This window comes from Anser brachyrhynchus, assembly GCF_964034855.1.
Source record: "Anser brachyrhynchus genome assembly, chromosome: 4".
NCBI classification, from domain to species: Eukaryota; Metazoa; Chordata; class Aves; order Anseriformes; family Anatidae; genus Anser; species Anser brachyrhynchus.
The window spans coordinates 37,512,587-38,089,302 of record NC_137698.1 but is presented as its reverse complement, the minus strand read 5'-3'; the positions used below and the strand labels follow the sequence as shown (position 1 = coordinate 38,089,302).

Below are 576,716 nucleotides of genomic sequence, written 5' to 3'. Positions count from 1 at the left end.
TATCCCTCTCTTCTCTTTCTGCACCATTTCTGCTTCACCTTGCACTTACTTGCACAGCAGAAGTGTAACTTGAATTACCAGCCAGAATCAGCTCCAGCAATCTGCTCCTGACAGAAGCTAGTGCAGGAGAAAAACCCCAAGAAATTAACTTATTGGCAACAAAGAAATGTCAGCTACATACAGGAGAAGTTTCTCTTTGTCCCATTCATTAGAAATTGGACTTAACTCTGAAGCAAGGGAGTTTAAGTATTTAGTAAACTAAGTTAATCCATATCTTTTTGAACACTGAACATATGTCAGAGGTCAATTACGTACTTTTTGTTTCCTATAAGATTATTTCCTCCTACATTTTTAACTCATCTTTTGAGCTCTTTTTTATTTTCCATTAAAAAGCCACTATAGCTCAGGATTACATTATTTAAAACTCTAAATTTAATTATCATTGTATCTAACTCATTTTATTATGAAGCAAGGCTCAATGATCTTCAATGTACAGTGACTAATGAAAGCTCAACAAAAAAACTCTCTAAATACTTCAGCAAATAATATATAACTGTAGCAGGATTGCAAATAAAGCTTTTGCTTTGTTCTGTTAGCAAGTTGGACATTTCATCCTTAACCTTTCCTCTGAATCCTGTTACTCACCACTGTCCAATTTACCAGGTTGTTTTAGTATGTTTTGTACTGATATGCCACTAACTGCCTTTACCTTAGTTTTATTGCCTAACAGTCAGCTCTAATTTTAGTTATACCTTTTAATGTGCTTTGGAACACATCTTTAGAAATTGGAAAACTCTTTGTAGACATAAATGTGCCTTCAAGTCAATGTTACATACATAAGTTACCAGTAGTTGGAGCTTTATCTTCATTTTTAAGCTCACATACTTATGAATTATGACTACTCTTTTTATACAGTTCAGAATTGTTACTACTGAAAAATAACAAATGGCAAAATTTTCCCTGGCAGAAGGAGCATATTAGATAGAAATTGGCTAAATACCTTGTCAGCTGTTCATGTCAGCAGTTTCTCAATATTCTGCAAGAATTTCTGTGTGAGAACTGTCTTTCATAGTCATACTGCTTCACCTGAGCTTTTTCCCTTTTACAGTCTTTTAAGGTTATTACTGCACTTCAGTATTTTTAAGGTTTTTAGACCTCTCTCAGAAAGTCAACCTTCAATTTTCAAGCTTCAAAATTAAGTGTACTTTTGCGATATTTTGAGAATTGGGGTTCATAAGGTTCTTTCCTTGAGTTTCCTTTAGACTCAGTAATGCATTTTTCTAAACTATAGCCATGAAAGCCAGAAATGGAGAGAAAACATGCTGGGACTTCACCGAGAGAAGAACATTTTGAAGTCCCAGCTCTGATATTTCAATGAGAGTGTCTTTAAACTTAGGAGCGGCTCAAACAGGTCGGTAGTGTGTTAAGTCCTCTTTACATTGCCCATAGCTCACCTGCATAGTCAATGGATGCTTACATGTCTAAGCTTTGTTTAGTTAAAAGGCTCTTGCAGTCCATCTTGACTCATTATTTCACAAATCTCTCTGTAGTTAGCTGCGTTGGCTGTTTTATGTTTTAATGGTCTAGAAACAACAACTTGAAAACACTCAGTGGCACAAAGTTGAGAAAAAACAACAAAAATAAGCATTTGGGGCAGAATGAGCCTCATTAGAATTCTTCAAAATCCTGCTTTTCTGCATATCTCTGTCCTGCTGTTCACTGAAAAGCAGGCCTTGGCTCAAATTTTAAGGAAACATCTTCGATATCTGAGAGATAATGTATTTGTCATTTACCATTTTTCCATGTCATTTTTGGAAGGTCAAGTGTAGTAGAAGAAGTATGTTACAAATAAATCCCCTAGTGTGCAAGAATGGTGTTTGATCCAACAGCACTGGAGTAAAAATTGCCCCCTGCCAATAGCATTTTGGAATCCAATTGAGATTTATTTTGCAAGCAATGAAGATGTATGCAAGCTGGAATCATTTAAATACAAGAAAATTTGGAGACAAATCAACCAATGAAATGCCCTAAGACCTTTTTTCCACTGTAAATGATATTACAGCAATGAGAATAAAACACTCTCTCTGACCTTGTGCTTTTTCTTGTTACCAAGAAGAAACACAAAAGCCTTGCAGTTTTGTTTGAAAACATGCAACAAAATCTTAAAGATTTAAGGCAGAAATCTTAAGTTTATTCAAGGTTAGTTTTAAACAAAAGGACATCTATTTTCTAACGAAAAACAGCCTCTGAGTAAGTAAGTCAGAGATGATGATTTTTTCATTGAGGTAGATCTTTCACATCTTTGTCCTTCATTGTTTTCTTGATTATTCTCACATCTGCAGTGAAACTACAGGAGCACAAGGCCTTTCTCTAGGTATTTCCAAGAAGTCTGAGGACACAAACAAGAGGGCATTTGGCCTGGCATGCAGTACTTGAGAAAAAAAATTGGTAGCAAAGGCTAGCTGCAAAAGTTAACTTCTCCAAGGAAAGACACCTCATTTATCATCACAGTCTAATAGTGATATCACAGTAGACGAAAGCTAGACCCTGTCAACCTTGTAAATTTTCAGCTCAGTGAAGCCAACACGAGAAAAAGGCAAAGAAAAAGAATGGTACAATGGATTTTGCTGTTCCTAACTCGAATGAGATCTCCTTGGAAGGGCCCTACATGGGGCAGCTGACTTGCACTGCAGAACGTCCTGATGCCAGACCTGCTTCTACAGCCTGATGCCACAGAAGAACCCAGGGGTCTGTTTGGGCTGTCTTCAGTAAGTGGTGATGAAGGATCCAGAGACTCAGCTTGAAGTGCCTGGCTCTGTAACCCCTTTTTACTCCCACCTGACAAGGAGGCCACTCTTCAATGGCTGATGCATTCTCTTCAGCAATAGAGGAAGCAGAACCCAGACAGGGCGCGCACAGCTTTCTTTTGTTCAAGCAGCCTCTAAAGTGCACAGGGAGGCAACCTGATCTGAATTAAGCAGCCCTGAGCATGGTGCTTCACACTCCCCAGGGAAGTACGTGCCTGTGGGAGTCAGAAAGCAAAGCTGGCATGGAGAGGTGGGATTTTCCTCTGGGATTTTCTGGGAGGTACCTCCATCCTTCTTCTCAAGGGGAAAGGTGTCAGTCCCTTTCTTTCAAAAACTGAGCAGAGAACAAGACCTCTTTTGGCTGGGGGCAGAGAATCCCAGAGTGGTGTTCCTATCAGAGCTGGGTGAGACAATGCCCTCAGGGTCGAGGAGACCCTCATTTAATCCTGCCTTCTCTACCACAGGGGGACCTGAGCCCCCACATTCTCCTCTGTTATCCCTGCCAGGCAAGTTTCTCCACTGAGGAAAATGAAAAGGAAAAGGAAAAAGGGTCAGAGTGAGAAATCAAGACAGGGAAATGACTTTCCTGCCTAGTGGTGGGGAGACTCTAGAGTAAGACTGTTTTTACTGGCGTTAAACTATAATTGCATAAGCAGAACAAGGAAAAAGAACAAGAGGTCCCCAGAGAAAGGCCCCTAGCGTTTTGAGGAAATACAATCTCTTTGTTTTTCTTTCTGATCAAACCCAGTTGGACAATGTTATGAGGATGGTGTGAGAAAGTGTGTGCTGTTGGTTCCCATGCAGTTTCTCTCACACATCTATAGAACCACAGGTCCTATAAATCTATAAATCTATTTAGGTCTATGGGGTGCCAATATTCAAAAGCATTCAAATGATGTAAAAATAGAAGAAAAAAGAATTGCTGGAGAAAAGTGCCAGTTACCTACAGGCAATAACTGGATACCACTAAATCAAATTTATGTCATACTGTAACTAGGATATGGTTCACTTTGATAGGCAACCTTTTTATTTATTTATTTATTTTGGTTGGTTGGTTTTGTTTGTTTGCTTTTAGGTAGTGGATTTTTTCTTCCTGGTTACTGGAAAAAAATTTATAGTAGAAGCTTTATCCATCTTCATTTCAGTCTGAATTAACGCTCTGTGAAGCTTCCCAAGAGCTATCTTTATATGGTGGGTTACACCAGAAAGCTTGATTTAGACTTCATATATGATTAAACACAACACTCATAAGTAAAGCAGCACATCTTCATTAAAAATTATTAATAATGAAATTCTGTGATGGAAAACAATTCACATTGGCAGAAAAATCAGATCTTATTGCCACCTAACAAGGATTTGCACTGCTGAAATTCTTTCTTCATTTAACAACAGAAAAGATCACATTTCCTTTCTTGCAAACATAGTCTTGAAAACAATACCATAGAAATCACTGCATCCTCCAGGATAAAGCATCACACTGCATCCATGGGATGAAATTCTATCCATGTAGCAAAGAGAAATATGTTTAGTCAGAGGTCAAATCAAAAGGAATAGGATGGAAAGATTTCCCACTTGCTAGCAGGAGGTAAGTTTAATTATTCCACACCATTGCTCATCTCATTGGAGGTAATGAGCTCCTTGAAAATTCAGTGGCGAGCAAGTGGAGATTCTTTCTTCCAAACAAAAAATTCAGATAAGTTAAAAAATGAAATTACATGGAAAAAATAGCAGTCTAATAACTCCATATTTAATGAAAACAGTATTTACTATTTCTTTTGAGATATTATAAATGGAGATCAAGTTATGTCAGACTAAAAATATTAGCAAAGCAATTCCCAAAATCATAGACTTGCCAAAAATCTCTGCATCAGAAACTAAACTATAAATTGACTTTCTCTAAACTGACATAAGTGGGGATGTGAACTCAAGTCTGTGAGCATGGGACCATGCCCAAGTTCAGATATAGCCTGGTTCTGTAGTCTGTGAATAACAGCCACACATAAGGTGTGAAAAGGTGGTTTCAGGTGAAATGAACTGTGAAGTGTGAAATAAGCTTCACAAAAAGAAACGTCTGCTTCTAGAGAGTTTGTTTTCAAAATTTGTTTCAACACACACAGGCACATAAACGTCTGTTTATACAGATGTTTATCTTGGCATATTCCAATATTGGAGACTTAATCACGATGTCAAAACCAGGAGGCTGGTCTGTTGGTAGGTATGAAAGAGTTCCTCTGAAAGGCAATTCAGAAGAGGTGTTTAACCTAGGTGGTTTCTATTCTTTACAAAAGGCCCTCTCTCTTTTAATTAAAAAAGGGAGCTTTGCTCACAAAGGAGAGAAAATACTTTCATAAATGCTCATTTATGGAATCTCACTATTCATTACTGCTGAGTCATCACGTACCAATTACTGCCTAGCCCAATACCATACAAATTTATGTACATGTATATTTTACATATTTAACATATATTATGTTTTTTTATATATACATAAATTTGTATGGTATTGGGCTAGGCAGTAATTGGTACATGTGAGATACACACACTCTCTCTCCATAAAATAGACCTTGAAAAGAAGATACGCAGCAAGAGAATTTTGTACTGCAAGTTGCAGCTGAAAACACATTCATCAAATGGCTTCTCTATTCTTTAGTTCAGCCATTCTTCTCAACAGGACTTCCTAAGTACTTGGGACTGTATTACCTTCTTGCCTTTATATTTCCTAGTAACATGTCCAGACACTACTAACCAGAGAATGTCTTTTTCACAACTTTGATTTTTGACAGGATTTACATTTTTGTGGAGGTTTGCCTACATAATTTGGAAATATGACCTCCAAGAATTATTTAAAAAGAAAGAAAAGAAACTGTGCTTTCAAATGGAAGAGGTTCTTTTGAAATGGAAACCTACCTGAAATAGGTTGCGCAGAGAAAATAAAGGCAGTGGTGTAAAGTCACACAGAAACACAGTGTAAAGCACACACAAAATTGGAAGAACTTGTAGCATTAAGTAGAGATTTTAAGCCCTCTGCAGCTCCTACAGGAATACACTTCTTGAAGAAGGTAAGAAAGCCAGATGCTTTTTTTTTTTTTTCTGACGGGGATAAGAAGAAGTCAAAAACAAGGGCACAATATAAAAGCACTGGAAACAAATTTTAGGACCTTTAAAAGGTCAATGCTCTTTTTCTCTCACGTTCTCAAAAGAGAACAGCATAAAAGAACACATTCTAAATTTCCCCCCAAATTAATTTCCATATGGCTGTGATATATGAGACAAGAGTCAAGATAACATCATAATTGTGAGGCAAACAGACATTCTATTTTTATAGCAGAAAAAACTAGTATCTTGAGACTTATTACAGTACTGAATCTTTGCTGTGGGACCAAGCTCTTTCTACCAGTGGACAGCTGATTTAGAGACTATCCAGGCCTTTCCTGCATCCTTTAAATCAAAGGTAAAGCAACTTTCAGGATTATTGCTGAAATTTGATCTATTTAAGGAAAGCAATAGTGAATATTTTCCCTTTCTTTTATAGAATAAGTTTTATAGGCAATTAAATTGAAGTATGATTTTTGACATATTTATGTTACAGTGCTGCTGGCTGCTGTTGCTGCATACACTGCAACTGCTGTAGAGGGAAAAGAGCTGCAGTTGCTGTCGGCAGAAGCACTGCAGTAGTGATGACAAATGTGATTCTCTCATCCAGTGTGCAGAATGTGAATAGCAGTGGCTGCTCTGCACTTAAAGAGGGATTATGCTCAGATGCTTTCTAGGTAATGTTTACCAAATCCAAAACCATCTACAAAGATTAAAAAATGTTATTGCTATTTTTTACCTGATTGGCTATCCCATCACCAGTTAGCCAGCCAGAAACCTCAAAATGCTGGCCTGTCCCCCCCTCATTTGCTCAGTCAGCACTGCAGACTAAGAGGCAGCTTGACTTTTTCCCCCCATCTCTGCATGAAGAACCTGAAGCACATTTCCATGAAGCAAAGCAAATTCTTCAGCAACTTCCAATACCAGGTTTTATATTACTGAAATTATGCTCTTCTGATAGAACTATTTCTGAGAAGCTAGGGAAAAAAAATGGAGACGGTGAGATCACATTTTTTTTTTCCTCTATATTTTTCTTCCAAGGGAACTCAGTATGAAGACAGTGACTTGGTGTGGATTGAAGCAGGTTTTTGTGAGGACTGTGATTTTAGATATCTTGATCACAGATTTGGCTATACATACTTTAAGATTTTATATAAAGCATGAGAATTCCAGGAACATAGACCTGACTTAGCATCATGAAGCAAATGGGAAATAACTTGAATTAGTACTTACAGAACAGCAAGTTTCATAGGTGCATGTTCACTTTGCTACATTCCCCTCTGTAGGCAGATATGCATTATATAATGCATTACTGGCAATGCATTACACTGCACAGGAAAGCTGAAAAGGTGCCCACATCCTAGGACTAAAAAAAAATTTCCAACAGTCATGATCCCAGCACTCATAAAAATGAAGTCACACACCTCAGGACAGTGTTAAACTTACAGCCTGGTAAGACAGCCTTATTCTTGCTCTGTGGCCTGTTGTGCACTGGCACTGCATACTGCTTGCCATGGTGTCATCCCAGTTCTGCTTTTCCTTAATTGAAAATAAGGGAGCCCAATTTTAGTCTGGCTGATCTTAAGGTAAAACACAAGTCATTGTTCTGGCATTTCTCAGTTCCTACCTTTGTCATTCTGAACCTCTGGCTATCTGCAATCCAGTTTGACAGAGAAAGAAAGGTCTCTAGTATGTTATCTTTCAACATGGTTCATGAAAGTAAGTAGTCAGGAAGAAAAGAGAAATGCTATTTGTGCACCTGTTGAGTGACAGACTTCTTTAGATACTGGGGAAAATACATAGTAACTGACAGTGGGGACATGATTCCACAAAAAACTGCTCAAGAAACTTCATGTTATTTTTAATGAGTTTGATAACTAGCGCTGGTCACAGATCAAAGCCGTACTCTGCTGGATTTTGTACACAGACAATCTCTACTTCACATATTTTATAAAACACAAATCAACAGATGGTGAGAATGAGAGACAGCGCTGATCAGTAAGGTAGGCAGTACCACAGTACATGGCCTACTATCAGTGTTTTTTCAAGCATCACCACAAAAGAAAATGTTGAAGGGGGATGAAATCATTTTATTTTCCTTTGTAGGTGGAAAGGCATAATCACGTAATAAAGTAGAGCTAAAGAGACAGAAAATTGCTGCCTTCCTTCTTGTTGAAACCTCACCAAGTCAGCAGCCATGACTGGGGATCACTTCAGTACATACAGTTCTCCTGTGTATTGTATTTGCAAATCTGGGGTGGTTTTGCCTGGTTTCTCTAGATTTGTACCTCTCTTCTGATAACTACAGATTAATTATTTTCTGCAGCTGTCTTGAAGTCTGCATCTGACTAAACTGGCAGCCCCATTTCCACCAAGAGGCGACCTTTAGAGGCAGCACAGTGACAGGACATAACCTGAGAGGCAGCAGCAGTGAAGGGAGCTGAGACTCCACATCCCTGCTGCAACCAAGGCAAGAAAGGCTGGAGCCTGTCAGACAGCCGGATCCTACTGAGAACTAAGGAAGCCGTGGACACGTCTGTGCCAGCCCCTGTATGCGGCCTGCACCTCAGCTGCATGCACGCTGCGCCTCAGGACCTTATCTCCCTGCAGCCCCACGAGCGGGATGTCTCAGAACAAGTCACAGAGCACAGAGGTTGTTTCCAGCTACACCTCCAAATGAATCTGAATTCACTGAAGCCATAACTTTCTCATTACCCTGAGCAAACATAAGAGGAGACTATTGTTAAACCTCCAGCTCCATCTCTTTGGCAGCAGTCTGTGCTTGTGTCAGGACAGAGTGACTGCAGAACCACAGCCTCAGCCTCGTTCACATTCTCCAGACTTGTATCATCTTGTAAAGATGAGGGAAACTGCAGACTATAGCTTGAAGACATGCCCTTACATGTTACCCTGACTTCCACAGCCCCCTGTGTCATTAAAAACTTCTACGAGTAGCACCATATCATCATATGTTGGATCTTAAGTCCCAGGCCCTGCAGCAAGAGGAGGAGCAGGGCTGTCTCATAACATCTGTACCTTCCTCCCTTTTCCCCCATGGTCATGTTTCCACCTCTGTACTTTCCATCAACAAAAGCATTAACACAGCCTGTAAAGTTTTCTTTCTGTCTGAGAATAAAAAGCGATACAAAATGTTCCTTTTTCTTCTGGCCCAAAGCTGATTTCTGTTCTCATCTTGCTGAGAAAACAAACTGCTAAACCAAAGAAAAGCCAAAGGCATCATACCTTTCTTCCCTAAGGCAACTTGGGTGTCAGCTCCTCTTAGACTGATGTCCACCAGGAGAGACAACTGGCTTTGGTGTTAACAGTTCCTCTGGCTAATCATCTCCCTCTGGTGTGGTGTGTCCTCTCACCTCTCTTGTGCTGTCAGACCTGGGGTCATTTCTTTCACTGTAAGTTACATATATAGTAAAGATGAATCCAACAGCTTATGTGAAACAAAGATCACAAAAACTACACTTGGAAAATCCTCAGTAACATATTCTGTAACTGAAATCTCTCTTCCATACTATACGGTAATATTGAGGTTCTATAGTTGAGAGTTTAAGCAGTTTCTCATGGTTCCAGAGAGAAATCTTTTCCAGCAAACCTTGATATTAGCTGGAACATAAACACTATTTTTTGTTTATTTATTTTAAAGAGCGTCCAAAATCATCATTATGGCTCACAAGAAGAATTGGTCTTTGCTCATACTATGACAATTTTTAAGATTCTTGAAGTAAGCTCAGTACTATCAAGGCATTAACTACTCAAATCAGTCTCACTGACATTAACCAAAGCATTCCTAGGGTTGATTTTAAAAGGCAAAGAGTTGTGTGAGCTTTTGATTTTAGTAGTGAAACAAACAGAGGACAATTAGGGAACACAGTTTAGGCAGTCTTAAAGATTTGAGTTCTCGAACAAAAATCTTCTCACAGGATTTCAGTTTATATGGCCTAAGACTGAACTATAGAGAAATACTGTGCAAGCTGGGAGGACATTCATGCTGGCATAATGATTACTTGGGTATAATGACTGAAACAGAAGTTGCAAAACCTTGCAGATTCTAGCAGAGGAACTAATTCCAACAGCAAGAGGAACCAAAACAGAGGGAACTGAAATAATTAGATTAGCTTAATTGTAACCATGTCTAAATAACCACAGGCATTGAAATGTTCAGTAATTTTGTAAGAGGAGTAACCTGTGAATGGCAAAAAGCATTCTCATCAACATGCACAGCTGGCAAGAGAAGAAGCAACCTGTTCAGCACAAAGCTGATTCATTCTTCCTGCATACTACCTTCAACATCCAGCCCATTTTTCTTTGCTAAAGCTTTGGTTCAGGTCTTCACTGGGATGCATGTCGACAGCTGAAGCTTCCTCTTTCTGGTTTCAACAAATCTACTTGCTCTCCCTGCTAAACCATTTAACACATTACAATAAAAATTATCTTGCTGACTTACCACTTCTATTGTATTTTTACCTACTATGCATCCCTCACCTACCTTTTTCTTCTCCTACTGCATCAGACAAGCTCTGCACCTTGTATTGCCCACCTCTCTCAAAGCATACACTGGTCATTACTTGCTTGCAGCTGACCAAGAAGCACCAGCTGCTGGTGTTCCCCCAGCACAGCCCCTTCCTCTTTTATCATGTTCCTTTTGTAAAGGAAAAGCCTCCCGTAAAGAAAATCTGCAAAGTCACTTCAACTTCCTCCTTAAGACTTACTGATGCCTGCCCACGCACGTGACACCTGACAGTGACTCATTTCCCCGTTCTGTGGTCACTCCCTTTCTGCTTATTCCAAACTCTCATTCTCAGCTGGACACTACCTTTGGCTTCGCACCTGCTCGTGTTCTTATCAGGTGCTCAGGTTACAAGATCTACAAGGTGCGGGCTGGGCTTTGTTTCCTAAAGTGTGTGACCACTCTAGAAACACTCCACTACAAGATGAAAGGTTAAGCTTCTCAGAGGTTTGTGCCCAAGACCTCAGTTCATGTGAAGCCTGGGACATAAGTGGGTGAAACCCAGCTTTCTCAAGCACCCAAGAAAGTACTGAGCCTATATGCAGTTTTGAAAACATCCCTGGCTTTTCCCTTCAACTGGGATAAAGTGGTTTGCTGCCTGGCCAGCTGCCTCAGGGACACGAGGAATGGATCACTGCGATACCCTAGGTTATCTCTTGTGATACTCTAGGTTAGCTCTGTAAGCAGTCACCCTCTGATATGCTTCTGGGCTGTTCTGCAAGAAAGAAGTAAAAGTCCTTAAAAGGACCAGGGAGAAAAAGCAATAGTGCTGCCTTACCTTGTGCTTTATTAGGCAGACACACCCAAGGTTTGGTTCCTTTTGACTGCCTGCAGCTATAAGCTGTGAAAACACTGCCAAAGCATTGCAGGGTTTGTTGCAGTGAGAACCTGCTCATTGCGCTTTTTTATTCATGAAGAATTGTCATGGAACAAGAACTTGTGTAGCTGAACACAGAACAGAGTCTGTGCAGCTGGTTTCTTCTCCAGAGCCAAACTGCAGTCAGCAGTCTTGCGATGAGGGAGATGGCCATGCTGTGCAGTGTGACAGCACGAGCAGAGAACAGCTTCTGTAGGGTAGGAAGGACTGGACTTCTGGGTAGCCTTGATTCCTCCCATTGCTGTCTTTCCAGTCTTTTGGGACACACATTAAGGGCTGATTGTAAATATGTAGGAAAATCTGCCACCACATGAAAGTTGTCACCTGACCAGGGCAGGCTTTCTAATAACATTCCAGGTTTTTACTTCAGCCATTCTGATCATTACTTGGGGAAAACTCAGCATAACTGCACAGAAAATCACTACTCATACATCGTTCACTGACATCAGTAATTTTCAAAGAAAGCGCCTTGGAAAGCAGCCTGATGTCTTTTAGAAACGTAATACTAAATACACGCCACTGAAGACAAAAATACTAGAAAGTGTGTGTGCACGTTGCTCAGATGTCAGCATCATTGTAACTAGTCAGGGACTGAGAGCAGGCCATGCAGCACTGAAATCAGGGAGGAATCAGTTGGGTAAATGACAATGTCTGTAGGTGCCTACTGGAAGAATGCAGATCATAAAATACAGACTACTTATATTCTGTGTTTGTGTGCGCACATGCATGAAAAGCCATATCCTGTGAAGAAAGGAAGAGTTAAACAGAGGATGAAAAAAAAAAGGAAAAAAAAAAGGGAAAAAAAGGCAGGAGAATGAGTGGAGCAAAGGATTGTTGCTAAAATGAAAAAGAGGTTCAGAAGTAAGAACACGGAAGTCCAGCAAGAAAGGACTTGGCCATCAGGCACCTAAGGCCACTTCTCAAGAAGCAGTGACAAAATGCTCAATCCCAGCCTGCCCAGAGCTGATCTCCTTTCAGACTGAAAAGAACTGATGGCAGGGAGCATTCACCCGTGTTCACCCACTGCATGTCAGCAGGAGATGCAGCCTGCATGGATTTGGCAGAGGCCACAAGGCCCAGAACACTTACACACCCAGGTCGCTGCACAGGGGCACGCTACTGACAGTCAACAAAAAGAAAACCATTTACTTCAGAGATTAGCCCTGGAGAATGGGAATGGCCATCCAGGACCCTATGGCCTGGACAAAAGCAACTTCATTTTTCATTACTGGGCTCTTTCATGTTGTAATTGATCTTTTCAGAAGACTTCTAGGTGGTGGACCCTTAGATTCATCTCCCCTTTTCCCTGCTGAACAGTCTTTCACCAGGTGAGCAGCCCAAGTCACCTGAAAGAGTGCTGCCTCTTGGAAACCTGGGGCTGCTCAGGGTGAGCAACGGCGGCAGAAACAAGCCCTTGGAGTGCCAAATCCTGCATGAGCTCCAAGGGGACATTTCATTTACAATAGCTTCCTCTTCATTTTCTGAGGCTTAAATGATCAAAGAGCATTTCTTTTTTACGATCATTTTAACACTGACATTATATTGCAATGCTAAAATTGGATGTCGTTTCAGGAAAACCATAGCCACCCATGAAAGCAAAACATAAACTACAACAAATAAAGAAGTCAACATAAAAAACTTCTTGGGAATAATACAAAGGCATCTGTAAGTAATACAAATATAGGTTTAATCAAAAATAGTCGCACAGAGAGATCACTGAAAGTAACTATGAGAAAACTGATAAAGGAAAAAATGTGAGGATGCACATGATATTGAGGATGAACAAAGACCTTGTAATGTGACATGCTCAGAAAATATGGATTCTAAGTATACCTCTGTAGTATTGAATTTGGAAACACATTTAGTAACTCATTACAAGTTTCCCTCTTTCCAAATATCTGGCCTGGTAGTTACTATCACTTCCCACAAATCTGCTGCTTTCAATGATCCAAATACTAATCAAATCACAACACTATGGCTTCATGAAATTGGCCCAAATGTTGTCAACAGGTAGTATATGGAAAAGCATTTCATTACAGAAAGCTCCTTTCCCACATATGCAGTCTTTCCTTCCATGTTTAACTGGAATTTCTGAAGATACTTCTTCCATTTTATGTTAAAATAAACAACAAAATATTGCCTGTAAATTTTCCAAAGCCTTTACCAAAGGATATTTCAGGCTTTATTTATGTATTTATTTATTTTTATTTTAAAAGTGCAGTCTTTTCCTCACTCCCTGAAAAGCTGGGTGGCTTGGAAAATGGAGCTGAACACCCAGGGCCTGGTCAGTGCAAGCACTTACATTTTCAGAGCAGGTTATGATGATGATGCTCTAAGGTTAACACCAAGCACAGAAAGCATCCACGTGTGCTTTGTAGTGCAGTCCAAGGGGCAGCTCACGGCGGCTCATGCAGAGCTGCCCGAGGCACAGCCCGAGAGCTGTAGTCAGGGCAGGCTGAGGGTCAGTGCCTGGGTGCACACCGTGGGTCCCAGGCAGGCTGTGAGTGTTGGGCTCTGCGTAGCAAGTAGATTTACTCCTTTATCTTCCACGGAGAGCAGAATCTGCAGCTGTGCTTCTGAAGTGTTCCACATAAAATAAGGAGCCATGCTTGGGCAAATTTTGGTGTCACTGGGGTCAAGCCCACCTTTTGTCAACTGTTCAGTTAGCTAGAGGAGACCTCCAGCACTCCCCCTGCATGACCCAGCCTGAGGACTCCACCATTACTGACAGTTAATCCCACTTTTATCTGGTACCTGAATGACTGCATTAACCCCGACATACCTTTCTCACAATTAGAGCTCTTTTTTTTTTTTTCTTTCTTTTTTTTTTCCTTTTTTTCTTTTTAAACAGCTGAACTGCAGAGAGAGCTCCATTTCAAAATGTGGCTACCATTAAGGTGGTGTTTTGGTACAGGAAGATATAATATACCTCTGTAATGCACTACTGTGTGCTCTTTAATTCTCTGAATAGCCAAAAGGCAGACGGCAGTAAAAAAGATCAGCTGCACAAACCCAGTAGTGACACAAACTGCTTAAATGAAGCCCATCTGAGCAATGTTTTCCTCATGCTTTGTGACTTTGCCTGTCACCCAGGACAGGTGTCTTAATAGTACAGATGCACTCTAATATGGTATAACCCATGCACTCCAAATTGTCCCCTGGAGCTACCCAGGAGGTTGTTAAGGGATACAATGATTAAAGGCGAGTGTCAGTCTCATACAAGACTGAGCATTGGGGAATATCAAGACTGTCTGAGAGTCTTCCCTGACCCAAAAAGTGCAACAGCAAGTGAATGTAGAAATGAAATTAAAGAACATCACTTCTGCCCCACTTCTTACTCACCCCTTTGACCGTGGGCCTGACCTGATAAACAAATGAGGTTCCTTCTTTGTGCACACAAATGGGAATTCAGTGGCTAAAGAAGAGCCCAGAAGCATGTTCTGGCTTGCACAATGCCAGAAAAAAAAAAAAAAGCCTGCACTACTGTCTGCAGCACTTAATGCAACAAGGGTGAAGCACCAACAAACAGCCCGGGGAGAACTAAACAGCCTCTTGAATTTGCTCGGGATGTAGGTTTTAACTGTCTGTCGTAGTTTCATCTGGGATAGCATTAATTTTCTTCATAGTAGCTGGTATGGTGCTGTGCTTTGGATTTAGGATGAGAATACTGCTGATAACACGCTGATGTTTTAGTTGTTGCAAAGCAGCGCTTAGACAGAGCCAAGGACTTCTCAGCCTCTCGTGCTGCCCAGCCAGCGAGGAGGCTGGGGATGCACCAGGAGCTGGGAAGGGACGCAGCCAGGACAGCTGGCCCAGGCTGGCCAAAGGGATGTCCCACACCGTGTGGCATCGTGCTCAGCAATAAAACTAGGGGAGTTGGCCAGGGGGGCTTCTGCTGCTCAAGGACTGGCTGGGCATCAGTTGGCTAGTAGTGAGTGATTGCAATGTGCGTCACTTGCTTTGTTCATTCTTTTTGTTGTTGCTTGTGTTTGTTTCTTTTTCTTCTTTCTTAGTAAACTGTCCTTACCTCAACCCACAAGTTCTTGCACTTTCCAATTTTCTCCCCTAACCCACTGCATGGGGGTTGGTAAGCCAACAGCTGCACGGTGTTCAGCTGTCTGCCTGGTTAAGACACAAAACTGTTCTGGGGGATTCAAAGCTTTACTGGCAGACAAGACAACTGTGTCCCAGACAGATTCTTTTGAACTGCTCGTATTGGCAGATCCAACACAAAATGTTCCTGTGCTTCATGATGTACAGAACTGGATCCAAAGAAAAGGCAGAGTTGGAAAGTGTCTGAGACGGGTCCACCCTAAATAAAATGAGATGAATCATATCCATTGCTCATGCAATTGTTCTCCTACTGCAAGAGCAGCTTTCAACTCAAAGGCCATCCTTTCTGAGCCTCTAAGTCAGGTACTGAGAGCACCTCTAGACAGATCTCTGTTCCTTAGAGTGCCTAGAGAAAGACAAGGACATGGCTCTGTAGGAGACAGCCCAGCTCAATATGCAGTGGCGATCTCAGGCAGCTTTCAAGTATTGACCTAGGGTTTCTCCCTTTCTCCTTCAGTCAGTGGGACTCACCCAGCAGACCTCCTCTGACACTGCCCCGTGGCATTTGAACTGCATGAGAGAAACACAATAGTGTGCTATGATCAGGGAATAGTCCAAATCAGTTTCAATGTACACAACAAGTTACAAGCAGATGTGCAGAGAAATAATACTTAATAATGCAGAGCCTAAACTATGGGGTTTGTGACATTAACTGAACAAGGTGGCTAAATCCTGTGGATTCAAATATCTCTTACCAACACCTCAGTGCTTGCTAAACGGAGGAAGAGGCAGAAAAGGGATGGTGCCTACATTTTCATTCTGCAGTGGCATTCTAATTATAACTCCCATCAATAATGTCCAATAATGACTACTAGCCCATGCAAAACAGAATTTTGACCAGAGAACAGGTTGTAGGGTATGGTTTGTCTTTAAAAGAAACAAACAAAAATCCAGTCCCCCAGACTGAGCTACTCTGAGTGATAACCCCAGCCAAGCTGGCAATTTATCAGAAAAAAAACACCTTTTCTCCTCAAAGGATATGGTCAGAGGACATTTACCCTTGAGAAATATAGCTCTTTGGTTTTGTAACAGATCCGGCAGCACACAAGCAGTCAAAAGGGAATTCTGTAATGTGTGGATGAGAAATGGCAATGCCTAAGCAATTTTGCCTCTCACTATTTCGTCTTAAGATATTCTGCATTGCCACATGGATAGGGTAAGAATCTCAGTATAACTTTGGTCTTCTTACATGTCCATAAAGTGCTGCAGGGGAAAGAGCCTTACAACAGGAATCTACCATGGGCATCCTCTTGACTTGGGGTGAACTCCTTGCCTTTGAACGCTGGAAGCAAAGCTACAGAAACATCAAAAAAAACCATGTGGGAACTATTTCCCACAGAGGCCAAAGCCAAAACAGTCTTCTGGCTAAGGCAGAAGAAGAAAGATGCTAATTCTGTGGGCTTGAAGGTTTTTGTGGTTCTCCAGCTTCCCTACATGACACGTTAGACATGGCTCAGGAGAATTGAATAGGCACACCTACATCACGAGCTCTGCCAACAGCTCAAGTGTACTTAGTATTATTTGTCACTGCTGGTCCGCTGTCATTAGGGGCAGGGTTGTGCACAATCACCCAGCATAATTTATTAATCATGATCAGCCATAGTATATCTGTCACATTAGCCAGACTATACACCACAGAGTGTGTTTTATAGTGGCTTTGTGAGAATATGCAATACCCAATCTGACATAGAACATGCTAATACAACATTATCCTGTTAAACCTACTGCTTTTAAACAAATCAGAATTGCCCGTGTGAGTTTGCGTTGGATCACTGCTGTGTGCCATGTGGCCAGAACCTCTTTGATCCCATCCTAGAAACTCTGAAGTTGGATTTACTATACAGTCAACAGATGGCCTCAGCTGAACTCCTAAAAATGAATCTGCTCAGTGCATTGCACGCCACCTGGTACCCTGCCACTAACTACATCAGTAGAGAAGCGTATTTCAATGTCAGCTGGAATTTCCCTAGCCCTTCTCCCTCTTTCTTCAGCAGTAGACAATATCCCAGTAGGGTGAAAAAGGATGAGCATATGGCTAAACCCATTACTGATGTTCTTATAGCATTTAACTTCTGTCCCTGGGCTTGTTTAGATGCTATTTGTGATGCATCTTCTCTTTTTTTCTAGCAAGGACCACTGAGATGGAACACGTACACAGGCTAAAGCTAAAATAAATCTAGTAAAAAACATGGACACAGTGATGAAAAAAGTGTTGAGGGCCAGGAAATATTCTGTGGAAACATCATGCCATGTAGGAAGATAAATATGCAGCTAAGAGGCAATGATGAAAGAGTTATGAGCAACAGCAGTTCTAGGACCTGTTGCCACAGCTACCTCAAGAAAAGAAAGCAGTAATTCATGTCATGAAGCAATGCTAATGAAGGGGAGGTTTTCTGGGGTGTGACAAATGCTCATAAAGATACTCAGTTCACACGCTCACAGGCTACAGAAGCTGGCTGCCATCCTTGCAGCCACAAACAATGGGCAGTTGATTGCAGCTGATGTGTAATCTCAGGAGCACCGATAAAGCAGCAATATCAGACTCAATAATTAGATGGAAAAATTAGCCTCATTTTGAAGCTAAAGAACAAATGCAGTTTCCAATAAGAAGAGTCAAGACAGCAAGTCATGCCGTCATTTAAAACATATTATGGCTGGTGTACAGAATATCAAATGCGGCTGGAGTGCAGGGCAGGGCAAACTACGGGCTTAAATATTGCATTAGGTAACAGATTTCATTTGACAGACAAGGTGGGGAAGAATAGTTATCAGCAAGTTTCTCTATTCTCTCAAAGTAGATCTCCTTCTAAATAGCTACTATAATTTCAAGGAGATGGTCTCCAGGAGAGGAAATTGAGTTTAGAAGCAGACCCCTCTGTACATATATCAGTCAGCCCATCCCAGCCTGCCCAAGCACAGGATTCACAGCATGGAAGTTGGTTAAACCCAAGCGGAGCTGCAAAGAAGAGCCATGGAAATGAGCAGCAAATGCACTGTAACATCTTCTTCAAAACTGATGTCAACCCAAAGCCTCTGAGCAGAGTACTGTAAATAGCTGAGATCACTAGGCATGCTCAAACAAGCATTCCTACTTTATACACCTGGGCCTTCTGTGCTAACAATCAGGGTTTCTACTGTGACAGAAGATAGATAGAAATCAGACATTCAAACCTCTGCCACATCACCAGGTACAATTATTAATGGAAGACAGGACCTTAGCTAGCTGCCAAAGGACTCCATGTCAACTGAATGGGATCCAGACAGACTCATTGTCTTAAACATCACAACCCTCCCACCTGAAATTAGGAGAGAACAAGAGAGAAATCACCATGGTGTGACAAATATTAAAAGTGCTGGGAATGGAAAGTTACACCAAGTATTTACAGGTTGCAGCTGAGGAAGACAGATGTCCCTTAAATATCAGATATCCTTTGAGGAACTAAGAACCATTAGAGGTATACTCACAAGACTTCAGCTACTGTATAAGACTCCCAGAACTTGTGAAGCTTAAAACAAATAAATTGGTTTACAATGAATGTTGTGAGAATAGTTAGACTCAAGAACTGAAATCTGAAAACCAATGTAAAATCATTGTGAACAACACACCAATTTTGAAGTATTATATCTTTGTACAACCGTTACAGCAACAGTTTTGTACCCCAAAAGGCAGCCTGGGAACAGCAGAACTGATGTAAAACTAATGATTTATACGATAAGTGAGTAGACGCACACAAATGTGCGTGGATGGAAAACGAGGTAGTCTCTGCTCTTGTGCATGAAGCAAATCTTTTGCAACACAAAGTGGATCCATGGTCTGCTCACAACAAAACATCCTGGTGCTTATTGTAGCACTGGATATAGCACAATGATGATCAGGCAATTCACTAACTGTGGCAGACGTGCATTGCAGGCACAGTTTGCAGGGGCAGGCAGTACACCTAGATGCACTGCTAAAGTCTCTGTAGACCTGTAAATGTTCTGTCAGCATACAACAATCTTTCTCCATCGGGCTTTCACTGAGCCAAAACACACTCTAGAGCTGCCCATGCTTGTCAGGAAAAAGTGCCATAGAGACTGTTCTCTAAGGAGTAAGTAGTTGTCTAAGCAAGGTAAGATTTACTTTAAAAGAATAAAGAATAGTCCAGCAAATGGCTTGGTTACTTTCCATCTGGGACATCAGCCCCTTTTAGGCATGTCACCAGCAACACTGGACTCCAAACTAGCTAGTAATTCTTCTCAAATGAGCAAAATATTTAGACAGTATTGCTGTATTGCCAGTTCTTTGCTGTTTTAAGTTTAGTGTTCTCTCAAACATAATTTACTACACGAGGTACACCCATTTACCTCCTGTATTTATTGTGACCTATCTACAAAAGAGTAATATGCAGTATTTCAATTTTAGCAGTTGTGGATAGGCATTATCTCATCTGAAAGAGGACTAAATCCAAGACAAACTTTCTACTGTCCTTTCAGGTCACTTACATGATTTCTGAAGTACATTCGTCCCAGTTGATCCTGACTATGTATGACACTAAGGTTTTTAAAAAGCTTTCCCAATAGCATTTTATAGCAGAGCTGTCCAAGACATGAAATGGCTCATTAGTGATGCAAAAAGCTTCTAATTCAGTAAAATGATTCTACAAAACATTTATTCCCCGCCCATTCCCCCCCCCCAAAAAAAAGCCTCTGCATACTTTCTGACTCTTTATTGATCTTTTCTATTTTAAAGTCAATTTATGCACAATACTTGTCAAAGATTGTTTGTTTGCAATCCATGGAAATATTATGTGCTATTAAAATCAGGTCAACACTGATTTAATAGTGTCTCTGGAAACTTTTACGTTTAGTATTAATCTCTGCCACTATCTTGTAATAGTAGCCTTGTTTAAGCTTGGTGCCCGAGGCCAAAAATGAAAGCAAAGCTCTTTGCCCTTGAGACATCTGCGGTGTGGAGCCTCCCCACCACCTCCAGAGTGCTTTGCAGTGATGGAGAGAGAGAGAGAGAGAGAGAAACGAATGGAAAGAACTAATGATATAGTAGAGAAACAGATCTTCTGCTTACATAGTCTGGGCAGTCCTGCAATTCAAGCCAGAGCAAACTATCTATACCCAAACGGGGCACAAAGGCAAGAGCATTTGCCTTCAGAACAGCAGATTCTAGGCTTGGGGTGCAAAGGCTGCCTAGAAAAGCAAATAAAATTAAGAGAGTGTTAAAACATCTCTTGTAATTGTCTAGCGTGTTATGAAAATCTCATGTCCTGGAGACTCTCACGTCCATGAGAATCTCATGTGCTGGAAACCCTGATGTGATGCAGTACCAAGTGGACCTCTGGGCAGAGCATTGCAGGCTGTGCAGGTCCCAGATGTGGTGATGCTCACTCCCTCCAAGTTCAAAGGTATTCTGATAGTGCCTTGCTTGCAAAACAGATTCACCAGTCACTAATAGCAATGACATCTGGGATGGGGACTTAGCTTTAAGGAGTCCCTTGAACAATGTGTTCTAATATTTTTAGCTCTTTAATAAAAATCGAGTTTCTGAACAGGTGTGTATAATATTTCAAATGGACAAGACAATACACTCTGTGTTGACTACGTGTACATTGACTCATTATGCAAATATACATACACTGAGTAATTATACTATTGTTAGAAACTTTCCTATGATATAAATGCATACACTTGGATTAGCTGTTATGTGGATCTGCTTGTACAACAGACTAACAGCAGGCTGCCACTACTTCTGAGGAAGGGTGTGTAGAAACTACAGTTGCCTTTATGGGTTGCCTCAAAAGGGAAAAGATCTATGAAATAATGCTTAGTTAATGAATTGTAGCTATGTATTATCTGGTTGTCAGATTTGTGGGTGTTTTTCTTATCAATATTTTATGAAAGTTAATATTGAAAACATGAACACATTGCACACCAGAAAACTGGGTTTAATACCACAAAGCTTTATGGGTGGAGTGCTTCCAAATGATTTTTTTTTCTGTTCTTCCTTTATAATCTATCACCTGTTATTGCGAAGTGACTTGTTGTTCCAAGTGAAGAAAATCAGCTGTGTTTCAGTAGTGACCCATTTAAATTTTTTACTGGTTGCTGTTACTGCCAGTCCAGTCATGGAAGAACAGTTTTTCCTTCAGACATCATTTACCCACGCCCTTGGAAGAGAGAACAGAATCATGTTTCCCAACACAACAACAAAGCTACATAAGCTTCAATGGCCTGGCAACAAAAGTCAGGATCCTGTACAGAACTGTCCACAAAATGTCCATCCCAGCAAGGAAAGGCATAAATGGTACAAGGAAAAAAATATAAAAATCAGGCAAACTTGTCAACAAAGAAGCTACAAAGACAGGGGCAACAGGAGATGGAGAAAGAAAGGGTAAAGATTCAGAAGAAATCTCAATAAATTATACACTACTTACTTGGACCTACAAACTATGTCTGAAGCATCTTTGTAAACAGGCACGTAGTACACAGTGAACTCCTATGTTCATTCAGATCATTTGTATAAGTGATTGAGACCCTCAGATGGAAAGCTCAGCATATGTTCAACACGCACGCACAGGCTTCAATTTGGTTTAAGTATATCCATTCTTAACTTCTATCATAGCTGGTTTTGGCTATCCCTCCTAGTCTTACAGAACTGTTGAATTCTCCCCTCCTTCCATTTTCCCTGTTTTCTTTATAGTTTTGGTCAAATGTAGTGGGTAATAAAATGAATAGTGGAATAAGTGAAATACAGATATCCAAAGAAGTCCTAGCTAGCTATGCTTCAGCAGCTGAATTGTAATTTGTTGAACACCTGCTGAATTTAGTATAAGGGTACGAAGAAAGCACGCTTCCTTGCTGATTAAGGAATGTATCACATAAACCAGATTAACTGTTTGCAACACAAAGCAACCAGCAGCAGCAACACTTGGAAACATTCGGTTTCTAATACATCTTGAAAGAAAACTGTTTGAGCTTCAACTGTGAAATCTATAAGCAAAGCCTTTACAGACACTGTCAGTTACAGCTTCATCAGGCTAAATACATTGGAAGTGAACAAAAAAATTGTGCATCTGTAATAGGATTCTTAGGAGGCTCTGACCATTTGGCTGTTATGAGGCAACATTTGGAAAACATTAGGAAAACGCCCCAGGAAAAGGCTCCCTCTCTGAATGGCTTACTTTTCAAAGGGCACAAAAAGATCCAGTGACTGCAAGAATCTATCTTAAGTCTTATCTGTGTTCCTCTTATACACCTTGGACAGCTGCTGGTTTCTGAAGATTATTTTAAAATAAAGACTCTTTTGGGGAAACATCTAAATACTTCAGAGCTTTAAGCAAATACACTGCAGGGCCTCCGTTGGAAGGAAGGGTGTTAGCTGACAGCTGATATACAATTAGAAAGGAGCTTATTGAAATACACAGCACAGTAGACTGCAGAATGTTCCAGTTCAGGAAAATAAACCATTACCTACTTGATTAGCCTTTGTACACTAAAGAACAACAGAAATGCTGTCCTAATATAGAATATATATATTTCAAAAAAAAAAAAATCCAAAGAAACAAAAAACAGTTTTGAAAGACAGGCCCTATGTTGATTTGTGTGTGTGGGGAGGGGAGGGGTGGGGTGGGAGGGGGGGCGTGTGTTTGTTTGCTTGTTTTACCTGGAATGAGATTAAAGAGAGTAACATTTGTAGGGCTCACATGCCAGGAGTTCTGTTGTTATGAGTCAGTGAATGTTGACACTTTTTTTTTGTTGTTTAGAGTTTTTCATTGGATGTTTTTCTCTTTTAGGGATCTCTTCTTACTGAGACATCAAACCAGTTTTGACACCTGCATTATTGCCAGATTCTGAAGATGGTTACGGATATAGTAGACTAACCGGGAAAGTGAAAGAGCTCTTTTGTTAAGCAGGAAAAAATTGCAAGAAAATGTTCTTACATTGTTTCTATTCTCTTTGAGATCACATTAGCAGTGACTCTATTAGTCTTTGAAAAACATAAAAAGATTGGTAGTAATATAAGGTCTTTAGAGCACAGTAGATTTTCTGCAGAAATGCATACTCTCTCTCATACTATCACAGTGCTTCTTCTCCAACTCCTGTCTTCAGACAACAAGCTACATTGCACTGATTGGGAAAACAATCAAAATTTTCCATATTTGTACTCTGAAAAAATGTGAGTAAAAGTGTTGTTACTTTACTTAACTCATCAACCTTCATACCATGGCAGTTTATTAACAAAATGCAATACAACAGCAACAATTGTAAAATAGCAACTCACAGCTCAGGAAATATCAGAAAGTTAAGTCCATGTGCTTCAGAAAACCACCACAAAGTCTTTAAGATGATTGTTAAGAACCTGATGGCAGCAGACCACCTCACATATTTGATTGTCAAGAGACAGAGTTCTCATAATGTGGTAGTCACAATAGTCACAAAAAAAAAAAAAGCCTGAAGTTCTTCATAACTAGAATGAATAGGTCCTCAAAAAAGGCAGGCATCTCATCAAGCAGAAAGAGTGACATGCATTTAACTATTAACCAGTTGTTGAGCAATTCTGCTGCTTTTACTAACCTCAGAGGCACAGCATCAGGACTAATTTTGGCTTCATACCATCTGCAAGGCAGCCTAACACTTAGCTTCCATTCTGGCCTGTACAGCATAAAACAACAGATTACCCATTAAATAGCGTGCTAACTGTGCTAAAAACATTGTGGAAAACCTACTGTAATATTGGTTTCTTGGAGGTCATTAGAGAATGATGTTTGATTCTGCAGATGCATTGAAATAACTGGGCTGCTAATGCCAGCCAAGGATCTGGTTGTATGTGTGAGGAATACATCCAACACTGATTTCAGTGAGGGCTGATTTCTCCTTGATCACTCCCACAAGGACTAAAGTTTGCATTTAGTTCTGACAGTAGAAGTAAAAGAGAAACTATCACTAGTACTCTCGGTAATAACAGTTCTACTCACATACTGGGTCAAGTTCATTCCTGAGATAATTCAAGCTGAAGCTGTTCAGACTACAACAGGCATTAATTTAATCCATTAGATTTGCCCATTACCTGCTATCCTGGGATATGCTTATATTCTCACTAACCAGCATGAGATGTAACACACACTGTTAGGAAAATAGCTGCTAATATCAGTGACATCAGCAAAGTGAAAACACATGCTAACTGAATTCCAATGCACGGAAGAAAATGTGCCAGCAATTGCAGCAAATAACACAATGACTGTGCTATTCTCATATTACAACATATGCGACAACACAAAGCGTAGGGGACAACTGGAAATTGAAAGGAAAATAAAAGATGCTGCTCCTGAAGAGAAAATCTACAGAACAATCCACAACATTGTTTTACAACGAAATCACAGACAAGTATAAGGGAATTACCACCAGCCACCTCATGTCACTATTTTTCTCATAAGCACTGAGAAATACTCATAAAGCTCACCTTGTCCATCTAAAGGGAGGTCAATGAGAACTCTGCTCTGGAGGATGAATGAGCCTTTGAAAAAGTCATTTGACTACTGCAGAAAAACTTTAAATGATGCAAAAGATAAACTGGCACTAAATATGTATCTGATTGCCATATTCTACCCTAAACTGAAAGTAAAGTGAAGAAAAAAAAAAAAAACGTATTACAGTGTCGTCATATTTTGCAAGAACTTTGCCTAGGAACCTCTCTCCTAGCGTTTACGTAAACTTCAGAGATTTGGCTTACTTGATCACCAGTAGCAAATTTCCTTTAGATCACCGTACATCATGAGAATCAGATCACTCTGAGGTAAAAATGCTCAATTTGTCAACATATTTCCCGCAGTAAAGGCTACAGAAGAATCAAGTTGTAAGACATTTCATCCAGCACATCAAGTGTTCTCATAGGAACTACCCATGGGAAATTAGAGAACCAGAATGCACTAAACTGAACTCTCCCAGGCAACAGAGGTCACACCCCACCACGCTATTTTCGCAGTGTTTTTGTGAAACACCACCACTATCTCTGCTTAGTCAGATCCTCCACGGCAACCTGCAAACAACCTGCAGAGTGAGCGTAGGGGTTAGCCAGTAACCCCATCCAGAGTAAGAGCTGTGCAGCTAAGAGATGCTGGCTTTCCAGGACAATACTAGGTTCCTCCTTCCCTCCTCCTGTTAGCCTCCCACTATTCTATTGCCGATAATTACCCATATCCTTACCTCATGGGGCATAATGAATTTATTTCCAGTGCCCTAGGAGATTCCCTTCTTTCCATAAAGCTAGACACTTCCCTCTCCCACACCACTCCCCTTAAATCACCTTAACCAGGGAGACAATTAACTTAAATACACAGCAACAGTTTTCAGTCTATTTCCTTGATGTTTTCTTCTGTCCTGGGCTTGAAAAGGTTTACCCCAGATTAGCAATTTTTTGCTTCCACAGTAGATCAACATATAAAAGAAACAGTCAAGACTGCCTCTCTTTAGAAATCTTTTTCTTAGGCTATCATGGCCACAGCAAATTTGCCCTCTTGGTTCTTAAATGTGGATACTCTCATTACAAGCAGTGCGGCAAATAAATAAATAAACAAAATTAAAGAAGGAAACTGTACTCTTTGAGGGACTGGCATGCTGAAATTTTCTGAATTTATTTTCTTCTCTCAGTAGTTCATAACCAAACCTATAGACTCTGGTTTACTCCTGTGGTAAGCCTGTAGTTCATTCTGATACACAGTTTGGTATAACCAGCTGACAGAAGTGTTACAGAGAACCCTCTGTTGTACGTCAGAACCCCTCATTTGCAGAGCTTTAACAACTATTTTTTGTTTGAGTTTCTAAACTGTTGCTGTTGTCTTATAACTCTGGCAAGGTGGCTACAGCTGTGTGAGTTGTACTCACCCGTACGACACCAACAAGAGCACTTAGTACTGCTAACAACAAGAACTGCTAGTACTGAGGAGGTACTGAGTACCTGCTAGTACTAGCTGGAGGAGAGGCAGAGAGCTCTGAGGTCAGGACACGGCAGTGGGCCACCAAAAAGAACAAAGGGTTCTTATTATCTGCTTTGAGCATTTGTAAAATAGAATCATTGAATCATGCAATGTTTTGGGTTGGAAGGGACCTTAAAGATCATATAATTCTAACCCCCTTGCTATTTTTGGCAGGGACACCTTCCATTAGAGCAGGCTGCCCAAGCCCTATCCAGCTTTGCCTTGAACACCTCCAGGGATGGGGCATCCAACGCGTCTCTGGGAAACCTGTTCCAGTGCCTCACCACCCTCTGAGTACAGAATTTCTTCCTCGTATCTAATCTAAACCTACTTTCATTTAGTTTAAAGCCATTACTCCTTGTCCTGTCACTACACTACCCAACAAAGAGTCCCTCCCCAGCTTTCCTGTAGGCCCCCTTTAGGTACTGAAAGGCCAGTGTAAGGTCTCCCCCCAAGCCTTCTCTTCTCCAGGCTGAACAACCCCAACTCCCTCAACCTGTCTTCATAAGAAAAAATGCTCCAGCCCTCTGATCATCGAAATCTGTAAATTCAGAGCAGCTGGCAATGTAATATACACTCTCAGAACTCCTTAGGTACCTGAAAATGAAGATCAGCTTTTTTTTTTTCTTTTTTTTTCATAAAAATAAACCATATTATACTTCAGTTCTGTTTTGAAGGTACAGATATTTAATCTCTTGATTCGTTCAGCTAACCCTTTCCTTGTTGGCATTTGCTCAGCACATGCACTTGGTGTTTATTATATTCTGTTAAAGTGTTTATTATATTCTAACACTTACAGTTCTAGTACTTGTGTTTGAAGTGCTTTTTACAAATATAGAAGTATCTCTTGTGCTTTTAATCAAAGACATTTTTATGGCATGACCCACTTAGATCTGCAGCTAATTCTGTAAAGTATTTTATTTTTTCAACTATCCAGGCTATGCAATTAGTGAATGGCAAGACCACCTATACCACAAAACACCTACAAAGAAGGATACTGCTGAATCATCTTCCCTCAAAACACTTAAGCCAGGCTGAAGAAAGCAGTAGTAAATATGCAGCATGAAACTGCCTGAAAAAACAGTAAGATAGATTATAGATGGAAACGCTGATACTTGGAATATTGCTGAAATTCAAATTCTGAGATGCAGACCTACTGATCACTGGAGCTATACAGGCTGCACCAGCTTAGCATCTATTCATTTCTAACACCTTTTGCATCTTCTGAAATCTTGCTAAGGGATTGCTACCTAAGGAAAACTAACTCTCAGACCTCTTTAAGCTATGCATGAACAACAAAATAGCAAAAGAGCGAAATAACAGCCTAAAAAAAGATTCCAGGTCATTAGCTGAGAATGGCTGAAAATAGCACGAACTGTACCTTGCCATATTAGTCTTTTCAAAGCCTATACCCAGAAACATTGTCACTTGATTGCAAGAGACTGTTTAGTTTTGTCAGATCTTGGCAAACTTAATGCAATCACAAAAATCCATCAGTAGGATGAAGTAAATGAAGGACAAAAACTAGAAGAAACAAACTCTACTCTGTGCTGAATACAGAGGGACAGAAATTACGATCCCATTTTCTTTCCTTTTTAATAGCCTTATGTCATCCACTTCCATCATGTGTGCCTTTGCTGGGGAGATTGCATGATTAAAATTAATCTACTTCTGGCCTACACGGTCTTTTCAGTAATGTGTCATTGGAAAGTCTCATTTTGATGATTTATTGTTTTAATGTATCATCACTGAACTGCCATGCCATACAGTTCTGTGCTTTCTTATTGCCAGGTACTTTGGTGAGACAGTCTTCCTGAGCATGTTTCTGGCCAGCAGATGAGTTCTAGAAACGCGTTCAATGCAACAAATAACAAAGATAAGATGAGAGATGGCTTCTTGGTGCAAAAACGAAATCTGATGTTAAAAGTAGGGTTCTGACACTACTTCCAGTGCAATATTTTCTCTGTTCTGCTGCCGGCTCTCATTGTTTCTGAGAAAGTAACGGAAGTGCTTTAGGATCAAGACTGTAATCAACAAATGCTGTAGCAGTAGAATTGTTAAGAGCCAAGGTGTCCTAGCACTATATTCCTTACTTCCTTTCTATTATCCCTCTCTTCTGCACAAGTGCAAAGTATGCTTTTCTCATAAAGGGCTTCCTCTTCAGCAACTCAGGACAGCTGTTTCTAATCTCTACTAGACTGCAGCTTGTCTCTGCTTCAGAAGTGAGTGCCTGGAAGCTTGCCCATTCCTTTTGCCTGTACCAGCTGGTCTAAGAGGGGATTTTGCTTTTCATTCTGTGACACAAGTTTCGAACAGAGATGGAAAATGGTAATAAAAGGCATGTTTCACAGTACCCAGGAAGTTAAAATTATTAAAAGGAATATTTAACATTATTGATTCATATATGCAAATGTAAATATTTTTTAATGTTTTGGCATCAGTTATACAATAAAATTGAACAACTGCTATCACTCATTTAAGCACATAAGCTCATTATGCAGTTTTTAATTACAGTCTGTTTCAGCAGGCCATGATTACAGAATCAAAGGGACAACTAGTTAGAACTAATCAAAATAAATAAAATAAAACCTTCTAAATACCAGGAAAGCAGTATTGTGATATTGAAGCATGTTTAGAATACATCACCTTGAAATCTGGTTGACTAACCCCCATACTATTTGTAGCAATCTCAGCAATTAGATTCAATTGTAGAAAAAATGTTAAATATTTTTTTTTTACTTTTTAAATAATGAAAATGCAAGATAAAAGTTTTCAAATGACTAAGTATTTCCTGTGAAACAGCACAGACTGCAAAAAGTCTTCCAGAAATTGTTCAGAGAAGAAATAAGTGGGTCAGCATTCATAATTTTCTTTTCTGAAACAAACAGACAAACCATAGAACCATTACCCTGTAAATAGGACTGCATAAGTCAGGCTGTAATTGCCTAGAAATCATCAAAAAGAAGAAATATTGATTGTCAAGATTTTGATGAGTGCTTGACAGCTATCATTCAAAACCATTAAATTAGCATCCATTTTGAGAAAGCAGAAGGAATATCTCCTATGGGAAGCTTATTTAGTAGAAGTAATATGTTACGTGTGAATTGTTAAAACCCCACCCCAGGACTCCTAGATGAAGGCTGCATTGCAAAGAACTGCTTGGGTCACTAATCTGCAACAGCAGCAGTTCTGGGCTAGGTCTGGTGACAGAAGTAAGGATGCTAAGCCAAAACTTGCTGAGAAATCTCTGCTACTTCTGTCTCTACTGTCTGCTACTTTCTGCTGAGAAATTTCTGCTAATTCTGTCTCAGGCAGGTTGTCAAGTGACACTGGAATGTCATTGCACAGAAATTTATGACCAGTCAGCTGGTAAGACTACAGGAAAAATAAATAAATCAAGATGGCATTTGTTGTAGCCAGAAGATAACTTGCAGGTTTATCAGTGACAGAGGCAGTTTCTGTGCCTATGTTTAGAAAAAAAGGGTTCTAATTTTCCATGTAATCAAAAAACATATGCAGATATTGCTGTACACCTTGTAGGTAGAAAAGGATCTAGAACCACTAAAGGATCTAGAACCACTAAAAATAATTTGTCTTATAAAAAAAATCAAAACACACACACACACCTCATATGGCTGCATTCAGTGAGTGTTCTGAAAAAAAAATCCCTTAGAATTTCAAGGATATATGGAATATTAAGCAACAAATCAAATAGGACTTCATATCAAGATCACTAAAGATAATAAAAGAAAACAAACAAACAAACAAAAAAACAGTTAACTTCAATGACCCCAGGATCATTAACAAAATACCTAGATTTGATTAGTGTTAAAATCAGGTATTTGGCTCAGATAACAGCTGGGAATCACAGATTGATATAAGCAATGATTTTTATTTTTAATATCTGGATTTGTTTTTAATTCTTTCAAATACTTGCCATTAAGCTTCTCCCCCTTTTTTTTTTTTTTTTCCAAGCAAAAAGATACATTTCCTAAAATCTTTTTAGCCAGCTGACTTCATACTGCCCAAAGTTGTCTCCATATGTTTTATTGCTCTGGCTTAGTAGCACATCACTTTTTGGAGGTTTCAAAGGTAGCAGAAATAAGTTCTGTGAAGAACCTCAGATAATTAAAGGAATAGGAAAGAAAGTTTATTACAAAAATTCTCACAACACATCAAAGAACAGTAGCAGTAAGTACAGTGATAGAAGTGCTGCAGTCAGTGTCACTGGGCAGTTTTCCCTGCTGGCTCCAAAAACTAAAGGTAAAATTTGTCCTCTGGCAAGTTCCAGAATTATTGGATTTGAACTGCAATTATTGTTTTGAAAAGTTCAAATAAGCCTGTCTGAATCTTTAGCAAATAGCTTCATAACTGAAAGAAATGTAAAGATAGGAGATATAAAACAGCAAAATTAACAAAACAGAGAAAGTCAGTGGAAGCAGACTGTGAGAAATGGACAGGCACAGAGTGCTCCCAAGAAGAGGAATCCAAATGGCCAGAAAGACCACGAATAACAACAACAACAGAATAATGACACATATAAAAACATTCCTCTCATTTTCAGAAGTTATACAAACATGGACAGACTTATTTATACTTTTAGAATGAAGGACAAGTTGTTAGTGGAAAGTTTTATTAGAAACTGCACAGAGTGCCAACACAAATTTGGGTACACTTGTTCCCCCCAAACCAGCACCAGAGCTTTGAGGACAACCTTGCTATGCACTCCCAACACAGGAAGAAATTCAGAAGAAATGGTAAGTTATTCACAAGGCAATTAGATGCTTTCACACAGTTTCTTCAGTTAATTGATCCTTTAAGCTTCCCAATTAATTGCATTCTGCATCTGAAATGAATATAATTTATCTACCAGTTAGAAAGATCTTGCAGTATATAGTAAAATTCATGTTTAAAAAAAAAAAAAAAAGATTTTGGAGAGGAAGTTTTCTGCTGATTTATTCTGCTAGTTGTACTTAGAAGTCAAAAGGAGAAGAGAAAAATCTCTTCTAGCTTGTGTTAAAAGAGCTGTCTTTGCAGTAGCAACAGCGTATAGAAAACATGTTCATGGTCAGTGGCATTTCTCCATGCCAATATTCATTCAGAAGAGAGAATAAGAACAAACAGCTGTGCTCATGAGAAGGGCGGATGTGAGCCTGTATTTAGTTACGTTCGTTTCTATATCCCTAAATAGATATAAGCTATTTCCGTGTCCTCAGTATTCCTGTTGGAAACCAAGGAAGTTCTCCGTAAGAGAGACAGAAAACCCTACTGTTAGGTGCCTAGTTAGTTAGAATGCCTCTACAGAGCATCACATCACTAAGCGAGGAAAACAGACGTGTTGCATGGTCCTCACTGTCCTTGGCTATCACGTCATTAAATGGAATTTAGGGTGCTTAACACCTTGAAATACCTGTTTTTCTAAGTATCAATTCCCTTAACGAGTCCATCTGAAAGAGAGCATATAATCTATGTCACCTTCAAATTACACTCTAAATACCTAGTTAAGTGATCAGTTAAATAATGCCCCTTCTGGGGACACTCCACGTTAAGGAACAAGGAGGGAAGAGGCACTACAGTAAATTTCACAAATGCAGACAAATTATCCAGGAAGGATTTCCCACATTAAACATGTACCCTCCAAATCTCTGCCTGCTTGCTTCCCATGACTGTAGCTGGTTTATGCTTCAGTGTTCTGCACACCAACTAGAAAATGTTTGAATGTCTACTGCACACTGCCACAACTCTAGTTGGTATTTCTGGGGCACATTATGTTAACTTACATCTGTTACTTCCAACTCCTTTAACTCTGTTCACTCTCAAGCTATGTTTCCTGTACATTCCCTTTTCATTTTGGTAATAAAAAAAATTCCATCTGAAAAGCTATTTTGACAGGTGGGCAACAAATACCACAGGATTCCTAAACTGGACACAAAAGACCTTAGACTATACACAAGGCACAGATTTAACATCACCAGACATGCAAGTGATCCATCTTCACCTTTTGTTTTAGAAGTTTTGAGCAATAAAACTGGTTTGTAAAACTGGCGTGGATCAAACTACTCTATTTTTTGCTATTGAATTCAGACAGGTTTAATAGATACATATATATCAAACAGACATCAGCTTGCAGGGTTTTTCTTACCTGCCCTCCTTTTTACCAATCCACCTTTCTTCCTATATGTCATTTGTAATCCTGAAGTATCCTTTTTATTTGTTTTTGAGCCACACTGAGGATTATTTTTATTGCTTTTATATTATTTAAATTTCATCTGAACTCCTATCTGCCTTTAACTTTCACCTCCTCTCTTCATTTCAATGTGCCTCAAAGCACATTCTTGTTGTCTGATCCCAGGGAAGCCTTCTGCAATTCCATTTGCCTCTCGAGAGAACTCAGCTTTTCAAGATACCAACAGCACCTACAAGAACACTGAGAACTGGCTGCAGACACAAAGCTATTCCCCATGAGCTTTCGCCGGACATGCAGGAGTTAACTCTTTCCCACTTCTTAAAATTGCACACCCCCCCCCCCCCCCCCCCCCTTCTTTGGCAATGTATGAATCCCAGGTAATGTGGCAAATGGCCACAAGACACATATAATCATTTAGGATACTTTTTAATGCATCCTTTGAAGATGATGTGGAAATTCTTTGCTAGGCTGTTCATTACCCACACGATCTGCTGCAGATACACATTGTCTTCATTACAATGCCTGAAGTCAAGACAAAGCTTAATGCCATAACATGAGAGACCTACTGGGAGAAAGCACTGGGGTGAGACTGGTATTTCCATAAATAAAATTTAGATTTTTTTTTTAATATTAGATTAAAAATTAATAAACCAAGAGTTTGGGGAGAAAATCTGCTGAAATGGAAACTGATTAATAGAATTAAGAGAAAACACTGAGTAAGAGGAGGGAAGAAAAAAAAAACATGGAAATACCTATTTAAGGATAGGCAAGGAAGTGTGGGAGTGATGATCTGTCTTTTGATATTGCAGTCCTGCTGCAGCTACACAGGCAAGCACACAAAGGATATTCATTCGCACTCTTAGCTCTGGACAGCCAGGTTACATGCAACTCTGGCTACTAATTTTCACCCTCTCAGATCTCTGTACAGTCACTTGCAGAGGGATAAGGACACAGATGAATGCTCAGCTTGGCTGAAAGTAGACAGAAAGCAATGAGGAAAACTCCCCGTAGGAAAGAATATGGAGCAATGATACTTCAGCTGGCCTTCAAAATCTAACAGGAATGATGCAGCTGTGCTAACTTCCCAGCCAGATAAAATGAGCCTAGGGAGAGCTCCAGGATAATTGTGTCTGGTACGAGTTAACTTTTTAAGCTCAGGGATCTGCATTTGCACCACACAGCCATATTCTTCTCTGCGTTACTGTCAAAGCTAATAAATAGCACCCTTTGTATAACAGCCGGTAACACCAGTACTGAGGATACCACTTCTCTTAGCCCTTTTCCATTTGCCTGTTTGCAGGCACATATAAAGGAAACTTTAAAAATTCCAAGCTAGGACTGCAAGGTATCAAACTTAGAAGACACTCTTCCCTTTATCTACATTTAATTTTCAGGTCATGTTATTTTAAGGTATCCTTATTATTTCAGTATCTATAACACTATTCATTCTTTCATGGTGGTCATTCAGATGAACCCAGTTGTTACATGTACTCTATAAAGAGCAAAGATGCAGCTACTACTTAAAAAAATGTCTTATCTAATAACTGTATCAGTGTGTGTTAGTAGTAAATGAGGAGCTGGTGACCAGACGGAGCATTGTTCCCTAAGGTATCCACTGAAATTACTGTATGGACCATATTCACAAAATGTTTTGCTGGGTGGTGCAGGATGGTCTCTTCTTTGCCTCTGGGCACTCCTGTGTAACTTGACAGTGTAACAGCATCTCCTGTACGACATCCAACCCTTTCTCCACATGATGCTGTAGCTCGAGCTAGCAAGATCTATAGCCCTGACATGGCTTTGCTACTTCAGTGCAAGGAAGCCTCCCCAGAGATCACCTGCATTCCAGGTGGGCCTATGCAGTGCAAAATACTATGATGTTAGCACGAATTATTCCTTTAGCTTCTATTTTATAAAAGACAAAAAACAGTAAATCAACTTTCCTGTGGTTTTCTGCAAGTTACTAATAAAAAAAAATCAGATGGGAACATTTTATTTTATAAAAAACAAAGTATATATCCTGCATGCAGACATACATGGCGACAAAATCTTGTTAGCCCCACTAAGTTGCATCTAATATTAATGGGAATTCTTGGTGTTCTCAAGAAGAAACATAGATCTAGCTGAAACCAGAGTAGCAGCAAAGCACTTGTTCCAATTCAGTGAGTGCAAACAGCAAGCTCCTTTCTGTAACAGAAGCAGCTGTAAACAATGGAACACAGGTGTGAGGTACTTAACCCATCACGGCTAAGATACACAAGCTGCAAACTACAAGGGTAAGCTATCGTTTTTCATCCAAGCAGGAAATTAATTAAATGTGTAAAGCTGAACAGTTGGACCTGTGGCAATACCTGTAAGACAGGGGGTTTGTGGCATGGCATATCAGGAAAGCAAGAGAAGCTATTAGGTATGTTCAGAGAAATAGGACTGGATGTAAATTGGTTTATCCAACAAAAATACACCCCAGATAAAGCCTACCTTTGAGTCATCTGTCTTCATCCCAGAAGCAATCCTAGGAGACTACTAATACTAATCACTTAGGTCACAGGGAGACAAGTGTTTTTTTGTTATTATTGTTCATTTTTTAATGCGGCCACTAAAGTTACTTTAAATTACCTTCAGGAAATACTAGAACATATACTACCCTTGTATTGTTTATATCTGGTACTAAGGAGATCCAGTCAGGACTTTAACATCCTTGAAACTGTTGGCCAGATCTAGGGGTGACTTATGAGCCTAACAGCAGGATTTATAGAGTTCATCACGCTGAGCAGAAAGCTGCCTATTACACCACTGCGGTGTGTAATAAAAGAGAGACAAGCAAGACCTAAACAGTGCTCTGGGAAGGAAATATAAATTTTCCTCTTCCTTCTCCTGAAATCTCCAAGAGTTACCCTTGCTACAGAGAAGGAAGCCCCTAGGGAAAAGTTTCTGCCTCTGTCTTCTTACCATCTTGGAGTTTTCTTACTTTACTTACCAGTTGGGATATAATGGTCCTATGATGCTGTCAAGGATTTTGCTCCTTCAGCCTCTCAGTCACAGATTTTTTCCATTACAATCATCATCCCTGCCTGTGTCTCATCTTGTAGTTACAGCTGGGTTTTCCCTCTCACCTCTAACTGAGGAATTGCATCCCTCTTTGGCTTTGCTGCATCTCACAAGTTCAAAATGCCAAGCTGGCAGCTACCATCTTTGACAGATCACTGAAATACTTCCACTTTCTTCTTTATCATACTCTGCACACAAAGCATGAGCTCTAGGCAACACCCTGAGAGGACCACAGGATTTTTCCAGAGCATCGTCATGCTTAACGCCTCTCTACAGTCAAATAATATTCTAAGGTAAAGGTGCCTGCAACCATCTCCAAATTCAGAGACAGTCAGTATTGGAGCAGTCTTCATAACAGCATTTGACTGTATCAATCAGAGCCCATCACAGAAGGTGCAAAATCTTTCTGGAAGTAGGACTGTAAGGTCTAACAAACTTTTCTTCAGGAATGGTATTGGTTTAAACACCCTGCTTGAGGAAGAGGATGGACTAGCTGACCTCTACTTCCTCTTTCGATCTTACTTTTCCATGATTTCCTACCAGTTCGTGGATAAATTTATGCAAAGGACTTTAAGTATGTGCAGACTAAAAAGATTATTTTTAATAAGAGCCAAAATTGTGGTCTCACTGTGTAACTTCAAGGGTGCCTCATAATGCTAAGTGTATCATTCAGATCCTGTGGAGCAATCCCACGTTTAAGCAAAGAAAACAAAACTGCAAACTGGTTCCTACTTAAAGTATGGCCTGAATGGCAGCATTGAGTTATTACTGACACTGACAGCTTTTTCATCCTTTTCTTCTGCTATTAAAAAAAGGAAAAAAATATGCGCTCCTTCTTTCTGTTGTTGATTTTTAACTTTATCTTCAGTGTACTTAGAAAAAACTCTAATTTTTCTACATATTTGCACAGGTAGCAAGTTTGACCTTTTGTGGGGACTTTGCCTGTAATAAAATCATCTGACACAAGTGAAATCTGCTCATTTTCAAAGTAATTGGATTAATGCAAACGTTTTCAGTGCCTACTTCAAACTAGTATAAATGGTCTGACATTAAATGAGGTTAAAAAGTCCCCTATAAACTACCACTGCTGTTATTAAATTTAATTAAGATAGAACAGCAGGCAGTTCAAATGGGAAAGTGTTGTGCAAAAATGGCAGCACAGAAAAATGACTCTGATGTTGTCATTAAAGCTAATTGGAAGCAAGGGTTTCTAAATGACAATGTAATTAACAGGCTAATGAATACCATATTAGGATTGTTATTAACAATGAAATTTGCAAACATACATGGAAAACTAGTTAGAGATATCACACAATTAGAGATATTACAAGGTAAAACTCTACAAACAAATTATACAGCACTTTAGGTGCTGATGATACAGTGCTCCAACCACACAGCAGTAATAAAGCCTCTTGCCCTCTCACCCTCTTCTTCGATTAAATTAAGTGACGATTACCAAAGATTAGCTATAAAATGTGTCCTTTGAGAAATTTTGCCATGCTAAAATTCTGCACAGAGTTCACAAAAGTAGCATTGTTTGATAAGATGGTGATCAAAGTTGGGGGAAGACCCATGACTGCAGGCAGACGATGCACTGCAGCTATAAAAAGACACCTTTGGGATTCATCATTATTAAAAAAAAAATAAAATTCCATACTGTTGGACAATAAAGGTCCTGCTAAGTCTGGCTAATGCAGTTTTATGCATAAATGAAATGATTTCTCAGAAATAGATGACATAATCAGCTTTTAATAAGAATATTTGGCCCAGCTACTTTTCCACGAACCCTTGCTAAACCGCAGATGGAGTGGTGCTGGCTCAGATCTAGGAAACTGTCCCTTGCATAGCAGTTTGTCATCACTTCAGGGCAGGAAGGTTGAAGAGCTCTCAGTAACAGGAAGATCATAACGAAAAACATAAAAGGAGCTAAAAGGAATGAAGTACAGGAGTGTCTCATGGTGGTTTAAGATGCCTTGTTCCAGAAGACCTTGGATATGTCCACAGTGACTGTAAGCAACCTAGTATTCTTACTGGCTTCAAAGTGAGAGTCTTATTAGACGATATTAGAGCTGAACAGGTATTAGATATAATATACCCTTCTCACTAGGCATGGTTTATGTTTCATTCTGTTGCCAAAAAATTAGCATTTTTTGAACGTGAAAACTAAATTTTCAGGTTTGGGTTTAAGCATGTAACCAGCAGTCCCCTTTGTCCTGGGTCCAATTGTTAATAACTGATATTACTTTCAGTGAGAAAGGCTCTACAGAGCAGCACTTTGATATTACAGACTCTTCCATAATGCAAAGATAATTGGTTAGTAAGACAATTAATTAAGTAGACTTGTGACAGATCTTTGCTTCTGGCTGGTTTCTGAAACATTACAAGACAGGTTGATCTGTTAAACTCATCAACTTGAAGGACTGAGTAAAAAGACCAGTCTTTCAAAAAGATAGAGAAATATAATCTCAAAAGGCTTAGCATATTCAAATAAATTAATGTTGTTTTACCAGAGACTGCAAATAGACAAACATATAGGCCTGAAAAGAATGTGAAGTACACCACATAACAACCCAGACTGCTAGAATGGAATTGTAAAGGCAACATATGCCTAAATTTCATGAGATCATAAGAAATCTAAGAGGGAAAGTGACTATTAAAAACTTAAGACCAAAACTGAAGAGATTTTTTTTTACTTAACCAGCAAATACTAGATGAGAAACTATGATATGAGAATAAAGGTGTGATTACAAAAAGGAAAGAAGAAAATAATAATAAGAACTTCCCTGGAATTGCACTGAACTGATTTGCTGAGAAGACCTTGCAAAGAATTCCAGTTTACAAGCATTTTACAGAAAGGCTCAGTTTTCATCTAGAAAAAGAAGTTTGGGTGGTCAGATCTGACAATTCAGACTTCTAAATTATGATATAAAACAGTACCATAAACAACAGGCAATCTACTGAATATACACATGAAAAATTACACAATTTCCTCTGCCTCTACAAATAAACATTTCTAGATAAATATATATTTCATCCTTAATTGATCCATCCAAACAAATCATCAAAACACATCTTCAAACCAACACAAGTATATATAGTAGGAAACAAGAAAAGCAAAAACATCCTGAAGAGACAGCAAGAGAAACAAACTAAGATAAAGGCAATTTGGAGGGAAAGATGGTTTAAATAAACCCAAGGTTCATTTTGTATTTGTTGACTCAGAAATTTAAATTTCTTCATATTCAAATCTTTTCTTCACAGTAATCATTGTGGCCAAAAGAAAATGTTACAGCAACTACTCCTTTGCCAAGATCGAAAACATTAACATCCTTCAACTAAAAATCCCTTTATACAATCCTTGCTTCACTGTTTTTGGTAAAGCCAGAATTTTACACTTTGTCCATACTCAGTTATGTGGACAGAATGAAAGTGTTAAAATAGCAACAAAACGATCATATTGAACTATGAAAGTCACTGCACTTTGCAGGATAAGAATTATATTATTTCAGTTCCCAAGATGACATCCCATCAAAAGGTGAAAACCTATGGCTGGTATATACATATCTTACTTGCAATCCCCTAGAATGGAAATGTATACCTTTACTCTTAGATTACTGCTCAAGTCATTTGAGCTAAAGTAACTTAATTCCCAAATGGGAAGCCACAGGTGTTTTAAACTTTTCACGTTTGCATACTGCTATAATTGCTTTGTCTTAGTTTTCTTAATCTCCCTGGGTAGAGAAGTTCTTACATGGGTTAACAACAAAGTTGTTATGACCTGTTCAAACTTACCTAAGACACTTTTTGGTTGTTGATGGAAATACAAATATATATGTATGTATATATATAACAAAACCTCAAAATCATATTCATGCTACTATGTATAGCCTAAATTAATCTTCCTAAAACTGATAGCAAAAGCAGAACGTGCAATTCAAACAAGTATGTTTTGCGATTGAGTCTTGATGCTCCTCAAAGCCAGTGGGGAAAAAACACTGCTTGTTTCAACAGACTAGAAATCAAATACTTCTCATCTGTACCTCAAAGTGAAGTATCAGTTCAGTTATGCTATTGATAGTAACAAGATAAGGTTTTATTTGAAGTAATCAATCCTGTTTCTTTTCTGCTGCAGGTTGCTTTAGTTGTCTGAAAGTAGTTGACTTCTGTACAGTCCAGAAAATACATGCAGTACACACTTAGCTACAGTAGTAGCAAAGATTATGTCCAGCTAGCTTTCTGTCAGACAAGGCACTTTTCAGCAAGTTTAGGGCTACGCGGGGTTATAAGCATTATGTCACGTGTTTGCTGACACAGGGTAGTCAAATAAGTGAATTCTTCAACTATGCACCTTTTTGGTTTAGTATTCATTAAGATCCTTCATTCAACAATGGTTTCCTTTACAGACAAAGGGAAACCAAACTGTAAGATTTGTTTAGTCAAGAACAGGAAGGTTATACTGGTCAGCTCATGTAAACAAAGAACAGACATTACCACACAGTTTCACATACTACTTACTAGGAATAGCATACAGAAAATAAATATTAATTTCTGGACTTTATATTGTACTTTTCAATTCCACATGAGACAAAGAAAACACCTGAATTTGCAGTACTAATTCTAAATACATAAAAGAAAGAAATCTTAACAAAGTCAAGATTTGTTCACAAATAGCAAAATAATTTATGACATACAACTTCTGTACCAACTGCAAAATAACTTGTTGGATAAAGCTTACAGACACTGGAGTTTCTCCATCTCTTCAGCTTCTAAGGTGTGTGAAAAAAAAATAGGATGAGAAAAAATAAACACTTGACTATTTTAATTGCTAAAAAACCTATATCCCACCCGAAAATCCATTGCATCTGGGATACCAGATACTGGACTATCTGGCTAAGAGAAGTTAAGATAACCTTTATTGAACTGGGGCTTTATTGAACTGGATCTTGTCTAAAAACTTACCAACTTTAGCGAACTATGCTGAAACATGAAATTACTACTGAGCTCCTCTCAGTGTTTATCTTTTTTTTCAATTTTGAAATAATCTGTTTCTATTTCTTTTCAACATGTTCCTTTGACCTCTCTTCTATTTTGCAATAATGCTCATATACTTTACTAGAACAGTCTATTATTTCACACTGTCCCACACTGAACAGAGTCAAAGGTTCTAGAAAACCAATTAAGTTGGTTGTATCTTTTGGAACACAAATCTTTTTAAAGCCTTAAAGCATATCTGCATATCTGCTAACCCCCACTGCCAATCTGCCACATGGAATTGTCTAATCTTTAAAGTCAGCGCTTTCTTCTGTCCTTGTAATTCTTAGATACGAAGATCTTCCATAAATCCTCCTCAAGAATTCCATGCTGATGGTTTCACCCACAGGGTCATTATTTCTAATCCTGACATTCACGCTTTAAAATATGTTTATCTTTCTACATGACAGTAATGCAAAAGTGAACTTTTTCCAAATGAAAAATTATCTTAGAAAACTGACCTTTCCTATAAATATCTATTCCATAGATGCCAATTAGTATTCTATTGTTTATTTGTTATAGCACCATGAGCCACCGTATCAGCTGAAAAGAAAGCCATATAACATTTTTCTTTGGGTAGAATTTGGGGTAATTTCCATGGAAGTGAAAATTTCAAAATTGTCTGTACTGGAAGACAGTGATCATGTAGCAGCAAAACTAGAGGAAATATCAGTTTATACTAGCTGTTGTTTCCTCACTTGACACATGGATCATGGAAACCATAGAAGAAAGCTTAATGTCGAGAATACAAAAATGTGCTGAAATTTTTTCAAAGCTTAATTAAAAAAATCTCCTGAAGTTGCATACACTTAATAGTATTCAGTATACACTCAGATATGTATACAAACAAATTACTATTGCCTCTTATTTCTTTTGAACCTCTATTTGGGATACAAAGTGAAGGGTATACTGCATCATTAGACAACACTTTCTATTTTGTCTCCATTTAATTTTTTTCTAGACATCTAATCTACAAATTTATATCAATAGACCACGTCAAGACCTGAAGCATGAACAAATGATTGAAGACATGAGGGTAAATGAAACATAGACATTTACTGCAACACCTTACAGGACTAGACTAGCCGGTCTGTCAAGCAATGTCCTACACCTTATTGAAAAATCCAGGTCCCAGATCTCCAAATATTTACACAGAAAGGTTTGTTTTTTTCTGAAAAAGAACCATAGATTAACCTAACTCAGGGCTCATGAGCCAAATGTACCCTCACCTGAGGCCAAACTGGGCACTGATATAACAAAACAGTTGTATTTTCCAACCCCATGGAAGTATTGTAGAAGAGACATAATGCATTTACTACCAGACACAAAAAGAGGCATTATCATATTTTTTAGGTACACTAATATTTCAAAAACAATACACATTTGACTTATCAAGATGCCACAACTGAAAATCACTCATAGCCTCTGTGATAAAATTTTAAAGTTTAAGTTTATGACAAAGAATGGATAGTATCACCAAAAAAATTTCAGGTGCACATTCTTATTAGCAGAAAAAGTGTAGAGAACAAGTAGTGAACAAATAGGAACTACAAACCATGCAGAGCCCATATTTAAGATCTGATGCTTAACAGTGTGACAGCTTGCAGAATTTTACTGCCTGAAAGACCTCTGGAGGACACAAGGGTACCACCTGGGAAGGGTTCCATTATCCTTGCTCTCCTCTCCTGCTCTCCCCTGGTGCTTCTGGCCAGTGCACAGTAAGCAGGTTGAATTCTGGGCTAACAGACCACTGGTTTGGTTGAGTGTGGGCTTCCCATCTCCTTCTCTTTAAGAAACTCTGACTGATGTGCTAAGGTCCAGACTGGTAGAAAAATAGGCACAGAGTGCCTGTCTAGATTATGTCTAGATATAATCTCCCACTCTTGAAAAACTACCAGAAGAAATACTCAGAGAAAATGGCAACACAATGAGTAAGAAACCAACACATTTTGCTGTGGAGAAATTATGCCAAATTATCCTTCCTTTTGTGACAGGATAACAAGTCTAAATGACAGAGGAGAAGCAATAGCTGTCATGTCGCCTTGACTCCAGTAAGACTTCTGACATGCTGTCATATGAAATTAATATAAGCAAGTAAGGAATTTGCCAGCATGAGTGGGCACTACGGGTTGGAAGGCCGGACTTGGAAATGCTGCTCACAGAGAAACTACTGTAGTACAAAGAAATGAATACAGGTGGGTCACCCAATACTATTTAAGCATTTTCTCTCACAACGCAACAATCAAATGAATGTTGTGCTGATGAAATCTCAGACAGTATGAAACAGAAGGAATGTAACATTTTTGGAAGGGAAGAGCAGACTGCAAAATAACCTTGAAAAAATGAAGAAGTGGCCCAAACTACAAGACAGAAAGGCTGAATGCAAAATCTGCATACTCAGGCGCCTAAATATTGCATGGGGATAAACAGCCATAGACCACCTTCTGGAGAGGGCAGCCATTGCTGAGGTGGGAGGAGAGCAAGTAAATAATCGAATCCTTGGTAAAAGCTCAGTTCCTAACAAACACTTTTGGACAGAGACAACATGAATATCCAGCATTACCTCTTGAATTACTATTTGCTTGCACAGGAAGCTTTCTGTTCCTGATCAAAGTTTATGGAGAGTGAAGTTGCCTCCTTAAGGCAGCAGCACTCTTCTTCAAAAGACACAGTATGGGTCAACAGGACCATGAAATCTAAAATTTTCTTCGGTAGGGAAAAAGTAGGTGGAGACTAGTGCTATAAGAGCTGAGCTTCCTATTAATGTGAACAGGCCTTTGGTAATCACCAGAAACAAAACAAAGCATAAGAAAACAAAACAAAACAGAGAGCCCCCCCAACCCACCACTTAACACGCAAACAGAAATCACAGCGTGAATGAGCACAGCAAATCAGCTTTTCTTCTCAGGTGAGGAAGTAGCTATTTTTAAATGAACACGAATTATATCTATGTTTCCATTATTTCTCAACCCTCAAGTTACACTTCCCGTCCTTCAGCAGTCACACAGTGGACATTTACATTCCCTAGTCAGCCTTGAGGTCACCAGTTTTATAGATTTGCCCTGTACAAATCAGCAAAAAAAAACACAACAAAGTCATTTTAAGCTAAAATTTACATTTCTAAGCTAAAGTAAAGCACACAGGTTTTCAAACAATGCTGGTCAATACAGCCAAAGGCTTACTTGGGTGACTGATGATGGAAAAGGCTTTCAAGACCTTGTGGTTTAGGGTACTATGAACTTACACCATCAGCAAAACTTCAAATCACTTTTTCATACATTCATTGCAAAGACTTAGTCCTTCCCTTTGCCAAAGATTAAATGGATCTCTTGCTGCTCTGGGATGCAAAAAGACAACTGTGTTTATCAGTATCTTAGGCCTAAGCTTCTGTTGATATGTGTATCAGAGTAGATTAAAACTGATATGATACAGACACCCATGGATGAATAAAGTAATACATGCAATCTGTATGTACCACCTGTATGTAGTGTAAATCTAGGTAATCACAGAGACTCCACTGGTATAAGCACATGGAAGGGTTTAAAGAAAGTAGCTTGCACTAGCAGCAGGACCCCAGTTCTATCCCTCCGCTAAGCCACACAACGTACATTTTGAAGAAAGGAAATCAGTTACAGTGGGAGCTGCACAAAAGTAGCTGGTCTTTGGTAAATCCAGTGGGATTCAGAAGGAATCCTGTGGTAAAACAAGTAAATAACAAGTTGCCAGTAATTTATATATCCATAAAGTGACAAGAAATGTCACAGTGTTGCATCTCTAAGATTTTGGAGAGATTTTATTAGCCTTTCTCATGTGACAAGTCCATTGTTCTTCCGGCATATACTTACACTGACTACATTTACGTGCCTTGCAAGTTCACTACTTAGTAGCTTCATTACATAGGACTTATGGACTAGCATTATTATGTTTGGTTGCACTCTCACAAGCTGAAATCTTTTTGAGGTAGTGCATTTTCCTGAGTTTAAGTTTGATTTGTTTGTTAAATGCATACATGAATTCTAATGGCCACATATCACTACTGAGTATGGAACTCCCTTCCATAGTGGTAAAGTCTCAACTTTGTTCCAGTGAAAAAGCGTCTTTACCTGTACTGATAAAGATGTGTTCATTCAGTATATATGAATTTTATTTATACTTTAGATATTTTTGGATACTACTATTTGGTTATATTTGACAAAGTGTGCTGCAAATAGTTTCTGGAGACACACAAAAGCAGGCTAAATTGACAATAATGAATTTTGAGTGGTTTGGCTCTCATCTCTTCAATAATCTTTTTTTTTTTTTTTTATTTAACAAGGATTCTATTTTTTCCCCCATATTTTCACCTCTGCAGAGAATACCATAATCTGTTGACTAACTTTCATTTTTTATTTTAATACACAGAAACTTTGGTCCAAATATACTGACAAGTTTTGGCTCATTGTCAGTTTCCCCAGTTTAAAAGCACTTTGTTGCTGCTGCAATGTAAATGGCTGCTGCTGCTTTATACTCTGTGCTAAGACACAAAGCAGAAGTCAGTCTTTGGTCTTTCTGTATTTTGCCGATCTCTACAGCTTGAGTATCCCCTTGGACAGTAATCAAAAATGGAAGTAATAAATCAGAGGTAGGGAACATGCTGAAATTTTCACACAGTTAAAAGTCACTTCATACATTTCTGAGAACCGTGGACCTTTCTACTTCCCTCCGGATGGGCCTGGCCTGGCCATGGGTCTGAGCAGCAGCCATGTTACCCTCACAGTCTCTGCTTACATGGACCACTGTTAGAATCTGCGAGTCAATCCCATTATGGACGTTGATATAGAAGATTCATCTGAACTGCACACTAGACAAACAGTTCAATGGCCCAATACTGGAAATTGTGTCCATAAATATCCTTTCTTTTGCTATTTTCAGGAAGCATGAAATACACACTTCATGCACCCTGAAAAATTCCCTGCACATTTCATTTCTACACGTGATTCTATTATTTCCTACAAGGAAATTCTGTGACTTTGGCTAGACAGTCCTAAGGCAGAGGACAAAAGAGTTCAGAGTGAGCAGTAGAAGTTAAAAATGGTGAATCTCTATTCTTGTGCATATTGAGCATTTCTGCGTCCCATGCATTGCCAGTGAAAACAATGGCATGCCATTCAGAGGGAGCTGTTTCTTCTGAATAACAAATGCTCTGGGGAAATATAAGAAATAAAAGACAGGAAAAATTGCTGATCTGAGAACAATAAGCTATCAAAAAAACCAACAAACCAAACCAAACCAAACCAACAAAAAGAAAACAACCAGGACTGAAATGATAAATGACTAACTATCAGTAGTAAATTTCACAACACTGTCTTTTCATTAGCAAGCCAAGGTTTTGATAACTCCCATTGCACGCATCCTTTCTTTTCATAGTATGCCACGTATTAAGATCCCCTAGAGAAAGCATTTTTTTTTCCTCATGTAAAAGAGTGAGCACTCTATTGTGGTGATGCAGGAGTTCAATTGTATAGAAGCATGACATAATATATGAAAAGGCTCTTCATATACCCTAGTAACCTGGACGCAATATGACAAAACTAAAGATAACTTTGAATTTGGGACAACCAATTTTAAGTTAAACTACTTTGAGAAAACTCTTTCCTTTCTTTTGTGTAATTACAGGATGTTACACAGAGTTGGTTTTTTTTTTTTTTTTTTTTTTTTTTTAAGTTTCCAGTCTGTCCACATGGAAGCTAAACATCTTGTTCCCTCCATTTATATAGCAACTGCTTTCCACTGAGTGATTTCTACCTTTGTCACAAAAGCTATAAGCATTAAAGAGGCTGATATATTACAGTACAATGAAACTATAAAACAGTATTATTAAATGAGAAATATGGTACACGTGTCATGGTTATTTCATTTTAATGTTAATGAGGAAAAAAGAGAACATGGCCATGACTATTTGGCTACATTTCTTTTTATTAGAACTTACTTATTTGCATCATCATATGGGTTAGAATCTAATTTCCTTGCATGTCTAAATGACTTAATAACAAATGGCAAAGCAGGCTGTTAACCTCAGAGAGGTTGTCTTCACACAGACTAAGACTGATAGACCTGAGCAAATTGTTTTGCCAAACTGTTTGCTCTGAAGACAAGAATTCCTCTCACCCTGCTCCCAAATCATCAAAGTGATTCAGTTTCATTCTTGTAATGTTTGATTCTTCAATTCACTGTTCTGGAATTTCTGATGAGAAACATTTATAAATTTCTTGTCTTGTAAAAACAAACAAAAAAACAACCACACTTGGACTGGTGTGCTTTAAACTTAAGAACGACACTGCTTTCAGTGGAGGACGCTGAGATAGGGATCCTGGCTGGAGGCATGTCCGGTGCAGCCAGAGATACTTAAACCCAAAAAAGGCTTTTCTGATCTCTGTTAATTGGCTCATTTAGAACGTACCAAACTCAGGATGTCTCTCAAGGTGCTGCATGGGACTACAGCTACCCAGGTCAGAAAATGCCTAGTCATCTGAAGTCCGGTGGCACAACACCTCCCTTCAAAAAAGCATTTAAGTAGAGAATTATTTCTATGCTAACTAGCTGAGAGCTTAAATATGGAATAGATTCTCTAACAGTTTTATGTGTTTGGCATGTAGTATTTCTACATCAGTGACCACAGAAGCAGTGTGGACCATGAGATTTTTGTGGTCTAGTTGCTGTACTTAGTGTTGCTTAACTCAAGAGAAAGAAACACAAGTGTAACTTCAGAGAACCACTACAATGAAGATATGCCTCTTGGGATGTTAGGCAGCTTTTTTATTCACATGCTTGCTTTATTCGAGAAGGATTTTCTGTATCTGTCATGCAATTTAAGGAGCAACTCTTAATCCAGGATCCTGGAAAACTTTTAGGCTGCAATACTGCAAGCATGCAGTCTAAACAGAATTGTGCCTGTTTGCAGGGCACTACACATAACACTTAAGATCAGAGGTTCCACACACAAATCCAAAAAAAAAACAAAACTAAAAAAAGCTAAAAGCTGAAACTCCACTGTGCGTTTCTCTATGATAGCTTTATTCACAAATTCAGAAACATATTCCTACTCATCTTTAAGCTTTAAATGTCTTTTATTTTGTTTTAGTTTTGCTAACTTAGCAATTGATATGATTTTGCGTGGAAACACTATCTCATCAAATAGGAATAGCTCATACTTAATGGCAATAACTGATAAATTATAACTTGCCCAAAATACTATGCATGCTTCTAAAAGCTGGAATATTAATCTTTCTCCAGATGTGTCTAGAAATTAAATAGCATTTGTGAGATGCTAGACTTTTTTTTAATAACTAAACTGAAGAGTCTATAATTTAGGACACATTATAATTTAATGCAATGTAATGCAATGTACCACACTGTACTATATTATAATAAAAAAGAGACAGATTATCTAAAGTGCTATACCAACCATGAAGCAGAAATGCCTAAATTTTCAGAAGGCACACAATGCCCACCTAGTAACCTGTTTAGTATATAACGTGTTCTGTTACAGCAATAACTCTGCCATATAGTTATTTCAGACTTGCATGTTGGTTTATGAGTTGTTACAGAACTGGGGCAGGACAGTTCCCAAATTCAGTTTTGTGTATGATTTGTTGAAAAGATTGTAATTTACAGAAATGCACCTTCCTAGCATATACCAGAGAGATTTATGTAAGTCCCTCACCACACAAGTTCCCCACTGTCCTCTCTTATTCAGAAATTATGCGCTTTGTTACTAGCTACTATCACTACAATCAAAACTCACCTTGGCTCAAATGCCCCAGCTCTTGGTATACAGCAATGATGAATGCCAGCAATACAACTGGGATGTGACTCCTCAGAGGCAGAAGGCTGATTTCTCCTTAGTTAGCTCCACTAGCTGCCACAGTGGGAGTGGAGGGAGCTAAAGTTTTACCTGTTTATCAGCTCCTTATATCCATTCTTTCACCTAGAGGAAGAAAACAATAGATCTCTCATTTTCCTGTGCAGTAATTTATGAGGCTGATAATTGAAGGCATGGTAGTTCAGCCCTCCAGGAAAAAATCAAGCACAGCAGGAAGAGACACTATTCAAATTGAAAATATTGTCCTCTGTATCTGCCTGTACATTTGCTTTCAGAGATTCTAAACATTTTTGAATTCAGTTTAAAAAATAATCATTATGCTTTGATAAGTCTTATCAATGCAGATTTCTTATCAGAAGGCTTTCATTTCAAGACTGTTCTTTGAAAAGAGCTGATACTGAGACAGTATGTGAGAAAAGAAAGGTGCAGTCTCATCTTTAACCATTTGGAAATTTACAAAAGAAAGCTGGGTATAAGATGAGTTGGTTGGGCACCTTGCTGGAGTGATTCGGCTCAGCAAGAACAGCCTTTTTTCAAGACTACCTCCAAAAAATCCAGCATTCCTGTGTTACCACAACATCTCATTGCTCTGGAAGAGTCTTCTTCCTTCCCAGTTCACTTTTTCTCCTGCAGTGATTCCTGGGGCTCCATTTTGCTCCCCGGGTGTACAGTGACAGAAGTAACATCAATTTCAAAGGAATTCATTTTGTGAGACTATGGGCAAACTTTTAAGAATACAACAAAACCAAACCTGTTGTTGGCTATTGTGAAGCAACAAAAAATTTTGATTATGTTGCTTCAAATCAGGATGGTCATGTTTGAATTTTCAGTTACCTCATTGAATTTTCAAAATTACATTCATATATGTTTTCACTTTACTGTTCACATGATGTAAGTTATTCACATTCTTTGTCACTTTGTCCACCATAAATGAAAGTTGCATAAATTAGAAGGGGATATTTTGCTTGTAGGACAGTATAATAATTATTTATGCTATAAATAAACACCTTGATATGGCTAGTAATATTTAGATGGCTATAAAATATCCCTTGTATAATTAGGAAGTGCACTTTTGTGTATTTAAGAAAACAAACAAGAAAAAAAGTTGAGGGACTACAGGTGGTATTGCCACCCTATTGCAGCATAATAGATACTGACACTTGCATTATTTATATATATAACTACTGTAATGTTTAGGAACAGCTTTTATATTAATCTAGAAAAGTATATATTTTAACCAGAAGTGCCAGCAAAATATAGATCTTAACAAAAGAACAAACACAGAGATCTAGTCAAAAAAAAACCCTACTCAATATAAAGTGTTTCTGTTTTGCAGTGTTCAAAGGAAATTGTTCAGAAAGTGACTTAAAAAAAATAAATGAGTGATTTTTGACCTTTTTCCACAGAATAAAATTTATAAATACCTAAAGCTTTGTTTGCTTGGTCTTAGCTGTTTGCTTATAAATTTTTCCTAGCTGAGCAAATTCTGACAAATTATTTTATAGCAAAGGTATCACATCAAAAAGCAAAGACAAAGAGAAAACAATGTATTTCCTTTCAGTTTTAAAAAGTTACATATAAGAGACACCATGGGATTCCAAGTCCAAATACATATAAACATTTATGTGAAATTCTTTACTCTTATTCTTGGAAAAAAAATGACCCCCTCACTGGGGGGTGATCTCAAGTGATCTCAAGATAAACTAATGTTACGTCATGTTCTTGCTGTTGTTCCAAGTGCAGTGAGTTGGAACGATTAGGCACTCCCTAACTGTACCAGGAACTCGTGCTAGCTGGATAGCAGACCTGTACAACCTGGAAGGTACTGGAGTTGTATGCTTGGTGGGCAACACGAGAATCACCCAACATGAATTGTGGCCAGGGAAAATACTGACTGAAGCCAATCATCTTGCGGTCCTATAAATACCGGTCCTAAGCGAAGAGCCCCTTTGAGTTCTCCAGGACTACAGCAGGCTGTGACCTAGGATCTCCCCCTGAGGTGGGATGCCTCTCCGGGCAAGACTCCCCAAGGTTCAATGGTCAACCTCTGTACGCACCGATGTAGAAAAAAGTGAGTTCACTTGAGGCCTGACATTAAAGGCAGAGGAGGGTAAGTAATTCACCAAAAGAAAAAAAGTTCTTGAACGTGCAGCTGCATTTATAAATCCCCAATACCATGTTGTACAGAAATACCTAATCCCTTGCCCTATAGAAACCCCCCTATCCCTTGCTATATAAAAACTGCTAATATCTTGTCGTAAGTCGTGTGATTTACAAATCTTTAACTAAGCCACTGTTTTGATTGTAGCAAACACTACTGAATTATTGTGTTAAATAGGCTAATGATTAACTGATGATTAAGTGCTACTAAAGTAAAAATCATACAGTCTAATTTAATTTGTGATTTACCATAAAGGAATTAATTAATCTTATATCGCTGATACATCAGATCTGTGCAAATATTTCATCCACAACAAATCTTTATGACTACTTTTGAAGTAGTGAAGAAGTGCCTAGTGCCCTTAATCACAAGACAGTCAAAATAAACGAGTATGTCACTTTGGTTTAAATACTCATCTAGACTGGTGTTTTTTTCCTGCAATGCTGGTACCTCCTTTTCACATGTATTTTTGTACTCTGTTACAGCAAGAATTGCAGCTAAGTCTGTATTTAATTTTCTGTTTCATACGTTGCCCAGGTTTCAACAGCTGCCAGTGGTGGTAGATTTCACCCCCCATGTCTGCCAAACTGCTTATAAAGTGATGTTAACCCTCTATACTGAGATATACTGAGACAGAAAACAAGGACCGTGATACAGTGGCCACATCGATGCAGTGTTGTGTGACAGAGACAAGGGTCTGGGAAGAATGTGAAATTGTGAGTTCTAATTTTTTGTCTTCTGTTAAAGTACTGTAAGATCCTTTGCAGTGGTAGTGATTCTGAATCAGGTCCTATACATGAGCTAATCAGTGTGGCTGCATTTCATTTCACTGCCTTCTCTGCAGAATGGATGCAGGACCCAAGTGTTGTACCATAGGATACAGTGTGGACAGGACATGGACCTACTGGAACAAGTCCAGAGGAGGGCCACAAAGATGATCAAGGGGCTGGCTGGAGCACTGATCCTATAAAGACAGGCTGAGGGAGTTGGGGTTGTTCAGTCTGGAGAAAGCTTGTGGGAGACCTTACAGTGGCCTTTCAGTACCTAAAGGGGGCCTACTAGAAGGCTGGGGAGGGACTCTTTGTCAGGGAGTGCAGTGATAGGACGAGGGGTAATGGCTTTAAACTAAAAAAAAAGTAGGTTTAGATTAGATATGAGGAAGAAATTCTATACTCAGAGGGTGGTGAGGCACTGGAACAGGTTTCCCAGAGAAGCATTGGATGCCTCATCCCTGGAGGTGTTCAAGGCCAGGTTAGATGGCACTTTGAGCAAAGAGGTCCAGTGTCCTTGGCCACAGCAGGGGGTTTGGAGTTATACGATCTTTAAGGTCCCATCCAACCCAAATCTTTCTAAGATTCTATGATTCCACTTAGGTCCTTAAGTATGTTTTCTGAATCTGGCTGCAACAGAATGTCCTAGCACAGGAAACTAACTGTTATTGTTTACCAAGTTTTATAAATACTGTTCCTGAAAAAAATGTAATTTTCCTGAGAAACAGGAAGGAAAAGCCCAACTCTAGCTTATATTTTCTTCAGTTAGGTGATAGGTCCATTGCTAAAACTTTCTCATTTAGCTGCAGAATATTCTCACCACCTCACAGTGTGTTACACACACACAATAATAACCAGCACCCAGAATAATGCAGAAGGGGACAAAAAGAAGATTGCACAGATGGGAAGTACCATTTTCACTGTTGCCTCTGGAGTGCATGACCTTTACATGGTTAAGTGAAGGTGCCTGGAAACCTGAGAGCACTCTGAAAGCTACTAGGCCTCATCTTCAGGACTTTAAGTTTAATTCACAGCAGAAAGGCTTTTCACTGTGAGGTGTCTATGCAGGACTTCAGGATTACAGCTGCCATGCCCTATGGTTATCATAGACACTAAACCCACACTTACCTTCATGGCTAAAATCCACATTTTTTTTAGTTCTGTGCAATTCACAGAGTATTTTTTCAGCTCCTTTATAAGGATATACTTCTGATGTCACCTGTGCCTAGTACACCTCTCTGCCCTGTCATCTCGCAGCAAACTAGATCTTGCCCCTTTCAGAGATATTTTCTGTCCCACCAGCCTTTTTCCATGGCCATTCTCTTTCTTGCTGTTGCCTCAAAAGGCAACTTCTCTTTCCCTCCTGTGTAAAATACTGTTCAGGCTGCTGAAAAGAGGAGGAATTACACCAAAAAAAGCTAGTTTTTTGCTTCCAAATTAAGCAAGTCTTTGGAGTTCTGGTTGGGAGGATACACTTAAGCTACGAAGGTGGAGGGGACTGTGTAAAGATAAGGGCACAAACCGTGTGCTTCCTTCCCTATATGGAATTAGAGGTAGCAGCGTCACTGTTGCTGCTCAGGACCGCAAGCAGCTGCTGTTCGTACTTGTCAGCTGTTTGCCTGCCTCCTAAATGGAGACATGTGCCTTTCCCCATGTTGTTCCCACCCTCCCTCTCCCTCCCCCCGCGTCTGAGTATTGCTCAGAAGCGGGCGAGAGAAATCCCTCTTTGTGGTGTGAGTAATTTCCACAGTGTATTATGTACAAACATAGTCCCAAATTATTATATAACAACTGAAAGTAAAAGAGAATGGAGAAAGGGGTGGAGCATTTGGTGCTGTCACTAGTGCAAACTTTATTCTAACTACTGTGCCAACTTGCTCCACAGCTTTTCCGAGACTTGTGAGTATATTACAAATTTTAACATCCTCTTGCATTTTTTTTCTTCCTTTCTTGTATTAAAAGGATGAGGGAATTCATACCAATTGGAATTGGTTTCCAATTATTTAACATTTCTTAAAATTGTCTTGTAATATTTGTTAGAAATTTAAAATATATACTTTATTATACTTAACCTCCTACCTAGCGCCTGTTTCACTGTTTCTGCTGTATGAGAGACATTAGCAAGCATGGAAAATTGGTGCTAGCCTGTGAGATTTTGTCACGGTTTTCTAACAAACTCACAAAGCAAAAATGAGGAGAAAACAAAGGCACTTCTGTAAGACTAGTGAACATAGCAAGGACAAAGATAAAAGGCTGGGAGATAAGTTATTTACCATCTTACTGTATACCTTGAAAGAACATTAAATGTAGATAGGGAACTGAAAACTGCAGTCAAGTGGAATCCTACTGAAAACGGTGATACAGACACAACAGCTGATAGTAGCACGCTGGGGAGGCATTAGCTAGTTAGTAAGCCAACTAAGTAAATGCACTCATGAGTCTGCTGTTAAAATAACTCCTTCTGCCTAATGAAATCAAAAGGAAGGAGGAAATGGACATTTGGAGAGGAACTTGTGAAGGACTATGTTTTCAAGACCTGCAAAATTACCTCTGTGAAACCCATCAATAGGAAATCTCCTTAGTGTGCACAAGCACAGTGATGATTTCTTCTGTATACAGCAAGTATATTTGTGCTACTTACTCTTAAAAGAGTCTGATATTGCAGAACAAGCTCCTGATTATAATTACTATAGCATGTTTTGCTATATTTTCCATATAGTCAATAGCATAGCAATTCCTTTGCCCATTATGAATGTTTTTACTTCTATTTACATTTACCCATTAATTTGACATGTGCTACACAAATGGAAAGATTTCACTCAACTATTTTATCTTGGAACAAGATACATAATTATAGATCAACTTAGTATAAACAAATGATCTTTTTAAACAAATGTAGGCATCAAATTCAATCCTTTGGAGCCTATTGTACTGTTCTAAACTCTAAGAACGTGTATGACTTTATAGCCTGTCACAATTACTTTAGCTCTGCAAACTCAGTAAAAGTCACCTTTGCCAGCTCTTTGGAGTGTAAGATTCTGTATCCTACTGCCTTTAAAACTTTTTGAATTCCTTTGAGAAAAAATATTATGGTCAGATCCATTCTAAGGCATTCCAGACCTTCACTGAAAATAGAGAGGGATTGCAGAGGACAGAGATACAAGCTGATGTGGAGTAATTAGGTAGTATGAATAATATAATGCTAGATTTGTTTTGAGGAGTGAAAAGTCCCATCTCACGTCAGCTTGCTTCAGAAAAATCCCAAAAACACAGAATCCCAAAATTGTGTATTTTAGTAAATGACAGCAGCTTTTCAGGTTGCTTTCTTAAAGACAACAATATTCTAACTATAAGGTCTTTTAGGACAAATTGGAATTATATTTAGGAGCTGTAGTATTCTGAGTCTCTTAATGTGGACAAGGCAAACCTAGCTTTTTTCTATTACAACTTTATGATATATTATCTCTAAAGATAATTTAACATTTTAAAGATAATGTTAACATTTTAACAAAGTTGTTCAATATCACTGTCATAGATACATTATAACCAGTGATGATGTTCTTTCCATTGTCCATCAGGACATGATAAAACATACTGTGCCTGAAAATAGAAATCCAAGGTGTTGTCATTAATCTGTAAGTTTGAAAATTGCTCAGAAATGGAGAGGGGACGACTCTACTCTCTGTTATTTATTATCTGCTATTTATTACTCAGAGAAATGTATATGAGGCAGCACCTTAGTTTTTGTTAGTATTTCCCACACTCCTTTATTCTTTATTCTTTATTCTTTATTCTTTATTCTTTATTCTTTATTCTTTATTCTTTATTCTTTATTCTTTATTCTTTATTCTTTATTCTTTATTCTTTATTCTTTATTCTTTATTCTTTATTCTTTATTCTTTATTCTTATTCAATCTAGATTTCTGATTCCCATTCTACAGCATTTTTTAGGATAGGACTCTGGGAATAAATATTGACATATTTGCAAACAAGTGACTGTTTTTCCCCACAAAGACCAAACCTTGGTAGAAAGGACTATTAGCGGGGCCTCATGGGAATATTTGCTCAAAAGTCCCTTTTGAGCAGGAGTTCAAAGGGATAGAACTATATTGCAAGTCCCCAGTACCTAACACACAGATTATTCTTTCATAGGCAAAAGGACCTCCAATTCTGTATCATTAATCCCAGAACAATTTACCTTCTCACTGTTTCGGTGCCAAACAATGAACCTTAGCTGCTTGTGCCCATTCTCAAAGGTTCCTCAGTACTGAAGGTTCTTCTGCTCTTGCTGGGTCAGCGCTGTTCCCAAGACTGGTCCTACAATACCATGCTTAGAATGAATCTGAAGGAAGAAATATTGCAGAAAGACATAATCTCATCTAAGCTGTCTGAATAGTTTCACTGTAAGCAGAGATCCCACCTACCCAGGGCTAAGGGCCACCTTTTAGATAATATTCTGCATATCTCTGTGAGAGGTCTGGGCTGGGAATTGTTCCACATCCTGTAGCTGATCAGTGCAATAGGTCTTGTTGTTCACCCATCCATCAGGGTTCATGTACAGATGGGGCTAGTTTTTTATACTGTGATGACAGCACAAAGAATTCAGGCACCTCAGCAACAATACACGATTTCTGTCTTCCATTCATAAATTAACATACCAGTATAAAATCAAGACACTGATTCTTTTTTTGTTGAAGAAATTAGCGAAGAGCAACAAAAATATTTGGAAGCCAGTTATTTGCCAGCAGGAGATATATAATTAACTGCTGTTCCTGCTGATAGGTTATTATCAGCAGGTAACAAGCATTGTTACAAACCATCTTACAGTATTTCATGATATAACGGATGAGGTATGTCTATAATGGTAGCAAAGGGCAATCACTCAGACACTGTTTCTACTATAGCTGCTATAAATTAAAAACTATAGTTTAATAGCTTAACAATTAACTCTAGTGCTAATGCTCAAAAACTACCAAAAAAAGTCTATTTCCTGCCCACTGATGAACTGTTTTTAAAAGCCTGCTTTATAAAAATACCTGTAGACTAGAAGGTTTGACCCTATGACAGTTAAAAATCTTATATCAAAGTTGCACAATTAATCCACTGATGACTAGAAATTATCATATATTTAAGGTGCCACTTTCAAATAAAAATACAAGTGAAACGAATTTGCTGGCTATAATTTATTTTTGAGTAGAGGGATATTATGAATAGCTTAGCCAAAAATGGCTCCCACTGTACCTTTCCCTGGCTGCAGTCTCTGCTGGAAGTCTGAGAATGTCAAGTGCTTAATAATTTTCTTCCCTACAGTTTTAAAAACAGATCTGGATGGTGTGGAGAAATTTGTTGTCTATGCCGGGACAAGGACTTGAACTCACTGGTAATTTCAGGTTATCATTTCCCACAAATCTTGTATGTGCAGATACAAAATATGACAATGCTGTTTTTGAGCTAATGGTCTTGCAAACAACTCATTCAGTAGAAGGCCCATTTTATGTAAAGGAATAAACAACACTGACAAGATTTCACTCCACATATTTTAAATGCCATATTAACAGTTAATATGCTGTTAACTATTAATAACATACTACCAATTCTGTATGCAACATGATGAAAAACCTCAGTGGCCTTCCTTGATACTGCTAGTTAAGAATTATAGCACCTATACCAGTGGTGCCTACTTGTACCTCTGGCAAGTGACAAAGTGTCATTGTTTTCATAGAAGGAGAAATAGGAACCTTACCTGCCCTTCCAGGACTAGGGAGAGGTATTGCAGGAAAATGGAAATCTATGCTCCTGATATCTGAAAGTTGCAGCTGGTTATTGCCACCAGCCTGCATGTAAGACAAAAAATGTATTAGCAGAAGAACACTTTCAAAAATAACTATCTGTCTGTATAATCTCTCTCCTGAAGAGATTCTCTCTCCTGAATCTCACACGGCACATACGACACAGCTGAGTTATAAGAAGCAGACTGTGTGAGTTTATGAAAGGCTGATCCTGCCAAGCTAACCTGATCTCTTTCTATGTATGACAAAATGACCTGCTTAGTAAATGAGGAAAAGGTTATGGATGTTGTTTACCTGGAGTTTAGTAAGGCAGTTGATACTGTTTCTCACAGTATTCTGGAGAAACTGGCTGCTCATAGCTTGGAGAGGTATACAGTTTGCTGGGTGAAGAACTGTTTGGATGGCTGGGCTTAAAGAGTTGTCATGAATGGAGTTCAATCCAGTTGGTGGCTGGTCACCAGTGGCATTTCTCAGGGCTTAGTCTTAGGAACAGTTTTGTTTAATGTTTTTATCTGTGACCTGAATGAGGGTATTGAGTGCACCCTCAGTAAGTCTGCAGACGATACCATGTTAGGAGGGACGGCCGATCTGCTCGAGGGTAGAAAGGCTTTGCAGAGGGATCTGGATACGTTAGATCGATGGGCTGAGTCCAGTTGCCTGATATTCAACAAGACTAAATGCCGGGTGCTGCACTTGGGTGCTGGTCAACAACTAGCTCAACATGAGCCAACAGTGTGCCCAGGTGGCCAAGAAGGCCAATGGCATCCCAGTCTGCATCAGAAATAGTGTGTCTGGCAGGACTGGAGATGTGATTGTCCACTTGTAAGCAGCACTGGGGAGACTGCACTTTGAGTACCGTGTTCAGTTTTGGGCCCCTCACTACAAGAAGGACTTTGAGTTGCACAAGCATGTGCAGAGAACAATAAAGCTGGTGAAGGACTAGAAAACAAGATCATGAGGAGTGACTGAGGGAACTATGTTTGTTTAGTCTGGAGAAGAAGAAGCTGAGGGGAGATCTCATCGCTCTTTACAACTTCCTGACAGGAGGTTGAAGATTGGAGGGTGTCTGTCCGTTTTCTCAGGTGACAAGTGACAGAACACAAGGAAATGGTCTCAAGTTGTGCCAGGGCAGGTTTAGACTGGACAGTAGGAATAATTTCTTCACAGAGAGGATGGTCAAGCATTGAAACAGGTTGCAGTGGGAAGTGGTGGAGTCTCCTTCCCTGGAGGTATTTGAGATGCGTGGACATAGCACTAAGGGACGTGGTTCAGTGATGGGACTCAGTAGGTCAGGCTGATGGTTGGACTTGATAATCTTGAAGGTCTTTTCTAACCTAGATGATTCTATCATTCCATGAATGATGTACTCCCAGTTTGAATGTCATACTAGGCTGCATCAAACTTTATTTATTTATTTATTTTTGGATGGACATCTGCATGCCTGTTATAACAGAGTGCTTGTAATATGCTTTTTAAGAACACAGGAATGGGAGTCACAGTAATCTTTTGCAGGCTCATCTGTTGTAGTCTGTGGTGGAAAACAGAAAGCATGGTTTGTCTCCTTGCTTGAGCGTACTTTGGTAATGCTGTAGTTGCTAGATGGAGTTTCCCTTTATGCTGCTTCTTGGCAGGGTAAATAGATCAAACAGTGTTTCATGCTCCTGACGCTAGATGAGTTCTGATAGTACAGCTACCATAATTAACTGCACTCAGGGCTGCTACATGCAGCACAGATCACCAACATGCAGCAAAGGGGATGAGATGGAAGGCAACACTGGGAGCCATCTGGGATTGCACTGCTCCCTGTCCTCAGTCAGCCTGGGGATTCCAGGAGTTGAGCTGGCCCTGCAATGACCAACACCAAACACTGGTGATGGCAAAAATCAAATGGATTGGGGTTTACATGCTGCCTGGGTGCTTACAGCTTTCTTTTTCTCGTTTTATTTATTTTTAATTCTTTTAAAATGGTTTTTAAAAAGTGTATAGCCTAAGTCCCACTGTATCTTATAATACAGTAATTAATTGCATGGGAACAGAAAAATGTAATTGTACCCTGACTATAATATATATATATAATGAGAAAAATCAGATATTATTCTTTTGTATGCCTCCATGTCTGATTTACTGCACATTCCTTGCAATGTGCTGTAAATGCAGAATAATTAATTTTAGCTTTTTTTTGCTCACCCTTTATGGCACTCAGCAGCACAGTATCAAGTGGCTTTTTGAATGTGAATTAGTTCATTTTCTCAAAAACCCCAAAGTAAGAGTTTTATTTTATAAATGGGAAAACAAAATAGATGAACCTAAAGATTTAGGGTCTGGTATGTGATACCTGGAGTTGATTTTTTAAGAGATTGTTTAGCATGCCCTAGGATTCTCTATGTTTATATACAGCCCCAAGTGTGTTCTGTTGTAGCTGTGATAATTCAATGTTTTTTTGAATTAAGTTCTGTGGATGGCACTCATTTCTTCAAACTGTAGCCATCTGCACTGGAAAAAAACTCCATCTGAGCTAGCTGACTATAAGGACTAGAAATATATGCCTGGGGAGCACGAGGTATCTCATCCTAAGGCCAGATACAGAAAGCAACTTAAAATCAAGATTTTGTATAGGAAGGAACTCGGAAAATTGTTGGCACTTGTGAAAAATCTGGGTTAAGAAACTTGCCCAAATCACATGGAGATGGAGAGATGAAGTCAGGGACAGGACTCAGTTCTTTGGGGCTACATTCATCTGCTCTTGTCATAAAACCCATGCTTTTCTTCCTGTAATCTGACTCCTTTTGGACACATCTTTTTTGAAATGAAGACATTGATACAGTCTCTTTCAGGTGCTTGGTCTGTTCAGTAAACAGAATCCAATCTTTTCAGAAATCCCGTGAGGGAAAACAGAAATTGTTACATCATAGTGTGATTAAAGATTTAATACCTTTTTTAAGTTATGAACTCATGGGAAGGCAATGAGCAAAAGATTTGGTTTCAATTTCTGGAGAACAATATACTTTAGAGTTCATAAATCCTCCCACTTCACTTACAATGTAAGGACTCCTTCCTTTCACCTCCACTCTGTCTTAATTCTTATCTGTGCCTCCATTCAGTTATGTTACTCAAAATCCAGTGTTGTGTTACATGCAGCATCAATGATTTCTGTTCCTTTACCACATTGTTCCTGCAGGAAGCCTTTTTGTATACCAAAATTTCTGCTTGCCTCTCTGAAGCTCTGAGATAGAGTACATTGATTGTAAAAAGACTGCTGGAGACCAAATACTCAGTGCCAACAAATCTCTTCTGTAATTACATAAACTAAGCTACTCATGACTTGGCCAACTTTGTGCAGATTTTCTAAGCTGCCAAACTTGAACACATTACTAAAAAGCACAGCTTTAATTAAATCGTTATAAACATTTTCTTTAATATCAGAGAAAAAATGCACATTTCTGCTCATTTGTTTTTGGAAGTGACTGAATTGCTCTTCAAGGGACTTAAAAGAAAATCACTAGCCTGAAGAAGCAGTTCAGCATAGGAAATTCCAGCTTTAACAATTTTGGCTTGATCAAAGAAAAAAGCAACTGAAACAGTCTTATTGTTTGAGACCCAGCTGCAGAAGGCCCTGACAAAACTGTAGGCAACAGCCCCTTTACACATACAGAAATATTTTAATTCAAGGCCTAATCTCATATATTGTACATTGGAAGAGGCATCTGCGGGTCATCTCTTCCAACCTCCCACCTAAAGCAGGGCTAACTTCAACATTAGAGCAGGTTGCTCCAAGGATACCTCAGAGCTTCTACAACTTCTCTAAGCAGCTTCCTTCACTGTGTAACTGCCCTCACTGTGATTTTTTTCCTCATATCCAGTCAGGTTTCCTTTGCTGTGTATAAGGGGAAACTGTAGTTTCCTTCAGTTCTTTCACTGTGCACCTCTGGGAACAGTTTAAGTCTATCTTCTCTATAATCTCTATTTACGTAGTGGAAAAAACAAACAAACAATTAGATCCTTTCTTTCCCTTCTCTTCTCCACATTGCACAAACCTAAGTACCTCAGGCTGTGTGTTCAACCCCCAAACCATTTTAGTGTCTGAGTTTTCAGTTTGTCAATCTCTCTTGTACAGTAGGGCCAAAGCTGCACCCAGAACTCCAGACACACAGCCTTTCTTATGTGGAGCACCACTCCAGAAACATCATGTTTGTGCCTTTCATCTTGACTTTCCATTAGATGCTGGGTAGTTTAAGTATCTTATCTGGATCAGATCTGCAACTGGGAGACATCTTCCTTTGTTTAAAGGCAGCTTCATCCAATTCCTTGATCAGGCATCTTGTAGCAGGTACTCACCATCACGTCTGCATGTTGAGTTCCTTCTCTTGTCAGGTCTCACCCTCCTTGTACATCACAGCTCCTTGTCCTTGATCCATTCCTATGCACAGCATACTGTAAGCCCTTTGCTCTTCTCTGCTCATCTTTCCTTACAAGCCTATATCCAGCCATTGCAGCACTCTGGTGATGTGAGCTGTTCCACTACATCTCCTTCGTGCCAGCAAGGCCATCATCCCGTGGCTGTGTGTGGATGGCCAGTTCCTCCTGGTTCTTTCCCAAGGCTGCATGCAGAAGTGTACAGGTACTTCAGGTGATCTCTTGACTGCCCTGTTTACACAAGTGGAGTTTAAGAGCCTTCCTCATCACTCTGTCCCATAAATTCCCAGTCTGGAAAAGCTTAAATCAAATTTAAATCTCAGGAACTAAGTTCAATTACGAGACAAATGAGCATAAAATCAGATTTTGTTATTTCACAGGCTATTTGTACAATATGGAAAACAGTACTAAATGAGTAGCTTTGGAGACATTTTCTTGCAGATTATGTTGGGACTTCTTTTATCAAAAATACAAATACTAATGTCCAGATAAATTGTACTTCAAAGTGTCTTCATCCTTTTCTGTTGTATGCCTGTGAATTCAAAATCCATTGTCTGAACAAAAGAAATTACTCGTTTCTCTAACACCAATACCTGCAAGACTTGAAAGTGAATCTAGAAAAAAGAAAGTTCTAAAAGAGAAGGAAAACGTTCTAGTAAATTTTAATTGTTTTGTCTGTAAAAAAGGTAATAAAAAGGCAAATGAGCTAATTCACTGTCATGATCCCTACTACAAAAACACTGTTTAAAAGAAGGTGCATAGTGGATTGCTGCTGACCTGCTCTTGTTTCCATATGGTTTGCTTCATTTATTCTCTTATAATTCACCATATAAAATAAGGAGAATGAAAGTAAGATTGCAAGGCTGGGCAGTATTGTATCTACATAAACGGCAACAATTAAAAGCAATTGTCATGCTGTACTGAAGTAATCAGGGGAGCTCTTCCAGCCTTTTATAAAACATAGAATTATAGCAATGTTAATGGCTTTAACACTAGCTAATTTGGCTATAACTTCTGTTCTGATTGTCATCAGAAGTTAGAAAAAATTATCCTTTGATATCCCCCTCCTTGGTATTGCAGCATTCAAAGATATCAGTGTAAGATGGGTCTCTAGTACGTAGAGAAAAATAACTTTTTGAAAAGACACATCTTGTGTTTTTCATTCATTTCAAAGATTTAAAGGGGACTTGAAAAAGTTGCGAAATTTCAGCAGCTTCCTGGTTTCAATGCTTTTAACAGACAGTCTGAGAGCCACTCAGACGTTTACTGCAACATTAAATATGCTTATTTTCCACCTCAAGGTCCCATGATGTACTTGCCTGATTCAGATTCTGTGCTATTCTGAGTAATGTCCCAGGAGGCAAGATGCTGGAGATGGCATGGCCAACACAGAAATCTGCTGGAATGTGGAGCAGGCTGGAGAGTCAAGTAGGTGCCGTTTAAAAAGCATGACATTTTATGAAGTCTCAGCAAAGCTTTTAGTGTTATTTTTATAGCCCTACAAGAAAAACAGGTAATTCAGCAAATTTAAAGCTTGGAAACATTTCCATGGTTTTAGATGAGGCCACTAAAACACTATAACTTTCTGTTGTGCTTTTTCCATTCCCTGTTGTCTACTTGTACCAGAATTAACTAGTAAATAGCCTTAAGTCTAATTTTTTTTAGATTTGTGGGATGTTTTTCTTTCTTTCTTCCCCCCCATTTTATTCTTTGCAGAGCAAGTTCTAGCAGACCTTCTCTCTTGACTGGACTTAATGATTGTGTCTGTAGCTGACCTTCTACAACATGTGACACCATAACCACTGACCCTCAAGCATGTTCAGTATGGGAGGAAAATCCTGTCAAGCGTCCAGGCTTTGTAGTGCTCTTCAGAGTTTCTCAAAACACTTTCTGGATGATTCTGTGTCAGTTATGTTTCTAGTATGCAACGTGGCCAGATGACCATAGTATCAGGAGATAATAGCATCTTTCTCCCATAGGCTGAATTTAGGTGTACTCTGAGCTAGAATACTGCATTGACCTGCTTGTCATGAGGCCTTTCAAAATTACACCTTGTTATAGTGCTCCCATTTCTGTATCTCCTTATTTTTGGTCTGCGCTTCTACCATATCCTCAACATACTCCACCTCTCCAGGCCAGACTATAACTCCCTGCATCTTTGCCTACGTTTTCAGTCTCTTGCGCATGATCTCACACAAAAATGCAGCTCCTAGCACTTCTCAGATGTTGCTGAAGATACTATACGATAATGATGGAGCAGGTCACATGCCAGTCATTAGCAGGTGCAAGTTACTGCATGTTAGCTTTTCTACAATGATTGCCTGTGGTACATGTGAGTCAAATTAAGGTTATTTACTGTTCTAGGCCTGTAAACAACTTCAAATGCATTACAAGCAAATAATTCCTTATTGATGCAGATAATTTCAAATACAAATACACGCAGTGTTATTTTGACAATAGTATTTTCCCTCCTGCTCTTCAAGAATATAAAAAACTATACCGGCTCTGGCTGGGATGGAGTTAGCTTTCCCCACAGCAGCCCATACAGTGCTGTGCTCTGCACTTGTAGGTAGAACAACTTTGATATTGCACCAATGTTTTGGCTATTACTGAACAGCGCTGGCACAGCATCGAGGCTGGCTCTCCATGCCCCATGCCAAAAGCCAGTAGGCTGGGTGTGGGCAAGAGGTGCGGAGGGGAAACAGCCAGGACTGCTGACCTAAACTGACCAAAGGGATATTCCATACCATCTGACATCACACTCAGCTACAACAGTCGTGGAAGGGGAAGGAGAAAGGGGGGGCCTCTCATTAGGAAAGTGTTGGTCTTCCTGAGTCATCACTACACATATTGAGGCCCTGCTTCCCAAGACATGGCTGAACATCACTTGCTGATGGCAAACAAAGAATAATTGTTTTCTCTGGTTGCTTTTGCAGGAGCTATTTTTTCTTCCATGAGCTTTAATTAAAAAGCTCTTTATCCCAACCCGCAAGCTTTCCTGGTTTTCAGTGTATTTTCTTCCCCTGTCCTTCTGTGGAGGGAGAGTGAGAGAGCAGTGTGGTAGAGCTTACCTGCCTGTTTTCCATAGGTTAGTGCCTGGTGCACCTTGACAATAAGCACACAGAGTTGGAATCCACACAAAGGTCTTTCAATTAAATAATTAATTATATAACTCTGCAGAGGCAAGTGCTTGACAATCTCTCACAAAGCAAGCACTCCTCTGACTTGAATCACCATTATTTATAGACAGCAAACTTGTGAAACTATCTCTCTGGCTACTTTTGGTTGTTTGTCTTAGCTGGCCTAACTTACTTTTACTGAGTTTGCACATTCAGAGGACCAGCATGGGAGTGTGGGGGGAGAAGACACCAAATTCTGCATTTGCATATATTAGCGTTTTGGTGTGTGTGTTTTTTAAATATGCTAATGACCCTTAATGAGCAAAAGGTTACCATAGGTCATTCTGGAATTTTCCTTCAGCTGTTTTTCTCCTTGTTGTCTTTTGGCTTTCGTCCCTTATCTCCCTTGCTTCTGCTAGCTCAGGGCTACCAGTTTCCCTGTTTTCTTCAAGGTTTCCTTGTTTTCTTCAGCCTAAGACTACATGCCCATTGGTTGTTAAACCACCACAAAAGCCATTACTCATGTAGGAAGATATGGAAATAGGATTGCATGATTATCTCAGCAATCACACTTATTTTGCCCTTTGAACACCATAATGTTGCCTCCGTTGTAACTTACCAATTTCATCTCTGATCCTTCATGATAACTTCAGAGGCCTCCTGTCTTCTTGAAGTGATTTTGTTTGCTTCCAAATCCAGTGAACATTTTAAAATATAATTATACCACTGCCCTCTTTTAAAGATATGTGTTTGTTCGTTCCTATAACATTTATGTTGTTACTTTATCATCTCTTGAGTTAATCATTTTATGCTATTATTCATATTTATACACAGTGAGTGATGTCGCTATGCAGGTAAAAACAAAATACCAGCACCCTTCCCAATAGTATGCTATCTAAAAACAGATGTAACATTTTGCATTAACATTTACATTGTGCCTGTTAAAAGTGAAAGACAACACCTGTATGAGTTGAAAACAGTTAAATCATAGTAGAATAATCTACTATGAGGAAAAAAGTTGAGTGGATTACACCCACTAAGGATATATTGTTGTGTACTCTGTAATAGTTTAAGGATTTTTTTTGCTTTAGATTTTGAGATGATTAATAAAGATTTGAACTGGATGATGCTTTTGTAGTTAAACTATCTTTTCACTTAAAATACTCTTAGAAGCTACTACACAAAATCTAATGAAGAGTATTCTGATGATGTTAGAAGTTTCAAAACAGTTTTCAATGAACAGTTCAGAGAGTTATTAGTCATTAGTTATCAGTTATAAGAACAAGCAGGTCATTACAACGTTACCAGAAATTTAGGAACCAAGGTCTGTTTTCCAGAAATCAGGCCAACTTTCCATTATCAAAATGGCTTTGAATAACTGAATCTTTGTCTGTTGGCTAGTTTGCTGAGTTACCTCTATACACTAGAAGAAAAGATACCATAAAGTTAGTATTGAGTAGCTGATCTTTGGGAACTTTACAGAGAAGCAGGCAAAAAAGATATTTACCTACAGGCTCACAATTAATTACTTACCCTGAGTGTACGAAAGGGTGCTTCTGCATACAAATGAACTAGCTTCGGTCTGTGGCTGGCCAGTAGGCTGTATGATACTGTTAAATATTGTTGAAGAATTTGGTTGTTGTTGAGCAGATTTCTGACAAAGACTTTAGTCCTAAAATTAATTGTTAATATTAACAGTTAAATTAATGTAAAAATGAGAACAAAGTAAATAAAGTACATTTCATCCAGTGTTTTGTTCCACTGATTCTAACTAGTAGCTCTAGTGGAAACAGAATTTTCCAATCTCTTAAAAGTTTCTACAATAGTTTACCATATAATTTGAAACTATGACTTGATATTAAATTAAGCATTAGCTGATTCATTATTTCTACTGTAACGTTATCTGGTTGAATTTGAAAGCTCAAAACCCGTGATTAGAGGATTCCTTCCCTCACTTTCACTGGGGGACTTCAGGAAACTTTCATGTTTTCATTTTCTACGCCATTCAGAGAAAAGGAAGTTGTTTAGGCATTTCTCTAAAATGTTATTATCAGGTATACTTGAAGATTTATATGTGCATTTACTTTATGTTCACATTTATTTTTGCATTGTAATTATACTAAAAATACAGTGAAAAAGATCACTGAAATTCCACCAGTATATACAATACATTCACTCACTCACAAAAACAAAATACACCAGTCCCGAACTTGTTAATTTTTCTTTTATCTGAAATAATGCCTGTTCCTTATTCATCTGAGTCTATTTGTCTATCGAAGGAATAGAACTCAGTGCACATAACTCTTGGCTTCTGCTGGTCAGGATACACACTTCTGTGAAAGACATCAAAATATGATTGAGAATGCAGACTTTTCAGTTCCTGCTGTTGTCTCCTGTCTCCCTTTGACTCCCTTTCCATCATTAGTACATTGAGCACCATCTTTTTTTTTTTTTAAACACAATCAACTTTGTCTGTAACTGAAAAATTATTATTTTTTTTAGCTAATTCATGCTCATATTTGAATGAAGTTTCATATGTACTATTTTGTTATATATTTGTAATCATCTAGCTAGTTGTAAACTAAATTTATTCTACTGTACTGTAAGACTACCAAAGCTGGTTAGGAGATGAAAGCCTTCAGAAAAGCTCCCAGCATATTCACTCCCCTTATTTTCCCCCCAGCGTTATTTGTAAGACAAACATAAACCATGTAATTCTTTAGTGTAAGAGCTCAAATTTATAAATGTTCAAAAAGAAATAAACTAGAGGTGAGCATGGAAATTAGCCTGCAACTTAAATTGGCATTTCTATGACCTACTACATGTTTTTAATGATACAGTCTTGGGAAGTGACATAGGCTCTAACAGTGCGGGGGAGTGTTGCTCTGTTTCCTTTCTGAACAAGCTGTCTCTTGGAAACATGCCTCTAAGTTGTAGCTTTCCTCCAGTGTTAGGGTAGGCTACAGGCTTTCCTTATTTTATTATGTGCTCCAGGATCCTCAGTCCTTCACAACTCAGCAGCCTAAGCCTCAATCAGGTCTTTTTTTTTTTTTTTTCTCTGCAAAGGTGAATTAAGATGCACTCTCTCTCCAAGCTATCCAGGTCATGGAAGGAAGAAAGGTGATAACCATGGAACAGACATTCCAAAACTGATGAAAACACAACTTTCATCAATGTTGCCAAGGAGAAATGGACATTATACTATTATTTTCTGTTCCCTAGCTCCTGAGTGAGGATAACAAACAAACTCCCTTCCTGTGAGGATCACTTTCAATTTCAGAACAGCAAAGTCTCTATAAAAAAATTAATACTCCTTTTCTTACTTATTTGAAAGAAGAAAGGAGCCTCTATGAAAAAAGGGATGTGCATAGGACACAGACAGTACTGAGAAACACAGGAATATGCAGAAACAGTGTCTGGAATAACTGCAGAACTGGACGGTCCTGTGGGAGAATATTCTGATAAAAACTCCAGCCTAGGAAAGCCCTACAGTCTAAAATTAATGGTACATACTGAGAACTGCTGTGCATGGCTTTCCGCTCAGGCCACAAGATGATGAGTCACTGGCAGCCCCACCTCTTTTCCTGCTACTTGCCTTTCTGCACATATGTCAGGGACAGCAGGTAGAGCTACTATCTTTATAAGTAACATAGACTAACTAAAAAACATGGCCTCAGTACTTGCGGGCAGACCCACTATGTTGGCATTGTTGCATTTGATGAAGTTTGAAATATTTATTCTTACAGGCTGATCTTCATGGTGCAAGGTTTGCACTGTGGGAAAAATAATCCATTTTGTCAGGATACTGGATCTCAGGGGCAGGGGTGTGGGATATAGCAGATTCTTGAGCCTTGGAGAACAATGCAGATGGACTGTGAGACCTGATGGTGTATGCAGACAGAAATCCCAATGTCCTAATATAGATTGATGATCCTGTACAAATCCATCTATCACCACAAGCATTGTAAATTTTTTTTTAAGCGAAGATTTCAGCATCTGCTTAACTGCAGTAAGTAATTACACAACTACAGCCTTGGTGTTCGATCTGCCAGCAGCAAAATGGCTACCTAGCGATTAATAGTAAACTATGCCCTTGAGTTGGAGCTATCTCCTTGGTATACTGCTTTAATTTCTAGATTGTCTCTGAGCAGATTTTTATTATAATGAGCTCAATTTCCTTGCCACGTAGTCATTTCATTATAATATCACTACGCAGCACAGCCTTGTGAATCACAGATCTTTCCCCGTGTTCACTGGTGGTTTCCTGAGCCAAGAAATAATGCTCTCCTGAATGAAGTTGCTCCAGGAAAAGTTCATTCACAGCTCTTTAGTTGGAAGAAAGAGAAGAAAATGCCAGCATGGTAACTTACTTGCAAACCAAAGAAGCCTCAGGTGGAAGTGTATGTATCAGAACTTAATTTATTTTGAAGAAAACAAAGCTTCCTCCCTAAATACAGTCCAAGAAGTTTCCCTTCAGTCCCAGAGAGGTGATTCTTGAATTCTTTTTGAAGTGAAAATGGGATTTTCTTGGATTGACTTCAATCTCAAAAAGCCTAATGGTTTCTAATAGATAACCTGCAATGAGTGAGAGGGGAAAAATAAAAAAAGACCATTTGGTATCATTTGCATGTACTCATTTAAAGAGAAACAGCTATGGAAATGCAGTTATTTGAAAAGAATTATGTTATTTACACAATAAATTAAATACATCTCTATATAAAAAGACATTGTCCCTGCAGGTATCAACAGCTCTCTTGGCTATGCTATCAGACAATTTTCAACTAAACTCATAAAGCACAGGTTGCTTTGAAAGTAATTGTTTCTACTGCAACATAATACTACGCACCAGACCGTTAACGTCTCATGATACTCTTTGCAAAAGTAGAATTGGTAGCTTTAATGCCTTGACTAAATCCTAAATGCCTTGACTAAATTCATATGGTCAAGTAATTTCTCTCTCTCTTAAATCCCAAGTATGTGCTTCTTCTTGTCTCCTTCTCACACCTTCAAGCAAAATTTTCTGCAGACAGAAACCTTTATTTATATGCTTTGTACACTTCTGTGACCCTCAGTCTGAAATTTTCCTTATTTAACCAGTTGTTAGTACTCCCCACAAACAGCTGACCACATAAAAATCAGGAGATAACTCCCATAACTTTGGATTTCCTCCAGAAGCTATGTGGATAACTACGTGATCTTAATTTTCTGTATTTTTTTTTTAATAATACGTCCAGACAATTGCAATATTATTTAATTGACTAAAGCTTTGAGCCTGCCATTGTGCTCATTTCATTTCCTACAAAGAGATGTTTCTCACCACATACCGTTCCACATCATTAGAGACTTGCCCCATTTTTCTGCTCTCTTGCTTCTATTCAGAATGCTGAAGTGCTGTGCAATAATTAGGCTGATCTTAGACTTTTGCAGCATATTTCACTGGATTTAATCTTTCCAAGATACACCTCTCTGTGATATTAAAGAGGTCTGATTTTGATGTTCCCTGTAATGAATACTGTGAATTTCATTTTGCAATATGATTCATTTTGCAGTATTTGAGAGGTATGCACTAACATTTTGAGGTTCTTATTTTTTCCTGTAAAGAAGCAGTCTTTATTTGCTTTATGGCTAAATGAGCCTTTCACTTCACTTAATATCATTACACTGTTAATTAGAAATCATCTGTGCTTTCACCTTCTGAGCTACCATTCTTATTTCAGACATGAAGATCTGGGATGCATGTTTTTTTTATTCCACTGTAGATATCCCATGACTCTTTTTCTCAGCTTTCAATGTCCCCTCCAAAAAAATAAGTTTCCCAAAAATGCAGATGATATTTAAAAAAGAAAAATTCCATACACCCAAAATAGTCTCCCCTTTTCTTCTAAAAATGAGTTCCACAGAGGCACACACAGTTTGTTTCAACTGAGCTATTATCTGATAGTAATTACACTGATACTCAAGTAAGTAATTAGCATATAAAATTACCAAAATTGATTACTATTATTCATTTGACTTTAAAAATGACAAAAATCAGACAGAGCTGGCTGTGCATGAGTGAAATTTTGTTAGTGAAAATTTAATGACAGTTTGGAAATGACTCAATAAGTATCCACTAGCTTAGGTTATCTAGAGGAGGATAATCAGTTAATCAGTTTTTGATGTAAAGTAAAATAAACAAACACAGCTCTGGGAAAACTGCTGAAGATTCCTGGTATTTTTTTTCAATCACTTTGAAGTCCTGTGTCCGCCTTTTCTCACTCATGTTTAGCTCCTGCAGACCCATGGAGGACAAGTAAAAGCAGGTCGGAAAGCTAGAGAAATGTACATCTGATACATCACATAAGAGATGGTTACAAGGGATGGATTTTGTGTCATCTGTGTCACCCCGCCCCCCAATCCCAAAATATTCAACCCCCTTAATATCCTACTGAAATTTTGATAGACAGTATGCTGCTACCAAATCAGACTGATGAAGATAATTTACCCAGACCCAAAACATAGCTAGCAAACAGCTAAAAAGACCTCATAGCTCTGTAAATTCTATAGAGTTTTAGATTAGTAAAAGGATACATTAAGCTATTCTACTTTGTTTGGTACGTGAATCAATGTGCTTAGTTCTCTCTGCTAAATTATATAGTTAAAATCTTCTTTTGTGCTGCATTAACCCTTTCGAAAAATACAAGACTGTATATATACAACAGTCAACAACGTAACATGGAAAGAGTCCATTTCAGAGTGAAAGACACGTACCTTCATGAAGACTGTGTAGATACCTTTGAGATTAAAAAGATTTTAGTGAGTCAGTTCAGCATTCATTTTCTGCAGAAGTTGAAACACAGGCTTATCACAGTATACTACAATAAAACTTGAAGAAAATACAATGAAAATATGAAATTTGGCCTGATTCTGGGAGAAATCTTCACTAACAACTTTATCTCAGGAACACCCTCATCCTTCCAGAAAAGCTGGAATTTTTCGATGTAAAGTTTTTCAAGATGTGATGAAGCATTTGGGGTCTAGCGCTCCTGAATGATGAGAGAGACGGGGGAAGTCTCTGCCCTCACACTCCTGTTTAATGGGGGGGACTGGCTTATTCCACTCACCAGAAACATAGTGTATGTATATATGTGATGTACATGCTGGGGCTGACAAAGATGGGAGCTTTGTTCTGATCGGTTCTCTCTAGCTGACCAGAACACAAAGCGAAGCTATTCTTTCTAATATACACATTTAACTTTAGCTGTGTGAAATCAGTTTTCAGCTGTTGGATACATGAAGATATGTACTCCAGACAGCTTTACTCATTTTTCTACTCTCTTTCTCCTATTATTCCATACTCAAATACACTTGACTTGTGTATTGTGTTCAAGAAACCCTATGCTACTAACATTTATTATCTTGGCTAGGGGTTGTCAAACAGTACCTGAACATATTATAAATGTATGGTGATACAATAGAAAGGTCTAGAGCATATTCACTACGAATACACATATTCTCCAAGCGTCTATGTGACATTTTTTGCAAGGGAATCTTTGTAAAACTTTTCCAATGTTCTACTTTTAAAACAATTCCTTCTTCTCTCTCTCTCTCTCTCTCTCTCTTTCTTAAGGACAAACCCCCCACTCATCTTCTGCCCTTGTGTAACTGAAAATGACTCTCAGATTTGTGACATTTTATGGATGCCTATAGATTATTTTGCTTAATTTAAATGACACAAATATTTCAGGTCTTATTTTAAAATGTGTGTGATTTTAAGACAAATGGGTCATCATAAGGACAAAGTAGTTTTCTAGTAGGTTTCATACAGGTAAAAATGAACGACTTAACTATAATGCAAATTTATGTGCTGTGCATATATGACAACTTTAACAAAAACACAATAGTCACTACATTGAATGCAAACTAATGTATAAACGCTGAGAAAGCTAACTCAAGCTCTGTATTACACTTAGTCAAAGTGACTTTTCAACAATAACATGACTCATTGAGATGGAGGGCTAGCAGCTATCTTCTGCGCTTTCTAGAATCTGAAGGCTTTTGCCAGTACCTAACCTAACAGCTCAGTGCTCATATCGGAGGTATGCTGGCATCCAAGAACTGGGACAGAATGATTTATCTCAAAGAAATTTAAGTCACATTTTGTCCTGAATTAAATATCAATGAGTGAAAGAAACACCGATTTAAATCAAGGACCTTTATTTTATTTCAGTTTATATCTCAGTTATTTTCTTAAGAAAAGGTCATTTTTTCTAGTTCACATTACCACTAAAAAAAAAAACCACAAAAATTCAAGTGACAGAAACCCTAACATTAAACATACGTTTTCATATTTCTAAGCAGGAAAATATATAATGTACTTATATTTCTTAAACAGTTTTGTGAGTTACAGACTCAGATTCTTAACTGATAGTCTAGGAGATTGTGAATGATGATTATTTTTGCTTGCTGGTTTTTGTTTTGTATTTTGCTTACAATTCTTGTCAGTCTCCATTCTGAAGGAAAGAGAATGGAATAACATGCTTTAAGAGTATTTGAATCTTGTTTTACATGACTTAAACGAGTACCTAAAATACTTCTGATACAGATGAAAAAAGTATAACTCTCAAAGTAGTGGGTTATTCTTTTTGCTCAATATCCCTCAGATTTTCTGCAAGACATGGAAGCACCTTTCGAAAAATCAGTTTAGGCATCCGAGTAGGATAAACACCTCACTCTTACTGAAATCAATAGGATAAATTAATATTTATCATCCCTTCAACTGACTGCAAGCTTGGGTCTATGGGATGTGACTTTGCTCTGCTCTATGAAGAATTCTGTATGTACTTGGTGTCAAAAACAATCTTGAAAGTATGGTACATTTTCCCATGTATTTAGAGTTGTTAAATGATAGCCCATCCAGTCATTTTTTACTCATAGTTTGCAATTAAGAGAGAAGAAACTTTGCTTCTCTTTTCCAAATAGGTTGCTCAATTTTGAAATAACTATTTCAAATTATAAAAATGTTCTAACAGTGCCTGGTGAACTGAAGCAAAAATAAACTAGAGCAAAACCACAAAGAAATGAAATACTTCTTTTTGGGAAGAGGGTAACTAGCATCATTTGTTCCATTTTAATGGCTGAAAATAATACGTACATTTACTCAAAGTACTGACATTGTAACTTTTAGAAAGCTCAATCTGGCCTAAAAAAAGGAGAGATCTGTTCCCTTAGGTTATATGTATTTCTAAAAAAGCAGTCCTCTTCAGAAAATTACATTATGAAGAGGACTCAATAATGTAACATTTTGCGTTTTTAAATTACTTACCATCTCCTATTATGTTTAGAACTTAATACTGTAAGTCAAAAGTTGAAATATAAGCTGACAAAATGTTTAGGTATAAGGAACTGATAGTTCCTTAGCTGATAGTTGAAATTCAAAAAATCCATTACAAAGCAAATACTTATCCATACTGATTAACTACAGGGAAGAAATAGTAGAGATGTTATAAACATGAAAATACTCACCTCAGATCTGACAAGCTTTATATGCATTCTCCTTTGCTGAAGACAGAAGAATTTATCAGGGAGGTATCAGTGTACCCTTGGCATTCACAACTGGCTGTAGTTGAAGACAGCAGGCCTAGAGAGACTTTTAGTCAGAGCCAACTTCACTTTTCCTAAATTCTGTGTGCTTCTCTAAATCATTTCAAGAGCATGTATCTAATTTTTAACCTCTAAGGACTATAATCCTTTCTGATCTGCACATTACAACCTACCAATAAGTTACCTACTGGCTGGAGACCAGCAGGGGTTAAAGAAAAGTCATTATGTTGGCTGTGAAATACCCCTTCGAACAGGATTTTCTGCAGCCCATTGGGTGTACAGAAGCTGTATAAGAAACTTTAATATAAACCCAGATCCATGTTTTCACGACTCCTGCATGCCTCAGAACAGGCTCTGATGCAAAACTGTTATTGACTGCCTATACAGGTTTACGACAACGATCGATAAGGTCAGACAGACTATCTGAGATGGTACACAGCAGGGGTAGAGTGGAAGGAACGGACAGTGTGCTTTAGAAAAACCTAAAGGAGGAGCGGGGCGAGAGGCCGAGGCCCAGCCGTGGGAGGCAGTGCCCAGCCCCCACAGCCCCTCCAGAATCACCCCCAAGCCCCCTGGGCCTTACCACGAGCTCCCCGCGCTGCCTGGCCTCCAGCCTCGTCGGGGGCCCGCTCCCGAGGCAAAGCCCCGGTCCCCAGCGCAGCAGGAGCACCTTGGGCACAAGTCCCACGCTGGGGCCGCGTGCCTGGTCCTCACCTCCTCATGCCCCACACGGAGAAACCTAGCAAGGCCCACTGAAATGGTGCTAGGCATGTTCTTGCACAAGTGTCAAAAACTTGTGTTTCTTCTTGGAGGAAGAGTCTGTTTCAGTAGTTCAGGTGCTCAACTTCTGGAGAAGAGAATTGGAGGAAAAATCAGTGAGCTCAGTTAGAATTGTGGATGTTCCTGATTTTACAGAAGGGAACTGTAAAACTTTTCGGTATACATTTCTCAGCCATACTCTCTGCTATGCTGATTCTCTAGCTTACAAGTCTTACAGAAGGACAGCAGGAAGCACGGTGGAAGAGACTTTTATGCTATCTTGATCCTTGGAAACAAGTGCCTGCATAGACAACAACTGGTTTTGGTTTGGGAGTTGATATAATCTTTGAAAGTGGCAAGAGTGTGCAGATGGGCTAGTTCTGACCTGGGATGGCTGTAACACAGCCACACTTTTTTTGTTCTGACCTGGGATGGCTGTAACACAGCCACGCTGATTTTGTTCTGGGTCCTTCCAATGTGTAAAAAAGGCACCCAATGCAATCATTAAAGCTTTAAAAAAATGACAGGAATGACAGAGTTGACTAGCTCCTTGGCTTCTTGAGGTCACACACTGAAATGCCTTTATTATTAGATAGCATAAATTATATAGAATGTAATCACAAGACCTCAGCAAAGGCCTTCAAACATTTACTCAAGGAAGTTTTGGAAGGCAGGTGGCAGCTTAGGATTCATCTGTGAGAATTCACATGAATTTTCCTTACTAGTTTCATTTCTTTTTCACCTTGCAATTGGCCAGATGTCCCTTAACTGCAGTAGGTATGATGCCTGTTTTGGCCATAAGACCAGAAGGCGTCATGTTTTTGTGAATGGATATATTACTAGTGACTTCTAAATTCGATTCTAGCTATACCAACTATGTGGACCTTACATAGCATTTGGGTGAACTTCTGCCAAAATTAAACTCAGCTATTCTTAAAAACACAAAAATGTAAATTAGTTTGCAATGCTGTTCTTCTATTCAGGACAAACAAATACCTTCCTCTGGGGGCAAGCAAGCAGTCCCGACTGGAGATGCGAAGAAGAGACTATATAAGACAGCAGAACTATGTCGCCTCCAACTAACTAACAAACTGAGTATTTGCTCAGGCAAGCAGTTATTAATATATATATATTTATTTTTTTGAGAGACTTTGATTGTGAGGCAGACAAAATACTATATTACCCCTTGCTTAGGATGACATAGAACTTATTTCTAGCTTTATAATTCAAAAGTGATAGAAAAAACTTGCTTGAAAAGAAGACTATGAGGAAATATTATCTTGAACTTATCCACCTCCTATGCCCTCCCACAAGGTGGATATAGCACACTTATGAGAGTAGATACCTACAGCTGAAATGGTCATTTATTTCAGTGGGAACTGCTGAAGGCAGTTGAAAATCAGATGAAAAGAAAACAAATGATATTTTTTGACGAATGTGAAGGTGTGCACTTTAAAATTTGCAAGAAGTATTAATTTTTCTGGCAGACTGCATTATCTGCCAAAATGTTTCTTTTATTTAGAAAGAGTAACCGTTAATCTGTAAATGATATAGATGTTTTTTGTTTTAATAGAATTGACAGACTTTTTGCAATATGGTCATAGGTTAAACTCACAACATGTATTTCATCTTAGAGTTTTATTTTGTGTCTTATGTGAGTATATCAGAAACATATTATTAATTAGTGTCAACATCTTGCTGTTACTTTTGGCACAACATCTTTTATGTTAAATCAATGAAGTAAGCAATCCAAGAGCGGAGATGTATAATTTTATCCAAGAGTTTACTCCTTTTCAATAATACTGTTTCACAGAGATATATAATATAAAGGCAACCAGTGATTTATTTGTGCTTTGCAGGATTGCCCATTATTTTATATACAACTGATTTTAACATCCCTATGAACTTCTTTTTTCAGTCTTTTTTAAAAACACTTTTGTTTAAATGAACATACTGGCTAGTAGACTCATCTTACCCTGTATGAAAAAAAATTCCATGTTTTCTGGATGAGTGCTGGACAGCACTGTTAAGAGCTATGACTACCATTTCCAAATTTTTAGGAGCTCTGATACAGAAACCAGATTAACAAAATTTAGTATTGCTTCAGCTCTTATTAGCTTGTACACACACATAACATCTTTCATTCCTCTCTATATATTCTGGGCTTGGCTGCCAAGAAATGAAAAAAAACTATCACCCATACAAATTTAAGAAACCTCAAATAATGACAACTACTGTTTTTGTTACATCTCCACTGGCAAAGTGGTTCAGTCTGAAATTTCAGGTTTGTTACATTCCACAAAATATGTTCAAAATTTACATGAAAAGGGGAGGTTCCTGTGGCACATGCTAGAGTTTTCCAATAATCAACTTTCCTGTATCCTAACACAAGAAACTAAGGATGATTGTTCCTTTGCTGTAAGTCTTTCTGGTATGTTTTTTATAAATGATTTAGAGTAATCTAAAGCAGAAATAATTTCCTTTCCAAATTTGTTTGCTTTTCCTATGCAGAAATATGAAACAAATCTATAACAGACATATTTTGTTCTTTCTTTCAATCCTGACACTATCTTGTTTTGCCTACTGATCTGTTTACAATATTCCTTTTGGATGGTTATGTGCTGCTTTCCTCATTTTTTGATAAATTTCTTTTTCCCAGTTTAATGTTTTGTTAAGTTCTCAGCATCTCTGGAAAAGGAAATAACTTCTTCACTGGTTTCAATAGAGCTAAGGCAATTGACACACATTAGGATTTCATTCTGCTCTTTGAAGAATAAAAGCAAAGGAAAACAGTACAACATGTTCAACTACATCCTGCTTGCTTATCTCAGGATCCAGTACTGTCCAGTAAAAGTATCATAAGACAGGAACATATAAACTTTTTTTTTTTTTTTAAAAAAAAAAGGTCTCAAAATACTGCCTCACTTTACAATTTTGAGAATTGCAATTACCATTTTCAATCTTCTTTCTGTTCCAGGTATATTACAGATCCCTATTAGTATATGATATAATTCACAGTCTCTGAGCTAAGTAGTTTGCTAAGTCTGAGATCTTATTTGTCCAGCAGCTGCTCCTTTGGTGACTATTTTATTGCCTCAGGATTTTTAACTTCCCTACATCAGTATGACAGCCTTTAATTTTTTTTACTTTTAAAGTTTTTTTCTTCAGTACTGTTTTTGATTTTATCCTACCCTCTAATTCCAAAAAAAACCACCAACTTTATACCTAATTGTATTTTATTTCCATTATGATTATTTGTTGCCATGGCATAAAAATATAACAAAAAATATTTACAGGGTCTGCCTAGTAACATATATAGATCTGTACATGTTTTGTTAAACAAACTTCAGCACTCACTAGTTCTGCTGGCTCTTTATTTTGTTGTTGTTTTATGCATGTGCTTTACAATCTCTTGTGATGCTACTGCTTACTTATGCAGGAAAGTATATCCTGAACAAAATATCACTGCTTTTTGTATATTGCATCCTAAAGGGGTGGGAAGCGTGGGGGGGTGGTGGAGTTGAATGGTCATAGCTAACAACCAGTGCCCTAAAAATCTGTTTTGTGCTGTGCCTTTTACTGACTATGCCATTAGCTCAGTCATTTTGACACTAACAATACTTGGGGCTTCTCAATTTAGTAATCACACTGCTTATCACAGAAACCTAGCATTAATGTCCAGCTTGCACCAGGACAACATTAAGTTGATCTTTCATTACTGAGTGATTAGTACCTTAAGAAGACAGACATTCCATGGAGCAATTTAAAAAGAAAGATGTAATAACTTTCTTTTCTGGCTGGATTTTACCAGCTGGCAAAATATGCTCAAGAGAGATCCTGAATTGGTCAGCAAGGAGTAGGTCAAACCCATGGACTAAGTGACATGTTTGGTGTTCTAGTCCCTGAATCATGTAAATGGGCACATGGAACCCCCATTTCAAGCAGAGATATAATTTGAGGAGGCCTGTGGTCATGGCTTAGGCATTGTTCCGAAACGGATTGACAAATTAGTGAAAGCAGACAAGCAAAAAGGAAAGCTCTTAATTTACATTATTCATACTTAGATTCATCTAGCAATATTTAGCCCTAAATACTAGAGCACTTCTATTGGGTTGCATTGCTGCTGTAACTGTAAGGCTCCTCGTAAAGGTATAAAATCATTCTCTGCACCAAGGACAAACTTCCTCTCAGGCCATTAGCTAAGCATAAGACGCATCTTCATAACACTATGATATAAGCCCCAGGCCTCAAGCATGTTTTGGAAAAAAAAAAAAAAAAAGGTCAAAGGAACATATAACTTCTATTTAACTTCTTACATTTCAAATTCTGACGTTAAAGTTATTGAATAGAATAGCAAAGACTGTGACCTTTTGGGAAGGTTTTCAAGCAGGCATTGCAAACTTTACTTTCTGATTTCTTCACCTGGCATAAGTCCCAGTTAGCAAGAGCATATAGGAGAAGGAAATCTTACTGGATGACTGTCAAAAGCAAATGAACAAGTATTCCAGCAAACCAGGAACACACAAATGCATAATTGGTTAAACTGAAAGAGTTTCCTGCCATGCTGATTACTGAGAATACTTCGTTTTCCTTTGAAAGTCAGTTTGGACACATTACTCACACTTTAGCAGAATAAACTAGATAGAATATTACTCCTTCCATGGAAGAGTAAAAAGCTATGCATTACGAACAAGAAAGCTATAGTTCTTGGGGAAGGAGGGGGAAAAGAGAAGGAATCAAATAATAATTTTTAAAGAATGCTCAATTTTAAAACAGGAGCTGAAAAAATGCCTTAGTCTGTCTAATTCTAGGTAAATACAAAATTTCTGAGAAAGCACTTTAGCTTTGTGAAATAAAGACTTGAAGATGTAGCAATCTAAGGAATGTTCTGGCTCTCATCCAGACAAGCATTCATGCAAGTGATTCAGTTTACCACTTAGTAATTCTACTGACTTCCTTTCTGGATCAGTAAATACAATCTAGACAAAAAGCCAAAGAGGAAGAGTTGAAGACATCCCTGCAGAACAGCACAGAAGTAGAGACTGACTAAAATAGGCTAAATAGCATGCAAGAAGATGTCTATTGCAATAGAGAATGAAGATGAGAAACGAGCACAAACAAAACACTGTGTGGCAACAAATAAGACAAAAGCAATACATCGTACACACACACAAAAAAAAGAGGCAGTGACATGGAAAACCAAGAAGTTAAGGATGAACAATAATGAAATAGATTGTCAGCGGAGTGGACAGACTGAGGAAGATGATGTGACTACAGGGGTAAGGAATGCTGAGTCTAGCCAGAAAGCCTAGAAGCAAAGGGGAAAATGAATGATTAGGAAAAAAACAGCTGTGTGCCAGAGGTCAAGAAGTTATGGATGAATTGATAGTAGCCAAAAATCAGGTAGGCTAGAATTTGTTGCAATTTTTTTCTCTTTGTGTGTGGGTGTGTGTGTGTGCATAAGTAGTGAAACATTCTTCAAACATTCCAGAATTTTTAAAGAACTGGACATAAAATTGTGGCAGGAGAACGTATTGTGGAAGGATTAGCCGCCAGCATCATAGGAAAGAAAAAAAGCTGATGAACACTGCTAGGAAGATCACGGAAGTGGAGGGAGCGTCTCTATTGCATAGTATAGCTCTGGTGAGATGACCTTGGATGACAGCTAAGTTCCCACCTAGCTGATTGCTCATTCTCTCCACAGCCAGATGTACAGAGGAGAAAAGTGTAAGGACAAAAGAGAGGAAAACTCACCCCACCCCTGCTTTTACATGACATTTTTTTAAAGCGTGAATTTATATGGTATGGAATATCTATTTGGATACGCTGTCCCAGCTGTGTCCTCTCCCAAAATCTTGCCAACCCTAATGTGCTTGCTAGAAGGGAGAATGGGGTGAGAAACATAGAAACATGATCACAGCTCTACAGTACAGCATCATACAAACTACTATGAAGAAAATTAAATGCATCCCAACCAGATCCAATGCAACAGTCTAGCAAAATGGAGTCTGAGAGACAATTGTCTACTTATTTATCAAAGAAGGATCCCACCGAAAAAAAAAGAGCTGTTGTAGACTGAGGATCAGTACTGAAAACACGTGCACAAATAAAGATGTTTGAGGGCTTGTAGGTTCAGGATATAAATTCTCTAACTAAGAATAAAAATGCATAGTTCTGCCCTACAAAGAACAACCTCGTGAGTCCCACAGTTCTATGAATATGATAAAGTGACTCAGCAGGGCAATCCTACTTTATAGCCATAATGTATGAGCATAAGCAATAAAAAATAGTGGACCAGTGTAGATAAAACCAGTTTGCACAGGAACTAAATTTTCCTAATTATAAATATCATATCTCAAGGAATCACTAAGAAATTTACAAGCAACTCTTAATAAAGAAATTCAGATATGTGGTATGTAAGGAAAGACATAATTTTAACTTTCAGTAAGTTCCTTTGCTTGTAATTTAAATATTGTATAGAGCTACAAATATTTTCTTTTGACTAATGTATAGTTTTTATGACAGACAAAATGACAGAATCAGCAGCTGATTTTGCCTTGACAAAGAAAAGTTGTCATTTGCTTATATGTTCATTTCTTTAGGAGAGAAAATAGTACTACTGTGGCTTACATTTTACTCACATTAATGATATGTACTTCATTGTAACTTCATGATGGGAAAATGACATATATATATTTTTCCAAACAGATTATTTCTGTGCATTATAATTCTCAATTGCATCTTGAAACAAAATACATTCATGTACAAAGGCTTTAATACTTATTCTGACGTAGCAGGTTATCAGAATGCAAGCCATAGAAACAAGAACAAAAAATGAACTACTGCTTCTGCTTTTCAAAGTCCAGAGTTCATGCTTGTGTAAAACAAGGGCAAGTATTAGTGGTGTAATAAAGTTGGTTAATAAGTAAACAGAGTAAGAAATTAAAAATAAACACTAGCATAGGGAAAGTTACAACAATGTATATTCAAGGCAGAAGAATAATTTGTCAAAGCAAGTAAGTGAGCTGACAATTCGTATGTTGTTGAATAGTAGTGGATGAAACATTTAAGAAATTCTGGTAGAATATTGCTCTGAATTGTAGAAACGAATGGATTAGGTGATCTACTGGACCTTAAAAACCTCTTTCTCTATAAACAAACAAAATTCCCTTTAAAGTATGCATCTATTTTATATATGTATATATATCTTTCAATTAGAAGTTCTCTTCTGAAAACTAAGTTTATATTTCAAAAGAGCAACAATTATTTCATTATGATAATATGGTTATCTACTATATTGAAGAAAAATAAAGATCAAGAGATCTACACTAATCATTAGAAACTCAGTTTCCCATTGTCATCATAGTGAGCAATAGTTATTAAAAAAAAAAGGAAAGAAATGACAAACTAATGATAACCTTGGCTCATTATTCATTAGATAGCATAATGGATGATTTTCCTTGAACACTTTGTTCTACAGCATAAATTTGACAATGCATTTGGCCTGGAACTCCCACTGAAATTAGCTTTTAAGGCCTCATAATACTAATTATGAAACACAAAGCTAATGAGCAAGTAAATACAAATTATGGAACCATCATAAGTCCTTCACATTTTCATTTATAGCCACCTTATCTATTTTGAGGAAAACTGGCTTGTAAAATAATCAGAATGTTTAACTATTGCAAATTGTCTCTAATACATTTTAAATAATTTTCTTTAAAATGTTCTTAAATATAAAAAATGTTTTCTTCAGCTGTAGCCAAGAAATCCGATTTTATATTTCTTTACATGTACCTTGAGATTCCTGATAATACTGTTTTTTCAATTTAAAAACAAGCAAAAAACAAAAAAACAAAAAAACAGGATATACTTTAAGGACTGTCAAATCAAATCAAAACAAATAGCATGCAGATAAAAAAAATAAAAAGGTTTTGTTTTGTTATATTTACAGGAACCATGACAAACATCACATCAAACAATACTAACTGCAGAAAGGTTGCATCTTTTCTGTCATACTGTAACAAAATCACTTAGTGTTTTTGATAACAGTGAAGTGGCGTGTACTTCTTTAATACTGCAGTCATATATTTGTATATTTGTTGTATTACTACTTAATATTTTGGTTTTAATATTCACATACTTTAGATTTGCATTTGATGTGGAAATATTAACAGGTTGAGCTTCGTTTTTAGACATACTCTGTTTAAAGATAACTGAAATAGTTCAGAAGATGGATGTGGTATTACTTGAGGACATACTTTAATTTAAATCATCTATTTATCCTTCATTTACATTTTTCTTACATAACAGATTTTGAACACAAAAGTGATAAAAGAGTCTGGTACTGTTTTTCATTACTGAGTGTGGAAATTTATGTGATGACTAGGTAACTATGCTATTTCTGTGAAACTTGGGGGTTTTGGAAGCAAAATAATTGAAATGTTTTAAGAACATTTTCTATTTAAAACAGTAACAAATATTTGTTACAGAGACTCTTCAGAAGTGCCCTGGGACACATAATATTATTTTCCTAATATTGCCAGTATATGCTTTTATAAGTTAAACAGCTTGCAGCAAGGTGACTGGTCACAAGTGGTGTTCCCCAGGGGTTGGTGTTGTCCTCTTTAATATTTTTATTGATAACTTGGACGAGGGAATTGAGTGCACCCTCAGTAAGTTTGCAGATGACACCAAGCTGGAGGGAAATGTCAGTCTGCTAGAGGGTAGGAAGGCCCTGCAGAGGAACCTGTACAGGTTGGGTCGATGGGCAGAGGCCAATGGGATGAGGTTCAACATGGCTAAGTGCCACGTCCTGCACCTTGGCTACAACAATCCCATGCAGTGCTACAGGCTTGTGGGAGAGTGGCTTGAAAGCTATACAGAGGAAAAGGATCTGGGGGTGCTGATTGATGCTCCCCTGAACACGAGCTGGCAGTGTGCCCAGGTGGCCAAGAAGGCCAACGGCATCCTGGCTTGTATCAAGAATAGTGTAGCCAGCAGGAGCAGGGAGGTGATCGTCCCTTTGTATTCTGCCCTGGTAAGGCTGCACCTCGAGTACTGGGTTTAGCTTTGGGCCCCTCACTACAAGAAGGACATCGAGGCCCTGGAACGTGCCCAGAGAAGAGCTATGAGGCTGGTGAAGGGCCTGGAACACAAGTCCTACGAGGAGCAGCTGAGGGAGCTGGGGTTGTTTAGTCTGGAGAAGAGGAGGCTCAGGGGAGACCTTATTGCTCTACCTGAAAGGTAGGTGTGGGGAGCTGGGGTTCAGCCTCTTCTCGCAGATAACTAGTGACAAGACTAGAGGGAATGGCCTCAAGTTGCACCAGGGGAGGTTCAGGTTGGAAATTAGGAGACATTTCTTCTCAGAAAGAGCAGTCAGGCGTTGGAATGGGTTGCCCAGGGAGGTGGTGGCGTCACCGTCCCTGGGGGTGTTCAAGGAAAGGTTGGACGTGGTGCTTAGGGACATGGTTAAGTGAATGACAGGGGTAGTAGGGTGATGGTTGGACCAGATGATCTTGAAGGTCTTTTTCCAACCTTAATGATTCTATGATTCTAAGTTAGCTGCAAACCTGACAATAGATTTTTCTTTTTTTTTTTAACTACATTCGGTTTTCAAATATGCACTTTAAATTACTGTGTAAATAAACCACAGGTAAAGAAACATAATTTGAGCTAGTTAATATAAAAGTATTGCACATATGATGAGAAATAAAACTTTGGACAAAAAAAGCATAGTTGCAGATAATTAACCTAGCTCTGTGAAGGAGCTGTATCAGCTTAAATTAAAGGGCTTGTGATTCTGGAACAAAGTTTCCTAGGCTGTGCACAACGAGACAGTCAATGCACAGCTCAAACCTCCTCATTTCCAGTTGTCTAACTCCACTGAAAGAATTCGTAACTGCATGAATCACTTCCCAGTATTAGAGGTACATACAGTATGTATAACAGTATAAATATATACTGTATATGAACAGTTTATTTAATATCTATACATATAAGTACAACCATTGGTGTATGTATATGTAGCATTTCATATACACACAACCACAATTTTGTAGGTAATGTTATTACTGTAGGTGATTTATCAAATTTGGGTGGAAATAGGTAGCCAGGGGAAAGATCTGCAGGACAGAAAACAAAACAAGAGATCTTTAATATCATCCCTACATTAAAATGCAGCCTGCAGTATGGACAGATAGGGAAACATGAAGCCCAGGATGAGTTAGGGTTTTTGTACTTTGACTTCAGTATCTGATTTTATACTGACTGTTTTGTAAACTGATTACACACATCTGCAAGCTTTGAATCAGTTGGTCTTCAATCTACACTCAACAGGTAGTCTTGTCTTGATTGGATGTCTTGTCAAATTGGCTAACTGAGTCAGCAGTAAACAAAAACATGTGAAATCAAATTGCGATGAGCTATCTTCTTGGTTATATCTTTCAGAAAACACACCTGAAAAGTATTTGTCTGCAATACCATATGTATCTTCTTCTGAACAGCCATTTCTTTTTCCTTTTGAAGAATAAGACTGGACTGACCATCTTCTTCCTGTGGTAACTACAAAGTTAATTTAAATTAGATAGTAAACACAAATGATCTATTTTTACTATTACAGCTACTACTTGCAATTGACTCCAGTTGCTTTAGAAAGTGGATTCTCTCCTGCCACGTTATGCAGTCCTGCAGCACTTTTTAGGCCATGGTCCCTTACCTTATTCTTTCTTTCTCTGATTAGGCTTAGTCCAGTTAAGAATGCACCTTGGCCCTTATCTCCATCATAACCCTCAAGCTGTTCAAATTGTTGCAATTAAAGACCTCCACCAATTGCCATAGGTCTTTGCAATGAAAACAAACAAAAAAACCCAAACAAACAAACAAAAAAAACACACCACAAGTGAACATGTTCAAATGTGTATGCTGGTTTATGTATATTAGATGCTTCCTTCCATTCTCACTGTTTCCTGTGTTAGAAAACCAGCTCAGAAACTGTCAGAAAACCAGTCAGAAAACTGATTCTACTGCGTACATGTCCTTCTCACTGTGCCCCTTCAGTCAAATCTCTTTGCTAAGGTCTGATATTAAGAAAAAAAGCAGCAAATGTCCTCTGATTCTTGTCATAATATTTTTTTTCTTTCTCAAAAATCTTGCAATTTTTGAGCCTTTGTATAAGGCTTAAGTGTTTAATAGCTGCTTGTTTCAAACTAACTTCCCAAAACAATTATTTGTCTTTCTTTCCCTATACTGCCTTACGTTACTTACAGTACAGCAGTATTGAAAGGGATCCAAGTTAAGGATCCAAATAGGGAAACATTAAAACCACAGTTCACAGTCCAAAAATCTTCCAAAGGAGAAGAAAATTTTCCTTCCACCCTTTAGTTGGTTCACCTCCTGTAAAATTTTATCTATAGCAGGAGAAAGCTTTCCTGTACACACACACAACAAACAAACAAAACACACATAAAAGGACACACAATATTTCTACAGGGCTAAAGATACAAGTTTCATAGTAGTAGAGGGGGAAAAAATCAGTATTAGAGACTTAGAAATTTGTAAATTTGGGGGATACTTTGAAAGAATTGTAGATATTTTGCAAAAAATAGTTGAACATTTCTCTTGCATTATGTCCTATAGAACTAGCCTTTGAAAAAAATTGCTGACTGTTTATAGAGTGTGGCTCTGTGATATATATTTTATACATCAGTAGATTTTATGATTTATCAAATGTACTTGACCCACACATTACCATATATATAACAACATATCTTTAGTATATGAATAATCTGTTACTCTTTTTTCAGCAGAAACAATGTGTGTACCTACTGCTTAGCCTAGTGGTCACTGTTTTTCTTCTGGTCTAGTGCTTATATACCAAAGACAGAGGCAGATCACTGCAAGTGGACAGATGTTCTGAAAGATTTGGAGCAGATCAAGACATCCAAAGTAAGTTCATTAAAAAGCCAACATTTCATATAAACATAGGAGCAGACATAATTAAACATTTAGCACAGTACTCAGTTAAGACTGTCAGTAACAAAGAGCATGAAACGGGATGTTTGTATAGTCCTGTTTTGTGGGTGGAAGTGAGGGGGAGTAGAAGATTGAAGGGAACCGGAGGTGAACAAATACAGTAGATTCTAGAATTAAATATTATTTTCATTCTCTCTTTTTTGAATATTTTTTTGATTTTTAAAAAATTTATTTTAGTTGGGTAGAGCAAGAAGAACCATCTCCTAAGGAAAGGGGTAGAGGGCATAGGAGTTAGTTCCTTCTGAAAAAGTACTTGCAGAACTCAGTTCTGATGAGCTTCCTCACAGTGAAGCCCATTCTGCAGGTTACTAGATGACTAAGATGCCTGACTTACTGACTCCCAGTACCTCGCTTGATTGACCCTTTCAACTTGGAGCTAATCCATGTCTCTAATATTTGCTTTATTATCTCTAAAGTCTGTTAGTTATTGCTCATAATTCTAACTTTCATATTCTTTTAGGACATTGATGTCAGTTTATATACTGCAAACACAGATGAGGATGTAAGTAAAATTAAAATTAAACCCACACTGGTCTAATATGGTAGCTTCATTTCTTTACTAGCAATTTTCTCCTAAGGTGGTAGCCTTGGTCTAATTTGAGAAAAGTTTCAGAAACCAGATCATTTGCCTTGGAAGTAGTTCTATTACCTAAATTATTTACGATAAACTGTGTAAACTGGCATTATTTTTACTGAATTACCTGCTATTAAAATTAATCAACTAAAAGGGATGATGGAAAAGGAACTTACCAAAACAAACACTGAACAATAATGTTGGTATTTGTTTGTAATTTGAAAAGGGAAAAACGTGACAAAGAAAATAGTTCCTGAGATTATTATTTAACACCATGCACTACAATATTACAATAAGAAAATACGGGAAAAGTGTCATACGGAAAGTAACTGTCAACATCTACTAGTACATTTCTCTGCTTTTGCAATTCCTTAGCTTAGCAGCAAATACTAGGTAATATCAAGGATTTGGCTTTCTAATAGCTGGAGATTATAATTTATCCTGGAACCAATAAACTTTGTTATTTTTTAAAAAAATATAATTCTTAGCCCAATCCTAGAAATCTGCCTAAAATACGATCATATTAAATGCAGTTTCCGTAAATTAATTCTTGAAGAGACTATTTCATAATCTATTATTGTGGAACTCAGTCAGCACTCCAGGGGACACATAGAGTCCACTGAGAAAATGAATCAAATCAATACCCCACTTCTAGCAGTCATTTTTGGTATAGCCCTGGTGGAACATAAGCCGAATTCTTTGCTGTGGCAATGCTGGTAGCCTCCTTCTGAGAAACTTCCTTTCCTTGCAGCATAAAAATTCATACAATGGCTACGCCAACTACACACAATACATGACTTCCTGTACATAAGAAGTTAACAAGAGTTTTCCTAGAAATAATAGACTTACTTACTTACTACATCAGCACAGGATAGTCTCGGTGTGCATGTGGAATACAGTAAATTTGATGTGTTCAGTGGACCTGGCAAGCCTGAGAAGGCACAGAGTCTAATGTATCTGTGCAGCTAGCTCTGTACATTACAGGAAAAAAGGTCACAAAACATGCATGTCTACACCTGCACACCCATTCCCTTAACTGAAATGAAGTTAATTCCCTTAACTGAACACAGAAGTTAATGCACTGTAAAAGTGAATTTATTAGCTGGTAATGTCAGGAAGATTTTCTTAAAGTGGGAAGGCCTGATGTGAAAGTCATACTACCTGGGGCTTGTTCTTGGCAATGGAGAAATCAGTTCCTGTTCTTTTTTTTTTTTTTTTTTTTTGTGTGTGTGTGTGTAATACAGGTAATAATTTGTTTGTTTGTTTCTCTCCTCCTCCATTCTTCATTATTTTGAATTAAGATCTCTGAATGAAAGTGCTAGAACTACTAAGAACAATATTAATTTAATTCCATTACTGTTAATTGTATTCCAAAGTCCTAGCCTAATTAATTGTATTCCTATTTTCTTCGTCAAGACACAAAGTTTTACTTCATCCTAGGAAACTCACTGGCTTATATGTTAGCTCTCTGAATCTATCTTTGCAGATACTTGAAGGTACTTGAACAGTAAGAAGAGGTATCCAGTAAATAAAAATCAGCTACTTCTTGGTAAATTATATCCTACACTCAGGTATTCCATTTTAACCTTAAAACTACTAAAACTTTTTTTTTTTCCCCAGAAAGAATGCCAAGAACCTATAATGAGATGCTTTTTCTTAGAGATGAAAGTGATTCTTCACGAATGTTATATCAAAAATTGTAGTAAAACACAGGATGTATTCAACATATTGAAAAATGGAAATGCAAGATTTAAAAATAATGAGGTAAGTAGTACCAACAGTCTGTGGAAAAGAAGTGTTTCTGCTACTGAAGAGTAGCAGAAATTTTGTTTTTCATAGATGTGCAAAAGGTGAGGTGGTACATATGAAAGCAAATGGGGAATCAGTAACCCAAACATATAATAATGAAAAGGCTACACATATAAAAATGAAAGAACAGAATTCAGTGATTTTTATAAAACCACTTCTAGGATTCCTATCAATGAAAATACTTCTGACTGGGCACACATGCATACATCAAAGTGTTTGAATGTGTATGCATAAATAATAGTTTGTAACTTCGGTATCTAAAGTCACTTATGTTGAGACACACACAGAAAAGTGTCCTAATTTTCAAAGAGATAGGCCACTTGGATTTCTCACTGAGGCGCTGTGTCTTTGAAAGATGATGCTATACAGGAAGCAAGCCAGGAATAGAACATGAGTACCTTGGAAGACTCCAGCCGTGCTTTCTGTAGTAATTGACTGCATTGGAATTATTCACAGTTGTTCTCTATCCGAACAAATAGATCAGGTATCCTGCTTTACTACTATCGCATTTTCTTTTTCAGTTGAGTTCCACAACATCAAAAAAATGTAAAGAATGTGAAGAATATGAAGAAAAAAGTTTTACAGAGTTTATACAGAATTTCGTAAAGGTTATACAGAAGGAATGCAAATAATACACTGACCAAAAGAGACAAGCCGGGAACCAAGATTGTTCAAGAAACGTGCCTCAGAGAAATTAGGTTATCACCAACAATAAACTGAAAAGAACTTCACTTCTAGTGCTATTTACATACAATAAAAAAACAAAGAATAATAAAATCTCTGTAATGCATGTGTTCATAATTGAATACGTTCAAATAATATCACTTACGAAATATATATGGAAGGAATTTAACAAGTTTTTTTTTTTTTAATCTGTATATAAGGTGTGTTTATTTCTTGCTAAGTCCCCTGGAGAAAAAAACCTTGCCTAACTTACCAGCCTTTCAGTGAAATTTTCTAAGATGATCTTAGGATATCTGTAGCGGGAACCTTCCTGTGAACATCAGATGACTGAATGGAGTTTCAGAGAAAAGCTCTTCTTTTATTATTAGTAGTATAAAATTATCCTATCCTATTAAAGCAACTGGCTATAGTTATTTCTGTTAGCTGAAATTTATAATTTTACTATCTGGGTTCCCCAGAAGATCTTAGCTCATCTCTTGTTTTTGTTGTTAGTTCTGTCTGACAGTTCTCCTTGCCTTTTTTTTTCTTTTTCTTCTCCTATTAGTGTTCCTTCAGTGAACTAGTGTCAAAAAACAAGCTGAGGCCCATTTTTCCTAGAGGTCTATTGGCTCTCTCATAATATTTTTATTCCTACTATGGTTTTCAGTTAAACCCAATTAGTTGCTTTACCTAAGACTTCAAAGTCAAAAACTTTAAGCAACCTGGTCTAGTGGGAGATGTCCCTGGCCATGGAAGGGGGGTTGGAATTAGATGATCTTTAAGGTCCCTTCCAACCCAAACCGAACTATGATTCTATGAAAGAGAAGGATAGTAGAGTACTGCAAGTCTATAGCTGATGGTGTGGTTTGTTCAGGCGGAAACAGCTAACTCATTATACTTGAGTGATGGTGTGTCTCCATTCAAAATCCCCTTTTAAAGGGTTAGTAGAAGTGTTCACTGATGATAGTTCAATATAGAAACGAGATCTTTGTGAAAGCCAGAATCATGAATGGTAGTGGAAAAAGGCAAATTTTGAAATGCAGCTACCTCTTTTATTGGGAGATTTTCTGTTCTGGGGCAAATGTAACTCTGAAAGGGGGATTCTTTGTCCATGGTGAAGTAGCTGCTGTGGGCTCAGCAGCAATTTCAGATTATCCATTTTAGTTCATATAGCTATGTGAGAAAAAGAACAGCTAGAAACATACTTCAGGATCCATTCAAAGTCCATGAGCAAAAGCTCAGAGACACAACGAACATTTGAGTCAGCACAATGTGCAGTGGTAACACTTAAGAAGGAATGCAAATAGTGTATTCACTATATGTACTAACAGTCATTTTATGTAGCTATAGAAGTGTCTCAGCTGCTTTTCAAACAAGTTCCAAAGTTTAACAGAAGCCAAGAGTAGCTAGTGTAAGTGATTAAGTGTCGACTTAATCTCAAAGTAACAGTCACTGTTCTTTGCATTTTTCCTGCTGCAGCTTTCTGAAGAAGACAGAGATTTCAACATTCTGCTTTTTTTTTTTAGCTAAGTTTAGTACAGCACCTGATAAATAATGATAGTTACATACTTTAACAGAAAATGTGGCTGAGTTACCACTGTGTACATGTTTTGCCAGTTACATTTTTAAGTACTAAGGAGCTGTTCCATTGTTCAGTACTAGTGACTCTAAGAAGTAGGAATTATAGACATGAAGGTGCAGCAGATCATAGGGATTCAAGTGGCTACACTGGAACAGAACATAAACCTCCTATGACACAACAGCATCAGCGAATATTTCTGGAAGTATTATCTTCTTTATTAGCAAGATAAAAGACATTTAAACATAAAATGATTGCCTAGTAGGTTATGGACTCCAGGTAAACTCACTTGTAAAGAGGTATGTTACAAACTGGCTCTCCTACACCACATAGCACTAGATTATCAAATAGCTACATGTTCAGAGAACCTAGATTGTATGTACAATTGTTAATCAATTCATTTGTCTAGACACCTGCATCACAAATATTGTGCTTCTACTGTCAACCCACAGTAAGTACCCTCTCATTCTTGTGAAACTTTTCTGCTTCCGATCCTTTCCCGTTTTAATGTGGGCAATACCACAACAGGATGGCTATTACTGTTTTGTTGCATTTCTCACAGGAATAATATGGAGCAAATATATAGGAACAATATGACAATAATACAATATTTTATCATAGCAGTTTGCTATCTGTGCCATAGGCAAAACTGAGAAGCTATTCTATTTAAAAGTTGCCTTTCCTAGCTCTTCTAAGATCCATATACTTCCTTCAGTTCACCTGAAATCTGTATTCTTGGAGTAAGACAACATATTAGTCCTGCCAACTTGGGATATTTTGCATCATCATTTTCGCAACAAGTAAAAGTTTTCTCTCCAGCCCAAAAAATCCCTAATATTTCTCATAATTGGTAGTATCTACTATTTTTGAACAGTATACAGACAAATCAAATCATCCTTTTGGTCAATCTACAAACATTAAAGTCACTAATATTTATCCAGTTAGTACTACATGGAACTCCCCAGTCCTCTAAGGCCACAGTACTGAACAGCAGGTGTTCATCATCATCGATTATGACAGCCAGGAATTTCTTCTCCTCTTTAACCTTAATTGTGACTTTTTACATCACATTTTGCAAGAATCTTGTATACTCACAAGATAACAAATGATTGATCTGGGTTTTCTTTGGCAAGCTTGCTACAATTAATTCAAAGATAATTACATCATCATGGATAATTTCTGTAACTTTTTTCTGTTACAAGTTTCCCGTTTACGTGTATTATTTGACTTTTTACATTTCTAACTGATGTCTTCAGACAGTGTTCCTCTCTCTTAGATTTGACAGTCTTCTTAGCTGTAGGTATGAGGCATTTGGATAAAGTAGCTTATCCAAAATCCCTTGGATGTACTGTATTTTTATCACTGACATAATTCATTTTTAGGACCTCAGTCTCTAGTATTTTATATCACTAATAAATTATGAAGATCTACCTTGGGAAACTTAGAATTCGTAGCATTTCCTAAGTTGCTTTGAAGTTTTAAGTTATCCAGCTATGACATATAAAGTAGTGATGTTAACTAACCGTTGCCTTAAAGACATAAGTTGTTTTTTTTGTGGTTGGGTGGTGTGGTTTTTTTTGGTTTTTTTTTTTGGTCATTTTAATGTCGTGTCCTGTCTTCCCCCCTTGCCCCCCCACTCCCCCCCCAAATCTTCTGGTCTATCCTGAAAGCAGTGATAATTCTGGACGGTCAATGTTTTGTTTCAACATTGGTGAAGCAATCCCAAGCAGATAAACTTACTCAAAGCAAGCATTAATTATTTCAGTGGGTGTAACACAAGCTTTTCCAGCAGAGTACCTGTAACAGTACCCCCGTGGTCGAGAGACTGACAGTAAGACCAAGCTATAGAAATGATGCCTTGTCCTCATTAATGCAGGAAAAAGGACAATCACAAACAGCAAAGGGCTCCTGAAACCGTTCTTTGGAAGTCATAATTTCTGACTCTGGGAAGTGGAGCTTCTAGTAGCTCCTTAGCAGTTGAGTAGGATAGTGATGATAGCTGTCAGGCTACCATAGAACATGGTAAATGAAATAGTAATTTCCAAAGTCCTGCTCTGATGACTTATCAAAGACCTCTATGACTTCACAAATAAAAATAAAGGGTAAGTAATTATTCCCTGGCCCTAAGACCAACTGGCACAGCACAGCTTACTTGGGGGTGGCCACATAACTGAATGAATTTGCTGCTATTGCCAGAAAGCAAGGAATATTTTTAAGCTCCAGTGATGTAAAGGGACAGAAAAATGATAGCATGGATATGCTATAAGGAGTAACAAGGAAAGGGTGAAGGTATAGAAAGTATCACATCCCTTCCACCACCATCACCCCGGCCCTGGTCCTGTAAGTTGTTGTATCACTGAATATTAAAGCTGACAGTATTTGGGACTTAGACACAAATATCTGTGACTCCTCTCATTAAACTGTTAGCTACATCCTTCCAAGCCTGCAAATCATGACTGAAATGCCCATTCCACTATTACAAGGTGTACCATATGTTGAAATGAGAGCCTCTTTTCTTCCTGCGTACATACGAACAGCATTTCAACCGCAAATTATCTTGGTAACTGATCTGTAACTGCTAAAGGTACTCTATAACCACCACAATTGACAAAACCTCAAGAAATTTAGAAATAAGAGAGTAACACAGAGCTATTTCCTTGACTGAATATTATGTCAATCAATGCAGAGATTAGCAAATCTCAAGCTTCTCAGAAGTAGGGAGTAAGAATTAAGGAGCATATGTACTCAGACACTGCTTTTAACAGCAACCCATGCCATGAATACCTTTGTTTATGAGAAATATAGAAGAAGATATTGTTGTACCCTTGCCCCACAGTCAAATGTTTTCTTGCTTAATGGAAGAAAAACCTCTGTATGTGCTTTATTTTACAGCCCTCTTCTACTTAAGGGTGTTACACTTCATTTTGCTCTCATTAAACACCCAAACTACACTCATCTCCAACCTAACTGATTTCAACAGCAAGTCTACCCTAGGTTCTGCAGCTGAAACAGCACTGGAGAGACATACCAAATCTCTTGAGATATGTGTCCATTCCTTTGTTCTTATCATGTGCATCCCCATGCAAGAAAAACGTTCACTCTATTCCAGCACAGTGTAGTTCTTCTAGACTACGTCATTCTCTCTCTGCTGAATTGCTCTAATTAAGTTCTCCAGCATTCACAGCAGCTACAGCTGAGACAACTTCAGTGTAAATATTTGTCTTGTGAAAGCTGTAGTACTTGAAGTTGTCTGCATATTTTTGGTCATCAGAGTTTGAGTTTTGCTGAACCAGTCATTCCAGAAGGGTATGATTATACCTCCAGGCAACCCTAACTCTGCATCAAAATTTTCTGTTAATAAACTACTGTGTAAGATCAATTGTAAATACAGTTATATGAAATAGATCTTACAATTATTTGGAAGAGCAAAACAAAAAGCCTTACAAAAATATTTTATCCTCCAAAAAGGCAAAATAATGCTCACCTATTTTTAACTCCTCAGATGCTGCCAGAAAGTCTTCCAGACCAGTTTTTGCACAACATTTGGGACTCTGAGACATATGCTGGAATTTGAACAGTACAGCTGGACAACATTTCTGCAAGGAAAAGATGTTTACTTCATGAACATCATGAAAACAAAAGATGTTTTACTCACAACTGCTGCTGCGACACAAACATATCCAAGAGAGCTCAGAAATCTGTTCATGCCAGAGATCCCTGTTAGCTGTTTCCTCGTTGTAAGCAGACTTGCAAGTCAAATTATTTTTTACTTGAAAATAGTTTCTAACAGAGAAATTTATTACATCTTTAGATACAATCTTTTAAAAAACTTAAGTTACAGTAAGACTACTGATATCTTGTGAAAAGTATTCATTTGACAAATGAATGTCAAAAAATGTGTAATGAAGTAGTCTGAATTTTTCTTATGTCCCAGGATAATACTGTGTGGGGATACTAGTACACACAAAGAGTATATAGATTACATTCTCACGCTTTCTCAGTACTTCAGGGAAATTTATTTTTTTTTTCTGCATTCCAAAAACAATCACTGGAATTTTCAAGTTTCACTATGTAAAAAATACCACCAACTTAGTCTGAAATGGCTCTCTGTTAATTAACCCAGCAAAATCAGCTCAACATCACAAATCTTGGCTATGTCTAAAGTGACTAAGAATTTTACAGAACACATTCTCTGTAACGTAAAACTACAGACTTTTAAATACAGGGCAGTCTTTCTGTGTAATTTTCTTTTCAAGATTGCTCAAACACTATCTGATATGTACCTTTAGCAATAATTTTACAAACAAATGTACAAACTCATTCTCTCTTTGCAATAAAACCAAGTTTATGTTTGAGATTGCTTATTTTTTTCCTTGATGAAGAACTGAAAGCTTCTTTTGCCTGAAGTCAGAAAGTTGAGTCAAAACATATACACGTGATTTTAGAACTGAGGGAGCTTTTTACCTCATTTTTAGCCCATCTAAAATAATGAAAACTTCCTCAGAATATATCCTAACAGGGAATGTTATTGTAAATCTTAGGCCAGAATTTCTATAACTTCCCTGTAAGGATCCCAATTGTTAGCAATTTCCTTTCTAGGAAGAAATCCTACAACATTCTGGCAGTCATTGTCTAAAATGTCTCCACCTAAACTAGCCTTTTTGTCATCACAGTCATTCCAGACTCTTATGTTAGTTAACATGTAACATTATTTATTATGGTTCTAATTTTCAAGCACATCATAGAGATTTTCTTTTCTTTTCTGCAACAAACCCACCACAGGCTGAGCCCATCAGTCAAGCTTGCAGTTGCCTCTGTGAAAACATATTTAAGAAAGGAAGAACAAATGTCGGAGTGAGGAGGTGGGAACAAAGAGAGTAAGAAACAGCAGAGGGAACACCAAGGTCAAAGAAGAAGGTGCTTTATGGTGCTGAAGAGGAGGAGCTTTATGTCACTTGAGCAGATATCCCCTACAGCTCATGGAAGATGCTGCAGTGGAGCAGTTGGATACTTCCTGAAGGAACTTTGGCCAATGCAGAGGCCATGCTGGAGCAGGTTCTTCCTGAAGGACTGCAGCCCATGGTGAGAGCCCATGCCTGAGCAGGGGAAAAGTGTGAGAGGGAAGGAACAGAAGAGAGAAGTCACTATGACAATCCCCCTCACCAACACCACCTCCTCAGTGCTGCTCAGGGGTGGGTGTAAGGGACCTCGAATGAAGAAATGAAGTTGTGCATGAGAAAAGGGGGAGGAAAGGTGTTTTTTTAAAGTTTGTCTTTATTTCTAACTTGCAAAACCTATTATCATTAGCAATAAATTTAGTTTTATCCAATTCAAGTCTCCTTTGCCCTCTACAGTAATAAGTAAGCAATCTGACTGTATTTATCTTGATCCACAAGCGTTCTCATCCTATTCTCTCCCCCTGTCCTGCCAAGAAGGGGGAGTGAGGAAGCAGCTGGATAGGAGTTCAGAGCCTTGGAGCCCCCATCTTCAGCCAAGGCTGACCCAGCACACGCATACTACAGGCTTTCAGTATAGAACTGCTGCCAGCATGTATCCGAGTTCAGAGGAGTGCAAATTACAGAGATCCCTAATCATATTTCACTGAACACAAATGACCTTTTAATTTATTATTCCAGCCTCAACACGTACTACTCAATATATTCAGCACACTAAATACATTTGGGAGTTGCTGTGGATTAAAGATTAGCTGGGACAAACTGAACTTTTCAACTAACTAAGCAAGGGTAAAATACCAATTAAGCAATACCGCAGTACCACAGAGAAAGTATGCACCTAACAACAACTGAAAATACTTGGCCAGAAGTAATTTGTAAACTCTAGGTCTACTTACTGCTAAGGTTAACAAACAAAGTATGGATTCTCCTGTGCCCCCACTTCTACGTGTATGTAGTCCCACAGAGGGTTTCTTACCACAGCCAGCGAACCAGGGTTAATGAACAAATTTGTGCAGAAATTTCCTCCCTACAAAGCCATCACTCTACCACAGAAGAAAACAGAAATGAATTATGAGTGCGAATATCCTCTATCAAACAAAACAAACAAAAAACCCCACACTCTGTTCTGAAAGATTAGTCAGTTCTAGCTCTCAACAGTAGTTAAGGCTAAAGAAGTCGCACATAAGAGTTTTATATTTAGAGGAACAGTTATTAACAGTTATTTATATGTTTACATATAAATATATATATATAAGTAAAATACATTCTGACTATTCACGTGCCGGAGGATTTCCCAAATAATTTAAAGGATATTGAAGGGGATAGGCAAAATTAACAGTAGCAGTAAATAGGATCACAGTCTAGCTCTGTGTATCAGAAAGAAGAGAAAGGAAGAAGAGGAAGACAAAAGGAGAAAAGAAAGAAGAAAAGAAAGCAGAAAGAAAATGAAAAAGAAGGAAGAAGGAAGAAAGGAGAAGGAAGAAGAGGAGAGAAAAGAAAGACAGAAAGAAAAAAAGAAGTAGCACTAACAAAAATAAACAAGAAAGCGTGCCTGGGTTCGTGATCTAGGAACATGATGGACTAAAGAAACAAGCAATAAAAAAGCCATCTTTCAAAACTACTGCTTTTAGTGACCTTGCAATATATCCAGCCCATAAATTGCAGGTTGATTTGGAGGCATACTCTTGGTCAGAAAATGGGAAATGGATGAGCACAGGCAAAAATCTCCATGAAACTTATATATAGACAGAGAGAGGTCAAATGGGATAGTCCTGCAACTTCTTGTTTTCTAAGCTTTAAAAGCTGCTATCTAAACTTAGCTAGACTTCAAGAGCACAAACTTAACAACAACAACAAAAAATCCAACAACAATCTTCAGTCCTTAAAATATCCTTTTTGCCTATTGGGTCATATACCATACTTGGGTATGGAAACAGATTCTTGCAAGTGGACAATTAAGGAAATAAGTAAGTTCCCACACACTGAGACCCTGAAACATCCCACAATCAAATACTTCAGTGATGAGCACAGAAGACAAACAGAGAATGTGTGTTAAAATTATCACTGTATTTGTATTGAAAAAGTATTCCTGAGGATTGAAAAGTTTTGGAAAAAAATACTAAAACATTAGGAATCAGTGTTCACTATATATAAAACAGGGGCAATATCAGGCAGATAATGCTCGATAATAAACAGTGATTAATACTTTTCTGGAATATCATATTTTTTAACAAGAATTCTTCACTGAATACTCTGAGAACTGAATCCTCTCTCTTGTACAAAAGGGTTAAACCCTGCATTACAGTGTTATTGGTATGCATTTACACTAACACAGCCAAGACAAAAATAAAGCTCAGTGACTTAGCAGTCAAGTATAAAGGCCCATTTTACATCAAACAGAATAATTTTATGAAAAATTATTTACAACTTAAAATCAATGCTAGTGCCTATCAAAGAGACAGATGTTTAATTTTGCATCTACTGTAAGACATGATGAATAAAATAATTGGAAGGTGCATTACTTTTGTCCAATATGCTTAGTGTCTTTTCAGAAATGACCCACCACAAATACACGTTTGAACTTAGGGCACTTCAGGTTTGAAAGACCTCCCTACTTGCTTCTCTCATGGGTGGGCAGCAAACTAGAGAAAACAGTCTGACTACCAAACAGTTTACCTACGTTATGTCAATGGTTGTATCATAAGGGAGAGTTTAAGAACATGTCATAGACTACCTAAATTTTTACCAGATCACAGGATGAAGATGGAAGTGCTCACAATTCATGTGCTTAGGATAATTTCATATACTAAGCCTGAGCTAGACATGAATTTGTTAAGCTTCTCTTCCTGGAAAGAGACAAAACAGAGAAAACAGCAGTTAACAAAGCACCTCCCCATCTCCCACTCCACTCCCCATTCTGGAATTATTAATTACTGTAAATACACAAAATGGATATGCAAAATTGAAGTAGGCCCACAAAGTTGATCAGAGGGCTGGAGCACCTCTCCTATGAAGACAAGCTATGAAGAGGGACTTGGTGTTATTTAGTCTAGTGAAGGCTGCTGGGAGACCTTGTTAGTGGCCTTCCAGTACTTAAAGGGGGCCTTCAGGAAAGAAGGGGAGAGATTATACATCAGGGATTGTAGTGATAGGACAAGGGGTAATGACATTAAACTAAAAGAGGGTAGATTTTGATTAGATATTAGGAGGAAATTCCTCACTCAGAGGGTGGTGAGGCACTGGAAGAGGTTGCCCAGAGAAGCTGTGGAAGCCCCATCCCTGGAGGTGTTCAAGGCCAGGCTGGATGGGGCTTTGTGCAACCTGGTCTAGAGGGAGGTGTCCCCCTGCCCAAGGCAGCGGGTTGGAACTGGATGGTCTTCAAGGTCGCTTCCAACCCAAATCATTTTATGATAAACTACCACATGATTGCCCTCTAAAAAAGGTAATTTGGGAATATAATCAGAGTTTGATATTTTCCTACGCTTGATGTGTCAACGGGGTTGTGCTTCACCCAGCCCCAAATTAACATCTTGGGGTAGGGCAGAGTGGCCAGCAGCATAGCGCTCTGGTGACATGAACACCATCAGAAGCAAGGAAGAGATTCTTCATTTCAGGGTTTAGACAGAAAATGGTGCTACGTGTACTGCTGTGTTCATGCCACATCTGTGAAAGGAAAAGGTAAGGCCTTCTAAGACACATGATGTGCAAGCACTGGCCTGTGGCACTGCTTAAATTAGGGTGCAGTTCATTTGCCTGTGTAGTGGCAATGCCTCACACCAAGCCAGACAATCCTAAATACAAATTATTCTCTCTGTCCTGACCATAGCAGAAAGGTGGCTACTTTGACTAATGCTTTTTCTCCGCTCACATGGAGAAAATGCAAGGATAGACATTTCTGCTGTAGATCTTCTCCGCATCTTCTCCTCTGTATTTTAAAAGTGATTAAACAGAATAGCATAAATTAACAGTTTCCTTTAGCTGCAGCTACAAAATAATCAGAGCTGCCTGTGGACAGTATCCTGGTTTTGTTTTGTGGTAATTACCAAGAAATAATTCCCTTCATGCAGGACAGGAAAGCAAGTAGTTACATTTTGTGTAAAATATGTCTTGCTTCCTATGTGGAAACAGAATTCTGACTCAGTGTGTTCTTTTAGCATGGCCTGCTAACTATGCCAACATTAGTATGACTGCAGACCCAAAAGTACATGTTTATGTACGATCCGTGTTCTCAGGAACACGTGTCTTAAGGAACAATTTTAAAGAGAGCTAATGCGTGCATGTTGTATCCTATGCATTTTAAGTAGATTGCACATCTGCTTGATGGTTATCTAAAAACCAATATACAGATTTTCTGCTTTTAATGGTCACACCTGGATTAATATTTTGATAGAAGACTGCAACATTTTAAATGTAAGGATAGATGAGAAATTCTGTATTTAATTGCTCAGTGTAGTCTTTCCAGGTTCAGCCAAAACCCCTTGACTCTCTTTGGTACTTAACAACAGTATGGGCAATTAAGCAAAACTGAGTAGTACAGGGAAAATAGCTCACTGTGCATTAAAACACAGCATAGGAATCAGCAACAGACTGATCTATAGTTTCAAGATGGTTCATTACTGGAATGTAATCAACCAATACTTGATATTTTGTACCTGATAATGGAATATTTCACCTTGCCATATGTCCCTCTAGCCTGGCACTGGAAAGAGTTTAGTTTGGGATCACACAGAGACCGATCCCTTTTTGCAAGTACTTCGAACAAGCTGTACTTGAAAATACTAGAGTATATTTGATCATAAGATTACTTTCCAATCACACTCCAATAAAGAAATATTTATTGTTCAGCAAACACTCACTGAGCAAACAAGAATAACCCGTACCCTTCACTAACACACTGTTTCCCTGAATTTTCTAATTTAAAGAATGCTGATGGAATGGAAACTTCTGTGCAGCACTGAAGTATTTTCTCAAGATCCCTATTTATCACTTCAGCATTGAAGGAAACTCTATAAGTTACTTTCACTATGATTATACTTATTTTCTATCATGAAGTCATTTTGTAACCCTTATTTTTTCCTATTAGAATGTTTCTACAGCGGGAAAGAAGTTTGTAGAGTACTTTAAGTATCTTGCACATTAACAACATGATGATTCCCCATTAAGTTATTGGACTACCTTATAGCTGAGAAGACTCAAAGCTATGCAGCTACAAAAGCAAAAATGAATGGTGCTGTCCCAAGGCAGAAAAATGACTGCATTTTTCAGGGGCGGAAGAGACAGTATGGGGAACTGGGGGACAGAAAAGGCTGGCAGAAGTAGGACGAGAATTAGGAGAGTACTCAGATTTAACTGAGTAGGACTGGGAGCAAGCAGTCAGGTACAGGGAAAGTCTGTAAGTACAAATAGAGGCAGGGGTCTTGGGCCTGAGGGACACTTTGAAAGCTGCATAAAGAGACAAGGATCTTTCCCTTTCCTTTTCTTAAGCCTGCCCCTCTTCTGGCATGTTCTTGTCCCTCCACTCCACCTACTCTCCCTTTAAGATACCTACCTCCCAACACCCCCCGGACACATAACTCTCCCCTCTTCCCCACCTCCAAAAGCATCTTCTTAGCTTCACATCCACATCCCATTCCCCCCTCAGGTAAACTAGTTTTCCTTCCCCTTCCTTCCCAGCAGCTTCCCCAACAAAAAAAGGGCAAAGATAAGACTCTTGATCATATGGGTTAAAGGTAGGGCAGGATCAAAAGCAGAACTCAAATGATACTGGGGCTCCCAGAGAATGAAGCTTTCTGCCCCTTTCCTGGCAGGCCTGAGGCAGATGTGAAGGTAGGAAAAATGTCTGCTTTGGGCTGAGGCTACATACAAGGGCTGCTGTTCCCTTCCTCATTCTATCATAAGCTGATCTTCTCTAAGTAGCAGCAGGTGGAGTGATGATGGATTGTTCAGGCTATAGCAGTCCATCTCAGCCACCTTAGGCACAAGCTAAACAGGCAGTTTGCAGCACCCAACAGGCTAACATTGTAGACAAATGATGATATATCCTTGCTTGGGCAAGCTGTACCTATATACAATATGCTGTTTTCATCCTGAAATACTGTTAACTGTCCTCCTTTTATCTTGGAAGAGGCTGACTGTTGAAAAGCAGTAGAGCATGGAAATTTGCTAGCAGCTGTATCACATTTCAGACCTTGAAGGCAAACTTGCATACAAGTGCTGCTATTATTAGAGTGAGTGTGTTATCACAAAGAGTTCACCTAAGACAGACACCGACAGATGTCATACTTGCTTCATCAGGAATAAATAAGGAACATCAAAAACCATTAACAATCATACAAACAGACAATCCTTAGTGCTCATGATAAATGTCCTTGGCAAACGCAGATTCTTAAGGCTTGAAGTTCAGCTGTGTTATTCACTTAATGCTTTGATAGCCATCGGGGCTCACTACCCTGGATTCTCTATCCTGGCTTTTTCCCTTTGATACTTGAGTTTGTGTCTGAGCCTGAATTCACAGCTGCAAAGAGCTCAGGCTGAATATAACCTCGGAGTCAGTTTTTGCCCTGTTCCTAAGTTTTACTACCTAGGGAATCAACTGATTTACCCCAAGCCAGAGACAGAGATGAAGCTAACACATAAATGGCGGAAGTGGCAAAGGCTGTGACCTGAGAAACAAGTCTACATGACAGCAGAAGCACAGCCTCAATGTCACTACCAACTCCCTTTCCTGCAGAGTGTATCACTGCGCTTTGTTCTTCTCTAGTGACTGAAAGATGGAGCTACATCATTCACTTCAGAAAGGATGTTTCTGTATTGCACTGGAGGGTCTTTCCAAGCTTGGCTGATTTCCTCTCTCACTCCTGAACGCTCGACAGTATCAAACTTCTTTCCTAGCATTTTGAAAATGCTCTGTGAGTGGCTGGTAAAGCACCTCCTCGGGTGTGGAGAAACCATTAGAGTTCCCATTAGGGTAACTTCAGATTTCTTTAGGTTCATCGTTTCATTAGGATCAAGATTACCGCAACAAGTAACAGAGTTACTTGTTAACAGAGTTACTTCAGTCAACAGAGAAGTTGGTTTCAGGAGGGTGAATAGGTTTCACACTTTTGTTCCTAATTCTCACAGCCCTTGTTTCCTGGTTGTTCAGCTGTAAATCTTGCCCTCCTGCCTCCAGCACTTACAGCTCAGCTCTGACATACCATTCTCAAGACTGTCCAAGCACAGTTTCAGGGTTTCAGGACAGGCAGAGAAAGATCTCATCAAATGTGAAGCAGGAGTTAATCTGACATCTAATTTGGGAAGCTCTACAAATTCTCAAAGTTCAGCACAAATTATATTTCACTGAAGGGTGTGTTTGGGGCGGGAGGGGAAGACAGTGAGGAGTAAAATATCATTCTTTTGTGTGGGAATGAGAGAGACAAAATTAACATTAATGCCTCTACAGTACTTTGAATATTTAAAATGCTATATGCTTTATGTTTTTATGAGATTGATTAAAAAAAGGTATTCCAGATTATGTGCACAAGAGCAAGTAGTGGGAATAGCAGTCAAATCTTAAAACTTGGAAGTCAGTGTCTACAAATCATGGTCTGAGTCTTGATTTCATCTTAGTTTCCTATGAACTTTCTCACCATAGTACCAAGAAGAAAAACTAAATAGGGAAATGTACTCTTATTTAATAACTATTACATATTATGTATTGCTATTATTGCTGCTCTTACTGCTGTAATTATGGAAGTATGTTCATGAATTTAGAATTTATGATTTATAGTGATGATGCATCTATTTTTTTTTAGCAGTCTTATTTCAAATATATCTGTGTCCAGACTTCCACGATAACCTTCTAAACTTTCCTATCAGTAGAACTCATGGTTCATTACCTGGTCTGTTAATGCCCACAACTCCTCTTACTCACCTAAGTGATATAAATGTTAGACATTACTCCCTTATACTTGAAGACTGTACTACCTGCCACAGAGCCACAACAACTATAAATAGTAAATGGCCTTTCAAAGGTCTTAAATTTGACTTTTACCAGGGGATTACATTTCAGAAAAAAGAACCGTGCTACTTGTTGCTGTCAATTCTCATATTATGGATAAGGCAGTGCTAATTCTGAGTCATTTTGTGAATTGTGACAAAACCTTTTACAAGAAGAAAGAAATATGACAGAATCATAATGATGTTACTTACTTTGTATTGAGATAGCACTGAAAAGGCAAACAAAAGCAGAGGCACGTTATGTTATGCATTATACAAAAACACCACAGTAGACAGTGACTGTCCTGAAGAGATTAGTCTCAGTAATTTAAAAAGTTCGGTGAGTAACTGATATTGAGTACTATGATTTTCTTTCTAAATATATTAATACAGGATGACCACATCTCTCACCTGAATTATTTTAATGGAAGAAGAAATACTTCAAATTACTTATGCAAAGGAAGGAACTTTTGGTAATCCAACGAGGCCTTAATGTCAAGCTGCAGCCAACACCTATTAGGAAAATGCTGTTTCTCATACAGAACAGTTAACTGCACATTCCACCTTCCATTCGATAGTGAATACCTGGGAGCTGTGCTTAAAATAACTTGTCTAACACCACCAGTTACACTTCATGCTTTTTGTGTTTAGAAGACCATGAAGAAGCTAATAGCCCATTTCACACATTCCTGTCCTAAAGGAAGACAAAATCAGTCAAAGGAATACTGCTAGTCCCATCAACCCACTTATGTCTGTAAAAAGTTCTCTCTTTTTTTCTCTCAGTATTATAGATAGTATTATTTGAAATGCAGACAGAAAAGGGTCAGGAATGTTTTGCACAGGGACATTTATCAATGTCCTTTGCGTAAAGGGAAACAGAAAACAGTGCAGCTGCACTGCAGTCAGATTACAATCTAATTAGACTTCTTCGAAATCATAGTCACTCCTATTAAACCTTTTTGTTGCCTGTTTCCTATCTCACTGTTTTCCACAAAAAGGAAACAATGATGTGAGCAGTTGAGCCTGAGTGGAATTTTATGGTCAGTGGGAATTTTGCCACTGACATTAGTGGGCCCAGCATGAATAAGTTCAATGCTCAAGTGATTTCTGTTACTTTTCACACCTCATCACTGGACCTGCTGATATTCCCTTAAATGTTGTACAAACATGAAACACTGATATCCCTCAGTTCCTCAGTCAGCTTACATAATGACTTCATTACAAACCTATTCTCTGAGGAGTCTTCAGTGGGTTTTCTTATCCTCCCACTCCATTATTCTTCTCATTTCTTCAGTTGCATAGCGATCACATCAATTCAGTTACTGTAGAAACCTAAAGAAAGTAATAAATATCAGACAGACTTTAAAAACATAATTATCTACTTATTTCATTATTTTCTACTGTATTTAACCTAACTTTCTGCAGATGTTGCCTTACCTCAGATGGTCCAAGTCAAATGCCAGTCATCCTGAGTCTACTGATTAAGATTCTCTTCCTTTAACTGGGAGCTAACTGAACATGCTTCTGTTGCATACACACAGCTTGGTCACCATTTAAGGGTAATAGTTACTAATATCCCTATCTTAACCTGTTGAAATATGCATTTAGGAAATAACTGAAAGAAGAAAATTTTCCATTTGTGCTGTTTCTAAAATAGTCATGAGGGATAGATCTAGTGAAAATAAGAATACTCATATTGGAGGCAAATTGGTCAGAAATCTTCTGACTTAGAAGAATAGATCATTGCTCCTTTATCCCATGCCTTGTCTGTGGTGGGAAGAAGCAAAATATTTTAGGGGAGACAGAGTCCTTGGAATAAAGTTGGAAGACTTCTGTGAGTGCCTTCTCAAGCATTTTGCCATTTTATACCAGTAAGAACAGAACACAATTAAAAACCGGATCATTGGTCAAGCAAACAAGCAAGTACAAAAGTAGAGCTGAAGAGTAAGAGCAGGAAGTGATTTAAGTCACTTCCAGCTTCCCTGAAGAGAGAACCTAAAGAACGCAGCTATAGCAGAAGGAAAATGTTCAAAAGTTGGCTTTGGCCTGTCCCCCAAATACTTAAGAAGATCCCAGAAAAGCCTGCTTCCTAGGCAGCTGTTATTTCCTTCTTTCTTCAGTGCCAAGAACATGATTCAGAGCAGAAGCTACTGCAATTATTGGGAACAGGAATAGCAAATAGGTCATAGAGACATAGACAAAGAAATTTAGATCCTTTGGTTTCTTCTAGCATTTTTGTTACAAATTAAGCAACAATAAGGCTCACAAGTCTCAGTCTGAGTACTTTTTAGGCTGACATTTGAAACTTTAAGATCTGGTATTGTTTTACATTGAAAAAAAAAGTTTTTATGTGTTTTCTTCAACTTGTTTACAATTTTCAGTGCATGAAATCACATTATGCAACTGAAATTTGTGAGAAACACTCCGCAGCCAATAACTTAGGCTCAGGCGAGGATCTCAGTGAGGTAGTAATTTATTCGCGATTGCAATGGTGGGCGTCCCACAAGCAGGAGCGCACCTACTGGTTCCAAAACACAGTTTATATACTTGTTGATGACAGGACTCTCCCCTGTTTCCGCACTGAGTGGGTAATCCAGGTTCACAATCTATCTGATGCTTCACAGACAATGCATGGCTTCAGTTGCTGGCCTGTTAAATTTCAAATTTCTTTTGACTTTTTTACTGTTTGAAGTGGTAATGTTTCTTCACTTATCTGACTTAACACTGTGATTTTCAACTAATTGTTCTAAGGAGTCTGGTTGTCTGCATTTTACAAGGTCGCCTGCTAAGTTTTCTTATCACTGCAAGCATATCTCAATACCCCATTCCTTACCTTTAAACAATGTAACTGCAAAAACAACATTTTTATTCCCACAATTCCCCCCTTTTCTTTTTTTATAAATTGTTGATTTTTGCAAAACTTTTCTCTAAGTTGTAATTTGGTAGATTTCTTCTTCTTCTTCACCTTCTTTGCTTTCCATCTCCTCTAATATCATCACCTTATCTCAGTAAGGTGGTGGCTTCGTGGTCATTTGTTTCAATTGTGCAGTTTCAGTTAACCACTGCACTAGTCCTTTTACGCAGGGGATAATGCAACAACCAACAGCTACCAAAACTCCTGCTACTACGATCAAGGATGTAAATATGCCTAATTTTTCTGCCAATTCACTGGCAAGAGTGGTAAACCCTTGCAATGCTCTAGCTACTATGCCATCCGGGGCAGTATTGTTGGCTATAAAAGTGCAATAATGGTTGCTCAGTATCACACACACACACCTCATTTCTCCACAATCATCATATCTAATGCTATTCTCTTTTCCCAAGCCATTTTGCTGGTGGCATCTAGTTGTTCAGCGATTTCTCTTATCGCATTCCTTGTATAATTTATGAATCTCTGATGATTATAATAAATATAATTAATCCAATCCACATTCTTATTGTTTGTTACCCACCAGAACAGTGACTCAAACCCTGCAGCAATTTGATTCCTGGCTTCCTGTTCATCGGGAACTCCTCTAGGCACCCCAATAGAATCTATGTACACTATCATCAAATGATACTCCTAAGCTTCTTTTACTACTTCTTTTCGTGATTGTGTATTTGTGATGTTTCTCTTTCAAATGCCAGGGTGAAGGGTATAGCTAATTGAACAAGTGCACAAGTGCCTCCCCAGTTAGATGGTAGGGTGAACCGTAAGATCTTCCCTCCACAGTACCACCAGAGATCTGCCCTGGGGATCTCAAGTCTTGAGCAGTTTCCCATCAAGTCCTTGGTAGCATTCAAGGTCCTCGTGCACAAGGCAAATTCTCCCAGATGCCGGGTAGCACTCACACCCTGCCATGAGAGGCAAGCTGTATGCTTACCTAGAGCTGTAGAGAATGCAGGGGGAACCCTGATATTGCTATCACGCAAGGAAGGGAACAGCAAAGAGAGAGAGTTACAGGCCTCATTTCCCCAGGCAGTCTTTTCTTGGTACAATGCAATCATACATCGCATCCCCTGGGAATCCTTGGTCCACCCCAATGGGCAGGGCACTATCTGGGCAATCGGTCATCCCGAGGCACAAGTATAGCAATCGCTATGGTTGAGACTCTGGACAGTATATTTGACCCATTCTATCCAGGCATTCACATCCCCATACCCTGTTTCAATCTCAAATGTTTGAACTGCCACATTTCAAAGAGGGCCTCCTGTTTTCTCTCCTGTTTTCTCTCCGAGTTTCTCCCTTTCTCTGATGGCAGTAGAGGATCGTTTCCACACAGCTATTCTCAATCTGGCTGTTGGGTCTCTCCCAGTTATTTGTTCTCTCTGCTCAATTGTTGTTGGGCATTTAAATCTCCACAAGCTAACACCTCACAAGCATCAAACATGACAGATTGTGGTACGTAACTCTCTGTCACATTCACCCATATTTTTATGGGGTATCCCGTCTTACTATTATCTGGTCATGCCTTTTCCAAGTTGCTAATTGACCAAGGCTTTCTCTGAGGCCTACAATCATTAAAAACAAAATTAATAATTGATTTTTTAAGCTGACATTTGAACCTTTAAGATCTGGTATTGTTTTACCAGAAACAATACATTGCAAAAAAAAAGTTTTTATGTGTTTTCTTCAACTTGTTTACAATTTTCAGTGCATGAAATCACACTACGCAACTGAAATTAAAATGCCTTAATTGAAAACCTGAAAACACACATATGTCAGGACCATATTAAATGAAATCAAGATTGCTTTTTAGTATTTTGTCATCTAACTCCATTCAAAACAAATTCTGGTTGCTCAAATCCTTAATGTGACAGAATCTGCTTTGAGACTCATTGAAATTAGTGGATCTGTTCCAAACTATTTCAGTGAAGCTTCCAGCAGCTCTCATGTACTACAAAATTATGGGATGCTTTAGTTGCTCAAACTTAAAAAGAAGAATTTTTGCTTTTTGAAACAGACTGAAGGATTCACTTGCTGCCAGGGACAGCTCAAAGCATAGCCTAATTTCAGCTGTTCCTCAACTGAATAAAAGTCCTAATTTTGTTATTTATGTATTGTACACCTTCTAAGTACAGCCCTCATAGACATAACCACAAATTCCTCGACTTCTTCCTATTGATATTTATAAAACTATAATTTTTGCATTGCATGTACATGAATATAACTCACTATTTATGCAAATTAATAATTTGATTTCTAAAGAAGAATTCCCTCTGCTTCTAGAACAGATCCGACTCCCACTGATGTCCTGTAAAAAAAAAAACATATATAAAAATCCATCAATATATGAGCAGGAAGGAGCTGCTGAAACAGCTCCCATTATCCCTGAACTGATGTGGTAACAGTACTGTTGTGGTGATGGTACTCACCTAGCTGCAACTGCATATCAAGATATCTGCAGTCTGAAGAAGTGAGTTCTAAACTGCAGTAATCCTCTATTTCCTCTTCTCCATAACAGAGAGGAGCACGAAAGTTTTCAGCAAATCAGTCCTTCACTTTCCCACCCCTCACCAGTAGGAAACCTGTCTTCAGGCATATGGCTAGTATTCATCCAAATGTCTTACTCCTAAAATATACATTGGAATGCCTATTTTCTCTGGGTAAGGGGAAAGCAGAACACCTGCTGTAGAGGACTCTCCATTTTGCTCCCAGATACTGCTGTTCTTTACGCTCTGTCTTGAGGATCACAGTGTGTTTAGGGTTAAGGTTCTCAAACTCATGGCAAATCCTTTGTCTCTTCTTTGTCCAGACATATGAAAACATACCATGTTACAGAGAAGTCTGATGCTGTACAGAAGACTGTTGCAGGTCATAAAATAACTCTATAAATATACTTCTTGCTTTTAGTTATGACTACAGTGATTCTGTGCTACCTTTCAAGTAGAAGAGTGATGATATTCTATAAATAATGTATTTTTGTGGTCCCTAAATGAATGACAGGAAAAAAAACCTCTAAGAAACCAGAGGCCTTAGAACAACAAAGGTGATCTGAATTTTATGCAAGCAAGTTTTATCCTTTGCAACTCCAAGTTAAAGATAGTAGAAGTAAGATCTATCCAGCTATATCCTTTTTCCCTGATCTTTCATGCTTCCAAGAATCTGAAGCCCTATCTCTTTAAACTGTCTTTAAAAATAAAACACAATTATTGATTTTAACTCAAATAGGAAATACGTATGCTTATTTACATCCTCTAGGGATCTAGCCCAACACATTGTCTAAAAAGTTCACTTCATTCTGCCTTCTTGAAAGACAATGTCTATCTAAATTAACTATTTTTTTTTGCTTGTTTGTTATTTCACTGCTTAGTATTTTCCTATGAACAATACTTTTTTGAGTATGGATTATTTTTTTCTTATTAATTCAACTGAATTCTTGCTACTAGCGAAGTATGTCTTCCACCCGGTGAGAACCTCTGACGAGTTTAAACAGTGGTAAAGATGAGGGTCACAAGTTTATGCTCTGATTTTATTTTTAAGTCAACAGTTCTTCTGAAGCTGTCTTCTAAAAAAATAATACATAGATAAGGGAAATAAGGAACATTTCTTGAAAAACACCAGTTTCTCTTCATTTCCCTTTTACACATAGATGCGATGCTGTCTGACAGCGTGTTGAACAAAACATCATTGACTAAACAGTACTTCTATCATATTTTATAGAAAAGTCATTTAACGTTGAAAGTTTAAGTTGCCTTGTGGAAAAACAGTAGTGTCAAGAGAGTGGAAGGGGTTCTTCAGAAAGGAGGGTTAAAAGGGAAGTGTGTTATGCTCCAGAATAACATTAATTTTTACCATCTTAGTACAGGTCTTGAAATTCTTACACTTTCTTCTCCATCCTCTCTTCTCAGAATTATTCCTTCCTGTGAGTTTCAGAGTCCTGCTGTGTTTTATCTACTGAAATATCCCATTTTTCTCAAAATTCTGTCACAGTATTAGCTTTAAATAGATAAGTGTATTTTCAGAGCTTGATTAATAATAGAATCAGGATAACAACTATATAGATCTCAGCAAGACAGATACTCTACCAGAACTGCCCTTCAGAAACCTGATCTAAAGCTTTACAAATCATCTTTTCCTTTACTTTTCATAAAAGTAAAAACCACGATACCCTGAGGATATGAAAACTCTGATTGGAGTTTCACTCCCAGAAGCTCTCAAGTTGAATGGCACAAGCCCTACTTCAAGTCATTCTTTAAAGGCACTCAGCTTTTATCTACACCAGACAGATCCTTTCCTAGTATAACTACCACATACGTATTATAAATGCTAACCAGAGTAGTTATTGTTTTAATTTAACATGAAATTCACAAACCTCCCATGTGAAGCCATTACAAAAAAAGAGTAATTGATCAACTGATTTTTTTTTTTCCCACTCACTAAAAGGAACACGTTACACCTCTTAACAGGAATCCTTTTGTTTTTATTATTATTATTTTTAATTAATTTATTTAATGTATTCTTCCAAGAGCAATAATGGCTTTTCTATCCTGAGCTGCAACTATTCCATACAGGAAACAAGAAGAACTTAGGCTAGGTAGGTGTTTTGTCCTTGTCATGCCCAGCTGCCAGGTGCCGTCTCAGTACCGTGACCCACACAGCCAGTTAACATCAGTCACCCTATCTCCAAAATACTCAGCTGGGAACGCAAAGGGAAGGTATCGCAAAATTACTTCCTCCCTGCTGTTTGTTTTCCCTGCTCAGCATTATTTCACTCTTCTTTGTCTGTTCCCCAACGTGCTTGAGCTAACAAAATATAATTGGTGCCTTACACCAACTTACCAAAACAATCTGCTTTCTTCTGCTTCATGGACTGGTCCCCAAGTGTGATGAAGATTTTAGAAAGGGACACACATTCTTGAAGAGCACAGGAAGCAAGGATGGCCCATATTCCATGCATGAAGAGCACCTGGGCACACTTCTGCCAGTTCTCTTTGGAAGAAAGTATTTCCTTTAGCCTTTGCAATTTCAGAAGGCAGGGAGCAACATATCTAAAAGTTCCCTATAAGATCTCTCTCTTGTCTCCGAGTGGCAGTTTTTGGTTTGGTTTGGTTTGGTTGTTTTTCAGAATTTTAAAGCTTCAGGAATTGTGTTGCCAGCAGTGGAAAGCTGAGTAAGTCTGAACCTGCACCAAAGACAATTTCAGTGCACCTGAAGAAAATTTCTCTCAGATACAAAACCTGGGAAACAATGGCTTAAACTGCCAGGTAAATGCAGAATCAGGTAAAAGGCAAAATCCCAACTCAGTGTTAATTACAGCGCTATGAGCGATAATTCAAGCATTCTGAGGACCCTACAGGAAGTACTGTGGGATTGCTTTCCTACCTAGATGGCACAGGGATCTAATAATAAAATAAAAAATTTACAAACTGTCACATATTGGAAGCCACAATCATATAGAGGGGTTATTGGCACTGTAATATTTATGCATAACAAAAAAATCAAAATGAATCACCTGCTAATTAATTTATATTAGAGCTGGCTGTGTTAGCCTTCCAGAAAAGACCAAGGGGTTTTGTTGTTGTTGTTGTTTCCCCACTTTCTTTGTTTACAATTTTAAAAGATGCTAACGGAGCTGCTACATGCAATCTCACAACTCCTGTCCCATTATTCAAAATTGGTGGCAGTCAATTCTAAGAAAAACTTCAACATGTGGCTAAAAGCCTACTATCACTCTCCTGTCATTCGTGGGAAGTCCATGCTCTTTTGGGTGGTCTCAACTTCTAACCTCCTACCTTTCAATTTACAATTCTAACTGGAGCAGTCATTGTTACCTTTCTGGACAAGAGGTCCGTGGAGCCAGTAAAACATTTTATGGTGACCTACATAGAAAACCTGCAGAGCCAGCACAAGGACACAGTCTCGGTGCTTTGAGATGCCTGTGTCAGTTCTTGTAAACGAATTCTTGGTGGCACCACTTCACATGGAGTTAGTGTTTTGCAGAAGCAAAGGTGCACGTACCATGCAGACCCTGGAACAATCTTCATGGAGAATTATTATTCAACTTTGCTTACTTTAACTGAAAATCCTTGCCTGCTGACCTGCTTGTGCCTACACAGGAAAAAGAATATAGGGTAAGACCTCATTCAGCCATCCCTTTTCAAAATCAGGCACGCTTAAGATCATAGGGAAGTGTGGGCCTCCATTGACAGTTACAAAAAACTAAACTGATTTTTCAGTGAACCTTTTCTTTTCACTTTTTGACAGGGACAAAACTTGAAAAGAATGCTAGTGTAGGCTATTCTCTTGCGAGGAAGTTATTTGTGTGACACTCCTTTTCCAGTTGTCAGCTTCTCATGTGTCAGGCCGTGCCTTATACAGAGGAAACACGGGCTGTACATTTGTGGGGGATACAGGCAGCCCTCTTTGCTTTGGTGGTTAGCAAGAATGTGTATCTTTCTTTAGACTCTTCATCAGACTAGGCATAAATCAAAAAAATACTTTGCTGTACCCTCAGCAAGGTGTTTTTATTGAAATATTCCTTTTCCTCTGTACTCCCAGTTTTTATATGAAAATGTTACATGAAACTGAAAAAATAAAACCCTGAAAGCATAAAGCAAGCCCTGAAACGCATTACGAACTGAAAGGAGAAAGTTTTCTTCAGTATACCTTTACTGATTGTTGAATTTATCTATTAGTTTGCTTAAGTCGATTCTTATTTAACTCTGAGAAGCAAACAGCAGAAATTTTTGTGCATTGGTCAGTCACACCTACTCTTGGAAATACTTGGTGAAATCATGCAGGGAAAAGAGGTCATCCGCAAAGTAAAAATGTTTTACTTATTACCGTAGGTAAATGAAAATAGAATTCTATGCCATCTACTCATAATTCTTTCTAAAATCAGAGGGGTGTCAGAGAAAGACACTGATTTAGTTGTACAGAAGTAGTAACAAAATGGAGCCCAAGGTTACCAAGCAGAAGAAAGATAAAAGCCACTCTTTTCTGGGACTCAATTTTGAGTCTTTATTAATCAGTAAGGCAAAATACAATACTTTTCATATATTTTTCACTAAAAATTGTAATTAACGAAAGTTTTTGTATTGCTGGGATCATATGTTCTTTTTTCTATTACATTAGTAGCTTTTGTAGCCCCTGTGTTATACTGTTTTTTTTTTATTTTTTTTCACTAAGAATATATGGTATGTTTGGTATGCCATTTCATTACCAAGATGAAGTTAAAAGATATAAAGTATAATTGAAGTATAAATGAATGGACAATTATATATTTTGCCAATGAACTAAGTTTAAATGACATATCAGTCTTCCTAGAATCCAGAGGAGATTTGATATGAAGTGTTAGGTGATGCTTTTCTGGAACACCTTTACTGATATTTCTCACCCATACTCGTCTGAAAAGAAAAAAAAAAATCCAAACAGTGAAAATTAGATGTTCTGTATTGGCTTAGCATGTTTTGTGAAAACAGATATTTTTGCTATGAGATTATAAAGTTATCCGTCTAGTAAGCCATAATAATCAAATGGATTAATTTCATGCAGGAAGATAAATGGTAGCTTTCACATAGCGATTAATGTCATAGATTTTTTTAAATGGTCATTAAAATAACCCAAACTGCCATCACAGAATTTGCTGGGAAAAAAAAAAAAAAAAAGACAAATGAGCAAAATTAATGTGTTTTAAATAAAATAGTGCCAGGGAGTAAATTTATAAACTGGATTGAAATGCTAGTGAAACACTCACAGCCAGTGGTTAGGACAACGAAATTTTACATGATGCTGCTTCTTTCTACTTGGGTTTTGCACATGAAGATCATACCTCCTCAACAGATTAATTTTCATTTTTTGATCAAAAGCAGCACCTTGTATGAATATCACAGTTCTTTTGTCCCCTCACTTGCAGACATGGTACTAAACAAGTTTTTTAGCTACCATTAGGGAATTTGCCTTGATAAATACAAATCTCTCTAGAATATAGCACATTTTTCTCTTAAGTGCCACAACATTTAAGACACGATAGAGAAATATCCATTTTAAAAGCTAAATCCTGACGAATCCAGGCGTCCTTTCTCATTGGGAAAATAAATTTTTATCAGGCATTGCTAACTACGTGAGAAAGTTCCACTGTATAACCAATGGTGCAGAGTCAGTACAAACTGCACGGGAGAGCTCTCGCTTCAAATCAAATAAAGCCTGAGGACAATGCCAGATAATCAGACCTAATCCCTTCACATGTCAGTGAATCACATACTACTGAAATGGCCCGTAACAGGTCTAAAGCTTCCAGTTAAAGCAAGAATGTTAGTCTCTAAAAAGGAGAACTTGTCATGGTGTTGGTAAAGAACAGGAAAGATAATACCTGAAAGCCTTGCAAGATTAGGAATTTGTCTGAGATACACCAAGGTAAGCCCAGAAACTATACTGTATGAAAAAAAATAAAAATAAAAAGAGAAGCAAGTGAGTAAGCTCCATGGATCATGGCTCTAAAGAATTTTTACAGATATGTATGTCCTCCTACTGCAACGTGTGCCATAGTGAAGTTCTCACTGGGGAACACACCTTCTGCCTCTGCATTAACCCAGTTGCCCAAATCCTGCGGAAACTTAATATCTCTGACACTACAACTTTCCTGTCATTTCACTAAGATCAGCCAACAATTTATGAGCTTATTGGATGCCAAAACTGGATATGACTACATAAACCTTGTTTTCTTAGGCAAATGGATTAAAACATTTGTAATGGTGCCTGGCAGTCTGACCTCTGGAAAAAAAGAAAGGGAAAAAAACTAACAAACAAACAAAAAACAACTTAGCTCAGGCATTCAAGATCACTGTGAACATATAAGTAAGGCATACAGGCAGGGCATTTGAGAGGGATCACTGTACCACCTTTCCTAGTTTGCTTGCCTACTCACTATGCTATCTACAACTCTGACTCATCGGGGATGTTTCAGATAGATGAAAAAAAGAAAAAGAAAAGAAGACCAGAAACCAAATTAAAGCATGAGAGAAAGAAGGATTGCTTCAGGCACTTGACAAGTCCTGAAACATGACAATTAATTGCAGTCATTATTTCAGTATGGAGACAGAAGAATTTCATCCATGGTCAGGACTTGTGAAGAAAGGGAATGAAGCAGCACGACTACTCAGGTCCTCCATACATACCAATGCAAGGAGAACCATCTTACCATCTTCTCAATACAAGGAATAAAATTGTCTAAGAGATTTCAATAGCCAGCAAGATCACCATTTTTCTCCACAGCCCCAGGATACTGCTAGGCTCCCGCTGAGATCTAGAAGCCAATCTTTCTTCTTTGCACTCTCTAATATGTCTCATATCTCCATATTCAAACACATCTACATGTAGTAGAAGTTTATTCAGACTTGTTGAAAGATTTGTTGAGAAATAAAGCATACTGAATTCCGTAAGTTTCACATAGCTACTCATATCCATATTATCCAGACACCAGAACTGAACACTGTATTTTAACTGCAGGGATATGCTGTGCATACAGGCAATGCATTTCCCCTGTTTCTGCCTAGCAATATCTGCTGTGTTTGGTCCGTAACTGTAACTGATATTTTGCCAGAGGACTGCACGGAAAGCAAACATGGAGAGGACTACCTACAATGATGTGGAAACAAACAAGCAAACGAACAAAAACCAAAAAGAAAACAAATGTTCCCACACAGCCTTTTGCGCAGTTTAACACTGCAGGTTTGTAAGCTGTTTCAAGTAACTCAACTTGTTCAGACAAGGCCCTCTCAAGTCTATGACTTCAGAACAACGCAAGCCAGGGAAGGCAAATAAAGTGTGATTCAAACGTGTAAAGTATACCTGGCAGAAACAATCCATTTATCATCACCGGCTGCCCCACCAAGCCAACGCATCTGATTTTAGGTTAGGAGATACTATCATCTTCACAGCTGTTACCAGAGTCAAGGTCCCGCTGCACTGGAGAACCTGGACTTTACTGAGCTATGTGCTACGCTGAAATCAGACCATTTCTAGGATGCATGTTTTCAAGAAGACAATGTATTGAACTGAAATGCATGAAAAGGATGTTAAGTGCTTTGGGTAGGTATTTGGAGGTGAGAGGGGAAAATGTGTTAAACATTTTGAATCTAGCCCCGCTACTGATATACCATTCATTATGTTAGTATCAGGGAGCTTCACAACCCCAAGAGCGTTCACCTTAAAACCTACTCCGAGAGTAGCAGAAAAGTCATGCCAATGGGAACGCTAGCACAGGAAAAGCGACCTGATTTACATGCCCTTACTGACAGCAGCTTGCACCTTGTAGCCTAACACCTGAGGAGGGGCCAGGCTTGCTGGACACTTGCTGGACAGAGGCAGGAAAACAAGAAAATCAAGGCAATCTGTACAGCAGCACCACAGGTGGGTAAGTCAAGGAGCTGTGTATGGAGCGTAATGCTGTTCTGCAGTTTTCTTCTGCCTTTGGAGACGAGACATTGGAAACAATTGTTCCTTTTAGCTCAGTTAGAGCAACACTGAATGGTTTGTCTGAGCTGTAGCGCAGCCCTTTTGTCAAAACCACTTCTCACTAATGACTTGCCTTCCAAAAATACATCGTTCATTTCATTCTTTGTCAGGTGTAATTGATGCAAATTCAGTTTTATACCAAAGTATTGGTTATATATACTTTGTGACATCTCAGTTTGACAGCGTACAATTAAGTGACAAATGCTGTGGTGTAAAAAGGAATAGCTATGACAAGCATTCATAACTTCTGTATAAACCTGGCATTTTAGAAGACATGAAAGTCTTCTTCTTTCACCTTCCTCCTGGCAAACAGAAGTCTGAGCCAGGTAAGCAGCCAGGGTCACTGCCATGATTTGCCATGCAAAGGTGAATGGACTCAAGGGCACAGGAAGCCTTGTTGTACACAGCTAAATCCTGCTGTGAAGGTTGTCATTGGGAAGCATTCTGTGATGGTCTCCAAGCTTTTTTTTTTTTTTAATTATTATTATTATTTTTGTTTCAGAGTGTCAGTACAATGTATCCATTCCTGCTTGGCTATGGCTCACAGTACTGCTCACGGCATCCTGGGCACGTTTCTTTCAGAGCGCCCTGCCTTCCTTTCAGCTCAGTGATTATCCTGGGGCTGGCCTGCCCTTATTTTTTCCTAAGCCTGTTCCTAATCCCTCTGTAGCTATTCCTGTCCCATGATTTCAGACCTTAATCTTTTTCTAACACCCACATTTGATTTTAAATTGTTCCACTTGGCACTTGCCATCTTTTGAAGAGTTCTTACCTGCAGTGCCTACAGCCTTCTCATGTCTATTTTATTTTATGCATCACCTTCCAATCCAGAAAGTAATACTATTACTGCACTGTCTGGATAAAGTTTCACTTTGATATCAAATGTGGTGTTTTATTAGACTGTAATTTTGTCAATTTGTCTGCAGCACTTAACAGCTAAAGTATATCTCTTTTAAATCTCTGCATTGGTTTAAGAATCAGAGCTTATCAGCTCCCCTGGGTGCAACCATGGATCTCACTAATTCTGTTACTTTTCGGCTGAGGCATTTCAATATTCTCCTTTTCTTTTTCCTAAATGCAACCACTTATAGTAAGCAGAGTAAACCAACTACATGTATTTAATGTCTAAGTTGAAACATATCTTCTAATTATGACAATCAATTAAATGTGTCTTCCAGTTATACTCAGGGATTTTTCTGCTTTGAGAACTGGAATAGAAAGCTAGAAAGAGAGAAGAGTATGAAGCAGAGTTGCTAGCTGGTGGAAGGATTTTCTGCAGTGAAAGGGGGAGAACGTGGTACAACATGGAATTGTATTTTTGTTTTGTTTTAGAAAGTGAGAGGGTATACCTTTCCAGTAACATGATAATAATTTTCATTGCTTTTTTTCACAGTATTAATACCAAGCTGTAAAGAGGGATCAGTCAGATAGTAAGTAGGTGGATAGTACAGTTTGCATCAGCAGAAATGCTTTCCATAGTTAGTATAAGCATTGTCTTTATCTAGCCATTCACTACTTCTTCTTGTTCTCTATTTTTTTTTAAACTGCCTGAACACTTTATGGCACTCCCCCCCATTTTTTTTTTTTCAAAGGTGTTGTATTCACTATACTCTAGTAGCGAGGTTCCGTTCTTATATTAAAAGATTGATAATGGAGAAAATGATAATTAAAGACCAAATGTGGGCTTCTGACTTTCTCACAAGAAGCAGTAGGCTTTGAGGAGCAAGATTAAAAATAAATACGTGGGCAGGTACATACAATCCAATGCTTTGCTGATGTTTATCTACCTGGATTTTAACAATTCAGCTATTGTGTTTTTCCCTGGTTTTAACTTCTTCCTTGCTCTTTCTATTCTTTCTTCTGATCGGGGAGCAGCAGTGACAGCTGTTCAGGCTGCTCTGTTCATCTACCTGCACGGGAGTAATTCCCCTTCACCGCACAGAAAGCTCCCGCTTTTTGTCAAAATAGCAACTCCTTCAGTATTCTTAGGAAGTCTCTCTCATCTGCTTGCATCACTGACTGACAAATGTTTGCATACAGTCTAACTTTTTGTACAATATCTTTAAATCTTGATTTTTTGCTGTGTCCTCTAGTCTGTTGAGCAACAGCTTCCCAGCATCAGCTGTGGTGGACAAAACTTTTTCATTTCTTTGCAGCTTTGTACAATGTTTGCACTAACGTTTTTGGCTTATTTTCACTTCCTCGGGAATGTTCTGTGCTCATAACTTATGTGCTTTCTTCCTGCTTATTTTATCCCTTCCAATTGTTTTCTCTGCTGTATTTTGTGTTGGACTGTGCATATTTATAGCAACGAACATGTTGAGGGCAATGATTTGGGCTTTAACAAGTGAGTTCTGAAAATAGCTGTGTGATGCTAGTAGTTAAGCAGACCTTACTCTACCCTCACTGAGTAGCGAGGCAGTGCTGATGTTGCACTAAGGCAGGAAGGTTTTGAGCCAGACCCTACACAGAGCAAATCGCAGAAGCAGAAACAGAATTTGGAACCTCCTGGCTGCCAGCTGCCTGCTTGTTCTGACAAGCCACACTGCTTTCCAGCTATCCTGGATTACCCTAGGGAGACTGAATGGCATTGCTAAACCATGTACAGTTGAATCAACTATGGGCCAATTACCCTCAACTGCTGAATCTTCCAGCTCAGCACTCTCTATCAACATCAGTGTACAAGTTAGCAAGTTCCCAGGAGAGCAATACAGAGAGATCTCTTAGCATGCTAGCCTCTAAAAAAGGAAGGGGTAGGGGGCATAGGGAGTTAGCACACTCTGAGTACCCCTTGTCCCCAGACAAGAAAAAAACACCTTAATCTGAAAAGGAGCCTAACAGAGAGACATGTTCCTTAAAGTCATTTTGACCCTGGCAAACACAAACATAATACATGCTGTCAGTGCAGTCACTTCTAGCTGACAGCATCGAATACAGTTTATACTAGAGATTGTGATTCCATTTCACAGCCACCTTTCTCTGTCACTGATGCAAAATGGGCAACTAATTAAGCCGTCATTTTTCAAATCAGAAGATATTTACTAGGCAGTTGCTTCATTAAATAAAATACTATGTGTCAAAAAAATTAAAGAAAAGAATTAGTCTTAAAGGTATGAAGTTATTTGCTGAACATCTGTTTCCCAAAGAGGGGGAAAAAAAGGTGAAAATCCGATTAAATCAACCAATATTTTGATTTGCAATGTTAATAGGTTGAATGTTCTCACACAGTTCTTGGAAAAACAATAGATCATTTGTAAGCAAAGACTCAATAGGCAAAAGCGATACACACAACAGAAAATATAAAATAGATTCCTTTACTCCCTGGCTGCATGTGTTCATGCTGCAGACTGGAAAACCACAGCTAGCTTTTAATCTGCTGTCTTGAGCAAATCCAGAAGTGGCTGGTCATATCCCTGGGTAGATTTCTGAAACCAAAACCTGTAGTCTACCATATGAAATACATTTGCAAATCGACAGGTCAGCCTCTGAGAAAGACGATCCAGTATTAAATAATTTGATAGCAGGTTACTTGGAAAACTGGGTAATGAAACAGTAGGATCAGAAGAAAAAACAATGCATTAGAAGTGTCTTCCTCCCAACACAGAAAGCCTTCAAAACCTCCTGTAAATAGAAATACTCTCTTCACCCTATTCTCTCATGCAGACTACGGCACAAGGGAGTAGATCAGCAAAGTGAATGACCAATGACCTTGCATGCCCAAGTTCTCCAGCCTGCATTGAGAAAGGCTGTCACCTCGTTCGGTGTTCAGCTGATCTGATAAACGAGGCCTGAAAATAGTCTGGTAGAGTCACCTCTAGAATCTGTGAAGTCCTTAATTCGATATCCAGTTTCAACCATTAAGCAACTAAGATAAGTGTGTCAGTGACATAGGCAGATGCTCAGAAGGGAGGTTGTAGACTGTCTCCTGGGGAAGGTAAAGGATTGGCATTCCTAAAAGCTCAGAAAGCACTAATCTTGAACCTCAGACTACTGAAAAATGCACTTACTTACCAGCATCTTTGAAGACATTTCAGTATGAACAATTGGTAAGGAATTTTCTGTTTTACATATAACCCACAGAAGTATGTCCTATTCCAACGAGAAACTAGCATAACCATTTGTTCCAGATTCGTTGTGCAGAAAGTCTACTACAAGCACAAACATTATTGCTCTCTCCAGCATCATCTCCGGGAATACTTGGAAACAAATGTCCTGACTAATCTGTTGTGAATTCTATACGAAATTTAATAGTGACAGGAACCTGAAAGATTCCTGCTCATTTTGGGGATGGCATTTGGACCAAACCCCATGTTGAGGCATAACTGGGAGGAAAAGGCAAACTATTTACCTCAAGAACATTACATCCTCTCTTATCTCTCACGATAAATCAACAAAAGAGTTACCGACTCCTACTTTGAGACCTCTGTACCCAGGAGTACATACAAATATGTCAAAAGGTAAGTATGCTTGACAGAAAAGGAGCTTCAGGGAAAGCAGTCAGCTGTATCCTGACATATGTCAGATCCTTTATAAACCTCCAGGGCATGCCAGTTCCTTGCATTAATTACCTGCAATGGACATCCTCTCACATCCGCTTCTCAGAGGTTCCAGCCTCCTTCCCTATCACTCCCTCCACGGACTTTTCATCAAGCCGAGTGAAGGAAAATAGAAATAATTGTGCCTGCTGTTATGCTGTTTCTCACCGTAGGGGTCCAATGAGGAACATGAGTTTTCCTATGAACCCAACAGCAGCCATAAAAAGGATAAGGTGCTGAGCTGACACAGCTTGCCTGAGGGAGTGACAATGTCAGCAAATCAAAAGGAATATAAAATGTCTAGACTTACACATGGTCTGGCTGACACTGAATCTCTCCAAGTACTTCATTCAGAGGAAACGCTTATAATACTGTCCTGGCTTATTATTTTATGCAGGGAAGCCAGCCAGGAAGTCCAAAAGAGCTACATATCTCATTAGGAAAAATCCACCTCTTCTATCCTTACACTTTGAAGCTCTGCTTCCCTTTCAGTTTGGATAGACTGGGTTAAGATTGTGGAAATCGCATGTGGAGTTTCACAGACGAGCTTTGAAGACGGTTTTGTAGGCCTTCAAGGAGATATATTCTCAGCTGGCACTTGTTAAGAGTCAGACTGGTTCTGTGTCAAACAGCATTATGGTACTGAGAAGTTTCTGAGGTGTGGAGCAAGACCTTGTAAGCTTTCTGCCCATTTAACTCATGAGAAAAACAATTCCCGCTGCTGGAAGGAAGATAGGCTACTGCTTCTCACAGTGCTGCAAAGAAGATAGGCTGCTGCGTTTACAACTCTGACTGGGTAAAAAAGGCCACTGCTTGCAGCAGCTAATCTACTGTCAGTCCTACTTTGTCCAAGAAGATGGAAAACATCATCCCAGGAATCTTCATTTCCCTAAGAGACTTTTTTGAAAAATATTTCTAAATGTTACTATAGGAGGAAGTGAAATGGTAGAGTAATGCATTATGGAGCAGCTTCCAATGTGGGAACAAAGCATAAGGGAAAAATTCCAAATAGCTAAATGAAAGTTTGTGACAGATCCAGTCCATGTCTGACAATCATTCTAAAACTGCAAGATTGGTGTTGACAACCAAAGGCACGGCTCCTTTCTTTGCTTCTGAGAAGATGTTCAGCCTATGAAGGTAGAGCTAGACTCGAGTGGCTCGGTGTTTCGAAATACTAGATCTCAGGGAAACAGCTGCTGATTTACACCAGTTAAGAATAAATGACCCATGGATTCATTCACTGCTCTGTCCCTCATACGCTATGGTTTGCAAGTGGTTCTTTGAAAGGTCACTTAATCCTCCTACCTTTTAAAGTGTAACCGACTTCACAGAGCAGTTGAGAGAGGGGTTAATTAAGAAGGGCTAGGCAAGCATTCAGCTGTTTTATAAGACTCTTAAAAGCACATTTACCTTTGGACTTACTTCACATGCAGGAATATCCTGAGCTGGAAGTTAAGCAGAATTTCTTGATAAACCATCGCCTCCTTTTATCTGGCATCATTCATGCAGAGAAAGAGTAATTATTATTTTGTACCCTCTGTGGAAGGGCAGTGTTGCTCGAGTGTCGGACACCACTTATTGTCAGCTAGACACGGGGCAATGCCCAGCCCTGAGAAATTTGCCCTCTGACACTCTCAAAGCCTGTAACTCCTGTATGTGTTCCTCAGATCTCAAGAAAGGTCTCAAGCTGCACTCAGGCAGAGTTTTCATGCCCAGTGCTGGGGTCAGAGTAAGCTTGTTATTTCAAGAGGATTAACTTGGTATTAGTATTAGCATTGTGGTTACTCCTTACATAATCTTCCTTTTCAGTACGATGAGTTTCTGCTTGCCGATTAGTCTGATTCTTTGTTGCTGTTATGGATGGCACTTTTTAATTATTTTTATTAAGTCTTCATCTCAAAGGATCAGAGAACACAATAAACAAATAACCCAATAATAGTAATTCCATATAATATTGGGAACACGTGCTACAGATCTGGTTTATATTAGAACACAAACCAGCATGATACTAGCAACAATTAAATTCTGGTATTTTTTTCTAGATTCTTCAACATACGCTAGCAACAGGGAAAATTTTACACATGAAGTTAAATCTAGAAGTACAATTCTCTCAGAGTCTGGATATTATAGTGAATGCAAGCTACATCTCACATGACAGCTGTGGATTTAACAGACGAGGAATAGTGAAATGTTGTCCCATTTGCTGCCTTCCACCACTAAGCACAATACAAACCTGCTTACGAGATGTGGCCAAGTAGTCCAAGATGAGAAAATGGTTGCAGATATAACCAAATTCACAGAAGACATTGACTAATTCATTTCATGAGATTTAGTTTGCTCTCTTCCCTTCCTGTTAAAATTCAGGACTAGTGAAAAAAAATCCCCATCCATAAAATTTAAACTACAAAACCCCTTATATTCAAGTACTGAAAACCTATACCCAAAGTTTGCAAATTCAGCACAATGTGTATTTATTAATCAATAATAAATAAATCAACTGTAAATTCTTACACAAGCTTCTGGATAACACTATAAGACATTTTGTAAAAGCCTACAGATATTTGAACTTTCCACCCTTCATTCCCCTAACTTTTAAATGAGGGCATCAACTTTAGCACAACATATTTTCCACATTAATTCCTCTATCCTGAGACTTCATATTCACTCTGTTTTATGACACACAGTGATAACTCTCCTATCATAACATCATTTGAGGGGAGGTGAATAAAAACATGAATGCCAGGAAATTAGGAGGCCAGAATTTGACAGAAAAACACTAAGTACACCAAAATACATGCCAAATGGCAAGCACTCTTTATGCTTGGTCTTTAACAAATGCCACATTAAATACAGAAAGAAAGCCAGACTAGCAGAACTGTGCTCAACTGCCCACAGACCATACCTGCTCTATGCAATTCTGTGCTTTGATGGAGAGTCTTAAATCATTCTACAAACATGCTTCCATGCAAGGAACAGAAAATCATTACAGCACTTTGATAAAAGGAGTCCTGAATTAAGAACTTGTAAATGTGTCACATCACTTCTAGGTATGATGCTCCCTTCAGCTTTCTCTGCCACTTAATTCTGGGGGTTGGGGAACCAGCAATCTTATTTGCTTTAGTTACACTGCTTCTGGGAGTTAGCACACCTGGTCAGTCTCTTCAGCGTCTTACCAATCCTGTAAATGCTGAACAAAGAAGTGGAGAGGAGTGAGATATTGAAAATGTGCCTGTTAAACCACGGTCTAGTTAAACAATAATACATAGGCAAGGCAATGGGTCTTTATATTATTCAGTCTAAAGTGTATGATTATAAAAACAACAATGCCTTCAGCAACTCAGAGCAAGGGAAGTAGTTTTAGAGGTTAAAGCTGTTATGCATCAGTTTCAAAATAATACTTAAAAAAAATCCACAGAAGTAGACAATTTCTTTCCATTATTAGACATCAATGTACACTGAACAAGGGGAAAACTTCATAGCAGTGCTGGACACTATGACCACTGAAGTCACTTAGAACCTGGCCTTGCAACCTCATTTGTTTCAGCATCATTTCTGCAGGCTTCCTGGAATAAGGGCTCTCTTCATTATACATGTTTAAAGTGTCAGGAAAAGAACAATTTTAATTTCTGAGCAGGGTCAGGAGGAGTTATCACAACACAAATAAAAGCAGCTGCAATATCCTGGAGGAAGAATGGTGGTGTATTCTCTGGAGTTCACTTGATGATTTAGTTATGCTTTGTTTCATGCTGGTACATCTGAAACTCAGAAGCTAAGAATGTTAAACTGGAAACTGCTCTGATGTGCCTACAAATACAGGGCTTTTTTAATGAGTCATTTTCTAGACCCCTTATCTGGATTCAACAGACACTTAGATCAGACTTGACTGGCTGTCATGTAGCCAGTGTAACATCCACACAGCTCTGGAGGTTTTAGATGCCTATGGCTTATTTTAGCAGAACCTTGATGCCCACAGGTTCTGTGAATTCTGAATTTACTTATTTGATGGCTACTAAGCAACTACACCATACTGTAAATAAAAACCCTAGTCCAAGGGAGAAAAAAAAAAAAAGTTCTATAAAGGACATGAAAAGCCAGGCTTTAGAGTTAAGAATAGACTAATAGGAAATGCTGCCTGAAGGAGAGCAGCAGTTGATACAGAATACTAGAGACTCTGGAAACAAAGTGGAGTAAAAGGACCCAAAGATAGCACTGATGTTACAAACTGTCAAAACTCAGCAGCTTCAGTGCACAAAGATGGTAGTGCTAAAATGAGTAACTGTCTCCAGTGACAGGTGACTTCCTGAAGAATGCGTTATCATTTCATAAGGACAGCTTTCTTTTCAAATCTTCTTTTTTTTTTTTTTTTCCTTCCACCTCCACCTACTTCTTACTAGAACTCTACTAAATAATCAGGGCAAGTGGCAGAGGAATAAAATAGTAGAGAGAATAAACTAGTCAGATGAGTTCTTACCTTTCTTCTTTGCCCTTGTAGAGCATTTATGTTAAAGGTCATGGAAAGTAAGTTTCTATTTGTTCCCATAATTTTATTGTACGCAGTAAAGGCATACAATGGTTCTTCTTTGTCAAATGCAGTGTAATGCGTTCCTGTTCTAGAAGGCTGTTTGCTTAGTTCTCCAGTCTTTTCCAACGCTATCAATCTCATACCATGAACACTTTTGCATAGAGACTCTTCAAAGGTAGTGTTTGTTATTAATTAAAAATAATGTTTAGCAGATTATTCTGTGTTTCTGTTTACATTGGTCAATTTTTTTTACATCCTTACTCATAAGATAAATCGTTAAAAGCAATGATAAAATTACATTCCAGCTTTCACATTAAGAGGTCAAATCCTCCTGATGCCCTAAGTAATTTTTTATTTGGACTGTATTCAATAAAGACACCCACACATATACGTAAAAACAACTGAACAAAAACAATTGCTGTGCAGAAAATCATATTTTGTTGAAAACTGATCTAACGTAAGTCAGATTTTATTTAATTATCTGAAAGCCAAATAAGCCTGGCTTAAAATGAGAGTCCAAACACCCTTTTACAAAGGCTTAACTCTATTGGTTAAAACACAACTCATGTTGAGCAATACAATTTGGGCAGGAATAAATACTCAGGAGGGCTTGTAGCCTGTTCAGGAAATTTACTGTTTGAAGGTGAACATAATACCCGACAAAAAGGAAGTATTGGCTGCCCAATTTGAGCAACATCAGGAACTAGTCCGCTTCAATCAGTGAGTATATTGAAGCTTACAATGACAATAACAGTATAACTCAGGAATGAGCTACAACTCATACGTGACTGACACAACTCACCTCTCCTCTGACTAGGTAGGCACCTCTCTTGTCCTATCCTGAAATTATATTTTTATCCCCAGCCTATTTAGGTCCTAAAAGTGACTTGATTGCTTTGTGCTGTGCTAGAAAGTTTGTGCATTGATCTTTCTTTGTGTAGGCTAGCAGTGAGAGTGAATCAGGTGCTCCCATAGAAAAAAATCGTATTTGCATTTTACAAGGAAACATAACCATTAGGAGGTGATTGGGGCTTATGCACTGAGGAGTAATAAAAAGCATATATAGCATTTTGGACCACACTGAGAACAGTCTAGTTAGTGTAAAGAAATCCAGCTTAAATTGTTTGTTCAGGAAAAGTTTTCAGGAAGGAAACTGTTTAATTATATACACCATTACCAAATATTCTTGAACCAACTTCAGTTGACAGCCGCTATGGAATACCAGGGATATTTTTGTTGCCATCCTTTGAAGGAACTGATAAGCTCAGAAGGCATCCTGTACCAGACTTTTCTCCTTTTAACACCCTGAAGGCAAGCTCTTCCTCAGAAGTGAACTTAGTTTCTTGTTTTAGCTTGCGGCAGCTGAGTAGGAACACGGAACGTGACCTCCCATGCTGTATCTTTCCTCCAAGCAACCTACTCAAGCTATTTCTGCTGCAGTCCGTTTGTTTCCCGAAAGATCCACTATAATTAGTTGGACACGAGGAAAATCTAGTCAAGATTAAAGAGAGGAAGTCACTGGGATAAATTTGTCTGTTTGTTTAGTTGGCTGATGGTTGGTGGTTTTTTGAGGGGAGGGCAGTGGAGGTTAAGGAGTGAGGGTGCATTGTCTTTTCTTCCTTCTGGAAAGTTATGAAGTGACTGAGAACAAGTTAAACATCACTCAGGAGTGAAAAAGGGAGGGAGACGGGCTCTACTGCCCCAGTTTTCATCTCATTAGGAAGGATAAAAATAGGTCCAATCTGCAAACCTCAGATCCATAATCCACATTTGGCAAGAGCTACAGCACACCAAGATTCAGAAATCTGGATTCAGGGATCCAGCCCTAAGAAATCGGTACCATTATATAATATTAAGTCCTACAAATACTAAAAGCAATTCAGTGGAAAATATGAAAGTTGCAGGTAACGGGCATATTTTTATGGCCTCCAACCGCATAGTTAGAAAATCAAGCAGTCCCTAGTGGCCATAGATATAAACAATGAATGAGCTCTACTAATTAGCTTTAACTTACAAGTGCAAATCAGGTTAATTAAAAATAAACTTCACTACATTGCAGCACTGAACACATCCCTTTTCTTAATTCAAGTACAGATGAATGGATACAGAAAATTTGATCTATATGTGTTCGCTGGGTTAATTAAAAGTCAGGCATACATCTGCAGTACCAGACAGCATTTTTCATTTCTACGAGGGCTGTTGGAAACTTGAGATTAAGAAAGATGAAGGAAAAAAGCATCTGATCTCTGTTAAAGTGAAAATGTTCTTCACACCAGGAAATGTACAACACAGCTGACTCACAAAGGAAGTATTAATGACTGCCACACCCTGTCCTCAGCATTGTCTGTCTCTGCAGACCACCGAGTCTTCGGCATGAACAAGTTTAATTGAAGCACCTTACGGTAGTCCAATACCAGAGCAATTTCACCTTTAATGCACTGAGCTACAAACCGCAGAGGTTCAGCCGTGCCACGCAATTAAGAGAGCCTGGTCACAGTAAGCTCAGGCCACAGACAGGGCAGACAGCTGAACACAGCGCCCTTGTCACCACTTCTGCATTCATGGGCTGTTGCTGGGACAAGCCAGTACTGTCTGCCCGAGAACAATCTACGCCCAAACCCAGCCTGTGTTAGCCGTGAGCAGTGCCCTTGCCAGGATGCTGCAACTTGCCGTCGCAGGGATTCCAGCGTGCCGCTGAAGCAGCTGTGCTAGACTTTGCTCTTGTTCCTGCACCATGGGCGTCTGCCTGCAGGCACGAACTCCTTCTTGAATTAGTTTATAATCAACTTCCTGCTTGGGAGAGTAAGCAGCACTGGATGCAAAATGGCTAAGCAAATCTGCACCTCGGTTTTTGAAAATCTTGTTGGCAGAGGTTTTAAATATACCTTCAGGTGTACTGGATTCTCTTTCACCTTTCCAGGAATACATTTTTAAGAGACTACAAATGATGCATTCCCCAATGCTCTGCATAATCTGTTCATAAGAGAGGTGTGCCAGCAAAGGCAGGCAGACCTCCTCCACTGGGGACGCCCCTAAATCACCTTTCTTTGCACAAATTCAAATATGACCATGTCTTAACTAGCTGGCATCCACAGCTTCTCTGGACAACCTCTTCCAGTGCCTCACCACCCTCAGAGTAAACAATTTCACCCCCGTATCTATCTAAATTTGCCCTCTTTTAGTTTAAAACTATTCTCTCTTGTCTTGTCACCCTTAAAAAACTGATCTCTATCTGCTATTTTCCAATATAAAGAAATCTTAGCTAAGAGAAAGACACCTATGATGTGGGACAGCCTATTGGTCTGTTAGTAACCATGCCCAGTTCTGTTTCAGCACTACAGAAGCGTGTGACAGAGCAGACACAACCAGCTTGATGGTTTTAAAATAGCACTATACAATTTCACTAGGCTAAGAGCTCGAATAGCATTTAACACACACATTCACATTTATTTCTTAAAGTATTTCCTTGCCAGGTGAGTTTTTCTCAACTCTAATGAGGACTTCAGAAGCAGTTACACAGTCTTTATGTATGCTTTAAGTAGAGGAGAAATGCCAAGAAAGGTAAAGTAATTAGGTCCTTGGTGTGAAATTAGCTGCTAGACTGCAGGCATGGAACGAAGGAGAAAGCAAAGGTTCTGGAGAAAATTAATTCTCATATGCAGTGATCAAGGATATAAACTCCATAGCATCAGGTGATAAAAGACGTTCCAGCTAGTGGGAGTTAAATAAAAAAAAAAAGAAAAGATAGTAACAGCTAATGACGTCCACTTCTGCACATGAAACTGAAGGCAGGGAAGTCATTGTCTTAATAATACCTCCCTTTACAGAGGAACAGTCTATATCAAACTTCTGTGTGTGTCAATTATCTGCTTAATTGCCCTTATGTGTTACCATATCCAGCTTTTAAAGGGTTGCAATCACATTTTTGCCAGTTGTTTTCCTCAGCAAACAGATCTGCCTATGCTTGTGATGCATTTTTCCCAGCTTTTCACCGTCTTACTCTACAATGCAGTATTTACATTTCATGGCTTGGGTGACTGCTTAATTTCTGTCACTCCTCCACGGCTAACAGAAAATTCCTCATTGCTTACGCATTATAGTTGAAACAAGCATCTCCACACTAATGTCTGCTAAGTACATCAACACAGACTGATCCATAATTGAATTAAATGAGAGTCATTTTTGCTTTGTTTGTAAGGGTAAGTAGAAGCAAAAACTCTTCTGAGAAAACCAGAAAAGATTTTCAAAGGCTATGAGAAAAACAGAGTTAAAGTGGCCCCTTAGGACACATTGCAGCCCAATTACACTGCTATTCTTCAGAAAATATTTGTGCGCTGATAGACTCAATAGGATGTTTTAATAGATCTCTGCGCAGGATTGAACTTATAGCTGCACAGTCTCAAACTATTCTGTGCATGGAGCATGGACAGTGAACAGAAACAATGCTGCACCTGGGGGAGAATCCAGGACTACACCAACATGCACAATATATTCTGTGGAAGCAACATTACAGAGGCTTCTTCTGAACTTCAGCGCACAGAACATGTTAATATGCATAATACTTTCCTCCTTCCCAACACGTCTGCATGTCCACTTGAAAATACTGTCCATTTCAAATTTCTGTCTTTGGTTTGGATCTCTGGACCCACGCTTGCTCTATCCTTGATTAAAGGTCCTGATGCTACAGTCTCAGTGCTGTACAGTAACTGTATATGTATCTATTAATGTTGGACACATCAAGAGCTTTATACATTTTGAAGGACCTGCTTGTCTGCAGCTCACCTGCGCTATTTAAGTACAGGCACACAGAGTAAGTCGCACACTTTGGGCACATACTGCTTTCACTGCACACATATAATAAAATTGTGTTATTTGACAGGCTGGCTGAGCACATCACAGTGTGGTCAAAGGATGAAAATGACTGTCAAACTCTAACTCTAAAATGCATTGAATTTGGCACTATAAGCCTGGTGGCATTATGGGTTTCATGCCCATAGAAAGTCGTGGCGTTACACTGGATCCCCCAGGCCCAGAGCACCTCAGGAATCCTCTCCTTCTCTGGTGAACTCTGGCGACAACACCAGAACCCTGTAGTACATACGTAAAAGCCATTTCAGAATCTTGGGCCAAAAGTAGCGTCATGCATCAACTGACCCTAGCTAACTGCAGAACAAGAAGTTTTCAAGTGTGTCTCATCTTTTTCTGCAGCCTCAATTTCCTCTGCTGCTACCATCATGGAACACACAACATCATTATTATATCAAAGTTCTTCGTACAGAATTAAGAGAAGGTCTAGATCAGCCAAGGTTTATATAATATTCAAGGGAGAAGAAAAGGATAGACAACACCATTCTGCAAAATATAACACCACAGTTCAAGTTCATTTTTATCACATAGACCACCAATCATTTGAAACACAAGAATCTGAACTTGTGAGAGTACCTAACTTGCATGGCAACTGCTACCTCACTACTATGAAGTATTTCCTCTTATGCAGTCATGACTCATGGCCTGTGAACTACAAGAATCAATAGTCAGTGCAAGAAACTTTCAGTGCTTTGCTATATCGGGCACTAGAATACAGCCTGTGGCCTCAAGCCCTCGCAAAAGTTCAACAAGTTTCAAGAAAACAGAAATTAATCCTTAAGAATGTCTTTTAGATCCCATATATGCCAGGATATTACAGCTTGTATGTCATACATTAATTTAATAGACTGTGTATGTGAAAGAAAAGGCACTGCTACGCACAAGTTAACATTTACTAGATTCCAGAACCTGAACATGTATTTTTTTTTTTTTTTACAGGTTTTACATTTGATATGTCAGATGTGTATTCAACTGAGGCACATGTCCAGTAAATGTGAAAAAATGCCACCGCAGTGTTCAAAATCCACATACCTTATTTATTTTTTAACCACTGTTAATTCTGTAACAAGGCTTAGAAGGAACTGAAATCTGAGGACCACTATCGCCAGAAGAGATGAATACAGCTGTTTACATTCATGGTACAGACCAAAAGGACATGATTTTGTTTTCTTTGAAGTATCAGGAAGGTTGCAATAAGGTGATACTGTCCTCTACAGAGTTTCCTGAAATGTGACACTGTACTGTTAAGCTACAGAATAAATGGTTCTGAACACCAACAAAAGAAAATATGCAACACTTTGATCCGGAAAAAATCTTTGCCTAACGTTAACTATTTATTACCTTGATGTGTAAATGCTAAGTGAACCCCCATACCATGCTCAAAGGAAAAATGATTCATTCAGATGACATACTTAATAAGCGGCTCTTGCAAACTGGAGAAACTCCAAGAATATAAAATCAGGGTAGAAAACATATTATAAAATCTGTAGATTTTAAAGCATTCATTAATTTTTAACAATAGCTTCCTTTGCTATTTGGTATCTAATATTTGTTGAGAAGGACAAATGTTTGAAAAGTGTGCACACAATGCCAAAGAGAGAACCTTTTCAGGTTTTACTGCCTGATGCAGCTATTTGCAGCCTCTGGAAGAACAAGCTGACAGGTTGGGCTGCAAGAGCCAGCAGAATGTATTTCAGCAGTTCAAGGAATTTAATAAATGCTGTTGGTTTTGTAGCTGAAACAACTATCCGCATATATATCCTCGAATCTATACCAGGCAGGTTGTTCTTTTCCATTCTATATGAGGTTTAAAAAAAAAAAAAGAGAGAGATAATTAAAATGTACTCACTTTTACGTGCCATTAGGCTACAAAGTGGACAAAATGGAGGCCTCTGAAGTCACGAAGCTCTCCTGGCAGCATTGCCAACAAAGAAGTTTGATGCAGTCCCCCTTGGAAAAGCTAACTGCCTACAAAAATGGTGTGTCCTTTGCCACCACAGGGGAGGCATCGTTCCCTGTGGGGAGCCACCCCTGCACACCCCGTCCCGCAAGCAGCTGTTTGTGCAGCACCTCCTGACCCTTTGGATCTGAAGGGCAGCTGTCCGGGCCTTCCCTCAAAACAAACACACCAAAGGAGGAGCAGAAAGAGCGTGCATCACAAGTCTAATTAGAACAAGATTTCTATCTAGAACAAGGGAGTATTTAAAGCTCTGATTTTTAAGGCAAAAGGAGAAAAAGCATTAAAAACAGATCTCACCTTCCTGCAAACTGGCTCCTGACAAGACGAAACCATTGCTTCAGGATTCTTCTCGATTCCCCAGTGGCCGGCAGTTTCCAGGCGGCTGAATCCCACAGAGCCCCCCAGGCCCCTTGGGCTGACAGCCTGGTTCCTGGTTCTGTCACGGCTTCGGAGGTACTGGCAGTGGGCACCTGGAGCCTCCCTGCAGCCCACTGCATCTCAGACCTTGTTTGGAGGTGTTGCCTCTCCCCACACAAAGATTCCAGAAGGTTCTTTTCCCTCCCTTGCCAAGCCTTCCAGAAGGTTCTCTACCCTGCCCGGCCTTCTAGAAGGTTCTCTCCACACACCCCTCAGCACAGGGAAACAGCGCTGAGGACCAGCCTTCGGCAGGAGGGTCACAGCTCACCATTTGCACCCGCAGGCCGCCTCCCTGTGGAGAAGAGTAAGTGCAATGTGGAAACCTGTCCCCATTAGTCCCTAATACACACCGTGTGCCCTTGAGGCAGGCAGGTCAGAGAGGTCCTTACGTAATGGCTGCCGCATGCAGACTGGCGGAGGCACAGAGGAACAAGAGATGTCGGATCTCACCAGAAGCTTTTGCTTTCTGCGTATCTAACTGCCTTTCAAGCCCCAAATTAATTTACTGAGGTATATCTTACAGACACCACTTCTCTAGATGTTAATGATGCTCCTGCCTGCCTGCCTATGTGTGCTGTCAACGATAAAGCGTCCCTCTGTGAGGCACTGAGCTGGTGGGCAGTGAAAGCTCCTGGATCGATGGCTTCCTCTGCTTTGCTGCTACCTCTGGTGCTGAACCCAGCATTCTCTGCTTCATTTGGCATCAGAGGGATTAAAGTCAAGGCTGCTTTCATTAGTGATTACATCTGAAATATATCTGGAAGAAAAAAATCCTCTATGTTCAATCCCAAGATGTTTAATGTTCCCAGGAGGCATCAGTTGGGATGGTTGCTAAAAACCTACATTTAAATAGCTGTACCAACTCTGTTCCATCCTTTGCTCTTAAATGACTGAAAAATGGAGGTCATTAAGAACAGGCTTCTCAGAAGTGCTGAAGATTCACTATTTCACTGCCTCTGAAGAGTGAATCCCCTCTTCCTGCAAAGCCAAAGGAGGCCATTTTGGAAGAGGGCAGGCCAGGGGAGATTTAGGGCAGCCAGCTGACAGCCATATATTTGGTTGCCATTGCTCTTTATGGCACCACAGATGTGAAAGCAACCACCTAACTCCTTGTCGGCACTGCAGTGAATACTCTTTAATTTCAGAGCAAGTCTAGGCAACTCTTCATGCTTCTTTGAGGCTCTGAGAAGTAGGTCCCTGAGGAATTCTGTACATGGTATTCATGCTGCTGCTTTATTTGACAGTTTAATCTGGATGTTTAATGTATGTTGTCTGTTTGTTCTTTCTCTTGAAATGGCAGCCTGGCATTCCCTCTCACTGCCGCTCTGAGTCACAGGGCTTGCAGGTGTATGACTGATGGCCGTACCTACCGTGTTGTCTGTGTAGCTTTCAAAAACAATGTGTTTTTAGCTATTAGAATACATTACAGCTTGGCACACTCTTTGCTATTGATTTAGCACGTGGAGAAGGAGCCAATAGAGTCCCCATATGAAATTGAATACCACATATTTTATTTACCTTTCATCTTGAACCACCTTTCCCGGAGTAAAAATTTAAAGTGCATATACAGTGTGGCAAATAGCCAGCTTTCAAAATTACTGTCTTGTCTGCAAGTGGATTAAGGATTCCAACTGTAAATTACTTTTTTTTTTTTCCTTTAAAGTCACTCCAGAGTGCAAGTTCTTCCTGATTATTAAAAAGTATTTTTGGTACTGAATATTTGGAGACTGGCAACACAAAGCAGACAAGAATTTTTATCCAGACAACACTATGCTTGCTTAAAACATAAAAATTGGTTTTGCATACTTAGAAAATTCTTAGAAATACTTATTCTAATACATCTTAGGTTCCCCTTGCTTTAACAGCACCCTTTTTTTCCACAGCTGAACAACACTCACAGCTGGCTACTACTGTGGTTAGGATTCAGACAATATAACTTTGGCTGCAGGTATCTAATCTAAACTATTTTTCAGAAATCCTGATCTAGTTCCTTCCTAAGAGAGAGATTAGTATATTTATAGGATAGTTCACGCATTTGTGAAACAGTTGGACTTAAGGTATCTCTGGCTGTGGCCATTTATCTCCCAGGAATGTAAATGACAACTAGACAACAAAAGTTTGGTGACATGAACCTACACTTCAGTTCTCTGCTTTCACGTAAAAACCCTGAATATGTATTTCAACTTGCTGGTTTCAAATTGCCTACCCTAAACTACGGATAACCTCACATGAACCTTATGAACCTGTGCTATTTCCTTTATCCAAAGATAATCAAGCCTCAGCTTGTATCTCTAATGCTAAATGATTTGGGTTGGTGCTCTGAGGAAGCTCACAGATCCATCCTAAATGTCACACTAATGGGGCTTTATACGTGCATGGGATCTCACTCACAGATCAGCTGGAAATTTCCCTGAGACAAATTGGAAATGGCCTTGGGATTTTTCTTGATCTCAACTATGTAGGATTATCCGGGTATATTTTACCTGCTCCATAGCGTATCATAACAAGGGTCCAAGGCACTTAAGATAATTGCTGGATTCTGCAAGTAATTAAGTATATATTTCTGAAGAGTAAAGTCCTTCAGTCTAACTAAAGCGTTTGGTTTTGAAGTAGAGGTACTTTATTATAATATAAGGCACAGAGGACTCGATCATTTATTCTGGTCTTAAACCCCAGGAAACACTGTAGAATAAAGCTCATTTTCTTGAGTGGAAATTTGTACTCAGCTAACCAGATCAGCATCAGGGAGATTGGGATTAATTCAACAATTTGTTTTATGATTTAACCTCAGTCTACCATTGAGATATTTTGAAAGTGATTTGATAGTGGTATTGGTTTTAGCTTAGTGTGGTAACAGTACAGTAGCTTTACAAATATGCTTTCTTGATTTTATCATCGCTTAATAACAACCATCTTCTTCCAAACAGATATGGTTGGATTCTATGTATTTACTTCAACCTTTCTGACTTAGAGACGTAATAGGAATCTCCCTGTTTTGCCTAGGGTAGCCACTGGGTTTATGTAAAACTAAATACTTTACTTTTCATTTATCTTCTTTCGTCTGTTGTGATAAGATTGTACGTGACATAGAACAAGCGCAGGTTTTTTTTTCTTATTTCCATCTTTTTGGGCTATCATTTCTCTTGTTCTCTTTGTTATGATAAGTTCAGACATAAATAACCTGCTATAAAACTATTTGTAGGGAATATAAATGAATTATCAACTACCTACTGACAAAACTAAAAAGCATTGAAGTGGAATAAAGAAATGATCCATCTTAAACTCGGTAATTTTTAAATTTAGTAGTCTTAATACCTATTTGTGAAAGAAATGCAAACATCCAACTTCCTATTGGAAAACATATACTGATGCATGGAATTTATCATAATTCTTTCAGCTAATCAAATGAAATAAAGTATTAAATTTAGATTGCAGTCTCAGAACCGATAGCAATGTATTAGATCTTGTATCATTTGCAAAATCTCAATACACTTAGCAACTTGGAAAACTGTGATCAGTAGTCTTTTCACTGCTGAGGTCTATTTCTCAACCTCAAGAATATATCATTGCAACGATGGTAATTTGCTGTAGAATAAGGCACAGAGAAAAATGTGTGAGGTCTCTCTATTCCCACTGGTGCACAATATATATACATAGTTATGAAGAAAAATATATATTACTGTGCACTACACTGATTGCCTTATACTTTTGCCCTTTTGCTTTATGTCCTTTTCCAGACAGTGGAGGAGGATGAAAATTATCAGCCAATAAAAACTGTAGCAAATACCAGACAAAGTAATAGAGGAGTTCAGCATACCTGCCGGCATTCCAAGGTCAAGCTCTTGTGACACAGATTGCTATTGGAAAACAAAGTTGAATAGGTACGAACCTCCAGCTGCTTAAAATATGAGTAGATATAACACATCTCTATCTAGTTTGTGTGCTGAACTGGAATTTAAGTTGCCTTAATTGCTATTCATCTTTATTTTGGTGTTTCAATAATGCATTGCATTAATAGCAGATATTATTACACATTTCCTTCTCATACATGGTCGTGTACTGAGCAGTGCATCGTGTACTGAGCAGTGCATCGTGTACTGAGCAGTGCAGTGGGATAAAATGATTGAAGAAACTGTTGAAGTGGAAAAAAAACTTCACTAGCATACAAGAGGGCTGAGGTTGCATAATTATATTGCTATTATAGTTTCTAAGTTTTAAGCATGCTGATATCAAGGATACTTAAAGTTTTCCCGATAGATTTAGTTAATTTTCCTATTTTTTTCATTTGCTTAATATTCATTTTCAGATAGAATGAGAAGTGTTTTTCATTTCCCATATAAGTGTAGATTGTATACCTAATGTATTTCTGACCTATGTATCTAACAAAAGTTGAAAATAAGGAGAATACCAAAATAAACAAAACAGACCTTTCAAAATGAAATCTAGGACAAAAGTAGAATAACACAGAGTAACATATCTTGTATTCCAAATTAATCATTTATTTGCTTAACTATTATGAAAATTTCCATAAAGACTTCACCAAAATCCTGGATTGTGTATTTATCTAAGGATGTCATTTACAAAGCACATTTCTGGTTATCTTGTTGCCAAATGTATTGTTCCATTTCTATTCCATAAGCATAAATTAACTTGATATTTGTTGGGAGCACAGTTTATTTTTACAGCATGTATTACTTCAAAATTTTATCGGAGGGCTTGGTAATTTCCCACTAAAGGGTAGATAAAGAGTGCACCCACACTTGTGAAGCTTATTTATGTTCATCCTGCCTTGGATGTAAGAAGTAAGACTGAGTTAAAGAAATGGAACAGAACCATCAGAACAAAATGGACTCTGTAACTGATGAATAAAACCAATGTGCATTTTGAAGAAGGAAAGTGACAATTACACCTGACATTTCCTGAACTGCATTTGATTATCCTCCAGAACATTAGGTGGGTAGATTCTGATCTTTTTGGCTCATGTTTAGTATAATTTTGTTACAGGTTCCAGGCTTTGCTTATCTCACTGGAATTCATGACATAACCTCGCCTTCTCAGACTTTCATGAAACCTCATTTTAAAACAACCTTTTCAAGCCTCAGAACAGCAGTTGTTCTACTTAACATAGCCTCCATCTGAAAAGGCTAATCTGCCGTATTATCCCTACTGTGTAATAAAAGCAGATATAATTCCTGATAGGCATGGCTGATGAGCCTGATTCAGAGAGCCTACATTTTACTGAAATGCTTTATATTGCAATTGGCTAAGCCCACCAAAAGCAAAGCTGTCATGCAGAATTTCCTCTGGGTGAACCTGATCCCTGCTTTGGAAGTTTCATCTAGTAGCTTGACTTGTACACAATATTCACTGAGCCCACATTTACTTAATTTTTAAAGAGCACTCTATTGAGCAGTTCTGCACATGCTTGAAGAAGTTTGTACAACAGTTCTCCTAGCCCAGCTCTCCATCCAGATTTCCAAGTTATTATACACACATGAAACAAAAGCAAGAAGCTACATTATCAACAATTCTGATGGGGGGGAGAATAAGGTACAAAAAGATTCATGTGGCATCCTATCTATATTCTTTCACAATAAAATATAAACCCTGCTGCAACCAAAGCACCATAATCAGGGAGAGCTCTGTGAGAAGTCTCCTCCAGTACAGGCCCTTACATTGTTCCCTAAGTATCAGCTTCCTGTCACCGTTGGAACCATGGTGAACGTAGAAAAATGTTTGGCCCTATTCTTACCTCAATTTTCTTGTTATGACTCTCACAACAGGCTGTATATAAAGTCCAGAAGCCAAGAGGAGGGTAGAACAAGACAAAAGGTCACTACTCTTAGTAGACTGAAGGATTATGACAGCTTCTATAATCCACAGAGTTGCGATTACAAACTGAAAATTTCTACGTAGGATTATTAGATGCACACAGTTCCAGGCCCAGCAAACATGCAGCTACGCTTCATCCAAACCAGCCTCCCTGACTGAGGCATGCAGAGCTATTGGTTAATCTGCATTTCAGCAGACAAACTCATTTATTGTGATTGCTAAGGCTCCATAACATCAGTAGCTCAAGGGCCTTATGCAATCCATCGGCCTTTGGAGGTATTTAAGCCATTGGTACCCAAGTGGGCTGAAACAAGGTTCCAAATGTGGATCTGGTGGCTGCAAGTAGAGCACACCCAGCACTAGAGAGCATTAAAATACTAGTTTCCTAACTAAAAATAAAACAAAACAAACCAACTAAGATGCAATCACAGCAATTGAAATACTTGAAATAGTTTATATTTCTCAAAACAGGAAAAAAAAAAAAACAGCATGAAAATCCTAGTCCTGGATATGTGCATTACTCGTATAGAAAATATCCTAGAGTATTTTCCAGCTCTAAGTAGTAGCCAGGTGGAAAAAGAATCCATAATTAGTAAATGTGCCCTTCAGGGCACTAAGCATAGTGAAGGATAATTTTGTGTCAGTATCACTGTAATTATAAGACAAATCCATTGACTCAGTCACAAGAGCTTCTCTTCAAAAACCTGTCACTTCATAACAGCTTCTTTCTCTAGATGCTTAACAGCCATGGTAACTGGAAGTTGGACGTTGAACACAGAAATTGGTGAGAGTTATCTATCTGCAATGCTGGCTTTGCATAAGTTGGTATCAGGTATGCATTCTGCTTCACGTTCTTTAACAGAACAATTGGGAGGATTTTTTGTTTTTAACTCTAAAATTCCTCTTTGTGCTCTTGGTTATTTTGGTGCATGTGTGTATGCAGACTTGACAGGCAGTGTAGTGCCTGCCTTATTACTGCTAGAAGTTGTAGTATTTTCTTTTTAATGATGTCCAAACAAATTATCTGTTAAAAATAGACTGCATGGTAGCTCAGTGGGAAACAGAATTTAGCAGGCAGAAGATCAAAAGGAATTAAGTGCCAGAGCTCTGGCCTATGTGCTCGTAAAAATTGATTTGACTTAATAAGTTTAATGCAAAAGGGAATTGCATTCTGTGCACTGCTTTCCTGTTGATTTTTAAAAAGTGTGGGAGCACATCTTCCCTGCTGATGTCCATTAACTATGTCCATGAATACATAAATATAAATTGGGTTCTTCACTTTTTTCTTTTTTTTTTTTTTTCCAAACTCTTATCAGCATTTTATAGCTAGGCAAACTAACTGGATTCACGCAAAAAAACTGCTAACAGCTGCTATTTTCCACTCATCTGAAATGCTCACTTTTTTCCCCTATTGATATTAAAACAGTAAAAGCCCTCAATTTTATTGACTTATATTTTGCAATAACTGTTTCAACAAAGTATGAAGGTATCGTATCATAAGTAGGTAAAAGCAGCCACGTTTATCAGCAAGTAATCTTACTGATATTTTGTTTTTATATATTTATTTACTTGTTTTTCAGGGTGATAATTAGTTTGTTTTGCATCAAAAGTTCCTATTGAAGATTATAAAACCTAAACCCGAAAGTTCTACCTGTTCATATTTGGTCTTGTAATCAACTTCTAAAAGATTGTTCTGTCTTTAGATGTGAAATGCACAGACACAATGCTTATAAACCACAAAAAAAGATTGCCCCAATGCATTCTTGCACTCAATTCTTACTTTCTTGGTTAAGTGCTGTCCTGCCACCTTGCTTTTGTGAGAGCGTACAAAGCATTATGACCAGTTTTCTGCAAAATCATTTTGCTTGTATGAGAAGGTATGTACCCAGTACCTGCTTGGCCAAACAGCCACTGCTTTTAAACAATCCTGTTACTTATTCATTGCAATAGGACTGTAGCTGCTACCATTGTAGCTGCTACCACAGTCATGAAGAAATTAAATATTCCATCTTCAGTAGTATTGGAAGCGAGGACAAAGGTTTAATGTAGTCTAAACCCCATAGCTTAGGTTAAGACATGACATTCTTTATCTTCCCTATCTGTCCGTGACTAGACTCTCTGCTCCTTGATTTTCTTACATTTCTGTATCTGGTGAGTGTTTGATATAGATCCCATAGCCTTAACCCTGAATTCTGTCATGTAACCATTTAGCCACAAAGCTGCTATACTCACTAGAGTCCAGGCACCACAGTGTGGTATCCAGGGCTGGGGTGGGAGGATGGTTGTACCTGCCTCTTGCTCCCCAACACCGAAACATCATGCATGGAACAGACTGGTATGAAGAGTGGGATTTACTGAGAAGTTTACTGAGTTTCAGATACTGAACTGTAGTACTGAACCCCAGCCGAGGCTGGTTGAGAGCATTGTAATGGTACAGATCAGGCTACAGAATATGGCTGTTGGAGTCCAGTCACAAGTCTGTTGTACTTTATAACATGAGTACAATCTTTGTCACAAAGACTTAAGTCTGCATATGGAAACAGAACCAAGTCATATTACCAAATTTATGAACATCTTTCTAACACATCCTTTGTCATTATTTCCTGATATTCTGGTCTCGTGTGGAAAATACAAAGAGCCAAACAATGATTAAATTGGGCTTCTACAGCCTTCCCCTTAACACCCACTACACCAGGAATTAAATTCAAACAAAGTGCTGAGAATCTACCATGGTTTATCCTTCTGCAATTTATGTAGCACCAGAGAAAACAATGTCTTAGTTATGTGATGTACTTTCATTTTATAAGTGCCCAAACAGGTTGGAAACCTACATCTTACAAACAAATGCAGCTCCCAAGTAGCTTGTAGGTTTTTGAATATTTTACTGCACATGCCCCTTCTAAAGAGAACATGATAAAGGCATATATTCTCTTCTAAGTACAAGTTCATCAGACAGTTAACTATTAATCACAATCATTTACAGGAAACCACCATCAAGTTTTATGTGTACTGAAGTAGAATTCACAGAACACAAACATGAGCAAGCCCTTCTTGTGTGGTGTCTTCTAAAAAAAAATGTATTTGCCATTCACATTTGTGAACCAACCAAAGCCCAGGAAGAGGAATGCTTCTGAATCCTCTCTAAGAACCTAGTATTTGGTGTTAACTTCCTATGTGAAGTGCCCCGTTTCTGATTCCTCTCTTGTGAATGACGACTTGAGGATCAGATCTTAAACTTTTCTCTATTTCAAAATCTGCTAAGCTTTACCCTGAAAGAAAATCTCTAAGGAAGGATATCACCCAAAAGGAGAATTCTGCTCTGACCATCAGTGCATATGTATGACAGTCCTAATTCTGTTCAACTCAGCAGTTTAAACTGTTTTGTCCTCTAAAACACAGCAATCACAATTTATTCTTACATGAAAAAGGATGCCCATGTGGATTTTGCTGGAGAAAGGTGAAACAAAGAAACATTGGACATACTACAGGTCCCGCTAAAGCTTTGTTCATGTGCACCTTTGTGCAACACCTCCAATGGCAAAAAAAAGTATTCAACTGCTAGTAATATCAACAAGTTCAATTTTAAACTGATCTTACCAAACTACCATTTCCCATTCTGTAGTTTTACTATTAAAATTAAGTGTATATATATGCATGTATACATATATATGCATACACATAAAAGTATGTGTACACATGTATATGTATACACATACATATACATGCGTATATATATATACACACACATTAAAAAGACTTAACTGCTCTTTAAATTCAACTTCTTATCCCAGTTCATTCAGAAACAATTTATGTTTTCTCCACTAACAATACCAAAATCTTTCCTGCAGCAGAGCAAGTGCACATCTTGTTCACTTACTGGGTTAGGACAGTACTTGGACAGCCTACATAGAAATGCATAGGGTTGATTTATGTGGGTAAAGCAAGCAGAGCACAATCCAGTTATTGTCTAGAATATTATTGCTCTTAATTCCATTAATAGTAGTTGTCACAGAACTACTAAAGGCTGAGATCCACAGAAGACTCAACAGGAAGTACACAGCAGAGCTCTCGATGACTTGACTAGAAGAAGTATTTGCATTAGAAATTCAGAGCCAACAATGGATGGCCCAGTGCAGATTGCTGCAGACTATGGTTCCAAAAATATCACATCATACTTCTACTCAAACATGTCCCAAAATACCTTCAAAAACGAGGTGGCAAAGTATATTTTTACTATCATACTACTCCACTCTCTCATTAGAGTTGTAGGTTTTTTCTGTTATATTGTCATGAGAAAAAAAGTGCTTCCTAGTTGACATAGAAGATAAAATCTGTAAGCATGCAAAGTGAGACAAATTATTATTTTTAAAGATTGTCACTTTTATTAGTAAGAGACAATTTTTTTAGGCTGAATGCTAACAGCTACCTTATAACTTATTACCATAATAATCATTAGTTCCTGGTGCTTTCTAAAGATAATCAAGAACCCTGCAGGTAATTAGCACCTCACTGGATTTATCAGTGTAAAACAACTGAACATACAAGCATAAATACAAAAAGTAAATGATGCAACAAGCTTCTAACCATAGTACTAATAATACAGAAAGTGAGCCACATTTTCTATATACCCCAAAGAAGATTTCTCTGCTACATTTCAGCCAGGCATGGAGAACTTACTTACCTGTTATGGAGTAGACAAATCATATAAATCTAGTTATCAACAACAGATCAATCTTTCCCAAGGTCTGGAATTGCCACATCACCTTTTTAATGGTCTTCATTTTGAAAGATGTTGATTCCACCCGTACTACACTGAATACGTCTAAATAGATGAGTAGCTATGTGAAAGAGGTTACCTTGCAAGCATGTGGATGTTTTGGTTAGTTTTAACCTACCTGGTATTGAGATGAAAGTTGTATTAAGGCTAGAAATAATAAGAACAAATAATTTATGGCCATTGCAGACTTTTTACTGTGGGCTTTGACTAATTGAGAAGGGAATCCACCCTCAAAATCATGCACAAGCTGCCCTCCCTCTGGGCAACAACACTATCATGAAAATGAAAAATGAATAACAAAAAAAAGTCAGAAACATAAAAAATAAACATCACATTTATTTAAATAAAAATATACACATAGTGTACAATGGGCATGGCTTACAGACAGCAATGAAACAAAAATGCTAAATCCTGAAGTATAAAAAGAGTTGAATTGCTTAGTTGTGCTTCATTTCTCTGAACAATCACAGAACATAAACTAAAGTCCCATTAATATTACTTATACATAGCCCCACGTGCTCCAGAGTGAGACAGGAACATTACAAGGAATAGCTACACCAATGAAAACAAGTACCAAAGTAACTCAGGATTTTAGAATTTTTGATGTCAGACCTTTCATAAACAAAAGAGAATTGCTGAAAACTTTTAAAGCACTTTGCATGACAGATGGAAAGTGTACACAACACCACTGTGAATAGTCAGAGATATAAGTTACAGCAGCATCACCCAAATCCCACCACTCCAAACCCCACAGATTCTGAGCAACCAACCATTACACTCAGATTTCTACCATAACTCATGCTCCTTGTCAGCACGCAAACTCTAAGCTTTATGCTTCAGCTCTTTGGAATATGGATATATTGGTTCACAAATTCCTTCTATCTATTTCACTTATTCTGAACTTTTTTTTTGAGAAAATGGAAGTTTTTAATCTCAGATCATGAGCATTATGCTGAAATTTATTGTTATGGTGTGTTATTATTCAGATAACAGAGTGGGAAAAACATTTGAGTGCTGCAGAGCATAAGCTGACTGTTCTGGCAACAGAACTGAAAATGTGATGCATAACTAAGGAAAAAAACGATGTTCTAGAGACTGAAGTCTGGGAGCTTTTTTAAAAAAATGCAGTTCTGTGATTTTTTACTTTTTAACATGCAATTTACAAGGTAAGTTCATGTTTTAAAGAACAGTAAATTATGTTAAGAGCTTTGATTGTAAACATCTGCTTTTAAGCTGCAAATAAGTGAGATGCAAATTCACAGATGGGGCACTGCCTGTACAGCACAATTCCTCTTTACAATAAAAAAGCATAAATAGAGACATCATTGGTTTCAAGTTTACAACGTAGCCAACTGACACAATATATGTTTAAGTTCATTAACTGATTACATACATTAATTGATATAGTAATTTTGCTGCATGGTCATTAATGCAATTTATCACACCTGTTGCTGTTCAGTGCATTTCCTGCTTGTTATAAGCTGACCATAAGATTTCCTGAAATTTGTGTTAAAGCTAGAAATAACATTAAGCTTATTTTCTGAAAATCATAATACGCATATTAAACAGTGGGCTTCAAAATGCTATGTTCCATTTCGCATCTAAATATTTAGAGATGATTTAAAATACCATTACATTTTAAACCACTTAAAATAGGTGAATTTTCATCCAATTTGGTTGTTTTAGACACAAAGTGTTTGTTAATTTCCTTATTTAAATTACAAAAAGCAAGAATTTGGACAGTGCAAAATTAACATTGCAAAGGACTTCATTAAGGCTCCTTTCCAGTTAATACTTAGTTTCAGCTGTCCTCATATTTTTTCTTTGTAACACATATATTGCTACCATTCCATCAAAATATGCAAGTTCACACAAAATCAGATAACAATTAAAAAATTGTTTCCTAATTGCTCCATAAAAGCTAAAATATAAACATTAGTAAGAACATATTTCAAATTCCCCAAAAGAAAAGTTCAGAAGAAAAAAGACCTGCCTGCTTAGTAATGTCAGGCCTGTACATGCTACATATTAATTATAGCAGTATTATCATTATCCCGGGGAAACAAAAAAACTTCAACTTTCCATTTTTCATTTTTTTTCAGACATTTTATACCAGCGCTCTGTTTAGATGCTATCCTGTGGTACAAAAGCAATAAGTATGTAATGCATTGTACAAATATTCAAAGTTGGTAGCTCTCATTTCAGGTTTCTTTGAGGCAGTTCCTGATGACCTTAGCTCTACAAGTAATACCTTCCATGAGTAAGACAAGACTTGGCTTTAGATGCAGATATATTTTTGATTGTTCATCTTCTAGCCCTTGAAAATTGCTCTCCCATCAGAACAGATTATTTATCTTACAAATCTTTAAAATGGAGCTGATACGGAACACTTTCCATGCATATGCTGCTAAGATCAGTGTGTTTCCCCTAACCCTTTGCAAACAAATGGTGCATATTGCTAAGAAAAATTTGCTTAATTCTACTCCACTGATACTCACAGTGATCTACAAGGACATACGCAAGACCTCAGCTGTTCAACTCCTCTGTTGGGCAGTCAAATGATAGACAGGGGTTGAAGTGTCTTCTACACAGGGTGCTTATACTTGGATTAAAGTAGCTATCAACCCACAGCAAAAACAAAAACAAATCTTTGTTTCTTTATAATAGGCAAACCAGAAAAAAAAGGTTTTGAATCCATGATTAACTGACAACTCAGTTTTGGTGAGAAAACCTCTGCCTGCATAAAGTGATATAGGCCCATGGCAGGCAATGATAGAACAAAGGAATATTTGAGCCTGTTTCAGTACTGAAGCAACAAAACTCTTCAAGTACAGTTGGAACTGTGTTAGGTTTTAAAAAGGTGTTTGTGACCCACAAAAAGACATTCCAATGAAAAAACTGGCATGAAAAAGTTCAGTCTTATTTAACACAAAATTCAACCTACTCTTCTGTAATGGTCCAAGCCCAATGGAATTTTACTGCAGTACACTGATTTCATTTTTTCCTGATCATCTTTAACAAATAACAGATCTGATTTCACAAGAATATGCTGGGTGTTACTGTTAAAAAGGACAGCAATCTAATGTGTTTTTTTCTTTGTTTTCCTTTTTTTTTTTTTCAATGTGGCTCTACTACTGAAAACATTTTAAATATAAAGGTAACATGAGAGTCACAATGGTAATTTAGAACGCTAGTGCGGTTTAAAGGCTAAGGTTAAATCTTGAAAGACTGTTTTCCTAGTAAAAGGAAATCTATAGAACTTCATATTTTGAACTTGACAGAATGCCCATGGGGCTGAGATAAAGAACTATAAGAACCTATAGTACCCACCAGTGAATACTGTTCCCACACAGAACTTTACAGATTATTTTGGAATTACTGTAAGAAAGGCCAGCATTCTCGATTACATATCTTTGGGATTATTTCAGAGGTGTGTAAGGAATTTACCACTATTTCTAAACTGTACATGTAAAGTTTCCCTAAGTTAATAATAATAATAAACATGGCAGAAAGGAAAGTGAGGGCTAGTGCAGCAATCAGACTGACAGAACAGAACATTACTTTCCTAGGAAGACTTATATTCCATAAACCTGCAAATAAAATTTCATACAGATAAGCTGTGTAACATTTAAACACACACAAATTTATGCACACATCCATCCACCCACTGAGTAGTTACTACTTCTACTGATACATGACCGGAAAAATCAAGGCATTATATTCTCATCTGCCTGAGAATATCTATGATGCAATGCCAACTCTTCTGACATCTACTGCTGAAGTAATACATTTTAAAAGAAGAAAGTCAATCATGACAGAACATTATAAAAATGGAGACATACAATACAAATAAACAAATGCAACAAACCACTGTTTAAATGACCTACTTCACTTTGGAAAAGTATTCCAATTAGTTAAGTATGTTGGTATAGTTGAATTCCTGTCTTCGCTAAAATCAGTGACTATTGAAATGAGGATCTCTTCCTGAGGTTCTCTTACATGCCCCAAAGCCTTATCTTAGAAATACATAAGATGGGTTTTTATCTTAAAAATACATAAGATGGGTTTAATTCTATTCACATGATAGATCATTTCTAAGTAACCACCCAATTAGAGTTTGCAAGATCAGGTGCTTAAGTAAGCATTTTTACTAGTACAGTTACAGATTTGTACCCAATAATGGGTATTAATAGATTAAAAAGAACAAATTATATTTCACTGTGCATCAAGGTTTCTTTGTCTTCTGTAGGAGCAAATAAACATTAACCTCTTTATCCATAGCAACTACATTTTCCTACAGATATCCAAGTTCCCAATGCAGTTTCATTTGGGTAAAATTCTCATATTTCTGCCTTAGATATTTTTTTCTCAAAACGAATGCATTACATAAAGGTCAGTAACCAGTGAAAACTTGTTTTTTTGTTAACTGTATTTCTCTCTGGGGGGCAAAAGGCAGCAATAAATAGATACAATTAGAAAACACAAATGTTCTTTGCAAGACAAATTTCAGGACTAACACAAGCTAGCAGAAGCATTAACATTCTTTTTTAAAGCTGATAGTTGTTCTTTATCCTGGAGTGTCCACACACAGCATTACAAGTTTTATATAAATCAGTGGTAGCTAACTAGTCCTAATACAGCAGGTTACTCTAATTATAACATTTATCTCAGGCTACATAAAAACATGCATGTTTTTATAGCCTAAAGATACATGAACTCCTATATATATATAAATCATTTTATCTACCACTAAAGAAAATTCAGTTTTAAGAGTTTACTGTAAGCAGGAACATGATAGGTCATATTCAGGTCACCTTACGTGAAGAATTATTCCCCCTGATTTCAACATGATTTATGTGCAAGGAAAAGTGAAATAAGTGGTATTTGGCTCAGGTGCAGAAAGCCGAGAATGATACATTGAAATGAACTGCAGGGAACGAGAACAGAATTACCAAAATTACAGTCTGTAATTACTGAAAATATATTGTGAAGCTACCATGCTTATGTAAGGAAGCTAAATGTAATGACTAAAATTTTATTTAGGCCAGGTATTAATATTTGCATCTTTCATAAACAAATCTAGAAGGATTTAATTATTCATGATCAAGACCTCAGTGCTGCGCTGGTTCCAAAAAACACTATTTCTGGCAGGAAGAGACCCCTTAACTCAAATCTCGGGTTTTGGTTCAGAGACAGAATGCCACCCTCCAGACTGATAACATCAGTTCATAATGCAAATGGCATTTCCCTTTTCAATCTGCTGTCAAACTATCCAACAACCTAATTCCAGCTGGTTGATGAATCATATTAAGCTTCAACTTCAGAAGGAAAAGTTGAATATATTAGGTTTTGAGAATATTCAGTCCACTAATATTTCATATTTTATTTCATGATGACTAACTCTAGTTATTTTCATGTAAAATGTTAAACCTGATAAAAGTAACACCTCAACTGGTTACACATTCCCAAGTAATAAGTCATAAACAGCAATTTTTTATATTCACTAACGAGCATCACGTATGTTCCTGATTACATATTTGTTAAACTTAGGTGTCAGCTTTTCCATATGTCCCTTCTGGAGGTCTGTAGTACTTTGGGAAAGCCATCAGTTGTATCATGTTGAATGCATACTTTCTGCATTTGACATTCTTCAGTACATTCTCTATGCGGCATCCTTCTCTAGTGAAAGGGGGAAAAAGTACAACTTCATGAAACACAGAATAAATAAATAAGCTTTATTTGTTCATTGCAGAGTTTCAGCAACAGTTGAAGTAAAAATAACAAAGATTCAACTCTACATTTTTGTTTTCCACAAGTGATGATACATCTTACAAAATTAAATCTAAGGCCAGGCCCAGTACAGTTATTGCCCTCAGAAATAGGTGATAAGATTTTTTCCCCTAATATATTTGCCCTTGAGGTTTAAGGTTCAGTTAAAAAAAATTAAATAATGATACATTTCATTTTAATTCCAGAAATATATTTGCCTTTTATACCTTCTAATACTTTTTCAAATTGTTTACTGTATACGTGAGAGTACATGTTGCCATAAAAATGTGTATTCTAGGAATAAGGCATTTTATTAAGTCTGGCCCTATAGATTTCTGAAGGAAAGTTTTGTCTCTGCTTCATTTCTCCTATGTTCGGCTTTGCAATGAAAAAAAGAGAGAATGGCTTTTCAAACAGCCCAATCCAACTCTCTGCTTTATAAAGGAAAGATGTTTGTTCACGTACAGTACAAAAGTCACAAGTGCCAAAGTGGTGCATCAAGACATAAACAGGACTTAGTTAAAAAGAATATAAAAGTGTCTTGAAAGCAAAAGCAACTAAAGCAACAATTACAAACAGGTTAATTTAATTACAAAACAGAACTTGCTCTATTCCAGTTGGTTACTTGACAGAAAAGGGTTAGTTGTAGCAAATAAATAACCATTTCTTGAACAAAAAATATCCCATCAGCTGATAATAACAATGAAAATAACACAATGAAATTAAGTCTTACAAACCACCACCCTGTAATATTGGTCTGGGGGTTAGTCTGTATTGTGCAAATCCATTTTTAATTTTTAATTTTGTCATACTAGTTACTCTGGAAAGAGGGGTTCAAGCATTCAGGATTCCACATCTTCTTGTATACACAGTGACAGCATTGTAAGTGGGCTTTCTTTGAGCTAATTACAGTGGGAAAGCTTTACCATGGACAGAAAGAGCAAATCAATTCACTCAATGCATAGTATACTTCTCAGAGTTCAGAAAAAAATAACAAAAACAGTACATTTCAGACATTTGTATCTTAAAGATGAATCCTTGGGGTCTGAAATTGTAGAAATATTACAGCATAATTTCTTTTTCTAAAGTTAGCATGTTGCTGTTTGTAGAAAAGAAAGGAACACAAGTGAAGTTTATTGATATTTGGCTAATAGCAAAGCAAGACTTAAAATAAGCCACACAACCAGCAAGTGAGAGCTGACAAGCAGCAAGGCGACAGGATAGAAGTGTCGAGAAGTTGGCTTGTTATCAGTTAGACAGCCTGTTTCGGGATCATCCGATTCATTCAGTGCTCCCTGGGTTTGTCTGCTGTTAAACAGGGGAAGTTAGGAACAAATAGAACAGCATTTAAACAGCAAAGAAAGCCAACATGTAGGCATTTTGACAACAAAGCGAAACTACATAGCCATTCTGATGAAATAGATTTATGCTAAGTACTTGCATATATTTAGATTGTTCTACAGCTGACAAGGGATGCACAATGGCTAGGTGGATAACATCTCTTTAAGCCTACTAAGTGCCTTAGGGTAGTATCCACAAGTTAACATAACTTATGAGATGAGCGATACTATCACTACCATGAACACACACACCAAATGTAAATGAAATAAGGAAGTAAAAAAAATAGCTAAGGAAGCAAAGAAAAGAAAGATCACAAATATGTCACAACGTGGCATTGACAAAATAATGTCTCCATGGTTTTCACAGATTTTTCAGTCCTGCTTTACTAACTACTAAGAAATATATAGACAGAAATAGAGAAGCCACGTTTTTTTTTTTGAAAGAGTTACAACTATTCTGAAATAGTTTTAAATGACAGTAAATTGTCTTCAAAATTTATCAGTTCTGGTGGCTCAGCTTTGAAAAATGCAGTTATTTTTATTTAAAGGCTCACACCTGTATTACCATAAGAAATTTACCTTGTACCTTGTTCAGTCGACTCAGCTAAGAACTAATCTGCTTACAATGAAGTTGTACCGAATCTCTGTAAGTTGTACAGTCACTTCCCTACCAGAGCAGCAGGGATACTTTCAAATCACCACCAATCTTTCCTATTGTAGTCTTGATAGCTTCTATACAAGTAGAATTATACATACTTCAACTATACCTCTTCAGTCCCTCTGAACTGATCTTTATTTGCATATGCTCAGGATTCCTGTTCATGGACTTCCTTTAGGCACTAAGGAACGATGAGAATTTTAATTTTCTAGTTACTATGAATATTCTGTGATGAAAAGGTAACTCTTCTTTTTTTTTTTTTCCTTTGTGGATGTAAGAATATCCAAATACATCAGATAGCAAGAATTCTCATTCAAAAGCACATGTCCCAGGTATGCTGTTTGTCAAGAAAAAGTACCAGCAGACCGTAAAGAGACTGTAGGTCAGTAGAATCGCACAGCCCCATGTAAAATGAACTCAGAACTTCCTTCCTCTTCTGCCCTCATGATAATATAATAATTTGTGATCAAATATGAGGACTCAGTGTATTTCTTTTCATTAATTTTCTGCTTTATCTTATATTTCTATGTACTTCTAAAAACATACTGCTTACTATTTTTCCTTTTCCTTTCTTAATCTTAAGGCAATCCTACAAGTTGGCCTCTGACCCTTTTCCACTCTCCCTCCCACCTTTTCCACTCTTTGAGATGAGCATGAGAGTTTCATCTTACTCCCTTTATGCCCATGATTGGGAGCTCTAGCTCAGCACAGTCTTATCTATCCCTTCCTGGCCTCACATCCCCAGGGCTTTTGGACAGTTCTGGATGTCCTCCACATCACAAACTTCACATGTGCATTTATGGCAGAGCAGACGCAGAGACTGAACTCTTCCATCCAGGCAGCAACAAAGCTCAGCGTTCAGCAAGTTTGCACAGCCTCTGCATTAGCCACTGGTTAGGTACTTCATTCAGAAGGGCGTTAGTTTTGCATGCCAATAATTTATTCTAAGCAGAGTGAGTTACATGCTTACAGACTGCCTCTCCGGGGATGCAAACCTCCTACTTCTGTAGCTTGCCCTGCTCTGTTTTGCTCTGTATCTCATTGACAGTACAGTCTTTTATCTGTTTCTACAACTCCCATTAGCATCACTACGATTTGTGCACTTATAATGATGGAAATACAGATAATAGCCATTTGTTCTATTATTTTTTTTTCAATAGAAAAGCCTACAGTACATTTGTTCTTTGATACGCTGAAAAGAATGATCAGTGTCTTTCAACATAATTAGTTCTATCTTACCCCCAGGAAAACCAGTGTGAACAGCTGATGCATGGGGACCTCTGTTCCACATATCAGTCGCATCATTCTATGCATGATTCAGTAAGACATTCTCAAAATAGAGCAAGGGGATCCAACTCCATTACTAGCTATCCAAGAACAAGGCTGAGTGGAATATCTAAACATGCTTTTAATTTAAGAGGAATATTTCATCACGGACAGGTGCTTTGCTAAGCACTGCAAATACTTTTCAATGCAATTCAGTGACATCTTGTAACAAACCTTGAAGTGTTCTCCATAGTGACTGAAGTATCTCAAGTTAAACAGTGGGGACCTATATACACTTGGCTGCCTGTAGTGTGACAACACTGTTTCCCTTTGCCCACCTAAATCTGGTGGAAGTTTTACTGCATCAGAAAGCACGCATCCAGTTGTTGCCACATCAGCTGGATTTATTCAGCTTCCAACTGACAAAGCACAACCAGAACAGAGTGGTATCTGACCCTATAATGGTGTGAAGGCATAGCCATAGCTTTTGATGTTCTCCCCATCACAAACCACATTCTAAGAGCTCTTAAGTCTCAGCAAAGGGGAAGGAAGAAAGCTTCCAAAATATTAAACAAGCTTGTATTGCACATGCACACATAAAGGGACTAGTGAAAATTTCTGAATTCATAACATCTGGGGTCACAAACACCTCTCTAACCTATAGTACTAATTTAATTCATTTACTTTCAAATTGTTTATTTGAGGCTTACAGCAAAGTACAAATAACAAAATGACAGCCAAGGGTGCTGTAACTTTAATGATGATATAACCATTTCAATCTGCCTTCTATCTCAGTTGGTGTTTTATCATCTTAAGCTCCTATTGAGATAATGTTGCATGCCTATCAAATGAGAGAGAGCAAAACAGCAAGTACTTTCTGCTGTCTTTTAACCTGGATGACAAATTGTTTGAAACTCCGAGCAGTGGAGCAGAGAATGAAAATGCTGTGAGGAAAAAAAGAAGCCTCTGAAGAATCCTTATAAAGTCAAGCATGCCTACCAGGGCACACTCCAGCTTTTCATTATCACACTGCTTGGCCATCCCTGCACGGTGTTTTTGGAAGAGACACATTTTTATGCCTTGGGATACAGCCTTCTCCTAGTAGAACTTTTCCAGATCCAGCTACTAATGATACTGGAAATGCTAAATTGTCCTAAAGCAGTGCTTCAGGAAGAATAGTTAGGCAGCTTTCTATCAACACAAGGATCCCCACGTGCTAGCAGTGACTTCAGTCTGAATTCATTGTTTTATATACCACAGATACTTTGGGGAATCTGCCTTTTTTGAAAATAGGCTCAAGCAAGCAGTTTGTGAGCCTTCTGGGTTTTTCTTGTCAAACTCCAGTGCTGACACACAAAAATGGCAAAAGCGAGATGCTTCTCTTTAATCCCTTACAACAATGGCAGCAAAGACATTTCTTCAAATAGAAGTGATTGCAAATGGTTCTCAATCTTACACAATTTTGCTAACTTACCTCCTGTTTTTATTTAAGACTAGCACAATCCAGAACTTTTAAAGAAGAAGCTTCTCCAAAGAGTTTCAGCCCTCTCAAGGTTTTTAAATGGAACACTGTCTGCTTGCTTTTTTTTTTTTTTAATACAATTGTTGGAGTGAAAGCTACTTAGTTTTTGCATTATTCATGTTACTGCAATTCACTGAAATGCTCCAGTTGTATGAAGAGGAAAAAACAGTGTTTTTAATGCACAGCAGTACAGTTCTAGGAATGCATCCTTAACTTTTTCAAAGTGGGGAGATGGGATCCTTGTGAGCATCTCTTGGCCATTATCAAGATGCTGCACCACAACATCTGAAATAATAAAATGTGATTCACAAGGAAATAGATCTCAGCCCAGTCCTGGAGGACTGCTGAATCAGCAGAACTCACATAAAACAGATAGAGGAATATTGGGCAAAACCCCTTTATGTTCAAAGATAAAGTTGATAAAATAAAACCTCCAACTATCTGTAAAAAAAGAAAAAAGTTTCTGCATCATTTTAAATGGAAGACGTAGGAAGGAAGCTATCAGAAATTTTCTGTATAAACAATCTTTTCAATAGTTTTCTGCTGTGTACTGTTGTCAATAACTTAAAAAAATTCCTCAAATCTAGACAGTATTAAATAAAATAAAAAATGCTATAAATCAATTTTTGCTGCTTATGTGATCCTATAATCTCCACTCAGGTTCAAAACTGACATTACTGAAACTGAATAGCAGTCTTATATCTAAGAATACTGATGAATTCAGTCAGCAATTTGGAGACAGCTGGTACTAAACATACATCAGCAATATAAACATATATAAAATGTGCATCAAATTGCCACACTAAAACCACTCTTCTTGTTTTATCTTCTATAAAAGAACAAAACAAAATTGGAAGTTCAGTTGGAAGAGACCTACAGAGTTCATTTAGTTCAACTGCCTGGCCACTTGAGGGTTAGCCAAAAGTTAAAGTTGTTGAGGGCACTGTCCAAATGCCTCTTGAACTCTGACAGGCCTGGGGCATCAACCATGTCACCAGGAAGCTTGCTCCAGTGTTTGACCACCTACACAATAAACAATTTTTTCCCAATGGCCAGATTGAACCTCTGCTGGGGGAGCTTTGTGCTGTCCTGTACTGTAACTTCTTTGCCTATTCTTTTCTCTTTTGCCAGTATCCTCTATTCCGTTAATCCTTTCTTCTCTCCCCCATTCAAAATATTTAGTTATATTTTAATAATTATATATTTTAAATATTTAACATATATATTTTACAATTTCATCATTTAATGTGCTCTCCTTACCCTTTCTACTTCCTAAATAACCAGAGGCTTGTCCACTGAGTTTGTCCAGGCAGCAGATTCATGATGGAGTCATAATAACATGACATCTAGATCTTCAAAAATATAATGAACACATAGTAATTTGTTTTGCACTCAGACCTCTAGAGCTATGGTTTCTCAATCTGTCCAAAGAAAAAGATTCAATCTGAGGTGCTGGTTAGAAACAGCAGAGTACTGGAAGCTCAGCTATGGTCACAGCACAGCTTTTAAACACTGTTACGGACAGCTCATAATGGATCCGTAAAGCAACAGATTAATTAGCACACTCTCTTGCAGCAGTAGTTAAGAGGCCGGGAGACACCTGGTTTCTGTGCACACAACCACATCCTGCAAAACCCTGTTGTTGTACGTGATCACACTGAAAAGTACTCTGGACTCTTCGGAAGGAATGCTGGAGTCAAAATTCAATTTATTCGATTGCTCTCCTCCCTTTCCTGTCTACATGTTCCCATTCAAGTCCAACTAACTACAGATGTCCAAATTTCCCACCAGGTTTCATCAACAGACGTTTTTAAATTTCCCAGGGCAAGTGAATGGGAGGCACTTCCCACACTTGCAACCAGTAAAACAGCACAACTCACTCCCATTTTGGAGTATGGAAACATCCTCCTGCCATCCTGCTGTGCAACATCCTTCCCAAATTAACGGTGTGGAGTCTTGCAGATTAAAGCAGATAGTCACGACTTATTATCTGATCATATGTCTTCTCTAAATTAAGAGAGAGACATTATCTCAATTCTGATATAAAACTCCGGAAAATAACCATATATTAAAAAAATAAAACAAAACAAGAACAAAAAAACCCACAAGCGTTCATCTATCCTTTACAAATGTGCATCAAAGAAAGCATCATTTGTTGGTTCACGAGTCCAGTTTAATAATATTGAAGACAGTTCATGAGTTAGGTATTTTGTCATTTAACAAAATTAAATGGTATAGCAGTGTAGAACTGCCCTCAGCAGTTCCCTGCTGCTGAAGCAAAATAGCAAAACCAAGTTCACGTTACATTCCCTGCATCCCCCTTTCTCTGCCAAAAGACTGCTGAGCACTGGCCGCCACGTGGGAACAGCCCCTTGGTTGTGCCAACCCCCAAACCTAGGGGAGCACTGGTCTCTGTTGGCCAACACTGTGCCAAGAGACACTTAATAATTTCACTGAATAAAATCACTGAGAAATCACTGAGATCACATCCTAGAAACATTCCCCAGTAACTTGTAAGTGTGGACACAGGCTTTAATTCCTGCAAAGCTGTTCTGGTAGCGTGTGAAGGATTAGCTTCAAAACTGAAAGGTGAGGGGTTTGCAGGAGAGCTGCTGCTTTACCTGTCAGAACAGCTGAGTGGTTTTTGAAACATGATTTTCACCTCTTATTATACTTCAAGTAAAGGATTTGCTGTTTGATCCTACTATTTACTAATACCATTGTGCAGCATTACACGTCAATTCTACAAAGGTTTCTCTTCGTATCCAAAAAAATATGATTCTAATAATCTTCCCAGACATTCTTCCATAAAGTATTAGGATCACATGCAAGCAAAATTTTCAGGACAAAACTGCAAAATCTTTCCTGAGAAACTTCTCTCGGAAAGTTTAAATTCAATCTAACATGCAACCAAAATTAAAGCAAATGTGATCTATGGCCTAGTGCAGGAAAAAAGAACACAAAAAGAAACAAACCAGGCACAACCAACCCCCCCAGACCACAGCTCTGGTATCACAGTGACCTGAGTGTGGGAAGTGATGACGACGACATCCTTTGAATAAGTTCTGAACATACGAAATGTTTTCCTTCCATAAGGTTGTGGCGCCAGTATTATTGGCTAGTGAGTCACACTTATTTCCAGTATGTTTCTGACATAGAAAGGGGAGTTTTACCAAGGATGTGATTATACGTTTAGCTCACAGAGCACAGTGAAACCGTGATAAATTCTCTCTTGTATATCTAATCGTGTCTTAAATACTTCCTGTTGACCATGAAGAAACTTCATGAATCATTCCTTAACTTTCAGCAAAGATTTTTTTTTAAGCCTTTTTACTCCATGGTGAAGAACAGCTGAAAAACTGATTTAAGAGGCCGAATAGGCTTGTTGTACAGCCATGCATGAAGGATAGCGCTTAAAATCTGACATTAATTTCTACATGCTCATGTCTATATGTAGGATGACAAAATTAAGGTCAGAGGGAACTGTTGGTGTAAAATGAGGATCAATTATTCTGTGTTGCAGTTGTAATTCAGGTCATTTTAAGTGAGGAAAGTGTTGAACAGCAACAGGTATAAATTTGACTGTTCTTAGTATTTTCTACCTGTAATTTCAAATTGAGATATGAAGAGGAACGTCACTGATTCTGATTAGTAACACCAATTCATATAAACTCTTCATGGGATTTACCAATGCGTGAGTCATGTGATAAATCATAGGAAAGATTTGTAAACTGCTCTTCCATCTCAAGTAAATAGTATCAGTTGCTTTCTACCAACATACTGAAATAGGTGTTTTCTGAAAAACATATTAATGGTTTGAGAGCTGATCTGTTCTGTGCCCAGACTTTCTCTGAGTGCTAGTACATGGGTGTACTTAAGCAGGGGGGAGGTTAGTGCTCATGTAGATTTGTCAAACATGAAAAATGCACCTGAAACACGATTTCAGCCAGTGCACAAGTGCTGGTACCAGCAGCACCAAATGCAGCAAAGAAAGCTCCTGTACGTACTCTATAACTGAAACCACCACCCTAAAAATGCTCAGATCGGGACGCAGACTAGTGATCTGGAGACGTCATCCCAACCATCCTATCGAATAAACCACCTTCTCTTTAGTGGTGACTAAAACCAACCTGCTGAGTTTTATAAATTGTAAGCAATACCCCAACTGAACCCCAAATGCACTACTTTTTCCTCCTACCCCCTTCAGAACAAATGATAAGGATGGGCTGAAGTACCTGAAATTAGGTATTTACACTAATTTTGATAATTGCCATTACTGACAAATAAGCAGAATATATACTATTTTAAAAATACATATACTGGGAGAAAAGAGGGGTTTTACTACTAAAATTCTAAAGCATATAACATAAAATTGGAACCTTCCAAGATTTTGTAGAAAACTTATTCATCTATAATCTATTATTCTGAAGAAGCATTACGCCAGAAGCAGCGTTTGAGTATTTCCTTCCTTCCTTCCCCAGGAAGAAACATGTAAAGCAGCAGGAGGGTGTAAATCTTCCCTCACTGAGATATCGGATAGTTATCTCTGTCTGCAGAGGTTTTTTCTACTGTTGTGGAAGCTGGTTATTTTGTGCGCTGGAAGGAAAACAGTTTAAGAAACGTTTCAGTAAGACATCATCTCATGGTGCTCCTACTTTAGATAAACACTGCACCAATTTTCCAGATAAAGCTCTTCTTTTGAAATATCTTGAATGTCCCTAAAATCCAGCACTGCGTGATATTGTGCTGGAGGCAATTCCAGCATCTCCTATTTTATACTCTTTTTTACAGGAATGCAGCTCCCAACCTAGTCAAGTCTGAGCGATATTAACCCAGGTATTGCCTGTGTTTCTGGTCATGCTTTTCTTTAATCACTCGAAGAAAAACAGTTAACACTCACTCACATACTCTAAGTATTTGAATAACTATGAGCCAAATGCAAGGTGGACAAACAGATCTACAGTGCAGCCAAAAGGCACACGGGTCCTTAATTAGAAACCCTTTGTTCCCCCAAATGCCCATTACAATGGCAGGCCTTAAGGAATTCTGCTTCCCTTTTAATATCTAATAAATGCTAATGCTCTTCAAGCACCTTGTAACATATCCCGCAAGAACCTTTCTGCAAATGACACTGCCTTGACGGGCCCTGTGAGCTACACCAGCATTCACAGCTCTCTCTGGTGTCTGCCAGGGGTCGCTGAGCCACGAAAAAGCACAGCCCCTACTCCAGCCTGAGCAGGTTGCTGCTCTCTCCTCGACTTTTGGTTAGTGCCGCCTTTCTGTGGCTGTTGCACAGCACTTAGAGGCTTCTAGTAATGAAACAAATTTCCCTTTAGAGCATGCATCCACTGCACGGGTAAGAATACAGCAGAGACCAAGAATTTTAAACTGCTGACATTATCTCCTGCCACAAACACAAATATATACGGACGAGTATGCAAGAGTTGAGAGATCTCCACTATTCCCAGTTTTACTCCCAATTAACCTTTACAAAAAGCTAAATCAGCTTCTTATCATCTCACCAGAGTGCAGCCAACGCATGGAAAGGGTGCTGGAATCACGCTTGTCTCATTTTATTAGTATTTCATCCTGTGTTAGTTAAAAATAAATTCTGTAATGTGCTATTAATGTGCTGCTACTAACAGCTTAAATACAATCAATAAAACACAAAAGCTGCAATTAAACAACAAAAGTAATTTTTAGAAATTATCGCTGCCTAGCTACAGGCTTCACTTGTTATCTCATTAATATACACAGGGGGCAGAGTTAGCTTGTGCACTGTTTATGTACTACTAGATTAATGATATCCTTCCTACTCTTACAGCATGGCTAAAGCAAACAACTAGCAAAACTTCTCTAAACTATTTTGGTTCAGTTTTGCTCCCTGCATGAATATTTCAGGACAGCAGATAGGAGATTCAAACAAAGCTAAAGGCATGTGAGCGCAGGCCAGCAACTGCACTTGTCAGACAAGTATGTGTACTAATGCATACAGAATATTTTGCTGCGTGAAATAATAGATTACATTTTCTCAGGTATGGAACACAGCAATGAAACATCTGCAGAATACTGTAAAAAAATTAAAATGTGATAACCCACAGTAAGATAAAATTACTCACAGCTAATGGAATGAAACTGGAAAAAATGACAGTTTTACATTGGTCCAATAATGTTCTGTCATGTTCAGGAGAGTTAACAATTAAAGAAGTAACATACAATCCAAGGGCAAGGAAAGAGTTATCTGCCAATCATTTGTTTCCTTAAAGAGGAGTTATTTTATTCACAAAGTTTCCTCTGTCTCCCTTTCATTCAAATGATTAGCTACATATTTGTTCTAAGGAATAGTAGCTATACATAATACATATTTTTAAAAGTAAACGTCAGATCACAGTAGAAGGATTAGAACATCATTCACTAAAACACTGAATAGTTGTTTTTTTTTTTTTAATTCTATACGTGTATCTACTGAAAAAAACCTTAAGTATTTGCAGAATTCAGAGTGTTCCAAAAATTATTTAAGTTCTAGTAACTTTGTGTCTGAAACAGGTGTCAAATTTAAGTTAGCCACCAACATATATAAATAGCAGTTCAGGAGAACAGCATTTTAAGTTCATTGCTTAATCGCTACTGCTGTCTATATAAACAAGGAAACTAACAAAAAGGGACTTTTACCTTCAAAATAGCAAAGCATGCAGTCAGTATTTTATCACAGGAAACAAGCAGAAAATAAAGGAAGCAGCCTGAATATAACAGTGGGTGCAGGTTAATCAGCTATTTAGTGGTGCACTTTTCACTTTTTTTTTTTAATAACTTTCTTGTGTTCGCTGAGCCTATGATAAATGCATTGGTGTCTAGTGCTAAATGTAGATTTAAACCACATTGGGTAGTGTGCTGATGCCAGAAAAATCTCTCCCGTGCTAAGTTTTGCCCTCCTCATTTTATTTTACCTTCAGTTGCTTTGGTGGATAACTACAACATGCACCAAGCTGAGTGCTTTAAAAGGCAACGTGCCATATGCTCCCTGACCTGCAGTGTCAAGCATCTGGGTGCCAAAATTCACAGCCCAGGCTTCCTGTAAGCATAGAGAGCATCCCCAGGATGACTCAGCGCCCCTATATTAGGTCGTTACCTGTCCTCCAAGATGTGTACTAGGAACACAAATTCTTAATCCAGATATTCATATGAAAGACACCTGTAGTTTTATGATAACAACAGCTTGATTATGAGTGTTTACACGGAGTTCAGAAAGCTTTGTAAAAGACTTCTCCAACAGCTAATTGCCCACTTAGCCATTCCCCACCTTTACAAAGCTTTAAAATCTGCAGCTCATACATGGGGCAACCACTACATCGTTTACAAAATGAACCACACAAACCTCAGATTCCTTTTCCACACCATAAATACTGTCAAACATGATGCCTAACAGCATAAGCTTTCAAGCTCACTTGACTACAGACTATTTTTAAAGGACAGTCTCGATTTTTTCTGTAATGTGAATAAAGGAAAAAAAAAAAGATTTATGACGAAGCAATTATCTGTTTTGGGCTATGTTACAATGTGGTACAGAACATTAAGTTCTGCAACAAGACTAAATATCTTTTTATTTCTGTTTTAGCATTCCATAGCCAATGGAGTATGGATAGCAAGTTTAAAGTTTTTATTTTTTCCATAAAAGATCATTTGACTTTTTCTCTCCATTGCAACATGTATTTCATTTAATAAACTTTATAATAAAAAAAAAAACTATTAAAACACTGCTCTATTCAAGGATACAATTCAGAGGGGGTTCATTTAGTTCCATTAGTTTTAGCATCTGTGTTTTAAGTTGCAGATTGTTTCAAAAATGGCTATTGAGATAATGCACTGCTTCATTTACAGAGGAAATTGGATGCTTAATATATTTTGTAATGCAATAGGAACAAAGTGGTAGCATTTGCATAAAGCAGCCCACTGTAATACCAGGTTTTGATCCTGTCTGGGAAAAGGTCTTTTGACTTGTGCTGAGCCAGCGTGTCGTTATTCCATCTGGCTGTGTCTTGTCATGCAGTGAAGTGCACACAACAGAAAGCCACATTTGGGAAGGGTTGTTACTGTATCTGTGCCTAAAAAAGCCAAATTCATCAAGAGAGGATGCTTATTAATTTAACTAATTACACAGATTGTTTGTGGAGAACAGACTGGCCCAAGCGAACTGAGCACAGCATCACAAACCTGCACTCCCTTACATGCTGTTGATACAGCCACTTGGAGAAGGGGGACAGATGGGCCCACCAGAGACCTCACCCTGATGGCCCTAGACAATATTTGTTGGTGCTGACTCTGCTATAGCCATCCCAGTTCTATTTCAGGGGAAGGACGTGTCAGAAAGTATATGAGATGTGTGTGGCACAAGGCAGTATTTCAGAAAAGACACACGTCCAAATTCTTTGAATTTGAAGGAGATGGTAGCAGTTATCACCACAGCACCCATCGGGCTGCGCAGCTGCACTTGTGAAACACTTTCATGAGTTTTGCTTTGCAAATGCTTTTAACTGGTTTAATCATTCTCTGCTTCAGATAATCAGTCTCTGTCTTACTAACTTGTTATTTCCTAGAATTATCACATCGTGTTAGTCACAATGCTTATCTTTTCTTCGTCTGGGTACGTATTTGGGTTGGTTTGATTCAATCCTAAGATACACAACCGAATTAAAAATGCTTTTGCTATATTAACTGTAACAACAGGCAAAGAAGAAAATGACAGTTTTTCATCTGCTTAAGAGGCAGTCTCAGAATAGGCCCAGGTCTTGGAGATACCTGTACTGTGTCTAAGCACTATTACAAGCATGAAGGAGAGAATCAAAACTGTGAGTTCAAGTTCATTACCACCTCACTGCAAGTTTTACCTTAGAATTAAACTTAAATTGAGACTGAAATGAGTTTTGTTATCCCTATTGTGCTGCACAAAGGATGATTCTTCCTGACAGCAGGAAGAATGATTGCCTTCAGGACTGAAAACAGAATTTCAGATACCACTGTGCAAAATAAATTCAAAAAAAATCAGCTTATACTACAAATACTTTTATGGACTGCTGTGCTATGTGTTTGCTCAGCATCCTCTTACCAGTGAATAGCTGTTGTCTGAAAGTGAGGAAAAACTGTCTGATTTGAAAAGTGCTCGTGCACTGAGGTTTCGTTATCCTTCCCGAAACACCAAGAACAATAGCTGTATCACATTATAGTAACAAGTGGCTGAATTTTCCCAGTAACTCTACCTCAGCAAAATCGTCATCTACAAACAAGCTTTTGCATCTGAAGACAGTAAAGCTGTGGGGCGACACAGAACTTGAAGGTCTGAAGTGTTTTAATCTAACTTCTAACGGCCAGTCACGCGAAACAATCAGAAAACAGTGAAACAGGAAAAAAAGCTCTCTAAAAACTGTTTCTCGTCTTGTACTAATATTTTAAAAGTTTGTAAGCCATATTTGAAAATTCATTAAGTCACCTAGGAAAGCAGCAACACATGACAAAATGCACCACTTCCTACATTTTCTTGGAGTATTTATGTCTGCGTGTTATGTGCTATACCATACAGACCATTGTACTTAGGAAGCAAAACTCTGCTGTATGCAATGTTACCTTGTTAAGCACCACGAAAAGGTGATTTCAATCCTCTTCAACCAGAAAAATCTCACAGGTTTTCAATCTACCAGATTACACGTTATGGCCAGCCTGACAATTAACGGCTTTTGTTACAGAGATACTCTAATCTATCTATAAAGCAAAGAAAGCATGAAGCACAAAGACATATCCACCCTAGAGGCTTCATGAAATAACAATTTTTCCGTCAAGAAACATCAACTTGCAGTTAAAATGCAAGACGGTACCTTACAGAGTGCAGCATGGCAGGTTAACTGGGAAAACAATCCTACAGGAATAAAAATGAATACCCATCTAACTAGGCAGCACCTCTTGGCTATTTCTACTGCACATGAGGGAAAAGAGTAGTAGAAGTCTTAGATATGCAAGTTCACTTCAGGAATGAATTCAAGTAGCATCTACACGGCCAGCTATACTAGTCTGCGTAACAGAAATGTCAAACTATATTTAAAGCAATTGTCTATAAATTTGCTGATAATGCCACTGTAGCAGCAAATGTTTACAGAGAAAGAGGACAGGGAGCAAGTTTCTCCCCTAGGCAGCAGCAGCAGAGTAAGAAAGACAGACAGGACATTCTTCAGTGTGGTGCTGAGGAAGGACCAGCACCAACACTCGGGCAGTACACAGCACGATTTGGCAGCACCAGCACCACCACATGCAGGACTGCCGCGTGAACATGAAAAACAAAAGGGAATGCAAAAAGTTATTAACGCGCACAGCAGTGAATGTCAGTAAAGCAATGAACCTTATAAGCATTTCTATTGCATGTTCGGGGCAGCAACAACTTCTGTTTTAAATAAGGGAGACAATGAGAAGAGTCTGTATTTAATAAAAAGTAGATCCAAATCAAATGTCCAACAAAGGAAAGGGCTGTGTGGTCACAAGTAGATGATTTGACATCTCTACTCCATCATCTTCCCACAGAAAGACACCGGTGCATTTCTTCATCTCACCCTTTGCTGGTCAATTAGAAACTTTTCTCTTTTTTCTTTTTCTAGAAACTTTTCAAGTCAAGAATGTTTGACAGAAAGAAGTGTTTTCACATCTGCTCACATCTAAGCTCTTGGCCTATTCCTGTTACATTTAACCAGTGATTATTAAATGAAAGACAGTTAGTATGTACGAAACTTGCCACATTAGCAGTTGCTACGTTGGTGGGAAAATTGAGAATACAATACAAACTGGTAAGAATAAAGTATTAGAAAGTGTCTCTCTTCCTTCAGGAAACAAACTCACATCTTTCTGGTTATAAGCTCTTAAATGAGAGAGATGAGATCTTTAAAATATCTAGCAACACAAAGAAGTAGCAATGTGAAAGTAGGAAAGAGCATAATCTTAAGTGCACACTGATGACAAGAAAAGGTGAAACAGCAAACACTGAACACATCGAAGATTTAAAAAGACCTCATGAATAAGTGTTCAGAACTGGTAGTCAGTGTTATCAAAACAGACTTCTAGAATTCCAGAGTCTATCTATGGATTGGTGAATTATTATCGTAAATGTTCATCTTTTAAACACTACTTTAGTCATTTTGAAACCAGCCAATAATGCTTCTGACATAGTGCCAGCTTAGCCATTTTTATTAGTTTTCCTGAAACGTTCAATGCAACTGCCATTTTATTACATAAAATAAACTTAGATCGTGTCAGTTTTGGTTAAATTAAGCAAACAGCAACAATAACCCCCACCAGGCTAAAAGTGTTGGTTTTTATTTCCTGGCTGAAATGTGTTATGAAAAAATTTGCTCAACCACTTACTGTGGACATTCCCACCTTCTGCTTATCACAACAAGACAAGGCATTTTATTGGAAACTGTTCAGCAAACCTTTCTGTTGCTGGATTACTTTGCATTCGGTAGATGCTCCACTGTCAACAATTAGTTATGAGTTATAAATGGATTTAAATAAAAATTGACAACTTTGGAGCAGTGATTTTTGCAAAACGCATATGAAACAAAACATTATTTTGACAAGAATGATACATTTCCATTGGACCTACCAGTTTACTCAAAAACACAAACTGGTAATCAGATGGTTCTAAGCCAAGATCTTTCTTATAAAATATGTGACCAGATTGCTCCTTAACCCATTTTTTGAAGAATCTAAACAAGTTCTTCTTATCTGACAGTGCTGACTGTTGTGTGGAGAGGGCTTGTGACTGATGAGATTTTTTTATATTTTTAAAACAAGGTGCAAGGTCACTGCTCTGTTGCTGCTAATTAGCTGCTGCCTTTTTAGCCTCTCTTGCTACAGAAGCAAAGGTCACATGCTAGTGGTTGGTGTGGGGGGAAGGATCCCAGCAGCCTTTGGGCACGTTGACTGAGGTCAGCAGAAGTCAGATGAGGGATAAGAAACCTCAAAGATGACTACATTCTCACCAGTGCTAGGAAATACACAGCCAAGATACAGAGACACTGTCATGCAGAGAGTCTGTAGCACGAGTTTGAAGCTGCTTATAAATCTGAAAACCCATACAATCAATGAGAAGAGCAGAAAGAAGAGATTCCTTATAAAGGCCTGACTGTGAAAAAGCTTCAGTTGGGCCTCAAACACCTGTTTCCTAAAAAAAAGCCTACAGACCATGAAAGAATAAAGAAAACTACCCTTCTTCCCCCTCTCCCCCCAACAAGAGATCCAACTCTGACCTCCTACTCCTTCACGGAGCTAACCGTATCAGTGCAGCATGCTTGATTCAGCCCTGTTGATAAAAGTATTTACTTTAAAATTACAGATGCAATAATTCAAGTTATCAAATTACCCCCAGATGTGCTATTTTCTTCAAAAAAGAGAAAGACTACAAATAACTGATTCAAGAAAGAACTGCAACGCCACTCGTATCACAATACTACGGAATCTTTTTGATAAGGATAAGTGAAGCTTTGGAGCACCACAGATGGGTGGAATCTCCCTCCTGCCTCACTAACAGTGATCTAATTAGCATGCTGGGTCCTACAACCTAAATATTTCATCCCTGTTGCAGGGAAAAGCGATTTCCTTCCCACACTCTGACCTTCCCAGTTGATGGGACTTTACCCTCAGCTAACCCTGGCCTGGGATCCCAGGGCCTTGCACGGGTAGGAACTCTGCTTTGGCACCTTCCCAGGGCGCTGGGAGCACAGCCATGCCAGTGATCTTGGCATCAGGTATGTTTAGAGTCACAATACCACTACAGCATCGCTAAGTCCCAGGACCACAGAAACCACTGTTAAAAGGAGTCAGCTGCCGAGTGATTTGGCAGTGCAGCAGACCAAAAGAAAAAAAAAAAAAAAGCATGGAAGAAAACTGGAACAGGGATGGTGGATGAGAAGAATAAGATGATTGTTTGAGCGGGGAGTATTCCTAAAGAAGAAACTAAGCTGGATGATGGGATTAAGGAGCCTAAAACAAGAGTAAAAATAGACCTGCTACCTGCTTTCCGCATAAGCCAATTACAGCTGTGGCCTGACACTGCATCATCTTTGCACTGATGAAACGCAGTCTTCTTTTACAAAACACCCTATCCAGAACAGCAGCTAGTTGCTGCTCTTTTCTGCATCCCCTCCAACTTCTCCACAGCCCGTACTGGCTGGGACTTCAGGAAGGATACCAGCTCTCCCTGCCAATATTATATTATTCTGAGAATAATACAGTTTCAGAGACAGATAAATTCTTGAAGAGATTGAATCCATGATAATTTTAACTAGCTATTGTATGCTATTACTACCCACTTATTCTCCTCATTTCCTGCTCCTTTCTTATCTGAATTTTAGGTTTGGCAGTGCTGCTTTTCCTCAGAGCTTTAGCTGTACATGGTCAAAGCCAGGGTAATTCAGCTGCGGCTCATGGAGATTTAACAGGTAATAAATATGCATGCAGGACTTCTCCTACACAATCCCTCAGAAAATGTTAACAGAAATGAAATATAATAGGAAAAAAAAGTAGTATTACTCACTCCAGTGAGTAAAATGCATCTGTTTTCTGATTTCAGGTAAGGGAGTCCTTCATTGAAGTTCTGAATAAGGAACGGCATAAACACTCAAGTACAGTACTAAATGAGAAAGCAAAGTTATTGGAAAAGGCCTTCTTTTTTTTATTATTTATTTATTTTTATTATTATTTTATTTTTTAAATTTAAAAAAGTGATCATAATGTGTACCTGGTAATTAATTATGCATCTTTTTCACTGTCTGTGCTGAATAATTAAAATACTAAGGCAGCATAGCTCAATCCCCCCCACTCATTTGGGTCAAGATATGGTAAAAACTAATATGGGCTAGGTAAGAGAACATTACTATGTCAATGTTTCAGTGAGGAAAAAAAAGCACAAATTAGAGCAGAACAACTCAGAGTAGTTTTTGATTGGAATTCCATTAAATCTGGTTCTCCTTTGAAGAAAGGTGTCATCATATACATGTGCTCAGCCAAGGGCCAAGGACTCCCTTCAATTAAAAAAAAAAATCATAGAAAATCAAACCTTCTTTCTTTTTGCCACAAAGCTAAAAAACAAATACAGCCAAACATTTTCTTTTTCAATGGAAAAGGAGGTTGTTTTATTTATATTTTTTTTGGTGTAATACACTGCAATAAATATATGCACATGTTTTGCTACTCAGTAGTTTTACCTTCTGGTCCCTGAGTCTTCCTGAAGGACCCACCTTCCCTATGTTAGCAATGAAGGAGAAGCAGGTGCATTTCAACAGCTCACCCACCTGACTCTGGTGTCAAAATTTATAGACAATATGCATTGCGTTTGGTATTACCTTCCCTCCATGGTCTGACAGGAAAATTAAGCATATACTTCTACCTCCTGAAAATTTAAGTGCTTCAGTGAGGTAGCCTAGGTCACATCTTTAAATATTCCTTGCAAAGAGTGGCAAAGGTTTTTACTGTTTTCCCTTGAACACACCCCTCCCTCCCCTGTGATTAGCTCAATATTAGAATATAATTACAGGTTCCAGGGGAAGAGCATCTATAATTCCCGTTACACAATGCTTTCCATTAATGTTACACTTCCAATTGTTAGTTCATTTTGAATGGTGAAAATTTGAGCTTACAATGTCATGTAAAGAAGAAAAAATAGTGTTTTTTTTTTCCCCCTCCTTGATATGATTACTGGAGCGGGATTTGGTATTCTGCACAAAGGTAATAAAGGTATGAGAGATCTAACTATTGTAAGAGCCTGCTCTGGCAAGAATCTCAAATCACCTCTTCCTAACAAGGACTTGTTAAAATTCAGCAGGTACATGTTTTGAGGATTCAATCTGTGCTAAATGCCTGCCAAGTCAAGGGGTCAGACAAGGCTTTTCGTTGCTGTTCTTCTCCCTGGCGGACGGTGACTGCTGCAACACGAAGCAAAGGCAGTGAGGCAGGGGGACTGTCTCTGCTGCCCTCTCAATAGTTGTTACTGCAGCCAGTGTCCGAGCTCTGAGGAGGAGGAGAAAGACAAAGATAGCCACACGTGCAGAGGAAGAAGGAGCAACCAGAGGGAAATACTTCAGCAATAGTCTGGTGAAAATGAGGAAGGAACATGAGAAAAACCTCTCAAGAGGGTTCTCAGGACTCTGACTGGGGTGTTGATCAGAGAGGCTGAAATTAGTGCTTGTAAGAAGCCAGAAAAATCAGCTACAGGAGAAATGAAACTTCTGTAGTTAGCTAGAGAATATTCCCCTGCAGAACATGGACTTGAACATCTGGACCCAATATATGAAATATAAACAAAATGTATGAGACTACAGTATAAAGCAACCACTAATTTTACTTAATTTTCCCATGTAGAAGTCTGAACCTCACAGAAAACTTTCATGAGGCTTTTGTAGTGTTTGGGTTTCCTTTCCTTCCCACCCCCCCTTGTTATTTTCCCTCTCAAGTCTTAAAAAAAAAAAAAAAACAGATTTTTTTTTTAAACACCATGAAGATTAAATTTCTGAAATTAAGTACTTGTATTATAAAGCCTTAGAATTAATAAGGCCTGCTCAAGCTACTGCTTAACACTTTGTAATGGTTGTCTGTAACTCTTTCTCTTTCCAGCAGGATGCTCAGAACTAGACATTCATTCTAGAGAGGTACAACACTGTGCCGATGGCACTGATTCTTTTTTACATCTTGTTGCCTACTTCTTTCCATTTTATTTTCTTTCCTCTGTCAGATGCAATGCACACTCTTGCTGTGGAAAAAAAATAGTAATTTGGTTTTAGAAAAAAATTTGATGGTTGATTCAATGCATCAAAATTGGACCTTCCTGTTACTTAGTGTCAGGCCCTTTTCAATATTTTAGGTAACGTAAATCTTTGCATCTAAAGTTTGTACCTCAAAATAAAAATGTTGCCTTTCTCAAGAACCGTAGACTGATGGAAAAAATCTACTTTGGAAGCTAGGTTCTCCCTTAAAAGTTTTGTTTATACTAACACAAGACTCTAGGAAAAGAAAATGTTGGAGAAGGTCTGATGGGCTACGGAACGAAAAGGTTAGAGCAGAACACGTGCTTCTTCTGCATAACCACTCACGCACTGCATCTCCTGCTACAAGCTCACAGGGACTGGGGGAAGGCTGGGAGAAAGGTCAAGGAAGGTCTGCACATGGATCCCAGCCTCTCATCCTGTCACTTTGCTCCTGCTTCCTAGACCACAGGAGTCACAATGCTGTTTGGCATATGCCCTTGCACGGCAAAGGTCTCTCAGCTTGGACCTATGGCTTCCACCCAGCTCATGTGGAAGCTGTTACAGCTATCCCTCCTTCTCAACTCACACATCTTTAATATGAACTTCAAGAAAAGATGCCGTCAAACACCTGTTTAAAAAGGAGCAATTTGCTTCATAACTAGGCCATCAAAAGCCCATACCTCGTGGCCCAGACCATTCATTCTTTGTATTTGCACTTCAATCAGATTTTTGATTGGCAATTTATCTGAAATAATCTGAAATATCCTTGGCTGGCATTTTAGATGAAAACAGTGTGTCCTACGTTGAGTCAAATTTTGTATTCAATGCCTGACAGGTATTGTGCCCTGCTAAGAATTATGACAGGGATGGATGAAAGCTTGGAGACTTCACCGTACACAGGGGATTTGTCACATCATTTGCTTGGTTTTACTTTTGAGGCATTATTGGAAATGCGCTCAAAAACCCAGAAGATTCTGAGCTTATTTACTACCGAAGGACTTCAGCACAGACCCTGTCACCAAGACATTAACATTCAATAGGTTTGGAAAAGAAAATAAAGAGTTTTATGAAACTGCTTTGTAACGTGCTGCCTGCCAGGGTCCAAGGCTCCTTAAGCAGTGGCCAGCTCTAAGGAAGAAAAGTAGAATTGTGTGACAGATACTGCAGTGAACTCTGGTCCATCTGTTTTGTCTCTGCTGTCTTCTGGAATACAGTTGACATTAAATGACAGGAAATATTTGTACATTGGTGAATGGAAAAACAAAATATTGACTGCAAAAAATGATGATTATAAGTGGCAGCAACATTAAAAATATGATTTCAGTATGACATGAATTGCAAGCATTTGATAAAGAAGGAATAACATATATTGATCTCCCTCATTCTGTGCTATGAATGTCACTAAGATCAATGAAAGTCACCAACATACACAAAGGAAACTGTAGCATGTACCACTATGGAATAGCTGCTTCTGTTTTTATACACACTGTAACTGCAGCATCATAATGGCTACAGTTGCACCCAGAAGACAAAACCGTATTTCAGATATTGTAAGCGATAAAGCCTGAATTCCTAGCATCATTTCACATTTTTCATAAGCTAAAGGGACAACTACTGGAAGGATTTTTGCACCTTTTTTTTTTTCTTTCTTAAAAAGCAATAAACTCCATACAGTTCATCAGTACAAGACATTAACTGTGCTAATGAATTTGTTCACTAAATAAGAGGTATTGGCAGTATTTTCCTAAACAGCATCATACAACGGGCGTGAAAACAAACAAACTGAAACATCTTAAATTGCTTCTGGTTTACTCAAAATTCACAGGATTAGAGGGACAACAGCAAAGCCAAAAAGCAGCAGCACACGAGTCCAGCATCACCAAACTTCTCCTGATGTCAAGAATGCACAAAACCAGCAGCACATGCTTCCCTTTTACAACAGCCCCCAAAGCTGTGCCCAGCACTGGCAGGAAAAAAGAAAAGCTTTACAGTTACAGGGGCACCTTTATAATTTTCATATCTCAAAATTATGGCATTTCCAATAAAGGCTGCTTTTGAATCTCCATTTGCTTTTACAACTCACTTTGTTTCACAGTACTCTCTATCTCCTACTGTTAATTCTTGAAAGAAGCCTTTCAAAGATCAATCCAGTCTGTTAGGATTCTGGATGTTAAAATTGATTTTTTCTTGTCTACTTGTTCTTTTGAAAGGCTTAAAAGCGATTTGCAGCAATCAGCATAAAGGAAGTTGATTGACAGAGTTTAACAAAGTGATCTAGAGGAGATTCATCAGGGGAAAACTGCATACATTAGAAACTAAAAGGTGACCACAGTTTTTCTCCATCTCAAAACAAAATGCATTCTTTTAGATGTGAAAAATCATTCTAAAAGCTTCTACAAATAGTCAATGAAAAGCTTAGAAAAAACACAGTTTTAAATAAGAGTCTGCAATGGTAATCAAACAAAAAGAAAGGTTAAAAAGGCAAGCATTACAACAAGTAACAAACAAATCCATTGACCTTATTCACACAAACCTCAGAATCATAGCTGCCAAACTTCCCTCAAATAAAATACAGGAGATTTAGCTGAAATGCCATTATATCTCTTCCTGTGGAAATTACGGCCTTTTTCCTCCTTGTTGCCTGACTGTTCTTTCCTTCCCAGTTTGCTCTCTCAAATTGCTTTTCCCTGCCACTCACTTTCCTTTACCTGCAACAAGAGAGCACAGCTGGAGGGTCCTTGCTGCACTCCCTAGTCAGTGGTAGAGAGGGAGAAACAGAAAGGAAAGCCTGTGGCACTTCAAGGGCTGCTCCATAAGCACCTCCAGCCACAGATGAGCAGCGGGAAGGCACAAAGAGCCCTCCTGAAGATACAGTAACTACTGCATTCCTTAAACATTTCTAAAAAATAATTTTAAAAAGCCCAAAGACAGCTCCTTAAAACTGTCCAACCAACTCTCCATGGTAATACAATGGAGTTAAATATTGCGTATCCCCACTTGACATTTTCATTCTTCTCTTCTGAATATTTTTTTTAACCTATGGTTATGTGCACAGTACAATACGGACAGAAACTAGAATAGGCAAAGGATTTGCTTATTTGGTTTCCTGATGGTGCAGGATAAATTTTTGTGCCACTGCCACTACTTGCAAGGCCCTTACTTTAAATCCCAGACAAGCCTACCCAAGTCAAAATTATTGACTTTCATTCAACACTGCAGCTACTTCAGTTCAAGGCTGTTTTAAATTCATTTGCAGGTTATTAACAGGATAAAGCTTTTATCTGCCTAAAACTAGAGCAGAACCCCAAAATAAACACTTTTGTGATGTTGCTTCAGACTCATACATCTTTTCATTTACTTTTTAAGTTTCTCCAGATTTTCTGGACTTTTCACCATTCTTCTGAGACTTCAATTTATTCTTACCTGCAAATATAACTAATGTGTTAATCATCTCGGCTTTCAAATCAGTTATGTGATAAAAAAACACGTAAAGTCCCTAACATTTTAGTCTGCAAAAACCTACTATGCTTCTGTACTAACAAGTTAATTTGTATATATCATCGAATCACAGAATGGGTTGGGTTGGAAGGGACCCTAAAGCCCACCCAGTTCCAACCCCCTGCCATGGGCAGGGACACCTCCCACCAGACCAGGTCGCCCAGTGCCCCATCCAGCCTGGCCTTGAACACCTCCAGGGATGGGGCATCCACAGCTTCTATGGGCAGCCTGTGCCAGGGCCTCACCAGCCTCTGAGTAAACGATTTCTCCCTAATATCTAATCTAAAACTACTCTTTCTTAGTTCAAAACCATTATCCCTTGTCCTATCACTACAACCCCTGACAACAAGTCCCTCTCCTGCTTCTTGTAGTCGCCCTTTAGGTACTGGAATACGTCAGGGTCTTTTTTTTTTTTTTTTAAATCAGGTTTATATCTGTGGAATTTTTCCAGTGCTATTCTACATAATAAAGTATTTCATATAATTAGTTTGCTTCTATCTGGTAATTTACTGTAACTTACACACTGTTGTATTTATTGGAGACATAAAAGAAAAAAAACATATTTGAAATGCCAACAAAAATGGAACTCAACACAGAAAACTAAGAATTTTTTCATTAATGATAAAACATGTAGTTATGAAAGGCGGCACACAGGAGTCATTCACTCACTGAAATACTGCAGAGACTAAGGGATTTATGCAAGCTAATGATACATACAAAATGATACTTCAGTTTAATACATCACACTGCACTAGCAGCTTGCAACCCAACTACACTTCGAAACCATCTCAGTCTTCTGCTCAATTACTCATTGCGAAAATTACATTTTTTTTCTTTAGAATACCTATCTTTGTTAAGAGACAAAAGGATTCTGTATGTGTAAACCTACAGATTAATCTGATAATGCCAAATATTAAGGTCAAGAACTATCAATTACAGACATTAAACATGATTGGTACTTAGATACAATCTTTACAAATCCAACTCACAATCACATTATGTATTTCACAGAAGTGCAAGAAATAATTCCATTACTTCCTTGCAGGCTGACCAGAATATTTTCTGTTAGTCTTGTAGAGACTTTTGCTATATATTACTTGAATCTTGTGGATAAATTTTGTCAACTCTTATACAATATATAATGCAGCATTCATTAATGCCAATAATGAAACAGTTTCTTTAGAGAATATAGCACCTGGATTCATTTTATGATAAAAACTCATTTGCTCAATTGTTTTTCTATTCAAAGGCTTACATAACCAAAAATCTTTACATATTCTAATTACACAGTCCTGACTATATCAGCCTTAGTTTCTGCATAGTTGTAATTTAGAATGAAACTTTTTTTTTTTAGCACAGTAAAGATTTTTATCAAATAATAGTGGCAATCATCATGAATGCAAACCTGCTTTTATTTTTAATAACATGACCTAATGAGAATTGCCATCTGTAACAAAAGCTAATTCAGCTTCCCCATTGTTGTCTAAATTTTACCTGAATGTTTTAATGAGCATATAAACATTTCAAAAATATTCTAAAAAAACAGAAAATAACTTTTTTTATTTAGAGTTACAGAATGTTGTTAAAATTTTAAGCTTTGTGAAAGTCTAAGAAATCGTTAAATGATGGCTATTTACCTTGGTCAAATTCTATAGTCAGTGGAGTGGCACTTCATAGGGTTTCACGTATAAATCTCAGAAACTGTTCATCAGTGTTAAAACAAAAGACCTTGCATGCAGAAGTGAATCAGTAGCTGGCACGCTGCTGGTTGATTCTCTGCTAAACCAGGACTGGGGCCTATCACACACTTGCAACTACCTTTAGCCAGCTCTGCAGAGTAGTTCCTGGCTCAGCTCAAAACGTAAGGGATGTGAAATAATCTCCACATACCTTCTCATGCAATCCAGCGCCCGAATAAAGAAATCTTTGTGAAGCTGATGCTCGTCCCTCAAGATGGAGCACTGCTCCAGTGTCACTGACATGGATGTCCGGTCTTTGGCACTTTTGCAACAGGTGAAACGGACACCATTCAGCTTGCGGCAAATCTGAAACACAAGCAGATGTCAAAGGATTGCTCTTCTCGCTCCTCAGGTTCTCTACACACCTGCAGACTGTCAAGATCCCACAATTCTACAACCACAGACAACTAATACAGAAAACGATATTTCTCAAGAAGAAAACTGGTATTAAAAGGTGGTAACTCAATCCTGAATCATGTGTCTGCTGACATATGATTTAACTGCCATTATAGTTAAATTATTTATTAGAGCTGCCTTGCGGATTTTCATATTCTAAGGATTATGGACATGCTGGCCTGACACAGTGGCACAAAAAGGTGAAAATGTTGCACTGAAAGGGACTGTAAATTTCTCTTTTGTTTTATAAATTTTCAGCCATAACACTTAAAAAAAAAAAAAAAAGGACCAAAAGATGATAGCTACTGATCAATCGCCCATTTCCAATTTGTCCAAATTAAACATCTTAAAAACAGATCTTAACGGTCTCCATTAGGAGGACAAGCCTGAAAATAACCTGCCCACTGACGAAAAAGAAGGCCTTATTGGTTTGAGGAGAGAGCTGCACGCAACCTTGCACTACAGTTGCCGTCTATATACTGGTTTTGCTCCCTTGATATTTACTGTAGCACACATAACGCTTGATCCCTCAAGCACATGCTTGAACTTTATGCATAGGTACCACACAAAAATTTCTTCATAACAAACTGTGGAGTTATCATCTTTTGTCTTCTTTTGTTTCAGTAGAAAGCCTTGCCTCCTGTTTTATCACCAGAAGTCAATTAAGACGGCACTGTGACACGTGCACCATGTTTTATATTTGGACTGATGAGGAACAGGTTCTGTACAAAGCAGGAGAGACGTCCAGCACCCAAGTGGTCTGGTTCGGACACAAAACACAGTTCATGGAGGATGGCCTAATTCTCCAAGTCAGAGAAGCAATCTAGTCTCAATCCTGTCCCCATGCCCCAGACCAAGTGAAGCAACAAACTGATGGTGGACACAGCAACAACCACCTACTATTCCTAGTTCTTATCACGGTTAAGCAAATTACTAAAACATCTACACTTATTTACAGGTTACCAAACCACTGCATCCAATTTCCTGAACTTGAAATATAAAGCGCTCATGTTAGTCTAGACTATAAAAGAAAAAGTTGCTTGAATTTTTTCTCACTTTCTGTGACAACCACACTATTCAATTAAAGCTTAATTGTCTCAACACCTAATGAACATTGAAAGAAAATAAAGAAAAACTTTGACAAGGCTTTTTTTAACTCAGACTTGAGAACACAAAGGACTAATTCCTCATGAGGGTATGGATGCAGACAAATCCATCTTTATACTGAAAATAAAACTAGTCCTTAATTTCAACAGCTAAACTGTTCAGTGTGTGACCCAGAACAATTAAAACTTAACATGAATGACTGCCACGGAGTGCTTGCTTTCACCTGATACTGACAAAATTCTAAGGGATAAGGGAACTATGACATATTTGAAGGATACTTTCTCACTTTAAGAAGCAACTGCTTGTTGTACCAGCCCATTAGGATATACATTGGGTTCAAACAGGAGTTTACTAGAAAAAAAAGTCAGAGAGCTGATGTGCCCAATTATGGGTCTATTTTTCCCCTGATATCATTTGTCCTAAGAAAAGGTAATACCCTCTCAACCAAGCTTTGCTTGCTTCTGTCCCTGGACAGTACCAAAAGTAAACAGTTACAAGAATAAGGCAAGGTTACAAATCACAGTGTTCACACCTCAGCCTGAGGAAACATTTCAGCTAGGCCATGGAGCACTGACTTAGCATCTTTCAGAATAGAATTGGAGCATGATCTTCATAAGATTACTTCAGCAAATAAGCACTTGTAAAAAAAATCCATTACTGGCATTCTCATAAATTCCTCTTAATGTAAATGGCCTAGACAACACTTGCAGCCTTTTAAGGTCTTTGTAAGGATGAGTAACATCTCAGAGGTTAAGTCCAGGGAATTAACGGAACCTAACTTTGAACCCAAAGAAGTATATGATATTAAAGGAGAATCTGCGTTTTCTTCCTACAATTCAAAACTGTAAAGCATATTTGCTTAAAAAAAATTTGAATTTGTATTGCAATTTAAATAATGTACTATAAGACTTTTTTTATTTTAATTTATTTTTTTAAGAAAGTGTCAAGTAGGGCTGATAATGTTGTGCAAAGAGTTAACAGCTTAGTTGAAGACATTAATTCTCTTTACACTCATGTCTTTTGAAGTCCGTGAGTCACCACGGCTACTTGAATCAAATGAGTCCTACGCAAAAACCAGGTAATCATTCTGGATGGGTGACAGCCTCTGGTGGCAAGGAGGGGAGACTAAAGCCCAAATCCGGGCTGACAGCACCCGACTGAAGTGCTGGAGTTGGTTTTGATCTGAGAAACACTCTAGGCACAACACGCAAATGGCCATAACCACAATCTGGAGGTCTCATTTTGCATATAAATTCAATCCAAATGGCTCAATCATTTTAAAGTGGATTAAGTAGAAAACAATCCATTAAATTAAATAAGCAGATAAAAAAATCCTTAGCTTCTGATTTAAAGAGAAATCTAGGTCAACATGATAGTCCAGCACAGATAAGTCCTCCGAATAATTCTGTTCACTAAGCAGCAGCAGTTAAAATAAATAATTAAAATGGGCAAACAGTGATCAGATGCTCAAGAAATCTAATAAGGTACAATACAACAATCTACGGTAATACCATAATATCAGAACACACAGCTATTGGTATGTGTCCAGCTTGAATTTTATCCTCACTTTTGCTCACTTCATCATACTGGGAATGTAGGAAATGTCTGTTTTTCATTAATAAGCGTTATTATTAAATATTTTTATTCATGTTCCACATGAACTCAGATTTAAATTATTATCTGTGATTAAATTTAAGAAGGGGATGATAAAAGAATGTAAAACAATGAAAACTAAAACAAGCATAAATCAATATGCTGATTTCTTCTCATATAAGAGAAAAAAAGGGGTCTAGCTTAGGAAATACAAATATACATTTAAATCTCTGTCCCATTATACTTTGGATAAGAAATGTTTGTGGTATCAACTGGCAGAAGCTTTTTGCTGTATTTTTTTTTTTTAAATGCAGATGTGTTCTCACCAGACTACATGCAGGTGCAGATACATATCCATGTAGAAACTCACATCTCATATACTATAACAGTGGTATTCTTACAGCTGGAAATCTGACTTTCCAACGTATAAGTGTAATATAGTGTAACAGTGTGTATATCAGCAGGTCCATAAATACCCTTTTCAGAAAGTTATGTAAGTTATGTAAAGTAATGTAAGAGAAATACAATACAGGGAAGGAAAAACTTGAAGCACTTATGTCCAAAGAATGTTTTTCACCTGTAAAATTACTTTCAGGAAATCCTGAATAGATCATAGAAGACAACTTTCTATATACAAAGATTAAGTAAATTCTATCATATGCTTTGTAGCTCAGCTTATATTACCCCAGACTATTTATCTTTTACTTCTTTGCAAAGCAACATTTCACAGTAATTGCAGAACAGACACTGAAAAAAAAAAAGCTTACATTTTTATGCACAATGGATTTATACTACAATAGCATGTGATAATATTGATTAACCCAAAGAAAAATTTTATTAGCTATATAAAAAATTATACCAGTGTTATTGATATAGACATAATTAATATTGTCGTATTCCTATTGTTAATGAAAAGTCATGCAAAATATTATGGAATATAATAATATAATAAATGACACTTTGCATCAAATATTTACTTCCCTTGAAGGATACATGCATTTGAAAGTTCCCCAAATCACGTGGTCTTACTTTTCACTTTCAGTGGACACCAAAGGCTCAAGACTCTGCTTGTACAAATGGGCAGAGCCATCAAGGGTACTTTTCTAAATCTAAAACAATTACCTATTTAAATTTCAGACTCCTGAAAAGCCTGAGGTCTTTACGTGTATCTGTTTGGGTTTGTTTGTTTGTTTTTAACATACATGTGCAAAATCACAGAATCGGGGAGGGAGGGGAATCTAATGATAAAAGCATGATATGATAATGATAAGCATGATAATGATATATATTTAAGAACCATATCCTGCATCATACCTCAGGGCTTTCTGATACTAAAGAATAAAAGCAATGTTTATTAAATAATATAAACCTTGGTTATTTAAAAACATGATTTTACACAAAAAAATGTTAGATATTGTAACTGAATACTGTATAGCTCATATGAGGTCATATATTTACAGCTATGCACAACCATCCAGGGAAGAGATTACGCTTGCCCATACAGCAGATGAATGGATCTCTGAAGAAAAGGCCCTGGGGTTGTGAGGCATTGGAACAGGCTTGCCCAGGGAAGTAGCTGAGTCACCCATCTCTGGAGTACTCAAAAGATGTGTAGATGCAGTGCTTAGGGACATGGTTTAGTGGTAGACTTGGCAGCGCTAGGTTAATGGTTGGACTTGATGAACTTAAAGGTCTTTTCCAACCTAAATGATTCTATGATGGGGACACGGTGACCAAGACCACCTCCCTCTTCCAATTCTGGCTAGGTCTACCAGTAAATGTAGGAAGAAGAGAGATATTCAGGAGTGGGATGAGAAGCCAACAAAACAGAAGAGTTAGAGCACCATTTCAGCATACCTACTTGAATAATTAAGTTCTCCAATCAAATCCTTGAAATTGATTGCATTTACTACATCAGAAAGCATGTGAAAATTAATACATCATGTGAATGTATTTGAAACAAAAGATCTTACCGTTGCAGCCAGCCACATGATTTCTACATTTTTTCTCCTCTTGGCCTGGATATTTTGATGAAGATTTTCTAGTAATCCCTTTAAATCATTTTGTTCTTGAAAATGCGGGAGGCCTAAAGAAAAAGAATGGTAGGGTCGATCATCATGGTAAGGTTGATGATAGTGCTGTGCTGATTGAAGGATGTCCTTATTAAAGAAGAGGTGTATAATTTACAGCCTCATTTGGGAATGCAGGATGGAAAGCACTGGCGAAATATTTAGCGAATAAACAAATCTTACTTCTAAGTATGGGGTTATCTTCCCTGAGGGCTTCACATTGGTAAATTAAAATGTCTTCAACTTTCATCTTAAAAATGGAAGGTGAAAACATTCAAATCTTTGTTGTAGTCCTGTTCATCAACTATTACAGACATTCATTGGAAATGGATAGAGAAATAACTGAGTGTATTTAGAGCAGCTTTGATGCTTTTTTTAAAATTTATTTATTTTGAGGGGAAAATATTTTGCTTTTGTTTTCAAAAGGATACATCTCATTTTTATTATAAAATGATGCTTTAGTTCCTAATATAACCTACATTTACAGGGGTTAAACAGGACTTAACACCCTCATAAATCTAACATATGATATTGCTCAGTCTGCAACGATATGAGAATTTAATTTTGAAGTACAAAGTAATTTCAAGGTTTACCTAAAACATGAAGTTTTACCTACTTTCCCTAGTTGTGCCAAACAGGATGATGTTTTGTTTATCATACACACCTAGAGGGAATTCAAGAGTAAACAATTTAATTCGCTCTTCTGTGTTGTGTATATATAGAAGGGTTTTGTTTTAGGTGTTACCTTTATCTTTAGTAGTTTTGAAAACAACCAAAATCTGTTTTTCTAAATGATTTCTTTTTATGTTAAGGAAATAGAAAAAAAAAATCAGTAATAGTATCAGCAAAATAAGTCTTAGAATCAATTGAGACAAAATTAAACCAAATCTATTAAATCAGTCTTTTTCTGCAAATACATTGACTTCCCCCACTCAAGAAACAGCAGGATGTTCCATCTAAGGGGAAAAAGCAAAACGCCTATGATTTATATGCAATTTCAGGGAGTAAAAATGATGCAACTACTATAATTCAGGTCAAAATCCACTCTCCCAATCTGGTCATAGCTGGAATGATATCTCTTCTATCAACAGGCTTTTAACTTTCATCTCTAATGAATCCCACAGTTTTTCTTTTTCATAATTTATAGTGAGAAGTAATTGAAAAAAACTATTCTAAAAATGTTTAAGTTGTGCTATATATACTGCCCACACAGAAAAAAGAAACATCACCAAAACTCAAACAAACAAAAACACCATACAGGAAAGATACATTAAAACCAGCTTTGTAATAATTTTACTGATGATTGTTTGATCTGAACATTACAATTCCTGACCATAGAATTAGATGATGCAGAGCATATAAAAATACATCAGAACCTCCTAGACTATTATACTTATCCTGCATCTGTTCCTTGAAAACATACAGCATACAAAGAGTACTCTAAAAAGATGCTTCCAGATTATGAGACTATATCTCTAGGTAAACATTTTGTTGCCTCAAAGTAGTTTTCCTTTGATTCACAGCAGAAAATTCATCATCTCAGAGAGATGACTTCACCACAAATAAAGCAAGATTATCCTAATTTACAATATTGTCAAATGAGTTGCATCTTGACTGGATGTGACTGATAGCTTAAATTCTTTGTACCACAAAGCAGTATTAAACTGTCAAATCATTCTCATAGATTATAAAGTGAAGAAGCCTAGAAGTATGAAACAGACTCATAGACTGTGTGTTGAAATAGATATGCACTACTATGTGCATTATGATGCTAAGGAAGAAAACCTATATTTGCTTGCAGGATTTCAAAACCTTGTATGCATCTCTCTTCTCACATGGGATACCACCTTCAAACGGTGATGTTGCTGTGGGTGTTAGGTATCAAACTAGCAATACCAAGTATCAGTTGTGACACAGCTTTATCTTGTTTTATGCTCTCAGCTGCTCAATTGAGTACTAAGGCATCATTTCAATTACATATGTGCTACTAAACAAAAATCATATTTCTGTATTCTTACTATCATTAACTATTCAATGAAAGTGTGCTATTTTGGTGCCTAAACAATTATATTTAGTTGGCATTTTTGACAGGAATTTTTCTTGGGGCACATCATTATTTATTTTTTTCAGAATTTCCTATTGGGAGAGAATTAAAAAGGCTAAGGAACAGGAGACTGACCGCATGTTCATCTAAAATTAAGTAGAAAGTTGATGTTTGACATATGCAGGTTTATGCTACTAAAAACTTGCAACAATTAGGAACAGAGAGAAGACTAGAACAGACAATGGAAACTACTGGGGTGAGAGAAAAACTAATACCAAGGGTGTCAATGCCTTTACAGGAGTGCAAAGGTTAATTCTTTGAAATGGAATATATGAAGCGAGGCTGCCTAAAGATGGTGGATGCAACAGCCTGGCCAACAGGGCTGCCAGTCTTCAAATTCTGTCTGGGTTCATGAGCTCTATTTGTAGCTAACCGCTTTGTGACATGGGTCCCGCATTTATTTTGTAGCACAGATTTGGCACTATAGGAAACTATCTGGAAAGGTGTGACAAAGCCATCATGGAGCCATCCATACTGAATGGCTCTCACACGGCTACAAAATCAGGGCTGCTGCTAGCTTGGATGGAGGTTTATCTTCCTAAGAGGGAGGAACTAAAGTCCTCTGGCAGAACACCTTGGAGAATGTGTGTTCCTGCCCCTCTACCCCCCCAGCCCTTCACCCTGCTTCTTAAAAAACACCCCTACCCCAAAAAAAGAAAAAAAAAATCACTGAAAAGAGGTATGGGGATAATGTAGGTGAGAGAGCTGGTTTAAAACACACATTCCTCCAAGCCAAAAGAGTGATATCATATAATGGCACAGAGCAACCGGGAAGTGCAGTGGAACCAGAAGGTACATCGTGTTATGTAAAAATTTGGACAAAAACCAGACTCAGTTCTCAGAGGTAGAGAAAATGCAAGAAGGGAATAATAACCAGAATAGACATGATCAGTTAGACAAGCATGGTTCTTGCAAGTCTGTACAGTCTGGAAGAAGTCCAGGAAGACTGTGCAGCACACTAATAATCCTTCTAGAAGACAGTACAAGGTTAGTTCCTGTCATTGAAAAGGAGCAAATACTATATGCACACAAATTTTATGTAATCAGATCCACTTATGAAGTCACAGATCTACCTTAGACCTAATTCCAGGTGAGGTTAGTTTTTCAGGAAGCTTTCTTGGCAGGATTCACCTAAACTAATTGCTAACTTATTGTATGAGACTTTCTGTAGAAATTTTCAAAATATTAGAGATGTGAGAGGACTGATGGTCATACTCCTTACCCCTTAAGAAAAAAGCTTTCACTTCTGCCAGATTCATTAAAAAATGAAAATTTTTGCCAATATAAAAGACAAGCACGTATGTATATAGAGTAGCACATCAGATAAAACTACGAGTACATACATTTAATGGATAATTAGCAAAAAAAAACACAACAGAAGCGATTCTGTAAGAGGGCACAAGCTTTGCATAGGATTTTAACCAGCAGTATTCACCACGAGGAATTACAAACTCGTCCTGTAGGACAACAGGTTCTTTAGGTTCAAACATAGTTACCCAAGTGGAACAGGCAGAGACCTAAATCCAAGCTATTTAAAGCCAGCCTGCACAATTTGTAAGTTTTAGGAATATAATTTAGGCATTAAGACTGCTTTAACAGGGTTATATTGATACAAATGGTCCTTGCAGTGTTTCTTTTCAGCATAGTAACAGAACACTATGTTTATGATGCCACATTTCTATAAAATTTGAATGTAGGACCCATTCTAATAGAACCATGCTATTAATATCAGTGACGTTATGATGTGGCTCATTACTGAGAAATCTGTAGATACAGATGGAAGCAGTCTGCCATACCTTAACACATACTTGGGAAGAAGAGTAGAGGCAATGAGTGAAACTGATGAAAATTCCCACCGAGTACTTCTGTACAAATATAGTAAGCGTGGAGTGTCCTCCACTTGAATTATTAAAGAGTATATCGTATTAATAATTTAAGAGAGCTGTTTGGTTCATCATTACTGCATTTCAACCTTTCTGTTGTTTTTGCTATGGCCTTGGGCCTGCAATCACTGCTGACTTCAGCAGGGATGTGAACAGGCCCAAAGCGCTTAACTTGATGGAACAAATTATGGGATAGAGGCCTACATCTAAACACAGCACATTAACATTGCGCTAATACTACATCCTTATAATCTTTCATCTATTAAACCCTTTAAAAGCCATTTGGATATTGTATTATCTTATACTCACAATCAGGAGGCATTTTTTCCGTAAACAGGTTGTAATATTCTTTTAGAAGTTCTAGGTTTTCCTGGTTAATGTTTTCTTGCAAAGTGGTATCTCCAAACCTATAAAATCACAGTAAAATGATGAAAAGTCTAAAACATAAAGCCAAATCATCCTTCAGAATGCTTTCTTTGTATAAAGAATTTGATATTTTTTTTCTAGTGTTGAATGTATTAAATTTTGTCAAATGTACAGCTGCTAATCTCCCATGTGCTTTGGAACTAATATTTGGGAATGAGGTAAACAGCCATTGATAAATCTTCCCAAAACATATGGACAAAGTAATCTGTTTACATACAATCATTCAATAAAGCACAAGTTCTGATTCTCTTCACAAATCCTGAATAAATGCAAGGGCTCTCTGTGAGAATTCCAAATCAGAAGAGTACAACTCCTAAATCTCTTAATATACCTGAGCAACAGCAGTAGCAGTAATTTCTACCTGAGCTAGATGATATTGAAGCCACACAAGATGGAATAGAGGTAAGCGTCAAGAGAAAAACCTCCTGAAGGACTAATTTCTGCCACTGGAGTACTCTGGCCTGAGAGTATTTGCTATAGTCAAATTGATTAATCCTCCAGACCTTCTCAGCCCTACGCTGCTCCTGAACTGTTATTTTGTTTTCTCGTGCCTGAAACTAACGAGAAAACTCTTTCCCTGATGTTGAACAGTGATTTCTCCACTAAGCTTCACAGAACCGCAAACCACAGGCTAGCTCACTTCAGCTGCCTGTGTTTAAGCTTGCTGCAGCACACAGACATCACTGGTCACACTACAGTGCTGCAGCTGGCTAAGGCAAGTGTTCTGGGGTTTCTTGCAGCAATTTAGTCTGCTGGGAACACATCGCCCAAGTCCCCATTAACCTGCTCCTCACAGAAAACCCAGACTGCATCAGGATGCCATTACAGTTATCCACAAACTGACTATTGCTATATGGAAAAGTATCTTTCTTTCTCAGACCACAATTTCTACAACTGTCAAGTTTCACATAGGTTAAAAAAAGTCTCCTGCTACTTATACTCTGATGGATATGAATGTAAGGACAGGAGTGTCCCTTAGGCAGTTAGGACCAAGTTTCTGTGCCTCATCTTTAGAATAACGTTGAAACGAAGAAAAGGAAGACATGGTGGTAAACAAAAAACAGAGGGGCATGGATAGGTAAATGAGAAATTCAGGCAGACACAAGTGGGTGCAAATCAGAAGATTCCAAATGTACTGTTATATCACATGGAAAGTAATCAAATATTTTAAAGTGCCAAAAAAGGAAATGACTCAGCTACTTCCCTCAAGAGCCATTGCTGCACTGTCACACAAGAGCATTTCTTTTCAAACAGGCACATTATCAACTGTACTTTATTGAAAGTAGATATTTACATCTAATTAAGTACCACCTTGTAACAATTTATCACAAAACAATTTCTATTCTTACGTTCATTCTCCCACTAAAACACCTTTTAACAAAAACCATGTGCAGTGTTTCCAGTCTCAAAGACAAGCATGCAATCAAGTTGAGCAATATTTTGTACAAAGACTAATGTTAACACCTGTAACCACAAGCATAAAATGTTTCTGCATGGAATAAACCAACTTGGTTTACTTGAAAGATAATTCATTAATTTTTCATTTATGGCTTTCTTTTCTTTGGGGACAATGTAGAATCACCACGGAGAAAAATGTTACCACTCTTCCTGTCACTCCACTTGCAACCCAGCTGACATCTTTTCAAACTGACTCCTCTGCTTTCTACTGACTCCTTCCCTCCCCAGATGCAGGCTATTTCTAAATCTTGTCAACTCTTTCTTCAGGACCTTTGTAATATATAGTCTGTCTTTCCCCACCCTACACGAGCTCTCACAACCTTGGTTACTGCACACTCCTTTTTTTTCTAATTTTGGAAAAATGTGAAGCATCACACCTTTTGTCATTACTGACTTTGCTGGTTTTGTATGTTACTACATAGGTTGTGTTACTCTTCCCTTAAAATCACTTTTCTTTTTTTTATGGCATCAAGAATAAACTATTTTCATTTTCAAGAGCATTGCAAGCTCTCTAGAGAACTACTCACCTCTTTCCTCTAGTAAAATGTTAACTTTTACCTTTGTCTTCTGATTCAGCCTTCATCTCCCATTCAAATGTTATACTTAAGTTTTCCCACACATCACCACTGACAACTAAGAGAAGTCTCCCCAAGATATCCACACAGCTACCTGATTGCATTCCTTAGAAATCTTCCTTAAATGTCTTCTTCTACTCCTCTGTCTACAAAGGACATGATGTCAAACTCCAGTAGTGCTTAACTTCTTGCCTGTTGCCCAGGTTAACAAATTTTCTGTCTCCATGTATTCCCCCACCTACGCATAGAGTGCTTTTGGTTTTGAGTTTGTAGTTTTTTGAGTTTGTTTGAATACAGCCTAAAAGAACATATTATGCTCTGTTAAAAAAAACAGTTAAAGAAAAAATGATGTCCACCTTGCAATTTTAGCATTGTACAAGCTTTGTAATTTAACATGACCAACGGCTAACCTTCTCTTGGGACAGAAAATTAGTAGGTTGGTGAAACTTTGACTAACATTGCACTGATAAATTAGTTTCCAGCAATCCCTTCAGAGGACTAGTATTAGCATAGTAGAATTCTAACATCAGCCTTCATGTTTCCAGAGGCATATTACTAACATATTCTATATAAATAACCAACACCCCTCAACCCTGTTTAAAAAAAAAAAATCAAACCTAAGAAGTTGAGAAAAATGTTCTCTTTATGGTTTACGATTTGTTCAACTCCACCTCTAAAATGATAAGAACTTGGAATTTTCAAACTTCTGTTCGAAAAGGCCAAAGTACTGCACATTAAGATTTACCCCTGTGAACTAGAAATCAATTTCCTATCTGTATCCAAGGAAAACTTGGTGTTGATTGTGTGAAATAAACAGACTAAGTCCCACATACAGCCATATCTTTACTTGGCCTTTTTCATTATTTTGCATTGCTCCATAGCTTGTACTTATTTCCTTTAATACTTTTGAAAATACACACAAAGTCAAGCTGAAATGGTCCAAGAGCAAATAGCAAAATGATTTCTTTGTAATCCTATGAGAGATATCTTGTACTAACACAGCATACTCAGATAGAAAATGAAACATTTTTCTGAAAGTGTCTTCTTACCTTTCTGCAAGTGTTTGCTGTTCATTGATTCCAACATTAAAGAGTACTGGATACATGCGAAGTAGCTTTCCTTCTTTAATCTCTTGTGGCAGCAGCTCAAACATCTTTGCTGGAAGCTGGACCTCTATAACATAATGTTCACTAGGAAAAGTAAAAGGAAGAATAAGGATAGGAATACTGATTGGTTTGCTTGAAATTATAACCTTCCTAAGTTATAGAGAACATTTAGACACATAAACCAGTTTCTTTTTTTCCCCTTGCACAAAATGTGCTCAGACTCAGCTCAGCTGGCTTCTTTTAAGAGCACAAACTTATATGGAAATATAAGGTGTATATGATTATATGCTCTTGATACTGACTCCCTTACTGAAGTGAAAATGGGACTAAAAGTGGAATCAGCAGAAAAAAGTCTTCTGCTACCACACTATCAGTGTGAACACCTCAACTGTTAAAGTACATCTCACTGAATTACAAAAACAACTTCCTTTCAGAAGCCACAACTTGAACCCTGTATCAAGTCTAAATGTAATATGGCCTATACAGAGAAAAAACTCTTCACAAAAGCCCAAAGCAAAATTTCCATTTCCTTCAGTGTCTGGATTTTTTCCCTAGGGATAGAAAGCATCACGAACTACAAAATCGACTCTGTGAAGATAATAATTAAAGGCTCATTACACAAGTATGGATCCTGTTTTAGGAGAAGGGATGTGATATAACAGTTTTGTTTTTGTGTTGTGTTTGGTTTGACTTTACTAAAAATATGCTACTTCAGCTGCCAGTCCAGTTTCTGATCATGTCTTTCATTGTGGAACCCTCAATTTGAATTTCACCTGTTTTGATGATTGATGCCTGAACTAACATGATAGAAACAATAGCATGCTGTTAGCTTTCTTTCTATTATTAGAGCAATTGGTGTAATAAAAAAGAACAGACTAGGAGCAGATCCATTTGTCTCACAGACTTGGAAATTTTAATCATTTAAAGAGGACCAACTGATATCAAAAACTTAAACTTTCTCTCCTGCAGAGCACACTTTGGTACAGCTTCAAAAAGGAAAATTAGTACAGAGGTAGTAGGGAAGGAGGATCTATATCCTACCTACAGAAACCAGGCCTACGATGTCACACAATGTGTGCACGCAAACTTAAGATGGAAAAGGATGGGGTTTGTTCTTTTGACTTTATCTAGTTATCTTTTTAAATAATACTGTTTTGCGTGTAGCAAAATAATCACAAAATCCCTCAAACCCTTATTTTAACCTATCATGTGCTTGCTAAAGAATTAAAATACAATCTTGAGTAGCCATGTGTAGAACTTTGGGGAGAAAAGGCAGAAAACCCTGAAGAACAATGGCAGTTCCTTCAATGGCTCTGACATCCTCAGCAAGTTGGATGGATGAGTGGCACTATCTTAGAACCAACCGCTGCTGGAATAAACAGCTTCAGCTTAGGAAAGGTAGAGGTTGTGTTTGAACCTCTATCCTGCTCAACAAAATAAAACACGTCCAGTACAGACTTGTGACTAAAGTGTAATTGCTTGTGGCTAGAGTATTGTCATGTGCTTTGGTATGGGCTAGAACTAGCGTGTAGTCTTTGAGCAAATGCCAGATGCTTCCAAATGAGGTAGTTATCAACAGTCATGAATGGAGGATATGTGTCTCAGAAGAGGGAAACAACAACAAACCTATGTGGGGAGTAGAACTATATTTGGTTTGAGTTTTATTTAATTAATTAATCCATGTGAAGGAAATTCAGAGTTCGCAAGGATGACAGTAAAGAACTCTGTACAAATGATCTTTGTATAGCAACATTCATTCTCAGCCCGCATACTTATCTTTCCTAGCTGCTGTGAAGCGTTACCAGAACATTTTCCTGTCATAGAGCGCTTTCAGGAGGTTGAGAAGAAATGTTGGTTTAGTCTAATTTAAAGAATGTACGTTACTAAACCAAAAATGTCATCAAGTCACTGCATTGCCACGTTTCGCACCTCCAAAGATCACTACAAATCTTTCAATGTGTCAAAGAACATCAAGAAATGTTGACCTTTAGGCATGGCAAATTAACATCAGTAGCATTTAAGAGCCTACCCTCCCCTTACTTTTTTTTTAATTTAAATTTACACATTTTTTTGAAGTCCCAGATATAATCCTTGGTAAACTTTAAAAATCTTTCACCAGTTGTGCAATAAGAACAACCCAATTCTCATCATTTAAGAAGAACACTACTAGACTGTGACAGAGAGCTGTCTGGCAAGTCTGGGAATGGTTCTGAAGTCAGGTAGAAAAAAAAATCAAAGTACTGAAAACTGGAGGACTTGTTTGACATTAATTTCCCAACATTTTACAGGTCCAATGATTCTACTAAAGTAAGAAACAGTAATGAAATAATAAATCTTATTGTCACGTAGTATCTCTCTCTTATGGCTAGTTTCAGAGCAGAGATACTAGTTAGTTTTGGCATGTGATGGATAATAAGGCCACTACATTTTCCAATGAGAAGGTGACTAACCAAGGAATTGTTACATGATTTTTTAACATTTAAAGATCTCTGGAAAAAAAAGAAAAAAAAAAACAGGAGTAGAAAAACCCAGTGTGCTTAAGAGGGTAAAAAATAAATTAGCTATTTCAGGACTGATTATATAAGTTCAGGTATTCTGTATTTATCACTAAAACATGACTGTTTAAGAGTAACACCCTCTGTGACTATTTGCCTTATACTCTAATATTTGTTATCATCACATATAAGGATAGACAACCACTTCAGTCCTGTAAGAAAGCTTCTAACAACTACCCCCACACAGGTGAGGGCCATGGACTCTGCAGCTATTTGCGGTGAGCTCCAAGCGCACACTTAGCTCTGTCCATAAACACAGAACAGATCATTTACACGATCTTTGCTTTGCAACAGGAAAAAAAAAAACACCAAAACACACAGTCATTGCATTTCAGCAGGGAGGTGCTTTATCCAGGAAAGCGACAACTGTTTAGACTACTTCAGTGTGGCTGCAAGTGCCAGTCTGATCATTCACTTAGTTGAAAGCATTTGTTGTTCTTTTTTTAAATCAAACCCTGTGATGACTCAAAAGTGCATGCACACAGTCAAATACTTTTAGAAAATTCTTTAATACAATGTAAGTGTTAACTATATAAGAACTCAACTGCCTGAACTTAATTCCACCTGGATGGCCAGGGTCAGCCACCCACATCGGCATGTTAGCACATTACTACCCAATGCCACACTCTTTGGATTGATTTGTTTTGATATGCAGAATCTCAGTCCTCAGCACTACCCTCAAAAAACAATTACAAGTGAATACTCCGACTCCGCAAATTAAGAACTGGTAGTTTTATGTTCTGTCTTGCATTTCTACAGTATTTAAGTCTAATTAAGCCACACAATATAAAATTCATCTCCAAACACAACTACTGAAACAATCCCAAAATTGTGGATTCTCTAAACGTTAATTAGAAAATACTTAGTTTTTCCACTATCTCCTCTTTTTATGTATGACTTTCAATGCTGTCTCATCACAACTCTGAGAGAATAGGGCTCCAAACAAGTCTTAAAACTTTTTTTTTTTAGTCTGATACCAATTCCATCAAGTGAACACCTGCCAGTAAGTACGGTACAGCAATCATAGGCAGTAACTCTTCTTCCTAAAGACTGACTACTCTATCAATCCAGAATGCCTGAGGCAGCTTAAAGCTCGAGTCTTTCAAAAGCAGGACCTCCTGGTGTGACAGTTCAGTGTACCGCAGTAATGGCAGCAAGCCAGTAAATGTAGCTGCTAGATTTTTCAAGATGTTTGACTGGTGTGATTTACAAAGGATGTATTTCTTCTGTTTTATCTACACACCATAATTATTCTTAATTACTCCCGATGTGTTGCCTATCATACTTCGGCCTTCCTATTTATTTCAATCCCTTCTCGGAAGGCCCATAGGATGAGAGTGAATCATCCAGAATAATTAAGTAAATCAGTTGTGAAAGCCCCCTTCAGAGAAAAAATATCTTCTCTAAAAGTCGCTGCTTTTAGCTGAATTTAATTTACAGTCAACTCAAGAATAATGATACTATTAAGGAAGTGATTTCTGCAAAAGTAAAAACATTTGGAGCTTCAGACTAGAATAATAATGAAGATGAAAACCCCATTCCTCATGTGTAACAATCTTTTTAACCCTCTTGTAGCCACAATTAATGAACTATTTCAGTTTATGCCCTGATATTCAGCATTGCTTATGTGAGATGCATGATGTATTAGTGGCTTTGTATAAGGACTTCTGATGTTCCATATGTTCTGAACGATCTTCAGCATATAAAATTGGTATCTGAGTTTTTCAGTTTCCATCTCAAGACAATCAAGGTTTAGCTCTTAGAAATGTAATTTAATTTCTCACACTGAAAAATAAGTTTCAATAACCTCAGAAACAAGGTATGTTCAGTTAGAGGACACTTTCGTAAATATTTACCTTGCCACTTCTCTTTGATTCAGTGTCTGGATACAAGATAGATACAACAGAAACTCAACATGCAACTCAGACACTTGTGATTAATTTGTGTTATATATTTGGAACTTTAAGGTGCTCTTCAGAAAAGTAACCCAGAGCCCATACTACTACTAGCTTTACAAATCCCTACTACCTCGTTACCTCTCCATTTGCCTCATGAAAAGGCAAATTATTGCACTTTCCATATAATCGAACTCAGCAACAAAAAAAACATTATCTGCATTTTCATGTGCTAACGGTTAAAGCTACCTGCCATTTGCTCCAGGAAACAAAGTTCTTACCGCCTTCCAGTTATAATAGGCAAAAAATCTTCGGATTTGGCTTCAATGACTTTAAACATTACTTTCTGCAAATCTGAAATTCCCACAGCCATGTCTTCTAGCATCCCCGCTTCTTCACCTATATGGAAAGATTACAGGGTTATTAACAGAGAAGACAGATCAGTCACTGAGTAGGTTATAGTAAGGCAATACGTGGATTATATTTTCCAGTCTGTGCATCTAAAAATCACAGCCCTAAATCCACATTAAAGTAACCTTCATAAAAGCAGACTGATTTTTAGAACTGCTGACAATTCTCTGTGGCCTAGATAACTGAGTATTAAGTACCTCTGTAAATCAGTCTGCTTTACGTGTGCATAGAGAAAAATGGCCTTTCTGACATTATTCTATTTTGAAAGTGTTTTTAAAGACTGTCCTGCTGGTGGAGGACAAAGGTTTTAAGCATAACAGTGACCATCATGCAGAAAGGAGTCTGACAGCAATCTCCAAATGAGGAGCTGCAATTGCCTATGCAGCAAAGAACTGCACAAATGCTAAATCCCTCTACTTTTTTCAAAATCTCTATTTTGGGGAAGTATTCCAACACATCTAGTTCAAGGCTTTTTGAAGCAAACTGCAATTACTTTCTCCAAATGTCCTCAAAAATAGATATAAAATGATGGCACCTATAACAAGTCATGTGTTAAACAATTTTCAGGGTATCTTCACCAGTACTGACATGGTCAGGGCACGAGAGAGTCAGTAACTGTACTGTTTGGGTTAGCTTTATAAACCTGCTTTGTTTGGGTCAGACCAAGTGCCTATACAAATAAAAACAGTACGTATTAAAATCAAAAGTTTCCCTAGCTGCATTGATGAAGCCAGTCTCCTGTATTTAAGGCAATGTAGATCCGCACTCTGTGCAGAAGAATTAGCAGCTAGCGTTCCCTGAGAGATTGAAAATAACCCAAGTACTTTGTGATGTAGAATTGACAACACTGTCAATTGGCTTCAACAGTGCTATTATATAGAAGCCTACTGTCTCCTAAGGGTAATATTTTCTGATTCAATAAGGCAAATTCCTGGAGTGGAACAGAAGTTAAAATCTAAAACTCCTGGGTAAGCGTCTGGTGTGTATGCATAAAGAATTCTGTCCAAGAACAATACTTACTATATGTGCTAAGGAGTCCTTCGTATTGCACAAGTAACCCAACAGTATGAAGCTGCTGTAAAAATCCTTGATCATGTAAACTCGTGTGCAATTTGATTATAAACCCACAGACCAATCCAGCGAGCTATAAAGACAATAAAAAAAAGGGAAATTACAAATGTTTTGCAATCACAGTGAAAACAAGGCTTGCTATCATTGTACACTACAGAAGTAATATTTATATATCTCTGAAAATAACTTGGATATTTCTATTTAGTGACAATATACATAATTTCATATTAGTATATTACTGAGGCTTTTTACACCAAATATTGCCTTATTTTATATTACAGAAATTTCACTTGTTTTATTGGGTTGTATTATTTACAATGGAATAAATAAGACCAGGACCTCTCTTAGCAGACTATAAACATGCAAGCATGTGAATTATGATAGATTTCCAAGTAGTTAGGCACCTAATGCAAACATATCTCCTTGGCCATCATTCCCTAACTCCTTAATTATGTTAGGAAAAACATATAACTTGAGGACCAATTGTACCAATTATTTAGAGACAATCTATATGGAAAACAACATCTACAGGAGAGGATCAAAAGAACTTGAGTTTTTTTTTTTTTTTTTACCAAGAGAAGACTAGTCTGAGAAGAGGCAGGCTGACAGTCTTTAAACACATAAAATCCTGATAGAAATGGAAAACCAATGGTCTGTTATTCATTTCCACAGTGACCAGGAGAAAAAATACCTAGCTTGAATAGCAGCAAGGAATGTTCAGGCTAGACTTGAGGTCCTTACTTCCACATGAGGATACTGGCATATATAACCTGGGAAGACTATAAAAAATAGCTTTACAGATCCTTTCTTTGGGCGAAGCAGAGAGATTACATAATGTCTTCCAGTTCACAGCAGACCTATTTCTGTGACTCGGTGATTCAGTTACTATGGATTTCCATTTACTATTCCTTTCTTTATCACATTATAAAATATTTAGGTGGATGTAATGGAAAATACATGAAAAAGTTGTGATGAACTGGGCAAAAAAACAATACACGCACAGTACATTCAATTATAGCAGCATCATCAAAATAGCCACTACAGTAGGATATAAGAGACATAAGACAACCTACTGCTTGACTAAAGACAATGTCTCTCCTCAGGGTCAGCATCAAACATTGTGGCAAACCACAGGCAAGCTCCTGAAGCAGGACAAATGCCATTGACTGCTTCGCTCTGGTCACCACCTCTCCCATGCAGTCCTTCAGCGTAATCACCAGGGGATAAAGTTGTTCATACCAGTCACCTAGAACAAGACAGATCATTAGCTCCAAAGCAGAAAAGTTGTAATAAAAATCCTTTTCAGATTGGAGAGAGGCCTGCAGTGGCTGTCTAGCTTGTCCTAGAGTTTTAGCTAACACTGAAGCTCTATCCTAACCATTGTAGTGTTGCAAACATCACCAGAGGATATGCTTAAAGGAAGGATTCTAGCTTAGCACCAAGACTGGGGTTATATGCTTGGCCTGAATCCAGCTGTATCCTGAAACAACAACTTTTTAACAGACCTAACTTCTCAGTAAAACTTGCATTAAAGTGTTGTACATAAAACTTAGAGATACAAGCAAAAAGTCATTTAGCGCAAGATGAATATGATTAAGAATATCCTGTTCTTTACCACCTTGTTCTTTGACAACCTTGTATCTAAGCAAACGAAATGCAGTCAAAAAAAAAAAAACACACCACTGAAAAACAGGGAGATCCTGTGTTTAAGAAAAAAAAATGTGTTCTGGGAGGCAAAATAGAAGAACAAATAGATATCTGGGAAGGATATTATCTGCTTAATGTACAGGCTTGAAAGATGCTAACACCTTCAAGTCACATTTCTTTCTAGCTTATCTCTGTATTCTTCTCTTTAAATAGAGATATTGAACTCGTTATTTTTTGAGTTACTCTGAGCAGACAGATTTCTAACTATTCTGTAATATGTTTTGCTCTGTTAAAATGTATTTGAGGAGTATCAGAAAAAAAACAGGCTGATGAAACACATGAAAAAACACTACTCCTTAATATATTAGAAATTAAAGAAAGTGATAATATGGAATGGAGAAAAAACAGAATAGCTTACTCAAACTTGCCCAATTACCCAAGCTGTTCCTGAATTTTTTGATATTTAATAAAAACAGACCTGCCTTGTAGTTGCCTATGGTTTTGCCTACCCCTCTGCATTGAGCAAATAAAAAAATTACCCTCCCTCAGAATTTACATACCATTTTCATTATTACAGTTTGAAAAGAAAGAATCTGACATTCCAGACAAATCTATCCAAAAATAGCGAGTGCAACTGACTTAATAGTGTCCATCACTAAGGTTTTTTTTTGTTTTTTTTTTTTTTGTGTGTAGATTAGTGTAATTAAGAATCATTGATAATGAAACCTGTTCCACTTAAATTGCAATTAGGTGGAAGATAACAGCACATTGTTTCAGGTAACATTCTGAGCCAGGCCAGCAAGAGACTCATTAGTACTAAAGAAGTTCTTTAGACAGGAACACAGAGCTGTCTGCTGCAAAGTTAATTTGGCTATGCTATGGAAAAATATGGAAATGAATAAAACTGTAGCCAAGACAAATGGAGAGGACTTTGAAAGCCAGGAGGAACTGCAAAATAATTAAGGTGTAGGAAGGAAGAAAAAAGAATACGGGCAGAGCAGTCAGAACAACTTGGATTGCTTTGCAAACAGTGTCTATACGGTGAGACAAAATGTGTTTTAATATAGGCATGCATATTTCAGTGTAAGAAATACAGACTGAAGAACCGTTTCCTGGAAAAGAGCAGTTATGAAGTTAGAGACATCATGAAGAAAACAGAACATAAGCCATCCACAGTTCCATGCTGCAGCAAAAAGTTGATTTTGTATGTCACTGACAAAAACAGTATTGATACAATGCATGCCAAAATCTGGTGTATCCATTTTAAAGACTGCTGGAAAAGTAGAGAGCTTGCAGAGGTGAGCTACCAAGATTTAGGGTTTAAGCTTCTTAAACCTATCAAAAAGACTGAGCAGAAATTTGATTTCTGCTCTTTATGAAGAGAAAATAAAGAGTACTAAAGGGAATAAAAGCAAAAGAAAAACCAAAGGCTGGAGGCTGCTGTAAGACACAGTCTAATTGAATTTAAAAATAAGGTAGACAACATAGTGGAATTCAGACTAGGCTGATCAGGTGATCTAAATTTTCCTTTGTAGCCTTAAATTACAGTAATTTACTAAATTGATCAATAAATAAATGCTATGGAAAGCAATTGCAGCAGAATGATATTAAAAGGCAATGTACACTAAACCAGTGAACAAATCTGTAACTGATAGAATTTCTTGTCTCCTTCTTACTTGCGCAAATAATGAAAAAGATCGCATCTAGCCATTTTAAAAAATATTTAAAAAGTAGATCTGAAGGCCCAGCCAACAGACACACGCCCCACTCTTATGGGAAAGCATAGTTGGATGCAGACACAGCCAAGGATCTTCCAAGTACACTGATGGCTAGGGCAAGAGAAAAGAAGAATTTGTTGATCTAGGCACACTTCATGAACGTGCTTTTACAACTCAGATTACGTGGATAGTACTAAGAAGCTTTACCAACTCTTTTCACAGAAGAGGCGGTCATATAGTGGCCACAAAATTCAGGTAATACTTAGAACGTTTTCTACTGAGTTGCCACTTAACCAGGCAATCCATGTCATGTATTTCTGCTTTTTTAGGAATTTAACTTTGTACTTGTCCTTACTGAACTGCATCCTAATACTTTAGCGTTCCATTTCATCAACATCCATTCTAATCCTACTCCCATGGTGCTTAAAGCCTCTCCCAGCCTTAAGCATTTGCAAATTTTATAAGCATCATCGATATTTCATAAGCCAAGTCAGTAATGAAAATATTGAATAATCCTGGACCCAGAACAAACGTAAGTGGATTCTACTTCACACAGCCTTCCAGGTTGGCAGTAAACCACTGATAAATATTACGATTTCTATTATGATTTTTGCACGTACCTTGTGCTACAAAGCTTCAAGATCAGATTTTTATTTTTTTTGCTAAGATTATGATTGAAATGTAGCGCTTTACAAAGACAAAAATGGGACTTATTTGATCATATTACTAGCATAAGTCATTTTTGTCAATGACAGCTGCATTAAGAAGGAATTCAAATATTTGGAATTCTCAAAGCCAATTTTTTACTGAAGGACAGTCATGCTAATTGTATTAAAAATAAATCCTACTGAATATTTAATTTCCCCAAGAAAACCATGCAGTGACAACTCTCTGTAGAGAGCTTTACTTTCACATGTGCTTTGCTTTGTAGGATACAATAAAAACCATAAATTTGGAGGAAATCTTACCCTATTGGATAAAGAGAAATTATTTTATTTTATAATATAAAATAGAATTGTACTTGCCATCAAGACAGGAGAAAATACAATACCCCCAGATAATTATCTAAAACAATCCATTTAGTGCATGTTTTCACTGAAAATTTCTATTCACATCTACTAAGGATGTCCAGTCCCCAGAAGGTGGAGCTAGTTAGCAAATCTAAGAGGGATTGCATTGTTACTTGAGAATAGAAGATTTATGAATGGGCAAATATATTCTCATTTCTGTCCTTTTATTTTAAAGCAAATTTAGTGTTAAGATCAAAGCAAGTTTATGACAGACCAAGGTCTTTGAAAGGACAAAAGTGTAAGAGAAATCTTCATAGATGCTCCATATCTTTGGTCTGCGTTAAAAATCACTGTATGTCAGTTGTTATGATGTTTATCCTATTCCAAATACTCCAGGCAGGATATAAAACATGGTTATCCACTAACAATGCACAAGTCTCTAAATATCTATCAGAAACACTTATAGCAAATACTACAGCTTATAAATTGCGCCTTGAATCAGAGAATCACATTTATTAAACCCAAAAAAGCACTGTATTTTGAAGCTTATGAGTAAACTCAATAAACTGGAAAATTGTCTTGTACGCAAGGGATAAATACGGAATATTAATAAAATTCATCAAGAGATAATATGTGTAAAAAGAGCTTTAAAATCCTGATCTAAATTCATGTTTAGATTATCCTGATTTACCTTACTCTGACATTGCTCATGTGTAAGGGTACTTGCTTGGTTACCAGACACTGCTTACACATCTAAGAGTCTGGGAGAGGTGCAAGATGCCCACTTGAATTCCTTCTTCATGAGAAAGCCTGCAATCAGCTCAGAATCAGTTGTTGCTCTGAAGATGCAAGGCTAACCACAGCACAGGACTTCTACTACTGAGACTGATGATAGCTTGCCAGAATCATGTAAAGAAGCGAATGGTACAAATTATTGCTTTTGTGTCTAACGCATTCAAGTACTTACAGAAGCATTGATGCTTCAGGTGTCATATTTATTTTAACTTGAACTTGCAAGACTTGCATCCTCAACAAAGTGGAAATAAAAGTCTTTCAAAAACACTTCAGAATTAACTGAGTAAACACTTCAGAAAGGACATTAGGAGCAAGAACATAAGCTACAAGGAGACCACAGGGTAACTGTCAAGTTGCTAAGATGACACGGGCAGCCTGTCCTGTATGGAAAATTTAGCATCCAAACAAAGAGTCAGAGCCTGGTGATGAAGCAAGAAAACTCATTTCAAAAATCATGCTAGTCAGTTTCTGTATAGGAGAGTAAAACAAGGCAGACACATTAAAATGGAAAATGAAAGGATGAAATTGAAAGAAGAAATACTGTCACTATACAGTTAGTGTGAGACTAAAACTTGAGTAAGTGCAGCTGAGTTACTAGTCTGCTTCCACCGCTGGAGAGTTGTGGAAGTTCAATTTATGAGAGGATTTGCTCTATGGTTGCTGGAAAACATCTTTCAGTCCTATATTCTAACATGCCTGCACGGGCAAATGACCTGCTGAGCTCCCAACTAGTCATTTTTACATGCTAATATTCAAGTTGCAATATGTCAAACTGCATGTGAAATTTCATAAAGTTTGGCAGAAAAGCAAGGCGTTTTCAAAATCAGACCTGCTGAACTGTTCATTAAAAAGTGCTGGTAATCAAATTGGAAAAGCCCTAGGGCTTTGCAATAGCACTCCTATCTCAGTTTACACTGGCAACAGAGGAAAAAAGCCAATTCTATCATTCCTGTCTGCACCACCTAAAAATCTGTGGAAATCTTTGATGGCCTCAAGTGATCTCAAAATTTAAATGGTATGAAGTTAAAAACTAAATACAGAATTAAAAGCAAACACATCACCACACTTTTAAAAGGACAAAGGGACCTACACTCTTCCCGTAATCGAGGTAACAGCAGCTATTGAAGACAACCATTTACAGTATCTAATCACTTATTCCCTTAATACCTGAACACGCAAAGCCCATGATAGGATTGAAATAACAGAGGTCAAACGATATAAGTGAGTTGACGTGTCAACATCACAAATTCAACGTGTGATACAAAATCTAATGGCTTAAGAAAAAAGGCAAGCAAAAAAAAAAATCAACCAACCCAAAACAGTAACAATCCCCTCAAAAACAGATGATGCAAACAGAACGAACTATGTAACCCACACGGTTTGAATTTATTCTTCCAGGATAGTAGCACGCTTCCTATTTCTTTCTTTTCCCATCCAGCTCTTTGAGCCCAGTTAACTCAAGAATGAGGGCTATGCTCTATGAGAAGGGATGAGGTTTTATCCTTGTAATTCTGCCACATTTCTTACCAGAACATCACAAACCTGAATAAGTCTTTCTGGTGTTTCTGCAGTTAGTATCATAGCAGCCTACTTCGACCACATAATTCTAGTGCCATGGGGAACGATTTTGAATTCTTGTAGATTTCTCTCTCCATTCTAATCATCTGAGACTTTCTACACCGTCACACAGACTAATAGTGAGAGTTGAAACCATCTAATCGTACATATACTACTGTCTCAGCAGCTTTTGTCACACTGAAAACAGGAAAAGAAGGCGACGGCAACAATAGACAATGTTAAAGCTAATCTAATGTACTCAAAACATAAACCTTGCTACGGAAGCGTTGTACGACCGGATGTTCTGATGTCTTGTTTAAGAAAATACTTTGTTCGTTCAGTTAAACAGGTAAAGGAAAGGAAGACTTTTAAAGCTTTTATCAGTAGCTGAATTACTGATAGAAAGTATTGCTGAAGTGGTTATCTTACATTCTGGGCTCCATATGGTCCAATTATTCAACCTATCAAAAAGAGAAGGAATATACAGGAGTGAGAGGGAAAAGAAAAATAGCGCAAAAACAGTAGTACATTAAATTTTGGAATCAGAGTTGATTCAAAGACTATTTTATGAGAATAAGAAAAAAAAATCTAAGGAAAAGGAATGGAAGAGTACATTTCTGAGAACTGTTCATTTCCTCAAACCACAGTTTGCTAGTTAAGGAGCAGACTAAAGGAGAATTTTACATCTTCCCAAGTCAATGACATTTTTAAGTAAATACCCTTCTTCCTGAAGATGCCATCAAAACTAGACAGTTTTGTTTCACGTTTCTATTGGCAATTGCATTTCGATGGATGTGATTCCCCAGGGCACTAAAAGACAGAAGAGCTTAATCTAGAATTACGGAGTCTCCAGCAGGTACAAGATTATTCAAAAAAAAAATTTACATATACCCATACCAATACGGCTATGAACATCCTTCATTTGAGCTAGGAAACATGGCAGCATTCCCCAAATGCTCTTGGTTATCTACAGTGAAGATTACGCTTGACCAATTCATCTGCCCAGCAGCATAGCTTATGACTCCTTAATTAACTTCAGGCAAAACCCATGTGCAACCACAATGTTAGTTTAAATTCTTTGAGACAACTTGGTGGATTTTGTACGTAGCAGGTTAGGGAGTACTCACACAAACAGCCAGTGGAGGAGCAGCTGGGTTTGATAGTACTGATGGACAGTTACAAAGAGCAGCTGGAAAAAGCAGCCTCTTCTACCAGTACAGCTAGATGTGGAGATCATCAGGGACTGTATAAGCCTAGGAGCAAACTACTGCATTTTATTGGCATCTAATTCTCCAGGACAGGCTTTCACATTCCAACTCCAAAAAAAAACAGTAAGGCAAAGGTAAAGAGAGAATTCAATGTTGTCAAGTAATTCTCCAAAGCAAGCCAGTCTCAAGTTAAAAAAGGTAAAAAACAAAAACAAAAAAAAAAACCCTTTCCTTTATAATCCATCTACTCTTCCTGATTTATTCTGCAGAGAAATCATAATCCTGCAAGTGATGAAACCACAGAATGTTACCTTGGTAACTGATAACTCAAATTCAGTCTTAAGAATACACTTAAAGGTCAGACTGCATGAAAAGTTATGCTAAGGAATGTACAACTCATGTTGAAAGATAAGTACAAGAAAATGATGCCACCAATATTTCACATTACAAAGATTACATAAAATAAATATAAGCATGTTGGGAAAAAAAGAATAAGATCATAGAATGTCAGCATTGAGATTGCAAATATAAGCCTATATTCACAAACTCTAAATATAGGTTATGGTAACATCTGTAGTAGCAGGAATATGCTATTGCTCAAAAACATCAAATTACTGTCATAACTTTTTCTACCATCTAAAATGAATGCGATGCATTCTTTGCAATCTTTTCATTGTTATATGTATATAAAAATTTTCTATTGTAACAGGCAGGTTCAACTAATACAAGCAAACATTTTATCCCATACTTTAAGGCATACTTTTCAATGATTTGATCAAATCCCTGAGTATTGCTTATTTTTCTTACAAACAGCAGCACAACTTTTCTTAGGATCAGCTCCAGCACTGAAGCAGTTTCAGACTCAAAGATCCATGCCCATACACTTGCAGTACTACTCAAGTAGGTTATGCTCATATTATGGTATAATATTTAAGCACAACATATTGCAAACTTTTCATGTATGTGATTTTTGTGCATTTTACATACTAAAAATTCTAAAATTTTAGAAATGTATCTGCACGCATAAGCATGCCATTACTTCGTATCTAAGAAAAAGTTACGAACCAACACATCCAGGCTTCAAATATAAAACGAAGGAGAGTTAAGGCAGAATTTATAGCCCCAAACAGTATCTCAACTCTGTGTAGGTGCTTCATAATGAATCTTCAGGGGTTCACATCAAACTTGACAGAAAGACGCAGAGAGAAATAAAACACCGTCACACAGAGGTTAAGCATGCAAAATTCTGGACCCAAAGGCAATGGTTTTTAAAACTATCAGGCAATCAAGTTTGGTACACCCTTGGATAGTCCTTCAAAAAGCTTTTAAGCAAGCCCTACACAAGAAAGCAATTTTAAAACAACTCCATTTTTACATGACTTCAGAACTCCTATAAACTGTCAAGGTCATGCCATGATGCTCTCATGAAAGCACCATTAGGATGATACTTTCCTCAAACAGCAGAACATGAAATCAGTCATCTCCCCCATAAATCTTCTGCATTTTGCACTTGATCAGGTGTTGCAGAACACTCAGCACAACTCAACAAATACACTGACCCTACTCTCACAGAAAAGCATTTGCACTGATTCAAGAGTCATAGAGAGGATCCTGAAGTGTGGGATACATCTAAGAGAAGATACTATCCCAGCACCACAGGCCTGTCATCTCCAGAAGGCAGCATCTCAGCTGAACAAAATACGACTATAATTTTCTGACCATTACAATTGTCGTTATTGCTTACCAAGAGGTACTTTTCATTCCATTTGATAACTTATTATAATACTCAAAGGGAAACTTAAGGGGTTTTTGATTTTGTGAGCCAAAAGCTCTAATCAGTATTTAGTTTGCCTGTGTAGGATGTGAGCCTGAATCAGAGCTAAGACTTAGAGCTTTTTTTTTTTTTTTCTTTTAAACAACTACAATGAAAGACTCAAATAGACTGATGATTCTGGTTAAACACATTTTATGGTTTATACAGGACAGCAGAGGAGATATGCAGAGGGTTGAACAGATTGAGGGAAAAAACTGTAAACGTTCATGTTGCTAAACATGTCTATCTCTTGTTTTTATGGAGAGCAAGCATCCAAAACAAAGAATAATCCTAAATCATGACTTTTCCAAGCTGGGTTAAAAACAAAAGTCTCAGATTTTCTTCTTTAACTTGAAGACCTTTTGACAATTGGAATACAGATAAAAACAGCACATGCGACTCTAAATTCCCACACAATTGCACCGTAGTAACATTGGGGAAGTTTGGATGAAAGTGTACTACTGCTTTATCTGCAAAACATTTTTAATAGACATACTGGATTTTAGGTAGTAATAGAGAAAAACTAGTTAACACCATGGGAAAGAGAAGGGAGTTAAGCACAAGAACAAATATTAAATTTAGTTCTTTTAAACAAAATCGGTATGGTTTGGTTCAACTTTTAAAAACTGTTTCAAGCTGACAACTACATCTACCTCACATAAGATTTCTTTTGAATCTTCTTATCTGAAGATCTGAAAAAATGTGGAAAACTTCTCCAAAAAAAGCTAGTTGTGTTGATATTTTGCACTTGTAAGTCTTCACTACAAAACAAAGATGATGGTATCTCTCTCTAACATTAGAGGGATACTTGCCTATTAGACAAGCTCACAAAAGCAAACATGAGAAATACTCTGGTCTCTGGACTATTCATACAAAAACTTTTAAAACAAGTCCAACATATCTGGCACTGAAAAATAAGAACTCCAAGATGCCAGAAGAAATCTCTCATACTGGTAGAAATGCTGACTTTGCAGCCGCTTTATATATCAAGATTACAACCAAAATCCACTGCACAAAACAACAGAACTGCACAAACAATATGCAGATGAAAAAAAAAAAGCTTAAATTGTTATGTAAGAAAAAATTACAAAATAATTCTAATAACATTAAAATCCTTGATATAATATTAAGTCATTAAAATATGGGGGAAAAGAAAATGTAAAGGAAAATATAGGATAAAATAGAAGGTATTTTTGTTTGTTTCTTGTTTTAATGAGCCAGTTATGTAAAACTTCATAAAAAGTGTTTTGTCTTGGTGTGGGGTCATTTATTGAATAATAGCACAAGAGTCTGCTTTCCTTACATCTGGGATATCACTAAACAGCTGCTTCATTTGTTGCAGCACGCACTCACACTACAAAGTCACTTGTCAGACTTCCAAAGCATATCTTGACTAATGAGGAATGTAGCCATAGGAAAAGATCAGAAGATTGGTGCCAAGGTCCTGCTGCAAAGTTGTCTTTGCAGCATCTCATAGAATCACTCTCTACATAGCATTCAGTATTGACAAAGATGAACTTCTGCATTCAGGGAAAAACTAATTTTAGCAAATGAGAAAACGTATCTGCATCTCACTTCAGAAAAGCAGATGGGTATACAAGAGAATGACACTCAAATACAATGTTCAACTTTTCTTTCGAGTTTCCTATGGGTTAAGGTACATCCCATTTTTTTTCCTCAAAATGGTATTCAAGAAAAACCTAAAATAAATTAATCTGCATCAGCCTTCAAAGCAAAACATTGTGGTTTCAAAAGGTTTTCATGTAGCACAAAAAATTGAGCATGGCAAGCAGTTTGAGTGCACAACTGAGATGCAATTTGATAAAGACTTCCATCATTCAAGGTTATGGCTGTGCAAAACCTTTCTATCAGCACTCTCATCAAAGATACTATTGACTCCTCTATCTCATTTTTTTCTGTGGCTTTTTCTATTTGTATTTACTCTAGTCAATGATTAAAAAAAAAAAGGTTGCTTACCACCTGCATGCAACACCTTGCAATCTGCTGCAGAGGGGTCGTTTTCACCTTCTTTAATTTTGCTGCTGTCTTTTTCAAGAAGTCTGTCCACCATGGCAATAACACAGTTTAAACTCTTCCCAACGTTGGCCCACACCCTGTCCTGAAAAGAGCATAATTATTGCTGCACATTACCAAAACATAGAGAGACAGTATCAACTTCTTATTAAGACCTTAAAATATAGACAGAGATGTGAAAATTACACAAATATTAGGTATTAGCATATTACTGTTTTTCTCATTCTACAGCTTTTTAATGGACTTTTTTCTTGCAGTGTAAATTAAATGCCTGAACTGTACCTGTGTTACCTTATTTATTTTTTTGACACCAGAAAAAACGTGTACTTGAAACTCTATATATGCATGCAAAGTTATCTGTTTTAGGTCCAAACACGGGGAACTGAGCAGTTTGTCTATTTGACATCATACAGTAGTAGTATAGACATTTAAGACCTTGCTAACTAGAAATCTTGTGCGCAACTACGTTTTGCCATTGTACTTGGCAACCTCGTTTAGATATTTAACATATCTTCTATTTTACCACATGACTTAGTCTGCTAAAATAGATGTAAAAATTAAATTATTAGTTTTAGCAACTTGCCGTCGTAACACATTTGAGGTAACACTATTCAGTTTTGTCCTGCACCTCACACACAATCTGCAACCATGAGTTAATTCACTGAGTTTATAATAAATATGAGAATTACATAAATAATAGAGCAGTAGAAGAAAACCTGTACAAGCAGAGGAAAAAAAAGGGGGGGAGAATGTGGAATGAAAGATCTGCTACAGATCTCTATCCCAGTCAAAACCAGGACACAGACACAGGAAGGGTCCCCCTTCATGTGCTGGATGTTGCAGAGATCAACATTCTTGCACCTACTCTTGTGGGGCTGAATAAGAAAAAGGAATAAAAAATAATAAAAGAAAAGCCATAACAGAAACGAGGCAGTACATAAGACTAGTAATCAAAGCTTTAAAAACCCCTACATGTACATGCTTTAACACTGAGTCATTCTGACACTAATGCAGAGTAACCATAGCTTGCTTGAGGGTTAAAAATGGAAAGATAAGATCACTGATCTTCTTTTGACTTTATAATAGCCAAAAGCATTACATACACATCAGGCCTTGAGGAGTAAAATGGAGTTTGCAAAAAGACAGAATGAGAGAAGGTCAAGGAATGCAACTGAAAACTCAAAGAAATACCATACTTCCATATAAGTGATTACACTTGTAAACCTGGAAGTTGGGTGAGGGCAAAGAAGAACTGATACTAAGGCAAACTTTTAACATAAAATTTACATTCAATTTCATGCCACAGTTCTTAGGCCATTCTCCTGACTAGAGTGATCTCATTTTTCCCTGTTCCCTCCACCTGAGGGCATATACCCTGGGACAAGTGGACATCCTGCCCTGAGGGAAATGACACAGGTCTGCAGAATCTGTAACAGCACAGATCGTCTTCTCCAACTTTCCAAACCTGGAATTGGAAGGAATTTGTTGGGCTGCTGTAAGGGCATCTAGGGTTGCAGGTGGATGTAGAAATCAGGGACAAGTATGGTCTCTCCCCCTTGCTGGGTAAAGGCATGCCTTGCATGTACTAGGAAAAAGGTATCGGTGATTTACAAGAGGAAGAAGCTTGCAGCTCTCACACAGAATTGCATTTCGTCCAAAAACCTATTTTTTAAAAGTACTGAGCATATAATGCAGTAATTGGAAATATCTGCACCCATACACATGAAATAAACCCTTAAACCCAACTACCTGAAACTCACAGGCATAAATACAATTTAAAGCCAAAAAAAATTGCACAGGTACAGATTCTTTCACAAGTTAAATCCTATGCATACCTCAAATGTTCTTAAAACATTCAGAATATGGAAAAAATGATTGATTTCCACCACCCACAAGCAATAGTTTGGGGAAAATGATTATATGAAGAGCTACAAGGTGCTGCAAAAAGTAAAAATCCTGGCCTCAAAGAGCTGCAAATTTTACTAGAGAGTGGCAGAGAACTTTAGCCTTTCTCATCACTGAAGTTGCTGAGCTATATGAACTCAAGTTGTTCAGCATGGCTGCAGCAACGTAATTTCCCTTTCCTCCCTCTGCTGGAGCAGTTCAATCCCAACACAGACAGTGTTTAGTTCTTAATGAGCGTCTGGAGTTATTGCACAAGGAACACAAATATGAGCTCTTGTTCATTTAGGAAAGAACACTTCCCTTTGTAAGCCAACTAACTATTAATCCAGCATTAAGATGATGTCTATAGAATATTCACACAACCATTCCCTGAGGGTTTAGAAGCAAAATTCATAAACATCTGTTGACATAAAGCTCACTTTTTTTTATCCTATATCTGGCCATTTTACATACAGGCAAGTGAGACACAGGGAGCAAGGGCCTGTTCCAGAGCTTTCTCAGGATACATGGTTCTTAGGATTCAAAGCCATCATTACAGGCAGACACAATAAGTAGGTGTGTGTATCATTCATGATGTTCTTCTGCCTCCAATTATCGAAAAACAACTGCTTCCTGTTATTCTCCATGGGAAGAAATACATTCCTTTTACATTCTTTCTTGTACCTTTCTATTCCCATGTTTTCCTGAACCCTAGCACACCTTCTGCAGCAATCTGCCTAAGAACTATGTCACAAGTGATCATCTTGCAGCATGTGTCAGGTTAAAGGACAAAATGCACACACAGCCTCTCAAGTAGACATTCTAATAAGCCATCTGTGTGAAGTGAGAGATGAGAACAAAATAAAGTGTTATTTCTCGATAAACCAAAGTGCCAAGACCCTAGGCTCCTCAGCAGGATGCTTATCCCCTGACACCAGTTCTCCCAGCAGTTGCGATAGGGCTAATTGGGTGGTACTACTGTGGTGTGAAGGATCAAGAGAAAAAAGGTTTCTGGCTCACTCTCATCACTTCGTTAAGCTCTAAAGTCAAACTAATGACAGGAAAAATAGAAACCTGCAACAGGGCTTGACCTTGTTGGGATGAAGCAGACTGAGACAAGTCAATGGCATCTTGACCTCTCCTACTTCCAAACTGTCCCTTTCACATACATCAATACACTTACATGCTTTACTTGGGCAAGTCTGACACAGCAACGACAACCCCCATTGCTACAGAGACTCTGTGCTTCTTTCAAGATGTAATATGGGTTCGTAGCCACGTACTACTTCAAGGCCCTTTTGAGGTATGCTCACAGATAAAGCAAATATTTTAACTAATGTGCATGATTAACACCCGCTTGTGATATGACAGTGTTTTGGAACATACCATATGTGGATCAGTATTTCAGAAGCATGTCGAAATACCATGTCAGTATTTGCACATAACTTATTGGAATCACCATTTGATGTTCTTTGCAACTTCAGCCGTGTTAAGTAGTCAGTCAGAAACGTAGAGCAGAAACAGCTCCAAGTGGCAATGTGCCTACATTTTCTTGTATTATGCATGACAAAATGCTTTGTTCCCTCCTGAAAGGAGGTTCTAGGATAGCAGAAGCAGCTGGCAAGAGAAGACGAGAGTACTATCCAGAGGCAATCTAATACCCAAGTTAAATATTTCCATCAACAGCAATGCTTTACTACTGCCTACATATAGTGCACCAATATAAACAGCTCAATCCATACTGCTGTCAGCTAAAGTGGGATCAATATTTGTACTTGATATCAAAGCTGATATCATAGCAACACAGCATTGTTAAGGAGAAGAGGAAAGCTTTTAGGGAAACTGCTCTCTCAATGAAAGGGCACCCTGCACAGTTAAGAAGCTGGGAGCTATTTCTTACAGATAAATTTGGATGCCAGGGAAGGGGGAATCTTGTCAGGTTGTTTTAACACTCCGCCTTGAATTCACTTTTGTGATGCAGTCTTCAGAAGTGAATGGAACAGGGTCAGTCTAAATAGTTGTTGGACGTCATTGATTTAGACTTTGGGTAAAACTAAAAGTGAAATTTCAATCACCAAAAGCAACTCTAGTGCTTGATAATAATGGAAAAAAATCAAGAAAGGAAAACATAGTAACCTGCATACAAAGCAAAATTTGCTTCTTTAATTAGCTGTCTTTCAGAGTAGATAAAGCATTTTTTAATTTTACGTGTACTTATTCTTACTATTTCCATCACAGTAATGACTGTTTGATCATTAAAACTCACATTATCCATTATGTCCACTGTCAGAAAGAACTGAAAATCAGTGGAAGCCTAATGATTCAAATTTAGAGTAAAATAATTTCTCCAAGATTTATACTGTCTCAAGTTTGACACTGATTCAGACTCAGTTTATTAACTCAGAAAAAAATAGAGAAGAGATATACTTAATTTTAGCCAAGCAGGTAATCTTACTAATTCATCAAGAAAAGAAAAAAAAAAAACAAACACATATACTGCAGACTAATGCATTTCTATATTTTAGTATTAGGGGCAAACACCTGGCAGAAAACAATCAATAAGAAACCAATGAAATAGAGTAAAGCTAGCTTCTCTGCAATGACAGAAGTACTAAATGAAAATACAATTTGCACAAAAATGCTAATTCTCCCGTCTGTCAAATCTGTTGCGATATTTATTTTTCTGAGTGTCTCAGCAGCTGGAATGAAACATTTTGGCTATCATTTTAAGGAAAGAAGGAATGCTCTAGACCTTCAGGTTGAAGAGGAAACATGAAAAAGTGATTTGAGGCTCTAAAGCCGGAAGACAAATAAAAGAAAGAGTTAATTATTTATTGTTTAAATTTCATGACTTCTTAATGCATGGGCTTAAAGATAATTCTTTTCTCTAGAAGAAATACATTCCTCCTCTCTTATTTTACGGTATGGATAAAAATTACAGTTCAGGTGTAGGTACTTCAGCTCAAAGATATTAATTATTTACAATACAGATTAATATGCTAGAATCCTTTACATTTATGAGCATACACTGAAGAACTGAGCATATCAACCTGAACTGAATAAAAATAGCTTGAATAAAAACAGGGTTTATATATAACAGAAGCAGACCTATAATCAACACATCCAGCAAAATAATTTACAAAAAGCTCAGCCACAAGTAATACAGATCTTTGTAAAATATGCTAAGAATGTTAAAATCTAAAAGCCATATTTGATTCTTTTATATAATCTCAGATATCCTCTAAGAATACAGTCTAAGGGAAAACAGCTCTGTTTCTCTGTGAGTTAACTCATGCATGTTTAAACTACTTACGTTCATTTTTGGAAAAAAACAAAAACGACATCGGTATATGCTTTTTCAGTCTCCTTAAGTCTGCCTAGCCAGCAAAACCAACTCAAATAATAGTGAAGCACAACTACTTTCCTGTCTGGTCAAGAAAATTCTCATCATCCTCACTGTTACACACTGCACAGAAGCACACTGTAGTAAGGACAGTTTTTCAAATTAGTTTTAGGAAGATGTATCTCTTTGAAATTCCAGTGACTCAAGATATATATGAAAAATGCTATTTAAAGATTTTGAACTAATTTTTCCCCAACAAAATGTGACAAGGATGGTAGGGCTTGCATTTGTTTATGTTGATTTTTAGGTTTCAGGATTCAATGCCAACCAAAAGTTTTCCAGCTACTTACCCACTCTTCCTCGTCATACTCTGAATGATGGGGTATAGAGTCCTGTCTTTTAATCTGAGAAGGATGATCCTGATGCTTTAGGTCATCACCCTCTTCTGCACTGTTTCTAGGCACAGCTGGTTTCTTGATGACACAGCCGGGTCGGGCTGTGTATAGTGCTAAAAGGGCACTTCTGACCAGCTGATCCTTAAATGCGTGCACAAATAATTCTGTCTAGAGAAAAAACACACACATACACTGAGAATGCAAGGTTAGGTCGAAGAATGTAATAGAACAGCAAAGCTATTACAACACGGAATTACCCTTAGAGGCAGGGATATTTGTGTTTCAGGTCAGCCTAAGGGGCAGAAAACAAAGTAAACTAGCAAACAATAAGGAACAATTCAAGAGTTTTGGGGACATCATCTCATTCTACAATCCCATTGTTGCACAGATTAACACAAAAGAACTGTACCTGTCAGAGATCACCACCTTTTCACACAATCCTCTTTTATTTGAGCTCTAAATTGTGCCTGCAGAAACAAGCCTCTACAAGGACCAGTTCCAAGAGCACCCAACCACTGCTCAGTCATATCCAAGTAAGTGTTAGAAAAAAACATAATTAACAAACATAAGAACCTCCTTGAATAAAAACACTCCACTACACTGACAAAACTGAAGTATCTGTAAAAGCAGTGTTTCCAGGTATAAACTGTGGTACCTGTAGGTACTAGCCTGAGTATCAGGACAGGTGATGGCTCACAATTTCCACCTTTAATTAATTTATTTTTTAAGAAAGGAACCCTTGAAGTAATTTTTCAGGCTCTCTAAGGATGTTACTCAATTGACCATCACTATCATTTTTAAGTTCTTGTTGATTATGACAGATGGAAGATCACCTTATTTTTAAAAGCCTCCCATCTCCCTGCATTATTTACTTCTATCATAAGAAGAAAAACAAAAATGTTAATGCCCCTGCTTTCTGCATATGGTCTTTAGCATCTCCAGCCTCTGTCTCTAGATAACTGCATAAAATTCTCAACTGATATTTTCATAGTCATTCTCAAGTTACCATCAAGTTGCAATATGAAGTGTGATACCGCAAACAGATGAATTCAGGGATGAGAATATAAATTAGCATTTTATTAGTTCCACTGCATCTCAGTGCAAAAGGCATTTGGAGCCCCCATAAGAAAAAGATTAAAAATTAACCGAGGACTGTAGATCATTTTCCTAACAGTATGCCAGTGCTCCATAATTGGACTTGCTTCAATGAGTATGGGAAATCCTCACTTCCAAAGGTTTTACAAATCCTCAGTATAATGAAGGCATGCAGAAAACCATGAAACAGATCTTATCCTTACAAGCCACTAGATGTGCTCTGTCAACTTTTTCTATCCTGGTAGAAGATTGCTCCTCCCAACTCTTTATTTTAATTTGGGCTATTATATCCTTCAAGCACTGCCTTTCAAGGAGCTCTGGTTCTCCATATTTGCTCGTTACCCATGTGCCATGCACACCCGTCACACACAACATGGGGCCCTATCTCTGCTGGCCTGTTCACTTCATCAGCTGACACAAACAGCTGAGCTGCAGAGGATGAGGTGCAAGCACACAACCCTTTTCACTACATGGCAGCAACCACTAGCAAAGCAGCGGAGACAGACAGCTGGGGAGAGTCACAATTTTGGTTATTTCACAACAACGCTCATCAGGGTTCATCTGTCAGAGACGGGAGAGCATACGCCCCATCAATACACGACAGTCCACCCACACTGCTCTAGCTCCTCTCCCTGGTCAGATGCCCTGGTTCACAGGTTGACGAAACACTTTCTCATTCCTTTCATACCATAATAACACCCACCAAGTTTTAAGTATCAGCCTCTAGCTTCCTGGAAATCTTTCTCCCAGTTTCTGGGCTCCTTGCTTCTGTTCCTCTCCAATCCCTTTTTGCTAGTACTTGCTTCACTTTTATAAGCCTCCACTCATACTCAACTTATTTCTTTCCATGGTTTCTTCCTTCCATACCCCCTCAAAAGCTGACACTTAGACCACAACACTTCAAGGAATTGTGGTTTTCCTTTAAGACCCAGCTGCTGAGGTTGGGAACCTGCACGAGAAGTGTCTGCTCTTTACAGGTTTCATAATGTTTTGGGGAAAAAAAAGAAAACTATTTTGATCCTTAATGGTTGCACAGAGAAAGCCTGAGAATTTGCTACACATAAAACTCAAAAGGCTCAAGAGAACAACCGTAGGAATATCTAAGCTAAGTCATTATTATTATTGTTATTTTAATTAAGACTTCTTTTTGACCTGATTTGGGATTCTTTAGTGATTGGGCTTGAGAAACACCGCCTAACTCTCTGGCAATTTTATCAGACCCGTTCTGCCACTTTCTTACTAACTTAGTGCCTTAACTTAGGGAAACTAACTTAGGGAAAGGGTACTTAGAGACAATTACCTGATTTGTAGCCCTTCAGTACTGCCTCGCTGCAGTCCTGAGCTGCACTGTAAGACTATTTCAGTTTTCCACATTTCCAGCCTCGACATAGTGCATGCTCAGAAAACAGTCTTTGGGTAATATTGCCACCAAACCCTATCAAAATCTCCTATAAAGACAAGACAAATTTTGATTCGCACAGTTGTCTTGTCTCGCATGGTAACAGCAGAGCTTCTCTTCAAGGCTCTTCTGCAATTCCTATTAAAATAGCCCAAACTATTTATCTGTCCTTACAAAGGGCAATACCATGGTTTTGCTGAGGTTTGAGGTACCTCTCTTCCCCCTCAAGATTTGCTTGAGATCATATCGGGTCTCCGCATGAGGAATGGTAAATTCAAAAAAAAAAAAAAAAAGCTTTGAGTTTTAAAAGTATTGGACAACTTAAATTCAGAAATGTCCACTATGACTGAGATGTATATTAGGTAACTATCTGAAAAGTTTAAGTTTATTGAATTTAATTTCAATGTAAATATGTTATAGGGAAAATGTATTTTAAAAAAGCAAGTTGGCATGGAAGTGAATCTCTGTTTTTTCATAGAAAGACTAAAATTCTTCTGTAATTAAATTCCATTCAAGGATTCCATTGGTTTAACAACAATCTACATTTAACTACAGTTTTTTACAGCTAAATACAGCTAAATTTGCAGAACATCACTATTTATAAAATTTTATAGAAGGCACAAAACAAGTATATACAAAGAAATGCAAACTTTGCAAGTTCTTTTGAATACTTGACTAAAGAGTATTTCTGCAAATAAAGATAGGCATAGCTGGAAAATGAATTTATCAAGCCTTCTGCAAGCTGCAAATGCTGATACACTTGTCGACTGCTAAAGGCTTTTTTAATCAATTAACAGAAAATGTTGATAAAAGATTAGTCTCAGGAAAACTGTACAGTAAATTGCAAATCATACACAGAGAAGTAAAACCATGCTTAATATGAGAAAATAAGCTCAATATAAGAAAATAAGCAGCAGTGGAATTATTTAATTTTCACTTCCAACATGTGCAGCCAGTCCCTCCATTTCTAACAAAAATACCTAACTGTAATTCACGTTTTTCATAGCTCAGGTTTATTTACTGCTACCTAGTATTTTAGAAGGAATCATTCTCTATATGAATTTTAATATCATCTTAAGGTTAAAAACAATATGCTTTTAAATAAACTCCAGAAATGTAATCACCAGCCAAATCGTTTTTCCCAACTTCTTCAAACGTCTGTTTAATTTCTAAATGTGTATCGAGTTAAGTCATAGAACATTACTTTCTTACATGTAAAAGGTACACAAAAGGTAGGAGAGCAACAGCATCTGATGTGCCTCAAAGACACAGGTAGGCATCACATAATTCTCACCAGAAAAGTATGCCAAGCTCTCTTAATTATCAGGGACACTCTTCTAAGCCCTGGCCTCTCATATTCTACCAGATGATATAGATGGATAAGTTATCTTACAATATCAAGATACTTCTTTGTGTTAACCATAAGGGATCTAATTGTAGCACCAAGTGGGTTTGTCAATGGGAGTTTTTGAAGCTCAGCCTTGTGCTTCCCTGAAGTTGTTCCTTGGTCCTTCCTTTCCTCCCCAGCTCTCATTCCTTCTCTATAAGCAGCTGTCCTTCCATACCAGCTTCCTCAGTAATAATCCCAACCCCTTTTTCACTTGTCCTCTTCTCCTCAGACTAAACGTGGGAATATACCTGCACATACATTTTTCTTTGAACTAACTCCTAATAGAGCAGCTGCACCTTTTCCATGAGCAGCTAAAAAAGGCCTCCTTCAGTACTACATGGAAAGGTAGGCTGCAATTGCCACAAAATGAAACTATATTCCTCCCTTTTGTTTCCAGGCTGAATTCTACTTTCCTATGTATCCCTTACATTTGCAGCAACTCAACTGTTTCTAAAGTTACTGTGGATTTACACATCTTTAACCGAGAACAACATTTGCCTCCCCCTGTGGCTCCAACGCAATGCCTTCACAGTATGTGACTGAGCTCAGTATTGAGATTTGAAACTCTCACATTGAATGATGTACTGCTGGGATAATAGTGCTCAACAGACCATAGGGGTTGCAACTTCCAATAGCTGAAGATATATTGAAATGATTACTGATAGTGCTATTAAGTCATATTGAGATCACGTTACAGAAGGTATGGCCCATGAAGCGATGGGAAACTTTTTTAAACCCCTTTGGCTATAGCTATAGTGCTTAATATTTTCACAGGATAACATATGCTTAAAAGTACTTCACAGACTTTAGCTAATCTCCAAAATCACTCAGAGACAGGTGGAAAATATTATCTTCCTTAATTTAGAGCTAAAGAAACTAAGATGAGGAGGTGCCTACAGCTACAGAAGGAAATAATAGAAGAAAGAGGATTAAAAGTTGAGACCTCCTGGTTCCAACTTATCCTTCCAAACTGCATCGCCATTTCTGGTCACGCTATTATTCTAAACCTTAAGCACTGGCTTGAGCTACCTCCCATAGACTGTAGTTTGAAGTGTCACAGAAAGAGAAATAACAGTTTATCCTACCACATATCCTCCAAATTACTTACAATAACCTATTTTGGAAAAACCTCAGTATGTGGCCACTAGAGGATAAAGACATACGAAATTAAGTTAATTATACTTTCAAATAAAGACAACCCTTATAAATTTCATTTATTTTCTACATGGAAAGCCTACAGAAATACAAAATATTTTTTTCTTTTTTTTTTTTCCTGATGGCAACATTTTGAAGCTTATTTTAACAGAGCTTATATAACATTTCTTGATGCTATGAAAGGCAACTTATGCAGGAAAAAAAAAAAACAGCAGCTAGAGACTTGGTTATTCCATTTTCCATTGCAGTGAATATTTGAATCTTACTTTTTCTGAAAGCATCTTTAAAGAGTTCTTCAAGCTGTCTGGAGAATGCTGGCTTGCAGAATTAAGCAGCAGGTCTGCATGGCTTGATATGAGAGGTTGTAGATGATTGATGTTGCTGAGAACTTCTTTTGCCTTGGCTGTGTTTTCAGGTGAATAGTAAATACACTGGTATCCAGTACTATAACAACACAGAAAGAGACACGATGTCAAAATGATTTCTGCTATTACTAACCATACTTAATGTGCTAAAAATATTAACATTAATGTTGTAAGAATGACGGATACCCAAACTTGACTGATATGATTGAAATGCTCCTTCCTGTAAGGGTAAAAACAAACCCTTATTTGAACATTAGAGGATAATGGACTGCCGACCACCAAACATCCAGGTAGTACTGTTCAACCTATTTTTGACTAAAACAAACAAAAATCTATTTTCCTTATTTTATTTTTTTTTAATGTGATTCTGGAGAAAAGAAAGATTTGACCAGGTCAGATTATGATCACAAAGAGCAAAAGTTTTTTTTTTACTTTTACTTTTTTTTTACTTTACTTTTCCATCTCAATTCCCCTTTCATATTAATAACTACATTATTTCCAATAAAGTTATTTCTAAGAAAAGCAACGTGTCTAGTTTGGCAATGTGTCTAGTTTGCAAGAAGAGACACAGAAATGGGGGATCAAAGGGAAATACGAGGTTAATTACTACAAAAACACACAAGCGCATACTGCTAACTTTAACTGTTTACAAACTACTGCACTTTATTTGCATGATTTGTTTTCCTTCTGAAAATTTATCCCCTCTTCCCCAACACTTACTAATTACACAATATCCTTTTATACCATTATTCCAAAATACCATTTTTAAGCACTGTGCAGTCTTACTAGTATTTTGCTGTACCATACATCTTCCCACCTAGAAGTCCTGCACACAATCCTTCCTTTTATAAAGCCCTGCTGCAGTCCTTCAGAGAAACCAAAGTGTTTTGCAGATTCAGACTAACTTGTAACATTAACACAGGAAGAAAAAAAAAAAAAAGAGGGCAGCATACAAAATGTGGGTGCCCAGTCTACTTTAGTCCTCTGTACCCTTTGCACAGCATGAAGTTTATGCATTGTTTTCAACAGCTTTCACTTGATTAACTACTCAATGGAGAGCTCAAGGTACAGGTATGACAGGACCTAATAACTTTTGGGATAAAAAACACAGTAATCAGGCAGTTCTAAAAGCCTGTACATGAAATGCCCAGTTGGCTACCTCATGTAATTATTAATATGTATTTAGTTGTCACCAAGCAGGTCCTGGAACATCAACAATGACAGAACATTGCACACACTCTCCAGCTGCCTCTGTATGCATCTCCTCTTTCCCCTTGCGTCTTTTCTTCATTCATCCTTGCCTCTCTTCTGCCCTTCCCCCCCCCCAGTTTTATATCTTAACTTCAAGATCAAGACCTGAATTTTGACACTCAAGCAGTTCTTCATTGATAGTTGCTTTTCATTTCAGTCTTTTTTTTTCAGACCACTTTACTCCCATTTTCTCTTTATTGTATCTTCCAGTTCCCACTCATTAGCTTTCTATAAATAAGAAATTAAATTTAATTGGATATAAGACAGACATACACACATTCAGAAGTCCAAATGAAGTCTCTCCTGCAAAATCTAAAAGGCTTAAATCTTTTTGCAAATAAGAATAGATTGAAGCAGTCTTAAAGTTAAGCATCTTGCTTAGGTACTTGGCAGAGTTACTGTCCCAAATCACACAATATCTCATCCTAATTTTCTTTCACTAATGCCTCCATTTTTAGATATAATTCTTTGTAGAAGCGGTCAGGATGAATGACATCTGATTCAGCGAGGCGTTGCCATGCTGTCAACCACACCAAAATTACAATGTCTCCAATTCACAGTCCACTAAATGAGGTACTGGCTACTAAGTGCAGAGGGCAGAATTCTGAATATTTCAACAAAATGAATTGTTGAAACCATCTCTCCTAAAGAATCGTGAAAAAAAAAAAATCTTGCCCCTCTAAGAAATGAGGAAATGGTCACAGCTCTGCCTTCAAGGTGGCAACACTGTCTGTCAGATTAGATCTATTGCTACATCTACTGCAACTCTCAAGCTGACAGACTCAGTAGAGAGGGCACAGACAAAGATTAATAGTCTATATTAATTGTAGCGAAGACCGTCTTAGCACTGAATAATCCCTAATTCCCCTTCAGTCTTCTTCCTCCCTTTATCAAACAGCCCTTTTGCAGGCTGAATTTGGCTAACACTGTTATCAAGCTCACCATGCACATACTCCATTCCGGGATTCCCCTCAGCCCTTAATTCCCAGATCTTTTTCACTGATCTCCCAACTCTAAGCTTCAGTGAATATTGCAGCAGAAAAGCTACAGACAATGCTATAAGAAAGACAGAGATGCTAACCGTGTGGGTAGTTCTCATTCTAATGAAGTCAGTTATAGCTTTTAAATAAAGGAAATGGTGAAGAGAGAATTACTCTTTCTTTAGAATAAGATTTCCTATCAAGCCTCATGATTTAGCTAATTTTAACCTTTCCCCCGAGCCCCGGAAAACACAAAACAGCTCCAAAGATTCAGTTTCTTTTAAAAACTTGAAGGTACTTTTTTTTTTTTTTGAGTACAAGTCCAGAGAAAGCGAGCTATTGTTTTTCAGATAAAACATGCCTGGGGGGATATCTATCTGACGTTTATAATTGCTGTTTCTCAACACTGTTGCATCTAAGATTAGCCTGAGATTTTCTGTGGCCTTATCATTCATGAAAAGGCATTTATGCTTCCAATTCTCTGAAATGAGCCTCCTTATAAATAAGTACTATTAGACCTTGCTGCTAGATATAGTTAATGCACATCAGTAATACTACTTGAAAGAAGCTGCTGCCCGTAAGATACACACAGAATAGAGAGAAACCTTCTACAGGTGTTCTAATGTAGAAACCAGATGAAAGGAATAACAGGTAAGAAGAAACTTGTGCATTAGGTAAAAGACACATGGGTAGGCCCAGTGCAGGAAATCAGCAACACTATGAAAAACTACCCTTGATATATAAAATATATTATTGATTATGTATCTTTTGAAAGTCTATAATAACGTCTTCTGGGTTAAGTTTCAGAGGTTTCACTTAGCATAGAAAATGACTTCTGCATCTTGGCACCATCAATAACTACACACACGAGTGTCAGTGGTCATTTAAGTTTTAGAATTGCTTTAATAACAATATTATGTAATTGGATAAGGACAATATTGACTAAATCTGCAATTTTAACTATAAGTTAACAAAGTTTTTGCCTGAGAATAAATACTGCAATATGCTAAACATCTAATTTTTTAATGACACTCAGAGTAACTCTACTCCTGCTGTTAACTAAGTCATTTGTGTGACTGAGTTAAATTGTCACCATCTGGGACTGGGTTAAAATCTTTTTAACAATGAACATTTGACCTTACATTTTTCACAGTAAAAACTGCAGACATCAATATCCAGAATACAGTTAAGGAACATAAAACAAAAACCTTCTCCCAGGTAATGTTGAGCTTATGTAGGTTACTGAAACTACCAGCACAGTGGCTTATTTTTAAAGGATCTCACGTACCCTGTATGAAGTGGAAAGTTATGATCAAAAGTCGGTTGATTACATAAAAAACAGGACAATTCACCATATCAGGAAATAAAACCAAGCTATGTGATCAGGGCCGAGAGTTTGAAAACAGGAGAGATCAGATGTTCCAATGGATTTTTATAATTTATTTCTCTAAGATTGCTTTGAAAATTGAAATTTGTTTTGAATACTAAGGAAAATGAAGATATATTACTGGTTCTAATTCATCTTTACTTATGAAGTCTGAATTCCCATCTTGAAGTGATGATCTAGGTTGTATGCATAGAGCTTCTCCTGATTTTCTTCTATTGCCTCTTAATTCCTAGCTGACTCTTGGAGAAACACTACATCAATATCTTCAACTGGTAATGGGACATGAGTTCTAGTGACAACAAAAGTCAGGATGCCTTCCATCTGCCCCACATCGACCTAGTTAGAATGGATGCCATAGTGGCAAAGAGTCTTCCTAGAAAGACTCACCCCAGGAAGCTTGAATGCCTATGGAAAGCCTTCTGTAGTTCTTCAAATTAATTTTTGGATATCTTTGCATTGGTGGAAAGATGCAAGTAACCTTTAACATAGGGGAGAAGCTCATCGAGGGTAACTGAGCAAGGTTCTTAGCAGAAGACACAAGCTTTCATGCCTTACCACAAAACTGAAGGTAAAAGACACCTTTCAATTTAACCATTTCCTGGCAGCCTGCTGAGGTGTACATTACATCAGGAAGACAGCATATACCCCTAAATTGTTTAAAACGTAGAAGTGCTGCCCTACTCTTTCATTACACAGAGAAAGGTTGGCAAAGTCATGGATCGACTTTCTTCTCATCACTCCTGCAGCCCACATAGAAGAAATAGTTTCTTGTTCTCCAGAGGACGATCCTTTCTAACCTTTGTATGTGAAGCACCCCAAAACCCACTCTTCCCTTTCTTTGCCAGTCCCGGTAACCTTTCTTTCAGGCTTGTTTAAGGAAAAGCTTCAGGCAATTTTGTCTAGAGAGCCTAATGGCTGAAAAATACTGTGATGAGATTTTTATATCAATAAATAGCACACAAACTGTGGCAGTTTCTCAGTAAAACTTCCAACAACCTTAAACATTGATTTTATGGTCTGTCAAAAAACATTCATTTCCATGAAGTCTGTCTCTCTCTCATATATATGTACATATATATATCATTATAGACATACAAGCACACATGAAAAGAGAGAGAGTGAGCAAAGAACGTCTCTGTGAAAAGTACTGTGCATAACAGTCTGTGATCTCCCTGTAGAATTAAGGTTCCAATTAGATTGAACACAAATCATTATTGTTTCAACATGTCTATGCTTTTCCTTGAAACAGTACCGTTTCAGATTCCTCACAGAATAGAAATAGGTGAAGATTATGAAAATCAGGTATAGGAACCCTGAAGATCCCAGTTTTAATAAAACCTCTGTTAATGAGTATGCTAATGAAGAAGCATACCTCACACCTTGACCAAAGATCTAGGCCTTATCAAATGAAAAAGAGGCCTTTTAGAAAATTCATACTCAAATCAAATAATGATGATCCCCCCCCCCCCCCCCCAAAAAAAAATCAACCTTCCAGTACTCTTTTAGCTTGAAGTTTGCACTAATTTAAAGCAGGATTCTTTTTAAAAAAACAGCTTTTTAAAGAATCTGCTAGAAACGGTATTAAAAAACAATAGTGAATCACAAAACCTAGTGCAGCTTCTGGGACACCTCTGTTCTTCCTGATGATTCGTACTTGGGCATTAATATGCTTGTAATTATAAGTTTAAGAAAATAAGATAAAACAGCTATTAGAGTAGCTTGAAAGTGATTTATGAACACTTAAAACAGTGAGGCATAATATGGGTATTACTTACAGAATGCCTGCCTGCACAACTGAACTCTACAAATAAAGATTTGCTGTGCCATCTAGACTGATGAGAAGATGAGCTCTTTCATTTGCTGGTTGGAGAAGTAATCTATACTAGCAGGCCAACAGAAGACTGAATCTGAACAACTGATTTGCTTTCTCTTTTAGGTACAAATAAGGAAGAAAGTAATAAGAACCAATACCATATAATGGAAAAAATAGGATAAATGTATTTCATACACATATAATTAATTGCATTACTCTGCAATGATTTGACATACTTTAATCGACATATTTCAGTTATTTAAATGGTGCCATGCCTAAATGATTAAGAAAAGCACCTTTTTTCTTACTTATGAAGTTCTTGTGAAGTTCACGACTAGCTACTACAGGGACAAACACAATACAGTTATGCCTTATAGACATGCTTGATGTTTGTAGTACTGAGGCAGTTTATTTGCCACTTTGCTGCAGATGAAGAACTGTAACGATTGTGAATGGGTTGTAAAGCAATGTGCCTCACTTCAGATCATATATGGCCAAGTGCTGTTTTTCACCTGAAAATTTTCATCTCTTACTCAAGACCATATTTTTCAATTTATTTTTATTTTTTAGGATTACTTGCTTGGGAATAAGCAAAAGAAAGTTAAGTAAATATACTGCGTTTTTAATAAATATTACAAAAAACGTCCCCTCTTTGGTCTGCACAAAGATCTATATTCCATGTAATAGAAAAAAAGAAAATGTGCCACACATCTTCAAACAGATAGACTTACTACACATTCCTCTGATAAACTTTCATGAAACATATGTTTCATTGTGGTTTTGGTTTGGCAACTGCAAATGCAATTACATCTTGCGAAGTGAGATATAACCTTGCTACCAGTTAACACTTCCTCTTGTCTGTTAATTCCACAAGCACAGGTTTGAGCAAGGAATATTTTGTGATATGCTGACACTGTTGAATATTTCAGTAAACTGTTCTACTAATCAGCCTGAAGGTCAAATGCATGCAAGACATTCTGTCATATGCATCGACAATGATGTCCTGAAAGCTACCGGGACTGGATTGAGAAATAATCTCTTCCCACATCTTTCTCCAGGTCTTTAGCTCAGTTAGCCTAGAGGAAATGGCAGCTAAATCTGCATTTTTTTTTCCTGCTCATTTCATATTCTGATTGATATCTCAAGGTGTCATTTCTCCCTTCAACCAAAGCTTCAGAAAAGCTGCTCCAATTGTAAAACAGAAAATTTAAATTGTAAAAGCTGCCCCCAGAAATGCCAAGTGTCCTCAAAGCATCCTCATGCAGTTAAATAAACAGGTGCATACAGAATAAAGTTGTCATTGCCATAGCGAAAGAAATTTCTCCATGGTAAGAATGAGAACAGCCTTTTCAAGTACCTATTTAAAGCACTTCCACTCCTGAATTTTCAAAGAAGTGAGATCACATTCAGAGCATGCTTTCTCCTATCTTTTGACCCACCCAAGTTCTTCCAACTCAAGACCAAAAAACGTGTGGAGTTTCCTTGAAGCTCTTCACAGCGACAGAAGAGATGACGACTTCTGGGGGTTCCCTTCTTTCTACTTCATGGGAATTCATACACTGAGCAACCTTTTCTTAAGGAGTGGTAAGTGATTCACTAAAAACTGCAGTCCCCTATTGTCAGTGCTCAAACTTAAGTCTGTTATCCTGACTCCAGTTTTTTGTTTTTCCTAGGAATCATCTGAAAGGATAGCGACAGAGTTTCCCTTGCTAGTCCTAAAGACAGACTTTTGCTCTTCCAGGGGAAGAGAGAAACAAAGTAAACTGGACTGCCAGAATAACGGTCCAGTTTGATGTCCTTGAAAGTCACCAAAATAGAGGTGCTTCTGACAGATGCAGAAAAGTCTCAGAAGCAGAGCAAATATATGAGGATGTGTAGGCACTCTGAAATAGGTATGAAAGGCCTTAATAAAACCTGCTCCTGAACACAATCCTCTATGAAGTCAGAGATCTATATAGTTTAGGTCAGTGAAATCAAGATGAATGAATATAAACAAGAAGAGGCTGCGCTGCAATGAGTATCCATTGCCATCCTAGCCTTTTGACACTTAACACTGCACAGGACCCAAAGGTCTAGCCAATGTTCTTCTCCCCTGTTACAGGCTACTATGAAACAAGGGCATTGGCTATTCATTCCTAAGAGATGCTGCAGGTCTTTTCCAGAAAGACCTCAATAAAGACTATGACTCTTTGCTACGAGGCATTTTCCCTTTTTTTTCTCCAATTAACATAAATCACAGATAATCATTTCAAGTTTACCTCGCAGCTATCCTCCAGTTTGGGAAATCATATTCTGTCAGTGTGGATAAGTTCCAAGACAATGCACGTGAGAGACAGTTCATTTTCTGAAAGCTGAATATTTTGAGGGCTAGAACTGCAGAATTCTTCATGTTATTTAGAACTTTAATTTCTTTTAATAAAAGATAATAAAAGAGTGTGTCCTTATCCATCTTATTAAAATAGTTGAAATAGTACTTAAATACGATGTTTGTATTTAACGCATCAGATGAACACAGCTTTGGAGATTATTTTGAAACAGTGACAACAGATACTTTATGAAATGTCTTCAGACATTTTCTTCGTAAGGAAGCAGGAAATTTATAGGCCTCCTGTTCATGGTAATAAGGCTGCCTGCACCAGCCTGCTGGCAGGAGATTAGGTACCTACTGTCAACACAAAGTCCATCCACAGGTCTCTAATGATAAACAGTATTTATATTTCATTGGCAAGTTTTGTCACCAGAAGCGGCCACAGAATAAGGTTTTTATGCCCATGCAGTGCGAAACAGTAAAATAAAATTAAAAAAATACAGTTTTCATTACAGTTTTCAAAGCAAATGCATCTGCTGGTGTGTTTTTTTTTTTTTTAAAACACTAATGTCAACTTGTAGTCAACTTCGTTTCTAGCCAACTTCAAAGTTAGCAGTAGATTTTTATAATTTATCCTTTCATTCCTTATGATATGGTATCTATTAAATATTTTGGAACACCAAATATGAATCAAATGAAATTAATTTTCTGTGAAGAATTGTGACAATTTAGATTAGCATACACACGTACCTCCTTGCAAATGCTGTGCCATTGATTGCACAGTATGGCACAGTTTGTCCAAGTGCAGAGCAGTCACAGCTATGGGTGCTACCAGTGACAGCTTGTCAAGCTGGAAAGATTTTTTTGCAGATGTGCCCAGGGTTGTCAAAAATGAAGATGCTACTGCAAACCATTTTTTTTTTTAATTGAAAAGTTGTCTATAGCTGCTTCCTACTTGGTCACAAGTATTACAGAAGAGATCACTCATTCTGAGGAGCATGTTTTCAAGTATAGGTACTCCTCAGGCTTCCTGAAATACGGGAAGAAAATTTCACAATTGTGTGTTCACGTCCAAAATAAATCTTGGCATTACAAGTAAATTGTGCTTCAATTTTGCCGTCTAGCAAAGCAGGGAAGATAAATAAGTTATTTTATGAATGAATCATTGTCCAGTCGTACTAGATTTTCATCTTTCATGCATCCAGCAGGGGGAAACTGTTCTGTAACTCAACGAGCTCCTAATATTACAATGCAGCTTTAATGATCTTTTCCTAGCTATTACAGAAATACTTACTTTCGCCTTTCTGCCTCAAATTTACTCAGCAGTTTTCGGAGACCACCATTCTTAAATCCCTGGAAATGTGCTGCTGGGGCTCCCACGGTGATTACATCATACAAAGCATCTGAAACAGGAAGAGACAAGCACAGAGATTTGTATGCACCTATGCCCAAAACATGGCAATGCTATAGCAATGCTACTCTACATTAGGAGAACAAGTCTTCATTATTTTCAAGGAATAATTGAGAATCGGTCTCAAGAAGGCCCAGGAGCTAGTTAATATTTTTACACTTGCACACCTCAGAAAATTTACGTGATTTATTACTTCATACATTATATGCCACTATGTAGAAAAATACTCTAGCTGAGGTTTACAAAGCTGTAAAGTAAATTGGTCCTTTGTGTATTTCACTTTATTACTTCTTTCATTATTTAACTTGAAGTCATACTGAAACGCACAGATTCATGCATTTTAGAGTTAAGAAACCATCATGATGAAGTAGTCTGACTACCCGAATAATACAAGTTACAGAATTGCAGCTAATGATTACTGCATCAAGCTAATGTCTTCTGGTTGAGTGAGGGCATTTTTTTTTTCTTAAGTTGATTTAAAGACTTTAGGTGACATTGAATTCTTTGCATTCCCAGAGAAGTGGCTCCTGACTAGTAAAAGTTTCCACTTCATTTCTAGTTTGAATTTGTTTAGCTTCTGCTTTCAGGTATGACTACCTGCTTAAAGCTAAGTTGAAGAGCCCTTCTCTATCACTTATATTTACTTTGTATATACGATTATAAACACAGAACAAGTCTCTTATTTTCAGCTGAAAGGTTACCAAAATGGGAAATAAACTATGCTATTGAAGTTCTCGCTGATGTGACAAAATGTTGTTAATCTGTGCGTAATGACATGCATGATGGATATTTTCTATGGATGTCTGCTTACAGAACTGGGGATTGAAACATCTTTTTAAAAACGGCCTCTCATTTTGTGCTTGTGATTGTCAGTACAGAAACGGAGACAGTTACACCCAAAACCACAATCACTCCATCAAAAGTTTAAATTTACATGTGCAGAATTTCCATCTGCATTAAGCAGTACCTATGTTGTGCTCACTGGAAGTATAAAAATACAGGTCAGACTGAGGCATTTTTAAGACATTCTTCTAAAGGAAACAGGATTTTTTTAATTGAGAGAGAGAGTTGTTTTATTCATCAAGGAAGCTTTCCATGTAAATTAAAATCTCATCCTCTCCTAAAATAGAACTTTTATTGCATTCTGATGATAAATATCCCTAGAAGCAAGAACTCTGTACAAATGATTCACAGCTGATGAACTACATTTTACTTCCAGAGCTGAATCTCAAAGCATATTTGCTCAAATTGATTTGAACTCTAATGAATTGGTGGCTCTTCAATTCCCACTTGAGGAGAAGCAACATAATTTCACTAGCCTCATGTGAGCCTCAAGATTCGTAAATAGCCCATTCTTCAGGTCTTCAGCAAGTTTTATCCATAACGCATAATCTTTGGCTACTAGACCTCCACTGCTGACAATAGTTCTATCGCTTAAAACAACAGTGGTTTGAGACTAAAATAAGAGAGAAACTCATCAGATTAACTGGACAGTGGGATGAAGATATGTTTCCAGATAACTCATAAAACTATAGGAAAACGTATACAAGACTAAATCCTGCTGCTTTTGCTGACTTTGTCTTAAAAATAGTGGTGCTGTTTACAGCTATCCCAGGGGATTTGCCCAGAAGGCAACTTTCATTCAGCCTGGGGCCTTCCTTGCACGAAGAGCAACTGTTTCAGATCCAAACGTACCCAGACCAGCTGAGCACCTCCTGCATGCAAGAGAACAAGGGAGAGTGAGGGCAGCAAAAAAGAAGACAACTATGACCCTGGTGATGGGCACAGGGCTGTCTCTCTCCCACCTTCCAGAGCATGCTATACTGGAAAGTACTGCAAGGCTTGGGAGGAATTCCTTGTGATGTGCTCCACTTACACATCAATGCAGCTCCTCATGAAGGACAAGCAGTGTCAGCATGAGTGTGCTGGTACAGAAATGTTCCAGTAACTCATAACCATTACCCACGTCAAGAACAGACTATCACTGACAACACTCCGCAGTGGAGACAGAGCTTAAAATGCAGCTGAGAGTAGTAGGAGCTGTGCCATATTGTCAGCATGCTCCACAAAAATTAATAATTAATACAAAAGAAAGGGGGAAAAGAAGGGGAGAATGAGCCCTCCCTCAAATAATTAGTTCATAATTTGAAGGAGAAAAAAGGCATCAGAACACAAGAAAACTGAGCTTGAAATAAAACATTTCACTCTAATTATTCTGAGTCAAAACATACATGCACCTCCTACTTACACAAGTGAAACACTAACACTGGTTATACAGTTGCCAAAAAACAGTCCCTTTGCCATTCCGCACTTCCTGCTCAGCACTCCTTCCTGAATAAACCAGGTGCAACATGGTGACAACCACAGCAACACAGTTCCATAAACCTGAGCTTTATCCAGTCAATATAAAGACTGGAGGGATTTTTATGCCAAGCACAGCTCAACCTAGAACTTGAACCAACCTGCTCACCTTCACAGGAGGCCACCATTGTCTTGCACTGGACATAGAAGCAAAATGAAAATCTCTTCATTTTAAACAAGTGTGCTTATTGTATAAACAGGGACAAAAGCAAAGCTATGACAACATATAAATTTAACTTCTGTAGTATGATGAACAGAGCAAAATGCAATGTTTATCAAATGGATAGGGATGAAGTTATTCCATAAAGAAACAGTATTTTTCTCAAAGCTGTTCCTACTGGAAGGTTAGATGCACAGGCGTTTTCTATTTCACATCAATACCATATAATAACCTGAATCACAGTTCAATAAAAACAAACCTGTTACTTGACACATTGAACAAAGAACACATCCATATGTATACATATGACAGATGTCATTAAGACCTATCTTGCATCCACAATCTGAAAGTATCTAACATCATAAGGGTAAATGACAACACTGTTGCTCATCAGCTTGTTTAATCACAACCCCTATGAATATTTGTAGGCTTTTCTATTTTTCCCTTCAGTCTCCCTGTTATATTCTGGCTGCCCTTTGATATATGGCAAGCAAAGCACATGTTGAGAAAGAGCAACTTGATATCAAAGTGCTGCTTATGACAGAATGACCAGCAATTGCTACAATATCAGAATATAAGTATACATCTAATAGATGATGTAGCTTTTTGGTGCTCATAAAATAAAACTTATTTCAATAAATTAAACAGATGGGACATTGAGTAATAGATACAGAAATCATGTATCCAACTAAAGACAAGTATATTCATCTTCATAAACTTTTTGTTATAGTTACTGAATGACAGAAAATGACATTACAGAAAATGATTCCCTCTTTCCAGAAGATGTAAATTCTCTATTTTCAGCACAATTGGTGAGATATTTGCATTTTAAGACTAATCAAATGGTTATGTGACACAGGGTAGCACTGAAAAAGCTGATTTAGACACAAGCAGCACTGGGTTCATTTAAGCTTCCTGAGAAATAGGATATATTAAGTTTAGAAGTCACATTGTCCTTAGTGGAACCATGCTACTTACATCACCTAGGCTGGTGAGTTCATCCAGGCAATCTCTGGGAGAAAATTTAATGTGCTCTACCATTATCTCTGGTGGCACAGTGAAAAAGAAAAACCTTAGAAACAAGACAGATAAGATTGGCTTTTACACTACTATTGGCACTATGGATCACAGTGAAAAATTAAGTCAATACCTTAGAAGCCGTGAATCTTACTGAACATTGTGCAGCATGTCAGTGTGAAACATGACAGTATTAGTTCTGCACTGTTACATGAGAATACTTTGAAATATGCACAGGGTTACAAATGTATTTCAATGCACATATATTCTGCATTTGCTTATTTGTTTGAAGTGTCATCAAAACAAAAAGAGCACAAATTCCTTGGAACTTATTAATAAAGAATTCAAAAGAAATTTAGTTAACCACTCCTTAGTTTTCCAAGATCTGCAGTCAGTATCCAAAGTTTGTGGCTTCAGAAGACAAGACAAATTCCTTGCATAGCTGAAACACAGGGCCTGATTTCTCGGTTTTTATAACTTATCATCCGTTTCAAACAGCAGTATGTGTGGGTGCAGATTTCAGAATTTGTAGAGAAAAGTGAGGGAAGGGCTAGCTGGTCATTTCTTTGTTTACATGATTTACTTCAGGGTTGTCCTCTAAGGACAATACATACTCGGTTGCTCTAGAAATATTTCCAAAGCAATTTCCAAAACAGAAACTTTGGGGTGTAGAAGCAGGTGCACAAACCTGAGAGAATGAAATCAAACCATGAAGGAAAATGGGCAGGTTCCAGATTGGGACACAAAACAAAGACAGGAAATGTCTACTTGCAGAGCTTGTAGGGCCCATTAAAAAAATAAAGTGAGAAATTTAAACACTGAATATCTACAGGTGTATAAGTTATTAAACACTGAATTTGGAAACTTAATTTTTTTAAAAAGAAAAAAGCAACCATCTAGTCATATAAGGAACTTTCTATATCAAGCCATATTTCAGAAATCTTAGACAAGCTAATACCATACAAAATTCAGTGGTTAGCAAAAAAAACACGAAACTTATCTCCTTTGTTTTGTTTTTAAGTCAAAGTATTTCCTGTGAAATTATTTCCTTCTCAGCATTATTCCAAACTCATCTGAAGTCTAAATAGCACATAAATTTACCAAAAAAGTAAACTTACTACTACTACTACTTTCTGTGCTTTTTTTTCCTAAAGCATCTTTATGCCCCATCCATGAAATTTTATAACACTGCTGCCAGTATCCTTCAAGTAAGTGAAAAGTTAAAAAAGACCAAGATTCAACTCTACAAACAGCATAACTTTCAGACCTACTGTGGTTGTAATGTTTCATTTGAAAACTTTATGTCCATCTGATGATGATTCTTGAAACCAGATATGTAAGTTAATATACTTACATCTTCGAAAGGGCTAAAATGGAAACTGCCTCTCTCAGCTGTAAGTTTAATTGTATTTCAAAGTGTACTTTCTCATACTCAGAGGATTTCTCTGCAGAACATGCTTTACCTTTCAATCGAGGACTATGCACGTGCATTCTTTGCAAATGGAGATTTATTGGGATGAATTCCAATGTTTTTTCTCCTTTGCTACAGCTTGATTTGAAGGAAGAACCTGAAAAACAAAAGTTTAAAGAATCATTATCTTAAGCACCCAGCAGATGTTTTGTTGTTTTTTTAATGTGAGGACAATACTTGTACATTAGCAGCCTTCCTTAATTTACTTTTAATGTGTAATTGTATATTAGGAGAAGAATGGTTCACTAACTGAGTCTCAGCATGTATCCATACTGCATGCAACAAAACAGCTTTTAATTCACAGAACAATCTAATTTTTTATTCTAGGTGATAGACGTTTTTTCCCTGCTGTCTGAAGTAGGTCTGCAGCCTGCTGGAAACATTGCCACAGTTAATGGGTATTATGTTTATTCTGTTCAATAAACACGGGGGTGCAGAACTATGATGGCACTATATTTTCACTGAATAACCTTTGTTTCTTAAAACAAAAATATGTTGACTGGGCTACGTACTTTTCCTAGAAAGTTCAAAGTAAACTGGTTTAAGGAAAGCTGTAAATTATTTTTATTCTAAAAAATCCAGCACCACAAGAAGCACAAAGCTCCAAAAAAAAAATTTGGCTATATACTTCAAAAATGTGAGTTTATGAGCAACTCTGTTGTATAGGAATATAATTATAGGCATACAGGAATGTAATTAAAATCTGACTAATAAAATATTTTTTGGGGAGATATTTGATAGGGCATATATATATATAAACCAAAAGGGTGTAGATGAAGAAAGAAAGGTGATCCTACCTTCTCACTTAGGTAGCATAACTAACTTAGACCATTTTGTCAGTATCCTGTCATTTAGCCATCTGCTAATTGCTTGGACTAAAATTTCTCTGATTCAGATAGGATTCTCTCCTCTACCCCCACGGTCTCTCTCAAAAAGTTTTTCTTCTTCTTGTGGAATAAGGGGGAAGGTTAAAAATTTTTTTTGAAATTCTTTTCTCATTTACTCAGTCAAAATTTGCAAGAGGTTCTCTACTGAAAGTGCCATAAATTCCAAGACAACTGCTTTAGCCTCCCAATGCAAACCATATTGCCGGACAGCACCAATGACCCCCCAGACCACGGCTACAGAGGTACTACCAAACTTATACAAAGCCAAGCCAGGTACTTCACCTAAAATAGTTGTAGGCCTGTAGAGACTGCTATCTAAGGTTAGCAACTTCAAGTAATAATAATTTGAATGGAGAATTAAAGCAAAGGTAATGAGAAAAGCGATTGTTAAGGAGTCAATTATATTTAGATTTGATAGGAAAACTCAGGTACAGGTTGAAAACAGGAGTAATTCATGAGGATGAATAGGAATGAGAAAACATGCATCATAAAAGCACAGGAGGACCAAATTATGAGCAGCGAAGGGAACTTGAACTGTGTCACAAACAAAATGGAGCAGCACAGGTGAGGAGACTGAAATTATTAGGGAAGAAAACAGAATGAGGGCAGATGATTTATGAGAATCCAGCTGAGACCAGGGTCAAAGTCTGAGGGATGATAACCATCTGAGACAAGGAAACACTGATGGACTAAAAAGAGAGTGAGATGAGAGACGATTAAAAGGGACAAGGAAAAAAAGCGTAGGAGGGAGAAGAAAAGAGCCTGCACGTCATGGAGTACACTTCTGTCCTGAGCTGAAGTAGAACACATACAGTATTGCTGAGTCTTGTTACTCCTCTTTTCAGGGAATACCTGTGAAGCAAGAATCCCTTCAGCTCCAGTGCCAGTAACACGTGAATAAAATCCACTGCTGTTAGTTACTCTGTTTAACCAGGTATGAGAAATCTATGCAGTGGAAGTAAACATTTCCATCCACATTTGCCAGTATCATCCATGTGATAAAATTCATTTTCAGGTTTGTGGGATGTTTTGTTTGGATGGTTGTTTTCTCTAAATAATTATGGTCATTTCACTATGCTGGGCAGCTGAACTCCACCACAACCACTCTCACTCCCACACCTCAAAGGAAAAGGAAAGAAAATACAATGGAAATGGCTCAAGGAGAACAGGGAGATCACTCACCAGTTATTGTCACAGGCAAAACAGACTCAGCATAAAGAGATTAATATAATGTATTGCCTATCACTAGCAGGCTAGCACAGTGAGAAACTAAAAGCTAACTAAAAAACACCTTCCTTCCTCCCTGCACCCTCTTCTCCCTCCTCCCCCCGAGCAGCACAGGGGAACGGGGAATGGGGGCTGCAGTCAGTCTCTAACACTTCATCTCCGCAGCTCCCTCACGGTCCCTCTCTGCCCCTGCTCCACGTGGGGCCTCCCACGGGATGCCGTCCTTCCCGAACTGAGCCTGTGGGGGCTGCCCACAAGCAGCAGCTCTCCAAGCAGCAGCTCTCCAAGAACTGCTCCCACATGGTTCCGTACCACGGGGTCCATACCCCAGGAGCAAACTGCTCCAGCACGGGTCCCCCACGGGTGGCAGCTCCCCCCAGACCCCCTGCTCCTACGTGGGCTCCTCTCCACGGGCTGCAGCTCCGGCCTGGGGCCTGCTCCTGCAGGGGCTCTCCATGGGCCGCAGCCTCCTCCAGGCCACATCCACCTGCTCCAACCGGGGGCTCCTCCACGGGCTGCAGCGTGGAGATCTGCTCCGTGTGGGACCCATGGGCTGCAGGGGGACAGCCTGCTCCACCAGGGGCCTCTCCCTGCACAGGCCGCAGGGGAACTGCTGCTGCGTGCCTGGAGCACCTCCTGCCGTGCTCACCTTGGGGGCTGCAGGGTTGGTTCTCACTCCGCTCTCCCAGCTGCTGTTGCACAGCAGTCGTTTCCCTTTCTTAAATCTGCTCTCCCAGAGGCCCAGCCAGCATCGTTCCCTAGTTCAGCTCTGGACAGCAGCAGATCCCTTTTGGGGCCATCTGGAGCTGGCTCTGATCTGACATGGGCAAGCTGCTGGGCTCTGCTCACAGAGGCCACCCCTGCAGCCCCCTGCTACCAAACTCTTGACACGTAAACCCAATACAATAACATCTTAAGCTGTATTTAAGACTAAGAAAACTACAATTTCCCTATTAAAATAATTACTATAATTGTTGCAAGATCAAACTCTTCAAAGTTAGAAAATATGAGCTCATAGATGTAAGCTTCCTCTGACATTCACCTTAACAGGAAACTCTGAAGCACACTTGAATTCCATATCACTTACTAGCTTTTTCCAATTCATTGAGCACTTAGGATCTTCGGTGCTTACTTTAGAAGCAGCAATTCAATATTTTGTTTCCAACTTTTACTCTAGTATCTAGATACATGTATACTGCTCAAGCCTTCCATAAAGACAGAATTATTAATTTCTTCAGTGTCTACTGCATGCAGCACTACAGTTTCTAAGGGCTTTACAAATATTTAGAGGATAAATTTAACTGGATGCATAAAATGGTTATAATTTCATCTATTCTAATCACAGAGACCAACTTATGGTTGAGGCATTTAAGAAACAGTGCATTAATATGAGACGTGGAGGATCTGATTCTGTCAAATATGAAACATTATACATGTTGCATTTCAGAAGCACTGCTCCCACTGATGTAAATTATATACATAAGCAGTGAATACTCCTACAAAACATCCTGTGTATATTGCCAGACTTCCAGAAAATAAGAACAAACTAATGACTTCTGAAAAGTCTGACTTGCCTAGCGTCACATTGGAACTTTGTGACAGAGGCAGGCATAATATCCAATTCCCCAGAGCAATATTCAGTTGCCCTAACCTTGATCGTATCTCTCTCTCTCCTTCTACAGCTGGACAAACAACAGAATTTTCATTTTGATCACTGAGAAAAAGAACACCAGAAAAAAAATCATTTCAGGTCAAAATTAAAACAAGCAAATAACATTCCCAAAGTTCAACTCCCTTTTTTGTCTATGCTATGAAGTTCTACTTGGTGCGGATATGTTAGCTTTATGTTAACTCTCACTTGCTGTAAAATCCAACAGCAAATGAGAAATATTCACAGGGAATATCTTGCCTCCAGTTTTCAAGCAAGGCAGATCAAGTGGTTGTGCACAGGGCATAAATGCTTGGTGGAATTTAATCAGCATGTTACAGTATCATAATCCAGAACAAACCAATTTTCAAGTAAATAATTCATAGAAATAAACTAAAACTCAAGTTTTCTAAGATGGATTTGAACCACAATTAAATTTTTGATTGAATACATTGTAGAGAGGTAAATGGTATACAGTTAATAGAGAAGCAGACTACTCAGAGCCAACAATAAGTGTATACAAAAATATTTTTAAAATTGGGATCAATCTGCAAACTAAAAAGTTAAGCTGAAAATATTCAGTCACATATCCATTATTTTCAAGATTTGCTGAATATTATTCTCCTTCATGACAGATTACTATTTTTTTCGATTACAGTACTTCAGACTGAAGAAAATTGTATGATATTATATTATGTTAAAAGAGCAGTAAAGGTTATCTCATGAGCTCAAGGGAAACCTGTACCAAAAGGTACATCTTCTCTACAGTGACAGGACTAAAGGCTGGACTTAAAAAGTTCGACTAGATAATCTTAGAGGTCTTTTCCAACCTAAATAATTCTATCATTCTAAGATCCAAGATCAAGATAGATGCAAAAATGACTTAATGCTCCCTCTTTCTGGCTGCAAATCTTGTAATCTAATCCCAGGCACGTCTTCAACAACGGATTAACCATGTCTCTTACTTAGCTATGCCTTCTTTATTCCTACTCTTCAAACACAAAAACATCCGTGACCCCAATTTCCATGTCCCTAAAAGACTACAACACACTGGAATGTCAGATAACTCTTCAAGTCAAGTTTCACTCAATCTGGTCAGCTGTCAGGGTTAACACACTGCCTGCACTACCCTTATTTTTCATCCTTGTGCCCAGGGGGAGAAGATAGCTTTCCTTCAGCACAACAAGAACGAACCAGAAGACAACCTACGTAAATTCAGTACACCGAAGTGGGGAATGTGCCCTCAGATGTAGAATTTTTAAAGCTCATCATGCAGCTATAGCTACACAGAAGATCAGACCTGGGTGCAGGCCATATGTTAAGACTGCAGCACAAATGAAAGCTGAAAGCAAACAGACTCTTAGCCACCTTTACATCATGAAAACACCAGTCAGACAAAGCACCTATTTACACCAACAGCTTTAAATGAAGCATTCCAAACAGAGAAAAATAAAAATAATAATAATAATAAAAAAAAATCTTTGAGCAGCCTGTTCTAGATTTTACTTTAATTTTGGACAGCAAAGTCCTTCATTGTCTATAGGATCAAAATGTAGATCTGGTGTTTTAGCCTGGCTGCGTATACACACATATAACACAGTACAATCCCCTTCACACACACTTATAGAAGGCATATAGCATACATAAAAATTGTGAAGACCTCCGTGGAACAACTCTGAAGAAACTTTCATTACCCAGAGGATTTATCATCTAATTTGTCATTTAACAAAAACACTACAGTGCAGGACTTCAAGTAAATATTGTCTTCTTTAGAACTACTGGTTTTAAAACATGCACATATGCCACTGATCACAATAAAATAAGCTTTCTAATGTGAATGCAAATTTTCACACAAAATGAAAATTAGGGTTTTGCCAAATATAAACATGTATTTCACCAGCACCATCATGCTGAGGAAAAACAATATTGTTCAAGAAATGAGATTTAGTTATGTACCTGAGCATTGACCTCCAAATTAACTCATTTATTTTAAATCTTTAGTACAATTATTACTTTTCGATAATCTTGGGTTCCCTGGTCCAATGCAGTTATCTCAAATCATAGTTAATTTAATATCATTTAATATCACCAGCCATTTTCAAATTCACTTGTCACAATACAGTCCCTTGCAGGATTTAAATTTAATAGATTACATTGTCTTTTTTCATTTTTAAAAAAATATCAGAAGGACATTTCAATATTTTGTTGAAAGTGTTAATTATTACATTGACTCCTTCACCATCTGTATTTATTTCCTTGAATATGATATTTTATGGAGTCTTTTCAAAATGTAATTAACAAAGCATTTAAAAAAAAATATGTATTAGTTACAACACGGAAACATAAGGAGTGTCATACTGGATCAGGCAGTAGTCTGCCAAAACCAGAATTGAAATATTCTGACGATGGTAAACAATCATAAATACAAGAAATTACAGTTGTGCAACCAAAATGCAAATGATTACACAACATTCAGTATAACAGATGAGCTTCCCCCCAGTGATCAACTGCTGCCAAAATGTTTGGTTTCAGTTAGCGGCTGTTTTTTTTTGTTCATACACTAAAACAGGATTTCTCTTTTCCTGTGACCAAGAAAGAAATCCCAGAGCAACCTGGAATGACAAATGCCATGCTCAATCTTCTGCTAGAAGATAATGTATAAAAGACAGAAGTACAGTTCTACTGATTATTTTGGAAGAGAAAGATTTGTGTCTCACCTACTAAAAACAGCAGATCCATTATCAGAAAAGTGTTCAATTCTGTATAAGAAGAAATTACTATGCATTTTAGTTGTATGTTGGACTAAAATCTGGTTGCTCGATTTCTCAGTAAATAAAAATGGCTTGTTTGTTTTTACAGGACTGTAAAAAGCTAGAAATAGCTAAAGTACTGCAAATTGTCCCTATTATTTGATATTTCAAAAGATGTTATCTTTTGCATGCTTGTTATATTTGCAACACAATGCACAAAGCCCTGTTTACCTCTGGCAAGCCTATGCCTCCACACACAAAGCTGTGGGAGTAAGGCCCTACTGGGAGCAGCTAGTGGTGAGAATATCGAGTGATACAGCATATCCAAGAAATAATGGCAGCACAGTCACAGAGAACACATACTGAGATGGTGACTGTGAGGACTGGCATTAGAAAACTGACACCAGCAAGAAAGCAGCAACAACAAGGCCTACGTAGCCATTCAGAACAAAAGTGTTTATTTCCTTCCAGAAAAATCTCAAAAACTACAGGGGGTAGGGGTGAAAGGCATGCTATGGACAGAAAGAAAAATTTGTTTTCTCAAAATAGTGTTATTTGTTATTCAGGAAATAATTCCAGTAGTCTTGCAAAACAGAAAACAATTACCATATTTTTGAATGATTTGTGAACCACCAAAAGAAAAGTAATTCAAAAGAAGAAATACTTAGTTCTGCAGTCCTTTCTTGTTCTTTTTTACAAGTGAGAATTACTACAGCAAAAAAATCAGCTGTCTTTTCTGCACATTTTTCACTGATGCTGACTTTTTCAACTGCCATGCAGACACTGCAATACATTACAGTCCTTGACCACAGGACCCTGACAAATATTACCCAAACAACCAACCAGTGCACATCAGAATATAAGACGAAACTATCTTCATGTGAAAAAAACAAGCACAGTACATACTGCTTCCTCTGGAATTTGGACAGACTGCCCATCCTATATAAATTGCATGCTTTTCTGGCACAACCTGGCCAATGACAAATGCTACACTAAGGATATGTAGAGCATGTCACTTTTATCCTGTCTACTGTCAAATGCAACTTAAGTTAGGTTTCAAGAAAAACTCAGAACTACCTCCAGTGTAGTTCTAGTAGCTGTTTTCAGCTGGCAGATGGTACTCAGTACTAGAAAAGCAGCAAAATCAAGGGAACATGCAATTAAAACAGGCACACCCACCTTCTCAAATCTTTTGGCTGCTGCATAACTACATACTCTGTTAATTGTGAAAACGTGTTGGAATGCATGAAAAATTTTAGAAGTAATCGAGTACTTCTGAATATCTCAGAAATACAACAATTAAATTATTATTTATTATTTTTTTACATTTTTTATTACTGCTGAATACTTGAATACTCCAGCATATAATTAGAATTAACTAGGTTGACTGTTAAGTGCTCCAGGAGAGGGGAGGCAACTTTCATACCTGTATGCTTCCCAAGCTCTGCAAGAGTATCCTGATACATGCTCAACATCTGATCACAGTGTGCAATAACACTTTTACGCATATTGTCCCAGTGAGGAGCAAGTTCTCCCAAGTCTTTAAGTTCCTGATTCCTGTATCAAAAGGCAAAAAGAGATGGCATTAATTCATTAATCCATTAACATTCACATTCAACCAAATGAATCAAATTAATCCCAAACCAGTTTGTTATAAAACATCAAAAGCACTTCCCATACGAAATAAAATCTTGGGTCTGTTTTCATGGCACTTGTGAAGTTTGGCGATATCAGCTCCGTTTTTCAACCATGCAATAAAGAATGCCAAATGAGTGAATAATAAAGTAATTTGCGTTCAGAACTCATCTGGTACAAACGCAAGCTGAAATATTGTTTCTTCCCTGGAGGCAAGGCGGCTTCCAGGCTTCAAAGAGCTGTGTTCAGAATAAGCAACATTTTGTGAGGAAATGGTAAGCACCACTGTAAAGTACACAAAGTTCACTCCTCCAATGATTGCAGTATAGCTGTTTTATAAACTCTACTCTTTGGATACTTTCTTACACACCATTATAGCACTATTTCTACAAATGTCAGTTTATCCAACACACTACCAGACATGCCCAGTATTCCTCCTCCCCCCCGTTTGTGCTATATTCACCACAATACACACAAAATAAAGCAGAAAGCCACCATTTCCCTAAAACTTAATCTTCAGCCTTACAGCTGCATTCATCAGGTCAAAACAGCAGCGTTATGGTAACCAAACATGTCACTGAAAATCCAAAAGGAAATCCGTTAGCAAATTATCAGTTTTCCTGTATGCTCTTTTGAGAGCTGACCTGAGTGAAATAGAGATCCCTAGTTTCCTGCACAAACAAGCATGGTTACCATGCTTTTGGCTTTTTTTTTTTTTTTTTTTTCCAACTTGACAAGTAAATTCAGCCCCAGATCCACTTCGGGTGTTCTGCTTTTAAAGAAGCTGAAATATCTCAAGCCTTCAGAGACTTGGGAGAAATCTTATGTAAACTGACCAACTAGTTTTCCTAACGTTCCTCAAAGCATCAAGCAGACTATTTCACTGCAATTCTTGGAAGTCTCAGAAAAGAATTCCAGAGGACACGTCCTAGATTATGAAAATTACTGAAGAATAAAAGAGACAGGGGGTGGGAAAAGAGGAGAAAAAATAAAAAAGGTGAAAAGAACACCAATGAGACTGCAGCCCAGGAACATAGCTATACTTAAAGCAACAGTTCTGACCACTGGCCAAAGATTCTTAAAATTATTTCTTAAAGAAAAAAACCCCACACCAATACATTATTTTCCCCATCGCTATTGGCTTTGCATTACAGTGAATGGTACTAGAAAAAGCTATACAGGCATAATTCTGCTCCTACCTAAGGCAACGAGTAAAATAAAAAGCAAATTCAGGCATTTTGCTTGGTTTACATGTCTTTGAGAGTATCAAAATGGAAACAAACACTACAATACGTTAACTTGTTTGGAGTTTACTAATGACATATGATTAGTTTTCCATTTTGTTCAACCTAAAAGAACAGAAGCAGATGACACTGTTTAATCTTCCTCCATTGATATAAACTGGCAATGGTGTAGCATAAGAATCATCAGCAGTAAGAGGTCAGCCCCACCATTTTCCATCATCACTGTCCTTATAAATCTTCATCAGCTTAAAATGGGACACTGAGTCAAAATCTCATGGCTTCCAACTAAGAAACACCCCTCAAGATCTAGCAGAGCATAGAATTCTATTTGTTTGCAGTGAAGGTAATTTGGCCCTTAATATTTCAAATCTGATCTTTAATAGTTTTAGAAACAATGCTTGGACCTGACTGAGTCTAAACTTGTCTTTTCCTCCTACACAGCAGTATAGCACCCTGCAGAGACTGAAGAAATACTATAGAGTGAGTGATGGATACATAAATGCATAACATTCAGAACCCTCTATCCCATGGAAAACCCAGTGCTGGGGCTCTGCTCTCCTGCCTCCATCTAAGTCTGCCCCTGGAGCTGCTGGTCCCATACTTACGCCAAGCAACAGCAGGAGCACAAAACCCTTACCTCAGACTAAAATATCACTTGTGAACCAAAACCAGTTTAACTGGCTGACTTCAGTTACACCAAAAGCAATGGGAAAGGCAAGCTAAAACCCACCACATTAACTTTAATGTGTTTTCAAGGAATGAAAAATCCTGCTCTTATCACTGTCGACAAGGCTTGCATTTATTTCATCTCAGAAACACACACCACTGAAGTCAAAATACAGCCGCTAGTATCTCACAAAAAAATGCATCTCATCTGCAATGTTTTAATAAAACTAGCCATTTTAAACTAATCTAGAAAAAAAAATCAAAAATATCAGATAATAGGATTATATGGCATATATACTATCCCTCCAACAACAGCCCTCTTGCACATTTTACATTTTTTTTTTCTTCTGAATGCAATAATCAATCCAAGACATTTTGGATTTGGATACTATTTGTGTGTTGTGAATTCTTACTGTTTGTCACATTGCTGTTGGTGACTCAGTGCAACTCTGTTCTGAGAAATGGCTGAAAACAGAATTATCTTTTCTGTAACTAAGTTCCACCAAGAATATTTCATAGTACCAAGCTTTATTAGCATTACTAGGAATGCCCCCCTCATAAAGAAACAGAATGTATAAACACAGTGTTTTTTAAATTATGACTCTTACAGTCCACAGTAATAACCCATAACATTCTATCTAAAAAAAACGTGTTTTAATAATACTGTAGTGCTTCATACCCAAACTTATTTCACTGAACAACTTGACAATACATTTCAAACAGTAAATACGTCTAAAAACAACTGTGCAATAAATGGAAGTCAGTATTTTTATATAGGTTCTCCATAAGGGCAAATCGGTTACTGATTCACCTTTTCAATTCAAGCATGGAATTTCAAATAATTTGTCAACAGAGCAGTAAGATCAGTATTGTAAAAAATAAAACTCAGTATTGTAAAATAGAGCTATTTGTCATGATCTTCCCCCATTCCAAATCTTCCAAATCCCCTCTCAAAGTCTTTTCCAGGTAATTGCACTCACCACCATGACACATTCTGTGCTTAGCATCAACTTCAACCCTTCTTACACAATCAAATCCAAGTTTTGTTTCCTACATCTTGCTGCTTAGCTCCACAAACCACCTCCAAGACAGTCTTTTCTATCAGTGCGTAATGGAAAATATCAGCCAGGACAGTCTCAACTTCCATTGTCTCCTGCCTTAACTACTTTAATATCTTCCTCTGAGACCTTGGCACAAGCTTGCTCCATTTTGTATCTAATCAGCAAGAGGATGTAAAGAGTCTGTCCCATTCCTACTCCTCCTCAAATGTAAGCTAACTTATTTTTAAGCCTTTCTAGGGCACTTTCTCTTTTTCACATCCATTCTTTTCCTTTAGTACACAAAGTATGCCAAGCTTTCATTAAGCACTTGACATTATGGTTGGAAGAAGTTCCACATTTCAAAATTGCAAATCTACCTTTTACCCTTTCTTCAAAACTTTTCTGCCATTACGGCAGAAAAATTAAATACTAGATCCTAATCTGCTGAAAGCACTCTATATTATGATGATCATTAGTACAAAGATTAATGGTCTTTGGTGCTAACACAATACAATTTTAAATAGACAAAAATTTATAAGAGTAAATTATGAGACTCCTCAGGATCCCACAGCACTATTAGAGCTTCATGAATCTTCATTTCAGGCTCCTACTTAAAACCAACAACAGCTTATATCTTCCTGATTTACAGAGCTACAATTCATGGACACCTGGCTCTTTAGGGGACTTGAGCTTTACCCAACCTTCCCCTGCTGATGGAAAGTATGGCTGTGCAGCAGGCTGTTGATACACAAGATCGTTTGGCAAGATTGGTCCCTAGGTAAAAACATCTGTGCTTCTCTTTACAAACAACTGCATTGGGGCACCCAGCGATTTGTGAAGACTGCATGACATTTCCAAGACTACAAGCAATTAAATACCATTACTGTCAGAATCGTAACTTAAAAGTACACATGATTTTTGATTCCAAGCAAATGTTCAATGAAGCCTATTATCAATGGAAGTTTTGAGCACCCAAGGCTCAGATTAACATTCTACCTTTTGATTTACCAAGTCAAGCTTTGCTTATTGAAGGACACATTAGCTGTGGGATTATAGCAAACTACTGCAAGAACCTGAAAGAGGCACAAAGAATTTCTTCTATTATTCATGCTGATAGTTTCTACTTAAACAGTTTAGTTTGTGTCATGCACTCTAATGACCACTGTAACAGAAAAAGTCACTTTCTTATCACACTGAATATAAGGATATAGGAACAGGATAAAGGTAACAAAGTTCTGAATACTTATCAAATGGGAGCTTCAGAGTAAATATAAACCATAAGCTTTGGAGCATGAATCAATCTCCCGTAAGTAATGGAAACTTAAAAGTTTCCTTCTAAGAAAAGGAACACAGGAATTAGTTTTCCTAACAAATTTTACTTTAAAGTGTACATATTTATGGGTAACCATTACATCTTATTGGAGAAGAGAAGCAAATAAAATTACTCTCATTTTTCTTTATAACAAGTTATGGTCCCTGTGATATACAGGCAATAACCCATCAAAACAATATAACACCCTCTCCAGAAATAAAAGAATCATAGCCTTTTTACTATATTGTTTCTAAAGCAGACAAATAATTACTAAGGAGGATTTAATCCCTTCTGGGGAAACTACCATGAAAATGAATAAAATGATACTTTTCTTCCTTTCCTGATGTTTTTCATTGAGAACCTCTTGAAAACAGAAGCTGTTTTTCCTCTTTTTAAAGAATTTCTAAAAACTGTTGCAGCTTCTGCTAAGACCAACCTGCCAGATAACTAAAAATGAGATGGTGCTTACCTATTTCATTCTTCAAACATTTGTCCAAAAAAAAAAAGTAGATATACACACATACAAACATCTTAAAAATATTTTACAACTTGTTTTTCTCCATGTATATGTGGAGAATAAACTGGGATTTGCAGAGTCTTGAGAATATTTTGAACTGTCCCTGACAGCTAGAGTTTTAAAGTTCATTTTGCGTTTCTATCCACCCCACTTTTTCTTATTCAAAAGCATAGGCAACAGATGAGCTAAATTAAACCCATTCCTTTCTTTCTGCCTGGAAGCTCTTTCCCTTCCTGGGATATTTTATTACCTGTGTTTATTTCAAAGACTCAAATCTTCAAATAGCATAAGCATTTGAAGTTAGGTCTATGATTTATTTTAAAAGTGAAGAATAATTTTCCTGAATCACGTGACTGCAAAGAGTCTCAATTCAGTAATACTCAGAATGGCATCTGTAGAATTTACATTTTATACCTAAATTCTATTTTTAGTAATTATCAATTGTGAACAGTTTATATATATATATATATATAAACTATATATATATATACATACATATATATATATATAAAACATTTTCCTGCTGTATCAGGATATAGTAGAATCATCTTAGGTCAAATTAAGACAATCGTTTTGCTTATATCATCGAGCTGAAACAACATTTTACTCTGACAGTTTTTATTTATCACTTCACTTCTTTCAGCTTGGAATCATATATGTGGGAAAATTAATCATATAATTAATTGCATGATTACTCAGGCATCTAAATACTTCTGTGGGTGTTTTTTTCCCCTTATTTATTAATCAGTGTCTCATTCAAAATAAGCTGTGCTGTCTTTATGACATCAGTAACAATAAAATTGTACAGGGCCTTTTTTTTAAATCATGTTTACACCTTAATGTCTCTAAATTTGTACTCTCTGCATCAAGTGACACGAAAAGACAAAATTACACCTAACTTAGTGCTATTAGAACCACAGGTAACTACAGGTAAGTGCAAAATCTAGTTAACCACATAGAAGTTAAAATTCCTTTCAGTGAAGACAGAATTTGTATTCCAATAATTACAGCCTTGAAAACAAGATTATATTTACTTCGGTTTTGTATTGTTCTGTTCTTCACTACCACATTGGAGACTCAACAAGACTTACAAGTTAGATCATTTGCTTGATATTGAATTCTTGGATTCCAGGGCATGCTGTGCACAAACAACCAGAAATTTTTACCAACCGATCTCTGAGAAGCATTGCTGATTGGTACAGAATTACTTTCTGAAGTCTTAAAATCTATGTGGACTTGGCATAGAACAGCAACACAAAGCCTCCTCTGACAGGGTAGCCAGTACATTAACATTTTATAACAACTTTCAGCACTGCGGAATAATAATGTTATCTATAGGTAACTACCACAGAACAAATCAGGAAATATTACTCCATTCCAATGTACTACAGCTTTAAACATCCAGTGTAGAAAGTAGAGCCCAGCAAATTTGACTTCATTAAGTCTGATGAAAATTCCTCTTAGACTTTAACAGAGGCCATCTTTTCCAAATTTAGTTATGAACAGTGAAATCAAGAGTACAGAGAATTATATAGTATTCACACACGAAAGTAACTTCTATTCATTTATAATTGTATGGTAATAAAATGAATCACGTTGCAGGTAGGCAATTGTCCACAATCTACTCAAAAAAATTTAAGGTACACTTGCATTTGTCCATTTGTATTCCTATATGCAGCATCTGATGGTGAAAGAGATGTTTTGTATCCTTTCTGATGCACAGCAGGGTAAATACTTTCACATGCATGTAGTTGAGCTACATTTTACTGCTGCATTTTTTTTTCAAGTGTTCAAAAAATTACTTCCATGAAAAATCATGCTAGGTAGTTACCTGAATTAAGGTTTCAAAAGTCTTCAAGTGGACGCCAGTTCATATTAACAGTGTCCATATAAATGTGGTGAGTTCCAACAGCTTAAAAAGTTATGGTAAGTTTACTTGGTGTAGCTTTTTCACACTACATCCATCAACACAATGTTTTTGCGGTGCCATTGTTCAAAAACAAATAATTTAAAAACTCATGCGCAAAGGTCCACAAAATCAATGCCCATTGCCAATATAGAGCATTTCTGCCTGTCTCCATTCCTCTACTGAAGTTTTATATTAAAAGAAAAGAGTAAAACATTTACCTTTCAAACGATCTAAAATTTGTCCCCATTCTGGAATATTGCAAGTAAGAATTCAAAAAACAGATCGTGAAATCTATACTATACTGACCACAGCATAAATTTGCATGAGAAAAGGCTACTGGAGTTGGAACGGGACAGCCATTCCTGATCCAGCAGGAAGCTGGAATGTGCTTTGTACTCTGGAAAGACGGGTCAAGGAAAGTTGAGCAATTTATCCTTGAAATTTGTTTACGGGCTGTGACCACAAATGCCATTGGCCAAATTCAGCCGTAAGAAGGTGAAATTGCCCTTTAGCCAAAACTGAATTTGGCCCTAAGGGACTCAAAAAGAGCTTTAGCAACAAATTTGAAAGGTATGTATGGCGGGTTCTACTGTATTTTCCTAATTCTCTTGCTATCACAGAATCATCTAGGTTGGAAGAGACCTCCAAAATCACCTAGTCCAACCTCTGGCCTAATACTAACAAGTCCTCCACTAAGCCACATCACTAAGCTCTACATCTGAACGTCTTTTAAATACCTCCAGGGATGGTGACTCAACCGCTTCCCTGGGCAGCCCATTCCAATGCCTAACAACCCTTTCTATGCTGATCTAGTACAACAAAAACTACATCTACAACTACAAGCTTAGATTATACAGGCTGGCAAAAATTCTGAACAAGTTATAAACTAAGGTATAAAAGATAGGTATAAAAAATCTGGACAAGATCAGTGTAGAGAAACAGGGGAAAGGACCCACTGGAAACCCTTGAAGAAACTTTTTTTGTTTTAATAAAAAGCAGCAGAGTAGGCTATATGACCCTTGTTAGAACAATAAAAATGACCATATAACTCATTAAAACTTCTTCCAAGGAGGTTTGAAGGATTTGACAATATCTTTAATGTACGAATATCTTTAAAACTTTACTCCATGCTGAAAAACAAAGTTAAACATCCTCAGTGGTTACGTATTACAGAGTATCAAGTCCAAAAATGAAAAAGGTTTGGTTAACAATGAACATTGTAGTTTTATCAAGTGATAAACAATCTTAAGAAATATGAGAAGAGAATTTAAATTACAGTTTAAAATACAATACTGAATAGGATTAACATTGAACTTGGATATCTTTTATACGTAATTGCTTCAGACTATATGGAATCCACAATAGGAATGAAACGAAACAAGCTGAGCATAATAAGTGGCCTCTGAGACAAAAATATTTATTCACTGGGGAAAAAAACATGCAGACAAGAATACTTCAGAAGGAAAGAGCCTCAAGATGGTACACCATAATATTTATAAGAGTTCAAGAACTAGCATAGCAGTAACTTCCTTACATTAATTTACTACTTCACAAATGTAAGGAGCACACATCTTTGTAATTATTTCAGACAGCAGAGCATGTGCAAAGCTGAAGCTTCAACCTACACGCTTATACACTGATAGGCAAACAGATGCCCTTATTCCTTCTATCTGCTTATATCCTACAAAAAGGTGTTGCTCCCCTTGATCTTACCTCCTCCTTCAGACAGCCCCCCTAATCTTCTACCAGGCGCTGGTATCACACTGGCAGTCAGGAAAACCATGAGCACTTGCCTCAATCTTCAAGCCACTTCTACTTACATTTCTTCCTCAAAGCTTTTCTTTATTTCAGTGAGTATTTAAAGATCATTTAACAGAAATAATCAATAACAGGTGTTTTTTGTTTCTTTTTTTTTTTTTAAACAATGCCTTTATCCAAATAGATGAATGATATTATTTGAAATAACAACAAGCACTGTTACTTCCATTATGGCTTTGGAGACAATAATACATAAGAAGTAAAAGTGGTTAAAGTAATCCCATAACACTTAAAAGACATTTACCCATGGGGCAAATGAAAATTTGGGCAGTGGATGAGCTGTGTATTCAGTATAATCTATTTTTATTGCATACTAAAAAACCTTACACATTAGTATTCTCAAAAAAGATTTGGCCCATAAACACCTAAACATGGTGTTAATGAATAAAATAAATATAATGATTCACATATGATTTTATAACCCATCATCATCACTATACCTAAGTATGTACCAGTCCACTGACTTTATTAAATGCAAGATTCTGGCCTGACACCTACTGTTGTATTGGCACAGAGAAATCACAGAGAAGCAGTAGATGAGGTGAATAAAAATAGATCTGAACTCCTACTGCAGGACCAACCACCACCATAAACAACCCCAGGTAAACCCCTCCGATGTGCTGCAGAAGAGGGAATGCCTGAAAATACACAGGATGACTTGGGGATGCAGAATTAGCTTACAGTGCTGCTCTTAGACATTAGACAAGATGACAACTTAGGCAAGATTCATGGGGAAAGAGGCAACATCTTTTACTACACCATCCAGTATCATTGGAAAAAGCAGGTAAGATTTTAGGGAAGCCTTGGACAACTTGAAACATTACCTTTTGTCCCAGTTGTATCAGCAGAATTTATTCAAAGGCAGATCACAATTTTAGTCCCTACAGTGGCAATTTGGGCAAACAAGTTTTAGGCCACTGGTGATCCTTATCCTCTTTTTTCCCCACACCATACATACTGTGATGATCCTAAGTCTTTCCTGATTAAAAGGCCCAACATGAGCAAAGATTTCAAAATTATATTACTTCGGTACCTTTTTCTCATGTCAAATAACGTAAATTAGTTAAAAGAAAGTGATTTATATTATCATTGCTTCTTTACTAACTATGAACATGTTATTTTCCATTGCTTGCATAATATTTATCAATGGTTTAAGTGCTACTAAGGCACAAAGCCAAACATTCTACAATGCAGTTCACACTCTTGTCATGTGTTGTTTCTGTATACGTTAGCTTTTCAGAAAATGTATATTGTTAACCAAATGTTGATTCTTGCACATCTCAAGTCATGACAGCATTCTAGCACCATTCAGTGCTCAGAACTAATGAACTCACACTAGAGTCTTATAAAGTTACAAGCAATCAATTCTGTTGTTCAGTTACAGCTGCAAATTCTTAACAGCCCAAGAGCACTATATTTTGCCTATTTCATTGTTTAAATTGTTATTTTTTAAGCTCATCACATACCTTTTTCTAAGAAAAATATAGTACTGACTATTGCTACTTCCTCATCCTTACCTTCTCATATCCTCCTTTATGTGCAGATTGATCAGTTCTTTAGGAACATGGAAAGAGAGAGTGGTCTCAGCCATCTGTTCCCGGATCCTCATCCACTTGTTGTCAGAAGTAGGGAATCTATATAACTTACAGATCGGATTCTTTAACACTACAAAGAAGAAAAATTATATCATTGCTTTCCTGTGGTTATATGACTGAAAAATTTTGACAACAAACTTAATCTAAAAACAATATGCTATTTCCCCCTCCAGCTTGTACAATTATTTTTAAAACCATTAAAATTCTGTTATGTACATCAATATTTTATTTATTATAGCAGCATGAGGAGGACATATTGCTAGTACAATAAGTAATTCATATTTTGCTGTAGCAGGTATTCTGTGAATTTAGCATTTCAGTGTAGTAAGAACATAAATTATGCTCTTTATTCTTATACTTACAGTGCAATTAGGGAAAATGGAATGCAAAAAGTAAACAATGAACTTGCATACAGTCAATACTACCACATGCCATCTGCTAGAATCACTCACATTAGTAATAAATTGCACTGGACAAGTGAAGCATGCCTCACAGTTTAGCTGTATCTGACGCATCTTCTCCATGACATGCACATATAGAAATCATTAACACAAATAGATGTTGTGCATCTACTTTAATGGAAACTCAATCAGTGACAGGGTCAAGAAAATGGTACTTGATAAAAATAAAGATAACAATCCTGTAAACATGTTACACACTGTTCCCAGAACACTACTGTAACTTGACATGGGAAAAATAATATCAAGGTACTTAGTAACTTGGAAGGCTATCCTTAAAACCCACCACGGTTTCCACCTTAAAGCTCTTGCATGTTGGCTGTTTCCACTTTGACCTTACAATGATGCTCTGTAATAGAGATAGGAAATGTCTATTCCCTCGCTCCCACCCCGCCATTCTTAACTGATAGGGTAAAAAGCTAGGAAAGGAAAGTTTTGTTTGACTATTTCAATAAGCTTTGTGGGGGACCAATTTTTGTCATTAAATATACACATCTGCTGCTTCCTAACACAAAATGACTTTGGACAGACATCCAAATCCTCCAACAGTACTTTCCTACCAGACTTCTGGAAAAAAAAAAAAAAAAGAAAGCCTTAGACCAGGGTCCCATTGATCTGCCAGTGAACGGTCTATAACTCAAACAAATATATTTCCCATGTGCGCTGCGAGGAAACTGCTGCTGTCAAAGTGACAGCTACTAGTAGAAATTTCAGCTTCTTTTACAACTCACTGCCACCATTATTGCCTACACAGGCTGACTTAAATAGAACAAAAAACACAGGCCAAGTTATCAAAGATACACAAACGGTCTTTTATATCTAATCAAGCTCGCTTTTTTTTATAAACACAATTCATTAAGAAAGGAATGTTGCAAATATTCACATTTAAGAAATTGCTGATTTAATGTTTTCTATTCCTGCCATTGAGATCTCTTTAATCAGTCTTAGAGAAATTGGAAGCATTCAGTCTTTTTGCCTTTATGATTGATTTTACGTATAAAAGTCAGAACTTATTTTTTTTTAAATAAACATAATAGAGGATTGATGGCAATGGCCTATAAACAACAGCAGTTTTTGTTCATCACTAGCACCTGAAATACCTCAATGCCCAAGTGTCATTGCACACATTTTACAGCTTGAGAATCCCCACTACAAAAAAAAAAAATTCAAAAATTCTCCAAGCCCTGTAACCTCAACTTCCATCCAGTGTCTGGGCTCTGCTATATTACTTCATTAAAATATGCTGTAATGTTTTCCTATGCTCCTTGTCTTCTGCTGAGATTCTTTCTTGGAAAGTCAGTTTTCCAATAATGTTGACAGCCTCTACCAATCCATACAGCAGATATATGGCACCCATCATTAACAGGACATGGAATGACAATCTTCAGATGTCAGAGGGAGCTCAATAAACTTGGTTAAATCAAGTCTGGCCTTAAACAAAAACCTTAAGCAGTTTTAGGATTTAGATTAGGTGTAGTACCACCTGTTTACTATGAAGCAGGCTAATAACTTTCACCAGGAGTTTTCAACTGATGATGACCAAGACACAAATATAAAAAGGTGTAGAAGAGAGAAGAGCATTTTACTTTCCAAGAAATTTTTAAAGAAAGTTTTTCCAAGAATAACGTTTGAATTTGTACTCATAATCTATTACATTCAAAAAATTCGCCTTTGTCTGTGAGAACCTAATGCATATGCACAGAATGATTAGTTGATCAGCGTATGTACATATCAGAGCTCCACAATCTCTTTCCTCCCATCATTACCAGCAATAAAAACTACCATCAACGAAAAAAACAAAACAAACAAAATAAACAGAAAAGTAAAGCTACTGCAGCATGATATCAAGGAGACTAGGTATCACTTCAGAAACATGGATCCAAAGTTGTTGCTTCTACCATTGTTAGAATTATTAAGCTATTTGTTGGGTACTATCTGAAGGTAATACCTCTGATGCTGAACTTTCAGAGTGGAATAATCTCAAGTGTTTCTAGTTCTTTAAAAAAAAATAAAAACAGATTTTTAGAATGGCCAAAACATCTATCTTCCCATGGGTTTATGACGAAAAATTCCTTTACAAACTCAAAAAAAAAAAAAAAGCCTTGGAATTTTGTTTTTATAAGGAAATCAATTAATTCTAATTTGCACTGTTGCTAGAGTTCAAGGTTGTCAAAATGAGCTGCACAATACTGTGTTTTTCTTATAAACAGAGCTACTAAAGTCATGTGATTCCACAGAAGTCTCAGATACATTTTTCTTTCTAATCACACCAAGTTGTCAAAAAAAAGAAATCCAGAAGGCATGTAAAAGCACCTGAATGGTAAAGATGGCAAGACTAGATTTAGCTTTTATAAACAGTAGTTATTAAAAAGAAAGTTTCATAAACGTAATCCTTCCAGTATTTAGACAGTGATCATGAAAGGTACTGAAAAAAGCAATTCCAGATAAACTCCTGTGGTTAGAAAGAGAAAGATTTATTTTAAAAACATTTCTTTATAGCGTGAAGCCTAGAAGCCAATGTCATATATTTAACCATCTGTATTTTTGGACATTCTCATTTTTAAATTTAAAGACCTCTGTGCTTTTTATTCAATGCAATATACTTCACACTGCTTCCCCTACAAGTAAAATAAAAAAATTAATAAAAAATTCAATACTCTGTTTTCATTTTTGTTCCCTGTTCAACATAGATCAAAGCATACCGCTGCCACACACTAATTCACTAACAGTGTTTCTATTTATATTTTCCTTTTTTGGACAGATGTTTTATGCTAGGATAGGATAATTTCAACATCCTAAATTTTTGCTTAATTGCTATTACTTTTATTCTCTTTTTCATTGCAAAGGCCAATACATTTTCTTGCAAACAATTGGCAAACACTCCTGTGTTAGAAACAAACAACTGAATTTTGTGACACAAATTCAATCTCTTGGGGTATAAACAGAATACTAATAGGTGTTTGTGAAATATATTCATTCCCTCCTCACTCAATAAGTGCCTTGTAACTCACTTGAGGGCTCTGAGTTCTATATATTAAGATTTAAGTTTCAGAAGAATGCCAGCATGCACCTATGCCTACAGGCTTTAAGAACCACACAGGTTTTTTTCTTTTTTTTCTTTTTTCTTCTCAATTTCATAGGTTTGAAGGCCTGATAAACAACATGAAGCAGAGTGAAACAGGAATGTTTACAACAGCATACACGTGTACTAAACACCTATGTTTGTGGAATATATGCTGTACTGTAGATAGCTCTGTATGTACACAGCAGGGAAAGTAGTACAGGCAATAGATAATACAGGCCGGCTGATAACCTCAACTTCTATCATATTACTGCTGTTCTTCTTTTTCCTTCAATCCTTGTTCTTGATTGCCTCCAATTTTGCCACACTGAAATTTGTCTAGCTTAAACTGATTATTTTTGGAAATTGTCAGTTAAAATGGTCCAGCTGCCTTGAAAATGAGGCTAAAAAACATAGGATGGTCTATGATGTTCAAGCTATGAAATCTATAATGGAAAGTTCCGTGCTTTATAAACTTGAATCCTGATGGTAAATCTTTTACAGAGATGTACGTTTTTCACAGAATCATTTAGGTTGGAAAAGACCTCTAGGATCATCTAGTCCAACTTTTCAAGTCCAACCTTTTTACCCCATCTACGGCATTCCTCCCAGATCTGACAATGATGTGAAGTGTAAAGCTTTAGGAAAGAATGTAAAAATTCAAAACAGATTGACTTGAACTTAACATCTTATACTTGCACCAATTGTCTACCTCTATTGAAAATGCTTGCCTCCTTCCTAGTTTCTAATGCTAGCAAGACTGTGGATGTCTTATTCTTACAGGGTGGACGAATACCTTTTTGGGCAGAGCTAATGTGTGGTACAACATGCATGAGGGCAGCACTGCTACCCATATGAGAAAACTGATCTCCAGGCAACGCAGACAGCTTTAATCTACATGAATCCCAGTCACGGAGACATGCTGGGGAAGAAGTCTGACTGGTTGGGACAAGAGGCTGTGAGTAAAAAAGGAAAGCAAAAGTCTCCTAAGAAAAGAAATTGGGAGTTCACTAAGAACAAGGAGAAAAGAATGGGACTGACAAAACCTGTTACTGGTGCCAGGTGTCTATAGGGAAGTGCAGGCAACGCTGGGGTGAGAAGGGGAAGTCACAAGTACAGGAAGCAAAGTGAAGAATAAGTACTTATTAGAACAAACTTCCTGCATCTGAAAGCTATTTCCAATATACTGTATACTGTCATTTCTCATATGTGCATCTGCAATTCTGCTCTATCTGCAATTCTGCTGTTTCCCCTCACCTCTTTTTTAAAAAGAAAACCAAACCAACCAAAACCAACAAAAAACACTTTTGCATGTTTTACTTTGTAAACCCTGGCAATGCTGGGTGAGTTGGGGGTTTGCATTTGGATACAAGACCAACAAACAAAGATGTGTTAAGTGCTGTCAATGTACGCTGTAGAATCGCATGCAAACACTCATGACAGTGACCTAAACTTGATTATTCCTAAAGCTGACATCTATGGTGTAAGTTCCAACAACCTAACACAACTCACTCCCCAAACTACATCATTTCCCCACCAAAAATAAATTAAAAAAATTAAACCCGGCCAATGGCAAATTAAAGGAATTCAGTTGCAATCAGTGACATTTTCTCTGAATAGAAAGTTCTTTGAGACCCACTTAGCTGGATGACATACAGAGTCAGAATCAAAGAGCTGTACTGATTTGACCAAATGAAGCAACCGGCTCTGTATCTCATCTTCAAGAGCCATAAATAGATACCTAAAGATATAAGACATTGTTCCTGTCTCTAGCTATTTTCAGTTAAGGAATCTCCAGAATGAGATGTAGTTCAATCAACTAAAAGCTTCTACACACACATTTCTAGTCTCTCATTGAAGCAGTAAAAAGAAATGGCCATTCTGAAAAAGGAGTTTTTTCCCTAGTTCTGATCTAGTCTCAACAAATCACAGGAAAATACAGCTTTTACACATGCATAAGAAAACTAATTCTGTAAGTTTCTAGTGCTTCCTTCAGACTGCAAATCTTGACTACTAAGCCTCCAGTCCTACCAATGAAGTAATATGAAAAAGTTTCAATAAGGTTTTAAAAGGTTTTAAAACTTCAGTAACATTTCTCTTCAACTGCATGCTGCAAACACACAGAATACTTGACAGCGCAGTGGTTTCTGATGACCCATATAACTTATCTGCGACATTCTTACTGTAGAGCAATGGAGATTCATAAACTTGGGCTAATAAAACTTTTACAGTGCAGCATATCAGCATGTAATATTTCTCAGTATATTGAAAGAGAAATTGTTCTAGTTCAGCACTGTACACTCAAGCCCAGAGCTGACCTAGAATTGAGAATGACTTGCCAACAACTTCCTTAGTTTTAGGACATACAGCTTTCAGATCGAACTGAAATTGCCATGGCATCAACTATGAGAAAGATTAATTCTCCTGGGTATTCAATTGCAAATAGCACAATTATTTTAACAGGACATCATGCAATGACATGACAAACTTATGAGGTTAATTCCATAGCCACTGAAGTCACAGTCTTGAAAAATTACTGATTTGTAAAGATGCTGGAGTGGGATATTTCAGTAGCATTTCAGAAAGCATAATTGACATACTGAAAAAAAAAAGTTTTCTTCACATTTCTTAACAAAATGATACTGTCAAGAATGTATAAAATATTAAAATTAAGTATCTCTACATGATTTGAAGAGCTTCTTAAGAGCTCTGCTACAATTTTTTGCAACTTCTTCAGGACCTGATAGAGCATTCCAACAGCCATCTCTAATGGAAGTTAGAATACTTACCTGCATTTAAAGAAGGCAAGTTGTCTTTGCCACTTAGGCCTTCAGGCGTTGTACACTCACGAACCAATGCACACTACAAGTGAAACACAACCACATACGTAACACATTCTGGCATAACAAGGAAATTTAAAGCAGTTCGTAAAAGGCAGACTAAAAAACAACACTAATAATTTCCTAGCCTTGCCAGTAATTGTCATTTACATTTTTATTTTTACATTTGTGTTCCAATATATTGTACCAGCATCAGAACTACTGCAGAGAAAGTGAGAAAATATGATCAGCTATTACATAACAAAATAAAAACGTTTCCTACAAGAACAATGGCAGAGGCTACAATAATTTTTGACTTGTTCCATGGTTTCAGAGGGATTTCTTTCAACAAGACATTTTTCACATGCACAGTGCCAGAAAGCACTCCATGAATTTTTAAACAAGGGAAAAGTAGGAACCAGAAGAAAACTTTAAAATGTGGTTGTGGTTTACAATTAAAGTCCTCTGTTATACAAGTGAATTAGAAGAAGATTCCTTTGATTAGGTTAGTGTATAAAGTAAAAGTAGTTAAAGTTTTTGGAGAAATCAACTGGTATGAAGACATGTTAAATATACTACGATGAATATTTTGTGTTCCTCCCCCAGTAAGAAAAAAACGTTTATGAAGGTGATAGGAAAATCAGGTAGCAGGACTCTTTCTAGATGTTCTGCTGCAGAGCTTGAAGCAAAGAGAAGACATGATGTGCTCCCTACCAGCTGACATCTCAAGTAGAACTGACTTATCAGCTCACTCCTCCCTGAGCAATCCCTTTGGCGTAGTGCGTCTAATGAGTTCACAAACCTAATACAGAACTTATCTCTTTGAAGTAATACAGCAACTCTACCTTCTCACAATTGCTTCTTGGGAATATACCCATAGATTGCATCCTCACTATGAACATGCAAACTAGGGCTCCATGATGCAACACCATGACAACTAATTCCTAAAAATTGAATCCTTTAAAGACTACAATAAATACAGCTGTCACAAGGTTACTCTTTCATGCAAGTATTAGAACCCCTTAGAAAGGTGCTATTAAAAGCATTAGAAAGGTGTTATTAAAAGCCTTCTGGCTACCCCAGAACAGATACAGACCATTAATAACATCTGAAATTACTGTGTGAAGTCTCATTCCACATTTTGAAATAGAAGAAAAATTAAAGAGAAGGCTAGAAAAAGTTAGTCTTGCATATCTTACAGAAGCTGTACAGTACAAAACCAGAAAGATTTCACAGTGTTTTCTGGCTGCTTTGGAATTGGTCCCCCTAGTCCATGGCTTTAAAAAGGCTTTGGGACCCCTTTGCCAAGGATGGTTACAAATAAAATAAAGTGTAAAATATATCCTTAGAGTTTGGCCCAAAAGCAGACTGTTTTGGCTGAGCAGCAAAGATATTCAGAACAATGCCCTTCTCTTCAAATATACATTATTTATAAGATACTATTTTTTGTTACCTCAAAAAAGAAAAAAAAAATGAGTATTTAACTTTGCATTTCCTACAGCGTTATCTGAACTTAGTTGATTTTTTTCTCCTCCATCAAGAGCAGAATAAGGGAAGCATCTGAAGTACATCATACTATTAGTGTCGCAAAAATTCTGTCAGTGAAAATGAGACTGCAGAGACAGCTATCAAGTGGCACCAGCTGTATTTCAGTTGTCATCATACTAGGGCCTCAGTAAAAGACCTTATTAACCACAAACCATTCAAACCGCAATTACATCATTCAGAGTGGTCATTTCTGAATCTTTCCCCAGCCCGAGCCTCTTGTCATCCATCTTTTCCACCCCTCCTTTGGTTCTCCCATTACTCCCAAATCCATTCCCACATATCTCCAAATCCCAGATATCATCCCCATCTCCACCACTTCTGGCTGCAAGACCTGCCAATTGGAGAACATTTTTTCCCTTTCGAACACCGTCTGTCCCGCCTCTTACCCCTCACCACGAGTCCCCCAGCTCCAAATACCTACATACACCCGCTGCTCAACACTACCCTGTTCTAGCACTCTGAAGCACCATTGCTGCCACCCTCCACCACTCTAGATTTTCCCCACCACTACGTACTCCCATAAAATGCAGCTGAACCTGCCCCTTCGCAAGGGGATTCACCTCTTCTTTGGCTCGCCTGTCTGCCATTCTTTCCAGGTTTTCAGTATTGTGGGCACAGGTTGCACTTAGAAATCCACATGAACAGGACTTCAAGGGCAGAAAACAGAGGAACTGTCCAAGGGAAAAAGAAATCAGATTTATGGTGTCTCTATGGACAGTTGTTGATCAGGAGTGATTAAATAGGGTCAACTGAGGTCAAAATCAATTCTTTTTTTTCTAAAAAAGGGGAGGGACTAGTAAACTGATAACAGAATATTACTGTCCACATTTTCATGAAAAAGTATTTTTACTTTATAGAGATTAAGTGTACACAAGACTTTATTCCAGAAATTTTTGAATAACCATTTAACCCAATGTGGTATGAGTAATTTCATCATCTGGTACCTCTAATCATTTTTAATTAATTCTGCACAATGAACTGAGTGGCTACCTTTTGATCCTGTGCATCTGTTGTGATGTGGCCCATTTCCCCATCTTCGAACTCTCCCATCTTCACAAGGTTGACTTCAATGGTACCAACTGTTTTCCCACCATCAGAAGTTCTGAAAAGAAATCCCATGACATTAGGTCATCTGCAGCATCTCGTTCCTTCGACAAAAATATATTCAGTAAACATTTAGTTCCCTCTTCGTTCTGTATAGCTGCTGTTCTGTATTTAACTCATTATTTACATCCATAAAGCAAACGATAACAATAAGACTTATTATGTTTACTGCACATTGCTTAAAACAAGGGAAGTTTTCATCATAAAACTGAGGATTGGAAACTTAGAAATGGTGGCAGAAAATGCTCAGAAGAGGGACTAGGAAGCTGGCAAACAAGAAAAAACTTACTGATGGAAATACACGTCTAACATTACTCTTTCTGTAACTGCCACATTCTTGAGACAACTCTCACTGCAGGAAAATAAACCCCGCTTCCACACAGATACCCTTACCGACCTTCAGAAAACAATCCTTGTGTCATGTCAGTAAAGGAAAGAAAAATCCCCCAACCGCTGTTCTCCACGCTTCACCCAGCAAAATGGTGAAACCCGCAGGTTGCAGCCCTGCTGCTGGCATAGCACAGCTGGGATGGGGCACCCGCTGCCCCTCAGCTTTGCCCTGCTGTTACGCACGGGCTGTCCTACAGCACATGTTCCTAACACCGCTCCAGGTGGCAGAGCCCTGTCTCTGGGCTGGGCTCCCACAGTTTTACATCAACTTTATTTTTGTGTGCTGTAATAAGGTCTAAATTAGGTCAGAGGAAGCCAGTTCTTTATGCTGATTAAAGTTAAGCACATACATCTGTCTTTCCAGGCATGGACACATTTATGATGCCAACTCAAACCTTGCTTTTTCTACACTAAAATCTCCAAGCATAGCTACTCCAAGCTTCAAATTTAAACATTTATATTTTGTTACAAGCCACTATACTTCAGTGTGTGACTGAGTAACATATACTCATCTTGCAACTACACAGCTTAAATATGTTCTTACATAAAAGCTTGAAAATTACACATAATTCTCCATACTTTACATGTGTCACTATTTCATTTGCTGTAAGCTAAATTCATTAGTGACAATAAAATGAAACAATTAAAAATGAACCAATTCCAGATAGCCCTGCAACCCAAGAAGCCTATGTTAATTAACAAAGTATACAAAAGAAAAATAATGAAGAAAGGTTCAATGTCCAAAGGGTGTTTATGAGCAAAGGTACATATTAATCCTGAAGTATATGAAATGCCATTTAAGTGTCATCTGAATTCAGAATGTTCCCCTGAATTACTACATAGAAGTTGCATTTCATTTTTTTCCTTCCTAGGTCTCAACCACCATGCAAACTGGGCTACCTCGGCAAATGGACTACAGCATTTCTAAGGAAAAAGAGAATACAAGAGATGTTAGCATATCATACATACTTTTAAAAATCAGAGCAAATGCTTGGCTACAAGCCTGACAATTTTTCAGCAGCTTAATGTGCCCTGATCGAAGTGTCATGTGGATGATCTCATTGCCAGACTGCCTTAAATATGCAACAGCACTTGGCTGTTTCCTGAAAGGAAAAAGGTTGCATTCACTTGACCACCAGAAGTAAAATTTCGCCCTTCCATTTTTTAGGAATCATGATTTCTAAGGCTGAAGAGACCTGCAAGTCTGGCCTTGACCTAGATAAAACAGACCTGATTCAAAGTCACACCAGCATAAATTAAGAGTATAAGTGAATACTTAGCAAAAAGGTATTCAATTTGCAAATAAACTGATAAAAGCCAATGAGGTAAGTTGTTTGAGTTAAATAAAAATGGAAATGCCAGTCACACTTTCTCGGTCATCTCCTTTTCTTTAGAAAACTAAATATTCCCTCCTTGCCGTTACTAGAAGCATGCCCCCAGCATGGCAGTGAGCACTGCATTGTTTGCCTGCACAAACAGCATACAAAGGGAAGCTTTCTCCACACATATTGAAAGAAATCCAATGGATGTAATTTCACTTTATATCAATTTTTTTCAATTATTTTCTTCTCAAAATCACTCATGTTCCGTTCTAATACATCTGTAATATTACAATCTGAAACATTCAGCAACTACAAGAGCAGACAATGGAAAAGAATAAAACTGAACAGTGGGATTGTTGCATTTTAATTGTACTCCTTTCTTCATTTCTCTCAACTTTCCACATGGAAATACAAAATCACAATTAAAAAAAATCCACAAAGTTTTTTTGATGCTAGAGGCACACAAGTCAACAAAAAGCTCTATAAATGTCCAGGGAGAAGCCATCATTAGCTGTGTCACACACTGAATTTAAAATACCACTGGTGCATGAGTCTTCAAACAACAGGCATGTCACACATTTAAAACTTTCAAGCAACATCATAAGGTTAAAAATTTGCTTAAAAGAAAATTGAAAGTGAGAAACAGAACTGATGCAGTGGGAAAAATAAAAGAGCCCACTGACCACATTGAAATAAGATAGAAAATTGTATTATTTTACTTTGCACTAAAACAAACAGTATCAGACATTAGATACACACATTTCATGCCATTTGCTTGGACAGACAGGAAAAGACACACACACTCAAGCAGAGCATCAGGAAAATAATTAACTGGTTTTAGGATACTTCATAATTTATTAGGTTAGAAAAAGCTTATTTGCTGTTGTATAATAAAGCTGAGAAGTGCACTCTGCACTGACATGCTGCAGTGAAGACCGTCCCTACAGCAAAATGCTTATAGGCACAAGACAAGATTCAGCACAGACCCACAGGAGTTCAGTACTGCACAACAAGGATCACACCTTGACAAATCTGCATCACGACTTTACTAACATACACAGTGGGGATGGGGAACAGAACAGTAAGAATAAATACGTGTCAATGTCAAGAAGCCCATATTTGGCTGTAACTCTAGCTGGCTTCTGGAATTGGAAAATTCCCGATGATTTTTATTTCTTTTAAAGCAGCTTGGGACAACTGCCCCATGTTTGTCCACAGAGCGTCTGCATTCGGAATATTGTCAATAAAAACGGAGACAAGGTGGTAGAAAAGTGATTTCTAAACCAGACTGGGAATGCAACACCAGAGGATGCAGGCTTCAGCAGCAAAGCTGGCAATGTTTCAGTCTATCAGTAACCATTCGGTCCAACCTGCCTGCATCCCCCATTGCTCACTCCACATGCCACAGCTACAGTCCTGTGACAATCTACACCAGAGGCTCTGCAGTCCCATCTTCTCATGAACCTGGAGGAGGTGGTTCTATGTGAAACTGTAGGTTTTGAACTTCAAGTAATCCTTTCATCAGAGTTAAATGCAATGCTGCTATTCAGCTCACTGAGTCAAATCCAGACATTTGTGAAGTTGTCCTGAAATCAGCTCAGGTTTAAAGCTACAACTGCTTACTAACGCTTCTAATATTCAAGTTTATCATATGCATGGATTTGCTTACTATCCCAAGTCCTTAAGGACCTCCAGGTTAATATCAACTCCCTCAAATACAAGACAAAGAGCTACCCAGTACCATCCCGAACAACAAAAATGCATGCCCACTTTACTGATGATAAAAGGTTCATGTGGGCATCCAGAGAGGAATAAACTAACAAGCTAGCAGTGGAAAAGCAGGTGAGTTAGATGGACTGAGAACAGCAGTCGTTTGCCTCCAATGCAGTACTCATTGAGTCTCATTACTGTGTATTGAGCATGTAAATTTAGGCCTGCTAATTGGTTCCCATGGCTATACCTTTCTTCCCAAAAAATGGCTTAAGAACACAAAGAAAAAGAGAAGCAGACTGTGTATTTGCATAACACTGTTAATTATAGATGACAAAGTGACTGCCTGAAAAGCAAACAGCATGATTTTCAGTCTATCAGGCAACCCCATTCTCCAGTGCATAATAGACAACAAACGAAATTAGCACAAACTAACATACATACTGCCATAAAATCCATTTTCTCCACTGATGCAATATATTTTGCAATACGTAAGCACAAAATTGCTGTTCTTGTATAGAAATGTTGCTGCTTTTGTTTATTCTGCAAAACCACAGTAAAGCCTATCTCAACCAATATTGATTTAAACAAGTCCACTGGTAAAAAACATTTTGTAAAATGCTGAGATAAATAAAGTTTTGTGACGTTCAATCCGTTCTCCATTTTCATGATTTCAGTGAAATGTTGATTAAGCTTCATGTCAAAACAAGTTTCCCCTCAACTCTCTGGGAGATTTGCCTGGCTTATAAAAGCCAAGTTGTTGTTCATCTGCTTCCTGGGGTGGATTTCGTGACACAAAGCAGCCAAGAAACAGTTTCAGGAAGGAGACCAGGTAGGACTAGTTGTAGACAGACTCATACCGAATTTTAATAGAGAAAAGTAGCTAAATATATAGTATTCTATAGTAATTATTTCTGAACAAAGTTACATGTACTTAAACAACTGCAAAAATGACAGCGCTGCTTTCAAATCTTATTTAGTTAATCCAACATAGTGAATATAACTCCTCTTCAAGTGTAGTTACATGTCTGCTGGCCCACTGAACTACAGGATATTTGAGGGGCAGTGTTATGAGGAGGAGGAAAAGCTGGGGGGACTTGGTTTTTATTTTTAAATGGTGTGTCAGGATTATTTTTTTTCCCACCTTTTCAGAAAACAGATAGCTTAACTCCTTTATTGTAAAGAAATAGGTTTAGTCCTGCTCAAGATTAACAAAAATACAACAGCTAAAATAAAGCAGATTGAAAGAAATAGACATTGTCCAAGAGGTCACAGCAACACAGAACAAATAAATAAATAAACATTTTGATTGCCTGACAAACACAATTACAACCAAAAAAAAGAGTTCTGGACAAACAACAAAGCACAAGACACTTCTACACATCTGCTGGATCAATACTTTCATTAATTTAACAGAAATCCCAGAAGCCTGGATGCTGTTCCTGTCAGGAGACAAGTCAGAAAAGTGGCCGGTGGTGGGATGGAGAACAAGAGAACAAGAAGATACTGCCCCTTGTTTTATTCATTTCAACTTGCACACCACTGAAAGGTTTGGAACTTTTGAAAGCTACCATGGCATAGACAGAAAAGAACCTTCAAAAAAGCACAGTCAGTCATATGCGTAAGGAAAGGGTAGAGAATACAGGACTGACAGACATCCATGGCCACATTCACTCAGATAATTTGTGTAACTGATGCACCCCATCCTAGTTCTTGGTTTTGTATAGTTGAAATCATTGCTATAAAGCTCTGCTTACAGGATGGAAAGGATTACCCCAACTTCACAGTGAGGTGGCCTACTTCTCCTTTCACACTGCCTAGTACAAGGAACATCTCAGACAGATGGACCTTAATTTCACAGAACATAAAAGAACACTATCATCTTTTGCCAAGCTTGCTACTTCTTACATATTAATTTACTGGAAATCATACCAAATTCACCTGAGCTAAAATTGACCTTGCTGGAAGCAGGACAAACTACCACCACGTGGGAAGTAGCTCATGGATGTACTAATTGCTAGTCCTATACAAAAGGCCATACACCCTAGCCAAACAGCACAAAACAACCTACACCACACGCACCACCACACAATTACGTTGTATATAGAAATAAATATATAACATATACTGTGTATATAAATATTCTATATGATTCTATGATATCCTATATAGAATTATAGATCTATGCCAGCCTTCCACAAAAAGCCTCCACAAAATAACTACCAAAATACAAGAATATTCCTTTAAAAACACTTCTATACTATACCTCAGAAAGACAAATGGAAGACAATAAATGAATAAAAACAAATGCATGACACAATAAATGGATAAAACCAGTGAAAATATAACCAGCTTCTCTAATTAGACTAATATCTACAGGATACAGTTATTTCCAGATCCTTAAATCTCTATTTCAAGTCTAACAAAGTAGCAACAAAGTAGCACAGGCACTCCCTGGCAAACTCCCATCCAAAGTATATCAACAAAAAATAAATAAAATTGCATTCTCTGACAAGGCCCTCTGTATATCTCCCATCCTGCTAATAGATACTAATACAAGAGAACAATGGGAGAAAAACAAGTTTTGATTACTAAACTGCTCTGGATAAAATGCCATTGAAGAGAGGCAGATGATTTGCATATTTTGTGCTGTTGAATAGTCATAACCAGGAAACAATCCAACATTTAAAAGGTTAGGAACATTTTTCTTAACATAAATAAATAAATTAAACCAACTGAAGACTATCACATAATGTATCCACAAATTAATTAGAGTTGTTATAACATTTGTCTTTTAGTATTAGCTGCACAAAGTGGACAAACAAGACAAAAAATATTAATTAAAAGCAAACCTGAAAAGGCTCAGAGGTTCAACTGAAACTAAGCTGGCAAGCTGTCATTTATTGTTCATCAGTTACCTCAACTTTTGGTTTACATATTAGATGGGTAGGATATAAAATACTCTCAGCTTCCTGAAACTTTACATTCTTTTGATTTTATATTTGACTACATAGTCACTTATTATGGCACCTGTCCAAGGCATTCTTTCATATCAAGGTTTCAATATACCAATTACAGAGATAAGCAAATTTGTGTCCCCCTCCCCCCCCCCCCCCAAACTTGAGAATTTGAAATTCTCTAAGAATAGACTCTTACAACATGAACTTGGTATTTATCTACCCAAACATTTCCATAGAGAGTAGTCAGTTCATATTTTATCTGATCCTGTTTTCTACATTAGAAAACAAAGTTATCCTCTTGGTAAGCATGGCATTTTCTGTGTTTGGGTGAAACTAAAATAAAGGCATTTTGTTAACTTTGCCTCTAAGCTATATACATGTATGTGATTACTACTGTTATAGTAGAAGAACCGCCATAGCAGTTTGAAGGCTGTTATGGTAATGAAACCAAAATATTTCAAAAGGTTTCCCTTCAAAAAAACGTAGTGTCCTTGAGATAATGGAAGTACATCACCATCACCGTACAGGTCATAATTTATACTTCCAGCCAAATCAAGGCTTGCTTCATGTTCAATTCGTGCATGTAGGATGAAGAACTCTTTTTTTTTTTTTTTTTTTTTTAACAATACCCATGTGTGTTATCCCAGGCAGAACATACACCAAAAGATGCCAGATCATCATCTACCACATGTTGCAGTATTCCTAGTCACAACTTCTCACCCTGAAAATTTTGCTCATGTAGAAACACTGAGTTTGGGCACTAGCTCTGCGAGTTTTAGCTCTGCCATGCCTAGTAATCCCAAATAAACCTCCAGCAGGTTTGCAAAAATCAGCTCAACATCATCTCTGCATTTTACACAGTCCATTGAATTTATTAGTAAAAATCACAACCTAAAAGTTTTCCTCTAACCTTAAAAGGGTTTTGATTTATATCTTGATTTATCTTATAGCCATAAATCAGTATCAGAGGTGAACTCTTCAGTGCAGAGCTTTAATAAATACTTGTTCAGCACAAAACTAGGTTTCAAACACTGTACCTGACTCTCCTACAGATCTGTGCCCTGTGCCACTGAACAGAGTTGTACACCAACCCCCATTCACATTTGAGTTGGGCTGCACATAATGATGAGGTTAGGAGACAGCACTGATTTCACAAGAGAAGTCTTAACTCGTTATGTCCACTATCTTTAAATATGCTTAGAAGCCAAACCAGCCAACTGTACAATGTTAATTCTTTAACACACATGAAACTGAGAACCTTACACTCCTTTCTAATAGAGATATCGAAACAAACCCACTACTTCAAGTTCCCTGCGATTCTTCCATAAATTATACCACATAATTATTAACTTTCTCTAATCTGACACGCGGCAAGCTCCAGTTTAAATAACTGGTATTTCATTTTGACTTTGTGCATGGTAGAAACAGAAGCACTTTAAGCTGATATCTAATATACCTAAGGTAATATGGAGTTTCAAACACAGTCAAGCAGGAATCAACAAATGCCATGGATTATTAACTTGACATGGTTTACTACAGATGAAAACACTTACCTGAGGGTAAGGGTCAGCTGTTGCTCCTTTGACTTCACCAAGTCTCCTACTCTAAAAGTTGTACAGCCCAGGAAGCTTCGCTACAAACCAAAACAGAAAGAAAAGACAAGATCTCTATTAATTTTTCAAGTTTTATTTGTTATTTTTTTGGCCGTGCACCTGGAAATCTTACTTGCTACCTAGAAAAAAATACTACATTCCAACATACTAGTTTGACACATTATCTGGTAGAAATTTGGTATGCATCTGTAACGCTATTATCAGTAAGTTGTTCAATACTGGTTTTATGGGCAGGAACCTCTCTCTTTTGTTACGACCTGTATGACAACCTTAAAAATAATAGGCTACAAAGTGTACAGCTGCAGTAAAGTTTTCATTCAGTACCAGCGTTTGCATTTTGCATCTTCTTTCTCTATTCCTATATTTCAAATTTCTACATTACAAGGAATGATAAATTTTCAGTGTTTTACCAACGTCGCTCTTGCTATGTTTTTTTTTTTTTTTTTTCCCCCCCACAAGGCACTACCATCTATATGTTCCAAATGCAGATGTAATTTGCTATGAAGCTACTTTTACACCAAGTTCAGGACAAGGTTATTAATAGAAACATTGTATTGCTGTAGTTTATAGCAGCATTTCTGTGTGCTTGTTTCCTTTATTTCCATTCTAAGGTAGACCCTATTCATTGCAGTATGAGTGTAGAGAAATGTGCTAATGCAATTAGAATTTCTAAAGGTAAGTTAAGCTACTACACTATGTCTATTCCTTGCATCAAAATCACCTTCACACACCCTCAAGAATATAGTGCAAGGAAGAAAACGAACTCATCTTTTGCTTTTATTACTTTTCATTCTCTGCTCATACTGCACTGTACATTGCTAAAATCTCATTTGGTCAGTTTGTCCAACGGTATTCTTCTTGCCCTGGGAAAAATGGGAAAAACTGTCCGCAGCCACCTTCTAGGCATTTATTTTTGAATATAAAACTCATTATAATCTATTCACAGCAAATAATATTAAGATCATAAGATTATATTGAATTTTTGCAAGGGAACATCAAGAAACAAAGTTTGTGTTTATTATATTATTCTGATTTTACTCTACTGTTGGAATGGCAATCAAAATAAAATTCCAGGGTAATTTATATATAGTCTTGGATATCCATATTCAAGCAGAATAAAGTTGTGCTCATGTGAAATCAACATGCTGCATGCAGAAAACAACTGTTACCTTTGGGAAAAAAGAACAGAATTTGTTGCTACTAAGCAACATCTTTTGGTAAAACAAAACAAAACAAACAAACCTGCAGCTGCTTTCTTTCACGAAGGCCAGCTGGATATTGTATACTTGCATACTGGCAATAAAGCTCTACAGCAAGATAGGTTTTTGTGTATATAAAATGTATAGTTCACACCACAATCCTCAATTTAGGTAAGCCACAACACTGGTCTTCAACTTGGTAAGCTAGGTTATCGGTTATGGCTCGTTCCTAACAAAAATGTAGGCTTAAAAATAGGTAATTGATTTCCTGTGTTTTGGTTGGCACTTAGGCAGCTGAGGAAAAAAAAAAAAAAAAAAAGCAAACTGAGAGTCTAGGCAAGCCTGGGAAAGCAGCAGATTTGGGAAGTACTGAACAGGAAGTAAGGAAACAAAAAAGCCTATACGAAATATACAGAGAAAAACAAGTCATACAAGCAAAGACCATGGTTAGTTTTCACTGCCAAAGTGAAGCACGTACTTGTCTAGGTGTGACTCATGCTGAGATGCACACTTGCTAGAGTGAACACACAAACATCTTCCTTTATGGAACATAAACATGTCAACATGACAGCATTTTTATTTTTAACACTGAAACTCTACAGGGGCATGGTTAGCTCAGGTTATTCACGTTATAAGAGAACATCCTTCTTAGTCCAAAGAGAATATAACTATACACCCATTTCAGAACCCAAAGTAGAAGTCCTCACATGATCAGGGCTAAGAGGTGACGACACAGCTCTTTTCTACAATTTGGAAGCTTTGGTCACTGTACCCACTAACCATCTCTGAGAGTCGCATGTAGTTCTCCAGGGGCACAAAATTAAAGGTGAATAATTTTATGAGCCTAAAAAATTCCACTTATTTGCTTATTTCATATTCTTATGCTCATTTAAAATAAAACTTTCTTAACCTGACAATGCAATTAGGAATTATTTGCAAAATTAAATACAATTGAGAATGATCCCATGACCTAAATGCAGACAGTCATGCTAATGTTCAAGGGTTCTAACTTTAAATGATGCTGGAGATTACTTTTTCTGAACTGATTTAGAGAGAGATAGTATACCCTAGGGCCTGAACTGGCAGTCTACAAACCAATCAAATTTCGCATGTGTAACTTGGAAAGGCTTTAAAATTTGACTTAAAATAGAATGGCTGCTGTAATGCTAATTACAGAGCAATGTTCCTCTGTAATTTTGCTAGTGGAGTACTTATGATTATAAATGTGAGGATATGAGCCTTGACTAGTTTGGTGAATAATCTCGCCTAGCCAAAGAGAAAAGTCCCTATAATAGGTGTAGGAAAAGATGAAGCGCATTGATTATTTCATTAAGATTGAACACTGCCAAGTTACAGACTTTTCAAACACTAGCTGAAATGCTGGAAACTATGCCAAGGAAGCCCTGGTAATGCAGGAAAGTAAGAACCTTAGATTAATATTTTCAAAATCCCAGATCTTGTTTAGTCTTTTATTCAGTTGCAGCAGGACTAATGTTTCACTGTCCCATGCAGCCTCCATATTACTTGGCAGGCTCTAGCCTTCTAAGACCCAGAAAAGACATCCCAATACCTTTGCCAAAAATAGCCCAGATGCATAGGAAATTGAACTCACTATCTACCATCAGTGCCATTTCTTCATCTGAACCCAAAGACAACTCCTACAGCAGAACTATTTGTACTCTGCACGTGAAAATGAGAAAGCAACAGATCAGCCTCATTGAGATAATGTAACTCCACGCTCTCAATCCAGATTACTTGCATGGCAGTAGCAAGAAGTCTAGATAGTTGTGTTTGCCTCAGGTATATTTCAGTTGAAAATGGCTTTCAAGAAATAAATGAATGGGATGATAGCAATCCCCAAGCCTGTTAACTCTTGCCTTGACTCTCCATTCACTTAACCCAACTTCTGCTATTAAAAAGAAAAAAAAAAAACAACCAGTTGCCAGCTCCTGTTTAGGCAGAATGTTACTTCTCTTTGTTTGGAGTCTATGTCTGCTGATAAGGTGGAAAAAAATCCATCAATGAAAAAAATTGCTTACTCCAACATCTGCTCTTGGCTCCTTGTGGTCAGGTAGGACGCTGGTGCGGACCTGAAAGGAAAGAAAAAAGGCAAGGCAAACATTAATTTATTTTTTTTGTTGTCACTTTCCTATAATGAGATAAGTGCCCATATACTTTTTCCTTATATTTGTCTATATTTAAGAGCTGATTTTAAAGGGAAATATATATATATATATATATGCATGTATAATTGAATAACATTTAATTAATAATTTAACCACAACATTTTCTGGTTTCTTTGGATAAAGAGTACAGTCTCTCATCATTATCCATTTATCATTTTGAACTTTCCTTTTTTTGACTTTAATCTCAGACATCCATTTTTCTACTATGACTTCTGTTTTTTCATTATGTGCTCTAGGTTTTCCTGAGCAAAACACAAACCTTTGAATGCTGCATATATTCAGAAACAGGGGAAGACTGAACTTCCCTGGAGTAACATATGTTCTAGTCTTACCTTCGGAGACATGAGATATATGAAGAGATCAAAATTCAAGCAAGAAATAGTTTGTAACCTAGGTCAAATTCATAACATTTATGAGTATTTATACTAGTGATTTATTTTGTAAAATAGCATACCTGGTGTATATACCACAGCTTGTAACACCAGGAAAAACACTAGTGTGCTAGAGTGGATGCTTATTTCACATATTCATTTTTATAAAAATTATATATAGAACAACGAATATGTATCTTATAGTTTCTAGTGTTCTTAAAGACATATCTAAGTGTCAAATTCTCTAGGCATAAATGCTAAATTCAGCTTTAATTAACTGTCCTTTTTCATCATATAAAGCAGCTTTATCTAAAGAACATTTCTTTTGGTCATTCATGGCAGTGTCACATCTACACACACTGCCAAGCATTCAAAAGACTGAATCATTACCATTTGTGAAACTTTTGCATCCATGCTTAATTAAAGCCTCTGCATTTCAGTTTGTGATTGAAGGCCACGTTCACAAGGCACAACAGTTTTGTTGAGAAATAATGCTAGATCCTTTTCTCAGTTACACTAGGTTTACCACACCAAATCCCCTTTGACTTCCAATGAGTTCCCCGTACCTACTGCCACAGGCTGCTCAAACACCCTATTCTGACACCATCATTACATGTCCTACCATCTCACAACTCACAACAATGTGGTATTTTCCACATGAGGCAAAACATACGGTAAGAGGCTACTGAAAGCAGTCACAGAAAAATTGACTTGAACTCCTTCAAACTAGAGCTTTCCAAGAAGGCATTCACAATTTCACTCCCCCAGTACAACTCTGGCAGTGGTATAAGAACGCACATGCAGACAATTTTACCCTTGTATCACCTGGCAGTGACCATCAGCACCCTTCTTTCCCCCACAGTCCCTTTTGCACAGAAGGCAAGCACTAAACTCTTCTAACACAACTACCACAACTCCACAGAAAGCTGGTATGATTTGCTCTATACCAAGGAACAATTTCAGCTGTTTGTTCATCTGGAAGGGTCAAGCAGAAGGCCTGGCGTACCTGCATGCAGTTGGACACTTTTCCCAAACGAGGTTAGACAACGACTCTGCTTTGCAGAGCATGGAATCAGAAGCATTCGTTTATGCAGCAGCAAGACTACGTACTACCTCTGGGCACACTTTACAAGAAAGAATGAGGACAGTAGAAAATTAAGATTTTAGTCTCTAAGAGTCATCTGCTTTTCCTCCCAACTTCTCTGCAACTGAGTATCTTCCCGCTTCTCTGTGTAGGCTGCATCTTATACTCTTTCTAAAGAAGTGTAGGTGTACTTCATTTGCCAACACATGGCACAAAATAAGCATTAGGAGATGCCTCCTCAGGGACAACTGAGGTTACCGAGATTTAACAGCTTATGCAGGTGCCTAACTAGGTGTATGAGTAAAAAGCAGCAATCAAATATTGGATCACAAATACATTTTTTTAACTTATTTACTTAAACCTTGGGCACGTGATCAAAACTGCCTTCAAAAAAAATTGAAATCCACAGTTCAGAAATCATCTATTACTTATGAACTCGCCCCATAACAAGTGTATCGCAACAAACACGCCACCTCTGCAATATCCAAGCAGGAGCTGGAACATGCCAACAGACAGAAAGATCTGTACATTAGGAGTGCTTTGGGACACGCTACAAAGAATCAGATCAGCCCCACCAAGGCTTATTGACTCGACATAATTGCCAGCCATACCGGAGCTGTACTGTCTTGCACCATGCCTCTATGGAAATGACACAGGCCATATCTACATAATGGTCTGTTGCAGCTCCAATTCCAGAAGGATTTTACAGCTTGGGTACAGGGCCAGACTCAGCACAGCTCACAGCTTCAGCTGCTGACATTAGTCTGCAAATTACCACACACACAAATGGAGAACTGACTGCACTGAAGTTACACTGGGAGGAAAAAAAGACAGCTCTTGTTATTGCATTTTCTCCCACAAAGCTCTAAGATCACACATGCCCCCAAACTGAAACACAGAAAAATTAAAGTCACACCTCTGAAATACAGTTACAGCAACCTCACCTTATCTAGGTCTGCTCATTTCCACAGCTACTCATAAGATAAATAACTAATCCTTGAAGGCAAAATCCCACATTTTGGAGTCAAAGTAAATAACAAAAAGCTGTAATATCTATCCATATAAATCTAAATAATCTTAGTGTTTTCACAAAATAGAGTGAAAAACAGGAGGAGGAAGGAGTTTATTTGCCTTGTTAACATGGTATATAGAATGAGCAGTATTCATTTCTCTAACCTATTTCAATCAACTTTTTTTCTCCACAGAGAAAAGGATCTGTCGACTGCAAGGATATGTGAGAGATTAGAAGTGACAAAATGGTCTTTATAAATTAGAGACAACTTGTATTTGAGTCCTAGCAACACTGAAAATAGATGCTCTACTGCTACTACTAATCTGCTCTTTATTGAGACTTGCACTACAGATACTCTGGCAATATCAGTTTCTATTGCACATTGCATTGAACTGAGAAGGAAAACTCATGTATTGCAGCACCTAGTTAACTCTCAGCAAAGAGTTAACACAGACCCATGCTGCAAGGCATCTTTTGCATGATGACATCACCAGCACGCCCTTGTGAACAGCTGCTGGCAAGCCATGACCTTTACACTGTGGTTTCAGTGCACACAGTTCGCACCCATGAAGAAACACCTGCAAGTGATGGTTTGACCCTTGCAGGGGCCTGAAACACCATCTCTTCACAGAGCTCTCAGCTGCAACACATCCAGCCACACTGGGGAAGCAGCAACACATTCAGCCACTAGCAGAACCCCCCTGAATGCTCAGCACTGTCTGGCAGGGGCAGCAACGCAGTGCACTTCAGTTAACCTCCCCCCCCCCCAATTGAGTCAAAATTTTGAAATTATTACAACGACTGCTAATACATTATTAATGTAATAATGCAATAATTAAATCATTATAATGACCTGTTATATTAATAAAAATATACATGCATTTTCTCCATCTCAGTTTTTTTTGTTGTTGTTTTTGTTTCTTAAACAAAGCCCAACCATGTGAAAAAAACCTGTAGTCTTATATAAGTACTGGATATTCTAGGCAATTATCTTTTTAATATAAAACAACATCCTCTTTGAAGTATTTAGTCATTACAATCAGGCAGTAAGCCAGTTGCTTTCTTGCCTTTGATGATTTCAGGGAATCACTCCACGTACAGTTTTTAAGGTCTGTTGTATACCAGGAACAATCTGCAAAGTCTGAAGACTAAAAACCCTGTTCAGGATGCTCGTGATGCCCTTCTTCCCTCTGTGTTTGCAGTGTGAAGAGTCACATAAGGCACATTTGAGCTTCTGTGCGCAAGCTACTGATGGAGCATTGCAAAGCTTTTTTGGCTATTCATTTATATGGACCAGCCAACAGGGAGCTGTTACTTGCTCAAGTCTGAGTACCTCAGGCAGTTATTACAGTTCCACTACCCAAAGATCACCAACACAGACTGCACAGTCCAAAAAAAATAAAAGTAGCAGTTAACGGCAGCCAGGGAAAGCCAGCTGTTCGAGAAATACATCCCAAAAACGCTCACTGCAGAGTAATGAAGAAAATGGGACATGAAAAGAAAAAAAGAGAAAGCAATATATGCAGTTGGTCTGTTTGTTTGTTTCACCTAGCTGTGCATTTTGCTTGAACAAGATGTTACTGATGTGTCCTGCTCTGTCTCTGTCTCCAACTCTGTCTGAGCATCTTGCTTCCCTGAAGCAGCAGACTCTAACCCTAGTTTTCAAGCTGGAATTTCAGGGAAAAACGCCCTGTTAGAATGATAACATCCAGCACTGCTCACAGGGCCTGAGGCAGCTGGATAGAAAAAAAATAATAATAATAAAAATTCCTTGCAAATATCAGAGAACCTGTGCCAAAAAAACATGGTAGAAACACCAAGGAAAGAACTTGTACTCTAACCACTTATTTCAGGGGACACTCAGAGGATGCAAGCCAAGGGTGGTGAGAAGCATATACTGCTCTCTGATCAACAGCCAGCCAACTCAGTCTCACTTCAGTATACGATTCACAGCATAAATTAATGCAAATATTGCTGGACTGATCAGATGAAGAGCACAACAGCACAATAATATTACTAGAACACAAACTTCAGCAAAATTTGTAAAAATTACACTGTGACTCTGGAGACCTTGACAAAATTGAAATGAACTTTTTTCTCTGCTGAATAAACAGTCTATTTTTGAGTATGCTAAAAGCTGCATTTCATAATTTGTATTTATTTCCTTAAAAGTCACATTAAGTTCTTCAGAAACCTTACTATAAATTAAACATGACACCATTTACACTGATGAGCCAGTTATTTGCGAGATACAAAGTTTCTATTTGCATTTCCTATAGGTATTTCCAACACTCCCAGTGTGGTCTGACTCATCTGAGCAGCTGAAAACAAGAACCCAGGATTTAAAACTCTCTGCAGCTGGAGCAATTCTGTCCCCAGTACACATCTTCTACCCAAGGTACCTCTAGGAGTTACTATTATCCCTCTGTCAACACCTGGGGACATAGCTGGGGGGGACAGGAGGGCTTAAGCTCAGTATTTTGAATGAGTTCTTTTTATGTAAGGGACAGAACTAACCAACTATCAGCTCCCCTTGAAGTCAGAGGCAGGGAATTGTTGTAAAATTATGCGAAGAGAAAGTTCAAGACTTGATTCCCCTGCCACTCCTTTAAGTTGATTTTTTTTTTCTTTTAAATGTGAATTTATAAAGTTTAAAGCGAACATTTCACAGGAATTCTGCTCAGCCAGTCAGTCTCCACCTTCTGCATTTTCCAGTTGGCGTCTCCGTCAGGGCACTCCAGCAGTGGATTTTCACTGGAGTTACCTCTACACGCAGTCACAGCTCTATCACCACCTGAAAGAACTTCTGTCGACATTTAGAATGAGCAACATCGTTTCCCTCAAGTCTGTGCCCTGTTTACAGGCAGTGCCCATCAGTCAGTATTCTGGATATCAGCAAAAGGCATTTGGAGAAGCAGAGCAAGATGCTTCAGCTCTGCTTTACTAAAGAATGCAGTCACAATACACATTTTCTGACTAATCCCACTCCCCTCAAAAGTGGTCACAAAAGCTTGAAAAAGCAATCAACAACAGATAGTTTAATAAAACTTATTAGCAACACACGACTCTAAGCACCTCCAGATCATTTGTTTTAATATTTTGCTATCAGACAACAAATAATAAAATCCACTACACAAATTTCTGAGCTACTCTTCTGACTGGAAAGTCATTTAAGAAGCTGATTGCCATAATAGATCAGAATCATTTTCTAATTTGCAGCCGAGCATTATTTGTGGAGAGTTTATACTCATTTGCTCTTCTGCTAACATGTTCTTTAGGTAAGTAATTATTTTCTCTTCCTCACGCTGGTCTCCTGATGTATTCATAAGAAGGGAATCATACGCCCTCTTGTACTTCATTTTATTAGGATAATAAGCCAAGCTTTTCCAATACATGATGATACAATAGGCTTCCATTCCCCAGATCTTCCTATCTGTTCCAGTCCTAATTTATCTTTCTTGAACGTAAGTGATCACATTATTCACAGGTTTCCAGAAAAGGCCTAATTTCTCTATACTGAACATAGTTCCCTTGATTCATCTGGGAATCCTGTTTGCTGCACTCTGCTGTATTACATCTGCTGCTCAGAGACACTTCATCAACTAACCTGCTTTGTCCTTTATCTCAATTGTTGTCAATGCATGAAGCCTTAGTTCATCCAAAAAGCTTCTGTTAGGAGAAAATGCAGTACTGTACTTGGACACTACTGTATTTCATCCTATTTCTATTACTCCTGACTCTGAGTTCCTCAAAACAGCTTGGTGGGCAAAGAGTTCCCTCACCTGACAACACTTTTTCTTTAGGAGATCAGGAATCTTCTTCACATGCCAAACTTCGCTTTAGCAAGCAGAAAAACTCTTGCAAGCCTTTTCAGAAGAGCAGGGAAATATCAGATTTATCAATGAGGCTTTTTCTTTTGTTCCTATGACACTCTGTAATAATATTTAAAGAACTGTAAGCCATAGGGAGGCTAAGGTCTGGTGCCCATATTACCTAATGGATGGCAATCACTTCTGATTCGAGGAACTCAGGGTAAAATTTCTCATCAGATTTACTGTGCTAAAAGGGATAAATATAGGTTAGAGAAATGAGTGTGGTTTTTCTTTCTTTTTTTTTCTTTTTTTTTTTTTTAAGGCTTGCTAAGAGTTCTGATTTCTTTGCCTTACTAGGCAGGACATATCTATTAATGAAAGTCAATTTTAGCAAATCTATAACTGTTCTTCCCTAGATAATGGCTCTTCCATCCTGAAGAACCACAGTACTGTCATGCAACCAAATATTGTGTCCAGGGCCCCCCAGTGCTCCAGCTGCACTGCTGACAACCCACCCTTGAGGGCAGAGAGGAATTTTCTCACAGGCACCTCGGGGAGCTCCTGGGAAGAGGCAGCAGATGTCTGTTCCGACTTATCAGAAACTGTACAAATACAAACATTTCCAACTACCCAAATACAAACATTTCCAAATTTATCTACAAAGAAAAACGTACAAATTCATTTCTTTCATTTAAGAAAGTATTTTGTTCTTTGACTAGAACAGCTGAACCCGCATAACTGGAATTTTGCTCCTAAGGATATAAATACCCAAACAAACAGCCTACTTGCCAGCCATCTTTAAACAAACAATCTTTGATGGTGCTTTGACCTTTGCACAAACCTCTCTCTCTCCTGATATGAGAAACTGAAGGTTTATTTATTATTTAAAGAAATTCACTGCTAGCTTCAGAAGCTATTTCAAGATAGAAGTCTCATCCCTCCCATAAGCTACACTTTCTCCTGTACAGGCGGGAAGATGTTGTCACTGTGGTCATATTTAACCTTCTGCAGCAACCTAAACGTGCTTCTGTACTTAAAACACAAGGCCCAAAGCACACATCTCACAGTTCCTTTACTTCTCAATACTAGGTTGTAACAGAGAAGTTTGAGAGCATTTCATTGCTTTTCATCAGTGCAATTATATTCACAGTCACTTCCATACAAAACGCACATGATTTTGATCTCAAAACCATTTTACAGACTTAATGGTTTTCCTCACCTGTATGTGCCACTGTGCTTAATTTCCATATTAAGATAACCTCCCTATTTTCCATATCATTGTCTTTAAAAAAAAACAAAAAAAAACCACATAACTAACTGCAATCTGCAAGGCATGGCAATCCTCTCCTACAAGCAAGATCAAGCTGCTGCAGAGCTGCAGTTAAAACCGAATCATCTGTGAGCACCCTGCTTCCAGACTGATTAGCAGAGTCAGGAAAGTGATAGCCATGGCTGACAGGGGTAAGCAATTAAATGCTGATTCTTATGAATCTTTACAAGTGGGAATAAAGACGTGGTAAATACTTTTAAATTGCTTGTTTCTTGCAAAATATACATCCTGATCATGCAAAAAAGATTCTAAGGTTCAGAGTGAACATTTAATACATTTAAAAATCTGCACTACTCAGGAAAAAGAAAAACACAACTTTTTCTTAATCTGAGAAGTAGTAATTTTCCAGGACTGTTTCAATCATGCCTTATCAGCAAATAACGTACTTCCACAAACAGTAGGAGCATCGTTCCTAGCAAAGATGCTTTGGTCTGAAATATGACTGTGTTTATAATTCTTGCTTGTGTCTTCTAACTTCTTATTTGGAAATTCAGCAAGGTAACATTTGCTGGGAAAGACAGTATCTGTTATTAGACGAGGTGACACAAAACAGAAAGGAGCAGACAACTCGGTTTTTGGCACATGACAGCAGTGGATTCAAGGAAACTCAAGAAAATCTCCTTCATGGACTCAAGGAAACTCGTGTGCCTGAAACCTTGTTTGCTTTCTCTATCATATCTGCTCATCTAATAAGAGACTGCTTACTCCTATAGATCCTGACTTGGACCACCCCAAAATTGCTGTAAGTTAACTAAGAAAACAAACACAAGATGTTCTCTGACATTTTCAAAAAAAAGCCATCTCCATTCTAGCCCACCAGACAGATATTTTCTGTGAGGTATCCAGCTGTCAGCCACAACACTACAGCTTATTAAGCTGCCACAACCAGGAGACAGGAAAGTTATAGCACAAACTCCTGTGACAGCTTTTTCCCCCCCTTGCTCTTTCATATTTCACGCACTGCTCCTTCACCTCTGATGCACAGGATAATTTTTCAGCATCGCATCCTTTGTTGCTTCCAACAGTGCTCTGCTAAGATGACAGCACTTGCTGACTCACCCTTTACTTCCTCAGCAAATGACATGAAATGCTGTAGGATGAAGAGATTTAAAGTCAGTATCGTTTCTCTGGATCCATACAAATTGACACCAGAAGAGTGAATTGGAAATTTTTAAAAGGTGTGTATTTCAATGCCACTGAACAGAAATTCCATTTCTAAAAGAAATACTGTCACTAAATATCCTTAGCTAGTCTTCTCCCAACACAAGTCAAGTCGTTAAAAAAAAAAAGAAGCTGGTTTGAGAAAGGGTATGAACTCTATTGAACTCGGTCCAGATCTAGGTAAACTGCCTGATGGAGCATGCTTGTGTTTCAAATCGGTAACAGCTCTTGGATCAAAATAAATATTAGAAATTCACTAGAACATGAGTGTAGAAAAAAAGAGGATAAAAAATTTAGCAGTAATGTTTTACTGTAATGCAGATGAGATAATTTATTTCTAAGTAAGTCAAAGGAACAGATCTAACTTCCTACAGATGATGAGAATTTGCACAATGTTTAATGGCTGACTACAGGTATTGCAACATCTTGAGGACTTTTGAAAACAAGTAGGACCGTCTACTTAATAAACAGCACATAGGCTATGTTTCCGAAAAAGCGGTAGCAGTAGCAGCCTTACCTACCAAAAAAATTTTGTCAAGTTCACAGTTGACAGTCTGCAAAACCTACAGTTTCTCCTCACTTCTTCCCCCACACACAGTACTCTCATAATCTGGCACAACAAGTAATAATTTATAAAAGAACAGCATTTCAAAACAAGATGAATTATATCAATTGTAGTTAAACATGTAAAAATACGGTAATTTGTTCAGCTTGAGGACAGGTTGCAGTGTAGTGCCCTGAACAGGGCATCATCCTGTATGCTGACAGGATGGTGGTAGTTGTAGAAAATCCATGTTCAGAGGTTTCCTCTTCACAATTATATCTAAAAGTGAAAAAGATAAATGCAACACAGAACAGCTTATATGTAAAATAAGTTGTATTCACAAACCATCTTCCAACTCATACAATAAATTCTGTAGAATTACAGACCCTCTGCCTCCACCCTGATTATTACAGTAGTTGCCAGAAGTCAGTCATCTTGCAGATACACCCCTTAAATTTCACTAAGAAGCAACACAAAGCCCCCTGGATAAAATGCATGAGTCTTTAACTAAGTCCTGTAAGCATTTCAAGACATGAATTAACTTAGCACGAATGTCAAGGCTCACGTACCCAGTTTCCTAATAAGACCAATGAAATTTCCTATGTCAAAAAAGGCCACATCCAGTAGCTCAATGGCACACTTCCAGTCAGAAGGAAACCACACACACACAAAAACAAACAAGCAAAACCAACAAGAAATCCCACACCCATGTATGACTTATTTCTTATGCTACAGTTAACCAATCAATATGTTGATCTAGAACAGTAACAGCCACATTTACAAAGGACAAGAAGAAAAGGTGAGAATGTAATGAGAGAAACGAATCCAGGAGGTGTTTGGATGAACTCTGCTTAATGCCAGTAATTTATTCCATCTGTGAGTGGAACAAATGAAAAGAGGATAAAACAGCTGGCAAGAAGGCGGATGCATAGTAAACCAAATTCAGAATCAGTCACATTAGAGCAGTTATAAGATTTCAGTGTCATACATGCTCTTCTAGCATCAACAACTTGAAATATACATACATATGGTTGGGACTAGTTTGACTGAATCGGCAAATAAAATAGTCAAATAGTCACACCAACTGATGGGGTATTTTTAAGTAATACTCTCAATTTTACTTATTGCTCTCGTGCCACATCATTTTAAATTACCAGTAAAAATTCAAGAACAAATAGATAATTCTGTTGGATGGACTGTGGTAAATGTTGCATTAGTTAGCGTCTTTTTCCAACAATACAAGAAAAAATTTTTAACTGAATATCACAAAGAAATCTACATATAAGATAGTTAAAATGACTAGAGAAATAGGCTACAAAATAGCTGTTTGAATTCCAAACTCAAGTTTAGGAACATGAGAAATGGGATAAAAAAGAGAGAGACAAAGGTCCTTCAAGAAAGCATTCTATTCTGAGGCATCATTTAAGCTGTTCTCTAAACGTCACTGCTATCCCACGTGAAAACAGAAGAGAACTTGAAAGAAAAAAATCAAAAAAAAATTCAGCTGTACATGCAATGGACTCATTGGAGGAAAAAAGCTGCCTAATGATAAATAATACTTTATAAAAATATGCGTAATATAGTGGAAAGAGATGATAAAGACATATGCATGATTAGAAACTGCCTGTAACAAGGTTATTACACCTTTCCAAAGAGTGAAAAATCTCATTCACATGTATTCACCAAACTTGGTGATTATTTGTACAGCACTAGTATCTTGGGTATTTGTAAGAAATGAGTATAGAAACCTTCATCACAACAAACTTAAAATTCTCCACAAAACACGCCTGGATTATTCTATTTATACACAGTTAATTTCTGAACAGGAAGAAAGAATCAAAAGGATCAGAATGCTTTCAAGTGCTTGGACTAACAAAGCCGTATTATTATTTAAAATATCCAAAGGATTAAGAATTTAACTGCCAGATCAACAAAAACAAAACCAAATTGAACATTCCCATACAGATTTACTACTTCAATTTCGCACGTATACGTAGGAGTCATTAAGATGTGGGCTTTACTCAAAGATAGAAGACTGAAAATGAGAAGTTAACCCTAAGTACGTAGGTTGCTTACTCGTACACCTTCAGTGGAAACAGTCTAGAAGAGGATGCTTTCTATTACGTTGTATGATTTCATGAAGTCAATCTGCCCAATTTTAAGCATGAAAAGATCTTAGAATAATATCTAATTTAATACTATTGCAAAAACTTCAACTCTAAACTTGTCAGCATAAGCATCATCACGGTCTCTGAATCAGCACCACAAGCACTATTAAATTCCTCCTCTTGCTTTTGAAAGGAACAGAATGGAGTAAAACCAAAGCTCATGTTGTTCAGTACATCACTCCCAACAAAAACTAAAACATACCTAAACTTACTTGAAAATCCACATTAAAAATAATAGCTGAACATTCTTTTTTAAAGGTCTTGATTCAAATTGCATGCAAGGTTTCAGCTCAAGATAGTATTTGGATTAACAAAATATGCATGACAGGTCTGATTTAAATGCTGCAGCTTAAAATTCTCATCCTCCTACACAGAGATCATGGCACAGAAAGGCAGTGAATTACACACCACTCTACCCACCATCAACGGTCCACAAACCTGCAGGCAATTCACAATTGCATATATCTCAAGAGGGACAGTTTAAGGACTTATCTTATGAAGGTCCCCCAAAATCCAAAGAAATCTCAAGGTTGCTCTGAGTTAAATATATTTACATTCCTCCTCATCTGTGAGAGAAGAAACAAAGATCCCTTGAATGAATTTCAGGAATTCATGAACACAAAAATGCCAAAATGTCAGGCCTCTGTCAGGAGAGAAGCCTCTCTCCTGTAAGTAATTATAAGTAATAACAAGTACTTAAAAATGTAAAAGCCTTTTATCTGTGAAGTCACGAAAACTCTGTCCTGATCTACTTTTCTACGTACCATGTAACATACCATGTGGAATGTACCATCTAACATCAATTTTAAATTAAATACCTTTGCCCTCCAGAACTGAGTGCCTAGGCTATTGGACTCGCCATCCCGTAAGTCCAGGATGCCAGCACCCTGTTCCCAGTGCCCTCTCATTTCTGACACTGTGGCTATTGATTCTACTGCCACAGTTCAATTCAGCTGTTGTTTTATTCCCAGAAGTAGCATCCTCGTTCTTCACATGCATCAATTTCTTCCCATGGTAACTGTGTATAGGAGGTGCTAACACAGTGAAACATACAATTCCAGAAACTGCATCTCACCTTGTACACCACCACAACTCATTAGAAGAGGCAAGGAATGGCATTTTCAGCCTCTGTTAGAGAGAAATGATTCAGATTACATGATACCCAGAGAACACCCAGACCCTGCTTTTCTTCCCAACTTATATGCCTACAGCACCGTACCTCAAAGAGAGGAGAGTTCTGCTTCCCTCAACAACCAGAGGAATGCAGAGCACTGCAAGCCCCTGCAGAGGGATATTTACATCTCATCCTTGGCAGTGCTAGCAAGGATCACACAGCAGAAGCAATTTTCCAGGATTTATGCAGTCCCCCAGACAAAAAGTTCACTGAGCCGGTATGCCAAGCTTGCACTCTTTTCCGTTCTTCAGTACCAAGAATTTAACACTCAAGTTTGCAGCAGTTTTCATTTCATATAATTTATTATGAAATTTTACAACTAACATGCAAAACCAAAGTAAAATGTATTACCTAATTTTACATTATAAGTATCAGAAGAAAACATATGTAAAGAAATCCCATTATAAGAAAAAAACAGTATTATTTCCCCCTTTTGGAGTTTTATTTGTAAACACAACTGTTAGAAGCCTTTTGAGAAGACCCACTGCTGCTGATGGACATGCATCAGGACTACTTCTTGGTACCCCAGGTTGTTACTTTCACGGATTATTCAAACAACAGAACCTACTTGAAACTTGAATTTGTACTTAAAAATAATAGTGCTGCACAATCCATACTTAAATAAACTTGGCTCTTCCCAAAGACAGCATTAAGAAGCAATAGCTGCAAGTGTCACCATCACCATTCATATCATCAAATCTGTGAATCCTTCTGTGTTTCTATGTAGATAGAAAATCCTTTTATAATGATACACTTCACTTTACAAATGCCTATACTCAAGAGACCTCCTGCCAGTACTACAGCTACCAACAACCACCTAAGCAAGCAGAATTCAGAAAAAATGGTTCAAAAACATCAAGTCTGGCAGACACCTCCCCCCCCACCCCCGAAAAAAAAAAAACAGCTTTTTAAAATGACAAAGAATTATTCATGTTTTTAATCTTTCATTAACCTATTGTGCTACAGAAGCTAAACATTTCTCAGGAGCATAGCTATTGTTTGTGATTTGTTTCACTGGAAGAATGAAGAGTGTCATCTCAGAAAACTCTTCTTTCCAAGAAATAAAATCTGCTGACTGACCATCGTTTTGCTTGACAAGATTTCTCTGTGAAGATAAGCACCAGTACCAAATGGATACCCTTTAAGGAAACCTATGCTTCCTGAGCAGAGGCTCAGTGTCCTTCTAGCAGTGCCTCTGTATAGAAGAGCAACAACAAAAGCCACTTCCAGTTACGCAGTTTAATTGTATTAACAGCAATATTTTTTCCTCTCACTTTTTCTCCCTTAAATTTCCCACGTCCTCCACTGATAACGAACAGTTCCAACACATTCTTTACAAATCCTGCTCCACTGGCAACCCATGAATCATCTGGCAAAACAATTCTTCTTGTGTGGAGGGTACCACTAAAGGTTGCCCTGTGCCACAGGGCCAGTCAAGCACAAACACTTGCTTCTGAGACACCACGGATCAGCATGGTTATGCTGAACCTATGCTCAGAAAACAACTTCACACCTTTCTACATATATATTTTTTTCCTTTTTTAGCAACCAGAAATTGAGCTAGGCACTAGAGAGCTGCCAGTCCTTTGTCATAAAGTTCACATGATAAAGTAAAGTCCCCTCTTTACTGAACTTACACATCTGCAGCCTTTCACTATTGAGGCCTTTGTGAGCTGGATCTGCAGAGTTTCAAGTTCACAACTATGTCCTTCAGCTTTCTTTTAACATCAGCAACAACAAGTGGTCAAACACATTCCTGAACATTACAGACCTGCATCCACAATAGAGTTTCATATAAATTCTTTGTTGTAGGAATATTTAATTGTTGTACTTGCACTAGATTGGCCATTTTCCTGGAAAATGCACACAGCAGCCTGAGTTCAGTGATTGTTTTGTAACCCAGTCCTCACTTTCCTGCTTTTTACTTGCAGAGAATAAGTTCTGTTCTCTGCATGTATGAAGAACATTTTCTCACAAATGGCTTTGTGCTCCAGCAAATTACAGGAATTCCTGTGCAATACATCAGGAGAGTCTGACACACACATTTCATGTTGAAATAAACCAAAACCACCAACACCAAACCTAAAACATGCCACAGAACATCTCCACATGTTTCTATGTTAAAACAAGCAATAGCAACACACAAAAATTAAAAATATGCATCCCTAGGGAGCAATAAGAAAACTGGTCAACACAGTATTTCGGTGAAGGTTACACACAGGAACACTTAAATTAAAGGTAGCTATAATAGCCAGCTCAAATCACATGGCTTTTTTCTCATCATCCATAGTAATAGCCAGTGGAACTCACACCTCAAAATATCCCTTTCTGCAACAAAGGGTTAATAAACCCAGGACCTGCAGCACAGCCTTGCGCTCCAATTCTCCGCAACACATCCTAATTCATTGCTGGTAGAGGATGAACTCTGGCTACAAGACCATGAAAAGAATAGTTCTGCTTCTACTACCTTCATTACCATGTGCTTTTAAACCTTTGACTGAGAAAAAGAAATGCCATACACTCCTATTACTTGGTTTAGCTGCTGAGAAACTGTTTTTCAATTCTTGCTCCATCCCGATCATTACTCTGCCCTTGGAAGGGGCAGGGGAAAACTTCTCCCACCATATGCCCCAAGACTAACAGAGATGGGGACAAACGACTTGGGAATTTAGCTGGAGAACAAAAAATTCTCCTCTCCGTGACTGATACATTTACAAGGGATACAAACAGTGTCACTTCAAAGCTCCTCACTGGTCAACACAGAAAGCTTCCTTCTCCCTGTACCATGCATACTGTCTTTCTGGAAGAAGTAAAAAAAATTAAAAAAATAAAAATATGCCCAGTCAAGTGCAAATAAGTTGTTGCACTTGGATGAAATCTCAATTTTAATGCCTCTGGTAGCCCACCAGCACCTTAACTGAGGAAGAAAGAAGAAAGATCGAATTTTTCCCCTCAGTTAGAATGGCGATACTTACTATCAGAGTAGCTATCTCAAAGCAGGGACCCTCCACTAACCAAGAACAAAGGACTCACACCGAAGCTTTGGAAACACCCACACAACAACTGTATCTGTGAACAACAAAATCCACGGACTCGTGTATTAAAGACTCCAACTTATTCTCAGCTTCTTGGTGTTCTTCTGCTTAAAACCATTAATAACAATGAAAATGACAGAATTTTGTTGGGTAAAAGAACTTCCTTTCAACCATGTATGGTTGGAACATGTAAAAGGATGCACGGATGGAAGAAGCTTGGCATTTGTTTTTTTACATTACCTTCTATTAAAAAGAAAAGTTAAGTACATACCATCCCATGCACTTCTCTTTAGAACACCAGGTGCTTTCCCCCATTTTGTTAAGGCAGAAGCTTCTTTACCTTACCACTACATCGGTGCTTAGCATCTTCAGACATGAAGCTTTGTTACCCAACACACAGATCCTAGCCATGCACGCAAACATACTTAATCTCATGCACTGAGGTCATTCCATAAAAATCAAAGCCTCTGCAAAATGAAAGTATTTGTGACTTGCCTTTGATAACACAGTAAGCCTGCGGCAAAATTAAGACCATCAGTTCATGTCTCCCATTCCACATACCACAGGATTACTCAGCTTCCTTCCTCCGTACGCAGTTGGGGGTATCCCCCTAACAAACTTAGTTATGTATTCCAAAACACTGTGCTATTTAAATATCTCTTCAAAGCCCAAGACCTAATTGAAACCATCCCAAAATAGCATGTCTCAGCCACGCAATCCAGAGCTACACCAAGAGCCAGGCCATTCAGAGACTTCTGATGTGCAGCTCCCATGCTGCCGCTCATCCAGCACGCCATTCAAGTGATGTATTTCCTCAGCGGATTCAGAAGCATGGCTTGCAAAACACAACGGGAACCACAGATCTATAAGCATCTTTCTGTTCTGAAAAAGGATTTGGATGCTGACTTCAGAGAAGATAGATTACATATGAAATATATATATGAAGATATACAAAGAGCCATGGCTGCTTAAAGAATTTTCTTTCAAAATCTCAGATCCTGTTGGTACATTATTAATACCAGTTACTGTAGTTTAGTATTTTAAAATGCCAAATTTTAAATTATTTTGGAAAACAACAACATTGAAGTCAGATGCGATAAAAACAAATTGTTATTTTGTACGTTACATTTTCAAAGTTTTCTCATTCGGGTTATAAAAAACAAATGTTTTCAAGGAAAATGGAAATATAATATTTTTTCCACTCACAGACTAAAATTTTTGGATTTCAACGACAGGTCCAATACCTAATGGCATCAATGAAAGTTCTTGCACAAGCTCCATACTTCATTTCTGTTCTCAGGCAAAGGAAGCAGGAAAAAGCTTCAACACTTTAAGTGAAAAGGTACTCATTGCTCATATTCAGCAAGGCACTTTTTGATGTCTTTTCTATAGTAATGTCTCTTTCACATATCCACACTAAATTGATTGTCTAAAACAACTCTCTTTCACTTCCACCTCCCCACTTCCCTACACTCAATACCCAAACACTAAACAATGCAGTAATAGCACCATCTTTGAAACAAACTCTAGTTATTTGAATGCTCATATACTAAACCTGGTTTTCCAGTGTTGCATACTCTTAGCATGCCAACATACGGGCACAGCATTTCCACCCTAACAACATCAAAACTGCTAATGGATTTTCTTTTATTTTTTTTTTCAACACCAGGAAAACAAGGAGAAAGTACAAAAATACACAAGAATTAACGCAAACACTTTGGAACTTCTAGATCATGAAGAAAGAACGAAATTACAGTATAATTTGAACTGCCTGTGATACCCTAGCCCTTTCACCAAGATACCTCACAGGAAAAAATGGATTAAACTAAATGCTGACTGGCAGCAATTTAGGAAGGAGAGTACAAAGATTTACATATCCATAAACTTAACAGGGAAAGATTCAACAAGTACCACAAGAAATATGATGTTTAACAGATATTTTTAAAACACAAAGACCTCTTTTTTTTTTTTTTTTTGTAACAGATACTGCTTGAAACAAGGCTATGGTGGAGCTCCTAGCTGTGCCCATGTGAATTAAGGGGCAAACTCACATCAGTCAAGTCATACCATTATAAAAACAGGGGATTCTTTTCTAAAAGAAAATCTAGTGTAAAAAGCAATTTGATTTCATTCAAATCTTAAACTTTGACTTTAACAGCTAAAAATAAAAGCATTTTCATGGCTTTAAAAAAAAATCTGCATTTCTTTTTTTTAACTATCCAGTACATCTACTCATCTACTACATATTAATTCTGTGTTGCCAAATCATGCCCGAAATTAATGTCATCAATTGATGGCCTGTATTTTCCAACTCAGCTTAGAAGTTTTGTACTTCAATGCTGTTTCTTAGACAACAATCCCTCAACAGAGCAGGCAAAGGGGAGGACGTGGTCTGAGGACACATGATGGACGTTCAAGAGCTTTAACACACCTGTACCTCTGAAAAAACCCTGACCTGTTCTTCCCTTTAGACAAAAGCCCTGTACAGAATCGTTATCTTTGAGTTCCGAAACTGTGAAGGAGAAATAAATGCTTCATGGCAGAAAACTGCATAAAGCTCCAAATCCTATTTTCTCTATAGAAAATCTATTACTTGATAAACAAGAGAAAACTATGTAACAAACTAAATAAATTATAAAATAAAATGTACTTTTTCAGCAGATGCAGAAACTGATGCCTCAGTCTCTTCTGCTACTTTCCTAACTCGAAGTTCAAAACAAATGTGACCCTGTCTACAGTTCTTCACTTGTTGCCTACTCTATCATATCCTCCCTTATTATATCTTAACTCTTTTTTTCATATTCTTACCCATTATATGCATAAAGCTTTCCTTTTTTTCCTCTGTAATTTCACCAAATTCTATACCATTTCATGCCCTTAACTTTCTTTCATTGCTATCCTAACACCCTACATATGCTCTCTAATTTTACTTCAGTTACATCTGACAAACCACTAAAATAATCCCATATTAAACAAAGCATCAACCAAATAAATATGTTTTATACGTGTTCTGTTGTCCTTAGACCATTTTATGACCCCTGATTTTTTTTTCCCTTCATGGATTTTCAGCTGCTCCAGACTTCCTGTTATCCTTTTTCTAGGTGTCCTTCAATCCCCTTGTGTAGCTCTTCTGTAGAAGACCAGGTACACTACAGAAGCCATAACAGAACAGAGGAAATAATTATTTTCTGCTGCATTGATGTTGAGCCACCATAAGTTAATTAAAAAAAAAAAGACATGATAGTGAAGAGTAAGTCTGAAAGTAAAAAGTTAACCCTAATATTCAACCAAAAAAAAGCATAGATAATTAAATTGATACCATTCCTAGGGTTTGACTGTAGTATTATCTCAGGTAACAAGCTGTTAAAACCCAAAGTTATCTTTCTACATTTTAGTATTTATAGATTTCAAAACTTTGTCCAGATTAGTCCATTAGCAGAGTTGCACATATCTTATGCAGAAATGCTTCTTTAACTTAAGTTATACTTCCACAGAACAGGTGGATACATGCATGAAATCCAGTAGTATGGGAATCATCTAACAAATAATGACTGTCAAACTCACATTAGAAAAATACACATGTTCATTAAATGGAGATCAAACCAGACATTTCTTATTTTTCTTCTGTAAGATAACTGATTGTCTCGACAAAGGAAATGCACTAGCTCTTATCTTCTGGACTTCAATAAAGCATTTGATATAGTGCCTTTTCAAAAATTATTAGTCAGCTGAAAAGAAATTAGAGAGATTAACAGACTGGCTAATCAGGAAATGGAAGGTTTCAAACAGTAATGAGAGTTCCTTGAGACTCAGTCAAAAGGCTAATTTTATTTCATACTTTCACTGAACACTACACAAAAATCATAGCAGCTTTATAATGAAATATAAAAGGCAGAACCTATAATGAGCAAAGCCTCAATATGATACAGAAAGAATTACACACGGAGGATCTGAGTAACAAAAACATAACCATATTAAGTACTAGGTGATGCATTCAATTAGTAACAACTAGCACTTCCTCTATAAGCTAGACACAGATTTGTTCAGAAAATACAGCAGCAGAAAGACTTAAGTATATCATTAATAAACAGGCGGAGTATGAGGCATGAACAACTTCAAAAAAAGTAAATAAGCTTTTTCAGATGCATCAGGAATGGTATTTCCACTCTATCAGCAATACTATGTACATTTGCCATTCGTATTCAAGAAGCAGGATTAGGATGTTGTAAAGAATGGTGAACCTAATTTTAGGTAAGAAGATGGAAATAGTTAAACTTATTTAGCATCAGAATACGAAAGGTAAAAGAAGGGATAAATATTCCAAACAAATGCAACTGTGCATTAGCATAAAAGCAAGGAAAAGAGCTATTTAAACGAAGGTAGCATTCCCCAGACTTTAAAACTAGGGATGTTGGAAATAAGATAGGCAAGGGCAATGGACCTTCTAATTTCACTTTCTCACATATATTTGACAAAAGACATTCTTAGCATACACAGATGAAATAGATAAAAGTCACTATCTGGACACCGGATAATACTAAAGCCATTCAACGACAGATCACCTTGTGACTCAGCATAATTCTCTCCCTCTTTCAGAAAAAGATAAGTTTTTAGCTTAAGTGAACTCCCCTCAGAAAGACTGTATTTTTGAATTTAATTGAAAAAATGTAAATCCCCTTTGAGCTTTACTCCTCTTGAATTCTTTTGAGTACTGCTTGACTGCAGTTATGCTCGCATTGCCCCGAGGGCAGTGACTACTATTCCCTAACAGAGCAGACACTCAGCTACCAAGCCTGCATCATTTTTAACCATATAGCCTACGGAGACCCAACATTCACCAGGCACCACAAACTGGAATACCTAAAAATGACTGCATATTTTTATTCGCTGGGATGTATATTCAAACTGTCATTGTAAGAGATTCCTGCACCAAAGTCCCCATATAAATGTAAGAGTTCAGTGTTAAATCTTTCAATATTTAGCCTAAAGCAAGTTTTTATGCCCAACTTACAAAACTCTGAAAAGAAAAATTTATAAAGGAGATGCTGACAGACCTGAATTTTCATAAATGTATTCTCATTGCAGTCATCATAATTTCCTTTCCAGTGGTCATGTATAACAATGATTTACAAGTACAGGATCAAAGCCTTGACAGACTTTTCCGTAACTAAGAGTAGGAGTAATGAAGACATCATTTGCACCACAGTTGAGAAGTTTAACTGCTAAGTTGCTCATTAAAAAACCAGGGGCACAGGTTGAATCCGAATTTCCTAATTGTCTTGAACAATTTTATTTATTACAATCTCCCTTTGTCACATATCTACTATTGATTTGCCTCTTTTAAAACAAAGATCTTCAGTCTTATTCAAAAAAAATGCCGTTCAGATTTAGTGTACCTGTTCTCACTGTTCTGACTGGTCAGTAAAATTTTAAGATGGGTTCAACCACTTAAATAACCAACATAAATCTTCAAACTCTCTAGGATACAAAAGCAAACACTGCATGGATCAACAAACTTTACCATGTAGTAAAAAAAAAAAAAAAAGGAAAAAAAAGAAAAAAGAAGGCTCTTCAATTGAACATTTGGTTTACCAAACAAAGCAGACATTATGTAACAACTGTGAAATTAGAACCAAATTCAACAGCATACTTCTCTCCAAATATATAAGACAAATTATATTATAGGAACCATCTGTGTGCTGAAATACAAAGAAAGGCGCACAGAATTTTAGGATGACTGAGACTAGACAGAGTGAGATCTACTCAGCTTCCCTATAGAAATGTTAGGAAAGCGACGCGTCACATTAATAGTATTTTGGAATTCAGTCCAAAACATTTCAATGGAAATAGCTTGTTCTGCTGAATTACACCTCTCCCTCAGACACTCAGCTGGGCCACATCATATGATCAGCCCAATAGTTGGCACACAAACAGCATGCCCCAAATCTCCTGAAAACATGCACCACTGCGTAGGCTGATCTATAACCCCCCTCTCATTGTAGAAGAGCTGTAATCCATCTTCCTGTAAGTGACAGCAGCTAGGAGTGGCTCTGAGGAGCTGCCTGATAGCCATGTACTTAAGAGTTTGAAAAAGCTGCCGACAGATTTCTTCAGGCATCCTTAGAAGTGCCTAAGTATACAGAGGAAGACTAAAAGTACCTGAGTAGCTAAAAATAAATAAAATAGGAAATTGGATGACTAACTTAATCACAATCCAGACAGCAGCCCATTGGCATCTTTAGATCTGAGAGGTATGGATATCTAAGTAACTTGCCGTAACTCAACCCATAACTCTCATCATCATCTTAGGTGAAATGAAAGTTCTAACACAGAAAAAGATATACAAACTCATGTCTGATTCCTTAAAAACACCTTAGTCAACCCAGTACCATTCCGGACCTTTCAGTTTTTTTCCAGTCTAATGTATAAACTATGAGGTTTCCTTGATGACTACTCATGTAGCAACAGCACATAGATTAGCTGCATACTCTATTAAGGGAACATCATTGTTATATCAGAAGAATGTTTTTTTTGTTTGTTTTATTTTTGTTTTTTACACTGTTGTGGTCTATCTAGATTAAGAGAAAACGTAACAGAAAGTGACAGGAAACACAGCCTGTCACAAATGACATAAAGCTAGCTCTAAAGGTGAACAAAAATTATATAAGAATCAAATCTCATCCTTTGCAGCTGCCACCTGAACAAAACACACTCAATAAAAACCATGCCAGAAATTCTCTTTTGTTCAAGGTAACCTGCCTCATGCTTTAAAAATAGGCCTAACAAGGTAGGGCCATGCAGCAGAGGCTGTCACAAACTATCAAGCCACTGAAAGGTGAGAAGAAATTGTTATTTTTAAAGCACTTTTCAGAAATCTAGACATTTGCTAGCGGACCAGCCAAAGCTGAATAAAACCCTGGAGGCAAAGCTTCTCTGTCCAAGCCTATAGAGGTACTGCTGCTGCACCTCCAGCTCCTGGCCCCATGCTGCTCAGGCGGGAACCTTTCACCACCCATGGGTGCTGGAGAGGATGTGGTAAATCAGGTTTGATCCCCTCCCACAGTGACTCACTGAAGTCTCCGGAACTGATAGGTAGGAACTTCAACAGTAAATGTGAGTGTATCACAAGTTCATAGGGAATTAACAATTTCCATGAAGAACAGCTAGGCATTCATCCTTCCTTTCTCCTCCCTGCTTTTTTCCAACAGACTCCCTTTCAGTCCCAAATAAGGACAGATAACTGATTAAGCATTTCTGAAAATATTAGATTCAAATATTATTACTGGAAATAATTAGGTAAATTTTCATATACATTTTTTTTTGAATTGAAAATGTTCATTACAAAGCAATTTTCTAAGTTAAATTACATCCAGAATTCAATTCAAACCCTATAAAATACTAACAGCTGTAGGGGGAAAGCACGGCTTGTACTAAAGTCCAGCAACATCATTTTCTATTGTAAGAGCTGCTGCAATTCACACTATCTGTATTGAAGATTGCCAACAGAATTCAGGTACAATGTCACTACTCATCCTAGATGTGCTTGACTTTGTACATCCTCACTCATCACGAAGCCTTACTCCCAAAGCAGAAGTCCAGCAGACTGTGTCACAGCTAGGTTCTTGATGTGACTAGCTACACCTGCCTCTCTAAAGCTTCCCAGTACCTTCAACAAGGTATTTCTTCAGCTCTTATCTTCAAGTAGCACTTAGTGTTGCCATATCTCAGTCAAACAGCTGTTAACTCCACAGATGAGTACATTTAACTTAATCTTAAGCGTCTTTCTCTTTTCCATATAAAAGCTATATCCAGAAAAGACCTGAGTATCCATATTCCCACTGCAATACTGCAGTGCACATGCACTTTCTGCTGGAGGTCTGACAGTGTACCAAAGGCACTGATTCAGTTTTCAAACTACTCCTCTGAGTTTTCCTAAAAGTAACAAGGACTGCACTAGTCAAATTCACTGATATACGTGCAGATGTGGCTACGTCTCTCCAACAGAAATTCTTCCACCAGTTTTCCCAGCGCCAGCACACTACCCCATCCTGCTGACAGACCTGCCCAAGCTCCAAAGCTGTTCCAACAGCTCAAACAGAGGTGAAGGGAGAAGCACTACGGCCTTTTCTCCGGACACCCCACTTGCTGAACAACTGTGCCACATGGCAGCTTTGAAGCTGATCAAGAGCTTGATTGTTAAAAGGATAATGGGCAAGAGCTGGAGGGCTGTGCAGACCATTGGTTGAGCACTCAGCTTACTCCAAGGACCTCTCATTGTCTTTCAGCCTACAATTTATATACAGGGATTTATGCAAAAGTGAGGACAGACAGCTTACCATCAGGAGGCATGCACAGAGACTGTGGACTTGATAAAACTTTGCAAGTATGCCACCATTATAGAATGTAACAAGGAAGAACAACCAGTCACAAATAACTAACACGTGGTTAAAATTTTTTCCAACATAAAAATAATTATTTGCTGACACCAGGCTTTTATTTTAAAAACAACAGGATATGGAATTCTTCAGATTAACAGGACAGTCACTCTGCTTCCCTGTTTTTGAGGACTTCTCCCTGTTTTTGAAGACTTGCCTGCTTCTTCTGTTTTAGAAGAAAAACTTCACACAACTACACACACCTTTCAGAATTTCTGCCTTCTCTCTTGCAAACACTATTATTGCTCGGAAACTAACCTCTATTCCAGGCTGCAAACAGTGCCCTGCCATCAGATTCCCTGACAGCCTGATCTCTAGAAATTATGCTACACAGAAATTCTGACTCTCCCAGTCAGCTACACCTGGCAAGTTCAATGAATAATCAGGCCACGGTTTCTACCGGATAGAAGTACAGAAAAGTAGGAAAGTTCCCTTTCCTCCTCTCCCTAAGACACCCCAAAATGACAAAACCCTAAAACCACACCAAGAGAAGACCAACACACAGGTGAACACACCTGGGGTAGGTTTACCAAACACTTGTAGGCTGCTTTGTCTAACATCACCTTCTAAAAGAGGATACATGTCATAGAAGAAAATAGGTGAACTACAACTCAATATCCTCTAAAATTCAAATACAATATCCTCTAAAATTCAAATATATTAGGGGAGGGGGAAACAAACCAAAACCAAGACCAACAATAGCTTACTTACTAGACTGAGTGCTTTCCCTTCTCTTCTTCTTCCTCTCTAACTGATTCAATAAATAGCTCATGGTTTTTTTGGGGGGGGCTAACATACAAGTTAGGAGAGATGCTAAAACGCTGTTTTACTTTTCCTGGGGAGCTTAATGCTGCTGGAGCAAACAGGCTTTTGGTCGTGTTCATACCAACTGCACTGCTGATTACGGTGGTTTGGGTGTCTGAAAACAGAAGAAAACACTTGGGCTCTCTGGTCCCTCCCACAGGAGGCTGCTCCTGGGTCCCACCTTAGGACCACTCAAAGAAAGGAGTAGGGGAAAGGAATGCACCACTGCACTGCGACAAAATACTCCATGCTGTGGCCATCTCTAAATCAACACAGATTTATCCACCAGGAGAGGAATGCTAACTGACAAGGCCAAGGTTGTTTTAATGGATAGTGAGACTCTGGACAGAAGACTTGCACAACGTTGCGCATACACAGAAAAACTCTTTTAGGATGCTTCTCAGTGGAAAGGGGTGTATGTACCTATGTTTTAACTTATACTGCAAGACCAGTCTTTCCTCTGTCAACACCCAAGCCTGAGAGCCATTTGGGCACAGGTAATTATTCAGAAACCTCCCTGTCACAGGGGTGATGTTATTTCAGAACAGGGTAGCAATAATTGGGCAGTAACTGTCCAGAGCTTCCACATTCAAAGATAATTTCTTGAGTGAGAGCCTTGCAATTACTTCTTTTTGAAAAGCTGCCAAGTTATTCCCCAGGAATAGAGGCAGTGAGAATCTATAGCTATAACAAATCAAGGACCTCCATGCTCGATTTCACTAAGGCTGCTGTGTGTCAAAATCCAAGCCTTCCAAGCATCTCAAAGACACAGCGACTGCTGCCTTCTACAGAAAATAAATCACGTTTGTCCCACATGGCAGTTTTTCCGTAAGGAAGCAGACAATCCTCTCTGAAGTAATTTCAGAAATAGTTTTCTCCCATCCCCAAATTTACAAATCTGCATTTTAAGAAAAAATGATCCATACAACTGCTCATGGTGCAGATGTTGCAATCAAATGACTTAGCTTTTATCTCTTCGTGTATATATGGGGATAGAAAGTGCTACTGACTGCTTCTGACACTCCCAGTCAACTGTCTGAAGAGCAGCAGGGAACATAAAGCTGAGATTCAGTGATACCTCTGGGTCCTGCTCACAGATTTTGGTGAAACAGGTACAGGCAGAAACTTGCAGAACACATTTGTTCTAACAGATCCACAAAAAATACTGTGCTACACTCTGCCTTACTTCTGCTCTACAGAAATACCATTTTTCTTTGCATTGCCTAAAAACAATTTAATAATAAATGCCTGCATTGCTGTTACACAAACAAATCCAAAGCAATGCAGACAGACAGGAGATGCACAAAGACTTCAGCCTCCACCTGAAATTGCTGTGCATATCAAACTAGATCAACGTTATACACACATCCTTAATAAACCCCCTTTCCACACAGCAATATATACACAACTGGTGCAAACGTATAGCTCTTTGCTGTGTATGACAGCATGCCTGCTCGTCTGCTTTTAGACAAAACACATTCCTCTAATTTCTCCCCAGAGAAAACCTCTGAATTGCACTTGGAGATGGCTCAGGTATTAAAGCTTTACTGTCAAAACTGACAGGACAGTCTTTGCTAATTGGTGTGTCTGCATTTGCTCTGTACTAGGTTCCTGTGATAGCTCTAAGAGCCACTAGACCAGTCATGTTTAAAATGCTGTGCCTTACTGAAACATGCTCAAATCTGCAGGAAAAGCTGGCAAAGAAAAACAAAACTAGGGAACAAAATAGACTGTGATATCCTTTAAAATTCAAATAAAATAGGAAGCCATAGTGTGCCCTACTCTGAATTAAAAAAAAAAATAATCTTGAAGTACTTTGGATAATCATGACTTGCAGCTTTTTCATTTCACATTAGTGAGAATGCATACATGACAAAGAATTTACGGATAATAATATTGCCAGAATAAACATCAACAGCTGCACAATACTATAAAAATCTTCATCTATTCTTGCTTTAAAAATATTATGACTGTGATAACAAGAACTCCAAAAGGAGGAGAAAAACAACAAGCCGTAACAACAACAAGCCATAACAACAGGCTTCCGTAACACCGGAGTCTGTGCCACACAGTACACTCATCTGCTTTGTTTTCACTGTAATGTACAAAATCAATGCAACTGCATATTAAGAGGAAGGCAGAAGGACTGAAGAACAGCTTACTGGTACCATCACAGCATGCTGTAACTGTTTTAAAGCAATATCATAAGACATCAGACAGCTGCCTTTCTGCTCTGAAGCCTGGCTACGGGGAAAAGGAAACCACACAAAAATGCATAGGAGGGCCATGTAAACCATCAGCTTCTGAACACTATGTCCATCCCTGCTGTAGTGCCCTAGGCTACAACAGCACCCCACATACTTCATCAGGACTTAAATACCTTAACCTCTTCAGTAAGCACAGTGCCCATGATTTTACACCACAAGTCAGTTTACTTCTCAGTGAAAGGAAATCTCTCCCAAAGTCCCAAAACCCTATAAAGCAGCTGATACTTGGTTCTGTGTGGTTACTGCTTTGTAAACTGACAGTTAAGCTCAAATGCTTAAGTTCTATCAGATTTATACCGTTAGGATTTTTAGTCAAACACCCACCCCCAAGAATTTGGGTCAACTAGATGCTAGGAGAGAACTGAACACACTAAGCTTTGACCATGCTATGGACCAAATTTCTCCTTCCTTCTCCTGTCTCTCTAGCCATCACTACACAAACGGCATAGTGTCTTAAAACACAGCAGAACATGTTGCAAAGTGAGAGGCTTTTTTCCTCCCTTTGTGATCACACAGTCCCTGTTTAACAGGACAAAACAAAGAGGACATGAGCAGAATTCTCATTTCTGGCACGAAGAAAACCAAGCATGGAGAATTACAGCCATATGGGAATTTGTTTCCGTAATATCATTGAATCACAGAATGGTTTGGGTTGGAAGGGACCTTAAAGCCCACCCAGTTCCAACCCCCTGCCACGGGCAGGGACACCTCCCACCAGACCAGGTTGCTCAAAGCCCCACCCAGCCTGGCCTCGAGCACCTCCAGGGATGCAGCATACACAGCTTCTCTGGGCAGCCTGGTCCAGTGCCAAGTAATACACTGCCTAATAGTTATGTAAAGAGGCTTTGATTACAGTAAAATTCAATGATACACACATTTCTAAAGGCACTGGAATTCCTAAATGATTACACAAGCCTTTCATGTTTATTCATCGAGTATTTAAAATACAGCAGAATATAAAATACAGCAGAATACAAAACATTTAACTAGTTTACTGGGAACAATCTACTATTCTCTTCTAACAAAACTGCTCAAGAAACGTCTCAAATTATGTCCAGTGCCTATGATTCTTTATTTTTAAATAGAGTTATTTGCTCAGCTTTACTTTACAAGTACAAAGTTTCAAATGCAAACATTTACTCTTTCTACTATATCCATTAACAGTAAAAAAAACTTCTGTTAGACACATGGTGGAGGGAGAAAATCTGCGCTAATGGATTAGATTTGTTCTGTTCTCAATTTCCAAGAGCACTCGCAACAAAACTTTAATAGAAAAGTCTATTTGCTGTTTTCAACTGCCTATGTTCATAACACAAAAATGCAAGCAGACTTAGCACTGTTTCAAATACATTTCTTTTCATTCCATCAATTCTTGTTGTATTTAAAGATAGTAAATATCGCGCAAAAATATTTTTGCACTGAAGGATCGGATTTCAAATATACCGTACCTTCTATTTTATCTCAGTATTGCTAAGTGCCTTTCTATGAACTGAGATGCCTGAAAATTTGAAGTGAATATGATTTTCAAGATGTTAAAAATTCGAGATAAAAAACACAAACTTCAAGGTAGTCTTTTCATTATTTTCATTAGTCCTAAACAAGGTTTTGAGAAAAAAAAAAAAAATGAAGTGTCTTAGTGAAGATTAAGAGGCAAAAGCTACACTATAAACACGGATTTTTCTTTCTTTTTCAACATTTACTGCAATTTCTACAGGTAACTCATTTCCACTAACATACAATTTCAACAGCAGGGAAAAAAGAGGGCACGAATCTATTTTTTTTTTACTGTGGTATAAAAACAATCACATGTAATGAAGTATTCTAAAGCCTTATTTGGAGAAACAAGTGCCACAAATACAAAACATGAAAAATGAAACACGAGGAGCTCACAGTTGATTTTTCAAGGAGTTCAACACATCCACTCCAAGTTAAAGTGCTTCCATGTCAACAAGACAGGCATCTATTTGAGAGATTATTTTCCAGGTAGATTAGCTACCAAAAATGAATCCAACAGGCAAAACAGAGCCTTCCATACTGGAAAAAAAAAATCTTAAGTCTCTTTCTACTCAGTTTTTCACCTGCAGCGAGTGCCTCTCATTTATAACTACCCAGCAGCTATAGATGAATATGGCAACTGCTGCATCTATAATTATTATGAGTAGCTACAGATAAAGGCAAACATATGGGCTGTTTTCTTGAATGTCTATTTGCCTTTTATGCATTTTAGACTTCGTGCTGGTGTGACAGGATTAACTGATCATTCTGTCAATGAACAGGTAGAGTCCACAACCCGAACAGACAACCCTTACCCTTTGAGTCATTTAAACTTGCCTGTGTTGCCACATTTAGTAGACGGAAATCCTACACGCTTGCGAAGTCTGGATGGCCCAGGAACCTGCTGCCTGCCCCTAGGGCTGCGTATCTGACCTGACAGCATCACTGGCCACCTCTCCTTGGGATGCAGGGAATGCCTGGGCCAAAGGCTCTAGCAGGGGAAACAGACCAACCTTTTGCAGGGACAGAAGCATGTTCCTCAATCCGAGCTCATGTTTTCATAGCCAGATTGCTTCATTCTGACTAAAGAAACACCTTGCCTCCTCTCTGCCCGGTCTTCTATGCTAGGTCCCCCTAGGTCCTTAGAAATGGTAAGACAGTGTGACAACCACCTTGGAAGTTTGACTGTTCGGATGTCCTCTGTGCTGGATTAGCGAGTGAGGGAGAAAGATATCTATGGATATGCATATACAAAGTGCATGTAGAGGAGTGACACACTTGGAAGTGTTTTGGACAGTGCTAACAGATTAGAACAATCGTGCCTATGTTACCAAAATCCTTACCTAGTTAAAATGAATTCTACAGAAAAAGATTATCATTTTTTTGTTTCCCTACATTTAAAATGAGCAATTTCCATATTCTCAGGGAACAATTGGTCTCATAACTCTGTTTCACAACAGTTGTCCGAAGAGTCAGCTTTTAGCACAAACCTTTGCCTGATGTGAGACAACAGCAGCATTTGATTGACATAGTAGGTAAAAAAAACAAAGAGGAAAATTACCAAACTGTAGATCTCAACTTTCCCTGAAGACACAGCCAAAAGGAAGAGTTTGCTTCAATTGGAAAAAAATATAAAAGAGTAAAGGAAAAAAGTAGGAAGACAAATGGGATGCTTTTGAAGAGACGGATTTTGCAAAACCAAGTCCCTCCCCACTGAATTTTCAAGGTCTAGGCACAAAGAGCAGTTAAAGCTACAAATGGACCAAGTTCAACATACCTGTAGTTCTGCTCTTGACACTTATCCCCAATTCTCTTAGAGATTCACTAAAGTTTAAGAAACCTTTTTTCCTTACACCTCAGCCACTTCAAAGAAATATTTTATTTCAATCTCAAACCAAATAAAAGTCAGTAGCTTGAATTTCCCTTTATGCTTCCAGATTTTTAAGAAATACTGAGAAAGACAGACAACAATGCTTAGGTGCATTCCACCCGCACACGACCAGAAGAATAAAAACAAATTCCCCCCCCCTGTATTTCGATTACTGGCATTTGGTAACAGTACAGAATGTGAAACAAAAGGAAAACTGAATCTATCAAGTACATATTCATGAAAAAAATCACATGATTTTGAAAAGAAGCATGAATAAAGCATTATTACAAGTATTTCTGTGGGTAAGACAGTGGTGTAGTGCAATATTGCTCTACTAAAAATAATGAAATAAGTTTCTAATTTAAGGCAATATTTCTCTACAAATCCTGCAGACATGACAGCGAGCAGAACTGAGAAAAGGAAGAATTTGAAGTGCTTTTTCTTTAAACAAAAAGCAACACTTTCAACTCTACTTTGAGTTTTAAAGGAAAAAGAAGCCTCGCTTCAGAAGTTTTAGCGTTCACAAGAGCAAGGGCACTAAGAGCACTCTGGTGCAGGCAGAGTGCAGGGAGATGATGTGCAAGCTTCCACATTTATCTCTGCTAATGCATTTCACATACTGCTCTGCAGCGCTACTAATATTCAAGCTGTGAGCCTCTTCAGCAGAAATGGCAAGTCACACCAAGCTGCGTGGTGGGTCTGTCATACAGATCGATGCCCACGAGGGTACACGGAAGACTGTCACTTCAGATTTGGCTTCAAATCCAACTTAAAATGCCTTTCTCATGACAGACACTCTTCATTTCCGACTCAACCCAGTGTGATTCAATTTTAACAGGAATACTTGCAGTACCAAGAAACGCAAAAAGCAAAAGCGTTTGTGAATTTTCCATTCACTGTCAGCAAGTTTAGTAGAAGATACAAAACTGAACAGTCAAAGACAAGTAATTTGAAGACTAAATAAATTACAACTTGTCACTTCATAATGCTTGTTTCCACATATAAAATTGCATTTCTATCTCTATTACTCTTTAAATAACCAAATTATAATTTCTGTAATTAAGAGGACAAATTGGGAAGTAAAAAATGCAAGACCAGACTATATAATGTGTAATCTTTCAATTGCCTTTTATGTATCAAGTTTCTCCTTGCTCTCAGTAGGCAGTATTAGAGTGGTTACTCGTATCTGGAACATCACATGAATTCCAGTAGTTCCATCTATCCAAAGTAGATTGTCTTTACCTGCTGATATTTAAGATTAAAAAAAAAAAAAAAGAAGTCATCAACTAAGTCTCTAACCATAATTGTACAGAAATTCTCTGCTTTTGAAGCAGACTCTCAAGCTTCTGGATTCATTTCTTCCTCCTTCTGGAAGAGAAATCTGCAAAGGAGCACTGCAGAGACCAGATACAGAAAGCGATCACAGAGACCTCTGTCCCTTGCTTCCAACAGTTCTCCACATGTGCATCAAGAAAAGGCAGCGCAACTCCTTGTGTGCCATGCCAGAATGTGACAACAGCATTTACCTGAACATCTCGCTGCATTTAAATGAACACAATTCTAGATTGTGTTAAGATGATAAAAGACAAGAACGTTTTCAAGCCCACTTTACAGATAGAGAAGCCTGTGTAGGAAAAATTTAAGCTGCATCTCTACCTGCACTAAATCAACACAAATCAGGTGCAGAAACAGAAGAACCAACTGCAAAAAACAAGCAAACAAAAACCTCACTATCACTCGATGTTAAAGCACTTGCCTAAAAATAGTCACACTGTTCCACACAATGAAGTTCAGAACGCTTGCTGCAGGACACAAATGTATGTATTTTACATACAGAACAGAAAGACTGCTGCCTCCCAAACCAGTCACTTGGCACTCCCTCCGTTAATGTAACATGAATTCATCTATTTCACATCTTCTGCAGATCTGTCATGCAGCAGTGTTACCCGACTTGCACTACGCAGTATTTTCAAAGAAAATTAATCCCGCTTCAGCATTAAAACTTGCTAGACCAAACTGAGCAAACCTGCATGCTTATCAAAAAGCTAAGAATAGTGTGCCTGTGCAAAAGCACTACAGTGGTGATATTTCAACAGCATACAAGCCTCTAATCCAAATTTCCTTGGACAATGATTTAAAGAACAGGTGCAGCCCAAGCATTTAGACAAAACCCTACCATCAAAAAATCTCAAAGGCAGTGCAACTCAAGCCAGTGAAACAACCTCGCTTATGGCAACACAGGAAGAAAATCTTTCCGATGTTGAAACAGATGTCACTGTACATTTTTCAGAACATGGCATTATCCACTGCTTTGTATGCTCGGCCCCACTGGATTTACATTATGTTTCGTGAACACACTATTAACTTCTTTATTCCAGCTATATCAAAGTTAAGTAGGAATAGCATCGTCTTTCTTAGAAGCTTCTATTTACATGAGAATTTACAGTAACCAATCCCCCTAATGTTCTGTTTTCTCCATAACAGAAGTAGTCTCATTCTATTAAAATGTCTCAATTACAGACAACCTGATACTGCCAAGATATAATTTCGATCAACATCAAACAGACATGCAAAGAAAGGGAATAGTGCAGCTAGTACATCCAGTGTGTAAAGCACAGTGAAGGTGATACCAGCTGCACAGTACTTAAATATAGTTAAGTTGCTCTTCTGATATAAATGCAAGTTAAATGACAGACAAGACTGAAGCTAACTACCTGTTTTCTGGTATAATCATTGCAAGGTTATTTTTTTTTTTTTTTTTTTTTTTTAAAGGGCAGCAAAAATAGCATATCAGCAATGCAAAAAAATCTGGTTGTCTGTCACTAGGGAGCATACCCTTTCACTTTACATTATGACCTGTGTGTACAAGCTGAACAGTACCCAATTATTTCTGTGTTACAGCAAAGATCCAATTGGATTGAAAATAAGGCCTAATCCTTTTCTGTATAGACAAAAGCAGTTTAGGCAAAACACAAGAAAATTCTTTATCCTGTGAGGTACCTACTGCCCTTTCCCCACTTTCTCTACAATCCTCTGCTTGTGGCAGTAACATCCTGCTCAAAGTTTAACTAACACACAGAATTCACTTCTTTTAGTTTTGTTTAAATTACAAGAGAAATAAGAAATGAATAAGTATATTTCTGAACTGCAGTGTGGTGAGTGATATCAGCTACTTTGAAATGGTTAACTGAAATAGTAGGAGTAGAATAACTCTGACATTGTCAGAGTTCATTTTACTGTGGCTTTTTGTCCAATTTCTGCAAAATATTCAGCAGTTAAATCCAAGGTTTATTCTGCCATAAATGATCACTTAGATGAGCTGGAGACAAATATAACCAGCCTTGAAGCACAGCTGAGCATAGCACAGAACACCCAGCAACCTTGGATTTTCTTTGCCCCATGGGGATTGCCTGTGTTGGAGTTTGCAGGGATGGCAGGGCTACATGTTGTGGTCACAAGCTGTGGCAGCAATTTGCGTAAACCGAAGAAGCCAACTTTGTTGTAGCCTGGATAATTATAACTGTAAAGTCACAACGCTTGGAACAAGCTCTCTGCAAAACGGATGCATCCCACTTCTTGAATCATAAAACAAGCACTGAGCTCTGTACCACTGCAGCCACGCTAGTGGTAGTATCAAGCTAGCTCACTTAAAGCTGACTTTTATGAATGTAGATACATCTCCAGACTCAAAAAAGCCACCTGAACTAATAGAAAAGTGTGACAGCTTCCAGTTATAGGAAAGAAAGTCAAGCCATTAGTTTTATCCTTGCTCATATTCCAGGAAGTAAACAGAAGTCCAAATATTGCCACAAATCAAGTCCCAACCTGGGTGGCCCAGGGTCATTCACACATGCTGCAATATACCCTGATTTTGATCTCAGAGCTCATTTAATATTTTCTTACCTATATCCAGTTTTAAGAAAGCTCACTATTAAAAAAGGCTAAATGCACGTAAAACAGATGGCATTAACATTTTCCAATTTTAGAAGGAAAATTAGACTCCAGAGTCTTACGAGCTATGCTAATGTGATTCCCTGGGACAGACTCTAGTCCTATACTCAATTATAAGGAACAGTTGTAAAAGTTTCTTTAAAGTTCCTAAAAGCTATCAAATTATATTCATGCTCTAGACTAGATCTTTCATATGTAATTTGTCCTGTAGAATAGACAGTATATGCCTAGAAGAAAAGTACAGGGATAGGTCTACAAATCAAGTCCACTTTTTTGCCCTTAGAGATAGGATATTATTATCCATCATGCAGTCAGTCACAATAGCTTAAGAACTGGAAGGGATGGGACACTCTCACTTAACTCCTGTATCTGTCCATAGGTGACAATTCTATTGAAGAAACAGCAGATACAATTTTTAGCCCCTATAGTCTAAACCATAACCAAAAATTAAGTCACTCTCATTCTGAAAAGTGTACACTCCCCCTCCCCAGTTACTTCTAACAGAAAAAATACTGTAGTCTTTAAGTTGAAAGAAATCCACATTCTACAGCTAAAATACTCCACAGACTCCCATTAAAGAGAAGAACGAGGAGACAGAGCGAACCTGTTTGCTTGTGAATCTAAAATTTAAACAAACATATCAACTGTTTTCTATCTTAAAAAAATAGAGGTCCTCTAAACAGAACTTCACTCACATAAGCAGTTCAAAGACAGTCAGAAGTTACGCCTTCAATTTCCTTCTTATGGATAATGAATGCATACACAGGCATGACATGAGCTCATATAGTCTTTAATCAAATTGGGGGACAATTACAGATACATTAATAGCAATTCAGCTAATTAAATACAGGTTTCAAGGGCTGCTTCTAACGTCTATCAGCTGGAGTCCAGCTGTCAGACAAAAACCACAATTCTCTCATAGGTCCTATCATATCTTCGAGTTCTTTAAGTCTGTCCTAGATCACCCGGAGCACATAAAATGGCACAAGGTCTATGTCTGACACTTAAATCACTCAAATAGTCTCACTGACCTCCACGTATCATCTGAAATAACTGTTTCTCAGTGTAAGAAGCTGACATTGAAACCAAAAATGTATTACATTGGAATCCAAATGATTCACCCTTGGTAGTGGACACAGATAATTTTGGACCCTTAAGAATCAGTAATAGCAGGAGTCATAGTAGAGTTGCAGGTATCACCACCCAAGAGGTTAAAGTCAAAAATGACCATCCCCCTCAAACATCATGTTACAGGCTCTATTATTAACCTGGTTTTGTCATAAAAGTAAAATATGATCAAGAAAGATATTTCTGAAAACTTGGTGTTATCTCAGTCTATTCTGTATGTTCTCTGCCATCAAAAAGCACACAGAAGTAATCTTTCATTTGCCAGAAACATGTTCTGATTCATGCAACCAATGAAACAATAGCAAAGGGTCCGTTTTAAGCGCATGGTCCTCTTTCTCTATTCTCTAACATGGTAACAAAAAGCACGTTTTAGGTACAAGAGAAGAGCAAAACCAATTCTATACATGCTCATTTCTCTAGTATTCAAGCCTGCTAAAGAAAGCTGAAGAACACCACAGTGAGAAACTTAAATCCTCAATAAGATTTTGCAAAAAATGAAGTAAAATACTCACCGTGCCTTGAGATTTATCTTTGACATCGTAGACTGTTAGTTTTATTTTCGTCTCCTCATAGATGGGGTACTCCGGTGGGAATGTCACACCAGTCAAAAACAGTGGATCTCTTGTTCCCTGCGTAACACAAGTAAATATTCAGTAAGGTAACAGCTGTGCAGTATGTACCATGCCATTAGGGGTGCACGTACAGAAACAGTGAGCTCCTTAAAAGTAGTTAGTTGTTCATCTCTCTCTGCTGTAGAAATCCCAGTGTTACCCAAAACGAATAACACACTGGACAACTTCAAAATTTTTTCACAGTTGAAAAGAATTTGAGTGCTTCTGAAACAGAGTTCAGCAGCACGCCATCAAACAGTTCAGTCTGCAGGTATCAATATCTGAAATAATGATCTCTAATAAGCAGTGTCCTGTGATACTTTCAGAAAGTATTTCAAGATATACATTAATTTAAACTCATAAATAACATTTTTTAATTGTTTTTGTGTAAACTAAGTCACAATAAAATGTCTATAGAAATGCTACAGAAACCGTGTATTACATTAAGGATACTGATTTTTTTGAGGGGTTACAATTCCTTTCTTTGGATAGTAATAGACTAAGACAATGTTCCTACGTTTTGTAACATTAGGATCACATCTGAAGGCTGTACTAAGAAGTTACTGTATCATAATTTCAAATATACAAACAATTAAATTGATCATGTAAAATCTTTGCCTGTAACTTCACATTCAATTATAACCAAAAAACCCTCCCAAAGGTTACTAGACTAGTATCCTTAAATTCTCTAATAAGTGAAATAAAGTTTTTAGCATGATGAACATAATTTCACTTGCCAAAAATAGCTTTCCTGTGCCCCTGCCTCCTCCTCCCCCAAAGCTTGACTATGAAAGAAGCCAAGAGCCTTGACAGAAATTGATGGGTTTACTCATGCCCTCAAACGCGTCCTGTATCAGGAGATCATGTTAGGAAATGCATGCACTTCTATAAAAAAAAAAAAAACACAACACTATTCTATCTTCCACAGAACATCATTCCAGACAGTCTGCAATGAAACGTACTGATCACATACAAGATATTTGAATTAAGCAGTTTCAGGACGGTTGGTGGCTGCAGCTATAACCATTTAATTAGTAGTTACATGGAATGAAGATCACAAAGAGCTCATGAAATATTCTCACTGTGTTTAAGTTAAAACAAGCCCTCGGTAAAGTAAGTTCAGGTGTGTATTTACAATAAGACTTCTCTGTTCTTAATGAATCTCTCCAGTAAATCAAGCAAGTTACACCTACATTGTCTGCTCAGACTTAAACAATTTTCCATGTAAACAGTTTTTGCTGTTTGTGACACTGATGAAACAGCCTGAGACAACTTGTGCTGTAATATGCAATTCAAGTTACTAATTATTTTATATGAATTCAAACGTAACATACACACTTTTCTAATAGTAGGCTAATATTTTTCAAGTTGCAAAAATGTCAACTTTCCAAAAGAGAAAAAATAAACCAAAAAACAAAGAATAAGACTACATAACGTGCCTACATTCTTCTGTAATTTAAAAATACATTCCATACACTTCACATTTAATTTAGCTTTATTTTGCATAGTCTTGCCCTTTCAAGAGCAACTACTCCCTGTTCAGTGTAGACCCATGCGTGAAGAAGCGGAGTATTTTCTGTGTCTCTGCTTGGAAAAACAGAGCTTTCATGAAAAGGCAAGTTCATTTCTAACTGTTTGTCCTGGTCAAATGCCAAGAACTACAGAACACTCCTAGGTATGCCCTGTTAACAGCCAGAGTGTGCTTGCCTTACTTAAGACTATGCACTAACTTACTTTATTTCTCATTCACTTTCTAAAGAAAAAAGCAAGCAATTCATTAATCAACATGTTAATTGGATAAGAAAGACTCTCACCTCCACGATTTCAGTGCTTGAATACCTCGTCAAAATGTGCTCTGCTGGATGTACCACTGAGACTTGTATAAACGTATTCAGCTTCCGATCACGGGTAGCAGCCACTAGACCCTTGCATGCTGGAGACAGTACAAAAGAAAAATAAAATACTCAAAAGAAAACTCTGGGAAAACTCTGCCACAGGCACAGGACAAAGCAGACCACACTAGCTCCAGATCAAATCTCCAGAGACAAGCCGATTTAACAGAGGAAGTACCTTGGAAGTAACTTACAGAAATAGGAAGTCACATGCTGCAGAACTCAACTGAGATTTCGTTTCCACTAAAAATACTCACAGCTTCTGCAAAGCTCCCTGCCAGAGGCTCATCAGCTCCAGTATATGAATGCGCGCGCACATACCCACACACTCGCACACGTTGGGATAGTGGGTAATTTTACATAAGCATTCATTTGATTTGCCTCAAAATCTTAGCAGCCTGAAATGATCATCTCTTTTCTGTCAATTCTCACAGTATATGGCCACTTGAAAGACATTCTAAACCAGTTAAATGCTATCAGTCATTAGACTGGTTTATATAGTCTGACACCACATTACCAAGTTTTTACTAGAACTAACAGAGAAAAAAATCTACATACCTAAAAGCAGACAGCAAAATAACCAACTCTTGCCAGTGACTGGCATATACATGAAAAGTGTAGTTGTACTCTGGCTATATGACATCACCATTAAAACTCATTTTACTTGATAAATATGGAGCAATCCCATTCTTGTTTAATAATCCGTTCTTAACCTGGACTTATAGTCATATAGGTCAAGTTCACTCAGACTAAAATACCTCAAAGTCTTCTAGAAGAAAAAAAAGAGGGGGGGGGGGGGAGGGGGAAGGGAGGAGGGTGAAAGCACCAAAGAAGAAAAAAGGAGGGGGAAGAAACAAAAGCACAATTAATTGCTTTGCATAGAGGACATGTACTAACAGGGCATTGGCTCAAAAGCAAAACCCATCCACCTTACATTCAGTAACGAACACACAACAGTGAATACTGCAACAAGATTTATCCAGTGTTTTCTGCATTGCGTAAAACTACTCTGGGATCCTAGAATCCTGGGGGAAGAAAAGAAAAGCCTATGGTTTCGGAGAGGCTAATTGTCAAGAAATAGCTAGGGACATTTTCTAGGAGTCACTGCCAACCAGGGGCTTCCTCAAGTACAGCTGACCTTTAACTTTCTAAAGGTGAGGCAGATTATCCTCACAGTAAGCAAACCTGGTCTGATGAGAAGGCAAGGAAATCTCTGATGCACACAAAAGGCCAACTCAGCTTGGTTTGTACTTTTTTTTCCCCCTTTGGGCTTGCACCTGCTGATTGAGAATTAAATAAAAAAACTGTCCAAAGGTGGTTTTTTTTTCCCTACTCTTCCATAATGGGTTTAAAAGAGAACAAGAAAACAGTTAAATCCAACCTTCCACTTAAATCTAACCTTCATGGAATATTTTGAAGTTTCTGCTTTCGCACAAATTTCCAATGAAATCTGTCGAGTCTCAAACCAACCTTATCATAATTTGGCGGTAAAAGTAGGATAACAATAAAGGTTTGTGCACGATGGAGTCTTCATGAAGTAGCACCAGACTTGAATAGCAAGCGATTCTTTACCTCTAAGGCTCACCATATTTTTGAAAATACTCTAAATATCAGTAACATCTGATAGGACCAGCAGAATTATTTCAGTATATTTACTAAAAAGCACTTAAAACACAAAAGGTTGGGCAGACACCTGCCACTTTGAACTATAGCCTTTCTGAAGCTCATCGCAAGACCTTGAAATGAGAGTCTGCCAGCAAACACACCTGGCATAATGAATTGGTACCAAATCATCAGAACTTCCACCTGCAGCCATTGGCACCTGAAATCCTGGTCTTACACCACCATCCAATCCTTAAATGGCTATTCCACTCTGTAATCCTGCTTTCAGAAGGCAGTGCATTAGGACGTGCTGTTTCAAAGGAACAACAAGAGAGCTGATGTTCACTACCAGAACCTGGAACACCAACAAACATTCAGTCAGATTTTCCACAGCCATCACAAAGGAAGGCTAGCAAGCTCACATTTCAGTGGACCTCCAAAGATGACAGGAATATATAAGAAGATAAACACAGAAAAAGCCAAACTTTGTGGGGAAAAAAAAAAAAATACAGAGGCTCTAGCAAGAACCCTACAGCTGAAGTCTTGTAAAAAGTACTAGTGCATGGTGAACAAAGGTAAATCCCTCAACAAATGAAAGCTTGATTTACCTGTGGGATATCTCAAAAACATTAACCAGATAGGACTAAGTTTTCTATCAGCCTATTTGTACAGGCTTTTATGCTTATGAAAAACTTTAAAAGATAGGAAGAAGGCTGTACTAAGTGGTCACCATCTTGGCAATATCTGAGCACAGGAGACCATTCATTTCTATGACTGTAAGGAAACCCAGTCAGTAAATCATTTCCTCGTAAACAGGCAGCCCAGCAACATGATCTGGAATTTTACTGGATACAGTTGACATGAAAATAATTCATCTGCATACCTCCAGTTGGGAGGATCAGTACAAAGTATCACAAGTCTCTAGGAGCCCCCAGTGCAGAAAGATAAATGAAATAAAATGAAACACTCATTTACTGTGCTGACAGTTATTTGTGCCTACTGTGACATGGGGCTACTGCTGCTCACAGCCACCCTTCAGTCAGAGAAGATCCTCAATAAGATTGTCACTGGCAGAGAACAGAAGATTTGGAGTGACACAGAATGTGTCAGTTTGGGCACTACAGCACATCACTTCCCTTAAAAATGCCCCGAATGACATGTTTAACAAAACGTAAGGGCTTCTTCTTAGCTGATACCAAAGAATAGGAGAAGTTTGTTGTATCTTACTCACATCCTGGTTAGTTATACAGCCCCGCTTGGAATTATTGCCCCTTGAACTATTTTACAGGCAACACCTCTGACAATCTTAAGTCTTCCCAAAGAAACAGGCAACACTCTTTGCACAGGTTTAACATTACATGGCTGTGCAATAAAACACAAGCTGGACGCTCTGAATTTAAATAGATCTGTTGAATGTGACTGACAAGTTATTCAAAATGTAACGGATGAAAATACAAACATGAAATGCAGAGCCAGGCTGTTTTCTTAACACAGTGAAAGCAGGTAACCTAACATTAATATACTTCACACTATAACCTACATCCAAGCAGACCATATACTTAGGTCACACTACTTTTCAATACTTCACTATGCTTGAATTAATTCTGGAAAAACTCATCAACAAAACTCAAGGAACTGAAGTGACAGCTTGTACTTACATGCCAAAGTTATATGAATCTACTCATTGTGACTGTTGACTCAGTGTGTAAAAGCCTGAGTCATCCATTCCCCTGGTGATCCCATCTCGGCTGAGCCTACCAGTGTACAACGAATGTTTAAGGAAGAACTGCATTAGGAATAATTTATGTTTTCGTATCAACAAAGAACAAGTTAAGCTAGCAGGAAGAAACCATTCCTCTATGTGACAAAGAAAAAGAAGGAAAAAGACAGCAAGGGAATCACTACGTGTGGAACAAGATGCAAGGCTGAATGGAAACTGCATTCTGGAATACATTTTCAAATATATGTTTATGTATTGTGCAAAATGCTATGGTCTACGTATAAAACTGTCTTACCATTTAAAATACCTTAAATCATAAAACATTTAATCATTGGTATCATTCAACACTTATTTCTAAAGAATAAAAGCAAAGTGAATATTAGTTACTGTTTCATTTTCACTGCTGTAGCTGTTCTATGATTAAGGCTACAAAATTATTCACAAATCCCAGTAAACAAGTGCTCCTTCTCTACCACTCATGCCTATACATTGTCACGCACGCTCTGCTACCACGCATACAAGCTGCGTGTGCAGTAAACACAAGCTGGGTAAGAAGATGTTTACTTCCTGACTTCTACCCTGTGCAATATTTCCCTGATATCCCTCACGCAAGTCCTTCATGATGCACACTGCATGCTGCTAGCTGCATTCTTCATCCTTCTCCACCTGTGTGCACAACGCATGCAAAGACAACACGAGGGAATAAGTGGTTACTGCTTGGCCAGAACCGAACTATGCTGCAAGCAGCAGAACCTTGCTTCATGTTTTTAGTGACAAAGACATGGTGGAGGGAGAATTTTCTGAAAACGTTACTGGTATAGAACAGAGAACAGGGGAGAAAGTCTAAAAAATATATACTAAAGGAGAAAGGGAGCACTAAAGGAGAAATAGTCTGGAAATTACTCAGCTACCTTCCCTGAAACTACAATGATTCTGACCAGGTGTTCAACATGGCTCCAAGCAGTGAGTCCACTGGAGCCAGAAGAAATGAATCTGGCAGAGAAATGCGCAGATGCAGCATCTCCCAGAACTGAAAAAGCTCCAGCAGCTGGAACAAGCTACGTGGGCAGAGACAAAGACAGACATACTCTGCTCGGAGTTGTTTGGGAGAGAAGCCAAGGACTAGACCAAAAATTGGGAAATAGCATTGACTTTGCAATGTTTGTACATGTTGGACAGTGGGGGAAATAACAACACATTGGTGAACGTCTTACCAATCTAGGGATTCACAGAGTCCGTGTATTATCCAACATTGTAATTAGTGAGGTAGCTTTTTCTCTAACCAGTGGCAGAAACAACCCAATTTCCCATGACTTCATTCCTTCCCATTTTCCAAACCCAGACAGATGCCAAGGGGCTGCCAAGGGAGAGGAATTAACCACTATCCCCGTTTTCTCCACAGCATGCTATTTTGTATGCACTTGGAACAGAAGATCAGCAGGATCTGAAGATAAGTGGCATGGGAGAAGCCTGTGTCTCACATAGACATATATATGTGAACATCATGTTCAATTATTTTTTTTCCATTTCACTGGTATTACAGCCGCATTACTATCCCAAAGCAACTTAGTTTATAAATAGTAACGTACAGCCTGTCTTTATAGACTAATTAACTGAGGTGCAGCGATTCCTTAGTGGGCAAAAGGACACATTAACTAAGAGCACTGCACAATCAGACTTGTGCAACGTGTAACAGTGAAGTGTACATTTTATTTTCCTCCACCCCGGGGGTGGTATAAGAGAAGAATGCCTGCAAAGCCGCTGCTCCAGCCTCCACTGAACACACACCGCTAACCAAGGTTGGTGAGAAGATACCTCCAGCCAGGCACACAAAGGCTTCAGAATAATCCCAGAATAATCCAATTTCTGAATCTACAGGAAAACTTTGGCCATATTTGATTTAGGATTGTAAAGGCAACTGCAAGAGGGAAAAGAACAGGAGAGAAATGCGTCCTCTGTACCTCAAAACATGCCTGAAAGCAACCGAGGCAAGTGTTTGAGGACTGCTATTAACTCAGAATGGTGTTAATGACCACCTCATCAGCTAGTGTCCCACAATTAGTTTGGTTTTTTTTTTTTTTTTTCGTAATCATAAATACTACTAACTGGTTATCCGGTTTATGTGCCAGCAACAATGCTTCAGTTTACTGGTGGGTAAGAACACCTCTACCTAGGGATTAGAAAGAACAGACACCCACACTACGAAGAAGTTACTCCCACAGCAATTTGCCATGTGGACTCCCAGTGAAATTCACAGCATAACCCTGAGTATTAAGGAAGGAGTGTCTATAGAAATGAAGATGGTATTTGGATCATGCATTCAAGTAGAGCTCCATTGATTTTTACCTAAAAAAAAAAAGCTCTAAGATCACATTTCCTGTCTCTGGGAGTGAGAGCCTTGTGTACGAAAATAAAACACCTATCTGTTCTCTGCAATGTACAGCTGGTTCCTAAAGTAACCTAGCTGCATCACAAGGAAATGCACATACATAATACAGTTAAGTATCCTTCATGGATGCTTGTAATTAACAGTGGGAATAAAATTTCTACCAACAGTCCAAGGAAAAAAGATGATGAGAAAGTTGTATTAGACAAAACAAAGATATCTATGAAATTTCTACAAATACAGGTTTAAAAAAATCAAAACAATATTAGCAATACTCACTGTAAGTAATATCTCACTATGCTATGTAGAAAAACATCAACCATTACCCACCTAATTTGCAGCTTATTGAATACAATTATTCAGGAATCATTGAAATAAGATAGAATCAAGGGCTGCTGGGAGAAAGCGCTGTATGCTGATAGGATAAGTGATCATGCCCAGGAGTCAAGATGCAAGCTGTACTCAAGCCATTTGCATAGGAAATGATAAGACCGGTTGGAATTATCACTGAATACCTGAAGTGTTGAATTTCAGGACAAGATCTGCCCACTCCGGGTTTTGCAGTACTAGAGAAATGTCAGTTTGTATTTTGTGTTTTACTCTAAGTTTCATGGTGGAATAGAGCATCAAGTATGGAACTTTTGAACCGTATCCTACTTTCTCCAAAAAGCTAAAATAAATGCCAGGGCTTAGACCATAACTTCACACTGCTGATACCAGCAGCAATAATAGTCATTTCCTGAGCGTGGGTTTCAATTCTTCTGACGTGTTAGAGCAGGCCTTTTTTCATACTCCTTCCTTACCATTCAGCCTAGACAACTCCAGTTATTTATAGAGCATAATCATCATAGATGCAAGAAACTCAGGAATCTGGCTGACTGGATCAACGTATAGCTCACAGGCGTTGTATTGTCACTGAAGAAGGGAGAGCATGATTACTTGTGTTAACCACCCATTCTGTGCGACTTACATTTGGGTCGTGCAGTTAATCCGTTACTAACTTGTTAGATGATCTGCTCCAACACACACACTGCTAGCAATCGCACACCTCCAGCTGGATTTACAGTCGTTTGTAACTGACTTCTGCTACCTCTGTGTTCTAGACTCATCTACACACTGGCAAGGTCACAGAAGTCATTTTCTAGCTTTGCTCAGAACAGCTGGTTTCTTAAGTCATGAAGCAGAGAATAAACTGCTCTGGATCTGTATTTTTCATCACCTTTAACTTTGGAAACTCAAGAGTACCTTTTTCATACAGTGCCATATTCAGTTATAAAAGCGTAATTGTTTCAAAAAATATTACATTTCCTTATTAAGCACACTGTGCATATAACAGTATAGTTCTCAAATGCTGTAGTAGTCTAGAGCCAGCAAAGCAGAGTTTTTTCTCATGTTTTAGGTTTTTAGTTATCATCTATACCTTCTGTCCAAAGCTATTCTGATCACGGCACAGTCTATTAACAGTGTTTTTGCTCTGCCCTGAAGGTGACTTCAGTTCTCTGGTGATAGTAATGAGGAAAGGGGAAAAAAAATGCTTGAAGACAAAAAAAATTGCTATGCATAACTACATTCCGAAGTATATTTCATATCAAAATCTATTTTGATAAGAATCCACTGCTATTCTAAGGCTGAAATTTATTTTGGCATTGTTGGCATTTTAGAATGCCACAGAAATGTTCAAATGTCTGGGAAACAGAGTTAAATACCACTTCCCCTTTCACCTTTTCCCAATATTGTCATATCAAGTATCTAATTAAGTTTAAAAAAAAAAAGTAAACTTGCTGTAATTTCAGATTTCCCACTATCCTAAAAATAGTGATTACAAGTTTAAGCACCAGCTGAAGCATTAGAAGAACAGCAAATAATACAGAGACTTCCTTTTTTATTTTAACTATGAATTTCTTTATACTGTAAGCTCACAGCAAGTGTCTCTAACCTGTTACAACTTCTCCCAGATTTTGTAAATAAAATAGATTCTGCTCATTCCTAACTTTCTCCATCTTCGCAGAAATTTATAAATTCACAAAAATATATCAGCAACACTACCAGAATATTAAAAGAAACAAGGTACCAAATCTCTTTCATGGGAAGTTTTCAGTCAGCCCCATCTCTTTTTATTATAGCAGCGTACATGGCTTACTTTGACATAAGCATTAATACAGTGCTATACCAGTTGTCAAATGAAACATTGTGTGGTTTTGATCCTCAGTGCACAGTATTACTTTACAATGCTGTAGAGAGAATCTTTTCCCCCTAATATATAAAGAAAATGCAGCTGTTCTTTATCCTTACTCTAAATCCATGTCTTCACATGCATCCTTACGATGTATGTTCAGGCTTGGTAAATAAAGAAGCTTCCCTTCCAAAATAAAGCACTGCAATCAAGCAACACAGAGTCCAGCGACTATGGCAGACAGCAACCTTCAGAAAGTACTTGGAAAACAACATGAAGTCTTTTAGTGAGCTTCTTCACTACAGTACAGAACACAACTGCTCAATGGAGCTTTAATTAACTGAGAAACACTCAATTCTAAATAGAAATCAAGCTACAGGAAACCAGACTTCAGCACAGACTGATCCAACCTGCTTCCTAAGGACATTGTACAGCCTGTGCAAGACCTTAGGATCCCACAAGTACACTACTGTGAACACCCAAGGTAGATGATGTTGATATTGACATGAGTACACCTAAGCAATAGCGCACTTTCAGTGGCTACCATAAAGGACGCCTCTTTCACATAAACTTTCCTGAAGCCAGCTCTCTCATGAATTATCTGGAAACCAGCTATGCAGCCATAGCCCTTTAGCCCACAAGAAACTGCTAGTGAATACCATATTCATTTATTCTTCAAATAATAATGTTACATAATAAATGTATGAAGAAATATTAATTAAGGGTTAAAAGAATCTTCATGTGTCTCTGTAGAGTTATCTCCTGTGGATCTGAAATTTTAATCCAGAATGAAGTAGGTATTGCTGCTCTTCACCACAATGGGAGCACACTCATCTTAAAGTCGAGAAGACTGCTAGCCCATTTTAGTTTTAAAGTAAGTTCATTCAGAGTCTCTACAGCCAACAATCCTCACCTTACCAGGTGTTAAGAATTCTGGTGTTCAAACAATATTAAGACCAAATTCTTCTGAGTTCATCACAATGAAAACCCGTTCTCATCCAAACCCTCAGAAATCAATCTTAAATACAACAGAGAGGATGTCTGATTAAGTTGTCAGCTCTAACTTGTTTTGAGCATCTAAACAATATTTCACAAGATATTCAGGCTTTTTTTTTTCATTTAGTTCAATTTATCTCATTTCAGCTTTATACTTCACATAGCTGGGAAGAACCACACTTAAAACATGGTTAATCACAAAAATTTAAGTGTCCATAACAGTACTAGAAACTTTATTATCAGAGGGGGCGAGCAAAACCATGAAGAAAAACATTTTTTAAGTATTTTGTTTGTTTTGAACCAAGTCCTTCCAAGCACCTCAGATAGCCTGGTGTGCTTGTAACAGCCACAGCAGCCATGCTGCATCCAGCATCATGTGGGGTTTGCAGCGCTTCGAATATAATTCCCATTCTACCATGGCCCACAGGGGGACTTCATTTTCAAGTCAAATCTCACTGTAGAACATGCATTTCAAAACTTCCAAAAATAAGTACATCTATAACTAATGTGTTCAAAAGGGGAGGATGACTTCAGTCTTTGATTAATTAGATATTTTTCTTTTTATAGAACTTCTGTTCCCACATATGAGGATTAAAAAAAAGTCCACTGGGAGATGTTTTATAACATGAAAGTATTATCGCAATTATTTCTATAGGCATATTTAGAGATGTATTTAACAACTGCCATTTGAAAGACAAATGTTCAGTTAACACAGTGCAGTACCATTAAGAACCATAGAAGAGCTATGGTGCTTTGAGTAATTTTAAAAGGTTCTGTTAATAATTATTGGCCTAGCAAAACCCAATTGTTTCATGGCTGTTTAGTTATTACCATTCTGCACAACTCTTGTTGTGCACGAACTACATAACTACTGTAATCTGTAAATGATTTCTTTGCTATTTGTCTCCTTAATTATCTAAACCCTTTTGGAATTATAAGGTGACTATCTTCAAACAGAACAAAACACGAGGAAAGAGATAGGAGGAAATCTCCAGAGAACTCTTCACTAAGTGTTTTGCCGACTGGGCTAAAGATTAGAAAACACCAACTGCAAAAAGTGACAGCAAGAAGTCAAGAGAAAACTCACAAAAAGCCAGACGGCCACAAGTGGGTTTTCAACAGAGTACTCTAAGCCTTCACACACCTGCTGCCTAACTCTGGAGGCATTGAAAGTCTCCAGATATTTAAGCTTTCAACTGCAAGAGGTCCCTACATGCCCACAGGTCAACTTCTGGGCATGTCCCAGTTGCATTCACGATGCTGAGCATCTCTGAGCCCATCTCAGGCCCTGTCAAAATTTGCAAACCCCGCACCTATCTTGACAGTCTCAGGCTGGCAGGTAGTGGCAGGGCACAGCTGCTAGTCCACACTCCACAAAAACATCACCACTGATTTCTTTCACAACACACCCAGCGGGAAGGCTGAAGGAGAAATGGTGCCAGTGTCCCCTTTTAATTCAGTAAAAGCACTGGACCAGAAAGAGGTCAGATGCAGGTCGGATCCAGGTTTATCGTTCTGCATACCTCTACTTTAGCAGCTACAAACCACAGAAATTCATCAATTATCACTCAAGAGAAAGTGCATACAAGTAGACCTTCAAATCTTTCTTTTGAAGACATCCCACCTTGATTAGAAAAACAAACAAACACAGAAAGAAAGGAAGAGTTATTGCCAGCAGGGGTAGAGGGGACCTGGGTAGGAATCTGAAAGGCAATTTCTGTATTTTACATTAAATTGTCACTCACTTTGGGTCAAGGGCACAGCCACTGTCCTCTGAAGAGACTCCAGAACTCGGGGCCAGCCCACCCAGGAAAGGGCTTTAATCATTAGGCAGTCATCCTCAGCTTATTTCTCTTGCACTCAAACTCATCCTCAACTCTTATGAGTGGAAAAAGGGGGAAGAGTTTCGGTTGAGAGTAAAAAGTGTCCATTTGAATTTTACTCCTGGCCAACACTGCTGTAAATACATCGAGTAAACATTTTTTGCTCTGTTTGCATTTTACAAGCATTCCCACTAGTAAGTCTCATCTGTGAGAACATACAGGAAAAAAAAAATCTTCACATGCAAATATACAAAACAAGCATTAGAATGAGCACTGATCAGCTAGTATCCCAGGCCACACCCAAAGAACTTTAATTTCACATTTGCTCAACTGTCTCTGGTTCCAACTTGCTCCTTGCCCAAGAAGCAAAATAATTCATGCTGGTGTCAAACCCTTATCTGAAGCACACTAAACGTACCATAAAATATTTCGTAACAAAGCAAGAGTTAAAACTTAAAACTGCTCAAGTTCAGATGGATTACAGTTTTTGAAGCTTAATTTCAACATAATTATAAGAGGTGGTTTAGAGATCCTGAATAATTTCTAGATCAAGGCAACAGATACCTTAGTAGCACCATATGGTACAGAACATTGTGATAGTCAATTGCAAACCAGTCAACTAACAGCAAGCTCTGAAGGGCACCCAAAATCCTATTGCCGAGTTATATGACAAACATCTATCAGAGATCCCAGAAATATTTTGGTTAGAAAGGACCTCTTGAGCTCCAGTCCAACATCCGTGTCTACGCAGGGTGACCTACAGCAGGATGCCCAGGACCACAGTCAGTCAGGTTTTGACCATCTTCAAGGATGGAGACTCAACAGCCTCTGTATGCATCCTATGTTGTGCTGGGTCAACCTCACAGTAAACAAACAAAAAAGTGGTGTTTTTGTTTTGTTTTTTATTATGATTGATTTTTTTGTGTGTTTTAACTTGCATCCATTGTCTCTTCTTCACTGAGGAGAAGAATCAGGCTCCCTCATCTCCACTGTCTCCTTCCAGTTATTTATACACCTTGATAAGATCCCCTAAACCTCTCTTCTCCAGGTTGAAGAGTCCCAGCTCATGGGATACGATGCTCCAGCTCCCTTAATCATGAATGTTACTTCTTGCTTCCTAAATTATTCCAATAATTCTGTCCAATTATTCAAAAACACAATCTCTTTCTTGTACCTACCCAGCAGAACTCCCAGAACCATAAGGGGCATTGGACATCAGCAGAGAAGGCTAACATTTCAGCTACTGAAGCACAAAGAAAAAAAAAATTGTATACATAGCGAAGATTGCTTAAGAGCCATTTTTATTAAGTAGAACTACAGTTCAAAATTTTACAGCTACCCGATTTTGTAGTTTGATGAAAAAAAAAAAAGCCCTTGGTATCATTAAGTGTAGTTTTAAAGGATTTATAAAAAATGTAGATTATTCTTAGTAATGCAAACTGCAGAGTAGACTAACATTCATCACTGAAAATATTCTGCAAGCACTCTATGCCTTCTAAGCTTCTCTGACAACAGCAGCGTAGTTTAAAAAGAAAAATAAAAAAATTATGTCCTGAACAGTTAAAAAGAGGTTGGGAAATGTTGGAAGACGACAGAAGTGCCAGAACTGCCATCCAAAACTCTGTTGTGGGTAAGCAAGTCTTACAGAGCTTTCTGTAAGAACAAAGAACACCTCATCCTGAGTTGGCTCATTGCTCTCTGTGTATAAATGTCTGCAAAAGAAATTGTTCTCATTAAGGATCTAAATAGCCCTCTGCATTCAGATCTGTTTCCTGCAACCACAAATCAACCAGTTATGGACCTACCCCTTGTTATGTGTCAGAGAGGGCACATCACCATCAGGTCATAATAAGAGCTGTACCTTGCAGAGATGCTGGTCACACCACGGGAGAGTGGGCTGACTGCCAGCCTCAGCTAGCTCCTGCTGCCCAGGAATGTTATTTCCACAGCAGAGAACTGCTAGGTAAGCTGTCATCGTCCCCTGCCCAGCTCAGCCACCCGACCACACACACTTCTTCCACTCACTCTACTCCATCAGTCCAGCACCCTAAAGGTGTAACAGACCCTGTGCATGCACACCCACACCCCTCCCAAACCAAGGCTCAGTGCATGAGATCTCAGTGGCCCATGTGGAAATCATGCTAGAAAGTCTGAAGATAGTCACGAGAGAACGGGGTTCAAAAACTGAACTGCGAAGAGTGCATAAATTGGCAAGACAAACAGGAGAAAAGTACGCACAGTAGGTGATGTATTTTGGGGGAAAAGCAGGATGAGAAAAATATTAAGGAAAAAAAGAACAGCATATGCCAAAAATAACTTCTCTTTAGCTTAATGATCTTTAATCGTACATTGTAATGAAGTAGTTTAAAAATACCCTGGAAACACAAGTTTTCAGTTACATTGGAATAATTTAAAAGTTTATGTCACATTCACTAGAATGCCTAATACTTTAGAAATCAAGCATTAAGCCTGTAAAAATACTAAGGGACAAATTAAGGTACCTACTGAGCTTATTTTTTTTTAAAAAAAAAAAACATAAGTTACAAATTAATAAGCCCAATTTTGACTGAATCACATCAAATGTCTACCTATATCAATAAATTCTTAAATAACTTACTCTTTTCCTAAGTAACTTTCAATAAGCTTCACAAGTTACCATAAAGGTTTCTGATTCTTCGAGTATTTTAGCTGAGAAGCTAGAAGTAGGTCAGGAGAACAACATGAGTACCCACATAAGGGTAAGAAGCGGGGTAGATTAACCCATGCTAAGACTGAGCTGTTGTAGTTCCTCTGTTTCCAGCACCCAGCCTCACTGTGGCACTGAGCTAGTACTCAGCCTCACCGAAAACTTTAGAGCAGCAATTCAGCCTTACCCCTTAGAAACTCTGGATACAAAAAAACCTGAAATACAGGAATTAACATTTTTCACATCTACAAGAATGTGTGAGGTAGACAAACATACCATTTTCAATACCAAGAAGAAACATTTTACTGAGAAACCTTTCAGTTTCATTAAAGATCTGAAAAAGAAAGGTCCTCCGTACTCTTATCCTCCTCATTCCATGGCCATATAAGTTCAACAATTTTCTATCTCTGGCACAATTTCAGAATTTGTACATTTCTGACAGAATTTAATCCTATTATCTGTTGCATCACTTGAGCACTCAGTTGATAAAACCCTGTCTCTCAGAACAGTTAAAATCCATAAAAACCTTTCAAGTGTTAAATAGCTTTTCAAATTCAGGTATCTACAAACTCCTCTCTAAGCAGATTAGCCGTAACTATTCAAAATTTATCTCTAGATACATTTATATCACAACATGTGAGAGTCACTGTGGTATAATCTTTATTCTATTAGATTTAAAAGAAAATGTTTCTCTTAGTCACATCCCTGATTGGTACACGTTCGTATTTACATGACTGTCATCTCGTTTTGCCTGGTAGCTCAAGGAAAAAAAAAAAGTATGAAAAGCAAAAGCTTCCAGAAACAGGAGATATTTAAACATCATAGAACCGAACAAAACTGCCTGAATACAGTTTGCACCTGGGTTTACTTATATTAATACCCCAAAACATCCTCACACTATTTATGACTCCTATTAGGATGTTAGCAGTTGCTCTGCTCCATCACACCAAATGTGCTGAATCAGTATGATCCACCTGACATTAGTGGCTCATCACGTGCTCTGACCCACTGCAGAGCAAGTACACATCCCTGCAGTTAAACCCACCATGGTGAATAAGTGCCGCATAGCAAGAAGTAATACAGAATTTTAATCTCTCTAACCTGCAGAAACTGAATTTAAAGAAGTCGTAAGTGCTTCGCAAGTATCATTAAGTAGCAGTGGATATCAGCAAGTTGGAAGCATATCCATGACCACTTCTATAAATAATTACTTATTAACACAAACTAAGTAGACAGAGTTAGCAAAAATGACTAATTCTGTACTAAACATAATGGGTTGTCAGCCATGAAACATTTCCATGTATGGAACAGATATCTTTCTCTAATTATATTCTACACAGAAATATATATATTATATATTCTCCCTATACAATATATATTTTATATATTTATTTCTATATATAAATACTAATATTAAAAGGGAGAACTTTTCAGATTTTCTCAACATGTGAGGAACAAGCAGACCCGTAGCTGAGCAGCTTCCCAAGTTTCACTACTGAAAATTTCAGAGTCCCTGCATAATCAGCAATATAATTGAGATTAATCTTTAAAGACTGTGACAGCACTCTGTTCTCTGGGTGCAATGCAAATTAAGACAATCCCCACCCCAAAGAGCTAAAAGTCTAGATTTCCAAAATGACAGCAGTGCCTAAAGATACAGATTTGAAAAACCAGCCTCATTCTCCAGAACTCAAACACAGCATTATCTCGAAAAAATGAATAAGGATATGAGTTTTTGAAAGGAGTATGGTTTGCAGTTTCATGGTGTTATTTTGTTTTTTATTATTATTTGTTTGGTTGGTGTTTTTTCCCCTTCATTTTCTGATTTTTTTTATTTTAACTTTCCAGTATAGAGAACATATTCTTGAAAGATGGTTTAATGTAGTGAACACTGTACGCTGGTACAGTACGTTACGTGGGGGTGGGAGGGAAGGGTGGCAGAACATAATGAATCAACTAATATGACAGAGAAATGGAGAATGCAGGTTGGCACTGCCAAGTGGAATGGGACTTGAATGAGACTGAGTATGTTCATAACAGTTGAGTCAGACAAGACTAAAAGGTGGCAGTGTTTTAAAGGGAAAACATCAATACTTTTTTTTCTTTTAATATTTCAACAGTGACATTATGATTACCTCATTACATCAAAACTGTCTAAAATTACCAAGTCATACTGGTAAGATCCAGCCAGTGTTGGCAACACCATTGATAAAGATATCCCTTTTTCTTGGACAGGGTAGGAGGCATGTAAAATTCAAGAGTGTTGCTGTACTTTTAAAGAGGCTTAAAATGACAAAGGAGCAGAGCTTGAGAAAGCTGTCTATAAAAAAACAGTTCTTTCAGTTGGGCAAGGGCTATGACAACCCCAAAAGCTTTGTCAAAAGCTGACAAAGTACTGTGGGAGGACAGGTGGATAAAGAGGATGTGGTATCTCAGCAAATCCATCCTCAAATCACTTTTCATCAGTGCTCACATAATGCCCGCATATCATATAGAAAGTTTGTTTTGAGTTCCACAGAATGAAAGAAAACACTAAGGGCTTTACCCTCCTCCGTAAGTGACTGAACATCACTTAGCTCTAGGCGACGCTGCTTATTCATTTGATCGATGCACATCATCCTGCTCTATCACGAAACACTGCTGAAAAGGAGAGGACAGCATGACATGAAAGGTGAAGGGCATTCACTTCTTGGAACTCTTCTGGTTGCACTTCTTGCCTCAACAGCACACAAGTCTCTTATCTCAAGTTCACCTGTGTAAGGTGGGAAAAAACTTCCAAGGAGTTACTTTTAAAACATGGCAACTCCGATTGTCAAAACCACTCAAAACATGCCCATTATACTAGGCCTGAAATTGGTACCTCTTTGGAAGGGGTCTTTTGTGTCTAAGTTCATCGTAGCAATTAGGACTTGCTAAGAATAAAATGCATTTTCAGCATCTTATGATGCAGTGCAAAAGCCCCAAAACAGCCTGAAGCCCAAACAAGCAATTCCCAGAAGAAAAGAGAGGATTCCTTCCAATCATATGACATCTTTGCTACTTAGTTGTTCTGTGCAAATTAACTCATTCTTCATCTACTTTGTTATTGGGATGAAGCAGAATCCCAATGCTGAGTTTTACAGTAACCAGGAAAAAACAGGAAAACACACCTGAGTAGGTCATTGGGTAGAAAGAAATTGTATAAGACCAGAACAAATTTGTATTAGATTCAGAATAAATTTGTATTAAATTCAAACTTTTAACCAAAAACATCAGGTTTTAAGACAGCAAAAGTATAAATCTGCTCTTCATGTGACTATTAAACTAATTTGATTCACATGGCCTTTAAAACAAAAAGGAATAAAAAACCTAGAGCATACAGTGACACTTCGATTCATAGAGAAAAAGATCACTTCTCTTTTCGTATTTTCTCAGAATGTGATGATTTTCTTTTTCATTTGACTAATAAGAAACTATTAGTCACTTAACTGAAAAACCAAAAGCTGAGTTAGATGGGAAATTCTGCTAGAATCAGGATGTCTGATTCCAAGCTTATGGTGTTGATAAAACTAGTATTTTTGCTCATTACTCTTCTAGGAACAGCTGCTGCCAAAAAAACTCCAGATTATGTTTCTGAATTGGAAAAAAACGTTTGGTCATGGTCTTTGAGCAGCATTGACGTACCATTTAGGTTCAGTATGCAGAGTTTAATCTGCTTCAAGACCTTTTCCAAGAGATGCCATCACAATACTACCCTGGGAAAAGCAAAAAGACAGTGAAGAATTAAAAAAATAGTTATCTGTGTTTACAGGTAGACAGCTCATGTATCAACACACCACTTGGTAAAATGGAAATATAAATGCCCTAGAAAATTTACGTTTTTATCCTTTCAGCTCCTTGGTTATGTTTTCTATGAATTGTGTGCTATTTAATGAGTTTTTGAAAAAGGACATAACCAAGACTTACATTATTCTATACTTTGAAAAGTACATAGAGGTTACACAACAACAGGACAGTCCATCAAATTTCACTGCCCTAACATACCTCCCAAGAGAGGGAAAGCTTTTGGAAATGCTCGACAGGTGCTCTCATTAAAATGAGTACCTGACTATGACTGCAACATGTGCAGAGATATTACTTTCTAGGCAGCTATCTAGACAATTATACTACACCCACAACAGTAATATCCTCAGCCGTCTCCACACCTCTAATCAATTAGAGAAATTCAAGAACACTGAAATGCATCCAGAGAAATTCTACTGGACATTAAAGTGGTAATGACCTTTCCATTTAGATTTTATTTCCTCCAATGTATTTCTCCATATTAATGTCACATTCATTACTGAGCTCAGCTCTGAGCACTTTTACTACCAACTGAGCCTTCTGCCTTACTCCCTCCTTTTTCTTGAGTTTTCCTGTGCTGCTTTGTCAGTTCATCATGAAGTAAATGCAAATACCTTTAGAGATACAAGCTCTTAGAAACTTCACAAGTGCTCGCCTGTATGCATAATAAAATTTATATCCCATAACCTTTATATCAGTGTAAGTAAGTAAGCTCATACTACAAAGTAGCTACACTGAAATCAGCGTGAAGTCAGGAACCTACACCATATGTAGTTAGATCCAGGACTCAGACTTGGATATTTTCTAAATCAGAACAGTAACTAGCAACCAAAAAGAGTTAAGACCAGAACAGTAAAAAAACAAAAAACAAAAAAACAAAAAAACACAGTAAAAAGAGCTAACTCTGTGCACTTCAGCATCACAGGGAAGATCTTCATCAGCTTCAGTGTTTGTTAGATTGGCTTGTTACTTAGGCTTAGTATCTGTTTTTCCTCCCATTGCCCTGTTCCACCCCTCTACTCAGCACCGTGCACAAAACAAGATGCAGTACCTTCCTGGTGCTTCATAAAACAGCAGACAGAAGAGAAAGAAATGACTTGAAAAGACAAACAAGATAAGTTTGAAAAAGCAAGCATCCCAACAGTTATAAGGTTCAAAAAGCAGCTGTATTCCAAAAGAGTCCTCAGGAATATTAAAACAACTGAAATAGTAGCAAAAAAAAAATCTTAGAATTTTTTTTTTTAAAATCTACATGAAGATGGGACTCCAAAAAAAAAAAATCAAAATCAAGTTCACTGCAAAAAACGTTGCGTGTACTGTGGTGGAATGCTCTAGTTCAGAAGAATTTTATCCTAGTAAACACCTCAGAAAAAAAAAAAATTTTTTCTTTGGTTGTTGGTTTTCAAGGTGGTTTTCGTTGTTGTTGTTGTTGTTTTTTTATTTTGTTTTTGACATTTTATCAAGAAAATACTTGGCAGGGTGTTATGGATAATAAATGCAGAAAGTGAGCTACTATACCAGAACACAGGCCCTAGAAGAATTTGGACATAATGACGTTATTTCAAAATCTAGCTATCAGAACCTCAGACATTAAAGAACATTTAGATATACTGTCACTAAATAAATCTGGTGCATTAGACAGTATGCATGCATTAATGAAAAACCATATCCTATTTTAATTACTGGTAAGCTCCATTTCTGAAAGTTCTTTATTGATCAACTATTCACCAGTGACAGAAAAAATGTAAATTATGTGGCAATAACTGAAAAATACTTTTAAAGTTAAAGGTATGTCTATATGAGCTGACATAAGCAAATGCTTATTTGCATACATATTTTTGGACATTGAGTCTAATTTCTACTTAGCTAATACAATACTGTTTATATGTCTGTGACTAGAATTACATATATAAACCATTCTTTCAGGAATGGAGACCAGTTTTATATATCATTAGCTGTTAGCTTTGTTTTCCAAAACATAAATGCTTAAGACCAATTAAATTATTTTTACAAGTCTCTACAGAGCCCTAAGATGTGGTTGCTTTAGGTACACCTTGTAGTAGTTGGCTTGCTTGCAGCAAATCTCTATGTATCACCCCTGCTTACCGTGCTTTGGTTCACTGGACAACAAGGCCTTGGAAGTCCTTTGTTAGTGAGTGCTAAGTTTCTCATGTATTTACTGATTCCTAAAACTATAGCTACCCGCACTGCTGTAATACGGGTATTGAACAAAATTACCTTAACAGTCTAATTTTATAGAGTTCAAGCCTCCAAAAGATAGAGCAGCCAAACAGTGCTCTTGGCCTGCCAGCAGCAAAGAGGCAGCTTTATGTCTCAGCTGGTACTGCAAGGCAGCGCATCTTTCCCAGCCAAATTCTTCCTTTCACATCCATAAGCCAAAAGCAGCTGCTGCATTCATGTCCATTTCTACAGCACAGTGGTGGTGAGTGGGGTGGCTGCAGGTAGGAGATATTGCCATGGCTATATTGATCTTACAGTAACAAGGATAACAGCTTATGATAAGTTGAAGTCTTCTGTGGACCACTCAGTCACTTCAGGTGGATTTCCGTGATGTAAATTAATGTTTAGTATTATTTTAAAATAAGAACTAAGGATCAGACTTGCTGCCAAATATCCCTGACTTAAAAGCATTGACCAGGAATACCAGTCAAAAACACGAGGTTTATATTTCTACTTGTTACGTGAGCAGCAGAAGCAGACCTCAGTGTATAATACAACTCCATGACTTGATCAACAATGCTGCAGAACAAACCAGAAAACAAATTCCTACTATAAAAAAATAAAATGCAAAAGACACCATGGGTGAATGTAGCTTCATCCAGCATGAGTGTGAAAACCTCTGAAAATAGTTACACACCACTTTTTTTTTTTTTTTTTTTTTTTACACTTCTTCCTGCCAGGGCACATTTGTCACAGATAAAAACTTTTCCTGAAGTACAGCTTATCTAATTGCCAGTCACTGTCTGTAGCACCTTCCTCCCTTCTCCAATCCCACACCAGGGTCATTCTGGGAGTTTGTTATGGCTGGAGCATTGCAATTTTACTAGTCATGCCTAAATACTCCAGTCACATCATCTACAAAAACACGTATGGAAAGAAACAGGAAAGTTACCTTTCTAACAGAAAAGTTAGAATAGCTTTTAATCATTATTATAGCATGGTAATTTCCTGACAGAACTAGGCCTTTTTTTTTGTGCCAACTTTTAAAAATTTCAGAAGTAGTCCCTACAGAAGAAAAAAAACTGTTCTACTACATTTTTGTACAACTGTAACCATCTAGTTCTTAAAAAAAAAAAAACATACAGGTAAAACTACCCTGGTATAGTTACAAGAATCTAGAAATTACTGCATGAAATAGAACTGCATCTGCCCAAAAGGGCACAGCTTTAGGGTATCTGCTTTTAAATCAGTGTTGTTACTGCCATACAAAAGCCAAGCATAACCCAGTTCAAAGGACAAGGCCACAAGAGGCAAAAGTGACAGGATGAACAAGGTGAGTGCCTGCAATCACGCCACTGATGCCATTGTGTTTGCTGTACTGGGAGGGTTGCAGAAGGAGACATGTTTGTTGGTTAAGTTCTCCAAACAGTGGACTTCAATGGACTTTTATATAAAACCCTTCTTACTGCACTCTTGTTCTTTTGCTGTCTTACACACACACAGAGTGATGCAGGGGGGAAGACCAATCTGGTATGGTAAATAAACAGGAAGGAAAAAAAGAGGGGAAAAAAAGAAAGACTGAAGTCATGATTTCCACAACTAGAACATCCACTGCTACGACAGATCCCTCTTGCCCCGTTACAGTTGGACAGAACACTTTTAACGGAAGTGATAGTGTGGTGGTAGTAGTAGAAACTGTCCCCTCCCTCCCCCCCCAAAGATTTTTATGTAGAAGATTTTTCACATTCTTGCAGAATCTTTCCAATAGACATTTTTAAATTGTTTCTATCAGAGGAAATATAACAGATACTGAACAGCTCTAAAAGTTTCAGTGTACAACTATAAAACAAGATGCATATTAACAGGTCATAGGAATGCAAAAATAAGAAATTTGCCAAGTATATTTATGTATTTCAGAAAATATGCAGCATATAGCACGAGATATTTCAGGAGATCTGTTATTACCAACTGTGATTTTACTGTATACAGGAAGAGACAATAAGCAAGAAGCCTAGCTATTAGTCTGATTTCTGATAAGGTATTATTGTATTTAATTCTTCAACAGCAAACGATCTTGATACTTAGCAAATTTGAAATTTCAAGTTTTTGCTCTGAAAGAGCAATGAAAGTTAATAATTCACTTTTCTAAACGGTACACTCTTCAGGAAGCAAATACTGTGGACCTTTATGTCATACTACAACTACATCATTATTTTACTAGCTTTCTTGATTTACTCAGCCATCTTTATCATGCTGTATACCCCTGTATAGAGAGGATGGCTGGAGCTGACGGAATACCTCCTGAAATTAAGTTATTTGTCTAACCCAAAGTATAAAAAGGGAAAATTAGGCAAACATTCATATCAATTTCTGTCTCTAAAAAAGATCAAGGCTTTTAAATAAAGGTTTGTTCTAAGGGGACGGCACTGCCATCTAAATGAAAGGTCTTTTTTAAAAGTGCATCTTAAACACACTTCAAATCAGTAACATTTCATAAACAACATCGACAGAACTACTGGGCAGATTTTCAGCACAGTAGAGAAGTAGAGCATTTGAGAAGTCAGCAGATCTGCATACCTTTTAACCGAACAGGAATACCAAGACAGCATTTCAAAGACACATACACACAGGCAGGTCTCGTGCCTATCTTGCCTAAATGAACCAGAGTTCTTACATTCTTTCTTTTGAAAGAGGCAATATGCTGCATTACATAACACTACACATACGCACACACACTGCAAAGAGAAACAAAATGGTATCTTACCAAGACTGAACTCCAACTTTGGCTCATTTGCAATCCTCTGAATACCTTTTAACATTAAGAAAAAAATTATTAGAAATAATTTGATTTTGATATATTTTTTTAGTACAGCTTAAAAGTTTCACATGCCTTATTCATGCCTCATTCATTACCTGCCACTGCCAACAGAGTAACATTTCATAATGAAAAACCTGTAGTGAAAGAGGTCTTTGCATGAAGTACTTGTCCAGAAAAAAATACAACTTCTAAAGATGACTTCTGTCTTAGTAACGGAAACTTTTCATTGATGGGAAAAGAAAATAAGAAAAAAATCATGTATTGATATGTGTAAGATTTTAGATCACAATTATCTACAAATGTAATGTTTTCCTGACAGATACTAGAACTTTTTTTTTTTTAATGGGTACGCTATCACATGAAAAAGAAAAACGAAAAGTATGTCCTGTGAAAGTATATAAATGAGGTTAATCTAGCAAAATATATCACAAAGGTGTTGTCTTACAATTTACATGTAGGTCAATAAAATAACCCTGCTCTTTATTGGAAAACAGTACTTGAATTTGTTTTTTCATATACTGAAAACAAGAACATTATAGTTCCCTCCAGTTTGGAGTTAAGTTCTAGTGCATATTTAGTGCTAAGGGCTATATATTCTACCTACATAGGACAAAGAAGTGAACCACAGAACCACAAGAAGAGAAACACAAGATGAATGGTTAAATAATAGTGAGTTGTTCACCCTCTGCAGGAAGTAATTGAATCCCAACTACGGTATCGATTAAACTTGTAGAAAAGAAACTGTCTCATGGTAACATTTATGTATCATCTCCAATAAGCATCATTATTAAGTAGTTTAAATTACTGAAGTACTGAAGAAATTGGTCCGACTTGTGCGAACCAAGTTGGTATAAAATCTATAAAGTAAGATTTTTGTTACAAATATAAGAAGAAAATAGCTGTTCACGTTCCATGAAAATTTCATGTTGCAGAATAGGTCTGGCTTTCAGATTGTTCTCATTATTGTAGCTAATCATTCAAGTCTGGCCAGAAAAAAAAATTACAGCTGCAGAGCTTGGAAAGGTCTTGGTCAGTAAGAAATAATAAATAAGATCCTTTTTTTTTTTTAATAGAGTTATAAAAATTTCTCTGACCACAAATTTCTCAGAGTTCAACCTCACCACGAGCAGAGTCAGCATGTTGGCCTGGAACATTTTTATGAGTGTGCTGGACACAGGCTTGATTAAGTAACTGGGCAACTGAAATACAGGGCACAGCAATACAGCATAATTCAGGCCCCCGTGCACCCAACATGACTCAATGTATCACTACATGCTTTCATACCCCCAGTGCTTTTATATTACAAAGTACACTTTCGTGACACTAAATTGAGTATGACTAAATCCTTCTTTGCAAATAAATGGAAATTATCAGATATTATCTTACATAGTAATCCATATATTCATGTAGTACAAAAAAACAAGAACAGGATATTTAGGTCTCACGAAGGAAACACATTGGAGAAAAAGGCCAGAGACATAGTGATCACATATTTGTTCCTCTGAAGATAATCTGCATAAATCTAAGTATAATCAGTAATGATATTTGCAGATAATTTTGATCAGTTTTCTCCTTCTACAACTGCATTTTGTCAAGTAACAAGTAAAAGAGCATTACGTACACAGTCCGTATTGCTATATTCTGTGGCATTTTTATTTTACCACTCTAAAAAAAATGAATATATGCACTTACTCGTAAACTGTGGCTCTCCTAAACTGTCTACTTGTGATGAAGGGAGAAACTGACGGGCTTCATCTGATGCTCTCTCCTCTTTGATTTCCATGATCAGTCTCCGGAGCTGCTGAATTTTATTCCTCAAACCTTCTGAGTTGGCCTCTCCCAATGCCACAGCCCAAGCTTCACAGTCTGGCTTAGACGCAGCTTCAAGGTAAAGATCTGGTTCTCCACTCTGAAACTCTGCACTCAGAAAACATCAACACCGTTGTTAGGAACTCTTATTCAGACTAGGGATCACAACAAAATTGTTATCACACAACATTAATGCCACCACACGTACTTCTTCCATCACAGAGCCATGCAGCCCATCCAACTCAAATCAATGCCCTATACTTTTGTACTTGGTGCAGTACAAAGTCTGTCCACAGAGTGGTTCCAAAAGCAATTAACATATTGCTAAACCAGGTGGATGAATCAAACTGAAATGGGAAACCCTTTTTCAGGACAGATTCTGCAGCTTAGCAGGTAGCTATCAGAATTGCTAACTTAAACAAGAATTTAGCAAGAGCAGCAGAGAGAGACAACGTGATTTCACCAGAATCGATGTGTTCATCAGTTCTTCTATTAGACCTGCACTTTCTGCTCCACATTTTATCCATCCTTGGCAGAATACTGCTCATCAATACACGCAGATAATTTAGCATGACATAACTCCTCTGTGAAGGCCCAACAGGTTGTGCATAGGAGATTCCGACCTCATTACTATCTACGTGTCTTTTGCTGTTCTGCCTGAAGTCTAATTGTTTAATGATCACATTTTCTAACGACAAAAGAGAAAAGGCATTTAAAAAAAATGCCAAAGCTCCCAAGAAAATGCAGGTAAGTAGCAAGGGTCAGTCGTTTGATTAGAATTAGCACAGAAAGAAAAAACACCTCTTAGGCATTTAAAATTCTGTGGCACGGACAGCTTCACAGAGCTGCAAATTCAGTGTGACATGGTGTGTGATAAACACAATGAAGAATGAACTGAGAAAGAAAAAAAATCAATGCTTCTCGGAATATGTTACCAACTGATTCAGAAACATAAAACCCTATCAAGCACCTGTGTTAATAAGGATTGAAGGATTTGGTAGGACATCAAAATCATTTTGACCTAAATGAGCCATAGATAATATTACTAAATATAATAATGTTAATAGACAGAAAACTTGCATGCTTTCATAACTAGTTCAAAAACCCAGACAACATATAGAACTTTTCTATATACAAAGTGAACTTGAATTCCTTTTTCCTAACTTGAGTATCTAACCTTGGGCACTTACCCACATATGTTATTCTAAACCCATTTGCACTTCATAAACTGAGCATCTGCCACTTACAATTAACTATGCCTTTATTGTTATGGGGGACAAAAGATGCAAACCCTCAAGTCTGGAAGTCTCTTAAAATTGTGTTGGCACAAATCCCAGTAGAGGTGAAACAAGTTATTTGTCTGGTAGTGGATCTAAGGAAATGTAAATATCTGCCTGCAGCTGCTGATAAGAATTCAGAACAAGATTTCACAGACCAGTTGAACTAAAGAATCCATGAAGACTGAGGGAGAAGAAGAGCAGAAAGTGGGGTATCGTCCTTCTGGCTTCACAGGTACTTTAAGAAGTGCTAATAAGGATTTTAACTCTTGCCTCTGGCCCCAGCTCAGTCTGGGAAATAAGATATTCAGTTCATGTGACAAGAATATTCAAAATCAGAGGGAGATGCAGATGTTCATCTGATCCTTATTTGCACACAATATATATTTGCCTTGAGTGACCAAACCTGATCAAGCTGAGTTTGACTGTTTGTGAAAATGAATTCAAACACAAATTTCACCTGTAAGCTCTCATGTGATCTGCTACCGCACCTGGGGTGGACAAGGGGGCAGTAACATTCAAGAGGACTGGTAATCAGAAGAGCTGATAACTTCTCTTATGCTCCAGTAAGACATGTGACAGCACAATTATCTACTCCCTTCTGTCACTCAGCCCAGTAATTCAGAAGTTTGGTTTTACTTCATTGTATTTTGGAACTACCAGTGGGGAAGAAAAAAAAAAAGAAAAAAGAGAAAGGAAAGCAAAAGAGGCATGTAGTCAACCACCATCAAGACTGAAATTAACCATCAGTCATCCAGATATTTACAGGCATGCAAAACACCTGCTTGTACCATTCAGTCTTTAAAAGCTCTGAATTTTTAATAGAAGCAGCTTGGATTTCCAAGATGCCTTAGCTAATGAAAGACTGTCACACAAACAAGCCAACACTTGACAATCAAAATTCAGATATGCTAAGGTGTTTTTTTTTCCTCTTTATTTTTAAACATAAACAGGAACAGTGATCTTGCCTTGAAATATTCTGCCACTAGCTAAATAAAAAACATCTGCTTTGGGAGGAAATCAACAGTTTGCAATTGAAATTGTGCTATTTATATTTACCTCTCAGCTGTGGAAATCAGACTGCTGAGCACAAAAGGCATACTGAATCATACTTAATATGCATAGAACCAGAAACACATAGTGAAATGCAGTGTGAGTGTACGTAATTCACTGTATTCTGATCTAACAGGTGCCAGTTTTGAAGTCTGGAAATTTATTCCAAACTATCACTTCAAAACTATAGTCTGCTATATTTAGGTCTTTGGGGTACTCAGAACAACTAAGTTCAATTCTGAAAAGCATACGAAACTGCCACAAAAATACTAATTTCTGCAAACATAGGAAGTTTTATTCTGCAGATCGAACAGTTGGCAATATATTTCACACGCTGTTTCAATGCATGTAATGTTTACATACAACCAGTTCACGTTACAATAAAAACTGTCTTAACCATTTTCAAAATGTGCATTGGCAAAAATGTCTGTTGCAATAAAGGAACACAGGTTTATTTATGTAATAAATCACTATCATGTTCTCTTTCATATTGTCATGTTGATTATTATTTTAAATCATATGCAAATAGATAATCCTATCGAGCTCAGATACTTAATTCCAGGTTTCAGTATGTAGGCAAAACTTAGCTGCCACAAGTATTTCTGAAAATAAAACGGTATATTGACAAACCCTCAAACGTAATGAATGCCTCCAATGAGTAGTGGAAATATTGGTAGAATTATATTTGTCCTGAAACTTCCTACACAGGAGCATTTCATGGGTAAGCAAAAAAACTTTGTACTCACAATTACAGTTACTGTAGAAAACACAAGTAGTCAGTCAAAAATGAATTAACTGTCACAAATACCAGCCTCAGGGGAAAAGAAAAAGGAGGAAGCAAACATTACTAACTCTAGTGCATGGATTTGATACCAAGTGTTAGCCCTGATGCTTGGATAAAGCAGTGCAAGCAAGCCAACCCCAGTGCACCATTTGTGAAGTCTGCATTTGCTCTACAGCAGGTGGATGAAGCACTCAGGACTACTCGGGACATCCACTTGGCCTGCAGTGTTGCGGTACTCATATTTTGAAGGAAATTTTTCTTGTCCAGAAACTGCCCACCTTACATAATGTATAATTAACTGCATTCACACTTCTGTTGACTTCCTGTCCACTGAAACACAAACAGGGCAGAAATAGAGACACCGCTTACATTGACATAATGGAAAAGTAATCCAGTCCTGTGGCTACAGTACTTCTCTTCCTTATTTCAGTATCAGCACTTCAACTAGGGGCAACTGATGAGGAAACAGATATTCAAAAGCAAACATGTCTGTTTAGAGAGCTTTTTCTGATCAGGACTCTATGAACCAACAAGTCTTTTCCTGAAGCTTCATCCAGAGTTTCTCCCACTGAAGCCAGCATATAATTTAGGACTTCTGCAGCTCACATAAAGAAACCACCAGCACCCCTTGTCCCCCAGTCAAACAGAACTGCTGTCAAATAATGAAATGGCACAAGCTGAGGTATCCCCAACAACACTGGAAAGCCTCTCCTGCTCTAACCCAGCCATCTAAAGTCAGAAGTGTATTTTGGTATTAGTTCCATCATCCTAAAATAACTTGTTGTTGTCATAGTTACTTTGTAATAATACTTACATTTAAAAGGTTTTTCACTTTAACAGTACCAACTGCCTCTTTCCTTCACAACTACTTTGATATTTCAGTTGTTTTAACAACGCTAACAACTCTCTTGTTAAAAATCTTACTTGAGTCCCTTTTCATTTTAATAAAATCTTCAACAAAAACCTGGGTTTCTCTGAAACCTGAAGTAAATAACTGTCTCAAAAAAAAGCATAGACAGTTACTGGAATCAACCCTTGTCTTTCAGAAGACTGCAGTTTAATAGACAGACTTCTAAAAATAATATATATATATATATACACACACACTTCTAAGGGGTAGGGAGAAACGCTCTTCACTGAAGCTTTTTCATTTGGCATTTTTCTTTTTTTTTCCTTTCTCTCAGGAAGGCCGTATTGACTTAATTTATTAAATATGTAAAAGTGACAGGAAGATACACTATGGTTTGCTTTATTTTCATTAAGGAGAGCTGTAAGCATAAAATCATGTTGAACAGTACAAAAGAAATTGCTGGCAGTATTTGAATAAAAAAAGATGTAAAAAGCACATGGTCAGTGTCCGTGATAACAGCCCCTCATCTTCTAGGGAATCACTTTTTTCCCCCCTCCTACACCAATATGCAAAGTTGGAGAGTTCAAAAAAGGTTAAAGGTTCTCTCTCCATTCATACATACTAGCAAAAACCGATTCTCAACTGCTACCTCAGCAGTGGTAAATGGTTGGAAATATCAATGAACCACCATCACTCTAAAATATAAAGCACCATCGCAGCTAACCACCATAATTCTGCAACAAAAGCAGAATGAAGCTTTGATACATAAATTATATCTGCAGGATATTTCTAATACAGACATCAGAGGCTTTTAATTCACAAAGCTGACTGAATTCTATATGCTGATGCATTTCATGTTCAAATTAGTATTGATGAAATCATCCCACGGTTACTCATGATTCTACGTTAATCTTCCTTTGAAAGTTCAATTCTCGATCAAAGATAAAGAATTTAATTAAGAATTTTATCTTCAGTGGTTGGGTTTATTTAATTTTTTTTTATTTTGCAAATCTGGAATAAACTTTTGTTAAGTTACCATTATAGTCTTCATTTAAGTCCCCATAGAAGTTCACAAAAATGACTGAGGTATTGGATATAAATACAGCATGATAGAAAACTTTGTTTTCCCAGGTTGACTACCGCACTATAATGCTTCCTTGCTTTCAGTTCCAGCAGGCTTTCACACATGCCCTTTCCTTGAATTAATTAACCACCACACCTACACTGAAAGCCAAGCAGGCCACACAAATATTTAAGCACCCCAATGGTATCCTTAACAGCACTGAACAGAAGTCCTGCAGCATACACTACAGCCTTTGCTTAACAGTAGACTGCTTTTGAAAAAACAGGGTATATCACACCCCTGGCTGAACCATCAATCCACCTTCAATAAGGCAGGATTCAAGGACCTTGATTCTCTATCCAAGTCTGGAAGAGTAACTAACGTATTCCTCAGTTACCACATCTCAAAACAAGGGAGTGATACTGACCTGCCTTTCCAAACCACTACCACTGAAAGAAGCAAAAAATTCCAGGCTTTTTGGGTTACATACTGCTCACAAAGGGAATGCTTGCCATCTAAGGGTTATTCCTACATGTGGGCCTTTCACCTGACACCCTGCAAAACATTGTAGGTAACTATGACCTTGCATCAAGAACTCGGTCATCTTCTTATCTTCCCTCCTTCCTCACCATGCCTCACCAGCCCTACCCACATGTCAGAGCTCTTACTTCCTAGTTCTCACCAAGAAAGCGCACACAATAATAAAATTGGTACAGTCCTAGGGAAAGTTCTTACCCTGAAAAACTGAAGAGATTTACAGATCAAGAAAACGCAGTCCCTGAACGTAGTCTCTCACATCCAATTTCATTTCCTTGTGCCTGTGTACTCTTGGGTTCGTTCCCAAATTTTTATTGTACCACATGAAGGGAAGGAGGCCCACAGAGATGGCTCACATCCATACCATGTAAGTAACATGAGGCTCCATACAACAACAGCTCAACTTCAGATTGCTCTTGGGAGAGATTCAAGCATCCAGCCACACAGCTCCAGTCACCCTATTCAAGAGGAATGTAAGTGTGACCAAAAACTACCAACATGTTCCTCACTACAGCCTGGTCTCTGCACGGGCTGCAGGGAAATACCTCCTCCACCCTGTGGTGCTGCCACTGGAGCAGGCTGGAACTGCCGCAGGGTAGGCCCAGCCCCTCCTCACAGGGACCACCTCTGCAGCCCCCTGCTGCTGCCAGCACCTTGCCACATAAGCCACCTTTAACAGGGCTTCCAAGGTCCAAAGGAAGAAAGGAACATGTAATTGTAATAATTTTGAGAAATATTTCAGTGTTGGATGAGGCTATGATGCTTCCCTGTATTGTCAGGTGTGACCGCTGCGGTTATTCAGGAGAACTGGAGCTGAGGAAGTTAACGATGCATTGCTCAAACCTTTCAGTTCACAGCAGCAGTTTCCAGGTTTAAGACCTTTTTGAATAAAATTGCTGAAATACTCTGCCTATCACACTTTTCTGGATTTCAGAACTGAATCACACTCATTTGAACCCTCGTGAGCTTTAAATCAGATCCAACTCATGTCAGTCTGACCTGCTCCGTTAATAGAAGCTAGTCAATGTTATGAGGGCATACGAGAAACCAGCCAATACAGAATGATGTTTCACCTAACAAATCTTTGTTTCCTTGAATGTTTCACTTAGAAATGTTTTGAGTTAGATAGCTTTGGGAGCACTATGCTTAAAGTGCTTACACAGATCTATCCACTACAACTGCCTGACCTCCTTTGTACTCTACTTACATTTCAGTGAACACAACACTGAGGCAATCAGCTCCACAGCATAACTGAATATTGCATGAAAATTTCCTTCTTTTTCCCCTCTGTGTTTACACTACTGTCATATATTACATTATCTTCTTAGATATCTGATTCAGACTCCATTTCTCACTATCCAGTGAGGATTCAGCCCACTACTCAGAGAAAGATGGAGACAGTCAGCCGGAAGCTCATTCCAAAACACCCCTCACAGCTTGAAGCCTGAACCTGAACCACCCACTGATTTTCTTTATCTTGCAATCTGTCCCTTCCTTGCTGCAAAAGTTATGTTTCATGGATGAACTCAGCCTCCTTTATCTTGAGCTTTGGTTGTGTACTGCCATAGCTGCCCTTGGCCTTTTCCAACAGGAATTTGTCATAGTGAGCAGGTAAGTTCTCCTATCCTGCTTCTACCCAAAACATTTCAAGCCCCACATACACATTTTACAGCTTGTTTTATTTGGCTGTCAGTAGTCAATTGATATCTCAATGATCAGGTAATAACAAGGCAGCTAGTTTTTCCATGACAAAAGCCCCCTAGTGATGAAGACCTCTTCATTCTTGAGGATCTTTTTCCCCCCCTTTTGTCTTCTGAATTGTGTTTTTGCCCTACTGTACACAGAATATCATTTCACTTCCTTTAGTACGCTATTCTCACTCAGTACACAGTATACTATCTTCATTCCTCTTCAGTTTTGTTGAAATACCTCACATAACTCGCTTGCTTTCTCTTTTCCAATTCCATCAATTATCTGCCAGACTCTTGCCCATGTTCTCCAACACATGAAACTGCCAAGTTTGAAATCTGTCTCTTCCTCTATCTTTTGTTGTATTCCTTTAGTCACACTCCCGGTATTCACCATCATTTCACAGCTCTGAACACCTTTAGTTTTCTGTGCTTTTTCCTCTTTTCTCCTTTAAAACTTTTTAAACACTGGTTTGATATGCCACCCTTACTTCTAGCTACACGACTGACCCTCAAACTCTCACTGGAGACACAGACTTTCTAATAAAGATAACTTCTGTTCCTAACTATGGAATTACATTTCTTCCTCCATACGTATTCCCAGTCACATTTTCTTCCACAGGCAGTCTCAAGTGCTTACTCAGTACAGAGTTGTCTGCTTCTCCTGTGTTTGGACTTAAAATCAGCCTGTCTCACTGCCATAGAAACCAGCCTGTTTGCAGGCTTCAAAGCCAATTAAAAGAACCCTGTCAGTAATTAAAACTGAGTTCTTGGTATAACAGCATTATGTTAAAGCATTGTAAAAAAAAAGCACTAAAAGGGAACCGGCATGACTGTATTCATACCCAAACTGTAACATTACCACCTCATAAAGTCAATGATTCCAATTAATGAATTAGAATCAATAAACGCAGAATTAGAAAAGCCTCGATTTGAGAGTCAGCAGTAATCATTCAGCTATTATGATTAGGCAAAGTAATGCTTCCAAATCCAGAAAGACATAAGATTTAATTCCATTACTCAAGATGCAGAACTGGACCTATTCCTCAAAACACTATATAGAAAAGGATAAAAGACAATGAGCACACTTTATGTCACTGCCTTCTCAAACATAACCAAGCACTAAGAATTACTTCGGTAGGTGACTGTTTAAACTGTAAGAAAAAATATTGGGTGCAATTCAAAAAACAAGAACAATGGAAAAACACCCCTTGTGACATTTAGATTTGGGTAGGGAAAACTTGCTTGTTTTTGTAAACCTCTTAAATCAAAGCTAAGTGAAAATATCAAATTCATCTCAAGAGTTATACTCTGTAGTGGTATTGGAAAGATTCCACTTCATGAAAAGATTTTATACACAATGGTTATTTCAGTTGTTCCTGCAGAGAAAACCCTATGTCAGCATTTTCTCCAAATGAAAATCTTCACACTGAAATTATGATTGTGATTTCTATGAAATAATATTTTTTTTCTGTTTCAATTCAATGAACGAAAGCTTGATTAGAAAAAAAGGAAACCCTAAATTAATAGGAATGTTAGCAATAACAAATCATTTAGGAATACAATGAATTAAATATGTATCAACATAAAATCCATGTTCTACATAATACCAAATAAACCAAAACATCAAACTTCTTCTCAGAGGAAGACTATTACTTTCACTTCATTTTAGAAAAAGTAAAAATACAGCTTTTAGAATTTTCTTGTCGGGCATGAATTCAGAGACAAGCAATATTTAGATGTACACATCATTAACAGACAATGGGACAGATTTTAGCTAAGTTTATGGCAAAATTTCAGTGTCTGGGTGGTTGCTTTTTCATTGGTTTTGTTGAAAAAAATAAAAAATCCACGCTGAACATACTGAGCTGTGTCTTACTTACTGAGAATTATTGAAACATCTGTTTTACTTCTGAACTCCACAACCCAGCACCGCTCCAGGATTACCACTTCGGAGGCTTCAGAACTCTGTGAGACATAAAGATGACAAAACATTAGGATTTGGAACCTGACAGGGAAGTCCTTCTGTTTGGCTGTTTGCCGCCAGCACAGCGTGTCAATAGCAAAACAACAAAGCAGAATAGTCACTAGGCAGATGGATACAGGCTTGTTTTAATTACCTATCTGCGCTACCCTACTTCAGTTCACTACCCTACTTCAGTTCAATGAGCTTTAACAGGAATGAACTGCTGGAAAAGGCCACAAAGGAAACTAAGAAAAAAGACCTTGACAGTTTTTTTCATTGCATAGGTTTAGGTGCCACCTCATTCCTAAGCAAATCAAGTAAACCCATCTAATCCCAACTTCCTTATTTACTACTAATGCTGAATGAAAAGTTGGCTTCTATAGTAGAATATTTTCAAGCAAAGAAAACATGCAATCTTCCAATAGGCATTTCTACTTAATTTTCATTTTAAAAGGATTTCTTTATCATAATTTAAAACTTTGAATGTTATGTCTGGCTATGCAATTCAGATTGCATTAAGTGATACGGGCCGATTGCAGAGTGTAATATGATACAAGTCACCAGTATCGGTTCTGGTGAGTGCTCTGCAGACAAGACGAAGCCTCTTCTTTTAGTTTAGTGAGACTGACTCATTTTTCAAGAAGAGTGAAGCAATCCATCACTCCCTCAGAATTAATCTTTTTTTTTCCCTTAAAATTTTTATTATCCATTTTTTTATCCCTAACATCTGGTAATAAATAACCACTAGAACATGCACCCACTCGCTTTCTCACTGCAGGATGCCAACGAGTCACAGAGCTCATTGTCTAATTCAGTGAGATTCTACAGGGACAAACCTAAGTTTTCCTTTAACATTCCTTCCTCGAGTATTTCTTTACTCCAACTGTCCCTAACAATGAAAAATTTCTCATTCTACACCGATTTCACCAGAAGCCTGAACTTGAGTTCCACATATTTGATGCCTAATGAATGACTTTGTAAAAAAAAAAAAAAAAAAGTTCATTAGATGAACTTTAGTCTTCATAGATCATTTAGAGGAAAAAAAGAGGGGAAAGTAATGAAACAGGCATAGTGAGTTTTTGAAGACACACAAGTGCTGTGTTGAGAACTTTTTTTTATTTATAGAATCCAACAAATTGAGCATATATGGTAACGCAGACATGATTTTCAAGTGCTGTCAAATGAGGTATTCTTCAAGCTTCTTATCAGGGAAAGTAAAATAGAAGATCAACATCTTAAAGCCCTTATGAGAAGCAGCTAAATCCATCCTGAGAAAATAAGCAATAATAGTTCTAAAACAGAACAGCAAACTAACTAGAAAGAGCTCTCCACCACAAGAATGATGATGACTATTTCAACTCTTCAGATTTTGAAGCGAGATATGAAGACCAAAATAGTCTCCACTCTAATTGTCCCTAGGTAAGTGGATAACGCAGCCCAATTCCTTTAAGGGGTGGCAATCTTTTAGCAAAAAAACAACCTAAAGAAAGGTTTTATTTCAGAAGCTAACAGAGGTGTGAGTCCATTTAACACTCAACTGTAAACACAGTAGAGTTCTACCCAGTTTCTGTCCAAAAAAAATATTCAGATAAACTCTAACAGCTTTGCCCCATTACATACCTAGAGAAAATGGTTCCTCTGCTAATATTCATGTCCCACAGCTCAAACAAGCCAATGTGTTAACTCCCTAGATTTCACATTTCCTCCAAACCATAGATCTGCAGTAATCTGCAGTAAATTGAAGACTCTCACTATATAAAGAAAAGCAACTCCAAGCAACTCCCTGTTGCATGGCTCTCAGAAGAGTCAGGTATACAAAAAGGCCTGGAATAAAGCAATCACAGCTTCCCTGTAGTTGGCTCTAGTTGCTAAAACTTACAGAGCTGATGTTTGGATTTGTAAAGAAAAGCGTACATAGGGAAAAAAATGGCATCTGGGTAGCAAGAAGAACTATCAAATAATTAACAAGAGTTTCAATCAGCAGCGTTTGTCTCACATTGCAGTGCGAGAAGATGGTTCAGATGACATACAACAAGAGCTACAAACACAAGAAAGGAAGGTGCAGAGTATTTCAAGCTTCCTGCATTTTGAGATGGCAGATACTGCTGTACAAAGGCCTTTTCAGAGACGAATTACTCCATGCCATACACCAATGCAAGCTGGAATGAAATAACGCTGCAACTTCAAATGAATTTATACGCACTTCCAAGATACACAATTGAGTACTGTGATCAGAGGATGTGCTGTTACTTTTTCTATACAGGTAAGGGAACAAGAAGGGAAACAAGAAAAAAAGATGAAAAGAGCATAAGACTGCCAGAAGAGAAAACACATGCTGCTGCAAAACATCTCCCACATCTTGACACAAAGCTGAAGAAAAAGATCTTCAGAATTACTATTATTACAGACTTTTTTTTTTATCATTTAGATAAGTTATACTCTATCTGGCACACAAAAGCCAATGGGAAATTTATCTATAAATGAAATGAAAAATTGCAATCAAGGGATCCATTATGCATATCTCAGAGATCAGCTTTTTTTATCAGTATCTAAAGGGACCCCAAATTTCTCTCTTGCTCTAAATACATAATATGAGCTTATTTGGACTAACTGTTAATTCACTTTTCCTTTTTTGGGATACATATCAAGTCCACAGGCAGCAAAAACGAACAGTAAATTGTTTTAAAACAGTGATTTGAATAGGAAAATAAATGATTCATAAATATAAGTAGAAATATCCTAGTTTAAAATATCCAAGTAACGTTGCTACAGCAGAACAGTGCTCAAACCCTAGAACGAGCAGAGACCGTATCTTTCTATTCACTTAGCTAAATGATGGGCCAAGCTTTGCTATCAGGATGCTGTTGTAAATCCAAAGTAATACCTCCGCTATCGGCTGTGTCTGCTCAGTGTTGAATCAGACCAGTGAAGACACCTGCCCATTTCCACGGCTGGTACTGAAACAAAAGATAGCCGTACTGGAACACATGAGCAGGTGTTTGCTAACTGCATATTCATATCTAGAGCATTTTTGCAGTTAAAAAGCACAAAACTGAAAATACATTCTTAAAGTAGCAAAGATGACACACAGTAGCTGAAGCTACAACAGTACAGCTTCCAATTGCTTCCAACTATGCACACTGAATTTGCAAGGTACATTGTAACTTGCATTTGTAACTATGTCATTGCAGACTTCCATTTTTTTCTGAATTGGGGGGTGAAAAAGCTTTCCAAAAAAATGAAAGCACTAGGAGACTTATAACTGTCAAACAGTGGCAAGTCTGAGCTCTGTCTGTGTTCCTGTACATTTGTCTCGATGCATCATGGAGGGGGAGTGGAAGCGTGTTAATATGAAAGGGTTCTACAATAGGAGATTTGTTGCTGCAGGGAAAAAGAAAACCTGTTTGCTATATTGAGTAGAGAACTGAACCAATGGTTAAAATTAGAAGTGACATCCCAAGCATTTGCTCCGTGTTAAACAGCAAGTAGAAAAGTAAAACGACAACACTGTGGGACAGAAACAAACACTACAGAAAGTACAAACCCTTTTAATAATACATTTTGAAAAGCCTCCATTATCAAGGGTGGAGAAGAGAAGGTTGTGGGGTAAGGAGGGAATGAGAAGAAATCATACAAAAAATACAAGGATCTCTACTTAAAACTTCAGACTTTTGGTTTATGCTATTTTTTGCCAACTTGAAATAATTAATCAAAGACCTTGGACAGTTCAGTGCTACATACGCCAACCTACTTATGCTTTTCGAAACAGTTATTTTCTACCCTCATTTATTAATGCTCCTGTGATGAAAACAAGTTTAGGTCTAAGTTTTATGGAAAAGTAACAAAATTAAAATGGATACAGTTGCTGTCACTCAGAAGTAACAGAAGAGACAATATTAGGGACAAAAAATTAAAAACCTAAACGCTGATAATTGTTTTTAATTCTTACTAGTTATTTAAGAAAGTATTTTCAAGAGAGGAATCGGTAGCAGCAGGTGAAGTTTCTCAAATTCATTTTGAACCCTTACCGTGTCTTCCCCCAAGCTGCAGTCATCACTGTCCACCAGACACTGGCTATCTGCAAAGCTCAGTGAAGCCTTAACTGCACAGGACTGACCACCAGTACTCTACCACACCTAATGCTTTCACTGGAAGCCACAGAGGAAGAGCTGTTCTCTGAGGGGACCTGAAGGACCAGGCATTCAGGCACCCAGAAGGCTGCTTACAGTGATTTACAGGCTAAGCGATGAATGTGCAGGAGGAAGAGCGAAGTGAAGCACCCACTCCTCATTAGGGGCTCTCCCCTAGTTCCATCATGTACCTACACAGCTGCCTATGCAAACCCAGCTCCGAAAACCTCAGTGTCCTCAGATGCCTACCAAAGGCTGACTTTGCAGGAGAAGAACTAGAAGACAGCTAACAGGGATGATGACACAGCCTCTATCTCTTGGCACACCTGCAGTGCACCAAAGGTCTGACTGCAACCCAATGGCAATCATAACCTAACGTGCAATGAACGAACTCCGATACAACAGCAACAAATTTGTAACAGCATTAGGTGTACAACTTGCCTCTGATTCTCAGGTTTTGTAACTTCAGTGTTGGCAAATAAACTAGTCAGGCTGATACCAGCTCACTAACATGAATGCACTCAGGTCAGGCTTTTGACTAAGCATTACCTCCTGCATTTGCTGTTTCAGTGTCAGCACAAATAAGGTTCATCATTCTGCAGTTAAAGCGTAGCTTATATACATGAACTAGCAGAAAAAAGCAACAAGCTTTACCAGGGTAATTTCATTCGCAAATAGAAAAGCTAATAGTCTTAAAATAGACAGGTACAATTTAATTCTACAGTGATATGCCCATTACCAAAAAGACTAAAATACAGTGTTCGAGCTTTGAGGTATTAGCAAATGACTGTAAAACACAAGCAAGCATATAACTTGCAAAATTAAAAATCCCCCTTTATATGCTGGCAAACAGTATTCACTGCAACACTCCAACAATCTGAAATCTTTTACGTTACATCTTCTTCTGCCACATTAACATTCCCAGCCCATTACAGAGCCCATGACCCAAGCTGTGCGATAAGGTAATAAGCAGCCACCTTTACAAACCGTCAGCTCATTGAAAGATACTCAAATCGTCATTTTCAAAAAATGCCCTAACCACTGTTAATTAATTAATCCATCATGTAATGCCACTAGATACCAACTTCATGCTGACAATAACAGCACTATCTCCATTCACTCCAGAAAATGCTGCTGACTTATGTCAGTAAACAAATCCTGCAGAACAAACAAGTACTTTTAATAATCTATTACCTGTAACAAACGTGAATAGTTCACCTTTTTTTTTTCAGTTTTGAAATTCGTTAATAATGTACAAACACATTCCCTCCATTTACACCCCATATTCACTGTTTATTATGCATATGCTTATTTTAAAAAAGAAATCAAAGTTAAACACTTTTTACATTCTACACACAGCTTGAAAGAATCTCAAATTACCCTTCTTACCTAAAAGTTAATTATATACAACTCAGATGAGAATTAGTTATGTTTTCCAAAAAGTTCTATTTTGGTGCAAGACTCCAGGGCCATATCACAACACACACCTCAGATAACACACTTAAAAAAAAATTTGTTTTCCCCTTTGTTTTACACTTTTTGGCTGGCTTTGAAAGAAAGAAAGAAAAAAAGAAAAGTGTTATTAATCACTGGCTCAGTTCCCAATATAATATCTTTTACTTCAAAAATAGCCTAGAATAAGAATGTTAACTGTACTTTAAAATAAGGTATTGACAGCTTAATTACAGCTTTTACCAGTTTTAGCAGTACCAGAAGGGTAAGGAAGGCAGAATACCAAAATGTTATTGCTACAAGTATTGTGCATTTGTAAAAGGCATTAACTTAGCATATTTAAAGGTCAACAGTAAAGGATGTTTCTTTCCACATCTGCCAATTCTCACCATTTTATTGTAAGTTCACAGTATCTGCCATAACTTTCAGTAATTCCCAGTTCCTGGAGGCACAATATCACAAGCTTTTATTATCAATCTCAGCCTTCCTGCAGGAAGAGAGCTTGAGGCAGAACCTAAGCATTCAAAGCCACAAGGTTCCCAAAGAAGATTTCTCCTCTTGGTGTTTTTTTTTTTTTTTTTTTTTTTTTAAAGATGAGTGATTTTAACCCAAACTCCTATTTTTTAAGGGTCAAAACTAGTTAAATCTTCAAGTGGTAAGACAGCATGCTTCATAGAGATACAAGTGAAGCTTCCTTGCTGTGGTCCATTTGACCCATGTGTTCATCTCTCCTATAAAAAAAAAAAGGCTCAGATGAAACAGCTAATGAGAAGAATCACACCCTTCCTTCAGGAAGCCCAAGGAGTGGGAAAGATTAAAGACCCCCAACCACTCCACGGGGAGGAATTTTCTGATAGAGGAAAAAAAATTAACTCAGGTGTTCAAGAACTGATGTGTTTTACTCATTTCGGTACAACGGAATAACAGAGGATGACATTGTCTTGATACATAAGATACGTAAGTTTCCTAGCACTACCTTTATTGACAGCCACCATGTTATGATTACACCCTTAAATAACAACTTCCAGCTGTGAGTAAACTATATAAAAACACTTTAAAAATAGCAGTGGATGCATTCATAGCATTCCCTACATGAGAACAGAAGTCCTACCTGAATGGTTAACAACCTTTATTTAGTCATTTCTATTCAGTACCAAGTTCAGCCTAAACAATACTGTGCTGACAAGACCCTGTGAAAAGAAACATCATATTTAATGTTAGGACATTTCTGGCTATTTGATTTGAGCATACAATAAGTGCAAAAATACAGATGTTTCAAGCATCAGCAGCCAGGCCTGACCTGATCTCAGCGGAAAATGGATCGCTAATATAGATCTGTTATTCCTCCAGCAAACCCTGCCAAGCAAGATTTTATGAACATTGATACAGACCTTGATGAATAAAACAATTGGTAATAGCTTTGTATCTTTACTATTGAGGACAAAGAAGGGATCATCATCTTCTACAATGACTCTCCCCACCCAAAAACCAAGTTCCAGGTACCCATTTGAAAGGTTTGATGTAGTCTCTTTTCACACCAGGGTTTTTTACCCTCTCAGATGTGTGTTCTACTCGCTAACTCTCAATGGCACACCTCTGTCTTCAAAGAGCCCCATATATTTTCAAACGTATGCCTACTTGTACTACCCACAGCATCTCGTGGTAAGGAACTCCAATACTTCCACTACCTGCTCCATGAAAAATCACTTCATTTTGCTTGCAAACTGGTTCCTACTGACTTCTCTTAACATCCCAAGTTCTTGCACTAGAATAGCCGATAAACCATTAATGCTCATCTCCTTCAAGTTGTTCATGATTTTGGATATTGCTATCACAGACCATCTTCCTTATCTCTTCTCCAGGCTGAAGAATTCCATCTTGATTCTTCCTTGTACTGATGACCCTAATAGCCCTTCTCTGAAACCTCCCCATCTACTTTATGTGCTATGAGGGGAACTGAACTACATGGTAGATCTTCAGTCTTCATAAAGATTGAGTGACGATTTCTTCTCTCTTTTCCCAGCAACTCTTAACATTCAACTTAAGCAGAACCACACCTGATCATCGAAGGCCGTCTTTCCAATTTAGAGACTAGGATGTCATGGAGAACAGTGTCAAATGCTTTGCACAAGCACAGTTAGATGACGTCAGTTGTTCTTCCCCTATCCATCAATGCTGTAACGCCATTGTATAAGGCTACCAGATTTGTCAGCTGCGATCTGCCTTTATTGAAGCTATGTTGGCTGCTGCCAATCACCTTATTTTCCATGTACCTTAGCATAGTTTTCACAAGGATACGCTATCAGCTTTTCTTTTTTTGGTGTTAGAATAAACAAAATAAAACCAATTGCAAAAATTTAAGGTCTTGAATATTGTAACTTATAGGTGCTAATATATCCAATATATGTATTATTAAGATAAATCCTGCTCCTCAGAGTCTTTGGATCTATCATAATGATGCTCACTTCTATTTGGAAGCGAGCTATCATTTTTTCCCCCAAGCTTTAGTCTTCTGAGCACAGTACTTACAAAAGAAGCAAACACTATTTTTCAAGATGCTCATGACTCAGTGTGCTAAGAGACTAGTGCTGTGTGACTAGCTATAGTCCCTAAGAGGACCAAACGAATTCCAAGGAGACCTAAAAATTGTCTCCAGGTAGTCTTTGCCCAACTGCAATAAATTCCAACTTCTACACAGACAACCAAGTAAAATAAGCCCTTCCAATGCCTTTTATTTTAAACCATCTATTTTACTTCCTCCCTTCTCCACGTCCTCTCAGGCTGAAAGGGCCATAAGCAGGAACGCCAAAACACAGCTCTGCCTTTAAGCTGACCTAGCACACCTCTGTTCTTTACAATAGCAACATTAAGCCCTTGATATTTCAAATGCATACATTCTGTATTTTATGTTTCAGGAAAAGCAAAACAACCAATGGCAGAAAACTACACCACACAGAAGCCCAAACCTGTTAAGGCCAAGGGAAATCCAAAAAAAAAATTCTCCCAGAGAAACTTTCCTTCTCATCTTCTCTGACAACCAATAAGTCACTGGACATAAAAGGCAAAGTGAGCAATTCATGTGTGGGCACCCAAAGGCAGCAAACCATCTAGGTTACAAGCGCTTAAAATTTGGAAAGCTCTTATATCATACACCATAAAATGAGAGCTTTCATAACCTTACCACTGCAAGTTGAAAAAAGGGAAAAGCCACCTGCCTTCTCTACTGATTAACAAGATCGTTTTATTTCAAACATGGTATTGACTTTCTGATCTTCAGGATTATGTCTTAAGAACTCTCTAACTAAAGAGGAGCTAGTGAAGTATTCATGTGACAAATTGTTGAAGTTAAGTGCTTAGAAACTAGAAGACAAACCTTGTAAGCATCAAGAAAATTGTTTTTATTCAGTTAAGCATCAAATTAAAAGTTGGCATTTCACAAATATCATGTCCATCCCACTTTTAATGCACAATGAAATTGGCTTTAAAATGTTAGAAAAAAATAGTTCAAAGAAGTATCTAGATTTATTTGAACATCATGTATTTGTATTTTAAGGTTATTTGAAAGAACAGTAACTAAGCACAGAGAAACGTAAAGAAGAAAGAAGTAAATTCATGCAGACAATCAATTCAGGACAAAAATAGCCAGATATCACTGGAGAGACACTTCTCATAAAACAATTGCTTCATCTCTAATCTCTCAGGCCATCCTCAAGGGAAACCAACAAACCACTTCCCAAACAGGAGCTCTGGAACAGAGGCTGCAGTTTTACAGGCAACTAAACTGACATAACAGCTAAAATTCATAACTCTGCTAGGTACCAAATGCATCTAATGGGCCATAAAATAAAAATTACGGGCTCTGTATTATCTCTCCCTCCACAGCCAGCTCCTCACGTTCCAACAGCTCTGAATGGTGCGTCTCTTTCTCTCTCACCCCTTCCCCTCCACCAAGAGCACTCCACCTATTCTCACCCCTCTCCTCCTGGGAGCTACCTTTTCTTTCCAAGATGGTGAAATTAATCCATATTTAACTGAACTCCGTGCAACTGTACTCACCTTTTATTTAGCTTGGAATACTGCTCGTTTGATTTTAGACCTTAACAAAGGCATTTGTGGATCAAGAGTTTGTCACTTCACAGCTGCAGCAGTCAGTCTAATAGACTGCATAGCCTCTAACTACCCATCTTCTCTTACTTATGCTGTCACATCACCACAGATGCAACAGCACTATTCTTGTTGAGAATAACACGCACAGAAAAAAAAAAAGGAATGATGAGCCCGCAGACAGAATTTTTCTAAAAGGTGTTTTTAGCAGGTAGGAAAGAGAAATCAATAGGTAAGTATGTGAGAGCAAGAAGCATGCTGACTTGTTGGAGCAGGTACGCCATAGCACATTTCAATGCAAACTAAATTTAGTGACTTTATATACACTGAAAATAATGTTTTCAAAGACACCCATCTAAGAAGTGTCATTTTTATATAGCAATCAGTCAATACATTAGAGCAAACTTATCTGTTTAAAGACCTAGCCACCCTCTCTCTGCAAATACATTCTTGTCTTTTTACACTTCACAAAAATCCAAGTATATTGAAAAAGCAGCAAAAAATTTAACCCCAGCTCATAACTGCAAGCTACAGCTATGCACTCCTTATTTGAAGATAAGATCATGAAAACAGAAAAGATCCATCTACACAGGCTACTATCAGCCTTGCAGAGTCTCAAATATTTAAGTGGCATGCTCTACATGCAAAGCAGATGCAAAAAAAAATTAAGGCATTTTAAGATTAATTTACAGAAATGCAGTTATCTAGAAACTACCTGTTGATAACATGATCAACAGGCACTCAATATTTATTTACATCTAAATACTATTTCTGCACAATTTATAAGTCTCAATATAGTGACAAAATTGGTGTCTAGAGTACCATGTGCTGGCTATAAACAAGCATCAAATAGATCATTAAAATTAATCACAAGTAGCACACTCTACCGTGCCTTAAAACACCCTCCATGGACTCCTAACACAAATATTCAAGGCATTGTTTCAAAACGCAGGTAGTCTCACTCCTAATAAAAAAGAAATCATGGCATCTGCCTTCTTAAAGCATTCAACTTCATACATGCAACCTTTAATTAGTAGATCACTTTGAATGAAGTAATTCAGGTTTTTATACCCAATATCAAGCTTCTATTGAACAACTGCCCACCGACCTGGTTATTTCGCTTGAATCTCACAATCAAGAAGTCTGTCCTGCCCACAGGTAAAAACACTATCAGTCTTCACAGTAGCTGGTTTTCACCAGTCTGTTTAAAGGTCACTTACATTGAACAGTCTTATATAAAAGTAGCTGATGAGGGCAGGAAGTCTTACCCACTAAAGGATATAGAAGGAAAAAACATGGAAAGGAGTCACAGAGGTATAAGCCAAAATCAACTCAAAAGGCTATAAGAAGTTTGGTCTTCAGAAGTGGATTTGGCCTGTTAGGAATTTGTTTTTAAAACATGTTTTTCTATAACTTCCGTCGTGTGGAATTGAGGAAAAAGTCAGGCTATTTCACAAGGCTAACTATATTTGGTTACTATTTATGAAATGAATGTCAGAATTTTATCATCACTGAATAGATAATCGTCTCAATTTGCTTCTAAATTTATTCGAATTGTACACACATACTCAAAACATTCCCTAGTAAAGAATGCAGACAAGGACAAATATTTCGGAATCTTAGCTACCTTCCAGAGAAAAACATTTTTCATCGCTCCAATTACGTTAGCATCTTAGAAAAATTCAAATTGTTGTTTTCCTAACTGGATTACTTAAACAGAAGAACAATATTTACATCAAGTTAGCCATCTAAATTAAAAAAGAAAAAGCTTGAATACAGCAATAAACTAGACAATCTGTACAAAAGCCCATCTCATACAGTATCTGTTTATGACAGCAAACAAACACCTAACTGGGGAATTCTTTAAGAACATGGCAGCGATGCCACCATGCTACGCTACACCACCACCAAGCTTCAAACAGTCTGGTTCAGGGACCTTTCGGAGCAAATGAGTCATTCTGTTTAATTAATGTGTAGATTTCTTCAGCATATTGCATTCACCAGTATGTCTACTTCTACAATTTATTACAATTTTTAATTACTTTAAATAAACATCTACAACAGCCCATCTTCTAGATTGCTCTATGCCCACAACTACCACTGAAGAAAACCGAAGTGAAAGCTCCAGTAAAACCATTTGAAGACATTTGTAAATACTCAAAGTATACAACCCATCTATATTGAATGTGCAAAAAGGGCCCTATAGAACACTAAAGAGTTCCTGCACAGAACTATTCCTACATTTTTGTCTCTGAAAATGTGAGGTTGGATACAAACCATAAATCCAACTGCTGCAATTACCCTCTCCTAATTTGTAGGGAATGTTTTTACCTAGCAAATGTGTCAAAAGTTTATGTTGCGCAACCATATTCAGAGATACCATTTCTAGCAGACTTTATAGTAGATCTTCCTCAAGGAAAACTTTATTTACAACATAATGATACATAAACAGTCTCAAAAGAGTCTATCCATTTGCGTAGCCTAAACAAGAAATCACAGCTGGCTTATAAAACCGTGTGTCTATATACACATACATACAAACATTTACTGAAAATTTGATGAAATGCTATGCAGAATTAGGTAGAAGTTATCTCACCACAAGTGAGACGTGATTTCAAGAAAAAGCAGTAATTTATGTTTCCTGGGGAAAAAGTAACGAATATGACTTGAATATGGTTTTGGAGCAAAGACCGGCTAAAGAGACAGATGAATAAATTCAATACGCTTGCATGCTTCTTTTTTCCCTTTTTTTTCTCTCCTCACATTGCAGTTCATATTGCACTTGCAAGTCTTTACATAAAGTACTCTAAAAGCTTACTGGCATCCCACTATGATTTTACTGCATGCTTACTGAGCAGACTTAGGATATAATAACCTCTATCTTGCCCTTCTGCATTTTCATTCTTCTTTGGTCATAAAAAGACAGCTTCAAGTTTCTGAAACAATTATTTCAAATACTCAATTACAGATAACAGTAATTAACTTTCCCAAAAGCATTTTCAGAGCAAAATTAAAATACATTCATGGATGTTATTAAAAGAAAGGTGCAGCTGAAAGCACTGGATTAAAAATGATGAAACTGCACAGCGTTCTGGAAATGTCAATGCTTATTGCGACATAACAGCTTTGAAACAATTTTCAGAGGCAAGTTCAATCCTCATTTGGTTTTCACATTCTAACTTGAAACTGTAAATTACTGGTCTCAGTAAGGGGAAGAGGGAAAAGCCCTAGACATTAGTATTTTTAGCACTGATCATAAACAGCAAATCAAAAGCTTTCCAATACACATTACAAATGCCTAGAGTGTAATTGCAGCTATGGTACTCACCCCTCACCCCCCCAAATTCAAGAGAACCAATTGCATTTTTTCCTTACAGACTGAAATAAGCAATAACCCCATTTGTCTCTATAACACTTCCAATTGCATGCCAACACATGTAAATACGTGCACAGAATACTGCAATTACACAAAGTGTACACCTGCAAATATACGTATACCCATTGCTAAGACATACCATTACACGTTTGATCCTTTGTGGTTTTAATAACATTCCTCCTTTTCCATGCTGCCAAATTTCTTCAAAAAGGAGTTTCAGCAGCAGCCCACAGGCAAACTAGAGACTAAGCAAGCAGCAAAGGGAAGTAGTCTCAGAGTGAAACAAGTTGCATATGATTTTTCATGTTTCTACTCACTTGCTTCACTTTCTATCTAGACCAAAACAGAAAAAAGCTCCCCAAGAAACTTATACAAACAGTTCACTTTTTCAGTAGGTCTTATCACTGCTTTGGCATTTCATCACCCTCAAAAGCGATTTATTGCTTCATATATCATCTCACTGTAATTGTTGTGCCTTAAACACTGAGTGAATGATTTGATACTCCCCAGGAAACTGATCAAAATGACATAACATGAAGGGCAACCAACAATCTACGGGATGATAAAATAAAAGCACATTAAAAAATAGCACTCTCTTACACTCTGCTGCATAGACACCCTATGAAACTACTTAAAACATTGACTTCAGTACCCAAAACATCCATCATTACTACTACTACTGTAAACATAGCAGCTAACAGCAACATTTAAGAAGCATTACAGAAGATGTATGTTTATCATACTGAGATGCTATGGTCACATTCTACAAGGCATGAGGAGAACATACCAGGTAATTGTTTAGAAGCAAATACACACCATTAATGAAACCATTCTGCTTTGTCTCCTTCCCTAGCAACACTTGACTACCTCCTGAGTTCGCGAACAACCTGGTAAAATATGGTACAAACAGCAACACCACTGCATGTGTGTTTTACATCATCTTGGTTGAACAGCACTAAAAGCCCACCAAGCAGTATCCAGACATGAGTGCTCTCACATCTGTAATGGCAAGGGACCAGAGGAATGAGATTCCCGACTCTGGTCTGGTATTCCCTCTTGGAACTCAGCTCAGAGTAGGAGTCACAGAATGGTTTGGGTTGGAAGGGACCTTAAAGCCCACCCAGTTCCAACCCCCTGCCATGGGCAATGACACCTCCCACCAGACCAGGTTGCCCAAAGCCCCATCCAGCCTGGCCTTGAACACCTCCAGGGATGGGGCATCCACAGCTCCTCTGGGCAGCCTGTGCCAGGGCCTCACCACCCTTTGAGTGAAAGAATTTCCTCCTAACCTCTAATCTAAGTCTCCCCTCTTTTAGTTTAAAACTATTCCCTCTTGTCCTAGCACTGTCTGCGTGAGTAAAAAGATGTTCCATCTTTTTTATAAGCCCCCTTTAAGTATTGAAAAGCTTCAATGAGGTCTCCCCAGAGTTCTCCAGGCCAAACACCCCCAGGCCTCTCAGGCTTTCTTCATAGGAAAGGTGTTCTGGCCTTCTGATCATCTTTGGGGGAATACAAGCTATTTCATCCCCTTTGGGAATTTTGAGGGGAAGAGAGAGAAAAAAAAAAAAGAATCAGCTACTTTTTCTCCCCTTACTGTTAACTCTGCAGTCTTGTTCCAAATCCCTGTAGAGGAGGAAGCCTGGAGCCACCAGCTCCCTACCCACTGAGCACATGACCTCTGGAGACCTGTTTCTAGACATCTTCACAAGTAACTCCTCAGACAGCATTTTTTCAGAGTTTGGGGCAAAAAGGTGGATAAAGCTGAGTGAGCAGCATTGCACTTGCCAACAAAGTCCTCAACCCAGAAGTTTTGTATGAAGCTTTGACTGACTTGATTGTTACTTCTGTCATGTTGCCATGGACTCAAATCCAAACTGAACCATCAAATAGTTAGATAACCATGTCTGATGTCTGGATACAACTTGGGGGAGGGTGGAGAAGGAGATACCTGCAATTCTGTTTAGATGCTGTCATCATTAACAGCTTTCCTCCTGCTTGAGTCTTGTTATTACTACTTAACAAGTACAGGAAAAACTTGATAGTGACATGAATCCCACCTTCTTGCATAAAGTGAGCTTACCATCACTCTGGGCGGTGGCATAGCAAGTACAGATCAATACACCCAAGTGTTGCAGACCTTCAGAAAGGTGAGGTTCGGTGACCACGCAACCGAACTAAATTTTGACTTCCTCAGCATATCAAGAGCCGCACACAATGACCCTGGGCATCGATGTTCATGAAGAGACCAGCAGCAGAGGAAGGAGTGGACACAGCCACGATAAGGAGAAAGCTCATCACACCTTGCCAAAATTGAGCATTGGTACTGTGGTTGGCAGTAGCATTTGTAGGCAGGGGTGGGGTTGGGTGTACACTCACACTTACTCATTGTTAAGCCACAGGAGTTCAGTTACTTTAGATAGAAATGAAGAAACTTCAAACCAGTAAGCATGAAACCATATATAAAAATGGAAACAAAAAATCAAGCAAAGGATCTAAGAAATTTTTAAGAACAAATTTAAAGAAATCAATAATCAAATGAGAAGAAACTAACTTTAGAAATTTAGGCATTTTTAACCTCCTAGATGTAATTAGTCAGTTTAAGAATCTGATAAAACTGCAGCAATTTCTGAGAAAAGGAGAAAGAACTTAGACTCACTTCATTTAATCTTTCTTGTAACTACTGCCAGGGATACACAAAATCTGTCTTCAAGCCTTTACCACAGAACATCTACAGAGAAAATTTTCACACAAGCAAGAAGTAAAAGAGAAGCAGCTTTCAGTAACATCTTACCCTATGCAATATATCAGAAAGGAGAACTAGAGCTAACTTTTAACCTCTTGTGCTGTTCCTAAACTGACACACACTAAGTACTTTCTTAAAACGCATCCAGAGTTTAATCCATGCAAGCGGCAAGGAACATTAAGCAGCAATATCATATCCATTATTTCAAGTGTTTTGCTAGTAGTTGCTGGCTATGCTAGAGTAATTACCCCAAATACATTAATCCCAAATGATGTTACTTGTGCCAACAGAAAGCTTCTTGCATCAGTTTTTGAATTTAGATTACCTGTAATTAAAACTCCATGCTATATTCTGATTCTACCTCATTACTGTTGTTTTTGTTTTGTCTTTTTTAAAATAATCAACTTTCAAAAACCTTTTTTCTTGTCAGAATGTAGCATGCTGGAAAAGGATTTCACACAGTTTATCTGTCCTCAGGCACTGCCAACCATCATGCTTGTAGGCCTTAAATAACTGAACTCTGACAGAGACTACAGTGAATCCCACCTTGCATCCAAAATGGCACTGATGTTCTCACGCCGCCAGGCTGCTAAGATCCTCCAGCCACATTCTTACATTGACTACCTTACATTTTAACTTAAGATTGCCGTAAAAGCCAAACAAATTTTACAAGTGTTTCTACAAATATGAATCACTAACATCAAGTGATGTTAATGCAATACCATACTAGATTATGAAGAAATAAAGACTGGATTCAGCCTTCAGCTGTCTTGCCCTATTTCATTTCCTGTGTGCATTTTCATCTTCTGAAAAGCGTACTATATTAGTGAGGGAATATACTGAAATTACACTGTAATTATCATGAAATGAGTTTTCCCAGCAAGAACACTGTAATAGACAGAAATAATGCTGAGTGATTATTTAGGTGTTTTTTTTCCTTTTGTTTTATTTGGTTTTGCGTATATGTTTTGTTGTTGTTATTGTTCTGTTCAGTTATTTATTTATTTATTGGGTTTTTGTTTTGTTTTTTCCTGTTTTTTTTTGCTCTTGTTTTTGCTAGAGTCTGGGTAGCTATACAGATACATAAAGCACAGTCAAAAGCCAAAACAGTCTCCCAGACATTCACAGCTCCAAGCACAATTGTAATTCCTGTACTCTGCTGAAGGAGACATGCATAAAGGATGCAGTGAAAGGAAACATAAAAGAATGGAGTGAGCTTGCTAGATGACGGTGCTTCATAATCCCTCCCATTCACAGAGAAGCTGCAGCACCCTGCTCTCCACGGGGCGCTACCAGACGCCTGCAAACTTGCAGTATTGGAGAGCAGCAGCCAGCCTGGTGGTCAACACATTCCTAGCGGCTGCTGGGAGTTGGTAACAGCACGGCTTACGGCCACTGCTACTTCCATTTCAGCCTGACAGCCTTCCAGTGCATCAGGCTGAAGAAACAAAACAGCACATATTCATTAATACAACACAACATACAACAGTTACTTTGGGCTCCCTTTGGTAGCCACGGATAACAGTTAACCACTTGCCCCATTTGGCCCTAATGCAAAACGTAATGCAGAAAATTAGTACAATCATCTTGCCATTTGTGAAGGCATCAAGATTACTTGTCAAAGTTGGCTTAATAATTGAAAATACAGTAGATGTTGTGAAATGTGATTTCTATAAGAAGCTCATCAAGAAAACATACAGCCACCCACACTTTACACGTAAAATTAAAACACCTGTTACACAAATACAGGAGAGTCAAGGCTGAAGGCAAGCATTTTAATCTGTGAGCTGCTTTAGGAGACTTTCATTTTAAACTGCTGAACAACAGAGCCAACAGGCTCCTTGGACAGAACTGAAGGATCTCTGACAGCAGGCAACCACAATACTAATCACAAGAAAATCGCAAAGGCCTCAGCAACTTCTCAGTACAATGCATTAGCCTCATAACCATGTAACCCCAGGAAAGGACAAACCCTACCTCCGCAAGCACGGCAGAAGTAAGAACAGAGCCACTCTGTTGGGCGGGGGGTGAGGAGAGCACGTTGCCTGTGCCGGGGTGCCTGGGCCACGCTCAGCAGCAAGCATCACCTCCAGCAGCAGCAGCAATGCTGCCCCAGCACTGTCTGGGATGAGCTGATAATAGGGCGCAGCTAAGTCCAAGTGGAAACATCCCCTTAGAAGATGCATGTTATGGGCATGTCTGTAAACAAATACGAGTGTACACACTCCAGATTCTCAGCTGAAATCATGCTACCTGACAAGGAACAAATTCTCTTTGGCGTCTCACAGCAATTTTGTGGCTGGTCAGCTTTCCAGCAAGTATAGGACAGCCCTAGAACCAGCACCATCTGTACAACTAAGGGGGACAGCAAGCACTCACAAAGGGCAATAGTTTGCATTAGCAGCATCACTTCTGTGCACAAATACATGGAACTGCACCCTTAATAGCAGATGAGGGCAGAAAATATGGCATCAGACAACCTGCTTCGGTACTTTTCTGAATTAGGGTCATCTTTCAGATAAAGCTCAGGAGCTGCACAGTAGCATTTCAGCCAGTTAAATGTAACACCACATCTATGCACTACTGTCTTCTATTACAATTACTCGCCAGCATGTCAACACTGAATGCCTGCAATTCTCCCCGGATTAAAATAGCCTACGTATCGTAAGTTTCTCAAATTCTCAACAGACAGAACTTAGCATCACAACTGCAGCCGGGCTGTCGCAACCAAGGCCAAGCAACTGCAGGCAGCTGTGCTGGGCTCCTTCCAGCTGCTCCCCCGGCTCTTCGCAGAATGCCTTCGCTGAGAAACTCCTCTGACACCTCAGGAGATCATTCATTGCCAAGTCTTTGGGTGTACCAGAAACCCAGCCTTCACCAAAGCTATGCTGACCTACATAAACCCTGTCCAGCACCACGGCTCTGAGTTACCCAATATATGGATATATTCTAATGCTTATTGTTATGCCAGGAAAAAAAATTGGCATGTTTTACAGAGTAACTCCCATTGGGGATTTATTTCTTCTTCAGTACATAATTGTCCAAAACACAACTTCAGTAATGTAATATTAATTCTTTAACACAGTCACAACTGTAATACCAAAACTGTTTTCCTAGTTTGTAAAGGCCATGAAAAGTCAGTATCATTTAAAAAAATGATTTATTATACATAACACTCATATAAGAAAGTGGTAAGAAAATAGACTACAGCAATTCTGTATTACTGACTTATGTCCATTTTATGTACAAATAAAAGGTTGGTGGGAATAAAAATCTGAACCTAAGATCTATAACAGAATTTGCTGCTTCTAAGCACTTATCAAAGACTATGTCAAAAGTGTGGAAAAATAAGTGAGAGGTCCAATCTGATTTTATACTTCCAGTAGGGAAACCTGACGTGATTTGGCACACATAATACAGTTCTGTCGCATTGAAGTCACTGCTTTTGCAACACTAGGTACAAACACCACAGTTAAGCCTTTAGGCTTCCTCCATTCTAGGTGTTAATTTTGACACAGCTCTGGCCTCATTAAATACAAATCTTCAAACACCTTTTCCTACGAAGAAATTTCTCGTGTAGGAGAACAAGAAATAAGCTCTTTTTCATTTTCAGATTAGTAAGAAGTCAGGCAGGCTACATTTCAGCACAGCGCGGTGACGCAAGCATTTCTAGGATGAGCCTCTACTTCTACTCCTGCTCCAAACAAGTTTGGTTATTCTGTTCTGTGATCTGTCTTCTCTTGTGCAAGCAATTCCCATATTTCTTCAAAACTTTCTCTGTTAAGCCAGAGTGATTTACAGGCTGTTGAACTGGGGAAGCCAAAGATTTATTTGGAATGAAGGATTTTGGAGAAGCCTGGCACAAATCCCACAAAATCTAGGGTGAAGGGAACAATGTAGTTGGGTCAGTCTAATGACTGTCCATGAGTAGATGTATAATGGTATCTAGATTTTCTGTCCTCCTAAATGGTACTCCCCTCCCTCCATACTGCCTTCTTCATTGCCACATGCTCCTTATGCTTGCTCTGATATTTCCTCTGTAAGCAATATCCAATACTACCCTGAAGAAAACTGACCCTGACAGACAGGAAGGTAAATATTTTTCTGTCAGCTTAGGGAATTGGATCAATTCAAGAACTATGATCAGAAACACAACAGAGGGCATATAATTATACATCTGGGACCAAGGGAGAATCCAAGGACTTGCCTTTAACAGCAGCACATTGTAAATCCATTCACCTGTGCTGCACAGCTTTACACCGCTAGTTAAAAGGATCGACAGTATCTCTAATCACTGTTATTTCACAGTTACTACAGGGTTAGGAAAAAAAGTTATTTACATTCCCTGTTCATATATTAATTGTTCTCACATCTCTTAGATGGGTACTTATTTGAAAATAAAAACACAAGCTCAGGAACACGATTTTTCAGCAAGGTATAAAAAAAGGAGTGGATTCCTTAATGAAAAGCGCTGCACAGACACAAAGCATACAGGATTCTTAATTTAATCCAAATCAGAACTTTAATTCTTAATTTCCTGAATTCTTTCCCATTAAAATTTCAATTTGGTATTCCAGTAAATTGTCTTTTCAACTTAGATACGACAAGCTTTAAAGCTATGCATTTCAAGTTCAGTAAAGATTAAAACATCACATTAAAAGATCACCATCAATTAACCGATTCCCTTGAAGTAGTTTGAGCAAACTTTTCTGGGTAAACAAAGTGAAAAATAAATAGATGAGCAAGACATCAAACAAAACAGAAGCTCTGTAATGCACATAAACCCTTGACCAACCCCCTTGTGCTCCTGGCTGGAAACACCACTGCCCCTGTTCCCCCACAGCTGCCAGCAGCTCCTGAATACACAAAGCACTCAGCTGCTTCACTGACATTTGAGGCCCTGCAAAAAAGCACATCTTAATCCCAATTGCTGGGAGATGTCACTGTAAATCCTAAAAACATCTGCCACACTGCTAGCTGAACAGATCTAGTTTCATTGTGGTGTAAGGTGAGCTCGTAATCTGCTTTTGCCTTCACCTGTTTTTCTTCAGGAAATAATCACTGTGTTAACACAATGCATTGCCAAAATATTTGCATAAAACAACAATTAGCTTTAAGAGAGCACACATGCCCATGTGTGTTGCTAAACTTGATGATTACAAGGTTCCACTGTGTTGCAGTGATAAGACCTTGTTTGGGACATGAAAAAAGCCATGTATGATTAAAGATAAAGATCACAAACACATTCTTAGTAGGACTCAACCCCAGATAGTATGTTGAAATATTACCTACAGTAGTGAAGTACTTAACTGATTTTTGTAATAATTCAAAATGATGCAATATTTGCCATGACAACTCACCAGATCCACTAGGGCTAACTTTGCCTTACTCCTGCTTAGAAATTCTCCACAAGAATCAAACCCAAAGTTCTTTCAATGTTTAGACCAAAGCATTACCCGTTTTATTTCACTTAATCTGTAGATGGCAGAACAAAGCCAGCATGTTCCCATGAAAAAATCCAGAGCTTTAAATGGCGTAATCAATAGAGAGGCTTCAAACCCCAGCTCAGTCACAACAAACACACTGCCAACTGGAACCTCATTTCAGCCCACAGATTGCCCTCTGGAACCCTGCCCGTGCAACTGATGATGTCCAAAAATGAAGAGGCAGCCTAACATACCAGAACTGCACCACAGGCCTTACCCAAACCCACACAGAAAGAACTCAGGTTATCCTATTATTTCATGAGAACAGCTACTGAGATAATGAACAGACTTTTCTAGAGACCAAAATGGTGATAAGTCGCTGCTCTGAGTGAACTAGTTACACACCAAGACTCCACTTCACTAGATAACCACTTAGAGACACCAGCTGATTTTCAGAGTACCTGAAGCTTTTCTTCTTAAATACTTGACAACTCAAACCTGAGACAGCAGTCACTACAGGCAATATAAGCGTCACAGCCCAGGGCAGGTAAGTAGCTAGTTACAGCAGCATTTCTGTACAACAGCTGCTATTGTGTTGTTGCAGACCTCATCCAAATATTTCAACAAATTTGCAAAAGCAGGTTCAGAGCACAACCACATGTTAGGCTTACAGCACAGCAGAACCCAGCTGTACCTGAAAATAGAGACAGGTCTCCAAACATTTTCCACAAAGTTCTTCTCAGGCCATGTCCCCCACTTAATAGGAACGCTGCCACAGATCTGCCACTACATAATACCAACCAGCTTCATCAAGTACCTCACGTCTTTCACTACTCAGCCCCCATGAAGTCATCAAATCGCAGACTACTAGGCCGCAGTCAAGCAGCCTCGCCTTACTATTGATCTTTCTCCCTGTTAGCTCAAAGACATCTACAGACCTACTTACAAAATACTCAGATTAGTCCTTCAAATAAATCAAAATAAATAAATCTTACAAGCAACATGAAATAACTGTTCCAAGTAAAGCAGGTACAATATTTAAGCCTAGTTTTTGTCTTACAATACATTGATTCTCACTCCTGACTTTATCACTCCTGCATCATTCAAGTGTTTTGCTTTCCTATCCATCCATATCCTGCTATCTGATGCATACCTACTTTCCTCTATTCCACCACCACTTGGTAATACGTTTGTGTGCATTTGTTTTCTGTTTATTTTTGAAGTGCTACCATTACTTTGCTAAATAACCATCAAACTTCTTAATATAAAGATAATATTCGTTTCACTTGATGATGTGCAGAGTAAAGGTACTGACTTACATGGCACATTTTTTGACTCAACGTCCAAAAAGAAGTACAGCTGTTATTTCCTTTACACTGTAAGTCAGAAATTCTTAATAAAGTTAAATAGCCTCAGACAAAGATAGAAATTTCAGAAAGGCCTACTTGCACATACAAGAAAAAAAAATACTAAAACAAATCTCTATAGAAATATCTGGTTCTTTTTCCTTTTAGTTATTTTTTTGACAGGTTCTCAAGTGGGAAAAACTTTCCCTGCACAACTCAAGTTCAAATCAGAATGCAGTATTCGGAAACACAGTATCTTGCTTTAAAATTCAAAAAGCAAGACTTATTTTAGAAATTCCTTGGGTGCTTCCAAATGAATAAAGTATTTCCAGCTTCCCAATACAAATGCTCTTCAGTCCAAAGCAACCAGAACTACTTTTCCCCACAAACGGGGCTGCTTTTGCATAAGAGGAGAAAATTCTGCAAGATTTCCACAATTCTCCTAATTCACAGATCACAGTTAGAGACCACACTCCAAAATACAGAGTATTTGAACAATACTAGCCCGCAGTAGCCCACAACAAGCACACACTGGAAAGCAAATCTGAATAAACTTCAAGTGTCTCAGCAGTTCACAAAATTAGTTCAGCTCTACTACGCACATTACTCACCTTCCTCAGGCTTTCTTCTACTTACTTTCAGCCTTTCAAATGACTCAAACTGATACCTGTGTGAACTTTAGCAAAAGGTATCTTACGAATCTAATAAAAGAGAAAATCCTTTCCCAGTTTCAGTGTGACCTCAGCCAACATGAAGCATATACTAGCTGGTGGTAATGCTACTAACAAATTGCCACTGAAAATGGGCCTGAAAAAAAACAACTACGACCTACTTTTGAAAATAAATACCTAATGTTTTCAAATAACCCAGCTTAACAAGTCAATATTTTTGGTTGTACTTTAGTAGAGTAGCATTTGAGAGGCTTCTCTGAAATATATCCTATAATCCCTAACAAAACACGTGAAGCCAGCCAATTTGATTTTTCTTTCTTCCAGGAAACACAACATTTCTCAGATGAATATGGAACTCTGAAAAAATCAAGAGCATGGTCACGTCCTGCGATTCAAAATTTAAAAAGTTAATCCTGAATATAAATTGCTGTGAAAACATACTCCAAACACTCAGTCCTGAGGTCGGCTCTATTACAATGAATTCTATCATGAAAGTTTAGCCAACTCGGTTCACTGTTTTATGTTACAATACTGCACTTTTCAGACAAGACTTCTGTTTCTCCTCTCCACAGACCAACTGATGAAAAGTAGTCAAGATACACAGAACTGAAGATTTAAATTTACTAATAACGAATGCATAAACACATTGATTTACAACAAGACAAAGATGTTTGCTTTGTATCTTATTATTAATATATCCAATTAGCTCATAAGACTACCGTAACTAGTGGTGTTTTTGATTTTTTTTTCCCCCTTTTACTGCCTACTTCATCAGATAAAACGCTGTTTAGACTGAGTGGACATCATAAATCTGAAATTCAATGTACTTTCCCATCTGCATGTATTTATAACATGTATATATTGTTCTTGCACTAGTATGCAAGAACATTCATCCACTGTTGTCAACTATTTCCAGATTTATTTATTTTTTTTTTTAAGGCTGGTGAGTGGTTTGCTGAAGAATTCAAATAGTTTTATGTAACATAATTCATAGAGTTTTCTGTGATATCTAGCCAAAATTTTCTCATCTTGCAAGGAAATCTAACAAAGAATGCCACAGACATGAAAATAATACTGAGAATTTTGAGAAAGGGATAATCTCCATTTAGACCCACAATTTGGAGAAGCTGCATTTATCTAGTAATGTACCCAACTACAGTCACAGATTAACATATGAAGTAGAAGATTTAATCCAACAAATAGCTAGCAAATAAATTCTAAAAGCATACAAAAATCAATCATTACTTAGGGAAGTAAATATTTATACATCTTACAAATTTATTTGCATTCAATTTGAACAGGGCAATAACAGACATACACTAAAAATGCTAGGGTTCTAGGATGTTTTTTTTCTTAGATCAAACTGTGGGTGCACACGTGAAGGTAAAGTTTGTAACTACCTTCTTGCTCATTTCAAACATATGAAAACATACAAAAATGACATGTACTGTGGTGAAATGTACCATGGTTTTGTTATTAAAACTCATCATTTTCTACACCAGCAGCCAAACACAAGCTGCACACTGTTTATATGTAGTCTCTGAAGCATCAAACTCTAAAAACAATATGCCTGCTGTGGCATATTGTGACCACTGAGTTTCCTGCATAGCTTGACAACGTGAACATGATCATTATGCTCTTCCCGAGTAAGGTTTATGTGCTTTTGTGAACATACTGCAGGGAGTTTACACCTTCCATACCTCTGCAATCCTCTGCAACCAAAACAAATTTCAGAACTGCATTACGATCATTATTGCATTTGGAGGTTTGCCATAAGAATTTTATTATTTCATATTTCTTGGAGCAAGCAACTTTAAACTGAAATTTAAATGGTAGGAGATGCTCTGCAAAGTTCTGCTCCTCAGTGGAACACTGCCTTGTATTGCTCACAATGGACTAAGGCAGCAGAATAAGGCCTTGCATGGAGGGCAGAAGAAGGGATGATCCAATTCTACTCAAATTGCTATGTTAGAACTACTTCATGAAGTATTGCCTACATTTTTTATTACACATGCAGTGCTGGGTCACACAGATTTACAAAGCAGATGACCACTATTTCTATACATGGATACAGGCTTAGAAGTTGTTAATATTCTATTAGCTCCTTTGGTGTAAAGAGTTGGAAAAGACTAGACAAAATCCTCCAAGAATCATGTGCTCACATCTTGCAGGACACTGAGCGTACAATGGCTTTTTCTGGCACTCAGTCCCCCAAAATAGCATTGCCCCTGAGAAAAACAAACTTAATAAAGATTCACTGTATTGACGGAGTTAAAACCATGAAATGTGATGTCTGTGTCCTACCTCCCTAGAAAGTAAAGGAAGCTCCCTTTACTTTCCTCCACTGTCAACACCTGGCTCGTACACGTCTTTAACATTTCAGGTTACAATCTCACCTTTACAGATAAGTTTATCTTGGAATACAAAGATGATAATGGGATTTGTGAAGTTTTCAGCTCTGAAGTGAGGAAACTATGACAGGTCTTACAGAAATATATTTTTCTTTCATAGCCATAAGAAAGCTAATATTGAATGCTAGTGGGAACACTATTACCAATAAAAGAGTCTGAGAACAAAAGTTCAGTGGAATTTCAAGGGATAAGATGACTGGACCTTAAATAAAATAAAATCCAGCATGAATGAAATACAAGAAAACTTGCCTGTGGGAAAAGAGCCCTAAATATGATCATACTTGCTAAGAACTGTTGCTTAAAGATTATGAAGAATGACAAATTCAAATACAACTATTAAATGCCCTGTGCTATTTTGGAAGCCAAATGATTTGTGCAATAGGTAAATGGGACATTTAACAGTCTTTGGGGGCTGTAACAACGGTACAACTTTCCTTTCATGCCCCTTAAAACAGTTTTCCGCCCTGGAGAAATCATTTTCAACCCTTCATAAAACGTTCGGTTTTATTCCTTTTACTTTTCTCCTACCGTTAAATGTGATCTTTTCACTTCATCTCCCTTTTTCTCTTGGACCGAAATATACTGTTCTTTCCCCCAGGGGATACACGATTTCTCTTAAAGGATCGTCAGCCCATCAGAGCTGAGATGAGAATTATTTTAAAAACCATCATGACCTTCAATGATAAGACGATAAAGGAGAATAGAATATCTATGAATGAATGAATGGTAGATGATAATCTAGTGACTCACATGAGCATGATCAGGCAGAAAAAAATTTCAAACGATGTAAAAAGTTATAATCCTTCCAAAACATTTAAAGTTTTAGATACGATATTTATCTCAGGGGAAAAAATGGTCTTGTGATTACATTCAAACATTCTATATAGAATTTTCATAGAAATTGTAGAGAAATGATCTGAAGACAATACCTAAAAAAACTTGGAGCTATTCTCAACTACTTGTTTCTTGGCTGCACATAGTCTTTTAAATAATATCAAAAATATTTTCACGACTTTATATGAAGGATTTAAGCTACTTTTTAAAGATTCTCTTTTTATCTTGGAAAAAAGCTCTAAATATGAGAAGTATTCTGCAACTATTTCTGAAAATATAATTGGAAAATCAGCCCTAAGGTCAGGGTGAGTGGGCTTCACCCTTCCTTCCTTCAGAAGTGGAAAACACTCAGACATATTGGGATGTACAGCATAACACTTGAAAAAAAAAATAAAAAATCAAATGCAAGGTAAAATACCAGTGCTAAAAACACACTTAGCACATGCAGAAGAAACTAAAGCATAAGCACAAGAAACAAAAATGGAAAGAATATATCCAACTCAAAGACTCAAGCTTTGTAATTCTCTCTCGTTTCAAGACTTCTGCATACAAAGTACTAACCGATGAAGCGCACCGCTCCAGCAGCAGCACAGTGCCAAAAAGCTTCAGCTTCCTGGTACCATGCCACTGCTTTCACATTGTAAAACAGGAGCCGTTCTTGCAATAAAGTTACTTAAAAGAGCAGAAAATCTTTGATAACTCAAGATGTTGAAGAGGTGCAACTGCAGATGAAAGGTCTTGAAATCTTCCTCACCTTTCTTAGGATAGCAACACCTTGCCATTGGACCCAGCTTTTTCACTTGACTAAATTGAAGTGATACCCACTTAAAAACTTCAAAGTTACTTTGAGAAACAAGCCCAAAGAGACAAAGTTAAAAATGGTTATTTCAAGCCAGAAGTAGAAAGATCTGGGAAGCACTCAAGTCTGCATGCCTGCTTCTCTACTTAAATGCATTGGCTGGACTCCCACACAACTGTGCTGAAGTTAACAAATACAGGAAATCAAAATTTAATTTTTCATCTCTTTTGTGAAGGCTACATTCAAGGAGATGAGAAAAAAGGTTTTTTTTTATTTTTTTTTAAAGCACAGTTTAAGCACTTCTGTAATAACTTGCTTCAAAATATAACTCAGTACCACATTTGCTTGAGAATATGAATTATTTCTCTTAGGTATTAGACGCAGTATTTATATAGGCATTCTGCTTATAAAACCACAAAGAAGTGGTAATAGTGCCTACTAGGTTTAATTATACACTGACAGAGCTTTGGAAACCCTAAAAATTCAAAAGAAGGTACATTAAGAAACACACGGCCTTATCACTCACTGAGGAATGCTGATTTGTACTTCAATCTAGCCAGGTTTTCCAGGCGATAAATCCATACATGATTTCATCTCAAGATACTGAAGATCAGTAGTATATAATCATCTAGGGGTCAAATATATATCCCTTGCATTTCTCCAATGGCTCAAGAATTATACTAAGAGGATATCATTTCAGAGTTCATATTTTGGATCAAATTGCCATCTGCGCATTCAGTAGAATCACTGTTACAGCACAGGCTGCTATTCTGTTGTAAAAGTTCTTCTAGGATGGAGACAGAAAGACAAAATTATCTTATAATACTATTAGTCATTTTACACCTCACAATACATAAAACAATTTTTCTTCATTTTGTAACTTCAGTTGACATAAAATAATAGCTATTAATAGAGCCCCCTCTTGCCAACAAAGATATCTACTAGACTTTTATAAACATCTAGTAGACTTGAGTAGTGAAAACTAAGCCCATAAGCCTTTGTGAGGCTATGTATACTACCTACTGAAATCCATTACTCCGCCTCAGCAAGTTGTCTGTAGCATATCCCTTATTACATGGTTACTGTCATCCCATACTTCAAGACATCAGCACATTCCTATCTTTCCAGCTGTGCAATTCTGAGGGAGAAAATTTAACTACAAAACTTGATCACACCAGACTCAAATGGAGTCCATCTTGTTGCTTTTTCTTTCCACACACAGCATTTGATTTCTGTCCCTCTGCAGTTGTGAGCAGCCTAGTTAGAGTGGGTTCTTCAGAAAGCCCCTGCATTTTAAGTTACACTTATGGACATGAATCAAGCTGCAATTCCTCCAGACGTTTGAAGAGTGGTTCTGACCAGATTTGGATAGTTTAGGTTCCCTGTGGCTATGACTGCAAATCTAAACAGAGCACTTCAGCAATCTGATGGTACGGTGCAGCATGGGCTGGCACCGCAATAAAGACAACTTCCAGTGGCTGAACCAACAGGTTGCAAGGAAAGCTTCTTGTTTAGGGGAGAAGAAAGTTGTTTCTGAGAGAAATGTTAACCAAATGACCCCTAGGTTTCAGGACCGCATTTCCACTAACACATGGTATTCTAGTAGGGGTTCAAGTGGGTCTGAAATCCTCAAATCTCAGTAAAAACTGTAGCCACATCAAAAAGGGATATCTGACTGCATTGACTTGCCTTAAGAGAAGACTTCCAGTTCCAAAATGGAAGATTAAATACAAACAAGACGGAGAATGGGAGCAACCCTATATAAGCCTGCACTTTTTGGTCCCCACACTGCAATGGTTACTGTGCCAAGTTCTGAAGGGCCCGTAGAGATCCATTTTTAATTACTACAGCCAATAACAGAAGTACCAAACAAGAAGCAGCAAACAAGATCATAAAATACAGCCATCCGTTCCTTATGATGTTTCCATGTCACTGAGTCAGATGCAAATTTGTTTTTTTACATAATTTTAACTCAAAAGGTATAATAGCAGACTGATTCAAATTTCAAAATTACTGAAATATATGAAAATATCTTGAAAATTTGAGGTGACATTTCCTAGGATTCCACATTTTGTCACAAGTTTATGCCACACCTTCCAAAAAAAGGAAAAAAAGTCCTGTAGTAGGCAGTATTTTCATTGGAAGTTAGCAATTGATCCCCAATGCTTTGCACAAGCATACCCTATAGTCCCTTAAATATCTTGATTATTTTTTGATCAGGAAACTCAACTAATAAAGCTATTAATCTTACCTAGTGTTTCTGTCTCTGAAGAATTTCTTTATTTTAAAGGTATTAATTCATTCACATACACACAGAGCATCTTTGAACATTTCAACAAAAATAGTTTAAATTAGCTACTACACAGCTGACCAATCCCATCACATTAAAGCAACACCCACTAATTACCTCATGATAAGAATCTTTAATTCACTTAAGTGCTAATTCTGTGGCCACTTTACCTTAATTATTCATGTTACAACCAAGGGGGAAAAAGAGCATCCATAAAAGGTTACTAGAAAAATTTAAAGCTTCTTAGATATTAAAATTGAAGTGTTTAACCTAAGTAACAAAATACTTTTTTCCCCCCTCATTTGAAAGGTGTGGAACTGATGAAGTTAAAGGACAAAGCATAATTCAGTATGTTAGTTGAACGTGGGATGTTGCCAACTGTGCAGAAGGATCTGCAATCTTAACAGAAACAACAGCTTTGGAAATACACTTCCCAAATCATGCACTGATGCCGTACATACTGTTTTTCAAAGGCCATCATGGCACTCAACAATGTCACTCAGCTTCTGCCTTCGTGGAAATTGAGGACAAACAAGCAGAATACTGTAGTTACTGTCAAATTAACAGGTTATTGACCAGCATCACCTATCTCGGATCAGCAATCTCCTCATGTACCATTTCACAGTGAACTTGAGGTTACAGGGAATGAGGACTCCTCTCTCTCATAACCTCTGCCACTACTTCTAATGATTTAACCTCACACTTGATTAGTTCATGTGAAACATGACCTTCAGAATTGCCTGGTCAGAGACCAAAGTGAGAGAGGCTATGGTCTAAAACAGCCATAATTTCTCCCCAGCCCGTGCTGCTTGTTGGTTAGCACAGTGCTGTCACGGAGCAGTCTACCAAGCGCTCCATGGTCACCATGAACATTACAGATCTGGGTTGATACCTTTTAAGACTTCTCTGGGATGTCTCTTCTACAAAGAGGCATCTCCCTCTGTATAAGTGTACATATATATGTATAAATGAAAACAGAACGAGCAATACCCTACTCATAATATGCTCTTCAACTATCCTTTATTATGAGTTGCTAATATCCTACACAGTAGCATTACAAGAAGCAAAAACTTTTCCTCTAATCTAGAACTAGGTTATTCTGTTGAAATGGCACCACAGAAAGCAGCACAGCAATGGACTGTGCCTAATACACAAGCACGAGAGATGAAAATAGCCAGCTCTTCACAGCTGTTCCCCTCACCTTCACAGTAGCAAAAAACTAAACCAACATTAATTCCAGCTCAGAAGCTCTGAAAAGCCAAAGATCGCTATTGTACCAGTTACACCTGTCTGGTTGGTCGAGCATGGATTCAAGAATCAGTGTGATATGTCCCATAATTCAAAGTGCATGCATTTCTGTGGCAGCACAGTTGAGCTTTTTCTCCTCTACAATATTCCAGGGGTTGAGTCCCAACCATTTGGAGCCAGTGATTTGCTAAACATGGAGCAGAGATGGAGGCACAAAGGGGCTGAAACAACAGTTGCTTCTGCCAACAAAAACCTTACTGACAATTTAAGACACTCCTGAATGAAGGTGTTGGTCTTGGAAAATCAAAGCCCCATGAGAACAAAAAGACTTGAAAAGGCAGCTTCACTGTCGTTAAAAACCTGAAGTGCATTCAACCGGTAATATCCTTAAAGCCACTCATGATATAAAAAAAAGCTGCCAGCAATTTGGCATTATTCCATGGTTTAATATTTAAAACTTTTTTTTTTTTTTAAGTCTCAGTTGGAACAATATATTCCTACTGTGTTTAATGAATGAAGTTTCTCAAAACCAGCGACTGCATGTCTGCCTGTCTTTTAAGGCTCTCAGACAGCTGAAGTTCCTTCCAGTCATCTATTCTGTAACTTTGATCTGGGGAATAACACAATCATAACACAAATGCACCTCTATAGGCTCAAGAAGTTCTTTAATACCAGTCCCAGTCATCTGGCATGTGTTATTAAAAGAACTTGAGGTTATGTTTTTTAATTACAGGAAAATTGACATTATCAAGTAGGTTATGTTTTGCTCTCTTCCATATACCAATTCTAATTTTCACTTCTGTTATTTTGTTCCCACCTCACTTTAAGTCTTCGAGAAAATGCTGTTACAGAAGAGTCAAAATAGCAAATATCAGTGTGTGGTGTCAGGGACCTACCATTTAGACCACAGGCAGTCACAACTAGAATCCCTCAAAAAAAAAAAATACTGAAGATACATTAGGCAGCTACATATTCATTTATCTAGAGGTTGAAAAATGAGACTTTCAGTGAGCAATTCCATATACTACTGACTTTTAAATTACAAAGTGTACTTTTTAAAATACAAAATAACTGACCTAAGAACAAATAAAATTTCAAATAAGAATAGCAATTAAAAACCAGCCTACAAACAGCAACCTATTACTAGTGTTTAAATCCTATTAGAGACCACTAAGTAAAATCAGAAGAGTTTTGATGGCCCCTAGTCTCAGCAGCCAGCCCCATATACACTGTTCAAGACATCCAACTGTTTCCAGTCAGATGCACTAGAGACCTCTCAGACATCAGAAAGCTAAAACCTAATATAAATAGTATCTTCCAACCAAGTCTCAGGAGAAGCCTCAGTGTCTCCAACTGTTTTTCAGGGTTCAATTATAAGATGGGTTAGAAATCCTTTTCTTCTGCTTGTTATTCTTCTGTTAAACAGAATTTTGTGAAGAATAACTGTGACAGCAGCATCTGGTCCCTTCTTCTCAGCCCCAAGATTACCATTGCAGTGCATATGTGAAATGACATCTAACCTAACAGGGCAGTTTCACCACTTACCACAGTAACAGAAAAACTTATCAGAACTTTTGAAAACCATGAGGAAGTGATCATAGCTTTGTTTATCTGGAGTTGGTCTTCTGAACTCTCCAGTAACAGAGGTAGAAAGAAATACAGTATTTTATACACAAGGGTATCCTTTCTTTAAAATGGAAACACACATTCAAACTAACTGTGAGCAATCCATTATTTCTGAAAAGTCCATGCAATTCACAAGCTCATCTGTTCCACTTGGACTGCCCTTAATGGGCTGAATTATTGCTGAATGCAATAAAGTCACCTTTCGAATTTCCCTTCCTTACATGGAAATGTGTAGGGACAACCTCTTATATCCACTTACCTGACAGACATTGTCCTCATGCCATGCCCACCCATCAGTGCCATGGGAGTTCCTCAGTTCTGGAGACTGTCTTTACTCCTAAGGCACCAGCTGTGCATATGCTCAAAGAAGAGCATCACCATTTTCTTCAAATTGTTCTTCTTAGATATATAAATGCCAACTTTGAATTGCTTTGATCAAATAAACTGATTAAGGTCTCCATTCCTTAGTTCTGAGACCAATCCTACCCCATATAAAATAAATACCATGCAAATATTGATAGCGATTCTACAAAACTAGCTATAAATACACACTGTACAAAGACTCCAGAATTTGCACTGCTCAGCAAACTGCTCACAAATCAGGAGAAATTCTATGCTTGTCACCTTACAAGCAGCTACTGCAGTGGTAAGAACAAAGCTGTCAAGGGTGATGAGACTGGTAGAGAACAACCTTAGAGAATAGACCAGCACATCATGATTTTCGAGCAAAAATCAGGGAAGTCTTCCAGCTGCAGATTCAGAGTCAGCCAGGAGTCAGAGAAAGTAAACAATTCCTCCCACCTGCTCTGCTGAAATCAAGCTCCAGGTCTGCTCAATCAGCTCTTTCCTCATTCATTAAGGTTGGGCAAAGTCATACTCGGAGCTCTCAGCCCTACATACCGTGCTTACAGGGGGAATATGAGAAAAAAAGATTTTCAAATTAGTTTTGCATTTTGGAAATTTTTCAGTCAACCAACGCAGCACTGTTAAATGCAAGCCAGACCAGCAGTCTGCCCTTGAAAGTAAGCTTTGTGGTGCAAGTTAAAAAAACAAGTCTACATTAGCTTAAAACAAACAAAAAAAACATATAAACCAAAATTGATATTCTTTTCTGGCCCAAAATTTGAACAAAAGTACAATTCATACCACCCTTGGACAAGTCATTTTGAATCGCAGCATTTTTCTCCACTAGGATATAGCTTTTGTTCTACTCTAATTAGCTATTCTCTCATTCTGGGACTTCACAAATGTCAAGTGCATTACAGTGAAAAACATTCAGAGATTACTGCACACATTGGCGACTTGGTGGGAACTTCTCACAAGATTTTGGGCCGCTGCATGTTTTCATTACATTTGGAATTACAATTGCTACTCATCCACAGAGGGGGCACAAGGGATGAAGCCGTGTCAGGCTGGCAGCTTGGCTGTGTTGAGCCAGGGGAGCGCAGAGAGAGGAAGGAAGGTCTGCTATTCCTCTGGGGCACCGCTTGGGCAGACGTCTTGCCATCATGCCTGGATTTGCTGGTTTGTTATTAAATCTGAAAGAACTAGCCCTGAGATCAGCAATTCATTTCCAAGTTCCAGTGTATTATTCCACTTGCCCATGCAGATTGCCAGGGCTGATTTCCCAGACACTCTCAAGGCCATTAGAAATGGTCTTCCTTCACTACAATTTAGGTCTATTAGCATAGCAATATTCATATGAATTCAAAGAGACAGACCATGTGGAAAGCTGACTCCTAGCATTAGCTATATTATTTCCATTATCCCTTCACCAAAAAGAAAGATCTTATTGCATCCTAGATGAACCTGTAACTACTAGGATTGTTCTCCGTTTCTTTTCATTTTAAATATACCCATCTCGTTTTCACAAGCAAAGCCCACACCTACACAAGTAATTACTCAATATCCTTTTAAAGTATGCTGAAGAAAACAAACCTGCTTGCACATTGCGAGCCTGACCATTAATGAACATAAATAGATTGGCCCTCTTCCAATACTCCAGTGTTAACTGAAAGTTTGGAGAATAATGCTCCCCCTGAAAATAAATGGTTACCAAACATGTGCCTGGGAAACCGCCTGGGCAAATTTTCCATTTTTATGTGGTCACTTTCAGAATCAATATTTAACAGATTGTTCGCCTAGAAAACTAGAAGGGTTAAAAAAGAAAGAAAAAAAAGAAAAACACTTCTTTGAAGGTAAAATTAAGGTAAAGCTTACCAGACTAACAAAACAACCTAGCTACTTTAAAAGTCTTTTCTATTGCTTTTCCATTTTACAGTCCAATGAACATTACAGAAAACATCCAAGTGCACACATGTATTTACAGAATTCTTAACCACCTCCCCTCAATCCCTCACACAGCCCTTACAAATAGACCGATTCTTGACTCAGATACTCTCTCTTCTGTTCACCTGCTGTAATGTAGGAGGAAAATTTGAAAGGACATAGGACCCCATCACCACATACACGCATGTTATGGTGAAATTCATTAGCTTCACTGAAATTACTTTAATTCCATGCCAGTGTAGCACAGAAAATTATTAGACATAGAGCTGTAGAGGAACACTAGGCAAGACTAGATTGTCCATTGATCAGTTCTGTATAGAAAAGAGCTGGTAGCATCTTCCTGATCTGTTGCCCAGCTTCACAGAAAGCAAAACACTGCTCTTTAAAATGGTACAGGGGAGAGACGTATCTGAGCAAAGCCCCACCCTTGACACAATTCACTCTTTGTCTCCCCAGTACATAACCTCATTTACCTGAAGGAGGAAAGGCTGATATTTTTGTTTGTTTGTCTGCCCACTTGTCCTAAAACAAGCAAACAAGAAAAAGAAGTATCTGGCAGAAGAATTTTCCTTAGTGCAAGGGAAACAGCACTGCTGTCATATAGCCAGAACCCTAGTGTCCTTTCTCAGAGGAAAGAGCACAAGAAGGGAATACATGTTATTTCAAGAAGTGAGTAATTACTCCAACGGTATGCACCTCTGCTATTCAGCATGACCCAAAACATTTATATGTTTTGTTTAAATAAATACTTCAGGCAGTTTTTAGGGGAAAATATTCAAGTGAAACTGTTCACAGCATAAACATATTTTGAGAATTTCAGTTACCTTCCAGAAGGAAAAGAGGCAGGGTAACTATTTGGGTTAAAGCAATTAACTTTGGCAGTAGATTATGAGGGTGTACAAAAAAAAAAAAAAAAAAAAAACAGGGCAAACTAAAAATGCTTTAAAAAAAGTAAAAAATGAAAATCACTACTCTGACCTCAGTCAATTATAAAGAACAGATTTAAAAATACTGTCTCCAAGCAGCACTTAGCATCACCATTAAAAGCCTCAGCAGAGCAACAGAATCCCGTATTTCAAAATACCTTGAAAACTTCAATGACTGTAGTTTAACTGAACAGCACTTTGAGGAATGTGCAAACTTTAAAAAATTCATACTGGAGCACAAAAAAGCTCGCAGCTTGTAGCATATATTAACATCCTTGACCTTAATCTGATTATTTGAGGCTATTTATGAATCTGGACTGAAGAAAAACAGTGAATTACTTTTTAGAACATGTTTTGAAAAACAGTAAAATACTGACTGGCATAAGATAAGATACCTGCTGGGCTTGTGTGCTTTGCAGCTCTCCCCTTGAGATTACATACTGGATCCCCATTCTGTCACTCAGATATAAGACAGTAAATGGGGAGCTCTGTGGCATTTCTCACGTACCTAAGGAGAAGGATAGAAACAACTTGTGCTATAAATTGTGCGCTATCTACTGTTCTCCTGTAGCAAGATCATTTACTCATAACAACTTTGGAAATTTGGATGTTCAGTTTGTAATGCCCTTTCCAGGTGCCCATCACTACTTCCCTCATATCACCGTCTGGTTGGTACACGCATGCACTTGCACGCATACGTATAAATTCAAATACCTGACTTGAAAAAGCAAGATGTTCAAATGCCACATCTATTTTCCCAAGCAACCATTTCACACGCAAAGGGAGAACAGCCTGTTTCATGCTTGCAGAGCCTCATGGACTAAGCTGACATAGACAAAATAACCTCAAGCCACTCAGAGCGAACATAATGACAGTCTTACTAATGTAATCAGCATGCTGCCTAGATGACAAATTTAGTGTGGTACTTCCAGCAGAAAAGACAAACTTGATCCACAGTAGTATATACCCATACCATCTTTTCAATTTCAAACAATGATTTTGCCAAAGAAATTTACCAATTTCCAAGAAAAAAAATCCAAATTTTTTTTTTTTAGATTATTGGGATGTATAACACCTTTTTTTATTTACAAGACCCAGTTACCAAAAAGACTGAACCTATGTTCATTTGATTATATTGAGCAGTACAAGGTGAAAATACTAAGTTGATTTAATTAGATATCCAGTGATTCTTCCATGTTTTCAATCTCTAGATCCTACTTATTTGCAGACGATGGCACGTAAATCCTGTCCAAAGAGAGGCAGAGTGGAACAACAACAGTCCAAAGGCAGGGTATGCCTAGAGCAACTCCTTGGGGCTATAAATTAGCAGGTACAACACAGAGCAGAACAGAGACCGTACTAAATTGTACAGCTAGGTTGACTTGCTTGTGAGTTTAAGAATACTGCAAGTGATAATATAAAAGCTACTTTCATTGCCCTGTCTCTCCTGCAGAAAACGCTTGTCAACCAAGCCCTGACACTAATAGTTTAAAAAAGTCCTTGAAGAAAACAAATGACAACTCCACCTATCCTCACCACCACCAGATTAATATCTTTTTTCTCTTGTAAAAATGCCTGTATTAGAAACGTGCAAATGACAAGTTTCAAATAGGAAAGATGAGGAAGCGGTCAACAGATTAAAAATTAAAACGAGCAAGAGAAAGCTGATATAATTTCCTCTCAGCCTGTGAAAACTTGACATATTACAGTTAAACCACCTTTGCCTACTATGTCAGAACCTCATGTGGCATTAACAGATGCAGATTTGCTAGCTGAAGTGCAACAGACCCAGCTGAAAACCAGCGAAGGTTCAAGACCCTTTTTGTCCCCATGACCCTTTTTGAGCATTTAAAGCCTTCTGCAGAATGGTGCTTAAAACAATGTGATGGAGAGCACCATTCTACTACTGATAAGTCTAGAAAGTGGTAAAGTAAAATAAACTAAGTATAAAACATTAGAAAATGGTTAGAATCCATGGCAAATTACATGAATGGATTTGTTAAAAATATTACTACTAGTAACAACGTCATCTCAATGAACAAGTAGTTTTCACCTGGAATAACAGCTGGCAAACCAACCTGTCATAACAACGTATTTGGGCCAAACCTGACATTTGATACAACAACGGTAAAAAATACTACTGAGAATTCAGCAGTCAGCCTTTTGCTTTAATCTTTCACTATTTTTTTTTAATATGGAATATACTAAGTAGATAAACTGTATCTTCATGACCAAAGATTGCTCATTTGCTTTTACTTAGCAGTCACAAAGTCACACGTAACAAACATTTACATAGCCAGATTAGAAGATGAATTTTGCTTCCCCCAGCAGATTCCCAAATCACTCGGTACCTCAATTTTGACAACTAAAACTAAAAACAGTACAAGCATTTGGAAGACAGCTAAAGCTTCCAAATGATAATTGAAAATTGTTGCCAGTTTTTCCATATTGCAAACAACCCATGCTTCTGTTTTAGATGGATCAATGACAAAATACAGTAAGTCACTTTAAAAAAAAAAAAAAGAAAACACAAGTCCCCCCAACAAACAGAAGGGGAAGTTGGGTAACAAAAGCATGAAACAGAATTTCTTCATTCATTAAATGTGTATACAGTTTCTAGTGATGGACTTGTTGAGGAGGGTTGAAGTTGGCTTTTTCCCCCCAGAGTTTCTTTTGCAACAAACAGCTCAGCTATACAAGTCCTGGTCAGGCGTGACTACATGCTGTCTGCCAGGGCTCAGCATTGACTACCTGCAGCCCCACAAATTCCTTCTCTTTTCACTTATTCACATTCTTCACATTTTAAAGTACATCAGTTCTTAACAGATCAATTTTTTACTCCAAAACTGTAGACAAAAGCATGGATAGTTTTGGTTTGTGACTCATTATTCCAACAGGCATTTGTGTGACAGCTGATTTGCATCATGCTATTTCTAATAATTTGCTGAAAACTTATTTACTGTATTTCTTTCAAAGGGTACTGAAAAAGAACTGATGAAGACAAGAAAACTCACGCTTCAGCAAAGGCACAAGCCCTGGAGAGGATGCCAAGTTATTCTCAGAGTAATCTCCGGAAAACAGGTCAACATGGAGCCTTCACGCAACCATGCAATTGCTATTCCATAGGCTTCCTACTTCAGGGAGCACAGCCCTGGGCTCAGGCGCAAGGCTGAGGAAGGCCGGCGAGGCCAAGGCCTCCCATCTGCCCCAAGCACGTTCAGCATGGCCGCACCCACCCCAGGCTCGAGGGATGGCCCCAAGGCAAATATTTGCCTTTTTCCCTGATAACAAAAGCCAAACAGCACTCCTCCAGCGCTACCTGCTTGGCTTAATCTTGGTCTGAAAAGATCTTTTGGGTGACATTTCTCAAACTTTTAATTATGGGACTAATTGAACAAGATGGGCAAGCCTGATACAACGTGTATTTAAAATTTGTTGGGGAAGCTAAAAAAAAAAACAGAGGAAAAAACACTCCCTATTTGTAATCCTTGCCTTCTGGTCACAAACCAAGCATGACTATAGCCCTCTGTGATTTTCACGCAGCCTCTACAGAAGTGAAACAAATGAGCACAGAGGACAAACACAGCACAACTGTATTTCCACCGCAGAACACTTTAGCACCTTGAATTTTGTGGCAAGCATGAGCAGAAATTTAACAGCATGCTGTTTTGTTTTGAAATAGCAATGACTTCACATTTTTGAATAAGTTTCCTTTATTAAAAATGAAATCTAGGAGTCCAGTAAATTTAAAGTCTACCAGCGTTTCAGTTATTCGGTACAGATTTAAATCTATGCCCTGTATTTAAACTCAAGGAAACCTGCTGTCAGTGCATCAATACAAGTCACAGCAGGCTCTAGTAGTGAGCTCACTGCCAGTGAGCTTAGAACTACATGCAGAAACATCACATCCTTTTAGCAATACGAGAAACTGCAGTATTCTTGTAGCTGTAGCCCAAGATATCTTCAGTTCCAAGCATTAAAAAACGTCCTACTTCAGCGGTGAAAATTGACTGGCATTATAAAATAGGTTACAGATTTAGCTAGATTACTGAAAAATAATTAGGCTCAAGAGGTTAAATGGGTGTTAAATTGGTAGCAGGTTGTTGACGTTTTTCGTAGGAATCACAATATTTCTTATTGCACAGTGAAGGATGAGTGAGTGGTGAAGTCATTCAACCCCTTGAATAACTAGAATTTTCAGTAGACAGAAAAGCAATGGCAGTTTATTAACTGAACCATTTTCATGTTTTCAATTCTTACAACATCCTTTCCAACATACTTGAAATACCACCCACAAAGTAAATAGTAATTGTCCTGCAGCAAAGAATTAGTTCATTGAATTAGTTAATAGTCTTTCTGTCTCTGTTAATGGTTAGGGATTATTATTATATAATACAACACAGTAGAAGTCACAAAATGCCAAGTTTAACAGCTTCTTGAAAAACTGCAACATAATACTGATGCGTCCATTAACATGGAAAATCTATAGAATCTGAAACATGGACCACATGAAAATAAGAAGTCGGTACAAGATGAGAAGAATGTTGCTAATCCAGAAAATGATGTTTGGATGGGAGGAAAGAAGAAAAAGAAAAAGATAAGAAAAAGAACAAAAACGGGGGAAAAAAAGAGCTGTAAGGGAAAATAAAACTAGAAGGCAGATAGAGAACTGGGCATTACACAGAAGTGGAAGAAGTAACAGCCTCTCATAGAGAGAGAGTCAGAGAAAGATTATAAAAGTGGAAGAAAGAATAAGACCTTGGAACTATGTCAAGTTCCAAGATGAGGCAAAAAGATTAGAATAACAGCTAAAACAGATAATATCCCTGCTAAAATTTGACAAGAAGGAAGCCAAAGGAAGGACCTGAATAATTTATATACCAGGGTAGAAATATCCAGTTTGAAGTGTTCAGGAGATAAATGACCCTGGCATGTGAGGGGAAGGAACATCAGCTCTACACTGCACACATTGCCAAGTGATAACCTCGTGAAGCACACACACCCTTAGAAGCTCTTCAGGCTTAGGGCCTTGGATACAGGAGGCTGGGACCAAGACACTTCATAAGCATCCCTTTCTCTCCATCTTTATAATGGAAACAAGCGCACACACAGTTCCTAGCTCTCATTTATACAAGTCAGGAAGAAAACAACACCCAATGCTATACAGAGAAATGTTAAGAAGGAGCAACCTGAACAAATGCTACAATGAAGCGTTAATTACAGCAGTCATTGCTCTGAAGGCCTGATGTCATCAAATTCTGGACAGCAGAATCTAACCGGTGCAGAAAGCATGATCCATTCATCTAATCAGGCCGAACTCACTGCAGTTTCTACAGTTCCTTAAGAATAAAAGGTCAACTCCCTCCTACTGTGACAAGTCAGTATGCAAGAAACAGCAGGCACCCCTGCTATTGGTGAGTGAAAAGACAGAAGGTAAAAGCATGTTGTGTACACTTCGAAAAAGCATTCTAGGACATAATTCCACATATATTCAAACACAGCAAGAAAGGAATCCATAAAAAGGAGTTAGACGTTTTCTTTTATACTCATCACCTTTAAAGCTGCCGTTTCTCTCATTGTTCTTGTTCACTGAATCTTACTCTTCTCTTATCCTACATTTTACACAAACCAACGCTATTCCATCCAAGTTCCTATATACAAATTATTTTCTAACACAGGCAACAGTCATGATTATTGAAGCGTAATTTAACAGAGTACTCATATCCTATTTCTCATCAGCTGCTTCTATGATAGTGTCTCCATATCACTGTATCAAAGCCTTAGAAGCACAGGATCAATATCAGCTTTTAGTTCCTGGAACACAAACCACACATGGATATTCTCTTGGTTCACTTTCAGTGACTTGCAGCAGCAAAACAGGAGCTGGCATAGCACAGCTGAGCCTACTGGTGACAAGGAAGAACAGAAGAATACTGTGATATGAATACCTAAGGTGGGCTCAGTCCTTACTAAGGTTAAACAAGGCATTAACAGAACAGTATTACATTCCTTTACTTGGTAATCCTTAATTAGTCCACAGGAGAGATCTACAGGGAAACAAGCATTTAAAAAAAAAAAAAGTTTGCCACTAGTGTAATTAATATGCCTAAAAACTCTTCCTGTGGATTTATAGGTTGTCTGGGTAGATTAGGAACATCTCCAAGGACCAAAATATCAGATTCCTGGCTTAAAACGGGGGGGGGGGGGGGGGGGTGGGAAAAAAGCCTTTTCAGTATTCATGTTTTCCTAGCTTATTTAGATTAGTCATGTTTCTCATATATCCTTGATATACACATGGTAATAAAGTACATTGCATTTTATCTTCCTGTTCAGTATACATTTTTAATCTTTATAAATATATTCAGCACATACTTTATTCTCCACTTTTCACTGCTTTACAATTTCTTTATAATTTACTCTTATCTTGGAAAAAACAACCTCAATCCCATTATAGTATCAATTGTATAACATTTGAAAACAAGTGTTTCAATGAAAGCAAACTGTCTTTCATCCAATTAACTCAATCTGTAATTTTAACATGTTTTGTACTATTTGGACATTTTTCCCACTGGAGAGAATTAATGTAATTAGTCTGCATACAGTATATGCACATCTCACTCATCTAAGAAACCAATGCAGTACTACATCGCAATGCTGAGTTTAACTTTGAATTATCTCGTCTCACGTGTTTCATATATTAAAGGCATAACCCTAAAAAATTTAAGCCCACACTCCTCACAGTGAAGTCAAAATGAATGGCATACAGAAATAGTTTGGGGAGCCTTATACCTTATCTGCCTCTCAGTTATTGTAACCTCTATTACCAGTAGACAAATATAAAATTACACACGAAGTAAAAGCTGACATATTGCTGACACCAAGTTATTAAATAAAACCAATAGATTTTCTTTGGTATAGAATTTTAACTAGTAAAGCAAGACAGACTGTGCTACAAAGCTTTCATCTTAAATCAGAAGACAAGCAATCACAACTGCACATTAAAATACACCTCAACCACAAAATCCACTGTTGAAAAAAAAGACAAGAAGCACGTGTTGCAGTCATCTGTAACAACATGAAGGAATGCTGTTTTTGGCACTGCGCACTATTACAAATAAGTTCCTGATCTATGCTGAACTTGGCTCTCATTCAGCTCTGTATTTTGAAAAAATATCACTAACACTACTCCTTTTTAAAAACTTTCCCAGAGAAAGTGTATTGACACTGATTGCAAGATAAAGATGACTAAATTATGCCTTTGGAGGGCTCTGCTTAAGTATAAATGGTTTTTATGTGAAGTATACCTAAAAGACACTTTTTTGAAATAATGTTTAGTTACAACTACTCTCTAAGCCTATGGATTTTGCAATCTCACTCTACCTACTCTCAGCATCTAAGGGCTTTACCAGTCGTGTGGAAGTTTCCAAATATCATTCCTGGTCAACTTTCCAAGGCATCCAGAGCAATAGATTAAGAAAACCAGAGTAAGACAAATCTTAAACAGTTTATTGCATTGGAGGGACATATCACTGCCTTCTCTTGCCGAAAGCCTGAAAAGAGTTCTAGGAACTTAACTGACATGTCTGCTCCAGAGGACAAGCTGCAGTCCTGCCATAGGGAACTCAATAATTAAATGGTTAAATTTAGATTGAAAATAAGGAAGTAAATTTATATGACTAACTAGTACTTGACAAGCCATATGTCAGAGTGCTGTAGGTCAGGCAGCCTCTACTGTGAATGTGGATGGGGGGGAAATGGCATAAGGAAGATACAAACACCATTCCCTTTTTCCACACCACTGGCTTGCTCCTCCCCCACCCCCTTACCTGCAGATGATACAGTAGAGCCAAGCCTTTGTTCTAGGCTTCAGTAAGGGAGCCCTAAGCAGACAGTTACCGAGACCTGGCTCCAGATCCTTGTCGCCAGTGGTGTCAACAAGTCCAAGAACCTAAGGGACTTGCACTGCAAGTATATAAGACACCTACCTGCACATTAGAATCATAAATATGAGCTAGTAGTAACAACAAAAGACAGATGGAAAAGATGTAGAGAAGGAAGACTTGCTTACAAATCATCTTTAACTTAAAAAAAAAAAAAAAGTTTATTAAATAAATCCAGACTTGCTTCAGTGCAAGTTCAGGCACTTCAATGCCATGGTCTCAAGCAGAGAATTACAGAATAATCCTACCTGGGAAAATAGCATGTGGAAAAAATAGATTTTAATGGTATTAGATATTCGACTACCTTCTGTATTCTGGAAACTCTGATCAAGGAAACAAACTGTTTAATATTCAATTGATGGAATCAGCAGTTAGGGCTTGGCCACAAAGAGCTAAAATAAAGCACTTTTTAATACTAATCTTCTTGTTAACACTAATGGCTAAGTCCTATCTCACACTCTTTTGCTGGTATGCAAAAAGAACTTGCAAGAAAACATGACTCTAGGCCCAGTCTCCACCTTCTAACTTTTACACACGCTTGCATAGTTGCACCTAACCACGCACTGAAATGGCCACTGAGCCATTTTGTTAGCTAGCAGTTCACCTTTATCTCCTCCTAGAAGTAGGGGTGGTTTAGGTTATGCTTCAGCAGGGCTGATATGAATTAAGGTTTTGTTACCATCTGCCAATCTGAAGAGAACAAAAAGTCTACCAAGTTCTAACTGCAACCCATGGCTTTCTGCAAAGGGGTCTTGGAAGGCGGCTGGTAGAGGGACAGCCTAGGGCCAGCAATATCCATGGCCTTCAGGCCTCACAACCCCCCCCCACAGGCAGTAATGTGGGAAGAACTGCCGGGGGGGGGGGGGGGGGAACCAAACAATAACTAATGATCCTCAATCTTTTATTTAAAAAAAAAAAAAAAAGTTTCATTCTGTTACCACTTTTTGCTTGAGTTCTGTGGAAGACTTCAGTCTCTAAAAAATTATACTCCTTCCTCATTTGTAAATGCTTGCTTACTTATTGGACTAGAAAATATTCTTATTTCAGGGCTGGGAAGAGAAAAGCAGCTTGGCTTCTCTAATTTGCATCTTTTTTCCTTTTTTTTTTTTAAAAAAAAAGAAAAATGTCATCACAACACAGAACGCCAGGAATATATTGATGCAAGGGAATGAATCAAAATGGGAACACCTGACTTTGAACAACTCCAAAGTTTAATTTATTTTAAACCACTGCCAAAAAGCAACATTTTTTCCCTTGACACTATTTTCTGATTCACACTTAAGTATACTTTTTATAATTCTGAGAGGCATAACAGCCAGCAATACATCAAAATGAAAGCTGTAGTTTCAAAATATTCCATTCCCCATTTTACAAGCTACAACAATATTACTTAATAGGCAAGAGCTGGCTTCGTTCAACAGTCTTCTGTTCACTTCAGAAAGGAAAATTTATATTCCTTTACAAGTAGAACATCTGAATATTTACTGTTTTGGAACTCCTGCATGACTGGAAAGAAAAGAGAAAGAGTCAGCAATGTTTTAGAACAATACTTTACTGAGGAGACACTTCACACTGTTCCATATATCACTGGTTGTTCTAAGGAGAAAAAACATGTCCCCCCCCCCCAGACACACTTTTTTTTGAAAAGTAATCAACTGAACTTTAAGCAGTAAACACAGATGTATACAGACTTCATACCAGTTTTTTTTCCTTTTTATTTTTAAACTGTACAGCTCTTAAAACTGTGCTTATTTAAAAATAAGAGAGCATTCTGTCAATTCTGTCTAATACACCTTAAAAAGAGAAAGCGATTTGTTTTTTTAAAACAAAAACTCCCCCATAGAAATGGGAAGAGGTTTAGAAAGTCAAGTTTAGAGATACCTTGAACAGTAAGATGTCATCATTCTACCATTCCATCAGAAAGTTATTTTGCTGTTGCAGGCAGGTTTCAATATGTATCTTCAGGACTGTCCTAGAAGGCAGTTGTCATGATTTAGGTAACTCTGCACAGCATCCAGCATCAGGGAGAACCTGTAACTTCCGTTCAGGGATGGGAACTGCTTGCTGATAATTGTTCTTGCCAGAACGTTAGAGGTAGGGATAATAACCTTAAAGGGAAGAAATGCAGAATTCAGCTCCGAACTGCCCTCTCTATAGCAACCTCTTCCATGAAGCAGAGTGATGGAGACACGAAGCCACAAACCTATTAGAGCAGGGTCATCTAGACAATCCTGACTCATGATAAGCACAGAGATAAAGAAACAACCAGAGAGCAGCTACCAGAAGGTTGTGGAAGCATGGTTCATATTTTTTTGATCAGAATTTCTAGAATACAGAAGCTCATTCCTGTCGATAACATATTTTAACCTGCAAAGTTTACACGAATTATGCTACTTTATTCGTAAGATATAAGACCCCATTTTCAGGCTACATTTTTCTAGACAGTGAGCAGGAAGGACTGTTTAAGATGCACTGCTCCAAAAGCCTACTTTATAAATACAACTGAACAGTGAAGTGATTGCTATAAAGATTCTCTCAACTGTGAACTTCATACTCATAGATAAACACCTAAAAGGAACATGGGGAATAAAGCATGTAATAAAAAAAACAGAGTATGCAATTAAGGAATCAAGTAACAAATTAATTACATTCAACCTCATCCTCAGTTTATCTAATTTGTAGGAATTAGATTATGTACTCAAAACCTCATTTGAAGAAGAATTAAATTTTTTTTTCCTTCATTCAATAGAAATGCATTTCTCTGCAGAGTACTGTTGAACAGGAATGAAAGCGTTCAAATTAGCTTGCGTGTCTGTATAGAAGGTTTGGATCCCTGTTATTTAAAAGTGACAGCTGACAAAAAGCACTACCACAAAAAGCTCAAACAACACTCTCAGATTCTTCCAAGTTTTGGAAGAAGATAAAATTGTCAGTACTAGGAAGTCAGACTTAGATCCAAATTATTTCGAACACCAAGCAGGAAGAAACCAAAGACATTTTTCTCCCAATGGCTGTCTGAACTAAGTTATCAAACGCAAAACTAGTGATATAGAGGCTAAAAGCAGAGACCGTGTGCAGATTTAGACAAGATATTTACATCTACTACAGATATTGGGGTGGAGAGGGCTCGAGGAGGAAGGGAAGAAATAAAATATAGAAATGAAAACCTCCATGAATAAACACCAGAAGCTTCCATTTTCTCCAGGCTGTTCTACAGTAAGAACAGAAATGCATTACTGAATGACATGAGAGCCCCATTCTTGCCAAATGAGTAATTGAAAACATCTCAGATGTGACCATACTTGAAGGACCAGCATGAGACCCCATATCATGGAAAAGCAAGAAGTCCAAAACTACCAATAAGGAAAGAAATGAGAACGGTTACAGCTACAGTGCACCTCCACAGCATCAACACACAGTCCAGCTGGTGCCATCTCCCGAAAGCCTTACTGAAAACCAAACACAGCCAGACTATAGACAACTTGTGTTGTGGAAAACCAGCCATGCACTCATTTCTCAAGGTATCATATGAAATCTGTCTGAAGTTTAAATGCACATCAACAATAGCCTGAAATAAACAAACAGATTGGCATCTACCTGTATGAGGTCAGGGGGAATTTATTCAGTTGAGATAGACAGTTTTTGTGTCAGTCTTAAATTTTAGTCCAAATTCAGATTCAGATCGTTTTTTCCTTTTTGCCATTTCTGCCATTAGTGGCTTATCAATGCTTTTTATTAGTCCGTCACTCATTCATGATACATATGCACAAATGATCCTCAATGATTCCCCCCCAACTTTTTGCTACTAGGATGGAAAAAAATATTCTTTGTTCTAGAAAATAAACTATTAATTTTGTTAACCATAGTAGATTTACCTGAACAGTTCACTTATTTTTGAAAAAAAGGTACAGGAGTAGCTTAATTATAAAATCAATTATGGTGAAGAGGTTTTCAAGTGTGCCAAGTGTGAATAAGCATCAAGCTTAAACTCAAACCAGAAGTCTGTTATACCAGTAAACAACAACGTGAATTGTGCTGCCCAGACTGGATCAAGCACTACCACATCAGTCCACAAGCTCTAACCACAGCCACAGGAGCCTACAGCATGAAGGGGACCCGCCTAAGAAAACCATCTAAGAAGTTAGAAGATAGTTACGCGAAGTGTTTGCTCTTGTCCCCATGGACTCAAGCATACTGTCATGGTGAGCTAATATAGTCTGTCTTGTTAGTGACAGATATGCTGCATCTCTACAGATTCAGAGGCAGAAACCTTTACCAGATGCTTTACTCTCTACCAAGTTTCCAGAAGTGGTAGGAAGCTATACTGACATAACTTGTCTTAGAGTAGAGCGACAGATGAGTAGGTCTTCACTTCTCACATAACATGTAAGGATGAGAAATTCTGAACTTTCTTGCAGGTCGTTTATTTTTGTGTCTGTGACATTATTTGGATATATCTTGTCATTTCAAAATGACCAGACTCTCAGTTCAATAATCCTAGATCCACTACTTGTGTTGTGTTTTGTTTTTTTTTTTAAAAAAAAGAAAACACAAAAATAGAAATACAAAATAAAATGCTTTAGTCTTTATTAGCAAGATGAGGTAAGGGAAAAAGCTGTATTTTCTTCCTGGTTTAAAATCTGCCAGATAAAACTTAGCATATTTATTTGTATTGCCTTTCCTAGGAATAATCCTTCTTTCTCAGTAGAAAATAGCTTGAACAGAAATAATTTTTATTTCACAACTAAGCAACATGTCAAATAAAAGCATATATGTGTGTATATATATATATATATATATATATACACACACACACACACAGCTTCTCCCCAGGCCACAGACTGCATAAATTTCCTAGCAGAGGCTATCAAGATTCCTTACAAAGGTCAAACTTCAGTGGTATTTAAACCCTCTGATTATTATTAATAGCCTGTGACTTGGCCCATGGTGCCTTTTCCATGACGTACCAGCCTTTTGCAATGCTAGCACAGAGCCCCATACATCTGCCCAGCAGCCCAGGCGGAGCACTCAGCTGGCTTTCATCTCCGAGCCCACAGCCTTGCCCAGGACCCTGGGCCAAGCCCTGGCAGCTGGGGGACCAGCCTGCCACAGCTATGCTGCAACCACATCAAGCCAATTAGCTACACTTACACTCACAAAAGCAACAGCAACATACCTTTGGGTTGTAGAGTACACAGAATGTCACAGGATTTGAAGCTTTTGTTGCCTCGTATTTAATTCCCACCTACAATTTTCCCCGACCTACATTACTCAAGAATTAATTGAAATGTTTAAAGTGTTTAGTGTTAACACAGGTAAAAATAGACTTTTTCCATTTCCACATGGCCATCTTTTTGATTAGGCTAGACAAACACCTAAGTTTTAATCATGTCTGTTGAAGTGTTAATTATTTCATCGCCACAGGAATTCTGTTTGTGTCCTAATTAGTTTGTGAGCACAGTTCTCAATCTTAAAATTACTTCAAAAAAAATTTTGTAACTTACAGAATTGAGCTTTTTTCATAAGCTAGCTAACAAACTCTGATAACCAGCACCAGAAAGCCTCAGATCCTGTGCTCTTTGTGCGATTATACTATGATCATTGGTGAATAGAAATAGAAAGATTCCAAGACAAAATGCAGCCAATACCAATCCCTTAACACCATATGAAAAAATATAGGATTGGTCTTAAAAGTGGTCAGTGAGATCTGCAGGACCAATCAGTATTTTCAAGGTACTGGAAGCAAACTTTGCTCCGTCTACATCTGCACTGTAGATGAAAAAAAGAAAGTCTGATAGAAAAAAACTTCAGGAACATAAATGAGCTTCCATGAGCCTAACAAAAGCTGCCATATTTGTTCATTAAGGAGAAATGCACAGGAAGTCTGAAATATTCCAGTCAGTAACTTGGTTTCTGGTAGCTGCCACATGTTCAGCACTTCAGACATAATCCTTACTCCTTAAATCCTATATAAAATTTCCTAAAAGAAAAAAAAGACAGGGTTGACACATGTAAAAGAGGAAGCAGATACCCAAGAAAACCTATGCCATCATAATGCTTCCTCCTCTACTTTTTATTCCCTTTCTTCAGCCATCTTCACATAAGGAAAAAAAAAAAAAAAAGATTTCTGTGTTACCTAATAACTCTTAGGGCAAACTAATTAACTTGCTAATAAACTTGGGGGTTGCTTGAGACTGCCATACCTGGCTATTCAAGTCAGGTTGAGCAGAGCAGAATCTGTCGAAGCATTAATAAAACACAGCCCAAATAACCCTGATTACTCACCACACTTGATAAAATAGCCTTGCTCCTCAAAACACCCAAACTTCCATCAGTATAAACAGATTGTATATTGCATTTATTTCCCTAAAACACCAGTTAGTTGGCCACTAACTGAATCCCATTACACCCCTGAACTGCATTGACATTAAAACTCACAATGTCCCATTAGATTTTAAGGCTGTTTGTTTAACTTTCCTATTTTTCTTGGAGATACAGATAAGGACTGGGTCAGCTAAAAGCAGTTCCACCTACTGATTCCAAAATGGTGTGTTGCTAGGTGTTCTGCGAGAAGGTTTTTGTTTGTTTTGTCTTTTTAAGGGAACAAATGAGTTACTTCCCTTTCACCTCAACTTGGTATCATATCAGCAAGGCACTATCATCAAAATAACTCCTGCAAAAAGGAGACAGAGGGAACAGCTGCAGATTCTTCGTAATCACTGGTAAATCTGCTCAAAGCAGTAGCACTGCATCCCCTGATCCCCACTCCAATGAAATCAAACCACCCAATACTGGTAGGACACAGGAGCTTGTCACTCAGGTACCACGCTGTGGTAGTATCTGCAATGCACTTAGCAGAAATAGAATTAATTGTCATCCTCTAAAGAGTTGATCCATTAGCACTCGTGTGTTAAGCTGTGATAAAACAGAGACATCACTGGCAATGCTGAGGCACATCTTCTCTCATGGGAATACTTCAGAACGTTCTTATATTAGGAAAGCTTTTATACCCTTCTGAAACAGTACAGAGAGATCCATTTTTGTTTCATGAGCTTGTGTGTTCCACATCTGTTCTACTCTTTATAAATATTGCTCTAAAGGAAAGGTCACTGGCAGAACTCTAAGGATGCGTTCAATATCAAGCAGACTTTTTAAATAGTCAAGACAAGACAAAATCTGAAACTTGGGGAAGTCAAGAGCAAACAAAAGGCCAGATGCATGTGATTAAAGAAACACACACCCAGGGTGTTAGCTAGAATTTTTATTGAGAGTTCAAGGAAAATCTTAAAGGGGGGGTGAGGGGGGAGGAGACAACGCTCTCCCAAACCCAGCAATTCTTTTTAATGCATCAAATATGCCATTAGTTCCTTCTTTCTATAAAGACAATATGTCGTGTGCATGACGTCAGCTACAAGTTCCCCACACACACATCTCTTATTTCTTCTAATCTTCTGTTAGGTGGGATAAAGCTCTAAGTATCATCAAGTGCAAGTTTGATTAATGCAGGTAAAATTTTCAGCTTTAAAAAAAGCATACAATAACCTAAATAAAAATAAAATGAAGTTAGTAACGTAACCAATCCTGTAATTTGCCTGTTATTAGTTTTACCAACATTCTACAAAAGCAGGCACGTAATAGCAAATTTTAAATCTTTCTCTGACAAAACTCTTCTGCATTGAGCAAATGAGTAGAACTTTATAATACAGAATAAAATAAAAAGAGAAAGCTCTAAAAGTAAATAATAGGAAGGTAAAGAGTTAACAGGTTTTACAGAGGAAGCCACATGTCACAAGTTTATTAGAGTTATCTGAACCATTCACCAAGTTTTACAAGGTCCTTCACCAATTGTTTGGAAAAACTACCCTGCAAAGGCATAAAGGGCAGAAGTCCTGCATTAACAGATGTCCAGGAATAAGGATGTGTATAGCGAGGTGATAACATTTGCTAATGCAACGAAAGAGACCCAAATCTGAAATTGAAGGCAGAGCTGTAGGGTCTCGCTACCCTCACAAACCAAGTGAAAATGTATTAAATAAAACTCAGTGCTGATAAGCGCAAGCTGTGCACGTGACAAAACACAACCACTTTTATAACACTGGACTTAAAATTAGCTATCACCACTCAGGAAATAACTTCTGGTGGCACTGTGAAGAGCTCAATTCTCAGAGTTGATGAGGAAAAAAAAAAAAAAGAAATAATAAATAGTAGTCGTTAATAGAGATAGTGAAGGAGAAAGCACTATTTTATCCTCAACACTCATTAGTTGCTACTGATAAACTAAATTTAAGGCTAGAATACAAAATTAACTTATAATTTAGAGACACTCAACTTATTCAAAGCAAAAGTCCCATTAAAATTCAGGGTAAGAGAAAGGTTTAGAAAACAAGGGCTTTTTTCCTTCTTGGTACAGCCAGGAGCCCATGGAAGCATGGCTACCCTTTGCTGCAATTTAGCTGAGCTCCTCTTTCCCTCAGTTTTCATGCCACCTTCCTAAAAAGCCTTCTAGTCCCAGTGTAACCAGGACCGTGTCCTCACCACATTTGTCCCCACGCCAATAAAAAAAACAACCCATAGCAGTCACCTCTCATCCCCATCAAGTCATGGCAGCTGGCTTACAGTTAGGTTCTCCAGAAGAAGAAAATGGTCCCTTGCCTGAAGCATTTTTCAGCAGCCATAGTATATCCTCCTAACTCAGTCCAGCTCAGCGGAAAGAAAAGAAAGGGCGTGGGCAGAGCAAAACCACCCTTCATGCTTCACTTTGCAAAGGCAAGTAGCATAGATCAGGCTGCACTCAAACTTCAGAGCCACTGCAGTAGCAAGTACCACAGAAATTAAAAAAATAAAAATAAAATCAAAAGAAAAGTTGTTAGGATCATCTGGGATAGAATTCAAAGAGCAGCACACTGATGTATATATGTACATACAGCTCCTCTCCTCCCTTCTTCTAAAAACAGCCTTCACTAATGAGTAAGTATGTGGTGCAGCAAGCACTGACTAGCCAGAAGAGTCTTTGATGGTAGGAGCAAGATGCATCTACCACCAAGTTTCTCAGGCTGGCCGGTATCAATCGCTGTGCTGCTGTGAGATGATTCAAGCTTCTCTGGTTTCCCTTCTCTCACTATCCGGCTCAAAGAAGTCTAAACTGAGGTTAATCACCAGTCCCTGCCTTCAAAATCCTGTTTTAGACAAAAAATAAAAGCAAGCTTTGTCCTCAGTGAATTACTGCAGTAGAGTAGGTTTTCTCAGGATTAGCTAACATTAGCATAATGCTCATTTGGCTGGTAAACTACAACTTACTTGAAGAGATTGCTGCTGCCATCTACTGACAATTTATAAACAGGAGTACACAGTAATTTAAACAGTTATATTCTGAAAGGAGACAAATTTTTAAGTAGAGAAGCCCAGCATGCACAAGCTGGTAGCCAGACTACATTATTTGTCCAGCAGGATATAGAATCATGAACAATATTTCACGATTCTATGATTCATATCACACACAGGTTGCTTTCAGTGAAGAAATAGTTTAGCGACAGTGTCCTGACAACCTAGTTCCTGGTTTACTGCTTAATAAAAAAAAAAAAAAAAAAGAGACTCAACCCATGTGTTTTGATTTTAGAAAGAGCTGGGGGGGGAAGGAAATGTGTGTGTGTTCCTTTAACTGCTATTCACTCAACATTAAAAAAAAAAATTAAGTATTCTATTTCAGAGCTCTAACTTCACATTTTCCTCTTAGAAGTAATAACCCAGTTCTGATGAACATCATCTGAAGTGTCATAATCAAGCGCTCTGATTGATAGTTTTATCTTCCTACCATCTCTGTCACTGGAACATGTTGTGAAGTGAAACAGTTCTGCAGGCCAAGCAGCTCTTCCACTTCTATTCAATACCACAATACGAGAACTTGTACTTCAAAACACAAAATCAAGTGTTTTCATGATTCTCTTCAGTGCAAGAGAGTGGAAGATTGAAGGATTATAGCAAGAGTCGTCACTTAGTGTAGCATGCCTGTCCACTCATGTTATTAGTCTTTCTCCTTCCCTAGGTTTCTTTCATGTGTTAAGAAGTAATGCACTGAGATAACTGCAAACTATTTTGGTTGCAACCTACTCAGAGACTGCTACGTGTTGTCCACTCAGTGCTTGCCCATAGAGCTTCAAAGCCTTTCTTGCCTCCAATAACACACCCATCAGGTTTCTATTAGCAAAACCAGACAGGAAAGTTACTTTTGCAAGAACTAATTGATACAACCACATCTTATCTCTCCCAAGATCAGGAAAACAATCTTCCAGTAACTGAAAACACAAAGTAAGATGAACCCAGTTCAGAGTTTCAGGTGACAACGAGATAGAAAGGAAATGTTCCTTCTCTAAAAGAATCTGCAGAACAGACAGCGAAAACACGAATACTTAGAAACATATACCGATTAAAAGTGAGATGCTGAAGTCAATGGAACAAGTTACAGGAAGGGAAGTGATGTTCGCTTCAGCCACCAAAAGCAATGGGAGGAAGAACTTGACAGGAAAGATTAAGCAGCTGTTTGATTCACGCTGAAATTGAATTCACAGCCAAATGCACAGGAAGAGATCTCTGAAAGGCAAGGTGAAAGCATAGTTTGGGCAAGCCAGTATTGAGGCAGATCTAGATGCAATTTAGCACTGAAGAACGTGCAGTTTTATCTTAATTTTTTTCCTCATATATACTTCAACTCTGGATACAGCACCCCATGAATCCTCCAAAGTAATAAACTTGAAGGAAGTAGTTGAAAATGACTGAGAGAAAGCAGAACAACAGAAATCAGAAGTGTCAGTTGGATGCGGGAACAAGATAGACACTTCTTAGCTCTTGTTAGAAAAGGTCATTCGAAGGAGATCAGTAAAACCCAGGATGCAACTGCAAAAAATGTTACCGTAAACAAAGTAGTAATAAAGTTCAGATATCAAAGAGAGTAACAGGCAAAGCAGGTGAGTTGAGGACAGGTAGGCACACAACAGGGAGGATTAAAGTATGCTTATCCCATAAAAGAGCTAGAGGAAAGAAAGATTAAGGAACAAGTTAAACAAGAGGTCAAAGTAGACACTAAAGAAAAGCAAGAGACAGAAAAGAATTATCAAAGCAGGCACAGGTTAAAAGGTCTGCCTCTGACAGCAGTGGAAGGGAAGGGAGGGCTTCGCTATCTGGAGAGTAAGTCAGTAATATCTGGAGGCAGGAAGGAGAAGCAGCAAGAGAGATGAAGGAATCAAAGACAGCAGGAAGGCAGTAGGGATTGCCAGGATCTTATTAAGCTGGGAGAAAAAGAGAAAGTCTTTCAGTTCATAGTAAAAATAGGAGTAAATACTCTCATAACACAGTAGTTATAAACTCCAAGTACTGTTGGAAATACAAGTGCCACAAGTCAGCTCGTATACCTCAGTGGCACTGCACAGGCCCTCAGTAACAAAAGCTCAGCGAGCACTTGCCATACCAAGGAAAAACAGCGTTCTGGTGCCACCGAGATGCAGTGGTCTGTGGGAGTGCTAAAACATATGGGTCTGGGATAGCACTACAACCACTTCAGAGCAATGACTACTAAGGAAATCAAGGATTATGTTTGTCGACTCTGTGTTCTGCCCCAGTTGTTTCAGACAACTTCATGATCCCTGCATTATCTCTTCATGAGCAGTGTGAAGACAGCAGCTTCCTCCCTCCAGACACTGCATTGGCATTATCTACATCATGGTGTTTTAAGTGGCAATATGGGTATCACAACTGTCAACACTTAAACTAAAAAGTTATAGCATGGAGTTCTCTGCATAACATTCTTCTAATCCAGTGTGGCTAAAAACCTTGAACAGCCTTAAAAAACAACAACAAAACCCACTAACGACTATTTAAATTAAGGCATGCGATCAGACATTCTCAAGTGCCTTTACAACACAACAGAGATCCCACAACTAGTCATTTAAAAATAGGCCCAGCTTAAGTAAGGGACTTAAAACATACCAAGACATCTCACTGATCTGCACACGTGACTACAGTTACAGGATTCAATATGATATGAAGGTAGAATAAGAAGCCTACAATGCAGGATCCCTTCTCTCAACAGAACCCAATTCATCTGAGTTCCTCACTGAACACTGCCTGATATTTAACTTACATATAAATGTATGCACTTTTATATACATAAAAAAACCTCATTCCAACAGCATGACAACAATCCACATCTCAGTTAAGCGCAGGCACAAGTACACATGTAGCTGGGGCTGAGAATGCTCCAAAATACACAAAAGCTTTTGGGCTGTGGAAGGGGTGTTACAGTTTTCAGATCTGCCTGGGCCACGCTTCTGCCATTTTCTACTTCCTACTGCAAATCTAAGTCTTTCCAGACCAGCAACAACATATTTCACTGAAGCTTACCGAATGTTACGTTACAGACATGGAATCACTTGGCTGCTTCTTACCTTACAGACATTGCAAAACATGGCCACAAACAATATCATACGTGCAATATTTAGCCAAAAAACACATCAGCAATGACATTAAATCTCAAAACAATGCTACACTGCACAGCAACCCTGACTCTGGCTGCTCAGACATTGACACTTAAACTGATACAGAGCATGCTCTAGAAAACTGAAACCACTACTGAAAAATGGTTTCAAAGAAGTACATCCTTAGCCAGGAGAGTCACTTTTATTTCAATATGCCCTGGAGAGATGGCTAACTTACAGAACGCTAAGCCACATGTGCACTCATGCACGCACACACAGAAAACTCCATAGTCCAACGGAACAGAAAAGACTCCAAAGCTTCAATAGAAATAAAGCAATCTCACACGGTAAGAATACTTGAAAGGTAACAAATTAGAAAGGAGAATACTAAACCTATATGGCTAAGCTGAAATGCTGGAGATACCTTGTGAATGCCCATCCGAATGCAGAAAAGATTGACATACATTCCCACACTTTTACAGCCAAACTTACATATACTAATGCCATGAGAACTTGAGTAACGGTTTTCACGGCTGCATTACAATGTAGTTCACATGTGAACCTCAGAAGCATGTCATTATCCTATTGTTTCTACCTTGCACATGGTTCTCTGGTTATTGATTTATGAGCCAACCTGCAATCTTTGAGGCTTTTCTTCCAACTGTTAATAATACATTAGAGTTGTGATAAATACTGTAACAACATAATTTATGTTAAGCTTTCACAAACATTGCAAGAAAGCTTGCGATTATTGACAGCACCACCATTTAGATTTGCTCATTACTCTCTTCTGCAAAATTTTAAGCCCAACAACGCATTCAGTTTAAGGCAATTCATTACAAAAGCAGTCTCAAAACATTCACCACTGTTTACCTAATATATTAACACCTCAGACATCAGGTGTATTATCATATTCCAATTTACACCTGTGCAGTTGTCTGCTATTTCTTCAGAGCACATCCCGTGTTTTCAGGGGGTTCAGAACCAAGCACAGAGATTCACTGCAGCATGAACATGTCATGCAAGTTTGCTACCACAACAATTTCTAGATTAGAGGAAAAAGACAGGTTCATGATTATATACGCGTAATATGACTACCAATTTACGGTACTTTCAGCACTCGTAACAGCTTTTATTTTAAATATTGTCAACCCTATAACTAGGCTTCTTTCCTTCTACATGATTTTTTTAAATCAATACATTATAGAAGTCTTAAAAGGCAAGCATTCACACACACACAAAAAAAAGTGTCCAAAGTATCAAAAAATCAGCACGAGATTATTGAGCTAGCGCATGGACACAGTGACGTAATAGACTGGAATGGTTACTTCTATATAATCACCAAACTGGAAACCAAGGAAGATTTACACAACAGACACTAATGACTCTGACAGAGAACCCACTAGACAGTATTGATCACAATTCCACTTTTAAATTCCTAAATACATATTCAAAGCTAAGTAGGAATGTCAAAATGTTTACTCACTAGAACATAATGGACCCTCTGGAGCTATTACTGAGGAGCAAAACCATAATTGTCCTTTTTAATATATCTTTTTATGTGTAGATTTGCAAAGTAATTTGCAAAACCAGCTAAGTATCAGCACTACGATTTGGGAATATCAGCATATGGGAAAATTAACCATAGATGGGTTAGGTGTTGTTTTTTTTTCTTTACCTCAGCAACAATCATTCCAAATTCACACAACATTTTCTTAGCAAACAGGTTTTTGTGGGTTTCTTTTGTTTTGTTGGTTGTTTGTTGTTTTTCCCCTCATCCACAGGTGCGAGAGGAAAAAAAAGCAAAAAATAGCACTGAATTGGGGTGAGGACTAGACAAGACTGAGAAAGGTTAAAATACTCTGTTTGCTTCTTTCTTAGAAAAAAAATATTCTAAAGGACCTATGAAAAGCAAAGAGCAAGGAAATGACACAGCATGACATTTAGTAAGAAACAAGTTGCAGTGTTCTTGAAAAAGTAGATATAAAAGAATATCATTGCTATAAATTCTCATCTGCAATTGAAAACAAGTAAAGCCAGTACATAATACTGCAATTCTCAAAGAGGCTTGAAACTTGAAATCAAAAGTCCCCTATGTCAATGAAAAAAGGTGCATAGATCTACAATACTTATTATAGGCATTAGCAACTGTTACACAGCTGTCTTCATCCCTGTTTCCCACTTGCACGGCCTCTAAAATAAAAACACCACCCAGACTGGAACTGTCTAAAATTTAAGTAAATTAAACTCATCCCACAGGCTTTCAATGAGGTACGGTATTTTGGACTCCCACTTGGTGTCCAAAATAACCAACTCCTTTGCTAAACCAAGGGAAATAAGTAGCTTTATCATGCCCAATAGGTTATTCTATTGCATGCAGATATGATAAAGTGAAAGAATAAACCACATATTTTCCCTGCACTGAAAATGTACTGCTGTGCTACTTACGATTTACAGCACCCAGAAGTCGGGAGGCCTCCTTGGCAATTTTATAGCCCAGATTCCTCATATACAAGTAGTATAATTTATGTACATTTGAACTAGAATGAGAGTCTGTCATTAAACTATAAGCATTTGTGTATGCAGACACACACGTGCCTTTGACAGCAATTAATGAATATCAGCAAATCAGTCTTCATTTCATGACAGCAACTTCTGAAAGTAACTGCTCAGCATTCAGATGAGCTTCCAGAACAGTTACTTTTCTTCCATGTCGAGCCATAAGAAGCTGAATCAGGTTCCAGTAACAGAAATAGGAGTGCAGCTTTAACAGCGCTGTTCTGGGCACATCGTTCACGCACCACATCTCCTGAGTGTAGCAGAGGTTTCAGTAGGATATTTAAAAACATAAAATTGGTGGCTATGCCTATTATTTAAGATGCGTAACTTTTATGAGACAAGACTATTTTCAGTTGTTTATTATACTAGCAAACTACATTCCCAAACTCTAAAACTGATTTTGTGTGTCAAATATCGCTTCAGATGGGATCCCCTCTTCATTTCTAAAATGAAATAAGGAAAAAATACAGGGTACACTCCCATCTGTTCTTGCAGCAAATTACTTCATTTTTACATAGTATGACTATAAATTGCATTCTTTCGAGTAGGGATTTGAGATTTGACAGAGATCTTTGTCACAGAAGCTATCCTTTATGGTACCCAACAGTAGAAACTTCTGAAAGTGACTATTCAACAAATTCCTAGAATGTAAGTCCACTAGGAAGTGCTGTATCATTTAGTTTGATATATTTCACATCCCTGTCCTTCAATCACTCAGTAGTCTCTGTACCAAGTCTAATAAATTCAGACATTTTTATGATGAGATACAGTGGGTGCTCAATGTACTGTTGTTTTTTTTTTTTTTTTTTTTTTTTTTTTTTTTTTTTTTTAGCAACCAGTCATCCTGTGGTAATTATTTGAATTTGTCCAACTTCACTTCCAGGTTTCACCCTTATTGTGACCTTCTTAAAGTACCTGATAAAACAGCCCTGTGAAAACACTTGGATATTCAACGAGTCACCACTCATCTTTTTGATAAGCTTATACTTGTCACATCTCCTGGTAAAGGTATTTAATCATATTTGTAGCTTCCTTCCATACGTAACCTTTGCAAATTTTGAAACTTGTTTAAACCAGGCAACCAAAGAGAGATGCAGTTTTCTAATGCTGACCTAGACATAAAGATCACCCACATTAGGTATGTAATTGATTCAGTCAAACCACAGCATTTCAACAGGAATTTCCTTTCGTTCACTGCAAGCCTAAACCATTTCAGTAACAAACCATTAATTTATCTCTCCCCAGGTTTCTCAACGCGGTTTTGCATTTGAACATTGAGTGGACCTAGTTTGATCAGCGTATCAACCAGCCCTCTGAGATCAGCAGATATGCATCATTACATCCATATGCACCTCATCTGCGTATTTAAAAACCACAACCACACAACACATGAAGCTGAGTACCAGTCCACACTAAATCCTCTAGTATAGTTAGATTGGCTCTGGAAATTTAAATAGCAAACCGGTAGCTACATTAGCTTTCAGCAAAATTCTTATCCCTCTCTTCACAGCTGCAGAGTTGATCAAAATATTTCTAGAAACTGTTTTTACAAAATGCCAGAGGCTCCCATGAAATTAGGGCACTTGAAGGAACATGGGGCAAGACGCAGTCTCAAACTCAAAGCCCTTTGCTAAAAATAGTTTCTGCAAGTCATACAGCAGAATAAGATATGAGGGTGTGACAAAGGGATGTCACGGCCTTGAGTTTACTTTCACGTACAGAAAACTTGCATGCCCTTTCACCATCCAAGGGAATGCAGCCACATGGCACTCGAGCCACAGAAATCTGTATCATTTTGTTTGCATACATACAGAAACCTATCACATGCTCCTTAACAGTGCTTTGAAAGCAAATACTCCTTTAAAATTAGACCACATGTACAGTTACCAGTATATTAAAAATAAGCCACTACATCATGTTGAAAACCTTTCAAACAGGATATACAATCTGTCAAGCTGTATTATTGTTTCAATTCAATAGCTGGTCCATACAGTACAGAAATATCTTAAGAGACAACCATAAAATACTTAGTTAACACCAGGTAAGTGTCTCAAGCCTTGTACAGTCCCCTAATTCTTCACAACTCCATGCTATTTTCACCCAAGTACAGAAGCAGTGTTCAGAATATCAGACAGAAAGGCTACAAAAGTAGTTCCACTCTTAGTACTTGTTCCTTACAGAGGATGAGAGGATGAGTTGCCTCAACTTCTATTAAACCCAAAGGCAAACGAGGGCACTCGGCATCTCCTGCAAGACTTCCATTATGTGTCAGGGTCAGACCCTATTTTAATAGGCTCTTCATTCTAGGTAAATAATTGCTCTTTACATCAAAGCAAAGTACTCATGCATAAAGGAGGAGAAAATAATCCAACACTTCATAGCAAATACAGTTACAAAACAACACTAAAAACTGTATTGGACTCTCAAACTGCGTCTTGAACACTAGCACAATACCTCATTGAAGCTGTGAAATTTTTGCTTTCATTATTCCTGCAGATCTGATGGAGAAATTCTGGATTTAAAGCTGTGTATGTTATGAGCAAAACCTGGCTATAGACTCTTTATGATTCAGCCAAAGAATGTTGATATCATGAAGAATACCTGGTGTTATAGAAGACAAACAATAGATTTTTTTTCATCTCTACTATTCTAATAATAGGAATTTTTGTCTCTAAAAGCATAATGCCAATAGCTATCATGAAAAAGGATTACTCAAGTTCATACAGATTAAACTAACACATCAAGAAAAGCAGTAGGAAAATGAATTACCTTATTTTTCATTAGAAAGAGCAGATTTCCTTTCAGTCGGCACCATCTCTCTCTCGGTTCTGTATGCAAAGAAGTAAGAGATTAATAAAAACAACCTTTTGTCTTCACACATTAAATGCTTCTTAAAGAAAATGCATTAGTAATAAAGGTCAGAAAAGAAAATCATTAACAACCAAAAAAAGCCAGCTTCACTCAGCAGCTGCCTATGTACAACATGCTGTTAAATGCCAGATAACTTCCCAGAAGGTTTTTCTACTCTGCAGCTGAAAGAATTGGTGACTGCAGCAGACACTCCACTGTGTTTTCTCTGCTTCTCTGCTTTTTCCTCACACGGGAGCAGAAACAGCCACTTTAGCACGGTACAGCTTTTGCTTCCATCATTGGAAGAGATGAAGTATAATCCTTTTTAAGGCACGAAAAAATTTACTGTTTACTTAGATTAAGACATGCTCATCTGGATTTCCAGTTTTTAGAAAGTAGCAAGTAAGCAAATGCGACCTAAATATTTACAGTAAGTTCACTATTACTATTTTACTGCACTTTTTAAAAAGTTGAAATGAAAACAACATATTTGTGCTTATACACAAATAGATGCATGTAATCCAACTTTTAAGAAAAGGGAATTTTTCAGAACTTCGGGGTGGGTGAAAAAAAGCTATTCTTACCAGCCATTTTTTTTAATTACATCTTTTTTTCTTATTTTGGAAAAAGAAAAAGCACTTCATTATCCAGCTATAGGTATAGACAGCTAGATATAGCTATTATGAACGTCTCATAAGCAAATATAATATCTTTCAACAAACCCTGCATCATTTTAGCATTTCCTAGAAAATAAAGAATATTTAGCATAAGGGTTGTTTTTTTTGTTGTGGCTGTGACATTTTTGGTAGTGAGCTGGTGGGTGTTGTAGGGTGGTTTGTGGGGGTATTTTTTTTGGTTTTGTTTGTTTGTTTGTTTTTTTGAGAAAGAGGACATGTGAAACCCCATGTCTCCAGACAGCAGCCAACCATTAACTGATAGAAAGTTGGAAAAACAGCAGTACCGCAAGGACATGGTTGTTCCACAGCTGCCTCCAAGGAACTCTTGCACTTACCTCTATGCTGGCCACCATTAGAGGCTTATTACTGACCAGGGAGGTGTCTTGTTACAGTAAATAAATAAAATTCTTGTTTCCTCTTGGTAATTTTAATTAAGATGTTTCAATAGGGAACACTTCAAAGTCTGAACAGCTTTCTCCCACAAGTGGAAGACTTGGTCCCAGACACTGCGACTTAAAGTTAACTGATTTCAGCTGTATGCCAGGTTTGGTGGTTTTGCGTTGTTTTTAGGTGGGGGATGATATTATTAATAATAGTTATTTTAGAAAGATTCATGTTGATGGATCTTCCCAAACCTACTGAAGTACAAAACCAAAAGTAATACACATTAATGCTCATCCACCAACTAAAATCTAAACCAAGTTATCACAGCTTCGTCTGATGTTTTACAGCAGAAGTATGGGACTCTGCTTAGACTACATGCCACCTTCCAGAACCCTGCAAGCATCAGCAGAAGAAAGGAAGCATCACAGACACACTGCAGATGCCTCTAGTAAAAGGTATATTTAAATAAGAATTGTGAAAGTCACTACCTCGTAACAGCATGAAAAATAGGCCCAACAATTAGTCATATTTAGCAATGACAAGTCTCTCAATGGATAGTACATACAGTGACTTAAACCCTTCTCTCAAGAGGTCCTAATCTGAATGCTGGGAGTCAGAAGGATTTACTGGGCAGTAGGATCATTCTATGCATGCCTTGTTTCTTAAGGATCTTCCTAAAAATCAACTAGCACTGACAATGCTAGCAACAGGAAATCAGGCTACATGAATGCTTGGTCTATCTGTGGTCAATCAAAAGGTTTTTAGCAGCAATTGCTAGCACTCAGTGTATGACTCAGTGCATAAAAACCCAGCACACCATCAAAAACATCAGATATTCATTGGACACAGTCTGATAATGCTGCCTGCAATGAGAACACAGGGACAGAACCCCACTGAGAAACCCCAAAGCAGCCAGAAGAGGATGCTCACCAGTACTCTGTCCAGAAAGCTTGCTGAATCCTCCATAGGAGACTGGTTATCAACTTACCTCATCATTACAAAACGTATAGAATACTCTGAAAGCATAGCACAACAGTTTTTGGCCCCTTATCATAACCAAGTCTATGCCTTTTTTTCCCCTAATAAAATCAAAGTAAATGCATCTCAGTGAAGATCAGTTCAGACAAGAGAAAATAAAACATTTACTGTTGCTGAAATTATTGTATTAGAAATGATTTTACAGCTAAATAGGAACTATTTCCTAACAACTACCAAGGGAACAGACATTTGTTCAAGCTTACTGGAAATAGAAAGACATTTAAAACATGATCATAAAAGCCAGAAGAAACCTGCAAAGGAGGTGGAAAGTGAGCAATAAAAAATCTTATGACAAAAGAAAATGCAGTTTTTGCAGGGTAGGACCTGAAGAGCTGGATAACACTAGGTACAGCAACTAATAACTGGTGACTTGAAGCCACTAGTTAGAAAAATTCTTTTCACTGAAGAAAAAATAGTTTTAAGGCCCGAGTACTGTTTGTCAGTTATATAACAAAGGATACTTGAAAACTTGAGTAAACTAAAGAGCTGTTTTTAAATGTCCTTATTTAGAATGGTATTTAGCATCACTCAAGCATCAGTAATGAAGAAAACTGAAGACACTGAGACGTATGTGATTAGTGAAACTGTAAGCTGACAGCTGCAGCAAACATGCACATCAACCACAGGTAGTTTTCAACTCAAGTCATTTTTACCTATTAGTTTTTCATCCCCGACCAGTCTGCAGATCTTCAGTTTTCCTTCCTTGTCAAAACAACCTGATGGTCGCTTGGCCAGCAAAGCCAGATCTTTAGCATTGAACCTCATTGAGTTGCCAGGGAAGAAGATGAAGACAAGCAAATGATGGAGGACAATAACGGTGCTAGTTAGTTTGTTGAAGAAGAGCAAAACCTAAGCAGCAGATATGAAGGCCAACTGAAATATTAAAAAAAAAAAAAAATGTTGCTGTTTATTGTGATTTCGTTTGTGTTATGCACTCCAAGCACTGATTTCTTTCATAGTATGGAATCTGTACAAGAAATAAGGAAAAAGCCCTATGTCAAAAAATAAGCCATCTTTTCCCCATATACACGCTTGTTTGTGTTTGTTTGGTGGCTTTAAAAAAAAAAAAATTAAATTAAGTTTAGCTTTCCAGTGCCCCTATAACGTCATGCTGAAATTGTAATTTGATGCATTATTTCCACAATTTAACACCACCACTAATATATTTTGGCTATAGGCACGTAATAAATAGAAAGTTCAAATATGCCATCATGTGACATTGTAAAGGGGAAGACTGCCTTGCTCTTCCATCTCCTTCACAGGAACAGTAACTCTAAAAGAATATCAAGTGTAAACTCTTGGAACTTATCACTTATTCAAGTATTCACGTTGTGTTATACTGTGACTCAATTGTGCACTAAGGGCTTCTGTTTTGATCTTGGTATATATTAATAGTTTTCAACTACTTAAGAACATTTTCTTCTGTTCTCAAGAACAGAGTTGTGCCAAAGTAACCAAAACAATTTTTATCGGAAATATATCTGTTGAACTTAGCAGAAAAAGTTACACGATACCAATCTGAGATCATCAACTCCCTCATAGCCCTCTGTTCATCTGAAATTAGTTTTAAATTAGGTTCAGTAGCTGTAATTTTCACCAGTGGAAGTTGTATGGGGAACAAATATTTTTGTCTAAATTGCAGCTACTACAGCACCATTTCACACTGCTGCAAGGAGAAGAAAATAAAGCCAGAAAAGTACTTTTAGAGATCTTTTTAATCTCCAAGACATCCTATGCTCTTAATATCCAACCCTTTTGTAAGTGCCTTTCTCAAAAAAAAAAAAAGTTGGAAAAAACATATAAAATCAAGTAACTTAAGCTTCTCAGATAGCTTTTAATACTCCTATGCATTTTAAAAGCCTAAACTTCACCACGTGTGGACCTGGGAGGCCAGTTCCCATCCCTAAGACAGAAGCCTTTGTTCTTTATGTTCTTTCTTGGATCTAGTTATCCCTTACAATCAATGACTTCTGCCATTATTTTTCCCTCCAATCAACAAGCCACAGCCAATTCCAGTATCACTACATGACTGAAAGCAGGCCAAGCCTTACTTTGTACATCATGAAATATGGACAGGTCATAAATATGACGTTCAGAAAACCAATCTCCAAACACATTTTTTCCTCCTAGAAAGGTTCCACAATTCCATGGAGAACTCCTATAAAGCTATTTCAAGTTTGCCTTTCATTACGAAACACCCTTGCAAGCAAGAAACCAAAATACATGCAAGCAGTCCCACCACGTATATAAGCATCAGAAAATTGCAGCATCCACTCCTCCAGCAATTCTTCCTCCTTACTTTTCTTTTTTGTTTTCCCTTTACTGTCAACAGCTATAGTTATTTTCCAAGCCCATCTCCAAGCCTTGGACTCCATCTCATAATACTGTTGAGATGATCACCTCATAACCTTATGGTCATCACAGAGCCTGACCTGCAGTTTACAGCACACAAGCACACTGCTGTCACCAAAATGAACTACTGACTCCAAATGAGGCTCCATGCAGGTGCAGCTGCTCGCAAGTTTTCTAAATTGATGGGCTACAAGTGTGGAAAGATGAGTCATACAGAAATCACAAAAAGGATATTTATCAAGACTATTCTAATGCTATAGTCATATTTAATGTTAAAAAGCTCATCCATCGGAGATGGAAAAAAAGTTGAGAAAAGACACTAGCTTGGCCAGCACTATAAACAAAACCCAGTCCTAATGCCCTTTGCAACAGGCTGACCAGGACATATAATCTGCAGGAACTTTGGGACTGGGATGTGCACACTCCCAGTAGTCTCTCCGTGCTGAGTGGAGTTGATTGTCAGTTTTGTTTTACGGACACAGATTGTGTTTTTAACACCAGTGCACACAGGGCTTGCAATGGACCTGTTTGATAAAAAAAGCACTCAGCAAGGTGCATATTTGTCATCTCCAAGTGTGCATTTGCTCTTGGCCAATCCCCCTCCCAAGCAGATACCTCACACACCGTTCTCATAGCTCACTGGCAGCCACCTTCTTTCAGAAAAGAGTGTTAACAATTCAGCCACAGCCTAATTAGCTGTTTTTGAACTGATTCGTTCAAGTGCATCTTATATAGACCTCATAAATCCACCCTAAACAGCATCTTTAGCTATATACAGTTAGTTTAGATTGCTTCCATCCTTTTGGATAACATCAAGAAAGCCAGACCCTAGGAGTCTAGTCCCAGATGGAAAAGTCACTGAAAACCATCAATAACCAAATAAAACCTACAGTATGAAAGCAATGAAGGTTACTGGCTAAACTCTAATTATGCTTAAATGCACTAATTACTGTAAAGCACAGACATCTGTACTCCATATAGAACCGCAAAGCACAGAAGACCATGGGAAGAGACAAGCCACAAACCACTATTCAAGAAACCTTTTGCTTTCCAAAGAGAAAACAGAACAATATTCTGGGTTTCCACAAAGGCTATTAGAAGGAATAAAGAATCTCCACAAGGAGATGTGCAGATTGATTTTTTTATCCCCCCCCCCCCCAGGGGGGATGGTATCTCTCTGCACTCATCTATTGGTAAAGTGGTAACTCTCTAGAAATTTCTTACATTTCTATATCCCTTATCATGAGTAAGAGCCAGAACATGTAAATCATGTGGGACGGGAAGACTGGTACACAGCAATTAAAGCCCTCAAGACAGTGTGCTTCAGTACATATGACACACCAATGCCAGTCTTGAAATGCAAGGCAGCTGGGCCAGCAACCAAGGGGCCTGTTCCTTGGAAGCTCACCACACAAGCAAAACCCATCTGACAACATCTGCATATTATTCACACCTAAAAGACACAATAGACTGTGGGACTCAAACTTGGGTTTAACTGAGTAACCTGATGACCAAAGACAATCACAGCTAGTGTTGTGACAGCAATAAAATTAAAGGTAAAAACCCTGATGGAAGCGTCTGTCTTCAGCTGCAGCATTGGTTCTCCTTGGAAAAAAAACTCATTAAGAACTCGTTAACTTGATAATCAACTTCCCTTCTGGCTCCATTTCAGAACAAAGCTGTCAGACAGAAAAACTATTTACTCATGGAGTGCTTTTCAATGTTTCTTCTGGCTCATCTCTTTCCTAGCGTGAACTCGGAGAAGATATCTTCAGTTGTTTAACACCAATGGTTTGAGAGACAGGCATAATTTAATATTTGTGTTTAAGAGAGACAGCAACATTGAATCCGAAGTCCATCTCAACATTTCTACCAACACAATCACCACAGCCATAATTTAGAGGGAAATCAGACCAGTCAAGTACTTAGCATCCAGAAGAGAAAAAGCATAGCAGAAACCAAGTCTTGGGAAGCAAGAATTGCAGACCAGCTTCTAACACTGATTTTACTAGCTTAGGATAACCACCAAGCTGCAGCTGTTCAAAGCAGTAACTAAAGGAGGTCCCCAGTGCCATTACGAAATAGGAAAGCCACCTTTGTGCCAGTACATGCTATCCTGAAACACCACTTGCAACACTGCCTTTTACGTTCCAAGTTTCCTTATACATCTTAGGTGCTGATCAGCATTGAAGAGATTAGCGCATAATACCGTGCAGCTTTCCTCAGTACTGCATTTACTGCCACACACACAAAAAAAAAAAATCAGATATTCATTGATAAAAGTGTTAGAACACAAGCTTTCTAATGATGCAATCTCCTTAATATCTAGAACAAAGTCAATACAAATGGCTGCCTGATTTCACTGGTTTAGCAACTTCAAAAAGAAAAACACAAGAACTTAATTCATACAACTCCTCAGAGACCCTGCCAAATGTATTTTACATTTTCCTTCTCTTCCTTTGAAAAGGTACAATATTTTTAGTTCACATCATTTTGTATTAAGAACTTCTTTAATCTCTGGAACACGCACAGTGCTGGAAACAGCCTTCAAAAAGAAAGCTTCAAAATTAGCCCATGATTTTGTCTTCAATACTGATACAAACTTTCAGCAGAGAGTTATTGCCAATTTCACATACTGTCTCTGTATTTCACCCTTCATGTGATTTTTAGGCCATAAAATATGGATAAGAAACGTTGTGTCCCCAACCTTTGTCAAAATCTCCAGTCTGTGACTGATCCCTGAGCAGTGTAATGCAAAACTAGGTTTTTCTGTCTTGGAATGAGGAAATAAGAGAGCAACACAGAGTTAAGCAAAACACATACAACACGAATTTTAAACATGCAGGTATGGATACATCTAGATGTAAATATTCAAAATCTAAACATGTATTTAATTTTTATCTTGGAAATCAGTAACAGGTGATGAGCTGCTTAGGAAAGAAAACTGCCTGGGCTTACGTAAATTCAGAGTCTATATTCCAGAGGAAGTTTCAAGGGATCTGCAGATGGTAACCTTATAGAAAGGGATAAAACAGTACAGGAACATATGTCTTACAACAGAACCTTCCTTCCAGTATTTTTTCTACTGGGGTAAAATAGGTAAGATCTATATACCAGGTATTACTAAATACCAGGTTATCTACAGAAATGATCTATCGGTAATAGGAAATTCTCTCTTTCTAATGTAAAAGATGCCTATCAGCTGGCTGACTTCACCCACGGAAATTTTCTGTTTAATTCTCCACGTCCTCACTTCTGTCTCCTGGCTATCTTACTTCCTATAGCAAAACCAAAGCTAGTCCAACCATACGTTGTTTGTAGTTCTCACTTATACTTTTGGTATGTTGTAATATTGCAATCTATTTAAATAAACTATCATTATAAATTCTATCAAATTTTACTTTGTAATATTTGTCAATCATTGTGATTTTGCATAAATAAATCACAATCCAAGCAACAGGTTTGTGATATTCAGCAAGTCAGGGTCTCATGACACTTTCTAGGACACCCTTTTATCAAGCTTTCCTACTTCAGATAAAGCCACAGTAACCTAGATTAAAAAATAAATAAATAAATAAATAAATAAACTTAAAGCTGCTCTAAAATAGTTTTGTGTATGGAAGCAAGGGAACAGAAATGCTAGACAGTTATCTGTTTTTCCCCCCAATAGCACTGGTAGTCATTTCAGTTTTACTTTATGCTGAAATACATGCCCTTGCATAGTAGCTATGTCCTTATCCTCCCTAAATTCTCAGGGCACCCTGCGAAGTAGGCTGGGATCTCCAGCCACCACCTCTCCCCAGCCAGCTCCAGCCTTGTGCCAGGAGATCCGTGCCCCTGCAATGGCGCAGCCCCGCACCACACAAGCCAACCGCCATCTTTGCGTCAGTATCCCTGCTGCCTCCTAGTCCCTTTAGAAGTCTGAATACTGACAAGACTTTAAAAGGAAAGTATCCAAAAAAGCTTCGATAGGTGAGCCATTGTATTTGGAGGGAGATAATGAAAAATAAAATGCCGGCCTAACTTGAAGGTATTCCCTTCAGCTGAGGAGAAAGGAGGAAAAAAAGCTTTTTGTCTCCTTTAGCTGACAGAGTCCCCTGTCAAGCAAATTCCTAAATAATTTATTTGGCTCACCAGATGTGACCTTTCAGGAAAAAAAAGCACTCTGCTTCCCCTAAAATGGATAACACAAATAAACACCTACCACAGAGACAGGCATCACTTGGCACACCCGCCGAATGGTACGCTTCTAGCTGCTGGTACTGATCTGACTCAACAGCAGTTCTGGGCAAGAGAGACCATTTTTCGGCTCTGGGACTTGTCCTGTGTGGTCCACAGCCTGCCCGGCTCTAACCTGCAAGGTGCAGGCTTGAAGAAGAACAAGACTGCTGCTTTCAGCAGCACTGCCAGCTCACAGTGGCATCCAGTGTTGAAGCTACAGCTTCCCTCGTGCTGGAGCAGCCACTGAGGTGACGCAGGTGCAGGCTCCAGGGGAAAGGGAGCCCAGCCCGCCTTGCCATGGCAGCGCTGCTGCTCATGAACCCTGCAGCCAGCTCAACTTCCCTTGGGGACAGCCAACCCCATCGAGCTGTGCCCTGATCAGACTGGCTACCTGGCTGCAGAAATGCACTGAGGACAAGAATGTGAAGTCCTCTTACGGTCCTCCTCCTCCTCCACTGAGCTGCTGATGGCCTGCTCAGCCCTGCTGCCTTCTTCCCACCATTGCAAAGCCCAGCCCCTCAACTGCCCTGGCTATGCCTTTCTTTGGGCTAAGAAAGCTGTGTTATTGACAACACTTGAAAACAAATACCACAAGGTTAAGCCAGTCTTCCAAAACTCTTTTCAAAAATGACTGCATCAATTAATGTTTCAAAGACATGAGGTGCACTCAAGTTAAATGGCCAATACAAGTTTGGGCAGTACTACAACAATGTGGTTTCAGAACAGACTCCAGCTAAATGTTAGCATTTCATTCACTATTTGTTTACAAATTTACACACTGGATTCCTTTCTGTACTCTCCAGGAATACAAGCACACAAACCTTTTGTAACCTGCCACTTCAAACAAAACAAAAGAGGAAAAAAAGGAATAACTAGGGTATATATAGCTCTATTCAGTAGAAGTTCCTATACACACTAAAGCAGGCAAGACAGCCTGGAGGAGGCAGGGTGTTCGGACCAGTGACCCCCTAAAGGAATGGGCTGGAAAGGAAGACACAGCAAGTGGTTTCAGAGAGCACAATACATTAAGTATGGCAGTGCTGCACTCTTCAAGAAGCGGTATTCCAGAGGAATTACCTGGAACTTCTGCCTACAGCAGACTTGTTTCCTGTCTTTTCCAGGGTCTATACAGGTGTTTACAGGTGTTAAATGTACAGACAACTTGTAGATACAACACTGATACAACATCAGTTTTACTGTCCATCTTTACTATACCAGAAATTACCATACTAAGACTGCATCTTATACTCTTAAGATACAGGATTTTTATTATTTGTTTCTTCATCTTGAAACACTTGCAGACCCAGACAACTTTGAGTTCTCAACCTTTGTTGCTTTGCTTCATGTCCTAGGACTAAACAACTTCTACACTTTTGGTATCTGATAGCAAAAAAAAAAAAAAGCTAACTATCGCACTGCTGAGAAATCATAGTGATGAGGAAGTTGCTTTCTACTCCCCCCACGCGCACACCAAATTTGAGATATCAGAGCGTTAACTGAGCTATAAGTAGATTTCTTACCACTTATTTGAGACATTTAGGCATTCATTTGAGCTCTAAAAAGATTTTAGCCATAAGCAGACTGAGTCAAATCACCTACATAAATTAAAATACAACATTATACCTCTATTTTTATATCTGGTATTAAGTACTTGGCACAAAATTCCTTCAGTAAGCTTCAGAAAGCTCTGGAGTTCACAACTATATTTGTTTTGGCATTAACAGGAAGGAATCCTTTCCTCTTTTCTTAGCAGTATCAAGTTCTGCTTTGGCTGTCTTTTTCCCACATGGCCTTCAGGACAGAAACTGAAGCATCTTTCCATACAGAAACTCTGTCTGAAGACCCAACAGAGGCTCTGAAGTTACTACCCCACAGTTAGGAACAGACCATGAGCTCCTCTGCTCCTGCATTTTCCAAGGCAAAGAGATTACTGGGTTTCTCCAAATTACCTCTAACTTGGCAGAAGGAAAGCACGGAAAACAAGGGAATTTGATGATGACACTCAAATTGAATAATTAAGACTCAACTAACATATAAAGAAAAAAATCTTTGTGAAGTACATTCTCTATTTAAATATATTGCTTCTGAAAGTTCACAAGTACTTGATTACCTACTTTTCTAGTTATTATTAATATATTATATATAATATGTATATATATATATAAAACATTCACTATCTCAGCTGAGAACGCAATTGCTAAACAAATATCTAGGAAATAGTGACTTGGTGCTGTTATATTAAGGAAGAGCAATAAATCACTTCAATTGCGTCTCAGTAATAATGGTTCAATTTTTACATTCCCTGAAAGTCTCAATTCAGCAGAAACTATTGTGTGTATCATCTGGGGAAGAGAATATTCAGGCTGAGATGCAAAACAAGACAGTTAACAGGGGAAGGCTTAGTAATGCAACAGAAGATGAAAATCACTACAGAAGTTACTGCTTTATACCCATCTGGCAACTGCAGCAATAACAAGATGCTTATTGATCTTTTGTGTTAAGATCAACAACATTCTCAGTTAGTAAATAGCAATAAAGTTTATTTATTAAAAAAAAATAATGGAATATCTCACTGTAAACTTGGACTTACTGTTGAACATCCATCGCTATGCTGCCTGTTTTCACTAACATACAATTTTTCCCTAGCTGAAAGCATGAAGGAAACAAAGAAATCACAGAATTTTTTTTCATATCATCAGCCGTTAACTGGGCAATAGAGCCACATTTTTAACTGTTTTTTGCATACATTTACCTACTCTTTAACATAAGCCATCCTACTGTCTTAAGCCAGAAGGAGTCACACCAAACATTTCACAAACATTTTTAAACAGCCTTAGTCTAAGAAGTTGGAACTGACAAACAGCCTAGCTAAATAAGATACATTTTTTCATATTAAAAACCTCACATGAAGATAAAAAGTTCACAGCAGTAACAAAGAAGAAAAAAGACTTTGGCAGTTATAAGATTGGAAATTCATGTTGCTTAGGTACAGAATTATTTGGGTAAATAGCCCACAACTTCAGTGCTGTGATGCAAGAATACTTGTTGCAGAATGGGTATGTCTGAATTAAATCATTTTGTATTAAAAACAAAACATAATGATTTTTACTAGAGGCAGTCCACTTTGCTAGGGCTGAATGTTTCCGTGATGAAAACGGCAGATGCATAGTACTATAACCCAAGCCTCTTGACACAGCAACTGATTTTGCCTCAGGATAGGAATGGTTGTTAACAGCCTCTTTTCCATCTCTACTGAAACCACACCTCATTGACCAGCCTGGAAAAGCTGCTCAACATCTAACTGAAGGATTTTCACTTACATTTTATTCAGACCTACATACTCTGAAGGATTCCCAGCTTCAGCCTCTGGCCAAGAATAAATGGAGAAACCAGCCCGAAGCGGAAAAACAGAACTTAAAGGGAAACCAACAAACCCAAAGTACAAAAAAAATCTGATTCTGTAAAGGTTAAAGAAAATTCCTGTCCCTCAGAACTCCAGCTTTCAAACCTCCCCAGTACAGGAACTTTAAGAGCCAGGTTTCTGTGGTTATGAACAAGCTGATCCCTGGTTAAACCTGCATGTTTGGCTTCCTTGTTATCCTGTCAAGGAGGGAGAGCAGAACACCTACAGCCCCTCTCACTAATGTAAGTCACTTCAAGGGTGGCAAGTGGAAGTGTCAGGGTTGATATTTAGAGTTCAAACTGACTGGGCCTGGCCTGGGAAGAGTGAAGAAATTAGAGTTGGTGGGAACAGGAAGGAGAGAACATATAGGATGGAAAAAACATATGTGAAGGAGTGTGGAAGAAGAGCCCTGTGTGGGAGCTGCTGGCAGATCTAGAAGAATAACAGGTAGGTAAGGAGGCAGCACACCTGAACCTCAGGAGCCAGGCCAGCTGGTTTTATGATGCATACACTGCTTCTTCCAGCTCTCTGAAGAGACCCAGGTAAGGTGGCTGCTCTGTGGACCAGCAGCTCTGCTGCAGCTGCTGGACAGATAGGGGTACCTTCTGCAGTCAATGCATAACAGCCTTAAAAATGATTTCAAGCAGAACGTCAATGGTTTGAGGTGTGGGTTGTTTGTTGTTTGTTTTTTTTTTGTTGTTTTTTGTTTTTTTTCCCATCCCTGTTGAGGCATCTTCAGACATTAGCCTCAACTATTTTGGGAACTGAGGTTATTCTGACCACCTTCATCAAGGCAGAAACAGAACTTGTACAGGAATTTAGACAGAGAAGGTTAAGAAATTTCAATTCTGCTAATAAGCAGACATCACCTTTGCTCAAGAACAATATTTTAGAACTTGCAGATTGCATGCACAAACACAAACATTTACAAAAACATTCTACTCAATTTACTCAGTCAAGGTTGTTGTTCCCTACCACTGCCAGTTCACTATGGTACATCAGCACCTCAAAAGAAAGGCAAAAAAAAAACAGAAATCCATAAATGGCTCAAAAACTGACTTCTTCCTTAATTTCCTGAAGGCAGCCAGGCAATTAGGGTGTTAGTTGGAAGATATGAACAGTGGCAGGTCATTCTCGTTGTTTCTCAAAAACTTGTTCCTTCCCTTCCCGGCATACATATTTAAGAAGAGGGGGGAAAAGAAGTTCTACATTTTGTTGGGAAAGCCATGAAGTTGGCACTCTCTTTGCACTTTCTCAGTAAATATGACCGAAGTTTTAACTTCTGGCTAACATCTGCCTTTGGTTTTACAATTTCATCTTTTCTTTTTTTCTTCCTATAAGCAGTAACAGAGACCCACAGGGATTCTTTATTAAGACATTTACTATTTGCTAAAAATTTTTGCAATACATTTGATTAGTCTATAGATACATCAACTCATTTCTCCTGCTGTAGCAAAATAGCATAACATTAATTGAAAATCATTATGAAAATCCTACTTTGGGAGTAGCACAGCAAACGTACATCTAGCCATTAGCACAGGCACCAAGACCAGTCACATCAGACTTCTACAAGTAGATGAAAAACTGTGAAACCTGGAGTTGTAGTGGGTGGGGCGTATTAGTATTGTTGCCTTTTTTCTGCTGCTGGTCTTGAAATGTGCAAGAACAAAAGACTGTTCTTACAACCATCCTTCAACGAAAAAAAATTATCAAGGGTCAGACATCTGTCAGTTCCAAGAGCATCCATTTTCAAGGCCTCGAGTCCTATAAAACACTTCTCTTGATGTGGAAATGAAAGGTTTAGAGCAACTCTTTAAGTGTTTTAGTGGCATCAATAAGTTACTCCTCCTAAGCACTATGGAAGTAATTCAAAGAGAAGCCGACTGCAGCCAGTGGCTTAATGGTTTGTACCAAACAGTCAGTGGAACCCATGGTGCTCATATTGAGCACACAGGATCCAACCATACATATTAAAAACACAGCAGAAGAGAATATCTGACTTCTCAAAACTACTACTAAATATAACGACAGAAGCTAATCCTCTTTGCAACATACATTCTTGAGCTCAAACCTAAAAGCAGCTAGACAGCTCCGTCTCAATATCCCCAAAGGAATGCTGTTCTAGCACCTGGCTACTTTAATGGCAAAAACCTTTTTGATTTCCCAGCTAAGCATCTTAATGTTCAAATTATCCCCATTATTATGCCAACAGTGACCTTCAACTTACATTTAGGTTTTCTTCACTTTACTGTAAGAGTCAAAGCAAGCCAAATAGTTGAATTATTTCACTCTTCCCCTGTAGGCTATGCTTTCCAGTCCTCCTGATCCTTCCCTGAACCAGTCCCACTTGAACTCTCCTCTCGGGGAAACACAAAGGACCAAAACCACATGAAATACTCAAACTATACAAAGTCAGAGTTGAAATCACAGTATTCAAAACCCACCTCACCTGTTCTTAGCTTCAACATTTATTTATTAGACCTTGCAGCAACAGTATCTTGGCCCTACCCACCATTATCACAAACATTTGTTCTCCGGTTGATATTTGTCAAGTTAGTCTCTTACAATACACCCTGTAATTTTAATCTTCACATTCTAGCTTTCTCTCCCCAGATCCAGCTCTGCATCTATCACAGAAATCTAGTAATACCTCCACCACTTCTCACTAAACTTCTATCAGTCTAAGTAGCTTCTGTTTCACTTAGACCGTCTCTGAATTATTAGAGTAATGCATCACGTATTATAGTGCTATTCAATAACCTCTATTTCTAGCTTTCCTGAAAAGGTCATAGCCTTCAATATTCATGTTCCATCATGACTGCTATGCTATGATCTTATGGCTGTGATATCCAGTTTATATTCTGCAATTCAAATTACTCCATTTTATACCCCAAGCTCCTGGTATTTGCACAAAAGTGTTTCAGCTTTGTTTGCACTTCAGGTGACACAGCCTTAACTGCATTCAAAGCTGGCATAGCTGTAATCGCTCGTTATATTTCCCAACAATGATTTTCATAAGTATTTATTGAACTTAACTTTTATTCTAGTAATTGTCTGCTGTTCTACACAGCTACACCACTATTTGCTGTGCTATCCTGGGTTGCCTAACTCTTTCAATATAGACTTTAAAGAAAAAACATCATGGGCATTATGCAAATCTCTATCATATTGCACAGTTCAAACTTCTTCTACAGCAATGGCACAGACTCTCAACACCAAAAAGCTGTTTCTCTAGGGATTACAATTTGAGCTATTCTTTTAAAAGACGTCTCTTGTGGTAGATGAACTTCAAATGGTCAAAATTGCCAAATCCTTTCTGTAGGACTAGTTCTGGAGTAATCCACGACTTGATTATTCTGCTGCCCCACTGCTCTTGTCCTCCAAGGCCTGCAAAAACTCTTTTCATAACCAAGTGAGCCTCCACACAGCTAAGCGTCTTCTGCAAGCCCAGTGGACCCTTCCAAAAAGGATCTCCACTGTCTGGAGGGTCACTAATATGCATCTCCTAATTATCTCCCATTAGCTGGACTTTTCTTCTGCCTTTTAGAGCCATGAGCTTCCACTGATATACTAACCACACGTTACATTGATGTGGCTTTACCATGCAAGTCTTTTTCTAGCACATCTCTAAACTTGCAAATGTAAGCGACCTCATCTCTCCACTCCTCCAAAACATCAAAGTTACGTGACCTCCAGCCCATATGTTTTTTGTCAACCCATGACAAAGTGATGCATGAAACAAAATAGGTTAGCAGATGTAATTGTTTTGGCTGAGACAGAGTTAATTTTCTTTGTACAGGCTCACACAACACTGTGTTTTGGATTTTTGATGAGAATAGGGGTGATAACCCACGGCTGTTTCAGCTGTTGCAGAGCAGGGCTCACACGGAGCCAAGGACTTCGCTGCCTCTCGTGCTGCCCGGCCAGCGAGGAGGCACCGGGAGCCAGGAGGGGACGCAGCCGGGACAGCTGGGCCAGGCTGCCTAGAGGGATGTCCCACGCCGTGTGCCATCGTGCTCAGCAACAGCAGCTGGGCTAGGGGAGGAGGAAGGGGGACGTTGGGAGTGACGGCGTTGGTCTTCCCAAGGAACCGTTACGTGTGATGTTGAGCCCTGCTGGCCTGGACGTGGCTGAACACCTCCTGCCGATGGGAAGCAGTGAGCGGATTCCTTGCTTTGCTTGCATGTGCAGCTTTTGCTCTACCTAGTAAGCTGTCTTGATCTCAACCCCTGAGTTCTGGCACTTCTACCTTTCTGATTCTCTCCCACCTGGGGAGAGTGAACAAGCTGTGTGGGGCTCAGCTGCCTGCTGGGTTAAGCCATGACAGCAGGCTTTGAGAAGCGACTCGATGCTTCTTTCACCTTTCCTCCATTAAGATGAAGTAAGTTATTACCTTCACCACCTCCTGTTATATGGAATTTCCAGTGACTGATCTTCTAACCATAAGCAAAAAGGACTATCTCACAGAAATAAACCTGCCTTGCGTTTTCCTAAATATTCTCTTTTTAAAGTTACTAAACATACTCCTCTAGAAACAGGAAAACCAAGTGTCCTGTTAGAAACCGAAGTCAGAAAACATTCAAGCTTGAAAAAGGTTTAGTCACTCAGAAGTGCAAGAGATTTTAGTTATACATTCACAGCAAAACAACACAGTTAACTTAAAGAGCTGCAAGGGTACTACCATGGTAAGAAAGCTCTGAGTCTCAAATAGTAGCTTGTCACTTTTCTTAAGCAACGATGAAGAAAATCATGACAAAGCGTGAAAGCAGCAGCCACAAATCTATACTTCCATACTCTTCACATGCGAAATGAAGTCAGAAGTAATTTAGAATAAGAAACAATAGCTAGCACCATCTCTGTCACTTGGAGATGTTCATATTGAGAGAAAAACAAGCTCTACTTACTAAAAGAGAATGTGAAATAAGCGCACACAGCAAATAGGCTGCAAAGACCAAACGCTGCAGTTTCTTATGGCAGGAAACAGAAAAAAGTTAATGCAAGTAGACACTATCGTTCAGTATACTTGACAGATTTCTAACCAGTTCATGTGACACTTAATTCTTTGAGATTAAACTATCTGCAAGATGCTTTGCTTAAAGCGCAGAAAGTTATGACAGGACACTAATTTCCTAAGAACTATTCATGAGATGATAACGTTTTCTTCTATGAGAAGAACAGTAAATCTTGTAAGCATGCATTTTCTGAAGATATTTAATCTTCGTGTTTTTATTAGGAAGAACAAAGGGTACTTGCACATATTTCAAGTACAAATGTTTTCCTTCATTTTACATGCTCCTCCCATAACCTCAGTACTAAGAGTTTAAAAGTCAAATGCTGTTAAACAAGGAGAAGTGGCATCTCCCCTTGGAATCTTTTCCTTTATTGCATTACAGCAATGGGAGAACAGACAAAACAGCAGCTGGTACAGTTTTCTTCTTTCTATTACTGTATGATTTGTTAAAAACATGGGGGAGAGCAAGTAAGGAAGTGGTTATACAGAACCGTAACAGTTCAAGTTTGGTTTTACCAGCAATTGACATCACATACAGAGAAGATGCAAATGGCTACACTACCAAAATACCATGTGGATCCAATACCAAAGTACATCTGGTGGTCCATAAATCAGAGTTTATGGACATTTTATTACTTGATCATTTTCCCGGTTCAAGCTTCATATTCATGCTGGAAAGTCAAATATAAGCAGACTGCTTTATCACAAAGCTTCAAGCCAGACTATTTAAAACAGTGAGCCTGGGCTCTGGGTCCAGACTGTATCACAGAAGGTTAAAACTATAAAACCAAAATTACAGTTGCATCTTTTGAAGTGTGGCAGGAAAAAAGCCACTTACCCTTATAAAATTGAAATGAAACTCAGTCACCACTTCACCCGGCAGTACAGAAATGCTGTATTGACTACTAACTGAAGAGGGAACACAGCTTGTACCACACCTGCTGAAAGGGTTCACCGTAAATTGTCCTAGGGCACTTCTCTGCCATCAACCCACTCCTTCAAGGAAGTCTGACCCTACCGCAAGCATTGACCTAACCCCATTTCTTGCCTACTCAACCTCATTTTTTCCTGCACAGTTATTTAAAGTCAGGCACAATCTAAGCCATAGATATTTCACCTTGACAAAGCCTGAATAATTTACTTATAACAGAATCAGATACGTCTAGTACTAGATTTTTAAAAAAGTTAAAACAATAATCCTACAGTAATTTACATTTGGCTTCCAAATTTTTTTTTTTACAGCAAACGACAGCTTGGCTAGTCTTGCCTCATCTGCTTGAATGTATATATGCTTATTCAACTTCTTACAAGCAACCTTGCCTCTTGTCATTCTTAAGCATCTTAGTATTTTCAATACAGCTTGATTAGCCCACATACTGACTATATTTTTAATACAGAGGCAAGCCAACTACTAGTCATAACTATCTTCACTGATTCCTTTTTATTCAATTAACTACTTTTTTTTAAATCTAGCTGCAACTTGCTGCAACTTTGGAATTACGCTGCAGACCAAGTCGGTACCCTGTATTTCACAAAAATTAAAAAGTGATGGAAGTTCCACCCAGACATTGTGCTCAAGCTGCTACCAATTCGCCATCCATATTTGTTATGTACTCAAATTTAGTTCACTGATGCAGGTATAGGACATGTTAAGTGACAGTCAGCACAGAACTTCCATACACGGATTCAAAGGGTTAAAGAAAGTTCTACAGAAAACCTCAAGTAGTATTGATCATATGAAGGATTAGCAGGTTATATAAACACGTGATATATAAATTAATCCACCTGGGATTAAAAGACCAACTCACTGATAGGACTTTTGGGTAGTACTAGATGACTGACTGAAAAAATCCTTCTGGATTTAGCTAGGGATTAGACAGCAGGTATCTCTCAGTATGCCTGATTGCGTCTGTATTTTTTCAGACACAATAGGAACCTACAAACCTGCTTTTTATCAATTGTATATATTTTTAAAAACACCGACCAAACTACTCAAGTACAAATGGTCCTTGCGCCAGGAGATTAAGTCTGAAATGTAAATGTGTAGAAGCTAATGAGGATTACATGTAAAGTGTTCTATTTCCTAATGACTTCAGCAGTTTTGTAAATATGTATTATGGCATTTTCTACCACAGCCTACAGAGAATAAGAGATTGGTATATCCTCAGCAAAGGAGAGGAAATACTAAGGCATCAACTTCTGCTGTTAAAAAGGAGAAGAAAAAGACAAGCTAGTCCCAAAATAAAAGAACAGGTAAGAAGAGATATTAGCTCAGTGCTGTCATCATACTACCAAAGAGCTCCTAGGAAAAATTAATAAACAGAGAGAATGGAGGGGTTATTTTTGCAAATCCAATATGTACAAATCCATACGTCCTACGTTTTGAGAATCAGAAAGCAAGGAACAGACAACTCCAGATTGCCTTTGCAGCAGATGTCCAATTACGTATCTACTCATCACAAAACCACACAGGACCAGGCTAAACCAACATATTCCTATGTGACTATAAGGAGTCTTAACATCCTAGTATTTTACAAGATGTAAAAAACAACATTGAGTCTTGCATCAATTGGACTCCAATATATCAGAAATAAATATTACCACTGCTGTCTGTGACCCAAGAACACACACACGGGGAAAAAAAAAAAAAAAAGCTATTTATCACTAAACAATATTAAGTGAAATTTTATTTGGAAAGAAACACAGGCTTTTGTTATTCAGTGCTAGTATGCAAGCTATAAAACTCAATCAAAACAGAAAAGAATTATCAGTAAGTAACAAATCTTGTATGATATTACTGGATCTTTGGCAATACAAAGCAGTTTTAATGGTTTCAACAATACGATACACTTCAAAGTGGAAAAAACATAAGCCATAAATAAATATTACTAGAAGGGTAACAAACTACTTCACAGAAAGAGTTCTTGTTAGAGTAGGAAGTGAGCACAGCATTACGTCCAAGTTAATTCATTAATGTATCTTAAGTTACTAGAAATACAGAATAATTTATCTTGTAGTACACTGTTAGGTATTTTGCATATTTAGGAGAAAGCCTGCAAACTTTCAACAAACTGGAGAAGAATAAGATTAGAAGGAAACCTGGAAAAGCAAGAGACCAAGAGAGGATTGGGTTTTCTTTTGGATTCTTTTTTGTTTCATTTTAAATAAACCCCAATCAAATACATATACAATTTGACGACTCGCCTAAAATAAAAACCACTCATGTTTTCTCTGCTGCTGCAACTATGCTGTTTCTAGACTTGTGCTATCTTCAAGAAGAAGTGTAAATAAATAGAAAAGATTGACATAACTTGTTAATTACTTACTCTGCTACATGACTTAAAAGGGAATATAGTAAACAGAGGACAACTATCATGGTCTGGATTGCAGATACATAGCTCCCTATCCCCTTTAAGGCTAGTTGATGATGCCCTTTAACAGCCTGGAAAAAAAAAACACTGGCAATTCCCAACGGTAACCAGTAGATGCTGAACCAACACCCAGTTAGGTGAACTGCTGAAAGCAGTGACTCTGACCTCCCACAGTAGAATTCTTCCCTTAGGCAGGTATGTCTCAACACTACTAAAAGGGTCTTCAAACAACAACAAAAGCCAGGTCATCTTCAAGCAAGTGGTGGTGAGCCACTACTGTTTGCATGTCTTTACTTCTCTAGACTGTAGTAAAAGGCAAAACCAGAACAAGAAGCTATAAGGCAGCATATAAAGCTTATAAAGCTCTTATAAAGCTATAAGAGCAGCACAGCAAAAATAGCTTTGTAAGCATGGCGCTCTTCACATTACCCTCACCTGGTTACAACACAAAGGGCAAATAAATGTGAGTGCCCCAATGCATACTTATCTTCCTTTGCCATAATCACAAATAATATTTTTCACTTACTGCTACAATGCCAGAACTCTGAGCCAAAACAGTTTCACTCTTCTATAGATGACATTAATGTAGTGATGTTGACTAATGAGGTTGTGGTCTCCTCTACTTAAAATAAGTTACAGCTAAGACAATGATGGTCAAAAGTTCATGAAATATGCCTTAAAAGGCTTGAAAAACCTTTCATTTCAGAAAATCTGATTCAAGTGAGAACCTCCAAACAATGCTCTCCTTCCCAGAGCTCTGTAGACTTAGAAAAGGCCAAAACTTGTATATTGTGGGACTTTTTGATTTGTGGGGAAGTAAGAAAGAAGGAAAAAAATGAGAAAAAAAAGGCACAGGGAAAACACAAAGCTACCAGGCATTGTGTAACCAGAAGCATGTACCAAACAAATCTAACAAGCAGCAGTAACGGACGCCTACAGTTATTTTCACAGGATTTGTATTGATGAAGAATGAACATACACACTATTAACAGTCTTTTTACAGTTACCTTAAACTAAATCAGATTTCTCACTCTATAGGAAACCTCACTGATACTGACAACACATTTGCTATAATCCTCTTTAGGCTGCTACATGACATAGAACCTATATTCTAATCATGGCCACTCTATAAGGCCAAATGGCTTTTGGATACCTCTCAAAGCTTCCCTTCTATGAGTCAGGACCAGCCTGAGCACAGAAACAAGACAAACAGTAGCGCAACTTACTACATAATAGACAAGAACTACTTTTAAAGGCAAAACAATTACACCCAACTACCTTACCTAAATTGAGTATGCCACAACACTGACTTGAAGAAACCAGTGCTGAGTTGACCACTTCTTCTCTTTCCCTCTTCCCTATAACTTATTTTCTGCTAAGTACACAATACATACTCACTCTGTCCTGCCACTCTAACAGGGAAGAGCATCAGCACCCCTAGCTAAACCCCCTCCCTGCTTACAGACTACAGCACCCCCACAACAAACTGGGGGCAGAAATCAAGATATGCTGATCCTCAATATCTGCAATTCGACACAAATGAGCCCTGTTACCAACACAAACTAGAATACCTGGCTGAGACCAACAGCAGCTGAAGAGCCAGATCATCGTTTGCATCTGCTGCCCTACACCAACAACCCAACAAACCCAGGCAGTAACTTCTCCAGTCACTTTGGCACGACACAGCAGAGCTCATTGCCTGCTCTCTACTGCTGTTTCATATCCCCCTGTACTAAGCCAGGGGGCAGGGATCTCAGGATGTTCAGTAATAAAACTTGGGTTTAATGCCTGAATGGTTCTTTTAAACACGGATGAATCATAATCCCTGAAGGTTATGGTTCTCCATACTTGAAAGACCACTCCTGATGGGATTAATTCTTGTAATAGCATAGCTGATCACCACCATTAAGCAAATCGAAAACACATAATCAAGTAGATAAATGTATGCAAATAAGCCATTGCCTAAAATCTGAAAGGAATCAGTGCCATGTCTAGAGGACAGTTTTGTTTTACTTCTTAGCCTAAAATTTAATCAAAGCATTCAAGAACAAAACACATTCCTCTGTCCAGTTGGAATACTGATTTTCTAAGCCCAGTCACATCGGTATCTGTGTTGTTTTCTCCTGCCAATCTTCTCCAGTCATGTTCCCTCTATGAGAACACCTAATCTGCCCCACCGAGTCTGATTACAGACTAGACGTGGCTAACTACAGCCTGCTGCCATCCTGTTGTGCTTTCCATTCCTCAGCAGAAGTCTTTACAAGGTGGCTCTGCATTCCCATTTCTCTACTATTTCTCATCACCTTGGTAGATAAAACAAGCCCTGGCAGACAGACAGATGGGTACTACTGATCTTGCAAATGCTTTGCTTTTCAGTGACTGATAACTCGACTAATCAATGGCTGTACAACTTCAGTCCAGGTCTGCTTCTCTTACACCACATATTTCCACTGTACACATTTTGGTTAACTGGGAAGAGGCAGGGGGGGCTCCTGAAAGCAAAGACTGAAATAGGATTTAATCAGCCAATTCATAGCATATTTGTGGAGCAAACATTTGATATATTAGAAAGGTCGATTATATACTTAGTCAATTTTTAAACAAGAGACCTCTGCTTACTCACAGGACTTCTTTTCAAATGGACAAATTTCTGATTCTACACGCTGGGCCTGAGAACAATCACCTAGTTCTTGGACAGCGATTACAGGTTTGACAGCTTGGCGCATTTATTTTCTTAGAGTTGCAAAGACATTAGAAATGAGTCTGAATGCTAGTGCCTTCCCCAGAAGAAGTAATTTTCCATTTCCTGGATGAAAATGGCACTATAAATGGTATATTCGCTCACTTTGAAGAGATTCATTTCTGCACAGACTGCCCTGACTAGAAGGAAAAGAAGAATGGAATAACTAATGAACAAACACTTTGGTCAGGAGACATGCAGAACCAGCAATTTATTTCCCTGCTCCGTCCATTCTACTGCTGCTACCAGCAGAAATCAAACTGAGCTGAATGGACAAAGGAGCAAAAGCAACAACTGATCAATTCACTGATTTTTTTTCCCCAGATTAAAACTTAGATCTAAGTATTGTTGATAGAGAACATAAAAACCACTATGGAGAATCAGTCAGAAATTTTATTAAAAGCTTCCGTTTACAGAAAAACTGAAGTTAACTTTGAGAAAATTTCTTAATTAAATTCACATTCTCAGTAGAGCACCTCATGCTGAGGTGAGCTACCATTTCACTTACATTTCAAGAAATAATTAAAACTCAAATTGTGAGTTAAGTATTCTTTCAGTGCTGAAGCAAAGTCTGGGGAGTACGTTGAATTGTGTATTATGTATTCTCAGCAGTAAGGAGATCAAAAATACATATACACAATGCAAGCAGCCTAAGAGCTTTCATGGAGTCACCACCATGCCAAGAAAGAAAAGGCTTCTGCATATCTACAGCTCAAAATAAAGGATGAAACCTTGACAGTATACGGGCTACTCCTTTAAAGAAGCTCTAACTTGGAGAGTAGTAAACCAAACCCTCTTCTCAGCAACAAAATGGTCCTACATCCCCCTTTACACCAGGCAGAGGGGTGCTGGAAGCCAGTCTGAGCACAACAGAAGCAATTTACCCAAAGTACCTTACAGCTTGACTAATCCAAGCAGCACAGAGACTGTGAGGCAGCAGCACAAAACAAATATAAATTTGAACAATCCCAACAGAGCCCAGAGAAATGTAACAGCCCCATCCTCCACGTTCCCCAGATCCAGCACTGTACTTCAGATCTATTTAGTTAACAGACAAAGAACCCTGAGGGCCCTGAGCCCTGAGCTCTGGCTTCAGCAGTGCCAGACTGACTTGTCACACCAAGACAGCTGTGTCATCAGCTGCCATACAACAGAGATGGGGGAAAACTGTTCTAGGACATTTCAGACATTCAAAGACGCATCAACAGTATTCATTGCTGCCTAATTCATCTAAACCAGAACACTCAAAATGCAAAAACACTGAAATGATAGCTTGCCAACTAATATGTATTTACAGTAATCATGTCATACTACAACATACCTGGCCATAGCTGAGGCTGTCTCCCCTAGGTCTCATGATGTTTGCCACAGGTATGGCAGTCAGTTTGCTGTTTTCCCACATGACAGGCATCATTCAAGATGACTTCACTGAATGCTTTGTTCATTTGTTTTGTTTGCATTTATAAGTCTTCAGGTTAAGTGAAAGGCCAAATACAGATCCAAGCATGTAGTCCATATCTATTTAAATAGATGTCAAAATTCTGAAATGTTACCATACTAAAATGCTTCCATCAAATCTATTACCCATAGGAAAGTAAATAGAAAGAGTCCTTGCTTGAGGTCAGATTTTACAGTCATTATCTGAACACAGCTCCAACTGACAGCTGCATTTTCTCCCATTTAATTTCATTTCCATGGATGCTGATAAAACAATTAATAGACTTGACTGGTAATTTGCATACTAAAACTAAACAACGAAAAAATCACAGTAAAAAGTGGTTAAAAAATACAACAGTAAGTTTTGGCCCCTAGCCTGTTGGCCCAGAAAACTATAATTTGCCTCTTTTTCTGTCATCAGGGGACTGAGTTCCACAGAACCAATTCTGCCCCCTTCCTTTGCTGGAAATTAAAGAGTAGGAAGGGAAGAGCACCAGTGGCTGCTGGCAGGAGCACGCAGATTCCAGCCCAGTGCTGTACTGCCTTTTATCAGGTGATTACAGAATACTCTTACCACTTTTAGTCCATATGAGGGAACCCAATACTACCTGGGAAGGCTTTGCTTGCTCCTTTGTCTTACTTTTTGTCTCCCTGGTAAGAAGAGATAAAAGAATATTAACCGTACAAACGAGGAACTTTTTAGCACCTTTTCATGACACTGGATTACTGGATCCACTAGGTGGATACAGGGCAACCAACCTGCATTTAAGAATAATAATTTAAAAAAAAAAAGTCTGACATTGGATTTGTTGCTCTGTAAGCCTATAAAGGAAGAAAAAACTGAAAGCACTCCACTTCTACTTTTATCCATTAGCCTTTTATTTCTTGCCTGTCTACAGCATACATTTCCAAGACTTCTGATGGCCAATTGATGATCCAATTCTCATCTGTTGAAAGAACAAAGCACTCTTTCCATGTAGCAAATGATATACCGATAAACATTCCTACTGTCCAAGTGCCTTCTTATCAATCATCCTGTTCCAGCAGGATAAGGGATCACTCTTAGTTTCATAGATTAAGGTTACATAATTAATTTTACTTATTCTTGTGGTGGATCGAGAAATTACAATCACTTCCTGTTCTCTTCCAGGCAACCGGATTTTTTTCTTGTAACTAGCATTTTGATTATGGCTTGCACAAGGTTTTTGATAGTCATGAGGCAACTCATTTGTGGACTATCCAAATAAGCTGCATTCTATTTGAAAACTTATTTTTATAATGCTTTATTTTACATTTATTTGAATGTCACATCTACACATGCATGTGAATGTAATGTGAAAACAAAGACTACTTTAGAGATACAGCTGAGGGGTTTTTTTTGCTTGGTCATGCACGTCTGGACTTCATGTTTTTAAAAGAAAATTTAAAAAAAGATAGCAGCTATCTGCCATGCCCTGAAGTAAGCTGAACTTAAGTGTTACAAGGAAAACCAAAGAGACTAGGAGAAATACAGAAATGTCATCTTTTCAATTGTTCTCCCAGCATTCCTGTCATTTCTAATTTTTCTGGTCTCAGAGTTTCTCAAACTGCCCAAAGATTTCTGCTATCAATTGTTTTATTTTTTAATCATCACCACCTTCAAAACAGGAGACAAAGACATACGATAAGACTGTTTAGATAAACTTTGTTACTTTTCATACTATTTCCTCAAACAGCATACACAACTACACTTCAAAATTTTCAGCTTCCTTTTCTCAGGACTGAATGAATAACGTTTGTCAGAAAAACAGGCTCAAAAACTAAGGAAGAAAAAAGACAACAAAAGGAGCAAAGGGACTATCACTTAACCTCCAGCTTTCCAAGCTGTTAGTGCCCACTCTTGCCATCCTTAGTAACAACTCTCATCCTGATCCTTCATACTTACCTCTAAATTCAATTATCTCTGGCTGTCATTAAAGCACTACCTAATCTTCCTTTCCATGAGGCCAGATTTCCACCATTCCCGATTAGAACAATGACTCTATCCACACTATTCCCAAAACTCTCCCAGGTAAACATGGCATTTTCTTCCATATGAAGATAGAAACTCTCTAAAAGGCTGTATCTAAAGCAAGGTTTTACTTATTCCACTAAATGTTTTCCAGCCAGAAACTCTGTATTTCTGTGTTGAAAGGAAAGTAATTAACCTTCCTGTATTTAGTGTGAAGAACAACACTGCATTAGTGTGAAGAACAACATTAAGACAAAAAACACCACTTTTAAAGAAACAAAAAAGAAAGAAGAAATGCAGGTTAGCACAGCTGAACATACGATTTCATGATATGGTAATACATAGTTTTAACCACATCATTAAATAATTCTTAGTGATGCTGTGTCTCGACTAAGCTAAAGAATAGCAAAGTGGACTGGTAAGAAGCTAAGAGCACAAATAGGAGAGCCCCTGCACCTCAGTAAGGGAACAAGAAACCTTGCCAGAAATCTTTTTTAAACACAGATATTTAAACAATAACAGCAAGACTTGGTCTGAAAACCACCAATCTGTTCTGTTCTTAATATAGATAAAGATTTAAAACTGAAGACCTTAATCAGGGTCAATTTCTTGGTCTGATCTGAACCTTCTGTTCTAGTTTGGTCACCAACTATGACCAGCAAACTGCTCTGCAGGGTGACGTTCTTAGGAACATACATCGAACAAGATGACTGTCACCCGATGTCCTACTTCTACAAATGAGGAACAGAGCTGTAAAATATCAAGTGCCAGGGACACACTAGTGCAGAATTAAGAACCGTGCCAGTCCAGAGCTCACTGTAGCACTGACACAGATGAGAACTTTCAATTTTCTCAGGATTAAGGTAATTTAAAAATCAACAAATATGGGTCTCAATCTGAATTCACTGTGATTTAGTGTTTATTTAGTTCCAATGTAATCTAACTTCTGGCAGACACATAAAAAGGAAGACGTCATGCTCTACTCATTAAGCAGGGAGCAATCAATAAGCACCAAAATTATGGCATTATGAGAGATTTCTTACCTACCTCATTTGCAAAAATGATCATATGCTATTTCTTATAACACTGAATTAAATATTAATGGTCCTTAATATTACTCTTAACATTAAGAATATTCACATTTTAAGTGCTAAATTCCCAACTGAAAGTAATATTGTAAAATTACTTGCAAAAATAAAAAATGGATTAAATAACTTCCTCGTAATAACATGAAATGGAAGCTGAACCTAGCTGCTATTATCAAAAATCACTGCCCCACTGAGCTCAAAGATAAACACCGGCACACAGTCCAATTCAAAGCATTTACAATATCATGTCAGAGGCACGAGGCCGTAGTACAACTAGACAAAACAGGAAAACTCATTACATACTGCTAATTTATTGTGAGCGGTAGGCGTTTCTCATGACAACGTTGATTTCTTCCTTTTGGTTTCACAGGTATCCCTGGCATGCCTGCATTTTCTCCCTTGGTGCCCTTTAAATACATTCATTTATACATGAGCACTCCATATGAGCCTGGACTGCTAAGCTCTAACTTCTTCCCAACTGTAGTAAAAGTCAGTGACTAATGCATCTAAATATACCAGTAACAGCAATTTTTTAAAGTAACGCTACTATTTGCAAATATCACATCATACATTCAGTAACAAATTAGGAAGCCAAGCACAAGTAGAAATATTTCAGAATGAAGGCTTAAAATATTACATTGATTCATTTTGATTTTAGGTTAACGGTGATTTTAAAGTTTTAGATTTAGCAGCCCTCGTTCCAGCCCAGCCTCACAAACTTGCACCAACACTCATCTTTACTCGAGCAACTGAGGGTTTCCATGGACAATCCAGGCATTGCCATCTGCACAGGCTTCTCATGGGCTAATGAATACGTTCGAGTGGCAGAGCAATAACTGACAGGGCAAGGCTCGCAGCCAAGGCAGCATCCACACCATCATGAATTGGGTAACCCAGTGCGAACCGTTTGATTGCACAAGATGATGTACTGCTCCAGCTCACTCAGACATTATCCAGAGGCCAGCCCCCAAAAAAACAGGTTTTTAATAATCTGTGAATTTCTTTGAATATTTTCAGTGTTAAACAGCCCTGGACCTGGAATCATACCTACTGAGACTACGCTCTGCATACAGATCTTCAAAATCCCCCCTGCTTCTCCTCCCTGCTCTCCTTTCCTGCATTTAAAACCACAGGAGCAGTATATAAACAAACACACACTCCATCGGCTGCTGTAACTAGATAAATCAATTAATACAAAAGAGTTTTGAGGGTTTTCCCCCCCTTCATTTTTAAATAGCTAAGCATATTTTCTAACAGTCCCTATTTCATTACATCTACCATTATCCATAAATGAGATAAGGCTTTTTTCTTCAAGAAAAATGTATTCTGTTAGAGATACTGGTAGAACTGAGAAAAAAAAAAAACAAGTTTAATTAGCTATATATCATCAAGAGCAACTGAGAGAAAAGGTAGTTTTTCACCTGTGGACTACCTAGTAAGTACTAGTAGACACATCATAAGTTATTTATCTTCCAGTAAACAACACTGCTATCTCCAGAATCAAAAAGAGAATGCAGTCCTTGCTACAGATCTCCACTTTCTCCTTATTTAGAAAAGGACAAGTAAGTTAAATATTTTATGATGAAAAAAGGAACAAAGCACCAGCTAGTAAAGATAAAAAATAACTTTTGAGTAACATACTGTTTATACATTTTTAAAGTAATGCCAAAGAACGTCCAGAACATTCTCTTTCTAAACTCTGTTCCACTCGTAGGCAGTGTTAATCTCTGTAGAAAGACTAATGGTTTTCCAACATATTTCATTGAGAAAAGGGTTGACTAAATTAGATTTTTTTTCTTTTTTTTCTTTTTTTTTTTAATTAAGTTGGTCCCTTGCCTGGAGCAGCCAGAGTTGTTTACCCACAATGGCCGTGAAATTCCCTGTGTTTGATGGTTTAATTATCTCCTCCTTGCCTAGTAATTCTTTTAAGGCATTTCTTTTTTGTGTGGCATAGCAAACAAAGTATTATTTGTCTGTCTGTCTCTGTCAGGTACTTGCACTTTCTATCCCCCTCACGTATGATCATATTTAGGTCAATGGATTACAGCAGTCTTAATTTCAAATATATAGTTTAAATTTATTTATACTGTATTTACCTGGTCCACTGCAGTCTATGACCTACACTCATATACAGACACTTCCTACATATAGATACTACAAGATCTGAATTTTGATTTAGTGGCTTGATTCTGTCAACTGTCAGATGCAGACAATCCTACCACGAAGAGCAGGGCAAGTTGCACTGAACTCCCACCTCAACTCCAGGTCCTGGCTTACACTGTCTGGTCCTGTAAGCAGCTTGGGAATGATGACAACTAGGTCTGAAAGCTATGAATATCCTTCACTGGGATAGAATGGAGACAACATTACTTGAACAGAAATAGAACAAGCTGAAAGATCAGCACTTGTGAAAAAAACAACACAAACCAGTATCACTGACTGTATTAAGAGAGAACAAGTTAACTCAAAGACTGTGACATACCACAGCTTTCTTCACTAATGAACACAGACACGCTGAGTAGTTCTTATTAAATTCCAAAAATAACCATGTGCACCTTTCATTAAAAAAATAAATAAAATCTAAGAGCTGAACAGTACATGGGAATAGATTTCAAATTAGTCCAAGGTCCACTTGGCCGACAGTAGTTCTAAATACAACTTACATTGCATCTTCCTTCAGACTTGAAACAAACGAGTTATTATGAACAAATTAGAACTAACCCGAGTCTTTTCATCTCCCAGATAACCACCAGGACTACCACTGCAGAACAATTTCAAAGTCCTGATCTGAAAGCTTCCCATTAGGCGTCCAGGAAGGAGGCATTAGAGACCTTGCGAAGCCAGGACACCTCCCTGGGCAGGCAAAAGAAGCCAACAGATAAGAAAGCCTGATTTCCGTGTTTCACGTTGTACGAACAATGCAAAACATAAATAGGGAACATTATTGTCACTAACGTAAACAGTAAAAGAGAACCAAAAATGTTTTTTGCCAGATCCTCACAAATCCAAACTAAAGACACCAGAGACCCTCCATGACCCAAACGCACTCTGTCGCATTCCCTCCTCACCAAGGGAATCGGTCTCACAAGCAAACATGAGGAAGCAGCAAGCTCGTCATCCCCTGGGAAGCACTGAAGTACTCTCAACACACACAGGGACTAAACAACCTTTTTACAGCTCCCCACAGGTTGCCTGCTCTGCAGACACAAGCTCTCCTCCAGTTCCTCGCTGTCATTCCCACAGAGAGTCATCTTACCTCTCCTGTCGAGGTGTGAGTACGTTTGACCTACACACAAGTCTGAGCCTCAGCCCAAAGAGGGTTTTCAAGATGGGATCCCATGCTTGCTTCCAAGGTACCAGCACTGCTGTCTCCCTCTGACTATCCTGTCCCTTCTGTGCATTCCCAGAATCAACACCAGAGGGGTGACATTACTAATAATTTTTTAAACTAACCTAAGAAACTGAAAACTCTTTTGGAAAACAAAACCAAAGGCCAAGATCTCAGAGTGCTTCTACAAGCGTCAGTGAACTTACAGCACCGCAAACAGGGTCAGAACCGGCTCCCATCACTTCGGGGAGGTGAGAGATGTGTGACATTGCTGGCTGTACAACAAAGGCTCTTTTGAGTTATATCCCACAGCAGAACCAACAAATCATCCGGATGTAAAGCTGAAATGCTGCTCCAAATACAGAGATGAAAAACTAGGGTCATAACTGACTGGCTGGTATTGCCTTTTAAAATTGCCTAAAAATACATCTTCTGCTATATTTTCAGTATTCTTGCACTTCATAATTGGATTTTAATAAAATATTTCTGCCTTAACCTTCAAACTATAGTGGGAGACATTGCTCTTTCAGAACACAAAAATAGACCCTCAAAGCTGATGTTTTTCAGAACTGAAAAGGTATCTGACAAGAACACAAATTCCCACAGGCGTGGGCTAGATCTTCACCAGTATTTTAAATAAAAGAGTACTTTAAATAAAATAGTCCAAAGTCACATACGTTTGTGTTTTCGTTGTTGTTTTTACTTTTCCCCTGAACTGGAACAGTTCATGAGGACAGAGTTATGCATTTTTTATTATTATTAACAAAAAGATGCAGCCACAAACCTCAAGTAAAATCCCACTTTACCTGAACTACGTTTTTTTTGATGAAGTGGATCAGATAGAGGAGAAAAAAGTAGATCACTGCTTCAGGCAAAATGTTCAAGTATGTCATTCCACTGTAACGTACCAAAATTGACTGGTAAGGTTATTTCAGCAAACTGGAAACGAGTAACCATAATTTTTCCTTTGAAAAAAGAGCACAATTGTTTTATGTTTGCTTGTTGATATAAATCTTAATAAATATTCATAGATAACTCTAGGACAATCTGCTCAAGAAGATGAGCACATGCTGATTTAGGTATTTTAAATAATTATTATAAATGTATCCTCTCCTAGTAACATGGAAACAGTTGTAACATGTTCCTTAACAACCCTCAGATCTGTTTAAATGAAATAGCTGACAAATGCTACCACCTGGAAGACCTGTGCAAGGTTTGGCTGTACTAGAAGCACAGGTGCAGAACTTGAGGTAGGTTGGCTTCCCTTCTTCCCCTCTCCCCAGGAGAGAAGGGATTTGTTCCCCGGAGCTCCTGAGCCTCTGCTTGCTTACATTAATCTGGGACTTGGCCCCTCCTTTGCAGGATTACTATTTCCTCCACTTTGCACCAATGACCACAGGTAACAGAGAAGAAAGATGTACCTACAGTCAAACAGACAAAAAGTGGAAATTAAAAAAAAAAAATCTACCTCCCTTGTAACATCACTTTAGCAAGAAGAATAAACTTAAAGGGGTACTTTGGCAGCCTGATGTGTTTTTGATCACACAGCATGCTAATGGGCAGGACGCACACAGTAGCATCTACAGCAGTTCAACAGCCATGAGGCTCGTTCTCGGGAGCAACATTTTAGAGAATAAACGGGTGGACCTCAAACTATAGCCCAGTGCTAGCCCAGAATAAGTATACCTGCAATCCTGGTGACAGTCCTTCAGGCTAAAATATATTTTTAAAAATTACATTACATACACCAGAAAAAAGCAACCAGGACTGAGACCGTCACACCTGCACAGATCAAGCCTCCTCAGTCTTTATAGCAAACGGGACAAAGGGATTTCAGTTTCCCATGATCACGGTTGGAGGTGAGAGCATTGGACACGGCATCAGACAGTTTATTTCTGGAATACTTTTTATACAGGTTTAAAATAAATTTCAAAGACTGCCATTTAATCTTGCTTCAGCGTCTGTATTCCTTTCACCCTGTGAGTCAGTTGATAACTTCACAGAATGCTTTTGTCAGGTTCCCGTGCTTCTTTAGGCCAGTCTTCAGCTATAAATTGTAGGAAAACTCCTATTCACATTAATATAAGCACCCACAACTTTTTTATTATTATTATTTTGCATACCCTGATGTTTAGCATGCTTTTTCCTTTGTGCAAGTTTGCCACAGCTTGCCATTCCAATAAGAATGTTGATGAAAACCAACCAAAAAAAAATAATTCTGTTTGCTGAGCCAAACAGATCAGAACTGAGGTTTGGTACCTACGCTTACACTTGGAGTTCAAGCGACAACTAAGACTCCAAGCTGCCAAGGAGACATTACACAAAGTTTCCTTCACCGCAACGAATGAAAGATGCAAGTTAAAGTTGAATTTTTAAAAAGACTACATAAAAGTTTGGGGGCACTACTCCCTGTGTCCCTCAAAGACCCATATACACATATGCAGTATGACTCCAAGCACGGGGTTATTGGAACATCTGCTTTTTCTGCTGGTGAATCCTGCACATCATCTACAAAATACTGATAATACAGGTACAGGTGGTACCTGATGTTTTCTTATGTGAAAAGCATTATAGTAGCAGCAGCAAAGCAAGAAAAGGGAAGCGTTACTGTTTTATAGTACTTTTCTATCTTCTACTTAAAAGAAGGCACTATGTCACTAAATCCCCACTTCTGATAATACTTCCTCAAACATATTCAGCATCTCATGAATTATATTTACAGTCTGCCTAATTTGCCACCAGATCAATTACTGATTAATTTTAGTGCAAAGTGCTACATATGTTTACATGTATATTTTGACAGCCAGAGTATGCTGAATAATCCCAGCACGTGGACAGCTTGCTTTTTCCAGTACGCAGTTCCAAAGACACTATTGTGACTAGGCTTCTCTTTTTTGTCAGAGAAAGAAAATCCAATTTATTAAAATGTAAAGCTTTCATGGTGTTACATCAGACTGCTTTCTAATTTTACTTGCAAATATATAACAAAGAAGTTGAACAGTTGCACAGAACCTTTACAGGTTGGGTCCTCTGATCCCTCTTGCTTTTTATGCTTCGGTGAGGAAATGTATCTCTAGGCTATCACATCTTGACAGTACAAAAACTGACTTAAAAGTTTCTTGTAAACATTCTTTTCTCCACCTTGATCCGAATTTATCAGACAATGCTCAAGGAAACTTGGAAAGCACTCTAAGGTACACTAACAGAGGATGCATTTTGCTCCGAAGCATCAGTCCTAACCCCCCATTCTCACTGAAAACCCCCTGTAATGCTTGAATAACATTAAGAGACATTTTGGCTTTTTGAGTCAAATACATCGTACCATTTAAAGATGACTGGCATCACAGTGATTGGTTTTATATATGTAATTTCACACACATCCAGATACTTTCTGTACAGGATAGGCAATAAACTGTAACAGTGCCTGCAATTAGCCATCAGTAATTTACCCTGGAGATTATGGACAATTAAATTTGTTTTATGAAAAAATAATAATTAAAAAAATATATCCTTGCTAGGTTTTTCTATGTAAATGATTAATAGCTCTAACAGAGATACCAAATATCAAAATGAAGTCTCATCTATTGAACAGTTTCATCAGTTGATGCTTTTGCCCTGGTTTTAAAATACTCGACACTTTCAAATTATACACTTGATTTGCCTAAGCAAAAAATAACGCACAAGCAAGTTAACAAAGATTAAACTCTAGACTGCATTTACAATATGTCAGTGAGCTTACAGTAGCTGCATAAACATATTCTTTTAGTTGAACAAAGTAAACTCAAGACAAATTTAGACAGTGAAAAATAAGTGACTTTATATTTTACAAGAGTACATGCAGCAAAAACATGCAGAGCTACAAAGTGAGCCACGCGAGGGGTAGCTTCTGCTGGGTTTAAGAATCCAAATGACTTGTAGCTTCTTCGTATTTTGCACTGCCACCTAGCGTAGACTGTCCTCGTATGTTCCAAGCTTCCAGCAGACCGTCAGCACCTCAGGTACTGAAAACCAAACAACTTCCATAAAAATAGCAGACACCGTTTTTGTTTTTATTACTTGGAAACTATCAATTGCTGGAAGGATAAGACTACAATAACCAGCTTAAACAACATGTGTCTAGGACCAAAACCTAAAAAGATATCTGACACCAGCAGCAGGAAAGCAAAAAAAAAAAAAAAAAAAAAAAAAAAAAAAGCCTAGAAATGCAACAAAGTAAAATTATATACTTAAATTTTCAACTCGGTGGCTAAATAATCATCAGATATGATTCATTTGGAAAAACATTTCATGTAGATTCCCCAAATGAAAACTAAATTAACACAGGTTTGGTATCTGCGCTTTTATAGAAACTACAGATGAAATTAAACAGTATTTCTCAATAGCAGGTCTAGATTTAGAATGATTATTTCAATGTATTTTTTTAAACCAGGTGTTGCTTCATCATTTACTCCCTGTACCTTTACTCCAAGGTTTAATCACTGGATCACTGCCTGATGAGGTCGATCACACTGCTCTTGCGGAACGGGCCGCTGTGCAGGACTGCAGGGAAGTTGGCTTGACGATCAGCTTCCCCCACCGAGCCAACAGTGCCATTTCCAGCTAACACAGCAAGGCTACGTCACGCGGCCGTCCTACAGAAGCCACACGAATGGTATCGTGACAGACAGCAACACACAAGTTCCAGAGGTGGTGTCGCGCTCTAGCTGCATTTGGCAGGGGGCTCACTTGGCTAAAGCTGGAGGGCACTTCGCATACGCACTCCAACTTCCTGATTATTAATTAGAAAATTTATGATAATTCTCATCAATCAGAAAGGTTTGGTTTTTTGGTTTTGTTTTTTAACTACTAAAAGAGGAAACCTTATTCTCAACATCTAATAGAGTAGCTCCTATTCTGTTTAACAAATTCTGTTTTCATCCAAGGTGTAAACTGGACCAACTCATTAAAAAGACTTACTCCAACTACGTCACTACAGCAGAGAAAATCATTTTATCCTATAAAGCTCAGTTCCTACTTGCCTTTAACTGTATACACATACACAACGCAAACAAAACCCAGGCAAAGCCGCGCTGTTACTGCTGCAATAGAAACGCTGTACAATACCAGCGCGTTGATGCGCTCTGGTTAATGCTCCATTTGCACAGCAGTAAATACACAAGATACCAAGTCACATTTAGCTCATAGACATTTATACCCATTTTCATGTTTCTGAGTCATTTTCTTAACAGAAATAAGCACCTTAAGTACAGTGCATCCTACTAGCATTGCTGTAATGTGCCAAGATCACAGATTATGAATAACTAAACAATACAAAAACCTGATGGTACATGAAAAACTGTCAAAATACAATAAAAGCTTATTTCCCACAAGAGTTTCTCTCTCTTAATTTTCCATTATACATCTACCCCTTATAATTACAAGAAAAGCTGGTCTTCTTAAGGCCTCTTATTAAGATTTTTCACTCTATTTGCCAAATTCACATTCTTGCAGCAAGCAAGAAACTCTCATTGGCAGGTGTACAGCTAATAGAATTAAGCAAATCAATAAAAATGAAAGTGTTTTTGTTTTGTATATATGAAAAGGTCAGGAGAAAAACGCTGTTAAATAATTCTGCTCCCCAGTCAGACAAAGCAGTTTGACTTTACTACCATACTCAGAACAAGTTTTCTCTGAGGTCACAGCACAGGGTAAAATTTCATAGAAAAAAAAGATATACAATGAGCAGAAAAAAAGTCCAAGAAAACACAGTTTTCGTTTCTAATGCCATGGCACACACTAACAGAGTACTAATTCAGCCTGTCAAAGAAACGAACTTGATAAACAGCATCCTGTTTACCATGCTTGACACATACTATGTTGAGTAAGCACCTTTAGCTTATGTTGTCTTCTGAATTCTCATTAAATAGAGCCTTCTTCAAGACTAAAAACAATCCAAATGAACCTGCGAGGCAAACTCACAGACCAACAAGAGAAAGAGGCTTAGTTTGTTAGGCTGAGGCAAAAAGCCTATTAGGATCCCTATCTATGGAAATCAATATTAACCTCCCCTGCAGCTACAGACTTGAAACTACTGTAAATGAAAGAAATATCCCCTGCCCCATCTCTTCTGCATTCAGGAGGATGGCAAGTTCTGTAGAACTTGAGTGTTAAACACCGTGGAAGCAGAAATTGCTCTACATTTTTAAGCTGTACCTCTGCAGATATTGACATCTAACATTTGAAAACTCATTGCTGAAAGGTGTAAGAATGATAAAGTGTGAAGTTATCATTGTAAACTTGAAAAATCTACAGAGTAAGGGAACACAATTTGTTCTATTCAATCCCTCCTGAAACAAATTAGTAAACATACCATGTGTAGCGCAATATGCCCACTTCACTTGTCAGTATGTTATCTTGGTATACCTTGCCAAAAAGGTACACAAGACTTGGAAGAAATGCAATGTATCCTGTCTCCTAACAGCAATTTTTATTGCACAATGCATTGTATGAATCTTGTTTGCTGTTTGAGATTCCACCTGTCTTCGGTTAATTTATGATGATAGAAGAAATGGGGAAAAAAACTCCTCCCTGAATTGATCTGCAATGGAACTGACAAATTATCTGAATATACCTTTGCACATTATGGGGAAGAAAATAAACAATCCTCCATCATTCATTTATACTTTTTCCTCCTCTTAACATTCAGCTTGCAAGCATTTAACATAGGCTTCCAAACAGCAAGAAACCAAAATTCAAACCTCAGCTCCTTTTTCGTATTGCCACCTTGGATTTTGTATCAAGACAAGCAAGTCTTTCTAATTAAAGTCCTCTATCACTGCAAAGACATTTATGAGCTAAAGTCCACATACAAACCTTGTGCAATCCAGCCAGCCTTTTCAGGGTTGGATCAGGTTCTCTGTAACCAATCAACTACCAACTCCAGAACAGCCTGATAAGCTAACTGACCAGATCCTTATCTAGCAAAGTTAAGGAAGAATTAGACATCCCTTAAGAAAAAAACTCCTTCAGGGCAGGAACAGCAAAGTCAACTGTGACTGCTCCTGAAGGACAAGACATAGAATCTGGGACAAAACTGGAAAGAGACTGACAGGTCTGTAAGTGAAATCAAGAAGCTGGGGAGGGCTCGAAAGCCTGGACAAGCAGCAAGCAAAACCACGTGCTTGGTGAGGCTGGGGCCGCCAGCTCTCCCTGATGAAACTTCAGCGCCGCTCCCTCCCTCACTCCATTTTGGTGTCTTGAATTTCCAAGTTCTTTTTAAGAGCCAAGGAAGAGGATCTCATTGAATGTGATTTATATCAATCCAGGTGATTTTAGAAGAAGGTATCCTTCCTCAAAAGTGCGATTAATAACAATTGTCATTCATCACCAGTAACAACAAAATATTAACATAACACAAAAAAAAAATCAATAGGTAGTTATTTGAACCAAACAAGTCATTCCCAAAAATTTTCATCAGTCACAGAGCACATGGTATACTGCAAAGCTTGTGAAAATTTAAATTACCGAAGGGAAAAATATGTAACTGCCCAAGAGTTAAGGAACACTAATACAAGTTATCATAAATTGTGAAGAGATATCAGTGCTGGGAGCAATTGCCCACCTTCCCGCTTGCCTCTCTTTGCAAGTTATCTTTTATACAGGTCCAAAAGGTATTGTTTTCGTATTTCTGTGCAGAAGTCCTTCACTAAAAATACTTATCTGTAACAACCTAAATAATTCATCAGACATATCAATCCCACTACTTTTCGTCAAAACCCTTAGGGAATATAGGCCTAGGCCTATTCAAACAGTTATTTCACCTGCCAACTACCTTCCAGCCTCCTATGTCCAGGAGGCAACAGTCAAACCAATAGGCAACAGTCAAACCACTCAGAGCAATATCCCTTACCCCTAGGAAGGCAGAATTCTTTGGTCTGAAAACTAAGGCAGCCTCACAGATATGGCTGTGCAGAGAGGCCAGGGCAAAAGACATCGGCAGCACTAACAAGGTTTGAAGAACCCATGGAGAACTGGAACTCTAAGACTTAGGAAGACCAAAATAACCAGCAAAAGAAAAGCTTGATGTTTAAAAGAAGACTCAATCTTCAGCGCGGTAGAAACTCTATCAGAAAGCAGAGGAAAAAAATGAAGAGAAACAAAATGAAGAAAAAAAAAGCAAGAACAGGAACTGTAAAGTAGTAACACTGCCCCATGCTCCCACTAATGTCATCAGAGCTGTAAAAATCTCACAGGACTAATTTCTGCTCATATTAACCTTGTGACTAGTATTTTAATATTCGTGTAATTATCAGAACGTGTGAAGCAAACAGCATTCAGTGCTGCTTGGATAGTTCCAGTAATGAGGACTCACATGCACAAACCCCACTGAATATACAGGTGCACAGGACAAAAACCTAGGATATCCACAGTTCTTTAAATCTAGTTCAGAATTAATAACAAAAAATAAAACATCACATAATAAAAATCGAATGAAACACTGCCCTTTCAAAGGCTACCACGCTTGTAAAATACTTATCTCAATATAAGGCTTTATTAATAGCCAATTCTTTACATAAACTCCTGCCTTGATGCAGGCTGAGAAATACAGACGCTTTCCCTTATCGTTTTTGCTATGTAGACATCTCTTAAATATAGATAGAGGGTGCCTGTAAACCAGTGAAGACTGAAAATTAGTCTCATTTTTGAGAATCAAAGCTGGATTCAAAAGGCGTACATATGGCCTGATTTTGGTATATATATTTTAACGCATCATTAATGGACAAGTAAACAATTCCTCTGGTGAAGAGGAAGCAAAGCATTAGATGAATTAATTTCACAACAGATAAAAACATAGCTCCACAAAGATTTGGTGCTATTATTATTTATCTCTTTATTATTTATTTTTTTTTTTGAATTAGGCACTGGGTTAGCTTTAGGCACCTGGCAAACAGCTAAGCACAAGCTCTGCCGTTCACGCTTCAAAAATCTGTGTATTATTTTGCGGGAAAGAGCAAGCGCCCTGCTCGATCGCAGCTCAGAAATTACACGCCGTTCCTTCCCACCCCTCGGTCCCTTTCTTTTCAGGCCGACAGCATTTCAAGTTCCAACTCTGCCCAACTTATTCCCCCGCAATACCTTCCCTGGGGTTTCCATCACACCTCAGCAGACGCTGTTATTCGCAAGATGGGGATGGGTACCCTGTAGCTCAACCGCTCGACCAAAATTAACCCCTTCGAGGCTCCTACGGCGCCTGCCCCTCGCCCAGCACCCCCACCACCGCGGACAACCCTCCCGAGTTACGCCCTCGGAGCCCCCAACGCCTCCCCAGAGGACCGGGGCTGCCGGTCCAGGCCAGGCACGGCGGCACCGGGCGGGCAGAGCCGCCCGCGGCAGCAGGAGGAGGAGGAGGCGCGGAGCTCCCCGGCGGCGCTCCCCGGGAAGTTGCCCCCCGCCCCGGCTCCGCACCCTGCCCCAGCCCCCGGTGCCCCCCGCTTAGCCCGGCGGCCACCCCCGACGAGCGCTCCCTCGCCCTCCGCCGGCTCCCCGCACGCCTGGCGGGCTGTAACCTTAAGAAACTTGCAAAGGGAGGGACTTCGGCGGCACGGAGCCCGGCTCCGGAGCTCTCCCTGCACCCCAGAAGCCGGCGGGGAGAGGAGGAAGCGGCGCCCGCGCCCCGCCCGGCCCGGCCTGCCCCCGGCGGCGTTACCTGGCTGGCGGCAGGGGGGGGCCGCCCGGCGGGGCACTTTCCGCCGCTGCCTGCGTGCGTGCGGCGGCCGGCGGCCCGCTATTTATAGCCCGCAGCCTCCAGCGCGGCGGCAGCGGGAGGAAACCGAGGGCTCGGCGCCTCGGCACCGGGAGCCCGGCTCGCCCGCCCCGCCGCCGCCGCCACAGCGAGGGCGAGTCGCGGCTCCCGCCCGCCGCGGGCACCGGCGCTCCTGCCCCGCGGCGCCGCCTTCGGGTGAGTCTCCTCCTCCCAATGCCACCGCTGCACGCCGCCGGCTTCCCGGCCGGCTGGCCCGCCTCTGCCGCTGCCTGGGTGGCTCGGTAGCGGCACGGCACGGCACGGCCGCGCAGAGGTGACCCGCCGCTGCTGCCGCCGCCGCTGGAGGAGGCGAGCCCGGCGCTGGGCTGTGGGAGGGAGAAGCCGCCGCTTGCCGTTCACCTCACGCCGCCCAGAGGGAGCCCGGCCTCCGCGGCCGCCTCCGCTGAGGGGCGGTGGTGGAAGCCCGCTGGGCCCGGGGGGACGGTGGGGAGAGGCGGGGGTCGCTGCGGGACAGGGGTGGCAGGCGGCTGAGTGCCCCCCTTCTTCTCCTCCTCCTCCTCTTCCTCCTCCTCCCCCCCCGTGCTGGGCAGCCCTCGCACGGGCACTGAAGGGAGCCGAGGGGCAGCGTCAGGCACTGCCCCTGCCACAGCTGGAAAGGGGGACACCCCTCAGGGCCAGCGAGCGGATCCCCCAGCCCCTCAAGTTTGGGGTGGAGGGACGGGGTTCGCCCCTTTCTGGCGGCCAGGGGGTCCCACAAAGTACCCACGGCTTCCGTGGCCCCAGGGCAGCCCACCCGTGGCCCTTGGGGCCATTGGCAATGTGAGCCAAGGCAGGAGTCCTAGTAAACAACCATTTCCGTATAATGAATGTTTTTTGCTTGTTTCTTTTGTAGCTAGATGATAAATTCCTGTATTTCAAACTTCAAGTAATCCTGCTGGAACTCTCTCTGCATTATAGCCGGGCACAGTTTGGGATTTGAGCTGTAAAAGCAACTCCCATACGGTCATATACAAAATTTGTCAAGTTAACACAGAATAACACTTTAGCCTACGTACTAGCATTTTTTACAGGGTTAATTTTTAGGGTTTCCTATGTTACAACATCTGTACTCACCTCCTATACTCATCTACAGACAGCTACTAGGACAAAGCCTGGTGATGACCTGTGCAAAGCAAGGTGGATTTAGTTTCAAAAGTTTCAAGTCAAAACAAAGTTACACAGAGACAAAATTGGGAGCAAAGGGGAGCTAACCAAATATTTGCATTTTAAGCTACATAAAAATAGAAAGAAAAACCCTGAGAAGGCACGTGAGAGAGATCTTGCCTTGTCAAAACACTTAAACATTAAAAAGTAATACGTGAAAATCTTGTATATTGATGGAACTACACGTTTAGGTAAAGCTATTCCTACAGAAGTGTTTGCAGAATTATACTCATATTGAGCAAGCTCTCGAAATGAAACTGTCTTTTAAATTCAGAGATGAGTCTCTGGAGTATCTCTCATGAACAAAATTTTGCTTTTCGCAACAGGAATTACTTCATAATATTCTTTCTTGTTCAATTTTTAATGTTCTGTAGTATAATAAGTACCAGAAAGATCCTGCTGGTGTATGAATTGATACTGGCAGACTCAGAATGCCACCAGTTAAAACCTATGTTTTAAGAAGGGAACTTGGTAAAGTTAGCCAGATTTAGTTCAACTACAGATAAGTTTCCTTCTCTGCTCCCTTAAGGGCTGAGTACTGTTCAGGTTTAGTCTGCAGTTATGTTTCACATGAAAGCAATCCCATGCTCTTAGAGTAAGTACACTGTACATACAATGAGCGGTTATCAAAAGGTCTCCAAGTACACTTCTTTCTTAAGTGAGGCTTTGTTGTGCAGCAGGTCATACTGCAGAGTACAGGAAGGAAAGCCTGATTTCTAGATTAGACTTCTATGTTAAGTTGCAAGATGTCACTAGAAGATGCCTGTTCAGAAATCTAACATATGCTTCTCAGTGTGGGGAAAAGAAAAAATAATCAGATTTTTATTGCCCCTTGGAAATGTTTTAAAACGGATATATAGTCTAAAGCCCTCTTCCATCGCACAGTTTTCAGAGCTCAAAACTACACGTTAGCATAAAAAATGTCATCTGATGTTCAAAAGTATTGACCTCAAAATTATTTCAAATTTGTTTCAGTGCTCACTATCTCTGGAAAAAAAAACATATTTCAAGTGCCTAGATATGGATTTGGGGTGTCTGACTGCATCCATTTGGGCTTGAAAATTTTACCCTGGATGTACCTGTGCTTCATAAGAAATGCATCAGAAAGCTTCAGACAAGCTATAAAAGCCTTCTCAAAAAAGCAATGCAGACTTGCACCAGTAGAGCACAAGACACAACCCTAACAAAGCTACTTGGCTGTATAATTTAACTCATTGGGGTATAAATAACACCTGAAGCCAAGCCTTTAACAGACAACTGTAGTAGCAGGAGAAATAAATAAAATTAAACATCTGCAGGAACAGTTTTCCTGTTACTTGTTCACTGCTATTTTCCAACTCTAAATGTTTTTCTTTAAAATCGCTCCCTTTCTGCTCGCCAGTTACTACCCCAACTCTCACACATGACCTCCTGCGTTACACCATACAAATGTCAGGAAGCTCACACAGACTTCACTTGATACCATTCTATTTCACAGTAGAGTCAAATACTGAGTCTCTTTCTTACTGAAAAAGGTGAGGACAAGGAGGCGAGGGAGGAAGGGAGGAAACTAGAAATTAAACTGTGACAGACTGAGAACTTCTGAAAGGAACAGCATGTGGAGCTACTGGCGAATTTCCCTGCTCTTCTCCAGTCCCACTAGTAAGGTTTACTATTTGCAGGCCAAGGCCTGGGATCAAAGCAAACACTAAATCACCAAAAAACTCCAGGATGAAAAACAAGAGGTAGGATTTAATGGTCTGTCAGCAGCCAGAGTGGAGTCTCTCTGCTGGAGAAGCCGTAGCAAGCAATCTCAGTCTCCCAGTGCGCAGGGGGAAATAACAGGGTTGGTAGGAATTTTCAAGGAACAGCGAACAACTAAGCAAGAGAAAATGCAAATCTTTATTGTTATAGGCCTTTGCTCAGAGTGCATTTGGATGGATCAAGTAGTTTGTTTCCTAGAAGGATTTTCTGATATATTTCATCCATGTTTTGTATAATTGTTTACCAAGGGAAAGGGGTTAACATACACCAAACGCAATTGGGTATGTCATGCTAACGTTGGTAAAATGTGGAGTAGTAAGATATAGGCTTTGTAGCAAAATGGGGGAGGTTTGGGGAGGATAACTATGAAGGATTTAAACTATTATGTATTCCTGACTGCCCAACCACCTTTTAAGGCACAGCCAGGGTAAAAATGCAAGCCTGCTTGTTCTCAGGACAGTCAGTACGACTGACTGCATAGCATAATTGCATCGCTTCTCCATAATAGCCACAACACAGCAAAGAATATTGAATTCATACGTGCTTTTTAACTGCAAAGAAGTAGCGATTCAAGAATTAAATCATAACAAAAGCATAAACCATTCCCTTATCAGTGGCTGAACACTCCCACCCCTTGAAGCCACTATCGTTCTCACAGTAGAGCCAACAACCCTGCCTGAAAACAAAGGATGCTTCTGGCACTGAACCGAAGCCTAAAGCACCGAATGAAAATCACCAAAAACACATCCTAAGCAAGACTGAACTTTGCTAGTACAGCTTCCTGCTTAAGTGTCACTGTAGATTACCGCACAAAATTGAAATCTGTGAACTATGTCAGGCTCTTAACAAACAGCGAATCAGTGACCGTGAACCACAGTTTGGCTCTCAGTGCCTCGCACCTTGTTACTTACACTGATGATAAATGCGTACAAAAAAGTTACCCTGCTGATCTAATGGTGATTTATACCCAATCTATGTGTTGCCATGCAGCTACAGAACAACTGCAAAAGAAGCAAGAAGAAGGTGAACTAGGTTCTGCAAGGAAACTGGGAAACATGAAGCACTGAAAGAAACCGAGTCTTGTCTGTACAGGTTCCTCTGTGAGGGCAATCCCTTGTGCCAGTGACTCCAGGGAGGCCAATGTAGGCCACTGCCAACATGGAACAACTTGCAGGATCAACACTCAGAAAAGGAGCAGCTGTACAGCTGACCTAACAGAGGTGAAACTGAAAGTGAGACACACCATACTACAAAAGGCTGAAGAAAACAGTGTTGAAGGAACATACTTCCTCAGTTATCCCAAGTGATTGCAGACGTTTCATCAAAAGACAAGGATGAAAAACAATAAAGAAGCGCTGGAGAAAAGACTGCAGAGATAGTATCACACTGTGTACCAAATGAGAAATGGGTGGTAATGCAAATAATAATAAAAAAAAAAATGAAGTCTTGTGCTGAGTAGATTGCACCTCCTGCTGAAAGATAGATAGATTTGCTTCCTTTACACTTCGGGAATATTTATTGTGTTTGTTGTACCAGTAGGGGATTATTGTAACAAAGTTACCTAACTCAAATGTTGTTCTACGCATCAGATATAAGACGCAAATTTATATCATCAACATCCATCTGGACAGTAATTTCACTTCTTTTCCTGCTGTTAGGAAAAAGTCAGTCTTAAAAATCCAAGAAGGAACACTATTGCACTGCTATTGTATTCTTATTCAGTGACATTTTCTCCAGATTTCATTTATTACCATGCAATTTTTGCCTTTTTTTTTAGAAAAAAAAAAGTAGTGACCAAAGTTCCATAGGACAACAAACATGAGCTTATCACTAATATGCCCTTGGAAACATCATATTCATATGACATAAAGTGCTAAACAACAAACTTACTCAACTGTTCAAAACACAGTCATGGAGTGGCTTTTTTTTTTTAACCAGACTTCATGTCAGATGGCCTATTTTAAAGCTTACAGAACCACTACATCAAGTGGTCTAACCAATATAACAATAATTCCCAGGCCTAATTTGAATCAATTTACCAAGCAAGGCACATGTTCACATCTTGTACTAAAGGCAGTGGGGGCTGCAGCATAAAAAAGTTTTCATTTTCTGCTCCCTTTGCACCAACATAAATGGCTATACAGCATACAATGCTTTAAGGACTCCAGATCAGCAATTAAGTTGGCAGTTCAGCTCCATAAATACAAACTCTGCAGACTTTAAGGGTCTTTTTACTGGCTTTTGCACAAGGCAAAAGTCATGGTTTTTAATCAGGACTACTCTTGTTGTAGGACATCTCTGTAGACCAAAAGCCCTCTTACTGGATATTAGGCACTTAACCTCTACCTAAATAAATAAATAAAATCACCCTGCTTTATTTTATCTCAGAAAACAAAAATACTTCAGTATCTTTGGGCAATACTTGTTTGGGACAGAAGGTGGAAGGCCAAGCCAGCAGTTAGTTTACTGTCTAAAACAATAAAGTCATCAGACAGCTGAAACATAGGCAATACATAGCTCCCTGCTTACTGACAAGATACTGTTATTGTTTTCTTTCCACATTCCCTCCATGTACTAAATTTCAAGGAATAAAAGAATAAGCTTAGTTTAAAGCATTATATTGATAGCCACCGACAAATATATATATATAAACTGTCAAGAAAATCTCTCTCTCAAGAAAGAAATCTTACAGCCTAGAAAGCAATTTCATGACACTTATTTTTTCATTACTATCTCCTAAAAGTACAACTCAAACTATAGGCTTAATTCTTAAAAGTTAATCAATTCTCTACTTACAAACAGAATATTATCAATCTTCTCTATTTAAGACTCTTCCAAAAACACCAAGAAATTTGATTCTACCCTGCCTTTAATCCCCTATTCCCTTTACCTTACTATCCACAAAGAAAACTGTGTCTTCCAGGACAGCAATGCCTACAAAAAGAATATCCCTGCCAATGGCCAGCTGTTCCCAATTTTCTCATTTTCCAATGGGAAGAATTGGCAGAAAGTAGCTGAGTTCACATTTTCCTTGCCCTCCACTGGTGTAATTACTTATATCACTTTATATTGGAAACAACTTTCGCTCAGACCATGATAGCATTTTATTTACATCACATGATGAAAATTAAAAGGTTTGATGCAATAGAAAATGAAGTCCTTAGAGCTTTGCAGTGCTTTATGGTGGAGTAGTTCACACAGTAGTTCACACCCGCCTTTGAAATAGATTTTGGCTCCGTTTGCAGCAGCTGGTTGAAGACGAGCAACTTCTAAAAAACTGAAAATTCAGCAATGCCTGCCAGATTGGAGCAGCAAGATGATGTGATACCTTATCATTGGTAGCTTGATAAAATGATTATGTGAAATCCATTCTCATTTAGTATGCATTTCCTTTTACAGCTGCATACATATATCCTCTAATGCATGCCCTGCAAATTCACAGCAAGAGGAGCCCAATGAGTTACCACACTTGTCTGAAGAAAACTAAACACTTGGAAACTAAAGAAAATAATTTAAACTGGAGCTTTAGCAGATACTCTCTTCCATAGAAAAGTAGGTTTTTTGAGCTTGAAAAGAATGTTCAGAAATAAGATGTGAATGCCTGTAGAAAAATATCTTTTAGACATCTCATTTTCTTCCATTTACTGGCCATTTCCTTTCGCACTGGAAGGGGGCCAGGCCCGTGTGACAGGTGGGGCTGATAATTGAGGGAGCGCTTTGTGCAAGCCCATTTTTGTGTTCAGTAGCACATCTCTGAAGCAATTTTTGACTTTAACTTCGACCTAGAATGGTCTAATTTATGCACCAGGAAATAGTATGTGTGTGTAAAAAAGGAAGTGTGGTATGGGAAATCTCACAGCACCTGGGTGGATTTCTGACACGCATGCTAACAAAATGTTAGAGCTCTGGAAGCTGGTGCCCCATGCCGTGGCATTTCAGGTCTCTCACAGTCCTGCAGGGCAACCACCAGGTTGCTAACTCAGATAAACTGACTTAAGGCTTCCAGAAACCCTTTGTCTTTCACCATAGGTCATCCAGTCATCCACACATCCAGAGGAATGTTATACTAGCAAAAGTAGATTAACCACATCAGATACCGACTGGCAAAATCAAGAAGTGATAAGATAAAGCCACTGCTTAAGACAGCAAACAAGCAGGTGTGAATAGCATGTGTGGGTTGTATTTAGGAAGGGGTAGCAGGTCAGTAGAGGTATCTGAAGGTGGGGTTGGTTTATGGCTCTATGTGAATATCAGCAGCAGTAAGAGTATGGAGCTGCTGCTGCTTGCTATAGAGGTAAAATGCTATTTATTAGCTAAAAGGCAACATCCCCTTTCATGAAAGGAAACCTTTGTGGTTTTGCTGAGTTCTTGGTGTCGTTTCTTTTCTGTAATTTAAGAAAAAAATAATTTTCTGGCATTCCTTGTTTGAAAACTCATGACCCCTGTGCTAATAGCTAACATTTCAAATCACAGCCACCTTGATTTCAGAGTTTTACTCAGAGGATGGTTTCTTATCTGTGTCTTGTATTGGCTTATTCACATACCTGTAACGTAATCAGGCCTATGCTGGACAAGGATTTTTTTCTTCTGTTTCCTAGATGCTAGCAGACCTCATGCAGGCTCTCACCCCTGATCTTTTTATCTTGGTCACAGCAGGACTTCAAAAAGGATATATTTTACTACACAGATGAGCAATCACTTTCAAAACCCTTTGCAGCATTTTCCTACCCACTGTGCTTCAATTCACAATTTGATGCCATTCAAAAAATAGCAGTCTCTTGTCTGTGTATGATATTGCAGGCTGGCTTAGGGTAAATGCTTAATTTGAAATCATCATTGCTTAATGGTATATTCTTTTCCTTGTATTGCAATTTAAAAGAGTATTACAAAGAATATTTTGGAGGGCTTGGTACATGCCTCACTGATTCTGTCCCTCTCTTCTCATCTTTAATATATTCTGAATTTTGACCCAATCTGTCCTGCAGAAACTTGCATGTAACGTGAATAAGGTAGTTAAGAATTAATGATGTTCACTGCTTAAAATGAGTTGCATGTTCTGCTGGTCAAGGGCTGTGTTTGGAAAGGGTATCTGCCTTGTATTGTGAAGTAAATGAAATAAAAGAAGTGAAATAAAATTAAAAAAAAAAAAACCTAGTGATTGGTGGTGAGGCCAGTGGATTTTTAGTTGCAGATTTGTCACTGACCTGTTACATGATTTTGAGAACATCACTTACTTTGTATGGATCTGATCTGCTTGTAAAATATCTGTAATCCCCCTCGCTGGCTTCGCAAGGTAGTTAGATTTGGGCCCAGGCTATAGCTGGCCTTTGAGCACCTGTGTGCCATTCTGGCTGTGAAAGGGAATTTTGCCTTATGTGCCTTACTTTGACCAAGGACAATTAATACAAGGGAATCTCTGGGGAATTTCTTTCCTTTTGTGAGCCAGACGTTTACTTAAGAGTCTGGGAGAAACTGGAATCATAGGCAATTGTAGGCCTGAAGAAGGTCATAAAGCTTAGGAAGGAACCATATTTTCTTCAAGTATTTCTCAGACTATCGCCTGCTTTACTCCCTGTGTCTATGACAGACTGTCCTTTAATTGAGATGTTTAGCATAAACTAAAATCCTCACTCAATTGTATTGTTCATTTTAGGAGGAACATACTTAAATTATTTTAAGTCATGTGTCAGGTCATACGTGAAGTCAAGCCCATTTTTACCAGCTATTAATCTCTCAGCTTCTCTGGGTAGCAGTAGGTTAGTTTCAGAACTATGCTCTGCTCCTTCCTGAGTTGTATCTGGGTCATCTAGGTCAATTCACTGGAATACTTTCATCTAATGGGATTACTCTTATGAAGCTTCAGGACCTCCTTTTGTAGCTCAACACTTAGAACATTTAGCACCGTGTTTTACATATTTGTCTGTATGTGTTATAATGTTTTGCTGCTATCATGCCATTTCCATATATTGGAGCAGAGCCACATGTGGCAAATGGCTGTATAGGTATAGCACATGTAGATGGGGGAGAATCATGTTTGTTTTGAAAAAAATATTTGGTGGGTATGCTACAGTAACTCCAGAGTGTATTAGCTTTCTTGGTTGACTGCTTATAGATAAATTTCTAATGAATATAACAGTCTTCAGAGTAAATACTATTTCAGCTATTTCAGGGTTAATTAACCCATGCAATTGCCATTATTTTTGTAGAGAATACTTAATATAAGGTAAATTGCTTCCATATTCAAAGTATAAATCCCTTACAATGTAATGTCTGGCATTCATGCATTAATTTCTTTGCCTCTGCATTATTTTAACTAACGTTAGTGGCGAAGTAGATGCTAATTTAAGTTATACAAACGTAGTCTCCAGGAAAAATGTTTTAGCAAGTATAGATGGTGTTAATATGTAAAATCACTCTAACCACTTCCTCCCTGTTATTTTTAGGGATGAAGTGAGGTTAGGTGGTGAACATTTATTGCTAGTAAATTAATTAAGAGAAGAAATGTAAAGTAAATCATCTTGAAGTATGAAGTTATCTCCATTTCATGTGTTTGGACAGATTCTGTTTACCTTTTTCTTCCTGTGACAAGTCCAAAGAAATTATGTTGGATCCAGCTGAGCTGTTCTGAAACTATAGCATTTGCCTAAAACCAGAAGAGAATTCATCCACTCTGTAGGAGATGTATATTTAGCTGCCTGCCAGCCAATCACAGGTAGGATTTACCTTGCACAAATTTCTTAAAATTACTCATCAGAATCTCAAAATGTGAAACCTACACCTAAGTCTGTGCTTGGCGAAGTCTGCTGGGGAAGGAATAAGGGAAGAGCTGAGAAAGAAGGATGGGAGTGGAAACCAAGCCAGAGGTTTGCTGGGGGGCTCCTCAGAGCTCGTAGGGAGCAGGCCCTGTTAGACGGCTTCATGTTGCTAAGATGTTGGGGGAAAGGGAAGAGAAAAGCTGCCACGTGCCTGGCATGGGCTGTTTTGTGGAAGGATAGACATCCTTCACATCACTCTCAAAACATTTTGTGGGGAAAAAAGTTAAGAGTAGAAGAGATGAAGCAAACACTAGCTTCCACAAGGCTGTTGTCCAGTGACTTCTGTTAAGGGAGTCTGGGGGATATTTCTTTCTGCTGTGGAAAGCAATTCAGGTTCTCAGAGAGATGTTATATCCCTCTCCCAGTGTATATTGGGACAAATACTGATTTTTTTTCTTCCACATTTCCTGAAAATAGCACTGGAGAATACACCTAGATTTTTTACCATTCCTGCCTCTTGTGTCCAAATAGAAGTCTGCCTGAGGAGGCTGCTTTCAAATTTGTTTTAAACAAAGAAGGAAAAAAAATGGAGAAATAAAGGCAAAGAAAAAACTGCATGGGAAGTCTGAAATTTTAAGTTTGTATTAAAAATTATTGGAGACCAACTCTTTTAGGTGAAAATAGTCCACCAGAGGATAATACTTTCTTCTTTTCTTACTTTTATTGGATGGAAGAAATAATGGATGTAGATTAAACACGTTCCTTCAGTCAGAGCTGGTTTGCTTCAGCCATGCTCAGAGGACATGCAGAATGAGCTCCAGTTTGCCTGCAAAAGCCTGGGTGAATATATGACTTTTGCGGCTTAAACAGAATTAACCTGCATGTGACACTGGCTAGGGAGGAAACATCTCTACTGGACAATACTTAAAGCACAACGCTAATTCTGAGTTGGCCATTCATTTTCTCCTTTTTCATAGGTGCAGGGGTTAAAACATTAAGAAGGATCAAGTATTTCTCAATCAGAGGTGAGGGTAGGTTGGTAGCATACAAGAGACAAGCCTGTGAAATTGCTACTGGTAAGATTCTCCAAGGACTTGAGTCTATTGAGTGCTTTCACTAGTGCTTTACTTTCTGAAGAAGCTGCTGAGTGTCATCTTTCTTCATTAAACTTGCAGAAATGTATTTCTTTTTGAACTCGTTTTCATGTTATTAAATCTTAGCAAGGGGAGCTGAAATATAAGACACTGGACTTCATGCAGGAAGGTACAAGTATTTCAGGGCTTCTTGCCATTCATTTGCCAGGTGTTCATTTTCCTCGTACGTTGAATCTTTGTATAACTGACACTAAGATGATCAAAATTTGGCCCAGTGATATGATTGCAGAGATAATACAACCAAAGTGTGAGCTAAGACAGAAGCACAATAAGATGTGATGCTCTTCACAGTGTCACAGTCCTTCATTTAGCTTTGACATTTATTACCTCCAAAGCTATTGGTAATAGCATCTTCACTTGCTTTCCAGAAACATTCTGGTGCATTATATTTTCCTTTTGGAAACAAAACAAAGAACAAGCTTTAATCTTCCGTCTCCTTTGTTTATAACAATGACCATAGTCTTATCAAGGAATTCCTCCATCTGATGTAGGCTAATAGTTACTGTGCTGTTAATGCATAGTATAAAATGTAGTAGGATGCTTTAAATCTCTGAGTAAAATTTTTGTAAATATGTTGGTTGGAAAGGGGGATAGAAAAAAATATTATAAGATAGTATCAAAACCAGGGTAGTGTTGATTTAGATGCCTGGTTTATGTTTTTCAGCACAGATGTAACTTACTCTGATCAGCACTGAGACATTTATTTCCCCTTACTTTAGAATTTCTAGGAGGAATGGTGTAGAGAAGCTTAGTACAACACAAATCTGCTGTTTGGAAATGGTACTCATATAAATCCATGTACCACTGCAGTAATGATAACAAAGATAATAATATCATAATAAAAAAGTTTAAATGTCAGGAAACTTGTCAAAATGTTTCTTTAAAATTCAATCTATAATTGCTGATCAGGCATACAATCCAGCTTTTCTTCCTCATCTGACATTTTGTTTATACCATTTTCTAGTCCGTAAGATGAGGTAGTATGCATATAAAAAATATTTGTGTTCTGTGATACCATACAGGCAATCAAATTGCTGTGTACATATCAATAAAACAAGAAATGCATTCCTCAAGTTCCTCTATTTACTGATCAAGCAAAACTCTTAACACCAAAAGAAAAACAAACCTGCTCCAGACAATGTAGTTGTCTGAATTCTCTGATATGCAGGTATAAAACAAGATTTTTTTTTAGAGAGTGTGTTGGATCTGGAAATAATATTCTCCTGCACCTGGTGGCTGGACCAAAATACATTTAATTATATTTGGGGATGTTCAGAAATATTGACGAGCTTTTAAAATATCCATAATGGGGCAGAAATGCTACCTTTGATGGCTCAATTTTGGGCCATATAAAGTGACAGCACAATGGCTGTAGGAAATACTTAGTTTGCAGTTTAGACATCTGAAATAACATGAAACCTGTCCTGGTTTTCTTGCATTACAGTGTAATCCAAGTCCATCAAAATGTTCAGTCTGTGTATTTATTGCTTCACAACACAGGCATGCAGAATTTACTGTTTTAAGATGAAATGCACTGATTGTGTGTCACTTTGACTGTTCTCATTTTCTCCTCTTTGGATTTTCAAACAAAATCCAAAAAGAAGCTCAGAGAGAAGCTGAGAGAGAAAGCAACAGATCTTCTGTCCCCCATGAGGGAGCAACACAGCAGCTTGTTCAGCTTTAGCTGGAGCTTTAATGTAATGGAGATGTCCATCCCTTCTGTGTGCTCCCAAGCCATTAGTTGCTATAAACAACATGGTGGTATTGTCCTGCTGCAAGCACGCTAATCATATCACACATTTGGATGATAGCATAAACAGCATAAGTGTCTGTTATTGCCATAATAACAGTTCCTGCATGGGAGAAAAGACAAGGAAGAATAGGGACCGAAGAAAATAAGGTTGTTATGCTGAGATCATCTCCAGGAAGCTGCTCTTTCCCTTTGCAACAGCTTACTCAAACCTTCACTGCCTCTTGCTGGGGGCTCTTTTCACAGCACTGTTTTTTAGTTCTGCTCTAAATCAATGATTTCATGGATTTATCTGTTGGGTTTTGGTTTTTTGTGTGTTTTTTTGTTATTTTTTTTAATGTGACTGTCATTCGTTACAACAGGGAAGTAGATCGAGCTACTGAAAGGAAATGTTTTAAAATATATATTTTTATGGAAAAGATCCATGGAATAATAAGCTATTATAAAATCTCAGGGGTATTGTTTTTATACTTACTGTACAGTTTAATAGGAAGCTCTGGTGCAAAATTTAATACCAGTCAAAAATCTCATAGGAATAACATGACTTTTTAGTGGAAATAAATGTTATGCTGGGGTAATTTTTAGGACATTCTATTTTCTTTTCTTTAGAAAGGAAATTCATTTTCAGTATTGAAGAAATAAAACAGAAAAAGTATGCAGCCAGCCATCTTAAATTATATATTCATTAAGGTGCTAAGCCAACCAGTTTTAGTTAATTATATAATTTTGACTAAAACTTAGTACGTTTCTTGATTTGAACTACCCTTACAGACGACAGATATGAAATAAACAGACATAGCTCCAGAAAGTTGTGTGGTCAAGGAAAAATGCAAGTCAACAGTGAACTTTAGTTCACAAATTAGTGCCCTAATTTGGCAAAACAGAGATTACATACTTCTCCCTGCCTTATATCAAAACACCGAAATTCAAGTATAGACATCATTTTACCACTCCCTCACTCACCATAGTTTGTAGATGTAGCCGTACAAAAAGACATCCTTGTCTCTTTAGCACAAAAACTAGGCCAATAATCTACCTCAAACATCTCTGGTTGTTCCTGGTCCAATCCAAACAAACAAGTTAAGTTTGCTATGGAGTATTCCTTCTATTTGCTCTTCAGCTACACATGTATCAGTATGTTGTAACTTGACCATGCCTAAACATAATGACATGGATGATAACAAGAAGACTAATTGGTTCCACCTTTTTGTTGGAGGTGAGGTCATAGCACAAAGAGGTAAATTTTGCCATCGTTTGCTATGCTGTGCGGTGCCTCACCTTGGTCATCCTCCCTGGACATGCAGGGGATTGGTGGCACTGTACAAAGGAGCAATGGCCAGGAGCAGCAGCAGGACACAGCTCCGTGCTGTGGCTTTTGGAGAAGCCCTGTGAAGGGAGAGGAGCTGCATTGTTGAAGAAGGAGGCTGGGAAGGAATTGTAGTAACTGTAACAGTAATGCCTCCTTTCCTATTTCCCCCTTGCACTGAAGGTATAAAATGCTCTTTTTCAGACAAGCCAGCTCTTCCATCTGGAGCAATGTTTGCAAGCTGGGTGTCACAGTCTTCCTCCTCACCTGCAGGAAGGGGTGCCCTATGGAGCCTGTCCTCCCAACACACTTCCAGCGAAATCCAGACTTTATTTAAGTAATTCTTGCAAGATTTCCCATGACATAGTCATATATATTGTCTTTGATGGATGGCTTTGCAACCCGATGCTAGATGGGTAGGTGCAAATGGATAGGGAGTTCGAGAAGTGTTAACAAAAAAAAAAAAAAAAAACTGATTAAGATCAAAATACCTTCCACAAGGTTACCATAAAAAGTGATGTGTTGAGTTAAATTACACTAAGGAATAAATGGCAAATGCCTACTTATATACGTAGGTGAGGCTTTCATGAATAATCCAGCATGCTTGTTAATGATAATGAAAATGCCTGTGTCTGATATATTAGAATTACTTCCCCTTAGTCTCTGCGGGCTAAAAGCTTTGCCTATTGTTGCACACCATGCTAGCATGAAGAGCTGCTAAGGCAAGGCTTGATTTTTATGTTGCTAGTCTACTGCAGTTATAGGTGAGTTTATGTTATTTGCTTTTCCAGAAGCCGACAAAAAATGGTAGTGGAGACCTGTGTCATAATAAAGAAGATATTTTTATATTGCTTATCTGATGATTATCTTTCAAAAATATATAACTAAAAATTAAAGCCAGCTAAAAATCTGTAAAAAGCAAGTCTACCTGCTACATTTATGATGCTGAACTGGCAAATCTATTAAGGGGGGAGGTAGAGGGACCAATGCTGTCAAGCCTGGCTTTAAATGCAGAATTTGGGTGATGGATGTCACACCCATTTTAAAATTTGCATCAGGAGGGGTGAGGTCAGATACAGAGCTTGTGGAGAATAATCAACTCTTTTTCTAGAAAAATTATACTGACAGGAATAACGCCCTGAGATTACAAACGTGAAAGCTGCATGGCAGTGGGAATGGATTACTGGTTAGCCAGTTTATTAGGGCATCTAGAATTTGTATCTTACTCGAGAGACGTTTTAGTTACAGGCTAATCAACTGGAAAAGATACTTGAAGAAAAAGGATATCCTAGTTGATATAGTTCACTAAGCATTAGTTAAGCTTCTTGAGTCTGATCGACAACAAATTATTGTTTAAACAGCTCAAATCTAAAGAACATTTTTCTGTGTCATTTGTTTCAACTCGTTCTTCTGTGTCACCTGAAATCAAGAAAGTAGCTCTGCAGCATGCACTTACAGTCTGCATCAGCGACAAGTTTATTCTCCTACCATTTCTCTCGTACTTTTTTCTATCTGAAATAAAATGGGCAGGGACTACATCTCTCTAACAACAGCAGATTTAAACTGGAACAGCCTGCTGCTCGCTGCTCTAAGACCAATTTACTTGGCTTTGGCAGCATAAAAGAGGCTAAATGGATGTAAAAGAATAACTTACAGTCACTTTAATTCCCCTGTTACAATGTCAGTGATGTATAAAGCAGTTTCAGAGTACCCAACAATCCAGCCCTTAAATGTGAACTGTTAAGATTTTATGCCATGCATGGTATTGCTACAAATTTATAATTTGCAATAGTTGGTCTCATTGCCATGACATAGGATGATGTACAAATTATAACATGGTCTCTAAAGTATTATCTGTATCTCTAGTACTCATGTGGGGTCAAAGTACACAAACTTGGTATGTTTAGCAGATTGTGATTAAGCCTTTTAATTCAATATCATCCTGCCAGACAATTCTCCAGGGCACGAGATGAGATGCCAGGGTTTATTTGCTTCATTTGCTAGAAAAAGATTTCTCTGCGAACTCATCTGGGTATGTTTTATCCAGAGGATCTTGACAAAGACTGTGAGATTGGTACCGTTCTCAGTGAAGGTTTGCCTTGGACCTCCAAGCACAGCAAGCCCTGTAATTAGAAACTGCTTCGTCCTGTTAGCGATATAATGTTACAGAAGAACAGAGGCAAACCAGACCTGACTGGACAAAAGATCCAGTTAACTTCTATTCTGTTTCCACCAATGCACTAAGGCAGGTGCCTAAGGAGCAGGACAAATGTGTGATAATCCCAAGTCTCTGCCAGCTTTCAACCCTTTGCAGTTGAGGGGACTGCTGAGCCAGACTTGGTCTCCGGGCACTGAGCACCCCTCATTGATGTGAGTTCATGCCATCCTCACCCAGAGGCATGGAAACCATTCTCCTTCTCTTTATTCTAAATTTGGTGTCTACTACCTCTATTTGATGTCTTTTTCTTCTTGTAGTGGAGGAAACTGTGAACGATCGATTGCTATCCACTCTCTCCATGTCACTCATTGTTTTACAGCCTCAGGCATCTCTTTTTCAATCTGATGGATTCCAGCCTATTTAATCTTGCCTCTAACAGGAACTGTTCTGATAACTTTGATGAGCCTGTTGCCATCTTCTGAACTTTGCCAGTTCTTTTATAACCTTTGAAATGCTGGGACCAGAGCAGGATTCAGTATTCGAAGGTAGCTGGTGGGAAATGGTTCTCTGTCTTCTCTGTTCTTTTCCTCATAATTTCTAATGCTAGACTTTTTTTCTCTCCGCAGTTGGGCACTGATCAAAAAGTTTCATAAAGCTATCTATTACAAACTCAAGATCTTACTCCTGAATGCCAGAGTTTGTGTAAACTCAATCTTTTTTGTCCCCCTTTACGTCTGAGTTACACTGAATTTCAACTGTCTTTGTGTTATCGAGATCATGGGGTCTTTCCCCTTAACTGTTTTGTTATTGTTTTTGTTTTTACTCTCCTGGATCAATTTCATTTATTCATGTTGAAACAGCTCAAATCCAGAGAACATTTTTCTGTGTCATTTGTTTCAACTTGTTCTTCCCCTTATGCTGTTGCTGCAAAGTTTCCTTATGAGACTTTACACCTAATTGCAAGTCTGGAAATGGAGGTCAACTATTTCAACTCCCTAAAGTGAATACTTTCTGACCCATAGAGATCTCCGAAAGGCTTGTGAGACACAGTTTCTCTTTGCAAGAGGGACATCAGTTCCTCACCAAGGTGCTGTATTTGTCCACTGTTTCTCATACAGCTCCTCACTAGTCACTACTTCCCCAAATCTAGTATGGAAGGCTTTAATTTTTCCCATTATGAATACAAAGGAATGACTGTATCTGAGTTATTAGTCCTTTATAGCCTACTTCCTTTGTAAGTCTCTTCTGTTATAATGGAAAGGTTATTCAGTTGTGCTTAGAGGATTAGGGCACTGAATATTCCTGTCACAACAGTTGTCACTTGTTCATGTTGGGCTGAATTCAATGCCATTGAAACTAAGGTGATCTTAGCCACTTGATTTGATATAGCAAGTACCAAATTAATTCCTGTCCCATATTACCATAAAGGCTCAGTGCTCTTTATATAGCTTTTCCCAGATTATAATTTTTATCAGTTTGTGCAGCTAATAGTGGATTTATTCATGTTGAACAAAAAACAGCCTTAATTTGAGATATACTTAACTTACTGTTAATGTTTTATCTCCTGCAGTCCTGATGAATAACCTCATTCACCTGAAACCTGGTCCCACCACATCTATACGTAACTCTGCTATTCTCTGCTTCACTGCTTAAATCAGTCCTTGCTGCAAGGCTGACTGTCTGTTCTTGCCATGTCTACAGCCTTCCGATTCCAGGGTGCCTGGGTTTGCCTTATGTGCCTGAGCAGACCAATGTTTGTAAATTCTCAAGCCAGACAGATCCTCAAAAGGACTATTCTTGTTCTCAGCAGGGTTTTTTTTCTTTTCTTCATTTCTCAGTGACAGATCTCTTCATAATTAGCAATCAGCTTTCAGAGAAACAGGTAAATGGTGTTCATTTGAATTGACATGACAGAAATCTAAGGATTTACATAGTATCTGTGCATGTCCCTCGAATGAACATTAACAACATGCAGATGTGGAGTGCCGACAGGCCTCTATGCACCACAAGCTATTCCCACAGTTTTCGTGCTATCTTCTCATTAATTAATGTTGGGCTCTCTGAAAGTCCAGAAATGCATTAAAAAGAAGAATATGCCTAGAAACGCAAAGGACCAGAAAAGCCAGTAAAATCAAATGCCCCCTGGAGGGCTGCAAGGCCAGCTGTGGTGCCAGGCAACTGGACAAGTATCCCAAGGGTGGTACAAAGCCTCCATCAGGCTGCCCCCCTGGGCTGCCATCTCACCCTACTCCCCAGCCTCCTCCCAGTGCTTTTCAGCACTGATCATTGAGCTGAGCCTGCCCCCACAGAAACCAGCCTGCTGAGGAGCATTTTCGGAAACGTCGCCCTGCAGGCCTTTTTGCCTCAGGCAGGCAGTGGGAGCTGGGCGTAAAATTCCCGAAATTTCCTTTCCCTGTAGGGAAGTCAGCAAACCCCATCTTTCCAATTGCAGCGATGGGCAGCTCTCACCTCCTGTCCTTGTTATCACACCCTGATTAGAATTCAGTGTAAAGACGAGCGATAGCAGGCCTGGTGCTGGTTGCACACTTTTAGGCCGCAAATACACTGTTACATAATCAGCTGATTTAATCTTTTCATAAAGATGCATTTCTTTATCATAAGAAGATACAGGGTTTGTTTGGTGCAAGAGGTAATTGCTATACTTCAATAATAGAAGTCTGGGTTGTTTATTCAGTCAAGGTTTTTATGACTCCTGAGCCAGTGATGCCCAGTAATTAGATCTGTAGCTTTTGGCTCCTCATTATTCACTGCTGCTGTAGTAGACGGATTACATTTATATATTGGTGAGCCCAAGAAGATTTTTCTTTTATGAATACTGATCTTCTGAGAGTTGTTTTTTTTTTTTTGAGTTAATAACAGTGGAATTAATGCTTTGAAGGTATTTTTTATTAAAATGGTGATCTTGGTGGACACTATGCAGTAGCACTGGTTGAAACGTGGAACATATGTTGGAGAGGAAATTCATAGATTTTTTACATTTTTTTTTAATCACAAGTCAAGGCAGGATGTCAAAAATCTCCCAATTGTTCATAAAGCAACATTTTAAAATATTTACATTTGGTAAGGCTCAAACTTCTCTTTTAGGGTGCAAAAGAGACAGTGGTAAATTTGAAGGAAATCTTTTTGTCCCTTCCACAACAACAGGTTTTCATAAGACACCTTAAAGAATGAGATGGGGTTGATACATTCTCATGAAGTGTTTTAATTCACTTCAGTCAGCTCTTTCCAATGGAAAAATCTTCACCTCAAAAACTTCTGAGCAGTTATATTGTGCAGTGAAACTGAGACACACTGTTGCAAAAACATGTTTAGCTCAGTTTCTGCCAAGGTGTTAAGCATTATCATTGCACCACAATACCACAGGACTGAGCCCTCAAGAACTAGGCACCTCTCTGCAGAAGACAAAGATAGCCCCATCCCAAGCAGAGTGCAATTTAGATGCTATCAGTCTCAGTACATAAAAAAAAAAGAAAGAAAAGCACAGAAACAGCAGATGTAAAGACAGGAAGTTTGCACCAGAGCAAAGACACGAACCAGTACTTGCTCTCAGGTCAGTGCCTTGATCAAAAGACTATTCTTCCACCTTCAATTTGCTTTCAAGTCATGCAGCTTTGAGTTTCTGCTGAACTTCAGTTTTGGACAAAGCTCCCCTCATTTTTAACTGTGACTCTATCAGAAAAAAAAATATATTTCCCCAGAGTTTATTTTGGTTTGTTTTTCCTAGACCACTGGAAACTACCATGCAACTTCTCAAGCTTGTGAAGGATCATAAAATGGTCCAGATTCCCTTAACTGCTGAAGGTTTTAACTTTGAAATGCTTTCGAGTCTTTCCACATAAAAGATGACCAGAAAACTTCTAATGGACATCTAAACCACAGGGAGTCAGGTGCCTTGAGATATTGTTATGGACACATCAGACACCTTTGATTTATAGAAGGTTTCAACATTAGATCACACCACGTAATAAATATCTGTTTATTATTCCTTAAAAGTCTTGCTATCATATGCGCAGTCCAAGTGCTTAATAATGGTTTTAATGAGGTGCAAAAATGCTTCTTGGGGTCAATATTTATGAACTTACAGATATTTCTTCTTTCTACGAATATTGCTACAGTTCAATTTTTTTGAGTTTTTGTGATCCTATTCTTTACAGAGAATGTGCATTCTTGCGCAAAAGAGATTTCCCTAAGGGCAGGATAACATCTAAATGAAATGTAAATGCAAGGACTGCATTAAGATATCATACAGCACAATACTATAAATATTTTAAGTCACTCCACCTTCTGTGTTATGATGTACACGTGAGTGAAAGTGACCCAAATTTAGTATGTTTTAATGCAGAATTATGTTATTTAGATGCTTAACAAATACCACACAATTCCAGTACACATACAAGACCCAGTGAGATAACATGATTTTGGGATAGCATTTCTAAACCAAATGGCAAAATTGATGATTTTCTTCTGCATCCTCCAAGTACAGAAATAAGGAAACTGTTGTCACTTACTAGTCTTGCTTTCTAATGGTGCATCCTCGGCCACAGCCCTTAGCTCAACTTAAGAAATACTATTATTTAATTAATATTTTCACTTGAAAGCAATGAAAAATGAGCCAATAATTGCAGCCACAGCCAACCAGGGACTCCGTGAAATCTAGTAGCAAGGATATTAGTAAGTATGCCCAAGTAAGAGAATAGTGCTTAAAAACTTCTCCTTTTGGTTGTGTACACTTTGAATATGTAGACCATACCCCACATCTGCTGGACCTACAAGCCTGTGTCTTCCTTCATGCCTATCAAGGGCAATCAGCAAAACAGACTTAGTATAGCTGTTGAAGAGAACAGAAAATGCCAGCTTCTGCTATTCCATCTCACTGCTGTTCTTCTCCTGTGCTTACACCCAGGAAAAAAAAAAAAAAAAAGACTATAATTTTTTTGTGTGTGTGTTGTAAGAAACAACCATGTGTACCATATATTGTGCAACAAAATGTTCAAATCCATGACGTTTCCCTGCATTATTTAGGGATTTTTTTTCCTGCATTAAATTTTCATCCCTAAGACCCTGATTTCATTTTCTAGCTTCATGTATTTCAAAAAAACTCAGTTCTTTTCAATGAAGCTTCAGATAAGTTGTCCTTTTAAAAATCCAGGACACACATCATCTGAAACAGTCCACTTTTCATGTTTGCCAGGGCTAAAGGCTTTTTTGCAACTACTTAACCTCTTCTCCTGATTTACATAAAAAGCTTATATGCCACCATCTAATTCCATGGCAATTTATTTTTCCTTCTATACAGAAGTAAAGTAGCAATTTTTTTCCATTTTCCTTTACCTCTTTTTTTTTTTTTTAAGGAATAACAAACCCATGTTTCTGTACTATGAAGTGAATAATCTGGCTGATTGAAAAAGGCTCAGAGTGATTCCTTAGGAAGTTTAGTATTTTTTTTTTTTTTTTAAGAAATCTCCCTTTTCTACAAAATGGTCCCTCCAGATTAAAGTAGTACTGCTGCAGTGGTTTTGGACATTGATTTACAATAGGGCTGTATATTGTTTGAAAGAAGTAGGTCTAGAGGGCAGTACTCAGAACAAAGCTGCTATGGCTTTTATAAAGTCAATAACACATTTCAGAAAGCACTGCACTACAGAATGGCTCAAGTTCCCTAATGGGAAACCCAGTGGCCTTCCGTCTTGTGCCTTAATGTACCTGATATTTGAAATTCTCTCTCCCTACTGTAATCATGAAGGTGTTTTAAGCCAACTCATAATACCTTGCAGCAGATCAGTGAGGAGCACGTTAAGACAGTGAGCTACTGCAGCTGAGCCACGGTAAACCAATCGCTCTGAATCATCAGTCCAGACCCTGTATATTCGAGCCTGTGAAGGAAAGATGCAGGAGAACTGACATTCTGCACAGGACTTGCTTCCTATTCCTTTCAACACAATCTTTTTTTTCCCCCTTGTAATCACCACATCAGATTACAGCCTGAAATAGTAAATCTAAATCTATTCAGCATCTGAGTAGGCCTTAAACCAATTCATTCCTCATACCTGCAGAAACCTGCGTGCATAGATCATACTGAGGAGGGAAGATGCAATAAGACCTACAATATCAACACCCACTTCCAGCTCCATCCCTGCTTACCATCTTCTGCACACAGTAGCATTCCCCATCACTTCAGAATGCTCTGGTGTTCTCAACATATTAAAAGACTACAAATGACTGTGGAGGTTACTTTAATTGGAGCAAAAGGCTTTCACCTACCTATCAAAAGGAAAGGAAGAAGAAGAACTTTTGCTTCTTCTGTAATAAGCCTTTGTAAAAATCCTGGAGGCGATCAGCAGCCAGGAAGAAGCAAGTCCAGGACTTTCACCTAGCATCTCTCTCTTTAATGTCCCATCTTCTTCTCTGTGCTGCTGTTTATGAAGTGTAATGATAGCAGTAAAACAAATGCAAATAAATAATGGATGGATGAATATATCTTGGGATGAATAAATTATGTGACTCATACTGACTTTCAAGACTAAGAGTTGTTACAGTTCATGCTTGAGAGGGGCTGTAAAAGGATTTTCTCCTGGATCCTCCAGAACTTTTGCTTCAGTACTGGAGACCCTTGGAGCAGGGCATGCGAGGAGGGAGCCAGCCCTCTCACAGAGGCAGAGGCTTGCTGCAGGAGTACATGGTGAGCAGGGTGGTGTGAAAAGTCTTCTCCTGCAGCTAGGGCTCTCACGGTAGTGAGGAATCCTGACTGGAAGAAAATATGCATTTCAAGGTAAAAATAAAACTGTAGTCCACATAAGTCCAAAATATCCCTTCAGTTGCTGCTGACATCCAGAAGAAGGCTGAGCAAGGCTTCTGAAATCAGCACCTTGCCAGCCACCCCAGTAGCCCTTCTCCCAGCCCTATGCCAAACCTCACAAATTAATTACTTCACTCTCCCTTTTCCCCTATGCGGTTTTCCACTTCTTTTCTTGTAGCTGAAGGAGAAAAATAAAGATTCCCTGCTAATGTAAACTGGCATAACTCTACATGCTTCAGTTTTTCCCAGCAGAGGATCAGATGTTGATACACTGATATCAGAGAAAGAGGATCAGATTTATCCTGTAGTCAGGGAAGGGGAAACTGTAGGAGGTCTCTGATAAGGGAGTTGAATGAAGTCCAAGCCTCAAAGCACTCTGGACTATCTTTTTTTTTTGCCTCAAAATGGGACTGAGTCCGAAGCAGTTTCTGAGTTAAAGAGCAATCAGATACGAACTAGAACAACTTCAGTGATATCACCTGTAGTTTCACCATAAGGAACTGTGACATTAACCAGTTCAACTCCCTGCCTGTGGTAGACAGTCCAGTGAGGAGGTTTGTGCCACCGGGGATGGATAACTACACAGACAGTGTCTGGAGGGGTGTAAAGCTCACAGATTTTCCTGAGAGACGCTGCAGGTATCTTTGGTGTCAAGGTACAGCTCTACCTCTCTCTGCCAGCCTGCTGTTTAGGGAAGATGTTGCATGACTGATGGACCAAGTCCATTCACCTACATTGGGGCCTAGTCCAAAGTCTAGATCGATGGGCTTACTCCGATTGCATGACATTCAACAAGGCTAAATGCCGATAGCTGCACTTGGGTCATAACCCCAGGCAGTCCTGTAGGCTTGGGGGAATAGTGTCTGGAAAGTGGTCTGGCAGAAAAGGACCAGGGGGTGCTGGTTGACAGCCAGCAGTGTGCCCAGGTGGCCTAGAAGGCCAATGGCATCCCGGCCTGCATCAGGAATAGTGTGGCCGGCAGGACTGGGGAGTCATGGTCCCTTTGTAAGAGGCATCGGTGACGCTGCACCTTGAGTACTGTGTTCAGATTTGGGCCCCTCACTACAAGAAGGATACTGAGTTGCTTGAGTGTGTACAGAGAAGAACAACAAAGCTGTTGAAGGACTAGAAAACAATATTTACGAGGAGTGGCTGAGGGAATTGGGGCTGTTTAGTCTGGAGAAGTCTGAAGGGGGAGACCTTATTGCTCTCTACAGCTACCTGAATGGAGATGCAGCCAAGATGCTGGGCTGTTTTCTCAGGTGACAAGTGATAGAACATGAAGAAACAGTCTCAAGTTGTGCCAGGGATTTGTGTGTTTAGATTGGACGAATTTCTTTATGGAGAAGGTGGTCAAGCAATGGAACAGGCTGTCCAGGAAAGTGGTGGTAGATTTCTCATACCTGAAGGTATTTGAGAGATGTGTGGACATGGCACTACCAGACAAGATAATCCACTATTTAAAACAACATATTTGACAAAGCCTAAACATGGAATATTGTGCTTTCTGCAGAATCATAAAAGAATCATTGATCTTCCAAAGCAGATTTATCATAGAAGTCACAGAAATCTCTCTAAAGTGTGCAATATAATATACCATAAAAAATCCAAATGCAACGAAGCTGGAATATTAAATAAGATATTAAATTTATTGTAAGGGAACTCAACATAATAATATTAACAATATTGCTATCACAAAAAAAGAATTTCTAGCCAAAATGTAATTATTAAAATAGGGCACAGAGGCAAGAATGTTTTTCAAGAAAATGTATTACTCTGTAAATTCAACTTTTTCTTTTCCTAGCTGATCTCAACCTTAGGTTCTAAGGCCTTCATAATTGCTAGAGGTTATTATGTTTTATTATTGCCTGATAACAAACATTTAATTACCTTGGTGATAATTTCAGCACAAAATGCTCTAGAAATGCAAACTGAATGAATCATCATTAACTCAGGCTGTAAAATAACTAGCTTAAAAATTGTATTGCCTTAAAATATAAAAAAGCAAGTTGGAAGTCTCTTTCAAAGTCAAACCAAAGAGAATTTTCAATAGGCCAACAATAGCTAAAGTTCAACTTACAATAGGCAGGCAACCTTCATTCTACATAATACAAAAAAGCTGCAACAGGTTTCATATCCTACTGTGGTGTATGCTGTTCCTGTAGTGATTGTTCCATTTTTAGAGGCAAAATATGCTGCTAAACTATGTCTAACCTGAGGCTTTGGATGTGTCTCCCACAGCTGACCACATCCCAGCCACTTCTAGACTCCTCTTTGTTGAGCCATGACTCCTTTATGCCCCAGATCTCTTGCTGTGGCCAGGTTTTGGGGGAATGAAACTTAGGCACCTGAGCCAAAGGGAAGAACTGTTATACTTTAGCTAAGTAAGTCCCCACTTTAGCCAACTGAACAATCATAATTTCTCAACGTGCATAATTCCTCGTGGTCTAGAGAAAGATGAGGTTTGTATCACAAATCACATCTACCAGATGAGATTCTACCCATCACATCTACCAGATGAGATTCATAGAACCATAGAACAGCCCAGGCTGAAGAAACCTTGAAAGATCATCAAGTTCAGCCTTTTTTCGGGAAAAGGGAGCCAAGATGAGATTATCTAGCACCCTATCTAATTGCATCTTGAAAATGTGCAGTGATGGGGATCCTACCAAGTCCCTCCAGAGGATGTTAAGTGACTGAGTGTTCTCACTATAAAATAAAAAAAAAGAAAAAAAGTTTCATCTGTAATCTCTGCAGACATGCTATTTTGCACAAACTATAGACCTATGGATATTATTCTTTCTCACTTCCTTGTACCCTCCCTTGTACCCAATGCATATGTTGAGATTTATCTTTTATTAACATTTTTTTATATTTTAAAATAATTTCTGTGGAAATGGTCTTCAAGTGCAAGCTGTGTGTACGTACTTGTATGTGTATTTCCATACCATTCCTTCAGTATTTTTTTCATATTCTGGCCACACAATTTAATTTGAACAGGCCCAAACACTGGGCTTCTAAAATATTTGTTAATATAGACAGTCAAGAAGAAAAGACACACTACTCAAAGCAAAAGGTGACAACATATGCTTTCACATTATTAGACACTGGAGAATCTATGTCAGGGACCAAGAGACAGAGACACTTCTGAATGACACTGTAATGGGTAAAACATCCCATGAAATGCTCACCTTCTGAGATGCTAAAATCAAGCAATTATCACTGAAAACCAGAACTCATTAGTTTCAGTGCTTTGAGAAATCATTGGGACCCCCAATAGGGGTTCCCAGAGAGGATAAGTTTCACACACAGATTATAAATCAAGAACAGTGAAATTATTTAATGAAGAGCAGTTAGACTATACACGTGTACTCAACATCTATGTAATCTACTAGCTTACTCATGAGCTTTTTCCTATTTAGGCTTCTACTCAGAAGACACGTTGCTTTAAAACTGAATCACAAATTATCTTCTTGGAATTACTAAAACAAACAATGATCAGAACTACAGATGATGGTCTCAGTACCTTGTCCATCTTCCATGTTCACCTTAAAACTTTTAGTTTATTTCGACTGTGTCATCATATTCGGAATGAAAGAGGCAAACTAATATTTTCCCTCTGTAACAGAAGTGTCTCCATTCTCTGCAGTATCTAAGTTAAAATTTATGAGCTTTGACATTGAACTCAGAAAGATTTACCTCTTAGCTACTTGTAAACTCTCCAGTGAAGTAAGGAAATAATTTTGTCTTGAGAAAACCTGAAGGACTTTAAGTTACTCAGCGTATTCCAAGATGCTTGTTTAGTTTCTCCTGGTGACTTCTTTGACAAAAAGATGTCGAATTTCAAGAAGTGATCTGAAAATTGCTGATATTTTTGGTGAGAATAAAGAATGCGTGTTGCTATTTTAGTTTTACATCTTTGAAGCTTTTATCTTTAGCATCATAAAATCCCTCAGCTAAATTATTTTTTAAAATGTTCAGTCTTTAAGGTCCAGAATTCACCCAATAAAGATTCACACTGAATATAACTTCTTCTAATGCTATATGTGTTAATATGTAAACAATATCATTTGTAAAAATATTATAACAAGAATAATAATGTTGGAGAGATGTTCTTCAATAATTAAAAAAAAAAAATCAAATAGGTTACTTTTTGCTGCTGAAATAAGTGATACCAAAATAGGCTCCAACTAAATCTCCAATGTAATTCTGATTACTTCAGTTGAATTGTGTCAGGGATAATGTCTCTTATTCTGCAATTTCTAAGTCCTTAACTCCAAAAACATTGCATAGGGCTAAACTTAGAAAAAATATATGCCAGTACTTTTGAACAATAGAAGTTAGTTTTGAAAAGGGAAAAAGATAAAATTATTTATAAATATTACTCAATATACAATATGCAAATCTCACAGGTCTGAAAATAATACTCCTTAAACATCATAAGAAGCTGATATAATCTCATCCCAACTAAAAAATTAACACAAAAGGTGATTTGCTGTTAGAATGGCTGTTAGGATTTGCTGTTCGGATGACTGTGACCCGATGTATGTGCAATGCTACATTTTAAATACTTAAAGAATTTTCCTGGGCATACCAGATGGATGACCTAAGGACAGCTCATCAAGTTTTAGAGAGAGAGAACAAGTTTTAAGACAGTAATGACTGACTGCCTGCTCCAACACCAAAATACAATAGTAATAAAAAAATTGAGTAGATCCAGAATATTTCAAACGGTGGTATGGTTTAACCATGGTTAAAGCACCACCCAGCCACTTGCTCACTCTCTCCAGGTGGGATGGGGGAGAGAATTAGAAAGATAGAACTGCCAGAACTCAGGGGTTGAGATCAAGACAGCTTACTAGGTAGAACAAAAGCTGTACATGGAAGCAAAGCAAGGAATCCGCTCGCTGCTTCCCATCGGCAGGAGGTGTTCAGCCACGTCCAGGCCAGCAGGGCTCAACATCACACGTAACGGTTCCTTGGGAAGACCAACGCCGTCACTCCCAACGTCCCCCTTCCTCCTCCCCTAGCCCAGCTGCTGTTGCTGAGCACGATGGCACACGGCGTGGGACATCCCTCTGGGCAGCCTGGCCCAGCTGTCCCGGCTGCGTCCCCTCCCGGCTCCCGGTGCCTCCTCGCTGGCCGGGCAGCACGAGAGGCAGCGAAGTCCTTGGCTCCGTGTGAGCCCTGCTCTGCAACAGCTGAAACAGCCGTGGGTTATCACCCCTATTCTCATCAAAAATCCAAAACACAGCATTGTGAGAGCCTGTACAAAGAAAATTAACTCTGCCTCAGCCAAAACCATGACAAATAGTTAAATATTAAACAAAAAATTAAGGAGAACAGAACAGGCCACGTTTGATGTACTGTTTTACTGGTAAGGACTGCAGAAAAAAAAAACACTCAGCTTATTTCTTTATTTAAAAGGTATCTTATTGCTTGTCTGTTATCTGATGGCAGGGCCTACCTGGTCTAGAAGCGTTTCATTTGTTTCACTCAAGGGCACTAGGTGGTTTCTAAGATAAAACTGAGAAGCTGGACTGCTTGCTTTTGGGTGTAAATCTGTCCCTGCTATCATCTGGTGGATCAGGAATGAGGTGGGGCATGCAGCAGCAATACATGCTCCCCTCCCCAGACACACAGTGCTGCTTCAGCCCTGCCCGAGACCCTGATGGGTGCGACAGAGGCTGGGACCCTCTTCTTTGCCATCCCACCTGCTGTCACCAGCGTCAGATTGAAGTGGCAGCCGCAGGCTGCTTCTGCTCCCTACAGAACCGAAACATAAACGCCTCATTTTCTTGTATTGTATGTCATTCAGGATGTGCTTCCTTTAAGAGTAATCTAGGATTTGAAACACAAATACAGATTTTTACACATTTGCTGCGGTTTCTGGCTATAAAAATGGCTAAGTGGAGTCCAGCAGCCTCTTTTTCTTCAAAGGCTGGCTTGAACTAGAAGCTCACACATGAGGACTCCTTAATGGTGCATCAAAATCATTTAAAAACAGATGCAAGATTGTCAGCCAAGTGTGTTAGTGATTTTGGGTGTGGGTATAGGTAGATGAACAAGATTATTCATCTTGTCTGATACCTCCCTTCTGCCTCACTTATATATTGATTTTTGCCTGAGCTGTTTCTGAACTAAAACAGCTACGATGTTTGCATTTGCACCCCACATCATAGGAGCTGTCGTCGCTTATTGTCAGATTTTTAGAGACCACTCAGACTGAGAATGCATTTTAGTTAAACCAGCCATTAATACAGACGGAGAACGAACTTACGATGGTATCTGGCATGGTGGAAAGTAGACTCAGTGATAAATGCATCCAGCACTTTAGACACTTTAGATTCCTCTGGGGCAACTGCAACATCTTTGAGTGATCACTGCATCATCAAGCTGGAGATCATAGGTTAATTGTAAAGTTTGCTAATGCAAGAGTTTTACTGGAACTATGAAGAACAACACTGTTTCTTTACACCATTTTAATTCAGATGCTCTATCAGTTATTAGCAGGAGGTAAGAAAACCCAATGGTATCCAAAAGCTGAAACAAAATACACCACGTGCTGGTCTGTTCTGAGATCTGTGAGGAACTGGCTCCCAAAAGTGGCTACAGACTTCCGAAATCTTTTATCCCTTAAAGTCACTAGACTAAATCCTGCCTACCTTATTCAAATTGATTAAACAGGTCAAATGCCCATCAAATTAAGTAAGAATTAAACATGAGTTTCTCCTCACCAAGGAAAGAACAGACTATAGGACTGAGCTCAATGGAAATTCAAATCATAGGCAAAAACTAAGATGTTTTCCTTAGGGGATTTTCCTTACGTATTAAGCAGGCAAACTGTTTAACACGTTCTGACATGTATGTTAGTGCCAGATACCAGCACAGCTGGCAGACTTGCCCAACATTCGGATGCTTTTCTTTTATTGGGCTCAGTGTATGAGGAAAGAAATGTGTATACTTGAAGGCTGGAGCTTTGGAGGTGCAAAGGACCTGCAAGCTCTGATGACTGTGTTGCAGGAGGGTTTCTAAAATTCCCTGTGGTGCACTGGATTTCAATTGCTGTCAGAGAACACAAGTTCCTCCAGCCAGCACAGCACAGCAGTGCTGAATGCTGTTTTCTAGCTAGTCTGGAGCTACAGTTTTTGTCCTGCCCATTCCAACCACAGTCAACAGCAACCAAGTTCAAATGCTACCAAAATTGACCAGTATTCAAGCAAGGAAGAGTATATACATGTATGATTCAGCCTTTACTTAGATCCACCTTTACCACAAAAGTGATTAACCTTAGCACGAAACAGATAATCTTCTGGGCTCTGCAAGATATGGCAAATCTTACAGAGACTGGAAAATGCAGGGCACATTGAAAAAAAATAAATATTAAAAGACCACATAATAGTAACCCCGTTTTCATTCTAATGTTACAAAGTGTTTGAAAGCAAAGGGCACACATTTCAGTATCTACTTGACTTATTGTAGTCTCTTTTGCCATTACTTGCAGCTGTGAATCCTTAAATGTCTTCTGTGAAGGATGAAAAACCTGAAATGCGTGCAGGTATCAAAAACCTTCTACTGTAGGAAAGCAAGATTTATCCTGAAAAGATTGCTGTGTCAAATGTGACTGATCACATATCAAATATGCAGAGAGTGTTTGAAAAAAAAAAAAAAGAAAATTAAAAAGCAATCCTCCCTGTGAGTGGTTTGCAATAGGCTACTCTCTACTTCCATTCCTACGCAGTAACCCAGGATGCTGGTTAGCAAGAAGTTTTGAATTCTATGGCAAATTCATAGTGGAAGGCTTCTACTGTGGGTTATAAGAAAGAAGAAAAATGATAGCTTGTACAATGGAATATCCCTTTCACAGTAATGCTTTTCTTGCAGACCTGCTACAACCTAAAAGAGTTTGCAACAAAAGCAGATCAAAGGCTGCTGGCCACACAGATTGCTAGGGAGGGGGAGAGATTGGGTGCAGAGGCTCCTTCTCCATGGCTGTGAACAGACCATGAAAACAACACAACTGGACACACCCAGCCAGCCTATGTACCCCAGCCTTGTTGTTTTGTTGTTTTTTTTTCCCATAGCTTCAGTGTACATGACAGCCGATCAGAAGGAAACCCCAGGTACATGCTCAGTACAGGGCTTTGTTTCTAACAGCACTTGCAAACCCTGGAGGTTCCTCGGAGGTGTGTGGTCAGGGCTGGGGGACAGATCCTGCTGCAGGCAGCTGAGAAACCCTGGGGCAGGAACCTGCCTGCTCATCCTGCAAGGTTTCACATGTGGGAAAAGCTCTTTCCTCATCTATCACTCCTGAAGTTGCACATATGTAAAGGAACGAGTTTTTAATTGCAATCTATCACAGCTGTCAAAACATCTGGCCAATTAAATCTAGGGTCCCTGCTGTATGTCAGTGTAGGATCTTTATGTGACTCTTTCTTCTTGAAATATCTAAAATTACAATCCAGACTCTGACCTGCTTCCATCCCCGTTGGCCTGCTCATGCAAAGAACAGAAACAGAAGAACAAACCAGCTCCTCTAGAGACGAATCTCACCACCGGCAGCCTTCACTAGCCATAGAGGTAGTGCAGCTTTTCTGCAGCATGGTATCTGTACAGAAGATGGGGAAAAGTGGGATGGGGCTGGGCTGCACACCACAAAAACCTCACTGGCATTCGATTTGAGCAGAACTCTTTCTGTTTTATACCTGAAACTAGTCCTGCATCCTGCAGACAGAAAGATTGATAGCCAGTCAGAAAAATACAATGCTGCCTAGTTTTCTAGATCAATTTCTTGTTGGAAATTAAATAAAAATGCAACTATTGCAATTATTTCATTACACTAATTATAGCTCATTGTTTATTTTATTTTATTAATTATTTTGTTACAGTAAAAGTTTATTTCTATGACTGTCCTTGATGGGTCATTTTTGCGTTTAGGGCTTTTAAAAAAGTAATAAAACCATTAAAATAGGGTTTCTATTTATTCTTTCCACAGCCTTCTATCTAGGGCAATAAATTAATAATGATTTTGAGTGGCAAAATATATAATATGTATACATGTGCAAACATAAATCATTTCAGCAACCATATAACTGTATTATTATTTTTTACTACTCTAGTGGTAAAAATGATGCTGAAAATTTATTACAAGAATCCATATGAAAGCAATAAAATAAAGTAAAATGATCATAAAACCAATCACATATTTTATAGAAAATAGGAGTATAAAATCACTTTGTGTGAGGTTTCTCTGCTGCAAAGCAATTTGTCATTTAAGAAAAGACAACTTTCTGCTGTGTTTAAGCATCTAAAGTGTTCAACTTCTTACGACCCATGCAGGAATGGGAATAGGTTTTATTATTTTCAATTTCAAAAAGCTTTACTCATCACTGGTCATGCTAGCACAATCTTTCAGTGCCAGAGGTAGAGTAATTTGCCAGTTCTGGTAAGTTTGTAGGAGTTATCCCTTCCCTTTTACATTCCAAAGTTTCAGGTCTTTTGCACACACTCTCCTTTAGCTGCAAAATATCTCAATTTCCTAATACCCTAGGACTATTTCATTGGCCAAACTTCTGGGATGTGCTCATATTTAATACATAAAACCTGAAATCTGGGGAAGTAAAAACAAATTTAATGCTACAATGCTTTAGAGAGACTTTCAATTAATTCAGCTGAGGTAATATTTCTAATTTTGCTCTTTAAGAAGCAACTCAGAGCTGACATACACTTCACAAAACATTGATGTGTGACCAGCGCTCTTTTATTCACTTTTGTAGTCCCTGATATATAGCATGATTTAATTTACATTACAGGAAAGATCTATGAACATCTGTGAGCAGTAAATTCAAATTACATCAGCCATGTTATTCCAGTTTATTTCTCTTATTTTATTATAGGATACTAAACAATTCAAACATTCTTACTTAGCAGCCCTACACTTTATCCTGTAACTCTGTTCCTAAAAATATGTTTGCTCTCCAAAGGGAAATTCTCCTCCAGCCATCTCTGTAAGCTCCGTGAAATATAGTGTTGCATCTTCAGAGGACACTATACCCTTCTGAGTCATTTTTATGCAATACAGTTGAGGGTTTTTTTTCTGTCTGAGTTCTGCTCTTGTAATGACATGTGTTGTTATTCAAAAAAATGCACATAACCATTCATCTTGGCAGGCTAATAAGGTGTAGAACTAAAACTCTGTAGAAATTTACAACTACAGTATTTAGTGGCCTACGGTTCTGGTTATTGCTAAGCTAATTGTAAAATATTCTCTACAATTAGAGAATAACTTAGTAATAAACAACACGGCAGACCACCAAATCTACATTTCCTTTTTAAAGATGTGCTCAGCAGAAGGAAGGAAGGACCTGTAACTTTTAACTTTAATTCCATAGTCTCAAACTCTGCTGTAAAAGGGTTAGTATAACCTGTTATCTGTGGTGGCAAGAGGAGAAGGAAGAAAGGGAGGAAATAAAGTGAAAGGAAACAAGTGGAAAATCTTTCACTTCTCATCAAGAAGTAAGTGTTGTTCACATAAAAGTGTACCGCTTTATGGGTATGAATATCAGTCCCAAGGAAATTGTAAAAATATCAGGCTACAGCATACCTTCTTTGAAGCTCAACATTTATGGAACATGTTTTCTCCCTCCACTAATTTTCTTAGCTCTTGGCTTTCTTCCCGGGCAGTAGTTTCTCAGGCTAGTGTGTTGTGATCTAAATACTAGGCTGGGCTGGAAGCTAACTTAAAATTCAAAGTAAGAAGCCAGTGATTCCTACCTGTTACATTTACTGTTATTCCCAAATAACTTGTGAATTCACTCACAGCAGTCACCCTGTTTCCCTGTACAATTATTATTTTAGTGTTCTAACAGGCCTATATATAGTATTGAGATCCCTCTTCCTTTGCCAAATTCCCTGTTGGGGTTTCTGGAAGTTTTGCTTCGTTAACAAATGCTGGTTCAAAACCTTCATAGTCTGTTTTTCCTTCTTCCTAAGCTATGACTTCTGATAACCTGAATGCAATTTCTTCCAGACTCTCTCAGGAGATCTTATGCAAATGCTTGTTTGTGTTTTTTTGTTGTTGTTTGTTTTTGTTGTTGTTTGTTTTGTTTTGTTTTGACAGAACTAGTCATAATAACGTTTGTGACCTGGTTACACCACTATAAATCTGGACTTATTCCATTGCCTTTGAAGGAGCTAATCTGCATTTACCCCTGTATTACTAAGCTGAAATCCAGCTCAGTGGGGCTACTTGTATGGAGGATTTGGGTTTTGTAAAATCTCATAACATTGTTTAACAGCTGTCACATAAATAGGAAAGAAAACATAATACTGAGATGAAATATAAGCAATTGACTTTTTTTTTTTTTGCCATCATGCTGTACAGCAGGAAAAGGAAAAGGATTTCATAATAATAGCTGGGCCAACTGTCAAAATGATAGGATGCACTCGATTTTAAGCTTTGGTTTCAGACACTAATCAAGCAGTACTAGCACGACTGCTTGTCTTTCTTCTTTTCTCCAGGTCTAGTATATTGATGGGGCAATAAGAGATAATGAATTTGGATGTCTGGTATAAACAAACCAAATAACAAATACTTCTTCAAAGCGTTGTGAGAGACATTGCTTCATCTTCCTCAGCTGAGAGACCACAACTCCAAAAGCAGATCAAAGAATTTGGTGAAAGGTTCAAAGGGAAAAGATTATTATTTTCTCTGTTTATTTTTCTCTAATCCTTTCTTCTTTCTTTTTACTGCAGTCTCTCTTTTATCCCTATCTGTGATTTTGTTCTGGAAAAAGTGGCCTTCTGTGGAGGTCTTAACTGAAGGACAAAACCTGAAGAATTCAGGGGTCAAAACACATAGAACTCTCCTCTTGTCAGGTCTTCTGTTTGACACCGAAAAGTTTACTCCTCCACTATCTGAGAGTTTAACTGTTGCCTCTTCCAGCAGTTTCTGGAGCATTTGTATTTTAGATGCTTGTCAACACCTGCTCATCTCTCTTGCAGTTGAGACCGTGGCAATCCCCAATCCCTGCAGATGGGGGCATATTTTCAATTTGATCTGCAAAATTTCAGGTAGGTAGGAGAGCTCCTAAATTATTGCTGCAGTGTGTTCAGAGAAACATCAGGTAAAAAGCACGGGGAACTAATGACAGTGCAAACTGGGAATGGCAGTTAGATATCTAAGAAAAGAAACATGAGAGAGCAGTAAATACAGGTCAAAAATGGACTCCCTTAACCACCCTAACAATTACATTCCTGACTGTAAACAAGAAACAGGAGTTATGCACAGCAGTCTTTAATAAAAGAACAGCTAAAAGCTGAAAACATACTGAAGAGAGCAGAGGATGATAAACTGTTTTGGTCTTGGAAAGCAGACCAGACTTCTCTTTATTTCAATACCAGTCAGACTTACTACTCTGCTCACAGAATACTGAAAACAATACAAAAGACAACTTCTTGACCAAGAGCTACTCATGTTACAATATATAAAAGGAGATTAAATTGCTACAAAGCAGCAAGAAAAAGCCTTTTTTTTTTTTTTTAAAAAATCCATGTAATACTATAATAGAGCTAAAAAGAAGGAAAAGGCTTAGCTGGCATAACAGGCTGAGCCCTGGACGTTTAAGGGCAGCTCTAGGTGAAGAGCTGTCTGCCTTGCATCCCTTGTTCCACAGGCTGTAAGCCCTGGTCCTTAAGGCGAGCCTTGCAGGGGTGCTGGAGGGACTTCAGGGAAAGCAGCCCAGTGGTTACCTGGTTATCAGAGACAGAACCACAAAGGAAAGGCTCCGAGCAGCTGGTAGCCATGAAACGGGGCAGTCTGAGGTTTCAGGCGTCCTGTGTGGCATTTGGGGTGGGTTGAGGGACCGTTTCCTTACGGAGAGTCATAGTGGCAGCCTGAATCTCTTCCTAACAGAACGAGGAAGATTTAGGGTAAGTCTCACCACAAGTATTTAAGCCAGTCCCAGCACGCTTGCCTAAATTTCTAGCTGAAGGGATGCAGCCCGGCTCTGTCCTGGAAGCCACGGGCTCATGGTAACATGGCCAGGCCCAGTCTAGCAGGCTGGTCTTCGGGTCAGCACTGAGTCCCTTGTGGTGGCAGGTGCTAGTCACCACAGGGTCACCGGTTCCTCCCAGAATTGCTGTGCCTCAGTGCTCTCTTTGGTTGCTGGTTTCTCTCAATGGAGAAGTGATTTTTTGCCTCAGATTCACTGTGGTAAAGTGGTTAGACAGGCTTAGGGTTCAACATTGTGGGGGACTTAAAGATGTCTTTAACTATGGCTGTAAAAATAAAAACAGCACAACACCAAAGATGCCGCAGCCTCTGTCACTTTCAGAAAACAGTAAGTGCAGCTTTTTCTACTAATTCTAAACTGGTGCAGAGCACATTAAAAAAAAAAAAAAAAACACAAAAAACTATTATATCTAAATGCTCTTAGTAGCCACTGTGCCCTATCTAAAAAAGAGTTGAGCAATGATGACCTGGATCTTTCCTGACTTTTTCTCCACACAGACTGTAGGGAATGAAACAGACCCACACCTTCGCCATTCGCCTCAGATCCCTCGTAAGATAGCAGCCAATATAAGCCCTCAAAATTTTGCGTTGTCATTTATTTTTTAATGTTCTCTAAAATCTCACAATTTGTGGAATATAAACCTGCACTTGGCACATATCTTCTCCAACGTGCTCTGCACACGGCCATTTCAGTTATTAGTACAGAAATGAGAAGAAAAGATCCCTTCCACTTTATGGGTGTTTGGCCCCAGGTTGACTCTGTGGAACATTAAAACCAACCACAGAAAATGAAATCTAGTCAGAAATGGGCTGACTCTCCCTGATTTCTAGTGATTTCCCTCTACAGTTGATTTCTAAAGAGCAGTAAGCTGTTCAAATTAAAGTCTTGTTCCTTAGCAGGAAAAAAACAACATAACATTTCTCTGCCATTGCCAAATAATGAACACCTCAGAACAAAACTGAAGTATGCCAAGATGTTAAATATAGAGATAATCTTGACAGACTACTATACATTCTTCTTACTAAAATTAACTGCTAAGAATGAAATGTCTAAGTACCTGGCTAGTTTCAGGAACAGAAATATTGTTGCTTGTAAGCTATGACAGACAGGATTTTTATGCTTCACAAAGGTAAATGCTACTGACTAATGTAGCAACTGAGCAGAGGTAAATGAGTCAGCATGTCGGAGGAACGGAGCTCTACTCCATTTCAGCTCCTCAGTTCTTTCCTCTACAGGGGAGGCAGTCCCGTGGCCCACTTGGTAGATCTTCCTAATAAAAACACGGCTCTAAAATAGCAAAAAGTATTTGGTCACAACAATCTATACTTTAGCATAATATGGAAATTAGTGTAGTACTGAAAGCTTTAAATATAATGAAAAACCTTATGAGAAATCATAGTTAGCATTTTTTTGGAAAAAAAAAAAGAAAAGGTGCTCAAAAAGCAGTCCTTATTGTTTACTTCACAAAAAGACAGAATTAATTGCCTTCCCTGTAGGCAACTTAAGTAGAAAGGGCAAGGAATCAGGAAACATTGTGACTGATCTGCCCTTTAACGTCTCGGAGATGGTGACAGAGCATAAAGGCATGCTGAAAGAACTGTCTAGGGGAAGTGAGCATTGTCACTGCCTCTGCTGAATCTCCTCTGTGAATAAAGAAATTCAGTCTCCAAGCCTGCTCATCCACTACCTTTTATAAACTTCGGTGAATAACTGAATGCAATATTTATCAATCTGAAATTTAAAATAAAAATAAAAATAAAAATAAAAATAAAAATAAAAATAAAAATAAAAATAAAAATAAAAATAAAAATAAAAATAAAAATAAAAATAAAAATAAAAATAAAAATAAAAATAAAAATAAAAATAAAAATAAAAATAAAAATAAAAATAAAAATAAAATAAAAATAAAAATAAAAATAAAAATAAAGCATGTAAATGTATATTATGCTGGCACTATTTACTGACACATTCAGAACTGTGGTCCAGTTTCAGTGCCTGCATGTGCACTGTCCTACAATTTTATTCCTTCTTTTTAGATCAGCCAGCCGTGTAACAAGTTTGTCATGAGAAGTCACCTCGTATGTAGACAAAAACTCCTGGAACCACAGGTTCCTACGATCTGGGATCTAGCATGCAAATCTGATTATGCTTTTACAGCTTAATTTCAACAAACTTTAACTGATTCACTTTTCACCCCATTCATCTCTTTTCCATGTACCAATTTAAAAGTTAAACAGTGTCATCCTCTTGATATTCACAGGATCACCCACAACTGAAGAGCTGTGAAGTAGTGGAAATGTGTACAAAAACCACTTGACAATATTCAAGTGTTAGGTGCTAGGTTGTACCACCTCCTCTCTCTCCCATCTAAAGCAATGCTGGTTGCATCCACCGGGGCAGGGTGCGCCCTCCCAGAGCACATAGTGCCTGCCTTGGAGAAGGCAACAGTGCTACAACCCTGATCTGCAATGCAATGCTAAGGGGTTAGACCAGTGGAGGAAAGACAGGCCAAGATTGTCCAGCACCTATCTGAGGAAGTCAGTTCCTTTAGATTTGAATGCTAGTAATGATTCTTCCATAAGAAATTACTAATGCTTAAAATATTTTAGTTTGCTGTTTTTTAGTTTGTTGGGAGTATACCCTAGTGGCAAGGGTGGAGAATACCCAGAAAAGGAAAACATTGCAGGTGAGTTGATCATGAAATAAGAGTCTGATACAACTCTGTGTTTTTCCAGAAGTCTCTAAAAGCAAGACCAAAAATTTGACTTTAGGTGCTTGTCTCCAAAATGAAAGTAGTAAAAACAATAGTCAAATCTGACATTATCTGGTTCTTCAGAAATACTACCATACAACTATATACTTTTCCAAAGTGTCAAATTTTAAATGGATAAACTTCTATATGGTGGAACATGTAAGCTTGACCCCAGCTGATACAAGCTGTATTATGGCCATCTTGTAAGCACCCCTTCTGAACTGCATTATCCAACTGCAAATGTTGGAAGCTTCCTTTGGAAGTGCCAATCCAAATTCTTACATGTTTTTTACCCACTTTGCTCATGGAAGGCTTTTACATCAGTTGGTAAAGAAGATCATACCTACTTCTGCATTTAAAAAATAAGTAAATTCCAGTAGCTACTCAGCCAGTGCTCCCAGCCATGCTGCTGCCCCCCAGTAGGGTACCTTGCTTTGTCATTTTACCCTTAGCCTTTTCACAGTGAGAAAGAGTAGCAACTAGCAACAGTCATGGCAATGGTCTTTGGCATTTAATTGGAACAGGAAAGGGACCCTGAAACTACTAATTTGATTTAGGTTGATGACCAATGACATCTCTTCACCAGATTCTCTTTTTCAGCTGATTAGAAGAAAATGGCATTATATCTCAATTCCTCATTCAGTTAGTTGTCCATACCCAGAGAATTTTTGATCCCTCATATCTGCCTACCTGGTAAGAAGCCGACAGCTTCAAAATCAGAGCTTCCCTTGCCTCATACTTCGCTACTTCTTGGTATACAAACTCTGAAACCTTGACTACCGCAGAAGAAAATCAGTATCATTCTGAATCAGATAAACTGGGGGGTGGTGGGGACAAGTGAAAAGAACATTTTACATACTCCTGTCAATGTTTAAAGGGCTCTTTTTTAATTTACACTTCCTGATTACAGTGACCTCAGCAATAACTTACATTCCATTTCTTTCAATTTCAGCAGGAGTGAGACACCTCAAAAGAAAAGGAGGTTTCAGGAAGTGATTCAGAATTTGGTATTATCACTTGTATCTGTTAAGGCTTGTTCTTTCAGCTATATATTTGTTTTTGCAATGTGACTTGTGGTCTGCTAAGTACCATTTCACTTTACCACAAGGGAGGGGAGAGGGGTGAGCTAGTAGTACTGCATCTCCAAACAGTAACAAGGGAGATCATTTTACACCAGATGTTTTCTGCAGTGTGCATACTGCTCCGTGCAGAGGACATAATCAAGATGATTGTCGATTGTCCTCACAGTCAAATAGCAAACTCCCAGGTTTTGAAAAATAAAACCTTCTTCCTCTTTATTGTTTAAATCCTTTGTAAATCTCCTGGTTATCTAGTTACAGTAGATGTCTGCCAGCCTCTCCAGAATTCTTGACGTTTCTCCAGAATGACCTTTATCTTACACTAAACAAAAATCTTCAGAGAGTAAATATAAGGTCTTCCTCACCATCTCTATGTTTATTTTGCTGCAAGCTATATCTGATCTCAAAATTGATACCACCTCCACTTCACAATAATTTTTCCTATTAGAAAAAAAGCAAATAAAATGGCACATAGAAATCAAGTCACAACAGATACCAATTGCACACTATCTTCTCTGCCATATAAGTAATGAATCACTTCCTCAGCACTGTGAGAAGGGGGCATCAAGTCACTGAAGGTGCTTGATTTTAAAAGAAACCAAAAGACATGATGCTGAGCTGTACTTGCTGGAGAGGATGCAGAAAATCAAATGATACAGGAATTTCTGTGGTTAGTAGCTACTTTTGTTTTTTGCCCTACAAAGTCTAGGCCATTTTAGAGGTTAAAAATTAAACCTAGAATTAATGAGGGCAAATATCCAATCTGCAGACAGTGGTATACTTCCGAAATGCTGCAGAGCCATGCACAAGGACTTTACTTCTACCCTGGTCCACTTCTTTGTGACTCCCTTGCCACAGAGGTGTTGATAGGGGCACTCCTCCAGGTCGCTTAGGTTGGGGTCATGCTCCAAAAAGTGTATTCTCAGATGATCCCTCTGGCCCTGATGTGAAAACATCTGTCCCAAGGTCTTGAAACCATCTACTATTCATTATTTTACATTTCTTATTCAATGTGAGCAGCCAAGCACAGGTACTCAGATAGAGCTGTAGCTGGATTGCCTGTTTCCTCTACAGACTGAAGTGACTTTGATGTTCCTCACTTCTGTCTCACATGGTTATGTAGTGAGGCCATGAACTATTGGATTTTGCAATGTAATTTTGCATTTTGTTGGATTTTTTTTTTCAAACAGGTAATGGCTGCAGCTTTGTGTTAGATTAATTGTGCCATGCCCATAGTTTGTACACCAGTTCTATAAGCAGCCTGTTCTTACATTAGCTAAAGGGATGACTCTTTCACCATTGGTATCACTGTGACAGAGATCAGACTCTATATTTGCAACTTCTGGATTCTTCTTGCTGAAATAGGCCACATACAGGCAGTGTTGTCATTTTTTATTAATCACAGGTAACATAATTCTGGTCACTGCCATAGGCTGTTTTGTCGCTATATATAATCTTGCAACTTTCACACAATTTTTGCAAAGCAAAATGAGAATGAGGAACTAATCCCCCTCAAAATGTCTTATGGCTTTGAGGAAGAGAGCTTTAACTCCGTGTCTAGAGGCTAATTGTTCAAGTCCCAGCTGTTCTGCCAACTGTGGTTAATATTTTTCTGCCCTTCGCAACCCAAGACATTACATTCAATTGCACAGTAACTATTATTCGCCAGTTTTGCAGACAAAGGAAGCCAAATGTTGTCTAAAAGTGATTTGGACAGCACTGAAACCAGGACTGACAGGCCAGCAAGGGTTCTCACAGGGACTAAAGATAAATCAAATCAGATGCTTCTAGAATAATTTTCTTCCCACATATTGAATTAAGGTATGGCTTCAAAATTTGTGTTAATGTATCTTTTATTGCCGTACGTTTGTTCCTCTGACTAACTACATCCAGCCCTCTGGGGACGAGCTGTGGCAGCCTCCATGCTGGGAGTGTGAAGGGCCCACAGGCCGGTGCGGCTCAGGCTGCAGCATGCTCCACAGCTCAAGGCCGGCCGCCCCAGGCCAGCACACAGACTGGGGTCCCGACCAGCGCTACCGACAATGTTTGCACCCAACAAAAACAAAGAAATAATGCTGAGCACCCGTTATCCTGGGCAGCTGTGCTTGTATTCCCAGAAACAGGGTGACTAGGTCTGTGCAAACTCCCGAAAGATTAGGCCTTAATGTAATAAGCCTCTTCCCAGAACACAAAGTGTGGCAAATGAACGATACAGCCTGTCACCTCTTGATACTGAATGAAATCCTGCCCGGCTCAAGCAGGGATTAAAATTTGTTCCCAGCTAATTGATGTTTGGAGTCGCAACACTAGATTAATTAGTCTCAGCTCCAGCTTCTGCTTCACATATTTGCCTCTGCAGCTTTGAGGTAGCTTTTTAGGTCAGGCACTAACTCTCACTGTGTGCTTGAGCAGTGCCAAGCACAAGAGGGTGCCGAGGCCCCTTCGGACTGGTTCAGTCTGAATTTGGAAACACTGGCTAAAGTATAATAATCTCCCAGGGCCAGGCTGGTGGGACTGCACAGGGGAGTGGACAGACAAAAAAGACAGGCGTGATTATCTTTCATGTCGTGGGCTGTGGTCTAATTTTGGGATAGACAACATTTTGCTGGTTTTGGGATTGTACATGTAAAATAGTGACCTGCCATGATCAGGTATGTCCTTTGTCCCAAAGTACAAGAAAACCAGATGTAACCACCATTGATGGAAACTCTAGAAAATGAAATATACTTTAGGGGCTGCTTCAGAGAGTTTCAGCAGCTGTTATGCCTACCCATTTTGACATTTTATCTCTCTAGCATAAGAGTGCATAGCAGTAACAGGAATATGAAGAGGTTTAATTCCAAGATGGGAGAAAACGGCAAATTATCATGATTTTTTTTCAATTAATCAAATTTTTAGCAACATAAGCTCACAGTCAAAACATGCCAATAAATTATAAATGTTTTGGTTCTGCTAATTTATGCAAAGACATTTTAAATAAGAGCAAAACCCAAGACACTTCATTCTGCAGCTGTTCAACCAGACATCTCAATGTTTTCCAAAATATTTCTTCTCACTTTAAATAAAGTTTCTTCAAAGTAAAAGATATAATGGAGGAGAAGAACTACCAGCCAGCAACTTGTTTCTTTATAAAAACTGTTTCAATAAAATGTTTTTGATTAGCTTTTAGTACATGTGCTTCTTTAAAATTATCTGGAGTAAAAAAAAAAAAAGATGGAAGCCGGAAGGATTGAAAGATATTAGAATAAAATTCCAGTTAAAGGAGGACAACTGGCAATTCTTTCTGATTTAGAGCTAGGAACATGTTAGTACCATTTTTCCCTTTGGGGGACTGTTTACCCTCAACCAAAACAGCCCTGTCTCAGTTTACGAGAAATTCAGGACAAGCTGCTATAACAAATTGCCAATTGCAATTCATTCAGGATTTCATCCTACTCCAAAAACCAGCCATCATAAAATTTTTACATTACAAAATACATCCCGTTACTGTACTTTAGGGTTTCATATTATTCCATCTATTTCTTCCATTACTAGGCCTCAGTCCACCAATTCTGCCTTAGCAGCCTGCAAGCAACATCTCTCTCAGAACATCTCCATATAGTACCTAAAGCATTTCCAGAGTAAAAATGATGTTGTTCTGGGCCCTGTATGGAATCAGTAAAGTGTTTCTTTTTGCACATTCCCACATTATGGCCACTACTCATATCCACTCCTACCATTTCTTTAACATGATAAAAGAAACAACAAAAGGGGCATGGTAGAAGAGACAAATGGTGGTACCGTTTGAAGCTAGCTTTCCACATCCTAAGAGTATCACTGTATTCATGAGCTGTAGACTTGAGCAGTGTCTTCAGAGATATTCTTTGTAATCACAAGGATGATTTGTATCCACGAATGTTTCCTAAGTGCATGTTAATTTTATCTCATTGTACAACTTCACAAGACAAGACTGTAAGCATGCATCTGTACCACCTGTGCTGTAATCCTGCAACCAGTTTTACATAAAGGTGGTCACATCGCAGCAACAGCTGCAGCAGCAGCAGCAGCTGGTAATGTGAAGAAGGGTTGGTAGGAAAGTATGCAGTGTGGTTTCAGCTGTCTGAACTGGAAGCAGGAAAATGTGACTGTAGGCAACTGCAGATTAGCAGGACTGTAGGGGTCACAGACTAAGAATAACTGACAGAGTCCACAAATAGTAGATTTGATCCAGTAATACTCAAAGGTTTCCCAGATGCCTCACAAAACCTTGATTTTTAGAGCCACTGTCTTCACCACACTCAAAAGCATAAAAAGGACAAGAAGAAAAAGTGAATTTTCGCTGCAGTCTCTCACATCTTGAAATCTCTGGGCAAATGTGCAAATATTTCTGCTGCTACCTTTCAGAGAAGCCCAGGAAAGGGAGAAAGGGATATTCGTACAAAGCTGCATTCTCACTCCAGTACCAGCTTCTCTAACAGCTAATACATAATACAAAGTTTATCCTGACAAGCCGTTTGAATATTGGGCTCTGAAAGCATGAAGTACTGCAGTTAAACCTACAGGACTGATAACATTGCGGTGCACACTGGAGCCAATTCGCAGCTGCCAGGAGCTCTTCCAGGAGGTGCTCCTTCAGAGTATTTGTAAACACCTACACACACCACTGAAGAGGATTACAGAGATTTGCGAAAGGCAGAAATAAAATGCCTATAAAAAGAAGCATTTTCTTATTAGATATGGTTTTTTCCTTCTGGGGTTTTCTCTTCTGGTTAGCAGAAATAGAAATATGGTAAATGTGGTTCCTTCATTAATTGACTTGTGCCCGCAGGCAGATAAACTCAGCTTATTTTATCCATCTATTCAACAATTATGATTACTATAGCTATGTTCCATGTGATTTAAGAAAATTTTGATATATTTCCTTATACTGAATTTCTGTACTTTACATTTTACTGATAGGCAACATGGGAAATAATTAATAAACATTGTATAATACACAGACACATTCAGTAAATAACCATGCTTCTGCTTAGACTTTCATCAGACATATAAAAAGAAACAAGGGAATCTACATGTATCATCTGTAATAAAATAATCAAAATTAATATGCTTTTAAATGCTTATATAACATTAATATAATGTGTGATCATGAGAGATGAGGAAAAATAAATTGCACTAAGTTAAAAAAAACACACAGAAAATCATAGAAATGAGCCTTCACATATGAAACCCTAACCACATCACACAAAAAATGATTGCAGTGATAAAAAAAAAAAAGCATCACAGATGATTTGTTCCATATGTATTTTATTTGCCACTAAGCACTCTATCAACATCATGTGGCAATATCAAACTGCCGCAGGATTATGACTTAACTCTGCAAGATGTTTACAGCAAGAGAACAAAAAGCAGTCCCCATCTCATCACACAGCCTTGCCCTTTGGCCAACTAGTAAAGGCCTGGAGGCCTCTGATGTAGGGTCTGGATTTTCTTGTTGGAGGAGAGATTGCTGTAACCAAGGTATTTTGCAATTTGTATTAGGTATGTTGTAGCTGGACTTGATAAATAACAGGGTTTCACTTACTATTTATTTTTAAGAGAAAAACAAACAAACAAAACAAAACAAAACAAAAAGAAATAAAGAAAGCCAGAACCTTAAGTTTGGGGAAAAAAAATAAAAGTTGTAGATCCTTCTGTCCCTATCTTGTGTTCAGTTACCTGGGAACCTGCTGTCATAAAACATCAACTCAGGGCCCAAGCTCATAGGAACCACTTGAAACAACACACTGAGAGTTAAACACATCAGCACCAAGCTCCTCTGTAGTATAAAGACCTCAATACAGGTGCAACATGGCAATTATTCACAAGAACCTATAAATCATGTGCATCTCCAGCTGATTTCAATAGCAACCCAGCCTATCTTCTTTAAAAAGTTCCTATCAGATGTGTTTGTAAATTCAAAATTTCTCCTCTTCTACCTCCCCTTCTCTCCTGCAAGCCAAATTATAGACCCTTTGGGCAGGATTATGAAACTTTAGATTGGTTATCTTCTTCTTACACACCATCACCAGCACATGGGCTTTGAAGGACAAGCCATGCCTCACGGGAAGCTGACCAAACTGGGAGAAACAGGTGCACAGCCCTTTTCCCTACTGCAATTCAAATAAGATGTGAATTGCACTCTTAGAAACAGCTGATGACATAAGCAGCGTTTGATCTGGTTTCCTTTTAATGGAAGATACGATACCAAGTTATCCATGTAGTTATAAAAATGCACATATTCCCTTTTGACTTCATTCAGCTTGCTATGATATGGTAAAAGGAATTCATTTTTAATATCAAATGCACAAAACCAATATCTTTGGGTTTGTTACCACCAAGAACCGCAGGAACATGGGCTCTTTCCTACCATAAACATATGTCTACTTTGCCAATGTTAAATAATTTCTAGCTTGGTTCTCTGAAAAAGTGATCGGCCACATCTGCTGAATTTTAGTGATAAAAGCAAGTTGTCTTCATGTCAGACTCTAGAGCTATAATAGGTAAGAGCACATGCTCTGGAATTCAAGGAGAGGACTCTGATATATTGTTAAATGAAATATTTACTAAAGACCAGAGCCTGCAGGGTGCCGAGTGCCCTGAGTTCCTGGCTCACATCAGACTGCTCAGCAGCGCAGGAGTGTCACTTTTCATAGACTTTACATCTCTGTCTGCAATTTGTTATCTAGCAGAGACGTATGCAGTAGAGACTTTGTTAATGAGGTATAAAGGCTACTTCTCCACACAGACTCAGGATGAAAGTATGCTTATTTACCTCTGGTTTTATGTATTCTTTTTTGTGTGCCAGTCATAGCTGTTAATTAAACACAGCAGCTCTTGTAAATGCAAAGATGGGAACTAGGGCTCCAGGGCTACAGACGCAGGCATTTTAGTAGCATCTTAAAAAACGATGTAAGAACTTCACTGAGGAAGCCAACAATTACAGTGGAGGACTGCAGGGCCTTTCTGAAACAACCTTGAGCTGTGAGGGAGGAGGGAGCCCTCTTCAGCAAGAGGGAACTCCAGAGGGACAACAGTCGTAGCAGCTCTTCCTTTCACAGCTTCTTAACTTCCCTACCTCCAGAAATTCCCTTAATTAACAAACTCAGGGAAAATGAAAGCAAATTATAGAGCTACAGTCAATCTTCCCACCCCTAGGCTCTAATGCTTTTACTCTTCAGTCAGTGAGAGAAAATATTTGCCGTTATGTGTAAAATCAGAGTCCTCCTAAACGCAGAGGTCTCACTGCCTTTGTTGGGATCAGGGCTAGTTCTTGACCAGAAATCTCAGTATCTGGGATGATCAGAAGCCATCCATTCAACTTGGAGAAACATAGAAACCAGGACAGCTCTTGACTTGCTTGAGTCACCACGAACCAGCCACCATTATCCATACCCAAACAAAAACAGAGCCCTCGGTTCCTGCGCAAAAACACCAAAATAAATGTTTCTGCATGCCACCATCCTGCAGGGCCTGTCCTGCAGCACGTGCCCAGCCCAGCATGGCCGGGAGCTCTGCCTGGGGAGGGTTCCCCGGGAGAATCCTTCAGATCCCACAGGAAGACCAAAGGGCACCATGATCTCAGCGAGCACACCCCACCTTTCTGCAGCACTTCTGCTGATACTGAAAATCAGGCATCACCCCGAGGAGTGAAAAAGCTCCACTTCACTGCCTCTGCAGGGATGGTGGTATTTACTGGTTTAACCAGTAAGCCATAAGCATACACAGAACCTTAACCATCTGCTGGAAATACTACACTGGAGTTTCACTTTAGTGACTGTTGTTTGGCTGTGTTCAATTAAGTAGATTAAAATGACTTCTCAGCAGTCATTTCCCATTGCTTCCAATGCCTTTGTCCCTCATTCAGGACCGGAGAAGTAGTAACTGCCTTGACAGTAATGCTCTCACAGTTTGTATGGAATAGAGAGCTTTCAGAAGAGGGAGAAAGGAATTATACATGAATAAGATAGTAAAGGCACAAGGGAAGGGAAAGTGATTTAGCAGAGCATTTCAAATGCATAAATAAATCATAAATTTACACTGAAATGCCACTGTAGTAAGTTTCCCTTACACTGATCACTGAATGACGATATATTCTTTGTATGTGGATACGTGAAAGGCTATAATGTGCTGCTATGTTTGCCCCACGTTTCTGAGGAAAAACACTGATTGGAGCATAAATATTTTCAATTTTTAGTACCACAGGTCTTTTCATAGAAGCACTAGCATAGCCTCTCTTAGTTCAGCATAGGAGTACTGTAGAAAGGAAAATGAAACATTACAAATGTACAATATAAGCAATGGATCTCATTCAGAGTCCCCAAAAATATAAAATCCAGACAAAAATGGATTCTTATTACGTTGAAAATGGAACAACTTTATGCTCTACTGATTTCTTAATGCAGCAGATCTTGGAGAGATGTAAGATGATGCCACGCAGAGATGCAAGGAAATATTTTTTGAAGTGGAAGAATCAGATAAATCATGAATAACCAGTGTCACTGCTAAATCTGCGCATGCTCTCACTGCTATTTTTAGATCACTGACCACCATCCTACCATCCTTGCCCAAGGACCTTAAGCACTGTTTTCAAAGACTCACAAACAAACAAGAGGCAATCAAACATGAGAAATCAGCATAATCACCACAGTACTTTCTGACTTTCTCTTCTGCTCTGAGCTGCGACTTCCCATCTAAAATCACTATTCCAGCCCCAAATTCAGAGTTTTAGGACAGAAACTACTTGCAGATTCAGTTGCAAAACTATTGATGGATGAATCGAAAAATCAATATGAATGCAAGTCACCAGGGATATGCATGCAACCAAAGATATTGAAAATCTTGTCTAATTTTGCTTCCACAGAAAAGATTCAACCATGCCAATAGTAGATATTGTAATTTGATGTTGTTTCACAGATAACTCTCAAGAAGATCAGCTCTCAAGAATATCAGTTCCAAATGGTGTATCTTTATGCACATTCCCATTACAAGATTGTATTGCTACAGATCTAGCTTTTAATGGTGCTAAATTCAACAAGATTCAAGAAAATACACACTACAGAGAGCAAATAAAACCTAATTTTTTGAAATGTTCTGCCTCTGTACTACTGTAAGCATTTTGAATCTGAGTCGTCTGGACATAGCATAACTTTCTTAAACTTTCTGTAATAGCTCAAGACAGAATAAAAGCATAAGAAAAATATTTACAGCAGGCAGCAGAATTAGCCTTCTCTTTTCCTCTTCATGCTCTCTCAATTTCTACTTTCTCATTCCAACCCATCTTATCGGATATTTTATAACCACAGGAATGGAATGATTTAGGTTAGAAGTGACCACCGCAGTGTTTTTTTTTAACAATAGTCTATCTGGAATTTCTCTTGCTGCAACTTGTATCTGTTGTTGCTTTCCCTCTCACTGCGCATGTGAGAAGGCTCTGGTTTCATAGCCTTCTCACTAAGCCTTCTTCATGATGATCTAAAGTTAAAAAGGCAGCTAAACAACACCAACCAACCAACAAAACAAACAAAACAGAAGAAGTCACATCCTTGTCCTCTAGAGTTTATCTTTCCTTGAGTCCATGCACTCTTCTGGCTACCTTTTACAGATAGAGGCAAAAACTGGGTACACAATTACTTCTGCTGCTTTAGAAAACCAAGGCATTGCAATAGTCCTTGTCACTTGCTTCCTAAATTTTGTCCAAAATGTGTTTGTCAAGTACATAAATTTCCAAGTACAGATTTCATGATTGCATACTGGTATCTTTGATCAACCTATTGCAAGACACATACCTGGTTGGCAGGGAAGCTGATTTTCACTGTTAATACTGAGACCTACATCATTTAGTCTGAATGTTTTAGCAAAAAGAAGATTTGAAAAGATATCTTAATCAGTCTGAAATCCCTGGAAAGGAGTTCTCAAAAGAATGTCTCCTGCAGAAAATGAGGAGAAAAACCACTGAGAGATGCTAAGTTATTTTCTACAGAAAGCTCATATAGCCCAAGGGAGAATGACAGCAAAAAGGAAGAGCTGTTTTTAACAGAGAGCATTGCTGAAGCAATATTTCATATAACTGAGCTACCAGCTAGGAGTGGGTAACTACAAACTTCTCAGATGTTACTGTGTCAAAGAAGCATTTAGAAAATTAAGGGAGAGTCTAGGAAAACTCCTAGTGCAATGATGTGGGGCAATTGTCACCTGCTTTGTACAGCAACATGAATGACAGCTGAATGTGAGTTGTCTTCTCCATACTGTATTAACATTCTTTATTTCTGTTGAATGCTTGGCTTGTTATTTCTACAAGTTAAAAAAAAATGGGTCATGGGTATTGACAGTTTGACATAATAGTTTAGATTAGCCATTGCACCTTGTAAAATAATTAGCCTGGAAGTGAAGAATCAAGCTCAAGAATGTGCTAACTGGAGCAATCATCCAGCACAGTGAACAGGGAAGGCATTTTGCAGTTACAGTGGAAGAGTCACTGAAACATTCGGTCATCCAGTGCATATCTGCAATAAAGAAGTGGGCAAATGAAATACTGTTTCTCCGTAATCTGCTGTGTGACCAGAAGAAAAACAAGAGATGATAGAGGATTTACTGTGTAAGTCCCACTGTCTGCTGTATGGGACACCATGACTTTTGAGAGCTATATTAAAGCAATAAAAATAATACCAGGTCTCAACACTATAGGGCAATTGCTGTGAAGCTGGAGATGTACTTGTGTGAAAAAAGACTTCAGTGTGGCCTACCAGAATTGGAAGTTGTGAAAGGAACAAATAAAACTGATAGAAACAGAGTTTTAATGCTAGCAAGACGTTACAAGATAGGGGAGATAGCTCCTGCTAGCCCACTCTGTGTTTGACTAATGAACTCCGACAGCTATTCCATTCAAACACCAGCAATCATACAGAATTAATGACTGAGTAACCGAAACAAAGGTAAAATGAATTCAGTCAGCACAAGTGATGGTTTGTTTATTTTGGTGAGAAGGTAGAAAATGCACCTAATAAAAAAGCAACCTGCATGTGCAGACGTCTGGCTGTATCCAATACTTCCTGGGGCAGCACCGAAAATGCTCAATTTCATAGTCATGCTTCATTGGCAAGCTGATCAGTATGAGACAAAGGTGGTGTTTAAACAAAGAATAGCTTATTGATTTCTGATCAATCTCTTGACAGTTTTGTCTCAAGGATACTAAGCAAGCCTTTTTTTTTTTTTTTGCTCGTGGCTCCTTGATGTAACGCCGTGCTCCGAAAGTCAGTAGAAATGTCCCAACCCATCCCCTCAGGGTCACACAGGACTGTCCTTCCCTCTGCCCTGTTTGCAGGGACACTGGGAGGGGATTTGCTTCAAATGTGCACTGCTGATTTGAAGCAATGTAGTGCTTGTGCTAATGTGGATGCACCCAGCGTGTCTAAACAAGCTCCTGTTAGGTGGTACAGCTCCATCTACTGATACCAGCAGTCCCCAGATAACAGACAACTCTGCAGCCTGAGCTTAAGCAAACATTTCTGGTTCTGTAGGACTGCCAGTGTCACTAAAAGACACTCAAGGACAGGAACACGAGGAGCAGGGATATACAGGGACATGATGTTAAGAAGCCTGAAAAGTTATAGATCAGCTTTACACCAATGATGAAAGAGGGTGCTCAGAGCTTCTTTAGAAGCACACCAAAAACTTCTGAGCGGCCCTCATTAAAGGCAAAAATACATCTGTTAGAACTCCACTGAACTCTCTTCAAGTCACACCAGGGACGAATTTGACCCCTGATGGAATGGGAACATAATCAAATGACATTAAAAGAAAGAGTTTTAATCAAGTAACACTTAACTTTGGTTATATTATTTTTATTGTATTAATCTATTTTTGTATGTAAGACTTATTCTCCATTCGGTGTTATTACAGTAGTATTCCCTAAGTTGTATAAAATTTTATTAGCACTTTGTCTTATTTGATGGTTTTATTCGTGCACGAACTCGAGAGATTTTGTAATTGTATATATACACTTGAGGAAGGAGTTATAACAGTATAATTGAAGGAAAAGGAACTTAATTTCTTTTTATAGTGCAGAGGTGATTCTGCTTCCACTGAGTAATGAAGAGTATCACAGCTCAGTACCTAAAGAAAGAGGATAACTTTTTCAGTGGTCTGCTTTGCCCCACGTATCAGACTACCCTGAGAGAGGAGGATGACCTTTACTGATTTTGATGATGATGATAAGGTCCATAGGTATTCCCTGGGGAATGATATTCAGCTGCCCTGAGGAACCACCTGAAAGACCCAAGTTATCTGCACCCTCCTCCAACTCCTCTCTCAAGGTAAGGCTCACATATAGTGTCTGATGTTGGGAACCACTATTTCGGCATCAAACATTTAAGCTGGCAGATACTAACTTCACAATATAAAAGCCTCTATCTTCAAACCTTCTGTGCTTAAGCATTCACCAGAGGAGATGGGACTACCATTTTTAGCAGAACCACCACAAGCAAGCAGCCAGGTGACTGAACAAATCGAGGTCTTGCTGAAGGTAGACAGTTGAGAAGCAAAAACTTCCAGTCATTTTTTTTTTCCAGGTGGAATTACACTGACACCTATGCGTGGGCACAGGGATGGAAGAGGAAACCATGCTGCATGCCTCAGCTTTGGCTATACCAGTTCTTTTACCAAACAGAGGCATGAGTAGACCCTATGCTGAGAAGCTCCAGATGCACTGTGAAACATTCTCCCTCTTCTCCATGTTTGCAGAGAACAAACTGTCTTGCAAATGCTCAGACACCATTCATTCATTCCACAACACACTGAAAGTGTTTAAGCCCAGATCACTCGTTTTACATTTTCCATCATTCTAAAAGATTTTCATCAATTCTTCAAGAAGCAATCATTCCAGTCTTGCCTAAAAGATCCCCTCCTTCTTCATCCTAAGGAGATATTTTACTTTTCTACAAGAAAGGAATTTATACTTTTATACAGTTCACTTTTTAACCTGGAAAAGACAGCAGGAACCTCTTCACCTCATGTTTCATCTTTCCTGCTCATGTGTTCTGGCATGACAGGCTGGCATTTAAACCCCTATGAGGTCTCTTGGCCATGACCCTGCCAAGCAGATAAGCCTCCTGGAAAACTCTCCCTACACCCATCCCCAGCAGATTAAACCACTTGGAGCTTTCTCCAGTTATTTCCTGCACAGCCTCTCTCATGGCTTCTAGGTTCAACTTTTTTCTCCTGTTTTCACCACTCCATAAGTCCATAATGGGCTTATTTTACTCAGATAAGTCAGACACGAAGGAAGGAAGGAAGGAAGGAAGGAAGGAAGGAAGGAAGGAAGGAAGGAAGGAAGGAAGGAAGGAAGGAAGGAAGGAAGGAAGGAAGGAAGGAAGGAAGGAAGGAAGGAAGGAAGGAAGGAAGGAAGGAAGGAAGGAAGGAAGGAAGGAAGGAAGGAAGGAAGGAAGGAAGGAAGGAAGGAAGGAAAGAAAGAAGGAAAGAAGGAAGGAAGGAAGGAAGACCTCTTTTTCTACTTGGGGAAATTAGGTATGGAAAATCCTCACCCCAGACTCAAACTGGGATGGCAAAGTGCTCAGCCTGACAAATTAAATGTCATCATTGCTTCAGATAAAGATGCATTAATCACCAAGGCATGTTTCTGCCAGCTGCTTGCACATCAGACTTCAGAGGAAAGCAAGGGAAACCAAAGAGACAAATATGAAGAAGGGTGGTTTTTCCATGGCTTTGAAGTGGTGGCAACATGTAGTCTGACTGCAGAACTGGCCACACCACCAAATGACAGCTGTTACCTCCAGAGCCATTAGGTTTACAAACTAGCATTGTGGTACCTCTTGACTTGCAACTTTAAAACGTGATACTGGTTTACTGATGTCATTCTGGACAATGTTATTTTCCTACTGAACAGACCTGCAATAGAAAATCCTGGATTTTCGGACCTGCTCTGTTATTCCTCAGCCACAGCGGGGAGTGACCGCACGTATGCGCCGATTCCTGCTGCAGCCTCTGTGCGCTGCATCAAAACGAGAGGAGCTTAACTAACTGCGAAAGGTCACAGCTCCATGGCTAGAGTGAGCAGATGACAGGAAGTATGCTATTAAGTAACGAGTTCATACATTACACTGACTAACGTCTAAATTTATTCCCCCTCAGACAGGCAAGTACCTGCATTAGTAAAAAGCTCAGTGAAGGCATTAAATACTGGAAATAATACACTGATATTATTATTTTAAGATGGCAGTGGCTTTTCCACTAAAAACTTCATAACTATTACAATTTCTAATTCTCATACTACCTCTGAGCTAAATTATCATGAGCCTCAAAATCTCATAAAATTAATTGGAAGGACTGACAGCATCAAAAACGTGTTTTACATGTCTAGACAAATCTGATTATCATCATGCCCTTCAGAAATATGTTATATATTCCCAGCATGTCAGATTTTACATAGCATTACCATTAAATGTGGTTTAACTTCAGCTGACAAATCAGAGAATAATGATTGGGATGAATCTGGTAATTTATTTGAGATTTAAGAGACTAATTACGTTAATGACAAGCAAGATAAGGTATTTGGACAATAGCATTACATGGCTCTTTGACCAAAACCTATTCACTTTATGTTAAATATACTTCTAAAAAGTATTTGCAGTATCATAAATAAGTACGGTAAAATAAAAACCAAATAAAATGAATAGTTTTCATTGCATACAGTTTGCTTAATTGGTAGTAGAGTATTTTGAGATTAAATGGATTTTCTACTTAGCTGAAAGTAATTGGGGGCACAAAATTCATAGCAAAGGTGCAGTCCCAGAATCCACAGAATTGCAAATTTGTCACATTAATGGAGAAGCCTGGGGACATTAAAGGAAAAAGAGGCTCTAATTTTGCTTCCTGAAGATGCTACAGATTTTGCCAGTGGTTGCTGTGAACAAGACAGATCTCACTAAATACACACAGTTAGAAACTCAGATTTTTACTTGCCATTTCTGTTTTGCATCTAAAACCAGGATGGCTAGATTGTTATTGTCTTCCCCACAAGGTAAAGATGGTTTCATGGTTACTATAACGCCTGTTTGGGCCTGTTGTCAAAGCAGGTTCTCTGTATCTCTATTGCTCCAGATCCAGAAGTGCAATTGTAGAGCTCACTTAAGAAATATCTCAATTTAATCCATCCGAGACTGGGCACCTTGTTTTCAGAGGGGGGGATATGAGGTGAGACTCTGCATTCCTTTGTGTGGTGTTGGCAAAATAAATGCATGTCCCTTAATCACACTTGATGATGCAGCTAGACTAAGGTGGATTTCTGGCCTCTTCACAGCAGCACCTTTTATAAACAAAATCTCATTGGGAGCATGCTGTCCTCTCAATAACATTCAGTTCAGAAATGGGATTTACAGAGTGTGGGAGCTGATGGATGGCAAAGCATGAAGGTGATCTGAACAGCCTTCATTGCTCTCGGGCAGGGATGCCTGGATCTGAGCCAACAACGGGAGGCATGACAGGCAGCATGTGCTAAGCTGAGCACTGAATAAGCAGCTTCCAGGGAAAGGCCCAGCAGGCACTCAGAGCAGAGGGCAGGCTGAGACCTGGATCCCACTCAATCAGCCCAGACCAGGATCCAATTGAGTTAGCTGAAAGCTCCTGCCAGTAGGACTGTCTCATTATCTAGACAAATATGATGTGCAAAGCCACACCAGAAGTATCGTATTTCATAACTCTCAATTTCATGTGAAAAACTAAAGCATAAAGGGCTTAAATATTATGCTAATGGTTACACAAAATGAGACTCAAATGTACATTTCCTGTCTGCAGTGAGCTCCTGCACCATGTCATCCAGCATGCAGAGAGGACAATGTACACCAACAGCTGGGATACGAACACTTTATACAGGCGACCTCTTAGGTACAATGCAAGGTGCTCTGCAATTAGTAATTCTTCCAGGTGCTGTGCAGTATCACACTCACCCACCACTCACCTGTGCTGGTCAATGACATTCAGAGGATACTTTGTTGGCTGCGTGAATCTGAAAGGAGTTGTGTTCCACACGGCACGAGTTGGGCTGTTATTCATGCCCTAAACATTGTCCTATCTCAGTTTTAATTAATATTAATCTCTGCTTTGCAAGGGCAGAAGTAAGTCTGCTCTTCTTTTAGATGTCTTCTTTCTTTAAATCTTTCCTGCCCAAATTAAACTAATCAATATTCCTACAATGCCTTTTCATATGAAACTGTCACCATTCCTTAAGTACGTTACAATCTACCAATTACCGCTTTCCGCCTCTCATAACACTTCTTTCTTTTTCATTAGCACTTCAAAATATTCTCATGCTCTGCAACATCTCATTAAATTGGAATGCTGATTATTTCTATTGTGCTAGCAAGTGTGTCACTGGCACTCTAATGATTATCTTTTCCCTACCTTACCTACTCAAATGAAGCAAAAATCAGTTCCATTTCATTGTTTCCAGATGAATCCCAAATCCTTTTATTTAAGCATCCCTATCTGTATCTTTATTTCCACTGCTACACTATCCCACTGTAATGGATAATGGGATCCAATGACTGGATTGTCATTGCTGGAAATGTTTGCTGTAGAGCAAGCAATGTCCTAGAACTTCTTGTAGAAGCACAAAATGAAAAACGTACTCCAGCTTTTGAACACTGGTAATATAAATATGAACCAAGAGAGATGAGATAACCAATAGCGAGAGCATTGAGGTAATAGGGAGACAGTCAAGGCCAGTAAAACAAGGAGGGATTACACACGGCCAACAGGAGCTCTTCTATATCTTCAAGAGGCAGAGAGTCATCAAAAGAGAGTGGGGTGGTTTTACAGATGTTTATGAGGGTATGTGAGATGGATATTCATCAAAGAAAATGTCAAGGTGTTTACAGAGGAGGATTTTTCAAAGCACTGAACACATCTTAGAACATGCACCCTATTGGCTTTTAGTAGGACTGATATTCATAAAGCACTTGGACAGTTCAGGATGTAATTTCTTGTTCTCTTGATCCATTTTAAAAATGCAGATACGGTACAATGTAAACAAGTAAACAGAATCAAATTCCTCTACCCGATAATGTCAAGCATAATTCTCTGAGAGTTCTAGGTGACGTAAAATCATTTTGTGGCCTTTCATGAATCATTTAGACTTGTCTACAGCAGAATCTATTTCACAAGCAAGTTGTGAGCCACAGCTAATCTCTCACAGGGGTTTTATGAGACACTGGAAAAGACACACTTTAAATGACCAAGCATTAAAGAAGGACTTTTACCTTCAAAAGCATTGGTGTCTGTGGAGTATTGGTAGGAAGGGGGACTCACAAGATCCCAAAAGAACACATTTAGTCAGGGATGTATGGTTTGACAGCACTGCTTCAGTACAGACATGTCAGGCATCTTCACTGTAACTTTATTTTCATGGGCTGCAGGGACAAGATGCTCATAAGTCATGGTTCAGTTGCACGGTTTGGAAAGGCAGTTGTCTAATACTGATTGGAAACAAAAGTCTGTACTGACAGGAAAAAATCAGACATTGGCCTCGAAGGTGGAGGTAGTTCAGCAGCCCTTCCAGCCTGCCCTCTTCTACTCTGAGAGGAAGATAATTCTTCCGCACTAGCAGAAATATGGACACACATCAGGTAGATACTAAACGGACACTCCAGCTAGGAAGCTGTTTCTCTTACGGTGATAATATGCAGTACAAAAAACAACATGAGACAAAAATCCTTGTGTAGGAACTGAAGTTCTGTCTGGTGAGAGGCTGAAGAGAATGAGGCTAGGCTCAGGGGACAAGGGGAACAAGCCATCCCCAGGGGACCTACCTCAGGCAGACCTTTGCTGAAAAACTGAAATGGCAATTCTTTTAATAGAAAAGAACACTCCATCTATTGTCAGATGTCTGATTTAAATTAAACTAAACAAGCATTCACAAACCAAAAGCAATTTATAGCCACTTAAATAAAAATTAATTTTCCTCTCCGTTATCCAGGGTTTCCTACAGTAGTTTATGACACTATAAACTTTCTGTGATACTCTTGTTGCTTTTAAATCATTCTAGGAGAACAAAGATACTCAACCACACGCATAACAACCATGGGAAAAAATGTACTTCTCCTTTTCTTTTTATTTGGATAATTTGTGTATCAAGCTGTTAGTATATATCACGTAAATTTAAAAAAGAGGGTCTGGATACATCTAATATTTTAAAAACATTTTTGGCCACCAATAATGGCCTAAACAGAGATTCATTTTTTCACATTGTACATAATAGGTAGTAGAGAATTTTGAATTCAGTAAAGAAAACAGTTAATTTTCTATATGTATTTATGCTACACTTGAACTAGTATGTTTTACTTTAAATACATGCTGTCCCAGAAGAATGAGATCATTGGAATCAGGGCACAAAAGTCCATAGTACATCCTGACACAATTCAACACAAATAAGCTCTATGAGCTTAGTGTATTTGTCTAATCACATGTTATTTATAACATGGAACATTTGCTTCTACATTGCATTGCTAAAAGCATTTTCTTCCCAACCAATTTCAGTGCATTCAGAGCATCTGAGAAACACTGTACTTCTCTCTGATTAAAAGAAATCTGATACTGAAACTGGAACTGATTGAGACTGTGCCCAACTGTTCAAAGAACCAATTATTATACACATTAACCTAAGCTCCCTTCAGCAGCTACTGTAAGCAGAGAACATGTCAGATCCCAGTTGAAGATGAAGACAAAATACCACTGCTATTGAATTATCACAGGCTCCATCTGTGCTGAAATTTGAAAAGAAATCCAAATAAAAATGTGTTTACACAATTTCACATTTCAGAGTACATATCTGACCCCACATCATTTTTGTATATCCACACAATTCCTTTTTTTTTCATAGATCTTAAGCCTGAGGTAAAGAAAATTTTCTTACTGATCCACATTTCTCCTAAAGAATTCAGCTATTCAAAGAAACAAACAAAAAATGGTTATAATTCCTTTTGCTGTTATGCATATAAATTAGCGCATGCAACACTGCACAGAGTGTCAAAATATGAACAGACTGGCTTATTTTGCTAGATTATCACAGACTCCAAATCAAAATAATCTGAATTTGATATATTACTCTGTTGCTAAGAATTCTTCTGGGAATTCAAATACTGGAGCTGAATCCAAAAAGCTAAAAAATCTACAATATAATAGATAAATGAAAGAGTAGTTGGGCAAACTTTTCAAAAAAATCACTGAATTGCACTGACATTTCTGGCAGAAGACAGAAACTAATTGTATATTCTGATTACCAATATCACTACACTGTGTCTTAGGGCTAAATCACTCCTTAAGTGATCTGCTCACTTAAGGGTGAAATCTTTGGGGATGTCTGTACAAGACCAACATAATGCACTTGTTATGTTACCCCTGATTATAGACAATATATGTCAGTGGGTCTGCATCTGACTTTTTTTGTTAAACGTGCTTGCATATTTGCATAAAATAGTCTCTCTGTCCTTTTTTATTGTCCAGAGCTACTACATTCCTTGTTCCACGGTATTTCATTGCTGGGTGAAGTAATTCAGTGTACGCTATGTGTATGATCTCTATAGTGTTTTGAGATTCCTTGAGCTGGGAGTCAGACACCTTCACTTGGTGTTGCGAAGAAACGAAGTGTAGGTGGCCACTTTCATGTCCTGCAACGCTTCCACATTTTTAATAACATTTTCCTCCACCCCCATGTCTACAGACGAACATGTTTGTTAATTGCAGGTGAGCTTCTTGTCACTTCATGATTTTTTTGCTCCAAAATCCAATTTGACCTGTTTGAATAGACTTTTTTTGGGTAACAAAGCATCTCTCTACCCCATAGCAAAGCATAGCGCAGAGATACTTGAACTGGTGGCAACCAACCTGCAGTGTCAGAAGCTGCACCAGCTCAGCTGCGCTCCTATTAATATAAAGATTGCATTGCTTATTACTTGCGGCAGGGTGCAGACATACCTGCTGAGGCTGGAACTAAGCTGGGTGTCTCTACCATGCAATGTAGGTTAGCTGTAGTCAAAATGATGACAGAGGATGAAAGGGACCATTGCCAGACATTTTTGACACAGGGTGTTTACTGAATAATTCAGAGTATTCTGAGCATAACTAAAGAAATATCGAGTTGGCAGTCATCAGCACTGATGCTCCTTAAAAAAAAATATGAAATATTATAAATTAAGTAATGACTTCCTTCACAACAGTAAGCAACAAGGTGCCAGAAAGGAGGTAAGAGTCAGAAGGGAGCTTTGTACCTGGTTTAGAACCAGCAGAAGTTTTAAATTATTCCAGTTAACACAGAGGAAGCTAATGGTGAAACTGTAGACATCAGATATACTAACTTTGCCTTTGGGTCCAAGAAACATATATCTAAACAGAGAACACAAAAAGATACTATGAAAAGTTTGTGCCTGCTTTACTACTGAAGAACCAACCCTTCTTGGATTTCTGATGACATAAGTGGAAAAAAATCACAGTTATGACCAAGGCTAAAACTCTCAGACTCTGGATAAACCAATGCTTAATCTTTGACAAAATAATTAGAACAAAATCATACAGACCATGAAATGTATGAAGGCTGGACAGGAGTAATGACAGTACTATTGAAGTAAGAGAAAATTCAAACTATATGTACGGTATGCAAAACAAACAAACAAAACCACAACCAACCAACCAACCAAAATAAAACTGATATGGTATTTTTTTATACAATGGTGCACTATTTTATACATATATATTTACATATATATATAACAGAGGGTCAAGACCTCAATTTGAGTTAAAAAATAGTGCATGGATCTTATGTGCTGTAGCAAACGCGAGACAAAACAAGACACAAACAAAGGTGTGAGACACAGTGGATTACTTCATGTAGGAGTTGTCTGCACACGTCAGTAGAAGAGACCACTCCCAGGCAGTGAGGACCACTTTGAGCAGTACAGTAGTCCCACTGAAAACAATGAGGCGTATTTGTGCCGCGTGATCAGGCTTATCAGTACAAAAAAACATTTTGTTTTTTTTTAGCCCAAGGACAAGGATTTCGTACAAGCCAAAATGCTGGCTTAGTAGAAGTGTTATAAATGTAAGGGAACAACTGGAAAATGTATACAGAGATACTGACCTCATCACAGGACGTATATATCTTCTAATACTGACAAATCCCCAGGCTCAGGCAAGGTGAAACATCTATTCTAAGGCACACCCCAATAAAGCCATGGTCATAGGTATCAGGCATAAACTTTTTGTTCTGTGAAACTTAACTTTCCAGTTTTCTTTCTTCCTGGATTCACCCCTCCCCAACTTTGGATTTGTCTTTAATGACAATTTACATTTGGTCCTCAGTTATTCCTTCAAATGTTATCTACAAAATATATCCAGAAGATCTGATAGCATGAACATCTTTGGTATTTGATAAGTGTCTATTCTTGAACAAATTACATTCTTTTATGGGTACCCTTTACAAGACACATGGATGATATAGGAAGAAGGAGGCAGCAGAAACCCTTAAGATTGAAAGGTGATTTCTATCCCTCATATAAAGAAACTGCAATAAAAATAGGAGATTTATGATTCAATTTACTCCTTCATTAAGCAGCAGACATTGTAAGTGTCAGCCAATGGCTGTAAGAATTTCAGTATTGGTTTTGCCTAGTGTCTCATTAAAAACAGATAAAAACCAGCACTCTAGCTTAAGCTAAACCTGTTATTTTTAAAAATGAAGTATGCTGTCATATCCTTACAAATTAGAATACGTACCTACTTGGATGAATGTGCAACTACTGAGAATTGTAAAAATATCATAGTGAAAAACCTGTTAAGTCAGGTGTGTGTAATATGCAGTGAAGTACAATGCTTAATATTTTCATCACCTGGTGAACCTTTTCTCTCCTGAGAAAGGTGTGATATTTGACACATCTCTGGGGGCAGATTCAATGAAGTATGCATTGTCCTCTGCCATAGCCTCACAGCTGATTTCCACAGTCCATATTCTAATTTCTGTGTCACAAATGACTTTGCAGTCAATCTACTTTTATTATTTTGTCAGATAACTGGGCTGATGTATAACTCTGTTTCTATAAACAGGCTATTTCCTCATCAGGAATCTGAACTTTATCAAATGTATCATTTATCAAAGGAAGTTCTTCATACAGACGTGGCTTTTTTGTTTTGTTTTGTTTTGTTTTAAGAGCGGTTTGTACTTGAAAAAGAAGTTCACCATTGCGATTTTTTTCCCTGAAAATAGTATACATCATTGCATATAAATTCCTACATAATGCCACATTTTCATATGAACACACTCAAGTTGCATTTGTATTGCAAATGTATGCAGGCAAGATAGTCATTTGCACAAGTGAAGTAGATAAAGGATTGCACAAATTCATGTCTTTTGGCATAACTTATTTTGATTCTCTGTATTTAAGCATCTAGCCTCACACATCCTAAATATAATGCAGTTTATGCTGACTTTAAAATCTGGGACACTTACTGTGAACCTTCTGTGCCATACAAAAGGAAAAAAAGAGATATATAGCCCCCAAAAGTTCACTTTTCAGACGGTCAAAAGGGCTTTGAAAATTTTGCACATCTTACCAGCGAAACATGAGGATTTGGCATATACGTTGCCTCTGGGTACTTGCTGTGAGAGTCTAGGTACAGTAAACCCTTCTGACCTCTGTGGGACTTTACTGACACAGTTCTAAATTTCACAGAGACACAAGTGAAGAAGAATCAAGGGGTGTCTAATGCACAGCTAAGTTTTCAGTTGTCCATATATCAATCTAACTACCATTGGCACTTTCTTTAGGGTATGCAATGAGATAAACATCAGCAGAAATAGTAAATGTAGTAACAATAATCAGTTGTTCATTCACATAATTGAGACTGGATAGAAAGAGTGTATGAAGATTTGCCAGTTATGCTTTTGAATAAAAGTACTGAAAAAAAATATATTCATCACAGTCAACCAGCTGAACCCCTTACTGAGAGTATTTAATAAAGAAAGCAGTTTCACCTTGCGAAGAAGCCTGAGTCTATGTACAATACTTCAGACAAACTAACCCCGAACCATACAGAACCACGAAGATTTCTTACTCCTGGAAACTTCCAGTAGCAGATATGGTCTATCAGTTTACCTCATACCTCTCTCTTTTAATACATTAACTTTCTGGCCCTGCAGTCCATGCTTTTGTCTTTTAATCCCAACAGAGGCCTGATTCTCTTTAAACTTTTCAGCGTCTTGGCCCAATACTCAGGCAGCTTATTGCCAGATTACTGATGAGGAACTACCTAGGTCTCCCAGAGGCCATTGCTGAACTGCAGCCTTTAATGACAGTTGTTAATAGCCACTGATTTGGCTGAAACTAAGGTTACCACTCATATTCAAGATGGTTACTACACAGGTTTTCTGAATCCCTACCATGATCTCTGCAAGCGCCTCTGTTACAGCAATGGAAAACTAATACTGAATTAGTAATAAAGTCACGTTCAGTCAAATGTTGCTCCTTGCATTGGTGAATATGTATGTTATATATGTAAAACTGAATCGTGACAGATTATACCCACAGAAGAGAAAACAGCTCTTCAAATCAGAGCTTCTCTCCTCAAAAATAAATAATTGCATTGTGATAACAGGTTTTACCATCAGTAAGACACTGAGGCCACATGCTGTGCTGTCTTGATTTCTGGATAAATAAACCTGTGCCCTGTTGTTTTTTCGATGAATAAGCCTTTGGGACATGTGACAGTGTACGACTGGAACACAGTGATTCAACGTTCAGGCGTTTTTAATCAACACTTTGAAAATTAAAATAATTAATACTTGGTAAACATTATGTAATTGAACCTTACAGCACCTAGCTACTACTATGCATACTTCGCAGATACCAGCCCTGCAGTTAAATAAGCTGCTTGCTGCCACCAGTGGACTTGATATCAGAGCCACGATTAGCACTCCAAAGTTCGTGACTCACGGTGCAGTTTCATGTTACAGTGAAACTAATCTAACAGCAAGCTGCGACTGAAAACAGAGGCCTGTCCGCCTACTCCCCCGTGCCTCTGCTGCCCATCTTCAACTAGATTTAGCAGACTTGCAGCCACACGGCCATGCCACATGCTCAGCACCAGATGCCTCGAACCTACTGCAGTTATACGGAGATCCTACCTCTCAGGGAGACTAAATTCACCATACGTGCTATGTGGCTATCTCCATACGTCAGCAGCAAGTCCAACATGTTAGACCTGTTCATATGGGTGGAATAAGGAATGGGCAGATGTTGTGTCTAGAGCCTTGCCAGCCCTTAGGGAGGCCCTGCGGGAGAGCCACATTTTCCTTACCTAGAAAAGGTTCTGCTAGAAATCAGCCATCTCAAACATAAGGTGTGAAATGTCTGTAGGCTGACAGGATATCTTTAGCCCAGGGTTCTTAGTAACAGGTTTCCTTTCTGTCTTACTTTCGTTAAGATTTTTGAGTTATTAAGCCATTGTTTACCTTACTCTGTTACTTGTGCTGTTTTACAGAAAGAGTAATTATTATTCAGAATTGTTAATAATCTTTGTTTGATGAAACATAACTGTTTTTTTCCATTACTTTTTCAGAGTAAACATTTTAAAACATTTTATTGACTGAAGAATTCACTTATTTTCATTTGGTCATGACTTAGTAATATATTGATATATTGAAGTTAAATTTTATTGAGAACAGAGGAACAGTTTGTGTTCCAAAATTTAGCTCATATGTATAAACTGGTAATTGCATATTTAATGGTCAGGCTGTAATTAGGATCATTCCCACAGTTCAGGTTATTTTTAGCTATTAAGTCATAAACATACGCAGTGACTCAACCAGCCATTGTAACTCTTAACCACTTGTTTGTCATTACTAGTTCTATTACTGGAAATAAGTTAATTAAATGAAGAGTATGTATACTTGGTCATCTGGATGCAACCAAGAGTCTCCATGTTCCTACATTAGTTACCTTTCCCTCTCTAAAACTATATGACTCTGGCTATCAATTTTAGCTTTTCTTGGGTCAGTAGATTTTCAGACCTTTCTGTGGCTATCTTTGGAGAAATTGCCTCATCTACATGGTGATCCCTTAGCCCAAGCAGCAGGCAGAGTTCTCCCACTCGTGGCCATCATGTAAACCAAAGAGAAAGCACTGAAGACCTGCTCAGACCTTTGGACTCCTAGCTCACAGAAACAACTGATCCTGCTGATCTGTAGCTGCTCGTGTTTTCTGCTTTCCCCATCTCTGGGGAGATCTCTGGACCTGCAAGCCATCCACATTTCCAGATTTTCAGAAGGCCATTCCAGCTCTTTCACATTGGTTTCTGCTATTCATGGCAACTGCCCCTCTCATCATCATCCCTCCATGGTGTGCCCCATGAGCCTGCCATACCACCTTGCCTTTCTCCACTTCTTTTTGTTTCTCTTTCTCATACATCCTGACACATTTGAGCAACTCTGGAGCTACGTAATTAATAAATCGATGGTAATATTATCTGATACTTTTAACTACCTTAGAAAAATCCCTAGGCCAACACAACTTGTACAGGAACACAATGACTCTGCCATGGCAATTTTTCTCGTGTGTTGCGATTTCTAGAACTGTTATAGGTACGAGGAGCAAACAGAAAACTGGAGCGCGGAGGAGCCAAGTTACGGCTGTGTGAGCAGTTTAACGGCACCGTCGGAATATTTTATTAACGGTGGAGTCGATCTTTAAGTTAACTCTGAACTTCCTGGCTCGGTGTTTTTGACAGCTGTGGTACTTAGGGCTTTGCGCTGGCGTTTCTTTGAGGCTGCGGGGCGCTCCGCTCCCCTCCGCTACCACAACGGCACCGCACTCCCCTCAGCCCCACGGCCGCCATCACGGCCCCGCCGCCATTGCCCGCCCCTCCATTACCCGCCCCCCCGAAGCCCCGCCCCCGGCCGCCATCACGGCCGCCCCCGCCGCCGCGCAGCCCTGCCCCTCCCGCCGCGCCGCGCCGCCCCCTGCCCCCTGCCGCCCGCCATTGGCCGGTGCGGCGGGGGGGGAGGCGGGGCGGCACGGCCTTTGCGCCGCGTCCTGCCGCCGCCGCTTCCCGTTTGCGCCGCTCCGCTTCCGGGTCGGAGGGGGGGGGCGGGGGGCAGCGTTCGGCAGCCTCCGTTGGGGCCGCGGCGCCGCCCGGGCGAGCGGCGGGGGGGCGCAGCGGGCGGGCGGGCGGGCGGCGGCGGCAGCCGGCGGGGCGGCATAGCGCGCCGGGGCGGCGGCAGGGCCGCGGGGAGGCGGCGGCGGCGGCCCCCGCCGAGGCCCGGTGCCGAGCCGGTCCTCCTATCCGTCCGCCGCCGCCGCCGCCTCTCGGCCGATGCGTTGGCGGCGTCCGCCATGGACAAGATCCTGGAGGGGCTGGTGAGCTCGGCGCACCCGCTGCCGCTGAAGCGGGTGATCGTGCAGCGGGTGGTGGAGCTGGCCGAGACGCCGCTGAGCCGGGCGCAGTGCCGCGCCATGTTCGCGCTGGGCACCCGGCTGGTGCTGCAGGGCCCCGACCGGTTCCAGCGGCAGGTGGGCCGGCAGGTGCTGGAGGCCTACGGCCGTTACCACCGCGCCGAGTTCGAGGCCTTCTTCGACCGCGGGCTCGTCCTCGGCCTCCTGCAGCGCGGCTACGGCGAGCTGAGCAACCGCGACCCGGCCATCCTGGACTACATCCAGGCCGGGCTGCGCCTCATCATGAGCTGCCCCTCGGTGCTGGAGCTCTTCGAGCTGCTGCAGGTGGAGGCGCTGCGCCTGGTGTGCGAGCGGCCGGCGCCGCCGCTCTGCGCCCGCCTCTGCCAGCTGCTGGGCGACTTCCCGCAGTGCCTGCCCCGCGGCAGGAAGCTCTCGCTCGCCTTCTGCCAGCAGCTGGTGCGCAGCATCGCCCACTTCCAGAGCCAGGGCAGCCGGGAGGCCGAGCTGCGCCTCTACGTCTCGCAGGTGACGCAGGTGAGCGGGCTGCTGCGCAGCGTCTGGAAGGCCGAGCCCGACACGCTGCTGCCCTCCCTGCAGGAGCTCTTCGCCGTCATCTCGGCCGCCGGTGAGCCCCGGGCCCGGGAGGGGCGGAGCGGAGGGAAGGGGCCGCGGAGGTCCCGCGGCGGGCGCCTCTGGCACCCAGAGAGCGCTAGGATGCGGTGTCTGGCCGCAGGCACTCCGGCTAGCCAGGGGTTGCTGAGGAAGAGCATGCGAAATAGCTGTGCAGGGCTCACGTTAACATCCAGCACACCAAGCAGTCGTATGGCACCACAGTGGAGGGAGAGGGGGAGGAAGTTGGCAGGTTGTCACTGTCTTGTGCAGATACTGAATGAACAAAGGGCGCTGTAATTCAGCGCTCTTCGTGTGCTTAACTCATTGAAACTTCTCTCATTCCACCCTGTGTCAATATAACGTTAGGTTTAGGCTAGACTTGTTTCAAAACTTCACAGCTGCAGTCAAGCCGTTGCGAAAATCAAGTGTAGTTTTCCTGCGGGGATTTCTGTTCATTTCTTACAATATGGCCTGTTGAACTATTGCAGATACTTCATTTGAACCCTCGGTTGCACTGGCAAGTCTTGTGCAGCACATACCATTACAGATGATTACAGTACTCATCATGAGCCTTACTACAGATCCGAATGTGAAAGATGCAAGTATGACTCAAGCGCTGTGCAGGTACCGTATTTCATTGGGAAGGGGGAACACTGTTGACATTGCCTTTTTTGAAGTTATTTCTTGCTTCAGTTTAAAAAAAAAAAAAAACAAGGTATGAGGACACTTCTAAGATGGCATTCAAAGTTACACTGTTTGTCATGTTAAACTTGTTTATATTGCTGATACCATGGATGTTACCAGCAAGGTCTCAGTTTAAGGTTACTGCCTTCATTGCTAGTATGGCTTTTTTGTCACACTTTGCTAGGACAGAATGAAGAGGAAGTATGAGCAGAAACTAAGAGGAAGCCACCTGTGTTGCTTTTAAATTATATATTCTTTTTAGGTATCCCACTTGATGGGAGACAGCTTAAACTAGGAAACTTGACGGGTCTTACTGTCAAGCTGAGAAATAAGGCCTTGTTCTCTGAAGATTAGCCTTTCCACTTTTCCAAGATGTAGATTGTCTCTCTCACCTCTTCTCCATCTGTAAAGAGAGGAATCAGAAATGATATTTACTCATTTCTGCTTAGCTATCTTTATGACTTTTCAGTAGGATTTGTAGGTGACAGCCTCTGTTTACATCTTCGCTCAAGTCTCCGCAAGTTTGACTGTTGTCAAAATGATGGAAGAATGGCAATGATGTAAAAACAATTGCATAGTGTACTTCCTGTCAATAATATAGACATGATTGCACATCAAGCTTAATAGCACTGTGAACATTGATTCAGATTGCTGTCTTGGCTAGTATCTGTAGAAAGGTGACAACTAGAGAAAAATTAAGACCTTGGTGATCTTTACTGTCTTCCTACAGTCTATGGAGGAAGCTTGTGTTGAGCCCAGACAGAAAGATGAGTAAAGCAGTGTAATAGGAAGCTTTTAGAAATTTGTATTGTATTGTCTTTTAATACTGTGTAAGTATCCTGTTTTCAAACTACATCCATGTGAATGTAGTATAGCGCTTAGATTCCTACAGTATAGTACTTATGTGTATCTTACTGAAATACTGAGGTTGTTTCTGAAAATAGTCATTGTGTTGACTTGAAATTGGGAAGCTGTACGTCATTTGAAAGCATAATATTAATACTGGTGTTTAGAGACTTTAAAAGAATCACCTTGACTGAACAGACTTGTACAAAGGCGCATGCCCAGTCTAAAATTCAAAGCTGAGAAATTCAGAAGGTTTTGTGCGTACTAATAACTTGCCAGTAATATACTGGTGATTGATTTTCATGTTTGTGTAACTTTAATACTTACTTTTATTACCTGCTTCAACACAATGGGATTGTATAATTGTACTTCTAGAATGGCTTCTCTGTATGCCTCTGCTTAGGGAAGTAAGGCAGTGCTGAGCTTAGGGTATAATAGGAGCTGCTATTATCAAGTAAGAGCTGCCTTGTAATACTAGCTCTGGTTTTCATCTTGCTTTTGAAAGGGCTGTGCAGTCTTACTTGCCTTATTCATGGAACAAATGCTTGACATTTAAGAGTCTCGTTCTACAGTCACAGGACTGACTGTTTGGGAACCCCTTGTTACTGTTGGTTTTTAGATACTGTTGTGTCAATGTTGTATCCAGTTTTGTTTTCTACCTCTGGCTACCCTTTGCAGTAATTACTTGCTCCCTTCTGCTTTAAAGGAGTGCTCTTACAAAGGAGGTAATGCTGCTGGAATGTCTGGAGCACTGAATGGCCATGTTGTCATAAGGCTTGCATCATTCCCAGGAGGTGCAGAACTCCAGGCATCTCAAAGCCTGTGTTGAGAGTCACCAGGGCTTTGAGACTGCAAATTAGAGGCCTGTTTACTTGGTTCCTAAGGGTAACTTTCATGACACTGCATAGCCTGTCTAAAATTGAGGACAGATTAGTAAATAATGGGTAATCAGCAGATAAATTCAGTTGGGGTGAGGGGTGTTATATCATGTACAGATGAGTATAAGAAAGGGTGCTGTTTTTTGGCACTGAGGTGTTCATAATTGACTCAGCTGCCTCATTAAATCTTACCTGAAGCATCAATGCAGAGAAGCAGGAAGTTGTTGAGTGTCCTCTGGGATGTATGACTGCTTTGAGGGTTTACTTCAGAGGTTTCAGAGTAAGTTTGTTAGCCGCATTCAGAAGTATAACAAGAATCATGCTTCTTGTTTGCACTGTGCCCCAAATATCTTTAAGAGAAACTGAATTTTGTTAGAGTGAAAATGTCTAGGTATGACCAGGCCCTCTGTCCCATTGGTCAAGATGTAAGAGATGTAAAGTTTTTTTTTTGGGGTGGGGGGGGAAGATGCCGAGTAATTTGAGCTTTGTTGTTTTGTGTTTATTGTTTTTTTCTAATGTGAGAGATTTGCACCATTGAGTGTTTGTCTGATAGTGCTAAGAAGATATCTTTGCAAAAAAAAAAGTTACTGTTTAAGGATGCAGAGATCAACATTTTATTTTTTCCAGAGATATCAAATACTATTGTGGTTAGGCACACATGGGTAACAGGCCTGTTCCTCATAGGGTGGTATGAGGCAGAAGGATCTCTCAGGGCCTTTAGGATGTTCTTTTGGTCAAACAAAAAATCTTCCATGTTTATGCATGATCACCGTGTCCCATATTAGTATCTGCCTTTGTGTTAAAATGCAGTAGCAACTGAGGAAGTGCAGCAGAGACTATCTAGTAACCTGAGAGTGTATCATAACCTACCAGATCCCAGATTTTGTTTTTAAGGACAGTCCTAAGCATGTCTGCAGGCTTACCCATGTCCTCTTTCGGCTTTTGTTTCTTGTCTTAAGAACATCAGCTCAACTTTCAATAGCAGAAATAGATTTTAAGGATGGGAGTTGAATTTGTTCAAAATTGATGTGTATCAATTACATGGACAATGAGCCTTTTCTTCGCAAGGTTAGTCATACTCAAATGGTAGCTATTGACCTATTAGTAATAGTGGTGAATAGCTTAATAGTTAATTATACTGAATAGAGGTGAAGCAACATGGCAAGTCTTGTGACCAGAGTGTTGGGATGAAACACAAGGAGCCCCAGCTTCTGCCCAAAAGCAGTGTCTTTCATTTGGAGTTTGAGAATAAGTGTGGCTGGAACTGCATATATTAGCAGGATGGTAACCAGAATACATTATAACCACTGTTCTGAAACAGGGCTCTATTGAAACACTCTTTAGTTACCTAAAAAGTTAATTAAGAAAATTTTGAATATACTGTCATTAGTCTAATCGACCTTGCAGGTCTTTGTGTCACCTACACAAAGTGTGTAACACTTTGAAAAGTACCAAGTCTACAAATTGAAGGGTGGGTGCTGAAGAGCACGATGGTATGAGACGTAGTGATCTGTTTTTAGGTGAATGTTAATTCTTTGCAAGCCAAAGGAGTTTTGGCCTACATTGGATTCCTCGTTTTATAAAGCATATGAAAAGGCTGCTCACAAAAAACATTTTAATATAACATCCTGAGGAAATGGGAGCTTTATGTAAATTCGGAGCAAAGAATACTGTTGGCATGTTTCTTCCAAGTGTTTTGTAGTGATATTGAAGAAATACAGGTAGATCTGTACTTGATTCTTAAAGTAAACAAAAAAAAAAACCACAAGACAGCCTTAATGATTATCTTAAAGAAGCCTTCCAATGTCATGTATATGAGTAGTTCCTAATTGCAAGATATATGGATTTTGGGATGTTTGTGTGCTACACGTTTTTCAGATGTAACTTACAAACTAGATGTAAAAGTTGTTGTTTTTTTATGGTAATACAGCATGCCTGCAATACACGTCTGGTATTGCTAAACACTACTCTTTTAGCTTGCAATCTTAGGACTGAAACCCTGATTTCAGTTTGGAGTACTTCATTTGCCAGGAAGACCATAGGATGTGACTGTTTTCTTTCAGATTGATCACCACAAGCCATGTGGCATGGGTAGCAGATGATTTTCAGACTCCTTGTGTTGATAAATTCTCTTAGAAAGCCTTGCATGCAATTCTTCACCATAAAATTCATCTGTCCGGGTTTCAGATGACTGAAACTGACTTGAAACTAAATGCTAGAAGTTCTAAGATCTTAGGTAATTTGATATTGGTTCCCCTGTCAGTAGTTTACTTTGTATGAGTTTGCTACAACTTTGTACTTGGAGCAAAAAAGAAAAGAAGCTTGTGCTCCCTTTCTGTGTAGTGCTTATGAGATACCTCTTATCCAAAAGAAGCTATGCAGCTGTGCCATGTTAGCATTCTTCTACATTGCAAATCAAAACAGGGAAGATAGGACTGCTTAAAACTATTAAATTCTCTTTGTTCCTTTTGGCTGCTGATGACAGGAGACAGTAATATGTAAAACCTTTTGGATATGTAGTGTGTGGCAGGATACATTCATATAGTGTCCATGTCTTTTCAGTGCTTTCTTCATTCTGTTAAATAGGCTAGAAGCCTGCTAAATGAACCTATTCATAGTGATGCTGACTGCTAGACTGGTTACTTTTAATCTGTTCAGCTCTGCTTAGAACTTCAACTCCTAAAAAAATTAATATTTGAGGAGCTTTTTCTGTGAAAACGAAGAAATAGACTTGTAACTTCCCTTTTTCACTGAATTATAGAACAGAATTGTAGCCTTCTTTAGATTGAAAGCAGCCTTTGGAGGTAATCTCGTCCAATCCTGCTTCAGAGTCAGACCTTGTTGCTCAGGGCCCTTTTCCAGTTAAGAGCTTTCTGCACAGATGGAGGTGCTACAGCCTTGCTGCAGACCTTGCTTCAATGTCTGGCCACGCTCATGGTGAAAGAAATTTTTCCTACTAGTCTGTTAGTGCTACTTTTCTAGTCTGAAGAAGGAGATCTTGTGGAAAACTAAAGATAATCCAAAACTTTTTGGAGTTGAGTCTTTAGGGGAGGGGACTGGGGAAAAAATCAAGTTTTGGCTGGCATTGCATTATGATAGCGTCTGTGTCTTAGACTTGCTTCAAGTAACATGCCTGTCTGCCTTGAGTATCAGTGTAAATTGTCTGCTAATTTAAAAGGATAGGAGGAGGTTGTTTTCAGCCCTTTGTTGCATATGTTTCATTGTATTTCCTAGGCACAGCTAAATTCCTTTCACACTTACTTGTTTCTTAGCTGTATCGAAATTCTTCCTTTTGGGGCATGTGTAGACCATAGGCTGCTGATCTGCTGATAGCTATTATAAGGTCTTTGTAACATCTGCAGTACTTAATGTTACTAGATTTTGCCTTTTTTAACGTAGTAGTCAGTTTTGTTCTGGTTTGTGTGGTAAATGCTGTAGGAGGGCTGGTTGCCAATTACAAGCACTTTGTCATTTTCAGTTGTTTCGGCCACAAAATAAAAATTTTATCTTAATGTCTGTAAAAACTGAGTTCATTTTTTTTTGAATACAAAAATATGTAATACTTAATTTTATGTTTATGTATTTTTAATTATCTATTTAATGTATTAGTTGTTTATATAGCAATAAATTTGTGGAAATGTAACCAAAATTATCTTACGACTTCCTAATACCCTTCTGTTATTTCTTGTGAGCGTGTGTGTATAGAATGTTTTTGTTGAGGTCAAAATCATGTGGCATATTGTTTGTTTTGTTGGTTTATTTTACTAAATCATTTTTCATTATCTTTCAGGATGATTGACTGGTTGTCTTGGCCTCTGGCTCAGCACGTAGAAACTTGGGTGATTGCACTGCTGAAAGGACTAGCTGCAGTCCAGAAATTTACTATCCTTATTGATGTCACTCTGCTAAAGATTGAGTTGGTATGTTGGAAAAGAACAAAACTGAAGGAGAAGGAAAGCAATTTGTAACAGAAGCAACAACAGGCAATTGCATAGCTGTTATACACTATTTTATTGTCCTGCATGGATTATGTAAACTTGTAACTTACGGTTACATGTAACTTTGTTTCAAATGGTTGAGGATTTCCAAGTCTGTTTACATTTTTACTAGAATTTCGCTTTCTAGATTTACTGAAAATAAATGTTTCGTTGTTTTTTTAGGTATTTAATCGACTTTGGTTTCCTCTAGTGAGGCCTGGTGCCCTTGCTGTCCTTTCCCACATGTTACTTAGTTTCCAACATTCTCCAGAAGCTTTTCATTTGGTAAGTTACTGATCAAATGATTTTCAGTTGTTTTGAAATGTAATTCATAGGGGCTTTTTAAATTGGGCGCAAAGAGAAACGGAATTGAAGTGCTTGGATTTCATCTTTGTTTCAAGGTTCCGGAATCAGATTTCTGTGGGTTACAGGCCACTAGGCTTTCTAGCTGCCAGGTTCAGCAACTCAATCTGTAACTGGAAACAATGATTTGTTCTTCCTTGTATGTACATATTTCTGGCAGTAGCATCTGGGGACCACATTCTGTCTTTGACTATGTACTTCTAGAATGACATTTCACATGGTGTGAAGTCTACAGGTAAAGCTGGGCTGTGGGTTGGTCTTTCAGGCACAACTGTTTGGAGAAAACAGATAAGCAGTTACATTGCCTGCTATATATGACCTAGTTGCCCTGAATAGATGTGCAAGAGCAAGTAGTTCAGTTTAAGAAAGTTATGTGATTGTGACATACGTGTGTGCAACCTGAGGGGTGCTATTTTTAATGGCCACTTCTCAAAATACAAGTCACCAGTTAAAGCAGTAGGTATTAGGTTATGACAATGACTGTTTACATTCATACAGCAAGATGTATAACACCTTCCCTCTCCTCAAATTCAGTGCCTAGCTGGAAGTTGCTTTTAAGTGAAATATAGGTCTTTCAGGTTTGATTATAACAACATCGTGGCACACAGTTTCTTTAAGCTGTCCCCAGGGCTCTTAGGCTTGAAGTGATCTCAAATGCTTCGCTTTCATTGGTGTCAGAGTAATTGTCTTAATGCCTGTTAAACTTGTTTTAATAACAAAAGTGATGACTTGCTTTTGAAGTCCTCGAAGAATGTTCTGTTGTACTTAAAATATGTAACTCAACCACAGTTTGTTCTGGAGTATGACACTTTAGTTCAACTTCAGCCAAAAGTGGTGCTTCTGTATATATACCAAGTGTAACTTTGACTATTATGCAGTGTGCCATAAGAAAGACTTTGATTCTCAATTAGACCTTTGGACTTCTACATTCTGGTCTTCCCACATGGCTTGTCTGTACAAAATTATCACATCTTTGGTTTAATTTATGCAAGTCTCATTCTTGGAAGTTGACGCGTAGTCGTTGCTGTGTATGTGTGTTTGTGAAGTGAGAAACTTTTAATTGCAGCTTTCACTGGTGACTATGTGGTTCATACAATAATTTATCTTGGTATTTTTGTTTTCAAAGAGTAGATATCTTGCTTGCAAAAAGAGTAGAGTTAGTTTCTGAGATATAAAAATATTTATACTTACAAAACAACTGTTATTTGAGAAAGTGACAAATGAGTATTGTGCGCCTGGCCCCCCTTAGTTTGGTGTTTTGAAGTATACTGGTTCATGTAACTTATGTACTTGCCTAAAATGATGGCATTCTTACTTTTTTGTATACTTTCCGTCTTTACTGCAGAACAGTTTTAGCTGTTCGTGATGGGAAATGATTGCATCCATTTTTTTCCACAGTTAATCCCATTTGATCACTTAGAAACAAAAAAGTGTCCAAAATATTTCGGTTCAGTGGTAAGTCCCTACTCCTAGGGCCCACACTGAAATAACTTTCTACTTCTTATGTTTGAAGACTAACAAATAATACTTTTTACATTAAAAATACAGACAGAACTGCGTTGAAGAGGGGGAAAGAGTTAGACTAAACATTGTTTTTATAATGAATTTAAAGCAGTAATGAATTTGAACTAATTCCCAAATAGGTTACTACTCCTATGCTAGTTTTTTTAGCTTGTGATAAATTATCTTGGTTTGAGCCCAGTTCTATCACTAGGTGGAGCTGCAAACCAGTTTCTGTCTCCTTAAATAAAATCAGATGAACACCTTACCTGCTTCAGATACCAAGCATTAGATTCTGTTAAAGAAAAATTGAGACTTTTTTTTTAAAAACTCTATGTATGAAATTAGGACAGGATACTGAGCTGTTAGTGGTGGCACAAAAGCAAAATGTTTGTTCTATTATCATTAATAAAACGAGTACTTTGAACATGACTGTTTAAAAACTTGACATGCATCTTCTGAGTTCATGAAGTTCCAAAATTTGGTATATGAGCGGAAGGCAGCACTGAATGATTAATTGTGCTGTTTGAAAATTGTCATGGGTAAAGAATCATGCATGCGTTTTTCTGGTCACTGTTTCTCAATCACTTGTAACCTTAAGAACAAAACGTTCCCTGCCATTTAGGGTGTGGAAACAGTAAAGTTGTCTGTAGGAAAAAATTTGAAAATTGAATTGCTGTTTAATACTTTCTTTTTCCGTCCTTTAGGTTGTGCCACATGTGGTCAGCTTGGTTCACTCCTTCAAAAGTGATGGTTTACCTTCCAGTACAGCATTTTTGATGCAGTTGACTGAGTTGATACACTGTATGATGTATCATTATTCAGGTTTTCCAGAGCTCTATGAACCCATTCTGGAAGCTATTAAGGTATATTAGGAATGCAAAGATGGTGGGATGTTCCTGTTTTGTTTTCCCAAACACGAAAGCTATAATCTGACAGATCTAAATTGTTTAGAACGTTGACTAGGAAAAATGAATTAACCACATAATCTATTGTTGATTCTAACTACTTGAAATAAAAAAAAAGTCCTGATTGTCCAGGAGATGATTGTAACAACCTTTAAGAAAAGTCCGTAATTAGAGCCTTTATTAAAAACATAATCTAATTTCTTCAGCCTCGTGTACCTAACAATGTCTTTGCAAGGTTTATTCTAGACAATGCATTTCAACTCAAACTAGAAGCTGTAACTATTCAAATATAAGTTCAGGCTGAGGGGTACTTGAAATGGCATAATTCACTCACTATTTCCAAAACTCCAAGTAAACACTACATCTTAATAGTGCAGTCAGTATTGCATGCCTCTGTTGGTAAAGGATACTGGCCTATACTGTTTCAAAGCCAAGTTTTGCTTTTTTGAGACAATGTTTAATTTACATAATACATATTTTTAATTACTTAAGAGAAAAAGTCATAAACTAGGGTGTTACTGCTTGATTTTATAACAGTGGTATTTCACTTAAATGTTTTGAAGCCTAAAAAACCCCCTATCAACTTCACTTCAACTATTTCGGACTCTTTCATTCTTAATTTTTTTTCTGATTTGACAGCAGGAATGTATCTCCAGAAAAGGTTATGGATGTTTTGAGGTTCTATTAATGCATGGAATTTGCAAGGTAGTTTAGAGGGGCAGGAAGGATTGTGTGTATGCAGATCAAAGGTGTCTACCAGTCCCTTATTCATGTCACTTGCTAGTTGACAAAAGAAGCCCTGAAGAAGAGGATTCAAGGATTTGGTGGTTGTTGTTTGTAATAGGACATTTTATTAGCTTTTGACTTGCCAGACATTTCTGCTGTCAGTATTTTCAAAGACAATAGCAGCATGTATACGCTAGGCTAGCAGGGGTGGCAAAAGCCTGAAGAAGAAGTTAAGAGCAAGGGAAGATAAAAAAAAAAAAAAAAGACTGCTGGGTGGCAGTACCTACAATAAAAGCAAATATGAGTCTATTAAATGTGTGTGTTTCTTTTGTAGGATATGCCCAAACCCAGTGAGGAGAAGATAAAGTTGATTCTCAGTCAGAGTGCCTGGACTTCTCAATCCAGTTCTTTGCCATCTTGTCTATCTAGACTTTCTGGAAAATCTGAAACTGGGAAGACAGGTCTAATTAATCTGGGAAATACTTGCTACATGAACAGTGTTATTCAGGCGCTTTTTATGGCTACAGAGTAAGCCCTTTTTTACCGGCTCTTTTCATTGCAAATTGATTATTGCAGTTTTCTTGCCTTTCATTGAATATAAACATGTCCTGGGTTAGTCAGCTGCCTAGGGCTGGGTGACTTTCTTTGCACTTAGATGCTTAATGCTTTTCTAAAATCCATCTCTGTGGAACTGCAGTTTTAGCTGTTAAAAATCCTCATCCTTTCTGTCCATTGTCAAAGATGTATATGCAATGAACTAAAGCATTTTAACGCTGACTCAATGCGTTTCTTCAGTGTCTAAAATGAGAATTAAATGTCTGTCTTCCAGGTCCTTTCTTTTCTTTGCTTTCCTTAATATTTTAAAAGTTTCATGGTGATGCTTTTTTTTACAATCTGGAAGCTGTTGGGGGGGAGGGTGTTGGGGAGTCCTATCTTACACACTTAAATATATGAAGAAATGACTTTGTGCAATGAGCTCCTACTGTACAGTAGCTTCACACTTCTGCACTAGAGCAGAATTCAGGGATTGAAGGGAAGTGTTAAAGTGTTGTATGTTTTGCTGTCTTTCAAACTGAAGTCATTTGAGATGGAATGATGCCTGCATTGCTGTTAGAAAGCTATGAGGGAAACTAACATCTACTTCTTATTTCAGTTTCAGAAGACATGTTTTATCTCTGAATCTAAATGGGTGTAATTCACTAATGAGAAAATTGCAGCATCTTTTTGCATTCTTGGCCCATACCCAGGTATGACAGCTTTCAATTTTTTTTAAGCTTAGATTTGTATACCAAAATTTAGGAAGTGGCATCATGCCATGGGAGTACACTATAGTACATAAAAAATGTGGTAGATTTGTAGGGGAATGAGTCTGCCTCCAAGTGTTTAGATGACATTAATGGAATTAGAGTAATCTATTTGATAAGTGGAACATCCACTTATGAACAACCAAATGACAAAGTAAGTTCTGTTTTTATAGATGGGTTGTAACGTGTTTCCTTTCATAAGGCAAAATGGAAAAAAAAAAAATTAACTAAGACCTGAATTGATATACCAGTTGATTTTATGCAACTTCATGGGATGAAGTTCTATAGTGAATTCTACGTTAAATTTTAATGTCGTTCAACTTCTGATTTCACCTTTATTAAATGAAACACGAAAGTGTTTTCCTAGTAATAGGAAGACAAAAGACATGGATTAATACCAATAAACTCGTTGCAAAAGTCATGAGGATGGATCACCTTAAAAATAAATTAGTACTAATGAAATACTGGCGTTCTTCTGAAGTATGTTTTCTTCAAGCTTGCCAGCAAGAACATTAACTTGATCTTAAACTTAATGTCTGGCTTATGCTCCCTACACATAGAATATTTGCAGGAACCACTACTTTTCTGTGTATTAGCGGTGATTGCTACAAAACTAATGGCTAATAATTGTTTTTCTCCTCCTATGATTAAATTGTTTAAATGTACCATGTTTCATACAATTCCTTCAGCATAAAGTGGTTCAGAGTCCAGCTGTTCGTATCAAAATGATATAACAAAATGTTTTAGTTTTTATTTCATTGTCTGTTTATTTCGTACACTAACAGAGGGAGGCATATGCTCCTAGAATTTTCTTTGAGGCTTCCAGGCCACCATGGTTCACTCCTCGATCCCAGCAGGATTGCTCAGAATATCTCCGGTTCCTTCTAGACAGGTACAGTTATCATGCCATTAATGAGTAGGAATCTACAGCCCTATCACATAATGCTGAGCTTCTTATTAGGAGCAGTCATCTAATAGTTCCATTGCATGAGTGAAAATTGGGAGTTTTGGGTCTGTCTCCTGACTGTGTTTGTCATAAGTAGTCTCTGAAAAACTTTTCTTCATGAGTTTAATCCATGATAAAGTCCAAATACAGTCCTCTCTACACACCATTTAAAGCAGGTTGTGTTGGTAGTGATGTTCTTTTTTTTAAACGTGAACTTAAAGTTGGGTGTTAGTTATGTTAGCTGTGGTCCCGTTGTAAAATTCATGTGGTTGCTGAAAGCTGTTTAGTCACAGATCTGGAATTTCATCTTAGTGTAGGCAGCTATACTTCGTATAGATTAGATAAGTAATAAAGAGATGTACATGCCTTTATAACTAGTTGTTTATAAACAAGTGAATTAACTGTGACACAGATAACACCCACAATTTATTTGTAACTTTACTTAATTTCAGCATGCTGAGTATTTTTACTGAGTTTTGGCTTAAGCAATATGCTTAGACATGTGCTTCTGGAGAATTTTATCTCAGTTGTGAGAGTGTCCTTTTTTCCCTGTCTTGGATTACTTTTACTACAGTTTCTGACTTTCTTGGGTGGAAAATCGTGACCTTTTCTTTTCCTTAGAAGTAGTCTGGCACTATATAAATAGCTACTTCTTCTCTTACAAAACCTGACATGAAGAACAAGTCAAATGGAGACTTGATTTAGGATGATAAACTACTAAACAACATTTTTATTAAATGCATACTGGTTCTCACAGTGTATTCATTGTGTTCAGTTATGTATAAAATTTGCACAAAAATCTTTATGGTTTCACTTTATAGTTCACTTTATAGTCCACTGGGTAGTACTGAACTGTATGGTTTGGCTTGCTTATATGAACGATAACAGTTTTTTTAATGTTTCTATTCACTTAACCATTGATTTTTTTAGCATAACTTGAAAGAAGTCTCAGATGTTGCAGCTGTATTTCTTTGAACAACAGTACCACTACTTGGACTTTCTTCTTTGTCTTTAGGCTGCATGAAGAAGAGAAAACCTTGAAAGCATTGTCTTCAGCGAAGGCTCCTGAAAGTAGGAAGAATGATGAGTCCCAGACACAAGAAACTGTCCATAAAGCACAGGTATTTGCTGAAGCACCTTGTATGGGAAGTGAAGAAAGAACTCTCATAGAGAAAATGTTTGGAGGGAAACTGAAGACTACTATATGCTGTTTGAACTGCAAAAGCACATCTCAAAAGGAAGAAGCTTTCACAGATCTCTCTCTGGCTTTCTGTCCTCCAGCATCCTTGGAGAATGTTGGTTCAAAATGTGTGGACTGTTCTGAAATGAAAGATGACTGTGGGGTGGAAACAAGTACTTCAGCAACTACTCCTGCTGGAGAAACGCCTCTCAATAGCTTGGAAATAAATGGTGGATGCGATGCAGTTACGATTGAAGGAACCACAAAAGATTTTTCTGCTGAGCCAAACTCTGAGACTAATTCTGAACTCAACAGAAGTCAAGAAAACAGGGACATGTCTCAGAGGCTAGTAGGGAAAAACACCCCATCAGTTACAGACTTACTGAATTATTTTCTGGCACCTGAGATCCTCAGTGGAGACAATAAATATTATTGTGAAAAGTGTGCCTCTCTACAGAATGCTGAGAAAACTATGCAAATCATTGAGGAACCTGAATACCTCATTCTCACTCTTCTGAGATTTTCATATGATCCAAAGTGTCATATAAGACGTAAGATCTTGGACAATGTTTCTCTGCCACTTGTTTTGGAACTGCCAGTCAAAAGAGCAACATCGCCTCTACCTGTAGTTTCAGGAGGTTGGTCTGTTGATGGTGAGGTTTCTGATATTGGAGAAAATCTTGCTAAAAAGCTTAAGCCCTCTGGTGCTGATGAAGTGTCCTGTCCACAGCCGGTGCCCTACACGCTAAGCTCTGTGGTGGTGCACTCTGGCGTATCCTCCGAAAGTGGACATTACTATTCATATGCTAGAAATGTTACTGGTTCAGGGCCTTCAGGACTGCGTCATCAGTCTAAAGCTCTCTCTTTAGTTTGTCCTCAAAATAAGTTGTTGGCAGAGGAGAGTCCTTGTACTGTTATAGAAAATGAGCTGGACACTGATATGTCAAAAGAATGGTTTCTGTTCAATGACAGCAGAGTGACATTTACCTCATTTCAGTCAGTCCAGAAAATTACCAGTAGATTTCCAAAGGACACTGCTTATGTTCTCTTTTACAAAAAACAAAATAACACCTGTGGCTTCAACACCAGTTCAGCAAATGGACTCTGGGTAAATGGAGACCCTCCCCTGCAAAAAGACCTCATGGATGCAATTACGAAAGATAACAAACTATACTTGCAGGTAAGTTTCAAGTAGTATGCCAGGAGTGGTCTCCTTAACACTCACAAGAAGCAGCTTAAATAAAAAGAAAAAAGGTAGCTTCTGAGTATTCTGGTACGTGAACTTGGTAAATCACAAATCTGTCTTCCATCTTGACCTGTACTATGAAATCTGTCTAGCAACTTGATCAGCTGTCACCATTAGGCAGGAAGCACAAGGGAAAGTAGTTTAAACTGGTCCATTAACCACTTGTAACAGTATGCAGGAAGAGCTTGTCAAACAGTACTAAGTTGCATTGCCTTTCATAAATTGCAAGAATGGCTGAAGTATATTAACTTTTAGTGTTCTTAAGCGTGTTTTCATTTCAAGTGACATTCATACAACTGCGATTGCCTAAATGCTCTAACAATTAAAATGAAGACCAAGTGCTAGTGACTAAATTCTGCTTTCCTTTTGCTTTTTTTTCCTCTGGGAACTCTCCCTTTTTGTAGTAGCTGTGTTTTAGATCGCTGTTATTTAAAAAATGCTGTGCTCCACATTAAAATGTGGTTTGTTTTGAGCACCACTGCTATGTGTAGGCTGTCTAGTAGTAAGTGTTTTATTTTGTGTTCCTTGGGTTAAGCTGTTCCTGGGAGTTATAGGCCTACTCAAATTAGAAAAATGAGTCAAGTTCAGATTGGGAAAGAACAGATGAATCTTGCTGTGAGAATCTTTTATAATAGTCACAGGTATTTGATAAACTTTCAGCAATTTTCAGCAATTGTGGTGCTATTTTCTGACTACTTAAAACATTTGTGTGCTAACCATCTTTGTTTATATGCTATCTCTCCTCTTGCCTATACAGGGTGGCGTAAGGCTTAGCTTCTTCAGCAGCAGTTCCAAATAATATTTTTGGTCAGAAATGCTTTCATTTCTTTCCATTTAAATATGGCTGTGTTCATCACCAAACTTCAAACTCAAAACTTCAGTGGGGTTCTCTAAGTTAATATATATAATATATTATATAATATATAATAATAAAAGACCATTTTGAGTCAATTTCTAGAACATAGTAAAAAGTTAAATTGGTCTTTTTGAATACTGCTGTACACTTGGAAGTGGAGGAAAATCAATGTGACTTTGTAAAACCTAGTCACTTGACAGACACAAATATTGTTCTGAATAGTCTTCCAGACTAAAGCTTTCTCTGTAGAGCATGTAGCTTAAATTACGTAAAGCATTGTCGTCATCTCATGTAAGCTGGCTTTAGGTTCTAAGCTATTAGTGTCCTGAAAACCTTTCCCTTAGAACTCAAGTGTCCTTAAATGGAAAAGAAGTTGATATTTTCCGCATATATAGTGTTTTTTGTTACTTTTTAAAATTTAGTCTTTTACACACATTGAAGTGCTGAATTCTTCCATATTAGCTTCTTAGTTCTTGAGATCCTGTCCTTTTCTCAGTTTAAATGAGACTGTTTAAAAATGCTTAGTTAATTTCTTTCTCAAATTAGGTCTAGTGTTGTGATCCTCTGAATTAGGTTATTGTACTTTTGAGAAGTCTAATTTCAGTGTTTGAAGTTCCAAACAAGTATTCTGTTAAGAATATACTTTCCTATTGAGGAAGACTTCACTTTTTTGAAACATGGTGTTTTTTAAAATCCTCTACCCTAGTGCTTTACTTTTATTATTGCATACCAGTTGACCACAAGATAAAATATTTTCATTTCAAATATTATAACCTGCAGTATGAGTAGCTCCCACTCCAATTAAAACAAATTAAAAATTGCTTTCTGAGAACAAGTGGAAGGTTTTTTGGGGGGGAGGAGGGGAATGCTCTGCATTGTTCTCAGTCCGCAGAACTATGGTGACCATTGAGATTTGCTTAACTGATCTGGGTCTTTTTCAGGAAAGAAATGTAATTGGTTTAAAAACATTAAGCATTTGCTTTGTATGGAAACAAGGATATTGTGGAAGCTGTAGTGGTGTTTGCTATACTTAGAACAGCTAATACAGGCTAATATTAAGTAAGCATATGCCTTGAGAAGGAAGAGATGGGCCCAGTTAGCACAAACTATTAAACACGAATAAAGCATGAAAGATCTTAAATTGGTAGACATTTAGACATAGTAGGCATCAGTTGTTTTAGCACTGAATGCAATGATAAGGTGTAGTTCTTAATACTGTCAAGAAGCTTTAATTGGTAATTTGATCACTGCTCTGTATTTCTCATATGTATGCATGCATAGAGATGCCTCCTGTCTATAATAGGAAATGGTTTTATACACCCTAGCAAAGAATTTAGATCATGAGTGAAGCTTATCCTATTCTCAGTGCATTGTGGCTGCTTCTGCATGTTCTCTTAAGCAATTGATAAAAAGCTCTGCTTGTTGCTGGCTTGTAATCTGCAACCAGTGTGATGCAGTGATGTGGGGCTCCAGAGCTGGGAGTCATCCCTTGCACGTAAGTCATGTGCAAGATATGATGGTGTTGTTGTTAGTGACTGTCACTGCTGGTAGTAGTGAAAACAGGATTCATCTCCTCTGCAAGGAAGTCTCATAATAGATTGTTGTGATCTGTATTGTGAAAGGTGCATAATCCAAAATAAGCATGAAATAACCTAGTAACTGCAGAAAAGGAAGTTCCATTGCAGCTAAATCTGACAAAAAAAAAACCACTCAGATTTAAGATGTTTTGAAATTGGTAGCCAAAAATAACACTTTTATTTAATATCAGGTAATCTGCAGACCTATTGCTGATGCTTATATTCTTTTTTAATCCAGTTTGCTAGATAAAACTCAACTACCTTGTTTTAAGGAGTGTGAAGTTACCATAAGAGTTCTGTGGAGGAGGGAGTAAGGAAAGCTTTTTTTGGTTTGGTTCCTTGCTGCATTAAAACAAACATGTTACTAACATTTCAGCAAAAAAGAAAAACCAGCCAAGGTGCAGTGTAGCAGTTTTCCCACTGTTAGGCTTGGAGGAGACATTCTGTCTGAAGTTAAACAGCTTTTTTCAACTAACCAGGCAATTTACACAAATCCTGCTACTTAAATCAAAATTCCTGTTGGTTTCTGGTATGAAAAGTAAGTTTTGTATTCCGTAGGTATTCAGTAGTCTTTCTTTGGTATAGTTAACAGATGAATAAGAATCCACATACCGTTGGAGACTGTATAATACTGTCTTTCAAGGACAGTGGCCAGCATATCTGTTTTGACAGCTTTTTAAAAATCTTTTATATGGTTCTGGAAATTAGTATGGTTTTTGGTAGCGCAAAATAGTTTCATACTTAGGCTGTGTTTTTGTAAGAGGACAGAAAACTGTCCCACAGTTTAAATCTATACATGCTATTTTTAGCACTTACAAAAGTGCATGGATAAGTCTGTTCAGCGCTTTCATGGTAGTGTAACAGTCTTTTAGGTTCTTGGCTCCATTCCTTGCTTTCACCAGGAGGTGGTGGAGAAGAAAAGGAACAACTGAAGGTGATCATCATGATTATGAAAATCCTGTGAGAATGGCTTGCTATTGCCTGAAGATGGTGGTGTGAAATGACCAGCTGTCACGTGAAGGCTGCCAGTGTGATCCTTAGCACCTAAATGCTCTCTTTTTGTTTCTGAAATAAGTAGAGCTTTTATTTTTAATCTTTATTGTTAGTCTTCAAGAACCCTACTCCTGACTTCCTTCCCTTGACTTTTGAGGCTCTTGGCCAATTTGAGAAAGGGATACTTAGCCACAAGCTACTGCAAGGTTTGTGAAACTAGCTGGAGAGAGAAAATGTATGTTATCTCTGAGGGAAGAGCCTATGCTAATCCTGTTATTAGACATCTCAGAAGCCATGGAGGTGCGCACCTGTAAAACAAGCTGGCAGGAGGCTATGCTTTCTTACCTCTCCTTCTAATGCAGGTACTTCTTCCTTGGGTTTTCCTGCAGCTGATTCTCATTCGTGTTCTGGAGTATTTAAGAGTTGTGGAGACCTACTCATGTTAATACAGGGTTAGCATCACAGTAACTGTTGGAAGTTAAAAGTCCACATGGAATGGAAACTGAACGCTTGTTGGTCTTGTTGCATTTTATCTGAGTATGTTGCTCATTGATACAATTGATTAAGTGGAATGAAATTGTGGGCTTAAAATAAATAACATTGATTTAAAGGTTTTGCATTTCAGTTTGGCAACCGAGAACAAGGCAATCTTAAAAATTCTGGGATGAAAGTTCATGGGAAGTGTGTATCAATTTAATGTTCCGTTAGCTTTTGATCAGCAGTCTAATCCTTTAGAAGCATCCCGTGTAACTTTACAATGTTTCTAGCTTAAACTTAAATGGATTTAATTATGATTCACGTACACTTAATCATGTTCAGCAAAATTGTACCTGTGGGAATGGCTGTGGATGTCGCCTTCAGCTTGGATTTCAACAAGGTAACCATTCAGCCTTTAGACTCCAGGAGCTAGTGGATGTTGCTTTTAAAGCTGTTTTTACTAATTTACTAGAAATTAAATGCTTCTTGGATTTTTTATAGTCCATTTTCTTTCATTTCAGGAGCAAGAGCTTAGTGCTCGAACACAAGCACTTCAAGCTGCTTCAGCCTCGTGCTCTTTCCGCCCCAATGGATTTGATGACAACGATCCCCCGGGAAGCTGTGGACCAGCAGGTGGAGGAGGAGGGGGTGGGTTCAGTACTGTTGGTAGATTAGTCTTTTGACTACGAAGACGACCTGGAATACACTGGTTCCGAAGCAGCCCGGTAATGCTGAGGACAATTAAAATTCTGGAACGTTGTCATATATTGTACCAAGTTTTGAGACTTGATTCTTGTTCAAAAGCAAATGTTGGGGTTTTTTTGCTTGTGTTTTATTTGAAATAAATAAGCGCATAATGGAAAAAAACTACCTCTTAAAAATTCAGTTGCTTTTATGGTAAGAAACACTTGCCCAAAAGTCTAAGTGGAGATTTTTAAGTAGTTTTTAATGACACTGCATTAAACTCAACAAGTGCATGTACATCATTTTCTATTACCCTTATCCACTGAATGAGCAAAGTTCCTTTTGACTCTGATGGTGTTGCTTTATGTGGAAATGATTTTGGATGGGTTATACTGCATACATAGTTTCCCACCCCACCTTATTAACAAATCTGATACCTTTATGATTTGTAAATATGATGCAATCTTATAATGAAGGCAATAACTTAAGATGTGACATGCTACAATACTTTAAAAAATATTCATTTCCAGCATAAATGTAAAGAAGAAAAACATAAATATTTGTTAAGATGTTTTCCAAAAGTGCATGTTCTGTAGGAACAATGTTTTTAAATAGAAGTTAACTTTGTAGTGTTTCTAATTTTTTGAGAATTTTAAAATTATTTCAGGGAATATATCTGCTGTGTATTTGAAAGAAAGAGATTCTGTATGTGCCTTGCAGTACTGTAACTTAAAAACAACTTTCTGAGGCTGCAGAAAAGGGACAATATGTTAGTCAATTTTTTTCAGTATTAGAAATCAATCTGGGTTTAGAAAGTTATTAGGCTTCCAGAAATTTAAAAAAAAAAAAAAAAAATCTGGTAGTTTGAAATGCAGTAAGTTTTTTCCATTATTTTTGATTCAAAAGGCTAAACCTAGTGACTTAATTGGTTAAGATGGTCGTATTTATTGAGCTATACTTCTGAAATAGCAGGAAGGCTACCTGTATTGATCCTTGCTGAGGATCTGTGCTTCTAAGAGTCCTTTCAAGTTTGGCCTTCTGATTTTGCTTATAGAGAAATTTCTGGTGAGTTCAGGTTTTAAGTGTATGCAGAAGACCAAAATGGCATTGTCTATGGAGCAATGTTTGCGGGCTTGTTCTGTTAGTCTTGGCAGAAACAGAAGCTTTGTTTTTAATGTGCAATGAGGATAACAGAAGTAATGGAATTACACTGAATATGGTGATAAATTCTTAACTTGAATAATCTTATAGTGAAGTGTAAATTTATTTAAAGTATTTTTACAAGATTCTGCACTGTTTTGCTGTGTTTTTATATTAAGTGACAAAGCGTATCCTTAAAAAGCATGCAAACCTGGCAGGTGTTAGCTTAACTGTATAATTTTTTTCAGAAAATGCCTTTAAAAAGCATTAAATGAGTTTAAAACAAATTGTTCATATAATATCGAATATTTGGATTTTAGTCCATAGTAAGGTATCTTAGCTTGCAAACTATTTTTATATTATCACTAAAACTGTGTTACTTGCTCTGCTATAGGTTCATGTTACTGCTCAAGAAGGCTAGGGCAGGTCATCTTAATTTTTTTAGTAGGTTTCAAGCTCTGACTGTAGTACCTCAGCTTTGACCTGTGCTTTCATTGCTGCCTCAGTTGTAGGTCTCTAAATCAGGGGATTCAGCTGCAGAAATGGGGGATGTTATGAGACCAGTGTGAGGAATGTTCTCATTCAGTTTGGGTGAGGTTGTCTTGAAAGCTCGCTCTGTCTTATAATTCTGTAGCTTTCAGTCCAAGAAGGTTTTTTTAATTTCCTTTTGGGTTTCTTTGCCGGTTGGCTCTGGCTTCAAAATGTTCTTATGACAGGTAAATTGTTTTGCTCTTCCAAATTATGGAAAGGACACTATAAAAAGCTGTCTATTTGTGTTACAGTGGGAGCATTTTCTCTCTACTTATCACTTTACTGTTCATTTTAAGACACTAGAAGTTAAAAGCAGGAGCAAGTGTTTTTACTCTATATGAAATCAGTTTTGTAAAGGTCAATCTCGTTTTTACGTTCTCAAAGCAAAAATGCAAATTATGTATCCCACCTAAAAAAGAAAGTGTGGTATGACTCTTGTATACCTATTGTACTATATCTACTTCATGAGCTCTTAGAAGGCTTTCTATGCTCTTGTTGGCCTATTCTAACTTAGATGTTAAATATGGCAACTTTGTCAGAGGAATGCCATAGGGTTGGATCTCCTTAAGTGTAAAATGATGGTATGTCTGAAACTGAAAATCTCCTTTTTTACTTGACTTCTGTTGATGCAGTTACTTTGGTTTTACAGATAGATTTTTAAACTCAAAATACCTATTTGCAAGTCTGCCCGTTGACCTGACAACCCTCGTAGGCAGATGGATACCTTAATGTGGAAGGTTTCAATAAAGCTAGTGAAAGTGGAGTGTTTCTCACTTTGAACTGTACAGATTTTCATTGTTTACAGTAATGGCACTGCATGTTCTGGACATTGTTCTTTCATTCTATGTACATATGGTACTTCAGTTTGTCTGTGACTGAATGCTGGATGGTTTGTTTATTGACCTTTATGGCTCCATTCTTAATTTGCTTTCCATCTGAGATGAATAAGTAGAAAGATACAAAATACATAATGCTATTTCTGAAGCATACTTTTTGTTGTTTCCTTTCTTGAAGGATATACTATTGTACCAAACTCAAGGATGGTATGTCTTTTAAAAATCATATTTCCTTATACTAAGAGATTGTGTTTTGGTCTTTGTTTTAATGGTCAGTGAAGTTGTATCAACTTTCTTCCATGCAGTTCATTTTCTATAGTTTTTCATGTGGAACTTTATAGTGGATTCCTGTGAGTGTCACCAGCATAATAAGTGATTACAATATCTGTGAATCTGTTTATTCAGAATGAGGAGAGAAAAGCTTTATTTGGATAGCTAAAAGAATCACAACTTATGGCCAGCTCTTGTTATTTTTTTCCCCCCTTGTTTGCCTACTCAGGAAAGTTAGATATCTCGTGTCCTCTGGAAGTTTGATTTCATGGGTAAGCCTTTTCTTTTTTCAACTCTGTATCAGTAAAAAATGTTTATGAAGTAAGGATACTTGTTAATACAAATAATAAGCGAAGAGTAGAAGCACTGTGGACCAAATGTTTCTTAGAACAAAAGCAAGTATAGACTTTGTGTGAATAAGTCTTAGATTGGAAATTTCCTAATTGCTGGGACTAATTCTGGAACAGCCTTACAGGCAGAGACCTGCTTTGAAGGAAGAGCCAAGTATATCTGTGTAAGAAATGAAATGCAAAGCAGTGTCTGAATAGTAGGCAACTAGACTTGATAAACCAGAGGCCCCTAGAGCTTTTTTCTTCTCTTGGCCTTCCGGTCTTGATGTTACCAATTTTGCTTTTAAGGCTCAGAGTAGAGGCAAGTGTAAACTAAGGGAATACTGAAGCACAGCATAACAGTAGCAATGAAAAAGGTTGAGTGCTTAATGTTGGCTGTACTTGGTTTCTGATAAAGTGGAATGAGGCATAAAAGTGAAGTAATAGAAAGTGGAGTCTAGGCAGGCCTGTGATCCAGAGATGTGTTCAGTTTCTAATGCAAGATTGATCATCCTGGTAATAGCCTACAGTAGGATGTAATGGGTTGTAGCACTTGATGGCCTCAGTAGGCTGTGATCAAATGTAAAATTAGTAATATTATTGCACTTCTTCAATGAGTGAAGAAAAGATCTATGATATAAACAAGAGGTTGGAATAGATAAACTTTAAAGCTTTCGTGTTCTTTACAGATGGTTTTCATATGTACACCTTAAACTAAATTTGTAGCTAGAGTATAATGCTTTAAAAATCATATAGGTATCAGGTCAAATATAACAGTTAAGAACCAAAAATAGTGGGAAGCTACTCGGGGCTTCTGTAAAACATGAAGCTTATTGGGACTTCAGAACTAATGAGTACCCATGTTTCAGCAAGTGATTCAAAGGGACTTGGCCCTTGAGCTGAGCTCCAGCTGTGACCTATGTGTCAGCTGTGATGTGATGCACCACTGGATTACCACACATAGCTTTATTTTTTTACAATGCGTGCTCCCTCCCATTTCACTCTTACTTTTGCTTGAATGAAAGTATCAAAGGGAAAACAAACTCAGCCAGAGTGAAGCACAGGTAATAAAGAACTCTTTTAAATACAAGCTCCTGCTTTCTTAGTTCAAACAGAATTATTTCTAAGTTTGGATTCTAAGCAAGTATGTGGGTTCAGGTTATGCAGTTCTTATTCGTTTTTTTTTCCCAGTGCAAGTAATAAGATGTAGTGGATTATTAGGAACCAGTTGTGCTGGAATCAGACGTGTCAAAACACACAGTCTGCTGCTGCTCTCTGGTTGAGCAGCACGCTACCACATGGTGTGAAACACTGGCCTGGCTGCTGGGTGTTTGCCTCAGACACCAAGGGGAAGAGCAGCTGCTCTTTGCCTTGCTGGTGGCCACTTGGGACCTTCACCATCCTCTCTGCACTCTGAGCAGCCAGAGGCAGCCAGCCCTATGGCACTCCCTCAGTGTGCCTGAGGGGCTAGGCCTGTCCTCGGGCCTGCAGCAGGAGGAGCCTGAGGTGGGGCTGTACTGCGTGTCCTGTCCCCAGCCCCTTCAGGGACACCTCCACACATGGAGCAGGTAAATCAGGACCCTGTCCTTGCTGACAGGCTGGCACATGCGGGGAGCAGCCCCCAGGGTTGGAGTAGCTGTACATGGAGGTGGCGTGTGGGAAGTGAGGCAGGAGCAGTGAGGGAGAAGTGTTTTAGCCTGGCCCCAGCACTACCACACTACCAAAAAGGAAGGATGGCTCCTAACTAATTTAGCAGTCGCATACGTTTTGATGACAGTTTCACAAGTATCTGCCATAACAGTGTAACTTCAGTGTAATTTCACCAAAGGGTAGATACTGTCAATAATGTGTTGTTATCTGAGCCTAATCCTTCCACAGTTTATATATAATGCTTATATATTCTGTGTGGACATTTTATAATGTATATAAGAACAGACACTGAAAAATGATTAAAGATGAAAAAATATTTTCAAGTACTTATCAATGGCACAAAACCCTTTTTCCTGCTCCCAAGTGGATTTTGTGCACCACCTGAGCTGCATGCACCCGAACTTAGAGACTACAGCTCCAAGCTGTAGTCTTAAAATGTCTTTTAATTTGATGTGAACAGGCATCAAAATTGACCTGATCATAATAATTTCTTTTAGTCTGTGAGCATAGACTCCTGTCATTACATTACACTGCTTGACCATGTTTTTGATTTGGCTTTATTCTGAGCTATAAAATTTGATGCAAGGCCTGTTAACAGTTTCACAATCTATTTTCCTACAGTGTGCATTAAATGACGTAAAAAGAGGTGTCAGTCTTAAGTGCTTTGCAGAGATGCCAAGCCATTCCAGTTCTGAGGAGAGGGCATCTCCCTCGCCAGACAAAGGACAGTGTTAGTACTTGGCTTTAAAGGTTAGTATCATTTTTCAACTGACTCATTCGTTTTCAAGTGTACTCTAAAGAATTGCAGTACTTAACGATTAACTTCATAGAAGAACGTTATTTAATTTTCTTGCTGTTTTTCATGGTGTTTTCCCTGCTGAACTGCAATGTATGTCTTGGGTTTATTTTCACAGTGTGCCTGTTCTTAAATTTTGTTGTAAATTGGCACAAATATTTAATGCTATTTCTTATCCATTTAAGAAATGGATGGGGCAAATGACTGTTTTATTGTACATGTATTGGATTGTGTAAACAAGTCAATGTTTTTTTAGTGTCTCAGAGGGTATCTCAAAGTATCTTAATTTTTCATGGGTTTCAATTGAGAGCAAAGATCAATGTTCTAGTAAATTTTAAGTGGCACTTTTTTCTAGAATGGTAAATCTATAAATCTCAGCTTGAAGAAGCACACAAATACGGAAAATAAGTAAAAAGTGGACAGGTCCTATTAATCCTATTTTTGGGTACACTTGTGTGATGCCAGGAGTTGGACTCGATGATCCTTATGGGTCCCTTCCAACTTGGGATATTATATGATTCTATGAAGCCAAACAGATCCGGAGAAACAGGTACTGGCATTAGCTGAATTTCACATGTATTTCAGTTGCAGTGATATAACCATGTTTCATTTGAGTTGTCTTAATGCATGTTAGCAATGCATACTATGCTTGTCCTATTTGAGGAAAGGGTCAGCCTTTGTATTTTTTCAGGCGGTATCAACATGTAACACAAACCATTATTGTTAAGTACTTGTTGAATTGAGATCAAACATCACTTGTAGCTGAACTCCAACTGAGGACAAACTGTAGATTGCACTGGTTTGTGTTCTTCATGGAGAGGAAGAACAAACTAAACTCGGGAGGAGGCTTTTTTGGCTTGTGGGTTTTTCATTAGGTGTCTGCCAGAATTGTTCATTGGGTCAAGAACATCATCTAAATCTGCAGATATGTTTAAATCATTTTCCACTTGAGCATTATTATTGGCTGAAATGCAGCAGTTCTCAATGAAGATCAAAACTACGGCACAAATGTTTAGGCTGCCTATAAAGACAAAGTTTAGAGACTGCTTTCAACTTCTTCTGTATTTCTCCTCAAGTTTCCTGAGACTGCAAGTTGAAAGCAAGTTTTGTTTTTTTTTCTTAACTGAAAGAATACCTAGGAAACTCAAACAATTAACAGGCCAGTTAATAGTCTGTAAATTACTCCTGGGTGGTGAATTGTGTGGGAAGGAAGGGAAAGGTTTGGGCTACCCTTGCAATGCTTATTATGAAGCTGAGTCTCCTCTAGTTGGCTGCCCACACCTCCCTCTGGCATTAGAAACACATGCCTTTATGTGGTCTCAAGATGAAGCTTGGTACTGGTGTGTGAGGATAAAATCGTGGGAACCTCCCCTTCATGCAAGACCGATTCAGGCTAATTGAAGAATTATCCTTGACCTGAGCTGTCTCAGTTTTGCTTTGAGTAACTTGAATCTGCTACCTGCTAAGGTAAAGGACAGATCAAGCTTTAATGTAACAAAGGACCTAATTGTAATTTAAAAAAAAAATGGCTTCAGTAGGAATTGCTAGTTTTTCGCTGAGCTGCAAAATCCCGGGGCTCCAAGGTGTGTTGTATTGATGAAACAATGGAAACAGCAGCTACGCAGAATTCACTGGGGAAAGGAGTTGGCCATAGTATTGAGAGGAACTATGGGGATGATTTCATCATTTGGGTTTGTCATCTGTATTCCACATTTGGCGATTGATGTGAGTAAAGGCATGTGTGAGGATAATAAGCAATTTGAGGAAGTGGAATAGAAAGCAAACAGTAGTTAAGTTCTTCAAAGCAGTTATTAGCCTTTCTGAGGAAGTAAGATCTGTTCCTGAAATGGGGATCCAAGGTCCTGTCAGTATGACCCTACATGACAGCCTACAAGAGCACATGTACTGCTCCTATGGTCTCACAGGGTGTGTTAAGAGATGGAAGGCATATATGGAAAGACTGCAACATTTTTAGTACACTTGGTCTGAGATGTACCCTCTGTTCATATGCCACAGACATTAGTGTACTCATAGGTAAAGATGATTTTCTTTGACCACAGGCTTGGAGGAACACTTTTTGGAACTTCGGATTTTCCTGGATATTAATCTAATACAGTTAATACATAGTGATCAGTCTTTCTTCTCCAGTTGTGAATGATTAATGAGGCTACAAGTTGAAACAAACATCAAGTAAGATTGTAACTGGTTATTTGACAAGGCTGCTTTGGAACTCAGCTCATCTCCTTAATCTCTCTCTCTTGGTGCTATGGATCTGTTGAGCTGGGTAGACCGGGACGAACTGAAGAGCCGCAACTCTTTCACATTCCCCAGCCCACGCTATGGGAATGGGCATAAATCTCCAGCTTTGGAGAGGATTTGATGAAAGGAAAACAACCAAATGATTTTTAAAAAGGGGAGGGAGAAGCTGGAAAGAAGCGTAAGCAAGAGTTTCAGAGAGTGTGGGTATGCAAAGTTGTGGATTTCCTACTCTTTGAGACCAAAGAGAAGATGTTTAAGCAAAAACTTAACAACTTCAGATGTCCTGTATACATTAAAAAAAAAAAAACACGTGGGAAAAATGTGTAGCAGCCATTTGGTCAAGTTAATTGTGACCTTACTTGTACTTTCATCATTATTTGAGCCAAACTAATGCCTTGCCTTCTGTCCATCTGCACTCTGCATTCAAGCAAATTTGTTTGGATAAAAGTAAGTATTTTGGGGTTTGTCTTAATCTCTCTTGGAAATAGCTACAGATTTTTTTTCCAAGCAACTCTTCTGCCTGAATATGCTACCCATTTTTTAAAGGATGATGTGTACTCTTAAGTGGAAAGGTGTGTGTAATACAAATTACTCAAATCCAGTGTATTATATAAGAGGAAGGCTGACAAATGGTGAACAAAACACTGGTAGAAAGATTGAAATGAAGCCGAGAGGGTAAATGACCTTGTCTTCAAATCCTCCTGAATCCCAGCATTCTTCGGATGATTATTCAATCTTGTTAGGTCCTAGTGATCGGTTGTTGCTCTTTACTCCCTTACGCGTTTAAGTACTGTCATGGAAAACTGAGGGAGTGCAGCCAGAGACTTCCTGCATAAGAGAAATGGCATAATCACCGAACGGTGATATTATGACAGCTTCATCAGTGGTGTTCAGTAATGTTTTTTTGTTTTTTAGCAGTTGGGCCATGTACGTCAGGTAACTCTAATCTTAATCTACCTCAAACAATATCTGGGTGAATAAGTTATAATACTTCAGAAATGCTTCCTGTTAGGATTCCATCAGTGATCACTTCACTCTTCCCATCCCCTCCTCGTTTCCCTTCCAGCTGCCTTGTCTTCTCCTATGCTAAACTCTGCAGGATGCAGACTATGCTGCATGTGTGTAGGTACAGGGCTGTGCATAATGGTGTTTCATTCTCGGTTAGCTTTTAAAGGTTATTGTAAGGAATAAACTTAATTCCTGAATGTATCTGAAACACGGGATAACAGAAATGGAATTAAAAGGAACTTGTGTATCTGTATAACCTGACGTGACTTTGTGTAAAACCTGTGTTTTGCATGTGAAAATTCAGGCAAGTGGCAGTGAAAGTAAGAACAGTTTTGTGTTTCTTTAGCCCTTTAAGAGCTCCTGCTAAAAAAAATCTGTAAGCCCACTGGTAGAAGGAAGTAATGTAGTGGTAGGTATGCTTTGGGTATTTGTAGGGAATTGCATTATTAAGAGGTTCTCACAAAGGCCAATCACTTCTCCCTTTTATGCAAAGTCTTGTGGTTGCAGGTGCTTGAACCATCAATGCTTTAGTGCCAAATTAAGTATTTTGTGTTTGGCTGTAAGTAATACTGAACCACAGGGCAGTGCAATTGTTCTACTGCTGGTGTGGCTAAGTGCTGGCTGTAGAGAATGCCAAATAATGGGTTGTCTTATTCAGAGGGAGCCATGGGCACCAGTGTGTAGGATAACAGAGAACTTAGATTAATTTTCTTCACCTGGAAGTCACAACGAACTACGTGATGCCACTTAACGTAGTGTCTGACCACCAAGTGAAGCTTGCTAAGTGTGTGCAGGGTATGAGAAGTGATGATGGTAGCTATTCTGTGACTTCCAAATGTACCACTATACCACTATTTTTCAGGGCACAGGAGCTCTTGAAATCTAACTTCAGTTGTTAGTTGCACACAAACCTGTGCGTACTGGTATAGTATGTGAAGAATAGGAAGGAGAACTTACAGTTAAAACTACCCTGATCTGAGTATTTGTGCAATTTTTTGCAGATGTTTCTACACCCCTTTGTAATGGGGATACATGATGCGATATTATTTTTGAAGTAATTATGTGTTTATCCAGTAGAGAGCACTAATGATACTACTATCTTTTAGATGACATTGCAATAAAAGTATTCAGTGTTCTGTGCTTTGGAGCACTTGCTGGGATTCAGACTGAAGCTTTTTCTAATGTAGTGCATGGCTGAAACTCTGCTAAGTAGTCACAGAGGAAGGCATGTAAAAACAGTCTGCTGGAACTCCTATACTATTAGGAACTATTACTGTTAACTATATACTATTACAGCTCAAAAATGTAGCAGTACTCAAGTGTCTCCTTTGCGTGAAGGTTAACTTCGAAGTCAGCCAGCATCCTCCTTTGGCTCACAGCAGACTGAGTCAGGATAAACAGGTGGTGGTTGATGTAGAAGGCATCTTAAAGGCCTTGGGGAAGTCAATGGTATAAACACGGTGGCCTTTATTGCCTCTTTGCAGGTGAGACCTTCTACACTGATGTGGCAAAAAAGGCTTTTTTTATTAATAATGTTTTGGTGGCTCATTTCATTCAGAGGCAGGACAGCTGAGCTGGACATGAGATAGCTTACTGAAGTTAAAATGTTGGTCTTGATGTGTGATGTAGCATGAGAAAGAGACCAAGTTATCTTAGAGATGTCAAATGGGGTTTGTGGCCAGAAGTTAAAAAATAACAATCCCTTTACTTAGTTTGTGAGAAGGCTAGATGGAGTCAGTGAGAGAATGTAAGCACAGACCCATAATAATGGCTTCAAAATAACTTTGGAAGAGTATCTTAAATTCATGTCTTGAGTAAAACCTCTCGCCATGCAGTGCAACTGAATTTGTTGTAATAGCTCAGTGCTTGTGTTACCTTAGTTTCAGAGCATGAAGATGCTGCCCAGAGGAGAAGGTGTAAGAATTTTCCCTTAGGGTAATAAAATAATTTTAATTACATAACCAGTATAAATTAATCTTCTTAAATGTACAGGCAATGTGAAACAATCATGCTGGGAGAAGTATGAGTTACAGGAGTTCATTCAGTCTTGAATGAATTTAAGAATAACTGTCTGGAGGCAATATCTTTATTACCTTATTTTTAAGGACTTACAGAAAAAAGCAACAGCCGTGCTATGGAGCTGCGCATGGAGTCTTAATGTTACCTCTGGGCTTGTTGTATTCACTGATGTGTGGTTTGAACTCTGAGACTGCAGTATTATCTCAGAAACAATTTCTAATTTTGTTTGCTGCTTCTAATAGAGGAGACTGTGTTGAACATATGGGGGAAAAGGATCTGAGCGTGACTAAGATACCATCTTCTGTAAATCAGGGCTAACGTGCGCATTTCATTGCTCAAGTGGGAAAAATTTGTTACAAAAGATTGATTCAAAATTCTTAATTGTAAGCCATTTCTAGCTATAGCTGGTATACTGCTCTTGGGAACTGGGCAGCTAGCATGTGTCATTCCAGTACACCTTCAACAAAACATGGGCTGATTGTTACACATTGAGAAAAACGACATGTTTCTATGTTAAAGTCAACTTGGTATGCGAAGTCTGCTCAGGTAAATCTGCTCAGAAGAATTTTAGAGTTCACTAAATGAAGTGTACTTTTAGGAAGGTGGTCATAGCTGTTGCTGAGATGGATTTGCTTTGTGTATTGCTTTTTGACAAAGTGAATGCGATTTAACACAGCTATCACACCAGTTAATGCTTTTTTTCTGCTTATATTTGTCCATTGGTCCTCAAATCTACCATCTGGTAACAATCTGCATTAAAATACTGGCCTGCCTGAAATTAATGGGAGTCCTGCCATGGACTTCAGTAAGTCCAGGATTTCACCCTGGTCTTCATCTTGCATGACTATTGCTATTTAGGGTGTGGCAAATAAGCTATATTCTGAACTTTGATTTATGTGAGCATTTGCTGAGCAGATGTTAGGGAGCTAAACTTGTTCGTTTCAATCCATCTCTCTTATAGCAAGTGAAAAAAGGAGGCCAAATTGGTCTCAGGTGTGGTTCTGTTCACGTGGGATGCTTACAGTGGTTATGCTCTGTGATGAGTCAGAAACGTCAGGCTGCATTTAAGAAACCATAGCTATAAACTAAACAAGTATTTATTACTTGTGTTGGGAGCTAGTTGCCCAAGCCAACACTCATGCCATGTGAGTGGCTTGGGGAAGGGGTGGGCAGAGGCAGGGTTAACAGAGCGGGTGCTCCCTTTGTGTGCTCTGCTTCCAGGTCAGCTGCTGATGTGGTGGGCTTCCTTCTCCAAGTCTTGGCCTCTCTCTGAAGTGGGGTTACCGCCTCTGCACCTGTGGCAGGGACAAGGCTTTCATATGTACAAAGCACTTGAGTTTGTATTTCCCAGGAGAAGTGTTGGTCTGCAGATACAAAACATTAGCCCTTACTCATTAGCTTAAAAGCACAGTAAGGAAAAACCCCCTTGCCCATCTCTACTTCTATCAGCTGCAAAATACTTGTGCTCTTCGGTTCAGTAACTCTTCGGTTCAGTAACCCTGGGAGGAGGGGTTGGAAATCCAGCTTACGATGGAGATGAAATAAGAACACAACTGGCACATCTTTGCCAGAACCCACTGCAGCTCCCACAGTGGGAGTAACTCCCACAGTTATGTCTGGTGCTCACCACCTCCCACTGAGCCTGGTATTTTCCCACTGCATTGTTTTTACTGATAGCTTCTGTTGAATAATAACAAGAATCTCTGAAAGGGTGGAAGAGATTAACGCTCTTTATAATTGATTAAAGAAGTGTTAGCGTGCAGCCACTGAAGACTGTGTAGCCTGTATGATAAAGGCACCTCATGGTTTTATCTTTTCTTTACTAAAAATGATGAGTATTTGATACCAGTGTTCAGATACAGGACCTTTCCTGTTTTCAATCTCTTTTGGGGAGGAGTGGTAAATGAGGGCAGAAGACTGCCAGAGATAATTACTAAAATACCCAGCTCATAGATGTAGTCACGAGACTAAGCTGTACAGGATTTCACGTATAAAAACACAGAATAATTAGCCGTAATAGCAAGGGAACAAAGCAGTTATAGACGAATAAGAATATCCTTTTTTCAAGGAAGCCTAGTATGTGACAAACATTGTTTAAATACTATTGCTGCTTAGCTGGGAATTGACATAACAGCAATGAACAAAAACCAAGATAGATTGCTTGCTGGAGAAGTGTGCTTGAGAGAGCTTGCCTGCTATGTTACATCTCCCACTGAAGAGATGCTGTCAGCCCACGGCGTTCAGACCCACGAGACCCCCCCGCACACTGTTCTGTGAGTGCAAAAGAGCCGCAATAATAAATGTTTCCATCTGCTTCTGGTTAGGAGTTTGTCTCATCCTATCCTCCACAGTGATCCATGCACTTGAGACAGCCAGGCATGATTATTTCCATTAGCAAGGACCAAGATCACACCCTGCACAGCCCCATCTGGTCCAAACCTGCTGCGGATCGCCTGCTGAGCAGCACAGGTCACTGTAAGATGATCACACTCACATCCCATATGCTGACCGGGTCCCTGTTGCGTACGTTGGCTGTCTTTCGAGCCCCAGCACTCTGAGGATGCTCGTCCTTCTGCGAGTGTGGTTTTCTGTAGCAGTTGTTTCACTCTGGCTGCTGAACTGTGCAGCAAACATGAGATTTGCGTATAGGAGCCAGAGCATGTGTGAAGATTGGACCTTGGCTTTGGAACTGTGTGTCAAAAGAAGAATGAATGACCAAGAGCCTTTGAACATTCAGTGTGAAACCTTAAACTCATCCAGTGAGCTTCCCTCAGTTGCCCTGTTTCTGTTTCCCTCCCCTCCAGCCTGATCACCTAAGTCAGGTAATTTACGCCTACCTACTGGAAGTAAGGGGAGATGATTGATGGTGTTGTTTTTAGCTCTTGCAAGGTGCTCGGAGGCTGTGGTGGTGGTTGCCAAGAGAACCAAAGCCTACAAACACCTGCAGAATTTGGTCATGCCTCAACTGTTTGTGAATTCTCTGGGAAGATTAAACACATGGGAATAAAGCTACTTGCTACATCATCTCATTCCTCAGTCTATTTAATATTTGATTAATGCACAGATAGGAAGTCGGTGAATGCTCAATTTAATAAGCAGTTTCAAATTTGGGGCTAAAAAATGCACTTCACATAGTTGTTTGACTGGGGCTGGGGGAGTGCCTCGTGAGCTCCTTTTTTTCTTTTCATAAACTTGGCAGGACACGGACGCATACTGCAATGTCTGACCAATACAGTGTTAAATATAGATTTAAGTATATCTTTAGTTTTCGGTGTGTAAAATCATGGTACTGGCGAAGTCAGTAACAAATAGTTCTTAGCATTGTAGTAACTGTGTTTTTAAGTACAAACTTTTTTTTTTAAGCAGGGAAAGTTTAGAGTAGCATGCTAGTACTTGTATTAAGTTTTCTAAATTCCACCATGTATCTTTTGGTATGTTCCTCAGTCCCTTTACTGTGGACTCGTGGAGATCATTTGGAAGGTATTTCTACACAGTCTTTATCTGTACCCTGTCTCTATCCCATCACATTCTCAGAAACAAACCATGAGGGGTAGGGTTTGCATTCTGTCGAGAACCCACTCCTGTTTCAGAAGAGATGAGTCTATCAGTACATAATAAAAAAAAATAGTTCTTGCCACTTTAAAGATAATTCATATTTCAAGTATAAGTCTTTAAAATATGTTATCAGTACTAAATGTAATAAAAGGGACAACCCTTTCTGCAGCTTGAGTGTTGAGCGGCACAGTGGAGAGTAACTGTGTATAGGAACTGCTTAGACTAACCCCAGTTAAACATCTGACTAATTGATGCTGTTAATGATTTCTAAGCCCACAAATGTGTCCTAGAGTCTTAAGATTAAGTTGCAGAAATGCATGTGCCAAATAAGCAACTCGTAGCTATCAGAAGAGGGTGATCTCTTGCCTTTCTTACCTTGAGCTGCCTTTGGTGCTCATGATTGCATTTGAAGTCAATTTAAAGCACTCAAATGCCTTTATATTCTGCTGAATGTTCCCACAGATATTCTGGCTTTCTTTCAAAACAGTGTGGGGTGGGGTTTTGGCTTTTTTGCTGCTGTTTTCTTGTATTTTTTTATAACTTTTGCTGGGATCGTGAATTGCATCAACCTACTCTGCAACAGGACAAGTGCTGGTGTCAGCACAGGGAAGGGGATGAACTGCACATCTGGGGAGTGAAAAAAATGGGTTGAGAAAAAGGTATTGTGGAAGGGAAATGGGATGCCTTCTGTTCCTTCCAGGCTGGGCATATTAATTTGGCTCAAATTGTTATCACCATGTCCTTCTGCGAACTATAGACATTGCTTCCAGAAAGCTAAAGGTGTGTGTGGAAGAGTGGGGAAGTGTCCTGCCTGTTAAATGAAGGATACAAAATCCTGTTACCTCATTCAAAAAGGAGATTGGCATGTCTTCGTCTCATGCTAATGTGTGAAGATGTTAAAACTTGCACTAGCAGACAGAAGGTACTATGATAATATTAAGAATGGAGCTGCAGTGATCTTGATTTATTAATGTCACCGGTGGAATTCGAGCCGATTAATCAAGATGAGACTTCGTCATGCTTAGTACTTCTACACAAATAGGCCATAAATCAATCAGTCATCAATTACATCTCAGTGCAAGTTACGTTGTCTTCTCGAATCCCCCATGGGCATAAAATATTGTTTTGATCTGTGTTCTTTTTTTAATAAGAAAAGTCACGTCTACCATTTAATTTCTTTTTTAGGACTTCTGTCAGAAGGGTAGGTATGATAATAGTTCTGTCTTGGGGGGGGGAGGGAAGTATTGGAACACCCTAGATAGTGTCCTAAGCCTTCCAGTATTCTTCCAGGAGCTGGAAGAAAAAAACACAAAAGGAGGTATTTTTCATGGTTGTCAGGTGAAGAATGCAAAATGGATGTCTGTTTGGCTAGCACAATGTGAGGAGCAACGTGACAAAGGGTGGCTTCGGATTTTCTTAATTTTTTTTCTGTGTAGAACAGGAACCACCATTTCTCTGCGCCTTGCGTTGTGGAAATAGCAAACAAAAGAGGAAGCACCCAGTTAGAAATGATTGGATCAAAATTTCCCTTCCCTATGTCAAACAGATACATGGGGGATGGGTTAGGACTAGAGAAAAAAGGCTGCAAGAAGACAGCTGCAGATTTACAAGAAGCTGTAGTCCAGTAATGCTATGGCTAAATGCATTGGCACTAATGAAAACAAAACTATACCTGGTAAGGGATAGAGGATGTGACAGTAGACTTAAAATTAGTTTATAAAAAGGCAAAAAAAAATGCAAGCTAACACTACCCCCAAGGGAAAGATTGCCCAGGGGGCTTTTGTATCATAATTTTTAATACCTCAAGGCAAGTCAGTGAGAAAACTGTTCACATGAACGCATGAAGGGTGGATTGGCAGCGTTCTTTCCAAAATATTATTTTTGGGCTGCTCATCTCTTGTGCCTGGTGACGTGGCTTCAGGGAAGGAGAGCGTACATTTGTATAGCGTGCACGTTCCTGAAACCGTACTGAGCACTGGAGGCTTCTTTATACAGTAACCCAATAACCACAAACAAACAAACCCCCCTATGCTGCTAATAAGGCCAGTGTCCTGTAGGCACTGGTGGTTTTTCTGTGAAAATCTGTGAGCATTACAAGCTCTTTAAGCTATTTCCTTTACTTGGGCACTTCAGTGTGCCTGGCTGTCAGCTATCTAGGTAGTAGAAATGCTTGGGTTGCTTGCTCATAGTTGGACTGAAATGCCTTACCGCACTCTGAATCAGCTCTGGAAAGTCAAGCCATTTTGCTGTGGTGCTCAGTCTTACTCCGTAGGGTCTACCTCAAGGCCTTTTGCAGCCCTTCAGCATTGTAGGCTTTTATACCACACATTCACCCTTGCCTGATTCCCAGCTTCTCACGGCATTTTTTAGAAACTGTGTGCTCAGAATATTTTTTGGGGTTTGTCATTTCCTCTTTTCCAAATACTTCAGGAGATGAGAATGAACATCTCACTATAATATATTTAAAGCTTAAAATGGGAGCAAGGCAACTGTAGCCAGGAGAGGTATAAAGCTAATGTAAAGATGGCAGCTTAGACTGTAAACTTGGTGTGGGAATTGAGTTCATCTGGGCTCCCAGGGAAAGGAGAAAAGACATGGTATGGATCAAATTAGAGAAGGAAAGAATTAACTGTTGAGAAGGAGGCTGGTTACATGGAGCTCCTGGAACAGAACCCAACGTCACCTTGCGTAAACTCCTTGGGAAAGCTGCCTGTGACAGTTGTACACCCCTGGCTATGCATGGTGAAGGCAGGAAGAATTACCAAAAAAAAAAAAAAGCCATAATATGTTAAGAGAACAAGCATATTTTGTAACTCTTATAAATTTCTTTTTTTTAACACTTCATAAAATAACTTGTGAGTGGTTAGTATGGGCTTAAAAAAAGCCTTTTGTCAACAGGACTGAGCTGATCCCCTTTTTATTTTGGGTGCTTACAGTAAGACTACACACAACAGTTTGAAATTACTGTAACCAGTAACCATAAAATAGAAAGTGGGAGCATGATGAGAATAAAATACTTTACCACCTCTGTAGCCACTGGAAGGGTTGTAGGGGGGGAGGGAGTGATGAATGGTCTTTTGAGAAGATCTAGAAACTGAAATGGCTACAATACGTTCCCAGGCTTGACCTTAGAGAAGAATGTAGGTGAACTATTTTTAGTGCCCATATCAAAGTAATTGCATGTCAGTGAGTAACACTGACTTAAAGAGTTGATTAGAAGTAGTTTCTGCGTACCTGGTAGTAATTTGGATCCGTTGTTTTTGCAGGACTGGATTATATATTGCCAAACAAAAATATGCTGTTAAGTAAGTTGTGTAAATGAAATGTGGCCCATTAAACAAGGCATAACGTCTTCTACTTGGTGAAAACCCGGCCAATGAGCCATATAACAAAAGGCTCTAGGATTGCTTCAAGATAAGCATAGTCTACTGAGAGCACCAGTAAACACACTCTTTGATCATCTGGTTATCATAATTGTCTTATTGTCTGTTAGATGAGGAACTTAATAACAAATGGCTGAAGGTTTTCTTAGGCTTCCATAACAGGTTTTTTTAATTCTTTCTTTAGTGAGACATTCAAGAGAAAAGACTGGGGGGTGTGGGGAAAAAAAGAGTACCAGAAGTACAAAATTAGTCTTATCTTTCAGAAGTCTCCTACCTGTTTGGAACAATTTCTATTCTAAGACATGGCACCCATAACGTTTAACTCAAAATCCATTCTCAGGGCAATGGCAGGGGGTGGTTAGGGCTGCACAGACCCCTCCCTTGACAGCTCTGCTGGAAAGACCCATGCTGCTGGGGACCAGAAGAAAGGCACCTCCAACCGAGTACAGATACAGCTACAAAAAGCTGACTTTGTTTGCCTGAGAGCTGTAAAACCAAACATACTTACTTGTGTCTGCAGTTCTTACCGGGCAGCTAGAAGCAACACACAAGCGAGCATGCGAGTAGAAATCTAAAAGCTTTGCCAACGGTCGTGCCATTTCTCTACAAACCTCTGAGAAAAAACCATACTAAAGCCTCAGTGATCAATCTAAGCAAGGTAGGAGTTATTTGGCTGGAGCTGCTGAGTTAGACCTGAGGTCGATTGTGGTAAAGCCTACATCGCACGACGAAACAGGAGAGAAGTTACTGTACACACCCAATATCCCTGGGAAACTTAGATCAAGTGACCTGTCCAAAATTGCGTAGCTGTTGGTTAAACTGGTAGTTGTGCTCTCAGCATTATGTCAACTGTCCCATGAAGAATAAAAGGGAAAGTGTAAATTGCCTATATAATGCCTAGTCGGTAATGAGTTATTTAGAAAAGAATTGCAATAAAAAGGGCCCTGGTGTGGGTGTAAAGGATGGACCTTTGAAGTCTGACTGCGATTGTAAGTTATGCATGCTTGTGGTCTGTGGAATCTTTTCTATCTAACATGTTTCCAAATTTCAATTTTTTAAAGACAGCTATATTTAATTTTAGAAGGAAGCTGTTCTGAATGCTTAAGTACTTATGTCACTCTCCTCATTCAAAATGGGATATTAAAGAAATAATAATGTAGGAGAGTCAGGTTGGACTGCTGGGCTTTTGGGTCCAGCCTTTGTGAACTTGAATCAAGTGACCACATGGTGAAGCAAGCTAGAAAGGTAGGATTCCAGCTAAGTCCTGAGCAAACCAGCTATCTACATATAAGCTGCTTTTCCTTCTCCTCAGTCTAGAACAGGGAATTGAATTTATTCCTGTATGACATATAAGTGCAGACAGATATGTATAGAACTTCATATCTAACCAGTTGGATTTACAGAAATTGAGAATTGAAATTATTTTAAAATCTTGATCTCCAAATGTTTTAACAAAACTTCACTACTGAAGTTACTAGATTTCTTTTGTCTATCTGGTAGATGCTCTGAGGGCTGAACTTCTGTTGAAAGCTTTGGGATTTTATGGTACTTACGCGTGTTGCAACCTCCAGAGTTGTTCTGCTATACAGGAGGAGGAGGAAATCTTGTCTGGTTCGGAGGGGAACTCACTGCTCTAGTGAGCTATTAAATAGTGAAGAAAATTTTATCTCATTACAGGGAGTTCTGTAAATCTACCAATGATGGAAGTACTGTAGCGATGGCAAATAGATGGAGAAAAAATAGAGATGCATTTCAGTAAACTTTTATTTATTGTAACAGCTTTGCTCACAGAAACACATTTGGCCAAGCCACAATTGTCCTGTTGACCTAAAACTCTAATATTTCTTATTATTAACCTTGTGTTCACTAGTTTACAATGTGACTAGTTACACTTTCCTTCTTTGGAGAAAAGAAAAATGCCTTTGAGAATGCCTCTTACCTAGGCTCGCATTTGTTGGATGCCATCGCTGAGAAGACCATTGCGAAATGGAGTATGGATGAGGAAGATCACTTCATTCAAGGTTAAAGTAAGGGGATAGCAAAAGGCATGCAACTATAGGTGTGCTTTGAGTTGTATTTCTGCTGTCTTCAGAAACCATAAATAGAAAGGAAGTTCAAGAAATGAGCATTTCTTACTAACAGAACTTCAAGACAGCATGTTCTCTTATGTAAGCAACATGTTTTCCATAAATTGTTTCAAGCTGTACAAATGTGTTTGCCAATCCTCAAAGCAATCATTTGCAGCCAGTTTTTTTGGATGATAATAAGATTAATGATAAAATAACACTGAAAACAATTTTAAAATAACCTTGGGGATTTAACATAAATCCATAAAAACAAGGAAATTCTGAGGTAAGGCAGCCAGAGTGTATTTAACTTAGTCCTGTTTTGCTTCCCAACTGCAACACGTAGGTTTGTTCATTAGGAGTAAAGGGTTTAAGGCCACTTGATAAAAGTACAAACCATACATGCACTGAAAGAGCTGTAAGCACAGCAATATACAGAGGATGTTGGGTTTACCTTAATTATAAGTGGCTTTATCTGTGTGTTAGCATGGCTAAATAGTATTAAGGAAAATAGTATGTATTTTATTTCCTCTGCTTATTTTTTAATACTTCGTGACTAACATTTTATCTAGCGGTCATCCACTTTTTCTGATGCCCAAATTTATCATGTAATAGTGATTACTGTAGCTAGACTTCAGTTTTCCTGAAATGAAAGGTATTAATCGTTGTATAATACATCATATTGATAGGTTTAATCTTACCTTCAAACTATTATCTTTGTGTCGGTGTAACATCTTGATATACAAACATTTGCAATAATTACTGTGCTAGTAGTGGTTATACCTTTTCAAAATAAAGTATACTAATAATTTCAAACAACTTAGTTTATATAAAGGAACAAGAGAGAATGCCCACAGAAAAACTAAACTGATACTGAAATAAGTCTGTATAGTGGAGCTAATAATACTCACTTTGCATAGGCTTTGTACTGGTTGCTTTTGAAAACACAGGTTTTATGCTGAGTTTCTTAAGCTTATGAAAGATGTAAACAAGGAAAATTCAACTATGTAATTGTACTGACAATAAGAGGATTTATCAGCAGCCTAGAAACTTTAAATGTACTGCCTAGACCTGCAACTTGATCTGAAGGAGCAGTTATTAGCAGTACTAGGTTAAAAACCTTCCTGCTGCAGAAAAGCCTTTTGAGGGCTGGTGTGCTTGTTGCAGAGTGAGTCTCTGAAGAGTTGCATTATGAAGTTCTGGCAAGTCTCTACTGGACATGTGCAAAGTGCAGTTATTTCAGACATTTGCTATAGCACTACAGCACTAAATTTTACTTGATTTTCAAAGGATAATCCCTTAACCATCACCTATATCCCTAACCCCAAATTTCTAGTCCTTGCTCAAAGCTACATCTAGGCTAGAGTTTTCATATGTGAGATTTAGAATCAGGATAACAGCATCTTTCTTCTCAGCTGTGTTCTTTGAAATTGGTAGGTTTTATGGTAGAAAAATTTATTTGTAAAAAGTCTGAAGCCTGATGGGATGAAAGAAGTCAAGTCAGAGAGTTCAAAGTGTAAGATTACAGACAATACAAAAAAACAGAGGATCTTCTAATGAGAAGGCTTGGGCAGCTAACATAATAATGATCCTACTATATTACTCTGTAATTAGGTAATTTCCTTCTGAGATGGCCAAGAAATAAATCCTATAAACACAAGCTTATATGACAGCAGTGACAAGATAATATCATATCTCACAGAAGTCATTGCCTGAAATCCAAAGATGTAAAATGTGTAGAAATACAAAATAACTTCACGGATATCGTAACCTTCTGAAGCAGGCAGCAGCTGAGGCAGAATCTCCTATCAGTAGACCAGCCAAAGCAAAATCCAGCATGACTGGATGACCATCAGGGGCTGGGTGTTTAAACACCTGAGTTACAGAAATGGGAGATGTATTCATCCTTTTCACGCTCCAAGGACACAGACATCTCTTGGAAACTATGGGCTGGAGCATGTTATTTCAGAAGAAAGTACTTACTAGCAGGGAGTAACCCTGCATTTTGATTGCCAAATGCTTTCCGCTGTAAAAAAAAAAAAGAATGTCCTTTGACCTTTCTGGGAAAGCTGTGGTTCTCCCTTTGTGTATGGGAAGCCTTGGAAAGTTGTGCAGAGACAGCTCCTTGGAGCAAGAGAGGTGTCTTTTTCTGCCTGCTTCTGCTCAGCTCTGGCTGAGACATCGTTTCATGTAAGTTTCACTTGCATCCTTTCTAAAATGGTAGAATCAAAGGCTCAGTTTTAACCACGGAGGACAACCTGGCTGGGCAGTTCACAGCTGAGAAGGAGAAAGGTCTTTTGCCACCTCTCCCTTTCTTTCCACTACTGGCTATACTCGTCCGATGGTTCAGTTTGTGCCAACACTGGCGCCCTTATGCTGTGCCCAAATTCACTAATCTGGCAGAAACCTACTGCTCTGACAAGAGCATCACCAGGGAATGAGCTGATTCAGTTCAAGGCAAGATTCAGTATGGGGGAAAGCCAGTGTGAGGACAGGACTGGCGTCGTGTGGCTAGGAGGATGGAGGAGAAGGAGCAGCTATTCAGGGAAGAGCAAATCCTCCTTTTCAGTGCTGCCTTGGTTCAGCTCATCCATTTGGGAAGTGGTGATCCCAGGCTAGACCAAAACAAAAGCATTTATTCTGTTCTGAGCTGAGGAAATAAGCATCTTCTCAAGGGAGATGGGTAGAGAGAGCCAGCCTGGATGTCCTTGACAATTTATTCTCCTCCATCGCCTACATTAGTCCTGCTGTTCAATTATATTGCGGTGGTGCATATCAGAATCCACCCCTGTTCTTGATGGTGCCTTATTACTGGGTCTTCAAACATAAAACCAACAGGAAATAGCATTCAGAACTCAGATCATTAGATGAAATATATTTAGGAAGTGCTGAAATGCTTGAAAATGCAGCTCTCAGTGTTGTGAGCATCCTAATTTAGTCCTCTTCTCTTGTGTGCATTATGGTACCTTCAAGGGTGCGAGCTCATCATTATCTTTCCTGCCACTTCCCTTCATCTTGCAGTGAATGAAAATAGCAGAAAGTGTTATAAAGAAGAAATTAAAGATTCTGTGTAGGCTTTGGATGCTGGGTAATAAGTAGGTCAGTAGCCAAATTAAAAAACCTAAATATCTTACTGTTCAAAGAGCGTGCTATCTGTCATTTCTGTACTTAAATGCAGACTTTGGTGTAAAAAAAATAGCTTTTAACCATAAAACTAAAGATACTATCTCAATACTTACATGGAAGGCGGCTGGACAACAGTTGTACAGGCAACCTAAATTCTGGTAATACCTGACTTCAGCAGAGCTTGATTTTGCCATCTTAATTGTGTGCGTGGGGCCTGTCCAATTGTTTGTATGTCATTAACATTAAAGAAATGAATAACCATTCACAAGACCTTTCCTATGCGCATTGTGTTCTTTAGTCCATAAGGATTAACTTCTTTCTAGGCAAAGCTTCAAAAAGGAAAATTACGTACTATTAAAATAACTCATTTTAGAGCTTCATATTTTCACTTAGATCTTAATCAAGCTATTATTGTTATTAAAATATTCTGAAGTGAATTCAGATTTCATAAATATGGATTTTTTTTTGGAGCTGCTTTTGCGTGCAGAGCAAGTTAGAAATGAGCACACAGCCTCTAATGGGACTTATTAGTTCCCATAGCAGTTGCTTATAGTTTCTTCAGTGACTCAGCTGGAGACCCTGGTGCTCTCTGAAGCGTTTGCCACATTTATTTCCCCGACATCTCATAAAATCCTGATTGCAAGAGTCTCTTGCTAAGTCTTCTATGTACAATTTTATCAAGATCGTCAAAAAGGTACATTAGAAATCCAAATTAAATTGGCAAAGCAAAATGAAGTAGCTTGGGATAAAACTCCTAGTGCCTGCTTACGTCCCCTTTTGCTATGGTTAAGTATTGCAGCATTTTCTCTACAAGGGCAGATTTTTCCTTTCTTGCATATTTATTTTTGTTGTTAATTTAAAACCTTTTTATATGTTTACCTAGGTTTCTAGTACATCTGCTTCTTTTTAAACTGAGCTCTGTAATAGCCATCACCTGTGTCCTTATAAATGCAGAAATTCTCTGCTCTTTGCTTGCTTTCCTCCTTCAGTGCGTTGCTGAGTCTGTCCCATTTGGCTTTTCTCTGTTCTGCACTGACTGCCTTCCATTTTTCTTCTCCTTTAACCAGTCTTTTTTGGTTAGTACAGTGAGTAAAACGCGCGCGATCCTGACCTCTTCCCTCTAGGAGACTGCAGCGAGTCTGTAAGCTGCAGCAGCGTTAGAAAGATGCGATCGAAGAGCGATGTGACGTGGCTTTGGGATGTTTGGTAGCTTGTGGCTGCCCGCAGAGCAGTGTCTGGTGCCAGTGCAAAGCAGGGAAGCCTAAAGCTGTTTTCGGTTTTCCCATACACCCTCTGAACCTGAAGTAAGTGACTCCTGATTTATAGGGACGTGAAGAGGAATGGAAATGGGCCAGCAGCTGAGAGCTCCTCTTGCTGAGATGGGTATGTGTGCGCCAGTTGGCTATGGGGTTTCTTTTGGCAAGGACTCCTGCAACTGCAGAGTTGCTGAATACATCTTATGCACTGAAATAAGGTCTTTTAAAAAACTGTGGAACTAGCTTGTTGGAATTGCTGTCATGTTTAAAAACGCCAGGGATAACGACAGGATCTATGCAATACCAGTTTTGCTGCCTGAACATAAAGTAACCATAGAGGATAGTTGAGGAAAAGGATCGCTATGCTAATAAAAAATGCTGATTTTGGCTGGAAGGGAGTTTGTGTTCTTCATAGCAGCTGGCATGGCACTATGTTTTGGGTTTGTGACCAAAACAGTGTTGATAATGCATCTAGCTGATACTGGAGGGTGCTGATGGTATGTGGAGGCTATCTGTTTCTCACCCTGCCCCACCAGTGAGGAGCTGGGGGTGGTCAGGAGGCTGGGAGGGGATGTTCTCCAGACACTGCTTAAAACAGGACGGGATGACTTGCAGGATCACAGAGCCACTGAGGCTGGAAGTCACCTCTGGAGGTGGTCTAGTCCAACCCCAGGGCTGTGCCCAGTGGTTTTTGGTATCTCCAGGGATGGAGGTGCCACAACCCCTCTACCATTTTGTTTGGGAATGGCTTATAATGAGAGCTGCACAGTACACGCACAAACGTATAGTTTTGCCAAGAATTCAGGCAATATTAATTAATATATTTTTAAACAAAATCCCAACCTTAAACTTGCCTCAGATGCCCTATTTCAGCTTTTTGACTAATTACAGCTGGCTTTGTAATGGTAAGTGAAATGGAGGGCAAAGTTGCTTCCCTATTCCCTTGCTCTAGCTGAGCTCCTCTAGGATAATTGTCTCCATTTTCTCTATCTGCCGTCTTTAGTGACCTTGCTTTAATGATCTGGGAAGTACGATGGGCCAAAGTCAGTGCTGTCATGCATGGGATCGGTGCCACTAGTAACAGGTCTTTTTTGCAGTGATCTTAACAGAGGCTTTGATCCGGTGTTTCTCAGCAATGCTGCAGAAGTTATGCACCTGCTCCCATCTTCAGTTCGTCACAGGCTCAGGCTTAAATGATGTATGGAGTGCAGAAGTACAGTTTTTTGGATAATTAAAACAAACAAAAAGAAGCATTTCCTCTCTTTGACAGATAAATGGCTAAGTAGATTAAAACACGGTTGAAAAAGCTTTTCTTGTAAACTAGAAATATGATTGTGGAGTATTTTGCCTATGAGTAATGGATTGGAATCTGTAACTATTGGCCACAATGTTGTTTTTGCTAATTTCAAAAAAAAAAACACAAAACGTTATGATGGGGGTCCTGTTATGCCATCACCAGAGGAAGACAACTAGTTCCCCTCGCATCCCTCCCAAAAATCTGTTACAGTCTATAAATTAGCAGAGGGAGCCACATGGGGATATAAAATAAAGATTTTTAAAAAGATATAGGTCTTGTCAAGGCCCATGAGATTTGGATGGAGATTTTCCAATGTTCAGAATTGTTTTAGAGCTGAGCACCTACTTCAGAGCCACTCCTGTTTTGAAAATTTTCTTCCTTTTTTTTTTTTCCCAAAGATCTTGCTAAATGTCATTAGTAAATTAAAACTAAATATTGCCAGATATACAAACAACTTTGTCTTTATGGATATTCCATGAATAACCTTTACTTAACTGAATAAAGCAGAAAAGCAGTAAGTTCAACCTTTCTTTCTCCCTCTGAGCAGTCCACTCCCTTGCACAAAGTTCAGCTCTCAGTCCAGACCACCCACATCATGAATGAACGCTCTGATCTTGCCCTCCAACCACCTGGAACTGGATAACTGCCTTCCAAAATAGACTACACCCTCTTTTACTTCCTAGTGGCACAGGTATAGTTTTCAGTACTTAAGCACTTTACGGACAAGGGTGATATCCATTCTACTTCTATAATTATTACTAAAACTTTTACTCTCCAAGGAAAAGGAAAAATACGGGACAAAAGATACCAGCACACAAATTTTTCAGTGTACTAATATTACACCTCTGTCCATTTCTGTCCACTTTGAAAGTCAAGTTTGCAATAGGGAACCTGAGGAATCAGACTTGTAAAACCTATAATTCCTGTGACTCCAGAGCCTGGAGAAATTTGGGGGTACACAACCTCTTGTTTCAGACTTGGTGTTACCACTTGGTGCTTTAGGAGAAACTGTTTTTTTGAATCTGCACGGTGCCCTGGTGATTTGGGACTCTCAAATATGCAAATAAATGTTTTGGAGAACTTACATCTTTCAGGGGTTGTTCTCACTCACAGCACTGCTGGATGTTGGATGAGAAGCTTAAGTGGGCTGTAGGTGGGCCTCAGGCTGGGCGCATCGTTCTTAGGATCCCTGCTCTGGCAGAGGTAATACTGAAGGGAACGTCCAAGCTTGATGAGGAGAGGCAGGATGAGAGACCTGGGAAGGGCCACGAACTGTCAATGGAAGGATCAGTGAGATCTTCCTCTGTCTCACAGGTCTGTGGGGGACTTTATCTTCCTAACTCCTCAGCATACCCACCAAGAACAGAAAACAGGATAGAACGATGTAACCACGATACAGTTATCAAAAGATAACCAAATGGCTCCTTCCCACCTGCCTAGTAGCTCCAGAGATGAGTTTTGGGAGGACAGTTACCATCTGCATCCTGGGAAAGCACGAACTTCAGTTCACATTTGCTGAAAGCATATCTGGCTGCTGGAAGGGCCAGAGGGAAGGGTCCTGCTGAAGAAACCACAGGGACGAACTAGTGCAAACCAGCAGTTATGCAGAGGAATGCCATAAGATTCTGCCTAAGAGCCTCCATTTCTAGACACTGTCCCAGCATCTGCATCAGGAAATCAGCCCACTATTTATTTCCAACCTTTGTTGGGTTCACAGAAAACAGATTTTTTTGGAAGAAAATTTCTTCTAGTGGTATGCAGTGCAGAAAAGAAAGAATTAGGAAAAGAAACTGCTGATAAAGACTGCATCGAAAGCAGAATAGTGATCAACATCTAACTGCAGAAACAAAAGCTCATTTACTGTAAATGATGCACTTTGATCTTTGAGTGAAATTCAACCGTAGTGTAACGGCATTAATTGACCCTAAGGGTTTGTTTGGCTTTTCCTTTTTAAATGTTCTCATCTTGTTTCTGGAAAAAAATATGTGATAACAGATTTGCAATGCGCCTGATTTACATTCTTAACATTTATTATGGCCCAACCTAGCCCGCATTCACATTCCAGTGTCTCCTCCTGAATAAACCGAAGCACCTTCCAGATGTGGTTGATACGCTGATTATGTTTCTGTGCTGCAAAAGTTATACGAAGATTTCTTAACGACAGGCACAAGTTTTTATTTAATTTAGGATTTTGCATTCCAGTAAACTCGTCTTTTCATAAGGACAAAGCCAGTTCTGCAAGGTTCAAACTGGAAGCCCTTGGTGGTTAATTTTCTGCCAGGATGGGAGGAGTCAACCACTGCTGTGTGAGCATCACTACGAGATATGGGCTGGGACACTTGCAGACCACCGTCAAGCCAAAGAAAGAGTGGAGGGAGACACCCAAGCAAACAGAATTTTCTGAATTAGTCCTTGTATCCTGGCTTGTCTGCTTTGTCTTTTAGATGAAAAACTCCGTGGGATAAAACTGCATTTCCTACATTTGGGGATTTGTGTAGCATCAAGCACGGTATCATCAAATGTAGTATAATTCATCACTGATGAGACAATGCCAGCTATGAATGATTTAGAAAGATTTTTTTCTTAATGCATCAGTACCTGTTTGAATGTATTTTAGATGAAATTCAGTTCCCTTCACAGTCAGGGCTTTAGAAAAATCTGTTAGCTATTCATAGGCCTAATATTTAATTTTTTCCTCTCATTGTTCATGCAGGAGGCTAAATAATATTTAAAAATGGGTTAAATAAATAAAGTTTTTGCTAGCACGTCTAAAAACATAACCTGTTGTCCTGGACTAGATAGACATTTATTGCAACACTGCATTTTCAGCCACATTCCACTGGTTGGAAAAGATATGCTTAGTTCTTTGGAAAAGATCTCTAAGAAGTGAGAAATTCAAAAATGCTAGCTTCATCAATTTGTATAGCCAGTACGTTTCCCTTTGCTTCATGGCTGCCAAGAACTTTTATCCATTAAGGATATTCCGGCTCACATATATTCAGTTCTCTTACACAGATACATGCGTTCTGAGATAGCCAGCAGTTACCAGACTCCAGGATTTACCTACACAAAATGCTACTGAAATGAAAATATAAGTAATGAAATAAATAAAAGCTAACATATTGTTAGGCAAGCATGGTTAGATTAACTGTCTACTAAATGAAAAAAATATATATAAACATTAATTTAGCACGCGATGTAAATTTGACGGCCTGTGGTGTCTATATGTCAACCGCAGATGAGTCTGCTGATAAAATATCGTGATCTGATAAAATATCCTTTCTAATAACTGCAAGTCATTATATTCTTTACATTCCCGTTTTCCTAGTGGATTGGTTTTCCTTTCATGTCACTCAAACATTCCCTATGCTCTTTCAGGAGTACTTTGCTATGCGAGCTGCACAAATATTTCGGATAACACTTATCGAGTTAATTGCTTTCACCTCTCTACTGATTGTCTCCTCATACCTTGCTGTGATCAGCTTCCCACAGTTACTTCCCTGGCTATGTCTAACGTAATCCAAGTGTATGTCCAGGGCTGCTCAGTGCTGGAAAACAGAGCCTACCTTTCCCTAGCAGTGTTCCTAACATTGCCGCTCTCCTCCCCTACCCAGCAGTCACACAAGGATATTTGCCAGCACCACGTTTCAGATTATTCAGTTCTCTTCCTTCCAACAACATTAACCTCTCGCAATTTGCATTTACAAAGCCCTGTGGGAAAAGAAAGCCTTTTGGTCAGACATTTTGAGATGTCATGTTTTTATTTTAACTCAGGGAAATTTTCATCAGGGAAAGTAGCTGAACATGCTGTTCCCAGTTTTTCCCCAGTTTCTCTGGAATGTCCTCCTTGGCTGCTTCGATGGGATTCCGAGCTGGCTGAGTCTGCTCCTAAGAGTGGCTTTTTGCTCACCTACTTTTAGTTAGAATAAATAGTTTGGCTTTTGTTTTTACCACAATCAGTGACGGTTCCTTGCCATCTGTTTTTATGGGCTCCAAGTTTTGTCGGGCTGTGCCAGTGACTGACAGACAGAATGATGCACTGCTTTAATCCTGTAGCTTGCCCCTTTGCTGTCACCAGGCATTGCCTACACCGTGGTCAGCTGCTGGTAGTGGAGGCCTGTGATGAGCACAGTGAGACGCTTTCCAATTGCATCTGCCGGTGTTCTCCGCAGACAGCACAGCTTCCTTCAGACCTGCCAGTGAAACATCCCATCGGCTGCACTTCCTGCGATTTCCAGCAACATGATGAACATCTGTGATTTCCTAAGATGCACTTGAGCATGTCTCCTGATGGCGTTTGGGGTTCTGTTGGTCACTTCATGGTCTCTTGCGTGCAGTTCACTCTGCCGAACAGAAATGATATGCCTTCAGTATCAAGGAAATCATGCACTTACTACAGCTCCACTGTGTGTACCTCCTCAGGGAGAGCAACTCTTTTCATTCAGCCAATTTCCAGACACCTAGACAGCCAGCTGCACAAGACCAGAAGAGACCAATGTTTTGTTTGCCAAGAGCTATTAACAACAGCCTCTCTGGTGTATCCTCTGTGCCTGGTGCTTTCCCAGGCTTCCTTCTCAGCAGAGAACATACCACTTCCTCCCCCCAGATTTCGGGCTCATGAGGCTGCATCCAGCCCTGCTCTTGCTGGGGACCGAGCAGCCACAAGCAGGCCATGCTATCGATGGGGTGTAACGTACATCAGGCGATGCTAACGGTGAGCTCGCAACCCCCAGGCTTCCTCCCTCTCTCCTTCAGGAGATAGGTGTCTGGGCTGCACGTTCATGCTTCTCTTCCGACCTCCTATAGTATGAACAGTTCTGCTGAGATGGTCAAAAGGGCATCTCTGCACTATCTCCAAATCTCCCACTGAAGTCTCCAAAATAGTCTTTAAGCACTTGGAAAACCTTCAATTGTGGCACAGTGTTTGGTAAGAAACCGGACTGCTACATTTGCACAATTTCTTGCTTTAGGACGCCCTAGGTTATGCCCCTTCCCTTAACGTCTCCTCTAGTCTGCTGCTGGATCTGCATTATCCCTGTTTTGAAACTCTCCTATGTTCCTCAGTTTCCAAACCATTCTCTTTTTCTTTACTATTTTCTGCCTGCTCCAGCACCTTCTCATTTAGCCACGGTGAGGTCCAATGCTAACTTAACGGAAAGTGTGTGGAGACGGTTTGGAACAGTAAAGGGCTCTCTTTGTTCCTAAGTTTGCCTGGGTTTGTCTCTGTGCTCACCTCTGACAATGCCTCAGCCCTTTTTTGCCCAGAAACCAAATATTTCAGCTGATTCTAGAAAAAGTCAGCCAAAGCTGACATCCTCAACATCTTGTCTTTTCAACTTTCAATTTTGAGCTAGGAATTGACTCACCCAGAGCCTGCATTGTTCATTTAACATCTGATCTCTGGGGTTTTTATGTCATAACGTAAATGATTTAATTCTTTGCTCTGCTGTGGGGAAAATTCTTTACGCTGTGTAGTCTGGGAAACTCCCTAGGATATTGAATGAAAATGTAAAGAGTGGGTAAATCTGGCAATATGAACTCCACCAAAGGAAAGAAGGAGTGATTCCTTTAGGGGCTCTTCTGCTGGACACTGCCTGAGCTATTCTTCTCCTCTCGCTGTGATCGCTGGCTGATTTGACCACTCTCTTGGGAAACTTTAACAGACAAAAATTTGTCTGTTTTTTTTTTTTTTTTCTGGAAATTTGATATAAAAACAGTGCACTGCCACCATGCAAAATACAGGTGCTAGCTCCTAACGGCTATAGTACGTATACATTGTACTGAGGTTTACTATTTAAACACAGACCGCATCTGGAATTATATATACCTTGAACCTTATATGTCTGAAATGTTGACTGTTACTCACAGGCATCAGAAATCTGTATCTGCTTAATGTCACGGGTTTTCTAGCAAAACGTACTGAGTGAGTACAGTGAGTGGCCATGATTCCCAGTGGGACTGGACAGTAATATGAGCATTGCAGGGTTTGTGCCTACCTTCTTCAAGTTCTTCTCCTATTCATAATTAAATGTTGCACACAGCAGCTATAGGGCACATGAAACCACAGTGTACCTTCTTGCCTACCTCTCAACAGCCATATTTAAGCAAGATTTGCTAGAAGGATGCTAACGTTGTTTTGTTCACCCCACGGAAGAAACATGAAGGGCTTCTGAAACTTGAAAAAGCATGTGAGTCGCAGGGTCTGTTACATAAGGAGATTAGGAATGAAATAAGGACGTACTGTGTACTAGCCAAGCTACTCTTTATCGTTCAAAGAGACGTAATGAAATTCCCGAGTTTTGTAACCAAAATAAGGTCTCTCTGTCTCATGAAAAGGATAGATTAAAATGCTTTAGAGGAGTCAAAATATGAAATTGGGTTTCTACATTTCTGCTTAAAAAAATCAACAGGATGATGGAAGAGATATTTTTCTTTACTGGATTTCATAGCTGTGCTATTCGGATTGATCCAACTTTAGAAAATGTTCTTCCTTTAGAGAAAGCATTCTTGGCAATAAAATGTTTGTGCAAGCAGCAATAAGAGAACATTTTCAGGTGTAAAAACTACAGACCTATTAGGCAACACAATGAAATCTAGAAATATGAGGATAATAAAAAGCAAACCTGTTGAAAATTTATATTCACATCAGAAGGATATCTTGCAGGAAAACTCTGGATACTAGATCCAGTAAAGAAAAGCCAGCATTAAGCAAAGCATTGGTGAGAGGAATGAAGAGATCCATAAAATCTTAGCCATGGCAATGCTAGAGGAATCAGGGTTGTTTATATATCTCCTATTGTGGCTTCAGAAAAAAGTGAATATGTTCTGTAATCTTGAATCTCTGTTTTACAGTATATAATAGACATCTTTATATAGCTATATATTCTGTTGGTTGTGTCTCAGTGACTCAGAATGCAAGCCTGCAAGATGGCAGATCAGAAATAAAAACATTATAGAAAGTCTTACAGCTTTTAATAAAAAAATGAAGACTATCTGATAGAGAACTGAATCCCTGAAATGGCGCACGATGGCGGTTACATCCAGATCACAAGCTTTTCCTTACTGAGAGCCACATGGGACTTCTGGCAGGTCATATTTTAAAATACACCTTGGTATTATCAAATATTAAGGCAGAAATATTTAGGGCTCACCTTTGGCCCACCAGAGTGATGTTTGAACCTCCAGATAAAATGTAACCCTTCTAAAACACTGAGTTGGTGCTACTAAGTAGGCTGAAGCTCTTGAAGGATTGGGATGGTAGGTTCCTGTGATTCCCAACAGAGGGAGGATCTACTGGTCCCCAGCAGCCTCTCTGGAAAGCTTGCAAGGAATTGTTCCACCTCATAACTTACCCTGGTACTGACTGCACAGGCTGGATGGAAATTTCCACCTATGCTTGGAGCAAGGGACCAAGAAATCTCTTTTGACTGCAGTTTAAGATGTGCCAAGAAACATCTCTCTGTCTCTGTAGGCCCTGTGTATATCTGCCTATTCCACAGAAGAAATAAAAACATGAACTTCCCCTGCCGTTTCCTCATGGGTCAACCTAGGAAGTCATCTTTGCCCTGATGCAAGGGCAGAGGTAGGACAGCACGGGACTGCACGTCTCCACCCTGTGGAAGAGGGCTGGGTCTCCCTCTCTGCACCCCAAATCGGCATGACTGAGACCCACTCTCGTTCTGCGAGGAGCACAGACAGCACGAGAAGTGGTAGAGGAGGAGAACTTGGACCAGAGGGGTGGCTCTTCCTTGGGCATTCCTGCTGCAATGCCAGCAGGCTCAGTTCACAGTTCTCCTTGCTTCGCCTCTTCCTAGTACAAAGCAGACTTCGAAGCACAGCATAATTAACCACAATAAGTAACGAAAATGGCCTAGTTTGGATGTGATCACAGTGTTTCCAACTTGGTGTGCTGGCTGTCCTTTCCTGGGGGGAAAACTCCTGCAAAAATAGCCTCCCTTGGGAAGACACCATTCGTCCAGATGACATACCCACTGAAAAATAGGAAATCCTCTCTCTCATGTAGTACAAAACCCAGATGGAGGAAGTTAAAATATTTCCCACATTGTTGAGTGCGTCTGAAAGGAAAGATTTAACCTGCACCTGTCAGTCAACCAAAGAGGAAATCAGATCGCAATCTGGTCAGGTCACGAGTGCTTCTGGGCAGAGCTACCAAGTGCAGAGACAGATAAGGTGGCACCTGGGATCCATCAGCCCCAGGGTTCACACCAAGACTTACCACCCCATTCTGGAGTGGGACTCTCTCCTCAGTGCCAGGGCTGGGTGCGTTTCCGATGATCTTCCAAAACTGCCGGGACACAGTCCTGGGCAACCTGCTGGAGGTGGCCCTGCTAGAGCAGGGGACTGGACCAGGTGGCCTCCAGAGGTCCCTTCCCACCTCAACCATTCCATAATTCTGTGAAGAGGGTAAAGAGTGGAGACTGAAAGTGAAATAAAATGTGTAATAGGGCAGATGAACAAGCAAGGAGTTAATATGCAAGGAAGAGAACTGGTGAGAGAAAACCGGAAGACAAAGGGAGGGGTAAAAAAAAGGCTGCACCAGAAGGAAATTTATCCTATAGAGAATAAAAAAGAGTACGTTGGACCCCTGGATCCAGAAATTATTTTCATAGCCCTAGGGCAATGAAGAGAGTCAGTACATAAGAGTAGTGAACTGAAAAATGAACAAGGAGAAGTAATGATAGTCTGAAAGTCTTAGGGAACCTCTGAAGTCTTTGAAATACTGGTACATTAAGTTACAGCTGCTCCAAACACGCAGGGCAGAAATCTTCCTTTGAGGTAACAGCCCTGATGTTGCTGCTCATTTCTTGAAAAATACCAGAAAGCAGAAAGGCTTTCTAGAAAGAGTTTTCTTCTATTTCATAGATAGCTGTACATTTAAGAAGAATTTAACATTTTGTAAAAAAAAAAAAAAAAGAAGAAAATATATAGCCCTTATTTTTTTTTACTTTTTGAAGGGTCAGTTTTCTCTGAAATGAGTTAATCGGAGTCCAGCCTAAATACCATATGCTCACTCTTTAGCCGCAAAGTGAGAGGAGAAATACGTTTAGTTTTTGTTTGTTTGAACTTTAATGTAAGGGGTTCGGGGAGCCCTCTACAATGTCCCTTGGTGAAATGTTTACTCTGCCATTTTTCCACGGGGACAACTGTACACAGCTCATCTTTCCCTTCTAGGGAAAGGGTTTATTTTGAGGTTAAGGGAGACAGCTACTGGAAAAGAATCTTATTTAATAAAGAAATGAACAATTCATCTGGCAGAGCTGACAAAAAAGGCCTGACAAAGGAGCAATAATAGCGTTAACCTCAGACTCTGTGTGTGGTCCACAGATGAAGTGTTTTGAAGGCCATGGTTTGCCTGTCCTCTTTGAGTTAAGAGAGAGAGAGAGAAAAACAAATCTGTGCCATTGCTGCCTGTGATTTTTTTTGTTGTTGTTGTCTTGTTACAGGAAAAGCAAAGGCAACTGTGAGGCCAACTTACTCTCTGCTTGTGATTGAACATCCTATTCTTGTGGTCATGGCAAAACTAAGCAGTGGTTTGGACTTCCAATAGCCCCCACCCCAAGTTCTGGATTTCACTGAAAATACCCGGAGTTTGACAAACCACTTTGTTCCTTAAATCATTGTTTTTCAAGGGAAATTTAATTTGAAAGATGTATTTATAACTAAGTGAAACCCTATGCTATGCAAACAAAAAGATTATTGTTTGAAATAATTCCCGTCTTGTTGGGACCATGTCCAGAACTCATATTTTCTCAGAGCCAAACTGAAATGGGACTACAGACATTCGGCTCCAAATCTGGTAATCCACGACTTCAGGGGCCAAATCCTGCTTTCAGCTCCATTGCTGTAAGTTCAAAGTTACTCCACTGACTTCACATTTGGCCCCATATGTGGAAAACAAGATTTCACCTCCGTGTCATGCTTTGCTCAATTTCTTCTTGGATTTCTCTTTGTCCATTTTCCTCTCAAATTTAAAAACAAGAATTTAATCCAGCCAGCAGATTAACTTGAGCAATAAAGAGCCAATGTAAAGTGGGCCAAAAAAAAAAAAAAGTAGAAACTGGAAGGTGCTGGTGCCTGAAACTGAGGTCCAAAGGCATGAAGTACCTTTTGCTCTGGCTGACAGGAAGCTGCTCCTAATATCTGTGTATTTTTGAGGAAGGGAGAGCATTCTAGTTCATGCTATTGCATGAACAAAAGTATATTTTAATTAATTCCAAACATCAGGCATTGTCAGCTTTAAGGATCTTATTACATCATGTTTTTCAGTAAATTGCTACCGTGATTGGTTCTGCCTGGGAGCCAAACTGAGCATGGCCCTTATGTGTGTCAGGGTAATGAGGAGGAAGGAATCTAAGTAACCAGCCTTTCCCTCGCACAGCTCACATAGGAATAAAAAGTTCAGTCCGTGGATTCCTCTCTTTCTTCCTTTCCTCCCTGTTGTGAAAAAGTAGACAAATAAATGTGTGGGAAAATAATTTTGATAACTTGAGGTATTCCAAAATCTTGAGATTGATTGAACAATAAATTGTAGATCCGTATAGGCTTTAGTATTCATCTTTCCAAATCTTTGTCTGCAACCGGGAAATCTCAGACCTTTTTAAAGAAAAGCAGAAGCTGGCAGTCTCAAACGTTCTCATGTTGACACGTCCCTGGAAGCACGAGCTGTGTAAAGACACAGTCAGTGTGAGATTAGGCAACAAAGACTGTTTTTCAGATCCATGATAATTACTGGAACCAGGCAGACTTGCATGTGCAGGGAAAGAAAAGGAAAGTAATCCCACCCTAGGAAAGTCATTCCTTACATATGCGTGTGAACTCGGATCTAGGCAGAAACCTATGACATGGTTTATGGTTTCCTTAATATAAATTAAAACCATCGAACAAATTATTGCAAACATTTCTTATAGACAATAAAAGTAGATGTGTAGAAGAAACTGCAAAGGATTATCAGTGGTCAATATAATTAGTCTTTGAGAGTTACCTAAGCAAAATATGGTTTCATATAAGCACATTACCTCAGGGTTTACACCCTAACTTTAGTTTATATTGGGAGTGAAGATATGGTTGACCAAAAATGTATCAAGTCTGCGTTCCCATATCAAAAATATATTCCTCTCTGTTAACCACATGCCCATCTGCTTTTTATCCTGTCCCTGGTTTTGTTCTGTCCTATACAGCTTTAGCTTGCTTCGTGTAATTTCACAGGTCTGTTTATGAATGAGTTTCTATTTACTGTTGTTATTATTACTCTTGTTGTTAGGTATATCTGATTAGGCTTTACTAGTCCTAAGGAATCCAGCACCAGGATGGAATTAAATGTACTTAAAACCTGTAGGCTACCCAGGCATCTGAATAGAAAAAAGGCTGAAATGTCCTCAGCAGCTGATGGCTTCACCATGACACTGCCCCATCCCCTCCCAGGGGCTCCACCTCACCCTTCACAGGCACCTGGCTCTCTGACCACAAGTGGGAAGCAAAATGGCAAAGTAATTTGTTCCTTTGCAGCTCTTCCTGCAGCACAATCTGTACTGCTTCTTCCCACCTCTCCTCAAGAGCAAGGAGTCAAAGTTTGTTGTATCCCAAGGAGATGCCACAGGTGACAGCAAGCTACTGCTCCAGGTTTTGTCTGATGCACAAGTCTCTGAACATTACCTTCCCCCTGATGGCTTCCAAAAGCAAAGCATTCAAATATAAATAGCTGACTAGAGAAACGGAAAAACTTTGGGACAAGTAAACTGCAGCTGACACAGTTTTATGATCATTCTGCAGAATCTTGGATTGTTTGACTAGAAAAAAACTATTATTTTTAAAGCATCTTCTGCTGAAATTTTCTTTGCAACATATTTGTCACTGCCACTGCTTGCTCTCACATACAAAAGAGACAAGGACCCAACACCTTCCATTTCTCTGTGATCTATGAGATTTTTTATTCATTAGGGCATGCAGTACTGGTGTGATGCACAAGACAAGCCTGCATAAATGGACTTCATGTTAGCTTAGGGGTAGGAGGTAGACTGGTCCCTGGTTAACTGGGGAGACAGAGCATTGTATTTCAGTACATCTATAAGGGGAGAATGTGCCTAAAATGCTCATACAAAGCTCACCACTATGTGATTTTTGAAATGAGAAGTAGGTGATAGAAGTAGTAGAGAAATGTCAGGTAAGGTTTTAGAAGGAATTACTACTTCTTTAGATGTTTGTTTTAAATAAATAAAATTAACTAAATCCCTAAATACACACTTGCTAGGATGGTCTGGGATATTCTCTAATGATCTTCTATCAGGACCACTTGCTAATTATGCTACATTGTAGTACTAAGCAGGCATATCTTAGAAGGGCCTGAAAAAGTGTCTCCCTCTCCCAGTAAATAAATTCTTGCAGTGCCTTCTCTGGGCTGTAATAAATGAAGAAAGGAACTGGGAAGCCATTAGGTACTGCCTGGTACATTTCAGGACAAAACAAGACAGCATTATTTTTTCATTTCCAATACTAGCCTAAAATGAAAACTCAGGATAGAAAATGACACTACAAACATTCAATGATAAGACTATTCAAGCTAGATTTTCAGTCAGTTTAAGAGCCATGCCATAAATTGTTATAGAGCTTATCAAAAGAAATAGTCATGATGATTTAGACAAAATAATTGCCTTTGACCTTTCCTTTCCTAGTGAACAGTCCTCCTTCTGAAAAAGCAGGCTTCTTAATGCTGGCAGTTCTCCAAAATGGTATAGAAGTACTTATTCATTAATGACATGGAGTGGTTATCATTGGAAAATTCGTATTAGGTTGGATTCTTGCTATTTTAAATAAATTACAAAAAGCCTATTCCTGACTTCTTTCACATAAAAGAACAGTTGACTTGAATGAGAAAAAAAAAAAAAGAATAAATCTATCTCATCAGAGTGCAATATGCACATTTCATGGATACAGCGCTCAGTGCTATAGCTGTGTTCAAGGCAGGTGCTCTTGTAGGAATGTCCCGTCCCTGGTCTCCCAGGCAGGAGACCTGCAGGGGCATGATGTGGCTCCTGTGCAGCTCAGGTGGATTTCCCTTCATGCTCAACACAGCCTCGTGTCCTCACACAGATTAGGGATGTGACCAAGCTGTGTAATAGGAGCTGGAAAACAGAAAACACCACATATATACACAACTGTGTCTTTAGCAAGCTGAATACAATTACAGTGTTTTTCTTACTGCTCTGTTCTTACTGTAATTTGCACAACAAGAACCAAATGCTGCTTTGGTGCACCAGGTGTTACAACATTATTGCCATGCCTAGAAGCCTTGTCACATCCCTAACTGGGGCATTGCTGCAGTTCAAATAGCAACAAATTACAGTGGTCTAAATAGCGAGTCAAGATAATGAGTCCAAATTGACTTCACTGCCATTGCATCAGTGCAACACTGGGTAAAATCTAGCCTTTGGGTGGAGGTAGCTCCTCTGGTGGAAGGTAGGTCAGTGTGCCTTGCCCTGCTCCTTCCCTCTTGCCAGAGGAGACAGCAGCTAGAGCCAGGGGAAGGTGCAACTGCATCCTCTTTTTGCTCTGGAAATTTTGGCCATTGGGTGTTCCCTGTTTTCCTGCTCGTGTTCTTCACTCGAGCTCAGAGGACAGATTTGCAGCTTGAACTGTCTGATTCCTCAAAAAGACATTCCTCTTCGGGCATTTTCCCCAAATTTGAGACTTCGTTTGTGAAGCCTTCTGTCCACAGGGGATTCCTCTGTGTATAAATGCATTGCCGGTGTGCACACTGAAATCTGTATAATTAGTGTAACAAGGTTGTTTGTTTTTAAGCCTTCAGCTGATGAAACAGTGTATGATAGTAATAATTTTTGATGTACAGATAGTGTTATTGTCCACTGTCAATACGCGGTTCATTTGTGTAAAGCAAAGATATTTTTTCTTGAAAGGAAAGGAAAAGAGGAGAAGATTCATATCAAAGCTGGTATGAGCCTCAGTACATAAATATTCTATAACATGTAATTGTAGAACTACCTATTATATGACATATGATACAGCTTATTGCTGGCTTTACAGAAAAGTTATAGCTCATGAGATAATCTTGAGCAGCACTTCAGGCTTGCCTTACTGTTTGGGAAGCTTAGTGATGACAGATACCTGAATCTGTCATAATACTAAATCAAAAGCTGTTATGGTATGGCTAAGGTTCATGATACAACTAGTGTGACATGGGATCAGCGAGATTCAGGGACTGCATTTGGGACTGTCTTCCTTGGCTTCCTATTGTCTTTGGGTTTGATGGATCCAACCTGGGAATCTTGGTCTCATGAATGCTGTGAAAGCTGTGGCACAAGCTTGTGCTGGAGCACCTGCAGCTCCCCGCAGCCTCTGGAGAAGGTTGCTAGCCTCTTCTTTCATCAACTTGCCTCCTAGGTCCTATATGTCACTGTAGACCCCAGGGTGCAAGGAAATCAGTGGGACAGAGGGAGGAGGCCTGAAATTTGGGTACAAAGGTAGCATGACCTCTATTCCCACTGCACAAGCAGAGAGGCTGTGTAGTTACCACCACCTCTCTTCTGTGCGGAGGGATCTACAATTAAAAAAAAAAAAGCAATGCAGAGCAATGCACAAAGCATGTCTGCATCAGCAGTAGCGAGTCTTGACAATTGTGGCAATGTTCCCACAAAGGCTTTGCAAATATATATTAATTGTTTTAGTGTATGAGAAAAATATAAACAAAGAGTATTGATTATTTCAGTCTTCTAAGCTCATTATATCTGTGGATACTGCAAATGCTTTTAAGCACAGGAGATTATGCAGGGCAACGCTCCTTCTGCAATGCATTTGAAGATTACGGGAACGTTATTGATACACTCACACATGCACAGTGGTGCTCCATACAGGCTTATAAAGCCAAGTGATATTTGCCTTACTTGATCTCTCAGAAAGTTGCTGACCTCCTAAACAGAGTTGTTTTGCTAAAGCTGTTTTGCTGATTCTTATGACATATGGTCTTTCCTGATGTGGGAGGTCTGCTTTGGCTGATGGTGGGCTATGAAAACTACGGTCACAAGAAGTTGGGCTGTAATTATATCATATGTACGCATACCCCTGCGCTCTGCAGAAAGGAATGTCAAACCACTTCAGTGTTTATCAGTTCCCTATCTACGGGTGAGCTAGGAGAGCTGCTCTTCTTATCTTACCAAGCCCATGTTTCTGGAGCTGAAGGTCACAAATTCCAAAAAGCTAGATCACAAGTTGGTGCGAGCTTGTGTTTGTGTCTGTGGCCTCTTACCAGTGGCATCTCATGTTTAAACTGAATTCCTGTCAGCATATATTTGCTGCCTTGAAGTGAAAAACGTTTTCACCTCACTCAGAAAACTACCGTGACTGAAGCATTACACAGTTACTCGCTGCTCCCTGGTTCCTGTGCTTTCTGCTTTCTACATACATGCAGTAAATGAGAGAGGTCCACTTAACAACTGTCATATACCACATTTATTATGGACTGCAGCTGTTGACAGTTATGCAACTGGGATGAAATGCATCCCCATAAAAAGCACTCATATGAGGCCTGTGCCACCACATAGATTCTGCCTGAACCCTCAAAATAGACCTCAGGTAGGCCCAGCAGCAGCTAGGGGTCTAAGTGGATGACAGCAATCTGAGGCACTTTGACTGCTCTCTATAATATTTTTAATGCATAATCCATCTACCCCAAGTTATTTCACTTCCCCATTTCTGGTGCTGTCTAGGCACTTTGACTGGAAAACAGCAAGCACAGCATGTTTCTCGATTTGCTCTTTTCCCTCAGAGAAACTTAGGAAATCACATTTAAAAAAAAACAAAAAACTGACTTACAGCTTGTTTACACCAAATATTAAAGTTGCACCATGATATGGTCTCTTATTCAAATTTACACTTTCTTTTCCTGTAGCTTTGAAGAACATATCACACACTTTCCTCACATGGTGTATGTAGTAAACTGCAGAATTACTTCAATTCCCACTGGCTTCAGCAAGTTGCAGGACTTTTTTTTTTTTTTTTTTAGCTGAGGTTTTGGCAGGGGCTTTGGGGAAACAGCAGTACAGATGTATGGTCATGTAAGAGCAGATTTATGATTGCACATGAACTCTTTAGTATTTCAACAACATAATGTTCCTTTACATTTAGGCCTTTTACAGTGTGTTATGGAGAATAAATCCATATACTTGCAAGCACATCTCTTTCAGTCACTTATGCAAATACAAAGCTGGCACAAGTTAACATCTGCTGCTGTTATAAATGGGCCTGTGTGCATACTGTTTGCTATGCACATATTCAGTGCAGTCCCCAGTCCTGCAAGACACACTGTGCTCCCCTCAAATCACTCAGCTTACACCAGTAGAAGTCTGCCCATCTGGAGAAGTGGGACAGAGCAATGCGTATCTGTGTGCCATACTAAATCTTTAATTAGGTTTGGAAAGGTCAAAAAGAAGATTCAACAACGTTTCTGAACTCAACAAAGCCTAGTTGTGGAACCTACCTGTCTTATCTTTAAGCATTGCCTGAGTTTTTTTCCAAAAATGTTACTATTCTAAGGACTTCGAAATCAGAGGCCACATTGCTATTGATTATTATTTGCATGCTTGTAGTAACAAGGACCAGCTCTTTACGGAGCTGGACAAACATGAGCAGTGTGAGAGCAGGCATGGGAAAACTTGGCAGTTAATTATGGCAAGAAGCTGATCTGGATGCAAAACAGACATGGTTTTATAGCGTGTTTTCTCTCTACCAGATCTCCGTAACACTATAATGAGCGTTGCTGTCATACTAAATTCCTGCTGTGAGTCAGAAAGGGGGTGAAGTGGAAGAGCCTCCAACACTAGCCCCAGTACTGTTTGCCAGGAGGCGCAGTGAGTACAAGCCCGCAAGGATTTTGCCCATGTCTCTTTATCCTAACATCCCTTCCATCCCCTTGGGAGGAAGTGAACAAAAGTGGGTTTAACACCTGAAAAGTCCTGGAATTAGAGCTCAAGACAAACTCTGATGAAAAAAAAAAAAAAATCAATCTAAGATAATAAAAACAAACAAGCAAACAAAACAAAATGAAACAAAGACCCTGTGGGATATAGGCACTGCATACCCTGTTAAATTCCCCGCATTTTTACATCTTTACTTTTCATTTTTGATTTTTATTCTTCTTTGTCTCTGCTTGAGCAATAACATCATCCACTTGTCTTATATTAAATACAGCTTCCTTACTTGTCAGCAATGTCATATATCTCGATTGCTACAGAAAAAATGTTAGAGGAAAATCATCATTGCCCATTAATATCAATAGACTTTAAAATTGATTTCTTCCATGCTTTCATGCTCTGTTTTTATTAGATGTTTAAGTTGCTGTGTTCTTATTAAATATTACAGGATGTTGCAACAAATGGAAATAGGCCATTGCAACAACGTTGACATTACTAGTCAGTAGCAGTTCCCATTTCATAAACTTGTTTTATGGGAGCCTGTAATTATACATTCATAATAAAATATGAACTTTATACAGTTTGTACATTTATTTTCGGTATTCAGACAGAAAATTTTAGAGTAGAAGCTAGATCATTTTCAAAGGGAAGAAAAGTGTATCGTGCTATATTGAACCAAGATACTCTGTTACACTGAAAGAGAATAACTGCACACCAAGAACAGAACAATCTCTTCTCACAAGTAAACCTATATTGAACAAAACATCATGGGGCAGATTTTGTACTTTTGCATTGAAGAACCTGATTGCACCATAGAGTTGGAGACATATAACTACTGACTGACATAAAAGTGATCAAGGTCATAAAATACAGCTGAGGTTATGCTACTTCTCCTCACCTTATCATGTGAAGGGATTTCAAACCACTTTTAACCTTTGGTTAGGTCCTAGATAGGCTTTTATCAAATCCGTACAGGCGTGCAACAAATTAGACTTTAGCTTATTATCACTATTCCTCTATCTGGCTTTGGTCAATTAGGTGTGTTGGGCATTTTTCAAATGGCATTAGGTACCTCATTTTTTACTACAGTAAACTCACAAACAGCTGTGCCAGGAAGAGAGAAAATATAATATTGCTTCTGACGGGACTGCTGCGATGCACTTTGTCCCACTGAGCACAGAGAAGGAACACTGTGAGTATTGGGAAAGGCACACAGAGCCACTTGGTTCCTGGAAGAGTCTTGGTACTGCGGAGCAAAAGTTGTGGGCTCACCTCCAAAAAAAAAAAAATAAAAAATAAGAAAATTATCTTGCTCTCTTGAAGTATGTAGTTATCCAAAATTCTGACAGCTTGAGTTTTTTGGTTTTGTTTTTGTATTTTTGTGGTGTTACCTATCCTCTCTCACTATCAAAGATGTTTGCAGAAAGAGCGCTCTGACTTCCTGCCTGTTTGATCACAACACTTTATTACTTCTAATTTGCTGTATGTGGGAGGCCAAGGATTAGCACAGAACTAAGCGTTGCAAACTCAGATCTTCCTGCTATCTGACTGCGGTATTACTTACCAGCTACATCCAGCTCCAGTTTACTGTGTTTGAACAGAGATGTTACCCTCATGGCAAGGCTCACATTCTGTGTTTATACAACAGGTTAAAATATGAGGGGCAGAACACGTTGGCTACACACAAGCGGTTGCCTCGAACAAAGGGTTGCTCCTTCCACGTCTGTATGCCTGGCTCCAACCCCCTCTTTTATCAGTTCGTGGCTAATCCTGCACGCCTGGCCTCGCCACACTCCTGCTGTCCACCCAAGCTCAGGACACACCTCTGTCACTGTAACAGTCTGAAATTTTTCTCTTACTCTCCAGAGGGGAGTGAGCTGAGGTGCCGCTCTCATTTCACACCCCTGGCAAAGCATGACCTTTTGATGGGATCATGAGTACCCTGTCATGCACTGCCTCCGACACTCAGTGCTGGAATTGTGTGGCTGATCAAGTAAGCAACAGTTTCATTTCTTACCATGCTGGATGACCTCAAATTTGTGGAAAAGGTGATGGCTTAGTTGGTGAGTTGGGGTTTTGCTTCCCTCAAACTCTACCTTGGTAGATGAGATGGGAAGGGTCTCATCCAGGGGAGAGACACAGAGCCCCTTCCCACACACAGTAATGCTCTCCAACCTCCTGAAACTTCTCACTGATCCTTCCCAACCTCCTGTCCTCATTTTGGGAAACCGTGCCACCCCTCCCACTAAAACAAAAGTTGTTACTCCTGAGGATGAAGATAATGTCTACAGGCAAGTCCCGAGCTGCTGGTTTGCGCCATTTTGATCCTACTACAGCAGCCTCCCAGTTCCCTGTTCCCAGGTAGGCCCACGTCACTGAAACACAGCTTGTCAGACACTCTCCAAGAATACTTTTTCCTCAGAAAATATTGATTCACGTTAAATATATTCCTCAGTTCTAAAATAGAGCTTCTGAACAACGTACAGGCATAATAAAAGGGTAAAAATACCCAGGAAAAAATAGCTAAGCAGTTCAGGTACTCACTCAGAAAGCAGAGGCAGATTCAAGTTCTCCTCCGTGTCAGAAAATGCAGGGATCAAAACGCACCCTTCCCACCCTTGCAGGAAGTGAGTTAACCACAGGTTACGCCATACTTTGCTGTTTGTAACCTTCTCTCCGTTTTTCATGACTTTTTTGGTTGGTTCACCAATTTCTCCCCCTTACAAAGAAAACAGCCAGCTTCCAGAGGAACGGGAATACTTACAGGAAGGCTTCAAGCAATCTAAAAACATTAGGAGGAAGAAGCATTAAAAAATTGACATTTCAATTTTTAAAGAGAACACTATTATGCGCTACCTTTGTATAAAGAAAAAGTAAATCAGTACCCAGAAAAATTAAAGCTTTTTGACGTTCAAATGCTAAAAGTTGTATCTTTTCTCAGGAGAAAAACAAACAAACAAAAACAAACTAATAGTGGAACACTCTGAAATTTTCAGTGCCTGTGACGAAACACCTTAATGATATCTGAGGCCCACACCAATGGCCCCAGCATGAACCTCAGCAGAGTGCCTTTTTCCTACAGTGTTCGTGTGACAGATAATGAATGACAGGAATGTCTGCGACCGCCTGCCTGCCCCAATGATTGTTCTGGAACAGGCTTCAGTCCTCAGCAAATGAAGCAAACAAATCAAAATTATGCCATAGTAGTTATACCATACAATGAATCCATGAAGATAAGTATTCCGTTCCTGAAATACCAAATGCTTTACTAAAGACTTGAATCTCGAAAACCACAAAGAGCTATCTGTGAAAGCCCACAGTACATACAAATAACTTACAGTAGAGCACAAAATTTATATTTCAGAAAAAAATGGTGAAATTAATTCCTTTAAAATTTGAAGTAATAGTCTCCAGTAGAGGAAGATGAATCAATAAGCAGAAAATATTTGTTTTGGTGTCAAATGTAGCTCTTCCACCTGGTCATGAGTTTTCTGTGAGCGGTTTAATTCATGGTTTTTGCAAACTGTGGCTTGCTAATGACTTGTGACTATCCACACATTATCAATAATCAATATCTGAGTTGTGTGGCTTGTCAAGTGAGCAACAGTTTTAGTTCTTACAATGTTGGATGGCCTAGATTTTGTGGACAGGGTGATGGCCTAATCAGTGAACTAAGATACTGTTGCCCTCAAGGACACAGGGGCAGGTGGAGGGATAGAAATAGAAGACAATGTATGGTGATTTTGGGGAAATTTACATTTTTTTATTTAAATGCAAGTAGAACATTAAATACATTCACCCATAACGTGGAAATATCTT

General features: G+C 38.5%; 4 protein-coding genes and 3 long non-coding RNA genes across 37 annotated transcripts in view; 4 read left to right on the top strand and 3 right to left on the bottom strand.

Moving 5' to 3' along the window:
- Positions 1-42,994, bottom strand: part of LOC308194746 (uncharacterized protein) — a 104,066-nt gene extending 61,072 nt beyond the window's left edge. The window contains exons 1-2 of one of the 2 annotated variants that reach the window (XM_080591038.1): positions 25,607-42,994; positions 7,347-7,439 (exon numbers count right to left, since the gene is read on the bottom strand). In XM_080591038.1, coding sequence (XP_080447164.1) covers positions 7,347-7,439; positions 25,607-25,618 — 105 coding nt within the window. In that variant the 5' untranslated portion in view covers positions 25,619-42,994. The remainder of the gene's footprint in view (positions 1-7,346; positions 7,440-25,606) is intronic. The other variant, XM_080591037.1, reaches the window with a different exon arrangement.
- A 7,317-nt stretch (positions 42,995-50,311) lies between these two features.
- Positions 50,312-90,289, top strand: IL15 (interleukin 15). 7 transcript variants are annotated; one of them, XM_080591021.1, is made up of 7 exons: positions 50,312-50,613; positions 51,202-51,380; positions 85,546-85,655; positions 86,961-87,042; positions 87,590-87,631; positions 89,324-89,467; positions 90,034-90,289. In XM_080591021.1, the coding sequence occupies exons 2-7, from the start codon at positions 51,333-51,335 to the stop codon at positions 90,142-90,144; spliced, it is 537 nt and encodes a 178-aa protein (XP_080447147.1). In that variant the 5' UTR covers positions 50,312-50,613; positions 51,202-51,332; the 3' UTR covers positions 90,145-90,289. The 7 variants fall into 7 exon arrangements, with proteins under 7 accessions (XP_080447147.1, XP_080447151.1, XP_080447146.1 ...); XM_080591020.1 differs by lacking the exon at positions 50,312-50,613 and adding an exon at positions 62,938-63,064 and having other exon boundaries at positions 51,362-51,380; XM_080591019.1 differs by lacking the exons at positions 50,312-50,613; positions 51,202-51,380 and adding exons at positions 53,194-53,334; positions 62,938-63,064.
- Positions 90,290-138,187: 47,898 nt separating this feature from the next.
- LOC308194753 lies at positions 138,188-148,959 on the top strand. The gene is made up of 2 exons (XR_013950834.1): positions 138,188-138,305; positions 140,991-148,959. It is a non-coding gene; the product is annotated as an uncharacterized lncRNA (long non-coding RNA).
- INPP4B (inositol polyphosphate-4-phosphatase type II B) lies at positions 145,350-450,311 on the bottom strand. Of its 24 annotated transcripts, none has more exons than XM_080590935.1 (28): positions 450,224-450,303; positions 406,452-406,671; positions 403,619-403,677; positions 342,130-342,214; positions 332,878-333,102; positions 331,132-331,176; positions 308,901-309,019; positions 306,988-307,104; positions 270,689-270,739; positions 267,391-267,470; positions 259,342-259,453; positions 258,867-259,022; positions 256,774-256,846; positions 250,388-250,535; positions 240,156-240,286; positions 232,210-232,314; positions 227,092-227,200; positions 217,960-218,137; positions 212,610-212,822; positions 206,976-207,117; positions 196,324-196,496; positions 195,200-195,323; positions 194,050-194,167; positions 189,262-189,402; positions 186,063-186,160; positions 181,671-181,783; positions 176,753-176,907; positions 150,724-152,110 (listed from the first exon to the last, which is right to left on the bottom strand). In XM_080590935.1, the coding sequence occupies exons 2-28, from the start codon at positions 406,561-406,563 to the stop codon at positions 151,936-151,938; spliced, it is 3,357 nt and encodes a 1,118-aa protein (XP_080447061.1). In that variant the 5' UTR covers positions 406,564-406,671; positions 450,224-450,303; the 3' UTR covers positions 150,724-151,935. The 24 variants fall into 24 exon arrangements, with proteins under 24 accessions (XP_080447081.1, XP_080447083.1, XP_080447063.1 ...); XM_080590952.1 differs by lacking the exon at positions 450,224-450,303 and adding an exon at positions 444,425-445,516; XM_080590946.1 differs by lacking the exon at positions 450,224-450,303 and adding an exon at positions 408,098-408,119.
- On the bottom strand, positions 277,400-284,369 carry LOC308194754. The gene is made up of 2 exons (XR_013950835.1): positions 280,719-284,369; positions 277,400-280,428 (listed from the first exon to the last, which is right to left on the bottom strand). It is a non-coding gene; the product is annotated as an uncharacterized lncRNA (long non-coding RNA).
- Positions 450,312-450,322: 11 nt separating the features above from the next.
- Positions 450,323-462,685, top strand: LOC308194752. Its single transcript, XR_013950833.1, has 3 exons — positions 450,323-451,721; positions 453,986-454,139; positions 458,597-462,685. It is a non-coding gene; the product is annotated as an uncharacterized lncRNA (long non-coding RNA).
- A 47,763-nt stretch (positions 462,686-510,448) lies between these two features.
- USP38 (ubiquitin specific peptidase 38) lies at positions 510,449-555,051 on the top strand. The gene is made up of 10 exons (XM_080588850.1): positions 510,449-511,304; positions 511,780-511,915; positions 517,490-517,619; positions 517,860-517,961; positions 520,247-520,405; positions 521,508-521,701; positions 522,327-522,420; positions 523,263-523,369; positions 524,439-525,783; positions 530,274-555,051. Exons 1-10 carry the CDS (start codon positions 510,620-510,622, stop codon positions 530,433-530,435), a joined length of 3,114 nt encoding a protein of 1,037 aa, XP_080444976.1. The 5' UTR covers positions 510,449-510,619; the 3' UTR covers positions 530,436-555,051.
- Positions 555,052-576,716: the final 21,665 nt, after the last annotated feature.

Coding starts and splice junctions, on each gene's coding strand:
- USP38 (XM_080588850.1), top strand. CDS start 510,620: ATGGACAAGATCCTGGAGGGGCTGGTGAGCTCGGCGCACCCGCTGCCG. Junction 520,406..521,507: donor CCATTCTGGAAGCTATTAAG/GTATATTAGGAA, acceptor TTTCTTTTGTAG/GATATGCCCAAACCCAGTGA. Junction 521,702..522,326: donor GCGCTTTTTATGGCTACAGA/GTAAGCCCTTTT, acceptor TTCTTATTTCAG/TTTCAGAAGACATGTTTTAT.
- INPP4B (XM_080590935.1), bottom strand. CDS start 406,563: ATGAGGTTCAATGCTAAAGATCTGGCTTTGCTGGCCAAGCGACCATCA. Junction 331,177..332,877: donor AGGAGAGCCACAGTTTACGA/GTAAGTGCATAT, acceptor TAATGTTAAAAG/GTATTCAGAGGATTGCAAAT. Junction 309,020..331,131: donor AAAGTTGGAGTTCAGTCTTG/GTAAGATACCAT, acceptor TACTGTCTCCAG/CATGCAAGGGTCTAGTGGCT.
- IL15 (XM_080591020.1), top strand. CDS start 63,002: ATGCTGGAGATGGCATGGCCAACACAGAAATCTGCTGGAATGTGGAGC. Junction 85,656..86,960: donor CTGACCATCTTCTTCCTGTG/GTAACTACAAAG, acceptor CTTCTGGTCTAG/TGCTTATATACCAAAGACAG. Junction 87,043..87,589: donor AGCAGATCAAGACATCCAAA/GTAAGTTCATTA, acceptor ATATTCTTTTAG/GACATTGATGTCAGTTTATA.